The 562018-nt window shown below is 35.4% G+C and overlaps 8 protein-coding genes across 40 annotated transcripts; 5 read left to right on the top strand and 3 right to left on the bottom strand.

Moving 5' to 3' along the window:
- Positions 1 to 7779: 7779 nt before the first annotated feature.
- On the bottom strand, positions 7780 to 29618 carry LOC143348976 (uncharacterized). Its single transcript, XM_076779779.1, has 9 exons — positions 29303 to 29618; positions 22428 to 22807; positions 17637 to 17859; positions 17213 to 17500; positions 17020 to 17147; positions 16772 to 16944; positions 16234 to 16597; positions 10084 to 10528; positions 7780 to 9997 (listed from the first exon to the last, which is right to left on the bottom strand). Exons 1-9 carry the CDS (start codon positions 29385 to 29387, stop codon positions 8103 to 8105), a joined length of 3981 nt encoding a protein of 1326 aa, XP_076635894.1. The 5' UTR covers positions 29388 to 29618; the 3' UTR covers positions 7780 to 8102.
- Positions 29619 to 35832: 6214 nt separating this feature from the next.
- Positions 35833 to 215207, top strand: LOC143349064 (uncharacterized). 9 transcript variants are annotated; one of them, XM_076779965.1, is made up of 53 exons: positions 35833 to 35916; positions 41680 to 41866; positions 44959 to 45151; positions 46868 to 46981; positions 47920 to 48094; positions 54425 to 54525; positions 54592 to 54801; positions 55299 to 55484; positions 58074 to 58188; positions 58612 to 58853; positions 58912 to 59034; positions 59530 to 59730; positions 60176 to 60384; positions 71746 to 72253; positions 72620 to 72795; positions 77150 to 77342; positions 79186 to 79411; positions 82511 to 82746; positions 95755 to 95946; positions 133701 to 133823; positions 134507 to 134685; positions 137406 to 137653; positions 140889 to 141145; positions 141427 to 141618; positions 147616 to 147798; positions 147867 to 148475; positions 150808 to 150966; positions 151039 to 151222; positions 151295 to 151419; positions 152086 to 152532; positions 153313 to 153679; positions 153807 to 154255; positions 154318 to 154708; positions 155738 to 156040; positions 156580 to 156746; positions 160914 to 161198; positions 161271 to 161451; positions 161535 to 161737; positions 166307 to 166591; positions 172216 to 172390; positions 196135 to 196469; positions 196553 to 196781; positions 196898 to 197095; positions 197208 to 197411; positions 199230 to 199393; positions 199559 to 202243; positions 202880 to 203096; positions 203707 to 204441; positions 204725 to 204910; positions 207870 to 208385; positions 209145 to 209242; positions 209565 to 209745; positions 214267 to 215207. In XM_076779965.1, exons 2-53 carry the CDS (start codon positions 41682 to 41684, stop codon positions 214374 to 214376), a joined length of 14955 nt encoding a protein of 4984 aa, XP_076636080.1. In that variant the 5' UTR covers positions 35833 to 35916; positions 41680 to 41681; the 3' UTR covers positions 214377 to 215207. The 9 variants fall into 9 exon arrangements, 8 of the variants coding, with proteins under 8 accessions (XP_076636080.1, XP_076636076.1, XP_076636079.1 ...); XM_076779961.1 differs by lacking the exon at positions 35833 to 35916 and adding an exon at positions 41363 to 41408 and having other exon boundaries at positions 59530 to 59721; XM_076779964.1 differs by lacking the exon at positions 35833 to 35916 and adding an exon at positions 41363 to 41408 and having other exon boundaries at positions 79186 to 79402.
- A 197-nt stretch (positions 215208 to 215404) lies between these two features.
- Positions 215405 to 232215, top strand: LOC143348780 (uncharacterized). Its single transcript, XM_076779376.1, has 4 exons — positions 215405 to 215419; positions 221787 to 221970; positions 227215 to 227411; positions 232166 to 232215. The coding sequence occupies exons 1-4, from the start codon at positions 215416 to 215418 to the stop codon at positions 232213 to 232215; spliced, it is 435 nt and encodes a 144-aa protein (XP_076635491.1). The 5' UTR covers positions 215405 to 215415.
- Positions 232216 to 251881: 19666 nt separating this feature from the next.
- Positions 251882 to 442188, top strand: Sls (sallimus). Of its 15 annotated transcripts, none has more exons than XM_076779954.1 (81): positions 251882 to 252249; positions 288132 to 288174; positions 288684 to 288958; positions 289443 to 289657; positions 290255 to 290476; positions 291827 to 292170; positions 292491 to 292839; positions 293209 to 293447; positions 296409 to 296638; positions 296754 to 296897; positions 297275 to 297532; positions 297631 to 297774; positions 298433 to 298705; positions 298783 to 299328; positions 299399 to 299876; positions 300014 to 300594; positions 302907 to 303449; positions 303517 to 303771; positions 305314 to 305457; positions 307023 to 307424; positions 310890 to 311291; positions 311805 to 312027; positions 312110 to 312282; positions 318614 to 318753; positions 318817 to 319333; positions 319433 to 319576; positions 319639 to 319890; positions 319955 to 322656; positions 322715 to 323717; positions 327012 to 327410; positions 327472 to 327991; positions 328102 to 328273; positions 330226 to 330412; positions 334879 to 335218; positions 335322 to 336057; positions 338724 to 339062; positions 339161 to 339317; positions 339390 to 339556; positions 339752 to 339881; positions 362293 to 365415; positions 367846 to 369573; positions 369836 to 370608; positions 373115 to 373574; positions 373890 to 373990; positions 374121 to 374218; positions 376270 to 376490; positions 376949 to 377023; positions 378204 to 378308; positions 378399 to 378587; positions 378663 to 378891; positions 378955 to 379024; positions 379084 to 379962; positions 382289 to 382355; positions 382786 to 382839; positions 391332 to 399623; positions 400061 to 401374; positions 401861 to 408673; positions 408829 to 408854; positions 408918 to 414705; positions 415009 to 415056; positions 415132 to 415245; positions 415319 to 415471; positions 418931 to 419294; positions 421818 to 422133; positions 424597 to 424885; positions 425612 to 425744; positions 425807 to 426243; positions 429915 to 430184; positions 430630 to 431008; positions 431956 to 432110; positions 434038 to 434328; positions 434409 to 434550; positions 434829 to 435098; positions 435546 to 435991; positions 436354 to 436653; positions 436725 to 436879; positions 436966 to 437116; positions 440315 to 440419; positions 440499 to 440696; positions 440759 to 441064; positions 441209 to 442188. In XM_076779954.1, the coding sequence occupies exons 1-81, from the start codon at positions 252147 to 252149 to the stop codon at positions 441409 to 441411; spliced, it is 50121 nt and encodes a 16706-aa protein (XP_076636069.1). In that variant the 5' UTR covers positions 251882 to 252146; the 3' UTR covers positions 441412 to 442188. The 15 variants fall into 15 exon arrangements, with proteins under 15 accessions (XP_076636069.1, XP_076636064.1, XP_076636066.1 ...); XM_076779949.1 differs by having other exon boundaries at positions 251883 to 252249; positions 362293 to 369573; positions 401861 to 402631; positions 402875 to 408673; XM_076779951.1 differs by having other exon boundaries at positions 251883 to 252249; positions 362293 to 369573; positions 401861 to 406336; positions 406787 to 408673.
- Positions 442189 to 446256: 4068 nt separating this feature from the next.
- On the top strand, positions 446257 to 464899 carry Prp4k (Pre-mRNA processing factor 4 kinase). Of its 10 annotated transcripts, none has more exons than XM_076779300.1 (15): positions 446257 to 446378; positions 447337 to 447507; positions 447565 to 447811; positions 447882 to 448363; positions 450904 to 451564; positions 451623 to 451967; positions 452028 to 452113; positions 452184 to 452330; positions 452409 to 452562; positions 453339 to 453591; positions 455829 to 456067; positions 456206 to 456406; positions 456875 to 457013; positions 457715 to 457789; positions 461504 to 464899. In XM_076779300.1, the coding sequence occupies exons 1-12, from the start codon at positions 446374 to 446376 to the stop codon at positions 456404 to 456406; spliced, it is 2991 nt and encodes a 996-aa protein (XP_076635415.1). In that variant the 5' UTR covers positions 446257 to 446373; the 3' UTR covers positions 456875 to 457013; positions 457715 to 457789; positions 461504 to 464899. The 10 variants fall into 10 exon arrangements, with proteins under 10 accessions (XP_076635415.1, XP_076635414.1, XP_076635413.1 ...); XM_076779299.1 differs by having other exon boundaries at positions 456872 to 457013; XM_076779298.1 differs by having other exon boundaries at positions 456566 to 457013.
- LOC143348720 (inositol monophosphatase 1) lies at positions 464665 to 475809 on the bottom strand. Of its 2 annotated transcripts, XM_076779303.1 has the most exons (7): positions 475585 to 475809; positions 472389 to 472522; positions 469126 to 469385; positions 468947 to 469052; positions 465229 to 465380; positions 465029 to 465156; positions 464665 to 464935 (listed from the first exon to the last, which is right to left on the bottom strand). In XM_076779303.1, exons 1-6 carry the CDS (start codon positions 475645 to 475647, stop codon positions 465050 to 465052), a joined length of 822 nt encoding a protein of 273 aa, XP_076635418.1. In that variant the 5' UTR covers positions 475648 to 475809; the 3' UTR covers positions 464665 to 464935; positions 465029 to 465049. The 2 variants fall into 2 exon arrangements, with proteins under 2 accessions (XP_076635418.1, XP_076635417.1); XM_076779302.1 differs by having other exon boundaries at positions 464665 to 465156.
- Positions 475810 to 489006: 13197 nt separating this feature from the next.
- Positions 489007 to 539788, bottom strand: Accoas (acetyl coenzyme A synthase). The gene is made up of 11 exons (XM_076779527.1): positions 539514 to 539788; positions 534229 to 534444; positions 517744 to 517939; positions 505578 to 505809; positions 504288 to 504459; positions 501189 to 501381; positions 500710 to 500865; positions 500052 to 500219; positions 498683 to 498872; positions 492137 to 492382; positions 489007 to 489355 (listed from the first exon to the last, which is right to left on the bottom strand). The coding sequence occupies exons 1-11, from the start codon at positions 539600 to 539602 to the stop codon at positions 489159 to 489161; spliced, it is 2055 nt and encodes a 684-aa protein (XP_076635642.1). The 5' UTR covers positions 539603 to 539788; the 3' UTR covers positions 489007 to 489158.
- LOC143348883 (enolase) lies at positions 492707 to 496784 on the top strand. Its single transcript, XM_076779586.1, has 4 exons — positions 492707 to 493114; positions 495272 to 495396; positions 495456 to 495701; positions 496225 to 496784. Exons 1-4 carry the CDS (start codon positions 492720 to 492722, stop codon positions 496767 to 496769), a joined length of 1311 nt encoding a protein of 436 aa, XP_076635701.1. The 5' UTR covers positions 492707 to 492719; the 3' UTR covers positions 496770 to 496784.
- Positions 539789 to 562018: the final 22230 nt, after the last annotated feature.

The raw sequence follows: 562018 nt of genomic DNA, 5'->3' as shown, positions 1-562018 counted from the left end.
TAACTAATAGTAGAAATCATGATCTATGTTTTCTAACACTCTTACAAGTGGTGTGCAATTCCCAGAGTTGATATTCCTTCACAATAAACCTTGAAACCATTTCTATTACCAAAATTACAGAAATTAACCATTCTAATGCTCTATAACTCATTTCTTACTACTTGATACACTGTTTAATGTAGTTAGTTAGTATGTGAACAGTTAGTATCCAAACCCCTGGTGACAGTCTGTTTTGCTCTTCTGGATGCTTTGTGTCAAAAATTATCTATGAAATTCATAAATAAAGAAAGAAAACCACAATTTCTCAGCTGTAATAGTTAATAATTAGTAGTAGAAATCAAGATCTATGTTTCCTAATACTCTTACAAGTGGTGTGCAATTCCCAGAGTTGATATTCCTTCACAATAAACCTTGAAACCATTTCTAATTATCAAAATTACAGAAATTAACCATTCTAATGCTCTATAACTCATTTCTTACTACTTGATACACCGTTTAATGTAGTTAGTTAGTTAGTATGTGAACATTTAGTATCCAAACCCATGGTGACAGTCTGTTTTGCTCTTCTGAATGCTTTGTATCAAAAATTATCTATGAAATTCATAAATAAAGAAAGAAAACCACAATTTCTCAGCTGTAATAGTTGATAACTAATAGTAGAAATCAAGATCTATGTTTCTTAATACTCTTACAAGTGGTGTGCAATTCCCAGAGTTGATATTCCTTCACAATAAACCTTGAAACCATTTCTAATTATCAAAATTACAGAAATTAACCATTCTAATGCTCTGTAACTCATTTCTTACTACTTGATACACCGTTTAATGTAGTTAGTTAGTTAGTATGTGAACATTTAGTATCCAAACCCTTGGTGACAGTCTGTTTTGCTCTTCTGAATGCTTTGTATCAAAAATTATCTATGAAATTCATAAATAAAGAAAGAAAACCACAATTTCTCAGCTGTAATAGTTGATAACTAATAGTAGAAATCAAGATCTATGTTTCTTAATACTCTTACAAGTGGTGTGCAATTCCCAGAGTTGATATTCCTTCACAATAAACCTTGAAACCATTTCTAATTATCAAAATTATAGAAATTAACCATTCTAATGCTCTGTAACTCATTTCTTACTACTTGATACACCGTTTAATGTAGTTAGTTAGTTAGTATGTGAACATTTAGTATCCAAACCCTTGGTGACAGTCTGTTTTGCTCTTCTGAATGCTTTGTATCAAAAATTATATATGAAATTCATAAATAAAGAAAGAAAACCACAATTTCTCAGCTGTAATAGTTGATAACTAATAGTAGAAATCAAGATCTATGTTTCTTAATACTCTTACAAGTGGTGTGCAATTCCCAGAGTTGATATTCCTTCGCAATAAACCTTGAAACCATTTCTAATTATCAAAATTACAGAAATTAACCATTCTAATGCTCTATAACTCATTTCTTACTACTTGATACACTGTTTAATGTAGTTAGTTAGTTAGTATGTGAACATTTAGTATCCAAACCCTTGGTGACAGTCTGTTTTGCTCTTCTGAATGCTTTGTATCAAAAATTATATATGAAATTCATAAATAAAGAAAGAAAACCACAATTTCTCAGCTGTAATAGTTGATAACTAATAGTAGAAATCAAGATCTATGTTTCTTAATACTGTTACAAGTGGTGTGCAATTCCCAGAGTTGATATTCCTTCACAATAAACCTTGAAACCATTTCTAATTACCAAAATTACAGAAATTAACCATTCTAATGCTCTATAACTCATTTCTTACTACTTGATACACTGTTTAATGTAGTTATTTAGTTAGTATGTGAACATTTAGTATCCAAACCCTTGGTGACAGTCTGTTTTGCTCTTCTGAATGCTTTGTATCAAAAATTATGTATGAAATTCATAAATAAAGAAAGAAAACCACAATTTCTCAGCTGTAATAGTTGATAACTAATAGTAGAAATCAAGATCTATGTTTTCTAACACTCTTACAAGTGGTGTGCAATTCCTAGAGTTGATATTCCTTCACAATAAACCTTGAAACCATTTCTAATTATCAAAATTACAGAAATTAACCATTCTAATGCTCTATAACTCATTTCTTACTACTTGATACACCGTTTAATGTAGTTAGTTAGTTAGTATGTGAACATTTAGTATCCAAACCCTTGGTGACAGTCTGTTTTGCTCTTCTGAATGCTTTGTATCAAAAATTATGTATGAAATTCATAAATAAAGAAAGAAAACCACAATTTCTCAGCTGTAATAGTTGATAACTAATAGTAGAAATCAAGATCTATGTTTCTTAATACTCTTACAAGTGGTGTGCAATTCCCAGAGTTGATATTCCTTCACAATAAACCTTGAAACCATTTCTAATTATCAAAATTACAGAAATTAACCATTCTAATGCTCCATAACTCATTTCTTACTACTTGATACACTGTTTAATGTAGTTAGTTAGTTAGTATGTGAACATTTAGTATCCAAACCCTTGGTGACAGTCTGCTTTGCTCTTCTGAATGCTTTGTATAAAAAATTATCTATGAAATTCATAAATAAAGAAAGAAAACCACAATTTCTCAGCTGTAATAGTTGATAACTAATAGTAGAAATCAAGATCTATGTTTCTTAATACTCTTACAAGTGGTGTGCAATTCCCAGAGTTGATATTCCTTCAGAATAAACCTTGAAACCATTTCTAATTATCAAAATTACAGAAATTAACCATTCTAATGCTCTATAACTCATTTCTTACTACTTGATACACTGTTTAATGTAGTTAGTTAGTTAGTATGTGAACATTTAGTATCCAAACCCTTGGTGACAGTCTGTTTTGCTCTTCTGAATGCTTTGTATCAAAAATTATGTATGAAATTCATAAATAAAGAAAGAAAACCACAATTTCTCAGCTGTAATAGTTGATAACTAATAGTAGAAATCAAGATCTATGTTTCTTAATACTCTTACAAGTGGTGTGCAATTCCCAGAGTTGATATTCCTTCACAATAAACCTTGAAACCATTTCTAATTATCAAAATTACAGAAATTAACCATTCTAATGCTCTATAACTCATTTCTTACTACTTGATACACTGTTTAATGTAGTTAGTTAGTTAGTATGTGAACATTTAGTATCCAAACCCTTGGTGACAGTCTGCTTTGCTCTTCTGGATGCTTTGTATCAAAAATTATCTATGAAATTCATAAATAAAGAAAGAAAACCACAATTTCTCAGCTGTAATAGTTGATAACTAATAGTAGAAATCAAGATCTATGTTTCTTAATACTCTTACAAGTGGTGTGCAATTCCCAGAGTTGATATTCCTTCACAATAAACCTTGAAACCATTTCTAATTATCAAAATTACAGAAATTAACCATTCTAATGCTCTATAACTCATTTCTTACTACTTGATACACTGTTTAATGTAGTTAGTTAGTTAGTATGTGAACATTTAGTATCCAAACCCTTGGTGACAGTCTGTTTTGCTCTTCTGAATGCTTTGTATCAAAAATTATCTATGAAATTCATAAATAAAGAAAGAAAACCACAATTTCTCAGCTGTAATAGTTGATAACTAATAGTAGAAATCAAGATCTATGTTTTCTAACACTCTTACAAGTGGTGTGCAATTCCCAGAGTTGATATTCCTTCACAATAAACCTTGAAACCATTTCTAATTATCAAAATTACAGAAATTAACCATTCTAATGCTCTGTAACTCATTTCTTACTACTTGATACACTGTTCAATGTAGTTAGTTAGTTAGTATGTGAACATTTAGTATCCAAACCCTTGGTGACAGTCTGTTTTGCTCTTCTGGATGCTTTGTATCAAAAATTATGTATGAAATTCATAAATAAAGAAAGAAAACCACAATTTCTCAGCTGTAATAGTTGATAACTAATAGTAGAAATCAAGATCTATGTTTTCTAACACTCTTACAAGTTGTGTGCAATTCCCAGAGTTGATATTCCTTCACAATAAACCTTGAAACCATTCCTAATTATCAAAATTACAGAAATTAACCATTCTAATGCTCTGTAACTCATTTCTTACTACTTGATACACCGTTTAATGTAGTTAGTTAGTTAGTATGTGAACATTTAGTATCCAAACCCTTGGTGACAGTCTGTTTGCTCTTCTGAATGCTTTGTATCAAAAATTATCTATGAAATTCATAAATAAAGAAAGAAAACCACAATTTCTCAGCTGTAATAGTTGATAACTAATAGTAGAAATCAAGATCTATGTTTCCTAACACTCTTACAAGTGGTGTGCAATTCCCAGAGTTGATATTCCTTCACAATAAACCTTGAAACCATTTCTAATTACCAAAATTACAGAAAGTAACCATTCTAATGCTCTATAACTCATTTCTTACTGCTTGATACACTGTTTAATGTTGTTAGTTAGTTAGTATGTGAACATTTAGTATCCAAACCCTTGGTGACAGTCTGTTTTGCTCTTCTGAATGCTTTGTATCAAAAATTATCTATGAAATTCATAAATAAAGAAAGAAAACCACAATTTCTCAGCTGTAATAGTTGATAACTAATAGTAGAAATCAAGATCTATGTTTCTTAATACTCTTACAAGTGGTGTGCAATTCCCAGAGTTGATATTCCTTCACAATAAACCTTGAAACCATTTCTAATTATCAAAATTACAGAAATTAATCATTCTAATGCTCTATAACTCATTTCTTACTACTTGATACACTGTTCAATGTAGTTAGTTAGTTAGTATGTGAACATTTAGTATCCAAACCCTTGGTGACATAGTCTGTTTTGCTCTTCTGGATGCTTTGTATCAAAAATTATGTATGAAATTCATAAATAAAGAAAGAACACCACAATTTCTCAGCTGTAACAGTTGATAACTAATAGTAGAAATCATGATCTATGTTTTCTAACACTCTTACAAGTGGTGTGCAATTCCCAGAGTTGATATTCCTTCACAATAAACCTTGAAACCATTTCTAATTATCAAAATTACAGAAATTAACCATTCTAATGCTCTATAACTCATTTCTTACTACTTGATACACTGTTTAATGTTGTTAGTTAGTTAGTATGTGAACATTTAGTATCCAAACCCTTGGTGACAGTCTGTTTTGCTCTTCTGAATGCTTTGTATCAAAAATTATCTATGAAATTCATAAACAAAGAAAGAAAACCACAATTTCTCAGCTGTAATAGTTGATAACTAATAGTAGAAATCAAGATCTATGTTTCCTAATACTCTTACAAGTGGTGTGCAATTCCCAGAGTTGATATTCCTTCACAATAAACCTTGAAACCATTTCTAATTATCAAAATTACAGAAATTAACCATTCTAATGCTCTGTAACTCATTTCTTACTACTTGATACACTGTTCAATGTAGTTAGTTAGTTAGTATGTGAACATTTAGTATCCAAACCCTTGGTGACAGTCTGTTTTGCTCTTCTGGATGCTTTGTATCAAAAATTATGTATGAAATTCATAAATAAAGAAAGAAAACCACAATTTCTCAGCTGTAATAGTTGATAACTAATAGTAGAAATCAAGATCTATGTTTTCTAACACTCTTACAAGTTGTGTGCAATTCCCAGAGTTGATATTCCTTCACAATAAACCTTGAAACCATTCCTAATTATCAAAATTACAGAAATTAACCATTCTAATGCTCTGTAACTCATTTCTTACTACTTGATACACCGTTTAATGTAGTTAGTTAGTTAGTATGTGAACATTTAGTATCCAAACCCTTGGTGACAGTCTGTTTTGCTCTTCTGAATGCTTTGTATCAAAAATTATCTATGAAATTCATAAATAAAGAAAGAAAACCACAATTTCTCAGCTGTAATAGTTGATAACTAATAGTAGAAATCAAGATCTATGTTTCCTAACACTCTTACAAGTGGTGTGCAATTCCCAGAGTTGATATTCCTTCGCAATAAACCTTGAAACCATTTCTAATTATCAAAATTACAGAAATTAACCATTCTAATGCTCTATAACTCATTTCTTACTACTTGATACACTGTTTAATTTAGTTAGTTGGTTAGTATGTGAACATTTAGTATCCAAACCCTTGGTGACAGTCTGTTTTGCTCTTCTGAATGCTTTGTATCAAAAATTATCTATGAAATTCATAAATAAAGAAAGAAAACCACAATTTCTCAGTTGTAATAGTTGATAACTAATAGTAGAAATCAAGATCTATGTTTTCTAACACTCTTACAAGTGGTGTGCAATTCCCAGAGTTGATATTCCTTCAAAATAAACCTTGAAACCATTTCTAATTATCAAAATTACAGAAATTAACCATTCTAATGCTCTATAACTCATTTCTTACTACTTGATACACTGTTTAATGTAGTTAGTTAGTTAGTATGTGAACATTTAGTATCCAAACCCTTAGTGACAGTCTGTTTTGCTCTTCTGGATGCTTTGTATCAAAAATTATCTATGAAATTCATAAATAAAGAAAGAAAACCACAATTTCTCAGTTGTAATAGTTGATAACTAATAGTAGAAATCAAGATCTATGTTTTCTAACACTCTTACAAGTGGTGTGCAATTCCCAGAGTTGATATTCCTTCACAATAAACCTTGAAACCATTTCTAATTATCAAAATTACAGAAATTAACCATTCTAATGCTCTATAACTCATTCCTTACTACTTGATACACCGTTTAATGTAGTTAGTTAGTTAGTATGTGAACATTTAGTATCCAAACCCTTGGTGACAGTCTGTTTTGCTCTTCTGGATGCTTTGTATCAAAAATTATCTATGAAATTCATAAATAAAGAAAGAAAACCACAATTTCTCAGCTGTAATAGTTAATAATTAGTAGTAGAAATCAAGATCTATGTTTCTTAATACTCTTACAAGTGGTGTGCAATTCCCAGAGTTGATATTCCTTCACAATAAACCTTGAAACCATTTCTAATTACCAAAATTACAGAAATTAACCATTCTAATGCTCCATAACTCATTTCTTACTACTTGATACACTGTTTAATGTAGTTAGTTAGTTAGTATGTGAACATTTAGTATCCAAACCCTTGGTGACAGTCTGTTTTGCTCTTCTGAATGCTTTGTACCAAAAATTATGTATGAAATTCATAAATAAAGAAAGAAAACCACAATTTCTCAGCTGTAATAGTTAATAACTAATAGTAGAAATCAAGATCTATGTTTCTTAATACTCTTACAAGTGGTGTGCAATTCTCAGAGTTGATATTCCTTCACAATAAACCTTGAAACCATTTCTAATTATAAAAATTACAGAAATTAACCATTCTAATGCTCTATAACTCATTTCTTACTACTTGATACACCGTTTAATGTAGTTAGTTAGTTAGTATGTGAACATTTAGTATCCAGACCCTTGGTGACAGTCTGTTTTGCTCTTCTGAATGCTTTGTATCAAAAATTATCTATGAAATTCATAAATAAAGAAAGAAAACCACAATTTCTCAGCTGTAATAGTTGATAACTAATAGTAGAAATCAAGATCTATGTTTCTTAATACTCTTACAAGTGGTGTGCAATTCCCAGAGTTGATATTCCTTCACAATAAACCTTGAAACCATTTCTAACTATAAAAATTACAGAAATTAACCATTCTAATGCTCTATAACTCATTTCTTACTACTTGATACACTGTTTAATGTAGTTAGTTAGTTAGTATGTGAACATTTAGTATCCAAACCCTTCTCACTGTTTCCTTTTCAGTGTTCATTTGCCACTTTATTATACACAATTCCAGTAATCCACAGTTCTCAGTCAAATTGAACAGAACGTTTTGTACACATTTATTACGAGTAGGTAAGAATATTATAATAATAAATAAGAATAAATAAGAATAATTTATAACAATATTCGTCGTTACATATACTTAATATTGTTTGGTGCAGCTTATAATTCCTGAATGAAACACCTCAATTGGCTCTAGAACCGACTGAGAGGCGGCCATGATGGATTCGAGGGTGTCCAGCAGTCGGGGGTCGATAATCTGGTTGCAATTTTGAGCCATCGAAGGTCGTCCAAAGATCAAATCTGATTGGAGAATCCCTAGTCTGAGAATAACAGTGAGAATTGTCATTGTTTCCGTTTGGACCACCACCAGCCCCCAGACACTCGTCCGCAGATCTCGTGCTGGACCCTCCTGTACAGAAGCAGCGCGATGAAGGGTATCGCGAGGGTCTCCTTCTTGAAGAAGTACACGTAAATGGCGGCCATCAGCAGCGTCAGGTCGGTCACGTAGCCGACCGTGAATCGAACGTTCTTCTTGGCCTCCAGCGCCAGCTGCTCCCCGTTCAGACGACTGTGGGCTGGCTCCTCGGGGGATTCCCGCCTCAGAGGACGATACTTGCCCTTCTTGCTCTCGAGAGCCTTCTGCAGACGCTCCATCCTCAGGCCCACCGGCGTCTCTGGCCTGCTCCTGTCCCTGGAGCTGGACCTTCGAGTTCCCTCGTCCACGGACCTGTCTCTGGAAGGTGGTCTCCTGTCTTGCGAGGGAGCACGAGCTCTGGACCTCGAGGGAACGCCCCTCTCGACCGACACGTTCCTGGATCTTGGCGCGGGGGACTCGTTCCTAGCTCGACTGGGTCGCCTCTCGCGAGAGGGCGTCGTTCTCTTACCTTCTTGCTGCTCCTTCTTCACTTTCGCCGGTTGTTTCCTGCTCGACCTCGTCTCCACTCGACTTCTGTTCGTGTCTGGGTCCTCGGAGAACGAGGACCTCCGAGAGCTGGCCAAACTGTCGCCAAATCTCCGCTCCTCCGAGCTCCTGTAACTCAGGTGACTCGAGTGCTCTCTGACGATCTCGGTGTAGTGATTCACCACCGCCAGGCGGGCCTCGACGTCCTCTTCGTCCACCTCCTCTTCAGGGGTGGCTGACCGCATTTTAGCTTGAATCCTGCGGTTCTTGGCCGCCTCCCCCGCCGACAGAACACTATCCGTGTCAGACTCCGAGAGAACAGGTGTTCTGACTGGTTCTGGCTCGTCTTCCTCCTTCTTGCTCGCTGGTGGCGTCTTCCTGATAGGTTTCTCCGGCGGAATGGGCCTGCCAAAACTGTTCACAGGGATTGGTTCCTCCTTAGGCTTCTTCAGTATCGACTTCGGGACCACGTTAGGCAGAGACATGGGGGTTTCTTTGGTCGGTGTGGGGGGCGTCACGTCCAGAATCGGTATCCTGTGGGGCGGTGGGTCCGTTTCAACGTGCAGAACCGGCTTCCCCCTCGGATGATACGTGTCCTCCTCTTCCACCACCTGCCTAGCAAGGATCCTCGCCTTCAGCAACTTGATATCCTCGCTGTCAGCACTGCTCATCTCTTCGGAGGACTCTTCGGAGGACTCGATGCTTTCTTCCGCCTCCTCTTGCTTCTCTACTGCTAGGATTGGTTGAATCGCCTCTTCTTTGGAGGGTGTCGATTCTTCAGCTTCCACCAATGGCACGTAGCTGCTCTCGTGCCACCTGCGCAGCTGCGTAGCCGTGTCCTCCACTTTACCTGCCGCTATCTCCGCCTCGCCAGACAAATAAGGATCCGATCTCGCCTCCACAGGGGACAGCAAACTGGGCGTCGTTATTCTCAAGGGTGTCTTGATCCCCTCCGTCTGACCTTCGCTCGACCTCCTGCGGTTCTTCTTGCTCTGCCAGCTGATCAAGTTCTGAGTGGCGACGCTAGGATTGGACAGTCGTCTCCGCATTCGTACGTCCTGCGCTTCCGCGTCGATGTCCGCGTTCCCTTCGACCGTCGACGCCAGCTCTCCCGTGGTCCTCTCGAGTTGCGTCCTCCTCTTGGCGACCTCTGACGCCTCTTCAGCAGCCACCGCGCGATAGAAACGCTCCATGGCTCGTTCGTGCAGCAGCTCCGTGGAACTGACTGCCTCTCGAAGAGTCTCCACCACCTGGTGCTCCGCGCTGAACAGCTCTGGCAGAGACAGCGACATGGGCGGTGGGATCAGGTCCTCCATGTCTTCCGTCTCGCCTCCCACTGAAAGTACACCAACGATCCAGTAGTCACACTAGGAGTGCAAAGGGTTAAAATCGAAGTCTGACAATTGGGATCCCTTGTCTTACCTAAACTTTTCCCCTTGTCAGCGAAGTCCATGAGCTTCTTGGCCTGATCCTCGTCGTCAGGATACAAGACCAACATAAATTCCGAGCTCCCGTGCATCACAGACTCGTCATCCTCTCTGGGAGTCGTGGGGGATCCCGGTTTATCGTCCAAAGAGTTGCTCTTGACGAACGGGGATTCCGGATCGTCGACTATGGCTTGTTGCTTCGTCAAGGTCAGGCTTATCGAGGGACGCTGAAGACGCGGGGGACGCGTCGAAGCCTCTTCTTCGTAGTTTTCTTGAATCTTGGGCATCGAGAGCGGTGACATGCTGCGCTCCCTGGACATGGAGACTGATCGCGACCGAGATTCTCTGTACACTGAGCGTTTGGTAGATTCGTCGATGACAGGTGGCGCCACTGCAACGGTGGCGGGCCTTGGAACCGCTGGACTTTCCTTATTTAGACTCTGGTGCAACAAACAGACTTTGTCAGTTCAGATTTTCGAAATTTTAAATGTATCAATTCATACAAATTTGGTAACAATAGATGTTGTGTCGAAGCTCAAAGTTTGGGATCCACATTGGCTAATTGCATTAATCTTTCTGTCACTATTTTACATCCTTGTTTTCATCACTAAATTCATTGAAATTTCATCATGTATCATTAGCTAGCCAATTGTCATCAAAACAAGAGTTTCTGTAGTTCATATTGTCACCACAAGGGGGCATGAAACTATATGCATACACTGAAAGTGGAGTTGTAGATTGACTACTAGCATATTTCATTTCATGTGATTTTCTTATTGCTTCTTAATTATCAAACATTTCTTTTGGAAGAGGCTGACTACTAGCTACTGGATGACTATTGACACATTTACTGTAGTCCAAAACTCGGTATGAACATACGAGGTGACCTACTAAGTAGTAGAGTAACTACTTCAGTGTTTTGCCCTAAATCTGTCCTCTTTTGCATGGTTTTTTCCACAAAAGGCTGCATCTGATTTTCATAAAGAAATATAGACAGGGGATTGGAAGTAATTGCGATAGACACTATTTTACATCCTTGTTTTCATCACTAAATTCATTGAAATTTCATCATGTATCATTAGCTAGCCAATTGCCATCAAAACGAGAGTTTCAGTAGTTCATATTGTCACCACCAGGGGGCATGAAACTGTATGCAAACACTGAAAGTGGAGGTGTAGATTGACTACTAGCATATTTCATTTTATGTGATTTTCTTATTGCTTCTTAATTATCAAACACTTCTTTTGGAAGAGGCTGACTACTAGCTACTGGATGACTATTGACACATTTACTGTAGTACAAAACTCGGTATGAACATACGAGGTGACCTACTAAATAGTAGAGTAACTACTTCAGTGTCTTGCCCTAAATCTGTCCTCTTTTGCATGGTTTTTTCCACAAAAGGCTGTATCTGATTTTCATAAAGAAATATAGACAGGGGATTGGAAGTAATTGCGATAGACACTATTTTACATCCTCGTTTTCATCACTAAACTCATTGAAATTTCATCATGTATCATTAGCTAGCCAATTGCCATCAAAACAAGAGTTTCAGTAGTTCATATTGTCACCACTAGGGGGCATGAAACCATATGCAAACACTGAAAATGGAGGTGTAGATTGACTACTAGCATATTTCATTTTATGTGATTTTCTTATTGCTTCTTAATTATCAAACATTTCTTTTGGAAGAGGCTGACTACTAGCCACGGGATGACTATTGACACATTTACTGTAGTCCAAAACTCGGTATGAACATACGAGGTGACCTACTAAATAGTAGAGTAACTACTTCAGTGTTTTGCCCTAAATCTGTCCCCTTTTGCATGGTTTTTTCCACAAAAGGCTGTATCTGATTTTCATAAAGAAATATAGACAGGGGATTGGAAGTAATTGCGATGGACACTATTTTACATCCTTGTTTTCATCGCTAAATTCATTGAAATTTCATCATGTATCATTAGCTAGCCACTTGCCATCAAAACAAGAGTTTCAGTAGTTCATATTGTCACCACTAGGGGGCATGAAACCATATGCAAACACTGAAAATGGAGGTGTAGATTGACTACTAGCATATTTCATTTTATGTGATTTTGTTATTGCTTCTTAATTATCAAACACTTCTTTTGGAAGAGGCTGACTACTAGCTACTGGATGACTATTGACACATTTACTGTAGTACAAAACTCGGTATGAACATATGAGGTGACCTACTAAATAGTAGAGTAACTACTTCAGTGTTTTGCCCTAAATCTGTCCTCTTTTGCATGGTTTTTTCCACAAAAGGCTGCATCTGATTTTCATAAAGAAATATAGACAGGGGATTGGAAGTAATTGCGATAGACACTATTTTACATCCCTGTTTTCATCACTAAATTCATTGAAATTTCATCATGTATCATTAGCTAGCCAATTGCCATCGAAACAAGAGTTTCAGTAGTTCATATTGTCACCACTAGGGGGCATGAAACTATATGCGTACACTGAAAGTGGAGGTGTAGATTGACTACTAGCATATTTCATTTTATGTGATTTTGTTATTGCTTCTTAATTATCAAACATTTCTTTTGGAAGAGGCTGACTACCAGCTACTGGATGACTATTGACACATTTACTGTAGTACAAAACTCGGTATGGACATATGAGGTGACCTACTAAATAGTAGAGTAACTACTTCAGTGTTTTGCCCTAAATCTGTCCTCTTTTGCATGGTTTTTCCACAAAAGGCTGTATCTGATTTTCATAAAGAAATATAGACAGGGGATAGGAAGTAATTGCGATAGACACCATTTTACATCCTTGTTTTCATCACTAAACTCATTGAAATTTCATCATGTATCATTAGCTAGCCAATTGCCATCAAAACAAGAGTTTCAGTAGTTCATATTGTCACCACTAGGGGGCATGAAACTATATGCATACACTGAAAATGGAGGTGTAGATTGACTACTAGCATATTTCATTTTATGTGATTTTCTTATTGCTTCTTAATTATCAAACACTTCTTTTGGAAGAGGCTGACTACTAGCTACTGGATGACTATTGACACATTTACTGTAGTCCAAAACTCGGTATGAACATATGAGGTGACCTACTAAATAGTAGAGTAACTACTTCAGTATTTTGCCCTAAATCTGTCCTCTTTTGCATGGTTTTTTCCACAAAAGGCTGCATCTGATTTTCATAAAGAAATATAGACAGGGGATTGGAAGTAATTGCGATAGACACTATTTTACATCCTTGTTTTCATCACTAAATTCATTGAAATTTCATCATGTATCATTAGCTAGCCAATTGCCATCAAAACAAGAGTTTCAGTAGTTCATATTGTCACCACTAGGGGGCATGAAACTATATGCATACACTGAAAATGGAGGTGTAGATTGACTACTAGCATATTTCATTTCATGTGATTTTCTTATTGCTTCTTAATTATCAAACACTTCTTTTGGAAGAGGCTGACTACTAGCTACTGGATGACTATTGACACATTTACTGTAGTACAAAACTCGGTATGAACATATGAGGTGACCTACTAAATAGTAGAGTAACTACTTCAGTGTCTTGCCCTAAATCTGTCCTCTTTTGCATGGTTTTTTCCACAAAAGGCTGTATCTGATTTTCATAAAGAAATATAGACAGGGGATTGGAAGTAATTGCGATAGACACTATTTCACATCCTTGTTTCCATCACTAAATTCATTGAAAATTCATCATGTATCATTAGCTAGCCAATTGCCATCAAAACAAGAGTTTCAGTAGTTCATATTGTCCCCACTAGGGGGCATGAAACCATATGCAAACACTGAAAGTGGAGTTATAGATTGACTACTAGCATATTTCATTTTATGTGATTTTCTTATTGCTTCTTAATTATCAAACATTTCTTTTGGAAGAGGCTGACTACTAGCTACTGGATGACTATTGACATATTTACTGTAGTACAAAACTCGGTATGAACATATGAGGTGACCTACTAAATAGTAGAGTAACTACTTCAGTGTTTTGCCCTAAATCTGTCCTCTTTTGCATGGTTTTTTCCACAAAAGGCTGCATCTGATTTTCATAAAGAAATATAGACAGGGGATTGGAAGTAATTGCGATGGACACTATTTTACATCCTCGTTTTCATCACTAAATTCATTGAAATTTCATCATGTATCATTAGCTAGCCAATTGCCATCAAAGCAAGAGTTTCAGTAGTTCATATTGTCACCACCAGGGGCATGAAACTGTATGCAAACACTGAAAGTAGAGTTATAGATTGACTACTAGCATATTTCATTTTATGTGATTTTCTTATTGCTTCTTAATTATCAAACATTTCTTTTGGAAGAGACTGACTACTAGCCACGGGATGACTATTGACACATTTACTGTAGTACAAAACTCGGTATGAACATATGAGGTGACCTACTAAATAGTAGAGTAACTACTTCAGTGTTTTGCCCCAAATCTGTCCTCTTTTGCATGGTTTTTTCCACAAAAGGCTGTATCTGATTTTCATAAAGAAATATAGACAGGGGATTGGAAGTAATTGCAATAGACACTATTTTACATCCTTGTTTTCATCACTAAATACATTGAAAATTCATCATGTATCATTAGCTAGCCAATTGCCATCAAAACAAGAGTTTCAGTAGTTCATATTGCCACCACTAGGGGGCATGAAACTATATACACTGAAAGTGGAGGTGTAGATTGACTACTAGCATATTTCATTTTATGTGATTTTGTTATTGCTTCTTAATTATCAAACACTTCTTTTGGAAGGGGCTGACTACTAGCTACTGGATGACTATTGACACATTTACTGTAGTCCAAAACTCGGTATGAACATTTGAGGTGACCTACTAAATAGTAGAGTAACTACTTCAGTCTTTTGCCCTAAATCTGTCCTCTTTTGCATGGTTTTTTCCACAAAAGGCTGCATCTGATTTTCATAAAGAAATATAGACAGGGGATTGGAAGTAATTGCGATGGACACTATTTTACATCCTCGTTTTCATCGCTAAACTCATTGAAATTTCATCGTGTATCATTAGCTAGCCAATTGCCATCAAAACAGGAGTTTCAGTAGTTCATATTGTCACCACTAGGGGGCATGAAACTGTATGCAAACACTGAAAGTGGAGGTGTAGATTGACTACTAGCATATTTCATTTTATGTGATTTTCTTATTGCTTCTTAATTATCAAACATTTCTTTTGGAAGAGGCTGACTACTAGCTACTGGATGACTATTGACACATTTACTGTAGTACAAAACTCGGTATGAACATATGAGGTGACCTACTAAATAGTAGAGTAACTACTTCAGTGTTTTGCCCTAAATCTGTCCTCTTTTGCATGGTTTTTTCCACAAAAGGCTGTATCTGATTTTCATAAAGAAATATAGACAGGGGATTGGAAGTAATTGCGATGGACACTATTTTATATCCTTGTTTTCATCGCTAAATTCATTGAAATTTCATCATGTATCATTAGCTAGCCAATTGCCATCAAAAGAAGAGTTTCAGTAGTTCATATTGTCACCACTAGGGGGCATGAAACCATATGCAAACACTGAAAGTGGAGGTGTAGATTGACTACTAGCATATTTCATTTTATGTGATTTTCTTATTGCTTCTTAATTATCAAACACTTCTTTTGGAAGAGGCTGACTACTAGCTACTGGATGACTATTGACACATTTACTATAGTACAAAACTCGATATGAACATACGAGGTGACCTACTAAATAGTAGAGTAACTACTTCAGTGTTTTGCCCTAAATCTGTCCTCTTTTGCATGGTTTTTTCCACAAAAGGCTGCATCTGATTATCATAAAGAAATATAGACAGGGGATTGGAAGTAATTGCGATGGACACTATTTTACATCCTTGTTTTCATCACTAAATTCATTGAAATTTCATCATGTAGTATTAGCTAGCCAATTGCCATCAAAAGAAGAGTTTCAGTAGTTCATTTTGTCACCACTAGGGGGCATGAAACCATATGCAAACACTGAAAGTAGAGTTATAGATTGACTACTACTAATTATCAAACTACTTCTTTTGGAAGGGGCTGACTACTTGCTCATTTGCTCTATTAGAAAACTTGCCACATACAATTGTGACGACCCAATAAATAGTAAAAATGCTTGCCTCGTTAGTGGGTACGTCCACGTTAATACTCGAACGGTCAACGTGGTTCTCAACGCGACTCTCGTGCTTTGCAATGGAATGATCCTTCGATCTGGCAGGTGGAACAGGCGCTGCATCCGGTTTCTCCAGCGTGTCCAGAGCAAAAGTGACCCTGCTGTCGGCCCTCGATGGTCTGCTGAGCCTCTGTGCGGACACTGAGCGGCTGCTCGGCCCGAAATCCACGTCTTCGTCTCTGGTGCGAGCCTCCTCCCGCGTCAGGCTTCTGGTCCTCTGCGTTGGCACTGCGAAGCTCACCTCTCGCTTCTCTCTCGACCGAATTTCTCGATGACTCTGCGACTTCCCGCCCAACGAAGGTGTCATTATACTAGACATTCGAACAGAGTATATCAGAGAGCATCAGAATCAAGCATTCTGTGCCGAAATTTCAAGTTTCAAGCCCTCTATATCGCTTGGAAACGATATAAACAAACTGTTTCGCTAACTCTCAAACTTAACGGTTTGTTGAGCTCTGTAACCGAGCTGGACAGCCTCAACTCACCCTCTTTTTAAGTCTGGAATGAAGATTACGTCACTCTCTTCGCTAGGCTCGCTGACCCCGTAGGGATTCTCAGCCTTGACTCGAAACTTGTACTCGGATCCTTCGATCAGTTCCGACAGGGTCACTTTGGTCTGTCTGCTGGTGATTGCCTTCAGCCACACGTCCCAGCCAATCTGCACAGAGCGAATACACTATTGAGCAGTCATCTTTACTAACAAGAAGAGCTTATTCAGCCAGTTTGCGCTTACTCTGTAATATTCAACGATGTAAGTGCCGATCTTGCAGCCCCCGTCGTCCTCTGGCTCCTTCCACGATAGAGTAACCGATCTGCCTAACGTCATAGTGACTGTTGCCTTCCCAGGAGCAGCTGGTCGATCTACAAACGAGCAAAATGACTGTCGTATCGAAGGCGTAGAACGATTTCGTTTCGATCGCAACGACCTGTAACGGTGACGAGGAACGACGTGGAGTCCTCCCCAAGTTTATTTACAGCTTTGACAGTGTACTCTCCTCTGTCGACGCGTTTGGCGTCGGGGATCTTCAGGACGGATTCGCCGTCCATCGTTTCGAAGATGTGTCTCGCGTCGTTGGGTATCAGATCCCCGTCGTGGTACCAAAACACGACTGGCGACGGTCTTCCAGCCAAGGACACCTTCAATCTGACGGTCTCGTCCTGTTCGAAGAGGAGACCGTCCTCGTACTGGCGCGGGAGCCGAATTTTTGGGGGTGCTAGCCGTGCGGAACGTCACGAAACATCGAGAATAATTGACAATTAATCTGTTAGCCCGTTTCTGTAGCGACAACTCGATTATCAAAGACCCGGGAAAGCGTAACGAATGAAAACAAAGCTTGACATCCTGCAAACCTTCCAGAACCAATCTCGACTTGGTACTAGCGTGACCGGCTCTGTTGGTAGCCGTGCACTTTATTTCGCCCTCGTCGTTCAGGGCGGTTTGGTGAATCAGAAGGACGCTTCTGCCGCTGTCCGTGATGATCCTAGTCCGTCTGCTGCTGAAGATTTCGAAGCCGTCCTTGAACCACGAAATCTTCGGCAGCGGCGTCCCGGTGAATCGGACCACGAATTCCGCCTGAGAATCGAAATTAACGTTACGAAGTGTTGGAAGCTGTTCTCTCAAAATTTCACACAAATAGCAATTCCCCTTTTGATAGTATGGCTCTAAAGGGTTAAACCTTACATGTGCTACAATCTTTTAAGACTATAATTAACAGAAAACTAAAAATCTTCATATTTGTCAATTGAACCTTATATTTTTCATTTATTATGTATACATTTGGTCCCAATAAAGTATCAGAAGCTGTGTTCTTAAAAAATAGCAAAGATAGAAATTCCTCTGTTGGAACTATAGCTCTAAAGAGTTAAATTTTTCAAGTGCTACAAATTCTTTTGGGGTTATGGTTCAGAGAAAACTAGAGATCTTCAGATTTTTCAATTGACCCCCGTATTATTCATTTATTATGTAAACATATGGTCCAAATAAAGTATCAGAAGCTGTTTTCTCTAAAATCAATTAAGATAGCAATTCCCCTTTTGATAGTATGGCTCTAAAGGGCTAAACTAATCATGTGCTACAATTTTTTAAGGCTACAATTAACAGAAAACTAGAAATCTTTAGATTTTTTAATGGAACCTGGCATTATTCATTCATTATGTAAACATATGGTCCAAATAAAGTGTTAGAAGCTGTTTTCTTGAAGACTAGCAGAGATTGCAATTCCCCTTTTGATAGTATGGCTCCAGAGGATTAAGCTTTTCATGTACTACAAATTGTTTTGGGGTTATGGTTAATAGAAACCTAGAGATCTTTAAATATTTTGATGGAACCTTGTATTATTCATTTATTATGTATAAATATGGTCCAAATAAAGTGTTAGAAGCTGTTTTCTCAAAAACTATCAAAGATAGCAATTACCCTTTTGATAGTGTGACTCTAAAGAGCTCAGCTTTTCATGTGCTACAATCTTTCAGGGCTACAATTAACAGAAAACTAGAAATCTTTAGATTTTTCAATTCAACCTGGTATTATTCATTCATTATGTAAACATATGGTCCAAATAAAGTATCAGAACCTGTTTTCTCATAAATTAGCAAAGATAGCACTTCCCCTTTTGATAGTATGGCTCTAAAGGGTTAAACTGTTCATGTGTTACCAATTCTTTTGGGGTTATGGTTAAGAAAATCTAGACATCTTTAGATTTCTTAATGGAACTTGGTATTATTTGTTTATTCTGTATACATATGGCACAAATAAAGTATCAGAAGCTGTTTTCTCAAAAATTAGCAAAGATAGCAATTCCCCTTTTGACAGTATGGCTCTAAAGAGCTAAACTTTTCATGGTCTACAATCTTTCAGGGTTACAATTAACAGAAAACCAGAAATCTTCAGATTTCTTAATGGAATCTGGTATTATTCGCCAATTATGTATACATATGGGTCCAAATAAATAGTTAGAAGCTGTTTTCTTAAAGTCTAGCAAAGATTGCAATTCTTCTTTTGATAGTATGGCTATAAAGAGTTAAACTTTTCATGTGGTATAAATTCATTTGGGGGCTATGGTAAAAGAAAAGTAGAGATCTTTAGATTTTTTAATGGAATATGGTATTATCTGTTTATTATGTAAACATGTGGGCCAAATATAGTGTTAGAAGCTGTTTTGTTAAAGGCTAGTTGAGATAGCAATTCCCCTTTTGATAGTGTGGCCCCAGAGAGATAAACTTTTGGAGCTTTGGTTACCAGAAAACTAGATATCTTAAGATTTTTCAATTGAACTTGTTATTATTCGCTTATTATGGACACATATGGCCCAAATAAACTATCAGAACCTGTTTTCTCAGTAATTAGCAAAGATAGCAATTCCCCTTTTGACAGTATGGCTCTAAAGAGCTAAACTTTTCATGTTCTACAATCTTTCAGGGTTACAATTAACAGAAAACCAGAAATCTTCAGGTTTTTTAATGGAATATGGTATTATTTGTTTATTATGTATACATGGGGGCCAAATATAGTGTTAGAAGCTGTTTTCTTAAAGGCTAGTTGAGATAGGAATTCCCCTTTTGATAGTGTGGCCCCAGAGAGATAAACTTTTGGAGCTTTGGTTACCAGAAAACTAGATATCTTAAGATTTTTTAATGGAATTTGGTATTATTCGCTTATTATGGACACGTATGGCCCAAATAAACTATCAGAACCTGTTTTCTCATAAATTAGCAAAGATAGCACTTCCCCTTTTGATAGTATGGCTCTAAAGGGTTAAACTGTTCATGTGTTACCAATTCTTTTGGGGTTATGGTTAAGAAAATCTAGAGATCTTAAGATTTCTTAATGGAACTTGGTATTATTCGTTTATTATGTATACATATGGCCCAAATAAAGTATCAGAAGCTGTTTTCTCAAAAATTAGCAAAGATAGCAATTCCCCTTTTGACAGTATGGCTCTAAAGAGCTAAACTTTTCATGTTCTACAATCTTTCAGGGTTACAATTAACAGAAAACTAGAAATCTCCAGATTTCTTAATGGCACCTGGTAGTATTTGTCAATTATGTATACATATAGGTCCAAATATAGTGTTAGAAGCTGTTTTCTCAGTAATTAGCAAAGATAGCACTTCCCCTTTTGATAGTATGGCTATAAAGAGTTAAACTTTTCATGTGCTACAATCTATCAGGGCTACAATTAACAGAAAACTAGAAATCCTTAGATTTTTTAATGGATTCTGGTATTATTAATTCATTATGTAGACATATGATCCAAATAAAGTGTTAGAAGCTGTTTTCTTAAAGACTAGCAGAGATAGCAATTCTCATTTTGATAGTATGGCTCTAAAGGGTTAAACTTTTCATGTCCTACAAACTTTTTTGAGGCTATGGTTAAGTGAACACTGCAAATCTTCAGATTTTTTAATGGAACCTGGTATTATTCCTTTATTATGTATAAATGTGACCCAAATAAAGTATCAGAAGCTGTTTTCTCAGTAATTAGCAAAGATAGCAATTCCCCTTTTGATAGTATGGCTATAAAGAGTTAAACTTTTCATGTGGTATAAATTCTTTTGGGGCTATGGTAAAAGAAAAGTAGAGATCTTTAGATTTTTTAATGGAATATGGTATTATCTGTTTATTATGTAAACATGTGGGCCAAATATAGTGTTAGAAGCTGTTTTCTTAAAGACTAGCAGAGATAGCAATTCTCATTTTGATAGTATGGCTCTGAAGGGTTAAACTTTTCATGCCCTACAAATTTTTTTGAGGCTATGGTTAAGTGAACACTGGAGATCTTTAGATTTTTTAATGGAACCTGGTATTATTCCTTTATTATGTATAAATGTGGTCCAAATAAAGTGTCAGAAGCTATTTTCTCAAGGAACTAGCAAAGATAGCAATTCCCCCTTTGATAGTATGGCTCTAAAGGGCTAAACTTTTCATGTGGTATAAATTCTTTTGGGGTTATGGTTAAAAGAATACTAGAGATCTGTAAATTTTTGAATGAAACTTGGTATTATTCATTTATTATGTATAAATATGGTCCAAATAAAGTGTTAGAAGCTGTTTCCTCAAAATTTAATACCAAAAGCAATCACCCCTCCTCTTAGTATGGCTCTAAAGGGCTAAACTTTTCATGTTCTACAATCTTTCAGGGCTACAATTAACAGAAAACTAGAAATCTTTAGATTTTTTAATGGATTCTGGTATTATTCATTCATTATGTAAACTTATGGTCCAAATAAAGTGTTAGAAGCTGTTTTCTTATAGACTAGCAGAGATAGCAATTCTCATTTTGATAGTATGGCTCTAAAGAGTTAAACTTTTCATGTCCTACAAATTTTTTTGAGGCTATGGTTAAGTGAACACTGGAGATCTTTAGATTTTTTAATGAAACCTGGTATTATTCCTTTATTATGTATAAATGTGGTCCAAATAAAGTGTCAGAAGCTGTTTTCTCAAAAACTAGCAAAGATAGCAATTCCCCCTTTGATAGTATGGCTCTAAAGAGCTAAACTTTTCATGTTCTACAATCTTTCAGGGTTACAATTAACAGAAAACCAGAAATCTCCAGATTTCTTAATGGAACCTGGTATTATTTGTCAATTATGTATACATATGGTCCAAATAAATAGTTAGAAGCTGTTTTCTTAAAGACTAGCAAAGATTGCAATTCCCCTTTTGATAGTATGGCTATAAAGAGTTAAACTTTTCATGTGCTACAATCTTTTAGGGCTACAATTAACAAAAAACTAGAAATTTTCAGATTTTTTAATGGAACCTGGTATTATTCGCCAATTATGTATACATATGGGTCCAAATATAGTGTTACAGGGGGGGTGGGGGTTTCGAGAGCTCCAGCAAGTATTCCAAAACATAGTAACCTTAGTTCTCATCAAACTGCTGAAATACTAAGACAGCAACTACAAAAGTGATTCTGAGAGACCCAATTGCGCCCCAACAAAATCAGGTCCACCAAAAACACAGAGTATAATTTGACTTAATTTCTAATCTGGAAGCTCCTGTGTGACGTAAACAATGAAAAAAATGTTTTGTTCTTCGAGTTTCATTAACAAAACACGCCTATAAAGGGTACAAAAGCTGAAAATCCGTGTCAAAAGATTACCAATATCTGAGTTACTCTAGAAGAGAATTACCTGTTCGTTTTCGAGGACGACCGTGTCCTTGAGCTCAAGGTCAAAGTAGGGTGCGGACGCGGCGGACCTTTGCAAGGTCACTGTCAGCGGATCGGAGATCTCGCTGGGTCGCGACAGTCCAATAGCGTTCTGCGCCCTGACCCTGAACTGGTAGCGCCACCCTGGCTCGAGGCCGCTCAAGGTCAGTTCGGGGAAGGTGCAAAGCCCCGGGGTGCTGCGCACCCAGTGCGGCGAACCCAGTCTCCTGTGCTCCACCAGGTAGCCCACGATGGCCGAGCCACCGTTGCTCGGTGACCTCTCCCATCGAATGGCGACCACATCTGGCTGCGATTCGTCCGCCCCTGGGATTAAAATCGGCTTCCCTGGCGCCGCTGGAAGACCTGAAACGACAACAATTGGTGGGACTGTTTCCCCTTTCCATGCACGTGTCGGAAATATTTCTGGTTTTTGTGGCGACAGTAGTGTTCTACTTTACCGACTGAAGGTACGAAATCGAGGCTTGATATGGTAGAAATATTAATGTTAATGGGTGAAGTTTGTTTGAGAGATGAAGTGGGAATTCTCCGTGGTTTCTAAGGAATATTTAGTGTGTTTGTTAGGGTTTTATGGGTATTTTTTTCGTGTTGGAGCGCCATCTGTTGGTTGAGTGCAACAGTGTGGCCAGATCTGGCATTATTGAGTGCATCCACGTCGATAATAGTGATGATGAATTTACTTAGCGTTTAATGGAGTGGTGTACGTGAGTTTCACACTTCGTATAACTTCGGGAAATGGATAAAGAAGGCTAGTGTGAGCGTTTCTTTCTTGCTCTTGCAACAGCTGAAATACGACTACGCGATAATGAGCTTACGATTGCAAATCTCGACTGTAAAATTTTTACTTTCCAACCTATGTAAGGTATATGGAAAGTATGGTAATAAAAGAAAAATTTGGAAAATTCTTTTTAGAGGAAATACACGTTTTAAGACCTGATTATATTGAGATTATTAAAAAGAGAGAAACTTTTTTTTTTTTGATGTGCCTGTTTACGTATGTGGGGGTCAATTACAATTATTTTTGGGGGGATATATATGACCCTGAAATACTACACATTTTCTAGAAAAAATTCGAAAAGGTCAAATTTTTTGGAGAAATTAAAAAATTTTAAATCGTTTTGAAAAAATTATTTTTGGTTGCAGAGGTTGATAGTAAGCATTTTTGGTGATTAGGCATACCCCTGAAATTCTACTCATTTCTGAGAAAAAAATTCCTAAATGAAAATATAATTCCAGGCCAGAAATTTCATTCGAATTTTTAAAACATCATAACTTTTGAACGGATTGGACGATTTTAATTTTCAAAAACGCAAACGACGCGTATTTAGATAAAGAATATGTAGAAATAGCAAAAATATTCGAAAAGTTTAACCTTGACCCCGCAAAATTAGAAAAACCCCATAAAAATGGTCCAATTTTAAAACTTCAAATTTCAAACAGCCATAACTCCTACAATTGTGAACATATTTCAATGAAACTTTTTTTTGAAGTAGAGTTCATAGGTACCTACAAAAAAGTATTAGAAAACTTTTCTGTGGGGCGCCAAACAAAAATACTAAAAATAAAAGAATTCGTTACCGAAAATATAGTGTCTGATCATGAATGAATGACTCCCCTGAAATTTCATGTGTTTCAAATCGTTCTGAAAAAATTATTTTTAGTTGCAGGGATCGATTACCATCATTTTTGGTGAATAGACATACCCTCGAAATCCTACACACTTTCGAGAAAAAAATTCCTAAATGAAAATATAATTCAAAAGACATCATAAAACATCATAACTTCCGAACGGATTGGACGATTTTAATGTTTAAAAAAGCAAACTACGCGTATTTTGGTGGAGAATATGTACAAATCTCAAAAATATTCGAAAAGTTGGTGCTTGACCCCGCAAAATTAGAAAAACCCCATAAAAATGGTCCAATTTTCAAACGACCATAACTCCTACAATAGTGAATAAATTTCAATGAAACTTTTTTCTGAAGTAGACTTCATGGGTATCTACAAAAAAGTATTAGACAACTTTTTTGTAGGACGTCAAACAAAATTACTAAAAATAAAAGAATTCGTTACCGAAAATATAGTGTCTGATCATGAATGAATGATTCCCCTAAAATTTCGTGTGCTTCAAATCGTTCTGAAAAAATTATTTTTAGTTACAGAGGTCGATTACAATCATTTTTGGTGAATAGACAAACCCCCGAATTCCTGCTCATTTTTGAGAAAAAAATTCAGAAGTGGCGAAACTTTAAACATTAATAACTTTTTAACGAAGCCTCGATCAACAAATTGATATTCTTGATTTTCGTCTTATTTCGGCCTCTAGAATCCCCCATTAAAATTCTCCCATTAAAATGTGGCCGAACACCGTGTATAGCACAGTTTATTTTCCTGTTTATTATTAATTTCAATTTACCTACCCCTTGATGGCACTTTCGTACACTTTTTTACTATTTTTCTCACAGTTTTACCTTTCTATTTTATTATCATACTCAAAATTCACATACAAAGTATGAATATCTGTTGTATCCATAAAAAAAACAATAATATTTACTGTACAGTGCTTCCACGAGAAGAAGCCACATCGTGTTTACATCCCCACTCCTGTTGCAGTGCCCAGACTCACGTGATTGGTCGACAACAGTGACGAAGGTCGCGTGACAGCCAATCAGCGGACAGCAACAGGAGTGGGGATGTAAACAGTGCCTTCTTTTCATCGAAGGTCAATACTCTGCAATTTAATAATCTAAATAAAAATAGAATGAAGTTGGCTGGTCAAAAGTACAATCAACGTCTCAGTTGGTGAGAAAACGAAACTTTATTTTGCAGTAAAGAGAAATGATAGGTATGTTGTAGTCTCGCATAGTATTCGTACCCTGAGGACGGCGCAACAGTGGCCCTCGGATTGCCAAACGTTTCGAATTTTATTTTGGGAGCGCCACCTGCGGACCTGTGTTAGGCTTCGAGCGTTCGAGCATCGTTCTGGCACGTGCTATCCGTGAACTTATTAACAACCGAAACTCTCCGAAGAATTCACTTTTCGAATAAACATAAAATGAAACTGGGCACACCTGAAAGATTTCTTCCAACAAATTAATTAATTTTTTTTTTCGTCGAATTGTCGATTTATCTTGAAACTTCATTTTTGATTTTTAGTAATTTTGTTTGATGATCTACAGAAAAGTTGTCTAATACTTTTTTGTAGGTAGCTATGAGCTTTATATTAGAAAAAAGTTTCATTGAAATATATTGACTATTGTAGCAGTTATGGTCGTTTGAAGATCGGACCATTTTTAGGGGGTTTTTGTCATTTTCCGGGGTCAAGGACCAACTTTTCGATTATTTTTGCGATTTGTACATATTTTCCACCAAAATACGCGTAGTTTGCTTTTTTAAACGTTAAAATCGTCCAAACCGTTCGGAAGTTATGATGTTTTATGATGTTTTTTGAATTATATTTTCATTTAGGAATTTTTTTCTAGAAAGTGGATAGGATTTCGAGGGTATGTCTATTCACCAAAAATGACTGTAATTGATCCCTGCTACTAAAAATAATTTTTTCAGAACGATTTCAGACACATAAAATTTTAGGGGAATCATTCATTCATGATCAGACACTATATTTTCGGTAACGAATTCTTTTATTTTTAGTATTTTTGTTTGACGTCCTACAGAAACGTTGTCTAATACTTTTTTGTAGATACCCATGAGCTCTACTTTAGAAAAAAGTTTCATTGAAATATATTCACTATTGTAGCAGTTATGGTCGTTTGAAAATCGGACCATTTTTATGGGGTTTTTGTCACTTTACGGGGTTAAGGAACAACTTTTCGATTATTTTTGCGATTTGTACATATTCTCCACCAAAATACGCGTAGTTTGCTTTTTTAAACATTAAAATCGTCCAATCCGTTCGGAAGTTATGATGTTTTATGATGTTTTTTGAATTATATTTTCATTAGGAATTTTTTTCTCGAAAATGCGTAGAATTTCAGGGGTATGTATAAGGACCAAAAATAATTGTAATTGACCCCTGCAACTAAAAATAATTTTTTCAGAACGATTTGAAACACACGAAATTTTAGGGGAATCATTCATTCATGATCAGACACTATATTTTCGGTAAAGAATTCTTTTATTTTTAGTATTTTTGTTTGACGTCCTACAGAAACGTTGTCTAATACTTTTTTGTAGATACCCATGAGCTCTACTTTAGAAAAAAGTTTCATTGAAATATATTCACTATTGTAGTAGTTATGGCCGTTTGAAAATCGGACCATTTTTAGGGGGTTTTTGTCATTTTCCGGGGTCAAGGACCAACTTTTCGATTATTTTTGCGATTTGTACATATTTTCCACCAAAATACGCGTAGTTTGCTTTTTTAAACGTTAAAATCGTCCAAACCGTTCGGAAGTTATGACGTTTTATGATGTTTTTTGAATTATATTTTCATTAGGAATTTTTTTCTCGAAAATGCGTAGAATTTCAGGGGTATGTATAAGGACCAAAATTAATTGTAATTGACCCCTGCAACTAAAAATATTTTTTTTAGAACGATTTGAAACACACAAAATTTTAGGGGAATCATTCATTCATGATCAGACACTATATTTTCGGTAACGAATTCTTTTATTTTTAATATTTTTATTTGACGTCCTATAGAAAAGTTGTCTAATACTTTTTTGTAGCTACCCATGAGCTCTACTTCAGAAAAAAGTTTCATTAAAATATATTCGCAATTGTAGGAGTTATGGCCGTTTGAAGATCGGACCATTTTTAGGGGGTTTTTGTCATTTTCCGGGGTCAAGGACCAACTTTTCGATTATTTTTGCGATTTGTACATATTCTCCATCAAAATACGCGTAGTTTGCTTTTTTGAACATTAAAATCGTCCAATCCGTTCGGAAGTTATGATGTTTTATGATGTTTTTTGAATTATATTTTCATTTGGGAATTTTTTTCTCGAAAATGCGTAGAATTTCAGGGATATGCATAAGGACCAAAAATAATTGTAATTGACCCCTGCAACTAGAAATAATTTTTTCAGAATGATTTGAAACACACGAAATTTTAGGGGAATCATTCATTCATGATCAGACACTATATTTTCGATAACGAATTCTTTTGTTTTTAGTATTTTTGTTTGACGTCCTATAGAAAAGTTGCCTAATACTTTTTTTTAGGTACCCATGAGCTCTGTTTCAGAAAAAAGTTTCATCAAAATATATTCACTATTGTAGCAGTTATGGTCGTTTGAAAATTGGACCATTTTTATGGGGTTTTTGTCACTTTACAGGGTTAAGGAACAACTTTTCGAGTATTTTTAGAATTTCTACATATTCTCCACCAAAATACGCGTAGTTTGCTTTTTTGAACATTAAAATCGCCCAATCCATTCGGAAGTTATGATGTTTTATGATGTTTTTTGAATTATATTTTCATTTAGGAATTTTTTTCTCGAAAATGCGTAGAATTTCAGGGGTATGTATAATGACCAATAATAATTGTAATTGACCCCTGCAACTAATTATAATTTTTTCAGAACGATTTGAAACACACGAAATTTTAGGGGAATCATTCATTCATGATCAGACATTTGATTTTCGTTAAAGAATTTTTTTCTCGAAAGTGAGTAGGATTTCAGGGATACGCCAAATCACCAAAAATGATTATAATTGACTCCCTCAGATAAAAATAATTTTTTCAGAACGATTTGCAATTCTTTGATTTCGTCGAAAAATTTGCCCACATTCCTGAATTTTTTTCTCGAAAATGCGTAGGATTTCAGTGGTATGTATATTCACCAAAAATGATTGCAATTGACCCCTCCAACTAAAAATAATTTTTCCAGAACGATTTGAAATTTTTTAATTTAATTGTTAATAACTTTTCAACGAATTATTTTCTCCTCTGGAATCCCCCATTAAAATTTTTCCCACGGATGGCCAAACAACCTGTATACAAATTTTTTAAAATAATCACCTAATAATACACACCTTAATTAATCGAATAATCCTTATTATAACATTTGTACTTAATTAATTGTTTATTACCACACTCCCACCATATATTCAATAACTATTATTAAATAATTCCTTACGAACTACAGATGTGTATCAGTCACGTGGCCAAACTAACGCGATCACACAAGTGGAATCACGTTTATTCGTTAAAATCGTTTATTATTCCATAAACATTTAATAATCCAGGTTAATAACTAATACCTTTGTCTGACTTCAATTAACTCTTCAATAAGTTCCATTTTCTTTACGATTTATGACTTGAACCACAGATTGCAAGACATTTAACTCTACAAGACCCTAGTTTTAGGTTAGGTTCCTCCCCCACGAATTCGTATTCCCACCATTTTCACAATCGATCGTATTAGTTTGGCCAGGTTGGTAGCTAAAACAGCGCCAAAAATGGCGATTATTCAACACGGGGGGGGGCTCAGCAAACACAGCGAAGACAGTTACCCCCGCGTGGCTCACCACCAATCAGTCAAACGGCGCGCGTAGCATGACAGATCAGCCTAATTTTAGACATCATCCCACTATCGGAGCAAGCCAATCAAGCCCAGAGAGCGTCGTCGTTCTCGAGGCACCCGGGGGACTCCATGTCACCAAAGCACCCCAAGCACCCCTCGAAACCAACCCCCAACAGGTCAAAAAACGCCACCGCGAGCAGGTCAACAAGCCTGGAGGGGCCGTCCACCGGGAGCTGCGGACCTCCCATGTCGCGAGACGACACCTAGCCAAGATGGCGGCGCTCGCAGATGTCGCTGACGCCCGCCCGCGGTCCTCGATCCCCGATCATCCCCCGATAAGCGGATTGTCTAACCTGATCCCTCCCAGCGCGGCCTCCTGGAGGCGCCGCCGCCAGCCAGGCTCTTCGAGTAGTGGCTCTTCGTGGTGGTGTTGCCCATGGTGTCTGTTCCTCGTCCACGCCGAGCCTGGCCCCGACGATCACTCCGTTCCTGGCCAGTTTTCCGATGGTTCCGGAACGCCCGGCAGCCGGAAGCCCGTCATCGATCGACAGTTCGATGAAAATAGCCGTGGAAACGGGGGAAAACCGTCGAGCCGAACGACGGTCCGTCCGCGACGACGGATCGACCGAGTCGAGGGGCCAGACAGAGACGGACTGAGACGGGGAGGGAGACGGAGAGAGACTCGGCTCGATATAGCGCGAGGCTCGCTGCGGCACTGCCGGACCTGCTCCGCGGCCGGCGACCGTGGCGACGCCAGGCGAGCTATCTTTGTCCCTCCCCCTTCGTCTCCCACCCAACGCCTCCGTTGCTCGAAAATCTCCTTTGGAATGCTCAACTTCTCCGACTAGACACCCTCCTCTTGACTGCCTGGACGACAGACATTTTTCGGGACCTTTGAAGTTTGAAAAAGGTTTCGAATACATCTTCAAACTTGGAAAATTAATTTCTAAGTATCTGTTTTAAAATATTTGTTATTGGGTAGTGAAATGGTGATTGAAACGTTCAATTTGCGAAACACGTTCATTCTAAGAATCACGTTCATTTTGGGGATGATTACTGTACTTAATCGTAGGCAGACTGGAGTCTTGATCGAAATAGAATAGAAAAGTTCAATTTAGGAATCATATTCATTTTACGAATCAGGTTCATTTTAAGAATCATTACTGTACTTAACCCTACACTGGCTAGAGTCTTGACCGAAATAGAATAGAATAGAAACGTTCAATTTAGGAATCATGTTCATTTTACGAATCTGGTTCATTTTAAGAATCATTACTGTACTTAACCCTACACTGACTAGAGTCTTGACCGAAATAGAATAAAATAGAAACGTTCAATTTAGGAATCATGTTCATTTTACGAATCACTTCTCCGACTAGACCCCTTCCACTTGACTACTTGGACGACAGACATTTTTCGGGATCTTTGAAGTTTGAAAAAGGTTTCGAATACATCTTCAAACTTGGAAAATTAATTTCTAAGTATCTGTTTTAAAATATTTGTTATTGGGTAGTGAAATGGTGATTGAAACGTTCAATTTACGAAACACGTTCATTCTAAGAATCACGTTCATTTTGAGGATCATTACTGTACTTAATCGTAGGCAGACTGGAGTCTTGATCGAAATAGAATAGAAAAGTTCAATTTAGGAATCATATTCATTTTACGAATCAGGTTCATTTTAAGAATCATTACTGTACTTAACCCTACACTGACTAGAGTCTTGACCGAAATAGAATAGAATAGAAACGTTCAATTTAGGAATCATGTTCATTTTACGAATCAGGTTCATTTTAAGAATCATTACTGTACTTAACCCTACACTGACTAGAGTCTTGACCGAAATAGAATAGAATAGAAACGTTCAATTTAGGAATCATATTCATTTTAAGAATCACTACTGTACTTAACCCTACACTGACTAGAGTCTTGACCGAAATAGAATAGAATAGAAACGTTCAATTTACGAAACACGTTCATTCTAAGAATCACGTTCATTTTGAGGGTCATTACTGTACTTAATCGTAGGTAGACTGGAGTCTTGATCGAAATAGAATAGAAAAGTTCAATTTAGGAATCATATTCATTTTACGAATCAGGTTCATTTTAAGAATCATTACTGTACTTAACCCTACACTGACTAGAGTCTTGACCGAAATAGAATAGAATAGAAACGTTCAATTTAGGAATCATGTTCATTTTACGAATCACTTCTCCGACTAGACCCCTTCCTCTTGACAACTTGGACGACAGTCATTTTTCGGGATCTTTAAAGTTTGAAAAAGGTTTTGAATACATCTTCAAACTTGGAAAATTAATTTCTAAGTATCTGTTTTAAAATATTTGTTATTGGGTAGTGAAATGGTGATTGAAACGTTCAATTTACGAAACACGTTTATTCTAAGAATCACGTTCATTTTGAGGATCATTACTGTACTTAATCGTAGGCAGACTGGAGTCTTGAACGAAATAGAATAGAATAGAAACGTTCAATTTAGGAATCATGTTCATTTTACGAATCACTTCTCCGACTAGACCCCTTCCTCTTGACTACTTAGATACTTAGAAATTAATTTTTCAAGTTTGAAGATGTATTCGAAACCTTTTTCAAACTTCAAAGATCCCGAAAAATGACTGTCGTCCAAGTAGTCAAGAGGAAGGGGTCTAGTCGGAGAAGTGATTCGTAAAATGAACATGATTCGTAAAATGAACATGATTCCTAAATTGAGCGTTTCTATTCTATTCGATTTCGGTCAAGACTCTAGTCAGTGTAGGGTTAAGTACAGTAATGATTCTTAAAATGAACCTGATTCGTAAAATGAACATGATTCCTAAATTGAACGTTTCTATTCTATTCGATTTCGGTCAAGACTCTAGTCAGTGTAGGGTTAAGTACAGTAATGATTCTTAAAATGAACCTGATTCGTAAAATGAATATGATTCCTAAATTGAACTTTTCTATTCTATTTCGATCAAGACTCCAGTCTACCTACGATTAAGTACAGTAATGATCCTCAAAATGAACGTGATTCTTAGAATGAACGTGTTTCGTAAATTGAACGTTTCAATCACCATTTCACTACCCAATAACAAATATTTTAAAACAGATACTTAGAAATTAATTTTTCAAGTTTGAAGATGTATTCAAAACCTTTTTCAAACTTCAAAGATCCCGAAAAATGACTGTCGTCCGTTTTAAAATATTTGTTATTGGGTAGTGAAATGGTTTTGGGTTGGTTTGTGGTGTCTTGCGGCGATAGTTCTTGCAATCGCCGCTAGAGGGACACGCTCTCTCGCAAGCACTCGATCGACCACACTATATAGAGCTTCTTCAAGCTACTTTGGCGCCCCCTGTAGCTCTTTGTTTCCCACTTGACACTTTGACTGCCACGCCACCTATATATGGGTGACATAAATTAGCATTAGGATACTAGAAAAATTAATTCTCAAGTTAAGACTTCGAGAAAAATAAATTTTGGGTAGAATTTATGAGTTTCAACGTTCTCAAAATAAGTTCTGAAACAAATTTTTCAGGTTATGTAGCTTTTAATAATCTGAAATCAAAATTCTTCTTTTGTAGAATATTATACAGTTTTGATTTGGCAGTGAACGTGTTAATGACCTTTCTAGAGACGCTCGAAATGCAAGAAAATCTTGTTTGGAATGTTCAACTTCTTTGATAAGTTCCCTTTCTCTTGACGTTATAGTGATTGACTACCTGGATGACAGATATTTTTCAAAATCTTTGAAGTTTGAAAAAGGTTTTGAATGCATCTTCAAACTTGACAATTCTATTTTAAAATTAATTTCCAAGTAAAATATCTATTTAAAAATATTTTTTATTGAGTAGTGAAATATTTTTGGAGTGTTTTGTAGTGTTTTGTGGCGATAGTTCTTGCAATCGCCGCTAGAGGGACACGCTCTCTCGCAAGCGCTCGATCGACCACCTCCTATATACAGGGTGTTCGGCCAACCCTAGGAAAAATTATAATGGAAGATTCTAGAGGCCAAAATAAGACGAAAATCAAGAATATAAATTTCTTGACTGAGGCTTTGTTAAAAAGTTATTAACAATTAAATTCAAAAATTTCAAATCGTTCTGAAAAAATTATTTTTAGTTGGAGGGGTCAATTACAATCATTTTTGGTGAATAGACATACTCTCGAAATCCTAACCAGTTTTGAGAAAAAAATTCGAGTATATATTGAAATTTTTAGGTGAAATTAAAAAATTTCGAATGATACTAAAAAAATTATATTTAATTACAGTGGGCAATTACAATCATTTTTGTTCATTATACATAATCTCGAAATCCTACGCATTTTTGAGAAAAAAATTCAGGCAGATATTGAAAATTTAAGACGAAATTAAAAAATTTCAAATCATTCTAAAAAAATTATATTTAGTTGCAAGGGTCGATTACAATCATTTTTGTTCATTACACATCCCCCCGAAATCCTACCCACTTTCGAGAAAAAAATTCCTAAATGAAAATATAATTTCAGGCCAGAAATGTATTCATTCGAATCTTTAAAACGTTATAATTTCTGAACGGATTGGACGATTTTAATGTTTAAAAAAGCAAACGACGCGTATTTTAGTGTAAAATGTGTAGAAATTCTAAAAATATTTGAAAAGTTATTCCTTGACCCCGTAAAATGAGAAAAACCCCATAAAAATGGTCCAATTTTCAAACAGCCATAACTCCTACAATAGTGAACATATTTCCATGAAACTTTTTTCTGAAGTAGAGCCCATAGGTGCCTACAAAAAAGTATTAAACAACTTTTCTGTAGAGCGTCAAACAAAATTTCTAAAAATCAAAAACTAATTTCTAAAAGAAATCAACAGGGCGTAAGTGCCTCAATTTTTCGATGAAAAAAAAAATTTCAAATCGTTCTAAAAAAAATACTTTTGGCTGCAGGGGGCAATTACAATCATTTTTGGTGAACAGTCATATCCCCTAAATCCTACTCATTTTCTAGAAAAAAATTCGAGAAGGTTGGAATTTTTCGACAAAATTAAAAAATTTCAGATCGTTCTGGAAAAATTATATTTAATTACAGGGGTCAATTACAAGCATTTTTGGTGAATACACATACCCCTGAATTCCTACCCAATTTCGAGAAAAAAATTCGAGAAGGTGTGAAATTTTTCGACAAAATTACAAAATTTGAAATCGTTAAAAAAAAAATACTGTTAGCTGCAGGGGTCAATTAAAATGATTTTTGGTCATTACATATACCCTCGAAATGTTACGCATTTTAGAGAAAAAAATTCCTAACTGAAAATATAATTTCAAGTCAGAAATGTGACTCCAAAATTTCTTGCGAATCTTTAAAACGTCATAACTTCTGAACGGATTGGACGATTTTAATTTTCAAACACGCAGACTACGCGTATTTTGGTGGAGAATATGTAGAAATCGCAAAAATTTTAGAACAGTTGATCCCTGACCCCGTAAAATGCAAAAAACCCCATAAAAATGGTCCAATATTCAAACAGCCATAACTCCTACAATAGTCAATACATTTCAATGAAACTTTTTTCTAACATAAAGCTCATAGGTACCTACAAAAAAGTATTAGACAACTTTTCCGTCAGGCGTCAAACAAAATTATCAAAAACGAAAAACAAATTTTTAAGAAAAATCGACAGGTGCCTACTTTCGGCTACAGAAAAATTCTAAATCGATCTGAAAAAATTATTTTTAGTTGCAGGGGTCTATTACAATCATTTTTGGTTATTATACATATCCCCAAAATCCTACCCATTTTCTAGAAAAAAATTCGAGAAGGTGCTAAAATTTTTCAACGAAAATGAAAAATTTCAAATCGTTTTGAAAAAATTATTTCTGGGTGCAGGGGTATATTAGAATCATTTTTGGTCATTAGAGGTACCCTCGAAATCCTAGCCAGTTTGGAGAAAAAAATTCGAGAAGGAGGCCATACTTGGAACCTGATCATTCGCGAAGGTTCCTTTTCAGTTATATCCACCAGATGGTTTCCAGTTTTACTGTCGATCTAAGCAACAATCCTCTGGTATCAAGCCAATGCACGAATCAACGACAAGGAACTAAAATTCCAATTATTATAACATTTACCAGTGTCTCCTTTTCATTTCCAAACATAAAAAAAAGACTCAACAGTCAACCAATCGAAGCAGGAAGTCACCGCCCAAACACATAGCCCTGTCGAGGACCTTCCAGAATCTCAGTTCTCAAATACCTCAACAAACTCGAAATCTTAGAAAAGTGTTTAAATCCAAAAGTGTAGGTAAAGCTTGAAAAATCTACCAAAAATACCCTCCTCTGCTATCAAAACAATGCACTTGTGCACGAGCAGTCTCGATGGCCAAAATCATGGAACCAAAGTTCGAATCATCGCAACATCCGCCATATTCCCCAGATTTGCCCCCCTCAGTGTCTCCTGTTAATTTCCAAAACATAATAAAAAGACTCAGCAGGAAGTCACTTTCCAGGATCTCAGTTCTCAGCTGCCTCAACAAACATAGAAGCTTGAAAAATCTAGGAAAAATAACTCGTCTCCCATCGTTCTGTGACCTCAATGACCCTCGTCTTCGGTCGGAATTCGCGCACCGTTGAAGCCCAGTTACTCGTCGCGCTGGGCGTGAACAAGGAGCAGCGCGCGAGGGAGCGAGAGGGAGGGCCACGGGGGGAGCGGCGGGGCGGGACGGTTAATCGGTGCCAGAGTACCGTTGCACCTGAATGGAGCAGCGAGATGGCTTTCGGTTTCCCTGCAGCCTCCGTGGCAGCTGCGCGCCGCTCGCCGCTGGGACGCTGCGCGTGGGCTCGCGTGACCGTGCGCGCGACGGTCTCCGTTTCGCCAGTCCACGCGGCGTTTCCGCGGGAGGACCACGTGCACGCGACACCGCTACTCCACTCCCCCTCGCAACAGCTGTTGGCGGGCCACCGTTGCCCCGCGAAATGCTCCGCAGTTCCCGATCGGTGAGTAGCTTTGTTGGAAGTGCTCGCGACACTGTTGGTCAAGGTTCCCCCTGGGAACTTTCACTGTGCCCTGTGACCCCCGAGATACACATAGCTCGACCAGTTTAATGGGACTGCTGGGTTGAGAACGATTGATTAGACCGTGGAACGATCGGTTTAGGACTCTCTGTTGGGGCTTGAGCACCATTTGCATTGCTCCAGACTCCGTGGTGTTGGTTTCGACGGAGATGGAGTTTCGAGTGATGGATTCGAGGTTTTGGGTAGAGATAGTGATGGTTCTGGAGATTTAAAGCCCGTTGATTTTGGGTTTCAGTGATGCACAGTGGGGTAAATGCGTGTTAAAGGTTGTTTTTTTGGTTTGTATACTTTGGATGTACAGGGGGTTTGGTTATAACTGGGAAGAAAGTTTTGATGGAGGGTTCTAGGGGCCAAAATGAGAGGAAAATTGAGAATATCAATTTGTTGATTGAGGCTTCGTTAAAAAGTTATTGACAATTTAAATTTAGAAATGTTAGTTTGTTATGGAAAAATTGTTTTTGGTTGTGGGGGGCAATTATAAGCATTTTTGGTGGATACATATACCTTCGAAATCATATCCATTTTTGAGAAAATAATTCGAGAAGGTGTGAAATTTTTCGATGAATAAGAAAAATTTCAAATGGGTTTGGAAAAATTATTTTCGGTTGCAGTGGTTGATGGCAATTATTTTTGGTCATTAGACATATCCTTGAAATTTTACGCGTTTTCGAGAAAAAAATTCTTTACTGAAAACATGACGTCTGACCATAATTGTCTGATAACACTGAAAAAAAATTTCAAATAATTCTGGAAAAATTATTTTTAGTTGCAGTGGTTGATTGCAATTATTTTTGGTCATTAGACATATCCTTGAAATTCTACGCATTTTCGAGAAAAAAATTCTTTACTGAAAATATGACGTCTGACCATAATTGTCTGATAACACTGAAAAAAAATTTCAAATCGTTTTGGAAAAATTATTTTTAGTTACAGGGGTCAATTGCGAGTATTTTTGGTCAATAGACATAACCTCGAAATTCTACGCATTTTTGAGAAAAAAATTCTTTACTGAAAATGTGACGTCTGACCATAATTGTCTGATAACACTGAAAAAAAATTTCAAATAATTCTGGAAAAATTATTTTATGTTGCAGTGGTTGATTACAAGTATTTTTGGTCAATAGACATAACCTCGAAATTCTACGCGTTTTCGAGAAAAAAATTCTTTACTGAAAATATGACGTCTGACCATAATTGCCTGATAACACTGAAAAAAAATTTGAAATCGTTTTGGAAAAATTATTTTTAGTTGCAGGGGTCAATTGCAAGTATTTTTGGTCAATAGACATAACCTCGAAATTCTACGCATTTTCGAGAAAAAAATTTTTTACTGAAAATATGACGTCTGACCATAACTGTCTGATTACCCTGAAAGAAAAATTCAAATCGTTTTGAAAAAATTATTTTATATTGCAGGGGTTGATTACAATCATTTTTGGTCAATAGACATAACCTCGAAATTTTACGCATTTTCGAGAAAAAAATTCTTTACTGAAAATATGACGTCTGACCATAATTGTCTGATAACATTGAAAAAAAAATTTCAAATAATTCTGGAAAAATTATTTTATGTTGCAGTGGTTGATTACAATCATTTTTGGTCAATAGACATAACCTCGAAATTCTACGCATTTTCGAGAAAAAAATTCTTTACTGAAAATATGACGTCTGACCATAACTGTCTGATTACCCTAAAACAAAATTTCAAATCGTTTTGAAAAAATTATTTTATATTGCAGGGGTTGATTACAATCATTTTTGGTCAATAGACATAACCTCGAAATTTTACGCATTTTCGAGAAAAAAATTCATTACTGAAAATATAATTTCAAGCCAGAAATATTACTCCAAAATTTCTTGTGTATCTTTGAAACGTCATAACTTTTGAACGGATTGAAGGATTTTAATGTTTGAAAATGCAAATAACGTGTATTTTAGTCAAGAATATTTAAAAATTCCAAAAATATTTGAAAAGTTTGTCCTTGGCCTCGCAAAATAAGAAAAACCCCATAAAAAGGGTCCAATTTTCAAACAGTCATAACTCCTACAATAGTGAATATACTTCAATGAAACTTTTTTCTAAAATAGAACTCATAGGTACCTACAAAAAAGTATTAAACAACTTCTCTGTAGGACGTCAAACAATTTTTCTAAAAATCAAAAACGTATTTTCAAGAAAAATCGACAGGGGTTAGGTGTCTAAATTTTTCAGCAAAAAACGAAATTCCAAATCGTTCTAAAAAAATTAGTTTCCGTCACAGGGGTCCTTTATAATCATTTTTTGTGAGGGGTCGTACCCTCGAAATCCTACCCAAATTCGAGAAAAAAATTCTTTACCGAAAATATAAAGTCTGATCATGAATGAATGATTCCCCTAAAATGTCATGTGTTTCAAATTGTTCTGAAAAAATTATTTTCAGTTGCAAGGGTCGATTATAAGCATTTTTGGTCACTAGACATATCCTCGAATTCCTACGCACTTTCGAGAAAAAAATTCCTAAACGAAAATATAATTCCAAGCCAGAAATTTCCGGTTAATTTGAATCTTTAAAGCGTCATAACTTCTTAACGGATTGGACGATTTTAATGTTTAAAAAAGCAAACTACGCGTATTTTGGTGGAGAATATATACAAATTGCAAAAATATTCGAAAAGTTGGGCCTTGACCCCACAAAATTAGAAAAACCCCATAAAAATGGTCCAATTTTCAAACAGCCCTAACTCCTACAATAGTAAATATATTCCAATGAAACTTTTTTGTAAAGTAGAGCACATAGGTACCTACAAAAAAGTATTAAACAACTTTTCTGTAGGTCATCAAACGAAATTACTAAAAATCAAAAACGAATTTTCAAGAAAAATCGATAGGGGGTAGGGTGTCTAAATTTTTCAGGGGGAAAAAAAATTTCAAATCGTTCTCAAAAAAATATTAGTGTCTGTAGGGGTCAATTACAATAATTTTTGGTGAAGAGTCACAACCCCGAAATCCTAATAATTTCTCAGAAAAAAAATTCCTTACCGAAAATATAAAGTCTGATCATGAATGAATGATTCCCCTAAAATGTCACGTGTTTCAAATCATTCTAAAAAAATTATTTTCACTTGCAGGGGTCCATTACGATCATTTTTGGTCATTATACATACCCCCGAAATCCTACCCAATTTCGAGAAAAAAATTCTAAAAGAAGTAAAATTATTTCAACGGAGAAAAAAAATTTCAAATCATTCTAAAAAAATTATTTTCACTTGCAGGGGTCCATTACGATCATTTTTGGTCATTATACATACCCCCGAAATCCTACCCAATTTCGAGAAAAAAATTCAAAACTGGTAAAACTTTAAATTTTAATAACTCTTTAACGAAGTCTCAATCAACAAATTGATATTCTTCATTTTCGTCTCATTTTGGCCTCTAGAATTCCCTATTATAATTTTTCTCAAGGTTAACCGAACAGTCTGTATATTACCATGCATGATTCAAACGATTTACGAGAAGCAGACCGTTGTGCTGCATAAGCAATGTAACGCGACACGCCGGACCGACCATTCGGACGATCGGTGTCACGATCGCGCTGCGTTCGACGGAATTGTGTTACAGCGATCAGGTTCGTTGACTGTAAAAACGATCTCGTGGTTTTCATGCGGAGAAACACGCGTTGAAAATAATAATAGACTCATTTATTCACATCAAATTCACTGTAAAAGTTACTCAAAATTTTTTATTTCATTTATTATAATTATACATTTTCTGAGATAATTAACTATACAATATTGTTTAGTTTAACGTGTTTAACGTGTTTAATATTAATAACAAATGACTGAAATTTCTAAATGAAATAAATATTCACTCTGTGTATTTTCAATAAATAATTGACAAATATTTGAGAAGCCAAAGAAAACACTGAAACACAAATAAAAATGGAAACTATTAATATTAATAACAAACTTAATATTAATAATAAATGACTGAAATTTCTGAATGAAATAAATATTCACTCTGTGTATTTTCAATAAATAATTGACAAATATTTGAGAAGCCAAAGGAAACACTGAAACACAAAAAGAAATGGAAACTATTAATATTAATAATAAACTTAATATTAATAATAAATGACTGAAATTTCTGAATGAAATAAATATTCAATCTGTGTATTTTCAATAAATAATTGACAAATATTTGAGAAGCCAAAAGAAAACACTGAAACACAAATAAAAATGGAAACTATTAATATTAATAATAAACTTAATATTAGTAACAAATAACTGAAATTTCTGAATGAAATAAATATTCACTCTGTGTATTTTCAATAAATAATTGACAAATATTTGAGAAGCCAAAGAAAACACTGAAACACAAAAAGAAATGGAAACTATTAATATTAATAACAAACTTAATATTAATAACAAATAACTGAAATTTCTGAATGAAATAAATATTCACTCTGTGTATTTTCAATAAATAATTGACAAATATTTGAGAAGCCAAAAGAAAACACTGAAAAGAAACTTAACATAATATTTACTACATCCTTTTTTAATTTTTATTATTTAAAATATCCTTTTATAAATCGATATTAATTTACAAATCAAAAATAAACAAAAGAAATGCTCTTCATAGCCTTTTTAGTTCGTTAAACGTAAAAAAAGTGAAGAAAATCGATATTCGAATCTCAATGAGCCGCCATTTTGTAAAATTTTAGTAGCCATTTGCATTGTAATTGTTTTCCTAATTTGATTTAATTTTTGTGATTTTTATGTCACCATGTTAGCTATGAAATAATTGCAGTTATTTAAAGTTTAATATTATATTAACAAAACGATTGTTTAAACAAAAAATGTTTCGATATTGTAGAATGTATATTTATACAAAATGGACGTGTCCGCCATAACAGTTGGTGAAAGTTGGTATCGTTTAAGTGTTAATTTAAATAAAACTTTTGGGACAGACTGTCCATATAGGATCGTTTCGAGTTCGTAAAACGTATTATTTACACAAAATGGACGCATCTTTTCGATATTGTAGAATGTATATTTATACAAAATGGTCGTGTCCGCCATAACAGTTGGTGAAAGTTGGTATCGTTTAAGTGTTAATTTAAATAAAACTTTTGGGACAGACTGTCCATATAGGATCGTTTCGAGTTCGTAAAACGTATTATTTACACAAAATGGACGCATCTTTTCGATATTGTAGAATGTATATTTATACAAAATGGACGTGTCCGCCATAACAGTTGGTAAAAGTTAGTATCGTTTAAGTGTTAATTTAAATAAAACTTTTGGAACAGACTGTCCATATAGGATCGTTTCGAGTTGATAAAACGTATTATTTACACAAAATGGACGCATCTTTTCGATATTGTAGAATGTATATTTATACAAAATGGACGTGTCCGCCATAACAGTTGGTAAAAGTTGGTATCGTTTAAGTGTTAATTTAAATAAAACTTTTGGGACAGACTGTCCATATAGGATCGTTTCGAGTTCGTAAAACGTATTATTTACACAAAATGGACGCATCTTTTCGATATTGTAGAATGTATATTTATACAAAATGGACGTGTCCGCCATAACAGTTGGTGAAAGTTAGTATCGTTTAAGTGTTAATTTAAATAAAACTTTTGGGACAGACTGTGCATATGGGACCGTTTCGAGTTTGAAAGTAACGTTTGTGAATATATTCAGCCATGCCCATGAAGAATCTGGAGGCAGTGGACATTCTGGAAGCCCTCGAATCGAAGCTCGCGTACATTCCAGGGGGACGTGATCGCGAAGGAAGACCTTTGGTAGTCGTCAACGTGCCGTCGGAACTGCAACCGACCACGAAACCACGATTGGAGTCTCTGGTTGCGTACTTTTTGTCAATTTTTAGGTAATTCAAGATCCTCCATTACACGCATAGAATGATTTTTATATAATGATATAAAATATATTTAAATATATTCAATGTATAGAATGATTTTTATGTAATGATATATATATATATACAGGGTGTTTAGTATTTCAAGGCTGGGAAAATTTTTAAAGAATTTGAAATTCTTGTCTGAGGCTTTGTTAAAATGTTAGTAAAAAATTAAATTAGAAAATTTTTAATCGTTCTGGAAAAATTATTTTTGGTTGCAGGGGTTAATTATAATCATTTTTGGTCGAGAGACTTATAGATGAAATGCTAGCCATTTTTGAGAAAAAAATTCGAGAAGGTGTGAAATTTTTAGACGAAATTGAAAAATTTCGAAACGTTTTGGAAAAATTATTTTTGGTTGCAGGGGTTATTTACAATTATTTTTGGTCGAGAGATATACCCCCGAAATCCTATCCATTTTCTAGAAAAAAATTCGAGAAGATGCTAAAATTTTTCGATGAAATTAAAAAATTTCTAACCGTTCTGGAAAAATTATTTTTGGTTGCAGGGGTTATTTACAATTATTTTTGGTCAAGAGACATACCCCCGAAATCCTACCCATTTTCTAGAAAAAAATTCGAGAAGATGCTAAAATTTTTCGACGAAATTAAAAAATTTCAAATCGTCCTGGAAAAATTATTTTTGGTTGCAGGGGTCATTTACAATTATTTTTGGTGAATAAACATACCCCCGAAATCCTACCCATTTTCTAGAAAAAAATTCGAGAAGTTGCTAAAATTTTACGACGAAATTAAAAAATTTCTAACCGTTCTGGAAAAATTATTTTTGGTTGCAGGGGTCATTTATAATTATTTTTGGTCGAGAGACTTATAGATGAAATGCTAGCCATTTTTGAGAAAAAAATTCGAGAAAGTGAAATTTGTGGACGAAATTAAAAAATTTCAAATCGTTTTGGAAAAATTATTTTTGGTTGCAGGGGTTATTTACAATTATTTTTGGTCAATAGATATACCCCCGAAATCCTACCCATTTTCTAGAAAAAAATTCGAGAAGATATGAAATTTTCGACGAAATTAAAAAATTTCAAATCGTTTTGGAAAAATTATTTTTGGTTGCAGGGGTTATTTACAATTATTTTTGGTCAATTGATATACCCCCGAAATCCTACCCATTTTCTAGAAAAAAATTCGAGAAGATGCTACAATTTTTCGACGAAATTAAAAAATTTCTAACCGTTTTGGAAAAATTATTTTTGGTTGCAGGGGTCATTTACAATCATTTTTGGTCAATAGACTTATAGATGAAATGCTAGCCATTTTTGAGAAAAAAATTCGAGAAAGTGAAATTTTTAGACGAAATTAAAAAATTTCAAATCGTTCTGGAAAAATTATTTTTGGTTGCAGGGGTTATTTACAATTATTTTTGGTCGAGAGATATACCCCCGAAATCCTACCCATTTTCTAGAAAAAAATTCGAGAAGATGCTAAAATTTTTCGACGAAATTAAAAAATTTCAAATCATTTTGGAAAAATTATTTTTGGTTGCAGGGGTTATTTACAATTATTTTTGGTCGAGAGACTTATAGATGAAATGCTAGCCATTTTTGAGAAAAAAATTCGAGAAGGTGTGAAATTTTTAGACGAAATTGAAAAATTTCGAAACGTTTTGGAAAAATTATTTTTGGTTGCAGGGGTTAATTACAATCATTTTTGGTCATTACACATACCCCCGGAATCCTACTCACTTTCTAGAAAAAAATTCGAAAAGGTGCTAAAATTTTTCAACAAAATTAAAAAATTTCAAATCGTTTTGGAAAAATTATTTTTGGTTGCAGGGGTTAATTACAATTATTTTTGGTCATTACGCATACCCCCGAAATCCTACCCACTTTCGAGAAAAAAATTCATTTTCGAAAATATAATCTGAGGCCTGAAATGGTTCCCCCAAAATTTCATGTGAATTTTTAAAAAATCATAGCTCTTGAACGGATTGGACGATTTTAATGTTTAAAAAAGCAAACGACGCGTATTTTAGTGTAGAATATATAGAAATTCTAACAATATTGAAAAAATTGTTTCTTGACCCCGTAAAATGAGAAAACCCCCATAAAAATGGTCCAATTTTCAAACAGCCTTAACTCCTACAATAGTGAACATTTTTCAATGAAACTTTTTTCTTAAGTAGAGCTTATAAGTACCTACAAAAAAGTATTAGACAACTTTTCTGTAGGGCGTCAAATAAAATTATCAAAAATGAAAAACTAATTTTTAAGAAAAATCGACAGGGGGTAGGTGCCTAAATTTCTCGATGAAAAAAAAATTTCAAATCGTTTTAAAAAAATTATTTTTATCTAGGGCAGTCAATTACAATCATTTGTTATCATTAGACATACCCTCGAAATCCTACGCACTTTCGAGAAAAAAATTCTTTACCGAAAATACAATTTCTAACCAAAAATATCTCCCCTAAATTTTAGGGGTATCTTTAAAATATTTAACATTTTAATGTTACAAAATGCAAATAACGCGTATTTTGATGGAGAATATGTAGAAATTCTGGGAATATTGGAAAAGTTATTCCCTAACACTGTAAAATGAAAAACCCCCATAAAAATGGCCCAATTTTCAAAAGTCCATAACTTCTACAATACTGAACTTATCTCAATGAAATTTAATATAGAACTAGAGCTCATGAGCACCTACAAAAAAGTACTAAACAAAATTTCCGTAGGACGTCAAACAAATGCATCAAAAATGAAAAACGAACTTTCAAAAAAAATCGACAATTTGACGAAAAAACAGTTTCAAAAATTTCTAGAGGCCAAAATAAGACGAAAATCAAGAATACCAATTTGTTAATTAAGGCTTCGTTAAAAAGTTATTAACGTTTAAAGTTCATACGTAGCTGATCGGAGTTCGCCGCTCCACAAACGTAACTTTAAACGTTAATAACTTTTCAACGAAGCCTCAATCAACAAATTGTTATTCTTCATTTTCGTCTTATTTTGGTCTCCAGAATCCACCATTAAAATTTCTCCCAGGGATGATCAAATATTCTGTAAATTACGATGGAATTTAGTGTTGGAAGTGTTCAATTTGCAGCGAGGAAACGAAGAGAAACGGGTTGGTTTTGATCGTGGACGCTCGAAAGGGTGCGTGGCGCGTTGCAAGGTCGTGCATTAGGTTGTCTATGGTGCTTTTGGGACCCTCCGCCGCTTCAGTGATCGTAGTTCGTCCTGAGGGCTTCTGGGACAAACGTGTCGACAGTTGCACCAGGTCCCACAAAGAGGGAGAGGTTGGTATTCGATTTAAAAATTTAACAAAATAATTCCTTCATCCCCTAATACGAATTCTATTTGGTTCTTTCAATTGTTGCTTCTTGATTATTCGAAATTTTTATCTAGATAAGAATTTTGCCCAATTTTGCAAAAATATTAACGTTTTGCTAGAAAAAAGATACTTAAATCGACCAACAATTTGTTATCCAATTATCTTTAACAGTCTACGAAATAAAAAATGAAAATGAAAAATGAAAAATGTAAAATGAAAAACCCCCCATAAAAATGGTCCAATTTTCAAACGTCCATAACTCCTACAATAGTCAATATATTTCAATGAAACTTTTTTCTAATATAAAGCTCATGTCAACCTACAAAAAAGTATTAAACAACTTTTCTGTCAGGCGTCAAACAAAATTACTAAAAATGGAAAACGAATTTTTAAGAAAAGTCGACAATTTGACGAAAGAAAAATTTTTTTAATTTCTAGAGACCAAAATAAGACGAAAATCAAGAATACCAATTTGTTGATGGAGGCTTCGTTAAAAAGTTATTAGCGTTTAAAGTTCCGTTTGTGGAGCGCCAATCTGAGCTGCGCGCGCACGACAGTGGTTCTACAGGCGGAACTTTAAACGTTAATAACTTTTGAACGAAGCCTCAATCAACAAATTGGTATTCTTCATTTTCGTCTTATTTTGGTCTCCAGAATCCCCTATGAATGTTATTTTCGAAATTGAAGATAGTTGACAATTATTCTTTTACGTATTGTTGCTTCTTGATTATTCGAAATTTTTATCTAGATAAGAATTTTGCTCACTTTTTGCAAAAATATTAACGTTTTACTGGAAAAAAGTTACTCGAATCGACCAACAATTTGTTTATTCAATTATATTATAAAAATTTTTTAATCTAATACGAATTCTATTTGGTTAATTTTTTTAATTGTTGCTCCTTGATTATTCGAAATTTTTATCTAGATAAGAAGGGAGAGTTGGTTCGATTTAAAAATTTAACAAAATAATCCCTTCATCCCCTAATACGAATTCTATTTGGTTCTTTCAATTGTTGCTTCTTGATTTTTCGAAATTTTTATCTAGATAAGAATTTTGCCCAATTTTGCAAAAATATTAACGTTTTGCTAGAAAAAAGATACTTAAATCGACCAACAATTTGTTATTCAATTATCTTTAACAGTCTACGAAATGAAAAATGAAAATGAAAAATGAAAAATGTAAAACGAAAAACCCCCCATAAAAATGGTCCAATTTTCAAACGTCCATAACTCCTACAAAAGTAAATATATTTCAATGAAACTTTTTTCTAATATAAAGCTCATGTCAACCTACAAAAAAGTGTTAAACAACTTTTCTGTCAGGCGTCAAACAAAATTACTAAAAATGGAAACCGAATTTTTAAGAAAAGTCGACAATTTGACGAAAAAAAAATTTTTTTAATTTCTAGAGACCAAAATAAGACGAAAATCAAGAATAACAATTTGTTGATGGAGGCTTCGTTAAAAAGTTATTAATTTTTAAAGTTCGTATGTAGCTGATCGGTGCACGCCGCTCCACAAACAGAACTTTAAACATTAATAACTTTTTAACGGAGCCTCAATCAACAAATTGGTGTTCTTCATTTTCGGCTTATTTTGGCCTCTAGAATCCACCATTGAAAGAAGTTGGTCTTGTCATAATTAATAATTTACATAATTTATACTTCTCGTTTGTTTTCAGCCAACATACCTCACTCTGTCGAGGCTCCAGCTTCACGTCGATTTCACTCAACTCCCGTACGAATTAGCTGGAAACAAACTCTACGATCACACGGAGTGGATCCAGAATCGTGTGGTAATTGTTAATTAATTAATAATTTTATTAATTATTACAAAAAAAGTGTCAGCTTGCTGTATATGGAGGAAGTAAATAAACGAGATAGCAAGAAAAAAGAAAACAAAAGAGGAGAGTTAATAATTAAATAATTATATTTTATTATTAAATAAATATCTAAATATTAATTAAGACAAGCTGACATTTGACACTTTGACTGCCATGACATCCATATATGACAGGATTTTTTACTATGGAATTAGAACAATTAATTCTCAGGATGAAATGTTAAAATTGAAATTTGAATAAAATCCATGGATTTTAGTGAGGTTATGACAAGAAATGGAAATTTTAAGTTATGTAGCTTAAATTTGTCTGAAATCGAAGTTTTGGTCTCGTAAAGAATTGTATAGTTGTGGCAGTCAATGTGTTAACGCATGATTGAGAAGATCAGGATGTTCAGTCAACCTTGGGAGAAATTTTAATGGGGGATTCTGGGGACCAAAATAAGCCAAAAATCAAGAATACCAATTTGTCGATTGAGGCTTCGTTAAAAAGTTATTTACGTTTAAAGTTCCGTTTGTGCAGCGGCGCGCTCCGACCAGCTACGTCTGAACTTCAAACGTTAATAACTTTTCAACGAAGCCTCCATCAACAAATTACTATTCTTCATTTTCGTCTTATTTTGGTCCCCAGAATCTAACATTAAAATTTCTCCAGGATTGGTCGAACTTTACAGTTTCAAGTGGCTAGTAACTGAAACAGAGATCTATCGCCAATAAGCGCGAGTTTTAGATATTAAATGAACACCCTGTATATCGTAATGGGCGCTCGAGTGCTTGTGAGAGAGCGTAGCCCTCTGCTGGCGAGCCACAGAACAATTTAATTTCTGATTAACAACGAAATTCTATTAGAATTTTTATGTGTTCCAAAAAACATTGATTTTTACGATTTTGTAGAAAGTGGAAGATTACTGCAAGGATGCATCGGATCTCGTGGTGAGGATGTACGATTTGCACCGAAGATTAATCAGTTTGGATGCATTTCGGATGTCAGAATCTGATGAGGACCTGGAGACCTACTGGGAGATGAGCGCGAAATTAACGTCTGTTGGAAGACACATTCTCCAGTCAGGTAAACAAGGATTTAATTAGACTGAAATTGATTCTAGAGACCAAAATAAGAAGAAAATCAAGAATAGTAATTTGTTGATTGAGGCTTCGTTAAAAAGTTATTAACGTTTAAAGTTCGTACGTAGCTCTTCGGAGCGCGCCGCTCCACAAACGGAACTTTGAACGTTAATAACTTTTCAACGAAGCCTCAATTAAAAAATTGTTATTCTTGATTTTCGTCTTATTTTGGCCTCTAGAAATTTTTGAAATTTTTTTTTCGTCAAATTATCGATTTTTTTTGGAAATTAGTTTTTTATTTTTAATAATTTTGTTTGACGCCTGACAGAAAAGTTGTCTAATACTTTTTTGTAGGTACCTATGAGCTTTATGTTAGAAAAAAGTTTCATTGAAATATATTGACTATTGTAGGAGTTATGGCTGTTTGAAAATTGGACCATTTTTATGGGGGTTTTCTCATTTTACGGGGTCAAGAAACAATTTTTTCAATATTGTTAGAATTTCTATATATTCTACACTAAAATACGCGTCGTTTGGCTTTTTGAACATTAAAATCGTCCAATCTGTTCAGAAGTTATGACTTTTTAAAGATTCGCATGAAATTTCGAGGTACCATTTTTGGCCTCACATTAGATTTTCGGTGAAGAATTTTTTTCTTGAAAGTACGTAAAATTTCTGGGGTATATGTATTGACCAAAAATGATTCTAATATACCTCTGCAACCAAAAATAATTTTTTTAGAACAATTTGAATTTTTTTTAATTTTCTCGACAAAATTTCACACCTTCTCGAATTTTTTTTTCGAAAGTGGGTAGGATTTCGGGGATATGCATAATGACCAAAAATAATTGTAATTGACCCCTACAGCCATCAGTATTTTTTTTAGAACGATTTGAAATTTTTTTTTCGTCGAAAAATTCAGGCACCTACCCCCTGTCGATGTTCCTTAAAAATTTGTTTTTCATTTTTAATAAATTTGTTTGACATCCTACAAGAAAGTTTTATAATACTTTTTTGTAGGTACCTAGAGTCTCTACTTTAAAAAAAAGTTTCATTGAAATATATTTACTATTGCAAGAGTTATAGCTGTTTGAAAATTGGACCATTTTTATGGGGGTTTTCTCATTTTACGGGGGCAAGAAACAATTTTTTCAATATTGTTAGAATTTCTATATATTCTACACTAAAATACGCGTCGTTTGGCTTTTTGAACATTAAAATCGTGCAATCCGTTCAGAAGTTATGACTTTTTAAAGATTCGCATGAAATTTTCGGAAATTTCTGGCCTGGAATCATATTTTCATTAAAGAATTTTTTTCTCGAGAATGCGTAGGATTTCGGGGGTATGTATAATAAACAAAAATGCTTGCAATAGCCCACTGCAACTAAAAATATTTTTTTCAGAACGATTTGTAGCACACGAAATTTCAGGGGAATCATTCATTCATGATCAGACATTATATTTTCGTTAAAGAATTTTTTTCTCGAAAATGCGTAGGATTTCGGTGGTATGTGTATTCATAAAAAATGATTGTAATTGACCCTCGAAATCGTAAATAATTTTTCCAAAACGATTTGAATTTTTTTACTGTCGCTGTAAAATTTAGAAACCTACCCCTCGTCGATTTTTCTTATTTATTAGTTTTTCATTTTTAGTAATTTTGTTTGACATCCTACAAGAAAGTTTTATAATACTTTTTTGTAGGTACCTTTGAGCTTTAAATTAGAAAAAAGTTTCATTGAAATATATTGACTATTGTAGGAGTTAGGGCTGTTTGAAAATTGGACCATTTTTATGGGATTTTCCTAACTTTACGGGGTTAAAGGACAACTTTTTCAATATTGTTAGAATTTCTATATATTCTACACTAAAATACGCGTTGTTTGCCTTTTTGAACATTAAAATCGTCCAATCCGTTCAGAAGTTATGACTTTTTAAAGATTCGAATTTCGGAAATTTCTGGCCTGAAATTATATTTTCGTTAAGGAATTTTTTTCTCGAAAATGCGTAGGATTTCGGGGGTATGTATAATAAACAAAAATGCTTGCAATAGCCCACTGCAACTAAAAATAATTTTTTCAGAACGATTTGAAGCACACGAAATTTCAGGGGAATCATTCATTCATGATCAGACGTTATATTTTCGTTAACAAATTTTTTTCTCGAAAATGCGTAGGATTTCGGTGGTATGTGTATTCATAAAAAATGATTGTAATTGACCCCCGAAATCGTAAATAATTTTTCCAAAACGATTTGAATTTTTTTACTGTCGCTGAAAAATTTAGGAACCTACCCCCTGTCGATGTTCCTTAAAAATTAGTTTTTCATTTTTAATAATTTTGTTTGACATCCTACAAGAAAGTTTTATAATACTTTTTTGTAGGTACCTATGAGCTTTAAATTAGAAAAAAGTTTCATTGAAATATATTGACTATTGCAGGAGTTATGGCTGTTTGAAAATTGGACCATTTTTATGGGGTTTTCCTAACTTTACGGGGTTAAAGGACAACTTTTTCAATATTGTTAGAATTTCTATATATTCTACACTAAAATACGCGTCATTTGGCTTTTTAAACATTAAAATCGTCCAATCCGTTCAGAAGTTATGACTTTTTAAAGATTCGCATGAAATTTTCGGAAATTTCTGGCCTGGAATCATATTTTTATTAAAGAATTTTTTTCTCGAGAATGCGTAGGATTTCGGGGATATATATAATAAACAAAAATGCTTGCAATAGCCCACTGTAATTAAAAATATTTTTTTCAGAACGATTTGAAACACACGAAATTTCAGGGGAATCATTCATTCATGATCAGACGTTATATTTTCGTTAACTAATTTTTTTCTCGAAAATGCGTAGGATTTCGGTGGTATGTGTATTCATAAAAAATGATTGTAATTGACCCTCGAAATCGTAAATAATTTTTCCAAAACGATTTGAATTTTTTTACTGTCGCTGAAAAATTTAGGAACCTACCCCCTGTCGATGTTCCTTAAAAATTAGTTTTTCATTTTTAATAATTTTGTTTGACATCCTACAAGAAAGTTTTATAATACTTTTTTGTAGGTACCTATGAGCTTTAAATTAGAAAAAAGTTTCATTGAAATATATTGACTATTGCAGGAGTTATGGCTGTTTGAAAATTGGACCATTTTTATGGGGTTTTCCTAACTTTACGGGGTTAAAGGACAACTTTTTCAATATTGTTAGAATTTCTATATATTCTACACTAAAATACGCGTCGTTTGGCTTTTTGAACATTAAAATCGTCCAATCCGTTCAGAAGTTATGACTTTTTAAAGATTCGAATTTCGGAAATTTCTGGCCTGAAATTATATTTTCGTTAAGGAATTTTTTTCTCGAAAATGCGTAGGATTTCGGGGATATATATAATAAACAAAAATGCTTCCAATAGCCCACTGCAACTAAAAATATTTTTTTCAGAACGATTTGAAGCACACGAAATTTCAGAGGAATCATTCATTCATGATCAGACGTTATATTTTCGTTAACGAATTTTTTTCTCTAAAATGGTTAGGATTTCGGGGATATATATAATAAACAAAAATGCTTGCAATTGCCCACTGCAACTAAAAATATTTTTTTCAGAACGATTTGAAACACACGAAATTTCAGGGTAATCATTCATTCATGATCAGACGTTATATTTTCGTTAACGAATTTTTTTCTCGAAAATGGTTAGGATTTCGATGGTATGTCATTTGACCAAAAATGCTTATAATTGACCCCTCAAACTAAAAATATTTTTTCCAGAATGATTTCAAATTTTTTAATTTAATTGTTAATAACTTTCTAACGAACCCTCCATCAACAAATTAGTATTCTTCATTTTCGTCTAAAATCCCCCATTAAAATTTCTCCCAGGGTTTTCCAAACACCCTGTATATAGCAACGGAGGGAGCGCTTGTGAGAAAGCGAGCCCTCTGGCGGCGAGCGCGGGAAGCAGTTCAATTTCCTGCTTCGCCAGGGCACGAGCGATCGAACCAGTCGTACAAGGAAGCTAGACACTCGCTAGAGTGTCTGGAAAAATTGAGAAACCGGCTTAGCCGGCTCAACCGGATGTCGAGCATGATCATTCCTCGTGAAACGAACGTGATCGCGATGTAAAAACACTGACTACAGACAATGAAACTCTCATGTCACTTATTTTCTCGTCTTCCCATAGAAAATACCCATAGATAGCTAAATGGAGGTTATGTTTGATAAATAAAGATATTTGCCCCCGAATTTCTTGCTTTTTTTGGTTAGGTTCACAAATCTTAATCATCTAATTACAATTGATGAAATTTCAATTCTTCAGTTTCGTAAATAAGGTTATTTGCCTCCAAATTCCTTGCTTTTTTGGTTAGGTTCACAAATCTTAATCATCTAATTACAATTGATGAAATTTCAATTCTTCAGTTTCGTAAATAAGGTTATTTGCCCCCAAATTTCTTGCTTTTTTGGTTAGGTTCACAAATCTTAATCATCTAATTACAATCGATGAAATTTCAATTCTTCAGTTTCGTAAATAAGGTTATTTGCCCCCAAATTTCTTGCTTTTTTTGGTTAGGTTCACAAATCTTAATCATCTAATTACAATCGATGAAATTTCAATTCTTCAGTTTCGTAAATAAGGTTATTTGCCCCCAAATTTCTTGCTTTTTTGGTTAGGTTCACAAATCTTAATCATCTAATTACAATTGATGAAATTTCAATTCTTCAGTTTCGTAAATAAGGTTATTTGCCCCCAAATTTCTTGCTTTTTTTGGTTAGGTTCACAAATCTTAATCATCTAATTACAATTGATGAAATTTCAATTCTTCAGTTTCGTAAATAAGGTTATTTACCCCCAAATTTCTTGTGTTTTTTTGGTTAGGTTCACAAATCTTAATCATCTAATTACAATCGATGAAATTTCAATTCTTCAGTTTCGTAAATAAGGTTATTTACCCCCAAATTTCTTGCTTTTTTTGGTTAGGTTTACAAATCTTAATCATCTAATTACAATTGATGAAATTTCAATTCTTCAGTTTCGTAAATAAGGTTATTTGCCCCCAAATTTCTTGTTTTTTTTGGTTAGGTTCACAAATCTTAATCATCTAATTACAATCGATGAAATTTCAATTCTTCAGTTTCGTAAATAAGGTTATTTGCCCCCAAATTTCTTGCTTTTTTTGGTTAGGTTCACAAATCTTAATCATCTAATTACAATTGATGAAATTTCAATTCTTCAGTTTCGTAAATAAGGTTATTTGCCCCCAAATTTCTTGCTTTTTTGGTTAGGTTCACAAATCTTAATCATCTAATTACAATCGATGAAATTTCAATTCTTCAGTTTCGTAAATAAGGTTATTTACCCCCAAATTTCTTGCTTTTTTTGGTTAGGTTTACAAATCTTAATCATCTAATTACAATTGATGAAATTTCAATTCTTCAGTTTCGTAAATAAGGTTATTTGCCCCCAAATTTCTTGTTTTTTTTGGTTAGGTTCACAAATCTTAATCATCTAATTACAATCGATGAAATTTCAATTCTTCAGTTTCGTAAATAAGGTTATTTGCCCCCAAATTTCTTGCTTTTTTTTGGTTAGGTTCACAAATCTTAAACATCTAATTTCAATTGATGAAATTTCAATTCTTCAGTTTCGTAAATAAGGTTATTTGCCCCCAAATTTCTTGCTTTTTTTGGTTAGGTTCACAAATCTTAATCATCTAATTACAATCGATGAAATTTCAATTCTTCAGTTTCGTAAATAAGGTTATTTGCCCCCAAATTTCTTGTTTTTTTGGTTAGGTTCACAAATCTTAATCATCTAATTACAATTGATGAAATTTCAATTCTTCAGTTTCGTAAATAAGGTTATTTGTCCCCCAAATTTCTTGCTTTTTTGGTTAGGTTCACAAATCTTAATCATCTAATTACAACTGATGAAATTTCAATTCTTCAGTTTCGTAAATAAGGTTATTTACCCCCAAATTTCTTGCTTTTTTGGTTAGGTTCACAAATCTTAATCATCTAATTACAATTGAAATTTCAATTCTAATATCTTTCTGAATAATTTAAATAATTCCAGGGTAAAACAAACAAAATAATACGCAATCTCACATAACCTCTCATATTAGATTATCTAGTACTTTCTGGGGGAATTAGTTCAAATAAAAACACATGCTAGGAATAATTAATTGCACTCGAATTGCTAGTTACAATTCAATTAATTTGTATACGAAATATATTATCAAAGATGGGGCGTTAAATTAATTTCTAACCTCAAAATATTGACACCAAACTGTCATGATGTGAAGATATTTATTGTTACTGTCTTTTCCAGGTAGAAATTTAGTGAGTTCGTTGAGTAGAGAGTCAAGAAAGGACGCGTTGGACACCACGAAAGGAATCCACGAGCTGATCGACTCCATCGAGCTGAAAAAGGTGCTTCCAGCGTTGGAAATTTCATTTGAAATTTACATAAATTTAACGTGGTTTCCTGTTGTTTAGGTGGACATCGAGAATTCCTGGTCAGAAATGGAGAGGAACTTGGACACCGCCAGGGTAATCGGCGATCTGGAAAAGGGAGTGTCCTGCGTTACCGACTGGATCCTTGGGCCAGCTGACGCCATGTTGAATTCTTGTTGCCAGGTTGGGTTCGATGTCTCGTCCTCTGAGGAGTTTCGAAGGCGCCACGAAGAGCTAGAATTGGAGTGCAGGGTAACAAACAATAAATAAAATTATTCTACATAGAATAAACTCAATTATTATTCATAAATAATAATAATAAATAACAATATAAGTGTTAATATTGAGGTGCACATCATTTTGGGAGGAAGAGTGTCGCCATATTGGTTTTTGTTTTAAAAATTGATACTTAAATCAATTGATTAGGGATTTTAATATTAAATGATACAATCTATTTGTTTGAATGATGGAATATATTTTTTTTTTTTAAATTTATGATAATTTTTTGTAATTGAAGGACTTGGAAATGGTGCTTTAAAATAGAATTATTATCTTACCAATTATTGAAATAAAAATTATGAATGAATAAATATTAAGTTTCAAATTAGACAATTGAAATTTTCCAAAAAAGAAGTGTTTGTATAAATAACCAGAAAAATTTAGAAAAATAGTAAGAATGTAGAGAATATTAAATTGACTTGAAAAAAATATTCTTTCATTACCTTTATTGAAGTTAGTGTTGATTACAGGAGACGTATGGTCGATACGCAGAATTGTTGCACAAGATCGACAGTTTGCCAAGCACACGTTTGTCCGAAGACCTGAAATCCCAAAGAGACTTCATGGATTTCGTGTGCAGGAGTTTCGCGACCAGACTCGAGAGGCGACGAAACGTATTAATCACCTCACAAAGGTTCTTCAGGCTGGTTTCCGAGGTAGTCAAAAATACAGAAAATTTTATCACTTTGAGAAAAAATTTTAATGACGGATTCTAGAGACCAAAATAAGACGAAAATGAAGAATACCAATTTGTTGATTGAGGCTTCGTTGAAAAGTTATTAGCGTTTAAAGTTCCGTTTGTGGAGCGCCAATCTGAGCTGCGCGCGCACGACAGTGGTTCTACAGGCGGAACTTTAAACGTTAATAACTTTTGAACGAAGCCTCAATCAACAAATTGGTATTCTTCATTTTCGTCTTATTTTGGTCCCTAGAATCCCCTATGAATGTTATTTTCGAAATTGGAGAAAGTTGACAATTATTCTTTTACGTATTGTTGCTTCTTGACTATTCGAAATTTTTATCTAGATAAGAATTTTGCCCATTTTTTGCAAAAATATTAACGTTTTGCTGGAAAAGTTACTTGGATCGACCAACAATTTGTCTATTCAATTATATTATAAAAATTTTTTAATCTAATACGAATTCTATTTGGTTAATTTTTTTAATTGTTGCTTCTTGATTATTCGAAATTTTTATCTAGATAAGAAGGGAGAGTTGGTTCGATTTAAAAATTTAACAAAATAATTCCTTCATCCCCTAATATGAATTTTATTTGGTTAATTCTTTTAATTGTTGCTTCTTGATTTTTCGAAATTTTTATCTAGATAAGAATTTTGCCCATTTTTTGCAAAAGTATTAACGTTTTGCTAGAAAAAAGATACTTAAATCGACCAACAATTTGTTATCCAATTATCTTTAACAGTCTACGAAATGAAAAATGAAAATGAAAAATGAAAAATGTAAAATGAAAAACCCCCCATAAAAATGATCCAATTTTCTAACGTCCATAACTCCTACAATAGTAAATATATTTCAATGAAACTTTTTTCTAATATAAAGCTCATGTCAGCCTACAAAAAAGTATTAAACAACTTTTCTGTCAGGCGTCAAACAAAATTACTAAAAATGGAAAACGAATTTTTAAGAAAAGTCGACAATTTGACGAAAAAAAAATTTTTTTAATTTCTAGAGACCAAAATAAAACGAAAATCAAGAATAACAATTTGTTGATGGAGGCTTCGTTAAAAAGTTATTAGCGTTTAAAGTTCCGTTTGTGGAGCGCCAATCTGAGCTGCGCGCGCACGACAGTGATTCTACAGGCGGAACTTTAAACGTTAATAACTTTTTAACGAAGCCTCAATCAACAAATTGGTATTCTTCATTTTCGTCTTATTTTGGTCTCCAGAATCCCCTATGAATGTTATTTTCGAAATTGGAGAAAGTTGACAATTATTCTTTTACGTATTGTTGCTTCTTGATTATTCGAAATTTTTATCTAGATAAGAATTTTGCCCATTTTTCGCAAAAATATTAACGTTTTACTGGAAAAAAGTTACTTGAATCGACCAACAATTTGTCTATTCAATTATATTATAAAAATTTTTTAATCTAATACGAATTCTATTTGGTTAATTTTTTTAATTGTTGCTTCTTGATTATTCGAAATTTTTATCTAGATAAGAAGGGAGAGTTGGTTCGATTTAAAAATTTAACAAAATAATTCCTTCATCCCCTAATACGAATTCTATTTGGTTAATTCTTTTAATTGTTGCTTCTTGATTTTTCGAAATTTTTATCTAGATAAGAATTTTGCCCATTTTTTGCAAAAATATTAACGTTTTGCTTGAAAAAAGATACTTAAATCGACCAACAATTTGTTATCCAATTATCTTTAACAGTCTACGAAATGAAAAATGAAAATGAAAAATGAAAAATGTAAAATGAAAAACCCCCCATAAAAATGGTCCAATTTTCTAACGTCCATAACTCCTACAAAAGTCAATATATTTCAATGAAACTTTTTTCTAATATAAACCTCATGTCAACCTACAAAAAAGTATTAAACAACTTTTCTGTCAGGCGTCAAACAAAATTACTAAAAATGAAAAACGAATTTTTAAGAAAAGTCGACAATTTGACGAAAAAAAAATTTTTTTAATTTCTAGAGACCAAAATAAGTCGAAAATCAAGAATAACAATTTGTTGATTAAGGCTTCGTTAAAAAGTTATTGGCGTTTAAAGTTCCGTTTGTGGGGCGACGTGCTCCGATCAGCTACGTACGAACTTTAAACGTTAATAACTTTTTAACGAAGCCTTAATTAAGAAATTACTATTCTTCATTTTCGTCTTATTTTGGTCTCCAGAATCTCCCATTAAAATTTCTCCCAAATTCTGACTCACATTTGAATTTTGAATTCTTGAATCCTTTTATATAATTCGAAATCGAAAAATACATTTCTTGTTTGAATAAATAAATGAATTTAAATTATAAACAAAGCAATAAAATTTTAATTATTCTCATGATTCTCACAAATGATTGACAGTCACATCGAGGTATAGTTCATTAAAAAAACGTGGTACGATTAGGGTTAAATGCCCAAATTTCACGACGTTGTGGTGACAAATAAGAATCTGACTAATAGAAAAAAAGTCACCCCTGAAGTGTTTGAAAATAAAGTTGGGAATTTTATTTTTTGGTGATTATTAATCATAAAATAGACCTACTTTCGTTTCTTTTGTTTCAGTATTTTGACAAAACGAGCGACGTGTTCGACAAATTGGTAATGGGCAACAGAACTCACGATTTTTCTCAGGCTGCTGGGTACCTTTTGAAGTTGGAGCAGAGTCAAGCGATTCTCGGTAACAATTTACAGATTTTATTGTTTCAATAATTGCATATTAATATTACACCTCCTCTGATGCACTTTGATATTAAAAAATTCAAAAACAATTGTAAAATACAAAATATTTAGTCACCCCTGGGAAAAATTTTACTAACGGATTCTAGAGACCAAAATAAGACGAAAATGAAGAATAGTAATTTGTTAATTAAGGCTCCGTTAAAAAGTTATTAACGTTTAAAGTTCGTACGTAGCTCTTCGGAGCGCGTCGCTCCACAAACGGAACTTCAAACGTTAATAACTTTTTAACGAAGCCTCAATCAACAAATTACTATTCTTCATTTTCGTCTTATTTTGGTCTCTAGAATCCGCCATTAAAATTTCTCCCACGGTCGTCGAACACACTTTGAAAATTATAAAAAAAATGGCGATATATTTTCAGAAACGTTGGAGTGTGAGTTGGTGAAAGAGGGTGAAAAATTATCTGACATACTCTCGATGCCTGTGAAGGACGCCCTCGGTCGGGACGTGCAGGTCGATTATGGCGAAGATATAGTGAACGTTCGAGATATTTTGGATGCAACGAATGCCAGGAAAAATATCTTCAACGACAGCGTCGAATTGCAGAAACTGTCGTTGAAACAGATCGCTTTGATTTACACTTACGAAAGCGACGCTGAACAGGTGACACCGCGACGACACAGTTTTTTTAACGAAATATGTGACAAAATAAATTTCGCAGGCTATCAAATGGCTGAACGACCTGTACGACGTGCTTTTGAAGAATCACATGGAAATTGGGTGCAACGCCCTCGAAATACAATCGCAGAAGGAGGAGCATCAGTCGTTTCAAGAAACTGCCAAGGTGTGCTAGGGAAAAATTTTAATGGGGGATTCTGGGGACCAAAATAAGACGAAAATGAAGAATAAAATTTTCTCGATTGAGGCTTCGTTTGAAAGTTATTAACGTTCAAAGTTGAATTCCGGCGTTTTGGCGAAAAATAAAAATATGTCGAATCGTTCTGGAAAAAATATTTTCGGTTACAGGAGTCCTTTTTAATCATTTTTGTTCATTATATGTACCCCCGAATTCCTACCCAGTTTCGAGAAAAAAATTATTATAATTTCGAGCCAGAAATGTTGCCCCAAACTTTCTTGCGAATCTTTAAAACGTCATAACTTTTGAACGGATGGGGCGATTTTAATGTTTAAAAAAGCAAATTACGCGTTTTTTGATGGAGAATCTATAGAAATTGCAAAAATGTTCGAAAAGTTCGTCCTTGACCCCGAAAAATGAGAAAAACGAGAAATAGTGAAAAGGATATGATTGATAAGAGTTTTATGGCGTTTGAATTTCCAGGGAACGTACGACTATGGTTGCCAATTAGTGAACGGTGCTCGAGTGTTGAGATTATCTTGCAGACTGGCTCTGGAGAGCAACGCGACGCTCTTCTCGAGGCTTCGTCAAGCTTGGAAGCAGCTTCGATCAGTCGGTCAGGAACAGTTAACCAGACTGAGAGTGTGCGCAGTGTTTCACAGAAGCGTCGAAGATGTACGCACGGTGACCATCGTTTGTATAACTTCGATTTCATTTCTCGTGAAACGTTCGAAATTTTTTTTGAAAAGATCAGCAACTCAGCTTTTACTGGCGGATTCTAGAGACCAAAATAAGACGAAAATGAAGAATACCAATTCGTCGATGGAGGCTTCGTTAAAAAGTTATTAACGTTTAAAGTTCAAACGTAGCTGATCGGCGCGCGCCGTTCTACGCGGGAAACTTTAAACGTTAATAACTTTTTAACGGAGCCTCAAATGACAAATTGATATTCTTGATTTTCGTCTTATTTTGGCCTCTATTTTATTATACAATAGAAACATTTGCAACTTACGAGCAGTATTTTTCAAAATTTGCCACAAATAACAGATTTTTAAGTGAGTTTAAGTGTTGGTTTAAGTAGGTTTTATTTGTTGTAGAGTGGTGTTTATTTTGAATTTATTGTTCGAAGCACTGCACGAAATTATGCGATCTGATCGAGACAGTGGGTTGCTTGCGTCGATCGTCGAAAGTGGAGGATCTGGTGGCAGAGTCGCGAGCCAGGGCGGAGATCAGAGACATCTTGGGCAATCGAGAGAAGCTTCTCCTGGAAGTAGGCCGAATGGTACGGCTTGGTCGCCTTCTGAGGACCAGATTGAAGGAACCCCTGTGCCATCAACGGCAAGTACGACTAAGATTAGAGGCGTTTTAAAAGATATTATTGGTGTTGGTTTATGTTAACAAAAAAACAATTTTAGAAATTGGGTCATTTTCAAGCTGAAGGCCCACGAAACATTTTATACTTCACTGGCTTCAAAGGGGATCACTGCAATTGGGACGGATAGAAATGTTCATTTTACGAATCACGTTTTGGGGATCGTTTTAATTATTATTATTTTATTGTTATGAAAGTTATTTGGGGAATGTTTTTTTTTAAATTTTGTTTGGAAGTATGAATTGCGAATGTTAATTCAATTAGTGAAGAGAGGTATAGTGATGATTCTTAAAATGAGAATCAGACGTGATTCGTAAATTGAACATTTGTATCTATCTTAATTCGTCGTGATTCGTGTGGGAATTTGATATGCTCTGACAGTTTCGAATCTACAGTGATGATTCTTTAAATGAGCCTTAGACATGATTCGTAAATTGAACATTTTTATTCTTTCCCAATTCGACGTGATTGGTGTGTAAATCTACTATGCTCCAACAGTTCCCCATTTGCAGTAATAATTCTTTAAATGAACCCTAGACATGATTCGTAAATTGAACATTTCTATTCCTCCCCAATTTGTTGCAATTCGTGTGTAAATTTGCTATGCTCCAACAGTTTTTAATCTACAGTGATGATTCTTTAAATGAATTCTAGATATGATTCGTAAGTTGAACATTTTTATACTTTCCCAATTCGACGTGATTGGTGTGTAAATCTACTATGCGCCAACAGTTCCCAATTTGCAGTAATAATTCTTTAAATGAAACTTAGACATGATTCGTAAATTGAACATTCATATCTATCTTAATTCGTCGCAATTCGTGTGTAAATTTGCTATGCTCCAACAGTTTCTAATATACAGTGATGATTCTTTAAATGAACCTTAGACATGATTCGTAAATTGAACATTTATATCTATCTTAATTCGTCGCAATTCGTGTGTAAATTTGCTATGCTCCAACAGTTTCTAATCTACAGTGATGATTCTTTAAAGGAATTCTAGATATGATGCGTAAATTGAACATTTATATCTATCCCAATTTGTCGCAATGTGTGTGTAAATTTGCAATGCTGCAAGAGTTCCTAATCTACAGTTATGATTCTTTAAATGAGCCTTAAATATGATTCGTAAATTGAACATTTTTATTCTTCCCCAATTCGACGTGATTGGTGTGTAAATCTAATATCTTCCAACAGTTCCCAATTTGCAGTAATAATTCTTTAAATGAACCTTAGACATGATTCGTAAATTGAACATTTATATCTATTTTAATTCGTCGCAATTCGTGTGTGAATTTGCTATGCTCCAACAGTTCCCAATTTGCAGTAATAATTCTTTAAATGAGCCTTAGACATGATTCGTAAGTTGAACATTTATATCTATCTTAATTCGTCGCAATTCGTGTATGAATTTGCTATTCTCTAACAGTTCCTAATCTACAGTAATGATTCTTTACATGAACCCTAGACATGATTCGTAAATTGAACATTTCTATTCCTCCCCAATTCATCGTGATTGGTGTATAAATTTAATATCTTCCAACAGTTCCCAATCTACAGTAATAATTCTTTAAATGAGCCTTAGACATGATTCGTAAATTGAACATTTCTATTCCTCCCCAATTCGTCGCGATTGGTATATAAATCTAATATCTTCCAACAGATTCCAATCTGCAGTAATATAATAATTCTTTAAATGAGCCTTAGACATGATATAATAATATACTAATTCTTAAAATGAGCCTCAGACATGATTCGTAAATTGAACATTTATATCTATCCCAATTCGTCGCGATTGGTGTGTAAATTTGATATTCTCCAACAGTTCCTAATCTACAGTAATGATTCTTTACATGAACCCTAGACATGATTCGTAAATTGAACATTTATATCTAACCCAATTCGTCGCAATTCGTGTGTAAATTTGATATTCTCCAACAGTTCCTAATCTACAGTGATGATTCTTTACATGAACCCTAGACATGATTCGTAAATTGAACATTTCTATTCCTCCCCAATTCATCGCAATTCGTGTGTAAATCTACTACGCTCCAACAATTCCCATTTTAAATCCGACTTTTAAACGTCCACGTTAAAATGTCAAATCTTAGTTTGTTTATTGAAATTTAGTTAACAAAACATTTTTGAAAATTTCTTGTCGATTCAAAGATATTATTCTCAGATATCAAAAACCACTCAATTTTTGTCGAAACATTATTTTTTCTATCTCTAACAGTCTCCAAGTTAACACTGTCAAGGTCAAAGTTTGGAGGGTGGTTTCACCCCTTAAATTTGATGCATTTCTGTTAAAAATTTTCAAAAATTTTTCATCGATTCAAACCTTTTTTACTCAGGTATCAAAAACCACTCAATTTTTGTCGAAACATTATTTTTTCTATTTGTAACAGTGTCCTAGTTATCATTTTCAGGGTTAATGTTTGGGGGGTGGTTTCACCCCTTAAATTTGATGCATATCTGTTAGAGACTTTTGAAAATTTTTCATCGATTCAAACATTTTTTTCTCTATAACAGTTTCCTAGTTACCACTTTCAAGGTCAAAGTTTGGGGGGTGGTTTCACCCCTTAAATTTGATGCATTTCTATTAAAAATTTTTGAATATTTTTTGTCAATTCAAATATTTACTTCTGAAGTATCAAAAACCACTCAATTTTTCTCGAAACATTTTTTTCTCTATCTCTAACAGTCTCCAAGTTAGTACTGTCAAGGTCAAAGTTTGGAGGGTAATTTCACCCCTTAAACTTAATGCATTTCAGTCAAAAATTTTTGAAAATTTTTCATCGATTCAAACATTTACTTTTCAAGTATCAAAAAGTACTCAATTTTTGTCGAAACATTATTTTTTCTATCTCTAACAATCTCCAAGTTAGCATTGTCAAGGTCAAAGTTTGGAGGGTAATTTCACCCCTTAAACTTAATGCATTTTACTCAAAAATTTCTGAAAATTTTTCATCGATTCAAACATTTGCTTCTCAAATATCAAAAACCACTCAATTTTTGTCGAACCATTATTTTTTCTATAACAGTTTCCTAGTTACCACTTTCAAGGTCAAAATTTGGAGGGTGGTTACACCCCTTAAACTTAAAGCATTTCACTCAAAAATTTCTGAAAATTTTTCGTCGACTCAAACCTTTTCTTCTCAAATATCAAAAACCACTCAATTTTTATCGAACCATTTTTTCCTCTATAACAGTTTCCTAGTTACAACTTTCAAGGTCAAAATTTGGAGGGTAATTTCACCCCTTAAACTTAATGCATTTCACTCAAAAATTTCTGAAAATTTTTCATCGACTCAAACATTTGCTTCTCAGATGTCAAAAACCATTCAATTTTTGTCTCCAAATTTGCACTTTCAAGGTCAAAGTTTGGAGGGTAATTTCACCCCTTAAACTTAAAGCATTTCACTCAAAAATTTCTGAAAATGTCTCATCGATTCAAACATTTGCTTCTCAAATATCAAAAACCACTCAATTTTTGTCGAAGCATTATTTTTTCCATAACAGTTTCCTAGTTACAACTTTCAAGGTCAAAATTTGTAGTGTAATTTCACCCCTTAAACTTAATGCATTTCACTCAAAAATTTCTGAAAATGTCTCATCGATTCAAACATTTACTTCTCAGATGTCAAAAATCACTCAATTTTTGTCGAACCATTATTTTTTCCATAACAGTTTCCTAGTTACAACTTTCGAGGTCAAAGTTTGGAGGGTAATTTCACCCCTTAAACTTAATGCATTTTACTCAAAAATTTCTGAAAATTTTTCATCGACTCAACCCTTTTCTTCTCAGATGTCAAAAACCATTCAATTTTTGTCTCCAAATTAGCACTGTCAAGGTCAAAGTTTGGAGGGTAATTTCACCCCTTAAACTTAAGCATTTCACTCAAAAATTTCTGAAAATTTTTCATCGATTCCAACCTTTGCTTCTCAAATATCAAAAACCACTTAATTTTTATCGAACCATTTTTTCCTCCATAACAATTTCCTAGTTACAACTTTCAAGGTCAAAGTTTGGAGGGTAATTTCACCCCTTAAACTTAATGCATTTCACTTAAAAATTTCTGAAAATTTTCTTCGATTCAAACATTTGCTTCTCAAATATCAAAAACCACTCAATTTGTATCGAAACATTATTTTTTCCATAACAGTTTCCTAGTTACAACTTTCAAGGTCAAAATTTGAAATGTAGTCTCACCCCTTAAACTCGATTTTCCAGAGTCAAAAAACTAAACATCAACAATTTCCAAGCGTCTTACAAGCGCAGAAAGTTTCATCTAAATCCGATCGGGAGCATTCGCGACCCTCCCTTGCGAGTCGAATGGAGCAATGAGAGGCTAGGGGGGCAAGGTAGGTACGCCTCCATTTTTAACAGAGGCGGTCAGTCCATGGCTGCACGTCGCCGAGATACCTACACCTTGACATCGAACGTAAGTCGAACGTTTCGAAACTCGATAATTGATCCCTGCTCTCTATCGACCAATCTTAAACGAGGTTACCGATTTTTCTCGATAAAATTCTACTTTCGATCGAATAAAATCACATCGACCAATCAATCGTGAAACATTCCAGTGTTTGGGGTTGTAAGAAACATATTTTCGTTAGAAAAATTCGAAAAATAATGTCTGAATCGATCGATTCGGGTTTCTCGATTATCCACGTGCGCTATATGTGGGTCACTCGACGTGTCGCGTCGTCGTTGACGTCAGCGCCATTGCATCGTTTGTATTCAGAGACGCGTGTCCTATTTTCGCACGAGGACGGTCAGGGCCACCGAAATGGTTCTAGTTCCCAATTTCGCCAGCGAGTGTCGCTTCGAGCGCTCGTCGAATCAGCGCTGTTGAGCTTTCAAATCTGAAAAATGCAGTTCGTTTTGGCGCCAAACCATTTACAAATCAAAATTGTAAAAAAAGAAATGTTATTCATTGCCTTTTTAGGTCGTTAAACGTAAAAACAGTGAAGAAAATTGATATTTAAATTTGAATGTGCCGCCATTTTGTAAGCTTTAAGTATCCCTTTTTGTGGTTTTGATGTCAAATGTTATTCGAAGTTTAATGTTATGTTAATAAAACGATTGTTTAGAAAGCAATTTGGAAATTATGTTTTGGGACTCAGTGTTGAATTTAACCTCAATTTTTTGTCGGTTTTTAAGTTCTTACGATTGGTATGCATGGTTTTCGTTGTATGAGGATTTTAGGGGTCATTAATTGTAAATAAATGCAATTTTGCAATACAATATTGCGTATAAATTGCTATAGTTTGGGAAAAGTTTCAATTTTTAAAAATGGGGGAATTATGTTTCACTGTAGAGTAGATAGATGGCGCCACTGAGTCTCATAGATGGCGCCACTGCATTTCTCATGAATAAGATGCAATTTATTTCTATTGTTTTTGATAAAATAGCTCAGAAATCACTTTTTAGAAGCAAAATAAGGCACCATTTGTGACTTAAAATTCTTAGAATTGGTATGCATGGTTTTCTTAACGCCACAAATGGTTTAAAACAGCGGAAATTCGTTGTATGAGGATTTTAAGGGTCATTAATTGTAAATAAATGCAATTTTGCAATGCAATATTGCGTATAAATTGCTATAGTTCGGGAAAAGTTTCAATTTTTAAAAATGGGGGAATTATGTTTCACTGTAGAGTAGACAGATGGCGCCACTGAGTCTGATAGATGGCGCCACTGCATTTCTCATGAATAAGATGCAATTTATTTCTATTGATTTTGATGAAATAGCTCAGAAATCACTTTTTAGAAGCAAAATAAGGCACCATTTGTGACTCAAAATTCTTACAATTGGTATGCATGGTTTTCTTAACGCCACAAATGGTTTAAAGCAGCGAAAATTCGTTGAATGGGGATTTTATGGGTCATTAATTGTAAATAAATGCAATTTTGCAATACAATATTGCGTATAAATTGCTATAGTTTGGGAAAAGTTTCAATTTTTAAAAATGGGGGAATTATGTTTCACTGTGGAGTAGATAGATGGCGCCACTGAGTCTCATAGATGGCGCCACAGCATTTCTCATGAATAAGATGCAATTTATTTCTATTGTTTTTGATGAAATAGCTCAGAAATCACTTTTTAGAAGCAAAATAAGGCACCATTTGCAACTTAAAATTCTTAGAATTGGTATGCATGGTTTTCTTAACGCCAAAAATGGTTTGAAACAGTGGAAATTCGTTGTATGAGGATTTTAAGGGTCATTAATTGTAAATAAATGCAATTTTGCAATGCAATATTGCGTATAAATTGTTATAGTTTGGGAAAAGTTTCAATTTTTAAAAATGGGGGAATTATGTTTCACTGTAGAGTAGATAGATGGCGCCACTGAGTCTGATAGATGGCGCCACTGCATTTCTCAACACAAATAATGAAATGCAGTTTATTTCTATTGTTTTCGATAAAATAACTGCAAAACTCGTTCTGTCTGAGATAATTAAACTATTTTACTCTCAGAAATCACTTTTTAGAAGCAAAACGAACCACCATTTGCAATTTGTAAGCAGTATTTTTCAACATTTTGCCACTTGTGACCAAACAAAATTCAACAAATCGAAATCTGGAGAATGCTGACCAATTGGCCACAGATTTTGAGAAATTTGCAAAAATTTTTGATACTAATATACACGATATTTGGCGAATCCTTGGAAAAAATTTTAATGGGGGATTCTAGAGGCCAAAATAAGACGAAAATCAAGAATAACAATTTGTTGATTGAGACGTCGTTGAAAAGTTATTAACGTTTAAAGTTGATATACAACTGTTTGGAGCTCGCCGTTCTACAGACGGAACTTTAAACGTTAATAACTTTTTAACGAAGCCTCAATCAACAAATTACTATTCTTCATTTTCGTCTTATTTTGGTCCCTAGAATCCTCCATAAATGTTATTTTTGAAATTGAAGAAAGTTGACAATTATTCTTTCACGTGTTTTGTTCTTCTTAGAAATATGGACTCCAAAATATACGAATAATGAAAAATAATACAATTATTAAACTCTTTGTTAGATAAAATGGATCACACTGTTGCAAAAAATATTATAAATTATGATTTACTTAAATCTTAAGCTGTTTTCAAACAAACTAATAAAATCATCGACTTCATTTTTGAATTAACTGATCCAAGAAAGCTTCTGCAATAAATTCTGATGGACCAATTGTTAGAAAATTATTGTAAATATAAACACACCTAAATATAAAAACAATTTACAAAATAACAACGATATAAAATATTTACAATTTCCTAAATTAAACATTTAAAATTTCTCCGTAAACATACGCTTCAAATTCTTTCAATTTAACCTAACCTCAAAAGAAAAATGATTACTCGAAGCATTTGCAATTGAAAAACAGTTTTTTTTATTCCATCAATGTCGTCGAGTTTAATAATTTTTAAACTATAATTATTCAATAAATGGAAGCTTAAATTTGTTAAATTTCATTTGAAACACAAAATAAATGAATTTTCGATCGAATTTTGGATTTGAAACTTTTCAATTAAATGTCGAGTGGCGTTCATTTTGCAACACTGTAATTTTTATAAGTTTCTGTTCAAAGTTCACATTGTTATAAAATAACAATTTCAATTTTAAAAGAAATAATTTTAGTGGAAGTTGTAGCAGTGGTTCACAGACTCGGTGGAATTTTATTGTCTGTAATAAAGATTCGTGATACTCTGCAGATTCGGTGGCTCTTGGATCACCGAAATTAGAACTCCGTCCCACATTGGAGGCACCATCTGGTCCACGAGAATCGCGAAGCTGTCACTGTCGATTACGTAACACTTTTGAAATTTGACGTTTTCGAAGCAGATCGACAGTTTTAGAAAAATCTAACACGCGAAAAATACGTTAACAATTCGTTTCTTTTTTGTATAAATGGTTGTCTAAAGCAATTATTTTGATCGTTACATCGACAGTACAAATATTAAAAATTTTCATTTATGTATATAAATATTATTCTCGAAGATTATTTTTTTTTTTTTTTGCAAATTTTTTTAGGTTCATTCAACAGATACTTTTTTAAGCTTTCTTACTTTTTGAAGATATTTTTGCTTAATGAAATGATTTATAAAATGGAGACCTATATTTTTATTTGAAAATTCTTATTTTATTGAAAATTTAGGCACTTCTTGAATTTTTTTCTCGAAAATGCGTGAGATTTTTGGAATATATTTATTCACCAAAAATGATTATAAGGGATTTTTGCAACTGGAAATAATTTTTTTAGAACGATTTGAAATTTTGTAATTTTTTCGAAAAATTTAGGCAGCTTCTTGAATTTTTTTCTCGAAAATGCGTGAGATTTTTGAGGTATGTCTATTCATCAAAAATGATTGCAATTGACCCCAGTAACTGAAAATAATTTTTTCAAAACGATTTGAAATTTTGTAATTTTTTCGAAAAATTTAGGCGGCTTCTTGAATTTTTTTCTCGAAAATGCGTGAGATTTTTGGAATATATCTATTCACCAAAAATGATTATAATAGACACCTGTAACTGAAAATAATTTTTTTGGAACGATTTGAAATTTTTTATTTTTTTTGAAAAATTTAGACAACTCTTGAATTTTTTTCTCGAAAATGCGTGAGAGTTTTGGGGTATGTCTATTCACCAAAAATGATTATAAGGGATTCTTGTAAATGAAAATAATTTTTTTAGAACGATTTGAAACTTTTTATTTTTTTTGAAAAATTTAGGCACTTTCTTGAATTTTTGTCTCGGAAATGCGTGAGATTTTTGGGGTATGTCTATTCACCAAAAATGATTATAAGGGATTCTTGTAAATGAAAATAATTTTTTTAGAACGATTTGAAATTTTTTATTTTTTTTTGAAAATTTAGGCACTTTCTTGAATTTTTTTCTCGAAAATGCGTGAGATTTTTGGGGTATGTCTATTCACCAAAAATGATTGCAATTGACCCCAGTAACTGAAAATAATTTTTTCAAAACGATTTGAAATTTTGTAATTTTTTCGAAAAAATTAGGCAGCTTCTTGAATTTTTTTCTCGAAAATGCGTGAAATTTTTGAGGTATGTCTATTCACCAAAAATGATTATAAAGGACTCTTGCAACTGAAAATAATTTTTTTGGAACGATTTGAAATTTTGTAGCTTTCGAAAAATTTAGGCGGCTTCTTGAATTTTTTTCTCGAAAATGCGTGAGATTTTTGAGGTATGTCTATTCACCAAAAATGATTATAATAGACTCTTGCAACTCAAAATAATTTTTTTAGAACGATTTGAAACTTTTTATTTTTTTGGAAAAATTTAGGCACATTCATGAATTTTTTTCTCGAAAATGCGTGAGATTTTTGGAATATATCTATTCACCAAAAATGATTATAATAGACTCCTGCAACTCAAAATAATTTTTTTAGAACGATTTCAAACTTTTTATTTTTTTCGAAAAATTTAGGCACATTCATGAATTTTTTTCTCGAAAATGCGTGAGATTTTGGGGGTATGTCTATTCACCAAAAATTATTATAATGGACTCCTGCAACTGAAAATAATTTTTTCAAAACGATTTGAAATTTTGTAACTTTTTCGAAAAATTTAGGCACATTCATGAATTTTTTTCTCGAAAATGCGTGAGATTTTTGGGGTATGTCTATTCACCAAAAATGATTGTAATAGACTCCTGTAACTGAAAATAATTTTTTTGGAACGATTCGAAATTTTGTATTTTTTTCGAAAAATTTAGGCACCTTCCTGAATTTTTTTCTCGAAAATGCGTGAGATTTTTGGGGTATATCTATTCACCAAAAATGATTGTATGTGATCCTTGCAACTGAAAATAATTTTTCCAAAACGATTTGAAATTTTGTAATTTTTTCGAAAAATTTCACACGTTTTCGAATTTTTTTCTACAAACTGGATAGGATATTGGAGGCATGTCCATTGAGCAAAAATGATTGTAATTTACCCCTCTAACTAAATATAATTTCTTTAGGACGGTTTGAAATTTTTATTTTTGCAAAATAATTTAGGCACCAACCCCCATTATCGAATTTTTTTAAAAATTCGTTTTTTATGTTTAGTAATTTTATTTGACTCTCTACAGAAAAGTTGTCTAATACTTTTTTGTAGCTACTCATGAGCTCTACTTTAGAAAAAAGTTTCATTGATATATATTCACTATTATAGGAGTTATGGCTGTTTGAGAATTATACCAATTTTATGGTTTTTCTCACTTTACGTGGTCAAGGACCAACTTTCCCAATATTTTTGCAATTTCTTCACATTCTCCATCAAAAAACGCGTAATTTGCTTTTTGAAACATTAAAATCGCCCCATCCGTTCGGAAGTTACGACATCTTAAAGATTCGCAAGAAAGTTTGGGGCAACATTTCTGGCTCGAAATTATATTAATTTTTTTCTCGAAACTGCGTAGGAATTCGGGGGTATGTGTAATGAACAAAAATGATTATAATTGACCCCTGCAACCGAAAATAATTTTTCCACAATAATTTGTCATATTTTTTTTTTTCGCCTTTTTTTTTAACTTTGAACGTTAATAACTTTTTAACGAAGCCTCAACCAACAAATTGTTATTCTTCATTTTCGTCTTGTTTTGGTCTCTAGAATCCCCCATAAAAATATTTAAAACAGTTTGTTATTATATTCAATGTCGTCGAGTTTAATTCCACAAACTTCGTGTCTAATAATAGATAATTATAATCATAAAGTTTATTATTACCGAAATGAAAATGAATGAATCGAAAATGTTGTCCATTCTGCCATTTCTATGACCATTTTATAACCTATTCTGTCGTTTTACTGTAAAAAAGTCTACAATAATAAAAATATTTATCAACATAAAACGAGACAATAATCTACATCAAAATCCATTATCACAAGACATGATCAAAGCCTCACACAAATAATTTCTATCCCATATTTTACACTTATTTTTTCACATAAAATCACCCTCTTTTCGCTTGTACCACCAATTATCAAACACCCTGTATAATCAATGTTATTTTTTCAATTAAAAAAACCTGACAATTGACATACACATAGCCTCCCACGATTTGTAAAAAAAAATCTCAATTTAAATCACACGAATCCGTCAAAAATATCAAATTTTTGAAAATTGGTATCAACCCTATATAAATGACAAAACCTTCAACAATGAAATTAAATAAATCAATTCTCAAATTGAAAACATCAAAAAAAATTTCAATAAGCTTCGTAAATTTTTTATTACAAACATAACTACAACTTTTGAGTATTTTACAATAGCTCAAAATTAATATATGCTATTAATAGAGGCTAACGAGGGAGAATTTATTTTTGCAGAATGTCTGAAGCCGACAATGCCTCGGATAAAGTCAGCAACTTGACAGCGGTGGAGGCCATTTCGGCAAAGTTGGCAGAAGTGGTTCGACTCGCCGAGAAGCTGGACGCGAGACTCTGCGAGGCTGGAGCCAGGACTCGACCAGTCCCCATGTCCTCGACTCCATCTTTGTTCTCGTCGTCGACGGTGGCGACCTCTGGAACTCTCGCTGGAACCGCCAGCGGAGCCCAGGTGGTCCCGTTGGTAAGTTCGTCCACGACCGCAGCGCCACTGCAACCGAAATCCCTCTCCACGGTGCTGGGCGCGACATTACCGACGGCCAAGGGCGCTGCTGCCTCGACGACGTCAGCGCCACCTGTGTCGACGAGTTACCTACCTGACAGAACCCGGTCTCCAGCGTTGGACGCTTCGGAGACAGATGTCGCGAAGAGCGGTGCTGGAAATGACACTCGCGAGGGCCCCACTTCTGATGGAATCGCGATGGCTGACGGGCAGGATGAGGTTATGGAGGCAAGGACTGTTTTATTTGTTGAATTTTATTTATATTATGTGACATTGTCTTTGGAATTTCAAGAATATCCGATTTGGAATCGATAAATGGTTTCACAAAATTTTCAGAAAAGTCGTAAACTTCAGAGACTCGTATTTTTTAAATAAATAAAAACTCAGCAAAATGATGACTTAAACTCCCCCTAATATCGTGTGGTCTACGTAATATTCGATTTTGAACAAAATCCCTGACATCGAGTTTTGTGTAAACAATATTACGGATTATGATTTACTTAAGTCTGTTTGCAGACGAACTAATAAAGTTATCGACTTCATTTTGTGGGCGAAATATCGTAGATTTCTAGTTATTTATTGGTGGCATTGTAGGAGACGGTGGAAAGGTCCTACGAGGACAGCGTGGCAGACGACTCGAACATCGAGGGCTACGTGACAGCTACCGAGTGCTCGACCCCGACTGGCCGTTCCAGAAGCGAGTCGTTCGTCACATCCCCAGAATGCGAGGACCTCGCTGCTCCAGCAACCGTGACCACGCGCGACACTTGGTGAGACACAGAGAAACGGAAGCTACGAGGGTCGTCTTGAGCCTAACACAGAGACAAGTATTTTCCAGGTCAAATGTAGCTTCATTTTCCAACATAGTCTCCCTTCAAGTCAATACACTTCCCCAAACGATGCTTTCTTCTTTGTACGTTGGGGGAATCCTCATGGACACCCCACGGTGACCATCCTCAGGCGCCTGGTGAGTCCCGCCCATGGTTTGTAGGCCCCTCTAGGTGAGAAACACACTTCACCATAGACACCTAGTCATCAGCACTCGCCGCCCCGTCACATGGGACTAAGATCGCGGGGCTATTACCGCCTAAAACCTCATGGTAACCATCCTCAGGCGCCTGGTGAGGGATTGGGGACTCTAGTGAGCCATCACAGAGTCCCACCATGGTTTTGTAGCCCCCTCCAAGTGAGGGGCATACTCCACCAGATGCCTGGTCACCTGCACCCGTCGCCCCGTCACATGGGACTAAGATCGCGGGGCTATTACCGCCTGAAACCTCATGGTGACCATCCTCAGGCGCCTGGTGAGCCCCGTCATGGTTTTGTAGGCCCCTCTAGGTGAGAGACACACTACTCCATAGACACCTAGTCATCAGCACTCGCCGCCCCGTCACGTGGGACTAAGATCGCGGGGCTATTACCGCCTGAAACCTCATGGTGACCATCGTCAGGCGCCTGGTGAGGGATTGGGGACTCTAGTGAGCCATCACAGAGTCCCACCATGGTTTTGTAGGCCCCTCCAAGTGGGGGGCACACTCCACCAGACGCCTGGTCACCTGCAACCACCGCCCCGTCACATGGGACTAAGACCGCGGGGCTATTACCGCCTAACACCCCATGGTGACCATCCTCAGGCGCCTGGTGGGTCCCGCCGTGGTTTTGTAGGCCCCTCCAGGTGAGAGACACACTCCCCCATAGACACCTAGTCATCAGCACTCGCCGCCCCGTCACATGGGACTAAGATCGCGGGGCTATTACCGCCTGAAACCTCATGGTGACCATCCTCAGGCGCCTGGTGAGGGATTGGGGACTCTAGTGAGCCATCACAGAGTCCCACCATGGTTTTGTAGCCCCCTCCAAGTGGGAGGCACACTCCACCAGATGCCTGGTCACCTGCACTCGCCGCCCCGTCACATGGGGCTAAGATCGCGGGGCTATTACCGCCTGAAACCTCATGGTGACCATCCTCAGGCGCCTGGTGAGTCCCGCCATGGTTTTGTAGGCCCCTCCAGGTGAGAGGCACACTACTCCATAGACACCTAGTCATCAGCACTCGCCGCCCCGTCACATGGGACTAAGATCGCGGGACTATTACCGCCTGAAACCTCATGGTGACCATCCTTAGGCGCCTGGCGAGGGATTGGGGACTCTAGTGAGCCATCACAGAGTCCCACCATGGTTTTGTAGGCCCCTCCAAGTGGGGGGCACACTCCACCAGATGCCTGGTCACCTGCAACCGCCGCCCCGTCACATGGGACTAAGATCGCGGGGCTATTACCGCCTGAAACCTCATGGTGACCATTCTCAGACGCCTGGTGAGTCTCGCCATGGTTTTGTAGGCCCCTCTAGGTGAGAGACACACTACTCCATAGACACATAGTCATCAGCAACCGCCGCCCCGTCACATGGGACTAAGATCGCGGGGCTATTACCGCCTGAAACCCCATGGTGACCATCCTCAGGCGCCTGGTGAGGGATTGGGGACTCTAGTGAGCCATCACAGAGTCCCACCATGGTTTTGTAGCCCCCTCCAAGTGGGGGGCACACTCCACCAGATGCCTGGTCACCTGCACTCGCCGCCCCGTCACATGGGACTAAGATCGCGGGGCTGTTACCGCCTAAAACCTCATGGTGACCATCCTCAGGCGCCTGGTGAGTCCCGCCGTGGTTTTGTAGGCCCCTCTAGGTGAGAGACACACTACTCCACAGACGCCTAGTCATCAGTACTCGCCGCCCCGTCACATGGGGCTCAGACCCCGGGGCTATTACCGCCTGAAACCTCATGGTGACCATCCTCAGGCGCCTGGTGAGGGATTGGGGACTCTAGTGAGCCATCACAGAGTCCCACCATGGTTTTGTAGCCCCCTCCAAGTGGGGGGCACACTCCACCAGATGCCTGGTCACCTGTACTCGCCGCCCCGTCACATGGGACTAAGATCGCGGGGCTATTACCGCCTGAAACCCCATTGTGACCATCCTCAGGCACCTGGTGAGCCCCGCCGTGGTTTTGTAGGCCCCTCCAGGTGGGAGGCACACTACTCCATAGACGCCTAGTCATCAGCAACCGCCGCCCCGTCACATGGGGCTAAGATCGCGGGGCTATTACCGCCTGAAACCCCATGGTGACCATCCTCAGGCGCCTGGTGAGGGATTGGGGACTCTAGTGAGCCATCACAGAGTCCCACCATGGTTTTGTAGCCCCCTCCAAGTGGGGGGCACACTCCACCAGATGCCTGGTCACCTGCACCCGCCGCCCCGTCACATGGGACTAAGATCGCGGGGCTGTTACCGCCTGAAACCTCATGGTGACCATCTTCAGGCGCCTGGTGAGTCCCGCCGTGGTTTTATAGGCCCCTCTAGGTGAGAGACACACTACTCCATAGACGCCTAGTCATCAGCACTCGCCGCCCCGTCACATGGGGCTAAGATCGCGGGACTATTACCGCCTGAAACCTCATGGTGACCATCCTCAGGCGCCTGGTGAGGGATTGGGGACTCTAGTGAGCCATCACAGAGTCCCACCATGGTTTTGTAGCCCCCTCCAAGTGGGGGGCACACTCCACCAGATGCCTGGTCACCTGCACTCGCCGCCCCGTCACATGGGACTAAGATCGCGGGGCTGTTACCGCCTGAAACCTCATGGTGACCATCCTCAGGCGCCTGGTGAGGGATTGGGGACTCTAGTGAGCCATCACAGAGTCCCACCATGCTTTTGTAGGCCCCTCCAGGTGAGAGACACTCCTCCCACTCAACCACAGAGGCCTGGTCACCAGTACTCACGGCCCCATGACATGGGACTAGTATTGACCTGCGGCCAACTGACCAATTTGCTACCTTAGATAAACCCCGCGGCAAATATCCCATGCTCCAACTCACTCACACACTCATTCATACCAGTGTTTGGTCTATGGAAGCTTTGGCTCCCATCTCTGGGATCTATGCCTTCTCAGGCTGATGACCTCACCCTAGTGGCTGCCTCTATCAGCCACCTGGGGACGCGCCACGTTGGGGGTCACCTCCCCTGCCACCTGGACAACCAAACTAGTGCATGGTTCCCCAACAATGATCCTTCCAAATAGTTGTGGTGTCTTGCTCTGCAAAGTAGGCTTTTATTCTTGCGATGAGCTCCTCGTTCCATGGAAATCTCTGCCCTCCAAGCGATATTTTAAGCTTATCAAAGAGAAGAAGAGTCTTTGAGGGGCTAGATCTAAGGAATACGGTGGGTGGTCACCCAATTCTAAACGCAATTCCTCAATTTTGGCCATGGTGACCACTCAAGTGTCAGCTGCTGCGTTCTTCTTCTTCAAATACAACTGTTTTCTTTTGCAATTTCTTGCTTCAGATCATCAAGCAATGATCCGTACTACGCTCCAGTTGTTGTGTTACCTTTTTCAAGATAGTCGATCAACACAATTCCTCGTGCATCCCAAAGAACCGTCACTATCACCTTCCCAGGCGATGGAACCCTCTTTGCAGTCCACTGTTTTGACTATTTTCTCGTCTGAGGAGTCTAGTGGTGGGTCCAAGTCTCATCTACAGTTATGTATCAGCTAGAAAATCTGATTTATTTCGCTTAAATCGCTCCAACAGAGCCTAGCAAATGCTCATTCGATTGCGCTTTTGGAGCAAAGTGAGCAAGTACGTCACCCAACGTGCAGATAGCTTACAGACGTCCAATTCCTCAGCCAATATGTGACAAATGCGATCTTTTGACATACTTGTAGCCTCTGCTATCTCTTTAAACTTGATTCGACGATCATCCAGTGCCATTATCGATGTTATCGATGGTGGTTGCAGTGTTTGGTTGCCTAAAAGGCTCATCTTCAGCCAAGCTGGTATCAGTAAACTGCTCATCTTTTCAAGGTGGCATGTGATGGGGCGATCTCGGGTCTAATTGGCATATATTTTACCATCGAACGATCCCCGATTTATTCCATCTTTGCACAAATACTGACGGGTACAAATGGCTGCTACACAACAAATGAGCGTCCAAAATTGCTGAAATTTTCACAGACATTTGTCGAAAGTCTCACAACATTCCAGGCGACTCTCGTGCTTGTTAGCCCTCCAACCAGCGATCCTAATAATAATTTCGTTTCTTTCTCGGTCCCTTGAACCGTTAAGGTGGAACATCGAGGATCCTAAATTTACCACCACGTGTGCAGCGGTGTCCTCATCTCTAATCAAAGAGGATGCCTCGAGAATTCCAGAAACCCCGGAAAAAGACGCCTCGACGGAGGCTTCGAGGCCGGAAATTTCCAAAATGAACGGCGAAAAGGAGATTGAGAAAGTCGTGTCTGTGGAGAAGAGGGTAGATGTATGTATGAATGAATACAAACGAAGCAGCATGCAAAAAACTCTATTTTAACAAAGAATATTTCTCATATTTTTATAATTTTCGTACTGGATTGAATATGGAAAATAACTACCCCTAGGAGCAAGATAGAGGGTTGAAACTTGGCATAGAATGTTTTATTCCGACACTCTATCGATGGACCCATCGTATGTCAAATTTGGTCCAAGGGTGCATTTAACCCCCTTATTCAATTACACCCCTTCATACAGGGTGTCCTGACAACCGAGGGAGAAATTTTAATGACAGATTCTGGGGACCAAAATAAGACGAAAATTAAGAATACCAATTTGTTGATTGAGGCTTCGTTAAAAAGTTATTAACGTTTAAAGTTCCACCTGTATAACTGGAGCACCGATCAGCTACGTGTGAACTTTGAACGTTAATAACTTTTTAACGAAGCCTCAATTAACAAATTACTATTCTTCATTTTCGACTTATTTTGGTCCCTAGAATCTTCTATGAATGTTATTTTCGAAATTGAAGAAAGATAATTATTCTTGATTAACGTCAAAAATGGTTTAAAACAGCGGAAATTCGTTGTATGAGGAGTTTAAGGGTCATTAATTGTAAATAAATGCAATTTTGCAATGCAATATTGCGTATAAATTGCTATAGTTTGGGAAAAGTTTCAATTTTTAAAAATGGGGGAATTATGTTTCACTGTAGAGTAGATAGATGGCGCCACTGAGTCTCATAGATGGCGCCACAGCATTTCTCATGAATAAGATGCAATTTATTTCTATTGTTTTTGATAAAATAGCTCAGAAATCACTTTTTAGAAGCAAAATAAGGCACCATTTGTGACTTAAAATTCTTAGAATTGGTATGCATGGTTTTCTTAACGCCACAAATGGTTTAAAGCAGCGGAAATTCGTTGTATGAGGATTTTGAGGGTCATTAATTGTAAATAAAAGCAATTTTGCAATGCAATATTGCGTATAAATTGCTATAGTTTGGGAAAAGTTTCAATTTTTAAAAATGGGGGAATTATGTTTCACTGTAGAGTAGATAGATGGCGCCACTGAGTCTGATAGATGGCGCCACTGTATTTCTCGACACAAATAATGAAATGCAGTTTATTTCTATTGTTTTCGATAAAATAACTGCAAAACTCGTTCTGTCTGAGATAATTAAACTATTTTACTCTCAGAAATCACTTTTTAGAAGCAAAACGAACCACTATTTGCAACTTGCAAGCAGTATTTTTCAACATTTTTGCCACTTGTGACCAAACAAAATTCAACAAATCGAAATCTGGAGAATGCTTACCAATTGGCCACAGATTTTGAGAAATTTGCAAAAATTTTTGACACTAATATACAGGATATTTGGCGAATCCTTGGAAAAAATTTTAATGGAGGATTCTAGAGGCCAAAATAAGACGAAAATCAAGAATAACAATTTGTTGATTGAGGCTTCGTTGAAAAGTTATTAGCATTTAAAGTTGATACACAACTGTTTGGAGCTCGCCGCTCTACAGACGGAACTTTAAACGTTAATAACTTTCTAACGAAGCCTCAATCAACAAATTACTATTCTTCATTTTCGTCTTATTTTGGTCCCTAGAATCCCCCATGAATGTTATTTTCGAAATTGAAGAAAGATAATTATTCTTGATTATTGAAAATGTTGATTATAGAAATGTTAAACTGTTTGTTAGATATAATGGATCACAGTGTTGCAAAAAAATGTTATAAATATGTTTTTCTTGATTTTTGCAAGCTTCTTCGAGCATATAATTTTGTTATTAGACGATGTAGTAATAATTTTGATTAAAAATTGATCTAATGCGCTGATATTGCAGGAAAAATCTGGGAAAATTGTGAAGGAGGTCACGGAAACCACTACTCTGCGTGTGTCGCATGATACTCGATTAGGGGTGGCTTCTTACAAGGTCATATCCAATACTCTGCACGATCATCGAGAAAATGTCGATGTTAAGGAAATCAAGGACCTCGAACGCGTCGTTTCATCTGATATTCATGAGAAAATAAACAGTTTACATCACGAGGGAGATTCTGGTACAAAAAGTGAGACATTGATTTTGTTTTAGAATAGTTTTGGTCATCAAATTGAAAATTGCAAATGATTATGGAAGTATTTAATTTAAATATTTCTATTGACGATCCATCAACCCTGGGAAAAATTTTAATGGGGGATTCTGGAGCCCAAAATGAGACGACAATCAAGAATAGTAATTTGTTGATGGAGGCTTCGTTGAAAAGTTATTAACAATTAAATTTAAAAATTTCAAATCGTCCTGGAAAAATTATTTTCGGTTGCAAGGGTCGATTATAAGTATTTTTGGTCATTAGAGATATCCTCGAAATCCTAACCAATTTCGAGAAAAAAATTCGTTAATGAAAATATAATGTCTGATCGTGACTGAATGATTCCCCTGAAATTTCGTGTGTTTCAAATCGTTCTGAAAAAAATATTTTTGGCTGTAGGGGTCGATTACAATCATTTTTGGTGAATAGACATACCCTCGAAATCCTACTCATTTTCTGGAAAAAAATTCGAGAAGGTGTGAAATTTTTCGAAAAAAATTAAAAAATTTCGAATCGTCTTGGAAAAATTATTTTCGGGTGCAAGGGTCGATTATAAGTATTTTTGGTCATTAGGCATATCCTCGAAATCCTACCCAATTTCGAGAAAAAAATTCCTAAATGAAAATATAATGTCTGATCATGACAGAATGATTCCCCTTAAATTTCGTGTGTTTCAAATCGTTCTCAAAAAAATATTTTTGGCCATAGGGGTCGATTACAATCATTTTTGGTGAATAGACATACCCTCGAAATCCTACGCACTTTCGAGAAAAAAATTCATAAATGAAAATATAATTCAAAAAACATCATAAAACATCATAACTTCTGAACGGATTGGACGATTTTAATTTTCAAAAAAGCAAACTACGCGTATTTAGATAAAGAATATATAAAAATTGCAAAAATATCCGAAAAGTTGATCCTTGACACCACAAAATGAGAAAAAGCCAATAAAAATGGTCCAATTTTCAAACAGCCATAACTCCTACAATTGTGAATATATTTCAGTGAAACTTTTTTCTGAAGTAGAGCTTATGGGTAGCTACGAAAAAGTATTAGACAACTTTTCCATAGAGAGCGAAACAAAATTACTAAAAATGAAAAAGGAGTTTTTAAGAAAAATCGACAAGGTGTAGGTGCCTAAATTTTTCGTCGAAGAAAAGAATTTTTAATTAATTCTGAAAAAAATATTTTCGATTGCGGGTGTCAATTACAATCATTTTTGGTCATTACACATATCCCCGAAATCCTACGCATTTTCGAGAAAAAAATTCGAGAAGATACTGAAATTTTTCGACGGAAAAAAAAAAATTTCAAATCAGTTTTGAAAAAATTATTTTTGGTTGCAGGGGTCAATTACAATCATTTTTTGTCCTTACACATACCCCCATAATCCTACCCCATTTCGAGAAAAAAATTCGTAACCGAAAATATAATGTCTGATCATGAATGAATGATTCCCTTAGAATTTCATGTGCTTCAAATCGTTCTGAAAAAATTATTTTTAGTTGCAGGAGTCGATTACAATCATTTTTGGTGAATAAATAGAACCTCGAAATCCTGTCCAATTTCGAGAAAAAAATTCCTAAATGAAAATATAATTCTAGGCCAGAAATTCGAATCTTTAAAGCATCATAACTTCTGAACGGATTGGACGATTTCAATGTTTAGAAAAGCAAACAACGCGTATTTTAGTGTAGAATATATAGAAATTGCAAAAATATTCCAAAAGTCGATGCTTGACACTGCAAAATTAGAAAAACCCCATAAAAATGGTCCAATTTTCAAACAGCCATAACTCCTATAATAGTGAATATATTTCAATGAAACTTTTTTCTGAAGTAGAGCTCATGGGTACCTACAAAAAAGTATTAAACAACTTTTCTGTAGGACGTCAAGCGAAATTATTAAAAATCAAAAACGAATTGTTAAGGAAAATCGACAGGGGGTAGGTGCTTAAATTTTTCGGCGAAATTGAAAAGTTTCAAATCGTTCTGGAAAAATTATTTTCGGTTTTGGGGGTCAATTATAATCATTTTTGGTGGAGAGTCATATCCCCGAATTCCTACTCATTTCCTAGAAAAAAATTCGAGAATGTGTGAAATTTTTCGATAAAAATACAAAACTTCAAATCGTTCTAAAAAAATTATTGTCAGTTGCAGGAGTCAATTGCAATCATTTTTGGTCAATACACATACCCCCGAAATCCTACTCAGTTACGAGAAAAAAATTCTAGAATGTTTGAAATTTTTCGACGGGGAAAAAAAAGAAATTCAAATCATTTTGGAAAAATTATTCACCATTGCAGGGGTCAATTGCAATCATTTTTGGTCGACAAGCATACCCCCGAAATCCTACTCAGTTATGAGAAAAAAATTCAAGAATGTTTGAAATTTTTCGACGTGGAAAAAAAAAAATTCAAATCATTTTGGAAAAATTATTCACCATTGCAGGGGTCAATTGCAATCATTTTTGGTCAATACACATACCCCCGAAATCTTACGCATTTTCGAGAAAAAAATTCATTTCAAGCAGAAAAGAATATTTGTCAGCTTTGTTCATTAAAATTAAACAAAATAACATTGATGGGGGATTCTAGAGACCAAAATAAGACGAAAATCAAGAATAGTAATTTGTCGATGGAGCCTTCGTTAAAAAGTTATTAACGTTTAAAGTTCGTATGTAGCTGGTCGGAGCTCGCCGCTGCACAAACGGAACTTTAATAGTTAATAACTTTTTAACGAAGCCTCAGTCAACAAATTACTATTCTTCATTTTCGTCTTATTTTGGTCTCCAGAATCCCCCATTAAAATTTTTCCCTCGGTTGTCTGGACACCCTGTATAACAAAAATGGAAGAATCTTCAATTCCACTTTGAAAATTCGTTAAAATCAAACATTATTCATTCCTAAATAAAAGAAACAATTTTTGTCAATATAAAATTATCATCCACAATTTCCATAATGAAACATGCTGTTTTAAACAAAATATTAAACTTGTCAACTTAAAATTTTATTAAAATGATAATAAAAATGCAAAAATGATCGATTAATTATTAAAATTTATAATGTTCCAACAGCCGAGTCGTACAGTCTCAGGGACGAGTTTTCAACAAAAATGGAGGACACTGAGCGCTCGATAAGGTTCACGAAAATTTCCGAATCGAAGGAGGTGGAGCCACGTGTCAGTTCGAAGGACATCTCGTTGTCCTTGAAGGAGTACACGCGACATCATGAAGACAGCGGGATCGAGATGTCGCCGACGAAGAAGGAGGACAGCCTGGAGGGGCAAGATTTCCTCGAGAGGGCGAGGAAGGTGAGTTCGATTGCGGTTTCCTCGATGAATGGCGGAAGGAACCAGTGCTGCTGCAGCTGCGATTCCGTGCAACAGAGCTTCGTCGAGATTAGCGCCAATGAGAATCGATGTCGTTTGCCAAGCTAACTGTTTCGTCTTCTGCTCGAGCAAACTCCATTTTCGAATAACAAAATGTCACAAAAAAGAAAAAACTTTCATCAGAGTCAATAAAAATATAACAAATACTATCTAAATTGACGATAATAATTAGATAAACAAAACAGTATTTTGCTAAATTTATCTATGAATCGCAATATTTATTTGCAATGAATAAGATTTTATTTATTTTTTAGTGATTGTTTCGAAAATTTCAATTGGAATCTAATTCTTAAAAATTGGTTCAAAAATTTGTATTTGTTACTTGAAAATGGAGTTTACTCCACTTCGATCAACGTGCATTTTGCTTCAGATCAGCGCTTCTCAGGATTTCTTGGAGATTCAAAATGGTGTTGTATTGTATTTGTAAATTATTTTTGGTTTTTTGAGCACGTAAAATGAGTTTGGATGAAATTTAAATGGAATTTTTGGAGTAATTTTCTGTTAAATTCTGAATTTTTCTGTGGTGTTTCCCATGTTCGCCGCTAGAGCGCCCTCTCGAGCGCTGGCCCTCTGGCGGCGAGCACGAGAAGCGACGCCATGTTTCCAGTAACCGAAGAAGCACTGATTTAAGTTAATAATCGAGTTTTTCTCTGTATGTTCAACCCGATATCACGATATTAAAATTGATATTAATATACACTCGTAACTGTTTCTGTTTTTGTAAAAGAATTTCCCAAAAAAATAATAAATTTCTTTTTTTTTTAAACAATGAGATGGTCAAGGCATTGTAAATGGGTCAAAAACATACTAATTATTTAGAAATTTCATTCCAGAAATTAAGAATTGATAATAAAGCTACGAAAATTTTGTCTGTAGTCTATTTATGATCATTTTTAAGTTTAAAAGTTTAAATAATTGAACTATGAATTATCTAATAAAAGTGTTCATCTTTGATATAATTTAACAATTTACGAAATATGAGCTGTAATGTGATAGAGAAGTTAATTTTGTAGTGAAGATTTTAATGGTGGATTCTGGAGGCCAAAATAGGAGGAAAATTAAGAATACTAATTTGTTGATGGAGGCTTCGTTAAAAAGTTATTAACATTTAAAGTTTCGACAGAAATGAATTTTTTTCTCGAAAATGCGCAAGATTTCGGGGGTAGGTCTAATGACCAAAAATTATTGTAATTGACCCCTGCAACGGAAAATAATTTTTCCAGAACGATTTTGAAATTTTTTAATTTTTTCGAAAAATTTCACACCTTTTCGAATTTTTTTCTCCGAAGTGGATAGGATTTCGAGGGTATGTCTAATGACCAAAAATTATTGTAATTGACCCCTGCATACGTAAATAATTTTTCCAGAACAATTTGAAATTTTTTAATATTTTCGAAAAATTTCACACATTTCGAATTTTTTTCTCTGAAGTGGATAGGATTTCGAGGGTAGGTCTAATGACCAAAAATTATTGTAATTGACCCCTGCAACGGAAAATAATTTTTCCAGAACGATTTTGAAATTTTGAAATTTTTTCGAAAAATTTCACACCTTTCCGAATTTTTTTCTCTGAAGTGGATAGGATTTCGAGGGTATGTCTAATGATCGAAAATTATTGTAATTGACCCCTGCAACGGAAAATAATTTTTCCAGAACGATTTTGAAATTTTTTAATTTTTTCGAAAAATTTCACACAATTTCGAATTTTTTTCTCTGAAGTGGATAGGATTTCGGGGGTAGGTCTGCTCACCGAAAATTATTGTAATTGACCCCCACAAACGAAAATAATTTTTCCAGAACGATTTTGAAATTTTGAAATTTTGTCGAAAAATTTCACACATTTTCGAATTTTTTTCTCTGAAGTGGATAGGATTTCGAGGGTAGGTCTAATGATCGAAAATTATTGTAATTGACCCCTGCATACGAAAATAATTTTTCCAGAACGATTTGAAATTTTTTAATTTCGTCGAGAAATTTGTCCACCTAATCGAATTTTTTTCTCGAAAATGCGTAGGATTTCGAGGGTGTGTCTAATCACCCAAAATTATTGCAATTAACCCCCGCGACTGAAAATAATTTTTCCAGAATGATTTAAAATTTTTTAATTTCGCCGAAAAATTCTCCGTCGATTTTTCTTAAAAATTCGTTTTTCATTTTTAATAATTTCATTTGACGCCCTATAGAAAACTTTTCTAATACTTTTTTGTACGTACCCATGAACTCTACTTCAAAAAAAAGTTTCATCTAAATTCATTCACTATTGCAAGAGTTATTTTCGTTTGAAAATTTCACAATTTTTATGTTGTTTTTTTGGAATTTCTATATATTCTTTACCAAAATACACGTTGTTTACATTTCGAAACATTGAAATCCTTCAATCCGTTCGGAAGTTATGATATTTTAAACTTTCGCATAAAATTTCGGGGCAAAATTTTGAATCTCACATTATATTTTCAAAAAAGAATTTTTTTCTCGAAAATGCGTAGGATTTCGACGGTATGTCTAATGACCAAAAAATATTGTAATTGACCCCCACAACCAAAAATAATTTTTCCAGAACGATTTGAAATTTTTTAATTTTTTCGAAAAATTTCACACCTTTTCGAATTTTTTTCTCTGAAATGGATAGGATTTCGACGGTATGTCTAATCACCAAAAATTATTGTAATTAACTCCAAAAGCCAAAAATAATTTTTCCAGAACGATTTGAAATTTTTTAATTTTTTCGAAAAATTTCACACCTTTTCGAATTTTTTTCTCTGAAGTGGATAGGATTTCGACGGTATGTCTAATGACCAAAAATTATTGTAATTAACTCCAAAAGCCAAAAATAATTTTTCCAGAACGATTTGAAATTTTTTAATCTAATTGTTAATAACTTTTTAACGAAGCCTCCATCAACAAATTGGTATTCTTGATTTTCGTCTTATTTACACCCTGTATGATGTCTTGAAAATCAAAGAATATTATTAATTTACTATTAATAAATATCAAAAAATATGTTAAAACATTTACAAAAACCACTGCACTTATTTACAATTCTTATAAATAACACAAAATAACATTTTCAATTAAAAAATATACATATATCAAACTAATTAAGTTCTAACAAACACAAAACTGTTTACAAATAGTTTTAAACCAACTCAAAAATATTATTTATAATTATGAAACAGTTCGTAAATCAAACATTTATAATATAAATTATTTTCCATTATTTTCCACTAAAAATGTGTAAAAAATATTCTCAAAATCATATACCGGGTTGAACAAATCCTTGCATCAACAACACAAGGCACAATGAGCCTAATCAACTGCGATAAATCCTCAATTGTTTCTAGTTAAATTGTTTAATGCATTGTAACAATGTATGCATGGCTTGCTCGTCACGTTTGTAAATAAAATATTTTTTGCAAAAAAAATCCGTGTCTTTAACAAAAATTTCTCAAAATTAACAACGACTATAATTATCAAAACCCCAAAACTCATGCTCCTTGAAGAGTTAGGGGTCAAATCAAACTCTTCAAAACTCTAATATTATTTTAAATCAACAATTGCATTACAAAATCGAATTTTTAATCGAGGTTTCCCAATATGAAAATCGTTGAAGCCTGAAAAATAAATAAATTTCTTTGTTATAAATAATTTGGCAACGATAGTAAGCTCGTTTTGTCATGAAAATGGTAAATATTTATAGAATCGTATGAATAATTAGCGAAGCAGTCGTTTCGAGCGTCGAATTTAGCGGGTCGCGAGTCGTCGTGGGTTTCCGTGCGCGCTCGGGGAGGCTCGTGCGCGCTCGGGGAGGCTCGTGCGCGCCCGGCGGCGCTCGACTGCGGCGGCATTCGAACCGCTGCGACGGTTCCACGGCTCAGTCTCGGGTCGGCTTGCATCCGCGACCGATCGGCCGGTGCGACCTGACACGATTGTGACATGTGTCACGCGAGTGCGGTTTATTTAGTGGTCGCTGCTTGAACGTGGATCGATTTAGGTGATTGCTCCATCAATTGGATAGTAAAGTAACCAAGAGGCTAATGTTTTTAGACGTTCGAAGCGCCCTTCAGATTGTCACTTATTTCGATCGACCCAATTTTCATCTTGTCCTTGGCTGTAGCGAAGAAACTTTTGTTTCGACTGTCTCGAGGTGCCAGTTTGTGGTTGCACTTGCGAGAAAACGTTTAATCTTTTGGTAGAGACTTTAGCTAATGTTTCTGGATGCGTGAATTCGGTGGACTGTACGAGCGGTGGTCTACCTCGATTTTGCACGTTTTTTTACGCTTTTACCATGAGATCGTCTCCGATCGTGGGTCGCGGTGTGGTGAACCTCTCGTTCGGAGAACGCCACCAGTCAGTCCGGTTTTATCCTCCCATTCGTTCGTCCGTGTCGGTGACGTCACCTCGCAAAGATATCTGTAAACTATAAACATGTACGAAGATTAGCATTAGGTGCAACCGAATCGCAAAATGAGAGAATTTAACCTTATTTTGACTTTTTCATAGTTATTGCAATATATATGTATATGTATATAATGTATGTGAGCAAAATGAGAGAATTTAAGCTTATTTTGACTTTTTCATAGTTATTGCAATATATATGTATATAATGTATGTGAGCAAAATGAGAGAATTTAAGCTTATTTTGACTTTTTCATAGTTATTGCAATATATATGTATATGTATATAATGTATGTGAGCAAAATGAGAGAATTTAAGCTTATTTTGACTTTTTCATAGTTATTGCAATATATATGTATATGTATATAATGTATGTGAGCAAAATGAGAGAATTTAAGCTTATTTTGACTTTTTCATAGTTATTGCAATATATATGTATATGTGTATAATGTATGTGAGCAAAATGAGAGAATTTAAGCTTATTTTGACTTTTTCATAGTTATTGCAATATATATATATATAGATGTGTATAATGTATGTGAGCAAATGATTTTTAGATATTTTCTGAAATATTGTTGGAAGTTTTTATTTTTATGATTTTGTACCCTACTTTTTTTGAGATAATAGTTATTGAAATTTTGTTACATTCTGGGTATATACATGGTGAGTCTTATAATATAGGGTGTTCGGATACGAATGGGAAAATTTTTTAGATTTTAGTTTTAATTGGTGTAGGGGCTAAAATAAGGAGAAAGTCAAGAGTATCAATTTGTTGACTGAGGTTTTGTTTAAAAGTTATTAAAAAATTAAATTGAAAAATTTCAAATCGTTTTGGAAAAATTATTTTTGGTTGTGGGGGTTTATTGCAATAATTTTTGGTGATTAGACACACCACAGAAATCCTACGCATTTTCGAGAAAAAAATTCGAGAAAGTGTGAAATTTTTCGAAAAAATTAAAAAATTTCAAATCGTTCTGGAAAAATTATTTTTGGCTTTTGGAGTTAATTACAATATTTTTTGGTCATTAGACATACCGTCGAAATCCTACGCAATTTCGAGAAAAAAATTCGAGAAAGTGTGAAATTTTTCGAAAAAATTAAAAAATTTCAAATCGTTTTGGAAAAATTATTTTTGGATTTTGGAGTTAATTACAATAATTTTTGATCATTAGACATATCGTCGAAATCCTATCCATTTCAGAGAAAAAAATTCGAAAAGGTGTGAAATTTGTCGAAAAAATTAAAAAATTTCAAATCGTTCTGGAAAAATTATTTTTGGCTTCTGGAGTTAATTACAATAATTTTTGATCATTAGACATACCGTCGAAATCCTATCCACTTCAGAGAAAAAAATTCGAAAAGGTGTGAAATTTATCGAAAAAATTGAAAAATTTCAAATCGTTCTGGAAAAATTATTTTTGGCTTTTGGAGTCAATTACAATATTTTTTGGTCATTAGACATACCGTCGAAATCCTATCCATTTCAGAGAAAAAAATTCGAAAAGGTGTGAAATTTTTCGAAAAAATTGAAAAATTTCAAAACGTTCTGGAAAAATTATTTTTGGCTTTTGGAGTTAATTACAATATTTTTTGATCATTAGACATACCGTCGAAATCTTACGCATTTTCGAGAAAAAAATTCTTTTTTGAAAATATAATGTGAGATTCAAAATTTTGCCCCGAAATTTTATGCGAAAGTTTAAAATGTCATAACTTCTGAACGGATTGAAGGATTTCAATGTTTCGAAATGTAAACAACGCGTATTTTGGTAAAGAATATATAGAAATTTCAAAAAAACAACATAAAAATTGTCAAATTTTCAAACGAAAATAACTCTTGCAATAGTGAATGTATTTTGATGAAACTTTTTTTTGAGGTAGAGCTCATGGGTTCCTACAAAAAAGTATTAGAAAAGTTTTCTATAGGGCGTCAAATGAAATTATTAAAAATGAAAAACGAATTTTTAAGAAAAATCGATGGAGAATTTTTCGACGAAATTAAAAAGTTTAAAATCGTTCTGGAAAAATTATTTTCAGTCGCGGGGGTTAATTGCAATAATTTTGGGTGATTAGACACACCCTCGAAATCCTACGCATTTTCGAAAAAAAAATTCGATTAGGTGGACAAATTTCTCGACGAAATTAAAAAATTTCAAATCGGTCTGGAAAAATTATTTTCAGTCGCGGGGGTTAATTGCTATAATTTTGGGTGATTAGACACACCCTCGAAATCCTACTCATTTTCGAGAAAAAAATTTATAAATGAAAATATAATTTTTGGCCAGAAATGTTTCCCGTAAATTTTATTCGAATTTTTAAAAAACCATAACTTCTGAACGGATTGGACGATTTTAATGTTCAAAAAGCCAAACGCCCCGTATTTTAGTGTAGAATATATAGAAATTGTAAAAATATTCAAAAAGTTGATGCTTGACACCGCAAAATTAGAAAAACCCCATAAAAATGGTCCAATTTTCAAATGACCATAACTCCTACAATAGTGAATATATTTCAATGAAACTTTTTTCTGAAGTAGAGCTCATGGGTACCTACAAAAAAGTATTAGACAACTTTTCTGTAGGTCGTCAAATAAAATTATCAAAAATGAAAAACTAATTTTCAAGAAAAATCGACAGGGTGTAGCTATTGAAATTTTTCGACGAAAAAAAAAATTTCAAATCGTTCTGAAAAAAATATTTTACAAAAAAAAAAAAGAAAAATAGAAAAATAGTCAAATTCGAATTTGAAATTCTGCCCGCCAAATTCAAATTTAAAATTCTTTTCGATAAATTCTACCCGCCAAATTCGAATTTGAAATTCTACCCGCCAAATTCGAATTTGAAATTCTTTTCGAAAAATTCTGCTCGCCAAATTCGAATTTGAAATTCCTTTCGACAAATTCTACCCGTCAAATTCGAAATTGAAATTCTTTTCGACAAATTCGAATTTGAAATTCTTTTCGACAAATTCTGCCCGCCAAATTCGAATTTGAAATTCTTTTCGACAGATTCTGCCCGTCAATTTCAAATTTAAAATTCTTTTTGACAAATTCGAATTTGAAATTCTTTTCGAAAAATTCTACCCTCCAAATTCGAATTTGAAATTCTTATCGACAAATTCTGCCCGTCAAATTCGAATTTGAAATTCTTTTCGACAAATTCTACCCGCCAAATTCGAATTTGAAATTCTTTTCGACAAATTCGAATTTGAAATTCTTTTCGAAAAATTCTGCCCGCCAAATTCGAATTTGAAATTCTTTTCGACAAATTCTGCCCATCAAATCCGAATTTAAAATTCTCTTCGACAAATTCTACCCGTCAAATTCAAATTTGAAATTCTTTTCGACAAATTCTGCCCACCAAATTCGAATTTGAAATTCTTTTCGACAAATTCGAATTTGAAATTCTTTCCGAAAAATTCGAATTTGAAATTCCTTTCGACAAATTCGAATTTGAAATTCTTTTCGAAAAATTCGAATTTAAAATTCTTTTCGACAAATTCTACCCGTCAAATTCGAATTTGAAATTCTTTTCGACAAATTCTGCCCGTCAAATTCTTTTCGAAAAATTCTACCCGCCAAATTCGAATTTGAAATTCTTTTCGACAAATTCTACCCGCCAAATTCGAATTTGAAATTCTTTTCGACAAATTCTACCCGTCAAATTTAAATTTGAAATTCTTTTCGACAAATTCGAATTTGAAATTCTCTTCGAAAAATTTTGCCCGCCAAATTCGAATTTGAAATTCTCTTCGACAAATTCTACCCGTCAAATTCGAATTTGAAATTCTTTTCGACAAATTCGAATTTGAAATTCTTTTCGACAAATTCGAATTTGAAATTCTTTTCGAAAAATTCGAATTTAAAATTCTTTTCGACAAATTCTACCCGTCAAATTCGAATTTGAAATTCTTTTCGACAAATTCTGCCCGTCAAATTCTTTTCGAAAAATTCTACCCGCCAAATTCGAATTTGAAATTCTTTTCGACAAATTCTACCCGCCAAATTCGAATTTGAAATTCTTTTCGACAGATTCTGCCCGTCAAATTTAAATTTGAAATTCTTTTCGACAAATTCGAATTTGAAATTCTCTTCGAAAAATTTTGCCCGCCAAATTCGAATTTGAAATTCTCTTCGACAAATTCTACCCGTCAAATTCGAATTTGAAATTCTTTTCGACAAATTCGAATTTGAAATTCTTTTCGACAAATTCGAATTTGAAATTCTTTTCGAAAAATTCGAATTTAAAATTCTTTTCGACAAATTCTACCCGTCAAATTCGAATTTGAAATTCTTTTCGACAAATTCTGCCCGTCAAATTCTTTTCGAAAAATTCTACCCGCCAAATTCGAATTTGAAATTCTTTTCGACAAATTCTACCCGCCAAATTCGAATTTGAAATTCTTTTCGACAGATTCTGCCCGTCAATTTCAAATTTAAAATTCTTTTTGACAAATTCGAATTTGAAATTCTTTTCGACAAATTCTGCCCGCCAAATTCGAATTTGAAATTCTTTTCGACAAATTCTACCCGTCAAATTCAAATTTGCAATTCTTTTCGACAAATTCGAATTTGAAATTCTTTCCGAAAAATTCGAATTTGAAATTCTTTTCGACAAATTCGAATTTGAAATTCTTTTCGACAAATTCGAATTTGAAATTCTTTTCGACAAATTCTACCCGCCAAATTCGAATTTGAAATTCTCATCGACAAATTCAACCCGCCAAATTCGAATTTGAAATTCTCTTCGACCGTTCGCTGGAATTTTTCGCGCCGAAGAATTTCTCGGAATCGGAGTTGGTTCGTCGCCGTTGTGCTCGCGGAATTTGCGTCGATGCGCCTTTGGCGGATCGCCAAAAATAACGTTAATCAGTAAAGACGGCGTCGGTAACTGGAGAACGTAACTTCCACTTCGCGCTGTCTCGAGAAAGAGGTAACGATGGCGGCCATCAATTTCATCCGAAAACGTTTCCGCGTGATGGCCGCGTTCTCGCGTCCCAGCGAACTATTAAAGCTTTATTCTCTCTCTCTGCTTCCAAATAGTTCAATTTTTGGCCAGAAGCCAATTAAATTACGTATTTCAAGGAAAATCCCCCTTCCGTCTTTCGCGAATTTGCGAATCTCCCATTTTAACTCTACTGTTTCCGCCATTTTCTATTCTTTATCCACATTTGGTTTACACAGTGGAGGAAATGATGATTTACTCTAGTTTTATGACATAATATGATGGAAAAATATTAATTGGGGGATTCTAGAGGCCAAAATGAGACGAAAATCAAGAATAGTAATTTGTTGATTGAGGCTTTGTTGAAAAGTTATTAACGTTTTAAGTTTCGACAGTTATGAATTTTTTTCTCGAAAGTGGGCAGGATTTTGAGGGTATGTGTAATGACCAAAAATGATTGTAATTGACCCTCAAAACCGGAAATATTTTTTCCAAAACGATTTGGAATTTTTTTTTTTTTTTGAAAAATTTCATAGTTTCTTGAATTTTTTTCTAGAAAGTGGGTAGGATTTTGGGGGTATGTCTATCGACCAAAAATGATTGTAATTGACCCCCACAGTTAACAATATTTTTTTCAGAACGATTTGAAATTTTTTTTTTTTATTGAAAAATTTCATAGTTTCTCGAATTTTTTTCTCGAAAGTGGATAGGATTTCGAAGTTATATGTAATGACCAAAAATGATTGTAATTGACCCCCACAACCGAAAATATTTTTTCCAAAACGATTTGGAATTTTTTTTTTTTTGTCAAAAAATTTAATAGTTTCTTGAATTTTTTTCTAGAAAGTGGGTAGGATTTTAGGGGTATGTCTATTCACCAAAAATTATTGTAATTGACCCCCACAGCTAACAATATTTTTTTCAGAACGATTTGGAATTTTTTTTTTTTTGTTGAAAAATTTCAGTTTCTCGAATTTTTTTCTCGAAAGTGGATAGGATTTCGAAGTTATATGTAATGACCAAAAATTATTGTAATTGACCCCCGCAGCTAACAATATTTTTTTCAGAACGATTTGAAATTTTTTTTTTTTTTTTGAAAAATTTCATAGCTTCTCGAATTTTTTTCTCGAAAGTGGATAGGATTTCGAAGTTATGTGTAATGACCAAAAATGATTGTAATTGACCCCCAAAACCGGAAATATTTTTTCCAAAACGATTTGGAATTTTTTGTTTTTTTATTGAAAAATTTCAGTTTCTAGAATTTTTTTCTCGAAAGTGGATAGGATTTCGAAGTTATATGTAATGACCAAAAATGATTGTAATTGACCCCCACAACCGAAAATATTTTTTTCAAAACGATTTGGAATTTTCTTTTTTTTATTGAAAAATTTCATAGTTTCTTGAATTTTTTTCTAGAAAGTGGGTAGGATTTTGGGGGTATGTCTATCGACCAAAAATGATTGTAATTGACCCCCACAGTTAACAATATTTTTTTCAGAACGATTTGAAATTTTTTTTTTTTTTTTTTGAAAAATTTCACACCTTCTCGAATTTTTTTCTCGAAAGTGGATAGGATTTCGAAGTTATATGTAATGACCAAAAATGATTGTAATTGACCCCCACAACCGAAAATATTTTTTCCAAAACGATTTGGAATTTTTTTTTTTTTGTCCAAAAATTTAATAGTTTCTTGAATTTTTTTCTAGAAAGTGGGTAGGATTTTGGGGGTATGTCTATTCACCAAAAATTATTGTAATTGACTCCCACAGCTAACAATATTTTTTCCAAAACGATTTGGAATTTTTTTTTTTTTATTGAAAAATTTCATAGTTTCTCGAATTTTTTTCTCGAAAGTGGATAGGATTTCGAAGTTATATGTAATGACCAAAAATGATTGTAATTGACCTCCACAGCTAACTATATTTTTTCCAAAACGATTTGGAATTTTTTTTTTTTTCGAAAAATTTCATAGCTTCCCGAATTTTTTTCTCGGAAGTGGATAGGATTTCAAAGTTATGTGTAATGACCAAAAATGATTGTAATTGACCCCCACAGCTAACTATATTTTTTTCAGAACGATTTGAAATTTTTTAATTTCGTCGAAAATTTTTATAGCTTCTTGAATTTTTTTCTTGAAAATGGTTAAGATTTCGAAGATATATGTAATGACCAAAAATGATTGCAATTAACCCCCACAATCGAAAATAATTTTTCCAGAACGATTTGAAATTTTTGAATTTAATTGTTAATAACTTTTTAACGAAACCTCCATCAACAAATTCTTGATTTTCGTCTTATTTTGGCCTCTAGAATCTCCCATTAAAATTTTTCCCAGGGGTGGCCTGTATAGTTCATTTAAACTTACACAACTCTTATTAATAACAAACTTTCTCTTATAAATAACTAATATTTCTCCATGAAATAATTAATGAATAAATATTTGAGAAGATAGCAAAAGAATAATCCTTTGAAACAGTAACCTAACCCTTTCAAACGTTTCCCACTATCCATTATGCTTTAACCTAACCTAAAATTGCATACAAAGTTTTAACTTCAAGAAAAAGGCCTCCAGAATTCACAAAATTCTTTGAAAATAATACCTCGAACCCAAAATTACTTTGTCAATACTCTGATTTTTCACAAATTTTTGAACAATTTTTTTTTAGTATTTTTAAATACTAAAATTATATATTTAACAGTTACAAATGCATGATTATTCATTCTCAGTTCCCCTAATAAGACGTTTACAAATACATTTCTGAGATTTGTTCGATTAAAATAACACCAAACACGATATAACATTCTACGTATATTTTTCCCATATTTAATGAAATTTTATACTGTATTAGGGGCAAATTAAAAACAAATTATATCGTGTTTGGTCTCATTTTCATCGCAAAACTCTCACAAACACATTGGCAGAAGTTTCACTAAAAAAAAAGCGAAAATAAAAAAGTTTCATTTTTGCATTACAGCCATATTTGAACCTAGATTAGGTTATTTATCAGGTAGCTTACAGTGTGTCAAAAGAGACGACTTTACCATTCACTTATCCGATCGAAAATGCCTTGCAGTTATCCAAACACAGAACAAATATGAAACTTAACCTATAAAATCTTAAATTCTATTTCCAGTTATAAGAATTTCAAACAATAAAAATCAATTTCTGATATTATTAATAATAACTCGTTTATTATTAAAGTAAATTACACGAAAAAATTCACGTAAAGTCTTCATAAGTACATCAATTATCACAGAAAGTTTCATTAGAATATATGGCATACTTTTCTCAAAAAAAAAATAACCAAATTTCTAGTCTTATTATCTAAAATTTCTATTAAAAAGTTTTCCATTTTCTAATTCGTCGAAATATTAGCCTTCTCGAAAGTTGAGGCGCGAAAGTACGTCGAACGAACACTAGATGGCGCTGAGGCGAACTCTAGATGGCGCTTCGTCTCCAAAAATTTTGTGAAACGTGGCAATTTAAAATTAGTGTAAATTCGTGTTTCGAGAAAAGATTTGAGGAAGTATAGTTGGCAATCGTTAAATCGATTCACGGTGATAGTTCGAACGGTTCTGTTTCCCGCGAAAGAGGGGAGTCACGAAAATGGTGGACGGACACGACTCGATGGAAACGACAGAGAATAGCGAGGGACCTGAGAAGGAATCACGAGTGGTGGCGTGCAACGAGGATGCACAGCAACAAACCACCAGCCCAACGACAACCATAAGCACTATAGCTGTGCAGAGTGGTGAAACGCGTCTGGTGATCGCTCTACTTCAAGTAAGAGGCAGCTTATCGTACATGACTAATGTAGCGAGCTTAAAAGTCGGACCACTTAATGAAAATCTTATGTAACGCATCTTGGAATTTTAGGTTAGGTGGTAAAAGGCAAAGGATTGCACTCCATTTTTGTTATTGAGTATTTTTTGTTTTGTATTGCTCGTTTAAATTGAGTGTTTTTTGAGTAATTGTTGGTTTTTATTTTGATACTGGAAAATTGTGATTTGAATTGTAGCATCATTTATCTTCGTTATTATCGATTCTATGGAAAATTTGTAGAGATAAGAAAAGGTTGTAAATGTAATTTCCAACAGATTTAGTTATGTGCACTTTTGTTGTAAAAGCAATAGTAAGGGAGATATGGTGTATTTTATAGTTGGTTGTCAATCACAGCTCTTCACATTGCAAGAAAATTGTGATTTCAATTTTACCATCATTTATCTCCGTTATTATCGATTTTATGGAAAATTTGTAGAGATAAGAAAAGGTTGTAAATGTAATTTCCAATAAATTTTGTTATGTGCACTTTTGTTGTAAAAGCAATAGTAAGGGAGATATGGTATATTTTATAGTTGGTTGTCAATCACAACTCCTCCCATTGCAAGAAAATTGTGATTTCAATTTTACCATCATTTATCTTCGTTATTATCGATTCTATGGAAAATTTGTATAGATAAGAAAAAGTTGAGAATTTAATTTTCAACAGATTTAGTTATTTACACATTGTCGGTAAAAGCAATAGTAAGAGAGATATGGTACATTTTATAGTTGCTTGTCAATCACAACTCCTCCCACTGCAAGAAAATTGTGATTTCAATTTTACCATCATTTATCTTCGTTATTATCGATTCTATGGAAAATTTGTAGAGATAAGAAAAGGTTGTAAATGTAATTTCCAACAAATTTTGTTATGTGCACTTTTGTTGTAAAAGCAATAGTAAAGGAGATATGGTATATTTTATAGTTGGTGGTCAATTACAAAACCTCCCATTGCAAGAAAATTGTGATTTCAATTTTACCATCATTTATCTTCGTTATTATCGATTCTATGGAAAATTTGTATAGATAAGAAAAAGTTGAGAATTTAATTTTCAACAGATTTAGTTATTTACACATTTTCGGTAAAAGTAATAGTAAGGGAGATATAGTACATTTTATAGTTGCTTGTCAATCAAAACTCCTCCCATTATTAGAAATTTGTGATTTGAATTGTACCTCATTTATCTCCGTTATTATCAATTTTATGGAAAATTTGTATAAATAAAAAAAGGTTCTAAATTTAATTTCCAACAGATTTAGTTATTTACACATTGTCGGTAAAAGCAATAGTAAGAGAGATATGGTACATTTTATAGTTGCTTGTCAATCACAACTCCTCCCACTGCAAGAAAATTGTGATTTCAATTTTACCATCATTTATCTTCGTTATTATCGATTCTATGGAAAATTTGTAGAGATAAGAAAAGGTTGTAAATGTAATTTCCAACAAATTTTGTTATGTGCACTTTTGTTGTAAAAGCAATAGTAAAGGAGATATGGTATATTTTATAGTTGGTGGTCAATTACAAAACCTCCCATTGCAAGAAAATTGTGATTTCAATTTTACCATCATTTATCTTCGTTATTATCGATTCTATGGAAAATTTGTAGAGATAAGAAAAGGTTGTAAATGTAATTTCCAACAAATTTAGTTACGTGCACATTTTTTGTAGAAGCAATAGTAAAGGAGATATGGCATATTTTATAGTTGGTTGTCAATCACAGCTCCTCCCATTGCAAGAAAATTGTGATTTCTATTGTACCATCTTTTATCTTCGTTATTATCGATTTTATGAAAAATTTCTATAGATAAAAAAAGATTGTGAATTTAATTTCCAACAGATTTAGTCATTTACACATTTTCTGTAAAAGCAATAATAAAGGAGATATGGTGTATTTTATAGTTGCTTGTCAGTCACAGCACTTCTCATTGCAAGAAAATTGTGATTTGAATTGTACCATCATTTATCTTCGTTATTATCAATTTTATGGAAAATTTGTATAGATAAAAAAAGGTTTCGAATTTAATTTTCAACAGATTTAGTTATGTGCACATTTTCTGTAAAAGCTATAGTAAGGGAGATATGGCATATTTTATAATTGGTTGTCAATCAAAGCTCCTCGAATTGTGATTTGAATTGTACCATCATTTATCCCTGTTATTATCGATTTTATGGAAAATTTGTATACATAAAAAAAGATTCTAAATTTAATTTCCAACAGACTTAGTTATGTGCACATTTTCTGTAAAAGTAATAGTAAGGGAGATATGGTATATTTTATAGTTGCTTGTCAATCATAGCTCCTCCCATTGTAAGAAAATTGTGATTTCAATTTTACCATCATTTATCTTCGTTATTATCAATTTTATGAAAAATTTGTATAGATAAGAAAGGGTTGTGAATTTAATTTCCTACAGATTTTGTTATATGCACATTTTCTGTAAAAGCGATAGTAGGGGAGATATGGTATATTTTATAGTTGGTTGTTAATCACAGCTCCTCCCGTTGCAAGAAAATTTTGCCATTATTTATCTTTGTTATTATTGATTTTATGAAAAATTTGTATAGATAAAGAAAGATTGTAAATGTAATTTCCAACAAATTTAGTTATGTGCACATTTTCTGTAAAAGCAATGGTAAAAGAGATATGGCATATTTTATAGTTGCTTGTCAATTACAGCTCCTCTGATGGTAAGGAAATTGTACCATCATTTATCTTCGTTATTATCAATTTTATGGAAAATTTGTATAGATAAGAAGGGGTTGTGAATTTAATTTCCAATAGATTTAGTTATGTGCACATTTTCTGTAAAAGCAATAGTAAAGGAGATATAGTATATTTTATAATCGAAAATTTGTATAGACAAAAAAATGTATAAAATTCCCCAGAAATTCCCTAAAATTACAAAACCAACAATAAACCAGATATCACAAAACCAGTAATTAGCGCCATCTGTTCGTTCTAGGAATATGTAACACCCTGTATCTCAAACCGTAAGCCTGTCTACCCTATAGATAGCTCAGAAGATTCATCAGAATCGCTCGAACCCTTCCCCCGCAACTGTGCACGAAAACAGAAGGACATAACCTCACTTTACCTACGCAGATTGCAAATACTTCGACTTACGAGCCCCCTGGCGAAGCCACAGTTATCGACCACAAACATAAATCAGTGTCGCGGCGATAGTTGTCAAAGCAGCCCAGCCAGAGCTCGTGATATATGCTTTAGGAAGCGTTCGAAGGCATCTGATCGTTCCAACACTGGCCGGATAGAGCGCGCTGCCGTCGCGCAGTTGCACGCGACCATAATCTATGGTGTTAGGTATTTCTGGACGCGGACGGGGCCGAGTCCATAGCTATTTCCGAGTCCTCTCGAAACCGTGGGCATTTTAGGCATCCATCGAGTAAAACGAGCTCCCTGAACCTACGCGAAGGATAAATTTAACCGCCACGGGTCCCCTGCTTCGTGATCCCGCCGCCATGGAACCATCTCGCGTTCGTTATGGCCCCCCCCCCCCGAAAGTAATTGGACGCGGGTCTGTCGTTAACGAGGAGCACAGAACGGTTTACTCGGGTGAAAAGGGCCCCCCACCTCGCGGATTATGCAATCCTCCTTGGGCATGGTCGATATAGCGTATAGTGATCTGGCTAGGTGAACATGATACGATAGGTTTCTCCGACATGTCGGTTCATTTGCTCGACTTTCAAGTTTCTGATATTAAAATGGCCAAGCTAAATGGGTAGAATAGTATTTCTAACTTGTTTATTAGTAAACTGAATCATAGGAAAAATATTTTTGAATGAAAATTGGGATTCTGGAGGCCAAAATAAGACGGAAATTGAGAATATAAATTTGGTAATGGCGGCTTTGTTAAGAAGTAATTAACGATTAAATTTAAATATTTTATATCGTTTTGGAAAAATTATTTTGGGTTGCAGGGGGTAATTGCTATCATTTTTGGTGAATATAGATACTATTGAAATCTTATTCATTTTCGAGAAAAAAATTCGAGAAGGTGTGAAAGTTTTCGACGGGGAAAAAATTTGTCAAATTGTACTAAAAAAATTATTTTCCGCTGAGGGGGTAAATTAGAATCATTTTTGGTCATTACACATACCCCCGAAATCCTACCCAATTTCGAGAAAAAAATTCCTAAATGGAAATATAATGTCTGATCATGAATGAATGATTCCCCTGAAATTTCATGTGCTTCAAATCGTTCTGAAAAAATTATTTTTAGTTGCAGAGGGCAATTACTATCATTTTTGGTGAATATAGATAATATCGAAATCTTATTCATTTTCGAGAAAAAAATTCGAGAAGGTGTGAAAGTTTTTGATGGGGAAAAAAAAATTTCAAATCGGTTTGGAAAAAATATTTTCGGTTGCAGGGGGCTATTATAATCATTTTTGGTTATTATAGATACCCCTGAAATCCTGCCAACTTTCGAGAAAAAAATTCGAGAAGGTGTGAAATTTTCAGACGAAATTGAAAAGTTTCAAATCATATTAAAAAAATTATATTTAATTACAGTGGGTAATTACAATCATTTTTGGTCATTATAGATACCCCTGAAATCCTACCAATTTTCGAGAAAAAAATTCGAGAAGGTGTGAAATTTTCAGACGAAATTGAAAAGTTTCAAATCATATTAAAAAAATTATATTTAATTACAGTGGGCAATTGCAATTATTTTTGGTCATTATAGATACCCCTGAAATCCTACCAACTTTCGAGAAAAAAATTCGAGAAGGTGTGAAATTTTCAGACGAAATTGAAAAGTTTCAAATTATATTAAAAAAATTATATTTAATTACAGTGGGTAATTACAATCATTTTTGGTCATTATAGATACCCCTGAAATCCTACCAACTTTCGAGAAAAAAATTCGAGAAGGTGTGAAATTTTCAGACGAAATTAAAAAATTTCAAATCATATTAAAAAAATTATATTTTATTACAGTGGGCAATTACAATCATTTTTGGTCATTATAGATACCTTTGAAATTCTACGCATTTTCGAGAAAAAAATTGTTTTTCGAAAATATAATTTCTGGCCAGAAATGTCTGCCCAAATTTTTATGCGAATCTTTAAAACGTCATAACTTCTGAACGGATTGGACGATTTTAATGTTTAAAAAAGCAAACTACGCGTATTTTAGTGTAGAATATTTAGAAATTCTAAAAATATTCGAAAAATTATTCTTTGACTCCGTAAAATGAGAAAAACCCAATAAAAGTGATCCAATTTTCAAACAGCCATAACTCCTACAATTGTGAATATATTTCAATGAAACTTTTTTCTGAAGTAGAGCTCATGGGTACCTACAAAAAAGTATTAGACAACTTTTTTATGGGTTGTCAAACAAAATTACTAAAAATAAAAAACGAATTTTTAAGAAAAATCGACCGAGTAGGTGCCTAAATTATTTGGCGAAAATAAAAATTTCAAATCGTTCTAGAAAAATTATTTTTAGCTAGAGGGGTCAATTGCAATCGTTTTTGGTCATTAGACATACCCTCGAAATTCTACGCATTTTCGAGAAAAAAATTCGAGAAGGTGTGAAATTTTTACACGAAATTAAAAAATTTCAAATTATATTAAAAAAATTATATTTAATTACAGTGGGCAATTACAATCATTTTTGGTCATTATAGATACCTTTGAAATTCTACGCATTTTCGAGAAAAAAATTCCTAAATGAAAATATAATTCTTGGCCAGAAATGTATCCCGGAAATTTCATTCGAATTTTCAAAAAACCATAACTTCTGAACGGATTGGACGATTTTAATGTTCAAAAAGCCAAACGCCGCGTATTTTAGTGTAGAATATATAGAAATTGTAAAAATATTCAAAAAGTTGATGCTTGACACCGCAAAATTGGAAAAACCCCATAAAAGTGATCCAATTTTCAAACGGCCATAACTCCTACAATAGTGAATATATTTCCATGAAACTTTTTTCTGAAATAGAGCTCGTGAGTACCTACAAAAAAGTATTAGACAACTTTTCTGTAGCGCGTCAAACAAAATTACTAAAAATGAAAAAGGAATTTTTAAGAAAAATCGACCGAGGGTAGGTGCCTAAATTTTTCGACGAAAAAAGAAAATTCTAATCGTCCTAAAAAAATTATTTTCTGTTGCGGGGGTCAGTTGCAATCATTTTTGGTCTTCATTCATACCCCCGAAATCCTGCGCATTTTCGAGAAAAAAATTCATTTCTAGTGAAACTTTAAACGTTAATAATTTGTTAACGAAGCCTCCATCAACAAATTGTTATTCTTGATTTTCGTCTTATTTTGGCCTCCAGGATCTCCCATTAAAATGTTTCCCAGGGGTGGCTGAACACCCTGTATAATATTTACATTTAGTATGAATTACAAGTTATAATTAATAAATTAAATATAATATAGTAGATTAATATATGTTATTTAATATATTTAAATAAATACAAATCTAGGATATTCAATGGTTGGTCGAGCACTTGTGAGAGAGCGTAGCCCTCTGCTGGCGGCTGCAGCAACTAACGCTGCACTTCAAACAGAACATGACTTTGGTGACGATGAAAATTATTTACAAATCTTTAATACCAAAATAGTAAAGTAAATGAAAGAAACTGAATTGTATAAAATAAATGTACATTTCACAATTGACAAATAAATTTGCTTTAGCAATAACAATGCAAAGATCAAATTAATAAAAATGATTTAAACCTCGATGTTGAGTTAAGATTAATTTTAAATATATCAGTTTAAAAATTAAGATTATTCCAATAATAATTAACAGTTTAGCTGCAAATTCAAATTATTCCGTATTAGGATCGATGTACGATCGGTTTCATATGAAACTAGTTTATTTTCAGTTAGTATTTGTGTAAAATTTCCTTGGAAAAGAAATCTTTTTTCGGCCAGTTTCTCGGACTGATCGCTCGCGACTCGAGCAGCGATATTGGAACTCGTTTCGCGATAATATCTCCGCAGGGTATCTCGATCGAGCGGCTCGTCGTGTCCGCTGGCATGCCAACGCCTTTAAGAGAAATTGCGGTGGTTTGTTGAAGAGTTCGTGCCAGCTTCGCGAACAACTTCGCGCGTTCCTGTAGAAACGTTCTCTTCTATACGCGTCTGCGTCCCTACACATCGAGTTAATTCGTTCTGTGAGCTTTCCGCGTGAGTCAAATACCACGTAAATCGAATTGCAGACCATAGAAACTGGGACAGACTGTAGCGTTTTTACAGACCGAAGATACAAACATCTTTTGACAATATCTAATATGGAAATTGTTCGTTCAACGAAATATATTTCCGTTATTAATAGATTAGTGGTTTATACAGGGTGTTCGACACACCTGGGGGATTCTAGAGGCCAAAATAAGACGAAAATCAAGAATAACAATTTGGCGATGGAGGCTTCGTTAAACAGTTATTAACGTTTAAAGTTCTGCCAGTTTTGAATTTTTTTCTCGAAATTGGGTAGGATTTCGGGGGTATGTATAATGACCAAAAATGATCATAATAGACCCCTGCAAGTGAAAATAATTTTTTTAGAATGATTTGAAATTTTTTTTCTCCGTTGAAATAATTTCACTTCTTTTAGAATTTTTTTCTCGAAAGTGGGTAGGATTTCGGGGGTATGTCTATTCACCAAAAATTATTGTAATGGACCCCTGCAACTGAAAATAATTTTTTCAGAGCGATTCGAAGCACACGAAATTTTAGGGGAATCATTCTTTCATGATCAGACATTATATTTGCAGAAACGAATTTTTTTCTAGAAACTGGGTAGGATTTCGGGGGTGTGTCTATTCACCAAAAATTATTGTAATGGACCCCTGCAACTGAAAATAATTTTTTCAGACCGATTCGAAGCACACGAAATTTTAGGGGAATCATTCTTTCATGATCAGACATTATATTTGCAGAAACGAATTTTTTTCTAGAAACTGGGTAGGATTTCGGGGGTATGTCAATTCACCAAAAATTATTGTAATGGACCCCTGCAACTGAAAATAATTTTTTCAGACCGATTCGAAGCACACGAAATTTTAGGGGAATCATTCTTTCATGATCAGACATTATATTTGCAGTAACGAATTTTTTTCTAGAAATTGGGTAGGATTTCGGGGGTATGTGTAATGACCAAAAATTATAGTAATTGAGCCCCACAACCGAAAATAATTTTTCCACAACGATTTCAAATTTTTTTTTTCCGTCGAAAAATTTCGCACCTTCTGGAATTTTTTTCTAGAAAGGGGGTGGGATTTCGGGGGTATGTGTAATGACCAAAAATTATTGTAATTGACCCCTCTAGCTAAAAATAATTTTTCCAGAACGATTTGAGATATTGTTTTTCCGTTGAAAAGTTTCACACATTCTCGAATTTTTTTCTCGAAAATGGGTAGGATTTCGAAGATATATCTGATGACCAAAAATGATTGTAATTGACCCCTCTAGCTAAACATAATTTTTCTAGAACGATTTGAAATTTTTATCTTCGCTAAATAATTTAGGTACCTCACCCTCTGTCGATTTTTCTTAAAACTTCATTTTTCATTTTTAGTAATTTTGTTTGACACCCTACAGAAAAGTTGTTTAATACTTTTTTGTAGGTACCCATGAGCTCTACTTTAGAAAAAAGTTTCATTGAAATATATTCACAATTGTAGGAGTTGTGGCTGTTTGAAAATTGGACCATTTTTATGGGGTTTTTCTCATTTTAGGGGGTCAAGGAACAAATTTTTGGATATTTTTAAAATTTCTAAATATTCTACACTAAAATACGCGTCGTTTGGTTTTTTGAACACTAAAATCGTCCAATCCGTTCAGGAGTTATGATTTTTTAAAGATTCGAATGAAATTTCTGGGGTACATTTCTGGTCTGGAATTATATTTTCACTTAAGAATTTTTTTCTCGAAAGCGCGTAGGAATTCGGGGGTATATGTAATGACCAAAAATGATTGTAATTGGCTCCCGTAGCTAAATATAATTTTTTTAGTATGATTTGGAATTTTTTAGTGTCGCTCAAAAATTTCACACCTTCTCGAATTTTTTCCTCGAAAATGCGCAAGATTTTGAGGGTATGTCTAATCATCAAAAATTATTGTAAATGACCCCCGCAACCGAAAATAATTTTTCCAAAACGATTTGACATTTTTTAATTTTCTCGAAAAATTTCACACCTTCTCGAATTTTTTTCTCGAAACTGAGTAGGTTTTTGAGGGTACGCCTGATGACCAAAAATGATTGTAATTGGCTCCTGTAGCTAAATATAATTTTTTTAGTATGATTTGGAATTTTTTAGTGTCGTTCAAAAATTTCACACGTTCTCGAATTTTTTTCTCGAAACTGAGTAGGATTTCGGGGTTATGTCTACTCACCAAAAAAGATTGCAATTGACCCCTGCAACTAAAAATAATTTTTCCAGAATGAATTAAAAAAAATTTTTTCTTCCCAACAAAATTTCAAAATTGGCGCCAAAACATGACCAAATCTCGACATCAAAAGGTGTCATAATTTAATTGAAAAAAATTCCTCAAAATAGTCTACTAAAAAACACTCTTGACAGTGGAATGGCGCCTTAAAAATTCGAAAAAATGCAAGGTTGGAAGAAGAATGAATTTTTTTCTCGAAAATGCGCAAGATTTCGGGGTTATGTCTATTCATCAAAAATTATTGTAAATAACCCCCACAACCGAAAATAATTTTTTCAAAACGATTTGACATTTTTTAATTTTGTCGAAAAATTTCACACATTCTCGAATTTTTTTCTCGAAAATGCTCATGATTTTGAGGATATGTCTATTCATCAAAAATTATTGTAAATAACCCCCACAACCGAAAATAATTTTTCCAAAACGATTTGACATTTTTTAATTTTCTCGAAAAATTTCACACATTCTCGAATTTTTTTCTCGAAACTGAGTAGGATTTCGGGGTTATGTCTACTCACCAAAAAAGATTGCAATTAACTCCAAAAGTCAAAAATAATTTTTCCAAAACGATTTGAAATTTTTCTTTTGCCTCGAAAAATTTCACACCTTCTCGAATTTTTTTCTCGAAAATGCGTGGGATTTCGGGATTATATCTATCCACCAAAAATGATTGTAATTTACTCCAAAAGCCAAAAATAATTTTTCCAAAAAGATTTGAAATTTTTCTTTTCCCTAGAAAACTTTCAGCACTTTCTCGAATTTTTTTCTCAAAAGTGTGAAGATTTTCAAAGAAATATGTATTCACCAAAAATGCTTGCAATAGACCCCCGCACCCAAAAATAATTTTTCCAGAATGAATTAAAAAAAATTTTTTCTTCCCAACAAAATTTCAAAATTGGCGCCAAAACATGACCAAATCTCGACGTCAAAAGGTGTCATAGTTTAATTGAAAAAAATTCTATAAAAAAAGTCTATCAAAAAACACTCTTGACAGTGGAATGGCGCCTTAAAAATTCAAAAAAATGCAAGGTTGGAGGAGGAATGAATTTTTTTCTCGAAAATGCGCAAGATTTCGGGGTTATGTCTATTCACCAAAAATTATTGTAAATGACCCCTGCAACCGAAAATAATTTTTCCAAAACGATTTGAAATTTTTGAATTTCGTCTAAAAATTTCAGTACCTTCTCGAATTTTTTTCTCGACACTGAGTAGGTTTTCGAGGGTATGTCTGATGACCAAAAATGATAGTAATTTACTCCAAAAGTCAAAAATAATTTTTCCAAAAAGATTTGAAATTTTTCTTTTCCCTCGAAAAATTTCACACCTTCTCGAATTTTTTTCTCAAAAATGCGCAAGATTTTTAGGGTATGTCTATTCATCAAAAATTATTGTAAATAACCCCCACATCCGAAAATAATTTTTCCAAAACGATTTGAAATTTTTGAATTTTGTCGAAAAATTTCACACATTCTCGAATTTTTTTCTCGAAACTGAGTAGGATTTCGGGGTTATGTCTATTCATCAAAAATTATTGTAAATAACCCCCACAACCGAAAATAATTTTTCCAAGAAGATTTGAAATTTTTCTTTTGCCTCGAAAAATTTCACACCTTCTCGAATTTTTTTCTCGAAACTGAGTAGGATTTCGGGGTTATGTCTATTCACCAAAAATGCTTGCAATTGACCCCTGCAACTAAAAATAATTTTTCCAAAAAGATTTGAAATTTTTCTTTTGCCTCGAAAAATTTCACACCTTCTCGAATTTTTTTCTCGAAACTGAGTAGGATTTCGAAGAAATATGTATTCACCAAAAATGCTTGCAATAGACCCCCGCACCCAAAAATAATTTTTCCAGAATGAATTAAAAAAAACTTTTTCTTCCCAACAAAATTTCAAAATTGGCGCCAAAACATAACCAAATCTCGACGTCAAAAGGTGTCATAATTTAATTGAAAAAAATTCTATAAAAAAAGTCTACTAAAAAACACTCTTGACAGTGGAATGGCGCCTTAAAAATTCGAAAAAATGCAAGGTTGGAGGAAGAATGAATTTTTTTCTCGAAAATGCGCAAGATTTCGGGGTTATGTCTATTCATCAAAAATTATTGTAAATAACCCCCACAATCGAAAATAATTTTTCCAAAACGATTTGACATTTTTTAATTTTCTCGAAAAATTTTACACATTCTCGAATTTTTTTCTCGAAACTGAGTAGGATTTCGGGGTTATGTCTACTCACCAAAAAAGATTGCAATTAACTCCAAAAGTCAAAAATAATTTTTCCAAAACGATTTGAAATTTTTCTTTTGCCTCGAAAAATTTCACACCTTCTCGAATTTTTTTCTCGAAAATGCGTGGGATTTCGGGATTATCTTTATCCACCAAAAATGATTGTAATTAACTCCAAAAGCCAAAAATAATTTTTCCAAAACGATTTGAAATTTTTGAATTTTGTCGAAAAATTTCATACTTTCCTGAATTTTTTTCTCGAAAATGCGTGGGATTTCGGGATTATCTCTATCCACCAAAAATGATTGTAATTTACTCCAAAAGCCAAAAATAATTTTTCCAAAACGATTTGAAATTTTTGAATTTTGTCGAAAAATTTCATACTTTCCTGAATTTTTTTCTCGAAAATGCGTGGGATTTCGGGATTATCTCTATCCACCAAAAATGATTGTAATTTACTCCAAAAGCCAAAAATAATTTTTCCAAAAAGATTTGAAATTTTTCTTTTCCCTAGAAAACTTTCAGCACTTTCTCGAATTTTTTTCTCAAAAGTGTGAAGATTTTCAAAGAAATATGTATTCACCAAAAATGCTTGCAATAGACCCCCGCACCCAAAAATAATTTTTCCAGAATGAATTAAAAAAAACTTTTTCTTCCCAACAAAATTTCAAAATTGGCGCCAAAACATGACCAAATCTCGACATCGAAAGGTGTCATAGTTTAATTGAAAAAAAGTCCTCAAAATAGTCTACTAAAAAACACTCTTGACAGTGGAATGGCGCCTTAAAAAAGATAAAGAATGCAAGATTCATGGCAGTATGCATTCGAAACGTGTTTTATCCAAGTTGGAAGATATTTGAGGATGACTGTACCACCTCCACGGGGCCCCGTCTTTGGGCCGTCCACCTTATATTCATCGTTTTCTTTTTCTTCGGTCCCTTCGGAGGCAGGAGTCAGTGTCGTAAGGTCGTAGGTACGATATAGGCAGAGGATCACGCCCTCGTATAATACCGGTTTGTTAGATTACACGAGACCGTACAGGAGATCCATGCCACGGTAGATCCTCTTGGATCGACCTCTCTACGTCCACTCGTCTGCATTACTCCTCCGATTACGTGCACGTCCATTAATGGCGGCCAACGTCCAACGTTCGGTGAAACGCTTTTCATCATTTCTTTCGTTTCATCAATTTTTTTTTCACAATTAGTACATAAACAAATATAATACAATTAAACAAATATAATTAAAGTTGCAATTTTTTGAGAATGTTGTCGATCATTTGAGAATTTTTGAAAGTTTTATAGAAAATTGGCAAACGCAAAGTTTGTGTTGAAAGTGCATACTTTTGACAATATTTCTAATAATCATTTCTAATAATAATTTCGTAATCAATTAATGATTTATTTGGAAATATAGGGATTTTAAGAATGATGTAAAATTGAAATTTTTTTTTTGGGGAACTAGATGAATCTTATTTTTGTAGAAATGATTATTTCTTTAGAGGAGGAAGATTCTTTTATGAGAAAACCGGTTTCGAGAAAAGCGCTCAAATGTTGGAACATGCTCGACAGAAACTGTTATGTTGTCGTTGGTATTTCGAATTGTGCCTCCATACTTCGTTACAATATTTTTAAAAGATTGAAGTTTAGGTCTAAATAATAAAAAAATGATTTTTTTAAATTCAAGATATATTAAATGTATTTATATGTGATTTTTATAAATTAATGCGAGTTTTTAGCAGTAAATACAATATTTTTAAAAGATTGAAGTTTAGGTCTGAAGAATAATAAGATTTTTTTAAACTCATGAAATATTAAATGTATTTATATGTAATTTTTATAAATTAATGCGAGTTTTTAGCAGTAAATACAATATTTTTAAAAGATTGAAGTTTAGGTCTGAAGAATAATAAGATTTTTTTAAACTCAAGATATATTAAATGTATTTATATGTAATTTTTATAAATTAATGCGAGTTTTTAGCAGTAAATACAATATTTTTAAAAGATTGAAGTTTAGGTCTGAAGAATAATAAGATTTTTTTAAACTCAAGATATATTAAATGTATTTGTATGTAATTTTTATAAATTAATGCGAGTTTTTAGCAGTAAATACAATATTTTTAAAAGATTGAAGTTTAGGTCTGAGGAATAATAAGATTTTTTTAAACTCAAGATATATTAAATGTATTTGTATGTAATTTTTATAAATTAATGTGTGTTTTTAGTAATAATTAATGCACTTTATTCAGTGTAAAGTTAGATAATATTATGTGACTGGATTGTTTCAACAAGAAATTGATTTTATATTAATTAATGGCGACTGTCAACATTGTATTTGTGCACTTAATAAAATTTTGTAATATAAACTTAATTTTGTAATTATTAAATACAGGAATTAAATTTAAATTTTATTAGAAGTTACGTGTTTTGAGTTTAATAAAATTTTATAATATAAACTTAATTTTGTAATTATTAAATACAGGAATTAAATTTAAATTTTATTAGAAGTTACGTGTTTTAAATTTAATAAAATTTTAGAGCAATATTTCTAATTTTACATTTGATTTTCGGTAAAGAATTTTTTTCTCGAAAATGCGTGGGATTTTGGGGTTATGTCTATTCACCTTAAATGATTGTAATTTACTCCAAAAGCCAAAAATAATTTTTTTAGAAGGATTTGAAATTTTTGAATTTTGTCAAAAAATTTCATAGCTTCTCGAATTTTTTTCTCGAAAAGCGTGGGATTTTGGGGTTATGTCTATTAACCTTAAATGATTGTAATTTACTCTAAAAGCCAAAAATAATTTTTTTAGAAGGATTTGAAATTTTTGAATTTTGTCGAAAAATTTGTCCACCTTTTCGAATTTTTTTCTCGAAAATGCGTGGGATTTCGAGGTTATATCTATCCACCAAAAAAGATTGCAATTAACTCCAAAAGCCAAAAATAATTTTTTTAGGACGATTTGAAATTTTTGAATTTTGTCAAAAAATTTGTCCACCTTCTCGAATTTTTTTCTCGAAAATGCGTGAGATTTCGAGGTTATCTCTATTCACCAAAAATAATTATAATTAACTCCAAAAGCCAAAAATAATTTTTCCAAAACGATTTAAAATTTCTTAATTTTGTCGACAAATTTCATACCTTCTCGAATTTTTTTCTCGAAAATGCGTGGAATTTCGGGGTTACCCCTATCCACCAAAAAAGATTGCAATTAACTCCAAAAGCCAAAAACAATTTTTCCAAAACGATTTAAAATTTCTTAATTTTCTCGAAAAATTTGTCCTCCTTTTCGAATTTTTTTCTCGAAAATGCGTGGGATTTTGGGGTTACCTCTATCCACCAAAAAAGATTGCAATTAACTCCAAAAGCCAAAAACAATTTTTCCAAAACGATTTGAAATTTCTTAATTTTGTCTAAAAATTTGTCCTCCTTTTCGAATTTTTTTCTCGAAAATGCGTGGGATTTCGGGGTTACCTCTACCCACCAAAAAAGATTCCAATTAACTCCAAAAGTCAAAAATAATTTTTCCAGAAGGATTTGAAATTTTTGAATTTTGTCAAAAAATTTCATAGCTTCTCGAATTTTTTTCTCGAAAATGCGTGGGATTTCGAGGTTATGTCTATTCACCAAAAATAATTGTAATTTACTCCAAAAGCCAAAAATAATTTTTCCAAAACGATTTGAAATTTCTTAATTTTGTCTAAAAATTTGTCCTCCTTTTCGAATTTTTTTCTCGAAAATGCGTGGGATTTCGGGGTTACCCCTATCCACCAAAAAATATTGCAATTAATTCCAAAAGCCAAAAACAATTTTTCCAAAACGATTTGAAATTTTTGAATTTTGTCGAAAAATTTGTCCACCTATTCGAATTTTTTTCTCGAAAATGCGTGAAATTTCGAGGTTATGTCTATTTATAAAAAATGATTGTAATTTACTCCAAATGCCAAAAATAATTTTTCCAAAACGATTTGAAATTTCTTAATTTTGTCTAAAAATTTGTCCTCCTTTTCGAATTTTTTTCTCGAAAATGCGTGGGATTTCGGGGTTACCCTTACCCACCAAAAAAGATTGCAATTAACTCCAAAAGCCAAAAACAATTTTTCCAAAACGATTTGAAATTTCTTAATTTTCTCGAAAAATTTAGTTGAATTTTTTTCTCGAAAATGCGTAAGATTTCGAGGTTATGTCTATTTATAAAAAATGATTGTAATTTACTCCAAATGCCAAAAATAATTTTTCCAAAACGATTTAAAGTTTCTTAATTTTCTCGAAAAATTTCTCCTAGTCGAATTTTTTTCTCGAAAATGCGTGGGATTTCGGGGTTACCCCTACCCACCAAAAAAGATTCCAATTAACTCCAAAAGCCAAAAACAATTTTTCCAAAACGATTTGAAATTTCTTAATTTCGTCGAAAAATTTCTCCCAGTCGAATTTTTTCTCGAAAATGCTTAATATTTCGAGGGTATGTCTGTTCACCAAAATAGATTGAAATTAACCCCCCTACATCCGAAAATAATTTTACATTTTTTATTCTAATTTTCTAATAACTCTTTAACGAAGCCTCAATCAACAAATTGATATTCCCAATTTTGACTTCTAAAATCTTCCATCAAAACACCCTGTAGAAGTCTACTAAATTTAAATAATATTCGAATCAGATAAAGATCAAGGGTGCAATTTGTAACGGCGGTGCAAGAATAAGCGATAATTTATAATCCCCTCGGTGCTAATTAACGGGGCCGCGTGCACGTTAATTTGCACTTCGCCGCGGCGCCATCACCGTGAAACAATGAGTCGTTACTTCGGTCCGGGGATCGCGGGAAAGCGTTTCCTCTTGCGAATGAATATCCCGAGACGCGCGTAACCGATAATGCTGTGACGCAACTTCAACCGGTAATGCAGTGATGCAACGTATCGATCCAGTTGTATCGCTGTTATCACGTGTTTCCACGATAAGATCGTGCGACGTGCGCATGCGCGGAGCGGGCTAACCTCTCGTGCGCATGCGCAGACGAGGACGCCGGGACGAGAGATCCTTGCACCGCCAGATAACATCTCCAGGGGCCCCAGGGGCGTACAAATCGCGACACTGCGATACAGTAAATCCGTCACTGCGACGATCGTCCATATTCGAACGCCAAAAACGCCATAATTTTTATTGACAATTGGTAAGCGATCAAAAGTCGACTTTTCGACTTACATTTTTGTCCCTAGAAAATAATTACGCTTCGAGGAACCTCAAAATCACGAAATTGAACGCGATGAAGTAAATTTGGAGGTTATAATTCGTCCTGGGTCAGCTAGTGGACACATAAGTCTATATATATATACTGGGTGCTCGATCGAGCACTTGTGAGAGAGCGTCGCCCTCTGGTGGCGAGTCCCGGAGATGTCACATAAAGTAAAATGCAGAATCGTGCATTATGGTCTGTGAAACGGTCAGTTTTCTACCGAAAATTAGTTCTTCGACTGAATATTTCGAATGAATTTCTTTCCCCATAAAATAATAACCTTTTTATACAGAAGGATCCAAAATATTGAAACTTTCAGGTATCTGAATTTTTTTTTTCCCCATCGAAAAATTTCACACCTTCACGAATTTTTTTCTAGGAATTGAGTAGGATTTCGGGGATATGACCCCTCACCAAAAATGATTGTAATTGACCCCTACAGCCAAAAATATTTTTTTAGAACGATTTGAAATTTTTTTACCGTCGAAAAATTTAGACACCTCCTGTCGATTTTTCTTAAAAATTCGTTTTTCATTTTTAGTAATTTTGTTTGACGCCCTATAGAAAAGTTGTCTAATACTTTTTTGTAGGTACTCATGAGCTCTACTTTAGAAAAAAGTTTCATTGAAATATATTCACTATTGTGGGAGTTATGGCTGTTTGAAAATTGGACCATTTTTATTGGGGTTTTCTCATTTTGCGGGGTCAAGGATCAACTTTTCGAATATTTTTGTAATTTTTATATATTCTTCATTTAAATACGCGTAATTTGCTTTTTTAAACACTAAAATCGTCCAATCCGTTCAGAAGTTATGATTTTTTAAAGATTCGAATGAAATTTCTGATCTGGAATTATATTTTCATTTAGGAATTTTTTTCTCGAAAGTGCGTAGGATTTCGAGGGTATGTCTAATCACCAAAAATAATTGTAAACAACCCTTGCAACTAAAAATAATTTTTTCAGAACGATTTGAAGCACACGAAATTTCAGGGGAATCATTCATTCATGATCAGACATTATATTTTCGGTAACGAATTCTTTTATTTTTAGTATTTTTATTTGACGCCCTACAAAAAAGTTGTCTAATACTTTTTTGTAGCTACTCATGAACTCTACTTCAGAAAAAAGTTTCATTAAAATATATTCACAATTGTAAGAGTTATGGCTGTTTGAAATTTGAAGTTTGAAAATTGGACCATTTTTAAGGGGGTTTTCTAATTTTGCGGGGTCAAGGTTAAACTTTTCGAATATTTTTGCAATTTCTACATATTCTTTATCTAAATACGCATCTTTTGCGTTTTTGAAAATTAAAATCGTCCAATCCGTTCAAAAGTTATGATGTTTTAAAGATTCGAATGAAATTTCTGGTCTGGAATTATATTTTCATTTAGGAATTTTTTTCTCGAAAGTGCGTAGGATTTCGAGGGTATGTCTAATCACCAAAAATGATTGTAAACAACCCCTGCAACTAAAAATAATTTTTTCAGAACGATTTGAAGCACACGAAATTTCAGGGGAATCATTCATTCACGATCAGACATTATATTTTCATTTAGGAATTTTTTTCTCGAAATTGGGTAGGATTTCGGGGGTATGTGTAATGACCAAAAATGATGGTAATCGACCCCTGAAATCGAAAATAATTTTTCCAGAACGATTTGAAATTTTTGAACTTAATTGTTAATAACTTTTTAACGAAGCCTCCATCAACAAATTGGTATTCTTGATTTTCGTCTTATTTTGGCCACTAGAATTCTCTATTAAAATTTTCCCAGGGGTGGTCGAACACCCTGTATATGGTGACTATCTCAGTAATTAAACAATCGTTTTTATATTTGATTTATTTAAATTTAATTCCTCAATTAATTAAAATAACTAGAATTAATATTCTCTTATTTAAAAAATACTATTTTAATTAGAAAGTACCAAGAGTTTTTTGCAGACAATAGAGTCGAAGCGATCTAATCATCAAACCCAAAAAAAACTAAACAAAAATTCAAATTATTCATTTTTGCATTGTAAAAAGTACAATAAAAATCGATCGAGTAAATTTTGAGTCAAACAAGAACAAACTTACAAACGACAATTCTAAAAATATTTAATTTTATTCAGAAACCCTGAATCGAAGTCGCTTAAGAATTCTACAGTTATTTTTAGGTTAAGGTAATAAGACTGAATGATTTAAACACAAAAATTAAATTTATTTAAACTTGAAAAGAGGTATAAAAAAACACGTACAATGAACGATACGTACATCACACAGAAAATTAACTCTTTTCTTTGGGGCATGCTCAGCGCCATCTGCTGAGTATAGAGGGCACAAGACGCGCCAGATTCAAACGCTGGAAATCGCGACAGAAATTCCAACAGTTACAAAAGAAGTTCTACATATATTTATACTCATAAATTCATAACAATCATTGATTTTTGCATTGTAAACAACCTATACTCTTCTCTAACATACACGAAACACAATAAAATAAATATTGAGTCAATAAAAACAAACTTAAAAACGACAAATTTAAAAGTATTTAATTTTATTCCAATTCTTCTTGATCTACGAAAACAATCTATTCGAACAATAGCAAGAAATAGTTGAAAAGTGCAGTTCAAAATGACCAAAGTTCTTTGAGAATGCAAGTAATTCTGAATGTCCAAGTAGTTCCATGAGAGTGCAACTGATTCTTACGAGTGTCCAAGTGATTCTGGTGAGGATCCACCCAATTCTGCTGAGAATCCACCTAATTCCCGTTCCTGCCTCGTAGCCAAAGAGGAAACCTCCAAATCTCCCTCTTGACTAGTTGCTTGCTAGCTCAATCCTTGCCTACTAGCTCAATGCTTGCCTACTAGCTCACTGCTGACTTGCTCACTAGTTTTCAGCTTGCTCACCAGCTTCCAGCAACCTAACTAGCTCACTGCCTCCCTACTAGCTCGCTACTCTCTCCCTAGCCTACTGGTGTCTCCACAGAGTCCTCATCCTGCCCCAATCCGAATGTTGGACAATTTTTAGATCATGCAACCCCCACAGCCTGGTGTGTCTCATCCTGCAAGGTCTGCAGGACCTTGCACGATCCCTGGGTTGATTTGTGACCCATTCTTGTTCAACGTCCTGGTGACTGTCCCTACTCCTGACGATGGACATGAGGATTTGCGTTGCTTCAATTGACGTTGGGGGTGGTCCAACCGGAGACTTAGCCTAAAATATTTCCAGGCAGTTCAAAATGTCCAAGTTCTTTGGGAATGCAAGTAATTCTGAATGTCCAAGTAGTTCCATGAGAGTGCAACTGATTCTTACGAGTGTCCAAGTGATTCTGGTGAGGATCCACCCAATTCTGCTGAGAATCCACCTAATTCCTGTTCCCGCCTCGTAGCCAAAGAGGAAACCCCCAAATCTCCCTCTTGACTAGTTGCTTGCTAGCTCAATCCTTGCTCACTAGCTCACTGCTTGCCTACTAGCTCACTGCTGACTTGCTCACTAGTTTTCAGCTTGCTCACCAGCTTCCAGCAACCTAACTAGCTCACTGCCTCCCTACTAGCTCGCTACTCTCTCCCTAGCCTCCTGGTGTCTCCACAGAGTCCTCATCCTGCTCAATCCGAATGTTGGACAATTTTTAGATCATGCAACCCCCACAGCCTGGTGTGTCTCATCCTGCAAGGTCTGCAGGACCTTGCACGATCCCTGGGTTGATTTGTGACCCATTCTTGTTCAACGTCCTGGTGACTGTCCCTACTCCTGACGATGGACATGAGGATTTGCGTTGCTTCAATTGACGTTGGGGGTGGTCCAACCGGAGACTTAGCCTAGAATATTTTCAGGCAGTTCAAAATGACCAAGTTCTTTGAGAATGCAAGTAATTCTGAATGTCCAAGTAGTTCCATGAGAGTGCAACTGATTCTTACGAGTGTCCAAGTGATTCTGGTGAGGATCCACCCAATTCTGCTGAGAATCTACCTAATTCCTGTTCCTGCCTCGTAGCCAAGGAGGAAACCCCCAAATCTCCCTGTTGACTAGTTGCTTGCTAGCTCAATCCTTGCTCACTAGCTCAATGCTTGCCTACTAGCTCACTGCTGACTTGCTCACTAGTTCTCAGCTTGCTCACCAGCTTCCAGCAACCTAACTAGCTCACTGCCTCCCTACTAGCTCGCTACTCTCTCCCTAGCCTCCTGGTGTCTCCACAGAGTCCTCATCCTGCCCAATCCGAATGTTGGACAATTTTTAGATCATGCAACCCCCACAGCCTGGTGTGTCTCATCCTGCAAGGTCTGCAGGACCTTGCACGATCCCTGGGTTGACTTGTGACCCATTCTTGTTCAACGTCCTGGTGACTGTCCCTACTCCTGACGATGGACATGAGGATTTGCGTTGCATCAGTTGACGTTTGGGGGTGGTCCAACCGGAGACTTAGCCTAGAATATTTCCAGGGCAGTTGTTCCACGAGAATATGGAGGGAAAAAGTAGCGAAAGTTGGGACTCTGAGGGAGCTATCCAACGTATTCTGACGTGGAGACAGATGGAAAAAGGAAGGAAATATTGTCGCTGACTGATGGCAGCAGAGACGAGATCGGTCCAGACGGAACTCTGGCAGCCCGCCAAAGATGAAAATGGAAGCATAACTCGTCTTTCTGTGGCCCAAGAGGTCGACGAACCCAGGATCTCTCTAGTTTCCACACTCCTCGAGCTGTCTTCCTCGATCCAGATGGGGTTAACCGTCTCCCTCTTCCCGATTTTGCTGGCGAGCTCGCGTTTAGATTTAGAAGCATCCCCGGGTGCTCCGGAAATCCGTCGTCGCTTTCATTCCTGCTTTTTCGGAGGGTCCGCGAATGATATATCTCTCGAATGACCTAAACGTAGCGCGTTCAAGGGACCCTGCTAGAAAACTAGTTACGAATTTTTTAAATGCAATGTTCACTGGTTTATGAAATAGTGTGTTTGTGTTTAAAGATTTGTATAATAGGTATTATACCAGGTGGTTCATATTGAGAGAAATTTTGTCTTGAAAGTGGGTAGGAATGCAGGTATAATATGGAAATTTTATGTGTTGATGAACCTGGGTGATTGAATGTTTTTTTTTTTTAAACAGAATTGTATTTGTCAATGCAGTTTTAGGAGACACTTATGCCCTAAACTATGACAAATGGAAAGTTATTATAGTTAAAGTGTGATCAATTGGGTTTCTATTTTGCAGTAGACATGACAAAGTCTCATGTTATTTAATGGTTCCTAAAATTAGAGAACCCCCCATAAGAATGGTACAATTTTCAAACAGCCATAATTTCTACAATAGTGAATATATTTCAGTGAAACTTTTTTCTGAAGTAGAGCTCATGGGTACCTACAAGAAAGTATTAGACTACTTTTCTGTAGGGCGTCAAAGAAAATTACTAAAAATGAAAAAGGAATTTTTAAGAAAAATCGAGAGGTGCCTAAATTTTTCGACAAAAAAGAGATTTCAAATTGTTTTGGAAAAATTATTTTTAGATACAGGGGTCGATTGCAATCATTTTTGGTCCTTACACATACCCCTGAAATCCTACCCAATTTCGAGAAAAAAATTCGTTACTGAAAATATAATGTCTGATCATGAATGAATGATTCCCCTGAAATTCCATGTGCTTCAAATCGCTCTGAAAAAAATATTGTTAGCTGTGGGGGTAAATTACAATTATTTTTGGTGAATAGACATACCCCCGAAATCCTACTCATTTCCTAGAAAAAAATTCGAGAAGGTGAGAAATTTTTTCAACAAAATTCAAAAATTTCAAACCGTTATGGAAAAAATATTTTTGTTTGCAGGGGTCGATTGCAAGCATTTTTGGTCATTATACATACCCCTGAAATCCTACCCAATTTCGAGAAAAAAATTCGTTACCGAAAATATAATGTCTGATCATGAATGAATGATTCCCCTAAAATTTCAAGGGCTTCAAATCGCTCTGAAAAAAATATTGTTAGCTGTGAGGGTCAATTACAATCATTTTTGGTGAATAGACATACCCCCAAAATCCTACCCAATTTCGAGAAAAAAATTCCTAAATGAAAATATAATTCCAGGCCAGAAATGTACTCCAGAAATGTCATTCGAATCTTTAAAAAATCATAACTTCTGAACGGATTGGACGATTTTAGTGTTTAAAAAAGCAAATTACGCGTATTTAAATGAAGAATATATAAAAATTACAAAAATATCCGAAAAGTTGTTCCTTGACCCTCTAAAATGAGAAAAACCCAATAAAAATGGTCCAATTTTCAAAAAGCCATAACTTCCACAATAGTCAATATATTTTAATGAAACTTTTTTCTGAAGTAGAGCTCATGGGTACCTACAAGAAAGTATTGAACAACTTTTCCATATAACACCAACTAAATTTATTAAAAATAAAAAACGAATTTTTAAGAACAATTGACAGGGGATAAGGTGCCTAAATTTTTCGATGAAAAAAAAATTTTCAAATCGCTTAAAAAAAAATAGTTTTGTTTATAGGGGTCAATTACATTCATGTTTGGTGAAGAGACATACCCCTGAAATCCTACTCAGTTTCGAGAAAAAAATTCGAGAAGGTGAGAAATTTTTTTAACAAAATTCAAAAATTTCAAATCGTTCTGGAAAAAATATTTTTGTTTGCAGGGGTCAATTATAAGCATTTTTGGTCAACAGACATACCCTCGAAATCCTACTCAGTTTCGAGAAAAAAATTCGAGAAGGTGTGAAATTTTTCGACAAAAAAAAAAATTCCAAATTATACTAAAAAAAATTATAATTAGTTACAGTGGGCAATTAAAATCACTTTTGGTCATTATATATACCCCCGAAATCCTACCCAATTTCGAGAAAAAAATTCCTAAATGAAAATATAATTCCAGGCCAGAAATGTACCCCAAAATTTCATTCGAATCTTTAAAAAATCATAACTTCTGAACGGATTGGACGATTTCAATGTTTAAAAAAGCAAACGACGCGTATTTAGATGAAGAATATGTAGAAATTGCAAAAATATCCAAAAAGTTGATCCTTGACCCCGTAAACTGAGAAAAACCCCATAAAAATGTTTCAATTTTCAAACTGCCATAACTCCCACAATTGTGAATATATTTTAATGAAACTTTTTTCCGAAGTAGAGCTCATGAATACCTACAAAAAAGTATTAGACAACTTTTTCATAGAGAGCCAAACAAAATTACTAAAAATGAAAAAGGAGTTTTTAAGACAAATCGACAGGGTGTAGGGTGCCTAAATTTTTCGACGAAAAAAAAAATTTCAAATCTTTCTAAAAAAAAATTTTTGGCTGTAGGGGTCGATTGCAATCATTTTTGGTGAAGAGTCATATCCCCAAAATCCTACTCATTTCCTAGAAAAAAATTCGAGAAGGTGTGAAATTTTTCGACAAAATTAAAAAATTTCGAATCGTTTTGGAAAAATTATTTTTGGTTGCAAGGGTCAATTTCAATCATTTTTGGTCCTTACACATATCCCCGACATCCTACCCAATTTTGAGAAAAAAATTCCTTACCGAAAATATAATGTCTGATCATGAATGAATGATTCCCCTAAAATTCTATGGGCTTCAAATCGTTCTGAAAAAATTATTTTTAGTTGTAAGGGTTGAGTATAATTATTTTTGGTCATTACACACACCCCCGAAATCCTACCCCATTTCGAGAAAAAAATTCCTAAACGAAAATATAATTCTAAAAACATCATAAAACACCATAACTTCCGAACAGATTGGACGATTTTAACGTTTAAAAAACCAAACTACGCGTATTTAGATGAAGAATATATAAAAATTGCAAAAATATTCGAAAAGTTGGTCCTTAACCCCCTAAAACAAGAAAAACCCCCATAAAAATGCCCCAATTTTCAAACAGCCATAACTCCCACAATATTAACTATATTTCAATGAAACTTTTTTCCAAAGTAGAGCTCATGAATACCTACAAAAAAGTACTAAACAACTTTTCCATACAGCGCCAAACAAAATTACTAAAAATCAAAAACGAATTTTCAAGAAAAATCGCCAGGGGGTAGTTGCCTAAATTTTTAAACAAATTTTAAATTAAATTTTATTGCAATTCACTATTCTAAACCTGTACAATATTTCTATTTTTAGTGTACTATGAAAGTAAACTCTTAATTTTGTTTTACAAAACTGAAACCCAACAAAAATTCGACTTTCAATGCAATGATTAATGCTTTGGAAATAATTGGAGGCACGAAGAAAATAATCAGTGCATTAATTTTTGTGTCAGCAGGCATCGCGTTTCCCCATAAACAGTTGCATTTAATTTCTAGGCGAGATGGATACAGTAGAATTCCGCGTGTGCATCATAAACGTAATTAGGGTGATGCCAGAGGCGGTTAATAAGCAAGAAAAGCAGCATCGTAAATCCTTTGTATCGCTGTCCGCGGCCAATGCTCGCCTCTCATTGCTCCTCCATTTTTCGTAGCTTTTAATTCATCGAGATTTATCTTCCGCCTCTGTTCACTATCGCGCCAAGTATTAATTATCTCAATTGTGTCTCGAGTCAAGACCCTCGACAGCTGTGCCTCGAGACGTTTACGAAGAGAGCATAATCAATCATGGAAATAAAATTATTAATCCAGGAAAAGATTCATAAATGTTATTTCAAATTCTAGACAGCAGAATTTATAAAATTATTCGAAGAATTTGAATGGAAAAATTTGAGGGTGTTTCGTTATCGTGAGTATTGAAAATAATAGGTATACTAATTTTCAAAAGTATCGCGTGAAATAGACTCGTCTGAAATGCTGATTCGACTGTTTAAAAAAGTATTCGATCTGGATATAGGAAGAATTATTTTCATTTTTCGGGATTGCAAAGGTGAAATTTTTTAATTATATTTCATTGTTATTCGTTAATTTTGTGGATGTGGTTCGTGGCGGGGGTTGAACAGGGTGAGAAGAAATAGTTTACCACGAGATAAACTTTTTATAAGAAAACTATATTTCGATACGTCTTCTCTGTCGCGTGTCGCGAGACGTACTGACTAATCAAGATGGCGCACCTGCTTGCATTACGGTGGCGCCCTCACCGATCGACCACGTGGCCCACTCGATCCACAGTCGACTTCAATAAATTTCATAGTTACACCGAGGGCTAAAAAATGATTGCAAATCTAGATTGTCCCAAATTAATATTCAAAATTGTTTAATATAATGGTTCAATATTAGTTTATATTTTTCTACGTTTCTGATAATTCTATAATTCGTATCTGAAAGAGTGAATAAACAATGTAAGTTTTTGAACGATTACAATTCGTGTTGAAATTTGATCTGTAGGGATCGTAGTGACACAAGTCTCGAATTTGAGCGATCACTTTCAAGTACCAAAGAACAGGAGTTACATAACCTATAAGTATCTTTAATGAAAGCGTTTCAAACTAATCACAGAGGTTTCTGTAAACGCGTCGATTCATAGAGCGCGCTTATGTCGATCATCCATTAGCAAGATTCGTGGAGAAAAATGTGGATCCCCCATGCAGGGCCAAGTTTCAATGGCGAACATTCTTTGTTTGGTACAATACACAGTTACACTTGCTTCTTAAATGGAACTGTGCACTTATTTTACACAAGTCAATTTGTCTCATCATTCTATGCATAAGAGTATTAAAACATGGCCATATTTTAGGTTAGGATGTTATTTCATCTTATCAAGTGTTCAAACGCTCCACCATGGACTAAATATTTTACAATGGGAAGTAGTAGGGAAGAAAGAAATTAATATTTCTTTCAATAAATGTACAGGGTGTTCAGTCAACCCTGGGAAAAATTTTAATGGGAGATTCTAGAGGCCAAAATAAGACGAAAATCAAGAATACCAATTTGTCGATGGAGGCTTCGTTAAAAAGTTATTAACGCTTAAAGTTCATACGTAGCTGATCGGAGCACGCCGTTCTACAGGCGGAACTTTAATCGTTAATAACTTTTTAACGAAGCCTCAATTAAAAAATTGGTATTCTTGATTTTCGTCTTATTTTGGGCTCCAGAATCTCCCAGTAAATTTTTTTTAATAAACAATGTGTTAATAAACAATGTAAGTTTTTGAATGATTACAATTCGTGTTGAAATTTGATCTGTAGGGATCGTAGTGACACAAGTCTCGAATTTGAGCGATTACTTTCAAGTACCAAAGAACAGGAGTTACATAACCTATAAGTATCTTTAATGAAAGCGTTTCAAACTAATCACAGAGGTTTCTGTAAACGCGTCGATTCATAGAGCGCGCTTATGTCGATCATCCATTAGCAAGATTCGTGGAGAAAAATGTGGATCCCCCATGCAGGGCCAAGTTTCAATGGCGAACATTCTTCGTTTGGTACAATACACAGTTACACTTGCTTCTTAAATGGAACTGTGCACTTATTTTACACAAGTCAATTTGTCTCATCATTCTATGCATAAGAGTATTAAAACATGACCATATTTTAGGTTAGGATGTTATTTCATCTTATCAAGTGTTCAAACGCTCCACCATGGACTAAATATTTTACGATGGGAAGTAGTAGGGAAGAAAGAAATTAATATTTCTTTCAATAAATGTACAGGGTGTTCAGTCAACCCTGGGAAAAATTTTAATGGGAGATTCTAGAGGCCAAAATAAGACGAAAATCAAGAATACCAATTTGTTGATGGAGGCTTCGTTGAAAAGTTATTAACGCTTAAAGTTCATACGTAGCTGATCGGCGCTCGCCGTTCTACAGGCGGAACTTTAAACGTTAATAACTTTTTAACGAAGCCTCAATTGAAAAATTGGTATTCTTGATTTTCGTCTTATTTTGGGCTCCAGAATCTCCCAGTAAATTATTTTTAATGAACAATGAGTTAATAAACAATGTAAGTTTTTGAATGATTACAATTCGTGTTGAAATTTGATCTGTAGAGATTATAGTGATATAAGTCTCGATTTGAGCGATGGAAAACTGTGATTACGTGCTCAGAAGATAGAATTCTTTTCAGAGAGCGTTATACGAAGGATTTAGAATGACGCGACGACCATTCACTACAAATAAACTCGCGTTTACAAGCGGGGATGTGATGTCACCGCCAAAGGAGTACCAATGTCGTTCGTACGGAATAAAATTTCACGATCTACGTCTGCGTTTACGCGTTCTTGGCGTTAGAATGTTCCATCGATGACAAAAAATTATTCTATAATAAAGTTTCATTCTTCTGTATTCGTAATAATCGAGTTAAAAATCGACCAACTGAAAAATTTATTCAAAATTTAATATTTTCAACCACAATATTCTATTTATAGTTTTTTTTATTTTTAATATATAATCTATAATATTATAGTTTTTGTAAATTTTTTTCCTAGTAAAAACAATTCTTAAAAATATGTAATTTCTAATTTTTAAACAAAAACATTGTCAATGTTACTCAATACTTGATCGATCTATAAAATCTATTAAATATTTTCAACCACAATATTTTATTAACAGTTTTTTTTATTTTTAATATATAATCTATAATATTATAGTTTTTGTAAATTTTTATCGTGATAAAAAAAATTCTTGAAAATATCTAATTTCTAATTTTTAATTAAACAAAAACATTCTCAATATTACTCAATATTTGATCTATAAAATCTATAAAATCTACAAAATATTTTCAACCACAATATTTTATTAATTTTTTTTATTTTTAATATAGAATCTATTATAAAAAAAATCCTTAAAAATATCTAATTTTTAATTTTTAATTAAACAAAAACATTCTCAATATTACTCAATATTTGATCTATAAAATCTATAAAATCTATAAAATATTTTCAACCACAATATTTTATTAACAGTTTTTTTTATTTTTAATATATAATCTATAATATTATAGTTTTTGTAAATTTTTTTCGTAATAAAAAACATTCTTGAAAATATCTAATCTTCAATTTTTAATTAAACAAAAACATTCTCAATATTACTCAATATTTGATCTATAAAATCTATAAAATCTATAAAATATTTTTAACCACAATATTTTATTAATTTTTTTTATTTTTAATATAGAATCTATTATAAAAAAAATTCTTGAAAATATCTAATTTCTAATTTTTAATTAAACAAAAACATTCTCAATATTACTCAATATTTGATCTATAAAATCTATAAAATCTATAAAATATTTTCAACCACAATATTTTATTAACAGTTTTTTTTATTTTTAATATATAATCTATAATATTATAGTTTTTGTAAATTTTTTTCGTAATAAAAAACATTCTTGAAAATATCTAATCTTTAATTTTTAATTAAACAAAAACATTCTCAATGTTATTCAATATTTGATCTATAAAATCTATAAATTCTATAAAATATTTTCAACCACAATATTTTATTAATTTTTTTTTTATTTTTAACATATAATTCATTATAAAAAAAATTCTTGAAAATATCTAATCTTCAATTTTTAATTAAACAAAAACATTCTCAATGTTACTCAATATTTGATCCATCTATAAAATCTATTAAATATTTTCAACCACAATATTTTATTAACAGTTTTTTTTATTTTTAATATATAATCTATAATATTATAGTTTTTGTAAATTTTTTTCGTAATAAAAAACATTCTTGAAAATATCTAATCTTTAATTTTTAATTAAACAAAAACATTCTCAATGTTACTCAATATTTCATCTATAAAATCTATAAAATATTTTCAACCACAATATTTTATTAACAGTTTTTTCTATTTTCAATATATAATCTATAATATTATAATTTTTGTAATTTTTTTTCGTAATAAAAAAAATCCTTAAAAATATCTAATTTTTAATTTTTAATTAAACAAAAACATTCTCAATGTTATTCAATATTTGATCTATAAAATCTATAAAATATTTTCAACCACAATATTTTATTAATTCTTTTTATTTTTAATATAGAATCTATTATACAAAAAATCCTTAAAAATATCTAATTTCTAATTTTTAATTAAACAAAAACATTCTCAATATTACACACAATTAAAATCACAGTTTTCAATTACATTTAAAATAGAATCAAATTTTAAAAAATTAAGATTTTTCTCTTATTAAGTATAATAAATTATACTCAGAGATTTTATTCGAACCAGAACGAAGATAAATACTCTTCACAAGTCTCCACGTAATTAAAGATTTGATATCAAACGTTAGATTCGCCTGATAATTTCACGAATGAAGACATCGTTATGATCTATTGAAAGAAACTGCTCATGGTCGTGCAATTTTAAATCAGAATTTACGAGTCGCTATATATAACTTCTGTCTCGGGATTCCCAGGTATATTTCCATTTCTCCGACTCCGAAGCGTGAAGAAGTTGTGTATTATACTTTGAAATGTGGATGAGCTAATTTACAGCTACTCCGATTCGTGATGATTGATAGTACGAATTAATTAACTTCTTCAGACTCGTACATTGCGACACACATGGACGTTGAAATTATCTTTTAATATAAAACAATTTATTTCATAAAATAATAAATGTAATCGCTGTTTATCTCTGTTTAAATTAAATGTGCACAATAATATTGTTTATGCGCTTTTTGGGGCAGAATCATTGCAATAAAATAAAATTTTTATTGCAAAACGTGTCTCGCTTTATATAAAAAATTATTTATATATTATGTATAAATATAATTTGTTAGTTTACATTGAATTTTTATGTCACAAATAAGTTAATAAACATAACTGTGAATTCTTAATAAATATCGTAATTATTAAAATTTTTTTTTTGCAAGAATCATGGAATTTAATAAATTTTTAATATTCTTAAACAATAACTCACATTTTACAAATTACAAATTATTATCTAATTCTCATATTTATGATTCTCACATAAAATTGGAAACAAAATAAAAATGTTAATAAATTAAGAATTTTTCAATTAAATTATATTTATTGGAACTTAAAATAGCCTAGAAAAGAGAATAAAAAGAATTTTTTAAAGTTAAAAACAAAATTTTAGAAATATTTGGTAAACCTGACATGTTCGAAAAAAAGTTTCTCATTTTTTTGAATTTTTTGAAACAATATGAAGATTGAAATGTTGGGTGAGAAGGAGATGTTATATTTTTAACGTCTGTGGGGCACGTGACAATTCATTTTTCGACGTCTATTTTTACCGCTACATCATTCGTTACGATATAGAGAACCTGCGAGCTTTTTTTATCGACATTACATCGACATTTCAACACGAATTGTAATCATTCAAAAACATACATTGTTTATTAACTCATTGTTTATTAAAAAAAATTTAATGAGAGATTCTGGAGACCAAAATAAGACGAAAATCAAGAATACCAATTTTTCAATTGAGGCTTCGTTAAAAAGTTATTAACGTTTAAAGTTCCGCCTGTAGAACGGCGTGCTCCGATCAGCTACGTATGAACTTTAAGCGTTAATAACTTTTTAACGAAGTCTCCATCAACAAATTGGTATTCTTCATTTTCGTCTTATTTTGGCCTCTAGAATCTCCCATTAAAATTTTTCCCAGGGTTGACCGAACATCCTGTACATTTATTGAAAGAAATATTAATTTCTTTCTTCCCTACTACTTCCCATCGTAAAATATTTAGTCCATGGTGGAGCGTTTGAACACTTGATAAGATCAAATAACATCCTAACCTAAAATATGGCCATGTTTTAATACTTTTATGCATAGAATGATGAGACAAATTGACTTGTGTAAAATAAGTGCACAGTTCCATTTAAGAAGCAAGTGTAACTGTGTATTGTACCAAACAAAGAATGTTCGCCATTGAAACTTGGCCCTGCATGGGGGATCCACATTTTTCTCCATGAATCTTGCTAATGGATGATCGACATAAGCGTGCTCTATGAATCGATGCGTTTACAGAAACCTCTGTGATTAGTTTGAAACGCTTTCATTACAGATACTTATAGGTTATGTAACTCCTGTTCTTTGGTACTTGAAAGTAATCGCTCAAATTCGAGACTTGTGTCACTATGATCCCTACAGACCAAATTTCAACACGAATTGTAATCATTCAAAAACTTACATTGTTTATTAACACATTGTTCATTAAAAAAAATTTAATGGGAGATTCTGGAGACCAAAATAAGACGAAAATCAAGAATACCAATTTTTTAATTGAGGCTTCGTTAAAAAGTTATTAACGTTTAAAGTTCCGCCTGTAGAACGGCGAGCACCGATCAGCTACGTATGAACTTTAAGCGTTAATAACTTTTTAACGAAGCCTCCATCAACAAATTGGTATTCTTGATTTTCGTCTTATTTTGGCCTCCAGAATCTCCCATTAAAATTTTTCCCAGGGTTGACTGAACACCCTGTACATTTATTGAAAGAAATATTAATTTCTTTCTTCCCTACTACTTCCCATCGTAAAATATTTAGTCCATGGTGGAGCGTTTGAACACTTGATAAGATGAAATAACATCCTAACCTAAAATATGGCCATGTTTTAATACTTTTATGCATAGAATGATGAGACAAATTGATTTGTGTAAAATAAGTGCACAGTTCCATTTAAGAAGCAAGTGTAACTGTGTATTGTACCAAACAAAGAATGTTCGCCATTGAAACTTGGCCCTGCATGGGGGATCCACATTTTTCTCCATGAATCTTGCTAATGGATGATCGACATAAGCGTGCTCTATGAATCGATGCGTTTACAGAAACCTCTGTGATTAGTTTGAAACGCTTTCATTACAGATACTTATAGGTTATGTAACTCCTGTTCTTTGGTACTTGAAAGTAATCGCTCAAATTCGAGACTTGTGTCACTACGATCCCTACAGACCAAATTTCAACACGAATTGTAATCGTTCAAAAACTTACATTGTTTATTCACTCTTTCAGATACGAATTGTAGAATTATTAGAAACGTAGAAAAATATAAACTAATATTGAACCATTATATTAAACAATTTTGAATATTAATTTGGGACAATCTAGATTTGCAATCATTTTTTAGCCCTCGGTGTAACTATGAAATTTATTGAAGTCGACTGTGGATCGAGAGGGCCACGTAGTCGATCGGTGAGGGCGCCACCGTAATGCAAGCGGATGCGCCATCTTGATTAGTCAGTACGTCTCGCGACACGCGAGAGAGAAGACGTATCGAAATATAATTTTCTTATAAAAAGTTTATCTCGTGGTAAACTATTTCTTCTCACCCTGTTCAACCCCCGCCACGAACCACATCCACAAAATTAACGAATAACAATGAAATATAATTAAAAAATTTCACCTTTGCAATCCCGAAAAATGAAAATAATTCTTCCTATATCCAGATCGAATACTTTTTTAAACAGTCGAATCAGCATTTCAGACGAGTCTATTTCACGCGATACTTTTGAAAATTAGTATACCTATTATTTTCAATACTCACGATAACGAAACACCCTCAAATTTTTCTATTCAAATTCTTCGAATAATTTTATAAATTCTGCTGTCTAGAATTTGAAATAACATTTATGAATCTTTTCCTGGATTAATAATTTTAGTTCTGATTTGGAATTTTTGGGATTGAAATTCAAATGGATTTTGCTTCTTGTTCCTTCGATCTATTTCAAATCGTTCGGGGACGAAACGTAAACGAACATTAGGGAACTCATCGTAGGCGGATGTTTGTTTATCGAACCGTGCCGAAATACCACACGCAGAAGGATTGATTCCACCTTTGAGATCTCGACGATTGTTAATTTCCGCGTTTCAGATCGTGGAAATAGCCACTGACATGTGCTTTTGTATAAACAAATCGACGGGTTAACGGACGAATGATGAACGAGAAAATGATCGATGAACAGAGGGATGAATTTTACAAAAATAGATATTAAATCGATTATTGAATAATAATAATACATGGAACAATTTATTGATAAAGAATTATTTACAATCAATTTTTCAATTAATTAATTAATTTTTCAATCAAAATTATCAATTTATTTAGTCTACGAATTTCTATTTTAATTGCAAAGCGGAAATCTTGCAATTAAGAATGTTTTTAAATTTAATTTTTAATAAATGTTGGAAATGTTTTTATTGTAAAAATAAATATAAGGAAGATTATATAGGGTGTTCAGTCAAACCTGGGGGATTCTAGAGGCCAAAATAAGACGAAAATGAAGAATACCAATTTGTTGATTGAGTTAAAAAGTTATTAATAATTAAATTAAAAAATTTTGAATCGTCTTGGAAAAAATATTTTTAGTTGCAGGGGTTGATAGTAAGCATTTTTGGTCATTACACATACCCCCGAAATCCTACTCAGTTTCGAGAAAAAAATTCGTTAGCGAAAATATAATGTCTGATCATGAATGAATGATTCCCCTGAAATTTCATGTGTTTCAAATCGTTCTGAAAAAATTATTTTTAGTTGCAGGGGTCGATTGTAAGCATTTTTGGTGATTAGACATAACCTCGAAATCCTACTCAGTTTCGAGAAAAAAATTCCTAAATGAAAATATAATTCAAAAAACATCATAACTTCCGAACGGATTGGACGATTTTAATGTTTAAAAAAGCAAATTACACGTATTTGGATGAAGAATATGTAGAAATTGCAAAAATATTCGAAAAGTTGGTCCTTGACCCTGCAAAATGAGAAAACACCCATAAAAATTCGGTACACCCTGTATATAATTCACTCAATTTTGATTACTTTCGTTTGAAATACATTGTGAACGTTCATGAGGTATAAATAAATATGTATACAAAATCTCGAAATTAAGAAACTTATTAAATACTAAAAAATTAAAAAATACTAAAAAATACCAAAGAAAATAAATATATAATTCACTCAATTTTGATTACTATGACTTGAAATAAATTGTGAACGTTCATAAGCTATAAATAAATATGTATACAAAATCTCTAAATCAAGAAACTTATTAAATACCAGAAAAATTAAAAAATACTAAAAAAAACCAAAGAAAATAAATATATAATTCAGTCAATTTTGATTACTATCACTTCAAATAAATTGTCAACATTCATAAACTATAAATAAATATGTATACAAAATCTCTAAATCAAGAAACTTATTAAATACCAGAAAAATTAAAAAATACTAAAAAAAACCAAAGAAAATAAATATATAATTCATTCAATTGTGATTACTATCACTCGAAATAAATTGTCAACATTCATAAGCTATAAATAAATAGGTATACAAAATCTCTAAATCAAGAAACTTATAGTCACTTTATAAAAAATTCCAAAAAAATACCAAAGGAAATAAATATATAATTCACTCAATTTTGATTACTTTCACTCGAAAAAAATTGAGAAAATTCGCAAAAATAAATAAATATGTATCTCAAAATCTCGAAATTAAAAAAATAATAAATTCCAAAAAAAATAAAAAAATACTAAAAAAACCACAAAAATACATAATTCACTCAATCTTGTTTATTATCACTCGAAATAAATTCCTCACATTCACAAACTATAAACAAATATATACACAAAATCTCGAACTTAAAAAAGTCACTTCCATAAAAACAATTCATAAAAACCACCCAAAAAAAAACCTAAAAAAAAGAAAGAAAACTGAAACTCTAAACTGAAATAGTTCCTCAACTGACATCATTGCAGATAAAATCCTCGCCGCCATTTTCCCCATTCGAGGCAACGAGTATCCCGGTTTTAGATCACCTTGTACACCTTATAAGGTACCAACGAGTCGATTTAGTATCACGCGTCATAGTATGATCGTTGCCTTTTACGATAAATTGCCTCGCGATGACAAAATGCAAGCAAATATCATCAATATTTATCAATATTTATCAATATTTATATATAAAATATTATCAATATTTATCAATATTTATATACAAAATATTATCGATATTTATCAATATTTATATATAAAATATTATCGATATTTATCAATTTTTATATATAAAATATTATCAATATTTATCAATACTTATATATAAAATATTATCAATATTTATCAATATTTATATACACAATATTATCAATATTTATCAATATTTATATACACAATATTATCAATATTTATCAAGATTTATATATAAAATATTATCGATATTTATCAATATTTATATATAAAATATTATCAATATTTATCAATATTTACAAATAAAATATTATCAATATTTATCAATATTTATATATAAAATATTATCGATATTTATCAATATTTATATATAAAATATTATCAATATTTATATATTATCAATATTTATCAATATTTATCAACATTTATATATAAAATATTGTCAATATTTATCAATATTTATATATAAAATATTGTCAATATTTATCAATATTTATATATAAAATATTGTCAATATTTATCAATATTTATCAAAATTTACATATAAAATATTATCGATATTTATCAATATTTATATATAAAATATTATCGATATTTATCAATATTTATATATTATCAATATTTATCAATATTTATCAATATTTATATATAAAATATTGTCAATATTTATCAATATTTATATATAAAATATTGTCAATATTTATCAATATTTATCAAAATTTACATATAAAATATTATCGATATTTATCAATATTTATATATAAAATATTATCGATATTTATCAATATTTACAAATAAAATATTATCAATATTTATCAATATTTATATATAAAATGTTGTCAATATTTATCAATATTTATCAATATTTATATACAAAATATTATCGATATTTATCAATATTTATATACAAAATATTATCGATATTTATCAATATTTATATATAAAATATTATCAATATTTATCAATATTCATATATAAAATATTATCAATATTTATCAATATTTACAAATAAAATATTATCAATATTTATCAATATTTATATATAAAATATTATCGATATTTATATATTATCAATATTTATCAATATTTATCAATATTTATATATAAAATATTGTCAATATTTATCAATATTTATATATAAAATATTATCGATATTTATCAATATTTATATATAAAATATTATCAATATTTATATATTATCAATATTTATCAATATTTATCAACATTTATATATAAAATATTGTCAATATTTATCAATATTTATATATAAAATATTGTCAATATTTATCAATATTTATATATAAAATATTGTCAATATTTATCAATATTTATCAAAATTTACATATAAAATATTATCGATATTTATCAATATTTATCAAAATTTACATATAAAATATTATCGATATTTATCAATATTTATATATAAAATATTATCGATATTTATCAATACTTATATATAAAATATTATCGATATTTATCAATATTTATATATAAAATATTATCGATATTTATCAATATTTATATATTATCAATATTTATCAATATTTATCAATATTTATATATAAAATATTGTCAATATTTATCAATATTTATATATAAAATATTGTCAATATTTATCAATATTTATCAAAATTTACATATAAAATATTGTCAATATTTATCAATATTTATCAAAATTTACATATAAAATATTATCGATATTTATCAATATTTATATATAAAATATTATCGATATTTATCAATATTTATATATAAAATATTATCGATATTTATCAATATTTATATATCAAATATTATCAATATTTATCAATATTTATATATCAAATATTATCAATATTTATCAATATTTATATATCAAATATTATCAATATTTATCAATAATTATATATAAAATATTGTCAATATTTATCAATATTTATATACAAAATATTATCAATATTTATCAATATTTATATACAAAATATTATCAATATTTATTGATAACATATTATCGAGAATTACTCTAACTTTCTGTCGTTGTTCTGTCTTTTAGAGCGGAGAATGGCTACGACTGAAGGTTCTGGAGGTCCAACCAGAATTAACGAAGCTGGGTGGCTCGCTGGAGGAGGCCACCGAATTCTCGAACGCACACGACGAAGTTCTGCTTCGATTGCAGGTTAGGAACTCCGCCATTTTGGCACGCGTCCTCCATTAAGCGTCTGAAAAAGAAATGGAAGTCTATCTTCCATCTCGAATCTTAAAATACTGACAAAGAAACATCAATTTTAATACTTACATAATTCTTACTGTATTTGTTAATTTATTACACAAAATAATTCTAGAAATTTATTGCAATTTTTGGTGCATTTTTTTAAAAATTGTTATTTGTCGAAAGTTTCAGTTTTTAATTTGATTTAAAGTGCAAAATAAATTTAAGAATTTCTTCCAATTCTTTGAATATTAATTTGAGGTTAGTTTAGAAGCCCAAATTTAACCAAAATGAATAAAACACTGTGTTTTTTTATATTCCATTTCTGAAAACTGAAAATTGAATCTTTTTTTACTAATTTTCTTCAGTGTTTTTTTAAAAATTTTAACATACAAAATAGCAACTGGGATAGTTTATTAATTATGTTTCCTGGTTCGTAACATTTTCAAAAAAAACAAAGTGAGGAAACTCTGTTTTGAAAAATGTTTATTTTGCAAAGTAAATTTTGTATATTTTCTTCTGCTGAAATGAAGCAGGTCAGCTATTTTGAGTTGCGAAATAACAGTTTTTCGATGAATAAAATTTTGTAATTGAGAGTGTAAATGAAAAATGATTTTTTTTTTTGATTTGTTTATTTAAATTTGCAAAAGAGCAAACAGAGCCCGGTGGAGGAGTTGCTTAGACAGGCTGATCAGCTGATTTCGAACCAGAGGCCCAGAGCGGAAGTGTACGCAGCAATGGCGGAAACTCTGGGCCAAGCATGGCGCGACGTGAACGAGCTTTTGGAACGTAGAAAGCAGATACTCGACTCCAACGTGTTGTTCCAATGGTTTGTAAACGAACAATCTTTAATTGTTAATTTAGGAAAAGAAACTATAAAATTTTTATCGAATAAAATACCGAATTTATCGAATAATAATTATGGAATAAAAATATAATTGTAACAAATTCGTAGTTAAATACGTTGTGTATTTTTTTTAAGAGAAATTATCCCTATGGTATACAGGGGAGATTGTGGAGGCCAAAATAAGACGAAAATCGAGAATATCAATTTGTTGACTGAAGCTTTATTAATAAGTTATTAAAAAATTGAATTAAAAAGTTTCAAATTGTTTTGGAAAAATTATATTTGGTTACAGGGGGCAATTACTATTATTTTTGGTTATTAGACGTACCCACGAAATCCTAAGTATTTTTGAGAAAAAAAATGGAGAATGTATGAAATTTTTAGACGAAATTAAAAAATTGCAAATCATACTAAAAAAATTATATTTAGTTGGAAGGGTCAATTACAAGTATTTTTGGTCAATAGACGTACCCCCGAAATCCTACCCAGTTTCGAGAAAAAAAATCGAGAATATATGAAATTTTGTCGACAAAATTAAAAAATTGCAAATCATTCTGAAAAAATTATTTTCGGTTTCGAGCCTGAATTGCAATCATTTTTGGTGAATACACGTACCCCTGAAATCCTAGCCAGTTTCGAGAAAAAAATTCGAGAATGTATGAAATTTTTCGACAAAATTGAAAAGTTTCAAATTGTTTTGGAAAAATTATTTTCGGTTTCGAGCCTGAATTGCAATCATTTTTGGTCATTATACATACCCCTGAAATCTTACCCAGTTTCGAGAAAAAAAATGGAGAATGTATGAAATTTTGTCGACAAAATTAAAAAATTGCAAATCATTCTGAAAAAATTATTTTCGGTTTCGAGCCTGAATTACAATCATTTTTGGTCATTATACATACCCCTGAAATCCTACTCAGTATCGAGAAAAAAAATGGAGAATGTATGAAATTTTGTCGACAAAATTAAAAAATTTCAAATTGTTTTGGAAAAATTATTTTCGGTTTCGAGCCTGAATTACAATCATTTTTAGTCATTATACATACCCCTGAAATCCTACTCAGTTTCGAGAAAAAAAATGGAGAATGTATGAAATTTTGTCGATAAAATTAAAAAATTACAAATCATTCTGAAAAAATTATTTTCGGTTTCGAGCCTGAATTGCAATCATTTTTGGTGAATACACATACCCCCGAAATCCTAGCCAGTTTCGAGAAAAAAATTCGAGAATGTATGAAATTTTGTCGAAAAAATTAAAAAATTTCAAATCGTTTTGGAAAAATTATTTTTGATTGCAGTGATCAATTGCAATTATTTTTAGTGAATAGACATATCCCCGAAATCCTACCCATTTTCGAGAAAAAAAATGGAGAATGTATGAAATTTTGTCGACAAAATTAAAAAATTTCAAAACGTTTTGGAAAAATTATTTTCGGTTGCAGGGGGCAATTACAATCATTTTTGGTCAATAGACATACCCTCGAAATCCTAACCATTTTCGAGAAAAAAATTGTTTAACGAAAATATAATTTGAGGCCCAAAAATGCATCCCTGAAATTTCATGCATATTTTGAAAATGTCATAACTTCTGAACGGATTGGACGATTTTAATGTTTAAAAAAGTAAACGACGCGTATTTTAGTGAAGAATATATAGAAATTCTAAAAATATCCGAAAAGTTGATTCTTGACTCCAAAAAATGAGAAAAACTCCATATAAATGGTCCAATTTTCAAACAGCCATAACTCCTACGATAGTGACTATATTTGAATGAAACTTTTTTCTGAAGTAGAGCTCATGCGTATCTACAAAAAAGTATTAGACAATTTTTCTGTTGGGCGTCAAACAAAATTACTAAAAATCAAAAACGAATTTTTAAGAAAAATCGACAATGGGTAGATGCCTCAATTTTTCTACGAAAAAAAAAGTTTCGAATCGTTCTGGAAAAATTATTTTCAGTTGAAGGGGTCAATTACAATTATTTTTAGTGAATAGACATATCCCTGAAATCCTACCCAGTTTCGAGAAAAAAATTCGAGAATGTATGAAATTTTTCAACAAAATTAAAAAATTTCAAATCGTTTTGGAAAAATTATAGTTAGTTACAGGGGTCAATTACAATTATTTTTGGTCATTATACATATTCCCAAAATCCTACGCATTCTCGAGAAAAAAATTCGAGTAAATACTGAAATTTTTCGACAAAATTAAAAAATTTCAAATCATACTAAAAAAATTATATTCAGTTACAGGGGTCAATTACAATCATTTTTCACCATTATACAACCCCTCGAAATCCCCTGTATAAGAGAAAATACTATATAACTTTCATCAGTATCATATTTACGTATTTAACAACCTTTTCCTCCATTACAAGTAGATTAAAAACGAAATATGTATCATGTTTGGTCTCATTTTAATCGGGAAGCTCCAACAAATGCATTGGTAAAAGTTTCATTCAAAAAAACACAAAAATAAAAAAGTTCCATCTCCGCATTTCAACTCGTATATATAGATATATTCGAGCCCAAATCAGATAACACTGCACACTCTGCTCGAAGTTGAGATTTGCAGTGTGTCAAGGGGACAACTACCCAAGCATTACTGTGATAACAATATTTATTTATTTACAACACGAAAACAGTTACAGACTCCTGTAACACCATATTTTACAAATTATTGAAAACAAATGTGTCCCTCAGCCGAGCAGAAGAGTGTCGAGAGAACATGAGGGCCCTCGAAATGGCTTGCAACGACACGCTGTTACCGATCGAGATCGAGGCTGTGAAGAACTTCTTGTCGAAGATCCACGATCTCCGGAAAAACATGCTAGAGGCGCTGATGGGCGCGTTGCAGGAGGGAAAGAATTTGTTGGACAGGCTGAAGGAGATCGCGAACGAAGGTACTTTGGACTTCAGGCCGGACAGAATTAAATTAGAGGCTGACCACGGTGAGTAGTTGCAATTAATGTTTGAGAAACGGTGGATTATGAACCAGTGTCGCTGTTTTCTTTCGCTTTTATTTAATCGATGACATAACTGATTAAAAAATAAACGAGATTCTGTAGGGTAAATGAAATGCAGCGGAATTGTAGCTTCACTGAAAATTACGCGAATTTTTATGACTCTTTGTTGGGCAAACAGAGTGACATAGATTTAATGATTTGTAATTCTTTTTTTTTGAAATTTATTTTTGTGAGGCAAAACGAGTAATGTAGATTTAATATTCTGCAATTTTATTTGAATATTTCATACTGGGATGAACGTGATTCGTAAAATGAACGTTTCTATCCCTTCTGTTCTATTTCTGTCGAGGCTCTAGTCAGCCTAGGGTTAAGTACAGTAATAATTCTTAAAATAAACGTGATTCGTAAAATGAACATGGTTCGTAAAATGAACGTGGTTCGTAAATTGAACGTTTCTATCCCTTCTATTCTATTTCTGTCGAGACTCTAGTCAACGTATGGTTAAATACAGTAATGATTCTTAAACTGAACGTGTTTCGTAAAATGAACATGTTTCGTAAATTGAACGGTTCTACTCCTTCCATTCTATTTCTGTCGAGATTCTAGTCAGCGTAGGGTTAAATACAGTAATGATTCTTAAAATAAACGTGATTCGTAAATTGAACATGATTCCTAAATTGAACGTTTCTATCCCTTCTATTCTATTTCTGTAGAAACTTTAGTCAGCGTAGAGTTAAGTACAGTAATGATTCTTAAAATGAACGTGATTCGTAAAATGAACATGGTTCGTAAAATGAACGTGGTTCGTAAATTAAACGTTTCTATCCCTTCTGTTCTATTTCAATCGAGATTCTAGTCAGTGTAGGGTTAAATACAGTAATGATTCCTAAAATGAACGTGATTCGAAAAATGAACATGTTTCGTAAATTGAACGGTTCTACTCCTTCTATTCTATTTCTGTCGAGACTCTAGTCAGCCTAGGGTTAAGTGCAGTAATGATTCTTAAAATGAACGTGATTCGTAAAATAAACATGTTTCGTAAATTGAACGGTTCTACTCCTTCTATTCTATTTCTGTCGAGACTCTGGTCAGCCTAGGGTTAAGTACAGTAATGATTCTTAAAATGAACGTGATTCGTAAAATGAACGTGGTTCGTAAATTGAACGTTTCTATTCCTTCCATTCTATTTCAGTCGAGACTCCAGTCAGCGTAGAGTTAAGTACAGTAATGATTCTTAAAATGAACGTGATTCGTAAAATGAACGTGGTTCGTAAATTGAACGTTTCTATCCCTTCTGTTCTATTTCAATTGAGATTCTAGTCAGCGTAGGGTTAAATACAGTAATGATTCTTAAAATGAACGTGATTCGTAAAATGAACATGGTTCGTAAAATGAACATGGTTCGTAAATTGAACGTTTCTATCCCTTCTATTCTATTTCTGTCGGGACTCTAGTCAACCTATGGTTAAATACAATAATGATTTTTAAATGGGCGTGATTCGTAAAATGAACGTGGTTCGTAAATTGAACGTTTCTATTCCTTCTATTCTATTTCGATCGAAACTCCAGTCAGCGTAGGGTTAAGTGCAGTAATGATTCTTAATATGAAAGTGATTCGTAAAATAAACGTGATTCGTAAATTGAACTTTTCTATCCCTTCTATTCAATTTCGGTCGATAGTCTAGTTACCCTAGGGTTAAGTGTAGTAATGATTCTTAAAATGAACGTGATTCGTAAAATGAACGTGTTTCGTAAATTGAACGTTTCAATCCCTTCTATTCTATTCCGAGATTCTAGTCAGCGTAGGGTTAAGTACAATAATGATTCTTAAAATGAACGTGATTCGTAAAATGAACATGATTCCTAAATTGAACGTTTCTATTCTATTCTATTTCGGTCAAGACTCTAGTCAGTGTAGGGTTAAGTACAGTAATGATTCTTAAAATGAACATGATTCGTAAAATGAATATGATTCCTAAATTGAACCTTTCTATTCTATTTCGATCAAGACTCCAGTCTGCCTACGATTAAGTACAGTAATGATCCTCAAAATGAACGTGATTCGAAAAATGAACATGATTCCTAAATTGAACGTTTCAATCCCTTCTATTCTATTCCGAGATTCTAGTCAGCGTAGGGTTAAGTACAGTAATGATTCTTAAAATGAACATGATTCGTAAAATGAATATGATTCCTAAATTGAACCTTTCTATTCTATTTCGATCAAGACTCCAGTCTGCCTACGATTAAGTACAGTAATGATCCTCAAAATGAACGTGATTCGTAAAATGAACGTGTTGCGTAAATTGAACGTTTCAATCCCTTCTATTCTATTTCGAGATTCTAGTCAGCGTAGGGTTAAGTACAATAATGATTCTTAAAATGAACGTGATTCGTAAAATGAACGTGATTCGAAAAATGAACATGATTCCTAAATTGAACCTTTCTATCCCTCCCATTCTTTGAAAGGACCTTCTTCGAAGCCAATAAAACGTGAAAGACAATACGTTCTGCAATGACAGCAACAATTTCTATAAAAAAACAATGTTTTTTCTCTCATTTGTGCCATTCACTGTCCTTTTCTTCGGATCATCAGCAAAAAATAAACCCAGTTTTGAGTCTTTTCATTATCAAATTTCGTTATCAAACACTTCAACTCCGTAGCAATGTTCATTTTAAGAATCATTACTATAACTATTACTACACCCTGTAGAATTTTCAAAAGAACAGTAAACTTGCTCTAAGGCATTCAAATAATTAACATTGATAACTCTGATATTTGTCTAGGTCGATTGAAATAGGGCAGTCAGGATAACAAAGCAAAGATAACGAAACTTATCATTTTCAGTCGCAATACTGTTTCTTTTAACGTTAGTAATAAGCAGACTGCAAATGTGTATACATTTACGAGAAATTTTATTTTTAAAAAACTACAAAATTCACTTAATATTCCAAAAACTAAGACACAAATTATCAAATTTAAAAGTCGAAACAACCCTCTACAAAACAGTTCTATTAACCCTTTAACTTCCAATTAAATCCAAAATAATTTTTTTAAAATTGTTCAAATTTCTTCGAACGAGAAATGGTCAAAAATAGGTTCATTTTACGAACACCTCGTGAATGCTAAAATCTGTTGACTTTAATTTAGAAACTATAACGGGTGGCCTCATAATTGTGAAACTTGACACAAGTGTGTGACAAGAAATATTCTGCGCAGCCGTGCTGAAAGTCGAAAGATGGCTGGAGGAGCTCCACGACAGACGACGACTGATCGAAGCGTCGTTCCGTAGCAGAAAGACCCAACTGGAGCAATGCCTGGCCCTAGCTCTGCTGGCGACCGATCTACGCGATCTCGAGGAGATCCTCAACGACAGGATCGCAGCTCTCTCGAGTAGCTGCGACCAGCTTGGAGACTCAGCGTCCAGCGCCGAACTGCTCCTATTCGAACTCAAAAAATTACAAACAGAAGCAAAGGTACTTCACAGTCGAAAAGTTGTGAATTTCAATAAACAAAACCAGAAAATTTCAGTCAACATTTGATAATATTTGCAACCTTCGTGAATTTGCTTTTGAATTTTATTTAAATTTCAAGCTCAAAATTTAATTATTTATGAATTTTTTTTCGTCTAAAACACTGCTGAGGAGACTTCAGGAAAATGTGGAACACCCTGTATAGTTCAAAAGTTGCAATTTTCACAGACACCCTGTGCATCATGGCGTCTTGTTGAGGTGGGGGGTTTTCGTTGTGTTTGCAGGAGTTTCAAGACAGATCGATCAAAATAACGAAGTCGACCGAACGACTAGTGTCATCTGGACACTTTGCGGGCGAACAAGCAACTGAGCAAGCCTACGCCATCCTTGGCGCCGCTGCTGATTATGTGAACGACTTGGATCAGTATGAATCGTTGCTGAACAGGGCTGTGGTGTTCTTCGATTCAGCGCGTTCGGTGAGCATTCTTAGTGACTTTAATCTGAAGGATTTATTGTGATATGTAGTTCCACGTTTGGACTGTGGCGTCGCCTCCAGCGCTCGCCGCTAGAGGGCTGGCGCTCTCACAAGCGCTCGATCGCTCTGTTGATATATATACAGTGTTTGGTTATAACTGGGAGAAATTTTAATGAGGGATTCTGGAGCCCAAAATGAGACGAAAATGAAGAATATCAATTTTTCATCTGAGGCTTCGTTGAAAAGTTATTAACAATTGAATTGAAAAATTTCGAATCGTCTTGGGGAAAATTATTTTTAGATGCAGGGGACAATTGCAAGCATTTTTGGTCATTAGACCTACCCCCGAAATCCTACTCAGTTTCGAGAAAAAAATTCGTTAGCGAAAATATAATGTCTGATCGTGAATGAATGATTCCCCTGAAATTTCGTGTGTTTCGAATCGTTCTGAAAAAATTATTTTTAGTTTCAGGGGTTGATTACCATCGTTTTTGGTGAATAGACCTACCCCCGAATTCCTACGCGTTTTCAAGAAAAAAATTCGAATAAGTGATGAAAATTTTGGGTGAAAAAAAAGACTTTCGAATCGTCTTGGGAAAAATTATTTTTAGTTGCAGGGGACAATTGCAAGCATTTTTGGTCATTAGACCTACCCCCGAAATCCTACTCAGTTTCGAGAAAAAAATTCGTTAGCGAAAATATAATGTCTGATCGTGAATGAATGATTCCCCTGAAATTTCCTGTGTTTCGAATCGTTCTGAAAAAATTATTTTTAGTTGCAGGGGTTGATTACCATCGTTTTTGGTGAATAGATATACCCCCGAATTCCTACGCGTTTTCGAGAAAAAAATTCGAATAAGTGCTGAAAATTTTGGGTGGAAAAAAAGACTTTCGAATCGATTTGGAAAAATTCTTTTTAGTTGCAGGGGACAATTGCAAGTATTTTTGGTCATTAGACCTACCCCCGAAATCCTACTCAGTTTCGAGAAAAAAATTCGTTAGCGAAAATATAATGTCTGATCGTGAATGAATGATTCCCCTGAAATTTCGTGTGTTTCGAATCGTTCTGAAAAAATTATTTTTAGTTGCAGGGGTTGATTGCAATTATTTTTGGTGAATAGATATATCCCCAAAATCCTACTCATTTCCTAGAAAAAAATTCGAGAAAGTATGAATTTTTCGATGGGAAAAAAAAATTTCAAATTATACTAAAAAAATTATATTTAGTTACAGGGGTCAATTATAATTATTTTTGGTCATTATACAAACCCCCGAAATTTTACCCATTTTCTAGAAAAAAATTCGAGAATGTACTGAAATTTTTAGACGAAATTAAAAAATTTCAAAATCATACTAAAAAAATTATACTTAATTACAGTGGGCAATTACAATCATTTTTGTTCATTATGCATATCCCCGAATTCCTACCCAATTTCGAGAAAAAAATTCCTAAATGAAAATATAATTTCTGGCCAAAAATGTCTGCCCGAATTTTCATGCGAATTTTCAAAAAGTCATAACTTCTGAACGGTTTGGACGATTTTAATGTTCAAAAAGCCAAACGACGCGTATTTTAGTGTAGAATATATAGAAATTCTAACAATATTGAAAAAATTGTTTCTTGACACCGTAAAATGAGAAAACCCCCATAAAAATGGTACAATTTTCGAACAGCCATAACTCCTACACTAATCAACACATTTCAATGAAACTTTTTTCTAAGATAAAGCTCATAGGTACCTACAAAAAAGTATTACTCAACTTTTCTGTAGGGCGTCAAACAAAATTACTAAAAATGAAAAACTAAGTTTCAAGAAAAATCGACAGGGGGTAGCTACTGAAATTTTTCGACGAAAAAAAAAATTTCAAATCGTTGTAAAAAAAATATTTTTAGCTTTAGGGGTCAATTACAATTAATTTTGATGAAGGGTCATATCCCCAAAATCCTACTCATTTTCGAGAAAAAAATTCGAGAAGTAAAATTTTTCAACAAAATTATAAAATTTCAAATCGTTTTGGAAAAATTATTTTTGGTCGCAGGGGCCAATTGCAAGCATTTCTGGTCAACAGACATACCCTCGAAATCGTAGCCATTTTGGAGAAAAAAATTCCTAACTGAAAATATAATTTCATGCTTCCCCAAAATTTCATGCAAATCTTTAATACATCATAACTCCTGAAAGAATTGGACGATTTCAACGTTTCAACCGGCAAACGACGCGTATTTTAGTGTAGAATACATACAAATTCTAAGAATATTCAAAAAGTCGATCCTTAACCCCATGAAGTGAGAAAAACCCCCATAAAAATGGTCCAATTTTCAAACAGCCATAACTCCTATAATAATCAACACATTTCAATGAAACTTTTTTCTAAGATAAAGCTCATAGGTACCTACAAAAAAGTATTACACAACTTTTCTGTAGGGTGTCAAACAAAATTACTAAAAATAAAAAACTAATTTTCAAGAAAAATCGACGGGGGGTAGCTACTGAAATTTTTCGACGAAAAAAAAAATTTCAAATCGTTCTAAAAAAAATATTTTTAGCTTTAGGGGTCAATTACAATTACTTTTGATGAAGGGTCATATCCCCAAAATCCTACTCATTTCCTAGAAAAAAATTCGAGAAGGTGTGAAATTTTTCAACAAAATTAAAAAATTTCAAATCGTTTTGGAAAAATTATTTTTGGTCGCAGGGGTCAATTGCAAGCATTTCTGGTCAACAGACATACTCTCGAAATCGTAGCCATTTTGGAGAAAAAAATTCCTAACTGAAAATATAATTTCATGCTTCCCCAAAATTTCATGCAAATCTTTAATACATCATAACTCCTGAAAGAATTGGACGATTTCAACGTTTCAACCGGCAAACAACGCGTATTTTAGTGTAGAATACATACAAATTCTAACAATATTCAAAAAGTCGATCCTTGACCCCATAATGTGAGAAAAACCCCCATAAAAATGGTCCAATTTTCAAACAGCCATAACTCCTACAATAATCAACACATTTCAATGAAACTTTTTTCTAAGATAAAGCTCATTGGTACCTACAAAAAAGTATTACACAACTTTTCTGTAGGGCGTCAAACAAAATTACTAAAAATGGAAAACTAAGTTTCAAGAAAAATCGACGGGGGGTAGCTACTGAAATTTTTCAACAAAATTAAAAAATTTCAAATCGTTTTAGAAAAAATATTTTTGGTCGCAGGGGTCAATTGCAAGCATTTCTGGTCAACAGACATACTCTCGAAATCGTATCCATTTTGGAGAAAAAAATTCCTAACAGAAAATATAATTTCATGCTTCCCCAAAATTTCATGCAAATCTTTAATACATCATAACTCCTGAAAGAATTGGACGATTTCAACGTTTCAACCGGCAAACAACGCGTATTTTAGTGTAGAATACATACAAATTCTAACAATATTCAAAAAGTCGATCCTTGACCCCATAAAGTGAGAAAAACACCCATAAAAATGGTCCAATTTTCAAACAGCCATAACTCATACACTAATCGACACATTTCAATGAAACTTTTTTCTAAGATAAAGCTCATAGGTACCTACAAAAAAGTATTACACAACTTTTCTGTAGGGCGTCAAACAAAATTACTAAAAATGAAAAACTAATTTTCAAGAAAAATCGACAGGGGGTAGCTACTGAAATTTTTCGACGAAAAAAAAAATTTCAAATCGTTTTGGAAAAATTATTTTTGGTCGCAGGGGCCAATTGCAAGCATTTCTGGTCAACAGACATACCCTCGAAATCGTAGCCATTTTGGAGAAAAAAATTCCTAACTGAAAATATAATTTCATGCTTCCCCAAAATTTCATGCAAATCTTTAATACATCATAACTCCTGAAAGAATTGGACGATTTCAACGTTTCAACCGGCAAACAACGCGTATTTTAGTGTAGAATACATACAAATTCTAAGAATATTCAAAAAGTCGATCCTTAACCCCATAAAGTGAGAAAAACCCCCATAAAAATGGTCCAATTTTCAAACAGCCATAACTCCTACAATAATCAACACATTTCAATGAAACTTTTTTCTAAGATAAAGCTCATAGGTACCTACAAAAAAGTATTACACAACTTTTCTGTGGGGCGTCAAACAAAATTACTAAAAATGGAAAACTAAGTTTCAAGAAAAATCGACGGGGGGTAGCTACTGAAATTTTTCAACAAAATTAAAAAATTTCAAATCGTTTTGGAAAAATTATTTTTGGTCGCAGGGGTCAATTGCAAGCATTTCTGGTCAACAGACATACCCTCGAAATCGTAGCCATTTTGGAGAAAAAAATTCCTAACTGAAAATATAATTTCATGCTTCCCCAAAATTTCATGCAAATCTTTAATACATCATAACTCCAGAAAGAATTGGACGATTTTAACGTTTCAACCGGCAAACGACGCGTATTTTAGTGTAGAATACATACAAATTCTAACAATATTCAAAAAGTCGATCCTTGACCCCATAAAGTGAGAAAAACCCCCATAAAAATGGTCCAATTTTCAAACAGCCATAACTCCCATAATAATCAACACATTTCAATGAAACTTTTTTCTAAGATAAAGCTCATAGGTACCTACAAAAAAGTATTACACAACTTTTCTGTAGGGCGTCAAACAAAATTACTAAAAATAAAAAACTAATTTTCAAGAAAAATCGACAGGGGGTAGCTACTGAAATTTTTCAACAAAATTAAAAAATTTCAAATCGTTTTAGAAAAAATATTTTTGGTCGCAGGGGCCAATTGCAAGCATTTCTGGTCAACAGACATACCCTCGAAATCGTATCCATTTTGGAGAAAAAAATTCCTAACTGAAAATATAATTTCATGCTTCCCCAAAATTTCATGCAAATCTTTAATACATCATAACTCCTGAAAGAATTGGACGATTTCAACGTTTCAACCGTCAAACAACGCGTATTTTAGTGTAGAATACATACAAATTCTAAGAATATTCAAAAAGTCGATCCTTAACCCCATGAAGTGAGAAAAACCCCCATAAAAATGGTCCAATTTTCAAACAGCCATAACTCCTACACTAATCAACACATTTCAATGAAACTTTTTTCTAAGATAAAGCTCATTGGTACCTACAAAAAAGTATTACACAACTTTTCTGTAGGGCGTCAAACAAAATTACTAAAAATGAAAAACTAATTTTCAAGAAAAATCGACAGGGGGTAGCTACTGAAATTTTTCGACGAAAAAAAAAATTTCAAATCGTTTTGGAAAAATTATTTTTGGTCGCAGGGGCCAATTGCAAGCATTTCTGGTCAACAGACATACTCTCGAAATCGTAGCCATTTTGGAGAAAAAAATTCCTAACTGAAAATATAATTTCATGCTTCCCCAAAATTTCATGCAAATCTTTAATACATCATAACTCCTGAAAGAATTGGACGATTTTAACGTTTCAACCGGCAAACAACGCGTATTTTAGTGTAGAATACATACAAATTCTAAGAATATTCAAAAAGTCGATCCTTAACCCCATGAAGTGAGAAAAACCCCCATAAAAATGGTCCAATTTTCAAACAGCCATAACTCCTACACTAATCGACACATTTCAATGAAACTTTTTTCTAAGATAAAGCTCATAGGTACCTACAAAAAAGTATTACACAACTTTTCTGTAGGGCGTCAAACAAAATTACTAAAAATCAAAAACTAAGTTTCAACAGAAGTCAAGGTGTCTAAATGTTCCCCAATCCCTGAGTTGATCTACCACCCATCCTTTTTCCTACTGTCCTAGCCCTGGATGATCAACTCATGAGGATTTGCGTCACATCAACTACCATTAAGACTCTTTTTCAAACACTACAAACCAGAATATTGAATGTCCCTTCACAAAAGATGAACCTACCAACCCTGGAGTGATGGTCATTTCAAGAACCATCACTCTAAACCCTTTTAGAGTCTTTGTCAAGGGGTGAACAAAGTGGCTGGTGCAATGTATTGACTTGCTCTATCGTTTTCAGGCTATTACAAAGCTGGACCAGTTGGAGATCCAGCTGGTGACAACAGAGCATCCGCCATATTCGACAGGCCTGGCGCGTTTCCACGCTCAGACGGTTGCCACCATCGAAGACGTCACTTCCAAGCCACTGGCTGAGGGCTACGCCCTCCTGGATGTCACGGGAAGAGGAGCACCTGGCGCTGAGGTCAGACCAATTCTGATAATCGCGACTTTCGATGAAACGGAGTCCTCACAGCAAGTACCATTTTGTAGGGGGTGAGACGCGCGGTGGAGGAGCTGGAGAACCGGAAGATCCGACTCATGGAGCGTTGCACGGCTCACGAGAAGGAGAACCTGGAGATCTCGAGGACCATAAACACGTTCCTGGAGAAGCACGACGAACTGCGCAAATGGCTGACGAGCATACCGGAGGCGTTCCTCCAGGGCCACCAAGACATGGGCAGCGACGTTTCCATGGCGGGGGACTTCTGTAGACTGCATCGCCAGCTGCTGAGCGACCTGGAGCGCAGGACTGAGGAGGTTGAGCACCTGGAATTCGACGTACTCCCCGTCAGAGAGCGGTTGGAGCAGCCGCAGAGGCTGGATTTGCAGTCCAAGGTGGCTGAGCTTCAGGACTCCTGGGTCAAGACGAAGGACCTCGTTGCCAGCAGGATTGGTTTGGGGACCACCTACTGGCAGTTTCATGAGGATGTTGAGAACCTGTCGAGAGAGATTGAATGTATTGATGGTGAGCTGACTAGGCATACAGAGGTGTTCAATGAGGTGAAGGTTGAGGAGCTCGAGAGACGTTGGAGGGATCTGCAACCTGTGTACTTGAAACTCACTGCTGATGGGAAGGCTTTCTTGGAGGCTGCTCTCAAGGTAAGAGGAGACCTTCAGATGTGGGGATTATGGGTAAGGAATTATGTTTGGTGATGATATTTGAGACCATTGTTTGAAGAAATTGTTTTCGTTTTTGGTTTAAATTAAGGTCGTATATTGACACTTTAATTGAGAAATTGAAAATAAGATTGAAAAATTGAATATAAAAATTGAATTTTAAGAATTATTTCATGTTTTATTAATTAAAATTCTTTGTTTTTTTACTTGGTTTGTATAAATATTTTTTTTTTAGTAGATGAATGGACTCTTTAATAATCTTTTTAGTGATAGTATAGTTAGCCAACAGAAATGTTTATTAAGGATGATAATTGTAACATATGTAACATAAATAAAATTCTAATGAAGTAAATATACATGTTCGGATAGCCCTGGGAAGAATTTTAATGGGGGATTCTAGAGGCCAAAATAAGACGAAAATTAAGGATACTAATTTGTTGATGCAGGCTTCGTTGAAAAGTTATTAACAATTAAATTCAAAAATTTCGAATCGTTTTGGAAAAATTATATTTGGATGTGAGGGTCAATTACAATCATTTTTGGTCATTATACATACCCCCGAAATCCTACCCAATTTCGAGAAAAAAATTCGTTAACGAAAATATAATGTCTGATCATGAATGAATGATTCCCCTGAAATTTCATGTGTTTCAAATCATACTAAAAAAATTATATTCAATTACAGGGGTCAATTACAATCATTTTTGGTCATTATACAAAACCCTGAAATTTTACCCATTTCCTAGAAAAAAATTCGAAAAGGTACTGAAATTTTTCGACGAAAAAAAAAAATTTCAAATCATACTGAAAAAAATATATTCAGTTACAGGGGTCAATTACAATCATTTTTGGTCATTACACATACCCCCGAAATCCTACGCATTTTCTAGAAAAAAATTCGAAAAGGTATTGAAATTTTTAGACAAAATTAAAAAATTTCAAATCGTTTTAGAAAAATTACATTTGGTTACAGGGGTCAATTACAATCATTTTTGGTCATTATACATACCCCCGAAATCCTACTCAGTTTTGAGAAAAAAATTCCTTACCGAAAATATAATTTCAGGTCTGAAATGCTTCCCATAAATTTCATGCGAATCTTTAAGACACCATAACTTCTGAACGGATTGGACGATTTTAATGTTCAAAAAGCCAAACGCCGCGTATTTTAGTGTAGAATATGTAGAAATTGCAAAAATATTCGAAAAGTTGGTCCTCAACCCTGCAAAATGAGAAAAACCCCATAAAAATGGTCCAATTTTCAAACAGCCATAACTCCTACAATTGTGGATATATTTCAATGAAACTTTTTTGTAAAGTAGAACCCACAGTCACCTACAAAAAAGTATTAAACAACTTTTCTATAGGACGTCAAACAAAATTACTAAAAATCAAAAACCAATTTCCAAGAAAAATCGACAGGGTAATCCCCTTTTTTTGCGAAATTAAACAATTCCAAATCTTTCTGAAAAAATTATATTCAGTTACAGGGGTCAATTACAATCATTTTTGGTCATTAGACATACCCCCGAAATCCTAACCATTTTCGAGAAAAAAATTCCTTACAAAATGGTTCCCCAAAATTTCATGCAAATCTTTAAGACACCATAACTTCTGAACGGATTGGACGATTTTAATGTTCAAAAAGCCAAACGCCGCATATTTTAGTGTAGAATATGTAGAAATTGTAAAAATATTCGAAAAGTTGGTCCTTAATCCCGCAAAATGAGAAAAACCCCATAAAAATGGTCCAATTTTCAAACAGCCATAACTCCTACAATTGTGAATATATTTCAATGAAACTTTTTTCTGAAGTAGGGTTCATGGGTACCTACAAAAAAGTATTAGACAACTTTTCCGTAGGACATCAAACAAAATTACTAAAAATCGAAAACGAATTTTTAAGAAAAATCGACAGGGGAAGTCCCTTTTTCTGCGAAATTAAACAATTCCAAATCTTTCCGGAAAAATTATTTTCGGTTACAGTGGTCAATTACAATCATTTTTGGTCATCACACATACCCTCAAAATCCTACCCATTTTCTAGAAAAAAATTCATTAGGGATGAAACTTTAAACGTTAATAACTTTTTAACGAAGCCTCAATAAACAAATTAATATTCTTGATTTTCGTCTTATTTTGGCCTCTAGAATCTCCCATTAAAATTTTCCCACCCATGAACCCCCTGTATAAATAATTTCGTTTCTTTTTCTACTAAAACGCAGGAATAATAATTTAAAAAAAATGTCTTAATTTTGACTATACTCCTATTGAAGCATTATGTGGTGAGACAATTTTTGAAAAATATTTCCAGGTCGACGACCCCTATTTAGATGTGCAGAGAGCATGTTTGTGCGTCCAAACTCTCCTGGACAAGTTTGCTAACAAACAAATACAACTGAAGAGAATCACCAGTGAAATTTTGATGGAGAAACGAATCGAGTACGAAAGAAAAATCGAAGAAAGTACAAAGGTACCCGAACGAATATTATTTTGTATTACTCATCATCAACAATCCTTATAAACATTTCCTTGATCTGTTCAGACGTTGGAAACTGTCACTAAATTCAGCGAGCAACTGTATCCAGTGATAAAAACTCAGTCCTCTGAAACAGCAGACATCCTTCAGGATCTGCAAAGCTCAAAACTCCGTGTTCCCCCAGAATTGAGCAAAGCAGTGACCGAGTTAGACTCCAGAATTAAAAGCATGAATTCTCTGGGCCAGAAAGGTATTTAAATACATAGATAAAACAAATAATTTCACAAATATGTCGCTATGTTAATTGAAAATATCGATGCAGGAGATGTACAGAATGCTGAGATCTCGAAGAGACTACAACAGATGCAAGAAGACCTGCGTGGGACCTCAACAGACTACGAAAGTCTCCTGGACTCGTTGATTTCCATCTTCCAACACATTGAACAAGTAAGAGTACGGTTGTATTTACATTTTATAATAGAAGTTTCAACTTAAGGGTGGAAGAAATGAACAAAATTAGGTTTCTTTTCTTTTGCAAGTATTAAATTGATTGGATATGGAGCGCAGGGGGGCTTATAGTTGCTTTCAAATTGGTACGCAGGCCAATTATTTGAGTGTTGTAATATTTTTGAAAATAGTAGTTCATGAAAAGGAATTTGAATACTGAATTTTTAAATTTCCATCTTGTACGCTGCTATATTGGGGGTTAGAGTCCATATGGTAGCTTTAAAATTAGGTTATGGGCCAAAATTCCCCCCTTTTACTGTGTTATATGAAAGAGTTAGTGTCCATAAAATTGCTTTCATAATACTTTATTAGCACGATCACTTGGCTGTTATAAAATTAAGTTTCAAAATTCCCATTTTGGAGTAGAAGTATGTTTCCTAATACTCTAACCGCGTTAGAGAAGGATCATGTTGTAGAAATGCCATATTTTATCATGCGAAGTCCTCTTAGAATTGAAATTTGCATTACCATCTCTAAAACTACAAAAAATAGATGACACTAACAAAATTAGTATCTAAGCGTGACACAGAAAGTTGCAACTTTTCTAACCCCACTTCCTAAACCCAAATTTCTTCCTATTAGTTCTTAAAACAAATTCCTTCCAAGGTCAAACAAGAAATCGAGCAGCTGAAGACCCAAGCGGAACGTGTAATGACTCTGAAGAACATACTAGAAGTGGATACAGCTTCCAGCGAAGTGGAAGCAAGGAGAAAAGCTATAAACGATCAATTGAGTTGGTTGAACGCAAAATCAGAAGACGTGATAGCCAGAATCAAGAAACAGGAGCCACCGGAAGCTGGCGTTCAGGACATAGAGAAACTGAATCACGCAGCACTGTTGGCTGTCATCGATTTTACATTTTATGAGTGCCAAATGAAGCGAATCGAAGAACATAGACGGACCTGCATGTTCACGGAGGATCTAGAGAAGATTCAGAGCGAGCTACGCGATCTGGACGAACATCTGAAGACAGTGGACGCGAAGATCGGTGAAAATCTTCAGGTGGCCAGAGCGGCTGCTGCTTCCTTCGTGCAATTTGAGAAAACTGTCGAGGTGAGAATGCAACTTTCATTGAGAAATTTATGGAAAATAGATACTTCAGCTTTCCCCAGTAAATATATTGGAATTATTTCTATTATGCTTGACGCAGGAAATTGGGGAGAACTGGTAAGTAAAAAATCATGCAACGCATCTGCCAAAGTTCAATATTCAGATGTAATAAAATTTGTATTTGGAAGGTTTTTTTAATTTTAAACATTTTTAGATATGTTTCACTCACTATTGAGAGCCAGTCTCCACTATGTCAAATGAGATTTAGGTTAGGTTGGTCCGTGACACAGATTTGACAGCAATACACAGTATTTAACTTTGGAATATTAGTTTACTGAATATGAAAAGATACACAAATGAAGCACGTGAGCAATAGAGGGGGAAATAATTGTATATTATTAACAACACGACACTTATATATTCCATTATCGTCGTTTGGAACAAACTAACCTAAAATTTAACGAAAGTTTAGGTGTTGAATTGTAGATGGCGCTGATGTCGATCATCCATTAACCTCTTAACGTTCATGTCCGAGTTTAACTGCTTTGAAAAACGATATTTGTTTAATTTAATGGTTTAAGGGATGATAATATTTGTTTTTCTTCAAATTATACGTTAGATACAACATTGTAATTAACAAAAACTTCATTTTTAGAAACAAATAAAGAAAACTGATCATTCTTGGTTAATTACTAATAACAAATAGTAGCTTTACTAGTTTTTAAAGTGTATTTTTTATCATTGTAGAAGCAAACAAACGATAGAAAACGTGTATATTTTTAGATTCTGGAAGAAAGGATCGAGACATTCATCAAAACGACAGAAGAGTCGGTTACCATCACGACACCGGAGATCGCGAAAGACATTTCTTTGTTGAGAGAAAGATGGCGGAACCTTAGACAAAAGGTGGAAGAGACGAAGATACGAATGAATCTGAGCGTCGACTATTTCGTGCTTTTGGAGGAGGCCAAGGAGTGGAATAGAACGGGCAGTAAATTGTTAATGGCGATCGCGAGGAAGGCAACCGCGGTAAAAGTACCAAGAGACGCGACGGAACTGCTCCACGAAATTGAAGATTTCTTAAAACCGGGCGAAGAGATTCAAGAAATGAGGATCGAGAAACTGAAGAAACTGTCGACAATCGTTTTTGGTAAGTAAATTTTACGATATCGAATTGTGAGCGCTTGTGAGAGCGGCGAGCACGGGAAGCAACAGCGCCATCTGTACTTCGAGCCTGGTACTTCCACCCAACTTTCGAAACTTGTTTTCCACACCAGGTACAGACAGACTGCCGCAATTCAACGAGGTGATACTGGAGAATCGTCAAATGCTGGACTCGTTTGCTGTCGTTTCGTCCGAGCTGCGAACTCTGGCGGAGAATTTGAGGAACGCGGAAGATCTGTGCGAGAAGCTGCGGATCGAGAAACAGGAAACGAACGAGAAGTTGCAGGCAGCCAAGGAAGTGATGGCTGCCGCGGAGGCTGCCAGAGAAGAGGCTGAGAACGCTAGGAGGGTCGCTGAGAGACTCGCGGCGGAGACGCTGGAAAAGGCGACGATGGAAGCGAGGAGGCTGAGAGAGGATAAGGAAGCAGAGAGGGCTGCTGCGCCTCCGTTGTGTTCGGTGTCTGCGCAGACTGAAACCATCGAGACTACGAGAGACGAGAGTTTTGTCGAAGAGACTGTCACCTCTGCCATCACCACTAAGGAAATTCACATCTTGGAAAAGGTGCGTTCTTTTGTGAACAATACCCTTTGGAGAACATTTCTAAAGAATATTGTAAATTCTAGACGGAAATCGAGAAAACTGTTCCCCTGTTTCAACGCGAAGCAAGTCCACCGAGGAAGGTCGTGGCGGAAGAGACGCTGCACGAAAAGGTGGAGAAAGAAGAGGTTCCTCCGTTAGCTCCGGTGTTTACCATCCCATTAAACGACGCCACGGTTCAGGAGGGCGAGAGATTCACCTTCCAGTGCAGCCTCGTTGGCCAACCAACGCCGGAAGTGGTTTGGTACAAAGACGGGATTTCAATCCTGAACAATCCTGACTACTTGACTACTTACACGCAGGGCGTTTGCACCCTGACAATTGAGGAAACTTTCGCTGAGGACTCTGCCAAGTATACCTGCAGAGTATTCAACATCGCTGGGTCGGCTGAAACGTCTGCTACGTTGACTGTCAGCGGTAAGTTTGCAATCTATTCCACAATAGATGTTGCTCCTCCTAAACGTTAGCATTTTACTATATTTAGAAAAGAATAACGATTAAATTTAGTCTAACTTAGAAATAGACTCCTGCAAAAGAGTTTTAAAAGACATCAAAGTAGTTGGTTAGGTCTGGGTTAGGTCTGGGTTAGGTCTGGGTTAGGTCTGGGTTAGGTCTGGGTTAGGTCTGGGTTAGGTCTGGGTCAGGTCTGGGTTAGGTCTGGGTTAGGTCTGGGTTAGGTCTGGGTTAGGTCTGGGTTAGGTCTGGGTCAGGTCTGGGTTAGGTCTGGGTTAGGCAGGGGAGGTGAACCCCTACGTGGCGCGTCCTCAGGAGGCAGATAGGGGCAGCCGCTGAGATGTGATGCGGGGATGGGGTCACCAACCTGAGGAGGCTGTAGAACAGCAATCTGCGAACAGTTGCTAGTGATTCTCGCTCAGAAAACTGTGAGGCTGTCGATACATCAGTAAGTAGAGTGTCTGGGTTAGCCCCCCACGCACCCGTTTGGTTGTCCAGGCGGCAGGGGAGGTGAACCCCTACGTGGCGTGTCCCCAGGTGGCTGGTGACTCCATCCCCTCATCACATCCCAGGTGGCGGATAGGCTGAGGAGGCTGGTGACCCCATCCCCGCATCACATCCCAGCAGCTACCCCTATCCGCCACCTGGGATGTGATGAGGGGATGGGGTCACCAGCCACCTGGGGACGCGCCACGTAGGGGTTCACCTCCCCTGTCACCTGGACAACCAAACGGGTGCCTGGCCAAACGGGTGCCTGGCCAAACGGGTGCGTGGGGTGCGTGAAGACCTAACCCAGGCGCCACTGTACGCAAATTGCCCACCCACTTTATTAATAACATCTACTGACGTCGACAAGCAATATTTGTTATTTTAATAAATGAACCCTTACTCTAATAAAGGAAACATTCATATTGTCGCATGAAAATACCATATTTTTAACGATCACAATAGGATGAAGGCGATGTAACGAGATATTCGTTCCCTGTCGATTAGAAACAACTCCGGAGGAGCAACTGAGTCCGCCAGTTTTCGTAAAAGAATTGGTGCCATCTGTAGTGACGGAAGGCTCGTCGCTGCGGATGGACTGTGTCGTCGAAGGCAACCCTCTACCGACTGTCCAGTGGTACAAAAACGATACGAATATCGACAATTCACCGGACTATGTCATCACCTACAACAACGGTGAAGCTGTTTTAAAATTCGACGAAGTGTTCCTGGAGGACAAGGCCACTTACACGTGCAAAGCGGCGAATCGATTGGGTCAAGCTTCCACTTCCGCTTCCCTCAACGTGCAAAGTAAGGAAATTACCCTGTTCTTAACATCATGAAAACCTCAATTATTATATGTCATTGTCAGTAAGATCCTGAGTTAAGGGAAATGTGGGAATTTGGGGATTCACATGAGCAAATCTCGACTTACTCTCAGCAACAGACATTTAATGAGCAGGAGGCTTCGTTACAGGCAAAAGACGCAAGGTATAAGAGTAGTACGTCAGAGGGACTCTAGATGGCGCTGAAGCAAATGGCGTCTAGTGATTTGCGTTGTCTCTCAGGAGAAATAAATGTAGAAACTGTTGCGTTAAATGTCTTTTCTCTTTGGAGATACTGAGAGGAGCAACTGGCGAGCGTCTCATTAACTAGGCTTACCAACTACTTATCCTAAAATCCCTAACTTGTGACTAGAAACTAACTTGACTTCACCTAGTTACCACCAGATGGCGCATCAAGCGCTGGTGATATTGGTCGCTGGTCGCTAGAGGCGTTTTATTTTTAATAGAAACAAACTTTTGAACTTTTTGTTGTCTGAAAAAATATCCTTTTTCATAAATTTCTAGCGTCAGAGGCTGGTCAGGAGAAACCATGTTTCATAACACCCTTATCCAATGCAATGGGGAGAGCAGGTCAGAGAATAAAACTGGAATGCGAAGTGAGGGGGAATCCCACGCCCACGTTGACTTGGTACCACGATGGACGACCGATCGAGGAATCCCCGAACTTGAAGGTAAATCATTTCATGCGTGTCTTAAACTCGAAAGACAGAAAAAATTTAAAAGGAAAAAATTCTTAAAATGAGTCCTGGACGTGATTCGTAAATTGAATTGCAATCGAACATTTTTAAATGCTTCCTTATTTGCATTTTACAAACAAACTGTATTCGAATCATCTCTATACAGTAAAAATTAGATACAGTAATGATTCGTAAAATGAGTCTCAAATGTGATTCGTAAATTGAATTGCAATCGAACATTTTTAAATGTTTTGTTACCAACATCTCGCAAGAAACACCAATAGACATACAGTGTACGATAAATGTATTTTTTAACTCCAGAACGATGTTCATTTTACGAATCATTAGTATAAAGCGAGGTATCAATTTTTTAATCGTGTATTTGGTGGAACGATAAGGTCTTGAATGAAATAAGAAGCATAATCCCCAATTTGGAAGCGATAGAAATGTTCAATTTACGAATCATCTGTAGGAATCATTTAAAAAATCACTACTGCTTATACATATACATATACAAAATATCCGCTGGTGTCGAATTTCACTTCCACTGCACGATAAATGTATATTCCAATTCCGGAGCCATGTTCATTTTACGAATCATTAGTATAAACTCAGTGAGGTATCAATTTTCTAATCGCGTATTTGGTGGAATGATAATGAAAGAAGAAGGAGGATCCCCAATTTGGAAACGATAGAAATGTTCAATTTACGAATCACCTGTAGGGATCATTTAAAAAATCATTCCTGCCTATACATATACATATACAAAAGACCCTTGGTATCGAATTTCGCTTCCACTGCACGATAAATGAATATTCCAACTCCGGAGCCATGTTCATTTTACGAATCATCAGTGTAAACCCAGTGAAGTATCAATTTTCTAGTCGTATATTTGAACGATAAGGTCTTGAATGAAAGAAGAAGGGGGATTCCCAATTTGGAAGGGACAAAAATGTTCAATTTACGAATCACCTGTAGGGATCATTTAAAAAATCATTACTGCCTATACATATACATATACACTACACCCTTGGTATCGAATTTCGCTTCCACTGCACGATAAATGCATATTTCACCTCCGGAGCCATGTTCATTTTATGAATCATTAGTATAAATCGAATAAGGTATCAATTTTCTAATCGTGTATTTGGTGGAACGATACAGTCATGAATGAAATAAGAAGCATAATCCCCAATTTGGAAGGGACAAAAATGTTCAATTTACGAATCACCTGTAGTGATCATTTAAAAAATCACTACTGCCTATACATATACGTATACACAACACCCACTGGTGTCGAATTTCGCTTTCACTGCACGATAAATGTATTTTCGAACTCCAGAACGATGTTCATTTTACGAATCATTACTATAAACCCAGTGAAGTAATTTTCTAATCATGTATTTGGTGGAACAATAAGGTCCTGAATGAAATAAGAAGCATAATCCCCAATTTGAAAGCGATAGTAATGTTCAATTTACGAATCACCTGTAGGAATCATTTAAAAAATCACTCCTGTTTATACATATACATATACAAAACACGCTTGGTATCGAATTTCGCTTCCACTGCACGATAAATATGTATTCCAACTCCGGAGCCATGTTCATTTTATGAATCATTAGTATAAACCGAGTGAAGTAATTTTCTAATCGTGTATTTGGTGGAACAATAAGGTCCTGAATGAAATAAGAAGCATAATCCCCAATTTGGAAGCGACAGAAATGTTCAATTTACGAATCACCGTCCAATTTACGAATCACCGTCCAATTTACGAATCACCGTCCAATTTACGAATCATCGTCCAATTTACGAATCACCGTCCAATTTATGAATTACAGTAAACTGTATTCGAATCATCTCTATACAGTAGTGATTCTTAAAATGAATCCCAGACATGATTCGTAAATTGAATTGCAATCGAACTTTTTTAAATATTTCGTTACCAACATCTCGCAAGAAACACCAATAGACATACAGTGTACGATAAATGTATTTTTTAACTCCAGAACGATGTTCATTTTACGAATCATTAGTATAAACCCAATGAAGCATCAATTTTCTAGTCGTGTATTCGGTGGAACGTTAAAGTCTTGAATGAAAGAAGACGGAAGATCCCCAATTTGAAAGCGATAGAAATGTTCAATTTACGAATCACCTATAGAGTTCATTTCAAAAATCATTACTGCCTATACATATACATATACATAACACCCGCTGGGGTCGAATTTCATTTCCACTGTACGATAAATGAATATTCCAACTCCGGAGCCATGTTCATTTTACGAATCATTAGTATAAACCCAGTGAGGTATCAATTTTCTAATCGCGTATTTGGTGGAATGATAATGAAAGAAGAAGGAGGATCCCTAAATTGGAAGGGACAAAAATGTTCAATTTACGAATCACCTGTGGGGATCATTTAAAAAATCACTACTGTCTATACATATACGTATACATAACATCTACTGGTGTCGAATTTCATTTCCACTGTACGATAAATGTATATTCCAACTCCGGAGCGATGTTCATTTTACGAATCATTAGTATAAACCCAGTGAGGCATCAATTTTCTAGTCGTCTATTTGCTGGAACGATAAGGTTCTGAATGAAATAAGAAGCATAATCCCCAATTTGGAAGCGATAGCAATGTTCAATTTACGAATCATTAGTATAAACCGAGCAAGGTATCAATTTTCTAATCGTGTATTTGGTGGAACAATAAGGTCCTGAATGAAATAAGAAGCATAATCCCCAATTTGGAAGCGATAGCAATGTTCAATTTACGAATCATTAGTATAAACCGAGCAAGGTATCAATTTTCTAGTCGCGTATTTGGTGGAACGATAAGGTCTTGAATGAAAGAAGAAGGAAGATCCCCAATTGGGAAGGGACAAAAATGTTCAATTTACGAATCACCTGTAGGGATCATTTAAAAAATCATTACTGCCTATACATATACATATACACTACACCCTTGGTATCGAATTTCGCTTCCACTGCACGATAAATGTATTTTTTAACTCCAGAACGATGTTCATTTTACGAATCATTAGTATAAACCCAGTGAAGTATCAATTTTCTAGTCGTGTATTCGGTGGAACGTTAAAGTCTTGAATGAAAGAAGACGGAAGATCCCCAATTTGAAAGCGATAGAAATGTTCAATTTACGAATCACCTATAGAGTTCATTTCAAAAATCATTACTGCTTATACATATACATATACATAACACCCGCTGGGGTCGAATTTCATTTCCACTGTACGATAAATGTATATTCCAACTCCAGAACGATGTTCATTTTACGAATCATTAGTATAAAGCGAGGTTTCAATTTTCTATTCGTGTATTTAGTGGAACGATAAGGTCTTGAGTGAAAGAAGGTGGAAGATCCCTAATTTGGAAGTGATAGAAATGTTCAATTTACGAATCACCTGTAGGGATCATTTAGAAAATCACTACTGCCTATACATATACGTATACAAAACACTCACTGGTGTCGAATTTCGCTTCTACTGTACGATAAACGTATATTCCAATTCCGGAGCCATGTTCATTTTACGAATCATTAGTATAAACTGAGTGAAGTAATTTTCTAATCGTGTATTTGGTGGAACAATAAGGTCCTGAACGAAATAAGAAGCATAATCCCTAATTTGGAAGCGACAGAAATGTTCAATTTACGAATCACCGTCCAATTTACGAATCACCGTCCAATTTATGAATTACTGCAAACTGTATTCGAATCATCTCTATACAGTAAAAATGAGATACAGTAGTGATTCGTAAAATGAATCCCAGACATGATTCGTAAATTGAATAGCAATCGAAAATTTTTAAATATTTGTTACCAACATCTCGCAAGAAACACCAATAGACATACAGTGTACGATAAATGTATTTTCTAACTCCAGAACGATGTTCATTTTACGAATCATTAGTATAAACCCAATGAAGCATCAATTTTCTAGTCGTGGAACGATGAGGTCTTGAATGAAAGTCGTTTTCCTCGTGTCCTCTCACTTCCCCAATCCCCCTTCGATCCGCTACGAGCATCCCCCGGTATTTATAGCGACTTGCACGCGCCGAATTCAAAATAGAGCAACGCGTCCAGGAAAACGAAGAATCGAGAGCTCAGGGTGTCGTGGCTCGCCGTTTCAGACACAAACGGACGGCGATCGGAGCAGCTTGGTCATCCCTGAGGCGTACGCGAAGGATGCCGGCTGCTACACGGTGGTCGCCAGGAACGAGGCTGGCGAGGCAACAGTGTCCTGCCACGTGTCCGTGAAGGGTCGTCTGCCCCACGAGACCAGCGACTCCGAGCCCCCCTGCAGCGACATGGAGCCCATCGTGCCCAAGATCCAGATGCCCCTGAAGGATCTCAGGGCTCAGGAGGGCCGCTCAGTTCGCTTGGACTGCGTGATCGTCGGCCAACCAGAGCCAGAAGTGAGTCTCCTTCGCATTTGCGTTGACCACCCTGTATAACAGACTGTTGTTTACGAGCTCTCGTTGCCACAGGTGATCTGGTACCACGACGAGCAGCCTGTGAAGGAGTCCGCAGACTTCCAGCTGCTGTTCCAAGGCGACAAGTGCTCCCTGGTCATCCACGAGGCTTTCCTGGATGACGCTGGTGTGTACAAAGTAGTCGCCATTAATGCTGGCGGCGAAGCGTCTAGTCAGTGCACATTAACAGTGACTCGTACGTACGACCAATTGGTTGAACGGAAGCCATGTTGCACGACTGCATGGTTCGCTAAGAGGCAAACGATTGTTCTGATTCAGCCGTCTCGGTGCCTGGCGAGCCGCACAGAGGCGAGGACGCGGCCGCCGCGGGGTCGCCGCCGAGGTTCGCGAAGCTCCCGACGGACTCGCTGGTGGCCGAGGGAGAGAACGCCATCTTCGAGTGCGCGGTGGTCGGCGAACCTAAGCCGGAACTGAGATGGTTCTCCGACAGCGTCGAAGTCACTGGCAACGAACGAATCTTGGTGAGTGTTTGCAATAACGAATAGAAATTTTATTCGAATTGTTCGATCAGTTTTTGAAAAATTTTTGTATAAATAAATTGTTATGTGTAAATTAAATATTTTGCAAAGGTTTGAGGCTTGAATTTTTTATATATATACAGTGAACTATGTAGTAATTGTACATAAGAAAATGAAACGTGAATTTAGTTTTGAAATATTGTTTGTTAATTGACATTTTGTGTTATTTTTTTGTATTTTTGTATTATTTTTAAATTTGAATGGAATTAAATTTAAATTATGTTTTAAATTTGAATGGAATTAAATTTAAATTATGTTTTAAATTTGAATGGAATTAAATTTAAATTATGTTTTAAATTTGAATGGAATTAAATTTAAATTATGTTTTAGATTTGAATGGAATTAAATTTAAATTATGTTTTAAATTTGAATGGAATTAAATTTAAATTATGTTTTAAATTTGATAATTTTATATCAAAATAAAATACGAATTTAGTTTTGAAATATTGTTTGTTAATTGACATTTTGTGTTATTTTTTTGTATTTTTGTATTATTTTTAAACTTGAATGGAATTAAATTTAAATTATGTTTTAAATTTGAATGGAATTAAATTTAAATTATGTTTTAAATTTGAATGGAATTAAATTTAAATTATGTTTTAAATTTGAATGGAATTAAATTTAAATTATGTTTTAAATTTGAATGGAATTAAATTTAAATTATGTTTTAAATTTGAATGGAATTAAATTTAAATTATGTTTTAAATTTGATAATTTTATATCAAAATGAAGCGTGAATTTAGTTTTAAAATATAGTTTGTTAATTAACATTTTGTGTAGTTATTTTTTTATTATTTTTAAATTTGAATGTAATTAAATTTGAATTATGTTTTAAATTTGATAATTTTATATTAAAATAAAATACAAATTTAGTTTTGAAATATTGTTTGTTAATTGACATTTTGTGTTATTTTTTTGTATTTTTGTATTATTTTTAAATTTGAATGGAATTAAATTTGAATTATGTTTTAAATTTGATATTTTTATATCAAAATAAAATACGAATTTAGTTTTGAAATATTGTTTGTTAATTGACATTTTGTGTTATTTTTTTGTCTTTTTTTTATTTTTAAATTTGAATGGAATTAAATTTAAATTATGTTTTAAATTTGATAATTTTATATCAAAATGAAATACGAATTTAGTTTTGAAATATAGTTTGTTAATTAACATTTTGTGTTATTTTTTTGTATTTTTGTATTATTTTTAAATTTGAATGGAATTAAATTTAAATTATGTTTTAAATTTGATAATTTTTATTGGAATAGAGTTTTTAATTGTATTAAGTGTTTTTATCATTTTTTATTCAAAAATAAGTAATTTTGGTGAATGATTATTTTTATTTTTTATAGTATTTTCTGTTTGTGAAAGAGTATATATATATATGGGTTCTGAAAAGGATGCTATAGATAGCAAAACAATGCATGACTCTTTTAAATTACGAATAAATTTACGAATGAAGTATAAATGGAGGCCACGAATAAATTTAAAATTTATATTCGTTATTCGTGAATAAAATTGGCTTGATTCTGTGGTCTACCCCATATACAGGGTGTTCGGGCACACCTGGGAAAAATTTTAATGGGAGATTCTTGAGAATACTAATTTGTTGATGGAGGCTTTGTTAAAAAGTTATTAAAAAATTAAATTAAAAAATTTCTAATTATTCTGAAAAAATTATTTTCGGTTGTGGGGGTCAATTACAATCATTTTTGATCATCAGACATACCCTCGAAATCCTACCCACTTTCGAGAAAAAAATTCGAGAAGGTGATGAAATTTTTAGACGAAATTAAAAAATTTCTAATCGTTTTTAAAAAATTATATTTAGTTACAGGGGTCAAATATAGTCATTTTTGGTCATTACACATACCCCCGAAATCCTACGCATTTTCGAGAAAAAAATTCATTACCGAAAATATACTGTCTGATCGTGAATGAATGGTTCCCCTGACATTTCATATGTTTCAAATCGTTCTGAAAAAATTATATTCAGTTACAGGGGTCAATTACAATTATTTTTGGTCATTAGACATACCCTCGAAATCCTACCCAGTTTCGAGAAAAAAATTCCTTACAAAATGGTTCCCCGAAATTTCATGCAAATCTTTAAGACGTCATAACTTCTGAACGGATTGGACGATTTTAATGTTCAAAAAGCCAAACGCCGCGTATTTTAGTGTAGAATATGTAGCAATAATAAAAATATTCGAAGACTTGTTCCTTGACCCCGTAATCTTAGGAAAACCCCATAAAAATGCTCCAATTTTCAAACAGCCATAACTCCTACAATAGTAAATATATTTCAGTGAAACTTTTTTCTGAAGTAGAGCCAATAGGTACCTACAAAAAAGTATTAAACAACTTTTCTGTAGGACGTCAAACGAAATTACTAAAAATCAAAAACCAATTTCCAAGAAAAATCGACAGGGGAAGTCCCTTTTTCTGCACAATTAAAAAGTTTCAAATCTTTCTGGAAAAATTATTTTCGTTTGTGGGGCTCAATTATAATCATTTTTGATCATTAGACATACCCTCGAAATCCTACACACTTTCGAGAAAAAAATTCGAGAAGGTGCTGAAATTTTTAGACGAAATTAGAAAATTTCAAATCATACTAAAAAAATTATATTCAGTTACACAGGTCAAATACAATCATTTTTGGTCATTATACATAGCCACGAAATCCTACCCAATTTCGAGAAAAAAATTCAGAACCTACGAAACTTTAAACTTTAATAACTTTTTAACTTATCTTTTATTCTACTATCTTCTATAGTCAAACTCATACTAATTAAGAATCTTCCACGTGTTTTCATCTTGAAGAATTAAAATGGCCACGTTTTTTCGTGTATATTTGAGAATTCCATCAATTTTGACTCCATTTCCCCCCAAAAAAATTCAAAAATACCGCCAAAATTTCTATAAATAAATCTCACAAATTTAACTGTAAAAGATAATTCAGTTTATTTGCAAAATATTCCGCGAAGAAATAAAATGGCCACGTTTTTTCGTGTATATTTGAGAATTCCATCAATTTTAACTTCATTTCCCCCCAAAAAAATTCAAAAATACCGCCAAAACATCCATAAATAAATCTCTCAAATTTAACTGCAAAAGATAATATAGTTTATTCACAAAATATTCCACGAAAAAATAAAATGGCCACGTTTTTTCTTGTATATTTGAGATTTCCATCAATTTTAACTCCATTTCCCTCCAAAAAATTCAAAAATACCGCCAAAACATCCATAAATAAATCTCACAAATTTAACAGTAAAAGATATTATAGTTTATCCACGAAGAAATAAAATGGCCACGTTTTTTCGTGTATATTTGAGAATTCCATCAATTTTGACTCCATTTCCCTCCAAAAAATTCAAAAATACCGCCAAAACATCCATAAATAAATCTCACAAATTTAACAGTAAAAGATATTATAGTTTATCCACGAAGAAATAAAATGGCCACGTTTTTTCGTGTATATTTGAGAATTCCATCAATTTTAACTCCATTTCCCTCCAAAAAATTCAAAAATACCGCCAAAACATCCATAAATAAATCTCTCAAATTTAACAGTAAAAGATATTATAGTTTATCCACGAAGAAATAAAATGGCCACGTTTTTTCGTGTATATTTGAGAATTCCATCAATTTTAACTCCATTTCCCCCCAAAAAATTCAAAAATACCGCCAAAACATCGATAAATAAATCTCTCAAATTTAACTGTAAAAGATAATTCAGTTTATTTGCCAAATATTCCGCGAAGAAATAAAATGGCCACGTTTTTTCGTGTATATTTGAGAATTCCATCAATTTTAATTCCATTTCCCCCCAAAAAATTCAAAAATACCGCCAAAACATCCATAAATAAATCTCTCAAATTTAACTCTAAAAGATAATATAATTTATACACAAAATATTCGAAAGTTTAAAAACTTGCATTTGACACCACCTCCCACCCCCTCCCCCTCCTAAAATGTCTGATATTTCTTTAAGGTTAAGTTAATTATTGATATTGAATTGAAAATATTCTGCGAGAAAGTTTAAAAATATGCATTTGACACCACCCCCTCTCCACCCACCCCTAAAATGTCTGATATTTTTTTAAGGTTAAGTTAATTATTGATATTGAATTGAAAATATTCCGCGAGAAAGTTTAAAAACTTGCATTTGACACCACCCCCTCTCCACCCACCCCTAAAATGTCTGATATTTTTTTAAGGTTAAGTAAATTATTGATATTGAATTGAAAATATTCCGCGAGAAAGTTTAAAAACTTGCATTTGACACCACCCCCTCTCCACCCACCCCTAAAATGTCTAATATTTTTTTAAGGTTAAGTTAATTATTGATATTGAATTGAAAATATTCCGCGAGAAAGTTTAAAAACTTGCATTTGACACCACCCCCTCTCCACCCACCCCTAAAATGTCTGATATTTTTTTAAGGTTATGTTAATTATTGATATTGAATTTCCACTAAACTATTTAATATTATTTGGTGTTTAGGTGAAGCAGACGGAAGATGGAACAGGGATTCTAAAAATTTTGTCGACCATCCCTGAAGACAGGGGGAATTACGTGGTGAAGGCCACCAACGTCCACGGGAAGGCAAAGGCTTTTGCTAGGTTAGTCGTAAGATCGTTGGGCGACTTTCGAGGGAAGGAGGAGTTCGTGCAAATGGAGGAAAAGCTGATTGCACCCACGTTCAAAGAGAAATTCGAAAGCAGAAACGTCCCCGAGGGGGTTTCCACGAAATTCGAGTGCATCGTTTTTGGGAAACCATCTCCAAAGGTAATTTGACACTTTGAAACAAAAAATACACGTTTTGAAAATCTCCAATCGACTGACAATAGTCAAATTTTTGGACTTTTTGGGAATTAAAAACGATTGTGAACCATTTTGTAATTAATTTTAATTGTTCGATGTTTGAATTTTTTATTAGACAGGATAAAGTAACTAATTTGTGAATAGACGTTTTTTGAGCAGTTTTAGATAAATTTTTGAGAAATATTAGTTTGGTTCAGAGATTCTAGATTTTGATAATTTGATAATTTGTGAGAATTTTGGGTGATTTTTTATTTTGCACTGTGTAGTAATTGGTTTGGAGTTTTGTTTGTGGGAATTTAGTGAAATTTAGTTATTTTTGTTCAATGTATGGGGTTAATCAAATTTATTAAAAATTAAAAACGAGTTTTTAAGAGAAATCGAGAGGGGGGAAATTTTTGGGCAAAATTAAAGTATCAAATCTTTCTGGAAAAATTATTTTCGGTTGCAGGGGTTAATTGCAATCATTTTTGGCGGAGAGTCATATTCTCGAAATCCTAACCAGTTTCGAGAAAAAAATTCGAGAATGTATGAAATTTTTCGACAAAATTGAAACGTTTCAAATCGTTTTGGAAAAAATATTTTCGGTTGCGAGGGTCTATTATAATAATTTTTGGTCATTACACATACCCCCGAAATTCTAACCATTTTCGAGAAAAAAATTCGAGAATGTATGAAATTTTTCGACAAAATTGAAACGTTTCAAATCGTTTTGGAAAAATTATTTTCTATTGCAGTGATCCATTATAATCATTTTTGGTCAATAGGCATACCCTCGAAATCCTAACCATTTTCGAGAAAAAAATTCCTAAATGAAAATATAATTCCAAGCCAGAAATTTCATGCGAATCTTTAAAACACCATAACTTTCGAATGAATTGGACGATTTTAATGTTCGAAAAGCCAAACGCCGCGTATTTTAGTGTAGAATCTGTAGCAATAATAAAAATATTCGAAAAGTTGTTCCTTGACCCCATAATCTTAGGAAAACCCCCATAAAAATGCTCCAATGTTCAAACAGCCATAACTCCTACAATAGTGAATACATTTCAATGAAACTTTTTTCTAAAGTAGAACCCACAGTCACCTACAAAAAAGTATTAAACAACTTTTCTATAGGACGTCAAACAAAATTACTAAAAATCAAAAACCAATTTCCAAGAAAAATCGACAGGGGAAGTCCCTTTTTTTACGAAATTAAACAATTCCAAATTTTTCCGAAAAAATTATATTCAGTTACAGGGGTCAATTACAATCATTTTTGGTCATTAGATATACCCTCGAAATCCTACCCAGTATCGAGAAAAAAATTCCTTACAAAATGGTTCCCCGAAATTTCATGCAAATCTTTAAGACGTCATAACTTCTGAACGGATTGGACGATTTTAATGTTCGAAAAGCCAAACGCCACGTATTTTAGCCTAGAATATATCGCAATAATAAAAATATTCGAAAAGTTGTTCCTTGACCCCGTAATCTTAGGAAAACCCCATAATAATGGTCCAATTTTCAAACAGCCATAACTCCTACAATAGTGAATATATTTCAGTGAAACTTTTTTTTGAAGTAGAGTCCATAGGTACCTACAAAAAAGTATTAAACAACTTTTCTATAGGACTTCAAACAAAATTACTAAAAATCAAAAACCAATTTCCAAGAAAAATCGACCGGGGAAATCCCTTTTTCTGCGAAATTAAACAATTCTAAATCTTTCTGAAAAAATTATATTCAGTTACAGGGGTCAATTACAATCAGTTTTGGTCATTAGACATACCCTCGAAATCCCACCCAGTTTCGAGAAAAAAATTCCTTACAAAATGGTTCCCCGAAATTTCATGCAAATCTTTAAGATGTCATAACTTCTGAACGGATTGGACGATTTTAATGTTCGAAAAGCCAAACGCCGCGTATTTTAGCCTAGAATATATCGCAATAATAAAAATATTCGAAAAGTTATTCCTTGACTCCGCAAAATGAGAAAAACTCCATAAAAACGGTCCAATTTTCAAACAGCCATAACTCCTACAATAGTGAATACATTTCAATGAAACTTTTTTCTAATGTAGAACCCACAGTCACCTACAAAAAAGTATTAAACAACTTTTCTATAGGACGTCAAACAAAATTACTAAAAATCAAAAACCAATTTCCAAGAAAAATCGACCGGGGAAGTCCCTTTTTTTACGAAATTAAACAATTCCAAATTTTTCCGAAAAAATTATATTCAGTTACAGGGGTGAATTACAATCATTTTTGGTCATTAGACATACCCTCGAAATCCTACCCAGTTTCGAGAAAAAAATTCGAGAATGTTTGAAATTTCTCATTCTGGAAAAATTAGTTTCATCGGTAAATGCAATTAGGCGAAGAAGCTTCTCGAACTGTGGCGCCAGATCGAGAGCCATGATTCGAAGGTGTCGGGACGCGTGAGAGATAGGGTGCAAAGTTGGCCAGCCTGTCAGGAGGTAGCCGACCAAGAGTAATTTCGTGCCTCCGGGTTATATTTAAACAGGAACAATGTACCTGATGTGGAAATTCGCGGACGCAGCCGCGGCGCGAGGAACTTCGTCGAATTTTCTGTGACACTCGCGGATCAGGTATCGGTACGTGCATTTCCCGCTGCGTAGTTTATTGAATTCTGTGACAAAATCGATCCGCCATTTACATATGTCGATCGTGTGTGTTGGAAATTTGGGGAACTACGCGATTTTCGACGATTTTTTGTGACGTGTTCGAGGTTTAATATCGTTTCACAATTTTTGGAGTTACAATTTTGTTAAATGATCAATTTTGGTTTTTTTTTGTAAACTTAAAAATTGTGTATGAAAGAGTTTTTTTTGAGGATGTGAATTTTTTGTGGTATTTTAGAATTTTGTTAAATGATTAGGCAATTTTGGGGGTTTTTATGAACTTAAAAATTGAATATGAAAGAGTTTTTTTTGAGTATGTGAATTTTTTGTGGTATTTTCACATTTTGTTAAATGTTTAGGCAATTTTGGGGGTTTTATGAACTTAAAAATTGAATATAAAAGAGCTTTTTTTGAGTATGTGAATTTTCTGTGGTATTCTCGAATTTTGAAAAATGATCAGTCAATTTTGGTTTTTTTTTGTAAATTTAAAAATTGAATATGAAAGAGTTTTTTTCGAGTTTGTGAATTTTTTGTGGTATTTTCACATTTTGTTAAATTTTTAGTCAATTTTGGTTTTTTTTATGAATTTAAAATTGAATAAAAAAGTTTTTTTTGAGGATGTGAATTTTTCGTGGTATTTTAGAATTTTGTTAAATTTTTAGGCAATTTTGAGTTTTGTTTGTAAACTTAAAAATTGAATAAAAAAGAGTTTTTTTCGAGTTTGTGAATTTTTTGTGGTATTTTCACATTTTGTTAAATGTTTAGGCAATTTTGGTTATTTTTTGTAAACTTAAAAATTGAATATGAAAGAGTTTTTTTCGAGTTTGTGAATTTTTTGTCGTATTCTCTAATTTTGTTAAATTTTTAGTCAATTTTGGTTTTTTTTATGAACTTAAAAATTGAATATGAAAGAGTTTTTTTTGAGGATGTGAATTTTCTGTGATATTCTCGAATTTTGTTAAATTTTTAGTCAATTTTGGTTATTTTTATGAACTTAAAATTGAATAAAAAAGAGTTTTTTTTGAGGATGTGAATTTTCTGTGATATTCTCGAATTTTGTTAAATTTTTAGTCAATTTTGGTTATTTTTATGAACTTAAAATTGAATAAAAAAGAGTTTTTTTTGAGTATGTGAATTTTCTGTGGTATTCTCGAATTTTGAAAAATGATCAGTCAATTTTGGTTTTTTTTTGTAAATTTAAAAATTGAATATGAAAGAGTTTTTTTCGAGTTTGTGAATTTTCTGTGGTATTTTAGAATTTTGTTAAATTTTTAGTCAATTTTGGTTTTTTTTATGAACTCAAAAATTGAATATGAAAGAGTTTTTTTTGAGTATATGAATTTTTTGTGGTATTTTCGAATTTTATAAAATGATCAGTCAATTTTGGGGGTTTTATAAACTTAAAAATTGAATGTAAAGGAGTTTTTTTTGAGTATGTGAATTTTCTGTGGTATTCTCGAATTTTGAAAAATGATCAGTCAATTTTGGTTTTTTTTTGTAAATTTAAAAATTGAATATGAAAGAGTTTTTTTCGAGTTTGTGAATTTTTTGTGGTATTCTCGAATTTTGTTAAATTTTTAGTCAATTTTGGTTTTTTTTATGAACTTAAAAATTGAATAAAAATAGTTTTTTTTGAGTATGTGAATTTTTTGTGGTATTCTCGAATTTTGTTAAATTTTTAGTCAATTTTGGTTTTTTTTATGAACTTAAAAATTGAATATGAAAGAGTTTTTTTTGAGTATATGAATTTTATGTGGTATTTTCGAATTTTATAAAATGATCAGTCAATTTTGGGGGTTTTATAAATTTAAAAATTGAATATAAAAGAGTTTTTTTCGAATATGTGAATTTTTTGTGATATTTTCGAATTTTGAAAAATAGCTCTTCAATTTTGATTTTTCTATGAACCAATAAGTAAAATGAAAAAGAGTGACTTTTTTGATTCGAGTGACTTTTTTGTGGAATTTTTGAATTTTATAAAATGGCCAGTCAATTTTGTTTTTTTTTTTTATAAATTTACAAGTTAAATATAAAAGAGGTTTTTCATTCGAGTGACGTTTTTGTGATATTCTCGAATTTTGTAAAATGATCAGTCAATTTTGGGGGTTTTATAAACTTAAAAATTGAATATTTAAGAGTTTTTTTTGAGTATGTAAATTTTTTGTGGTATTTTCGAATTTTGTAAAATGATCAGTCAATTTTGGGTTTTTTTTTAAATTAAAAAATTAAATATAAAAAAGGTTTTTCGTTCGAGTGACGTTTTTGTGGTATTTTTGAATTTTTTAAAATGGCCCTTCAATTTTGATTTTTCTATAATAAATAAAATAATAAATAAAAAAGCAATAAATAATATACAATAATAAATAATAAATAATAAAAATAATAAATAAAATAATAAATAAAAAATTAAATATAAAAGAATTTCTTCGAGTACGTGAATAATAAATAATAAATAAAAAATTGAATATAAAAGAGTTTTTTCGAGTAGATCATGAATTTCTATTATAGAATCGATCCACCCTATGATTTATCGATCGTAAACATTTGAAATTTAAAATATCCATTAATTTTTAAAAATTTAAAAAAAAAAAATCAATAAATTAACATTGTTTTGTGCCTATATTTCCCGAGTTCGCAATAATTACTCAATTTCAAATCCATTAGTTCTTCCATTTAAATAAATACAAAAATAACAAACCTATTAATAATTAAAATAAAGTATAAACAATCAAATAGAAAAAAATTAACTCCTCACATTGAAGAAAAAAAAACCTGTTTTGCTCTATTTTATCGACCATAGACGAAGAAACTTAACATTTTACCGCGTTGGAGAATTTACCGACTGAGTCATTATTAACACCGTTCGAACTCGGTCGGTAATTCAGGGAATGAAGTTACGACGTTTGACACTGTTAAGTTGTGTAGGAAAGTCGTTGAGTGAGTTGCACGTCTGATTTTCAGATCCAATGGCTGTTTAACGACCGTCCTGTTCATGGAAAGGACTTTTTGGTGTCTGTCAGCGGGGATAGGCAGGTGCTGACGATTCCGGAGACCGGAAGCACGCATGTCGGTACGATTTCCTGCGTGGCGGAGAACGCTGCTGGCAAAGCAGTCTGCACTGCTCGGTTAGAGATCGGTAAGTCACGCTATTTATCAATTAAAGCAGTTAGTTTATTATAACAATCGTTATTTCACTAAAATTATAATAAATAATACTTAATATACAAAGTGTTTGGTCACAGCTCGACAAAATTTTAATGGGAGATTCTAGAGACCAAAATAAGACGAAAATGAAGAATAACAATTTGTTGATTGAGGCTTCGTTGAAAAGTTATTGGCGTTTAAAGTTCCGTTTGTGGAGCGGCAATCTGCGCTGCGCGCGCACGACAGTGGTTCTACAGGCGGAACTTTAAACGTTAATAACTTTTCAACGAAGCCTCAATCAACAATTTGGTATTCTTCATTTTCGTCTTATTTTGGTCTCCAGAATCTATCATTAAAATTTCTCCCAGGGATGACCAAATTTTCTGTGGTTTAACAAATACAAAAAAAAAAGTTATTAACAGTTGTGTTATTTTTCATTTTTCTGGGGCTCCAGAGCTCCATTAATACGCATTGATTGAATTTTGAATCATTAAAATCATCTAATCTATCCAGAAGTTATGATTTTTTGAACATTTGCATAAAATTTTAGGGTAATATTTCTATCCACTTATTATACTTTCGATTACGAATTTTTTTCTCGAAAATGCGTAGGATTTCGAGGGTATGTGTAATGACAAAAAATGATTGTAATTGACCCCTGCAAATGGGAATAATTTTTCCAAAACGATTTGAAATTTTTTTGTTTCCCGCCAAAAAGTTTCACACCTTTTCGAATTTTTTTCTAGAAAATGCGTAATATTTCGAGGGTGTGTGTAATGACCTAAAATGATTGTAATTGTCCCCTGCAATCGAAAATAATTTTTCCAAAACGATTTGAAATTTTTTTTTTTCCCGCCAAAAAGTTTCACACATTTTTGAATTTTTTTCTCGAAAATGGATGGAATTTCGAGGGTATGTCTATTGACCTAAAATGATTGTAATTGACCCCTGCAACCGAAAATAATTTTTCCAGAATGATTTGAAACTTTTTGAAACTTTAGCGGAATCGGAATGTCAGGGTCAGACATTGTAATTTCAATAATGAATTTTTTTCTCGAAAATGGTTAGGATTTCGGGGGTAGGTCTATTGACCAAAAATGATTGTAATTGTCCCCTGCAATCGAAAATAATTATTCCAAAACGATTTGAAATTTTTTTTTTCCACGTCAAAAAGTTTTACACCTTTTCGAATTTTTTTCTCGAAAATGGATGGAATTTCGAGGGTATGTCTATTGACCTAAAATGATTGTAATTGCCCCCTGCAACAGAAAATAATTTTTCCAAAACGATTTGAAATTTTTTTGTTTCCCCGCCAAAAAGTTTCACACCTTTTCGAATTTTTTTCTCGAAAATGGATGGAATTTCGAGGGTATGTCTATTGACCTAAAATGATTGTAATTGACCCCTGCAATCAAAAATAATTTTTCCAGAACGATTTGAAGCTTTTTGAAACTTTGGCGGAATCGGAATGTCAGGGTCAGACATTGTAATTTCAATAATGAATTTTTTTTCTCGAAAATGGTTAGGATTTCGGGGGTATGTCTCTTGACCTAAAATGATTGTAATTGACCCCTGCAACCGAAAATAATTTTTCCAAAACGATTTGCAATTTTTTTTTTCCCCCGTTGAAAAGTTTCACATCTTTTCGAATTTTTTTCTCAAAAATGCGTAGGATTTCGAGGGTGTATGTAATGACCAAAAATGATTGTAATTGACCCCTGCAATCGAAAATAATTTTTCCAAAACGATTTGAAATTTTTTTTTTCCCGTCGAAAAGTTTCACACCTTTTCGAATTTTTTTCTAGAAAATGGGTAGGATTTCGGGGATATGTTTATTGACCTAAAATGATTGTAATGGACCACTGCAACCAAAAATAATTTTTCCAGAACGCTTTGAAACTTTTTGAAACTTTGCGGAATCGGAATGTCAGGGTCAGACATTGTAATTTCAATAATGAATTTTTTTCTCGAAAATGGTTAGGATTTCGGGGGTATGTCTATTGACCTAAAATGATTGTAATTGCCCCCTGCAATCGAAAATAATTTTTCCAAAACGATTTGAAATTTTTTTTTTTCCCGCCAAAAAGTTTCACACCTTTTCGAATTTTTTTCTCGAAAATGGATGGAATTTCGAGGGTATGTCTATTGACCTAAAATGATTGTAATTAACCCCTGCAACCGAAAATAATTTTTCCAAAACGATTTAAAATTTTTTAATTTTGTCGAAAAATTTCACACTTTATCGAATTTTTTTCTCGAAAACGGTTAGGATTTCGAGGTTATGTCTATTGACCAAAAATGATTGTAATTGATCCCCGTAACCGAAAATAATTTTTCCACGGGAATCCCCATACGATCTTCCACCATATTACAACTAGATGTCGCCACTTGGCCTCACGCTTATTGGCGCGAAATTACGAACAGCTCAACGTGTTCAATTTCGCGTTTTTTGAGATCCTGTAACCAGATTTTGATTTAAAAAAACACTTCGTTCCAACGAGACAACGAGAAATCAATTTGCTTTTTGTTAAATCGTGTTATGGATAATTTCTATGGAGTTTTTAGAAGAATGTTTAATTCGAGAAGTGTCAGAATTTCGTGGCCACGTGAAATAGATCGTCGATCGTTGGAAACGGAGCAGTTTTTATCGGCAGCCTCGGTTTACACGATGCCAAAATATCACCGAAACGCTCGCAACGGTGCCACCGACAGAGTTATTAATACTCGTATAGCTAAGTCGAATGGAAGCTTCATTCACGACGTGGCTGATGTTTGGTCGACAGAGTATTAGTACAGAGAAAGACGGGACGCGATATCTCGATTTATAAGCAAAGAGGACATTACGCCATCGAGGACTGAAATTCGACACCGGACCGACGCGTTTCGCGGAAAAATTCGAGCGTTGCGCCATCTACCGAACGCCAAACCGTTTCACTTTCTAAATTGGACTCAAATTTTTCGGGGATCCTTCGAAAATCTTGAAAAAGTAACAAATATAAAATTGAAACCAACAAAATAAATAAAATTAAATTAACATTGTTAAAACTAGAATTAATTAAATTTTGTAATATTGATTTTAATTTAGTTAATTTCAATTTTAACAATGTTAATTTAATTTTATTTAGTTTGTTACTTTTAATTTTGTAATATTAATTTTAATTTAGTTAATTTTAATTTTAACAATGTTAATTTAATTTTGTTTATTCTGTTAATTTTAATTTCATAATATTAATTTTAACAACGTTTATTTAATTTTATTTATTTTGTTAATTCCAATTTAACAATATTAATTTTAACAGAATAAACAAAATTAAATTAACATTGTTAAAATTAAAATTAACTAAATTAAAATTAATATTACAAAATTAAAAGTAACAAACTAAATAAAATTAAATTAACATTGTTAAAATTGAAATTAACTAAATTAAAATTAATATTACAAAATTAAAATTAACAAAATAAATAAAATTAAATTAACATTGTTAAAATAAAATAAAATTAACAAAATAAATAAAAATAAATTATCATTGTTAAAATTAACATTGTTAAAATTAAAATTAACAAAATAAATAAAATAAAAATAACATTGTTACAATTAACATTGTTAAAATTAAAATTAACAAAATAAATAAAATAAAATTAACATTGTTAAAATTAATATTATGAAATTAAAATTAACAAAATAAACAAAATTAAATTAACATTGTTAAAATTAAAATTAACTAAATTAAAATTAATATGATAAAATTAAAATTAACAAACTAAATAAAATTAAATTAACATTGTTAAAATTGAAATTAACTAAATTAAAATTAATATTACAAAATTAAAATTAACAAAATAAATAAAATTAAATTAACATTGTTAAAACTAGAATTAATTACATTAAAATTATTATTGTTAAATTGAAATTAATAAAAGAAATCAAATTAAATTAACGTTGTTAAAATTAATATTATGAAATTAAAATTAACGAAATAAATTAAATTAAATTAACGTTGTTAAAATTAATATTATGAAATTAAAATTAACAAAATAAACAAAATTAAATTAACATTGTTAAAGAAAATTAACTAAATTAAAATTAATATGATAAAATTAAAATTAACAAACTAAATAAAATTAAATTTACATTGTTAAAATTGAAATTAACTAAATTAAAAGTAATATTACGAAATTAAAATTAACAAAATAAATAAAATTAAATTAACATTGTTAAAATTAAAATTAACAAAATAAATAAAAATAAATTATCATTGTTAAAATTAACATTGTTAAATTAAAACTAACAAAATAAATCAAATTAAATTAACGTTGTTAAAATTATCATTGTTAAAATTAAAATTAACAAAATAAATAAAATAAAATTAACATTGTTAAAATTAAAATTAACAAAATAAATAAATTAACATTGTTAAAATTAAAATTAACAAAATAAATAAATTAACATTGTTAAAATTAAAATTAACAAAATAAATAAAAATAAATTATCATTGTTAAAATTAACATTGTTAAATTAAAACTAACAAAATAAATCAAATTAAATTAACGTTGTTAAAATTAACATTGTTAAAATTAAAATTAACAAAATAAATAAATTAACATTGTCAAAATTAAAATTGACAAAATAAATAAATTAACATTGTTAAAATTAAAATTAACAAAATAAATAAAAATAAATTATCATTGTTAAAATTAACATTGTTAAATTAAAACTAACAAAATAAATCAAATTAAATTAACGTTGTTAAAATTAACATTGTTAAAATAAAAATAAACAAAATAAATAAAATAAAATTAACATTGTCAAAATTAAAATTGACAAAATAAATAAATTAACATTGTCAAAATTAAAATTGACAAAATAAATAAATTAACATTGTTAAAATTAAAATTAACAAAATAAATAAATAAACATTGTTAAATTTAAAATTAATAAATTGGCGTTAAAACGAAAGTCACAAATTGAAAATTACAGTCAAATTGTAATTATTGTTTTTGAAAAAAGAGGTATATTTTCAGTTGAGATGTTTCATAGTAATTCTATTTAGAAATTGAATTTTTGGCGGTGAAACGATGGTCCGTGATCCATTGCCTTGGAGCGAGTGTTATATGGAAAGGAGGGTCTTATTTTTAACTGGGGCGACTAAACAAACTCTTTTCTCTTCTTTCACCGTCGAAAAGTCACTTTGAGTCACGACTAATATTAGGTCGGTGCACATGCCGCGGCAATTAAATCTGACGTTTCTACGCCCACCTGTACGCGTTCGTGTTCTTATACGTGCCGTGTAAAAACATCAGTTTAGCAATGTTTCAGCGTATCTAGATTAACGGGATCAAATAGCGGAATAATTTCACTAATCGCAAGCATTTGAACGAAACTGCACGTAAATAACAAAATGGGGAACGATATTCTTGGTAATTTATTTTTAGGAACAGTTTCAGTCTAGTAAATTATTAGTTTTGGGGTGATTTTTTGACACTTTAGATAAAGTCTTGGGTAATATTTTTCTTCTAGTGAGTATAAATATATATGAATTATGGAGGCTGATGTTGTTATTTTGGGATACGATGTTGGTATTACTTGTATGGTGGTGTATTGGAATACAATGTTGGTACCACTGTTGTTATAGTGGAATAGAAGGTTGGTATCACTGTTGTTATAGTGGAATACAAGGTTGGTACTACTTGTATTTTGGTATATTGGAATAGAATGTTGGTACCACTGTTGTTATATTGGAATACAATGTTGGTACGAGTGTTGTTATATTGGAATACAATGTTGGTACGAGTGTTGTTATATTGGAATACAATTTTGGTACCATTTGTATGTTGTTATATTGGAATACAATGTTGGTACCACTTGTATGTTGTTATATTGGAATACAATGTTGGTACCACTTGTATGTTGTTATATTGGAATTCTTCAGATAAATTCTTGACAACATTTTTCTTCGAGTAACTATAAATATTCGAATTCTTCAGATAAATTCTTGACAACATTTTTCTTCGACTAACTATAAATATTCGAATTATGAAAGTTGTTATATTGGAATACAATGTTGGTACCATTTGTATGTTGTTATATTAGAATACAATGTTGGTACCATTTGTATGTTGTTATATTGGAATACAATGTTGGTACCATTTGTATGTTGTTATATTAGAATACAATGTTGGTACCATTTGTATGTTGTTATATTGGAATACAATGTTGGTACCACTGTTGTTATATTGGAATACTATGTTGGTATCACTGTTGTTATGTTAGAATACAATTTTGGTATCATTTTTATGATGTTATATTGGAATACAATGTTGGTACCACTGTTGTTATATTGGAATACAATGTTGGTATCACTGTTATTATATTGGAATACAATTTTGGTACCATTTGTATGTTGTTATATTGGAATACAATGTTGGTACCATTTGTATGTTGTTAAGATTAGAATACAATGTTGGTACCATTTGTATGTTGTTATATTGGAATACAATGTTGGTACGACTTGTATGTTCGTATATTGGAATACAATGTTGGTACCACCGTTGTTATATTGGAATATAATGTTGGTACCACTGTTGTTATATTGGAATACAAGGTTGGTACCACTGTTGTTATGTTAGAATACAATTTTGGTACCATTTCTATGTTGTTATATTGGAATACAATGTTGGTACCACTGTTGTTATATTGGAATACTATGTTGGTATCACTGTTGTTATGTTAGAATACAATGTTGGTACCATTTGTATGTTGTTATATTGGAATACAATGTTGGTACTACTTGTATCTTCGTATATTGGAATACAATGTTGGTACCACCGTTGTTATATTGGAATATAATGTTGGTACCACTGTTGTTATATTGGAATACAAGGTTGGTACCACTGTTGTTATGTTAGAATACAATTTTGGTACCATTTCTATGTTGTTATATTGGAATACAATGTTGGTACCATTTGTATGTTGTTATATTAAAATACAATGTTGGTACCACTGTTGTTATATTGGAATACAATGTTGGTATCACTGTTATTATATCGGAATACAATATTGGTACCATTTGTATGTTGATATATTTGAATACAATGTTGGTACCCCTTGTATGTTGTCATATTAGAATACAATGTTGGTACCACTTGTATGTTGTTATATTGGAATACTTTAGATCAATTCTTGACTACATTTTTCTTCGAGTAACTATAAATATTCGAATTATGAAAGTTGTTATATTGGAATACAATGTTGGTACCATTTGTATGTTGTTATATTAGAATACAATGTTGGTACCATTTGTATGTTGTTATATTGGAATACAATGTTGGTACCATTTGTATGTTGTTATATTAGAATACAATGTTGGTACCATTTGTATGTTGTTATATTGGAATACAATGTTGGTACCACTGTTGTTATATTGGAATACTATGTTGGTATCACTGTTGTTATGTTAGAATACAATTTTGGTATCATTTTTATGTTGTTATATTGGAATACAATGTTGGTACCACTGTTGTTATATTGGAATACAATGTTGGTATCACTGTTATTATATTGGAATACAATTTTGGTACCATTTGTATGTTGTTATATTGGAATACAATGTTGGTACCATTTGTATGTTGTTAAGATTAGAATACAATGTTGGTACCATTTGTATGTTGTTATATTGGAATACAATGTTGGTACGACTTGTATGTTCGTATATTGGAATACAATGTTGGTACCACCGTTGTTATATTGGAATATAATGTTGGTACCACTGTTGTTATATTGGAATACAAGGTTGGTACCACTGTTGTTATGTTAGAATACAATTTTGGTACCATTTCTATGTTGTTATATTGGAATACAATGTTGGTACCACTGTTGTTATATTGGAATACTATGTTGGTATCACTGTTGTTATGTTAGAATACAATGTTGGTACCATTTGTATGTTGTTATATTGGAATACAATGTTGGTACTACTTGTATCTTCGTATATTGGAATACAATGTTGGTACCACCGTTGTTATATTGGAATATAATGTTGGTACCACTGTTGTTATATTGGAATACAAGGTTGGTACCACTGTTGTTATGTTAGAATACAATTTTGGTACCATTTCTATGTTGTTATATTGGAATACAATGTTGGTACCATTTGTATGTTGTTATATTGGAATACAATGTTGGTACCACTGTTGTTATATTGGAACACAATGTTGGTATCACTGTTGTTATATTGGAATACAATTTTGGTACCATTTGTATGTTGTTATATTAGAATACAATGTTGGTACCCCTTGTATGTTGTTATATTAGAATACAATGTTGGTACCACTTGTATGTTGTTATATTGGAATACTTTAGATAAATTCTTAACAATATTTTTCTTCGAGTTACTAAATACATATGAATTATGAAAGCTGCTGCTGTTATTTTGGAATACAATGTTGGTACTACTTGTATGTTGGTGTATTGGAATACAATGTTGGTATCACTGTTGTTATATTAGAATACAATGACAACATTTTTCTTCAAGTAACTATAAACATATGAATTATGAAAGCTGCTGTTGTTTTATTGGAATACAATGTTGGTACCCCTTGTATGTTGTCATATTAGAATACAATGTTGGTATCACTTGTATGTTTTTATATTGAAACACTTTAGATACATTCTTGACAACATTTTTCATCGAGTAACTATAAACATTCGAATTATGAAAGTTTTTATATTGGAATACAATGTTGGTACCACTTGTATGTTGTTATATTAGAATACAATGTTGGTACCACTTGTATGTTGTCATATTGGAATACTTTAGATACATTCTTGACTACATTTTTCTTCGAGTAACTATAAACATATGAATTATGAAAGCTGCTGCTGTTATTTTAGAATACAATGTTGGTAGCACTTGTAAGAACGCCAATTTTGGCAGCACTGTTACAAACTGTACATATTTAAAAAATTATTAACCCCACAATAACGAATCTGACTCGTTACAAGTTCTCGATCGTCATCAAGTTTTATCTATCAAAATTGTTAGGGAATTATTTCCTGTGAATGACATCGGTGGTGATTTGGTTGTAGAAGTTGGCAATGATGATGAGTGAGGTTGGTAGCAAGGAATGAGAAAGAAATACCAACTGTATCGAAAAGACAGAGTCACCCAAAACAAGAGAATTTCACAGTTGTTAAGATCTTTCTTTTTGTATATTATTATAAATAAATCTTTCTATTTTAACAAAGAAATACAACAAAAAATCCACTCTTTCTCACTATTTCTTTAACAAACAAATTCAAACAAAATGAAACAATACACATTTAAAAAATAATTCAAAATTAAATCGTACGTCCCGAGGCTAACCTGAAATACAGCGTATTGCGATCACTAAATTTCCCATATCTCCTAAACTATCCAACATTTTAACACAAAAAAAATTGTGAAGACTCTTCAAACATAGATCTAAATATACGTACCAAAACTTCCTAGAAAAATATTGTACCTTCCAGGGGGAAAAATTCGAAAACTCCAAAGCAAAAAATCTTCAATCCAAATGAGCTTTAATCGATCGATGTGGCACTTTGGTACACCTGGGCGGTTCCGCCCTTTTCGATTAGGTCAGTTCCGGGATTCCCGTGTGCCACGGCGTCGAGAAAAGCTCGTCTCCGCGGCTCTTCCTCCGTTTCGACCGACGCACACACGCAGAAACGACGTTATTTTTGTCGGCACGAATACCCCGGCGCGTAGCCTAGTCCAGAGTCGCCAACCCAGAGAATTTAAGCGCGTCCTCTTCAACGAACACATCACCGTGTTCACCCCCCCCTCCCCCCGGAGGCAATTTTCGAAATGCTCCTCGATAGAGTCGAAAGTTCATTTTGCGTGCAAAGTGGCACGCGGGCGCAGGTGTTTTAGCGACGAAAATAATTTTCTCGCGGAGAAACAAGTTTCGAGTCCAGGAGAGGGACTTGTTTGCGTGTCAGTCGGCAGTCAACAGTCGCGCAGGTCGCGTCGGACGTGGAAACGATACGTGAGTCGTTCCCTACGAGTGGAACGTTTTGTTGGAGACGGATTTACTCGACGGTGGACGGTATTCGTGACAAGTGCTGGGTTCTTCGTGCGACCATCAAGTGTGAGCATCGGAACGTCGCTGTTTGAGCCTCCAACTCGGTCGATAAGGAAGATTGGGGATAAAATCTAGCAAACCCTGTAGGTAACATGTGGCGATTTTTTGGCTAATTGTATTTGTACTGGGGGAAAATTTAATGGGGGATTCTAGAGGCTGAAATGAGTCGAAGATCAGGAATACTAATTTGTTGTTTCGTTAGAAAGTTATTAACAAAATTATTAATAAAGTTTGTCCACCTATAGGAATTTTTTTCTCGAAAGTGCGTAGGATTTTGGGGGTGTGTCTATTCACCGAAAATGATTGCAATTGACCCCTGCAACTGAAAATAATTTTTCTGGACAGATTTGACAAATTTTTTGATTTTGTCGAAAAATTTCATAGATTCTCGAATTTTTTTCTCGAAAGTGCGTAGGATTTTGGGGGTGTGTCTATTCACCGAAAATGATTGCAATTGACCCCTGCAACTGAAAATAATTTTTCTAGACGGATTTGACAAATTTTTTGATTTTGTCGAAAAATTTCATACCTTCTCGAATTTTTTTCTAAGAAATGATTAGGATTTCGAAGGAATGTGTATTCACAGAAAATGATTGTAATTGACTCCTCTAACTGAAAATAATTTTTCTAGACAGATTTGACAAATTTTTTGATTTTGTCGAAAAATTTCATAGATTCTCGAATTTTTTTCTCGAAACTGGGTAGGATTTTTGGGATATGTGTATTCACTAAAATTGATTGCAATTGACCCCTGCAACTGAAAATAATTTTTCTAGACAGATTTGACAAATTTTTTGATTTTGTCGAAAAATTTCATACCTTCTCGAATTTTTTTCTAAGAAATGATTAGGATTTCGAGGGAATGTGTATTCACCAAAAATGATTGTAATTGACTCCTCTAATCGAAAATAATTTTTCCAGAAAGATTTGAAATTTTTTTTTCCCCGTCGAAAAGTTTCATATCTTCTCGAATTTTTTTCTAAGAAATGATTAGGTTTTTGGGGATATGACTCCTCATCAAACATGATTGTAATTGACCCCTGCAGCCAAAAATATTTTTTTCAGAATGATTTGAAATTTTTTTTTTCGGCAAAAAATTTCAGCACCTATCCCCTGTCGATTTTTCTTGAAAATTCGTTTTTCATTTTTAGTAATTTCGTTTGACGTGCTACACAAAAGTCGTTTAATACTTTTTTGTAGCTACCCATAAGTTCTACTTCAGAAAAAAGTTTCATCGAAATATATTCACTATTGTAGGAATTATGGCTGTTTGAAAATTGGACCATTTTTATGGGGTTTTTTCCATTTTGCGGTATCAAGGACCAACTTTTCGAATATTTTTGCGATTTGTACATATTCTCCATCAAAATACGCGTAGTTTGCTTTTTTAAACATTAAAATCGTCCAATCTGTTCAGAAGTTATGATTTTTTAAAGATTCGCATGAAATTTCGGGGAAGCATTTCTGGCCTAAAATTATATTTTTGGTAAGGAATTTTTTTCTCGAAAATGGTTAGGATTTCGAGGGTATGTCTACTGACCAAAAATGATTATAATTGATCACTGTAATCAAAAATATTTTTTTTAGAACGATTTGAAATTTTTTTTCTTCGCTGAAAAAGGGAACTACCCTTTCTCGATTTTTCTTAAAAATTCGTTTTTGATTTTTAGTAATTTTGTTCGGCGCCCTACAGAAAAGTTGTTTAATACTTTTTTGTAGGTATCCATGAGCTCTACTTCAGAAATAAATTTCAATCAAATCCATTCACTATTGTACAAGTTATGGTCCTCTGAAAATTGAACAATTTTTATGGGGTTTTTGTCATTTTACGGGGTTAAGGAACAACGTTTCCAATATTTTTTTAATTTTATAATATTCTACATTGAAATACGCGGCGTTTAGCTTTTTGAACATTAAAATCGTCCAATCCGTTCAGAAGTTATGACTTTTTAAAGATTTGCATGAAATTTTGGGGAACCTGAAATTATATTTTCGGTAAGGAATTTTTTTCTCGAAAATGGTTAGGATTTCGAGGGTATGTCTATTGACCAAAAATGATCGTAATTGACCCTTGCATCGAAAATAATTTTTCCAGAACGATTTGAAACTTTTTTTTTCGCTGAAAAAGGGGACTACCCTTTCTCGATTTTTCTTAAAAATTCGTTTTTTATTTTTAGTAATTTTGTTCGACGCCCTACAGAAAAGTTGTCTAATACTTTTTTGTAGGTATCCATGAGCTCTACTTCAGAAATAAATTTCAATCAAATCCATTCACTATTCTACAAGTTATGGTCCTCTGAAAATTGAACAATTTTTATGGGGTTTTTGTCATTTTACGGGGTTAAGGAACAACTTTTCGAATATTTTTGGAATTTTATAATATTCTACATTAAAATACGCGGCGTTTGGCTTTTTGAACATTAAAATCGTCCAATCCGTTCAGAAGTTATGACTTTTTAAAGATTTGCGTGAAATTTTTGGGAACCTGAAATTATATTTTCGGTAAGGAATTTTTTTCTCGAAAATGGTTAGGATTTCGAGGGTATGTCTTTTCACCAAAAATGATTGTAATTGACCCTTCCAACCGAAAATAATTTTTTTAGAACGATTTGAAATTTTTTTCTTCGCTGAAAAAGGGGACTACCCTTTCTCAATTTTTCTTAAAAATTCGTTTTTTATTTTTAGTAATTTTGATCGACGCCCTACAGAAAAGTTGTCTAATACTTTTTTGTAGGTATCCATGAGCTCTACTTCAGAAATAAATTTCAATCAAATCCATTCACTATTGTACAAGTTATGGTCCTCTGAATATTCAACAATTTTTATGGGGTTTTTGTCATTTTACGGGGTCAAGGAACAACTTTTCGAATATTTTTAGAATTTTATAATATTCTGCATTAAAATACGCGGCGTTTGGCTTTTTGAACATTAAAATCGTCCAATCCGTTCAGAAGTTATGACTTTTTAAAGATTTGCATGAAATTTTGGGGAACCTGAAATTATATTTTCGGTAAGGAATTTTTTTCTCGAAAATGGTTAGGACTTCGAGGGTACGTCTATTGACCAAAAATGATCGTAATTGACCCTTGCATCGAAAATAATTTTTCCAGAACGATTTGAAATTTTTTTTCTTCGCTGAAAAAGGGGACTACCCTTTCTCGATTTTTCTTAAAAATTCGTTTTTTATTTTTAGTAATTTTGTTCGACGTCCTACAGAAAAGTTGTCTAATACTTTTTTGTAGGTATCCATGAGCTCTACTTCAAAAATAAATTTCAATCAAATCCATTCACTATTGTACAAGTTATGGTCCTCTGAATATTGAACAATTTTTATGGGGTTTTTGTCATTTTACGGGGTTAAGGAACAGCTTTTCGAATATTCTTGAAATTTCTACATATTCTTAACTAAAATACGCGTTGTTTGCATTTCGAAACATTGAAATCCTTCGATACTTCCAAAAGTTATGATTTTTTAAACATATGCATTAAATTTCAGGGCCACATTTCTAACCTCACATTATATTTTCGGTAAAGAATTTTTTTCTCCAATGCTTGGAATAAAATTACATATTTCTATTACAAAATGAAATGTCTGAAATATTCTCAAGAAAATAATAAAATAAAATTTAAAAATACCAAACATTGAAATATTTAAAAATAACAAACTTCAAATTCGAAATTTCTATTTTAGAATGAAATGTTTCGATGCATTCATCATTATTTATAAAATACACTGTTATACATATTATTAACAAAATAAAATTTCCTGTCTAAATATTTGAACTCGTTTGAGGACAAGCGTTAATTTCCGCAGACACGAGCACTATTTCGAAGACTCGGTTAGATCGCGTACGACTTACAAATTGCGTCCCAGTGCTCGATTTCTCGTCGCGGTAGGTGAACGATACTATTTCTGTCGTCGATTGTAGGCAAACCACTTCGTCACGCGGTCGAAGGGTTCTCGAGCTACTTCATCGACCCCCCTACACCACTTCCAAACATTTTTTCCTTTTAATTCATTTATTTATAGTCACATCAACTGCCCATGGGTTATTAATGACCCAAGAGAAGTGTACAGCTTGGACTTTTTGAGGTGCAAGTTTTGGGTAGATTCGTCATCCCCCAGGTCGTCCTTTAGGGGTGGTTTGATGCTGAATCGCTGTCTGTTTGCAGCTGTTCCCTGCAGTGGCTGACGACGCGATCTGCTGTGAGGCGATCGTTGCTCAGCTCGCTTGTTGGGGGGTCTTCTTTGTCGAGGAGGCGTTGCTGGGTCGATTTAGCGTGGACTATTATGATTCGAGGAGTTTTCACTTGGTCCAGTCTGCACAGGGACCTGGGGATGGATTTTTGGAAGAAGTTTCATTCGATTGATTTGGTACTGGGTCTGGCTGTGGAGCTCCATTCTTCGTTCCAGGTGTCTTTTATTTTATCCTTGAGGATGGAGAGCCTGGGTTCCAAGGATAGACTGGGGTCCTAGTGGTCAGGGGTTGTCGAGCTAGCTATTTCTCTGGCTGCTTGGTCCGCCTTTCGTTCCCCATTCCACCAATGTGAGAGGGGATCCTTATTATTGTTCATTTGGGTAGTCCTGAAGTGAGCTTCTTGGCATTCTTGTCCACAGTCGTTTGTCCACAGCTTCTGTGTAGCTAAAATGGCACTCGTGGAGTCGCAGAATATCGCAAAGCTTTCATTTTGGTTGGTTAAAGTGGACTTGATGGCATGGAGTCCACATAGAAAGATGAATGTTTCATGGTGGAGTTTGACTGCTTCAGTTGATCGGTTCCCAAACAATTGCATAGCCAGATTAGGTGTCTTGGACCCGTCTGTATACATGTGCACATGGTTTGCAAGTGTTCCTTCTTGGAACAAGCTCCTTAGCATAATTGGGTCAGCTATTTTGTTTGCAGCTATTGCTCTAACTATGTCGAGTCGTTGGTTACAGTCAGTGTTGAGTTTGTCGATATGCAGTGACCATGTCACTCTTGTATGATGGGGTGGTTTGTCCATAGCTTCTGTGTAGCTAAAATAGCACTCCTGGAGTCGCAGAATATCGCAAAGCTTTCATTTTGGTTGGTTAAAGTGGACTTGATGGCATGGAGTTCACATAGAAAGATGAATGTTTCATGGTGGAGTTTGACTGCCTCAGTTGATTGGTTCCCAAACAATTGCATAGCCAGATTAGGTGTCTTGGACCTGTCTGTATACATGTGCACATGGTTTGCAAGTGTTCCTTCTTGCAACAAGCTCCTTAGCATAATTGGGTCAGCTATTTTGTTTGCAGCTATTGCTCTAACTATGTTGAGTCGTTGGTTTCAGTCAGTGTTGAGTTTGTCGATATGCAGTGACCATGTCACTCTTGTATGAGGGGGTGGTCTGTCCATAGCTTCTGAGTAGCTAAAATGGCACTCGTGGAGTCGCAGAATATCGCAAAGCTTTCATTTTGGTTGGTTAAAGTGGACTTGATGGCATGGAGTCCTCATAGAAAGATGAATGTTTCATGGTGGAGTTTGACTGCTTCAGTTGATTGGTTCCCAAACAATTGCATAGCCAGATTAGGTGTCTTGGACCTGTCTGTATACATGTGCACATGGTTTGCAAGTGTTCCTTCTTGCAACAAGCTCTTTACCATGATTGGGTCAGCTCTCTTTCGACTGTAGTTGAGTAATGAGCTATTAGTTCTAATTTTTCCTACTTCCTATACTTCATTTAGGTGCAATAGCAGCTCTATCATCTCTCTAATAGCACCATTTATCGTTTTCTTTCTGAATTTTCTGTTTCATGATCCTTGCTCCAGTTATTCCCCTCCTTTCCACTCTTTTCTTCAGTTCCAGCAGTCGATCAGAGCTGAGATTGACGATAAATTTGACCTAATAAATCGGAAAATAATACTACAATTTAATCTCTAGTCTCAATTTCTAGGTGTCTCCACCCCATTGGGAGCATCCTCCTCCTCTCCCCCCTCCTCCATCGCTTCCAAACTTAACTTTTACGGTTTCTCGCGCCTCGTGAAGTTCACGGATCGCGTCAGCTTTCCGGTAGAATTCGAGCGTCTGGCGATTCGCTCGCGAATTGGGGGCAAATCGAATTTCGCGGGCCAGATTCTCGTTTCGAATGCAGAAAATTTGGTGGCCAGCCAAAGAATGTCACTTCTTTCGATCGCCACGGAATATAGGATTCGTGATAAATGGGATAGTTACTGCTATTTCGATCGAAACACTGTCTCTCGTGACTTGTAATCGTGGAAGACGGAAATCGTCTGAATTTCCGTTTCGATTCGAGTAAAAAATGGCTCCATTAATATGGAAACGACGGTTTTTAATGTCAAATCATTTGAGAGATTATTGATACGTTTTCTTAGAGAAAAAATTGCAAAGTTGATCTTCTTTTGTTCTCTTTGACTGTGTAGTAGACAGATAGTATTTCTTAAGGTCACTTTAGCTGAAGTTGTCAATATCCCTGATCTTTCTTTAGATGGAATTATGCAATTTTGGTAATACAAGTGGCAAGAGAACCAGTTCAGGCATATTGCACACCAGTGGTTCTCAACTCTAAGAAACAGAGAAACTCTAACAAATTTATGAAACAAATTTGTGAGGAATACAAATTTAAAAAGCAATATACAAACTGTGACAATAATGTTTCAAGAATAATTCAGTAAAAAATTGTTTTTTCATTGATATTTACTAGATAAAAAAACATTTAGAATTTTTGGTGTTTAATTCTGGGTTAGGTCTGGGTTAGGTCTGGGTTAGGTCTGGGTTAGGTCTGGGTTAGGTCTGGGTTAGGTCTGGGTTAGGTCTGGGTTAGGTCTGGGTTAGGTCTGGGTTAGGTCTGAGTTAGGTCTGGGTTAGGTCTGGGTTAGGTCTGGGTTAGGTCTGGGTTAGGTCTGGATTTTTTAATTTCTTTTATTCGACAAAATAGTAACACATCAAAAGGTGCAAAATGAAGTTTATGAACGTATAAATCACAATAATATGTCTCTCGAAAATACAATGACGGAAAATTCTGAATTTCACAGAATCTTGTCTAATAATTTTTCTGAGCGTTAAACAATTACAGTAATGCTTTTGTTAATCAAAAATGGACTCACAGTACTTTCAGAATGACCAATAAAATGAAATCAAATTATTTTGACTTATAAAAATTAAATTAAAAACTCAACTATTCGACAAATGGCAAGTGTTAAAAAAATAGATAAAAAATTGCAATTTTATGGCATTATTTTCTACAACAAATTGACAAATTCCTTATGTATGTTCCTTTACTAGTATTTTAAGAATTTATGAAACATACACTTTGATTTCTCAACTTTTATCCACGAAAGATAGCCCAAAAGCAAATGACATTTGTTTACCGTTAATATTCACCAGTAAATTACATAATTTCTTTGTTTTGGAGCAGAGAAAGTTGCTTCGTTCGTCGACAATTATTCTCAAGATTCTTTACCATCTGTCGATAATTCAGAACAGCAAAATTTTTGACGATTACGCCATTGCAGATTCCAATTCCGGATTCGTCGATCCGACTCTAGCATGGCGTCCATTAAACGGGCCAGCTATTAATAAAACTCCGTAATTCAAGCGAATATATCGATGCAGATATAGCAACAAACTTCCTCGATTCGAACGACAATCTGTGATTGTTTAACCTAAAAATGAACAGAAATATCCTAATTACAGTCAAACTAGGTTATGAGGAACACCAGAAGCTCGAAAACATTTCGTTATAATCGTTAGAACTTAAATATATTTAAGTCTTTTGCTTTCTTCCATTTTCAATAATTTGACGAAAAAATCCCGTTGAAATAACACAAAATATCGTTTGTATTAATACGGTTAATCGAATTACAATATTTTTTACATTTTGTAATATTTATTATGCACTTTAAGTAATATTTATTGACTATAAACACGATTTCAATTGTGAAACTGAAACATGGCGTCGGTTAAATCGGTTTTAATCCGACAAATTGTCAGATAATTATCTAAATATCATTATATAAATAAATTTAATCCTGCACTTATATTTCTGTAAACAATCCCCTCTTAATAATGGAAAATCCTATATAGGTTATGTTCAGTATATTTATTTGATTAGGTTAGAATTTTACCCTCGAAAAAGATCGAAAAAATCTCTAACAAATATTTATAATGTAGCTATTTTATCTATTTGTAAATGATTATTTTATTGCAAGGAAATGAATTGTTAATTATGTCTTTCTGCTTTATGTATCGATTTTATTTTGCTCAGAAGATTATGTGTGATATGTGCGTTCCTTCAATTTCAATGCCAAGTTAAACCGAGCTTAAAGCAACAAACGAGATATTTGAAACGAAATTCAAACACACCGCCTACTATTCACCAGTAGACAAGTATGGCCGCCACGATTTCCGCGAAGCACAATTTAATCTAGTAAATACGAAAGCAAATAAAATTGCAAAACTATGCTGCTCTTCATAAAAAGTAAACTTTGTTTACTGGGATATTTTTCACTCGAAAATATTTTACCCACCAGCCTTTATGAAGATGATTAATATTTAAATACGATGTTCTTCCTATAGTTTTACAATTTATATTCTCAATTTGATCTTTAATGAATTGAGTTTTATTAAGTCTGGTTATTTATGAGCAGTTATTTATTACAAATTCAATAATGGTTAATGGAAACATTTTATAGTAAAAGTGGTGATTAATGAGATCTATATTCTTTCAAATTGATTTTTTAGATTGTCTTTGTGATATAATTAGCTATATACACTAGTAAATAAAATAAAATTCCTAGAAAACTCAGTTCAACATCGATCTTTATCATCTAGAAACATTTTATAGTAAAAATGGTGATTAATGAGATCTATATTCTTTCAAATTGATTTTTTAGATTGTCTTTGTGGTATAATCAGCTATATACACTAGTAACTAAAATAAAATCCCTAGAAAACTCAGTTCAACATCAATCTTTATCATCTAGAAACATTTTATAGTAAAAATGGTGATTAATAAGATCTATATTCTTTCAAATTGATTTTTTAGATTGTCTTTGGGATATAATCAGCTAAAATGTAAAAGAAGTTATCAGTGATAAGTCATAAAATGTTATTTTAGCACAAATACACTAGTGAGTAAAATAAAATCCCTAGAAAAGTCAACTCAACATCAATATTTATCATCTAGAAACATATTATAGTAAAAATGGTGATTAATAAGATCTATATTCTTTCAAATTGATTTTTTAGATTGTCTTTGTGATATAATCAGCTAAAATGTAAAAGAAGTTATCAGTGATAAGTCATAAAATGTTATTTTAGCACAAATACACTAGTGAGTAAAATAAAATCCCTAGAAAACTCAACTCAACATCAATCTTTATCATTTTATAATCTTACTTTTTTCAAATTGTATCACCAACATTTTTTCAAAACGTTTACACTGAATTAATTACAACATTTATAAACTTTAAATAAGGTTACTGTCATTGGATAAAGTAAGAAGTACATGGATCAACTATTGAATACACCTACTCTTCTCAATAAAATTTGAATAATTATGGTGGAGATTCTCTTACATATGGAAAACAGATGTAGTCAACATGTTGATAATAATAACAATAATACATGTTTATTACTACATGATGATAGAAGTTAATATTGAGATGTTCCTGTTTCATTTTAACAGTGCATTGTTATTATAGAATGCTAATAAATCCAATCTTGTAAAGTCTGAAATGACTACAAGCAAAACCAAACTCTAAAATTGAATTAGATTACACTAAAAGGGGAATAGATGACATGGTTAATCACTACATGCAGATACAAGTCAATATTTAACTCTTCAAACTCTGTTTCAACAGTGCATTATTATTATAGGTTATAAATCCAATCCTATAAAGTCTGAAACTACAGGTAAAACCAAACTCTAAAATTGAATTAAACTATACTAAAAGGGGAACAGATGACATAGTTAATCATTACATCTAGACCCAAGTTAATATTTAGCTCTTCCAACTCTGTTTCAACAGTTAATTATTATTCTAGAATGCTAATAAATCCAATCTTGTAAAGTCTGAAATGGCTGAAAACAAAACCAAACTCTAAAATTGAATTAAACTATTCTAAAAGGGGAACAAACGACATGGTCACTCGATACATGTAGATACAAGTCAATATTTAGCTCTTCAAACTCTATTTCAACAGTGCATTATTATTCTAAGCTGCTAATAAATCCAATCCTATAAAGTCTGAAGTGACTTTGTAGTCACCAAACTCTAAAATCGAATTAAACTATACTAAAAGGGGAACAGATGACATGGTTAATCAATAAACTTAGATACAAGTGAATATTTAGCCCTTCCAACTCTATTTCAACAGTGTATTACTATTATAGGTTATAAATTCAATCTTGTAAAGTCTGAAGTGACTAAAAGCAAAACCAAACTCTAAAATTGAATTAAACTATTCCAAAAGGGGAACAGATGACATGGTTAACCAATACATGCAGATACAAGTTAATATTTAGCACTTCCAACCCTGTTTAAACTGCATTGTTATTATAGAATGCTAATAAATTCAATCTTATAAAGTCTCAAATGTCTAAAAGTGAAACCAAACTCTAAAATCAAATTAGATTACACTAAAAGGGGGACAGATGACATGGTTAATCAATACATGCAGATACAAGTCAATATTTAGCTCTTCAAACTCTCTTTCAACAGTGCATTGCTATTATAGGTTATAACTCCAATCCTGTAAAGTCTGAAGTGACTAAACGTAAAACCAACCTCAAAAATTGGATTAAACTATTCCAAAAGGGGAACAAATGACATGGTTAATCAATACATGCAGATACAAGTCAATATTTAGCTCTTCAAACTCTCTTTCAACAGTGCACTATTATTATAGGTTATAAATCCAATCCTGTAAAGTCTGAAGTGACTAAAAGCAAACCCAAACTCTAAAATTGAATTAAACTATTCTAAAAGGGGAACAAATAACATGATTAATCAATACATGCAGATACAAGTTAATATTTAGCTCTTCAAACTCTGTTTCAACAGTGCATTATTATTCTAAGCTGCTAATAAATCCAATCCTATAAAGTCTGAAGTGACTTTGTAGTCACCAAACTCTAAAATTAAATGAAACTATTCTAAAAGGGGAACAAATGACATGGTTAATCAATACACTTAGATACAACTTAATATTTAGCTCTTCCAACTCTGTTTCTCACAGTACTTTATTATTATAAGGCTATAAATCCAATCCTCTAAAGTCTGAAGTGACTTTGGAGTCACCAAACTCTAAGATTGAATTAAACTATTCCAAAAGGGGAACAGATGACATGGTTAATCAATACACTTAGATACAAGTGAATATTTAGCTCTTCCAACTCTGTTTCTCACAGTACATTATTATTATAAGGCTATAAATACAATCCTCTAAAGCCTGAAGTGACTTTGTAGTCACCAAACTCTAAACTTAAATGAAACTATACTAAAAGGGGAACAGATGACATGGTTAATCAATACACTTAGATACAACTTAATATTTAGCTCTTCCAACTCTGTTTCAACAATACATTACTATTATAGAATGCTAATAAATTCAATCCTGTGAAGTCTGAAGTGACTACAAGTAAACCAACCTCAAAAATTGAATTAAACTATTCTAAAAGGGGAACAAATGACATGGTTAATCAATACACTTAGATACAACTTAATATTTAGCTCTTCCAACTCTGTTTCTCACAGTACATTATTATTATAGGTTATAAATCCAATCCTGTAAACTCTGAAGTGACTTTGTAGTCACTAAACTCTAAGCTTAAATGAAACTATACTAAAAGGGGAACAGATGACATGGTTAATCAATACACTTAGATACAACTTAATATTTAGCTCTTCCAACTCTGTTTCAACAATACATTACTATTATAGAATGCTAATAAATCCAATCCTCTAAAGCCTGAAGTGACTTTGTAGTCACCAAACTCTAAAATTGAATGAAACTATACTAAAAGGGGAACAGATGACATAGTTAATCAATACATGCACAAACAAGTGAATATTTAGCTCTTGAAACTCTGTTTCAACAGTGCATTGCTATTATAGGTTATAAATCCAATCCTCTAAAGTCTGAAGTGACTTTGTAGTCACCAAACTCTAAAATTGAATGAAACCATACTAAAAGGGGAACAAATGACATGGTTAATCAATACACTCAGATACAACTTAATATTTAGCTCTTCCAACTCTGTTTCTACAATACATTACTATTATAGAATGCTAATAAATCCAATCCTCTAAAGCCTGAAGTGACTTTGTAGTCACCAAACTCTAAAATTGAATGAAACTATACTAAAAGGGGAACAGATGACAGTTAATCAATACATGCACAAACAAGTGAATATTTAGCTCTTGAAACTCTGTTTCAACAGTGCATTGCTATTATAGGTTATAAATCCAATCCTCTAAAGTCTGAAGTGACTTTGTAGTCACCAAACTCTAAACTTAAATGAAACTATACTAAGAGGGGAACAAATGACATGGTTAATCAATACACTTAGATACAACTTAATATTCAGCTCTTCCAACTCTGTTTCAACAATACATTACTATTATAGAATGCTAATAAATCCAATCCTCTAAAGTCTGAAGTGACTTTGTAGTCACCAAACTCTAAAATTGAATTAAACTATACTAAAAGGGGGACAGATGACATAGTTAATCAATACATGCACAAACAAGTGAATATTTAGCTCTTGAAACTCTGTTTCAACAGTGCATTGCTATTATAGGTTATAAATCCAATCCTCTAAAGTCTGAAGTGACTTTGTAGTCACCAAACTCTAAACTTAAATGAAACTATACTAAAAGGGAATCAAATGACATGGTTAATCAATACACTTAGATACAACTTAATATTCAGCTCTTCCAACTCTGTTTCAACAATACATTACTATTATAGAATGCTAATAAATCCAATCCTCTAAAGCCTGAAGTGACTTTGTAGTCACCAAACTCTAAAATTGAATTAAACTATACTAAAAGGGGAACAGATGACATAGTTAATGAATACATGCACAAACAAGTGAATATTTAGCTCTTGAAACTCTGTTTCAACAGTGCATTGCTATTATAGGTTATAAATCCAATCCTCTAAAGCCTGAAGTGACTTTGTAGTCACCAAACTCTAAACTTAAATGAAACTATACTAAAAGGGGAACAGATGACATGATTAATCAATACACTTAGATACAACTTAATATTTAGCTCTTCCAACTCTATTTCTCACAGTACATTATTATTATAAGGCTACAAATCCAATCCTCTAAAGCCTGAAGTGACTTTGTAGTCACCAAACTCCAAACTTAAATGAAACTATACTAAAAAAGGAACAGAAGATACAGTTGAACCTAGTGTCATCCTTGCCCACTCACTTCTCCCCTTCGAAACGCCTACGTCGGAACGCTTATAGAAGTCGTTAAATTCTACATAGATATGCCTCGTGTGTACCGTTTGTATTATTACATCCGTGGCTTCCTGGTCACACAGTTATGTCGACTAAAAATTCGAAGGCTGAAGGTAGTCATCGGTCTATTGATAACTCGACTGATCACTGTCAGGTGGCTGGCCAAAGGAGGCAAATAAGCCTGACGAGAGGGTGTTCGAGCTAGTCGAGAGGCCACCCAACGACGAAATGCACGCGGCAAGCAGCAGCGACAAGCAGTTCTGCGCGGAGAAAATGGCCGCCGGGGAGAACGAAATGATGACCAAGATGTCGCAGACCATCACTGAGTCCTCCACCACGCACACGACCACCAAAAAGGAGTACATCTCGTCGATGATGTCCTCGTCCATGTCCAAGTCTGGACAGGAACCCACCAGCGTCTGCGTGAAGACCACCGTCCACAGCACGGAGCAATCCGCGTCGGAAAACGGGGCTCCCCCCGTTGTGCAGGTACAATATTCAAGTCTAATCCAACTGTTCTAGCTATCTATTCAGTGCTCAGTATACTCATGTTGCATCTTATCGTAACACAGTCGTACAAAGTGGAAGAACACGAGAAGATCATACAGGACCAGCCAGGCGAGATTCGACAGGAGAAGACGGTGGTCGTATCCCAGGACGAGGAAGGGATCAAACGGGACGTGAAAGCTGCACAGATACCGAAGCCAACCAGGAAGTCAACGGCGCCAAGATTCGTGTCGCCGATCACAGGCATGATCGTAGACCAGGACAGCGACATCGTCTTCGAAGGAATCATTGACGGTGAGACTGCAAAAAGGGTCAACGAACTCTTGGAATATTTTGCTTTGAAACGTTAGAATAGTCGCTTGTACTCTGGTCAGAGTGACTTTAGCAAATGTTTCGTGTGTCTCTCGTAGGCTACCCTCAGCCTTCGATCAGCTGGTCGAAGAACGGGCAAGAACTGAAGACGAAAGATGGAATGGTTCTAAGTTACGCTCACAATCACGTCCGCCTCGAACTGAAGAACGTTAGCGTGAAGGACGCTGGGAGATACACTTGCACCGCGAGCAACGACGTTGGGTCAGCCAGCAGCACGGCTGATCTTGTTGTCAAAAGTAAAATGGCGCTCCATTTGCTTCTTGAAACCGCCTGACTCGCGAATTCCAACGAGTTAAGCTCGTTTTTTTTGAGTTGAGTAACGTGAAACTATGTTTCAATGAATTGCAGAGACCATATTCCCACCAGTGTTCGGTAGAAGACTCCAGGCCCAAGTTGTGAAGCGGGGAGATCGCGTTAATATGGAAGTGGAAATCACGGGAACCCCGGAACCCACCGTTTCCTGGTTTAAGGACGACATCCCGATCAAGGAACGCCCTCCTGAATTGAGAATTAAGCAACAAGGAAATTGCTACATGCTGATTATCGACAAAGGTATGTTTATATTAGATTGATTGTTAATTATCGACTGGGATATTTTATTACAAACGAGGTAAACAAGTAGACTTTACATCGAATGTATTGTTTTGGCTCATTTGTATGGGGCTCCAGAGTCCCAGTACTATTTTGTCACTCGCGATATTACCAACAGGTTACAAAAATGAGCAAAAGAGGGCGTGAGAAACAGAATTAAATTACAGAAACATTTCTGGCTACTCATATTTTCGGTAAGGAATTTTTTTCTCGAAAATGGTTAGGATTTCGAGGGTATGTCTATTGACCAAAAATGTTTGTAATTCACCTTTGCATCGAAAATAATTTTTCCAGAAGGATTTGAAACTTTTTTTTTCGCTGAAAAGGGGGACTACCCTCTCTTGATTTTTCTTAAACATTCGTTTTTTATTTTTAGTAATTTTGTTCGACGCCCTACAGAAAAGTTGTCTAATACTTTTTTGTAGGTATCCATGAGCTTCACCTTAGAAAAAAATTTGAATGAGATACGTTCACTATTGTGGGAGTTATGGTCGTTTGAATATTGGACCACTTTTATGGGGTTTTTGTCCTTTTACAGGGTTAAGGAACAGCTTTCCGAATATTCTTGGAATTTCTACATATTCTTTACTAAAATACGCGTTAATTGCTTTTTTAAATATTAAAATCGTCCAATCCGTTCAAAAGTTATGATCTTTTAAAGATATACGTGAAATTTCAAGGAAGCCTCACATTAGATTTTTGGTAAAGATTTTTTTTCTCGAAAATGGTTAGGATTTCGAGGGTATGTCTATTGACCAAAAATGTTTGTAATAGACCCTTGCATCGAAAATAATTTTTCCAGGACGATTTGAAACTTTTTTCTCCGCTGAAAAAGGGGACTACCCTTTCTCGATTTTTCTTAAAAATTCGTTTTTTATTTTTAGTAATTTTATTCGACGCCCTACAGAAAAGTTGTCTAATACTTTTTTGTAGGTATCCATGAGCTCTACTTCAGAAATAAATTTCAATCAAATCCATTCACTATTCTACAAGTTATGGTCCTTTGAAAATTGAAGAATTTTTATGGGGTTTTTGTCATTTTACGGGATTAAGGAACAACTTTTCGAATATTTTTATAATTTTATAATATTCTACACTAAAATACGCGACGTTTGGCTTTTTGAACATTAAAATCGTCCAATCCGTTCAAAAGTTATGATCTTTTAAAGATATGCGTGAAATTTCAGGGAAGCCTAACATTAGATTTTTGGTAAAGATTTTTTTTCTCGAAAATGGTTAGGATTTCGAGGGTATGTCTATTGACCAAAAATGATCGTAATTGACCCTTGCATCGAAAATAATTTTTCCAAAACGATTTGAAATTTTTTTTTTCGCTGAAAAAGGGGACTACCCTCTTTCGATTTTTCTTAAAAATTCGTTTTTTATTTTTAGTAATTTTGTTCGACGCCCTACAGAAAAGTTGTCTAATACTTTTTTATAGCTATACATAAGCTTTACCTTAGAAAAAAATTTCAGTCAAATCCATTCACTATTGTACGAGTTATGGTCGTTTGAAAATTGTATTTTTTAATCTCCTCCATAATCGACGAATATTAATGAACAGATTGGAGGATTTTAATGTTTCAAAATGCAAAAAATGAAAGAGAACACAGAAATAGAAAAACTGGTCATTTGACGTAGGTTTACTGTTAAATATTTTGAATATTTTGGTAGGTTCAACTAGACAAAGTTAAGTTTGTCACAGAAATAAGGACGTTTCTCGTTATGTACAGTTCAAATTCGCATTGAAATGCAATAATTATAAAATCTATTGTTCAGCTAACAAGGATCATGCTGGGAAGTACATGGTCCGGGCAACGAACGCTGGCGGGGAAGCCCAAAGCATAGCCGACTTCGCGGTTTTCGAGCCAACGCCGGACACGATGGTCGAGGTTCACAAAACCGTCATTTACGAGAACATGCAGGACAAGAAAATCACTCAGGTGACCATTCTCTCGCCATAATTAACAATTACCACTACACCGAATAACTAAAACTATTTTCAGAACTAGCAGTAATATTAAAAATGCAATTACGCAAAATCGAAGCCTCAAAAGCACACTTTTCGACATAATTTAGCATAAATTTCTGTATTCGTATCCACTTAGTCCGGGGAAAAGAAGGGGGAAGACTCTTCCGTGAAACAGACAAGCGAATCGCTGACGAAAACGATCCGTCCAAGCGCCTCGTCGACGTCTGAGACGATCCGCACGATAGAGAAGATCGGAGAGCCGGAAATGCAGATGTCTCGATCGGAAACGATCTCGTCGACTATGGAGTCCCATCAGACGGAGACTAAATCCGAACAGAAATTCCACATGAAGCTGGAGCACCAGACCCCGTCGGTGCTGGAGCCAAAAAGAGAAGAAAAACCAACAACGAGGGAGGTCGTTGAGCCGAAAGCTACGGTGTTCGAAGAGAAAACAGTGATCGAGAACGAGAACATCGAGACGTCGACGATAGCCAAGAAGGACGCTCTGAGCTTCTTCGAATCGATGACGAAGGAAACGGAGACGGGGCCAAAGCGCCCGAAAGAGATGATCAAACTGGTGGACGACACTGACGGCCACGAAGTGAAGGTCGGCAAGCTGACGAAGAACTACGAACGATCGACCACGTTCCAGGAGGTGAAGAAGCCAGAGCCCAGGCCTCCGGAGCTGCAAACGACCAAGAAGGCTGTTCACGAGATCTTCACGAAACTGGAACAGGGGAGTGGGCCGTCTCGAGGCGTGGACAACAAGTTGTTCGACTTCCCTTACGAGTCCTACAAGCCTGTCGAGACTAAGAAGACAGTAACAGAAGAGACGATCACCTCAGGATCTACATCGTCGATGATGTCGAAGATGGAGAGCTCGGAGGTGGTGTTGGGTGGGTTCAACCTGGTGCCAGAACCGCCTCCGGAGATAGGCTACATGCCAAAGCCTGAGGAGGTGAAAAAAAAACGGCCTGACGTGTCGATCAAAGCGAAGCAGCTCCAGGAGTCCTTCGAGAAGACCCTGTCCCCCATCGACGCGCCGATTGGCGGTGTGAAGATCTTCCCCTCGCCCTCCCCGAGAGTGATCGAGACCCCGAAATTCGCGCCAGCGTTCTCCATGCCACCCCCGCCCTTCCAGCTGGATAAGAAGGAGGTGGTGGAGGAGGTCTGCGTGAAGAAGGACGCGGCAGCGTTCAGGCCAGTCTCTCCTAGCAGGCCCTGGTCCTCTTCCTCAGACGTGGAAACTAGGTCCCACGTGTCCACCGACCTCTCCGAGTACAGGTGCCACTCTGCCGCCTCCAGTCATCAGGAGACCCTGAGGTCTGCCTCGCCCAGACCCTCCGCGGACGCTTTGGCGATGGAGAAGTCCTGGGCGAAGAAGTGCGCCGATTCCAGCAGGAAGTCTTGGCCCCCGCAGGAGGACACCACCGCCAAGTTCAAACACGAGTGGCAGACGCCCCCTGAGGAGTACAAAACCTCCTCCAAAGAGTTCAAACGGGAAGTTGAGGAGTCCCCAGAAGGCAGAATCAAGAAGATCAGCGAGTCGTCGAGCAGTTTGGAGAGACGTTCCTGGAGCACCAAGCAAGAAGCGACGGAGAGGATCGTTACTAGAGCCCCCTCGCCCCCCAAGAGCCAACCCATCATCTACAACGCTGAAACGATCAAGGTGGACCACACGGTGAACAAGATCGAAGAGAAGTCTCTCTACGAGAAGTCGGAAGTGTCGGAGAAGATCGAGCAGTTCAACTCCAAGAGTCGTTGGATGGAGGATTTGAAGGCCCCGAGCTTGGTCAGGAGCGTCGAGACGCCCAAGAGACCAGCGCCGATCGACCAGATTATCCTCGAGCCGGGCCCACCTCCAGAAATCGGTTACATCCCAGCGCCAGTGAGAGAGAAGAAGGTGGAGAAGCACATGGAGGTGAGTTTGGAGCATCACCAACCAGCCAAGATCCCACCAGGCGGTGTCAGAACTATACCTTCGACTCCCAAGAGGGAGGAACCACCCGCGTTGCCGCCGAAAGACGTTAGAATCACTCCACCACCGCTGCCAGCCAAGCAACCAGCTCCTCCAGAACCAGCCACCAAGCCAAAGGTAGCTCCCCCACCCACGCCCACCAAGTTCGTGAAAGGATCCTTCGCCATGGAGAGCGACTACGAGTCGGACATGGACAGTCACATGAAACCGAAGTGGAGACCGTACGAAAGCGACAACGAGGAGCCGCGTTATAGGAGGGTCCAAGCTCCGGTGCCCAAGCAACCGACCAGACCCAAGTCCACCGAGCCAGAGCCTCTTCCCCCCTCGAAATTCGAGGTTCCTCCGGAGTCAGTGATCACCAAGGAGCAAGAGAAATCCATGAAGATCACTACTACCCTGAAGAGGCAAGAGAAGGAGACGAAACAGCAGACGTATCATCAGATCGTTCAGCCTGCGCCCGTGGAATTGAAGCCTGGCTCTCCTCCGATTTACGTTCAGCCTGCCAAGAAGCCAGAGTCCCCGAAGTTCAAGGTGAAAACGTCACAGCAGGAGAGTGGCTACATGGCGGACACCGACGAGCCTTTCCAGCAGAGGAGCTCCGTGTCGTCCGTGCAGAAAAGCTTCGGTAAACACGAGTCCTCCTCGTCCACTACGTCTCACATGGAGTCACGCTCGGAATTCTTCGAAACCAAGAGCTACGGGAGCCATCATCAGCAGGAACAGGCGCAATCGTTGGCGCCATCTGTGACGCCGCCCGCGAAGCAACCGGTTCAACGTAGCTCCTTCGTCGAGAAGAGTTATGCTTCCTCTGGCGCCTCACCATCCAGATTCATGTCCACGAAGGTTCGAGACCGTGTGTCTGCACGCAGACCAGAGTGTTATAGTGTGTTATTTTGACAAGTTTCAGGCATGAATTTACCACGCAAATCCTTTCAGGTGTTCGCACTGGACCGGTGGTGTTAATTCATGTTATTTTTTAACCTACAGTGTGGAAGCTTGTATTTGTTTAAGGTTGAATTTGCTTTAGATAGAATGGTCTTTTTATGTGTCTTAACACCACGTTTTTGTGTATTTTTTAACCCTCGGTTGGTGATACGGTCAGATCAAAATCGACCGCCGGACCGATCGCTCGCGCCAGTTTTTCGTTAATAACTCGAAAACGAGCAGGTTAATTCGCATTTTCGTTTATATGATACCTGTGCAGTTTAACGTTCTCTACCTGATAGGCCAGTTCTTTTTTGTTTTTTTTTATATTGAATTCTGAGAATTTTTTTTTCTCGAAAACGAGCACGACAATCTATGTTTTTAATGGCACCGTTGTGTTCCCCTGCTTTTTCCCCACAGGATAGCGTGTCGAATTTTTAATAAAATAAAGATTATACACGTATCTATGCACCAATCGAGGGTAAATGTTTGTATTTTGATGTCAGTTTAGAGACGAGTGAAGGTAATGTGTCCTAATTTTCGTTCAACTTTCAGGAAACTGTTTATGCCACGGACCAAACGCAAAAGAAATTCGAAACGAAGAAGATCCTGCCGCCCTCTCCGAGCCCTTCGAAATTCGTGAAGGGCGAATTTCGCGAGAGCGACTACGAGAGCGACTACGACGGCAGAATACCGCCACTTTGGAAACCGCGAGGCTACGAAAGCGACGATCAGTCTTTCCGACCCGTGAAACCCCATCTCGCTGGTCCAGGTATTTACGAATACAGACATTTTAGTTCGACTTTGAAATTCGGGAACAAGATCGAAAAGGAGGATCGTCTTAGTCACTTTATCCCTCAAAAAAGAATTGAATATTTGAAAAGTTCTTTTTTTCGACTGATAGTGGAGTCTCTTTTATTCGAAACATCGATGGGTCTTTCATTCTTTGACAACTTTTTTCCAGCTTACGACAAGTAGTCCTCCTGGCAAGCTTTCTTCCCTTCTCGTTGTTTACCTCGCAAGACAAGTTCTCCTCTCCTTCTGCTTCGCTTGCTTCTCTCTTTTCTTCTCGGCCACTCGAAGTACGTACTTGAGTTCCCCCAGCTTTTCTCCGGTTCTTCCCCCCCCTTTGGCCCCGTGGCTAACAACCCCCTTCTTCGTCTTCATCGCTTGCTCTCTGTTCCGCTCGTCACTCTCACGCTGGTTTCACCTTCGTTCAGAATCCACAAAGCCACCTGAAAGCAAAAGCAAAGAAAAACGAGAGCTCTGCGTCGCGTGAAACCGGTTGCCTCGGGGGTGCGTGGTGCGCCACCTGTCCGCTTGCTTGGTCTCGCTGGCCCCTTGATGAGATCGAGGTCACCCGAGGGAACTGTTTTCTATAGGGAAGCCAGCGCCGCCGATGGAAGAGATCTCGACGCGCGGCGCTCAGAGAACAAAGGAGCTCGAGAAGAAGAGCGCGTCGAAACCCAAGACGGTTCTGCTGCCTGGTTCGCCGCCAGAAATGGCGTACGCGCCCCCGCAGCCCCGCCCGACCTATTACGAGGCTCGTTCCGGGCCACCGTACCACAACGCCATCGGCACGGAGACCAAGAAGACTGTCAGGATGGACGAGTCGACGGAGAACAGTCGGAGGATCGTCACCGTTGAGCAAACCAGTCGCGTGATCAAGTTCGCCGACAGCAAGAAGACTGCTGCTGACTTCTCCAGCTTCGATGCTCAAAAGCAAAAGCCCCAGTTCAAGGTGCCCATGCCCAAGAAGTTCGTGCAGGGCCAGTTCAGGGAGTCTGACTACGAGAGCGACATCGACACCAGGATCAGACCGAAGTGGACGCCATCTGACAGCGACAAGGAGGAACCTCGCTACAGGAAGGTCCAGCCGCCGGCTGCCAAGTCGCCCAGGTCGGCCAGCGCGCCTGTCAGGCAGGAACACGTCGTGTCGCCGATGGAGTTCGACACGGGACCGCCAGCGCTGAAGAAACAGACCTCGATGACGCAGCTCAGAGACGCGAGCAGGACGAGAAAGATAGATTCTCGTCAGAGGGACGAAGTGCTCAAGCCAGGCTCGCCGCCAGAGTTCGGATTCGTTTCGAGGAGCGACGTGAGAAAGGCCGCCAATCGTAAGAACCACGTCAATCTCTATCTTTACGTACGCTTATTCGTTGACGCGGGGTGTCGAACTCAATTCGGGAGAGGGACGTTCAATTTACGAGTCACTAGAGCTCATTTCAAGAGTCATTACTGTACCATGTACCATACTTTGCTTGTCTTCTAAACTCTTGGTTACCTTTCATTTAAATTTCATTGTAATTCTCTCTCACACACATACACGTAATTCCCTGGCCTGCTCAACAATTGCTGGCTCTCATCTCCCGTAACACGAACAATCTCAAACATCCGCAGACGTCGCGTCGCGTCACATGACCGACATGACCAGCAGCTTCAAGTCGAAAACCGAGAGATTCGTCAACGACATCCAGTCAGACATGAAGCAGGGCAAGCCGATCCTGAAGCACCCGGTCGACAGTCGAGCCAGCGACGGTGACGAGCCCCGAACTTACAGAGAGGAGTCTCGAGTCTCGGAACACGGTAATCGTTTATCCACTAATTCAGCGTGAACGCCATTATCGACGTATCAATCCCTATCGAGTTACAAGTTCTCTATCGACTTCATTCTGTTGGGGGGACGAGATCATGGCACACTGCCTAACACTAAACGACGCAAGAGGCGCCTAACCCCCTTCACTTAGGTTCTTGATGTTGGGTGGGTCGATCGAGCCAAGAACTTAAACTGTGGAGGGGATTAGGTGGAACGTACCTACTCGTAGGTGTGATGACTTGTTGACTAGGTACCTACGAACTAAATGGGGCAAGATCAAGGGGAGTCTATGTGCCTAATCCCTTCCAGTTGATAGGTTCTTTATTGTTGTTGGGTGGGTTGATCAGCAAGGTAGAGCCAAGAGCTTAAACAGTGGAGGGGATGCCTACTCGTAGGGGTGTACTGTGATGACTTGTTGACTAGGTATCTACGAACTAAATGAGGCAAGATCAGGGGGAGTCTATGTGCCTAATCCCTTCCAGTTGGTAGGTTCTTGATTGTTGTTGGGTGGGTTGATCAGCAAGGTAGAGACAAGAGCTTAAACAGTGGAGGGGATGCCTACTCGTAGGTGTGTACTGTGATGACTTGTTGACTAGGTACCTACGAACTAAATGGGGCAAGATCAAGGGTAGTCCACGCGCCTAATCCCCTCCACTTAGGTTCTTTATTGTTGTTGGGTGGGTCGATCGCCAAGGTAGAGCCAAGAGCTTAAACAGTGGAGGGGATGCCTACTCGTAGGTGTGTACTGTGATGACTTGTTGACTAGGTACCTACGAACTAAATGGGGCAAGATCAAGGGGAGTCTATGTGCCTAATCCCCTCCACTTAGGTTCTTGATTGTTGTTGGGTGATTCGATCGCCAAGGTAGAGCCAAGAACTTAAACTGTGGAGGGGATTAGGTGGAACATACCTACTCATAGATGTGATGACTTGTTGACTAGGTATCTACAAACTAAATGAGGCAAGATCAAGGGGAGTCTATGTGCCTAATCCCTTCCAGTTGGTAGGTTCTTGATTGTTGTTGGGTGGGTTGATCAGCAAGGTAGAGCCAAGAGCTTAAACAGTGGAGGGGATGCCTACTCGTAGGTGTGTACTGTGATGACTTGTTGACTAGGTACCTACGAACTAAATGGGGCAAGATCAGGGGGAGACCATGTGCCTAATCCCCTCCACTTAGGATCTTGATTGTTGTTGGGTGGGTTGATCACAAAGGTAGAGCCAAGAGTTTAAACTGTGGAGGGGATTAGGTGGAACATACCTACTCGTAGGTGTGATGACTTGTTGACTAGGTACCTACGAACTAAATGAGGCAAGATCAGGGGGAGTCTATGTGCCTAATCCCTTCCAGTTGGTAGGTTCTTGATTGTTGTTGGGTGGGTTGATCAGCAAGGTAGAGCCAAGAGCTTAAACAGTGGAGGGGATGCCTACTCGTAGGGGTGTACTGTGATGACTTGTTGACTAGGTACCTACAAACTAAATGGGACAAGATCAGGGGGAGTCTATGTGCGTAATCTCCTCCACTTAGGTTCTTGATTGCTGTTGGGTGAGTCGATCGCCAAGGTAGAGCCAAGAACTTAAACAGTGGAGGGGTTTAGGTGGAACAGACCTACTCGTAGGTGTGATGACTTGTTGACTAGGTATCTACGAACTAAATGGGGCAAGATCAAGGGGAGTCTATGTGCCTAATCCCTTCCAGTTGGTAGGTTCTTGATTGTTGTTGGGTGGGTTGATCAGCAAGGTAGAGCCAAGAGCTTAAACAGTGGAGGGGATGCCTACTCGTAGGTGTGTACTGTGATGACTTGTTGACTAGGTACCTACAAACTAAATGGGGCAAGATCAAGGGTAGTCCACGCGCCTAACCCCCTCCACTTAGGTTCTTTATTGTTGTTGGGTGAGTCGATCACCAAGGTAGAGCCAAGAACTTAAACTGTGGAGGGGTTTAGGTGGAACATACCTACTCATAGGTGTGATGACTTGTTGACTAGGTACCTACGAACTAAATGGGGCAAGATCAAGGGTAGTCCACGCGCCTAATCCCCTCCACTTAGGTTCTTTATTGTTGTTGGGTGGGTCGATCGCCAAGGTAGAGCCAAGAGCTTAAACAGTGGAGGGGATGCCTACTCGTAGGGGTGTACTGTGATGACTTGTTGACTAGGTATCTACAAACTAAATGAGGCAAGATCAAGGGTAGTCCACGCGCCTAATTCCCTCCACTTAGGTTCTTGATTGCTGTTGGGTGGGTCGATCGAGCCAAGAACTTAAACTGTGGAGGGGATGCCTACTCGTAGGGGTGTACTATGTTGTTGATGACTTGTTGACTAGGTATCTACAAACTAAATGGGGCAAGGGGAGAAGGTCTACGCGCCTCATCCCCATCATAAAGACTCTAGCGCCATGTTACATAATACTAGGGTCACCATAACCTCGAGAGATACGTTTTTGTTCTATTTATGGCTAGAATTTTAAGCGTACGGTTAGGCCCAACACTCCTCAGTCTTGGCCCATCCTACTCTGCCTCTATACGCTTTGTTTACGTCCTTCGTTAGGGGATGGGGTTGTAGTTGTGGTCAGCCCAACCAACAACGATAATGTGAGAGCACCATAGCGTAATCACCATAGTGTAATCACCATAGCCATCAAGTCATCTCTCTGTAATGCATCCCCTTTGCTCCTTGCGTCGTTTAGCTTTCAGGCAGTGTTGCAATATCTCGTCTTCCAGTCGTAAACTGACAAATGCAACTAGCAACTTGTGTCAAAACGATCTACGTAGCCTGCCACTGTGCACCTTTTCTAAACAAAGGGGGATCAAATGAAAAGAAAGACAGTACAGACAGTAAAATTAGCATCTTCGTCGAAATGAGGACTAAGAAGGAAGGAATTGAGAGAAGAGGGTAGCACGAACCACTAATTTAACAAAATTGATAACTGTCTACGCAATGGCGGGCACAGGAACGAAGCAAATCGACCCGGACACCGGGCTGATATACTTCAAGTACGACTTCGGGTACGAGTTCGGGATCGTGTTGCCCGGGGAGGGCAAGAAGACCGTGACCAGCGCCAACAGGACCATTCAGGGCCAGAGACGGTCCAGCGACATCGAGGTGCCGATCGTCCACGAGTTCACCACGAGGAAAGAGAACGGTTTCGCGAAGAGGGCCAGCGGCACGACGTCCTCCGGCCGACAGGGGAAGCCAGCGAGCAAGTTCGGCACGTCGAAGACGGTGAAGTGGGAGCCAACGTCGGAGAGCGAGTTCTCGGAGGCGGAGGACATCCGGAACGCGAGGAAAAGGCACACCGACGGCGGGAACGCGATGGTGGCGCCGAGCCTGGTGATACCGTGCTCGCCGTCGCCGTCCAGATGGGACCACACGACGCCCAGTCCGCTTTCCTTGAGTCCAAGCTTACCGAGCCTCTCCCCGAGATACAGTAGCGCCACAGGACCGCCCAGCAACGTCGACTCCGCAGGTACTGGCCTGCTTCTGCCTTCGCTGCACTCAACCTCCGCCACTGCACGCTCTTTCTGAATGATTTTGCTCCAATCGTCGCCTAGGGACCATGGGTCATTCTAGTAGTGGGCCTCCAGAGGCTCCAGGTCACTCCCTACATTACCGACAGTTGATACAATCGCACACAGCAGCGCAGAAACGATTTTTCTCTCGAAATTGCGTAGAATTTCGATCACCAAAAGTAATTTTGCCCAGAAAATTTGAAATTTTTTAATTTTACCGAAAAATTTGATTTTTCTTAAAAATTCGTTTTTCATTTTTAGTCATTCTGTTTGACGCTCTATGCAAAAGTTAAGAGTTAAGATTGAGGCTCTTAGATGTTAGGATATTCAGTCGAGTACTTGCGAGAGAGCGTAGCCCTCTGGCGGCGAGTGTACGAAGCGTCCCCACAGTTTGTTATCCTCACAAATGGAAGTGTCAACTACGTTCTCTAAAAGGAATTTTCTTTTCTGCTAATGAAGTGTGTTTATTTCAGTTTCAGTGTTGCTTCGTTCCTCTCTGTGTTGCCTTGCTCCACTCTGCTAAAAACTGCTTTATTTCTCCTGGAAAGTTCAACGTTCGTCCCATGTTCTTTCTGTTGGGCCTCTGCTTCTTTGAGTTTGGGCTTTCCACCTCCATTCTCCCCCCACTGAATTGCCATTGCTTGTGTTTGCTACGCAATGGCTGTCGATTTATCACTGTCGTTCGATCAAGGGTTAAATCGAGCTGATTATTTTAGGGTCACCGTGGCCAACCACCAATGGAGTGGCCTCGAGCAAGGAAGTGATTCAGCCTTACCTCGAGATACTACCGAAAAAGGCTCCTCTCTTCATCACGGTAATTTATTTTCAGTTAAATATTCTCCTTGGAAATGTTAGGTTGGGGGAAATTCGATCCACCAATTCAGCACCCAAACATTGAGCTTTTGAATCGAGCTTTGTGCAAATGGTTTGAGACTGTTTTGAGGACGATCTTCAGCCCCTAACATGGCGGTCTACTTCGATCATTTTCTTTTTCATTTCTCTTCCCCCAACCTAATATTTAATTATACTGCAATTTACAGTTTATTTATACGTGATATTTTGTAGATTTTTGTTATGTTTTATGGGTAATTTGTATTATTAGAATTTATACTAGAAATTATTAACGCGAATTACAGCCTCTGAGAGATATCGCGGTGGTGAGCGGACAAACAGCAAGATTCGAGTGCATCGTTCAAGCTGAGCCTCAGCCCAACATCCTTTGGTCCAAGGACGGTCGGATCGTCGAGAATTCAACGAGCTACGAAATCCATTATCGAAACGGTGTTTGTCGTCTCACCATTGTGCGAGCCTTTCCAGGTACACACGTACTCAATTCTACTCGAAAACTATTCCTTTCTAAAAGAAAATAGGATAAAACTATCTATATAAGATAGAAAAATAAAAATAAAAAGTAATAGTGTCATTGTACCTTCTTTAACGTTGCAATAGATGCATACAATAGCCAAAATAATAAGTTTGTCTCATTACCATCAGATGGTACTGCAGTTTCCTGATATAACGGTGTACTTTATGCAACATTTTTTAGTTTATTATAATTACACATTTTTTGAATAACTGACGATATAATATAGTTCAGTGTGACTTATAAACTCCTACAATAATAGTGTCATTGTACCTTCTTTAACGTTGCAATAGATGCATACAGTAGCCAAAATAATAATAAGTTTGTCTCATTACCATCAGATGGTACTGCAGTTTCCTGATATAACGGTGTACTTTATGTAACACTTTTTATCTTATTTATTATAATTACACATTTTTTAAATAACTGACGATATAATATAGTTTCGTGTGATTTATAAACTCCTACAATAATAGTGTCATTGTACCTTTTTTAACGTTGCAATAGATGCATACAGTAGCCAAAATAATAATAAGTTTGTCTCATTACCATCAGATGGTACTGCAGTTTCCTGATATAACGATGTACTTTATGCAACATTTTTTATCTTATTTATTATAATTACACATTTTTTGAATAACTGACGATATAATATAGTTTAGTGTGGCTTATAAACTCCTACTAATATTAATTAGAAACTTTGCTTCTCTTTCTCTGCTTTCTTTTATGCTTTCACTGCCCCCTTACAGTCATTCAGCGCCCCCAAGTGGACCTGTGGCCATCAACGCCCTCTGGATCGCTGCAGCGGCCACCAGAGGGCGATAGCGTCTACTTTGGGAATCATTGCACTAAATTTTCTCTTCTTTTACGCTTTCACCGCCCCATTACAGTCATTCAGCGCCCCTAAGTGGATCTGTGGCCATCAACGCCCTCTGGATCGCTGCAGCGTCCACCAGAGGGCAGTAGCGCCTATTTTGGGCATCACTGCACTAAATCTTCTCTTCTTTCTTTTATGCTTTCACCACCCCCTCATAGTTATCGCCCCCAAATGCACTTGTGGCCATCACCGCCCCCTCAGTTCATTGCAGCGCCCACAAGAGGGTAGTAGCGCTTATTTTGGGCATCACTGCACTAAATCTTCTCTTCTTTCTTTTATGCTTTCACCGCCCCCTCATAGTTATCGCCCCCAAATGCACTTGTGGCCATCACCGCCCCCTCAGTTCATTGCAGCGCCCACCAGGGGGCAGTAGCGCCTATTTTGGGCATCACTGCACCAAATCTTCTCTTCTCTCTTTCATGCTTTCATCGCCCCCCAATGCACCTATGGCAATCACCGCCCCCTTACAGTCATTCATCGCCCCTCAAATACACCTGTGGCCCTCAGCGCCCCCCCTGGATCGCTGCACCGTCCACTAGGGGACGGTAGCCACCACCAGGCCTCTTTGGGGATCACTGCACTAAATCTTCTCTTCTCTCTTTCATGCTTTCATCGCCCCCCAATGCACCTATGGCAATCACCGCCCCCTTACAGTCATTCATCGCCCCTCAAATGCATCTGTGGCCCTCAGCATCCCCCCTGGATCGCTGCAGCGTCCACTAGGGGACGGTAGCGGCTACCAGGCCTCTTTGGGCATCACTGCACTAAATCTTCTCTTCTCTTTTATGCTTTCATCGGCCCCCCAATGCACCTGTGGCAATCACCGCCCCTTACAGTCATTCATCGCCCCTCAAATACACCTGTGGCCATCAGCGCCCCCCCTGGATCGCTGCACCGTCCACTAGGGGACGGTAGCGGCCACCAGGCCATTTTGGGAATTTCTGCACTAAATCTTCTCTTCTTTCTCTCATGCTTTCATCGCCCCCCAATGCACCTGTGGCAATCACCGCCACATTACAGTCATTCATCGTCCTCAAATACACCTGTGGCCATCAGCGCCCCCCCTGGATCGCTGCACCGTCCCCTAGGGGACGGGGCCACCAGGCCTCTTTGGGGATCACTGCACTAAATCTTCTCTTCTCTCTTTCATGCTTTCATCGCCCCCCAATGCACCTATGGCAATCACCGCCCCCTTACAGTCATTCATCGCCCCTCAAATGCATCTGTGGCCCTCAGCGTCCCCCCTGGATCGCTGCAGCGTCCACTAGGGGACGGTAGCGGCTACCAGACCTCTTTAGGGATCACTGCACTAAATCTTCTCTTCTCTCTTTTATGCTTTCATCGCCCCCCAATGCATATGTAGCCATCATCGCCCCCTTACAGTCATTCATCGTCCCCAAATACACCTCTGGACATCACCGCCCCCCCACAGTCATTCATCGCCCTCAAATGCACCTGTGGCCATCACCTCCCCATGGATCGCCGCAGCGCCCACTTTGGGCATCACTGCACTAAATCTTCTGTTCTTTCTTTTATGCTTTCACCGACCCCTAATAGTTATTCATCGCCCCCAAATACACCTGTGGCCATCACCGCCCCCCTGGATCGCTGCAGCGTCCACTAGGGGACGGTAGCGGCTACCAGGCCTCTTTGGGCATCACTGCACTAAATCTTCTCTTCTCTTTTATGCTTTCATCGGCCCCCCAATGCACCTGTGGCAATCACCGCCCCTTACAGTCATTCATCGCCCCTCAAATACACCTGTGGCCCTCAGCGCCCCCCCTGGATCGCTGCACCGTCCACTAGGGGACGGTAGCCACCACCAGGCCTCTTTGGGGATCACTGCACCAAATCTTCTCTTCTTTCTTTTATGCTTTCATCGCCCCCCAATGCATCACTGGCCATCACCGCCCCATTACAGTCATTCATCGCCCTCAAATACACCTGTGGCCCTCAGCGCCCCCCCTGGATCGCTGCAGCGTCCACTAGGAGACGGTAGTGGCCACCAGGCCTCTTTAGGGATCACTGCACCAAATCTTCTCTTCTTTCTCTCATGCTTTCATCGCCCCCCAATGCACCACTAGCCATCACCGCCCCCTTACAGTCATTCATCGCCCCCAAATACATCTGTGGCCATCAGCGCCCCCCCCCCCTGGATCACTGCACCGTCCACCAGAGGGCAGTAGCGCCTATTTTGGGTATCTCTGCACTAAATCTTCTCTTCTCTCATGCTTTCATCGCCCCCCTAATGCACCACTGGCCATCATCGCCCCCTTACAGTCATTCATCGCCCTCAAATGCATCTGTGGCCCTCAGCGCCCCCCTTGGATCGCTGCACCGTCCACTAGGGGACGGTAGCGGCCACCAGGCCTCTTTAGGGATCACTGCACCAAATCTTCTCTTCTTTCTTTCATGCTTTCATCGCCCCCCAATGCACCTGTGGCTATCACCGCCCCATTACAGTCATTCATCGCCCCTCAAATACACCTCTGGACATCACCGCCCCCCCCCACAGTCATTCATCGCCCCCAAATGCACCTGTGGCCATCACCTCCCCATGGATCGCCGCAGCGCCCACTTTGGGCATCACTGCACTAAACCTTCTGTTCTTTCTTTTATGCTTTCACCGACCCCTAATAGTTATTCATCGCCCCCAAATACACCTGTGGCCATCACCACCCCCCTGGATCGCTGCACCGTCCACTATGGGACGGTAGAGCCTACTTTGGGTATCTCTGCACTAAATCTTCTCTTCTTTCTCTCATGCTTTCATCGGCCCCCCAATGCACCACTGGCCATCATCGCCCCCTTACAGTCATTCATCGACCTCAAATACACCTGTGGCCCTCAGCGCTCCCCCCCTGGATCGCTGCACCGTCCACCAGGGGACGGTAGAGCCTACTTTGGGTATCTCTGCACTAAATCTTCTCTTCTTTCTCTCATGCTTTCATCGCCCCCCAATGCACCACTGGCCATCATCGCCCCCTTACAGTCATTCATCGCCCTCAAATGCATCTGTGGCCCTCAGCGCCCCCCCTGGATCGCTGCACCGTCCACTAGGGGACGGTAGCGACCACCAGGCCTCTTTGGGGATCACTGCACCAAATCTTCTCTTCTTTCTTTCATGCTTTCATCGCCCCCCAATGCATATGTAGCCATCACCGCCCCCTTACAGTCATTCATCGCCCCTCAAATACACCTGTGGCTATCAGCGCCCCCCCTGGATCGCTGCACCGTCCACCAGGGGACGGTAGCGGCCACCAGGCCTCTTTGGTCATCACTGCACTAAATCTTCTCTCCTCTCTTTTATGCTTTCACCGCCCCCTCACAGTCATTTATCGCCCCCAAATGCACCTGTGGCCATCACCGCCCCCTCAGTTCATTGCAGCGCCCACCAGAGGGCAGTAGCGCCCACTTTGGCCATCACTGCACTAAATCTTCTCTTCTCTCTCTCATGCTTTCATCGCCCCCCAAATGCACCTGTGGTCACCACCGCCCCCTCAGTTCATTGCAGCGCCCACCAGAGGGCGCTAGCCCTAATATGTACATTTCTACGAAACAATGAAATATTCAATAATCGAATATCTTTTTGTTGCAGAGGACGCTGGCACTTACGCGTGCACCGCGACGAATAGCTTAGGTTCGACAGTGACTTCTGCCACTTTGCAAGTGCCAGGTAACAGACGATCAGTATACGCGCCTATTTAATAACGGTCGAGGAGGGATTTAAAAAACGCAGCAATCTAATACAAAGGTGGTGGATCATGGGGCCTCTAACTTCGATCGGCCGTAACAATCATAATTCGCCTTCGTTCCGTCTCATTGATCTTATCGTAAGGAAAAGAAAGACGAAACAACGAGTAGCTTCCAGTCGATAATCGATAGAAATAAACAAAAAACAACGGATACAAAGTTCGAATCAAACGATAACCTCGCGTTGAAAATGACCAGAGACAACAAAATACCAACAAAAAATAAGAAAACAAAGTATTAGTTCGTAGCGATTTTTCTGCATTTTGTACACGAAAATTCGGAAAGCTTTCGACGAGCGGGGCTTCTTCGAATGAAAACGCTTTTTAGTAAGTCGTTTTTCTCTGTTTCCTTTCGTCTCTATCTCTATCCCCTCCCACTTCTCCAACCCCTATTCTCTTGTCGAGCACGTTATTTATAAATATTCTTCCCTATTTCCCTCTTTTTTTCATTTTTTCTCGCCTGTTCCCTCCGCGAATAGTTCCGTGGAAATTTCGAGGGTCGCTCGCGGTCTAAAATTACCACCGCCGCCGTGATTCCGTTCGAAACGATGCTAGTCACTTGAGCTGGACGCGAGCAGAGTTTACTGTTAGGGGAATCCCGCTGAAGAGGGTTTTCTCTAATATTGGCTTCTCATTACCCTTAATCGAGAGCTTCGTCGCTTGTAGAGAGGACGATCGAAGGTCAGAAATTGTTATCTACACTGTCATTCGTCGCAGCAACAATTTATTGATATACTGTGTAAATAAACGTGTGCTTCCTCTGCAATACAAAAAAAAAAATACTTGGGTACTATGGTGTGACGAATTATTTTCTCCCTCTCTCTCTCTCTGTTCTCTATTCTATGGCTGACTGTACTGTGCGTCCGCGAGAAGCTGGCTGGCGGCTCTGATTGGTTCCCCCCACTCTAGAGGGCGGAGCAAACGCCCTCTAGCGGCTTGTCGCGCACGCGCGGTACGACTTTCACTCGCTGGAGCAACGCTGGTTATGGTGCAGAATGGGTAGGTGGTATCAGCATGATCTAGCATAAGCAGAATCTACAATTTCTATTCGTCGCTTCCGTATAAAATTTTCCCACCTATATAACGGGTGAAACACTTAATTTTGCAAGTTTATCGACACTGAATTGCACTTTTCGAAAGAGAAAATTCTGGAAATAAATAATGCTAATTTCTATTCTGAATCCAAAATGGCTTCTTCATGCATTTTGATAAGAATTTAATATCGACAAAATTTTGAGTCCGTTAAAAATGGCGGTGTTATTTGAATGTTTCGAAAATTTGTTTTTCTTGGCGAACAGTGTGAATATTACGAATAAACGGGACGTTCAACGTATTTGAAAGCATTGTTCCACCTTGCTCTTGTTGCACGATTAGTCATACGTATTTTGGGCAGTTATTTTCGGAGGGGAAAAAGAAATATGCGCAATTAACATTCGGGGTTGCTAACATCAACACTCACGCCCCTCTATGCACGCTCTGCGGAGATGTTGATTGGCCTCCTTAATCATCGCGGGTCACGTATATTTGGTCAAGTGAAATTTAATACCCCTGATACTCGAGGAACATTTACCTGTCGGTAAAATCAATTTCTACATTTTATTATTCAAACGTGAGACACTAAATATGGATTTATAGAGTAATTATAAATGTGATTCGAGTCGTTTTGGTTCTTGAAAGATGTTTAATGGATAAATAATTGAATTTTTGATGGGGAATTATTTTTTCTAGAATTTTATTAATTTTAAATTTGGCGCCATATGCAATTTTTGAATTGTTGTACTGTTTAAGAGTTTTCTAGTGTTCAAAGGGAGGTAATTTTGGTTCTTAAAAGATATTTAATGGCTAGATAATTGAATTCTTGATGGGGAATTATTTTTTCTAGAATTTATTTAATTTTAAATTTGGCGCCATATGCAATTTTTGAATTGTTATACTGTTTAAGAGTTTTGTAATGTTTAAAGGGTGGTAATTTTGGTTTTGAAGAAGTGTATAATTAATGGCAAAAGTATGGAATTGAATTCTTAACTTTTAGTTATTTTTACTAGAATTTATCTATGTTTATATTCGACGCCAAATGCAATTTTTGAATTGCTATATTGTTTAAGAGTTTTGTAATGTTCAAAGGGTGGTAATTTTGGTTCTTAAAAGATATTTAATAGCTAGATAATTGAATTCTTGATGGGGAATTATTTTGCTAGAATTTTATTAATTTTAAATTTGGCGCCATATGCAATTTTTTAATTGTTGTACTGTTTAAGAGTTTTGTAATGCTCGAAGGGAGGTTATTTTGGTTCTTGAAAGATATTTAATGGATAAATAATTGAATTTCTGATGGAGAATTATTTTGCTAGAATTTTATTAATTTTAAATTTGGCGCCATATGCAATTTTTGAATTGTTGTACTGTTTAAGAATTTTGTAGTGCTCGAAGGGAGGTAATTTTGGTTCTTGAAAGATATTTAATGGATAAATAATTGAATTTCTGATGGAGAATTATTTTTTCTAGAATTTTATTTATTTTAAATTTAGCGCCATATGCAATTTTTGAATTGTTGTACTGTTTAAGAGATTTGTAGTGTTCAAAGGGAAGTAATTTTGGTTCTTAAAAAATATTTAATGGCTAGATAATTGAATTCTTGATGGGGAATTATTTTTTCTAGAATTTTATTAATTTTAAATTTGGCGCCATATGCAATTTTTGAATTGTTATACTGTTTAAGAGATTTGTAATGTTCAAAGGGTGGTAATTTTGGTTCTTAAAAGATATTTAATGGATAAATAATTGAATTTCTGATGGAGAATTATTTTTGCTGGAATTTATTTAATTTTAAATTTGGCGCCATATGCAATTTTTGAATTGTTATAGTATTTAAGAGTTTTGTAGTGTTCAAAGTGTGGTAATTTTCGTTTTGAAGAAGTGTATAATTAATGGCAGAAGTATAGAATTGAATTCTAAAGTTTTAGTTAATTTTACTGGAATTTATCTATGTTTATATTCGACGCCATATGCAATTTTTTAATTGTTATACTGTTTAAGAATTTTCTAGTGTTCAAATCGAGGCAATTTTGGTCCTTAAAAGATATTTAATGGATAAATAATTGAATTTCTGATGGAGAATTATTTTTGCTAGAATTTATCTAATTTTAAATTTGGCGCCATATGCAATTTTTGAATTGTTATACTGTTTAAGAGTTTTCTAGTGTTCAAAGGGTAATTTTGGTTTTGAAGAAGTATATGATTAATGACAAAAGTATAGAATTGAATTCTTAACTTTAAGTTATTTTTGCTAGAATTTATTTATGTTTTTATTCGACGTCAAATGCAATTTTCGAATTGCTATACTGTTTAAGAGATTTGTAATGTTCAAATCGAGGTAATTTTGGTCCTTAAAAAATATTTAATGGCTAGATAATTGAATTCTTGATGGGGAATTATTTTTTCTAGAATTTATTTAATTTTAAATTTGGCGCCATATGAAATTTTTGAATTGTTATACTGTTTAAGAGTTTTGTAATGTTCAAAGGGTGGTAATTTTGGTTTTGAAGAAGTGTATAATTAATGGCAAAAGTATAGAATTGAATTCTTAACTTTTAGTTATTTTTACTAGGATTTACCTAAGTTTATATTGAACTCCACATGCAATATTTGAATTGCTATACTCTGTACCAGTTTTCTAATGTTCAAAGTGAGTCATTTTGAATGATTTTGTAGTTGAACTACTTCTGAAACACTGAATGGATGTCCTGAATTCTTAGAACATATGCAATTTTTGAATTACTATACTGTTTAACAGTTTTGTAGTGTTCAAAGGGCGGTGATATTGGTTCTGAAGAAGTATATAATTAATGACAAAAGTACATAATTGAATTCCTAACTTTCAGTTATTTTTACTGGGAGTTACCTAATTTTATATTGAATTCCATATGCAATTTTTGAATTACTATACTGTTCAACAGTTTTCTACTGTTCAAAGAGGTGTAATTTTCATTTTGGAAAAGTATTTAATTAATGGCAAAAGTATATAATTCAATTCCTAACTTTCAGGTATTTTTACTGGAATTTACCTAATTTTATAGTCAATTCCACATGCAATTTTTGAATTACTATACTGTTTAACAGTTTTCTACTGTTCAAAGAGGGGTAATATTGGTTCTGAAAAAGTACATAATTGATGGCAAAAGTACATAATAGAATTCCCAACTTTCAGTTATTTTTCCTAGAATTTTATTAATTTTATATTGAACTCTACATACAATATTTGAATTGCTATACTCTGTACCAGTTTTCTAATATTCAAAGTGATTCATTTTGAATGATTTTGTAGTTGAACAACTCCTAAAATACTAAATAGATGTCCTGAATTCTTAAAACAGACGACAAATAATATCTATGCCTATTTCTTTTGTGGTTCCATCTGTTTCAATTTGTCTAAAACTTGCTTCTACGTATATATATATATCTAATCTGAAATCTAGAAGAAAAATGACTAGTCTTGATATATTAAAATCCGTATTTATATATGTGTAATATCCATTTTGAGAAAATTATAGTAATTTGCAGATATGCTGAGCATATCTTCCACACTACAAGGGTGTAACCAAAAAGTTTACTAAGATGAGGAGAGAAAAATATATAAAAGTATAGTTTTTAATTCTCATTTACACTGTTTTGATATTTTAAATACGTTAATTCTCCATTTGTACAAGTGCATACTCGAAAATATTCACCAAATATAATGCAAAATGAATAATAATTACAACTTTGTTAAACATTTTAATTACATTGGTGTTCCAAGGCCAGTCGATTGAAATGAATTTTATAGAATAATTACTGAATTATTAAACATAAAATCAAGTATCAAATATAAAGGGGAAGAACAGATTTTAATAATCTTTAATATTTTAAAATCCTTCTTTTTGGGGGTTTCCCTCAGAAAAAAGTAACTAAAGATTCAAAATTGGAGAAATAAATATCAAAGAATTAGAATTTTGTTGATCAAATGATAACCTCATCATTCTAAATCATTTCAAACATAAATTTTACAATCATTAATAATGAAACTTTTATTATTCCTACAAAATATGAAAACACACAATTGTTTTCTCCAATTCCCCATCAGATCTCAATTAATAATATAAAATATAGCTCAAAATATATGAAATATTCTTTCAATTACACATTTATCCATTTGCAATGAAAATCCTTTTATTTATACAGTTAAATTACTATTAAACACATTTACATTAGCAAAAAAACCACTAAATAAAAGAAATTTAATTGAATATTACTTCTGAGGACGGTCCAAATAGGAAGAATAAAGAAATACAAATATATTTGCCAGAAACTATTAAAATATTCATTGTTTCTAACAATGGTGGTCCAAAATCAAAGAATAAAGAAATACAAATATATTTACCAAAAGTAATTAAAATATTTATGGTTTCTAACAATGGTGGTCCAAAATCAAAGAATAAAGAAATACAAATATATTTGCCAGAAACTATTAAAATATTTATTGTTTCTAACAATGGTGGTCCAAAATCAAAGAATAAAGAAATACAAATATATTTGCCAGAAACTATTAAAATATTTATTGTTTCTAACAATGGTGGTCCAAAATCAAAGAATAAAGAAATACAAATATATTTGCCAAAAGTAATTAAAATATTTATTGTTTCTAACAATGGTGGTCCAAAATCAAAGAATAAAGAAATACAAATATATTTACCAAAAGTAATTAAAATATTTATTGTTTCTAACAATGGTGGTCCAAAATCAAAGAATAAAGAAATACAAATATATTTGCCAGAAACTATTAAAATATTAATTGTTTCGAACAATGGTGGTCCAAATAGGAAGAATAAAGAAATACAAATATATTTGCCAAAAGTAATTAAAATATTTATTGTTTCTAACAATGGTGGTCCAAAATCAAAGAATAAAGAAATACAAATATATTTGCCAGAAACTATTAAAATATTTATTGTTTCTAACAATGGTGGTCCAAAATCAAAGAATAAAGAAATACAAATATATTTACCAAAAGTAATTAAAATATTTATTGTTTCTAACAATGGTGGTCCAAATAGAAAGAATAAAGAAATACAAATATATTTGCCAAAAGTAATTAAAATATTTATTGTTTCTAACAATGGTGGTCCAAAATCAAAGAATAAAGAAATACAAATATATTTGCCAGAAACTATTAAAATATTTATTGTTTCTAACAATGGTGGTCCAAAATCAAAGAATAAAGAAATACAAATATATTTGCCAGAAACTATTAAAATATTTATTGTTTCTAACAATGGTGGTCCAAAATCAAAGAATAAAGAAATACAAATATATTTGCCAGAAACTATTAAAATATTTATTGTTTCTAACAATGGTGGTCCAAAATCAAAGAATAAAGAAATACAAATATATTTGCCAGAAACTATTAAAATATTTATTGTTTCTAATAAGAAACGGTGAAATCTTATTATTATCGACGTGACTCGTTTGAAAAAGTGTTTAAAGCAATTGCAGTGGTCTCGCGCGGAGCACCTCTGATGTATTTTTAAGCGGAGATTAATATTTTCGGAGGGATCAAATGCTCGAATGTTCCCATGCACGATGAACGGCTGTTGGATGATGCGGTATGAAAATAGACGGTAAGGTAATCCCGGAATGCGATGGAAAATGAGTCGACGATCCAAGAATAAACGGGGGAAAAACAGACGGTTGTGATTGTCGAAGATCTCCGTACAATTTCCTCTCTTCTCCAGAAAAACGCGTCATAAGTATTACATAATTATTATTTCGACAAATTAATCCCTGATATTTCAGTATTATTCTACGATAAACGAATCTTGTTCGACGAAATGCATTTCAACGTGTCAGAAACGTTTCCATCGCCATTATATACAGGGTGGTCAGTCGGTTCTGGGAGAAATTTTAATGGGGGATTCTGGGGGCCAAAATGAGTCGAAAATGAAGAATAACAATTTCTCGTTTGAGGCTTCGTTGAAAAGTTATTGACTGTTAAGTCTGTCGTGGCGCAACCTGAGAGTCCCCATCGCGCCACTGCACTTGCAATTGTTAATAACTTTTTAACGAAGCCCCAATCGAGAAATTGTTACTCTTGATTTTCGACTTATTTTGGTCTCTAGAATCCCCCATTGCAATTTTTTTGCAATAAATTTGCAAATGTAAGAAATATTTGCTTTTTCATTTTTGTAAATGAAGATTTTACATGACTCGGTTATATTAAAATGTAATTCTCTTTAAAATGGAAAGAGAAACCCCAAAAAATTTGAGAACAAATTTGTTTAAAATAATTTTTCCATTCATTTGTCGAAATTAATTCATCTGGCGTTGATTTCAGGTGTACCATCGCCATTTTATGGCACTTATCGAGACCAAAATACCGGCGAGAGGACGATCGAGAGTCCACCGAAGTACGTGGCGCTCAGGGATCTGTTTCTGCCGCAAGAAAACGATGCAAAACCGAGTCACACGAATCGTCAACGTTCGTTGACGTCTGAATTCAGTCCGTGCGTGGATCACAGGTATGTGTTTTGATCTATCGAGAAATTACACTTCAGGAGAAAGAGATAGCACACTTCTAAATTATTGTGATTTTTGGTTTTAAATATTAGAAATTCTGCTTTTTGGGTGCATAGATTTTGAGACTGTTCTTTTTGATACGAAAGAATGAAGTGAAATGAACCTTTTTTTGATCTATTTATTTTTATTTAGAGAAATACAATTGTTGAGAAGATGTAAAGGGACAAAATGATAGCACTTTTGGGGGAAAAAATCGAATATGTGCTGAAATTTTCAGGCGAAAAGAAAATTTTACAAATCGTTTTGGAAAAATTATTTTTGGTTGCGGGGGTTATTTGCAATTATTTTTTGTCATTAGACTTACCCTCGAAATCCTACTCAGTTTCGAGAAAAAAATTCGAGAAGAGGTGAAATTTTTCGGCGAAAAAAAAAAATTTTTCAAATCATTCTAAAAAAATTATTTTTGATTGCGGGGGTCAATTACAATTATTTTTGGTTATTACACATACCCCCGAAATCCTACGCATTTTCGAGAAAAAAATTCTTTACCAAAAATCTAATTTAAGGCCAAAAATGTCACCTGAAAATTTTATGCGAATTTTTAGAACGCCATAACTTCCGAATGGATTGGACGATTTTAATTTTCAAAAAGCCAAACGCCGCGTATTTTAGTGTAGAATATTATAAAATTGTAAAAATATTCAAAAAGTTGATGCTTGACACCGCAAAATGAGGAAAACCCAATAAAAATGGTCCAATTTTCAAACGGCCATAACTCCTACAATAGTGAATGTATTTCAATGAAACTTTTTTCTGAAGTGGAGCTCATGGGTGCCTACAAAAAAGTATTAGACAACTTTTCTGTAGGACGTCAAACAAAATTACTAAAAATAAAAAACGAAGTTTCAAGAAGAATCAACATGGAGTAGGTGCCCAAATTTTTCGTCGAAAAAAAAAATTTCAAATCATTCTGAAAAAAATATTATTGGCTGTAGGGGTCAATTGCAATCATTTTTGGTGATGAGTCATATCCCTGAAATCCTACTCATTTCCTAGAAAAAAATTCGAGAAAGTGCTGAAATTTTTCGACAAAATTAAAAAATTTCAAATTCTTCTGGAAAAATTATTTTTGGGTGCAGGGGTCAATTATAATCATTTTTTATCATTACACATACCCCCGAAATCCTGCGCACTTTCGAGAAAAAAATTCCTTACCGAAAATCTAGTTTGAGGCCAAAAATGTCACCTGAAAATTTCATGCGAATCTTTAGAACGCCATAACTTCCGAACGGATTGGACGATTTTAATGTTTAAAAAAGCAATCAACGCGTATTTTAGTGGAGAATATGTAGAAATTGTAAAAATATTCAAAAAGTTGATGCTTGACACCGCAAAATTAGGAGAACCCCATAAAAATGGTTCAATTTTCAAACGGCCATAACTCCTACAATATTAAAGTTATCTCAGTGAAATTTTGGGGACAACTAGAGTTCATGGATACTTACAAAAAAGTATTAGACAATTTTTCTGTAGGGCGTCAAATAAAATTACTAAAAATCAAAAACTAATTTTCAGGAAAAATCGACAGGGGGCAATCCCCTTTTTCGCCGAAAAAAAAAATTTCAAATCATTCTAAAAAAATTATTTTTGATTGCGGGGGTCAATTACAATCGTTTTTGATCATTACACATACCCCCGAAATCCTACGCATTTTCGAGAAAAAAATTCTTTACTGAAAATCTAGTTTCAGGCCAAAAATGTCACCTGAAAATTTCATGCGAATCTTTAAAAAGTCATAACTTCCGAACGGATTGGACGATTTTAATTTTCAAAAAGCCAAACGCCGCGTATTTTAGTGTAGAATATGTAGAAATTGTAAAAATATCCAAAAAGTTGATGCTTGACACCACAAAATGAGGAAAACCCAATAAAAATGGTCCAATTTTCAAACGGCCATAACTCCTACAATAGTGAATGTATTTCAATGAAACTTTTTTCTGAAGTGGAGCTCATGGGTGCCTACAAAAAAGTATTAGACAACTTTTCTGTAGGACGTCAAACAAAATTACTAAAAATAAAAAACGAAGTTTCAAGAAAAATCGACAAGGGGTAGGTGCCTAAATTTTTCGTCGAAAAAAAAAATTTCAAATCATTCTGAAAAAAATATTATTGGCTGTAGGGGTCAATTGCAATCATTTTTGGTGATGAGTCATATCCCTGAAATCCTACTCATTTCCTAGAAAAAAATTCGAGAATGTGCTGAAATTTTTCGACAAAATTAAAAAATTTCAAATTCTTCTGGAAAAATTATTTTTGGTTGTGGGGGCCAATTATAATCATTTTTGATCATTACACATACCCCCGAAATTCTACCCAGTTTCGAGAAAAAAATTCCTAACCGAGAATCTAATTTCAGGCCAAAAATGTCACCTGAAAATTTTATGCGAATCTTTAGAACGCCATAACTTCCAAACAGATTGGACGATTTTAATGTTCAAAAAGCCAAACGCCGCGTATTTTAGTGTAGAATATTATAAAATTATAAAAATATTCGAAAAGTTGGTCCTTGACCCCGCAAAATGAGGAAAACCCCATAAAAATGGTCCAATTTTCAAACAGCCATAACTCCTACAATTCTGAATATATTTCAATGAAACTTTTTTTTAAAGTAGAGCCCATAGGTACCTACAAAAAAGTATTAGACAACTTTTCTGCAGGACGTCAAACAAAATTACTAAAAATAAAAAACGAAGTTTCAAGAAAAATCGACAAGGGGTAGGTGCCTAAATTTTTCGTCGAAAAAAAAAATTTCAAATTATTCTGAAAAAAATATTTTCAGTTGCGGGGGTCAATGACAATCATTTTTGGTCATCAGACATACCCTCAAAATCCTACACACTTTCGAGAAAAAAATTCTTTACTGAAAATGTAACATCTGATCATAACTATTTAATTCCCCTGAAAATAAAATTTCAAATCGTTTCGAAAAAATTATATTTGGTTGCAGGGGTCAATTACAATCATTTTTGATCATTGCACATACTCCCAAAATCCTACACACTTTCGAGAAAAAAATTCTTTACTGAAAATATGACGTCTGACCATAACTATTTAATTCCCCTGAAAATAAAATTTCAAATCGTTTCGAAAAAATTATATTTGGTTGCAGGGGTCAATTATAATCATTTTTGATCATTGCACATACCCCCAAAATCCTACACACTTTCGAGAAAAAAATTCTTTACTGAAAATATGACGTCTCACCATAACTATTTAATTCCCCTGAAAATAAAATTTCAAATCGTTTCGAACAAATTATATTTGCTTGCAGGGGTCAATTATAATCATTTTTGATCATTACACATACCCCCAAAATCCTACACACTTTCGAGAAAAAAATTCTTTACTGAAAATATGACGTCTGACCATAACTATTTAATTCCCCTGAAAATAAAATTTCAAATCGTTTCGAAAAAATTATATTTGCTTGCAGGGGTCAATTATAATCATTTTGTATCATTACACATACCCCCAAAATCCTACACACTTTCGAGAAAAAAATTCTTTTCTGAAAATATGACGTCTCACCATAACTATTTAATTCCCCTGAAAAAAAAATTTCAAATCGTTTCGAAAAAATTATATTTGGTTGCAGGGGTCAATTATAATCATTTTTGATCATTACACATACCCCCAAAATCCTACACACTTTCGAGAAAAAAATTCTTTTCTGAAAATATGACGTCTCACCATAACTATTTAATTCCCCTGAAAAAGAAATTTCAAATCGTTTCGAAAAAATTATATTTGGTTGCAGGGGTCAATTACAATCATTTTTGATCATTACACATACCCCCAAAATCCTACACACTTTCGAGAAAAAAATTCTTTTCTGAAAATATGACGTCTCACCATAACTATTTAATTCCCCTGAAAATAAAATTTCAAATCGTTTCGAAAAAATTATATTTGGTTGCAGGGGTCAATTATAATCATTTTTGATCATTACACATACCCCCGAAATCCTACACACTTTCGAGAAAAAAATTCTTTTCTGAAAATATGACGTCTGACCATAACTATTTAATTCCCCTGAAAATAAAATTTCAAATCGTTTTGAAAAAATTATATTTGGTTGCAGGGGTCAATTATAATCATTTTTGATCATTACACATACCCCCGAAATCCTACACACTTTCGAGAAAAAAATTCTTTTCTGAAAATATGACGTCTCACCATAACTATTTAATTCCCCTGAAAAAAAAATTTCAAATCGCCTTGAAAAAATTATATTTGGTTGCAGGGGTCAATTATAATCATTTTATATCATTACACATACCCCCGAAATCCTGCGCATTTTCGAGAAAAAAATTCTTTACTGAAAATATGACGTCTGACCATAACTATTTAATTCCCCTGAAAATAAAATTTCAAATCGTTTCGAAAAAATTATATTTGGTTGCAGGGGTCAATTATAATCATTTTTGATCATTACACATACCCCCAAAATCCTACACACTTTCGAGAAAAAAATTCTTTACTGAAAATATGACGTCTGATCATAACTATTTAATTTCCCTGAAAATAAAATTTCAAATCGTTTCGAAAAAATTATATTTGGTTGCAGGGGTCAATTATAATCATTTTGTATCATTACACATACCCCCGAAATCCTACACACTTTCGAGAAAAAAATTCTTTACTGAAAATATGACGTCTGACCATAACTATCTGATTATTCTGAAAAAAAAATTTCAAATCGTTTCGAAAAAATTATATTTGCTTGCAGGGGTCAATTATAATCATTTTTGATCATTACACATACCCCCAAAATCCTACACACTTTCGAGAAAAAAATTCTTTACTGAAAATATGACGTCTGACCATAACTATTTAATTCCCCTGAAAATAAAATTTCAAATCGTTTCGAAAAAATTATATTTGGTTGCAGGGGTCAATTATAATCATTTTTGATCATTACACATACCCCCAAAATCCTACACACTTTCGAGAAAAAAATTCTTTTCTGAAAATATGACGTCAGACCATAACTATTTAATTCCCCTGAAAAAAAAATTTCAAATCGTTTTGAAAAAATTATTTTCGACCATATTAAAATATTCATTGTTTTCAATTCATAATACCAAACGGGAGAAATTATAAAATGTGCTATATTTTTGTCATGGAGTGTAATTAAGCCACGCGAGAATCGTCGCAACGACTCATCCAGATGTTGTTCGTTTTAGTTACGCAGGTGTCAGCTATCTGGACGAGCAAAATGCGACGGAAGAATGCGCAGAGATAACAGCCAGAAATCCAATATCACGACGCCTCGAGTATTCCGATTCCGAGGCGAACGGTTCGCTTCGCGATGCCATTGATTGTGCCTTCGATCGCGAATATTTCGCGCCCATGCTGTCCAACGTCAAGCCAAAAAACACTGGTAAGTTGATTCACTCGTAATTACCACTACAGATGGGGTAAAGTTCGACATACAGTTCTGTTAAAAAAGAAATTTGATAAAACTTGAACAGTTTTGAGGTGGTCGTTGGTCGATGTAATTAGTATTTTTCTACATGTATTGGTAGATGACATTTGAAGGTGAAGGTTATTTTTTTGAATGGAGTCAGTCTCTATAAAAAAGTATTAAGCTAGTTGTAGTGAAAAACCTTTACTTTAGGAAATATTTCAATTTAAATGCAGTCAGAATTCGGGCAAGATTGCAAATATTTTTTAATTATGTTTTACGTTTGTGTAAATAAATGTAAATAAAACTCTAGAATAATCGTGGGGCACTCGAAACTTAACGTGGGTCATTCAAAACTTATAGTGGGGCATTTGAAGATTGCCTTGGGCCACTCGAAATTTGACGTGGGTCACTCGAAACTTAGAGTGAACCACTGGAAACTGATAGTGGGGCTCTTGAACCCTGTCGTGGGTCACTCGAAACTTAACGTGGGGCATTCAAAACTTATAATGGGGATTTGAAGATTGCCTTGGGCCACTCGAAATTTGACGTGGGTCACTCAAAACTTAGAGTGAAACACTGAAAACTAATCGTGGGGCTCTTGAACCCTGTCGTGGGGCACTCGAATCTTAACGTGGGTCATTCAAAACTTATAATGGGGCTTTTGATGATTGCCTTGGGTCACTCAAAATTTGTCGTGGGTCACTCAAAACTTATAGTGAAACACTAGAAACTAATAGTAGGACTATTGACTATTAAACCTTGTCTCGAAACTTATCGTGGGTCATTCAAAACTTATAATGGGGCTCTTGAAGATTGCCTAGGACCACTCAAAATTTGACGTGGGTTAATCGAAACTTAAAATGGGCCACTCAAGATTTAGCGTGGGTCACTCAAAACTTACACTGAAACTGGAAACTAATAGTGGGGCTCTCGAACCCTGTCGTGGGTCACTCGAAACTTAACGTGGGTCATTCAAAACTTATAATGGGGCTTTTGAAGATTGCCTTGGGCCACTCAAAATTTGTCGTGGGTCACTCAAAACTTATAGTGAAACACTAGAAACTAATAGTGAGACTATTGACTATTGAACCTTGTCTCGAAACTTATCGTGGGTCATTCAAAACTTATAATGGGGCATTTGAAGATTGCCTTGGACCACTCAAAATTTGGCGTGGGTCACTCAAAACTTAAAATGGGCCACTCTAGACTAATCGTGGGTCACTCAAAACTTACGGTGAAACACTGAAAACTAATCGTGGGGCTCTTGAACCCTGTCGTGGGTCACTCGAAACTTAACGTGGGTCATTTGAAACTTGCAGTGGGGCTCTTGAACGTTGTCTTGGGTCATTCAAAATTTGTCGTGGGTCACTCAAAACTTATAGTGAAACACTAGAAACTAATAGTGAGACTATTGACTATTGAACCTTGCCTCGATTCTTAACGTGGATCATTCAAAACTTATAATGGGGCTTTTGAACGTTGCCTTGGGCCACTCGAAATTTGACGTGGGTCACTCAAAACTTAAAATGGGCCACTCACGATTTAGCGTGGGTCACTCAAAACTTACAATAAACCACTGAAAACTAATAGTGGGGCTCTTGAACCCTGTCGTGGGTCACTCGAAACTTAACGTGGGTCATTCAAAACTTATAATGGGGCCTTTGAAGATTACCTTGGGTCACTCAAAATTTGTCGTGGGTCACTCAAAACTTATAGTGAAACACTAGAAACTAATAGTGGGACTATTGACTATTGAACCTTGACTCGAAACTTATCGTGGGTCATTCAAAACTTATAATGGGGCATTTGAAGATTGCCTTGGACTACTCAAAATTTGACGTGGGTCACTCAAAACTTAAAATGGGCCACTCGAAACTTATTGTGGGTCACTCAAAGCTTATAGTGAACCACTGGAATAGTGGGGCTCTCGAACCCTGTCGTGGGTCACTCAAAACTTTACGTGGGTCATTCAAAACTTATAATGGGGCATTTGAAGATTGCCTTGAGCCACTCAAAATTTGTCGTGGGTCACTCGAAACTTACAGTGAACCACTGGTAACTAATCGTGGGGCTCTCGAATCCTGTCGTGGGTCACTAGAAACTTAACGTGGGTCATTCAAAACTTATAATGGGGCTTTTAAAGATTGCCTTGGGTCACTCAAAATTTGTCGTGGGTCACTCAAAACTTAAAATGGGCCACTCAAGATTTAGCGTGGGGCACTCAAAACTAATAGTGGGGCTCTTGAACCCTGTCGTGGGTCACTCGAAACTTAACGTGGGTCATTCAAAACTTATAATGGGACTTTTAAACATTGCCTTGGGCCACTCAAAATCTGTCGTGGGTCACTCAAAACTTAAAATGGGCCACTCAAGACTTATCGTGGGTCACCCAAAACTTAACATGGGTCATTCGAAACCTACAGTGGGGCTCTTGAACGTTGTCGTGGGTCACTCACTCTAAAATGTCTCTAAAGTTACCTTACAACGTTTGGATCGCAGAATTATCTAAATAGAATGATTATTCATGCAAAATTTGTAAAAACTAAAACTGATATAACTGAACAATCATTAAAAAGTCTAAAATTATCTTCGCAACGTTCGAATACTATCACTTTCCTCTACGAATACATCGTTGCTTTAAATATTTGATAAGCCTTATCTAAGCACGTTTCTCATCGCAATCTACGGTTTCGTCTGTGTACAATTTCTTCGACAATGTTTACACCGCTGAGTAAATATCCCTCATCATTTCAAACAAGTAACAAAACTCCAAAAACACGTCAACGAGTAAGTAAAAACAACATAACCTAATCTGGGCTCGAATCTCACTGAGACAATAGTACACAATGCAAAGATGAAACTTTTTTTTCTGTTTTTTCAAATGAAACCTTTACCAATGCATTTGTGGTCGTTTTTCGATTAAAATAAGACCAAACACGACACAATTTATTCTTAACCTACTTCTCATAGGGCATATAATAGTGTTAAATACGCAAATATCACATTTGGTCTTATTTTAACCAGAAAACCCTCAAAAATACATCAGCAAATGACTCACATCAACAACAAGCAAAAAAATAAATGTTTCGTGGCTTTCTGAACTAAAAATTAACCTTACTTTCGTTACTACGACAGTGTAGCAGAGAATACCGATCATTAAACATATTTCGACGACGCAAAACGCTTTTGCATAGTCGACCCTTCGCCCACTCGATACAAATAGAGTATCGATTACAGTAATCCAAAAATAATTGGTCGAAACTCGCTTCGAAAATCTATCAACATCGTCAAGAAATCGAATTAGAACAAACGCGTTGGCATCGAGGCGTTAAAAGAGTATCAAACAGCGCTGGCGTCGGTGGTCTGTCGCGTTGATTAATCTCGATCTTTCATTCGGAACAGAAGACAAGGGATTTGGTAACCCACATTCAGGGTCCTTCAGGCGATTACTCGCACTCGTCCGCGAAAATAGCATTCGACGTGCATGCGTGTGCCCCCAGGTGGGCATCCTCGTCGAGCCTTGGCAGTTTACACACACGGGGAGCGTGTGTTGGACGCGCACGGGTCTCTGGTGAGCTTCTGAGGCGGACGTTGAATCATAGACGACGCACCCCCTCCCACCCCTTCGCGTCGAGTACCCCTCGCGCCTCGAAATAGACGCGTCGCTATGCGCTACCTTGGCGGACCACGGTGAGTCACTCGTGACCCAGCTTTCGAAGACCGCCAGAGACCGGTGTTATCGGTCCACGCACGCGAATCTTACCAGATATTACTCCTATATTCCTCCTCTAGTCTCCATTATATGAATATTGGTATTTTTTTACCTTTTGAGCCCTAAAAATTGATTTCAAGTTAAGCAACTGGGTACTAGAACACAATAGGATACTTTTGTTGACGCCATTTTGGAGGATATTGAAATTATTCTTTTTACTTGCAGAGAAATGATTGTGATTTAAAGCTTTTTGATTTGGTTTGTTAGTAGACATGTGGGAAATTTGAATTTAGTTGTGTGTGCCACCCTTGTGACGCCATTTGAATCAATTTTCTATTCTAAATCAATTTTGAGTGAATTCTTTTCAACCCTCTGAGCCCTAAGAATTGATTTCAAGCAACTGGATACTAGAATGCAATTTTGTTGACGCCATTTTGGAGGATATTGAAATTATTCTTTTTACTTGCAGAGAAATGATTGTGATTTAAAGCTTTTTGATTTGGTTTGTTAGTAGACATGTGGGAAATTTGAATTTAGTTGTGTGTGCCACCCTTGTGACGCCATTTGAATAAATTTTCTATTCTAAATCAATTTTGAGTGAATTCTTTTCAAACCTTTGAGCCCTAAGAATTGATTTTAAGCAAATGGATACTAGAACACACTAGGATACTTTTGTTGACGCCATTTTGGAGGATATTGAAATTATTCTTTTTATTTGCAGAGAAATGATTGTGATTTAAAGCTTTTTGATTTGTTTTGTTAGTAGACATGTGGGAAATTTGAACTTAGTTGTGTGTGCCACCCTTGTGACGCCATTTGAATCAATTTTCTATTCTAAATCAATTTTGAGTGAATTCTTTTCAACCCTTTGAGCCCTAAGAATTGATTTTAAGCAAATGGATACTAGAACACACTAGGATACATTTGTTGACGCCATTTTGGAGGATATTGAAATTATTCTTTTTACCTGGAGAGAAATATTTGTGATTTAAAGCTTATTGATTTGTTTTGTTAGTGTACATGAGGGAGAATTTAGTTGTAGATGTTGTAAATGCCACCTTGTGACGCCATTTGAATGAATTTTCTATTCTAAATCAATTTTGAGTGAATTCTTTTCAACCCTCTGAGCCCTAAGAATTGATTTTAAGCAACTGGATACTAGAATGCAATTTGGCGATACCATTTTGGAGGATATTGAAATTATTCTTTTTACTTGGAGAGAAATGTTTGTAATTTAAAGCTTTTTGATTTGTTTTGTTAGTAGACATGTGGGAAATTTGAATTTAGTTGTGTATGCCACCCTTGTGACGCCATTTGAATCAATTTTCTATTCTAAATCAATTTTGAGTGAATTCTTTTCAACCCTTTGAGCCCTAAGAATTGATTTTAAGCAAATGGATACTAGAAAGCAATTTTGTTGACGCCATTTTGGAGGATATTGAAATTATTCTTTTTACTTGGAGAGAAATGATTGTGATTTAAAGCTTTTTGATTTGTTTTGTTAGTAGACATGTGGGAAATTTGAATTTAGTTGTGTGTGCCACCCTTGTGACGCCATTTGAATCAATTTTCTATTCTAAATCAATTTTGAGTGAATTCTTTTCAACCCTTTGAGCCCTAAGAATTGATTTTAAGCAAATGGATACTAGAACACACTAAGATACTTTTGTTGACGCCATTTTGGAGGATATTGAAATTATTCTTTTTACTTGGAGAGAAATGTTTGTGATTTAAAGCTTTTTGATTTGGTTTGTTAGTAGACATGTGGGAAATTTGAATTTAGTTGTGTATGCCACCCTTGTGACGCCATTTGAATCAATTTTCTATTCTAAATCAATTTTGAGTGAATATTGTTCAACCCTCTGAGCCCTAAGAATTGATTTCAAGCAACTGGATACTGGAATGCAATTTTGTTGACGCCATTTTGGAGGATATTGAAATTATTCTTTTTACTTGCAGAGAAATGATTGTGATTTAAAGCTTTTTGATTTGATTTGTTAGTAGACATGTGGGAAATTTGAATTTAGTTGTGTATGTCACCCTTGTGACGCCATTTGAATCAATTTTCTATTCTAAATCAATTTTAAGTGAATTCTTTTCAACCCTCTGAGCCCTAAGAATTGATTTCAAGCAACTGGGTACTGGAATGCAATTTGGCGACGCCATTTTGGAGGATATTGAAATTATTCTTTTTACTTGGAGAGAAATATTTGTGATTTAAAGCTTTTTGATTTGTTTTGTTAGTGTACATGAGGGAGAATTTAGTTGTAGATGTTGTGTATGCCACCCTTGTGACGCCATTTGAATCAATTTTCTATTCTAAATCAATTTTGAGTGAATTCTTTGCAACCCTTTGAGCCCTAAGAATTGATTTTAAGCAACTGGATACTAGAAAGCAATTTGGCGACGCCATTTTGGAGGATATTGAAATTATTCTTTTTACTTGGAGAGAAATGTTTGTGATTTAAAGCTTTTTGATTTGGTTTGTTAGTAGACATGTGGGAAATTTGAATTTAGTTGTGTATGCCACCCTTGTGACGCCATTTGAATCAATTTTCTATTCTAAATCAATTTTGAGTGAATTCTTTTCAACCCTCTGAGCCCTAAGAATTGATTTTAAGCAAATGGATACTAGAACACACTAGGATACTTTACACACTGTAACATTTATCCCAGAGTGCATTTGCAATGTCTCTCTACAGACATCAATTTAACATTACCAATTTAACCTTCTCTAGAGTCATCTCTAGAATAAATAGAAGTAATAAATAGAGAATTCATAGTTGTTGCGTTTGTGTGACTGTAACATTTATCCCAGAGTGCATTTGCAATGTCTCTCTACAGACATCAATTTAACATTACCAATTTAACCTTCTCTAGAGTCACCTCTAGAATAAATAGAAGTAATAAATAGAGAATTCATAGTTGTTGCGTTTGTGTGACTGTAACATTTATCTTAGAGTGCATTTGCAATGTCTCTCTACAGACATCAATTTAACATTATCAATTTAACCTTCTCTAGAATCATCTCTAGAATAAATAGAAGTAATAAATAGAGAATTCATAGTTGTTGCGTTTGTGTGACTGTAACATTTATCTTAGAGTGCATTTGAAATGTCTCTCTATAGACATCAGTTGATGAATAATTTCTAAAATTATCTCTAAAATAATGAAAAATAAGTAGAAGTCATGGATAGAGAATTTATAGTTGTTGCTTTTGTGTAATTGTAATATTTATCCCAGAATGTATTTGAAAAGTCTCTCCACAGACATCACTTTAACATTATCAATATAATGTATCTTCTCTAGAATCATCTCTAGAATAAATAGAAATAATAAATAGAGAATTCATAGTTGATATATGACTGTAACATTTATCTTAGAGTTCATTTGAAATGTCTCTTCATAGACATCAAGTTAACATTATCAATTTAACCTTCTCTAGAGTCATCTCTAGAATAAATAGAAGTAATAGATAGAGAATTCATAGTTGTTGTGTGACTGTAACATTTATCCTAGAGTGCGTTTGAAATGTCTCTCTATAGACATCAGTTGATGAATAATTTCTAAAATTATCTCTAGAATAAAGAAAAATAAGTAGAAGTCATGGATAGAGAATTTATAGTTGTTGCTTTTGTGTAATTGTTATATTTATCCCAGAATGTATTTGAAAAGTCTCTCCACAGACATCACTTTAACATTATCAATTTAATGTATCTTCTCTAGAATCATCTCTAGAATAAATAGAAATAATAAATAGAGAATTCATAGTTGATATGTGACTGTAACATTTATCTTAGAGTTCATTTGAAATGTCTCTTCATAGACATCAAGTTAACATTATCAATTTAACCTTCTCTAGAGTCATCTCTAGAATAAATAGAAGTAATAAATAGAGAATTCATAGTTGTTGCGTTTGTGTGACTGTAACATTTATCCTAGAGTGCATTAGAAATGTCTCTCTATAGACATCAGTTGATGAATAATTTCTAAAATTATCTCTAGAATAAAGAAAAATAAGTAGAAGTCATGGATAGAGAATTTATAGTTGTTGCTTTTGTGTAATTGCAATATTTATCCCAAAGTATATTTAAAAACTCTCTCCATAGTTGATGAATAAATCCTCAGTTGATGAATAATTTCTAAAATTATCTCTACAGTAGAAAAACATAAGTAGAAGTCATACATAGAGAATTTATAGTTGTTGGGTTTGTGTAATTGTAACATTTAGCATTTGAAATGTCTCTCTATAGACATCAGTTGATGAATAATTTCTAAAATTATCTGTAGAATAGAGAAAATTAGATAAAAATCAAAAATAGAGAATTTATAGTTGTTGCATTTGTGTAATTGCAATATTTATCCCAAAGTATATTTAAAAACTCTCTCCATAGTTGATGAATAAATCCTCAGTTGATGAATAATTTCTAAAATTATCTCTACAGTAGAGAAACACAAGTAGAAGTCATAGATAGAGAATTTATAGTTGTTGCGTTTGTGTAATTGTAACATTTAGCATTTGAAATGTCTCTCTATAGACATCAGTTGATGAATAATTTCTAAAATTATCTCTAGAATAATGAAAAATAAGTAGAAGTCATGGATAGAGAATTTATAGTTGTTGCTTTTGTGTAATTGTTATATTTATCCCAAAGTATATTTAAAAACTCTCTCCATAGTTGATGAATAAATCCTCAGTTGATGAATAATTTCTAAAATTATCTCTACAGTAGAGAAACATAAGTCGAAGTCATAGATAGAGAATTTATAGTTGTTGCGTTTGTGTAATTGTAACATTTAGCATTTGAAATGTCTCTCTATAGACATCAGTTGATGAATAATTTCTAAAATTATCTCTAGAATAATGAAAAATAAGTAGAAGTCATGGATAGAGAATTTATAGTTGTTGCTTTTGTGTAATTGTTATATTTATCCCAGAGTACATTTAAAAACTCTCTCCATAGTTGATAAATAAATCCTCAGTTGATGAATAATTTCTAAAATTATCTCTACAGTAGAAAAACATAAGTAGAAGTCATACATAGAGAATTTATAGTTGTTGGGTTTGTGTAATTGTAACATTTAGCATTTGAAATGTCTCTCTATAGACATCAGTTGATGAATAATTTCTAGAATTATCTGTAGAATAGAGAATATTAGATAAAAGTCAAAAATAGAGAATTTATAGTTGTTGCGTTTGTGTAATTGTAATATTTATCCCAAAGTATATTTAAAAAGTCTCTCCATAGTTGATGAATAAATCCTCAGTTGATGAATAATTTCTAAAATTATCTCTACAGTAGAAAAACATAAGTAGAAGTCATAGATAGAGAATTTATAGTTGTTGCGTTTGTGTAATTGTAACATTTAGCATTTGAAATGTCTCTCTATAGACATCAGTTGATGAATAATTTCTAGAATTATCTGTAGAATAGAGAAAATTAGAAAAAAGTCAAAAATTGAGAATTTATAGTTGTTGCTTTTGTGTAATTGTAATATTTAGCCCAAAGTATATTTAAAAACTCTCTACATAGTTGATGAATAAATCCTCAGTTGATGAATAATTTCTAAAATTATCTCTACAGTAGAAAAACATAAGTAGAAGTCATAGATAGAGAATTTATAGTTGTTGCGTTTGTGTAATTGTAACATTTAGCATTTGAAATGTCTCTCTATAGACATCAGTTGATGAATAATTTCTAGAATTATCTGTAGAATAGAGAAAATTAGAAAAAAGTCAAAAATTGAGAATTTATAGTTGTTGCTTTTGTGTAATTGTAATATTTAGCCCAAAGTATATTTAAAAACTCTCTACATAGTTGATGAATAAATCCTCAGTTGATAAATAATTTCTAAAATTATCTCTACAGTAGAAAAACATAAGTAGAAGTCATACATAGAGAATTTATAGTTGTTGCGTTTGTGTAATTGTAACATTTAGCATTTGAAATGTCTCTCTATAAACATCAGTTGATGAATAATTTCTAGAATTATCTGTAGAATAGAGAAAATTAAATAAAAATCAAAAATAGAGAATTTATAGTTGTTGCATTTGTGTAAATGCAATATTTATCCCAGAGTATATTTAAAAAGTCTCTCCATATACATCAGTTGATGAATAATTTCTAGAATTATCTCTATAATAGAGAAAATTAGATAATTCTATCTCTATAATAGAGAAACTTAAATAATTCTATCTCTAGAATAGAGAAAATTAGATAATTCTATCTCTATAATAGAGAAACTTAAATAATTCAATTTCTATAATAGTGAAAATTAGATAGAAGTCACAAATAAAGAATTTCATTTAAATTACTCTATTTAACATTTGTTAAAACACTTAAATCATTTATTTAATTACTCTATCACACATATTCCATACAGTACTTAAATAAAATCCTGAATTTACCAGTTTTACATGAATCAGATATTCCTAACTGATTCCCAGAATTGTGAAAAACTCTCCTTCGCTATAACTATCAAAAAAATTATCCAATAATTCATACTTAATATCAAAGTTTCTCAAAAACAAAGACACTATAATACTCACACATTGATGTGGTCAAAAGTCATGGTTGAACAATGTTTGTGCAGACAAAATATCAAATTCATGAACTTGCAATCTCCAAAAATATTTATTAAAACAAATTTATTTATATTTGCTCAATATAAACAAACAGCAAGAAACTGCAAAGTATAAAAATGTAAGTTGAATAATACAATGAATACATTAGCTTTTATATCTTTCAAGGTTGGCGAACGCTGCTCTAAAACTAGCAGTTTCATAACGAAAATATGCCTCGGAAGATCGCGATCAAATATCACTGATTCACTGATCCTACCTAAAACTCTTCTAAAAATAATATTTAACAGTCATTGTTTTGTTGAAGTTTCTTACACAAGCAGTGGAAAAATGGAATTTAAAATCCTGAGGGATATTTTCGTTGTTGGTACAGTGATTCAAAATACTTCTTCCTCGAATAATTTCTTTGAATGCAATCTGGCAATCTTCTACTTGGTACATGGTAGATTTTGGTACCTCCTTCTGCTTATATTTTCAACTATTGCATCAAGCAAAATGAGATACATCGCTTACAGACAATTTATAATTAGAAGAACAAACTGTATGACACAGTTTTCTTAATAAATATCTCGTTTATGGATTCATACAAACATAATGTTCCAAGTATTATTAACGATTTTAAAAAGTTGGGTTTTTGGGGCGAGGGGGGGGGTTATAAATTCTGGTTTTTAAGGTCGAATTTTGTTAAATTATAATAAAATTGTTTTTTAATTTATAAAATCAAAAAAATGTATTTGTTTTTTTAATTTGTTATGTTACCAAGCTAGTATAGCTAAATAAGATAAATTTAAATCAAAATAGAAGTATAAATTGGGGTTTTGAAGGTCAAATTTTCTGGAGAATCTACAATTTTGTTAAACTAAAATAAAATTGTGTTTTAATTTATAAAATAAACAAAATTTTGTGCTTTTTTTTTAATTTGTTAAATTGCCAACCTACCATAGCTAAATAAGATAAATTTAAATCAAAATAGAATTATAAATTAGGGTTTTGAAGGTCAAATTTTCTGGAGAATCTACAATTTTGTTAAACTAAAATAAAATTGTGTTTTAATTTATAAAATAAACAAAATTTTGTACTTTTTTTTAAATTTGTTAAGTTGCCAACCTACCATAGCTAAATAAGATAAATTTAAATCAAAATGGAAGTATAAATTCTGGTTTTGAAGGTCGAATTTTCTGGAGAATCTACAATTTTGTTAAACTAAAATAAAATTGTGTTTTAATTTATAAAATAAACAAAATTTTGTACTTTTTTTTTAATTTGATAAGTTGCCAACCTACCATAGCTAAATAAGATAAATTTAAATCAAAATAGAATTATAAATTCTGGTTTTGAAGGTCGAATTTTCTGATTTACAATTTTGTTGAACTAAAATAAAATTGTTTTTTTAATTTATAAAATAAAAAAATTTTGTACTTTTTTCTTTTAAATACTTTAATGAAAATGAAGCTTCGAAATTCATAAAATTGATTCAGACTTCAGGTTTGGTGCAATCAAATATATTGAAACTTGAATTGACAGACTTTTTCAGATAATTGCAGGCTTCAAATTGAGAGATTTTTGAAAAAAATTTTAATGACAGCTTCTAGAGATCAAAATGAAACAAAAATCAAGAATATCAATTTCTTAATTAAGGCTTCGTTAAAAAGTTATTAACGTTTAAAGTTTCGTTTGTAGAACCACCGTTGCACATTTACAAACACAACTGTTAATAACTTTTTAACGAAGCCTCAATCACAAAATTGTTATTCTTGATTTTCGTCTTATTTTGGTCTCTACATAATAACTACACAATAATAACAGCTATTATTTACAGACAAAGTGAGCTCTATATTTGAAACAGATGAAAACCCAACTAAAAATGTTTAAAAATTCTTTGAAATGCGTTTATATATCGCTGAAGACTACAAGATAGTTAAATTAGAGCAAAAGTCGACGTGGTATGCTCCAAAAGGTGTCAGACTTCGCATGGAATGACCCTAAAGCGACTTTGGAGGCTCGTATTCGCGTGGTAAGCACGCGATGAACGAACGTGAGTAGCCTCTCTCGCCTCGTAACTCGAAACCAAAGGCATTGTACAGTGCATACGATTCTGGACTGGCGTAATGTCTGAATTACACGCTTGCGCGGCTGAATCTGACCCACAACTCGCGCCTTCAGTCGAATTAAATGGAAATCACAGCTACTTCTTTTTAACATCGATTTCTATTTTTCTAATTCTTCTATTATAATTGTCAATAGTCAATACAGGGTGTTCTACTTCTACTGGGGGGTTCTAGAGGCCAAAATAAGACGAAAATGAAGAATATCAATTTTTCGTTTGAGGCTTCGTTAAAAAGTTATTGACAGTTAAATCTGTGGTGGCGCAACCTGAGAGTCCCCATCGCGCCACTGCAGACGCAATTGTTAATAACTTTTTAACGAAGCTTCAAACAAAAAATTTGTATTCTTTATTTTCGACTTATTTTGGCCTCTAGAATCCCTCATTCAAATTTTATTTCACTAATATCCACCATGAACGATTTTCGTGTGATTAAAACGGGAGACATCAGCTGTTTGGACTTGGATAGCCTGTATAGTATGTAATTAGTATAATAAAGACACTGCAATAACAATTAGGTAGTGTTAATGTTTCTTTCGTTCACATAATAAATTCATTCTTTTAGTTTTACATAACGTGTGCCATATTTGAAAAACTGTCGGTAAAGCAGAGTGTTACCATCGGATATTTAAATGCTGTTACAGTTGGTAATGAGACTGCAGTGAGGATTCTTAAAATGAACCCCAGATATGATTCGTAAATTGAACATTTATGAGACTTAATAACTATGTACAAATGAACATACCAACGTGATCATTTTACGAATCATTACTATACAAAGCGACATAGTGGACCTGAAAAGATTAATTACAAAAAATCACAAATTTCTAGACCAATTTTAGGTTAGGTAGTTTCCTAAAAAGAATAATATTCAATCATATTATTTGTCTCTCTACTCTCAAACACATCTTTTTATCGAATTATTAAGAATCGAAGTAATTTATTCCTACTCGACTTTTACCGCGAAATTTGAATCGAAAAGTAGACGAAGCAGTTTTAAGTGATGTTTTGCAGTGAAAAAATTTGAAAATTCGAACGAATAACTGTAAAATTCTCGAGTCGATGTCGATGCACATTGATACAGACATTAGCCAGGATTAAAATTGCAACTTGCATGTATCTCGTGCGTAGCTGCACGGTGCACAGTCTGCGACTAGCGTCTGTTTCGCTCCGATTCGTCGAGACACGGAACGCTAACGTTCGAACAAGATTTTTCTACACACTGTACGAAACGTTCGACACAACTATTGAAAATAAATTAATTTCCCCCTTCGATATTTCACTATTTCAATCCCTTTTGGCTCAAAACACAATTCAAAATACTCTTAAGGGAGTATTTCACTGTAAAATAGGTCTTTTTTTGTTATTTTTTTGCAAGAAACTATTCCACTTTTATCATTGAAATAGCTCATATATTTATGGACATTTTTGAAATAACAAAAATTTTTGAAATAACATTTTTGAGAACAAAGAGCCTTGTTTTATGGGTTTCCATGGTTTCAGCCATTTTGCTTTGAAATGAAAATTCTTAATTATAATAAGTTTGACTATATCAAGTATCAAAATAAGAATGAAAAATTCTTTGAAGTTTGATTATCAATTTTTGAGTGATTTTTATCACTTTTGTGGGTCAAAAATATATGAAATTTACAATATATTTAATTGATTTTTGGTCTCTGGAAACTGCAAACCAAATCTTGTGTCAAACAAAGTATTTTTGCACCATTTTCTTTCACTAATTAAGACTCCATTTGCTGTTTTCCTCTTCTGGTGTGCAAGATGGCGGAAATCATAAATTTACTGATTAAGAATCCATTTGCAAAACCAAAAGGTTATGTTTTCTTGTTCTTCACTGCATTCCAGGGTGTGCAACATGAAAATTTGGATCATTCATTTTGAAAATAGTGCAAAACTTCATTTTCTTTTGTTTCCAGAAACTTAAAAGCCAGCATATTTATTAATTATGTCAAGTTTGACAATGTTAAATAAATTAGTTTCAGGCAAAAACTAAAATAATGTACTTTCAAAATAAACGGTCCATTCATTAAAAAAAAAATTGCAAATATTATTTAAATATTAATAAACAAGTCTGTAAAGTTACGAATAAAAAAGAATGTACAGTTTGAGTTCGAAAAATGATTAAAAAATTCCTCTTTTAAAGTAGAATACATTTGAAGAATCAGTGGCCTAAAAAGAGGTGGAGTGGTTAATGGAACCCGACATTTATGGCAATAAATTTAGTTTGCAAACGAAAACGTTCAGAGGCTAATGGCGCTTTTGGCACGTACGTTGCCTGTTCGACGATAAATCGCTTCATTGTCACGTTTTAATTTATCGAACACATCGAGCACTTTGACCTTCGTCGTCTGCTTGGAAACGTTGGTCATTGTGTAATTTATCAAGCACGGGGTCGTTACATCGAACATGTTACAGAGATGATTGTTCAAACATGGCGCCAGTTGACTGTTGCGGGCAGACATTGTGACGAAGTGCTACTAGCGCCACGTTTCGCAACTAGGTACAAAATGGAGTGATGAATTCCAATCAAAGGGGGAAGAACCAAATTGCTTGATGTAATGTTTCGTTTTTGGGGGCACCATTTCTTTTTCTATCAATTTTTATTGTATTTTTTTTAATAGTATTTAGATTTGGGGCTCCACTTTTTTTTTCTCTGAATTTTTTTTGTGTTTTTTTTTGACAGTATTTAAATTTGGGGTGTTACTTTCTATGTGTAACATTTAACAGTATTTGGTTTTGGAATATCAACTTTTTCTTCAATTTTTATTGCATTTTTGTAACTGCATTTGGTTTTGGGGCACAATTTTTCCTCCTATCAATTTTCCTTGTATTTTCACAACAGTATTTTGTTTTGAAGCACCACCTTTCTTCTGAATTTTCCTTGTATTTTTGTAATAGTATTTGATTTTGGAGCACTACCTCTTTTTTCTCAATTTTTCTTGTGTTTTTTTAAACAGTATTTAGATTTTGGATGTTACTTTCTTTGTATAATATTACTGGTATCCTTTTAACAGTATTTGGTTTGGGAACACCTTCTATTTTATCAATTTTTATTGTATTTTTGTAACAGTATTTGATTTTAGGGCACTACCTCTTTTTTCTCAATTTTTCTTGTGTTTTTTTTTGACAGTATTTAGATTTGGGGTGTTAGTTTCTTTGTGTAATATTATTGGAATCTTTTTAACAGTATTTGGTTTTGGAATATCAACTTTTTCTTCAATTTTTATTGTATTTTTGTAACTGCATTTGGTTTTGGGGCACCATTTTTCCTCCTAACAATTTTCCTTGTATTTTTACAACAGTATTTTGTTTTGAAGCACCACCTTTCTTCTGAATTTTCCTTGTATTTTTGTAATAGTACTTGATTTTGGAGCATTACCTCTTTTTTCTCAATTTTTCTTGTGTTTTTTTTTGACAGTATTTAGATTTGGGGTGTTAGTTTCTTTGTGTAATATTATTGGAATCTTTTTAACAGGATTTGGTTTGGGAACACCTCCTATTTTATCAATTTTTATTGTATTTTTGTAACAGTATTTGATTTTGGGGCACAACTTCTTTTTTCTCAATTTTTCTTGTGTTTTTTTTAACAGTATTTATATTTGGGATGTTACTTTCTTTGTATAACATTATTAGTATCTTTTTAACAGTATTTGGTTTAGGAACACCTCCTTTTTTATCAATTTTCATTGTATTTTTGTAACAATATTTGGTTTTGGGGCACCACTTTTCCTTTCTTTCAATTTTTCTTGTGTTTTTTATAACAGTATTTAAATTTGGGATGTTAGTTTCTTTGTATAACATTACTAGTATCTTTTTAACAGTATTTGGTTTGGGAACACCTCATTTTTTCTCAATTTCCCATGTATTTTGGTAACAGTATTTGGTTTTAGGGCAGTACTTCTTTTAACTCAATTTTTCATGTGTTTTTTTTAACAGTATCTAGATTTGGTGTGTTAGTTTCTTTGTATAACATTATTGGTATCTTTTTAACAGTATTTGGTTTTGGAATATCAGCTTTTTCTTCAATTTTTATTGTATTTTTGTAACAGTGTTTGGTTATGGGGCACCACATTTCTTTCACTCAATTTTTCTTATCTTTTATTATCAGTATTTATATTTGGGATGTTACTTACTTTGTATACTATTACTGGTATCTTTTTAACAGTATTTGGTTTGGGAACACCACATTTTTTATCAATTTTCCTTGTATTTTTGTAACAATATTTGGTTTTGGGGCACTATTTTTTTTCTCTCAATTTTTCTTGTGTTTTTTTAACAGTATTTAGTTTGGAAACACCTCCTTTTTTATCAATTTTCCTTGTATTTTTATAACAGTATTTGATTTTGGAACACCACTTCTTTTTTTTCAATTTTTCTTGTGTTTTTTTTAACAGTATTTAAATTTGGGATATTAGTTTCTTTGTATAACTTTACTGGTATCTTTTTAACAGTATTTGTTTTTGAAACACCTCATTTTTAATCAATTTTTCTTGTATTTTTGTAACAATATTTTGTTTTGGGGCACCATTTCCTTTTCTCCCAATTTTTCTTGTGTTTTTTATAACAGTATCTATATTTGGGATGTTACTTTCTTTATATAACATTACTGGAATCTTTTTAACAGTATTTGGTTTTGGAATTTCACCAATTTTTTCAATTTTTATTGTATTTTTGTAACAGTATGTGGTTCTGGAGCACCATTTTCTATTTCTCAATATTCCTTGTATTTTTTTAACAGTATTTGGCTTTGGAACACCTCATTTTTTATCAATTTTCCTTGTATTTTTATAACAGTATTTGATTTTGGAACATCACTTCATTTTCTCTCTAAAATTGATCTAATCAACAAATTAAAATTGAAAGTCAACGTGTTGGGGGGTTAAAAAAAATGGCGATTCTCCCAGTTCCATTATCAAATAGTATAGGTTATAAAAATCATTTGTAATTAAATTGTACGTCAAAGGGTTACTACAACATTTATAACGAAATAAAGGCATAATAATAAAATTAAGAAGCATTTTCCTACCTAAAATTGAACTAATCAACAAATTAAAATTGAAAGTCAACGTGTTGGGGGGTTAAAAGAAATGGCGATTGTCCCAGTTCCATTATCAAATAGTACAGGTTATAAAAATCATTCGCAATTAAATCGTACGTCAAAGTGTAACCATAACATTCCCAACAAAATAAAGGCATAAATAAACCTAGGTAGCAATCATCAACGTGTCAGGGGGGGGGGGGTTAAAACAAATTTTCCGTTATCAAATAGTATAGGTTATAAAAATCGTTTGCAATTAAATCGTACGTCAAAGTAATATTCATAATATTCCTAACAAAATAAAGGCAGAATAACAAAATTAAGAAGCATTTTTCTACCTAAAATTGAAGCATCAACATGTCGAGGGGGGGGGGTCAAAATAAATAGCAATTCTCCCAGTTCCATTCCAAATACTACAAATTATAAAACTCATTCGTAACAAAATCGAACACCAAATTATAACCACAAGATTCCCAACAAAATAAGGGAATAAATAAACCTAGGAAGCAATCATCAACGTGTCGGGTGGGTTAAAAAAAATGGCGATTCTCCCAGTTCCATTATCAAATAGTACAGGTTATAAAAATCATTCGCAATTAAATCGTACGTCAAATTGTAACCACAAGATTCCCAACAAAATGAAGGAATAAATACACCTAGGAAGCATTTTTCCACCTAAAATTGAAGCATCAACATGTCGAGGGGGGGTCAAAATAAATGGCAATTCTCCCAGTTCCATTACCAAATACTACAAATTATAAAACTCATTCGTAACAAAATCGAACACCAAATTATAACCACAAGATTCCCAACAAAATAAAGGAATAAATAAACCTAGGAAGCAATCATCAACGTGTCGGGTGGGTTAAAAAAAATGGCGATTCTCCCAGTTCCATTATCAAATAGTACAGGTTATAAAAATCATTCGCAATTAAATCGTACGTCAAAGTGTAACCATAACATTCCCAACAAAATAAAGGCATAAATAAACCTAGGTAGCAATCATCAACGTGTCGGGTGGGTTAAAAAAAATGGCGATTCTCCCAGTTCCATTATCAAATAGTATAGGTTATAAAAATCATTTGCAATTAAATTGTAACCACAAGATTCCCAACAAAATAAAGGAATAAATACACCTAGGAAGCATTTTTCCACCTAAAATTGAAGCATCAACATGTCGAGGGGGGGTCAAAATAAATGGCGAAGGTCCCAGTTCCTTTATTAAATACTACAGCTTATAAAACCTGTAAAATAAAAAAATAAGGGAATAAATAAACCTAGGAAGCGTCGAGTCAGGGCGTGAAAAGAAGCGATCGTCCCAGTTCCGTTGGCCAACGCAGCCACGGGGGCCCGTGACGAAAGGGAAAGAGCGTGGCAGGGGCCGAGAAGCAAAAAGGCTAAACGAGTCGTAGAAAAAACCGGGATAAGGCTGCGTGCGCGCGGTCCACGGGGCTACGAGCGTGCTCCGCGGCGACTGCTCGGCGGGGGGCCTGGAGGGGGGAGCGGGCGCTCGAGAAAGGGGCTGACGCGGACCGTTGCGAGGGAGGGGGGTGCGCGAGGAGTGCGTAGATGCGTGGGCGGCTGTCAGTGAGCGCGAGAACGCTGCGTGAGCCGCGTGCGCGTCGACCTCCGAGTCGATTCGAGCCACAAGCGACCGTGGAAACGCTCCAGCCGCCTGGCTGAGGACTCCACTCGGCCCGACGCGACACTGGCCCGTGTTTTCCACTGCGAGGAACGACAGAATCGTTACTGTTTCCATTCGAGACTGCTTTGGGGGACTCTTGGGACCGTTGGGCCTTCCACGGGGACACGTTTTGCTGCTTTCTGTCTCATCCAGTGACGGATTCTGATCGTTAGGGACCTAAAGCCCCGTTTGCAACGCGTTGTTTCAGTGACCAATTGATTCTACCGTTTTAATAGTGGGATTTGATCGTTTGTAGCCTGAAATTGGGGCACTTTGAGGTAAATTTGAATGTTTGAGACCATTCAGAGCTATTCTTTTTGAATCTAGGTCTTTAAATGACGAGATTTTTATAAATAACTGGGGGTACAAGGAAATTGATTCTTCGAGTATCAATATTTCAAATGAAAAAAGTTGAAATAGTGTGGACAAATTAAATAAAAAATTAAAATATTAACATTGAAAGGGTACCAAATCTGCGACCATTTTGGATTTAAATATAGTTTTACTCGATTCAGTGTGCGAGTTCTTAATTTAGAATTTGACTATTTTGAGTTATTTTAGACGTGATTTTACCGCTTCGAGAGCAGAGTAAACGTAAATTTCTTTGGCAAAGGACTGAATTCCGAGAAAACTTTCCAATATGGCTCCTGATCTCGTCGAATTTTAACGCCAAACACGTGGACGTGCCAAAAAAAACGTACCACGCATCATCGCAGGCATTCACTGCCCGAAATACGCGAAGAAAGCGGCACAAAATCCGAGAAATGTAATCTCGAATATACGTGCACGCGTAACGTTCTCGCGTATGACGCGTTAACAGCAAAAACTTGTGAGTTTTTGTGTTTAAAAAATCATTGGATCCGTCGATTTCAAATTTTGTACGAAGATTTATATTATTTTTATTGTGATAGTTTATTCTGTCTGGGAAAAATTTTAATGGGGGATTCTAGAGATTAAAATAAGACGAATATCGAGAATATCAATTTTTGAGGCTTCGTTAAAAAGTTATTAACAATTTAATTAAACAATTTTAGATCGTTCTGGAAAAATTATTTTTAGGTAGGGGGGTTAATTACAATTATTTTTGGTTATTATATATATTTTCGAAATCCTAACCAGTTTCGAGGAAAAAATTCGAGAATGAAAATATAATGTCTGATCATGAATGAATGATTCCCCCCACATTCCATGTGTTTCAAATCGTTCTGGAAAAATTATTTTTAGGTAGGGGGGTTAATTACAATTATTTTTGGTTATTATATATATTTTCGAAATCCTAACCAGTTTCGAGAAAAAAATTCGAGAATGAAAATATAATGTCTGATCATGAATGAATGATTCCTCTGACATTTCATGTGTTTCAAATCGTTCTGGAAAAATTATTTTTAGGTAGGGGGGTTAATTACAATTATTTTTGGTTATTATACATATCTTCGAAATCCTAACCAGTTTCGAGGAAAAAATTCGAGAATGAAAATATAATCTCTGATCATGAATGAATGATTCCCCTGACATTTCATGTGTTTCAAATCGTTCTGGAAAAATTATTTTTAGGTAGGGGGGTTAATTACAATTATTTTTGGTTATTATATATATTTTCGAAATCCTACCCAGTTTCGAGGAAAAAATTCGAGAATGAAAATATAATGTCTGATCATGAATGAATGATTCCCCTGACATTTCATGTGTTTCAAATCGTTCTGGAAAAATTATTTTTAGGTAGGGGGGTTAATTACAATTATTTTTGGTTATTATACATATCTTCGAAATCCTAACCATTTTCGAGAAAAAAATTCCTAAATGAAGATATAATTTCAGACCAGAAATGCTTCCCTGAAATTTCATGCGAATCTTTAAAAAATCATAACTTCTGAACGGATTGGACGATTTTAATGTTCAAAAAGCCAAATGACGCGTATTTTAGCGTAGAATATGTAAAAATTCTAAAAATATTCAAAAATTTGTTCCTTGACCCCGCAAAATGAGAAAAACCCCATAAAAATGGTCCAATTTTCAAAGAGCCATAACTCCTACAATAGTGAATATATTCCAATGAAACTTTTTTCTAAAGTAGAGCTCATGGGTACCTACAAAAAAGTATTAGACAATTTTTCTATAGGGCGTCAAACAAAATTATTAAAAATCAAAAACGAATTTTTAAGGAAAATTAACATGGCGTAGGTGCCTTAATTTTCCGATAAAAAAAAAATTTCAAATCGTTCTAAAAAAAATACTTTTGGCTGCTGGGGTCAATTACAATCATTTTTGGTGAACAGTCATATCCTCGAAATCCTACGAATTTTCGAGAAAAAAAATTCCTTCGTAAATATTACAAAAAAATAAATAATTTAATCCTAAATTAAAAATTAACCAGTTCAAAGTCTTTTAAAAAATTAATAACCTCTAAATTTACTCATTTAAAAAAGTTTAGGGGATGAAAATCATTTATTTTTATCAAATTTCGATTTAAGAGCCTTCGTAAAACAAAACAATCGTAAATATTACAAAAAAATAAATAATTTGTTCCTAAATTAAAAATTGACACATTCAGAGTTTTTTAAAAAATTAATAACCTCTAAAATTACTCGTTTAAAGAAATTTAGGGGATGAAAATCATTTATTTTTATCAAGTTTCGATTTAAGAGACTTTGTTAAAATAAAGCAATCGTAAATATTACGAAAAAATAAATAATTTGTTCCTAAATTAAAAATTGACAAGTCCAAAGTCTTTTAAAAAATTAATAACCTCTAAATTTACTCATTTAAAAAAGTTTAGGGGATGAAAATCATTTATTTTTATCAAGTTTCGATTTAAGAGATTTTGTTAAAATAAAGCAATCGTAAATATTACAAAAAAATAAATAATTTGTTCCTAAATTAAAAATTGACAAGTCCAAAGTCTTTTAAAAAATTAATAACCTCTAAATTTACTCATTTAAAGAGATTTGGGGGAAGAAAATCATTTATTTTTATCAAGTTTCAATTTAAGAGACTTTCATAAAACAAAACAATCGTAAAAAAAAAAATATTTATTCCTAAATTAAAAATTGACAAATTCAAAGTCTTTCAAAAAATCAAAATCTCTAAATTTACTCATTTAAAGAAGTTTAGGTGAAAAAAATCATTTATTTTTATCAAATTTCGATTTAAGAGCCTTCGTAAAACAAAACAATCTTAAACAGAACAAAAAAAAATAATTCCTAAATTAAAAATTGACAAATTCAAAGTCATTTAAAAAATAAAAATCTCTAAAATTACCCATTTAAAAAAGTTTGAGGGAAAGAAACTTATTTATTTTTATCAAGTTTCAATATAAGAGCCTTCATAAAACATAACAATCTTAAACAGAACAAAAAAAAATAATTCCTAAATTAAAAATTGACAAATTCAAAGTCATTCAAAAAATAAAAATCTCTTTTACCCATTTAAAGAGGCCCGTGGGAAGAAACTTATTTATTTTTATTTAGAGACTTTCATAAATATGCATATATAAAGCAATCGTAAACATTACAAAAAAAAATTATTCCTAAATTAAAAATTGACACATTCAAAGTCTTTTAAAAAATCAAAATCTCTAAAATTACCCATTTAAAAAAGTTTGAGGGAAGAAACTTATTTTTATCAAGTTTCAATTTAAACAAAAAAAAAAAATCAAAATCTCTAAATTTACCCATTTAAAAAAGTTTGAGGGAAGAAAATTATTTTTATCAAGTTTCAACTTAAGAGCCTTCGTAAAACAAAACAATCTTAAACAGAACAAAAAAAAAATAATTCCTAAATTAAAAATTAACAAATTCAAAGTCATTCAAAAAATAAAAATCTCTTTCACCCATTTAAAGAGGCCCGTGGGAAGAAAATTATTTATATCTAGGATCGATTTAAGAGCCTTCGTAAAACAAAGCAATCTTAAACAATACAAAAAAAAATAATTCCTAAATTAAAAATTAACAAATTCAAAGTCTTTCAAAAAATAAAAATCTCTAAATTTACCCATTTAAAGAAGTTTGGGTGAAAAAAATCATTTATTTTTATTTAGAGACTTTCATAAATATGCATATATAAAGCAATCGTAAACATTACAAAAAAAAATAATTCCTAAATTAAAAATTGACACATTCAAAGTCTTTCAAAAAATCAAAATCTCTAAATTTGCCCATTTAAAGAGTCTCGTGGGAAGAAAATTATTTTTATCTAGGATCGATTTAAGAGCCTTCGTAAAACAAAACAATCGTAAACAAAACAAAAAAAAATAATTCCTAAATTAAAAATTGACACATTCAAAGTCTTTTAAAAAATCAAAATCTCTAAAATTACCCATTTAAAGAAGTTTAGGTGAAAAAAATCATTTCTTTTTATCAAGTTTCGATTTAAGAGCCTTCGTAAAACAATACAATCGTAAATATTACAAAAAAATAAATAATTCATTCCTAAATTAAAAATTGACAGATTTAAAGTCTTTTAAAAAATCAAAATCTCTAAAATTACTCATTTAAAGAAGTTTAGGTGAAAAAAATCATTTATTTTTATCAAGTTTCAATTTAAGAGCCTTCATAAAACAAAACAATCTTAAACAATACAAAAAAAAATAATTCCTAAATTAAAAATTGACAAATTCAAAGTCATTCAAAAAATAAAAATCTCTTTTACCCATTTAAAGAGGCCCGTGGAAAGAAACTTATTTATATTTATTTAGAGACTTTCATAAATATGCATATATAAAGCAATCGTAAACATTACAAAAAAAAATTATTCCTAAATTAAAAATTGACACATTCAAAGTCTTTCAAAAAATTAAAATCTCTAAAATTACCCAGTTAAAAAAGTTTAATCGAAGAAACTTATTTATTTTTATCAAGTTTCAATTTAAACAAAAAAAAAAAATCAAAATCTCTAAATTTACCCATTTAAAGAAGTTTAGGTGAATAAAATCATTTATTTTTATCAAGTTTCAATTTAAGAGCCTTCGTAAAACAAAACAATCTTAAACAGAACAAAAAAAAAATAATTCCTAAATTAAAAATTAACAAATTCAAAGTCATTCAAAAAATAAAAATCTCTTTCACCCATTTAAAGAGGCCCGTGGGAAGAAAATTATTTATATCTAAGAACGATTCAACAGACTTTTAGCGAGAAAGAGCCACGAACGAAAGTGCAAAAGGGGGACTATTTTGATTCGAAGGATCAGCGCTAGTTCCGGCGTGGTCCGCGTGGTGGCGCTGCGAGCACCCCCCACCATCTCGCGCCCCCCCACCACGCAGACGCGTCCTCGCGGAAGGCCGTGTTCCCCGAGACTGCAACCAGCCGGCAATTCGCATTCGACCGACGTCTTGGTTGAAAGAGTCTCGGGGACAAGATTTTCGATGATGACTTGACTTCTGCCGACTGGAGTGAGCACAGACGAAGAGAAAGCGAGAAAAAGAGGATTATCGAGAATATCGTATCGCGAGTGACAGCCACGGGGATTTTTTTTTTATCCATTTCGCCACTTTGTTGTTGTTGAGTGCCCAGTGAGTGCACGGGGAGTTCCCGGGCGACGAGGAGCAAGAAAGGGGGCCGACCCGCGCGCAACATGAAGCGACAAGTGTCTCAGCAACAGCAGCAGCAGCAATACATTCAACAGAGGACCGAACAGCGACATGTCACTCGACAGCAGATCACCAGTCAGCAGAGAGGTCAGTTTAGCGCCCCGAAATTATCGAAAAATCCAAAAATTCCGGGAATTTGACCCCCCCTCCACCGCCTTGCAGGCTGGTTTTTTCGTTTTCTCGTCGAGGCAGAAAATAAATCGAGATCCCTCGACGGATATTCTATTTTCGAGCGGGAGCACCGCCCCCTGCGCGCGCGCTAAAGATAGTTTTCCGCGTCGTTCGGCGCCGGAGCGTTTCGAAAATTCCTGCACGCGCCCGTAAACGCTGCTAAGGGCCGCCCCCCCCCCGACCAGGGTGGCCCTTTGCGCTCGAAAACACGCCTAACGCGCAGCTGTCAGAAGCGTCGCGCACGTCGCTCGGGGCGCGGGACGTCTGTCATTGGCTCGCGCGGGGGGAGGGGAGGGGCGAGGAGGAGGAGCGGGGGAGGGGCGACGGGAGGGGAAGTGAGGCTTCTAAATCGGGCCAGACACACTTTCCACGGCCCCCCCTCGCCCCCCCGCCCCTTACAGATCGCCGAGGCGCTCGACGACGAGCGTAAAAGTAAATATTATAGTAGGACCTGAGCTGAGTCTTCTGGTTAAGTTTGGGGAAATGGTTTATATGAAGAGGGGAATTTTGTGGGAATTAGTAAATTTATTGTTTGACAACTGCCCCCTTTTTTTGGGAAGAGTAGTATGTTATGGCTTGCTTGAGCTTTTTTGAAAGGGAGTTTTAAAGGTCGTGGATATTGTGGTGGGAGATTGAACAAATTTTCTTTTGTTTTTTGAAGAATTTCTCTAATCGCGGATTTTTAGTTTCGAAAAATTGGATATTTGATAGTAATAAAATGCTTTGAAATTGTGTGAAATGAAACTTAGTTTCTTTTGTTTGGTTTTTTATTGAAATGTAATTCGAAAAGTTGTGGATATTGTGGTGGAAGATTGAAAAAAAAATTTCTTTTTTTTTCGAAAAATTTCTCCTATCTCAGAGTCTTATTTTCGAAAAATTGGATATTTAATAATAATAATAAGCTTTAAAATTGTGTGAAATAAAACTTAGTTTCTTTTGTTTGGTTTTTTATTAAAATGTAATTCGAAAAATCGTGAATATTGTGATAAAGAATTCAAAAAAGAAAATTTTCTTTTTTTTTCAAAAAATTTCTCTAATCACAGATTTTTAGTTTCGAAAAATTGGATATTTGATAGTAATAAAATGCTTTAAAATTGTGTGAAATGAAACTTAGTTTCTTTTGTTTGGTTTTTTATTGAAATGTAATTCAAAAAGGCGTGGATATTGTGATAAAGAATTCAAAAAAAAAAATTTTCTTTTTTTTCGTAAAATTTCTCTAATCACAGATTTTTAGTTTCGAAAAATTGGATATTTGATAATAATAGAACGCTTTGAAATTGTGTGAAATGAAACTTAGTTTCTTTTGTTTGATTTTTTGTTAAAATATCGTGAATAGTGGGATAAAAAATTCAAAAAAAATTCTTTTTTTTCAAAAATATCTCCCAGAATATGATTAGTTTCGAAAAATTGGATATTTGATAATAATAAAATGCTTTAAAATTATGGAAAATGAAACTTAGTTTCTTTTGTTTGGTTTTTTATTGAAATGTAATTCAAAAAGTCGTGAATATTGTGATAAAGAATTCAAAAAAAAAAATATTCTTTTTTTTCGAAAAATTTCTCTAATCACAGATTTTTAGTTTCGAAAAATTGGATATTTAATAATAATAAAACGCTTTGAAATTGTGTGAAATGAAACTTAGTTTCTTTTGTTTGATTTTTTATAAAAATATCGTGAATAGTGGGATAAAAAATTCAAAAAAAATTCTTTTTTTTCAAAAACATCTCCCAAAATACGATTAGTTTCGAAAAATTGGATATTTAATAATAATAGAACGCTTTGAAATTGTGTGAAATGAAATTACAATCAATTACAATTATTTTTGGTCATTACACATACCCCCAAAATCCTACCCAATTTCGAGAAAAAAATTCGAGAAGGGTGCAAATTTTTCGAAAAAATTAAAAAATTTCAAAATGATTCTAAAAAAATCATTTTTGGTTGCAGGGGTCAATTACAATCATTTTTGGTCAATAGACATAACCTCGAAATCCTATCCAATTTCGAGAAAAAAATTCGAGAAGGGTGCAAATTTTTCGAAAAAATTAAAAAATTTCAAAATGATTCTGAAAAAATTATTTTTAGCTAAGGGAGTCAATTACAATCATTTTTGGTCAATAGGCATAACCTCGAAATCCTAACCATTTTCGAGAAAAAAATTCCTAAATGAAAATATAATTTCTAGTCAGAAATGTCACCCCAAAATTTCGTGCGCATCTTTAAAAAATCATAACTTCTGAACGGATTGGACGATTTTAATGTTCAAACAGTCAAACGACGCATATTTTAGTGTAGAATATTTTAAAATTATAAAAATATTGGAAAAATTGTTCCTTGACCCCCTAAAATGAGAAAAACCCCAAAAAAACGATTCAATTTTCAAACAGCCATAACTCCTACAATTCTGAATATATTTCGATGAAACTTTTTTCTAAAGTAGAGCTTATGAGTACCTACAAAAAAGTATTAGTCAACTTTTCTGTAGGGTGTCAAACAAAATTACTAAAAATGAAAAACAAAGTTTCAAGAAAAATCGACAGGGGGTAGGTGCCTAAAATTTTCAGCGAAAAGAAAAAATTTCAAATCGTTCTAAAAAAATTATTCTCAGCTAGGGGAGTCAATTGCACTCATTTGTGGTCATTACACATACCCCCAAAATCCTACCCACTTTCGAGAAAAAAATTCGAGTAATTTTTCGACAAAATTAAACAAATTCAAATGATTCTAAAAAAATTATGTTTAGCTAGGGGAGTCAATTGCAATCATTTTTGGTCATTACACATACCCCCGAAATCCTACTCAATTTCGAGAAAAAAATTCGTTACTGAAAATATAATGTCTGATCATGAATGAATGATTCCCCTGACATTTCATGTGTTTCAAATCGTTCTGAAAAAATTATTTTCAGTTGCAGTGATCAATTATAATCATTTTTGGTCATTACACATGCCCTCGAAATCCTAACCATTTTCGAGAAAAAAATTCCTAAATGAAAATATAATTTCTAGTCAGAAATGTCACTCCAAAATTTCGTGCGAATCTTTAAAAAATTATAACTTCTGAACGGATTGGACGATTTTAACGTTCAAAAAGCCAAACGACGCGTATTTTAGTGGAGAATATGTAGAAATTCTAAAAATATTCAAAAATTTGTTCCTTGACCCCCTAAAATGAGAAAACCCCCATAAAAATGGTCCAATTTTCAAACGACCATAACTCCTGCAATAGTGAATATATTTCAATGAAACTTTTTTCTGAAATAGAGCCCATAGGTACCTACAAAAAAGTATTAAACAACTTTTCCGTAGGACGTCAAACAAAATTACTAAAAATGAAAAACGAATTTTCACTATAATACTCAACAAACTTACAGAAAAAAAAACCCCATATTTGCTGATATGATTGTAAAAGAAACTTATGTCAACAAGATCTCTGTCAACTACTTTTACACTAGCCCTGTCTACCAAATTGATCCCCCACATTTTCCAAATAAAATAAATCATTTCTCCTATTTCAAAGTTTCCCCAGAAATCGAAAAATCTAGTTATTAAATCTCCCAACTAATCAAACGCCATTGTTGCAACAGAATTCCCCAGTTTTCTTCGTAAACTAACTCCTCAAAAACATACAACAAGAAACTCAATCAAAATAAAACAGTAATCGACTTACTTTGAACTCACAAGTGAAAACAGTAATGGTCGTTCCTGAAAACTAAACAAGTACCAACCTAACAGCTCGAAAATGCTTCTAGAAGGGCAAGAATCGTGCACGAAGGTTAGCCTTTCTGAAAACATGCACTTCTTTAATGCACATTAACCTTTTGCCCCTCAAAAACAAGTCAGACTCGTCACAAATTCTCGATACAAAGTTTCACAATGTTGAGGTTATATTCGTCATCGAGTCTCACATATTAAAATCATCACATTTTTATAATAGTGAGGTATTAGTAGAACAAATCTGCCCTTTTTCGAGGTCATTCCAAAATTAAATAGTTTACGATTGAGAAATTCTAGGGAATTAAGTCGTACGTGAAGAGGTTAAGTAGACAGAGGGCGCCACGATCGCTAGTTTCAGCGAATCGACGAGCGCAATTCGCGGTGAAATGACAGTGGACTTTCGGGGAATATGTTTGGAGAGGTTCCAATAGAATCGGGAATGAAAATATACTGTTTTGTTGCCCCCCCTGTTTATGTTTGTCGAACTTGTTGCGCGATTCCATGCAAAATTCGGAATCTTGCCAGGGAACGACGCGAGGCGACTGGGAGGGGGAGTGTGGTTCTGTTTTCGTCGCGTGGATGGGGAAAGAAACGACGAGAACGTTCGCGTCGTTTCCCATGAATCATTTCGCCGAAATACGGCGCGAGTTCGATGGTTAAATATTCACCGCGCAGGATGAAATTCTTTTATGAATAAAAATAGACGGCAAATAAATTGTAAATAACTGTTTATTCGTTTGCAATTTCGTTTATAGAATTAAATATTTTCACGTGAATTATTACGATGATTAATTTTGAGGGTTAAATATTCTCAATGGCGGACGAAATTCTTCTACGAATAAAAATAAACGTCGAATAAATGGTAAATAACTATTTATTCCTTTAAAATCTTGATTATAGCATTAAATATTTCCACGTAAATAAATACGATGGTTAAATATTGTCGTTGATGGACAAAATTCTTGTACGAATAAAAATAGACGTCGAATAAATTGTAAATAATTATTTATTCGTTTACAATCTCGATTATAGTATTAAATATTTCCACGTGAATAATTACGATGGTTTAAAATTCTCGTCGAAAGACAAAATTCTTCTACGAATAAAAATAAACGTCGAATAAATTGTAAATAACTGTTTATTCGTTTGCAATTTCGTTTATAGAATTAAATATTTTCACGTGAATTATTACGATGATTAATTTTGAGGGTTAAATATTCTCAATGGCGGACGAAATTCTTGTACGAATAAAAATAAACGTCGAATAAATGGTAAATAACTATTTATTCGTTTGAAATCTTGATTATAGCATTAAATATTTCCACGTAAATAAATACGATGGTTAAATATTCTCGTCGATGGACAAAATTCTTGTACGAATAAAAATAGACGCCGAATAAATTGTAAATAATTATTTATTCGTTTACAATCTCGATTATAGTATTAAATATTTCCACGTGAATAATTACGATGGTTTAAAATTCTCGTCGAAAGACAAAATTCTTCTACGAATAAAAATAAACGTCGAATAAATTGTAAATAACTGTTTATTCGTTTGCAATTTCGTTTATAGAATTAAATATTTTCACGTGAATTATTACGATGATTAATTTTGAGGGTTAAATATTCTCAATGGCGGACGAAATTCTTCTACGAATAAAAATAAACGTCGAATAAATGGTAAATAACTATTTATTCGTTTAAAATCTTGATTATAGCATTAAATATTTCCACGTAAATAAATACGATGGTTAAATATTGTCGTTGATGGACAAAATTCTTGTACGAATAAAAATAGACGTCGAATAAATTGTAAATAATTATTTATTCGTTTACAATCTCGATTATAGTATTAAATATTTCCACGTGAATAATTACGATGGTTTAAAATTCTCGTCGAAAGACAAAATTCTTCTACGAATAAAAATAAACGTCGAATAAATTGTAAATAACTATTTATTCGTTTGCAATTTCGTTTATAGAATTAAATATTTTCACGTGAATTATTACGATGATTAATTTTGAGGGTTAAATATTCTCAATGGCGGACGAAATTCTTCTACGAATAAAAATAAACGTCGAATAAATGGTAAATAACTATTTATTCGTTTAAAATCTTGATTATAGCATTAAATATTTCCACGTAAATAAATACGATGGTTAAATATTGTCGTTGATGGACAAAATTCTTGTACGAATAAAAATAGACGTCGAATAAATTTGTAAATAATTATTTATTCGTTTAAAATCTCGATTATAGAATTAAGTAATTTCACGTAAATAAATACGATGGTTAAATATTCTCAGCGGAGGACGAAATTCTTTTACGAATAAAAATAGACGTCGAATAAATTGTAAATAACTATTTATTCGTTTGCAATTTCGTTTATAGAATTAAATATTTTCACGTGAATTATTACGATGATTAATTTTGAGGGTTAAATATTCTCAATGGCGGACGAAATTCTTCTACGAATAAAAATAAACGTCGAATAAATAGTAAATAACTATTTATTCGTTTAAAATCTTGATTATAGCATTAAATATTTCCACGTAAATAAATACGATGGTTAAATATTGTCGTTGATGGACAAAATTCTTGTACGAATAAAAATAGACGTCGAATAAATTGTAAATAATTATTTATTCGTTTACAATCTCGATTATAGTATTAAATATTTCCACGTGAATAATTACGATGGTTTAAAATTCTCGTCGAAAGACAAAATTCTTCTACGAATAAAAATAAACGTCGAATAAATTGTAAATAACTGTTTATTCGTTTGCAATTTCGTTTATAGAATTAAATATTTTCACGTGAATTATTACGATGATTAATTTTGAGGGTTAAATATTCTCAATGGCGGACGAAATTCTTCTACGAATAAAAATAAACGTCGAATAAATGGTAAATAACTATTTATTCGTTTAAAATCTTGATTATAGCATTAAATATTTCCACGTAAATAAATACGATGGTTAAATATTGTCGTTGATGGACAAAATTCTTGTACGAATAAAAATAGACGTCGAATAAATTGTAAATAACTATTTATTCGTTTAAAATCTCGATTATAGTATTAAATATTTCCACGTGAATAATTACGATGGTTTAAAATTCTCGTCGAAAGACAAAATTCTTCTACGAATAAAAATAAACGTCGAATAAATTGTAAATAACTATTTTTTCGTTTAAAATTTCGATTATAGTATTAAATATTTCGACGAGAATAATTACGATGATTAATTTTGAGGGTTAAATATTCTCAGTGGCGGACGAAATTCTTGTACGAATAAAAATAGACGTCGAATAAATTGTAAATAATTATTTATTCGTTTAAAATCTCGATTATAGAATTAAATATTTTTACACAAATAAATACGATGGTTAAATATTCTCGTCGATGGACAAAATTCTTGTACGAATAAAAATTCATGTTCGAATAAAAATAAACGCCGAATAAATTGTAAATAATTATTTATTCGTTTGCAATCTCGATTATAGTATTAAATATTCCGACGAGAATAATTACGATGATTAATTTTGAGGGTTAAATATTCTCAATGGCGGACGAAATTCTTGTACGAATAAAAATAGACGTCGAATAAATTGTAAATAATTATTTATTCGTTTAAAATCTCGATTATAGAATTAAATATTTTTACACAAATAAATACGATGGTTAAATATTCTCGTCGATGGACAAAATTCTTGTACGAATAAAAATTCATGTTCGAATAAAAATAAACGCCGAATAAATTGTAAATAATTATTTTTTCGTTTAAAATTTCGATTATAGTATTAAATATTTCGACGAGAATAATTACGATGATTAATTTTGAGGGTTAAATATTCTCAGTGGCGGACGAAATTCTTGTACGAATAAAAATAGACGTCGAATAAATTGTAAATAATTATTTATTCGTTTAAAATCTCGATTATAGAATTAAATATTTTTACACAAATAAATACGATGGTTAAATATTCTCGTCGATGGACAAAATTCTTGTACGAATAAAAATTCATGTTCGAATAAAAATAAACGCCGAATAAATTGTAAATAATTATTTTTTCGTTTAAAATTTCGATTATAGTATTAAATATTTCCACGCGAATAATTACGATGATTAATTTCGATGGTTAAATATTCTCGTCGATGAACAAAATTCTTGTACGAATAAAAATAGACGTCGAATAAATTGTAAATAATTATTTATTCGTTTAAAATCTCGATTATAGAATTAAATATTTCCACTGGAATAAATACGATGGTTAAATATTCTCGTCGATTCATGATCGATTAATGAGTGTATATATACGAATAGGTCGATCGATTGCTTGTGAGAGAGCGTAGCCCTCTGTTGGCGAGTCCCAGAACCATCTGCACATATATATAAAGAAACAAAAATTAAAATTCTCGTTTAACAATAACAGATTAATCATAGATCCCTACTAAATATTCCCAGTGGCGGACGAAATTCTTCTACGAATAAAAATGGACGTCGAATAAATTGTAAATAATTATTTATTCGTTTATAATCTGAATTATAGTATTAAATATTTCCACTGGAATAAATACAATGGTTAAATATTCTCGTCGATGAACAAAATTCTTCTACGAATAAAAATAAACGTCGAATAAATTGTAAATAACTATTTATTCGTTTGCAATCTCGACCATAACATTAAATATTTCCACTGGAATAAATACAATGGTTAAATATTCTCGTCGATGGACAAAAATTCTTCAACGAATAAAAATAAACGTCGAATAAATAGTAAACAACTATTCATTTAAATATTTCCACGCGAATAAATAACAATATCTAACTATTCTCGTCGATGGGCAAAATTCAGACATTTTTACAATGGCTCTGCCAACTAATTTTATATTAACAATTCTAAATACCTAATTTTACATAAATTATTTTTCCATTCAAAAATTACAAAATTAATCACCAGAGCCAACAAATAATAAATATTTAACAATTTTTAAAAATAGATAAAAGTGTTTTATTTCATTTTTCGTAATAAACACTTGCATTCTCTTCTATATTAATAGGAAATTATGAATCATATTAACAATTCTAAATACCTAATTTTACATAAATTATTTTTCCATTTAAAAATTACAAAATTAATCGACAGAGCCACGAAATAATAAATATTTAACAATTTTTAAAAATAGATAAAAGTGTTTTATTTCATTTTTCGTAATAAATACTTGCATTCTCTTTTATATTAATAGGAAATTATGAATCATATTAACAATTCTAAATACCTAATTTTACATAAATTATTTTTCCATTTAAAAATTACAAAATTAATCGACAGAGCCACGAAATAATAAATGTTTAACAATTTTTAAAAATAGATAAAAGTGTTTTATTTCATTTTTCGTAATAAATACTTGCATTCTCTTTTATATTAATAGGAAATTATGAATCATATTAACAATTCTAAATACCTAATTTTACATAAATTATTTTTCCATTTAAAAATTACAAAATTAATCACCAGAGCCACGAAATAATAAATATTTAACAATTTTTAAAAATAGATAAAAGTGTTTTATTTCATTTTTTGTGATAAATACTTGCATTCTCTTTTATATTAATAGGAAATTATGAATCATATTAACAATTCTAAATACCTAATTTTACATAAATTATTTTTCCATTCAAAAATTACAAAATTAATCGACAGAGCCACGAAATAATAAATATTTAACAATTTTTAAAAATAGATAAATGTGTTTTATTTCATTTTTCGTGATAAATACTTGCATTCTCTCTTATATTAATAGGAAATTATGAATCATATTAACAATTCTAAATACCTAATTTTACATAAATTATTTTTCCATTCAAAAATTACAAAATTAATCACCAGAGCCACGAAATAATAAATATTTAACAATTTTTAAAAATAGATAAAGGTGTTTTATTTCATTTTTCGTAATAAATACTTGCATTCTCTTTTATATTAATAGGAAATTATGAATCATATTAACAATTCTAAATACCTAATTTTACATAAATTATTTTTCCATTCAAAAATTACAAAATTAATCACCAGAGCCACGAAATAATAAATATTTAACAATTTTTAAAAATAGATAAAAGTGTTTTATTTCATTTTTCGTAATAAATACTTGCATTCTCTTTTATATTAATAGGAAATTATGAATCATACGTAAATTTAAATTTAACTTTGCACGAGGAATGGAATTTCGAAGAAATAAATATCAGAATTGCGTAATTTTAAACAGTCCATCGCATCGAAGCGATTCTCGCAGATTCCACGGCCAGTAAAATCGTTCGTTTGTTTCCTCGCGAACTATCCAGCAATTTTGGCGCGTCTAAATTTTATCGGAAGGTCGCTGGTTGCGAACTCGACGAAAGAAACTCGACTCGGCCAAACTCCAAAAATATCAGTCTCATATTCGACGCTGATTCACGATTACGTTGGAACTCTAACACGGAGAATTTCGATAATCTTAGATTTTATTCGCAGATTAGAATTTTTTCAATCGAATCAAAATTTATTCGTATTTTGTTATTTTTGTTTTTGGAGTAGACAAGAAATTACAAACTGCAATTGGTTCTATTTGTAGTTAGATAGATTTTATTTGCAGATTAGAATTTTTTTTAATCGAATCAAAATTTATTCGTAGTGTTTATTCGTATTTTATTTTTTTTTTTTTTAATTTTATAAGAAATTACAGACGACAATTAGTTCCATTTTCAGTTAGAGAAATTTTATTCGCAGATTAGAATTTTTTTTTATCGAATCAAAATTTAATCGTATTTTTTATTCGTATTTTATTATTTTTTTTTTTTTTGATTTTATAAGAAATTACAAACTGCAATTGGTTCCATTTTGAGTTAGATTGTATTCGCAAATTGGAATTTTTTAATCGAATCAAAATTTATTCGTATTTTTTATTCGTATTTTATTATTTTTTGTTTTAGTATTTTACGAGAAATTACAAACTGCAATTAGTTTCATTTTGAGTTAGACAGATTTTATTCGCAGATTAGAATTTTTTTTAATCGAATCAAAATTTATTCGTATTTTTTATTCGTACTTTATTTTTTTTTTTTGATTTTATAAGAAATTACAAACTGCAATTGGTTCCATTTTGAGTTAGACAGATTTTATTCGCAAATTGGAATTTTTTTTAATCGAATCAAAATTTATTCGTATTTTATTATTTTTTGTTTTAGTATTTTACGAGAAATTACAAACTGCAATTAGTTCCATTTTGAGTTAGATAGATTTTATTCGCAGATTGGAATTTTTTTTAATCGAATCAAAATTTATTCTTAGTTTTTATTCGTATTTTATTATTTTTTTTTTTTGATTTTATAAGAAATTACAAACTGCAATTGGTTCCATTTTGAGTTAGACAGATTTTATTCGCAGATTAGAATTTTTTTAATCGAATCAAAATTTATTCGTAGTGTTTATTCGTATTTTATTATTTTTTTTTTTTGATTTTATAAGAAATTAAAAACTGCAATTGGTTCCATTTTGAGTTAGACAGATTTTATTTGCAAATTGCAATTTTTTTTAATCGAATCAAAATTTATTCGTAGTGTTTATTAGTATTTTATTTTTTTTTTTTGATTTTATAAGAAATTACAAACTGCAATTGGTTCCATTTTGAGTTAGGCAGATTTTATTCGCAAATTGGAATTTTTTTTAATCGAATCAAAATTTATTCGTATTTTATTATTTTTTGTTTTAGTATTTTACGAGAAATTACAAACTGCAATTAGTTTCATTTTGAGTTAGACAGATTTTATTCGCAGATTAGAATTTTTTTTAATCGAATCAAAATTTATTCGTAGTTTTTATTCGTACTTTATTATTTTTGTTTTTGATTTTACAAGAAATTACAAACTGCAATTGGTTCCATTTTGAGTTAGACAGATTTTATTTGCAAATTGGAATTTTTTAATCGAATCAAAATTTATTCGTAGTGTTTATTCGTACTTTATTATTATTTTTCTTGGACTTTACAAGAAATTACAAACGGGAATTAATTTCATTTTTAGTTAGGCAGATTGTATTCGCAAATTGGAATTTTTTAATCGAATCAAAATTTATTCGTATTTTATTATTTTTTGTTTTAGTATTTTACGAGAAATTACAAACTGCAATTAGTTTCATTTTGAGTTAGACAGATTTTATTCGCAGATTAGAATTTTTTTTAATCGAATCAAAATTTATTCTTAGTTTTTATTCGTATTTTATTATTTTTTTTTTTTGATTTTATAAGAAATTACAAACTGCAATTGGTTCCATTTTGAGTTAGACAGATTTTATTCGCAGATTAGAATTTTTTTAATCGAATCAAAATTTATTCGTAGTGTTTATTCGTATTTTATTATTTTTTTTTTTTGATTTTATAAGAAATTAAAAACTGCAATTGGTTCCATTTTGAGTTAGACAGATTTTATTTGCAAATTGCAATTTTTTTTAATCGAATCAAAATTTATTCGTAGTGTTTATTAGTATTTTATTTTTTTTTTTTGATTTTATAAGAAATTACAAACTGCAATTGGTTCCATTTTGAGTTAGGCAGATTTTATTCGCAAATTGGAATTTTTTTTAATCGAATCAAAATTTATTCGTATTTTATTATTTTTTGTTTTAGTATTTTACGAGAAATTACAAACTGCAATTAGTTTCATTTTGAGTTAGACAGATTTTATTCGCAGATTAGAATTTTTTTTAATCGAATCAAAATTTATTCGTAGTTTTTATTCGTACTTTATTATTTTTGTTTTTGATTTTACAAGAAATTACAAACTGCAATTGGTTCCATTTTGAGTTAGACAGATTTTATTTGCAAATTGGAATTTTTTAATCGAATCAAAATTTATTCGTAGTGTTTATTCGTACTTTATTATTATTTTTCTTGGACTTTACAAGAAATTACAAACGGGAATTAATTTCATTTTTAGTTAGGCAGATTGTATTCGCAAATTGGAATTTTTTAATCGAATCAAAATTTATTCGTATTTTATTATTTTTTGTTTTAGTATTTTACGAGAAATTACAAACTGCAATTAGTTTCATTTTGAGTTAGACAGATTTTATTCGCAGATTAGAATTTTTTTTAATCGAATCAAAATTTATTCGTATTTTTTATTCGTACTTTATTTTTTTTTTTTGATTTTATAAGAAATTACAAACTGCAATTGGTTCCATTTTGAGTTAGACAGATTTTGTTCGCAGATTAGAATTTTTTTTAATCGAATCAAAATTTATTCGTATTTTTTATTCGAGCTTTATAATTGTTTTTCTTGGACTTTACAAGAAATTACAAACTGCAATTAGTTCCATTTTGAGTTAGACATATTTTATTCGCAAAGTAGAATTTTTTAATTGAATTAAAATTTATTCGTATTCATTAGTCACGAATAAAATTTGCCTAACCATGTTACGCAGAATTTTTATTCGTATTTTATACAAAGAAATATTTCCAACACTTGCAAGTTTGCCAACATTTTAAATGAGAAACATTTCCACCAGAATTATTGATAATAACATTAAAAAATTAACAAATAAATTCCTATAGGAAATTAAATTCAATGACATAAAAATTATGATTTAATAATATAATAAATGAATCAAAATTGATTCAATTTAAGAAAGAAATTATTAACTTATAATAATAATACAAAAATATTAAACTAAATAAGAATTTTTTAATCGAATTAAAATTTTTATTCGTTATTCACGAATAAAATTTGCTTAACCATGGTATGCAGTATTTTTATTCGTATTTTAGTATTTTTTTTTAGTATTTTACAAGAAATTACAAACTTCAATTAGTTCCATTTTGAGTTAGACAAATTTTATTCGCAAATTATAATTTTTAATCGAATCAAAATTTATTTTTATTCGTTATTCACGAATAAAATTTGCCTAACCATGTTACACAGAATTTTTATTCGTATTTTATTATTATAATAACATTCTGACCATTTCTACTCGCATTTTTTGCTTTTTTCCATTTGTTTTGGAAAATTTTGTTTCTTTATTCCGATGGTAAAGAAACAAAACCTTTGTTTTTTTACAATTTTGTTTTCTTATTCTAATGATAAAGGAACAAAACAAAGATTATTTATTCATGTAAACATATTTTTAATTGTTCATAAATTTCTCTTACTATTTTATAACATAATTCTTATATTTTGTCTGTTTTTAATAAAAAAAATAAAATATCAAAATATTCTTAGACATAAAAAATAGAATTAAAATTAGTAGCAAATTATATAATATAATTATAATGGCGATGGAACAAAAAATTAATTATTTTTATATTATTATACACTAATACATTAATTACTAACAATATAATTATATAATTAATAGAATTAAACAATAAAACAACGCACATACTTTCTAGGTTATGTTTGCATACATGATACAGCTCTCTATTCAACTACTATACTAAAACAAACTATAGTGTACACGTTTGCCAACGAAAAAGAAATATTCCCCACACGTGCACGTTTACCAACCAGAGAAAAACAAATATTCCCCACACTTTCATGTTTGCCAACGAAAAAGAAATATTCCCCACAAGTGCACGTTCACCAACCAGAGAAAAACAAATATTCCCCACACTTTCATGTTTGCCAACGAAAAAGAAATATTCCCCACACGTGCACGTTTACCAACCAGAGAAAAACAAATATTCCCCACACTTTCATGTTTGCCAACGAAAAAGAAATATTCCCCACAAGTGCACGTTTACCAACCAGAGAAAAACAAATATTCCCCACACTTTCATGTTTGCCAACGAAAAAGAAATATTCCCCACAAGTGCACGTTTACCAACCAGAGAAAAACAAATATTCCCCACACTTTCATGTTTGCCAACGAAAAAGAAATATTCCCCACACGTGCACGTTCACCAACCAGAGAAAAACAAATATTCCCCACACTTACATGTTTGCCAACATTTTAAATGAGAAACATTTCCACCAAAATTATTAATAATAACATTAAAGAAGTTAACAAATAAATTCCTCTGGTAAATTAAAACAATTTTCAAGAAAATGCATTTGATTTAGGACAAATTGAAAAACAAAAAATGGAAGTTTCAGCGTCGTAAAAAATTGTGTTGCTTTGATTTCGAACTTGTTAGTTCGTTGGTGCCATAATTGCTGGATTCTTGGTTTCGTTCGACATTGACTCGCAGTGTGGCGCAGTCGGTGGTCAATTTGGCGCGCAAATTCGAATGCCAGCGCATCTAAAAAGAATACAGGTCGCGTGTGGGCCGCGAGAAAGCAGTAATCGCGACAAAGTCAGCTATTTCGCGCGCTGCTAAATCATCATTATTAATAAAGCGAGAATGCGATCTCGCGTTACGTGGAATCCAAATCATCGCCAGATATTTCGACAATATCGTCGTAATCGTTCGTCGAAGTTTGGGAAACTTTTCGGTGGATTATTAAAACATGGAAAGTTTAGTATTATTGATGGGGGGATTTTTTTGGGAGACAATTTTAATTTTTTTGGTGATATTTGAAGCTCAAAATATACTCTTTATGTTAAGGAAAATTGAGTAGAATATTTTATTTTTTATGTTGAATATACCTATATTTAAACACGTAAAAATAATTATAAATTTTTGAATTATTTTTGCAAATTATTTGGGTAAATGATCATTTTTAGTAGAGGTCCCTTTGAAACAGTTGAAATACGGTTTTGAGGTTATGGAAATAATGTGGAATTTGTTTTAGGTATTTCTAAATGACAATGAAGTAGTAATTTCGTCATAAAACACCCTAAAAACACCCTAAAACACCCTAAAAAACCATAAAACACGTCTCGAATTAGTTAATAATAATAATAATTATGGAAAATCCTCCAGTTTACTATTATTAAAGTTGAATTATTATTAATGGTGGATTATTATTAATGGGGGGACTTTTTTGGGAGACAATTTTAATTTTTTTGGTGGTATTTGAAGCTCAAAATATACTCTTTATGTTAAGGAAAATTGAGTAGAATATTTTATTTTTTATGTTGAATATACCTATATTTAAACACGTAAAAATAATTATAAATTTTTGAATTATTTTTGTAAATTATTTGGGTAAATGATTATTTTTAGTAGAGGTCCCTTTGAAACAGTTGAAATACGGTTTTGAGGTTTTGGAAATAATGTGGAATTTGTTTTAGGTATTTCTAAATGACAATGAAGAAGTAATTTCGTCATAAAACACCCTAAAAACACCCTAAAACACCCTAAAAAACCTTAAAACACGTCTCGAATTAGTTAATAATAATAATAATTATGGAAAATCCTCCAGTTTACTATTATTAAAGTTGAATTATTATTAATGGTGGATTATTATTAATGGGGGGACTTTTTTGGGAGACAATTTTAATTTTTTTGGTGGTATTTGAAGCTCAAAATATACTCTTTATGTTAAGGAAAATTGAGTAGAATATTTTATTTTTTATGTTGAATATACCTATATTTAAACACGTAAAAATAATTACAAATTTTTGAATTATTTTTGTAAATTATTTGGGTAAATGACCATTTTTAGCAGGAGTCCCTTTGAAACAGTTGAAATACGGTTTTGAGGTTTTGGAAATAATGTGGAATTTGTTTTGGGTATTTCTAAATGACAATGAAATAGTAATTTCATCATAAAACACCCTAAAACACTCTAAAAACACCCTAAAAACACCCTAAAACACCCTAAAAAACCTTAAAACACGTCTCGAATTAGTTAATAATAATAATAATTATGGAAAATCCTCCAGTTTACTATTATTAAAGTTGAATTATTATTAATGGTGGATTATTATTAATGGGGGGATTTTTTTGGGAGACAATTTTAATTTTTTTGGTGGTATTTGAAGCTCAAAATATACTCTTTATGTTAAGGAAAATTGAGTAGAATATTTTATTTTTTATGTTGAATACACCTATATTTAAACACGTAAAAATAATTACAAATTTTTGAATTATTTTTGTAAATTATTTGGGTAAATGATCATTTTTAGCAGAGGTCCCTTTGAAACAGTTGAAATACGGTTTTTACGTTTTGGAAATAATGTGGAATTTGGTTTAGGTACTTCTAAATGACAATGAAATAGTAATTTCGTCATAAAACACCCTAAAACACCCTAAAACACCCTAAAACACCCTAAAACACGTCTCGAATTAGTCGTCACGACGTTGAATGGTCGCTTATGGAGTGTATATATACTAATAGGTCGGTGGAATGCTTGTGAGAGAGCGTAGCCCTCTGTTGGCGACTGCAAGAAGCATCGACATATATGTAAAGAAACAAAAATTAAACTTCTCGTGTAATGATAACAGATTAGTCATTGATCGATACTGATTATTATAAACCTTTGGTAAATTATTAAAATATTATGGAAAATCCTCCAGTTTTTTATTATTAAAGTTAGATTATTATTAATGATGGAATTTGGGATGCAATCTTAATTTTTAGTGGTAATTGAAGCTCAAAATATACTTATAGTGCTTCTTTGTGTAAAAGAAAATTGAAGAATAGAATATTTTATATATTAAATAAACTTTCCCGATCATTTTTGCAAATTTTTTACGTAAATAGTAATTTTTAACAAAGGTTCGAGAACAGTTGAGGAATCTGTGCAATTGGTCCCTTTGAAACAGTTGAAATACGGTTTTTACGTTTCGTAAATAATGTGAAATTTATTTTAGATGCTTCTAAATGACAATAAAATAATAATTTCATCATAAAACACTCTAAAAACACGCTAAAACATCATAAAACACCCTAAAACACCCTAAAACACTCCGAATGAGCCGACACCATATTCAATGGTTGGTTAATGAGTGTATATATACGAATGGGTCGATCGATTGCTTGTGAGAGAGCGTAGCCCTCTGTTGGCGACTGCAAGAAGCATCATCACATGTATAAAGAAACAAAAATTAAAATTCTTGTGTAATGATAACAGATTAGTCATTAATCGATACTGATTATTGTAAACCTTTGGTAAATTGTTAAAACATTATGGAAAGTCCAGTTTTTTATTATTAAAGTTGGATTATTATTAATAGTGGAATTTTTGGGAGACAATTTTGTTTTTTAGTGGTATTTGAAGCTCAAAATGTAGATATAGTGCTTCTTTGTGTAAAGAAACATTATGGAAAGTCCAGTTTTTTATTATTAAAGTTGGATTATTATTAATGGTGGAATTTGGAATACAATCTTAATTTTTAGTGCTATTTGAAGCTCAAAATGTAGATATAGTGCTTCTTTATGTAAAGAAAAATTGAATGGAATATTTTATTTGATATATTGAATAAACTTTTTCGATTATTTTTGCAAATTATTTAGGTAAATAGTCATTTTTAGCAGAGGTTCCAAGAACAGTTAAGAAATCTGTGCAATTGGTCCCTTTGAAACAGTTGAAATACGGTTTTGACGTTTTGTAAATAATGTGGAATTTATTTTAGATATTTCAAAATGATAAGAAAGTAGTAATTTCATCATAAAACACCCTAAAACACCCTAAAATACCCTAAAACGCCCTAAAAAACCCTAAAACACGTCTCGAATTAGTCGCCACCACGTTGAATAGTCGATTAATGAGTGTATATATACGAATAGGTCGATCGATTGCTTGTGAGAGAGCGTAGCCCTCTGTTGGCGAGTCCCAGAAGCATCGCCACATATATAAAAAAAACAAAAATTAAACTTCTCGTTTAACAATAACAGATTAGTCATTGATCACTACTGATTATTATAAACCTTTGATAAATTATTAAAATATTATGGAAAGTCCTCCAGTTTACTATTATTAAAGTTGGATTATTATTAATGGTGGAATTTTTGGGAGACAATTTTAATTTTTAGTGGTATTTGACGCTCGAAATATACTTCTTTATGTAAAGGAAAATTGAATAGAATATTCAACTATATCTAAACACACAAAAATAATTACAACTTTTTCGATTATTTTTGCAAAATTATGTAGGTAAATAGTCATTTTTAGCAGAGGTTCCAATAACAGTTGAGGAATCTGTGCAATTGGTCCCTTTGAAACAGTTGAAATACGGTTTTTACGTTTCGTAAATAATGTAAAATTTATCTTAAATATTTCAAAATGACAATAAAGTAGTAATTTCATCATAAAATACCCTAAAATACCCTAAAATACCCCGAAAGAACCGCCACCATATTGAATGGTTGGTTAAGAAGTGTATAATATATACTAATAGGTCGATTGAACACTTGTGAGAGAGCGTAGCCCTCTGTTGGCGACTGCAAGAAGCTTCACCACAAACTATACAAAGAAACAGAAATTAAAAAAACTTCTTCAATTACTTTTGCAAATTATTTACGTAAATCCCTTTGAAACAGTTGAAATACGGTTTTGACGTTTCGTAAATAATGTGGAATTCATTTTAGATACTTCAAAATGACAATGAAATAGTAATTTCATCATAAAACACCCTAAAAACACCCCAAAGCACCCTAAAACACCCTAAAACACGTCTCAAATTAGTCACCACGACGTTGAATAGTCGGTTAAGGAGTCTATATATACTAATAAGTCGATCGATTGCTTGTGAGAGAGCGTAGCCCTCTGTTGGCGAGTCCCAGAACCATCGCCACATATATAAAAAAAACAAAAATTAAACTTCTCGTTTAACAGTAACAGATTAGTCATAGATCCCTACTAATTATTATAAACCTTTAGTAAATTATTAAAATATTATGAAAAGTCCTCCAGTTTACTATTATTAAACCTAATTTCGAAAATTTTCGCGGGAATATATAAACATGGCGTAATTTGGGATACAATCTTAATTTTTAATGGTAATTCAAGCTCAAAATATACATAAAATGCTTCTTTAAGCAAAAAAAAATCGAATAGAATATTTTATTTTATATATTAAATAAACTTTCTCCATTATTTTTGCAAATTATTTACGTGAATAATCATTTTTAGCAGAGGTCCAAAAACAGTTAAAGAATTCGTAGAAAAAGGTTCTTTTCAAACAGTTGAAATACAATTTTGGTATTTTATCAACATTGTGGAGTTTATATTTTGGAATGTAATGATAATAAAGTAATAATTTCATCACAAAACACCCTAAAATACCTCGAATTAGCCTTCACCACGTTGAATGATCGATTAATGAGTGTATATATACGAATAGGTCGATCGATCGCTTGTGAGAGAGCGTAGCCCTCTGTTGGCGAGTCCCAGAACCATCTGCACATATATATAAAGAAACAAAAATTAAACTTCTCGTTTAACAGTAACAGATTAGTCATTAATCACTACTGATTATTATAAACCTTCCTTTAGAATTCTGATTCTTTAAAACAAACCCAATTAAATAACATTAAAAATTCCTTCCAAACAAAAAAAGTAACTAATTCATACTTCGAATCAAACCCAACACAAACAACAAAATTAATCATATTTAAACAATAATTTTCCCACTCGAAGAATCACGCAAAATCCAAACTTTAAGTTGCAAGCAATCGATTCCATTTTCAATACATAAAATTTCCAAACTCTTTCCTCTATAAAATCCCCTGAAATGAACTTTAAATCTCTTGTCCACTTAGTGAACATTTATCACACAAAAAAAAAGCTAATAAAACAGTACAGTTCCCCGAATCAAAAGCTACAAAACAGCACGGTGAATCTAAAATCTGTAGGTGGAGGTAAATTTGGCAACGTTGCGTCGCAAAGGAGACGGTTTGCTTAAAAATAACTCGGCGACTTCGTCGAAAAGAACGTTCGAGAGTTCGTTCTCCGGTAAAATGGCGGCCTCGGAACAGCTGACCGCGACGGTGGCGCCTGGCGGCGTGACCAGTAACTACCGCGATAGAGGTCGAATATTACCCAACGAGGAATGCTCATGAAAATCCCAGAGTCGCTTAAAAATGGAGTTTCAGCAACAAACATTTCCGAATATCTTCCCAAAGGGACAGCGTTCGTTTCGAAGAGGAGAGAAGGGGGGGAACAGCGTTGGAAGCTGTTTTATTTTGGTCAGTTTGGACTGGCTTTGCGTAACGTGCCAGGCGATTGGTCGAGGTGCAGTCCGGCGTTGGGCGTCGCGCAAAGATAGTTGCTCCTAAAATGGCCCACGGTAACGTGATCCCCATCTGGATGCAAAAATAGGATCCCGTGGTTATCCGACCACGCTACACCCTCCACCCCGTCGCCATCCCACTGAGAATGGGTACCACTCTCTATATTTCATCCTTTTTATTGCACCAGCCCCCCCCCCCACGTGAGCTTCTAGCCCACAAGTCTCGGGGTACCACAGCCTCCAGAGGTCTCCCCGCGCCATTTATGGCGAAAAATGGAACGAAATTCTTTGCAACTACTCCTCAGAGCACTGTTTGCTAGTTTGGGGAAGGCCATCGTTAATAGAAATATGTTTCGTGTAGTTGTTGTTAATTTAACAGTGGATTTGTGGGTTTTGATTGGATGTAGGTTTATTGGTAGCTTTCCATGTTGATGATTGCTTTACAATACGATTTTTCTTTTAATTAGAATGTATATTTATGTCATTGCATCGATTAAAGTCGACGTAAGTTGTTAACAAATAATAGTTCGTGCAGTTATTGTTAATTTAACAGTATATTTGTGGGTTTTGATTGGATGTAGGTTTATTGGTAGCTTTCCATGTTGATGATTGCTTTACAATACGATTTTTCTTTTAATTAGAATGTTTATTTATGTCATTGCATCGATTAAAGTCGACGTAAGTTGTTAACAAATAATAGTTCGTGCAGTTATTGTTAATTTAATAGTAGATTTGTGGGTTTTTATTGGATGTAGGTTTATTGGTAGCTTTCCATGTTGATGATTGCTTTGAAATACGATTTTTCTTTTAATTAGAATGTTTATTTATGTCATTGCATCGATTAAAGTCGACGTAAGTTGTTAACAAATAATAGTTCGTGCAGTTATTGTTAATTTAACAGTAGATTTGTGGGTTTTGATTGGATGTATGTTTATTGGTAGCTTTCCATGTTGATGATTGCTTTACAATACGATTTTTCTTTTAATTAGAATGTTTATTTATGTCATTGCATCGATTAAAGTCGACATAAGTTGTTAACAAATAATAGTTCGTGCAGTTATTGATAATTTAACAGTGGATTTGTGGGTTTTGATTGGATGTAGGTTTATTGGTAGCTTTCCATGTTGATGATTGCTTTACAATACGATTTTTCTTTTAATTAGAATGTATATTTATGTCATTGCATCGATCAAAGTCAATGTAAGTTGTTAACAAATAATAGTTCGTGCAGTTATTGTTAATTTAACAATAGATTTGTGGGTTTTGATCACACGTAGGTTTATTGGTAGCTTTCCATGTTGATGATTGCTTTACAATACGATTTTTCTTTTAATTAGAATGTATATTTATGTCATTGCATCGATCAAAGTCGACGTAAGTTGTTAAAAAATAATAGTTCGTGCAGTTATTGTTAATTTAACAGTGGATTTGTGGGTTTTGATTGGATGTAGGTTTATTGGTAGCTTTCCATGTTGATGATTGCTTTACAATACGATTTTTCTTTTAATTAGAATGTATATTTATGTCATTGCATCGACCAAAGTCGACGTAAGTTGTTAACAAATAATAGTTCGTGCAGTTATTGTTAATTTAACAGTAGATTTGTGGGTTTTGATTGGATGTAGGTTTATTGGTAGCTTTCCATGTTGATGATTGCTTTACAATACGATTTTTCTTTTAATTAGAATGTATATTTATGTCATTGCATCGATTAAAGTCGACGTAAGTTGTTAACAAATAATAGTTCGTGCAGTTATTGTTAATTTAACAATAGATTTGTGGGTTTTGATCACACGTAGGTTTATTGGTAGCTTTCCATGTTGATGATTGCTTTACAATACGATTTTTCTTTTAATTAGAATGTTTATTTATGTCATTGCATCGATTAAAGTCGACGTAAGTTGTTAACAAATAATAGTTCGTGCAGTTATTGTTAATTTAACAGTAGATTTGTGGGTTTTTATTGGATGTATGTTTATTGGTAGCTCTCCATGGGTACCACTCTCTATATTTCATCCTTTTTATTGCACCAGCCCCCCCACGTGAGCTTCTAGCCCACAAGTCTCGGGGAACCACAGCCCCCAGAGGTCTCCCCGCGCCATTTATGGCGAAAAATGGAACGAAATTCTTTGGAACTACTCCTCAGAGCACTGTTTGTTAGTTTGGGGAACGCCATCGTTAATGGAAATATGTTTCGTGTAGTTGTTGTTAATTTAACAGTGGATTTGTGGGTTCTGATTGGATGTAGGTTTATTGGTAGCTTTCCATGTTGATGATTGCTTTACAATACGATTTTTCTTTTAATTAGAATGTATATTTATGTCATTGCATCGATCAAAGTCAATGTAAGTTGTTAACAAATAATAGTTCGTGCAGTTATTGTTAATTTAATAGTAGATTTGTGGGTTTTGATTGGATGTAGGTTTATTGGTAGCTTTCCATGTTGATGATTGCTTTACAATACGATTTTTCTTTTAATTAGAATGTTTATTTATGTCATTGCATCGATCAAAGTCAATGTAAGTTGTTAAAAAATAATAGTTCGTGCAGTTATTGTTAATTTAATAGTAGATTTGTGGGTTCTGATTGGATGTAGGTTTATTGGTAGCTTTCCATGTTGATGATTGCTTTACAATACGATTTTTCTTTTAATTAGAATGTATATTTATGTCATTGCATCGATCAAAGTCAATGTAAGTTGTTAACAAATAATAGTTCGTGCAGTTATTGTTAATTTAATAGTAGATTTGTGGGTTTAGATTGGATGTAGGTTTATTGGTAGCTTTCCATGTTGATGATTGCTTTGAAATACGATTTTTCTTTTAATTAGAATGTATATTTATGTCATTGCATCGATTAAAGTCGACGTAAGTTGTTAACAAATAATAGCTCCTGCAGTTATTGTTAATTTAATAGTAGATTTGTGGGTTTTGATTGGATGTATGTTTATTGGTAGCTTTCCATGGGTACCACTCTCTATATTTCATCCTTTTTATTGCACCAGCCCCCCCCCACGTGAGCTTCTAGCCCACAAGTCTCGGGGAACCACAGCCTCCAGAGGTCTCCCCGCGCCATTTATGGCGAAAAATGGAACGAAATTCTTTGCAACTACTCCTCAGAGCACTGTTTGTTAGTTTGGGGAACGCCATCGTTAATGGAAATATGTTTCGTGTAGTTGTTGTTAATTTAACAGTGGATTTGTGGGTTTTGATTGGATGTAGGTTTATTGGTAGCTTTCCATGTTGATGATTGCTTTACAATACGATTTTTCTTTTAATTAGAATGTATATTTATGTCATTGCATCGATTAAAGTCGACGTAAGTTGTTAACAAATAATAGTTCGTGCAGTTATTGTTAATTTAACAGTAGATTTGTGGGTTTTGATTGGATGTAGGTTTATTGGTAGCTTTCCATGTTGATGATTGCTTTACAATACGATTTTTCTTTTAATTAGAATGTATATTTATGTCATTGCATCGATTAAAGTCGACGTAAGTTGTTAACAAATAATAGTTCGTGCAGTTATTGTTAATTTAACAGTAGATTTGTGGGTTTTGATTGGATGTATGTTTATTGGTAGCTTTCCATGTTGATTTACTGGGGCTATGATGATTTACTGGAGAGTAGTACGAATATTGTAGGTGGCGCGCGGGGAAGTCCCATTTGGATGATTTTTTTTCACAAGAAACCATAGAGAACATACAAACTTAATTTTATACACAATTCTGTACCTATTTTTTTTAAGTACTTTTTTTTTATCAAGATATGGAACCAATCTTCAATTTTTTAGTTTAAACAATTATAGTTTTTTAGTACATAGAACATACAAACTTAGGTATATACACAATTCTATACCTATTTTTTTTAAGTGCTTTTTTTTTATCAAGATATGGAACTAATCCCCAATTTTTTAGTTTAAACAATTACAGTTTTTCAGTTTAAATCTCTGATTACACATTGTTTTCAATTTCACAATCTGATAATTCGAATATTTATTTATAACGGTCTTTTTAAACAATTTTGAGAAGCCAGTCATATTTTTGCCTAACTTATTAGACTAATTCGTGTGTTTTAAGCAACCAACGATATTATATATCGATAATATTCAAGTTTTGCTTAGAAAAAACCGATACAATTTTTTCTAAGTCCATGGGAATCGAACACGGGACCCCAAGATTGGGAGTCGAGCGTCCTAGCCACAGAGCCACGGAGGGCTCTCCTAACACTTAGTCTACAAAATGCTTAAAACATGTGTGAACAGTTGACATACTATATTCCAGACAAGATTAGTACTCGTACAATGATCAATTAATAAAATGAAAGAAGCAGTCTTGAGAAGCGACATCGGAATGCATGCCACAAAAGGGTCTTTATAATCATGAATTAAGTCTGTGTTGAGCCATTCTTGTTTATATTCTCAGTACCAAAATACATGTATTTTGCGTTTCACTATAGTTCTTGGACGATTGCCCAGATAAAATGAGGTTTACATGTGTTTCAATGATAATAATTCAAAAACTGTCGAAACTTAAATGCTTCAGTATACACATGATACTTTTTATGAATTTTGAACTTTTTATTATTTTTATGAATCTTTACACACAAATAAAATTGTCGAAATTTTGAGTAAATTGAAAAAAAACTATTATATTAATTTTAGATTTTAATTCTCTCTCCAAAATTTCGAAAATGGTGTGAAATTGAAGTTTAATTTGCTTTAAATTAATATTCAAAAAACCACAAAGGTACCTTTTGGCAGTATTTTTGAAACTCTATTCAAAGTTTATAAACATTTACCATAAAAAATTAGAACAAAGAATAGTATTAAACATACCTTATAACAATCAAATTAAAAACGTAAACATTCGGTAAATGACAAGTGTTTAAAAGAATGCAATGAAATAATTTTCTACAATGTATTAACAAATTTAATAAAAATGATCGAAATTATTAACACTAAAAAGAATTGTAATTTTTGGAAATTTACCGTAATTTTCTATAAAAAAAAATGAGTAAATATTTATTTCCATTGCATTATACGTTCCATCAAGTATCTATTTTAATTTCTTTAAAACTGATTAAACAAATAATAGACAATATTTAAATATTAAACACATTAATTATTCACTAGATATTACATAGTTTAACATAAAATAAATTGCAACTCGAGAATCCCCGATCTTCAGCCTCACTACAGGTGGCGCCACTTTGGCGGCCCAAATTGTGGGTAATTCGTTAAAAATGGCGATATAAGAATTTATTAAGAAAATATCCTCCCATTTCTTGGCTTTTTTCGTCCATTGATGGTTGAATATTTATTTAGAATCGCACCATGTTTATTTTCGTCGCGCCCCTGGCGGCGAATCTGGCAATTAATCCCCCGCGTTACATCGCTGGTCGCATTGTACGCGTAATTTGGGGGCCTCTTCGAAAAGAAAACAATCAGAGACTCGCTAAAAGCGAAGTCCTTTGTTTTTACGTCGAAACTCGCCGCGATGAATGATTCAGTCCACTTTATGCGATCATCGCGAACTCTGTTGGCCCTTCCTGGGCGGCCATCTTGGAACACAACTTAAAAATTTTGACGATATTATTTCAATTTTTAAAAATTGTTTTCCTTGCATTTAAAATATCAATTTTTATTGATTTATGGCCATGGTTTCGACGATAATAATATAGGGTGTCCAATAAGTACAGAAGTACTCTGTTGACCCTTCCTGGGCGGCCATCTTGGAACACAACTTAAAAATTGACGATATTATTCCAATTTTTAAAAATTGTTTTCCTTGCATTTTAAATATCAATTTTTGTTCATTTATGACCATGATTTCAACGATAATAATACATATAAGGTGTTCAATAAGTACAGAAGTACTCTGTTGACCCTTCCTGGGCGGCCATCTTGGAACACAACTTAGAAATTTTGACGATATTATTTCAATTTTTAAAAATTGTTTCCCTTGCATTTTAATATCAATTTTTGTTCATTTATGACCATGATTTCAACGATAATAATACATATAGGGTGTCCAATAAATACAGACTCCGTTACAAACTTTTAAAGTAAAAAATATTTCGATGAAATTAAGAATTATGGAATAAATTAAGAATTCATTAAAAAATTCGATAAAATAAACTTTTGCATCTTCGATTATTTAAATTTTTTAAAATTTAATTATTTAAATTTTTTACTCATTGTTCGATTTAAACAGATTAGAATTATTATGTGTAATTTACCAGTCATTCTATTATTAATAAATGGTGTTACATTTGTAAACAAATTACTAAATGATTAAAAAAAAATTGTTTTAGTTCGATATTTTGGTTGAAAATATTCAGTTTTAAATATGAAATACATCAGTGATTACTTTAATCGCGTGATGGCCTTTGCTGCGTGCGAATAAGGACACCAAAAAATTAACTGAGTCATCTCAGCATTGACCTATTAACGCACTTTCGCGTATTTAAACGATTCTCACGACGCAAATGTTTCGAACAACAATTTCAGAATCTTAAAACACATTCTTGGCGCCAAAAATTTCGAAAAAATTCAAATCTAAAAAAAAAAATTTTATAAACTTGAATTATATAATTATTTTTGCCTTATTACGACTTATTTTTTGGACTTTGACTTTTGCAAACCTGTTAATTGAAATTGTTATTTTTTTTTAGAATTTTTGGTTGCAAAGTTGAATGTTAAATATTTATAAAAACATAAAATATTTATAATTATTATACAATTAGCTAGTTTTGTGAACTACAAAATTCTTTACGAGACCAAAACCGTGATTTTAGATAATTTAAACCACATAAATTAGCTTACTTACTTAAATCAAATTCAAATATGTTTGAATTTCCCGCCGAAATGTATCCAGACGCCTTTGCGAGTTAGTTGCGTCGGAGTGGCGCTGGTGTGTTCGATGAATTATTATCTAAACAAGTATTGGATTTTAATTGTTGTAACTATGTTGCATAACTTCCAAACTTTCTCGATAACTTCAATATAAAATTGTAATTTTTAAACTTTTTCAAAAACTCCATTTTGCAAGTAAAAATTCAGAAAAAATCGCGGTATTCTTTCATACTATTCAGTAGCTTTTTAATTCTTTGTTGGGGACAAAAGAAATGAGAATTTCTTATTAAAAATCCACCTATTCGAATAAAATATTTATAATTATTATACAATTAGCTAGTTTTGTGAACTACAAAATTCTTTACGAGACCAAAACTTTAATTTTAGATAATTTAAACCACATAAATTAAATTACTTACTTAAATCAAATTCAAATATGTTTGAATTTCCCGCCGAAATGTATCCAGACGCCTTTGCGAGTTAGTTGCGTCGGAGTGGCGCTGGTGTGTTCGATAAATCACACGTGGATCGTATTTAACTTAATAAACTATACTCAAATAAACATAAATTCTCAACAATTACGAACATATCAACAAATAAGCCCCCAAAGAGAACTTTTTCTACCAAATATTAACCCATTACCCCTATTATTGAGATAGTCACGGGGCAAAATATAATTTATTTGTTCCGTTGTATCGAATAAAAAATTCTAAAAAAAATCATGGACGTTCTACTTGAAGGGGTCCACGTCCTAAATTTTTTTTAGAATTTTTGGTTGCAAAATGGAATTTTAAATAAATAAAAAGGCCAATTTTATGTACAAGTTATCAAATGGCCTCGTTTCCATTTTTATTTTAGTTTTCGACGTGTAAAAAAATCGAAATTTGAACAGAATCTTGTGAATCAAATGTAAGTGTTTTTAGTTGCACCAGTTGCGGCTTAATTGGCTGGCACAGCTCGTAATAAGGAACAGATGCAGTGGATCTTTCTTATAAATAGTAGGAGCTTGTGAAAGCAGCATTTATTTATAGAAGGTGTCGGCTCTTCATTTCGATATCAGCTCGATCGTATTTGCTTGCGATGTTTTCAAATTATTTTTGCTTTTTGAAGTCTGTAAACAACATTAATCCACGAGAAAACATGTTTGTTGCAAGAAATGGGTTATTTGCTGACATTCTGAGGACGTATAGTACGATAGAACTTTAATAGTTGCGCGAGGATGATGAAAATTGATCTAATAAGAGGAGACGCCATTTATTGTATTGGGTATTCGAATTTTTTTCTCGTAAATGCACAGGATTTTGGGGATATGTCTGTTGACCAAAAATGATTGTAATTGACTCCTCTAACCGAAAATAATTTTTTCAGAACGATTTGAAATTTTTTTTTTCCCCGCCAAAAAGTTTCATATCTTCTCGAATTTTTTTCTCGTAAGTGCACAGGATTTTGGGGATATGTCTGCTGACCAAAAATGATTGTAATTGACTCCTCTAACCGAAAATAATTTTTTCAGAACGATTTGAAATTTTTTTTTTCCCGCCAAAAAGTTTCATATCTTCTCGAATTTTTTTCTCGAAAATGCGTAGGATTTCGAGGGTGTATATATTGACCAAAAATGATTGCAATTGACTCCTCTAACCGAAAATAATTTTTTCAGAACGATTTGAAATTTTTTTTTTCCCCGCCAAAAAGTTTCACACCTTTTCGAATTTTTTTCTCGAAAATGGATGGAATTTCGAGGGTATGTATATTGACCTAAAATGATTGTAATTGACCCCTGCAATCGAAAATAATTTTTTCAGAACGATTTGAAATTTTTTTTTTTCGCAGAAAAATTTGTCTATTCTTTTGAATTTTTTTCTCAAAACTGCGTAGGAATTCGGAGGTATGTGTATTCACCAAAAATGATTGTAATTGACTCCTCTAACCGACAATAATTTTTTCAAAATGATTTGAAACTTTTCACTTTCGACGAAAAATTTCATAGCTTCTTGAATTTTTTTCTAAGAAATGATTAGGATTTCGGGGATATGACTCCCCACCAAAAATGATTGCAATTGACCCTTGCAGCCAATAATATTTTTTTCAGAATGATTTGAAATTTTTTTTTTCGGCGAAAAATTTCGACACCTACCCCCTGTCGATTTTTCTTGGAAATTCGTTTTTGATTTTTAGTAATTTCGTTTGACGTCCTACAGAAAAGTTGTCTAATACTTTTTTGTAGGTATCAATGGGCTCTACTTTAGAAAAAAGTTTCATTGAAATATATTCACTATTGTAGGAGTTATGGTTGTTTGAAAATTGGACCATTTTTATAGGGTTTTTCTCATTTTGCGGGGTCAAGGAACAACTTTTCGAATATTTTTATAATTTTATAATATTCTACACTAAAATACGCGTCGTTTGGCTTTTTGAACATTAAAATCGTCCAATCCGTTCAGAAGTTATGGTCTTTTAAAGATTCGCATGAAATTTCAGGGTACCATTTCTGGCCTGAAATTATATTTTCAGTAAAGAATTTTTTTCTCGAAAATGGTTAGAATTTCGGGGGTATGTGTAATGACAAAAAATGATTGTAATTAACCCTTGCAGCCAAAAATATTTTTTCAAAACGAGTATGACAATTTTTTTTCAGTATAATCAGACAGTTGTGGTCAGACATTATATTTTCAGTAAAGAATTTTTTTCTCGAAAATGGTTAGGATTTCGAGGGTATGTCTATTGACCAAAAATGATTGTAATTAACCCCTGCAGCCAAAAATAATTTTTTCAAAACGATTTGAAAATTTTTTTCTGCAGTATAATCAGACAGTTATGGTCAGACATTATATTTTCAGTAAAGAATTTTTTTCTCGAAAATGGTTAGGATTTCGAGGGTATGTCTATTGACCAAAAATGATTATAATTAACCCCTGCAGCCAAAAATAATTTTTCCAGAACGATTTGAAATTTTTTAATTTAATTGTTAATAACTTTTTAATGCACCCTCCATAAAAAAATTAGTATTCTTTATTTTCGTCTGTGAACACCCTGTATAACACTTTAGTCTTATTTTAACACTACTGAAGTGTGTTCAAAAAAATGTGGAACACTCTGTATATCAAATAAATATTAAAAGAATTACAATGTTTTTGTAATCGACACAAAAAGAGCTTTGGAATAATTAAAAAACGCATTCCACTTTGATAAACAATTTAAAAGTAACCAGAAAATAGTGAAATATGTTTCCAAAAAAATATCAAAATATTTCACCCATTTCGTCAAACCTCAATATTTAAACAAATTAAATATCCAAAATATATCTTCGTTCACTTCATCTTGCACCAAAAAAATTTACAAATTTTTCCATTCAGTCCTTCGAGCTTAAAAGAATTAAAAATCAAAAATCAAAAAATGTGGAGTAATCAATCAAATTTGATTGCAATTGACTGGTAATTTTCAAAATACAAAATAGAAAAAAACTCATTTTAACACGAGCAAATTAATTTTCATCTCCAAACCGTCGCAACGATATTTATTAAACTATTTCGTCGAATAACAAAATCTTTATTATTTTTATTATTTTCAAAATATTTCACCCATTTCGTCAAACCTCAATATTTAAACAAATTAAATATCCAAAATATATCTTCGTTCACTTCATCTTGCACCAAAAAAATTTACAAATTTTTCCATTCAGTCCTTCGAGCTTAAAAAAATTAAAAATCAAAAAATGTGGAGTAATTTATCAAATTTGATTGCAATTGACTGCTAATTTTCTCAATTTAAGGAACATGCAAAGTCAAAATACGAAATAAAAAAAAACTCATTTTAACACGAGTAAATTAATTTTCATCTTCAAATCGATGCAACGATATTTATTAAATTATTTCGTTGAATAAGAAAATCTTCATTAATTTTATACGCGTGCAAAAGGGCAGGAAAAGTTGATCGAAACGGCCATGATGAATGCGGATCAGGATTTCGCGTGAGTGGCGCCGCGGTGTGAAATTGGGGAATTGACTTAATTGGCTGGCGTCCAGGCGCAGATGAGCTCGTAGAAAAATACGCGGCCGCCGTGGCGCGTGACGACAGCAGGGAAACAAACGGCGTCAACGGTTCGTTTCCTCGATCCGTTCTAGTCCAGTTCAGAAGAATGAGAGGAAATGCGGGGAAGATGCGTGTCCAGAAATAAAAGTAACGAGCTTCGCGAAAGATTCGGGCGAAAGGACGTTTTCTTTCGTTTGAAATCTCTTCGAAATTGCGTGTGAATAGAAAAGAGATCAAACGAGACAAAGATATTGAATTATCTTGCAATTATTGCAAGATAATTGATAGAATCGTTATTTTAGTTTGAATTTTCGCGCCCTTTTTTTCGAAGTTGGGATTCGAGACTAAAAACAGTGAATTTCAGAGGAAATTTCAGTTATTTTAGATGATTCTTGTATCTGTTTACATAAAAAGACGTCATATTTGATTTAATTTTAATTTTTAATAGTGTATTGTTTGCATACTTATATTATAAATAACAGAATTTCAAAATATAACACAAACTGCTATGCTACTATTGTAAACTAGATGTGTGTGGTACAAAACGAAACAAAGATATTGAATTATCTAGCGATTATTGCAAGATAATTGATAGAATCTTTATTTTAGTTTGAATTTTCGCGCCCTTTTTTCGAAGTTGCGATTAGGGACTAAAAACAGTGAATTTCAGAGGAAATTTCAGTTATTTTAGATGATTCTTGTATTTGTTTGTATGAAAAGACGTCGTATTTTTATTTAGTTTTCATTTTTGATTGTTTATTGTTTGCATACTTTTATTATAATAAACAGAATTTCAAAAATGTGATACAAACCGATATGGTATTATTATAAACTTGATATATATGGAAAAAAACGAAAAAGAATATTGAATTATCTCATGATTATTGCAAGATAATTCCTGGAATCTTTATTTTAGTTTGAATTTTCGCGCCCTTTTTTCGAAGTTGGGATTCGAGACTAAAAACAGTGAATTTCAGAGGAAATTTCAGTTATTTTAGATGATTCTTGTATTTGTTTGTATGAAAAGACACCACATTTGATTTAATTTTAATTTTTAATAGTGTATTGTTTGCATACTTATATTATAAATAACAGAATTTCAAAATATAACACAAACTGCTATGCTACTATTGTAAACTAGATGTGTATGGTACAAAACGAAAAAGAATATAGAAATATCTAGCGATTATTGCAAGATAATTGATAGAATCTTTATTTTAGTTTGAATTTTCGCGCCCTTTTTTCGAAGTTGCGATTCGAGACTAAAAACAGTGAATTTCTTCTGAAATTTCAGTTATTTTATATGATTCTTGTATCTGTTTACATAAAAAGACGTCATATTTGATTTAATTTTAATTTTTAATAGTGTATTGTTTGCATACTTTTATTATAATAAACAGAATTTCAAAAATGTGATACAAACTGATATGGTATTATTATAAACTTGATATATATGGAAAAAAACGAAAGAGAATATTGAATTATCTCGTGATTATTGCAAGATAATTGATAGAATCTTTATTTGGGTTTGAATTTTCGCGCCCTTTTTTCGAAGTTGCGATTCGAGACTAAAAACAGTGAATTTCAGAGGAAATTTCAGTTATTTTAGATGATTCTTGTATTTGTTTGTATGAAAAGTCGTATTTTTATTTAGTTTTCATTTTTGATTGTTTATTGTTTGCATACTTTTATTATAATAAACAGAATTTCAAAAATGTGATACAAACTGATATGGTATTATTATAAACTTGATATATATGGAAAAAAACGAAAAAGAATATTGAATTATCTCATGATTATTGCAAGATAATTCCTGGAATCTTTATTTGGGTTTGAATTTTCGCGCCCTTTTTTCGAAGTTGCGATTCGAGACTAAAAACAGTGAATTTCAGAGGAAATTTCAGTTATTTTAGATGATCCTTGTATTTGTTTGTATGAAAAGACGTCGTATTTTTATTTAGTTTTCATTTTTGATTGTTTATTGTTTGCATATCTATATTATAATAAACAGAATTTCAAAAATGTGATACAAATTGGTTTGCTATTATTATAAACTAAATATGTTTGGTAAAAAACGAGACAAAAATATAGAATTATCTCATGATTATTGCAAAATAATTCCTGAAATCTTTATTTTCATTTGAATTTTCCCGCCCTTTTTTCAAAATTGGGATTCGAGTCTATAAACAGTGAATTTCAGAGGAAATTTCAGTTATTTCATATGAATCTCGTATTTGTTTATATAAAAAGACGTCATATTTTTATTTAATTTTAATTTTTGATTGTTTATTGTTTGCATATCTATATTATAATAAACAGAATTTCAAAAATGTAATACAAACTAGTTTGCTATTATTATTAACTAGATATGTCTCTACCTTTTATCTAAGAAAATATAAAATATCAAAATCGATATTAATGAAACGGTTGTTCAGTTATTTTTATTTTCAATTTTGAATTATAAACTTTTTTTAATTGTTTTAAATGAAAATACTACTCAATGGCATAAAAGGAGAAAAAGAATATTGAATTCTCTCACGATTATTATAAAATAATTCCTAGAATCTTTATTTTAATTTGAATTTTCGCGCCCTTTTTTCAAACCAGGGATTCGCGACTAAAAACAGTGAATTTCTTCTGAAATTTCAGTTATTTTATATGAATCTTGTATTTGTTTATATAAAAAGACGTCATATTTTTATTTAATTTTAATTTTTGATAGTTTATTGTTTGCATACTCATAATATAGTAAACAAAATTTCAAAATATAACATAAACTGATATGCTATTGTTATAAATTAGATATGTCTCTACATTTTATCTAGAAAAATATAAAATATCAAAATCGATATTAATGAAACGGTTATTCAGTTATTATTATTTTCATTTTAAATTAAATTTCAATAAACTTTTTTTTTAATTGATCGAAATGAAAATACTACTCAATGGCAAAAAATGAAAAAGAAATATAGAATTCTCTCACGATTATTACAAGATAATTCCTAGAATCTTAATTTCAATTTGAATTTTCCCGCCTTTTTTCAAATCTGAGATTCGAGTCTAAAAATAGTAAATTTCCTCTAAAAAATTGAAACAAAAATTGAAACATAATTTAAGGAACATGCACACCTATCCAAATATAAATAATATCATATAATTAATAACTTTTAATATGTCCTCGATTAAAAAAAAAAAAAACATACATTCGAAACTAATTTCCATAAATTCGACACTGAAAGCAAAAAATGAAAAAGAAATATTGAATTATCTCGCGATTATTACAAGATAATTCCTAGAATCTTAATTTCAATTTGAATTTTCCCGCCTTTTTTCAAACCTGGGATTTGAGTCTAAAAACAGTAAATTTCCTCCAAAAAATTGAAACAAAAATTGAAACATAATTTAAAGAACATGCACACCTATCCAAATATAAATAATATCATATAATTAATAACTTTTAATATGTCCTCAATCAAAAAAAAAAAAAAAAAACATACATTCGAAACTAATTTCCATAAATTCGACACTGAAAGCAAAAAATGAAAAAGAAATATTGAATTATCTCGCGATTATTACAAAATAATTCCTAGAATCTTAATTTCAATTTGAATTTTCCCGCCTTTTTTCAAACCAGGGATTCGAGTCTAAAAACAGTAAATTTCCTCTAAAAAATTGAATCAAAAATTGAAACATAATTTAAAGAACATGCACACCTATCCAAATATAAATAATATCATATAATTAATAACTTTTAATATGTCCTCGATTAAAAAAAAAAGAAAACATACATTCGAAACTAATTTTCATAAATTCGACACTAAAAATAACTTACCAAAGACAAGACATATGTTAAAAATCTATCATTTTTTAATCTGATCATCTGTACAATTCTATTATGCAACAAATTATAATAAAAAAATACAACTAAGTTTCTTAAAAGGCTCTCACAAATAGTGGAACAGGAATCATATTTCTATAAACAGTTTAAAATCTGTTTTCTTGATTTGTTGACTACTGATGGCTAATAATAATTACTCTATTTATTTATAAATTTTAACTCTCATTGAACGTTGAAATAACGTACTTTTCTTTCTCTTTGCAGTTCAAGGGGAGATTGTGATGCAGTCGACGCCCACGGTACCAGCGTGAGTACTTAAATTTGTCAACTTTTAACAAACACTAATATTAAAATATTTATTAACTGTAAATTTAAGTATAAACTCAAAAAAATGACGAACTAATAACACTTGTAATAAAAATATTCGTCAATTCAAGAAATAATTACGTATTCAATATTTACGTATTTAACTACATTTCATGCTCTATTAGAAGTAAATTAAAACCAAATTGTATCGTGTTTGGTCTCATTTTAATCGCCAAACTCTCACCAATACGGTGGTAAAAGTTTCATTTGAAAAAAAAGCAAAAATAAAAAAGTTCCATTTTTATGTGCTACGCCATTCTAGCTCAGATTTAGGTTATGTTACGCGGTCCATTCGACGTTGAGCTTTGCAATATGAGAAGGGGAGTCCATTCGACGTTGAAAAATGAACAATATTCACTTATCCGATCGAAAATAACTTGCACTTATCCGAGCATTGTTATAGATCGAGTGTAAATTCTTTTTATCAACAAATTAACAACGTTTGCACAGTTTTAGTGGCAGGCCCGGCGATCCATCGCCGCCGGTCTTCGAGCAGATCTTCAAGAACGCCAGATTCGCGCAGGGAGGGAACGCAATTTTCGAGGGGCGCGTCAGGGGGAACCCGAAACCCACCGTTTCCTGGACGCACAAAGGCGCCCCGTTATTGGAGTCATGGAAAATTCGGATGTCGTACGACGATAAAACCGGAGCAGTTACTCTTCAGATTAACCAGATTGGCCCTGGAGATGAGGGTGAATACACGTGCAGTGCTAAAAATCAGTATGGTGAGTTTTCCACATCAAAATACCCTTCTATACTAATCAACAACTTTTTGATTCGTTGCTGGGGGAAAAATAAATGAGAATTTCTCACTAAACAGCAAGAAAATAACATATATATAACTACTATACACAGGGGGTGCAACCACCCCTCGACAAAATTTTAATGGTGGATTCTGGAGACCAAAATAAGACGAAAATGAAGAATAACAATTTTTTAATTGAGGCTTCGTTAAAAAGTTATTAACGTTTGAAGTTGCGCTTGTGGAACCACTGTCGTGCGCGCGCAGCCGTTCCACGAGCGCAACTTTAAACGTTAATAACTTTTTAACGGAGTCTCAATCGACAAATTGCTATTCTTCATTTTCGTCTTATTTTGGTCTCTAGAATCTCTCCGTAAAATTTTTTCCAAATATTTTGTATAATTAGCCAGTTTTTTAAACTACAAAACTTTGATTCTAAAATACATGAATGAATTTTCTGTGCTTAGGCGAGGCGATCTGCTCAGTTTACATTCAGCCAGAGGGATTCGGACCTCCGCAGCAGCAGACGGGTGGTTACCGGAAGGAATACGCGCAGACTTTCCAGTCGACCGAACAGAAGAGTCAAACCGGAAGTCAAAGTTTCCAACAGCGCAGCTATCAGCAAACAGTCGACAAACGAAGCTACATGAACGGATCCTCCACCAGCATTGAAGATTTCAAGGTTCCATATTTTCTAGTTCCTTTCTGAAAATCCCCACCGATCTAGGGACCTACATTCACTCAAGCTTCTCGATTTCAATTTATTTTGCTCGTTAAAAGTAATTTTTCTGATGAAATTTCGATAAACAACTTCAAAAAAATTCTCAATATTTCACAATTCGGTCACATCTGGAAAAAATTTTAATGGTGGATTCTAGAGACCAAAATAAGACGAAAATTAAGAATACTAATTTGTTGATTGAGGCTTCGTTAAAAAGTTATTAACGTTTGAAGTTGCGTTTGTAGAGCGGCTGCGCGCGCATGACAGTGGTTCCACACGCGGAACTTCAAACGTTAATAACTTCTTAACGAAGCCTCAATCGACAAAATGTTATTCTTCATTTTCGTCTTATTTTGGTCTCTAGAATCCGCCATTAAAATTTTTTCCCAGTGGAAATTTATTTACTCGTAAATAAATAAATATTCATAAGTTTTACGATGTTTCTTATCAAAACACTGTAAAATTACTGTCTTGAGGTTACCTATTTGACACTTTTCTTCTCGTTCGTGTAATATTTTGGGAGGATTATGGAAATGGAGGAATTTGATGGATTTGCAGGTCGACACATTCGAATACAGGCTGCTGCGAGAAACGGAATATCGAGAGTCGATTACACGCCGCTTCGTGGGCGAGTCGGACGCGCAGATTTCGACGGTGGTGGATCGTAACTTGGGACCGGTTGCACCTCCGCAAATCGTCCAGAAGCCCAGAAACTCGAAACTCGTCGAGGGATCTGACGCCGTTTTCACAGCGAAACTGTCTGGCAATCCGAAACCGAGAGTAAGTACAACCATTCGTCATTTATTTACGCTACAAACTCAGCTTAAATAACATTTGTTTATTAATTTAACATCAAAAAAAAAGTACGTTAACAATTTAAAGCATACATTTGAAAGCATGAAGAGCCAAAAGGCACTGCAGCCAACCACACAAATGCAAAAGTACCTATCATAACCCAAACAAGACATCGAGAGGTTATAGAAACATTTTTACAATTTAAAACGTTCTAAGTAAAATTATCTGATGGCCCAAAATCGAGAATAAGTAGTCTCTCAAAACAGGTTTTCTAACATTGTTAAAATTTCTATATATTCTCCGCGAAAATACGCGTTGTTTGCCTTTCGAAACATTAAAATCCCCCAATTTGTTGAGAAGTTATATTTTCAGGAATTTTTTTCTCGAAAGTGCGTAGGATTTCGGGGGTATGTCTATTCACCAAAAATGATTGTAATTGGCCTCTACGGACGAAAATATTTTTTTCAGAATGATTTGAAATTTTTTTTTTCGGCGAAAAAGGGGACTCCCCACTGTCGATTTTTCTTTAAAATTAGTTTTTGATTTTTAGTAATTTTATTTGACGCCCTACAGAAAAATTGTCTAATACTTTTTTGTAGGTATCCATGAACTCTAGTTGTCCCCAAAATTTCAATGAGAATACTTTAATATTGTAGGAGTTATGGCCGTTTGAAAATTGAACCAGTTTTAGGGAGTTTTAGAAATTAGTTTTTGATTTTTAGTAATTTTATTTGACGCCCTACAGAGAAATTGTCTAATACTTTTTTGTAGGTATCCATGAACTCTAGCCGTCCCCAAAATTTCAATGAGATGACTTTAATATTGTAGGAGTTATGGCCGTTTGAAAATCGAACCAGTTTTAGGGGGTTTTTCTCATTTTGCGGGGTCAAGGAACAACTTTTCCAATATTTTTAGAATTTCTACATATTCTCTACTAAAATACGCGTTGATTGCTTCTTTAAACATTAAAATCCTTCAATCCGTTCAGCAGTTATGTTCTTCCAAAGATTCACATTTCGGGGAATCACCTCAGACTATATTTTCGTTAAGGAATTTTTTTCTCGGAAATGCGTAGGATTTGAAAGACATATGTATTGACCAAAAGTGATTGTAATTGCCCCCTGCAACCGAAAATAATTTTTCTAGAACGAGAAAAAAATTCCAGCACGGCTTACCAACTGCTTATCCTAAAATCCCTAGCATATGACTAGGAACTAACTAAGCTTAACCAAGTTAACACCAGATGGCGCATCGAATGTCGGTAATAGAGGTCGCTACATCCTCTTAGATGCACATATACAGGAAAAAATCACTATATCGCCATGTTTGTTTTAGTTAACTTGGTTCAAAAACGGCCAGAGGATCCGAGAGTCGCAACGAGTGGAAATGAGCTACTCGAACCAGCAGGCCACCATGAGGATCAGGACGGCTTTGCCGGAAGACAGCGGCCATTACACCTTGCTGTCAGAAAATCCCCAAGGTTGCACCGTCAGCTCAGCCTATTTGGCGATCGAATCCAGCGACCAGGTGGACCAGGCTTACCAACATTACCAGCAGAAGGAGGCAGTCAAGACCCAGCAAGTAGAATCGACCGGCGAGTCCGACTCTGGCAAAGTGTTGCCGCCGAATTTCGTACGCACCTGCACCGATCGTGAAGCCACCGAAGGCAAGATGACCAGGTAAATCTTATTCTTAATTATTATTAACATATTAATGTTAGGAAGAGGGTGGTTTCAATTTTGGAAAACTCGACTTTGACAATTGACATACGTAGAAGTAGAAAGAGGGGATAGTGGATTTTCAAATTAGCCGCCATGTTACCACTTTGCTTCGGGCCCCAAGAGATGGCGCTGAGCATGCACCCAAATTTGTTATTTTATTGTCAGCACTTTTAAAGAGAGTATTAAGTTTGTATGAAAATGAAATCTTCGATGACGTGTAAAGCTTGTTTGGAGATTGTCTCTCGTCGCATACTCAGAGTTGCGTAAATGTTATTCAGGTTTGATTGTCGCGTAACCGGCCGCCCGTACCCTGAAGTCACATGGTACATAAACGACCAGCAAGTGGCCAACGACTTGACCCACAAGATCCTCGTCAACGAGTCCGGTAACAACTCCCTGATGATCACCAACGTGAGCCGCGCGGACGCTGGCGTCGTCACCTGCGTCGCGAGAAACAAGGCCGGTGAAACGTCGTTCCAGTGCAACCTGAACGTCATCGAGAAGGAACAGGTGGTTGCACCGAAGTTCGTGGAACGTTTCACGACCACCAGCGTGAAAGAAGGGGAGCCGGTTGTTTTCATGGCGCGCGCGGTTGGCACCCCTGTACCGCGAATCACCTGGCAGAAGGTAAGCAGGAGAAATTTTAATGGGGGATTCTGGGGGCCAAAATAAGACGAAAATGAAGAATACCAATTTTTTAATTGAGGCTTCGTTAAAAAGTTATTAACGTTTGAAGTTCAGCTTGTAGAGCGGCTGCGTGCGCAGCTGTGCGCACGCAGCCGCTCTACAGGCGCAATTGTTAATAACTTTTTAACGAAGCCTCAATTAAAAAATTGGTATTCTTGATTTTCGGCTTATTTTGGTCCCTAGAATCCCCCATTAAAATTTCCCCCAGGAATTACAGAATTCCCTATATCTACACTTTACGGACTAGGGAATTTTAAGTGAGGAAATGTTTAGATAGAAGGTAGAGGAAAATTTGACTAATTCTTCCAGGATGGCGTGCCAATAACACCTGGACCGGATGTGCGTATATTGACAGACGGCAGCGGAGCTTCGACTTTGGATATACCTTACGCGAAAATGTCGGATGCAGCTTGGTACCAGTGCACGGCACAGAACGTAGCCGGCTCCACAGCCACCCGAGCACGGCTCTTCGTAGAGACACCGAAAGGAGCAGCCCCCGAACCAAGACGCCTGAATTTACCCCGACCGACGAAAGTCATCGAACCAGAGTGAGCAGCTTCTTCCCATTCGTTCTCCAATACTATTCTCCAACAGTTCCCAATCTACAGTAATGATTCTTAAAATGAACCCCAAACGTGATTCGTAAATTGAACATCTTTATCCTTACCAATTCGTTGCGTTTGGTGTACAAATCTACTACGCTTCAACAGTTCTCAATGCACAATAGTGATTCTTAAAATGATCCCCAAACGTGATTCGTAAATTGAACATTTCTATTCTTCGCCAATTCGTCGCGATTGGTGTACAAATCTACTACGCTTCAACAGTTCTCAATGCACAATAGTGATTCTTAAAATGATCCCCAAACGAGATTCGTAAATTGAACATTTCTATTCTTCCCCAATTCGTCACGTTTGATGTATAAATTTACTACGCTGCAATAATTCCTGATATACAATAGTGATTCTTAAAATGAGCCCCGGACATGATTCGTAAATTGAACATTTCTGTCCTCTCCAATTCGTTGCGTTTGGTGTACAAATCTACTACGCTTCAACAGTTCTCAATGTACAGTAATGATTCTTAAAATGAACCCCAAATGTGATTCGTAAATTGAACATTTCTATTCTTCGCCAATTCGTCGCGATTGGTGTACAAATCTACTACGCTTCAACAGTTCTCAATGCACAATAGTGATTCTTAAAATGATCCCCAAACGAGATTCGTAAATTGAACATTTCTATTCTTCCCCAATTCGTCACGTTTGATGTATAAATTTACTACGCTGCAATAGTTCCTGATATACAATAGTGATTCTTAAAATGAGCCCCGGACATGATTCGTAAATTGAACATTTCTGTCCTCTCCAATTCGTTGCGTTTGGTGTACAAATCTACTACGCTTCAACAGTTCTCAATGCACAATAGTGATTCTTAAAATGAACCCCAAACGTGATTCCTAAATTGAACATCTTTATCCTCACCAATTCGTTGCGTTTGGTGTACAAATCTACTACGCTCCAACAGTTCTCAATGTACAGTAATGATTCTTAAAATGATCCCCAAACGAAATTCGTAAATTGAACATTTCTATTCTTCCCCAATTCGTTACGTTAGATGTATAAATTTACTACGCTGCAATAGTTCCTGATATACAATAGTGATTCTTAAAATGAACCCCAAACGTGATTCGTAAATTGAACATTCATATTCTTCCCCAATTCATCGCGTTTGATGTATAAATCTACTACGCTCCAGCAGTTCCCAATCTACAGTAGTGATTCTTAAAATGATCCCCAGACGTGATTCGTAAATTGAACATTTCTAGTCTTACCCAATTCGTCACGTTTGATGTATAAATTTACTACGCTACAATAGTTCCTGATATACAGTAGTGATTCTTAAAATGAGCCCCGGACGTGATTCGTAAATTGAACATTTCTATCCTCCTCAATTCGTTCGCGATTAGTGTATAAATCTACTACACTCCAACAGTTCCCAATATACAGTAGTGATTCGTAAAATGAACCCCAAACGTGATTCGTAAATTGAACATTTCTATTCTTCGCCAATTCGTCGCGTTTGGTGATATAAATCTACTACGCTCCAACAGTTCCCAATATACAGTAATGATTCTTAAAATGAACCCCAGATGTGATTCGTAAATTGAACATTTCTATCCTTCTCAATTCGTTCGCGATTAGTGTATAAATCTACTACATTCCAACAGTTCCCAATATACAGTAGTGATTCTTAAAATGAACCCCAAACGTGATTCGTAAATTGAACATTTCTATCCTCCTCAATTCGTTCGCGATTAGTGTATAAATCTACTACACTCCAACAGTTCCCAATGTACATTATTGATTCTTAAAATGAACCCCAGGCGTGATTCGTAAATTGAACATTTCTATTCTTCGCCAATTCGTCACGTTTGGTGTATAAATCTACTACGCTCCAACAGTTCCCAATATACAGTAGTGATTCTTAAAATGATCCCCAGATGTGATTCGTAAATTGAACGTTTCTAATCTTCCTCAATTCGTCGCGTTTGGTGATATAAATCTACTACGCTCCAACAGTTCCCAATATACAGTAGTGATTCTTAAAATGATCCCCAAACGAGATTCGTAAATTGAACATTTCTATTCTTCCCCAATTCGTCACGTTTGATGTATAAATTTACTACGCTACAATAGTTCCTGATATACAGTAGTGATTCTTAAAATGAACCCCAGACGTGATTCGTAAATTGAACATTTCTATTCTTCGCCAATTCGTCGCGTTTGGTGATATAAATCTACTACGCTCCAACAGTTCCGGATATACAATAGTGATTCTTAAAATGAGCCCCAGACATGATTCGTAAATTGAACATTTCTATCCTCACCAATTCATCGCATTTGATATATAAATCTACTACGCTCCAACAGTTCCCAATATACAGTAATGATTCTTAAAATGAACCCCAGACGTGATTCGTAAATTGAACATTTCTATCTTCCTCAATTCGTTCGCGATTAGTGTATAAATCTACTACACTCCAACAGTTCCCAATATACAGTAGTGATTCTTAAAATGATCCCCAGATGTGATTCGTAAATTGAACGTTTCTAATCTTCCCCAATTCGTCGCGTTTGGTGATATAAATCTACTACGCTCCACCAATTCCCAATGTACAGTAATGATTCTTAAAATGATCCCCAGACGAGATTCGTAAATTGAACATTTCTATCACTGTGTATAAACATTTTCTAATATTGAAATTCGCCTTCACTTTACGAAAAATGAAGCTGCAACCCCGAAACGATGTTCATTTTAAGATCCATTAAAATGCTGCTCGACTCTGTCTGATTTTAAGTTTGATTAAAATTTTTGAATAAATTAATATAATATTAACATAACACTGTTTTACTGTTGTGCAAACTGGAAAGGGACGATGGTAAAAATTGAATTAAATCTGTAATTTCACTCATGAAGAATGGAAGTAATCAGTGGGAATGTTTGCAGACCTGCGCCTGGCCCCGAAGTGATTTACTTGCGACACGTAGAACGTGCCAAGCCGTATTTGCCTCCACCAGAGGAGGACAGAGTTTATCCACCGCCACGTTTCATTATTCCGTTGAGGGACGTCCATCAAATCGAGGGTGGACGAATTCACTTCGAGGCCAGAATCGAACCGGTGGGCGATCCCACCATGAGGGTAGAGTGGTACGTCAATGGAAGAGCTCTCGATGCGAGTGAGTACCTCTCACAAGTCTTACAATTCTTTCCTTTTTTAATTCGTATTACATCACCTTGAAAAATTCCTTTCAAATTCATAGTTCACTGTTTTACCGACTGTCGTGATTACAGGTTCTCGAGCGACTTCCATTTTCCGATTTGGCTTCATCTCGCTCGATCTCATCAGCATCGTGCTTCAAGACAGCGGCGAATACGTGTGCCGCGTCGTTAGTTCGACTGGAGTCGCCGAATCTCGAGCTACCCTCAGCGTGACGCGTAAGTTACAAACATTTAATGTGGTTCCTTCGTCTGGAAACCCGAAACACACGAGTTACCGACAGCACCTTACCGACAGCACTTTACCGACAGTACTTTACCGACCGCTAGCCTCTTTATCGACTGTTCACCGCTTAACACTTTACCGACCGGTAACTTATCGACCGATTGTCACGAAAATAAAAAGTATTACTAGATTTAATTACACCGTAGTAACAGAAAGCAAACAATAAACCTTGCATACAAAAATACACAAAAACTAAAAACTGAATTAACATTAAATTTTGCAAAAGCAGATTAAAATTGAAGTTAGTGTCCTGTTGTTAGTACAAGGAGGAGTTTCGAGGAATGTTATTTGAAACAAATCACTGTTTCAGCACGCGCGACAATCGAACAGGCTAGTCAACACCCCGACAGCCTCCAGTACATTCAACAGCTCGAGGATTACAGCAAGTACCAAAGGCAGGAGAGTGTGGAGGAGATCTCTCCACAGCGGCCGGCCTTCATCCGTCCACTCCAGGATCTAGGAGAGCTGCAGGAAGGTCGGAATGCGCACTTCGAGGCGCAGCTGACCCCTGTTAGCGATCCCACGATGAAAGTGGAGTGGTACAAGGATGGTAGGCCAATCACAGCTAGTAAGTATCCTTCCATAAATCTTTTACTTTTACTGAGGATTACACCCCATTGCAATGTGGACCAGGTGCCTCCAAACTGAATTCTAACAATTTTCCAGGCTCAAGAATCACAACCATCTTCAACTTCGGATACGTCTCGCTCAATATATTGCATCTACGAGCTGAAGATGCGGGTTCTTACACTGTCAGAGCTGTGAACCGCTTGGGAGAAGCTGTCAGCTCCGCATCTCTCCGTGTCTTTGGTAAAGGTCCTATAATGTAATCGTTACTAACACTAAACGTCCCTTCATTCCTAGTAAGACTGGTCAAATAACAGCCTTTTACGTCAACAAATTTTTTAATTTTCATCGTATGGAAGATAGAACGCATTTGAAAACGAATTTCGGGTGCATACACGAAGTAAATATCAAAATAAACGTAGAAGATGGCATAAATTTTAGTAGGTGATACATTCATCGGATAGGGGATGAAATGCCCTTTAAAACGAGCGTTCGTACGAGTCGATAGCTTCATTAGTTCCGGAGATATGAGGGCTCGAAGCGTTTGTTTACTTTCTCAGTCGAGGTCGTTGACCCCACGAGCCACTTTTTACATAACTTGCGATATCTCGAAAACGGGAAGTCGTATCGACAAAAACGAAAAACCGTTTTAAAGAGGAAGGTTTGCCGCTGCCAACGGTGGCTCGATTATGGCAAAAACGCTAGTAGTTTCGGAGCTGCACGCGTCTAAAGTTTTGGTACTTTGATACGCGTTGTTAGACTGTTCTGAGACAGTGGAAACTGAAGATTCTCTCATTTGATACCAAATTTATTACACCAAAACGTTGTGTGTTAGAAATTTTAAGCGAAAAGTCGTTTTTGCCAGCAGTTTTAATGCGGTTGCGTGAATCGTTCGTTTCAGCGCGCACAAATGTTACTTCCGAACTGGGAATCCCCGAGCAACAGAGGTACATCGAGGCTGCCGAGGAGTTGGAAGCCTATCAACAGGCTATGCACCAGAAATATGTGCAGGAGCAGCCTGAACCGACCAGCCCACCGGAATTCAAATCTCCTATCAAGGATCAGAACAGCATACGAGAAGGCGGCTTCGCTCATTTCGAAGCTCGCCTCGAACCAGTCGGCGATCCCGATTTAAGAGTCGAATGGCTCAAGGATGGACGCCCTGTAGAAGCTAGTCAGTATTCCTCGCTACAAACTAATACATTTTTATTAACTTACTTGGTTAGTTAACGAAACACACTTGTTTGCCAGGTTCGCGAATCACGACTTTCTTCAACTTCGGTTACGTGGCGTTGACCATCAAGTACGTAACGATCCACGACGTCGGTGTGTACACCTGTCGAGCCTACAATCGCGCCGGGGAAGCACACACCACCGCTCAATTGAGCGTGATTAGCAAGAACGATGTCATCTATGACAGCCAACATCCCACTGGGCTCCAGAAACTACAAACGCTGGAGGACTCCAGCAGATATTCGCGGAAAGTACAGGAGGAGACGCAAGTTACCCAAGCACCGCGATTCTTGGGGACCCTGAAGGGTACCAACAAGATCGTCGAGGGGCAACGTGCTCACTTCGAGGCTCGCGTCGAGCCTCAGAGCGACTTGACCATGACCATCGAGTGGTATCACAATGGGAAACCCATCACTGCTGCCAACAGAATCCAAACATACCACGACTTTGGTTACGTTGCTATCGACATTCTTCAAGTTAGACCCGAGGACGCTGGCACTTACACCGTCGTTGCAAGAAACGCCCTTGGCGAGGCACGTCTGTCTGCCACCATGGTGGTGGAAAGTAAGTTCTTTTCCCACCTTGGATAGAACATAAGTCTTTCTGAAATAACAATTCTTGAATTTGATTTTAGCGCGCTCAGGCGTGGATACCAGCAGCATGCACCGCACTTCCTACGAAAAGACGCAACGCCTCGAGGAGTCGAAATTCACCGAGCCCCAATACCACATCGAGGAGATTTCAAAATCCAAGCCCATCTTCGTGCAGCCACTGAGCGACCCTAAGCCAGTCAGCGAGGGCAAGAACATCCACCTGGAGTGCCGTTTGGAGCCAATGGGCGACCCAACGATGAGGGTCGAGTGGTTCCAAAACGGCCGCCCCGTCACCGTTGGCTCCAGATTCAGGACTTACTACGACTTCGGTTTTGTCGCTTTGGACATCGTGCACTCGACCATCCTCGACTCTGGAGAGTACACTGTCAGGGCCACCAACCACCTTGGCACTGCTCACACGTCAGCCTGCGTCAGAGTAATTGGCAAGTCCGATGTCGTCACGGACACCCAGCACGAGCAGTCGCTAGAGCAGATTCAAATGCTGGAAGATTCGTCAAGGTGTGCCTCTATTCATTCTAAGATTGTTAACTACCGAAGGAATATATTGAAAGCAATTGCATTGAATAGCTTTCTCTGCTAACTCCAACTATTTACTTGGGGGTTTTTGTTGTTATTGACGCAATCTCGCTTAACAGGTACCGAAAGACTCAACAAGAAGAGGTGACGGTGATGCAAGCACCCCAATTCACACGAGCTCTGCACAACATCGAGACGGTGGAACTGACCAACGTCCACCTCGAGTGTCGCCTTCAGCCAGTCGGTGATGCCACGATGAAGGTCGAGTGGTTCGTGAACGGCAGACCGGTGAAAACTGGCCACAGATTCCGACCCTCCTACGAATTCGATTACGTAGCACTCGACATCCTTGGCGTTTACCCCGATGATTCTGGCGTGTACACCTGCCAGGCGAGAAATCAATTAGGCGAAGCTGTCACCTCCTGTTCGGTGAGGGTGCACGCGAAGAAGGACTTGCTCCTGGAATCACAGCACCCTGAAGGCTTGGAAAGAATACAGTACCTCGAGGATGCTTCGAGGTACAAGAGGCACGAACTGGTCGACGAAGTCGTCAACGTTAAACCCAGATTCGTCACAGCCCCGAAGAACCAGGAGAACCTTCGCGAGGGGCAACACGCGCACTTTGAATGCAAACTGGAACCGGTCACGGACTCCAATTTGAAGGTCGAGTGGTTCAAGAACGGTCGTCCAGTAACAATAGGTAAACAAAAAGCAAACTTACATTTCTGTTTAAATGGAAATTAAGTTTGTAAAATTTTAAGTTGAAGATTTTCAAGAGAACTTTATTATTGAATTTTATTCTATTTCATGGGTTTTAAAGATTGTTATTTTGAGGGAGGCTCTAAATGGGATTGAGTGAGATGGAACGTCTGATTATGCTTTTGACACGTTGACTGCCAGACCGAACCACTCAAATTGTCCATAAAAATTAAACTTGTCTTTAAATAATTGGAAGCGATACCCATAATTTGTCACAGAAAGTCTTATCTAGGTTTATTTGACGTCTAATCTTGAGACGCTATTGCTTAGCTCCTCAGCGTAAAGTCATGTCACTCATACGTGGCTTTATATTTAATCATATTTAATTGCCAGACCGAACCCCTCAAATTGTCCATAAAAATTAAACTTGTCTTTAAATAATTGGAAACTATACTCATAGTTTGTCACAGAAAGTCTTATCTAGGTTTATTTAACATCTAATCTTGAAACGCTATTGCTTAGCTCCTCAGCGTAAAGTCATGTCACTCACACGTGGCTTTATATTTAATCATATTTAATCATAAATATAAAAATATAAGTTTCTAGTTATTTGCAGTTTTCAGATTTCATTTTAGATTCTTCTTCAAACTAAAATAGGGACTTGACGAACCAGTTTAATCTTGAGATTCAATTGCTTAACGCCTCAGCGTAAAGTCATGTCACTCACACGTGGCTTTATATTTAATCATATTTAATCATAAATATAAAAATATAAGTTTCTAATTATTTGCAGTTATCAAATTTCATTTTAGATTCTTCTTCAAACTAAAATAGGGACTTAGCGAACCAGTTTAATCTTGAGATTCAATTGCTTAACACCTCAGCGTAACGTCATGTCACTCACACGTGGCTTTATATTTAATCATATTTAATCATAAATATAAAAATATAAGTTTCTAGTTATTTGCAGTTTTCAGATTTCATTTTAGATTCTTCTTCAAACTAAAATAGGAACTTGGCGAACCAGTTTAATCTTGAGATTCAATTGCTTAACGCCTCAGCGTAACGTCATGTCACTCACACGTGGCTTTATATTTAATCATATTTAATCATAAATATAAATATATAAGTTTCTAGTTATTTGCAGTTATCAAATTTCATTTTAGATTCTTCTTCAAACTAAAATAGGAACTTGGCGAACCAGTTTAATCTTGAGATTCAATTGCTTAACGCCTCAGCGTAACGTCATGTCACTCACACGTGGCTTTATATTTAATCATATTTAATCATAAATATAAAAATATAAGTTTCTAATTATTTGCAGTTATCAAATTTCATTTTAGATTCTTCTTCAAACTAAAATAGGGACTTGACGAACCAGTTTAATCTTGAGATTCAATTGCTTAACGCCTCAGCGTAATGTCACTCATACGTGGCTTTATATTTAATCATATTTAATCATAAATATAAAAATATAAGTTTCTAGTTATTTGCAGTTTTCAGATTTCATTTTAGATTCTTCTTCAAACTAAAATAGGGACTTGGCTAACCAGTTTAATCTTGAGATTCAATTGCGTAACGCCTCAGCGTAAAGTCATGTCACTCACACGTGGCTTTATATTTAATCATATTTAATCATAAATATAAAAATATAAGTTTCTAGTTATTTGCAGTTATCAAATTTCATTTTAGATTCTTCTTCAAACTAAAATAGAGACTTGGCGAACCAGTAAATGATTAATTTACTGCGTCACATAATACTTTCGCATAAATCACAGTAAGAATATTTGAGAAAATACATTGCAACTTGTACAGTTAAAATGGTGCATACTGTTTTATTATATTGCAATTAGAAGAATAAAAGTAACAGCAATGTACAATTAAACTCAGTAAGAAGGAACATGAAAAATATCTGGTCCCCTTGCATAGGAACTGTTTAAATAAATATATATAGACAATATTTAAACATTAAACACAACCACTTTAATTATTCATTAGATAGTTTAATCAATTGCAGCTCAAACAACGCGACTCGACTCGAACTAACCTACGGGAATCCCCATACTATCTTCAAGGTTATGACAGGTGGCGCCACTTTGACCGCGAAATTATGAACTGCTCAACAGTTCGAACACACAAATTGCAATGATACAAGCAACATTGCATGAAATTTGACTGTTTAAAATAGAAATTGAAAGCAAATACTAAAAAACAGATAAAATTTTAAACTTTTAGAGTATTGATCCCTCTAAATATTACAAAAATCACACAGTTATAAGATGAAAAGATTTGAAAATTATATTTGATCGACAGGACATCGATTCCGTCCGATTCACGACTTCGGATACGTTGCTCTGGACGTGATCGACCTGATCGCGGAGGATTCTGGAACGTACACCTGTCGCGCCGTGAATCTCGTGGGCAGCGACGAAGTATCCTGCACTTTGACCTGTCGATCGACCGCCCAAGTGTTGATGGACACCAAGAACGAGCTGAGCCTCGAGCAAATACACTATCTCGAGGACAGAAGCAAGTACCAGCGGCGCGAGGACGTCGAGGAGACGACCACCCAGGCGCCGATATTCACCACCTCCTTGAACAACGTGGAGATCAAGGAGGGCCAGAGGGCTCATTTCGAGTGCAGGCTGATCCCCGTGTCCGACGCAACCATGAAAGTCGAATGGTTCCACAACAACAAACCGGTCAAAGCAGGCTCCAGATTCGTCGAGACGAACAGTTTCGGCTTCGTCGCCCTGGATATCATGTACGCGTACCCTGAGGACTCTGGCACTTACACTTGCCGCGCGAAGAACATTATTGGGGAAGCAATTACGTCAGCGACCGCGGTCGTCCACTGTAAGTCGATTTGACAAATGAAACTAACAAAGAATATCTTATTTTAATAATCGTTTTTCACGAATAGCCAAAAAGTCGGTGTATTTGGAGACCCAAAACGAGGAGACCCTTCAGCGGCTTCGTTACCTGGAGGATACGTCGCGGTACCAACGTAAAACTACAACAGAAGAGACCGTCACTCAAGCGCCAGTTTTCACGATGCCCATCAAGGACCTCAAAGTCGCGGAGAACCAGGCGGCTCATTTCGAAGCACGCGTGATCCCCGTTGGCGATTCGAAGCTCAAAGTCGAGTGGTTGAGAAATGGAGTTCCGATTTCAGCTTGTAAGTAACCACTGACGTGATTCGTTAATTGAACACTTGTGATTCGTTAATTGAACACTTGTGATTTGTTAGTTGAACACTTGTGATTCGTTAATTGAACCTTTATGATTCGTTATTTGAACACTTGTGATTCGTTAATTGAACATTAATGATTCGTTAATTGAACATTTATGATTCGTTAACTGAACATTGATGATTCGTTAATTGAACATTGATGATTCGTTAATTGAACCTTCATGATTCGTTAATTGAACCTTTATGATTCGTTAATTGAACACTAGTTATTCGTTAATTGAAAATTGATGATTCGTTACTTGAAAATTGATGATTCGTTACTTGAACATTGATGATTCGTTAATTGAACACTTGTGATTCGTTAATTGAACCTTTATAATTCGTTAATTGAACATTAATGATTCGTTAATGGAACAGTTGTGATTCGTTAATTGAAAATTGATGATTCGTTAATTGAACACTTGTGATTCGTTAATTGAAAATTGATGATTCGTTAATTGAACACTTGTGATTCGTTAATTGAACCTTCATGATTCGGTAATTGAACATTAATGATTCGTTAATTGAACACTTGTGATTCGTTAATTAAACATTGATGATTCGTTAATTGAAAATTGATGATTCGTTAATTGAACACTTGTGATTCGTTAATTGAACCTTTATGATTCGTTAATTGAACACTTGTGATTCGTTAATTGAACATTGATGATTCGTTAATTGAACCTTTATGATTCGTTAATTGAACACTTGTGATTCGTTAATTGAAAATTGATGATTCGTTAATTGAACACTTGTGATTCGTTAATTGAACATTGATGATTCGTTAATTGAACCTTTATGATTCGTTAATTGAACACTTGTGATTCGTTAATTGAAAATTGATGATTCGTTACTTGAAAATTGATGATTCGTTACTTGAACATTGATGATTCGTTAATTGAACATTGATGATTCGTTAATTGAACATTTATGATTCGTTAGTTGAACATTTATGATTCGTTAATTGAACACTTGTGATTCGTTAATTGAACATTGATGATTCGTTAATTGAACACTTGTTATTCGTTAATTGAAAATTGATGATTCGTTAATTGAACACTTGTGATTCGTTAATTGAAAATTGATGATTCGTTAATTGAACACTTGTGATTCGTTAATTGAACCTTCATGATTCGTTAATTGAACCTTTATGATTCGTTAATTGAACACTTGTGATTCGTTAATTGAACATTGATGATTCGTTAATTGAAAATTGATGATTCGTTAATTGAACCTTTATGATTCGTTAATTGAACACTTGTGATTCGTTAATTGAACCTTTATGATTCGTTAATTGAACACTTGTGATTCGTTAATTGGAAATTGATGATTCGTTACTTGAACCCTTGTGATTCGTTAATTGAACACTTGTTATTCGTTAGTTGAACCTTTATGATTCGTTAATTGAACCTTTATGATTCATTAATTGAACATTGATGGAAATAGAAAACGAGGGATATTTGTCTGACAAATTGTCACTGTTTGCAGCCAATCGCATAACGACGATGCACGATTTCGGATACGTCGCTCTGAACATGAAATACGTGAACCCTGAAGACTCAGGTACTTACACTTGCCGTGCAAGGAACGAACTTGGCGAAGCAGTCACGTCAGCGACACTTTTCGTCCAGTGTAAGTAGAGACCCCCTACAGGAAACGAGATCATCCCCAAAATGGAGCCTCAGTTTTCAGCACCGCTTCTCGTAAGCTACGAGCTTCCATCACGTAGAAACAGCCTCGCTTATACGTAGAAATTTTTGTCTTTTTTTACATTTTGTGCACAGCGATTTTTCCCCAATTTTTTCTTTTCTTTTGGCGAGATGTTCGTAGCAATATTTGTTTAAATATTTTTTGTATCCCTCGCTAAATTCAGCCATCATTAACAGAAATTACAGAACTATGGATACGACATTCACGAAATCACACCTTCATTTTTTACGACACTTATTCATACTCCATTTTCAGTATACTTGGCGATGAACATTTCTCATTAATATTCGCTAAGCGATTTTTATGTTTTTTGTTTACTTCGAGGAACTTTTCCAGAATGTTCTTCGTGGTGGTACAGCAATGTTTATTCACTCTTTATTCGGTATATAAGTAAACAAAGTTTTTGTTTTATTTACAAAGTTTGATAAAAAATATAGATTTCCATTTTGAAAAACAAGGTTCAGACTCAGATGTGTCACGAAGATGGAATTCTATAAATTTTGGGTAAAAATGATAAATTTGCAGTACTAAATTTAAGGGTGCAGCCAAGATTATATTTTAATTAAAAAGGTAATGACAAAATTGTGCAATTTTCAATTTAAGCTTCCGCCATTTTGCCAATTGTAACAGGAAACCTACTGATTTAGCCTTGAGAGCTGCAATCACCAACGCAACTGCCTAAAACACATGTTTACTGTGTACATAATAAACTTGAGAAGTCAATAAAATAGTTTGGGGGAAGGCCACCATTAACACAAACGTATTTGACATAGTTATTACTACTTCAACAATGCATAGTGTAACTTTTTCTGAAATAAAAAAGGGGGCTTCACCGTCGAGTACTATAAAAATCCCATGCGTCGCGCGGGGAAGTCCCGTTCGAATAAGTCTCATAACTGGCTGGATTCCTCACCAAAATTATTAAAAAATTTATTTTACATTCTCAAAGGATAGTTAAGTAAATTACAAAGATAAATTACAGCGTCAGAGGTAGCATTTAGTTAAAAAAAAATAAATAAAGACGGTCAAATGCAACGTAAACACGGGGCTGCCCCCTTAGGTACCCATCGAGACAGTTAAACCATATTTACGTGCAAATGAGCATCGCTGTACGAATTTGTAAATGGCAAAGTTCCTGAAGAGGCGAACAAAAGGAGGTTTCCTCACCAAAATTATTGAAAAATTTATTTTACACTCTCAAAGGATAGTTAAGTAAATTACAAAGATAAATTACAGCGTCAGAGGTAGCATTTAGTTAAAAAAAAAATAAATAAAGACGGTCAAATGCAACGTAAACACGGGGCTGCCCCCTTAGGTACCCATCGAGACAGTTAAACCATATTTACGTGCAAATGAGCACCGCTGTACGAATTTGTGAATGGCAAAGTTCCTGAAGAGGCGAACAAAAGGTGGTTTCCTCGTGAAATGTTCGATCGCCCCACACGACTCGTACATCTACACTGTTTAAAAGCTCTTCCCCGACACAGCCAAAGCAGCCCTGCAATTCGAGACGCAGCACGAGAGTTCGTTGTCGAAGATCCAGGCCTTGGAGGACACGAGCAGGTACCAGCGTATCGAGGAGGAGGAGTTCGTGGTTAAGGAGAAACCGTCCTTCACAGTCCAGTTGAACGGACCCACCAGCCTGGTCGAAGGCCAAAGCGCACACTATGAGTGCCGCATCGAGCCCTATCCCGACCCCAACATGAAGGTGGAGTGGTTCCACAATGGCAAACCACTGTCCACCGGTCACAGGTACAGAACCACCTGCGACTTTGGGTTCGCCGCGTTGGACGTTCTGACAGTTTACGCTGAAGACTCTGGCACCTACACCTGCCAGGCCACCAATAAACTGGGATCGGCCAAGAGCTCGATCAATCTTGACGTGAAATGTAAGTATCGCCCTGGGAACGGACGAGATCCCGAGACAATCTTGAGCGGGGTAGAAGTATCTTTGGGTCTTTGGGGTGCCAGTGATGAGAACGTGACCAGTTTGGTGACTGCTGACACCTTGAAGGTGCTTAACGCGAAATCCTAGTGGAGGAGCCTTAGAATCAGGGAAGTAACTTTGGGATCTTGAGATGTATAGCCTGGTAGTGATGTCCGAGTGCTTAGAAAATGGAGGAGACTGTTGCAATCTAGTGAAAGTCTTCTGCTAAATAGGGACACTAGGGAGGGTGGACCTTATTTAGGCTTGATGACAGTTTTTTCGTGAGTTTTCTTGTTGTCTGATCAGTTTCACATTTTTTATAGGTTAGTTTTTCATCTAGTGTCGCTATTTCAGGGGGGTGTTCTGGGAAAAATTAGAAAATTGAAGAATAAGGGCTACTACAATGTACACTGTTAATCAGAATTAGGAATTCGGTTCACTTTTGGGTAATTTATTGTTATTGGGCATTGCTTTTTCTTTTTGCAGAGTTACGTAACATGGAAGATAAATTCTAATTGAAATTTGGATGGTAAAGAATACCTATTTGTTGATTGAGGTTTCGTTAAAAAGTTATTAAAAAATTAAAATTAAAAACTTTGAAATCGTTCTGGAAAAAATATTTTCAGTTTAAGGGGCCAATTGCAAGCATTTTTTGTCAAATGACATACCCCCGAAATCCTACCCCATTTCGAGAAAAAAATTCGTTACCGAAAATGTAGTCTGAGGTGATTCCCCGAAATGTGAATCTTTGAAAAATCATAACTCCTGAACGGATTGGACGATTTTAATTTTCAAAAACGCAAACGCCGCGTATTTTAGTGTAGAATATTATAAAATTATAAAAATATTAGAAAAGTTGTTTCTTGACCCCGCAAAATAAGAAAAACCCCCTAAAACTGGTTCAATTTTCAAACGGCCATAACTCCTACAATAGTGAATATATTTCATTGAAATTTTGGGAACAACTAGAGTTTATGGATACCTACAAAAAAGTATTAGACAATTTTTCTGTAGGGCGTCAAATAAAATTACTAAAAATGAAAAACAAATTATTAAGGAAAATCGACGGGATAAATTTTGCGACGAAAAAAAAATTTCAAATCATATTAAAAAAATTATATTTAGTTACAGGGGTCAATTACAAGTATTTTTGGTCAAATGACATACCCCCGAAATCCTACCCCATTTCGAGAAAAAAATTCGTTAGCGAAAATGTAGTCTGAGGTGATTCCCCGAAATGTGAATCTTTGAAAAATCATAACTCCTGAACGGATTGGACGATTTTAATTTTCAAAAACGCAAACGACGCGTATTTAGATGAGGAATATGTAGAAATTGCAAAAATATTCGAAAAGTTGATCCTTGACCCCGTAAACTGAGAAAAACCCCCTAAAACTGGTTCAATTTTCAAACGGCCATAACTCCTACAATAGTGAATATATTTCATTGGAATTTTGGGAACAACTAGAGTTCATGGATACCTACAAAAAAGTATTAAACATCTTTTCTGTAAAGCGTCAAATAAATTTACTAAAAATGAAAAACAAATTATTAAGAAAAATCGACAGGGGATAAATTTTTGGACGAAAAAAAAATTTCAAATCATATTAAAAAAATTATATTTAGTTACAGGGGTGAAATACAATCATTTTTGGTCATTATACATACCCCCAAAATCCTACTCAGTTTCGAGAAAAAAATTCCTTACCGAAAATATAATTTCTAGCCAGAAATGTCACTCCAAAATTTCGTGCGAATCTTTAAAAAGTCATAACTCCTGAACGGATTGGACGATTTTAATGTTCAAAAAGCCAAACGACGCGTATTTTAGTGTAGAATATTATAAAATTATAAAAATATTCAAAAAGTTGATCCTTGACCCCGAAAAATAAGGAAAACCCCATAAAAATGGCCCAATTTTCAAACAGCCATAACTCCTATAATAGTGAATATATTTCAATGAAACTTTTTTCTAAAGTAGAGCTCATATGTACCTACAAAAAAGTATTAAACAACTTTTCTGTAGGACGTTAAATAAAATTACTAAAAATCAAAAACGAATTTTTAAGAAAAATCGACAGGGGGTAGCTGCTGAAATTTTTCGTCGAAAAAAAAAGTTTCAAATCGTTCTAAAAAAATTATTTTCGGTTAAAGGAGTCAATTACAATAATTTTTGGTAAATACACATACCTCCGAATTCCTACCCAATTTCGAGAAAAAAATTCAGAAAAGTGGACAAATTTTTCTGTGAAATTGAAAAATTTCAAATCGTTCTAAAAAAATTATTTTTAGCTAGGGGAGTCAATTACAATCATTTTTGGTGAATACACACACAACCGAAATCCAATCCACTTTCGAGAAAAAAATTTTGAAAAAGTTTCGACGGGAAAAAAAAATTTCAAATCGTTTTAGAAAAATTATTTTCGGTTGCAGGGGTCAATTGCAATCATTTTTGGTCATTACACATACCCTCGAAATCCTAGCCAATTTCGAGAAAAAAATTCGTATAGGTGGACAAATTTTATTAATAATTTTTTAACGAAGCTTCAATCAACAAACTATTCTTGATTTTCGTCTTATTTGGGCCTCTAGAATCTTTCAGAGAACACCTTCTATATTTACTCAAAATTTAATTTAATTTGATAATACTGTGAGAATTTTGGGATTTAAATTACCAAAATTCGACTTTTTCTCAGAAACACACATTTAAGTAACACGAGACTTCGTTACAGACGAGACACCCGGTACAATAGTAGTAAGTCAGAAGAACACTAGATGGCGCATTTGTCGCATATAGATTCATCATATACTACAATATTATTAAATTATTAGATAATTTACTGTACAAAACAGCATATTTTGTTTAGAATCAACACACTGTAGCCTTTAAATACCGTCTGAGACTCATTCCAAAAGCCATTACTGTACAATGCTAGTCAAAATTCTAAGCTCAATTCACTTTTGGCTCATTCATTCTCACTATATTGTTTCTTTTTGCAGAGTTACGTAACAGTACACAAAAAATAACGTCTCTTAACGTTCAAAGAAAAATCTTAGGTTCTGAATTTCAATTTGATGTCTTCCTTTCTTAACAATGGATGCATCTCTGGTCCCCAAAGTTGCGCAGATACTTCTACGAGCTTCTGCGATGACATGCCCCGGGGACAGCAGGTGGATGTAATCACGCATTTTGTGTTACCTAGAAACCCTGACTGTTTTGCTTCTAGTACCCCCCCAATTGCTTTGAAACACAGTCCCCCGCTTCTGTGAAGTATATACACACGTAAGATGAATGGCCACCCTTCTCCTCTCTGGGTGTTCCACGTTGTTTTATTATCTTTACTCGTTGTACCCTCGACCCTTCTGCCCTCCAAGTGCCCCTCTGTGTCGATCAGACCCGGTCACGTTAATCGATGACACCTTACAGCCCGCTCCTCGATCATTCGCGAAACGCAACACGAAAGTGCCCTGAAGAAAATACAGTACCTCGAGGACGACTCGCGGTACAAACGCACCGACGAGGAGGAGCTGATCGTCGCGGAGAAACCGAAGTTCGGTCGTCCGCTGAAGAACATCGAGCACCTGCCCGAGGGCAAGAGCGCCCACCTCGAGGCGACCTTGACCCCCGTGAACGACCCCACGATGGTGGTCGAATGGTACAGAGACGGGCGACCGATCCCACAGGGCCACAAGTTCAAAACCACTTACGATTTCGGCTACGTCGCCCTCGACATCCTCTACGCCTATCCGGAAGACTCGGGAACCTACATGTGCAAGGCAAGGAACGCCGTTGGCGAGGCTGTCACCACTTGCGTCATCAGCGTCGACTGTAAGTTCACCAAACGCATGGTAAAAAGAGAAATGTTAAAATTATTACTTGGAATTATCTGGGTTGCAATTTAAAGCAATTTTTCAAACAAATTATGGGGTTTCATGATGTTTCAAAATGTTGAGACCTTGTATTGCACTGCTACAGTCAGTTTGTACTCAATTTCTTTGTTGACATAACAGTTTTAGTGATATTTAGTGCCCCTTGGGCCACTCCAAGTGGTACACTCTTATATAAGACCTCTCATCACACAAAAACTGAATGATTTGGGGGAGAAACAATGCTACAGACTCAAAGTAAACTGAGAATTTAGAGAACACCTAGTAGATCACTTCATTAACTTCATTTATTCAATAAACAGAGAGCCCCATTAGTATGCAAAGAGAATCATAATAACTAGAAGATAGCAGTTTGCAATTGAAACAATTGAGGATCTCGAATATCGAATGAGCCTTCTTAACCTTTCGGTATAACCAAATTCATAAGTCATCAAGTCTGTTTCATCCTGAACAGCCAAACAAGGACTTTATCTGGACACGTTGGACGCCCAGCGTTTGCAGAAGATTCGAGAGCTAGAGACTGTGGAGGTGAAGCAAGAGGTTGAAAAGGAAGTTGTACACCAGAAGCCCGTCTTCCTGACACCGCTGAACAACCTGGATCACTTAAAGGAAGGTGAACACGCTCATTTAGAGTGCCGCGTGGAACCCATCAACGACCCAAATCTCAAGATAGAATGGTAAACGAAGTTGATACGAGTTTTAATAGTTTCTTGATGGTCCAATTCATTGTTAAATGGGGTGAATTTAATTTTGCATTAGGTTCGTGAATGGCGTTGCTGTGAGAACTGGACATCGGTTCCGCAAAACTCACGATTTTGGCTATGTGGCTCTGGATATTCTTTACACGTATGCTGAAGATTCTGGTACTTATATGTGCAAAGCTACCAACTTGGCTGGGGAAGCTGTTAACACCTGCACTATCAAAGTTGGCTGTAAGTATTCATCTTTGTTTGAGATTTGAGTATTTTAGATTCATAACAATGCTTGTTGAAGGATAAAAGACAAGTTAATTTAAAAAACACTAAAATTTTCTATTGGATTCTGACAAAAAGTTCTGAGTTTCTGTGTAGATGGTATAGAAATGTATTATGTTAGGAGTCAGAATTATGTTAGAATTGTAATATAGTAGGATTTTTATTAATTGGATTAATCCACAAAAGTATTTGTTTAAAAATAGAAGAAACACAATTTCTTATTAGCTTCTGACAAAAAGTTCAGAGTTTCAGTGAAGATGTTATATAAATTTATTATATTAGGAGCCATTGAATTGCAATTTAGTAGAATATTAATTAACTGGATTCGTCCACAAAAAAATTTCTTTTAAAATAGTAGAAAAATTAATTTTGAGAAGAAAAACAACAATTTTTTATTAGTTTCAAACACAAAGTTCAGAGTTTCTGCAAAGATGTTATATGAATGTATTATGTTAGGAGTCATTGAATTGAAATATCGTAGGATTTTTATTAATTGGATTAATTCACAAAAGTATTTGTTTAAAAATAGAAGAAACACAATTTCTCATTAGCTTCTGACAAAAAGTTCAGAGTTTCTGTGAAGATGTTATATAAATTTATTATATTAGGAGCCATTGAATTGCAATATAGTAGAATATTAATTAACTGGATTCATCCACAAAAAAATTTCTTTTAAAATAGTAGAGAAATTAATTTTGAGAAGAAAAACAACAACTTTTTATTAGTTTCAAACACAAAGTTCAGAGTTTCTGCAAAGATGTTATATGAAGGTATTATGTCAGGAGGCATTGAATTGTAATATAGTAGGATTTTTATTAATTGGATTAATCCACAAAAGTATTTGTTTAAAAATAGAAGAAACACAATTTCTTATTAGCTTCTGACAAAAAGTTCAGAGTTTCAGTGAAGATGTTATATAAATTTATTATATTAGGAGCCATTGAATTGCAATTTAGTAGAATATTAATTAACTGGATTCGTCCACAAAAAAATTTCTTTTAAAATAGTAGAAAAATTAATTTTGAGAAGAAAAACAACAATTTTTTATTAGTTTCAAACACAAAGTTCAGAGTTTCTGCAAAGATGTTATATGAATGTATTATGTTAGGAGTCATTGAATTGAAATATCGTAGGATTTTTATTAATTGGATTAATTCACAAAAGTATTTGTTTAAAAATAGAAGAAACACAATTTCTCATTAGCTTCTGACAAAAAGTTCAGAGTTTCTGTGAAGATGTTATATAAATTTATTATATTAGGAGCCATTGAATTGCAATATAGTAGAATATTAATTAACTGGATTCATCCACAAAAAAATTTCTTTTAAAATAGTAGAGAAATTAATTTTGAGAAGAAAAACAACAACTTTTTATTAGTTTCAAACACAAAGTTCAGAGTTTCTGCAAAGATGTTATATGAAGGTATTATGTCAGGAGGCATTGAATTGTAATATAGTAGGATTTTTATTAATTGGATTAATCCACAAAAGTATTTGTTTAAAAATAGAAGAAACACAATTTCTTATTAGCTTCTGACAAAAAGTTCACAGTTTCTGTGAAGATGTTATATAAATTTATTATATTAGGAGCCATTGAATTGCAAAATAATAGAATATTAATTAACTGGATTCATCCACAAAAAAATTTCTTTTAAAATAGTAGAAAAATTAATTTTCAGAAGAAAAACAACTATTTTTTATTAGTTTCAAGCACAAAGTTCAGAGTTTCTGCAAAGATGTTATATGAATGTATTATGTCAGGAGGCATTGAATTGTAATATAGTAGAATTTTAATTAATTGGATTAATCCACAAAAGTATTTGTTTAAAAATAGAAGAAAAACAATTTCTTATTAGCTTTAACCCCAAAACTCAGAGTTTCTGTGAAGATGTTATAGAAATGTATTATATTAGGAGCCATTGAATTGCAATATAGTAGAATATTAATTAACTGGATTCATCCCCCAAAAAATTTCTTTTAGAATAGTAGAAAAATTAATTTTGAGAAGAAAAACAACAATTTTTTATTAGTTTCAAACACAAAGTTCAGAGTTTCTGCAAAGATGTTATATGAATGTATTATGTTAGGAGTTATTGAATTGTAATATAGTAGGATTTTTATTAATTGGATTAATCCACAAAAGTATTTGTTTAAAAATAGAAGAAACACAATTTCTTATTAGCTTCTGACAAAAAGTTCAGAGTTTCTGTGAAGATGTTATATAAATTTATTATATTAGGAGCCATTGAATTGCAATATAGTAGAATATTAATTAACTGGATTCATCCACAAAAAAATTTCTTTTAAAATAATAGAAAAATTAATTTAGAGAAGAAAAACAACAACTTTTTATTAGTTTCAAACACAAAGTTCAGAGTTTTTGCAAAGATGTTATATGAATGTATTATGTCAGGAGGCATTGAATTGTAATATAGTAGGATTTTTATTAATTAAATTAATCCACAAAAGTATTTTTTTAAAAATAGAAGAAAAACAACAATTTCTTATTAGCTTTAACCCCAAAGTTCAGAGTTTCTCTGTAGATATTATAGAATTGTATTATGTTAAGAGTCATTGAATTGCAATGTAGTAGAATTTTAATTAATTGGATTAAACCACAACAATATTTTTTAAAGAATAGAAGAAATATTAATTTTCAGAAGAAAAACAACAATTTCTTCTTAGCTTCAAACACAGAATTCAGAGTTTCTGTGTAGATATTATAGAAATGTATTATGTTAAGAGGCATTGAATTGCAATATAGTAAAATTTTAATTAACTGAATTAATCCACGAAAGTATTTTTTTAAAAATAGAAGAAAAACAAGAATTTCTTATTAGCTTTAACCCCAAAGTTCAGAGTTTCTCTGTAGATATTATAGAATTGTATTATGTTAGGAGTCATTGAATTGCAATGTAGTAGAATTTTAATTAATTGGATTAAACCACAACAATATTTTTTAAAGAATAGAAGAAATATTAATTTTCAGAAGAAAGACAACAATTTCTTCTTAGCTTCAAACACAAAATTCAGAGTTTCTCTGAAGATGTTATAGAAATGTATTATTAGGAGTCATTGAATTGCAATATAGTAGAATTTTAATTAACTGAATTAATCCACACAAGTGTCTTTTTTAAAATAGAAGAAGGACAACAATTTCTTATTAGCGTCAACCCCAAAGTTCAGAGTTTCTGCGTAGATGATATCTAAATATACTATGTTAGTAGTCATTGAATTGCAATATAGTAGAATTTTAATTAATTGGATTAAACTACAACAATATTTTTTAAAGAATAGAAGAAATATTAATCTTCAGAAAAAAAATAACAATTTCTTCTTAGCTTCAAACACAAAATTCAGAGTTTCTGTGTAGATACTATAGAAATGTATTATGTTAGGAGGCATTGAATTGCAATATAGTAGAATTTTAATTAACTGAATTAATCCACAAAAGTATCTTTTTAAAAATAGAAGAAAAATGACAATGTCTTATTAGCTTTAACCCCAATGTTCAGAGTTTCCTTGTAGATATTATAGAATTGTATTATGTTAGGAGTCATTGAATAGCAATGTAGTAGAATTTTAATTAATTGGATTAAACCACAACAATATTTTTTAAAGGATGGAAGAAATATTAATTTTCAGAAGAAAAACAACAATTTCTTATTAGCGTCAACCCCAAAGTTCAGAGTTTCTGCGTAGATGATATCTAAATATACTATGTTAGTAGTCATTGAATTGCAATGTAGTAGAATTTTAATTAATTGGATTAAACCACAACAATATTTTTTAATGAATAGAAGAAATATTAATTTTCAGAAGAAAAACAACAATTTCTTCTCAGCTTCAAACACAAAATTCAGAGTTTCTGTGCAGATATTATAGAAATGTATTATGTTAGGAGGCATTGAATTGCAATATAGTAGAATTTTAATTAATTGGTTTAATCCACAAAAGTATTTTTTTAAAAATAGAAGAAAAATAACAATTTCTTATTAACTTTAACCCCAAAGTTCAGAGTTTCTCTGTAGATATTATAGAATTGTATTATGTTAGGAGTCATTGAATTGCAATATAGTAGAATTTTAATTAATTGGATTAAACCACAACAATATTTTTTAAAGAATAGAAGAAATATTAATTTTCAGAAGGAAAGCAACAATTTCTTATTAGCTTCAAACACAAAATTCAGAGTTTCTGTGTAGATATTATAGAATTGTATTATGTTAGGAGGCATTGAATTGCAATATAGTAGAATTTTAAGTAACTGAATTAATCCACAAAAGTATTTTTTTAAAAATAGAAGAAAACAACAATTTCTTATTAGCGTCAACCCCAAAGTTCAGAGTTTCTGCGTAGATGATATCTAAATATACTATGTTAGTAGTCATTGAATTGCAATATAGTAGAATGTTAATTAATTGTATTAAACCACAACAATATTTTTTAAAGAGTAGAAGAAATATTAATTTTCAGAAGAAAAACAATTTCTTCTCAGCTTCAAACACAAAATTCAGAGTTTCTGTGTAGATATTATAGAAATGTATTATGTTAGGAGGCATTGAATTGCAATATAGTAGAATTTTAAGTAACTGAATTAATCCACAAAAGTATCTTTTTAAAAATAGAGGAAAACAACAATTTTTTATTAGCTTTAACCCCAAAGTTCAGAGTTTCTCTGTAGATATTATAGAATTGTATTATGTTAGGAGTCATTGAATTGCAATGTAGTAGAATGTTAATTAATTGGATTAAACCACAACAATATTTTTTAAAGAATAGAAGAAATATTAATTTTCAGAAGAAAAACAACAATTTCTTCTTAGCTTCAAACACAAAATTCAGAGTTTCTGTGAAGATATTATAGAAATCTATTATATTAGAAGTCACTGGATTGTAATATAGTAAAATTTTACTTAACTGAATTAATCCACACAAATATATTTTAAAGAATAGTAGAAAAATCAATTTTCAGAAGAAAAACAACAATTTCTTATTAGCGTCAACTCCAAAATTCAAAATTTCTGCTTAAATATTATGTAAATATATTATATTAGGAGTCATTGAACTATAGTACCCTAGAATTTTGATTAATCAGACCAATTGGGACTGTGTTAGAATCTTCTAAGCCCTTCAAAATTCTCTATAATCTCATATCACAAAGATCAAATCACCTATTACCTAAATGTTCATGTCTGATATTCATCAAGATAATAAAACTTCAATATTTATCAGGGAATAACCGCAAATCCAAACACACTATGAGTGTTAAAATTCATTTAAATTGAAATACTTATAAAACTCACATTTCTACATATTAAAGAAGATACTGATTTTAATTTAAACAAACGTATACTGATACACCTGATAACTCAAACCTTATCTAATAAAAATCCTGGCAATTGAGAAACTGTTCAACTCAGACCTGATTAATCAAAAATTCGCTGTTTTAAAACCTAAAATTTTCTGTCAAACAAGAAAACACAAACTTTATCTAATAAAAACCCTAGTAATTGAGAAACTATTCAACTCAGACCTGATTAATCAAAAATTCGCTGTTTTAAAACCTAAAATTTTCTGTCAAACAAGAAAACACAAACTTTATCTAATAAAAACCCTAGTAATTGAGAAACTGTTCAACTCAGACCTGATTAATCAAAAATTCGCTGTTTTAAGAAACTTGAATTTTCTGTCAAAGAAGAAAATAGTAATAATTCTCTAATTTTACTCAATTATTAGCAAAGCACAGGCCCTATCCTCCTCCACGTTTCCACCCCCTGAAACTCCCTGAAAAAATACACAATAAAGAACTTCATCACAGAGAAAGGATCCCTTCCCAACAGCCTCCTCACACAGAAAATTCAAGCAAAAAACCTAAATTCGGGTCATTTTCGTTGGCAACTCGTACAGAAGCTCGTAAAATGGAGGAAAATAACATTTGCCAAAGAAATCGGTGCAAAACAGCGGTCGATCGATGCTGCAAACCCTACCCCAACGACGGGAACCATTTGGGAACGAGAAGAAAATCCGAAATGAATGTTTACAACTATTCTAGCGAAAAGAATCTGTTCAGAAATACTTGTCAGAATCCAAAGTGTCGCCATATTGGTCGACGAGTTACGTTTCAAGGCGAAGAAAGCCAGTATGGAACCCAAAAGCTGAAAAACAGTAGAGCAAATCGATGGTTTTAGGTCCTTAGGCGTTTCAAACCAGTAATTTATTGAGTCTTCGATTCATTTGACTGTGTCATATTAGCGAGACGAGTGGAAATATATTTAATATCTTTGTAGCACGACGCAGTATTCTTCTGGACACCCAACATCCCGATGGCCTTGAGAAGATCCGCGAGCTCGAGGCCCAAGGACACCCAGCCCGCTTGGAAGTCGAGGAACCACCTGTGACGCCGCCAAGATTCGTCACAGAACTCAGAGTAAGACTGCCTCTTTTCAAAAGGTATTTGTTTCAATCACTAATTCTGTTGGTGTCTCTTCAGGGTACCACCGAGGTGTACGAAGGGCAAACAGCTCACTTCGAGTGCCAAGTGGAGCCCCTTCACGACGCCAATTTGAGGATCGAATTCTTCCACAACGGCAAGCCTCTGCCATCAGCTTCCCGGTTCCACGTGACCTTTGACTTTGGCTACGTGGCCTTGGACATCGGTCACGCGGTCCCTGAAGACGCTGGACAGTACTCCGTGCGGGCGATCAACGCCCTCGGTCAGTGCGTCTCTTCGATCGAGCTGAGAGTCATCCCGAGGGATAACATCATCCTGGACTCTCAGCGCCCGGAAGGGATGGACAAAATCCGTGAACTCGAGGCCCAGCAGCCTTGGAAGAGACCTGAAGTGCCGGAGCCACAGACGAGACAACGACCTGTCTTCACTCAGCCCTTGCAGAACATCGACGCCATTCCTGAGGGGCAGACTGCTCACTTTGAGTGCAGGCTGATACCTGTGGGGGACCCTACCTTGAAGGTCGAGTGGTTCAGGAATGAAATTCCGCTCGAGACAAGTGAGTCTACGTTCTTATCCTCCTTCCTCCTGATGGAACAGTTCAAACTAGTATTGGAGAGCCTGGCAACTGGTATTTTCTTCAATCTGTTTCTTGCAGGCTCACGAATAACCAAGGTTCACGATTTTGGCTACGTGTCCCTCGATATTAATCATGTAAGAGAAGAGGACGAGGGTGTCTACATGTGTCGAGCTACCAATCCGCTTGGAGAAGCTGTCACAACAGCTTCGATGAGGATTAAGAGTCAGTATCTCAATCAATGCATCGTGTAAGTAATATTTATCGATTGAATTTCTCTCGTGCAGGTAAAGCCAGCATACAATTGGAAACCCAGCACCCTGAAGCTCAGCGTAAAATCGCTCAACTTGAGGCTGACAAACCCAGTCGACCCGAAGAGCCGGAGAAAGTGTTCGATAAACCCATATTCACGCAGCTACTGACCGGACCCACTGAACTCTGGGAAGGTCAGATGGCCAGATACGAGTGCAGAGTCGTCCCTGTTGGCGACTCCAGTTTGAGATTCGAGTGGTACATAAACGGAGTCGAATTGAAAATGGGTAAGAATTTGTTGTTCACATCGTCGGTTACTTTCTTCTCACGAGATCGTTCATCGTCGAACAGGTTCTCGTTTCCACGTGAGTCACGATTTCGGATACGTGACCTTGGACATCCTGAAGGTCATAACGGAAGATTCCGGCGTGTACACGTGCAAGGCGATCAACAAAGCTGGAGAAGCCGTTTCCTCGATCTCTCTGAAGGTGAAAGCACGCTCAGCCATCGACGCTGACAGCCTCCAACCCGACGCATGGCAGAAGATCCAGCTGAAGGAGGCAGAAATGAACAAAGTGCCAGAGATGTTCGTTGACACGACGCCGCAGCAAGCTCCAGTTTTCACGAAGCACCTCGAAAGCTACGACAAACTCGTCGAAGGTCAACACGTGTACCTGGAGGCTCAAGTCGAGCCGAGAGCAGACCCAAACCTCCGCGTGGAATGGTTCAAGAACGGGGTAGCGCTTCAAACGGGGACCAGGCTCCGTAGCACCTTCGATTTCGGCCTGGTGACGCTGTCCATCAACGGATTGAGGGACGACGATTCAGCGATTTACACCTGCAAAGCCACCAATCTGCTGGGAGAAGCTGTGTCCACTTGCAGCTTGAAAATCGTCGACCGCCACTGGCTGCTCGGCGACACCCTTCATCCTGACGCTCTGCCAAAGATCGACGCTCTGGAACAGCCTCACGTTTCGTCCGCCGAGCAACCAGAGCCAACCTACGAAGAGCCAGTGTTCATCACCCATTTGAACAACGTCGAGTGCGTCGAAGGTGACAATGCACACTTCGAGTGCAACGTGGAACCGTCGAAGGACCCAACGATGAAGATCGAGTGGTTCATAAACGGAAAACCACTTCCCACCGGCGCCAGGTTTAAATCAACCTACGATTTCGGTTACGTCGCTCTGGACATCAATCACGCCTACGAGGAGGACTCAGGAGTGGTCATAGTGAAAGCTACGAACTCCAAGGGCTCGGCACAGACGTCAGGCACCTTGAAGTGCACCAGCAAACAAAACATCTACCTGCAGACTCAGCATCCGCAAGGAGAGGCAGGTCTGGAGAAGGTCAAGGAGGCGGAAGACGCCTACTTGTCCAAGTATAGGCGGCCAGAGGACGGGCCGGAGCACGAGTACCCTAAACCGATTTGGACGGTTCCCTTGCAACCGGAATTCAAGCTGGGAGAGTCCGAGCCGTTGCACCTGGAAGGCCAAGTGGAGCCCAAGGAAGATCCAAACTTGAAGATCGAGTGGTACTTCAACGGCAAAGCCTTGGAGCATGGATCCCGCTTCAAGATGACCAGCGATTTCGGGTTCGTCACCCTGGATCTGACGGATGTGTACGATCGTGACTCTGGGATCTACACCTGCAAGGCCTACAACAAGGCTGGCGAAGCCTTCACCTCGACGACTGTTTACTGCTCGACCAAAGAGAACATCATCGAGAGGTCGCAGCATCCAAAGGGCAAAGAGGGTCTGGAAGCCATCCAGGATCTCGAAGAGTCCCTCAAACGACAGGAAGGAGCTCCGCCAGAGAGCGAGGAAGGTCATCCGCCGGTGTTCACCTCTCAATTCGAGAACCTGACCAACCTGTCCGAGGGAGAGATCGCTCACTTCGAAGCTTCCCTTACTCCAACAGGCGACCAGACCATGGTCGTCGAGTGGTTCTACAATGGGAAATCGTTGGAGGCTAGCCACCGCACCAGAACTGTCTACGCCTTTGGCATGGTCGTTCTGGAAGTCCTTGGAACGAAGATCGAGGACTCTGGTACCTACTCTTGCCGAGCCACGAACAAGTGGGGCCAGGCTGAGATCAGCGTGCAACTGGAGTGCGTCGACAAGTCCAAGGGACAGAAGCCTAAATTCACCACACAGATTCAGTCGTTGGAGGGCCTGAAGGACGGCCAGTCGGCTCACTTCGAGTGCACCCTTATTCCAGTCGGAGATCCTCACATGAAAGTGGAATGGTTCCACAACGGTCAGCCCTTGAGACACTCCTCCCGGTTCAAGATGGTGTCCGACTTCGGCTTCGTCGTCATGGATATCGCTGGAGTGATGGCGCACGACACCGGGGAATACGTGTGCAAGGCCAGCAACAAATACGGCGAGGATTACACCAAAGCAACCATCAAATGCTTCGGGAAGAGCGGAGTCTACCTCGACTCCCTGCAACCGGACTCTCTCGCCAGGATCCGCGAGCTGGAGAGCTATGGCGGCGAGCAACCGACATCACCGACCACCCCGGTCACCGAGCCACCCAAATTCATCACCCAAATCGCCGACATCACCAAGTTGGTCGAAGGGCAATCCGCTCACTTCGAAGCCAGACTCACTCCAGTGGCCGACCCAGACCTCAAGGTCGAGTGGTACTACAACGGCAAGAAGCTGCCTCATGGGCATCGGTACAGGACCTTCCACGACTTTGGCATAGTCATCTTGGACATACTCTACTGCTACGAAGAGAACTCTGGCGTCTACGAGTGCAGGGCCTTCAACAAGTACGGAGAGGACACGACGAAAGCCACCCTGAAGTGCTACTCGAAATCTAGCCTCATTTTGGACTCGCAGCTCCCCAAGGGAATGGAAGGTGGCTTGGAGAAGATACAGACTCTCGAGGATTCGATGATTCGCACGAAAGACGAGAAGGTGGTCGAAGAACGTGGAAAGGCTCCGATGTTCACTGTGCCACTGAGCAACATCGATGGCCTCCGGGAAGGGGAAAGCGCACACTTTGAAGCAAGACTTACACCTACCGACGATCCAAAACTAAAGGTACTGTCAGCCACTATGGTCGAACTTATCATCCATAACCCTTGGTCTTTATTTGCAGGTCGAATGGTTCTGGAATGGAAAACCGTTGCGTACCGGGTCTCGTTTCCGTACCTTCTGCGACTTTGGCTTCGTCATCCTGGAAATATCGCCAATTTACCCAGAAGATTCGGGCGAATACAGCTGCAGAGCGACGAACGAATACGGCGAGGCGGTGACGACTTGCACCATGAAGTGCACCGGGAAACGGAGCATAATTCTGGAGTCCCAGCTGCCAAAAGGGATGGAAAGCACCATTGACAAAATCGCGGAGCTGGAAGGCCTGGGGAACGAGCCCAGCGCAGCTACTCCGGACGACGACACGGGGAAACCCCCGGAATTCATCACGACACCCTCCGATTTGACTTTAACCGAGAATTCTCTGGCTCACTTCGAGTGCAGACTGACTCCCATCCACGACTCGAGCATGAGGGTCGAGTGGTTCCACAATGGGAAGCCTCTGCTGGCTGGTACCAGAATCAAGACGATCCATGACTTCGGTTTCGTCATCCTCGAAGTTGCCAACTGCTACCAACGCGATTCTGGCCTGTACACGTGCAAAGCAACGAACCGCCACGGCGAGGCCACGGTGTCTTGCAAGCTGCAGGTCCGTGGTCGCCAAGGTATCATCCTGGAGCCTCAGTTACCATCGAACTTCAAGACTGGAACGGAGAGTATCCAGAAATTGGAGGAGGCCTTGTACAAGAGGGACGAGATATTGACTGAGGAAGAGTCGCCAAACCCTCCCAGGTTCACGGTCGAGTTGAAGGACATCGAAGTGGAGGAAGGAGCCTCCAGCCACTTTGACTGCAGAGTCGAACCGGTCGGAGACTCCACGATGCGTATCGACTGGTTCCATAACGGGCGGTCCTTCGCAACGGGATCGCGAGTCCACCAGATCAACGACTTCGGGTTCATATCTTTGGACATGTCGTACACCTATGCTAGGGACAGCGGCGAATATGTTTGCAGAGCCACGAACAAATGGGGCTCTGCTACCACCAAAGCAACCATCACTTGCAAATGTACGTACTTTAGAACTTTAATGATGATAAAATTGGTTCAATTTTCAAACGGCCATAACTCCTACAATGTTAAAGGTATCTCATTGAAATTTTGGGGACAACTAGAGTTCGTGGATACCTACAAAAAAGTATTAGACAATTTTTCTGTAGGGCGTCAAATAAAATTACTAAAAATCAAAAACTAATTTTAAGGAAAAATCGACAGTGGGGAGTCCCCTTTTTCAGCGAAAAAAAAAGTTTCTAATCGTTCTGGAAAAAATATTTTCGGTTGAGGGGGTCAATTACAAGCATTTTTGGTCAATAGACATACCCCCGAAATCCTACCCACTTTCTGGAAAAAAAATCGAGAAGATCTTTAGAACTTTAATGATGATAAAATTGGTTCAATTTTCAAACGGCCATAACTCCTACAATAGTAAAGGTATTTCATTGAAATTTTGGGGACAACTAGAGTTCGTGGATACCTACAAAAAAGTATTAGACAATTTTTCTGTAGGGCGTCAAATAAAATTACTAAAAATCGAAAACTAATTTTAAGGAAAAATCGACAGTGGGGAGTCCCCTTTTTCAGCGAAAAAAAAAGTTTCTAATCGTTCTGGAAAAAATATTTTCGGTTGAGGGGGTCAATTACAAGCATTTTTGGTCAATAGACATACCCCCGAAATCCTACCCACTTTCTGGAAAAAAAATCGAGAAGATCTTTAGAACTTTAATGATGATAAAATTGGTTCAATTTTCAAACGGCCATAACTCCTACAATAGTAAAGGTATTTCATTGAAATTTTGGGGATAACTAGAGTTCGTGGATACCTACAAAAAAGTATTAGACAATTTTTCTGTAGGGCGTCAAATAAAATTACTAAAAATCAAAAACTAATTTTTAGGAAAAATCGACAGTGGGGAGTCCCCGTTTTCAGCGAAAAAAAAAGTTTCTAATCGTTCTGGAAAAAATATTTTCGGTTGAGGGGGTCAATTACAAGCATTTTTGGTGAATAGACATACCCCCGAAATCCTAACCAGTTTCGAGAAAAAAATTCCTTAATGAAAATACAGTCTGAGGCCTGAGGTGATTCCTCGAAATTTCATGTGAATCTTTGAAAAATCATAACTCCTGAACGGATTGGACGATTTTAATTTTCAAAAACGCAAACGACGCGTATTTAGATGAGGAATATGTAGAAATTGCAAAAATATTCAAAAAGTTGATGCTTGACACCGCAAAATTAGGAAAACCCCATAAAAATAGTCCAATTTTCAAACGACCATAACTTCAACACTAATGAATATATTTGAATGAAACTTTTTTCTGAAGTAGAGCTCATAGGTACCTACAAAAAAGTATTACACAACTTTTCTGTAGGGCGTCAAATAAAATTAGTAAAAATCAAAAACGAATGTTTAAGAAAACTCGACAGAGGGTAATCCCCTTTTTCAGCGAAAAAAAAAGTTTCAAATCGTTCTGGAAAAAATATTTTCGGTTGAGGGGGTCAATTACAAGCATGTTTGGTGAATAGACATACCCCCGAATTCCTACACAGTTTCGAGAAAAAAATTCCCAATCGAAAATGTAATTTCTGGCTAGAAATGTTTGTCCGAAATTTCATGCGAATCTTTGAAAAATCATAACTCCTAAACGGATTGGACGATTTTAATTTTCAAAAACGCAAACGACGCGTATTTAGATGAGGAATATGTAGAAATTGCAAAAATATTCGAAAAGTTGATCCTTGGCCCCGCAAAATGAGAAAAACTTCCTAAAATTGGTTCAATTTTCAAACGGCTATAACTCCTACAATATTAAAGTTATTTCATTGAAATTTTGGGGACAACTAGAGTTCGTGGATACCTACAAAAAAGTATTACACAATTTTTCTGTAGGACGTCAAATAAAATTACTAAAAATCAAAAACTAATTTTTAGGAAAAATCGACAGCGGGTAGGTGCTTAAATTTTTCGACGAAAAAAAAAATTTCAATTCGTTCTAGAAAAATTATTTTTATCTAGTGGGGTCAATTATAATCATTTTTGGTGAATAGACATACTCCCGAAATCCTAACCAGTTCCGAGAAAAAAATTCGAGAAGGTGCATAAATTTTTCTGCGAAATTAAAAAATTTCAAATCATACTAAAAAAAATATATTTACTTACAGGGGTCAATTGTAATCATTTTTGGTCAATAGACATACCCCCGAAATCCTAACCAGTTTCGAGAAAAAAATTCCTTAACGAAAATGTAGTCTGAGGTGATTCCCCGAAATGTGAATCTTTGAAAAATCATAACTCCTGAACGGATTGGACGATTTTAATTTTCAAAAAGCCAAACGCCGCGTATTTTAGTGTAGAATGTTATAAAATTATAAAAATATTGAAAAAGTTGTTCCTTGACCCCGTAAACTGAGGAAAATCCCCTAAAACTGGTTCAATTTTCAAACGGCCATAACTCCTACAATAGTGAATATATTTCATTGCAATTTTGGGGACAACTAGAGTCCATGGATACCTACAAAAAAGTATTACACAATTTTTCTGTAAAGCGTCAAATAAAATTACTAAAAATCAAAAACTAATTTTAAAGAAAAATCGACAGCGGGTAGTCCCCTTTTTCGCCGAAAAAAACGATTTCAAATCATTCTGAAAAAAATATTTTCGCCTGCAGAGGTCAATTACAATCATTTTTGGTGAATAGACATACCCCCGAAATCCCACCCACTTTCGAGAAAAAAAATCGAGAAGATCTTTAGAACTTTAATGATGATAAGATCTTTGGGATACCAGGGGTGCTAGAAAAATGCTTTTGACGGTTTGTTAGTATTGGTAATCCTAGCAGACCCCTTTTTGGGGGGGAGGAAATCCTCATGGGCACCCAAGGGGACTTTTACCGGCTGAAACCCCACTGGTGACCATCCTCAGACGCCTGGCGAGGGGCTGGGGACTGTAATGAGACATCACAGAGTCCCCCCCTTCAGGCCCCTCCCACCGCAAGCGCCTGGTCACCAGCCAGGTGGCCACGTTGGCTGCAGGACTCATCCTCAGCCAACTGGCCCACCTGCAGCCTCACGCTAGCCCTAAGCTACCAGTCTTCTCAGGTTCATGACCTCATCCCTGCATCCCCTATCCACCCCCTGGACGACCAAATGGCCTAGCAGACCCTGCCTCATACACAGGATACCTGTAGAAATAGGTCTAGCGCTTGTGGGAGGGCGTAAGACTAGTTTCTTGCGACCCGTCGAAGCATTTTTGCAGAAATGGTCACCCGTTGCACAGGTGATACTGACGAATGCTTGAATGTTTCAGCCAAGAAGACGATAGACTTTGAGTCTCAGCTGCCATCGGGCATGAGCGGTGAGAAATTGAAGGAACTGGAACGTGGACCAGTGAGCGAGCCACCTGCCGAAGAACCACCGCGTCAACCGCCCAGATTCATCACGCAGATTCAGTCCGCAACGGTCGACGAATCCGAACCAGTCAGGTTCGAGTGTCGCGTGGAGCCGAAGGACGACCCGAACTTGCGTATCGAGTGGTACAGGAACGGGAAGCTGATCCCAGCTGGGCACAGATACAGAACCATGTACGACATGGGGTTCGTGTCCATGGACATCTTGTACGTCTACCCTGAAGATTCCGGAGAATACGTTTGCAAAGCCATCAATGACCTTGGGGAGGACACTACCAGGGCATCAGTTTCATGCAAAAGTAAATGACGCAATATGAATTGAACATAGTCGAGTATTTAATTTGTGAATCTGTTCCACAGGGTTGCCTAGCATTATCCTGCAAAACCAGGTGCCAAAGGGTATGAAGAAGTCGGAGGCGCTGATGCAAATGGAGGCTACCATTAAGAAATACACCTCGGAAGTTCACCTGACCGAGGACGACCTCTACGACGCTGACAAGAAGCAACCACCCCGTTTCGTCACTCAGATTCAAGACCAGACCGAGCTTGTCGAGATGAACAGCACGAAGTTCGAGTGCCAACTGGCGCCTGTCGGCGACCCCAACATGAAGGTCGAATGGTTCTTCAACGGCAAGCCGCTGCCACAAAAGAACAGGTTCACGCCTATCTACGATTTTGGCTACGTGGCCATGAACTTTGGCTGGGTGTACCCTGAAGACAGCGGAGAGTACCTCTGCAGGGCCACGAATCTTTACGGGATGGACGAAACACGAGCTGTAATCCGAACTGCTGGGAAGCCTGGCATCATCTACGAGTCGCAGTTGCCAAAGGGCATGAAGAGTATCGAGAAGATCAGAGAGATGGAAGCTGCATGGCAAATGTAAGAAATATAGAGACTATACTGACTGACTATTGAAGGATATTTAAAGAATTTCTGACAAATGATACGGTTAATGGTTCTCACTCTGTGAACACATGCTTGGTGCACAGAGTACCTGAGGAAGAGGGTGAAGAGGAGAAGGTGAGAGCCCCTCCAACCTTCGTGAGCAAACCGGAACCAGTCACTGTTGAGGAGGGCGATTGGTCCAGATTCTGCTGCCGCGTCACAGGCCATCCGAGACCACGTGTCATGTGGATCATTAATGGTCACACTGTAGTGAACGTAAGTTTTGGTTTCTATTCGTTATTATTGATAATTGCTATTTTCAGGTATTGCAGAGCTCGAAAAGGTTAATATGATCCCTGAAGCATTGGCTGAAGGGTGGAGAATTCAGTGATAAATGAGCCTATCACCTAAAAATCAAGGATACAAATTTGTTGATGGAGATTTCGTTGGAAAGTTATTAACAATTAAATTTCAAATCGTTCTGGAAAAATTATTTTCGGCTGCGGGGGTCAATTGTGATCATTTTTGGTGAAGAGACATACCCCCGAAATCCTACGCATTTTCGAGAAAAAAATTCATTAACGAAAGTATAGTCTGAGGTGATTCCCCGAAATGTGAATCTTTGGAACAACATAACTCCTGAACAGATTGGACGATTTTAATTTTCAAAAACGCAAACTACGCGTATTTAGATGAGGAATATGTAGAAATTGCAAAAATATTCAAAAAGTTGATGCTTGACCCCGTAAAATTTGGAAAACCCCATAAAAGTGGTCCAATTTTCGAACGGCCATAACGCCAACAATAGTGAACGTATCTCATTGAAATTTTTTTCTGAAGTAGAGCTCATGGATACCTACAAAAAAGTATTAGACAACTTTTCTGTAGGACGTCAAATAAAATTACTAAAAATAAAAAACGAATTTCTAGGAAAAATCGACAGTGGGGAGTCCCCTTTTTCGCTGACAAAAAGATTTCAAATCATTCTGAAAAAAATATTTTCGTCTGCAGAGGCTAATTACAATCATTTTTGGTGAATAGACATACCCCCGAAATCCTAAGCACTTTCGAGAAAAAAATTCCTTAACGAAAATATAGTTTGGGATGATTCTCCGAAATGTGAATCTTTGAAAAATCATAACTCTTAAACGGATTGGACGATTTTAATGTTCAAAAAGCCAAATGCTGCGTATTTTAGTGTAGAATATATAGAAATTGTAAAAATATTCAAAAAGTTGATGCTTGACACCGCAAAATTAGAAAAACCCCAATAAAAATGATTCAATTTTCAAACGACCATAACTTCTACAATATTAAAGTCATCTCATTGAAATTTTGGGGACAACTTCAGTTCATAGATACTTACAAAAAAGTATTAGACAATTTTTCTGTAGGGCGTCAAATAAAATTACTAAAAATCAAAAACTAATTTTAAAGAAAAATCGACAGCGGGTAGTCCCCTTTTTCGCCGAAAAAAACAGTTTCAAATCATTCTGAAAAAAATATTTTCGTCTGCAGAGGTCAATTACTATCATGTTTGGTGAATAGACATACCCCCGAAATCCTAAGCACTTTCGAGAAAAAAATTCCTTAACGAAAGTATAATCTGGGATGATTCCCCGAAATGTGAATCTTTGAAAAATCATAACTCCTGGACGGATTGGACGATTTTAATGTTCAAAAAGCCAAATGCCGCGTATTTTAGTGTAGAATATATAGAAATTCTAAAAATATTCAAAAAGTTGCTCCTTGACCCCGCAAATATGAGAAAACCCCCCTAATACTGATTCAATTTTCAAACGGCCATAACTCCTACAATATTAAAGTTATCTCATTGAAATTTTTTTCTGAAGTAAAGCTCATAGATACCTACAAAAAAGTATTAGACAATTTTTCTGTAGGGCGTCAAATAAAATCACTAAAAATCAAAAACTAATTTTAAAGAAAAATCGACAGCGGGTAGTCCCCTTTTTCGCCGAAAAAAAAAATGTCAAATAATTCTGAAAAAAATATTTTCATCTGCAGAGGTCAATTACTATCATTTTTGGTGAATAGACATACCCCCGAAATCCCACCCACTTCACAGAAAAAAAATCGAGAAGAATAAATGATTTTTTCGAGTATTTAAAAATGTAAAGAATTTACATACTTTAAGAAAATTAAAAAGGATCAAACAACTCAAATACTTTGGAAAAGTCTTTCGTTAAACATTTTTATCGTTTCCTTAGGGATCTCGTTACAAGTTAACGTACGACGGGATGTATCATTTGGACATCCCCAAGACGAGGCAGTACGATCACGGAAAAATCGAGGTTATCGCCAGGAGTTCGGTGGGTGAGACTCGCACAGAGACAACGTTAACCGTGAAACCAAGAAGCGACGATTATCGTGGAGTGTTGAAGAACTCGCCAAGACGTAAGTTTATCCTGAAACGGGGGCTCCCTTACATAAACGTGTTGCATTCTTTGTGTTCCACGAACGTGAACATACTTTATTTCAACACACGTCAATATTTCCTCGTCGATTCTTCAAACTTTTATATTTAAATGAAATTTCTTTGGCACAAAGAATGCAAGCACATACAGAAAACAAATGAAAATCCGCCAAAATCGAACAACGGCACAATAATATACAGGGTGCTCTGTCAACCCTGGGAAAAATTTTAATGGTAGATTCTAGGGACCAAAATAAAACGAAAATCAAGAATACCAATTTGTTGTTTGAGGCTTCGTTAAAAAGTTATTAACGTTTAAAGTTCAGCGTGTGACATGCGCAGAGCTGCGTGCGCGCCACAGTGGTCCTCGCGCATGCGCACAGCTGCTGCGCGCCATAGTGGTCCTCGCGTCTCACAGGCTGAACTTTAAACGCCAATAACTTTTAAACGAAGCCTCAAACAACAAATTGTTATTCTTGATTTTCGTTTTATTTTGGCCCCCAGAATCCCCCGTTAAAGTTTCTCTCAGGGGTGGCTGAACACCCTTGTATACCACACGAGAGAAAAGAAGAATAAAGTGAAACGCGGTCGTTCGACTTGATTAGCAATCAACAGAGTCGCGATAACCGAAACACAGTACATAAGATATCGATACGACACATACATTCTATTCGAGTACAGAAAACACTCGAAACCATTATTCGAACACCAGCCTTGCTCCCTGTCCTCCTCCTCGAAAACGAATGTTAACGAAAGGATTTGAAAGACTCACCTCATCCTCGAGCACCCCGAGCAGCTTCTTCTTCTTCTTCTTCGGGGTTTGGGAATTCGACGGGCATATCAATGTCGACTAAAGTCAAAGGTATCGGCTACTTCGTTTCGCAAACCGGCATCCAGGTATGGAATAAACCATCGAGAAAGCAAACTCGTTCTCAAATTATTTGCTGATCATTGTTTTTTCAATTTTTTGTTGTCCGAATGTTATTAGACCTGCACGGAGAAAAATATGTCGACGTGCGATTTTAAAAACGATGTCTACTCGCTCAGCGATCTCGAGCACCGCCGATTCGAAGTTGAATATTTTCCTCCGTGACTGAGATGTGTTCTATTGCACTGGAGAAAACGGGTTTATTGCTCATTGATATGTTCTTAATATTTTTTTTAAGAATGATTCTCACTTCATCGTAATTTTATTTGATGTATTTTTTGCGCACACTACCATAAATCGGATCAATTGGGCGATTTGGCATCATTGGTACGGGGCTGAGATGGCGTGAACTGCTACTTTTGAATCACTCGTGAAAACTTCATTAAAAAGTTAAATTCAAAAATTTTTAATCGTGCTGAAAAAATTATTTTGGATTAGGGGACTCAATTGCAATCATTTTTGGTGAATATATATACGCCTGAAATCCTACCCACTTTCGAGAAAAAAATTCGAGAAGGTGCCCGGCGAAATTAAAAAATTTCAAATCATACTAAAAAAAATATATTTAGTTACAGGGGTCAATTACAAGCATTTTTGGTCAATAGACATACCCCCGAAATCCTACCCCATTTCGAGAAAAAAATTCGTTACCGAAAATGTAGTCTGAGGTGATTCCCCGAAATGTGAATCTTTAAAAAATCATAACTCCTGAACGGATTGGACGATTTTAATTTTCAAAAAGCCAAACGCCGCGTATTTTAGTGTAGAATATTATAAAATTATAAAAATATTCGAAAAGTTGATCCTTGACCCCGTAAACTGAGAAAAACCCCCTAAAACTGGTTCAATTTTAAAACGGCCATAACTCCTACAATAGTAAAGGTATCCCATTGAAATTTTGGGCATAACTAGAGTTCATGTGTACCTACAAAAAAGTATTAAACAACTTTTCTGTAAAGCGTCAAATAAATTTACTAAAAATGAAAAACAAATTTTTAAGAAAAATCGACAGGGGATAGGTGCCTAAATTTTTCGACGAAAAAAAAAATTTTTAATCATGCTGAAAAAATTATTTTGGATTAGGGGACTCAATTGCAATCATTTTTGGTGGATACATATACACCTGAAATCCTACCCACTTTCGAGAAAAAAATTCGAGAAGGTGCCCGGCGAAATTAAAAAATTTCAAATCATACTAAAAAAAATATATTTAGTTACAGGGGTCAATTGCAAGCATTTTTGGTGAATAGACATACCCCCGAATTCCTACACAGTTTCGAGAAAAAAATTCCCAATCGAAAATGTAATATCTGGCTAGAAATGTTTGCCCGAAATTTCATGCGAATCTTTGAAAAATCATAACTCCTGAACGGATTGGACGATTTTAATTTTCAAAAACGCAAACGACGCGTATTTAGATGGGGAATATGTAGAAATTGCAAAAATATTCGAAAAGTTGATCCTTGACCCCGTAAACTGAGAAAAACCCCCTAAAACTGGTTCAATTTTAAAACGGCCATAACTCCTACAATAGGAAAGGTATCCCATTGAAATTTTGGGGATAACTAGAGTTCATGTGTACCTACAAAAAAGTATTACACAACTTTTCTGTAGGACGTCAAACAAAATTACTAAAAATCAAAAACGAATGTTTAAGAAAACTCGACAGTGGGGAATCCCCTTTTTCGCCGAAAAAAAAAGTTTCAAATCGTTCTGAAAAAAATATTTTCAGTTGCGGGGGTCAATGACAAGCATTTTTGGTGAATAGACATACCCCCGAATTCCTACACAGTTTCGAGAAAAAAATTCCTAATCGAAAATGTAATATCTGGCTAGAAATGTTTGCCCGAAATTTCATGCGAATCTTTGAAAAATCATAACTCCTGAACGGATTGGACGATTTTAATTTTCAAAAAGCCAAACGCCGCGTATTTTAGTGTAGAATATTATAAAATTTTAAAAATATTGGAAAAGTTGTTCCTTGACCCCGCAAAATGAGAAAAACCCCCTAAAACTGGTTCAATTTTCAAACGCCCATAACTCCTACAATAGTAAAGGTATCTCATTGAAATTTTGGGGACAACTAGAGTTCATGGATACCTACAAAAAAGTATTAAACAACTTTTCTGTAGGACGTCAAACAAACTTATTAAAAATCAAAAACGAACTTTTAAGAACAATCGACAGGGGGTAGGTGCCTAAATTTTTCGCCGGAAAAAAAAATTTTCAAATCGTTCTGGAAAAATTATTTTCTGTTGCGAGGGTCAATTGCAATCATTTTTGGTGAATAGACATACCCCCGAAATCTCACCCATTTTCTAGAAAAAAATTCGAGAAAGTTTTCGACGGAAAAAAAAAATTTCAAATCGTTCTAAAAAAAATATTTTCTGTTGTGGGAGTCAATTACAATCATTTTGGGTCATTAGACATACCCTCGAAATCCTACACACTATCGAGAAAAAAATTAAATTTAAATTTGGCGCCTTCGTAATTCTTTGAATTTCCACTGAGTGGAGCTGAGAACCGCTACTACAGCGCCATCTTTCGGACCACGGTTGTGAATGGAGTTTAATCACGCTTGATTTTGTGATCACTGTTAATGATTTTGCACGCCATCTCTATTACAGGGTAATTATTAGCCGAGCAGAGTCCGTATTTCTCAGAGTGCTGTCTATGTCGTGCTAGTATCAACGTTATTTATAATCCTCGTTCGCGTAGCGAATTTCTTGTTTTAGAAAATATATATGTTCCTTGTTACCCACGTTCCCCTCGTGTCGCGTTTCGTGGGGCAGAGAGACGTCGAAAATCTACAAATAATCCACGCATGAATCTCGCAAATTGAAGACGATATTGGATCTCTGCGCACGATCGCGAACCCTTGAAATGTTAGAAATTTCAGACCTTCCCCGAAGATGTGTTCAATGAATAAAGACCTTGTTAACCACGTGCTCTAATCTAAATTGTTCGGATGTCCACCTCTGTCTCCGGTACTCTGGTTCCCGGGCATCTTGTTTCTCCCGCAGGAGACGTCGTTATGTGTTGCATCGCCAACGAAGTACTGTGTCGTATTTCCCCGTGGTCTTAGATCAATCTTTTCCCGCGAAAATACGACGTTCCCCCGATCTTAACGTTCGTCACTCGCCATTAAAGCTTGCTCGCTGAACTGAACTGAAACTGGCGCCCTCTACATGAGGGATTCCCCCCATTTTGAGGGGAATCCCCATGGACACTCAGCCTTCTCAGGCTGATGACCTCATCCCCGCATATTTTCGAGATTCTTGTACATATTTGGTTTAAAATATCCAATTTTATGATTCGAACAAACACGAATGGTGCTTGTGTTGAACAGATACTTATAAAAGCAATGATTGCAGTTCAGTTAGGGGGTTACGGTTGAGGAACGTTGTATTTTCGGTCGAAATAGAACGTATCCGAGCCTAAACGGTTCACGTTCGTCTGGCATGCGTTGTCGGTTGCGCGGCCACATAGAAACGGAGGTCTAACACACCTTTTCCCTAGCGTGGTATGATTACGGGCTGACCCAATACCAATCGGAGCGACAGAACACAGAACTCGAGAGAGTTTTCGACGAGAGACACCACAATGTGTCCCAAGGGATCGAGATCGCCACCGAGCACCTCGGGCAGAAGGTCATCAAAGAGCCTGAAACGGAATGGCAGAAGTCCGTCAAGAGCAAGAAGAACGAGGACTACTACAACAAGCTCATGAACCTGGAGGAGGAACAGGTCTTGAAGGAGTCCAGACTGAGGGAAACTACCCACCAGTTTGCCATTCCTGGTGAGAAGATCGTCGCCAACTCCATGGCCAAGGGAATGGCCCAGAAGTACGAGGAAACCTTGTGAGTTTGCCATTTTCCCATTGGAGGGGCAAATAACAGTTCTCCGCCGATCTAAAAACGGGGAATCCCCGTACAATTCCCTAACAAAGTGATTGCGTTTCAGGGAGGACAAGAAGGACGAAACAACTGAGGAGACGGTGCAACAAACAACGACGAAGTTCGTGAAGAAACCGCACGTGACGGAAGTGGACATCGACGTGGAGCGCTCGAAGGCCTCAGGAAAGTATCCTCCCGAGCCATCAGAGTCCACGGTCCACGGTCGCGAGGTCCACGTGGCGAAGCAAAAGCAGACCCAGAAAGAGATCAAAGGCGACCTAGAAATCACCCGAAAGATAACAGCGACGGAAACCACCGAGGTAGAGCACAAAGCCAAAACGCAAGAGCGCGTTGTTCAGGGCCCTACGAAGCCAGCGAAGCCGCCAGTCTTCACGAAGAAGATTCAACCTTGCAGAGCATTCGAGCAGGAGCAAGCGCGATTCGAAGTCGAATTCGACGGCGACCCATTGCCGACCATCAAATGGTACCGCGAAGATTTCCCCATTCAGAATTCGCCGGACCTCCAGATTTACACCTTCAGCACAAAGTCGGTGCTAATCGTTCGACAAGTATTCATGGAGGACTCCGGTGTGTTCTCCGTGATCGCTGAAAATCGAGCCGGGAAGGCCAAGTGCAGCGCCAACTTGGTCGTCGAGGAACGCAGAAGGCAACCAGGAAGAGGAGGCGTAGTACCACCGAGTTTCCTCTCGACTATCCAGAACACCACCGTGAATTCTGGCCAACTGGCTAGATTTGACGCTAAAGTCACTGGAACCAAGCCTTTGGACGTTTACTGGCTGAAGGTAATTTATTTCTTTATTGATTTATGCCTATTTTTTTCATTTTAGAGAATTTTCTTTCTGGTTGCAATATTAGAGCTTGAATAACTCAGATCCTTGAATAAATATATGTAGGATAAAGGCAGTGCATAAGCTTGCTCCGCAGTCCCCAATCGCTCTCAATGTTCTGGCTTCCCTGGTCACTTTCATTGTGCATAGATAGTATTTGAAGATAATATGATGAGTATTACGGTTTGATATCATGAACTTACACTTGTCAATGTTAAAAGTCATTTATGCAACGTTAATGGTTAGTATTGTATAGATCAGCTTGCTCCGCAGTCCCCAATCGCTCTCAATGTTCTGGCTTCCCCAGTCACTCTCATGCAAAATTAGTATTTGAAGTAAATATGATGGGTATTATAGTTTGATCTCATGAACTTACACTTATTAATGTTAAAAGTCATTTATACAACATCAGTGGTTAGTATTGTGTAGGTTAGCTTGTTTCGCTACCCCAATCGCTCTCAATGTTCTGGCTTCCCCAGTCACTCTCATGCATAATTAGTATTTGAGGACAATATGATGGGTATTATGGTTTGATATCATGAACTTGCACTTATCAATGTTAAAAGTCATTTATGCAACATCAGTGGTTAGTATTGTATAGATTAGCTTGCTCCGCATTACCCAATCGCTCTCAATGTTCTGGCTCCCCCAGTCACTCTCATGAATAATTAGTATTTGAAGATAATATGATGGGTATTAGGGTTTGATCTCATGAACTTACACTTATTAATGTTAAAAGTCATTTATGCAACATCAGTGGTCAGTATTGTTTAGTTCTGCTTGCTCCGCATTCCCCAATCGCTCTCAATGTTCTGGCTTCCCCAGTCACTCTCATGAATAATTAGTATTTGAAGACAATATGATGGGTATTATAGTTTGATCTCATGAACTTACACTTATTAATGTTAAAAGTCATTTATGCAATGTCAAAGGTTAGTATTGTATAGATCAGCTTGCTCCGCATACCCCAATCGCTCTCAATGTTCTGTCTTCCCCAGTCACTCTCATGCATAATTAGTATTTGAAGATAATATGATGGGTATTACGGTTTGATCTCATGAACTTACACTTATTAATGTTAAAAGTCATTTATGTAACGTCAATGGTTAGTATTGTGTAGATCAGCTTGCTCCGCATTCCCCAATCGCTCTCAATGTTCTGGCTTCCCCAGTCACTCTCATGCATAATTAGTATTTGAAGACAATATGATGGGTATTAGGGTTTGACCTCATGAACTTACACTTATCAGTGTTAAAAGTCATTTATGCAACATCAGTGGTTAGTATTGTATAGGTTAGCTGGCTTCGCTACCCCAATCGCTCTCAATGTTCTGGCTTCCCCAGTCACTCTCATGCATAATTAGTATTTGAAGACAATATGATGGGTATTATGGTTTGATCTCATGAATTTACACTTATTAATGTTAAAAGTCATTTATGCAACATCAGTGGTTAGTATTGTATAGATTAGCTTGCTTCGCAGTCCCCAATCGCTCTCAATGTTCTGTCTTCCCCAGTCACTCTCATGCATAATTAGAATTTGAAGACAATATGATGGGTAATATGATCTCATGAACTTATACTTATCAATGTTAAAAGTCATTTATGCAACGTCAATGGTCAATATTGTATATAAAAATCTTAAAATCATCAGCAAAAAGCAGAAAGTAGCTACATTGTATACAACTTGAATCAGTTTACATTTTTTAAATTACAAGAAACTATTTTGGGACTGCTGTTTATATAACGAATAGTCTTGGTTGGATCATTCGTCTCTTGTAGCCTAATCCTGAGGTTAGAAAGAAAAGCCCTCCGCTTGAGAGTCGTACCCTTAGGTATTGCTATTTAGATTTACTTGTAAACTTTTGTAAATTAATTTCTCTCTGAGAAACCCTTAGTCTTTATTGGTTCTGTATCGATCAAGAAAATTTGAATACGTCTAATAAGAAATAATGGTTTAGCTGTTACGACAGACAAAATATGTAGTAAATCAACACAGTGGGATCACCAAAAATACTGAAACTCACTTTCAATCAGTAAAATGACTAGTTAATCACAATTAACAAAATTAAAATGTTTCACATTAATAATCAAGTCTATAACAATATTGTGGTAAATCAACAGTCACAGTGGGATCCCCCCAAAATACTGACAGTCACTTTCAATCAGTAAAATGACTAGTTAATCACAATTAACGATATTAAGATGTTGCACATTAATAATCAAGTCTGTAGCAACAATGTAAAATGGAATTTCAACGTTGAATTTGTTGGGATTCTGTTTGCTTCAGGCCAGTAACTCTAAACAATTCATTATTATATTTAAACACATTTATCTCTAATTACATATTTCTACACCTGTTCCCTCACACCGCCATTACACACTACCAAGCTACTCTGGTATTCCCCTTCCAGTGCTGCCAACTACACCAATAAAAATAACTACCCAGAATTCCACAAAAACGCGGCAATTATGAAATAAACCAAACGCAGATCAAACTGATTAGAAACACGTTCACAGCGTTCGACGTTAGAACGAATATTTGAATTGCTCAGGTGTTCCTACGATGATTATCAGACTTAATTGCAATTAATCGTTCGTTTTGCTCGTACGTTGTTACAGAATGGCAAGAAGGTGACGGCAGACATTCGCTACAAGACACTCGAGGAAGACAACACTTACACTTTGCTGATCCTGGAGACGGTACCTGAAGATTCCGGAAAATACGAGTGCGTTGCGTTGAACAGTGCTGGGGAAGCTCGTTGCGATGGTGAATGCACGGTTAGGGGGCCTCAATCGCCCGCGAAAACGGCGAAACCGACGACGCCTGGCGTCGAAAAGGCGCCTGCGGTTCTGGAGCCGCTGAAAGATCAGACGATCAGAGAGGGGACTTCCGTTGCTTTTGCGTGCAGGATCACTGGAAAGCCGGTACCCACTGTGCAATGGAAGAAAGGCGACAAGGTGATAATAATCTATTTGCTTGTTGCAACACAATGCTTCAGCCTTCAATCATTACTCTTCAGTGGAAGAGTTTGAATACACGATAGTTGTCTCTGCAGGTAATCAAGCCATCCAAATACTTCCAAATGCAGAAGGAAGGTGACCTCTGTACCTTGAGGATCTCTGAAGCCTTCCCCGAGGACGAGGGTGTCTACAAGTGCATCGCCAAGAATCCAGCCGGCGATGTAACCACGTCAGCCAATCTCAGAGTTCTTGGTGAGGATTGTCTTCGGTTACTGGACTTGTATACCCAGTTTACCTTAATAAATTCGTGACATTTGTTATCAGCTCCCGACGCGGCGGATGTCCTGCCCAAACTGACGCCTCTGAAGGATCAGACAGTCCTGGAGGGCCAGCCAGCGCAATTTAAAACTCAGGTCAGCCCAGCGAAGCCAAAGCCAACGATCCAGTGGTATCGCGAAGGTGCCCTCATCCCTCAGTCGCCTGACTTTCAGGTGAGATTTCAGTTAGATTTTTCCACATCCCCCGCCAGCTTTTGGGACTTGGACCAACAACTGGTGATCCCTTTATTCTACCTTGTCCCCTCAGTGTTGGGTAGACCAATTAGGCCATATATCGAACGTTTACTGTGTTTTAACGAATTACTTATGGGATTGCTCGATAAATGAAGGGAAACGTCTGCATTTCAGATGATCTACGAAGGCAATAACGCTGTGCTGCTGATAGCAACAACCTACGAAGAGGACACTGGCACCTTCACTTGCCGGGCCACCACTTCGGCTGGCACCGTAGAAACCTCCGCCAAACTCATCGTCAAAAGTAAGAATTGAATAAGAGATACACGTTCAATTGCTAACACGAAGCGCGATTGAATCGACGGGATAAGCCTCTTGCGAAATGGCGGGAAAACGTGCACGTTCGAAACAACGCAAGATTGAAATTTCAAAATTTGTAAGCGTAAAGGGGAGTTTCTAAAATTTGTGAGTAAACATATTGATATGAAAACGCGTTGCCTCGATTTGGCGCGCTTTCTCGTCGAACGCGACCACCGAGGCGTATTTTTATTTCTCGCTTTTTTTGTTGTTTTCTTTAAACACCCCCTAACCTGCCAAACTGTTACCATTTTTTTTTCTACCCTGTACCTCCCCTGGCCACCCCCCTCAATAATCAGTCTCGAGACCACCCCCCCCCTGGGGAGTTTGTACTAACTCGTCGTGTTTTGAAAGTAGACGAGCGAGTGAAACGAGACCTCTGAGGGACAAAGAAAGGATAAATAGAATGTGGATATCGGTGGGGAATTAACTGTGTGGCGATTAAATGTCGCGAGGGTGGTGCTGATACGAAAATTGAGACGAATCGAAGCGTTTAAATTGATTCTTTCGATTTTTGCGCTGTACATAAGCCAGAATGCCGCGAAACGTCACGTGACTCGTTTGCTCGTTCGATTTAGTGTCGATGTTCATTATAAAAACAAATATATATTTATCATAAAAAATACATAATATATATATAAGTGTATACGTTACCCCGACGCAATAAACAGTTGGTCGTACGAGAAATTTATAGTTAACACGAACACACGCAAATCCCTTTTAACGTTCTATTAATCGATTATTTATTATTGTACAATGGAAAGGCCAATAAAAACGAATGTTTCAAGTACGTACAAGCCTCGTTTGTTGCCGATTCAACGATCTAGTGTCTCACGATCGATTAGTTAAGCGAACTTTTAGTTTCTAAGCGGAAATATAGTCTTCTCAATTGTCGGTAGATGGCATCTCGAAATTCAAAATGGAAGCTTCACATCGAACACCCAAACTTGTACCTAAAAATTTACTTAAAATGCAAACTTTGTTTTACAAAGAATGAAATGCAAAATGGCGTACAAACGCAAGAAGCACGAGAGATGAAACTCTTATATTTTTTAGTTACTCTGCAAACCCACCGTCGATAAGTTAGGGTATTAGTCGATTAAAACACAGTAACGATTAATTTAACTTTTTGTTCTGGATTTCAACAAACTTGAAAGTAAATATAATGGAAAATGTAGTGTCACAGGAAAAGTGAAGATTTTTATAATTGTTTTGAGGTTATGTCACGCCTGGAGGGAACCAAATAATTTTAGATTCATAATGTACAATTTTGTTCACAGAAATCTGTGCAAATAAATATTCAGAAAGTAATTGAAATGAAAATAAAATGAAATTCATGCGATGGGGCACCATTTTGAATCGAAGACGAATTTGAAATTTGTAAAAAATGTTATAGAGGCCATTTTTCTGTCATTATGCACATCACAAACATTTGCAGGATTAAAAAAAGACAATAATGATAAAATAAAGGAAGGATATGAATATTTATAAAAAAAATTAAATAGTTTTTGTTAAAATACACCATTTTGCAGGCACAAGTGCGCCAAAATTAGGTATACAATCTTGTTCTGTTATTAAACGTAGATAATATGGGGGTTAAAAAACTTCATATAACAAAAATAAATAGAAAAATATAATAATAATAATAATTGACGTGAAAAACAATTTTATATTCATTAAATGGTGGGGAAGTCCCGAAAAAAGTAAACAAAGTGAGTTCTGCACAGATTGAAATATTGAAAATCTGACATGAAATGAGCACATATCGTAAAACGAATACGTTAAATATGAAAATTCAAACGTTATTTTATTGTTAATCAATATTTACAAGATCCAGATGTGTAAAGTCCAAAGTCACTACCTTCCATGATTGCCAACTAATACTTTTGACACCTGTTTTTCACGTAAGATATAAGTATCGACAATTAACAGTAAAATAATGTTTAAATTTTCATATTTCGTGAAAGATTCTCAATATTTCACCCTGTGCAGAACTAATTTTGTTTATCTCTGGGAGAAATTTTAATGGTAGATTCTAGAGACCAAAATAAGCCGAAAATGAAGAATAGCAATTTGTTGATTGAGGCTTCGTTAAGAAGTTATTAACAATTTCGTCTGTGGAGCGCCACAGTTGCGCGCGCGCGAGTTGCAGTCTCACAAGCTGAACTTTAAACGCCAATAACTCTTTAACGAAGCCTTAATCGACAAATTGGTACTCTTCATTTTCGTCTTATTTTGGCCCCCAGAACCCAACAACAGCATTTAAAATGATTTCATAGCTATAAATTGAGAAGTATAAAACTGTTATTCTTCTTTCGATGATTCATTCGTAGTTACGTCATTGACGTGAGTCATGGATTGTTCTAGGGGTTGGAGGGGTTGACACCGCGAACTATATCTAGGGAAAAGGTGGGGAATATTTTCTAGGGACCCAAGTATGTTTAACCGTCGGTGTAAACAAGAGCTGTTAGGCGATTAATAGCCGACGAATACTATCTCCGGCTGGTACGTTCGCGGTGCCATAAATTCGAACGTGTTTTGCTTACGAAACGGAACGCGGACCGTGACTCACGAACCTCGCGTCTCGTAAAACAATTCGCGCATCCGCCATCCCCGAAAATAATGTGAAACTTGATTGGAACACGCGGCGTGGGGACGAAAATAGGCGAGTTACATCGTTGCGGGATTCTTAATCAGCGTAACGATCGATCAAACAATAAGACGTCAAGCCACACGACGCTTGGCAGATTTATCGCGAAAATAATAGAACGAGGGAACCTCGAGGTATGACTCTTACACGAGAAGTATGCTTATTTTCGACATTAAAGACTGTATAGTTTATCTTCGACAACGAAATGATTCTTGAAAGGAGACCCAAACGTGATGGGTTGAACATTTCTATTTGTAATTGGGGGATTCCCCTTGTGAAGCGTCAAAGACTATGTCAGACGACTTATTTACTCTGGAAAGATGTGTTTAAAAATGTACTGTTTTGATATTTTACCTTCCTCAAATGATTCTTAAAACGAGACACAAATGGATTGAATATTTCTATTTCAACTTGGGGGGATTCCCCTTGTGAAGGGTCAAAGACACTCATTTGAAGGCGTCTTATTTACTGTAGAAAGATGTTCTTAAAAGTGTACTGTTTCCATATTTTACCTTCCTCAAATGATTCTTAAAATGAGACACAAATGCATTGACTATTTCTATTTCAACTTGGGGGGATTTCCCTTGTGAAGCGTTAAAGACACTCATTTGAAGACGACTTATTTACTCTAGAAAGATGATCTTAAAAATGTACTGTTTCTATATTTTACCTTCCTCAAATGATTCTTAAAACGAGATTCAAACGTGCTGGGTTGGACACTTCTATTCTAACTTGGGGAATTCCCCTTCTGAAGCGTGAAAGATAATGTCAGACGACTTATTTACTCTGGAATGATGTTCTTAATTATGTATTATTTCCATATTTTACCTTCCTCAAATGATTCTTAAAACGAGACACAAATGGATTGAACATTTCTATTCCAACTTGGGGGATTTCCCTTCTGAAGCATGAAAGACAATGTCAGACGACGTATTTACTCTAGAAAGATGTTCTTAATTATGTATTATATCCATATTTTACCTTCGCCAAATGATTCTTAAAACGAGACATAAATGGATTGAACATTTCTATTTCAACTTGGAGGGATTCCCCTTCTGAAGCGTCAAAGACACTCATTTGAAGACGACTTATTTACTCTAGAAAGACGATCTTAAAAATGTACTGTTTCTATATTTTACCTTCGTCAAATGACTCTTAAAACAAGCCCCAAACGTGCTGGGTTAAACATTTCTATTTCATCTTAGGGAATTCCCCTCAGAACCCAGTAAAGCGTGGAAGACACTCATTTGAAGACGACTTATTTACCCCAGGAAGATATTCTTAAACCTTCAACAAATGCAGTAATGATTCCTAAAACAAGCCCCAAATGTAATGGATTGAACACTTCTATTCCAACTTGGGGGATCCCCTTTCTGAAGCGTCAAAGTTACTCATTCGAAGACGACTTATTTACTCTAGAAAGACGATCTTAAAAATGTACTATTCCCATATTTTACCTTCCTCAAATGATTCTTAAAACAAGCCCCAAACGCATTGAACCTATTCCAACTTGGGGGATTCCCCTTAGAATCCAGTAAAGCGTCAAAGACACTCATTAGAAGACGACTTATTTACCCCAGAAAGATATTCTTAAACCTTCAACAACGAAATGCACTAATGATTCTTAAAACGAGCCCCAAATGTGATGAATCGAACACTTCCATTGCAACTTGGGGGATTCCCCTTCTGAAGCGTCAAAGTTACTCATCTGAAGACGACTTATTTACTCTAGAAAGACGATCTTAAAAATGTACTATTTCCATATTTTACCTTCCTCAAATGCTTCTTAAAACGAGACACAAATGGATTGAATATTTCTATTTCAACTTGGGGGATTCCCCTTAGAACCCAGTAAAGCGTCAAAGACACTCATTTGAAGACGATTTATTTACCCTAGAAAGATATTCTTAAACCTTCAACAACGAAATGCACTAATGATTCTTCAAACGAGACACAAATGGATTGAACATTTCTATTGCAACTTGGGGGATTCCCCTTCTGAAGCGTCAAAGTTACTCATTCGAGGACGACTTATTTACTCTAGAAAGACGATCTTAAAAGTGTACTATTTCCATATTTTACCTTCCTCAAATGATTCTTAAAACAAGCCCCAAACGGATTGAACCTATTCCAACTTGGGGGATTCCCCTTAGAACCCAGTAAAGCGTCAAAGACACTCATTTGAAGACGACTTATTTACCCCAGAAAGATATTCTTAAACCTTCAACAAATGCAGTAATGATTCCTAAAACGAGCCCCAAATGTAATGGATTGAACACTTCTATTCCAACTTGGGGGATCCCCCTTCTGAAGCGTCAAAGTTACTCATTTGAAGACGACTTATTTACCCCAGAAAGATATTAAAATTAGATCTTAAACCTTCAACAAATGCTGTAATGATTCTTAAAACGAGACCCAAATGTGATGAATCGAACACTTCTATTCCAACTTGGGGGATTCCCCTTCTGAAGCGTCAAAGTTACTCATTCGAAGACGACTTATTTACTCTAGAAAGATGATCTTAAAAATGTACTATTTCCATATTTTACCTTCCTCAAATGCTTCTTAAAACAAGCTCCAAACAGATTGAACCTACTTCAACCTAGGGAATTCCCCTTAGAACCCAGTAAAGCGTCAAAGACACTCATTTGAAGACGACTTATTTACCCCAGAAAGATATTCTTAAACCTTCAACAACGAAATGCACTAATGATTCTTCAAACGAGACACAAATGGATTGAACATTTCTATTGCAACTTGGGGGATTCCCCTTAGAACCCAGTAAAGCGTCAAAGACACTCATTTGAAGACGACTTATTTACCCCAGAAAGATATTCTTAAACCTTCAACAAATGCTGTAATGATTCTTAAAACGAGACCCAAATGTGATGAATCGAACACTTCTATTCCAACTTGGGGGATCCCCCTTCTGAAGCGTCAAAGACACTCATTCGAAGACGACTTATTTACTCTAGAAAGACGATCTTAAAAGTGTACTATTCCCATATTTTACCTTCCCCAAACGATTCTTAAAAGAAGCCCCAAACGGATTGAACCTATTCCAACTTAGGGAATTCCCCTTAGAACCCAGTAAAGCGTCAAAGACACTCATTTGAAGACGACTTATTTACCCCAGAAAGATATTCTTAAACCTTCAACAAATGCAGTAATGATTCTTAAAACGAGCCCCAAATGTAATGGATTGAACACTTCTATTGCAACTTGGGGGATCCCCCTTCTGAAGCGTCAAAGTTACTCATTTGAAGACGACTTATTTACCCCAGAAAGATATTAAAATTAGATCTTAAACCTTCAACAAATGCTGTAATGATTCTTAAAACGAGACCCAAATGTGATGAATCGAACACTTCTATTCCAACTTGGGGGATTCCCCTTCTGAAGCGTCAAAGTTACTCATTCGAAGACGACTTATTTACTCTAGAAAGATGATCTTAAAAATGTACTATTTCCATATTTTACCTTCCTCAAATGCTTCTTAAAACAAGCTCCAAACAGATTGAACCTACTTCAACCTAGGGAATTCCCCTTAGAACCCAGTAAAGCGTCAAAGACACTCATTTGAAGACGACTTATCTACCCCAGAAGGATATTCTTAAACCTTCAACAACGAAATGCACTAATGATTCTTAAAACGAGACACAAATGGATTGAATATTTCTATTGCAACTTGGGGGATTCCCCTTAGAACCCAGTAAAGCGTCAAAGACACTCATTTGAAGACGATTTATTTACCCTAGAAAGATATTCTTAAACCTTCAACAACGAAATGCACTAATGATTCTTCAAACGAGACACAAATGGATTGAATATTTCTATTGCAACTTGGGGAATTCCCCTTAGAACCCAGTAAAGCGTCAAAGACACTCATTTGAAGACGACTTATTTACCCCAGAAAGATATTCTTAAACCTTCAACAAATGCTGTAATGATTCTTAAAACGAGACCCAAATGTGATGGATTGTACACTTCTATTCCAACTTGGGGGATCCCCCTTCTGAAGCGTCAAAGTTACTCATTCGAAGACGACTTATTTACTCTAGAAAGACGATCTTAAAAATGTACTATTCCCATATTTTACCTTCCTCAAACGATTCTTAAAACAAGCCCCAAACGGATTGAATATTTCTATTCCAACTTGGGGGATCCCCCTTCTGAAGCGTCAAAGTTACTCATTCGAAGACGACTTATTTACTCTAGAAAGACGATCTCAAAAGTGTACTATTCCCATATTTTACCTTCCCCAAATGCTTCTTAAAACAAGCTCCAAACGAATTAAACCTATTCCAACTTGGGGGATTCCCAAAGTTCTCTTCTTCTCCCATTTCATTCGCTCTCGCTGTCCCTTTCTCCAACAGCCATTCGTTCTTTCTCACTCATTCACACTGTCTGGAAGAGATTAAAGACGATTCCAAGGCTCAATGACATCTCAGATTTCGTGAAACGCGACACGCCAACTCTCAAGCGCTTGTCCTGTTAATCACCGTCGAAGGAGATCCCTGGTGAAATTCAATTTCCAAAGGAACTAATCTAGAAAAAATAATTTTCTCCCTAGTGGCGTAGAGTTCACATGCGTGTGCCCGTCTTTTGCGATGTTGGTTTCCGTTCCAAGTATCAGCTTTCTCTCGGTAACTGGTTCAACGAGCGCAAAGAGGCAAACGTATTTCCTTGAATCGCTTCTGGTATCTACTCGAGGCGTTTGCACAGTGCCGTGTGCACGCTCGGCTAGGCCCTCCTCTTAGGCTATTTCTGACCACGTGACGTGTAACATTACCCGGCTATATTTGGTCGCCGGCTCGGAACTCCCCGAAGTCTCGGTGAATTCACGTGGGGTCTTTCACGTTTTATTCGAGAGGCATAAATACGATTACCATAAATATATTTCGTCGACCACTGTACAAACGCTTGCAAATTCTCTGAATCTAGCTTCCATGGATAATTACTTCCATTGCACGGGTTAAATACTTCATATTCTATTTCTTGCGTTTTGTGGACAAAAGAGCCTCCAATCCTGTTGAATCTGACTCTAACCTGCAAAGCAAATGCCTACATTATCGACACATTCTTTGACAAACGTCTGAATATCATTTTCCAGACTAATATAAGATTTGAGGGGATTCAAACAATATCTTAGCTGTAGGCACTCGAGTGTTTAGAAATTCAGTATTCTACGTAGGAGTTTGTGTTTAGATTAGCAATGGCGTTCCACGCGAGGTGGAAGATTAATTTAGAATACTTTGCTCTAAACATAGAGCACCGTTCTTTATTACCAGACTCCCTGGGTTCTAGTGAGGCTTCGTCTGCGCGCTCTAGCGTGGAAAAAGTGGACTAATCATCGTGGACGCTGCAGCGTGACAGCGCCAAATGCTCAGCAAATGGAACGACGTTCCCGCGTTTCCACCGCAGTCGTCCATGTTTACATTATTTACACCTAACCAACTCGACAAAATGACTCTAATTAAAACTCAAACTTGATCAGATATTTTGAGGAAGTCGCATATCCCATATTGTCGAATCGTAATTTACTGTTAGGTTATTTTACCACATTCTTGGCCCTTTGCAGTCCACTGGAGACGCACATAGGAATACTAATCGTAATTAATGAGTGCACGAGGAGGCATTTCTCGCCTAATGAGGTGGTGTTCGTGTCTTGCAGTATTTGACTAGCACCGTTACGACCCAACGCAAAATTAGACCGTGAATCCACGCGTCTGATTAATTGCGAAAGGGGGGGGTAGAATCGTGGCAATTAAACGCGGTTTCGCTGGCCAAGCGACACGTGCTCGCCGCCATCTTGACGCCGGTCCTTTCCCAGTCGAGCGAATTTTCAATTTTAATTGGATCCCAGCCTGCACAATGTAGCCATTCGAATATTTTTGGCTTCCCAAAAATGTTATATAACGGAACACTCGTAAACATTTTTACCTCTTCCAAACCTAAATCTACTCGAGCTTGCTATAAATCGATTTGAGGGTAATTTTTTGGAAAAATAGGTGTTTTTGAATAATTTGGGGGATGTAAATAGAAGGGCAACCTTAAAGGAGTATTCAACCTGGCACGAGAAACAGTAAATAGTAGCTGAGATAAACAATTTACTCGATAGATATATTATTACTTTGGAACCATAATGGTTATGGGATAATTAACTGTTTTATCGACACATGATATTTTTATTTGTCAAATGGGAACACAATTCCCATAAAATTTCATACGTTGGGAGAAAAATTATTTCAGTATGATCATCTTCGTGTTCACAATGAGTGTTTCAAATTATAAATAATGAAGTCTTCTAATCAACAAAGATTAAGGCATGAATTATTTAATTTTCGCAATGTATGGTTATGGGATTAACTGTTTTATCGACACATGATATTTTAATTGTCAAATGGAAACACAATCCCCATAAAATTTTATACATTGGAAGAAAAATTATTTCAGTATGATCATCTTCGTGTTCACAATGAGTGTTTCAAATTATAAATAATGAAGTCTTCTAATTGACAAAGATTAAGGCATGAATAATTTAATTTTCGTAATGTATGGTTATGGGATTAACTGTTTTATCGACACATGATATTTTTATTTGTCAAATGGAAACACAATCACCATAAAATTTTATACATTGGAAGAAAAATGATTTCAGTATGATCATCTTCGTGTTCACAATGAGTGTTTCAAATTATAAATAATGACGTCTTCTAATCAACAAAGATTAAGGCATGAATTATTTAATTTTCGTAATGTATGGTTATGGGATTAACTGTTTTATCGACACATGACATTTTTATTTGTCAAATGGAAACACAATTTTCATAAAATTTTATACATTGGAAGAAAAATTATTTCAGTATGATCATTTTCGTGTTCACCATGAGTGTTTCGAATTATAAATAATGAAGTCTTCTAATTAACAAAGATTAAGGCATGAATTATTTAATTTTCGTAATGTATGGTTATGGGATTAACTGTTTTATCGACATAGGATATTTTTATTTGTCAAATGGGAACACAATTCCCATAAAATTTCATACGTTGGAAGAAAAATTATTTCAAAACGATCATTTTCGTGTTCACAATGAGTGTTTCAAATTATGAATAATGAAGTCTTCTAATTAACAAAGATTAAGGCATGAATTATTTAATTTTCGTAATGTATGGTTATGGGATTAACTGTTTTATCGACACATGATATTTTTATTTGTCAAATGGAAACACAATTTCCATAAAATTTCATGCGTTGGAAGAAAAATTATATCAAAACAATCATCTTCGTGTTCACAATGAGTGCTTCAAATTATAAATAATGAAGTCTTCTAATCAACAAAGATTAAGGCATGAATTATTTAATTTTCGTAATGTATGGTTATGGGATTAACTGTTTTATCGACATATGATATTTTTATTTGTCAAATGGAAACACAATTTTCATAAAATTTCATACGTTGGGAGAAAAATTATTTCAAAACGATCATCTTCGTGTTCACCATGAGTGTTTCGAATTATAAATAATGAAGTCTTCTAATTAACAAAGATTAAGGCATGAATTATTTAATTTTCGTAATGTATGGTTATGGGATTAACTGTTTTATCGACATAGGATATTTTTATTTGTCAAATGGGAACACAATTCCCATAAAATTTTATACATTGAAAGAAAAATGATTTCAGTATGATCATCATCGTGTTCACAATGAGTGTTTCGAATCATAAATAATGAAGTCTTCTAATTAACAAAGATTAAGGCATGAATTATTTAATTTTCGTAATGTATGGTTATGGGATTAACTGTTTTATCGACACATGATATTTTTATTTGTCAAATGGAAACACAATTCCCATAAAATTTCATGCGTTTCAAATTATAAATAATGAAGTCTTCTAATCAACAAAGATTAAGGCATGAATAATTTAATTAAATTTTCATAGTGTATGGTTATGGGATTAACTGTTTTATCGACACATGATATTTTTATTTATCAAATAGAAACGCATAAACTATAAATGAAAGCATTCTTGGGATGAAAAGTAACAAAAAAAAAGTTTATAAATACTAAAAGAAGCCAACAAAACATAAATAAAATTATAAACACCAGATTTAGTAACTATATGCAACAATAAACACTGAAAACAATTCAGTGTGCCACTCGAAACATAAAACTGAAATAAAATAACAAAAAACAGTATAAAAAAGTTAAAATATTAAAAATAAATTTAATCTAGAGAGAATTTTTTTACTGTCTCATAATTGATTTGTTGTCAAAGTATAAATAAACACTTGAAAGAAGAATAATTTAGCTTGTAAATAAATAAGAATGCTTGGATAACGGAGTTCCTTGGTTAAGATCGACGAAATCCAGATTTGTGGGTCGAGAGAACGCATTTGACGCATGGCGGACAAAGCATGGCGGCCTTCTCCGGTGCCTCTTCCGTCGACAAAGCGTTAATTGCGAGATCAGCGCGGGAGAAAGAATGTATCAGTGTGCCTGGCACGTTCACGTTGGCCATAAATAAAGATACGTCGCGTTCAGGCTAGCTGGGCAGGAACCAAGAAAACTTACACCGCCGTTCCATCCGTCTTCGAGGCTTATTAAATTTATTTCAAGCGTACAATCCCTCTCGTATGAGATCAGACCTATTAAACGGAACCTTAGAAGCGATCGCCGCCATCCCCGAACCCCCCAAAAACGAATTCGAGATGTCCTCCACTAGTTCTAAGTCTAACACAGTCTGTTCCTCGCTAATGTTCGCTGGATCTCTGGGGTCGGTAATTTATGTCAATTGCAATAGCCTCTTTGTATCGTTGGGGGAGTCATCCTCGAGGGCTGAAGGTGTCCGTCGAGTTGCAGCGCCTTCCAGGACCTGTGAAACCTATTATGTAAATAGTAGTTGCGATAGTAGCAGTGGCGTTGGGGGGGGGGGGTGACAACGACCTTGAAGAGGCGACCACCTGAGGCTCCGAAGACGACTGCCAAGCGGCATCTGTCAGAGGGTCGAAAAAGAAGTGGTGATTCATCGCGACGGATCTTCTTTTCCGCGGCTCGCCTTCGTCTTGGCCGCCCCCACCGACTCGACGTGGTCGTTGGTCGGTCTCGGGCCGCGCGAGCCGACTATTTCGGCCATCCCAGCTGCCAGTGACTCAGCCGCGCCAGAAATAATACGGCGGAGCGCGTGTCAGCGCACTCTGGAAGGCGGGAAGGAATTATTTCTGGTAAATCCGCAGCTCGACTCTGCCGTACGCGCGACCCAACTTTCGAGGGTGTACGAAATCTCTCGCTTCGAGGGTGAGGGGGGGGGGTCAATATGGAAGATCTCGGTCCATTTCGTTCCGTACAGTGAGCTCGGACGTCTGAATCACTGGCAAGAAACGAAACAAGCCTGGAAAGGGGAAGAAGAAGGTCAGGGACAACCACGTTCGGCTAAACGACGATTTTATTTTTATTTCTGTACATGACCAATCGACTGTGATTCATCGAATAAAGCTTGTGTGTCCTCTAGAACGCCGGTGTATCATTGTTTCCATGTCAAAGAGACCTCACTCGTACCCCGCTCGAAACCCTGTTTCTTACAATTAAGATAGAAGTAACTATGCGTCGATCGAACGAGGCGCAACAGAACGAAGCACTCATCGAACGACACCACCCTCGCGACACTTAACGTCGGTCAGAAGTCAGACGTGTCCAGTTCAAACGCGGCTGCACTTCCATCGGACCGGGTTCGAAACGAGTCCGATCGAAGGCAGCCAACTGTCAGCACGGGGCACAGAGCACACTTAGCACTTGGCGAGGCGACGTTTCACAAAACACCACCGAAAACCACGCACCGTCGGCGGAACGTAGAGTCAAGGCCTCGAACGTGCAAGACGGAACACGTTTTACCGCGAGACTGGTCGGCCTGTTCGGTCCCCGGCTTCCAGCGGATGACTATTAAGGCTAGACCAGGCTTGGGGTAGAGGTGTGCGTGGTATGGCGTCAGACGCGTCGCCCCACCACCGGTTCCTCGTCACCCGATGCATCACCCCCCCCCCCCCGCCCGCCCCCTCCCCCCCTCCGCCAGGAGGACGGTCGTTCGGGTTTTTGCAATTTTCAGTGGTAAACTGCGACACGGCCACTACCTCCGTCACCTCGTTCTCTAGAATAATGACCTGCCGTGGTTAATAGCGAGCTCAGAATGCTAGACGAGCTTCCGCGTTGCGCGACGCCGGAGGACTGGTCGAAGGACTTGGAACGTTTCTCACTTGGGAACGTTCGAGATCGTTTCAAGGGTAGAATATAGGACTGGGGATGTTTAAATTCTTTGTTGATGTAGGAACGTTAGAAATAGGCTTTTGATATTGGTGTAGGAGACTAGTTTTTTATTATTGTTATATGAGTATTGTTGTTTGAGTATCAATGTTCTAATAATAGTAGTCAAATATCGTTACTCAAATGTAACAATTTGACTACTGTTATTTTAATATGTAGTATTAGTCAGATTCTGCAATTTTATTGAGTTATTTGAGTATTGTTGTTTGATTATCATTGCTTGAGTATCAATATTCTAATATTACTAGACAAATATCGTTATTTGAATACTGTTGCTTGGCTATCGTTATTTGAGTATCAATATTGTAATATTACTAGTCAAATAACGTTGTTCCAGTGTAACAATTTGACTGTTTTTATTTTAATATGTGGTACTAGTCAAATACTACTATTTCATTATGGTTATTTGGATGTTGTTGTTTGACTATCATTGCTTGAGTATCAATATTCTTATATTACTAGTCAAATATCATTATTTGAGTATCAATATAGGACTGGGGATGTTTAAATTCTTTGTTGATACAGGAACGTTAGAAATAGACTTTTGATATTGGTGTAGGAGTCTAGTTTTTTATTATTGTTATATGAGTATTGTTGTTTGAGTATCAATGTTCTAATAATAGAAGTCAAATAACGTTGTTAAAATGTAACAATTTGACTACTGTTATTTTAATATGTAGTATTAGTCAAATTCTGCAATTTTATTGAGTTATTTGAGTATTGTTTGACTATCATTATTTGAGTATCAATATTCTAATATTACAAGTGAAAAAACGTTGTTGCAATGTAACAATTTGACTGTTTTTATTTTAATATGTAGTACTAGTCAAATTCTGCTATTTTATTATCATTATTTGAATATTGTTGTTTGACTGTCATTGCTTGAGTATGAATAGTCTAATATTACTAGTCAAATATCGTGATTTGAGTGTAATAATTTGACTATTATTATTTTTATATGTAGTATTAGTCAAATTCTACTATTCTATTATCATTATTTGAATACTGTTGTTTGATTATCATTGCTTGAGTATCAATATTCTAATATTACTAGTCAAATATCATTATTCGAATGTAATAATTTGACTATTATTATTTTAATATGTACTATTAGTCAAATTCTACTATTTTGTAATCATTATTTGAATATTGTTTGACTATCATTATTTGAGTATCAATATTCTTATATTATTAGTCAATTAACGTTGTTGCAATGTAACAATTTGACTGCTATTATTTTAATATGAATTACAAGTCAAATTCTGCTATTTTATTACCATTATTTGAATGCTGTTGTTTGGTTATCATTGTTTGAGTGTCAATATTGTAATATTACTAGTCAAATACTACCATTTTATTATTATTACACGATTATTATTATTTGACTACCATTATTTGAGTGGCAATGTTCTAATATTGCTAGTAAAATTCTACTATTTTATTATCATTATTTGAATATTGTTTGACTATCATTATTTGAGTATCAATATTCTAATATTCCTAGTCAAATAACGTTGTTCCAATGTAACAATGTGACTATTATTATTTTAATATGTAGTATTAGTCCAATTCTACTATTTTTTTCCATTATTTAAATGTTGTTGTTTGGTTATCATTGTTTGAGTATCAATATTCTAATATTACTAGTCAAATATCGTTACTCAAATGTAATAATTTAATTACTATTATTTTAATATGTATTACTAGTCAAATTCTACTATTTTATTATGGTTATTTGGATACTGTTGTTTGATTATCATTGCTTGAGTATCAATATTCTAATATTACTAGTCAAATATCGTTATTTGAATACTGTTGTTTGACTATCATTATTTGAGTATCAATATTGTAATATTACTAGTCAAATAACGTTGTTCCAGTGTAACAATTTGACTGTTTCTATTTTAATATGTGGTACTAGTCAAATTCTACTATTTTATTATGGTTATTTGGATATTGTTGTTTGATTATCATTGCTTGAGTATCAATATTCTAATATTACTAGTCAAATATCGTTACTCAAATGTAATAATTTGATTCCTATTATTTTAATATGAATTACTAGTCAAATTCTGCTATTTTATTACCATTATTTGAATGCTGTTGTTTGGTTATCATTGTTTGAGTGTCAATATTCTAATATTACTAGTCAAATATCGTTATTTGAATACTGTTGTTTGGCTATCATTATTTGAGTATCAATATTGTAATATTACTAGTCAAATAACGTTGTTCCAGTGTAACAATTTGACTGTTTTTATTTTAATATGTGGTACTAGTCAAATTCTACTATTTTATTATGGTTATTTGGATATTGTTGTTTGACTATCATTGTTTGAGTATCAATATTCTAATATTACTAGTCAAATATCGTTACTCAAATGTAATAATTTGATTCCTATTATTTTAATATGAATTACTAGTCAAATTCTGCTATTTTATTACCATTATTTGAATGCTGTTGTTTGGTTATCATTGTTTGAGTATCAATATTCTAATATTACTAGTCAAATACTACCATTTTATTATTATTACTTGAATATTATTGTTTGACTACCATTATTTGAGTGACAATATTTTTATATTGCTAGTAAAATTCTACTATTTTATTATCATTATTTGAATATTGTTTGACTATCATTATTTGAGTATCAATATTCTAATATTACAAGTGAAAAAACGTTGTTGCAATGTAACAATTTGACTATTATTATTTTAATATGTATTACTAGTTAAATTCTGCTATTTTATTACCATTATTTGAAGGCTGTTGTTTGGTTATCGTTGTTTGAGTATCAATATTCTAAAATTACCAGTCAAATATCGTTACTCAAATGTAATAATTTGATTACTACTATTTTAATATGAATTACTAGTCAAATTCTGCTATTTTATTACCATTATTTGAATGCTGTTTGGTTATCATTGTTTGAGTATCAATATTCTAATATTACTAGTCAAATACTACCATTTTATTATTATTACATGAATATTATTGTTTGACTACCATTATTTGAGTATCAATATTCTAATATTACTAGTAAAATTCTACTATTTTATTATCATTATTTGAATATTGTTTGACTATCATTATTTGAGTATCAATATTCTAATATTACAAGTGAAAAAACGTTGTTGCAATGTAACAATTTGACTATTATTATTTTACTATGTATTACTAGTCAAATTCTACAATTTTATTACCATTATTTAAATGTTGTTGTTTGGTTATCATTGCTTGAGTATCAATATTGTAATATTACTAGTCAAATATCATTATTTGAGTATCAATATAGGACTGGGGATGTTTAAATTCTTTGTTGATATAGGAACGTTAGAAATAGACTTTTGATATTGGTGTAGGAGACTAGTTTTTTATTATTGTTATATGAGTATTGTTGTTTAAGTATCAATGTTCTAATAATAGTAGTCAAATAACGTTGTTCAAATGTAACAATTTGACTACTGTTATTTTAATATGTAGTATTAGTCAAATTCTGCAATTTTATTGAGTTATTGTTTGAGTATTGTTTGACTATCATTATTTGAGTATCAATATTCTAATATTACTAGTCAAATATCGTTATTTGAATGTAACAATTTGACTGCTATTATTTTAATATATATTACTAGTCAAACTCTGCTATTTTATTATCATTATTTGAATATTGTTTGACTATCATTATTTGAGTATCAATATTCTAATATTCCTAGTCAAATATCGTTACTCAAATGTAATAATTTGATTACTATTATTTTAATATGTATTACTAGTCAAATTCTACTATTTTATTATGGTTATTTGGATATTGTTGTTTGATTATCATTGCTTGAGTATCAATATTCTAATATTACTAGTCAAATACTACCATTTTATTATTATTACACGATTATTATTATTTGACTACCATTATTTGAGTGGCAATGTTCTAATATTGCTAGTAAAATTCTACTATTTTATTATCATTATTTGAATATTGTTTGACTATCATTATTTGAGTATCAATAGTCAAATATTACTAGTCAAATATCGTTATTTGAATGTAACAAATTGACTATTATTATTTTAATATGTATTAGTAGTCAAATTCTACTATTTTATTACCATTATTTGAATGCTGTTGTTTGGTTATCATTGTTTGAGTATCAATAGTCTTATATAACTAGTAAAATATCATTATTTGAATATTCTTGTTTGATTATCATTATTTGAATATCAATATTCTAATATTACTAGTCAAATAACGTTGTTCCAGTATAGCAATTTGACTGTATTTATTTTAATATGTGGTACTAGTCAAATTCTACTATTTTATTATCATTATCTTAATATTGTTGTTTGATTATCATTGCTGGAGTATGAATATTCTAATATTACTAATCAAATAACGTTGTTCCAATGTAATAAAGTGACTATTATTATTTTAATATGTAGTATTAGTCCAATTCTTCTATTTTATTATCATTATTTTAATATTGTTGTTTGATTATCATTGCTGGAGTATGAATATTCTAATATTACTAATCAAACATCATTATTTGAATATTGTTGTTTGATTATCATTGCTTGAGTAACAATATTCTAATATTACTAGTCAAATAACGTTGTTCCAATGTAACAATTTGACTGTTTTTATTTTAATATGTTTTACTAGTCAAATACTACTATTTTATTATCATTATATGAATATTGTTGTTTGATTATCATTGCTTAAGTATCATTATTCTAATATTACTAGTCAAATATCGTTATTTGAATGTAACAATTTGACTATTATTATTTTAATATGCATTTCTAGACAAATTCTACTATTCAATTATCATTATTTGAATATTCTTGTTTGACTATCATTATTTGAGTATCAATATTCTAATATTACTAATCAAATAACGTTATTCAAATGTAATAATTTGACTATCATTATTTTAATATGTATTACTAGTCAAATATCACTATTTAAACTCAACAATTTGCCTACTATTAGTCTAATATTACTGTTCAACTATCATTAATCAAATTGTACTATTCCACTTCTATTATTCAATCATTCCTCTTCAACTATCATTAATCTAATGTCGTTAGTTCACCATGTTCCTGTTCAACCATCATTAATCAAATGTTACTATTCTAATATTATTATTCAAATACTCAATTACTCAAATATTATTACTATTTCTTTCTTGTGTATTCTCTTTATTTTTCTCCAATTAATAATAACAATAATAATCACTATTTAATTACTAGTCGACTATCTTTATTTGAATATTATTCTACTTTTTATTACTTTACTTGATTATTACTTAAATATTTTATTCAAATACTCTTATCCAATTATTTAAATATTAATATTCGCCTATAATTGCATATTATTACCATTTTACTATAATTATTCGAATATTACTGTCCCATTGCTATTATTTCAATATTACTATTCAACTATCATTATTCAAATATAGTATATTACTTCAATTCCTCAAGAAATTAAAAATCATTTATTTATTTTGACAATTGACGAAATTTATTCTCATTTAATAATCAATTATTTATAAAATATTTAAATATTAAATATTAAATCATTCAAATAGTACTTAATTCCAGTTTTCTTGTAAAAAAACAATTGAAATTGCTGTAATCAATTCATTTTATTTATTTCATTTAGTCAAATACAATTGTTAATAGTCTTCTCAAACCTTGCATATTAAATTTATTTTTATTATAATTGTTTACAAGCCATTTATATAATTATTTATTAGTCTCTGGGTAAATTTTTGAATTTATTACTGAAACAGAATACAAACTAAAGAAATATCGATTTATCGATCGAAAATTAAAATGCACATTTTTTATTCACAAACAAGATAAAAATTCAACATAAAAGAGTTGTAAATCTTCGTTGAAATCGAGCTCGAGTTATAGGAAGATAAATTTACCGACGAAAACAAACTTATTATGACACGAATTTATAGCAACTTCAAACGAAAACGAATTTGAAATGCCAGAAATTCGAATTTATCGATTTTTGGCGCGTTGCCAGATTTTTTACTACAGAAATTTAAATGTTCATTTTATGAGATTAAATTTAAAATACAAAACTTCAAAATTGTTACTAACACACATCAAAATTAAAATTTTTTTTTTATGAAAGCAATTTGTTAATTAAATCTCGTTTTCAAGACCCAAAAATTTAAATTTGGTAATGAAGAATTCAAATTTATTAATAAAAAGGTGTTTCAAATTTTAGAGTTGCAATTTTCAGGCGCTAAAAAACACAGAAAATAGAATTCAAGGTCGTAGAAATTCAAATTAGCTGATAAGAAGATTAAAAATTTTAAATTTTATTAAAGAAATCTTAAAACTAATAAAATTCCTATTAATAACTGTGAGTAGAGTGGAATAATTGTTATAAATAACGCATAAGAACGTCCTTCCATTGTTTTAATTAACAGTTTGTAGGCGTTGATTGTCGATTGAAAAATAGATTCGAAAAAACAGAACTGAGAGTTCGTTTGGTTTCCTCGCTGTCTGTTTTTCGTCGCGTTTAAAAATAAAGTCACGCGAGGCTGGGAGCGCTGATGCGTTCGAAGCCTCCCGCCGAGAATAAAGAAATGCGCGCGCATCTGTTCGAAGCGTTCCGTCGATTTCTTCTCGAAAAAAAATTCTATTCGCGTACAGACTCTTTCGAATTGCAAGGGAAATTATTTTTATCCGATATTTGCGTGCTTTGGTAATCGACGAAATCGCTCGAACTTATTTATAAGAGAAATCGTCATATTTGTTTGAGGTTATCATTCGCCATCGCTCCGCGAAGGCCAATCCTTTGGCGATTTGCCTTGATTTCTCTTTTGCAAGGTTGATTTGGCCCCGCTCCACAAACCTTCCATCCAAAATTGCGAAACGTACGTTTTCAAGTGCGTTTACACGCGCAGGAAAATTTATAACACGGCCAGATATTGTTTTGCGACAACTTATGAGGAATCGCGTGCTGAGTGTATCTGTTCGCTGTTCACAACTCTTGTTCCCTGACATTGATGCATCGTTAGTTGCGCTTCGCCAACTTGTATTTGCATCTTTCAGCTTTCAGATTCTCTGTACGCTTTGGGACAAACAGCACACTTCCAAATTATTGTGATTTCTTTTTATTAAACATTAGAAATTCAGCTTTTTTTATGCATATATTTTGAGACATATGAATGAAATGAATCTTTAATGTTGGGGCATTGTGAACAATGCATGCTGGTCTCGTTGGGTCCTGATGCGTGCGCATCTCGCGTCTGCGCAGTGGGCTTGCGCGCATTTGGGCCTGGACCTTCTTTAAACGTTAGAAACTCAGCTTTTTGTATGCATATATTTTCAAATCGTTCTGGAAAAATTATTTTCTGTTGCGGGGGTTAATTACAATCATTTTTGGTCATTAGATGTACCCCCGAAATCCTACCCAGTTTCGAGAAAAAAATTCGAGAAGGTGCTGAAATTTTTAGATGAAATTGAAAAATTTCAAATCATACTAAAAAAATTATATGTAGTTAGAGAGGTCAATTACAAGCATTTTTGGTCATTAGACATACCCCCGAAATCCTACGCACTTTCGAGAAAAAAATTCCTTAACGAAAATATAGTCTGAGGTGATTCCCCGAATGCGAATCTTTGAAAGAACATAACTGCTGAACGGATTGAAGGATTTTAATGTTTAAAAAAGCAATCAACGCGTATTCTAGTAGGGAATATGTAGAAATTCTAAAAATATTGGAAAAGTTGCTCCTTGATCCCGTAAAATGTGAAAAACCCCAAAAGTGGTCCAATATTCAATATTCAATATCCAATATTCAAACGGCCATAACTCCTACAATAGTGAACGTATCTCATTGAAAATTTTTTCTGAAGTAGAGCTCATGGATACCTACAAAAAAGTATTAAACAATTTTTCTGTAGGGCGTCGAACAAAGTTAATAAAAATGAAAAACGAATTTTTAAGAAAAATCGACGGAGGGTAATCCCCTTTTTCAGCGAAAAAAAAAATTTCAAATCGTTCTGGAAAAAATATTTTCAGTTGCGGGGGTCAATTACAAGCATTTTTGGTGAATATACATACCCCCAAAATCCTACACAGTTTCGAGAAAAAAATTCCTAATCGAAAATGTAATTTCTGGCTAGAAATGTTTGCCCGAAATTTCATGCGAATCTTTGAAAAATCATAACTCCTGAACGGATTGGACGATTTTAATTTTCAAAAACGCAAACGACGCGTATTTAGATGAGGAATATGTAGAAATTGCAAAAATATTCGAAAAGTTGATCCTTGACCCCGTAAAATGTGGAAAACCCCATAAAAGCGATCCAATTTTCAAACGGCCATAATTCCTACAATAGTGAACGTATCTCATTGAAATTTTTTTCTAAAATAGAGCTCATGGATACCTACAAAAAAGTATTAAACAACTTTTCTGTAGGACGCCAAACAAACTTATTAAAAATCAAAAACGAACTTTTAAGAACAATCGACAGGGGGTAGGTGCCTAAATTTTTCGACAAAAAAAAAATTTTTCAAATCGTTCTAAAAAAAATATATTTAGTTACAGGGGTCAATTGCAATCATTTTTGGTCATTAGACATACCCTTGAAATCCTATCTATTTTCTAGAAAAAAATTCGAGAAGGTTTTCGACGGAAAAAAAAAATTTCAAATCGTTCTAAAAAAAATATATTTAGTTGCAGGGGTCAATTGCAATCATTTTTGGTCATTAGACACACCCCTGAAATCCTACCCAATTTCGAGAAAAAAATTCCTTAACGAAAATATATAGCCTGAGGCCTGAAGTGATTCCCCGAAATTTCATGTGAATCTTCGAAACATCATAACTGCTGAATGGATTCGACGATTTCAATGTTTCTAAATGCAAATTATTACTTATCGACCGGTAGCCTACTTATCGACTGTCTTTCGCCCATTCTTACCGACCGGTAGCCTACTTATCGACTTTCTTTCGCCCATTCTTACCGACCGGTGTTAATCGAACATCTCGTCTCTCAACAGTACTTAAATAATTATTAACATAACTCGACTAACTTGAAATATGCTTCTCACAAACACCTCCATCTCTTAAAATATATTAAAACGTTTCGTGTGTTCTTTGAAAATATAAAAAAGATTGAGGTTAGAGGACAAAGTGCCCGCCATTGTGCAACGACTATAACCTCTATAAAAACAAAGTCTTCGTCATTTTTGCCATTCCAGATAATTTTTTTAAGGTTAGAATATCCTTTTTTTCCAAGCATGCCAACTAAATTGTCAATTTTACTTACCTCGCATTTTACAGCATTTTGAGGCTTCCTTTGCAGTGTGATTAGCCTAAAACAACTGTAAAATCACTCTGATACGTATGCAATTGCAGAGAGGAAAGGGGGTTATTACGAAGTTCCGGTAGAAGCAGGACCAGGAGCGAGATCTGGTGAAAAAGTACCGTTTGGTTTGGGAACGGGCGGCAGAGACGTGATATTAGAGCAATTGCCGTTGGATGAGAGTGGATTGCCATTAGAAATACCGTTAAAACCTGGCGACGAGTCGTTGCCTTGGAGAAGAGGGCGCGTGACGCCATGGCGACAGGGGAAACCCAAGTCTCGCGACACCTCGTTGGACAAACTGCAGGCCACAGAGGGCCAAGTGAAGCCCTGGACAGAGGAGAGGATCACTCTGAAGAAGTCCAAGCCTGTCAGGAAGGAGGTTGAGAAAGAGGTCGTGGAGACTGTGGAGCTGAAACCATCCAAAATTGAGAAGTCACCCATCAGGAGACCCAGTCTGGAGCAAGTGGACCTGAAACCAGTTCCTAAAGCTGACAAAGTTGGGGATGAAACGGTCACTCAGAGGTCTGAGTACCTGGAGCAAGAGGATACGTCGTTGCTGGATGTGTCCAGGGTCGAAGAAGTGAAGAAGTTGACGAAGGAGAAGCCTGAGCAGGCTAAACCCTGGACAGAGGAGAGGATCACTCTGAAGAAGTCCAAACCTGTCAGGAAGGAGGTTGAGAAAGAGGTCGTGGAGACTGTGGAGCTGAAACCATCCAAAATTGAGAAGTCACCCATCAGGAGACCCAGTCTGGAGCAAGTGGACCTGAAACCAGTTCCTAAAGCTGACAAAGTTGGGGATGAAACGGTCACTCAGAGGTCTGAGTACCTGGAGCAAGAGGATACGTCGTTGCTGGATGTGTCCAGGGTCGAGGAAGTGAAGAAGTTGACGAAGGAGAAGCCTGAGCAGGCTAAACCCTGGACAGAGGAGAGGATCACTCTGAAGAAGTCCAAACCTGTCAGGAAGGAGGTTGAGAAAGAGGTTGTAGAGACTGTGGAGCTGAAACCATCCAAAATTGAGAAGTCACCCATCAGGAGACCCAGTCTGGAGCAAGTGGACCTGAAACCAGTTCCTAAAGCTGACAAAGTTGAGGATGAAACGGTCACTCAGAGGTCTGAGTACCTGGAGCAAGAGGATACGTCGTTGCTGGATGTGTCCAGGGTCGAGGAAGTGAAGAAGTTGACGAAGGAGAAGCCTGAGCAGGCTAAACCCTGGACAGAGGAGAGGATCACTCTGAAGAAGTCCAAACCTGTCAGGAAGGAGGTTGAGAAAGAGGTCGTGGAGACTGTGGAGCTGAAACCATCCAAAACTGAGAAGTTGCAGATACGGAAAACGAGTCTGGAGCAAGTGGATCTCAAGTCTGTGACGAGGGAGAAGACTGATTACGTGGAGGAGGAGGACACGACGTTGCTGGAAGTGTCAACTGACACTCGAGTGAAGAAAACGAGGAAGGAGTCGATTTCAGTGGAGCAACAGAAGCCCTGGACGCAAGAGAAGATCACCCTGAAGAAGACCAAGCCAGAGAAAGCTGATGTTAGGAGGCCTAGTCTGAAGGAAGAGCCACAGAAACTGGAAGGAAGGGACGTTTACGTCGAAGAGGATGACAGGTCTCTTCTTCGAGTGGACAGGAAGAAAGAAGTCGAGAAACAGGAAACTAAACCCTGGACTGAGGAAAGAGTGGCTTTGAAGAGGACGAAGGTAGAGCAGAAGGAGGTCCATAAGGACGTTGTCGAAGAGGTGACGCTGAAACCAACTAGAACAGAGAAGAAGGAGACTCTGGAGAAGGTGGACCTTCAAGAAGAAGAAACCACGTTGCTGAAGATAGACAAAGACGAGAAGATTGAGGAGCAAAGGACAGATAAGGTTGCAACTTGGAGAAGGGAGAGGAAACCAAAGGCACCGTACCATGAAGAGGAGGATAGAACGATTCTGGAAGTTGCAAAAGATGTTGAAGAGGAGAAAGAAGAAGTGCCAGTGCCGTGGGCGAGAGGCAAGAAGAAGCAAATAGAGAAAACGCCTTATCAAGAGGAAGAAGATACTTCTCTTCTCGATGTTGAAAAGACTGAGGAAGAAGTGGCAGTTCCGTGGGTACGGGGGAAGAAGAAGAAAGAAGAGAAACCGGAACAGATGCCTGAAGAAGAAGAAAGAACGCAAGTTCCTTGGCTTCGCGACAAGAAAGTGCCACGAAAGATTCCTGAGAAGAAGGAGGAGGTCGAAGACATCAGATCGGTGACCTTGAAGCCTACGAAGCGCGAACGGGCGCCTCAGGAGAAAGAGAAGCTGGAAGAAGTGACCCTGAAGCCTCTGAAACGCATTCCACGTGAAGAAGAAGAGAGGGAGGAAGTGCAACTGAAGCCATTCCAGAGACCAAAGCCTGAGGAGGAAGAACAGCCTGAGGAAGTTGAGTCAGTGATGACTTGGGGCCTGAGACGGAAGCCTAAGAAGACTCTCGTGCCAAAAGATGAGAAGCCTCTCGAAAAGGCACCTGAAGAACGGAAAACTGTGGAAGATGAAGCAATAGTGAAAAGGGAAGAGGAAACGATCGAAGATTTCAAATCGCTGGCTTTGAAGCCGGTCAAACGCGGCAAGAAACCTGAAGAGAGGGAAGATAAAGAAGAGATCACGCTGAAGCCTGTTAAACGGGTCCCGAAGGAAGAAGAAACGAAGGAGGAAGTGAAATTGAAACCAGTAGTGAAGCCAAAAGAAGAAAAAGAAGTTAAACCGTTAAAACCTGAAGAAGAGCAGCCACAGGAAGTGTCAGAAATGCCGTGGCGTAGGAAGAAACCTGAAGACGTGGTCGAAGACAAGAAGGTTGAAGAAGAGCAGGCGGAAGTGTCTGAAGTAAGTTGGCGCAGGCCACGAAAAGAGAAAGTGAAAGAAGAAGAAGTTGAAGATATTTCTTCCGTTGTGTTGAAACCTACGAAACGAGGCAAGGTACCTGAAGAGAAGGTCGAGAAAGAGGAAGTGGTTCTGAAACCTGTTAAGAAGTTAGCGAAAGAGAAGGAAGTTCCTGAAGAAGAGATGGTTAAAGCGGTTGAATTACGGAAACCTGAGACTGTTGAGAATGGAGAAGTTAAGGAAGAGAAGTCTGAATTGCCATGGAGGCGTGGTAAGAAACCGGGTAGAAAGATAGTGCCGCAGGAGGAAGCTAAACCGGAAGAAGTGAGTTTGAAACCTTTGAAGAGATTAGAAAAGCCGGAGGAAGAGAAACCTGAGGAAGTGAGCTTAAAACCTGTGAAACCTCGTCCTAAGGAAGAGGAGAAGAAGGAAGAAGTGACTTTGAAACCATTCAAAAAAGAAAAACCAGAAGAAGAGAAACCAGAAATCAAATTGAAACCTTTTAAAAGATTAGAAAAGCCAGAAGAAGAGAAACCTGAAGAAGTTACTTTGAAGCCTGTGAAACCTCGACCTAAGGAAGAAGAAGTGAAGGAAGAAGTGACTTTAAAACCATTCAAGAAAGAAAAACCAGAAGAAGAAAAGCCTGAAATCAAATTGAAACCTTTCAAGAGATTAGAAAAGCCAGAAGAAGAGAAACCTGAGGAAGTTACATTGAAACCTGTGAAACCTCGACCTAAGGAAGAAGAAGTGAAGGAAGAAGTGACTTTAAAACCATTCAAGAAAGAAAAACCAGAAGAAGAGAAGCCTGAAATCAAATTGAAACCTTTCAAGAGATTAGAAAAGCCAGAAGAAGAGAAACCTGAAGAAGTTACTTTAAAACCTGTGAAACCTCGTCCTAAGGAAGAGGAGAAGAAGGAAGAAGTGACTTTGAAACCATTTAGAAAAGACAAACCAGAAGAAGAAAAGCCAGAGGTTAAGTTGAAACCTTTCAAGAGATTAGAAAAGCCAGAAGAAGAGAAACCTGAAGAAGTTACTTTGAAACCTGTGAAACCTCGTCCTAAGGAAGAAGAGACAAAAGAAGAAGTGACTTTGAAACCATTCAAGAAAGAAAAACCAGAAGAAGAGAAACCAGAAATCAAATTGAAACCTTTCAAGAGATTAGAAAAGCCAGAAGAAGAGAAACCTGAGGAAGTTACATTGAAACCTGTGAAACCTCGTCCTAAGGAAGAAGAGACAAAAGAAGAAGTGACTTTGAAACCATTTAGAAAAGAAAAACCAGAAGAAGAAAAGCCAGAAATCAAATTGAAACCTTTCAAGAGATTAGAAAAGCCAGAAGAAGAGAAACCTGAGGAAGTTACATTGAAACCTGTGAAACCTCGTCCTAAGGAAGAAGAGACAAAAGAAGAAGTGACTTTGAAACCATTTAGAAAAGAAAAACCAGAAGAAGAAAAGCCTGAGGTTAAGTTGAAACCTTTCAAGAGATTAGAAAAGCCAGAAGAAGAAAAACCAGAAGAAATCAGTTTGAAACCTGTGAAACCTCGTCCTAAAGAAGAAGAAACAAAAGAAGAAGTAACTTTGAAACCATTCAAGAAAGAAAAACCAGAAGAAGAAAAGCCAGAAATCAAATTGAAACCTTTTAAGAGGTTAGAAAAGCCAGAAGAAGAGAAACCTGAGGAAGTTACTTTGAAACCTGTGAAACCTCGTCCTAAAGAAGAAGAGACAAAAGAAGAAGTAACATTGAAACCATTCAAAAAAGAAAAACCAGAAGAAGAAAAGCCTGAGATCAAATTGAAACCTTTTAAGAGGTTAGAAAAGCCAGAAGAAGAAAAACCAGAAGAAGTTACATTGAAACCAGTAAAACAACGTCCTAAAGAAGAAGAAGTGAAGGAAGAAGTGGCTTTAAAACCAATTAAAAAAGAAAAACCAGAAGAAGAGAAACCAGAAATCAAATTAAAACCTTTCAAGAGATTAGAAAAGCCAGAAGAAGAGAAACCTGAAGAAGTTACTTTAAAACCTGTGAAACCTCGCCCTAAAGAAGAAGAAGTGAAAGAAGAAGTGTCTTTAAAACCAATTAAAAAAGAAAAACCAGAAGAAGAAAAGCCAGAAATCAAATTGAAACCTTTCAAGAGGTTAGAAAAGCCAGAAGAAGAAAAACCAGAAGAAGTCACTTTGAAACCAGTAAAACAACGTCCCAAAGAAGAAGAGAAACCAGAAGAAGTAACTTTAAAACCATTCAAAAAAGAGAAACCAGAAGAAGAAAAGCCAGAAATCAAATTGAAACCTTTTAAGAGGTTAGAAAAGCCAGAAGAAGAAAAACCAGAAGAAGTTACATTGAAACCAGTAAAACAACGTCCTAAAGAAGAAGAAGTGAAGGAAGAAGTGGCTTTAAAACCAATTAAAAAAGAAAAACCAGAAGAAGAGAAACCAGAAATCAAATTGAAACCTTTCAAGAGATTAGAAAAGCCAGAAGAAGAGAAACCTGAAGAAGTCACTTTAAAACCAGTAAAAACTCTTCCTAAAGAAGAAGAGAAACCAGAAGAAGTAACTTTGAAACCATTCAAAAAAGAAAAACCAGAAGAAGAAAAGCCAGAAATCAAATTGAAACCTTTTAAGAGGTTAGAAAAGCCAGAAGAAGAAAAACCAGAAGAAGTTACATTGAAACCAGTAAAACAACGTCCTAAAGAAGAAGAAGTGAAGGAAGAAGTGGCTTTAAAACCAATTAAAAAAGAAAAACCAGAAGAAGAGAAACCAGAAATCAAATTGAAACCTTTCAAGAGGTTAGAAAAACCAGAAGAAGAGAAACCAGAAGAAGTCACTTTAAAACCTGTGAAACCTCGCCCTAAAGAAGAAGAAGTGAAAGAAGAAGTAACTTTGAAACCAATTAAAAAAGAAAAACCAGAAGAAGAAAAGCCAGAAATCAAATTGAAACCTTTTAAGAGGTTAGAAAAGCCAGAAGAAGAGAAACCTGAAGAAGTCACTTTGAAACCAATAAAACCTCTTCCTAAGGAAGAAGAGACCAAAGAAGAAATAACTTTAAAACCATTCAAAAAAGAGAAACCAGAAGAAGAAAAGCCAGAAATCAAATTGAAACCTTTCAAGCGTTCAGAAAAACCAGAAGAAGAGAAACCTGAAGAAGTCACTTTGAAACCAATAAAACCTCTTCCTAAGGAAGAAGAGACCAAAGAAGAAATAACTTTAAAACCATTCAAAAAAGAGAAACCAGAAGAAGAAAAGCCAGAAATCAAATTAAAACCTTTCAAGCGTTTAGAAAAGCCAGAAGAAGAGAAACCTGAAGAAGTCACTTTAAAACCAGTAAAACCTCGCCCTAAGGAAGAAGAAGTGAAGGAAGAAGTGGCTTTAAAACCATTCAAAAAAGAAAAACCAAAAGAAGAAAAGCCAGAAGAAGTTACTTTGAAACCGGTTCCTAAAGTAGTTCCTGAAAAGGTTGAAGAGAAACCTGAAGAAGAGAAACCTGAGACTTCCATATTCCCTTGGCGGCGAGGTACGAAAACGAAGAAGGTGGTCGATTTCCGTGAAGAGGTCACAGTTGTTCCAATCGATCAAGAGAAAGTGGTTTCAGACGTGCAGGAGGAAGAAACAACAGTTGTGGAACAGAAAGTAGTGACCACAGTTGTTGAAGAGAAGCCAAAGGAACTTCCTTGGAGGAAGCCAAAAGAAACTGTCCAGGAGAAGATGGAAGTACAACCTGAAGTAGTACAAAAAGAAGACTCAGTAGAAGAAGTGACAGAGACTTCTGAGGTGTCCTGGAGGAAGAAACGAAAGCCAAAGAAGCCAGTAGAGGAAATAATCCAATTAAAGCCAGTCGAGAGGCACGAAGAAGTGGTTGAAAGAGTTGAAGAAGAAGTAACATTGAGAAAGGTGGATAGGAAAGAAGAGAAACCTGTTGAGAAGCCTCGAGAAGAAGTACCCCAATTGAAGCCAGTCGAAGAAACCCCAGAGAAGGCTGATGAAACGGAAGTGTCAGTTGTTGAGCTAAGGAAGAGGCCCAGGAAGAAGCCAGAAGAGGCGCCTGTGGCAGTGGAGAAAGAAGAAATCGTCGATAAAACAGTCTCCTCCGAAGGTATCCAAATCACCAAGAAGGCGATTAAAATCGAAGCTGAAGACGTGGAGCAAGAGATCCAAGTCGAGGATCGCAAGAGGAAACGCAGACAGCGCACCCAGGTGGACATATCCATCACGGACAAAGACAAGAAGGTCGCTCCAAGGTTCATCCAGAAGCTTCAACCCGTCATCGCGGAGCTCGAAAGCGTCGCCAAGTTCACTTGCACGGTCTATGGCAATCCATTCCCCGAAATCACCTGGTACAGGAACGAGCAAGAACTCCACGCCAGTGAGAAGTACGTCATAACTGTCTACGAGACGACAGCCACGTTGGAAGTGACCAAAGTGAAGGAAGAAGATGCTGGCATGTACTCTTGCAGGGCCTCGAACCCTGCTGGGGTAGCAACGTCCACCGTGAATCTCGTTATATTCGGTACTGAAAGAGCTCTGTCTCCTGATATCTGTGTGGTTGTCCTTGTTTTTGCTTTTCAGAAATGCTTTTTGATCGTATAAGGTGATTCTATATAGGCACTGTATAATTCCTGATGATATGTGTAACTACCAATCACCCTGTATACTGTCACCTTGCAAAGACCTGTTGAGCTTGCAAGAAAAGGTCTTAGCATAGAGTTTTGCGGTGTGTTTTGTCCGAAATTGTGGCCACCGTGTGTTGATGATTGCGTTTGTTCCCCCAGAGAAAGAAGAGGAGGGCGTGGCGCCTCACTTCGCGTCGCCCATCAAGCCGCTGATGGTGGAGGAGCACAAGCCAGCCCTTCTGGAGTGCGTGGTCACCGGAACCCCCATGCCTGAGGTGAAGTGGTACCGCGGGGAGCAAGAGCTGAGACCCAAGGAGGGCAGAGAGATCAGCTTCAACCCTGAGACCGGGGAGGCGAAGTTGCACATACTGGAGCCAACACCGGAAGATGAGACCATCTATCGCGTCCGTGCAGTGAACAAATTCGGTCGCGCCGAGTGCAGGGCGAACCTCGTGATCAGCAACGTGGTGAAGGTCAGCAAGCCAGAAGTGCTGAGAGCGCCCAAGATCACCAGACCGTTGCCAGCCCTGGTCGCTGAAACTGGGAAGCCCCTGACGCTGTCCGCCGACTTCGAGAGCAAACCAACTCCGGAAGTGAAATGGTTCCGCAACGGAACCGAAGTCGTTCCCTCCGACAAGCGCGTGATCAACATCCGCGAGAGCACCGCCGAGTTGTTCATTCCCGAGGTGACCAAGAAAGATGGCGGCAAGTACGAGGTTAGGGTTCAGAATCCCGCTGGCGAGGCCAGAAGCTCCGGCTCCGTCACTGTCAAGGAGCGCCCGGATAGGACCGACGAGGTCAAAGCACCGAGATTCGTCCAACCGATACAGCCACAGATCGTTGCTGAAGGGGAGGTGGTCATCGTGGAGGCGCAGGTCGAGTCCTATCCCACAGCCTCCTTCCAGTGGTTCCACGAGACTCGTCCCCTCGAGGTACGTTTCTTTCTTTGTTCAGTTACTTGGTTCGTTATTGTGGGCTGAGAGCATGGGAATCCCCAGCGACCATCTGGCGCGCTTCACTTGGGGGGGTTCCCCTACGTAATTTGGGGGTTCCCCTACGTCATTTGGGGGTTCTACGTCATTTGGGGTTCCCCTACGTCATTTGGGGGTTCCCCTACGTAATTTCGGGGTTCCCCTACGTAATTTGGGGGTTCCCCTACGTAATTTGGGGGTTCCCCTACGTCATTTGGGGGTTCCCCTACGTAATTTGGGGGTTCCCCTACGCAATTTGCTGCCCCAGACTCGTCCCCTCGAGGTACGTTTCTTTCTTTGTTCAGTTACTTGGTTCGTTATTGTGGGCTGAGAGTACGGGAATCCCCAGCGACCATCTGGCGCGCTTCACTTGGAGGGGGATTCCCCTACGTAATTTGGGGGTTCCCCTACGTAATTTGGGGGTTCCCCTACGTAACTTGGGGGTTCCCCTACGTCATTTGAGGTTCCCCTACGTAATTTGGGGATTCCCCTACGTAATTTGGGGGTTCCCCTACGTAATTTGGGGGTTCCCCTACGTAATTTGGGGGTTCCCCTACGTAATTTGGGGGATCCCTCAGCGCCCCAATTTGGGGGATCCCTCAGCGCCCCAATTTGCTGCCCCAGACTCGTCCCCTCGAGGTACGTTTCTTTCTTTGTTCAGTTACTTGGTTCGTTATTGTGGGCTGAGACCACGGGAATCCCCAGCGACCATCTGGCGCGCTTCACTTGGGGGGGTTCCCCTACGTCATTTGGGGGTTCCCATACGTGATTTGGGGATTCCCCTACGTCATTTGGGGGTTCCCCTACGTAATTTGGGGGTTCCCCTCCGTAATTTGGGGGTTCCCCTACGTAATTTGGGGGTTCCCCTACGTAATTTGGGGGTTCCCCTACGCAATTTGCTGCCCCAGACTCGTCCCCTCGAGGTACGTTTCTTTCTTTGTTCAGTTACTTGATTCATTATTGTGGGCTGAGAGCACGGGAATCCCCAGCGACCATCTGACGCGCTTCACTTGGGGGGGTTCCCCTACGTCATTTGGGGGTTCCCCTACGTAATTTGGGGGTTCCCCTACCCAATTTGCTGCCCCAGACTCGTCCCCTCGAGGTACGTTTCTTTCTTTGTTCAGTTGCTTGGTTCATTATTGTGGATTGAGAGCACGGGAATCCCCAGCGACCATCTGGCGCGCTTCACTTGGGGGGGGTTCCTCTACGTAATTTGGGGGTTCCCCTACGTCATTTGGGGGATCCCCTACGTAATTTGGGGGATCCCCTACGTAATTTGGGGGTTCCCCTACGCAATTTGCTGCCCCAGACTCGTCCCCTCGAGGTACGTTTCTTTCTTTGTTCAGTTACTTGGTTCGTTATTGTGGGCTGGGAGCACGGGAATCCCCAGCGACCATCTGGCGCGCTTCACTTGGGGGGGTTCCCCTACGTAATTGGGGGGTTTCCCTACGTAATTTGGGGGTTCCCCTACGTCATTTGGGGGTTCCCCTACGCAATTTGCTGCCCCAGACTCGTCCCCTCGAGGTACGTTTCTTTCTTTGTTCAGTTACTTGGTTCATTATTGTGGGCTGAGAGCACGGGAATCCCCAGCGACCATCTGGCGCGCTTCACTTGGAGGGGTTCCCCTACGTAATTTGGGGGTTCCCCTACGTAATTTGGGGGTTCCCCTACGTAATTTGAGGGTTCCCCTACGTAATTTGGGGGTTCCCCTACGCAATTTGCTGCCCCAGACTCGTCCCCTCGAGGTACGTTTCTTTCTTTGTTCAGTTACTTGGTTCATTATTGTGGGCTGAGAGCACGGGAATCCCCAGCGACCATCTGGCGCGCTTCACTTGGGGGGGTTCCCCTACGTAATTTGGGGGTTCCCCTACGTAATTTGGAGGTTTCCCTACGTCATTTGGGGGTTCCCCTACGTAATTTCGGGGTTCCCCTACGTAATTTCGGGGTTCCCCTACGTAATTTGGGGGTTCCCCTACGCAATTTGCTGCCCCAGACTCGTCCCCTCGAGGTACGTTTCTTTCTTTGTTCAGTTACTTGGTTCGTTATTGTGGGCTGAGAGCACGGGAATCCCCAGCGACCATCTGGCGCGCTTCACTTGGGGGGGGTTCCCCTACGTCATTTGGGGGTTCCCCTACGTCATTTGGGGGTTCCCCTACGTAATTCGGGGGTTCCCCTACGTAATTTGGGGGTTCCCCTACGCAATTTGCTGCCCCAGACTCGTCCCCTCGAGGTACGTTTCTTTCTTTGTTCAGTTACTTGGTTCATTATTGTGGGCTGAGAGCACGGGAATCCCCAGCGACCATCTGGCGCGCTTCACTTGGAGGGGTTCCCCTACGTAATTTGGGGGTTCTCCTACGTAATTCGGAGGTTCCCCTACGTAATTTGGGGGTTCCCCTACGTAATTTAGAGGATTCTTTCGATCACCAAACAGATCATTTCCATTACACCGAGCGCACTTCTGTTGCAGTCAACGCCACAAGTGAGGATCGTGACCCAAGAGAATCGTTCGATCCTCATGATAAAGGAAATCAAGCCCGAGTTTGCTGGCACGTACACCTGTCGCGCGGAGAATGTTGGCGGGTCGGTCACCTGCACGGCCACCATAAACCTGTTGGACACCCAGTGGGAGGAGACTGTGGAGCTGGTCTCGCCGACATTCGTCAAAAGGTTATCCCCCGTCAGAGTCATGGACGGGGAGAGCGCGAACCTGACGTGCGTGGTGCAGGGGAAACCCACGCCCAGAGTGGAATGGTACCACGACAACAAACCGATCAAAGAGGGCAAAGAAATCACGATTCTACAAGACACTGAAGGTGTCTGTAGTTTGGCTATTACTGAAGTATTCCCAGAAGATGCTGGCGAGTACACTTGTCGTGCTGTAAATCCTGTTGGAGAAGCTGTTTGTTCGACGTCGCTCGTCGTCGAAGGTGAGCCATCTTTTATTGTGCGCAGTGGTGCACAACTGGTGAGAACCACTGTCGTGCGCACGCTGCTGTGCGCAGGTTGGCGCCCTACAGACGCAATTGTTAATAACTTTTTAACGAAGCCTCAAACGACAAATTGGTATTCTTGATTTTCGTCTTATTTTAGCCCCTAGAATCCCCCATTAAAATTTTTCTTAGGGGTGGTTGAAATTTATGGTAAATTTATCAATTGTGTCTTCGTATTTTTCGGATAGATTTTAGACTTGCTTATAGATCTGGTGTTTTTAATTTGTCTTTTAATGTTTCTTGAATGTTTAGCTTATGAGTACGTACCTGATTCGGAAATTGCATCCTCGATTGTGGCGACGTCGCTTACTACAGGGCAAAGTGGGTCTGAGGAAGATCTCTTATCTCCTAAGGTATGTATAACTAAACTTACGTGCTTAGAAAGTAGAATAAATTAAACAGTTGCAGAATGAAAATGGGCAGATAAATGTAATTTCAATCTAGTAATTGTCATAGAGTAAGAGACGTTTGTACGATTTTCAGGAAGCTCCTCTGTTCGACACAGACACGGAGGAATCCGCGCCGGAGATAATCAGAAAACTTCCCCAGTTAATTCCAATCAAAGATGGAGAATTAACCAGGTATGGTATTCAAACGACCATAACTCCTACAATACTGAACGTATCTCGTTGAAATTTTTTTCTAAAGTAGAGCTCATGTGTGCCTACAAAAAAGTATTACACAACTTTTCTGTAGGACGTCAAATAAAATTAGTAAAAATCGAAAACGAATGTTTAAGAAAACTCGACAAAGGGTAATCCCCTTTTTCAAAAGTTTCAAATCGTTCTGGAAAAAATATTTTCGGTTGCAGGGGTCAATTACAAGCATTTTTGGTGAACAGACATACCCCCAAAATCCTACACAGTTTCGAGAAAAAAATTCCTAATCGAAAATGTAATTTCTGGCTAGAAATGTTTGCCCGAAATTTCATGCGAATTTTTGAAAAATCATATCTCCTGAACGGATTGGACGATTTTAATTTTCAAAAACGCAAACGACGCGTATTTAGATGAGGAATATGTAGAAATTGCAAAAATATTCAAAAAGTTGATCCTTGACCCCGTAAACTGAGAAAAACCCTCTAAAACTGGTTCAATTTTCAAACGGCCATAACTCCTACAATAGTAAAGGTATCTCATTGAAATTTTGGAGACAACTAGAGTTCATGTGTACCTACAAAAAAGTATTACACAACTTTTCTGTAGGGCGTCAAATAAAATTACTAAAAATCAAAAACGAATGTTTAAGAAAACTCGAGAGGGTAATCCCCTTTTTCAGCGAAAAAAAAAGTTTCAAATCGTTCTGAAAAAAATATTTTCGGTTGCAAGGGTCAATTATAAGCATTTTTGGTCATTAGACATATCTTCGAAATCCTAACCATTTTCGAGAAAAAAATTCTTTACTGAAAATATCATTTCAGGCCAGAAATGCTTCCTTGAAATTTCATGCGAATCTTTGAAAAATCATAACTCCTCAACGGATTGGACGATTTTAATTTTCAAAAAGCCAAACGACGCGTATTTTAGTGGAGAATATATAGAAATTGTAAAAATATTCAAAAAGTTGATCCTTGACCCCGGAAAATGAGAAAAACCCCATAAAAATGGTCCAATTTTCAATCAGCCATAACTCCTACAATTGTGAATATATTTCAATGAAACTTTTTTCTAAAGTAGAGCTCGTGTGTACCTGCAAAAAAGTATTACACAACTTTTCTATAGGGCGTCAAATAAAATTACTAAAAATCAAAAACGAATGTTTAAGAAAACTCGAGAGGGTAATCCCCTTTTCCAGCGAAAATAAAAGTTTCATATCGTTCTGGAAAAAATATTTTCGGTTGCGGGGGTCAATTACAAGTATTTTTGGTGAATAGACATACCCCCAAAATCCTACACAGTTTCGAGAAAAAAATTCCCAATCGAAAATGTAATTTCTGGCTAGAAATGTTTGCCCGAAATTTCATGCGAATCTTTGAAAAATCATAACTCCTCAACGGATTGGACGATTTTAATTTTCAAAAAGCCAAACGACGCGTATTTTAGTGGAGAATATATAGAAATTGTAAAAATATTCAAAAAGTTGATGCTTGACCCCGGAAAATGAGAAAAACCCCATAAAAATGGTCCAATTTTCAATCAGCTATAACTCCTACAATTGTGAATATATTTCAATGAAACTTTTTTCTAAAGTAGAGCTCGTGTGTACCTACAAAAAAGTATTACACAACTTTTCTGTAGGGCGTCAAATAAAATTACTAAAAATAAAAAACGAATGTTTAAGAAAACTCGAGAGGGTAATCCCCTTTTTCATCGAAAAAAGAAGTTTCAAATCGTTCTGAAAAAAATATTTTCAGTTGCAAGGGTCAATTACAATCACTTTTGGTGAACAGACACACCCCCGAATTCCTACTCATTTCCTAGAAAAAAATTCGAGAAAATTAAAAAATTTCTAATTGAAAATACGCGTGGCCTGGATTGTTTCTCTATCTCACTTCCTTCTCTGTTCATTCGTCTAACCTGTCGGTAATGTAGCGAGTGACACGAAAATGGTAATAGGGCTCTAGAACCAAATGGACGTGAGGTCTACTCGTACACCTCCTCTGTTATAAATAAATATTTGTCATTTAACGCAGATTGGAGGTGAAGGTGAAAGGGAAACCGAAGCCAGAAGGAAAATGGTACAAGCAGGGCGTAGAAATCGTGCCGTCTCAGGAGTTCCAGGTCGAGGAATTCGAGGATGGCACGTCCGTATTGACGATCGCTGAAACTTATCCCGACGACACCGGCGAGATTGTGTTCGAAGCGCACAATCCGCTCGGCGTATCGACCACGACAACTTACTTATCGGTAGAAGGTAACGACCCCTTTACAGAGCCAAAAGTGCAATTTCTAAACCGTGGTGGAAGCTTCGCTAATATGCTTGATACGAGTTATTTTCAGCTGCGCTCTTCGATCGGAATCATCATCGGAAATCTCCTAATATGTGTCCCAAACCTTCATATCAGACTCACACTGAACACTCACATCCCTCACCTACACTTTTTTTATATTCTTTTAATCGACGTTCCGCTAACTCGTCGGGCCCTTTCAGTCCCATCCGTTTGACCCTCGAATACTTGCTGCGAGCTACGAGTCTTTATATTTCTCTTACCATGCAATGGTAAGTTATCGACTCGTAGACTGTCGCTGTTTAGGGGTCGAAGAATAAGTTCTCTGGTTCGAAGTAAATGCTTAACAATGTACGTTGCTGGAGGAATGGGACTGAAAGGGTCGAAAGTTGGGGCAGATTTCTAATCTTGGTTCGTTGATCAGGAATCCTCGGAACGAAGGAGTACAGGAAGCCATCGTGGGTGACCCAGATGGAGGAGATGCAAGAAGCTCTGAGAGGTAAGGCCCAGTCGGAGAGAGTCGAATGCATGCTGAGTGAGGCGGAGTGCAGCTTTTCGACGGACAGTCTGGACGATCGCGCCATCAGGGACGAGAGCTCGACGATAGTCAGCGAATTCTCGTCGACCAGGACGCTGATGAACTTCGACGAGGAAGAAGCTGCCCCGAGGAGCTTCTTTCTCTCCGGAAGATACTCCGACACGGAATATTCCTGGGAGCTCAGCGCGAGAGGAGCAACTTTCGAGAGAAATACCGACAGAGAAACTCGGTCGGTAACTGGGAGAACTGCCGTCGGGAAGGTAAGTAGAGCTACGAGGAGGAAGAAGTCGGAGAACGCAGAGACGAAGCCCATTGCGAGAGCGAAACGAGACTCGGTTAGAGGCGCCACGAAGACTTCGGAGCCCCCCGTGAACGAGAGGCAAAAATGCTCGAAATTGCCTTGGTTAATAAGGTCGGACAGGAGGCGCCTAACCAGAGAAAGCAGGAAAGAAGAGTCGTTGATGGAGCTTCTGGGGGACCAAACGGGGATGAGAATTGTGCTGGATTTTGACGAGTTCCCGCCGCCCAGGTCCGAGAAGAAGAACGTGACGGAGCCAGGGGCCCATTTGTCGCCCATCGAGGAGAACAGCGAGGCCTCCGTTGGAAGTGGCCAGTGCAAAGTCGTGGAAACCACGTTGGGGTACGATCACGCGAGGAAGTATCACACTTATCCAAAGTCGAGGATACCTGTGGCGAGATGGTCCAAGGAACGTCGCTTTGGTAAACTGATGGACCCGAAGATGTACCCGCTGGAGCCCAGGGAAATCGACTTGGAGGCTTTCCAGCAGCTGCACACGGCCGACAGCCAGGAGGAGCTGCAGGAATTTTTGTTACTGGAGAGCCAGTGCAGCGGGAACCTCGGATTGGCTGGAAACATGTCGACGTCCGAGGTGTCTTGCAGCGAGCACCACAGTGAGGATGAGAGGGGCACCATGTCAGGTACTGTTTCACAGCTTGTCCACTCGCTAACCATCTAATTTACGACTCTACTGTGTGTGTGTTTTGGTTTTATCTCTTTTGGCTAATCAGATTACTGACATTGGGGTCACGCGAGTCGCACAATCACCAACCAACACATCAGGTAAACAGTTTGCGCGGAGAATGGAGTAATTTTATTTTAATTGCCACGTTGCTCTTTCAGCCACGCAATCTGTACCACGGTTCATTCAAGAAATAACGGACGTTTATGCGAAGGAAGGCGAGAGGGTGATATTCGAGTGCACGTATTCCGGAAATCCTGCTCCAGGTACGGCGAATCTTCCAATTTTTATCGTCAAAGCCTGGGGAATCCCCGCGCTTCTTCATTACTTTAAATTACGTTTTCTTGGGCTTGCAGACGTTGTGTGGTACAGAAATGACAAGTTGATCATGAACACGCAGAACGTGAAGGTACGTATCTACGAGAACGAGATGAAGACTGCGCTGGAGATCAGACACGCGACCGAAGAGGACGACGCCACTTACGTTTGCAAAGCCACCAGTGAAATTGGTTTGGTGACCACGAAAGCCAAACTGCACGTCACAGGTGAACTTTTTAGCGAATTAACTGGGAGCAAAGAAGTTGACAAGCGTTGCATGTACACGAGAGATTCGTTCACAGACATAACGGGTGAAAGAACGTTCCTGGATGAAGAGGAGGTCATCGAAGAGCAGATTACAGAAGTAAAACCGAAGAAGAAGCCGGAGGAGGAGAGGCCTCATAAGAAGAAGAAGCCCGAGTTGAAGAAGGCCAAAGAAGCGAAAGAGAAGGTCAAATCAGAACGCGTTAAAGTAGACAAGAAGGAAGTGCGTAAGGAGAAGTTGGTCCCTAAAGAACAGCCGGAGGAAAAGTTAGTGGATTCGTCGTAAATTCGCGCGCTTTCAGACGTTGAATTTCAAAATTTGTGTTATAGGAAAATCGTCGATGTCGAGGAGACTCAGGTGCTGGAAACGACAGAGATTATCGACGAGAAACCTACAGAGGTAATTGACAAATACCCTTTCCTTTTATCAGTTTCTATGAATATTGTTGAATAACGCAGGTATCTCGAGCAAAGAAGGTAGTACCCATCCAAGAACCAGTAATGACGGAAGCAACCGCGTCTCTGAAGAAGATCGACGATCAGAAGACTGGAGAATTGCCAACGAAACCTGAGGAACGCGCGAAACGCGTGGTCGAGGAACGCGAAGGGGTGGTCGTCGTCTCGGAAGTGACCACCGAGGACCTAGCGCCAGACTTTGTGGTGGAGTCGGTGATCGACCGTGCTCAGGTGACTTCGGAAACCCTGCAGACGGTGTCTGTGTCCGAGGTGCACACGGAATCCAGCGTCCAGGAGGTCAAGCGGATGGAAACGAAGCAGAGAAAGGCGAAGAAAACGGTGGTAACCGAGGAGAAGGTGTTCGAGGAGAGGGCCGTCGAGGAGAAACCGAAGAAGAAGAAGAAGACGGACAGAGTGAAGGCGCGGGAAGAAGTGACCATCGAGGAAATTGTCGAGATGCAGAGGGAGAACATCGCGAGAGAAGTGGAGGAGATCATGGAGTTGCTTCACGCGAAAGAATTCGGGCCTGGCGAGGCTCCTCTCCGAGAACTGGCCACCATTGGCTTCCTGGTGAGGCAAGGTGTCTCCGTGAACGAAATCAACGAGAGCCTCTACAGGACGGACAACTTCCCGGCCCTGAGGACCCCCGAAGCTCAGAATGCGCTGGTCCAGCTGGTGGAAAGGGAAGGTCACGGCCCACTCATCACTCAGGTGCTCACCGAGGAGACGACCACCGATGAAAGCATCGTGGCTGCCACCGTTGGCTTCCGTGCCTTCATGAAGATGATCGAGCTTCAGCATGTCACTGTCGAGGAGGTGCTCACGCACTTTGCTCCGGAGGACTTCAGACCTCGTGCTTGGGAAGTTACAGAGGCCACAGAAGTAAGAGATGTTAATTTATACCAATTTCATTGCCACAAGACAATATTCTCTGTTAGTATTGAGAATAGCTACACGTTCACACTGCTATTAAGCCCCTAACTGGACAAAAGGGCTCGCTTCCTCAATGTTTTAAATGGAAGTCTAAATTTTGGCATGGAATCATTGACTATGCCATTTTTGGACCACGCTTCTTTGATAGTTCCCTTAAAAACTGAAATTTATTGCTGTTTTTTTACAGAATATTTGATACAAGTCTTTGGATATGTATCTTTTGATGAGAGACTATTAATTTATTGTAGGTTGACCCTTAAATAGCAAGTTTAATAACAGTGAGTCTAGTGCGTAGCTTCTTATTAAAGGGGGACTCCCGTTGAAAGATAATCATTGAAATTTAAAAGAAGAAAGGTTAAAGAATACATACGTGAAGTTTTGTTGGCACATTTATTGAAGAAACACCTCATCGATGAATACATAACTCACAGAAATTGCAAACTTTAAATCATTCTTTAATGTTCACTGACGTATAAGCAAATTGCACTATTGCTGTTTTTTTACAGAATATTTGATAGAAGTCTTTGGATATGTATCTTTTGATGAGAGACTATTAATTTATTATAGGTTGACCCCTAAATAGCAAGTTTAATAACAGTGAGTCTAGTGCGTAGCTTCTTATTAAAGGGGGACTCCCGTTGAAAGATAATCATTGAAATTTAAAAGAAGAAAGGTTAAAGAATACATACGTGAAGTTTTATTGGCACATTTATTGAAGAAACACCTTATCGATGAATACATAACTCACAGAAATTACAAACTTTAAATCATTCTTTAATGTTCACTGACATATAAGCAAATTGCACTATTGCTGTTTTTTTACAGAATATTTGATAGAAGTCTTTGGATATGTATCTTTTGATGAGAGACTATTAATTTATTATAGGTTGACCCCTAAATAGCAAGTTTAATAACAGTGAGTCTAGTGCGTAGCTTCTTATTAAAGGGGGACTCCCGTTGAAAGATAATCATTGAAATTTAAAAGAAGAAAGGTTAAAGAATACATACGTGAAGTTTTGTTGGCACATTTATTGAAGAAACACCTTATCGATGAATACATAACTCACAGAAATTACAAACTTTAAATCATTCTTTAATGTTCACTGACGTATAAGCTTATATGTTTACTCAGGTATAAGGAAATTGCACTGATGTATTTCTCACAATAACTAACTAAGAACACATGATCAAGACTGTTTGAATAATTAAGTTTGCTTGGATAATTAAAATTACTGAAACAATCAAATACCTAACCTCATTTAAACAATCCAAGTTAAGCTTGATTTAACTTACGCTTTCAAGTATTTGGACACCTCTATAGCAGTCGATGAAAGAAACCATTTTCTACTTTATTTCTATACCCCTGAGTGAAACATTCCAAATATTCTACGATTTCATAATTGTAAACAAACCTTGTTATGGATTTTAGCCAACTTTGCATTAATTTTTACTATTACCTATGAATTAAATACTCAATTCATTCTGTCCTACTGTCAGTTTATGCTATTGAACTCTGATCATCAGTGTCATTGACCATAAAAGGGGAAAGAGTTAATAGAACAAGTGGCGGAAGCCAAGTAGATTCTTTCGCAGACTCAATCGTAGATACTTCAGTTTTTTTATTTCCTACTGTGCTTCTTGTTTGCATTTAAAAGGAGAAAGAGTTAGTAAAACAAGTGGCGGAAAGTCTCCCAAGTAGATTCTTTCGCAGACTCAATCGTAGACTCTTGAGTTTTTTTATTTTCTACTTTGCTTCTTGTTTGCATTTATATACAAGGTGTTTCCATAAACAAATATTTCAAACAGTTTATAAAAATTGTTTCTTTAATACAAACTAGAGATTACCTTGATTAGGTTAAATAATATTGTGTTTGGTTCAGGCTAGTAATTTTAAACTCGTTATTACACTTGAACACATTTATTTCCAATTTTAACAATGAACATACATATTTCTACACACTACTGGAGAGTACTAAGCACTCTACCAAGGGATTCCCCCTCATATCTCCATTCCAGTGCTGCCAACTACAGTCAGTAAAAATAACTACACATATTCTATATTTTTCTGTATCATGACCTTTGGATTACCTTGAACAGAGAAATTTGAGCTGAATTAGCAGAAACTTATGCAATTAATAAACGTATAAATATGAGAAAAGGCCTATTATAGTAGGTACTTGCAATAAAGTGACTCAAAAGACCAACTATGGGCTTCTCTAACTCTTTGAGGACTCTCAGCTATTTTGAGATAATGTAACTGATAATTCTCGTTCAGGTTGAAACGGAAGAACGTGTCACGGAACGAGTGGACATCGTCCGCAAAACGGAGGTCCATTTCATGGGTAAGTCGAGACTGCGTGATGTGAAGTTTGAAACGAAAAGAGACGAAATCATTAATGGTCTTCAGACTTGCAGCATTATAAAAGAACCGTTGCACTTTTTTCTATTAAAAATCCTGTATTTTGGTGTGTGCTTGCGTGGCTGCCTATACATATAATACTTGTACATTTTTCTATTTTTCTCTTCTCTTTTTTTTTGTAAATATTCTGCGGCTTCACAGCTAGATTTAAGACCGACTAAGCATGCATTTTTGTACATACATGTAGCTGCACGCGAAGATACTTGAAACGTCTTTGCTGCAGATTGTACATTTGATTTGTCGAATAAAAGCATTTTTTCCACAATGTGCCATAATAAGCCTGTGTGTTTTTGTCTTTGTTTGACCCCCTGTTCCCGGAGCTCCCACCAAAGCAAAAGAATTTCTGATTACAGAGAGGAGGGACGAACGAAAGGCTGTCCGCACGCAGGATATTCGAGACATTAAAGGTTTGAGGCAACGAGTTTCAGTGCATGGTATATACATTCGAATAATCGGCCATTCGATCAATGAATGGGAGCCATCATTAATAATCTTTCTTATCATATCTTCGAGAAGTCGCTTCAGTGTCCGGACAGTCGACACCACATCGAGATATCCAGACATCTTCACTTTTCATTAGTGTCTTATTTGCTCTAGTCGCCTCGTATTTCAACATTCAACATTCCAAAATCTGTACCAAGTACTTCTTTCTACATTCTAGTTGTACGAGTTTTAGGGTAGTTTACCAAAAAGGATCAGGAGAAACATAGAGAAAAGATTTTGAATTAATGAATGAAAATTCACTGCTCTCAGAGTTTTCTATCCTTTGGTCAAATCACCCTAATGTTTATTACTTTTGGTGAATGTTTATTTTAGTGGTTTTGCCCTAAATCTGAGTGTTTTTTCATGGGTTTTTCACAAAAGGCTATTCTTTGGTAGAAAAGAGAAATATCGATGGAAAGAGGTTGAAAAAGTAATGTGTTTTTGCTTTAAAAAAAAGAGACTTAATATTTTTAAAAACTATAGTATCTGTAGAGTGATTCTGATGATTTTTTAGTATGTTATAGAGAAGAAGATTGTGAACAACTTTTATCTGAAGAATAATCAGCTGCAGTTTTTGAGATAGTTGTAAAAATTGTTGACAATGCTTCAGTTGTTTCATTATTTGGGTAAAAGTGTTCACAATTCCCTTCTGTATAGTTGTACTATAGTTAGACTATATAGTTGTACTATAGTTGTACTATATAGTTGTACTATAGTTATATTATATAGTTGTAGTATAGTTGTGCTATATAGTTGCACTATAGTTGTGCTATATAGTTGTACTATAGTCGTGTTATAGTTATACTATATAGTTGTGCTATAGTTATAGTATACAGGGTGTTTGACCACCTCTGAGAAAAATTTTAATGGAGGATTCTAGAGGCCAAAATAATTGTTGATGGAGATTTCGTTAAAAAGTTATTAACAATTAAATTCAAAAATTTCAAATCGTCCTAAAAAAAATATTTTTGGCTGTAGGGACCAATTGCAATCATTTTTGGTGAAGAGTCATATCCCTGAATTCCTACTCATTTCCTAGAAAAAAATTCGAGAAGGGTGTGAAATTTTTCGACAAAATTCAAAAATTTCAAATCGTTCTGGAAAAATTATTTTTGGTTGCAAGGGTCAATTATAAGCATTTTTGGTGAGCAGACATATCCCCAAAATCCTAGCCACTTTTGAGAAAAAAAATCAGGTAGATGTTGAAATTTTTTGGTAGAAAAAAAATTTTTCAAATCGTTTTAAAAAAATTATTTTCGATTACTAGAGTCGATTGCAATCATTTTTGGTCATTACATATACCCCCGAAATCCTACCCATTTTCGAGAAAAAAATTCAAGAAGATACTGAAATTTTTAGGCGAAATTAAAAAATTTCGAATCATATTAAAAAAATTATATTTAGGTGCAAGGGTTAATTGCAATCATTTTTGGTCATTAGAGATACCTCCGAAATCCTACCCATTTTCGAGAAAAAAATTCCTTAACGAAAATATAGTCTGAGGCCTGAAGGGATTCCCTGAAATTTCATGTGAATTTTTGAAAAATCATAACTCCTGAACGGATTGGACGATTTTAATTTTCAAAAAGCCAAACGCCGCGTATTTTAGAGTAGAATATTATAAAATTATAAAAATATTCGAAAAGTTGGTCCTTGACCCCGCAAAATGAGAAAAACCCCATAAAAATGATCCAATTTTCAAACAACCATAACTCCTACAATAGTGAATATATTTCAATGAAACTTTTTTCTGAAGTAGAGCTCATGGGTACCTACGAAAAAGTATTAAACAACTTTTCTGTAGGACGTCAAATAAAATTACTAGAAATAAAAAACGAGTTTTTAAGGAAAATCGACAGGGGGTAGGTGCCTAAATTTTTCGATGAAAAAAAAAAATTTCATATCGTTCTAAAAAAAATATATTTAGCTGTAGGAATCAATTACAATCATTTTTGGTGATGATTCATATCCCCAAAATCCTACTCATTTCCTAGAAAAAAATTCGAGAAGGTGTGAAATTTTTCGACAAAATTAAAAAATTTCAAATCGTTCTGGAAAAATTATGTTTAGTTTCAAGGGTCAATTATAAGCATTTTTGGTCATTAGACATATCTTCGAAATCCTAACCATTTTCGAGAAAAAAATTCTTTACTGAAAATATCATTTCAGGCCAGAAATGCTTGCTTGAAATTTTATGCGAATCTTTAAAAAATCATAACTTCCGAACGGATTGAAGGATTTTAATTTTCAAAAAGCCAAACGCCGCGTATTTTAGTGTAGAATATTATAAAATTATAAAAATATTCAAAAAGTTGATGCTTGACATCGCAAAATTAGAAAAACCCCATAAAAATGGTCCAATATTCAAACAGCCATAACTCCTATAATAGTGAATATATTTCAATGAAACTTTTTTCTAAAGTAGAGCTCATTGGTACCTACAAAAAAGTATTAGACAATTTTTCTGTAGGGCGTCAAATAAAATTACTAAAAATAAAAAACTAATTTTTAGGAAAAATCGACAGAGGGGAGTCCCCTTTTTCGCCGAAAAAAAAAATTTCAAATCGTTCTAAAAAAAATATTGTTGGCTGCAGGGGTCAATTACAATAATTTCTTATGAATAGACCTACCCCCGAAATCCTACCCACTTTCGAGAAAAAAATTCCTTAACGAAAATATAGTCTGAGGCCTGAGGTGATTCCCCAAAATTTCATGTGAATCTTTGAAAAATCATAACTCCTGAACGGATTGGACGATTTTAATTTTCAAAAAGCCAAACGCCGCGTATTTTAGTGTAGAATATTATAAAATTATAAAAATATTCAAAAAGTTGGTCCTTGACCCCGCAAAATGAGAAAAACCCCATAAAAATGGTCCAATTTTCAAACAGCCATAACTCCTACAATAGTGAATATATTTCAATGAAACTTTTTTCTAAAGTAGAGCTCATAGGTACCTACAAAAAAGTATTAAACAACTTTTCTGTAGGGCGCCAAATAAAATTACTAAAAATAAAAAACGAGTTTTTAAGGAAAATCGACAGTGGGGAGTCCCCTTTTTCGCCGAAAAAAAAAATTTCAAATCGTTCTAAAAAAAATATTGTTGGCTGCAGGGCTCAATTACAATAATTTCTTATGAATAGACCTACCCCCGAAATCCTACCCACTTTCTAGAAAAAAATTAAATTATACTTATACTATATAGTTATACTATAGTTATACTATAATTATACTATATAGTTATACTATAGTTACACTATATAGTTATACTATAGTTACACTCTACAGTTATACTATAAAGTTACACTCTATAGTTATTCTATACTAATATAATACTATAATAATGATACTATAGTTTTTGAATATTTCAAGTCTTTTTTATAAAAAAAATGCCAAAACATGTTACTTTTCCATTCCCCCCACATCTCTATTTCTTCCTAAAAGTCAGGTTACAGCCTTCTGTGAAGAAACCATGCAAAAACATAAATCTAAATTTAGGGGAATCCCCCTAAAGTGAACATTAACCTTACTTTCTACCGAATGTGGTAATTCTGAACGGATACCAACTATTCATTCATCGTTTTGTGTAAAATTTCGAGCTTACAAATCATTCTAATTTCACAATGGCTGACTAATAGTGCCAGTATAACGAAAAAAAAATGTTTCGAATTATGTGCGTATCGAACATGGCGATACGGTCTCTACGTAATGATTTTATTTTATTATTCTTTCAGATGCATGAAGCTTTACTTGATCGAATAATAGCAGTAAAATTTGTCTGCTTAGGCCGCTATGCTTTCCACGCGCCGTATCCCCCCCATTACATCCCCTTTCCATAGTTTATTCGCCCCCCATTTAATCACTTTCCGATCCAACGCCAAATCTCAACGCTTCGCGTTACGAGCTTCGCGCTGCTAATGCAGTTTTAATGTAAGTAAGAGTTTCTTAGCAGTGTCCACAAGTCATTCCGTGCATTTTGTAGCAAATAACACGTGTTCGTAGTTCTCTTCACACCATTTGCATCATTTTCCCCTGTCATTCGACGAGAAACTATGAAATTCAACCTGTGAAAACACCACAAAAGTTACGAATAACAATACCGTTTCGAAAGCAAGCTCCACCAAAAGTACACCGACACGATAATTTCATAGTTTCCGTATATACGGTGTCCAATATTTTGTATGGAATTTTGCTATTTTCACGTACTTCTTGTTACTGTTACACATTCAAGTTACACACTCACATGCATCTCTTTGTAACAGTGTTGCCCTATATACGAGGTAATTAAACGAAAGATTTTCATTTTCATTTTTGTTTCTTTTTGGTAGCCAGCACGATGTGTAACAGACAAGCGTTTCTTCGGTTTTTTTTTTTTTGTGTTCATGTTGGTTTGACTTCCGACCGGCCTTTTCTATTTATTTTTACTACTACACGATACTCACACACGCACCACTTGTTATTAAAACAACGTATGCCTTAGTGCCTGAGACTCCGAACCACTGCACACTATACAGAATATTTGGTTATTCCTGGGAGAAATTTTAATGGGGGATTCTAGGGACCAAAATAAAACGAAAATCAAGAATAGTAATTTTTTGATTGAGGCTTCGTTAAGAAGTTATTAACGTTTAAAGTTCTGCTTGTGGGATGGCGACTGTCGCGGGAACCGCCATGGCGCGCACGCAGCTGCGCGCGCAGCTGCGCATGCGCGAGAGTCGCCGTCTCACAGGCGGAACTTTAAACGTTAATAACTTTGTAACGAAGCCTCAATCGACAAATTACTATTCTTGATTTTCGTCTTATTTTGGTCTCTAGAATCTCCCTTTAAAATTTTTTCCCAGGGGTGGCCAAACACCCTGCATATCGCAAGACATTCCAGAGACATCGTAATGCAACAATGAAACAGTATTTTTCTACATTCCGGGTACGCAGAGATACGAAGATACACTGTCGAACAATTTTTCGTCATCGAGCAGCACTATACTTTCTGCCATACAGTGTAACGAAATTAATCTATTCAGAGTTTGCGTCTTTACATTTTCGTAACAAAGTTGAAGTCGATTTATTGTTTTTGAATTTTTCTTGAAGATGTCAAGACTTTTATTAAAGAGTCTACAGAGAGGTTAATCTTTGATGTGCAAGAAATTTATTTTGGACGACTGCTAAAGGAAAGGGCCCCCTAAAAGTTCGTTTAACTGAAAGATGGATATTATTATTAGAGTTTCGACTTGTTGTGTGGAAGAAATGAATAAATGAGATAAAAAAACAGTAAAACAGTTCGTATAATGATTAAAAAAAAATAGTTTGAGTAAATGTTATTTAGTTTAATTAATTTTAAGTAGTTTAGCTTCCATTAAAAATAATTTAGTGGGTTCTTCTTTTGTTTCTAACAGTCGTACTGAAACAAATGGTGCACATGAAAAATTATTTATAAAATTAATTATTAAATTGGTGTCTGAAAAAACACTTTCTTTAGGATACATGAGCCTAAAAATATTTATAACAAATGTCTTATCTTGTTCTGAAAGGGTTAATATTTGTTACTGTCGAATAAGTTCTTTCCAATTTTCCAACATATATTTAAATTCAAAATCCATAAACTGCTTCATAAATCACTGTCAATAAGATGGACGAGAAATTAAATTAAAAAGAAAGTGAAATACAGTAGTACCCGGATAACTGATCGTGAATCGAATTCGTTTCTATTCAGTTATCCGGGTAAGGCTGAAAATTCAGCTGTATAGCAGGCTTTGTGAATGGATAAAAAATTAAAATTAGAAAGAAGATATTCGAGAATCTATCGAATAAGTTCTTTTCAATTTTCCAACATATATTTAAATTCAAAGTCCATAAACTGCTTCATAAATTACTGTCAATAAGATGGACGAAAAATTAAATTAAAGAAAGAGTGAAATACAGTAGTACCCGGATAACTGATCGTGAATCGAATTCGTTTCTATTCAGTTATCCGGGTAAGGCTGGAAATTCAGCTGTATAGCAGGCTTTGTGAATGGATAAAAAATTAAAATTAGAAAGAAGATATTCGACAATCAATCGAATAAGTTCTTTCCAATTTTCCAACATATATTTAAATTCAAAGTCCATAAACTGCTTCGTAAGTAACTGGCAATAATATTGACGAGAAATTAAATGAAAAAAAAAGTGAAATACAGTAGTACCCGGATAACTGATCGTGAGTCGAATTCGTTTCTATTCAGTTATCCGGGTGAGGCTTGAAAATTCAGGTGGACCACCCTGTATAGCAGGCTTTGTGAATGGATAACAAATTAAAATTAGAAAGAAGATATTCGAGAATCAATCGAATAAGTTATTTCCAATTTTCCAATATATATTTAAATCCATAAACTGCTTCGTAAGTAACTGGCAATAATATCGACGAGAAATTAAATTAAAAAAAGAGTGAAATACAGTGGTACCCGGATAACTGATCGTGAGCCGAATTCGTTTCTATTCAGTTATCCGGGTAAGGCCGAAAATTCAGCTGTATAGCAGGCTTTGTGAATGGATAAAACTAAAAATTAGAAAGAAGATATTCGAGAATCAATCGAATAAGTTCTTTCCAATTTTCCAATATATATTTAAATCCATAAACTGCTTCGTAAGTAACTGGCAATAATATCGACGAGAAATTAAATGAAAAAAAGAGTGAAATACAGTAGTACCCGGATAACTGATAGTGAGTCGAATTCCTTTCTATTCAGTTATCCGGGTGAGGCTGAAAATTCAGCTGTATAGCAGGCTTTGTGAATGGATAAAACTAAAAATTAGAAAGAAGATATTCGAGAATCAATCGAATAAGTTCTTTCCAATGTTCCAATATATATTTAAATCCATAAACTGCTTCATAAATCACTGTCAATAAGATGGACGAGAAATTAAATTAAAAAAAAAAGTGAAATACAGTAGTACCCGGATAACTGATAGTGAATCGAATTCGTTTCTATTCAGTTATCCGGGTAAGGCTGAAAATTCAGCTGTATAGCAGGCTTTGTGAATGGATAAAAGTAAAAATTAGAAAGAAAATATTCGAGAATCAATCGAATAAGTTCTTTCCAATTTTCCAATATATATTTCAATTCAAAGTCCATAAACTGCTTCATAAATCACTGTCAATAAGATGGACGAGAAATTAAATTAAAAAAAGAGTGATATACAGTAGTACCCGGATAACTGATCGTGAGTCGAATTCGTTTCTATTCAGTTATCCGGGTAAGGCTGAAAATTCAGCTGCATAGCAGGCTTTGTGAATGGATAAAAATAAAAATTAGAAAGAAGATATTGGAGCATCAATCGAATAAGTTATTTCCAATTTTCAAACATATATTTAAATTCAAAGTCCATAAACTGCTTCGTAAATAATTGGCAATATCATCGACAAGAAATTAAATGAAAAAAAGAGTGAAATACAGTAGTACCCGGATAACTGATCGTGAATCGAATTCGTTTCTATTCAGTTATCCGGGTAAGGCTGAAAATTCAGCTGTATAGCAGGCTTTGTGAATGGATAAAACTAAAAATTAGAAAGAAGATATTCGAGAATCAATCGAATAAGTTATTTCCAATTTTCCAATATATATTTCAATTCAAAGTCCATAAACTGCTTCGTAAATAACTGGCAATATCATCGACGAGAAATTAAATTAAAAAAAGAGTGAAATACAGTAGTACCCGGATAACTGATAGTGAATCGAATTCGTTTCTATTCAGTTATCCGGGTGAGGCTGAAAATTCAGCTGTATAGCAGGCTTTGTGAATGGATAAAAGTAAAAATTAGAAAGAAGATATTTGAGCATCAATCGAATAAGTTATTTCCAATTTTCCAACATATATTTAAATTCAAAGTCCATAAACTGCTTCATAAATCACTGTCAATATCATCGACGAGAAATTAAATTAAAAAAAGAGTGAAATACAGTAGTACCCGGATAACTGATCGTGAGTCGAATTCGTTTCTATTCAGTTATCCGGGTAAGGCTGAAAATTCAGCTGTATAGCAGGCTTCGTGAATGGATAAAAGTAAAAATTAGAAAGAAGATATTCGAGAAGCAATCAGTATGGCAGAAAAGTATACGATACCTTTGGAAAACGCGTAAAACGATATTAAAAACACGCTGTTGACACTATGTACGCTGATTTCTTTTGTCCACCAACCTTTTTGTTTCTTTTTTAATTTGTACACAAGCTCGTCCGCCGTGCACTGTCCGTAGGTTGTTGACTCTTGTTTCGTTGAAGCACGATTCTTGTCTTAGCAAAAGCATCCGCTCAGCGGCTCGTCGCATGAGGCCTGAAAAAGAATGGTTTTCTTTTACTAGCAATTGAGAGCGAGCGAGCGAGATCGTTGCATACGAAAACACTCGTATCCGATTGACACAAAAATTCTCACATACTTTCCACAGAATACGAGGACACACGGCAAGCACACACAACACTGCGCAAACGCAAAGATACAAGTACGAAGGAACAGATCGAAGAGAGAAAGGAAGATAGGGACGAGGGGGTTCAGGTTGTAGAGATCGAGGAGATCGAGGAGACGGAACAAGAGAAGAAGAAGCGAAGGGACGCGGAGGAAATCGAGGAGGAGACTGAAACAGTAACCGTTGAGACAGACAGAAAGGGCAGACTGACTCGAAAGAAAAAGAAAGATTTAGAGAAAGAAGTAGAGGAGGAGGAAGAGATTATAGAAGAAGTGAGGAAAGAATTGAAGCCAAAGCGGTCGCAAGTCGGCCGGGACGAGCTGGAGCTGGAGGAGATCGAGGAATTCGAGGTGAAAGAGGACAGATCAATGCCCTCCATCGTGTTGAACGTTTCTAGCCAACGCCACCAGGTGGTGCCACTGGACCGTACCACCGAGCATGCGCCTGGGAGGCCCGAGTTCGAGAAAGCAAAGCTCACCATGGACACCATAACTCCGCTGACAGAGCACCTGGTGCCTGTCCAGGAGAAGGAGACCGACATCAGCGAAGCAAAGCCCATCCAACGCAAAGCATCCCTATCAATCTCACCCGTGGAGCCGTACTCGACCATCGAGACGACCGTGCAAGCTTCCACTGGTGAGTTCTCGGACGCTTTCAAGCCCACGTCGTACGAGGCGACGCCAGCGATCGTTCCGTCCGAGAGTCTGGTCGTCAGCGAGACGCTAACCAACGACGCAGGCCTGTCCAGTCTGACCATCACCAAACAGGAGGTTACCAAGACAGCAGACGTCAGTGTGACCGTTCAGGAGGCAACGACCGTCTATGAGACGCTGGTCAGTCAGAAGGAAGTGCCCACTGAGGACTTTGTCACACCGCTGACCGCCAGAGCTGAGGATACTATACTCCCCCAAGTCGGACTGTCAGTCTACGAGGTCCAGGAGGGTCTAGCTGAGGAGAAACTGGAACCCACCAAAACTGTTCCAACCAAGCCCAGAGTGAACGTCACAGCTGTGGAGCCGCTGGTCATCGAGGAGGTCCGTGCGGAGGACAAGCCGGGGAAGTACTACCCTGAACTGATCGTCCCCACCGAGATCGCCACGCAGACTGTCGTATCTCAGCGTCAGCGCGTCACGGAGGAGATGCACGCGCCTGAGAAGGAAGGCGAATACGTGCCAGGAAGGCTACCCCCCAGCCAGCAGGCGCAAGTGGGAGTCCCCTACGGGAGCGAGGCAGCCATCGTGCAGCAGAATCTGATCCAGGAGAGCGAGGGGATTTACGTTTCCGAAAGGAAGACCGACAGTTTCGTGGCTACGACGAACGTCACTCTGTTGGAAGGTGTCTCCGTGTCCACCGTCGAGACTCAAGACACTGAAGCTAACTTGACGATAGAAGAGGCCAAGAAGGCGGTGGCTGATTTGAACGTCATCGAGATCCCATCAGCCGTCACGGTGGAGACTGTGCCCTCTGAGAAGGAGAAGGACTACCAACCAGGCGAGAAGCCAACCACCAAACAGGCAGAGACGTCGATATCTTCGTTAGAGATTGGCTCCATCGCGAGCACCCTGGTTCAAGAGTCTGAAGGGATCTATCATCCTGAGCAGAAGCCCACCAAGGTTTTGGCGGAGACCTCCGTCAGACCCGAGGAATACGTGCTGGTTTCGGAGATCCACACAGCCGACTACCCGTCGGACTTCACGGACGAGCTGAAGTACGTCCAGGAAAGTGGAACGGTGACTGTGCAGGCGACGGAAGCCAAGATGGTTCAGGAGACGATGACTCATGATCGCGAGAGCAGAATGGAGGAGGTGGCTAGGCCCGAGGAACGCGTCGTGGAGACCAGTTACGACGCTGTCAGGGGCGTCGAGGTGTTCCAAACCACCTCCATAGAGAAGGAAGCTGACTTGAAGATATTCGAAATGCCCGAGTCGCATCGCGGGAAGACCGTGCCTGCTCATCCCGTTGTTTCGTTGGAGATCGAAATGACCCAGCCAGAGGACAACTTAGGGGAAATCAGCAAGGAAACTCCATCCTCTGGGGTGGCGAAGATCGAACCGATCGGCTTGCAGGAAACCGTCGTGGACGTGACGGTGGCTGACGAGGGACTCGCCCCAGTTTACGAGGATCAAGCTCCTGACTCGAGAGTGGCTGAGGTCGCCATGAACGAGATCCAGAGCCTGCACACCATCATGGTGGTCGCCAGCGAGCAAGAATCCGAGTACACTCGCGAGGACAAGGTCAAGGGGGCCTACGCCAGCACGGAATTCACCACGCAGGACGCTACGATGATCGAAGAGGTGAGGACGCATTCGCCAACCGGGGACTACGTGCCTGAGAAGCCTGCTTCCGGCGTGGCTCAGCCCTCCCACGTTCCCCTGGAGAGCGTCACAGTGGCGGTGCAGCAGCTAGCGGAGAAGGAGGATCTGTACCAGACTGACGCGAGGCCGGACGGGAAGACCGCCATTGTGGAGCTGGCGGAGCCCAGGCCTGGCGCCACTGTGCTCGAAATCGTTCCCCACGATCGAGAGAACGTGTACAGCCCTGACGCCAGGCCCCAAGACTACACTGCTCAGCCGCTGGTGTCTGGTCACACGGTGGCCTTGAAGTCGGAGACCTTGGTCGAGCACAGCACCACCGACATCAGCGTCGATCAACCGAAGTCTGGCAAGGCGACTGCTCAGCGAGAAGCTCTGGAGGAGCTGGTGGTCACCGAGACGAACGTGGCAGAGACGGAGAAGCTCAGGGAAGCGGACGTTCTGCCAAGCGCGCAGAGCGCTGAGATCGAGATCTGCTCCCAGACGGAGAAGCTCACCGTCACGGAAGTGACGAGCGTCCTCAGCGAAGAGAAGTTGCAGGTGGAGGATCTACCGAAAGAGAGGACCGTCAGGATGGGGATCACCAGTGGACACGAGGTGGCAGAGACGCAGGAGACGATCCTTGCCAGCAACGTGAACGTCTTAGAGGAAGAGAAGGCGAAGGAGGAGCGCGCTAGCCAACAGCAAACCGGGCTGGAGGTGGTGGAGCAAACGGAGATATCGGTCTCTGAGAAGGAGTCGCCTCTGCACGAGGACGCGAAACCAGACACCAAGAGCGTGGAAGTCGTCTTCGAGGAGGGGGAAAAGAGTGTCGTCGTGGGGGTGACCTACCCCGAGGACAAAGAGGGTGTGTTCACGCGCGAAGAGAAACCAAAAGGCGCAGAGGCTACCGTGGACATCGAAACGCAAGGAGTGGCGTCCAAGTTCGAAGTGTTCAGCGACACTGGCCTGACGGAGCTGCCAGACGAGACTGCTGTCGAAACGAGGCCTAAAACCACGGTGTTGCCCGTCGAAGCTGCCGTGGCTGAGGAGGTGCAGACCAGGGAAACCGAGGCGCCGTTCAGCGAGGTCAAACCGACGGATAAGAAAGCGACTCTCGAGATCGTCGCTGGGGAAGGCCTGATCGTGTCGGCGGTGACGCCAGAGGACAGGGAAAGCTTGCTTCCGGAAGCAGAGAAGCCTCGAACGAAAGCTGCCAGCCTCGATATCCCGGCTCACGCGGTGGCTCAAACCAGCGAGACGACCACCACGGACCACGTCGGTGACTTTAAACGCGAAGAGACCACCGCTGCGACAGCCACCACCGATCACGTCACCTTCCACAGCCTGGTGACCTCAGAGACTGCCCCTGGCGACCTGGAGCAACCGATGGAGGACTTCCTGGAGCCCGATAAGAAGATGGTCGATGTCTCGTTCGAGGAGGGCGTGGGGGTCACGGTGACCGAGACCATCGCGTCCGACAAAGAGAAAGAATACTTCGAGAAGCTGGAGATGGAAAGTGAGCAAGCTACTCCGAGCTTCGACGCGCACAGAGTGGCTCAGACGATGGAAGTCACTGCGGCTGCCCTCTCGGGAGACTTGACAGTGTCGAAGCCAGCTACGTTCGCCGCGAGGGAGGAACGACTGCCGTTCGAGAGCATCGTGCAGACCGAAACTGTGGCGTCGGAGACTGAGGAGCGCTTCACGGACAAGCCTGTGGCGTCCAGCAAGGCTCAAGTGTCCATCAACGAGATCATCAGCGCGACGACCAGTACGGAAACACCAGCCGACAAGGAGGACGTTCTTCGAATCCCTGAGAAACCAACGGAGAAACAAGCTAGCGTCGAGTTCGCTGGCCACGTGATAGCTGAGAAGACCGAGGTCACGGTGGACACCAGCGCTGGTCGATTGGAGGAGTCGAAGCCGGTCTCAGCGTCCGCCATGGCGTCCAGTATTCCTTTGGAAGCTGTGATCAGCTCGGAAACGCAACCAACGGAGGCAGAGGGGCTTTTGACGAAGGACAAACTGCCTACTCAAGCTCTGGCAGACTCGTCAATAGTGGAGGAACAGAGCCTCCAAGTGTCTGCGGTGGTGTTGGAGGACAAGGAAGAGGAATACAGGTCCACCGAGCTCCCAGAAACGAGAACCGCTGGGAAGAGCTTGGTGTCTGGCCACGTGGTAGCCGAAACCACCATGCAAGTGGTCGATTTCAGCACTGGCGAGCTGCTGGAGCAGAAGCCAACCGAAGCAACAGCCTTGCCGGAGCACGTTCCGTTCGCTTCGTTGATCGAGACGCAGCCTGTCGTGCGGGAAAGCGAGGATAGGTTCGTGCCTGGCTCGATCCCAGCCGACAAGAAGGCAACTGTGGACCTTGAAGAGGGCAGGAACATCGTGACAGTGTCCGAAGTGACTCCAGCCGACAAAGAGTCTCTGTACGTGTCTGAAGAGCAGCCTTCCAAGCATCTGGTGTCCGTTGGACTGGACACCACGCACGCAATCGCCGAAACGACGACTATCTCTGTCGAAGACTCTGTAGCAGAGGTGGTCGTAGAGAAGCTGGACAGGAAGACAGCATCCTCGACTCAGGAAGTCCACCAAAGCGTAGTGGTCACTCAGGATATCGCTCAGGACCAGGAGGACGAGTTCGAGGGGAAGTTCAAGCCCGTCACGCAGAAGGTGGAAGTGTCGATCGAGGAAGGGAGACGCGTGACGACGGTTACGGAGGTCAGCGCGGCTGATCGAGAGGAGGTACTGAGGACTGTGCAGGAGGAGAAGACTCGATCCGCGGTGCTAGGGATCGTTTCTGGCCACGAAGTCGCCGAAAGATCGGAAATCGTTCCTCAGCTGACCACCGGGCAAGTGGAGACCCCGAAACCCATGATAGCAACGGCGCAAGTAGGCCAAAAGCCATACGAGACCGTCGAGACGACCGAGCAGGTCCTGGCGGAGAGGGAAGTGGACAGGGTCGAGGAGGTCGCGTTGCAGAAGACCAGCGCTCGCGTCACGGTGGACGAGAACAGGTTCATCGCTGTCATCGAGGCGACCACCGCGCAAGACGTCGAAGAGGAGCTGTCTGAGAGGAGGAGGCCTCGCGAGGAGACGGCGAAACCAGCCATGGAGGGGCAGGAAGTCGCCCAGCAGACTGAGGTGAGCCTGAGGGAAGGACTCGGCGAGGTCCCCCAGGCGCCGCGACCAGCCTCCTTCGAGGCTCAGCCCACGCAGACCACCCTGGAGAGCGTCGACGTCCGCGAGACGGTTCCTCAGGAGCACAGCGCGACGTTCGAGGGCCAACTGAAGCTCGACGAGCGCAGCGCCACCGTCAGCTTCGTGGAAGGGAAGAGCATCACCGTTGCTCACGTCGTCACGCAGGACAAAGAGGACACTATGGCTGCTCTGAGATACGAGGAGAGCAAGGCGGAGATGACGATGACGAAGGTCGGCATGGACGTTGCTCAGACGGCCCAGGTGTTCGTCGATCAGAGCACCGGGACTATGCAGCCGCTGGAAAAGCACCAGGCGAAAGCTCAGCTCAAGCAGGACGCCCTGGAGCCCATCATCGTCGAGGAGACTCCTAGCGCGGAACGCGAGGGCACCTTCGACAAGTTCCCGAGAACAGTGTCCTCCGTGGCGGTGCCATCGTTCGAAGAGGGCCACGGAATCTCGATTACCGAGGTCACCTCTGCGGAACTGGAGTCGTCGCTGAAGGAACAGAAGCTGGACGCGTCTCAGACAGCCACCAGCACCATCATCACCGAGCGCAGTATCCTCGAAACGACCACCGTCGAGTCCCGAGTGAACGTGCCTGACAAGGTCCAGGAGCTGGACGCGACACCCCAGGTAGCCATTCCTGGCCAGGACACGTTCGAAAGCATCATCGTCAACGAGAGCATCGTCGAGGAGAGCGAAAGGACCTTCGAGGGCGCGTTCAAGCCGCAAACTCAAACCGCGGACGTGGACATCGAGAAGGCAAAGTCCCTCCAAGTCTCCGAAACCGTCACCGAGGACAAGGAAAGTGTGTTCGACGTTGCTCCCCAACGCGAGGGTGTCATGGCGACTCGGGACATCAGCCTGCACGAGACTGTCGTAGGCTCTATGGTGGAGAGTATCCAGAGCATTCGAGAGATTCACGAGGAGAAGCAAGCCTCCTCTCAAGCGACGGTCACCCAAACCGTGATAGAAACGGCGGTGAAGACGGAGACGACGGTTGGCGAGAGCGAGGACACCTTCGAAGGGAAGTTCAGACCCGAAGAGCAGAAGGGCAAGCCTCAATTGGAAGGGCTGAGTACGGTGACAGTCACTGAAGTAGTCTCTAGCGAGATCGAGGACCTGCTACCAGCGGCTATTGCTCCCAAGGAACAGCAAGCTCAGCCCACTTTGACCGGCAGGGAGGCCCCGGAAGTGACGCAGGTGATCACAGCAGCCACCACGGAAGTCCTAGAAAAGGTGACCAAGTTGAAGGAGCAACAGGGCACGGTGGAACTGGAGGAACTGTCCTCCGTAGCAGTTAGTGAAGTCATCTCTAACGAGGCTGAGGACGTTCTTGCGCTGAGGACGGTCCCCAAAGACCAGAAAGCAGAGTTTAACGTGATTGGACGAGAGGCTGCAGAGACCTCTCAGGTGACGACGGTGGCTGAGACGGAGGACTTGGCTGCGCCAATGGCGCCCGAGGGGCAAAGGGGCAAGCCTCAGGTGGAAGAGCTGGCGCCGCTGACGGTCTCCCAGGTGCTGTCGCACGAGGCGGAGGACACGCTGCCCACGCCGGAAGTGCCCGTCGAGAGAGAAGCGCAGTCGAACCTGACAGGCAGAGACGTGGCTGAAACTATGGAGGTGTTGACAATGTCCAACGTAGACACTTTGGCAGAGGCCAAGAAACCTGGCGAGCAGAAGGGAGTCCCTGGTCTCGAGGAGTTCCTCCCTCTGTTCGTGTCGCAGACAGTGTCCACGGAGATGGAGGACGCGTTGCCTGCTCCCGAAGCCCCGACGGAGAAGATGGCGCAGCCCAGTTTGCTGGGTCGCGACGTGGCTGAGACGACGCAAGTGCTGACCATGCTCAGCGCGGAGGAGCTGACGACCAGTCGAGGCCCCGAGGGACAGAAGGGCCAACCGAACGTGGAGGAGCTGGCCTCCGTGACGATCTCGCAGACAGTGTCTCACGAGACGGAGGAGATCCTCGAGAGCGCGGTTGCGCCCAGCTCGGCGACAGCCACGCCAGCGTTGTCCGGGAGGGAGGTCGCTGAGACCAGCCAGGTCCTGACTATGGCCTACGCGCAGGCGCTGGAGAGACCTCTGCCGCCCGCGGAGCAGACTGGACAGCCGCGAGTGGACCAATTCGAGTCGCTGACGGTGTCTCAAGTGGTGTCCAGCGAGTTCGAGGACGCGTTGCCGGCTCCTGAGAAGCCCAGCGAGAAGACCGCCAAGCCCAGTCTCCTGGGCATCCAGGTGGCCCAGAAGTCTCAAATAATCCCATCGTCAGCCACCGGGGAGCTGGAGGAGTACGCGAAACCGGACACCAGGCGAATCGTTCCCGAGCAAATACCCTTCGAGAGCATCCAGCAGCTGCAACAGGTGCCCCAGGAGAGCGAGACTGCGCTCCAGGCGGAGACGACGACGAGAACAGCGATGGCTGACGTCTCGTTCCGCGTGTCTGAGAGCCTGGAAGTGACGCAGGTCACCGCCACGGAACAGGAAGCTAGAGAAGTGGTGAAAGGGGTGGCCAAAGAGGCGTCCCAGGCCCAGCCAGACGTGATCAGGCGCGAAGTGGCCCTGAAAACCGAGATCCAACCGGAGGACGCGCTCTCAGAGTTCAGCGTGACCAAGCCAGAGAGCAAGACGGCCAAAGGCGTCGATGAGGTCCAGCTAGGCGTCATAGTAACCGAACACCTCACTGCTGGTGAGCTAGAGTCAGAACTGCCCGAGTCTGTATTACCATTCGCGAAGTTAGCGAACGTTTCTATCCAAGCCGAGCACCTGGAGCAAGTCGTGGGTGAGTATTCATTCCTAATAAAGGTATGCAATTGGCATTGACGGGACGGACGGGAACAATGACGATTAGGAAAGGACGTCGGGACAAGTTTGTTGACTGTAGCCATTAATTTATCATGGGAGGAGAGAGGATCTGTGTCGAACTGGGGAATAGTCAAGGATTATAGGGTATGTGTAGGATAGGTGAAAGAGAAGCAAGGTAGGTATGGATGTGAAACAGAATGGAACACGAGCAATTACACACAGAACACAACAGGCCATACAATTCATAACAAAGTTCTATTTATACGCGATGTGTATGTAAATAAAGAGGTCGATGAATCCTTTCGTCGATCGGGGATGTGTCGCGATTAACCGCGAAGTCAAACCAAGTAAGCAACGAACAAACAAATGCCACGACACGTTAATCATATCACACTTGTTCTGTATACATTTCAGAAACTACAGAAGTACCAGCGCAACAACATCACATCACAATTACACAACACACAACAAAACACGATACGCCACAGTCGATCGAATCCGACACAGAGGTAATCGAAGAGTACACGACGAAATTCAGGCGCGGGAGTACAGACGACGAGACCGCGGCGGTCAAAACGAAGAAAACGATAATAAGAAAGAAGAAGCCTAAAACAGAGGAAGAAGAGAACAACGTCGTCGTTATCGAAGAAGAACTGGAGGATATCAAGCCAAAAATTCCATCGATACCGAAGAAACAATTCATGCCGATAGAAGAAGTGACGACAGTGGAGGATGTTGAAGAAATAGTACCTACGAGGATAGACGAAGCTGAGGAAGTAACGCCAAAGCAAGAAGAAACGGTGGATATCAAAGTGATCGAGGTCCAAGGAACGGATGAAACTAAGAAAATAACTAAGAAGAAGATTATTAGGAAAAGGGGGAAGACGCAACAGGTCACGGAGGAGATAACTGTTGAGGAAGATGGCAAAGCACCGATCACGACGGTCGTGACTAAGCCTAGAGAGATGATTGAAGAGAAAATGAAACTGGAGACGGGAGAATATGAGGAGGAGGAGGTGCCTGAAGAATATACAAAGCCTATTGCTCCGTTGGAGTATGTGATACCTAAGGTAGAGAAGGTAGAAGAGCAGGTAACTATTACGGAAGAAACTACGGAAGAAGGTAAACCGAAAAAGACGACTAAGAAGAAGATTATTAAACGTAAGGGGAAAGAACAGCAGGTAACAGAAGTGGTAACAGTTGAGGAGCAAGGCAAGGCTCCAGTGACAACTGTGAGTGAAGGTCCTGTTGAAGAAGTTGTTGAAGAAGTAATAAAAGCTTTACCTCAACCAGAATATGCCAAACCTTCTGAAGTTGAAGAAGTTCGTGAACAAGTAACAGTGACAGAAGAAGTCACCAAGTTAGGAAAACCTAAAAAGACAACAAAGAAGAAGATTATTAAACGAAAGGGGAAAGAACAGCAGGTAACAGAAGTTGTTACAGTTGAGGAGCAAGGTAAGGCTCCAGTGACAACTGTGAGTGAAGGTCCTGTTGAAGAAGTTGTTGAAGAAGTAATAAAAGCTTTACCTCAACCAGAATATGCCAAACCTTCTGAAGTTGAAGAAGTTCGTGAACAAGTAACAGTGACAGAAGAAGTCACCAAGTTAGGAAAACCTAAAAAGACAACAAAGAAGAAGATTATTAAACGAAAAGGACAAGAACAGCAGGTAACAGAAGTGGTAACAGTTGAGGAGCAAGGAAAAGCACCAGTGACAACTGTGACAGAAGGTCCTGTTGAAGAAGTTGTTGAGGAAGTAATAAAACCGTTACCTAAGCCAGAACGTATTACACCAACGGAAGTTGAGGAAGTTCGTGAACAAGTAACTGTCACTGAAGAAGTAACTGAAGAAGGTAAGCCGAAGAAAACGATCAGGAAGAAGGTCATCAAACGCAAAGGAAAGGAGCAACAAGTAACTGAAGAAGTTACTGTTGAAGAGAAGGGGAAGAGACCTGTAACAACTGTGACAGAAGGTCCTGTTGAAGAAGTTGTTGAGGAAGTAATAAAAGCTTTACCTCAACCAGAATATGCCACACCATCTGAGGTAGAAGAAGTTCGTGAACAAGTTACAGTCACAGAAGAAGTAACGAAGCTAGGTAAACCTAAAAAGACCACTACGAAGAAGATTATCAAACGAAAGGGAAAAGAACAACAAGTGACTGAGGTAGTTACTGTTGAAGAAAAGGGAAAAGCTCCAGTAACAACTGTGACTGAAGGTCCTGTTGAAGAAGTTGTTGAAGAAGTAATAAAACCGTTACCTAAGCCAGAATATGCCAAACCATCTGAGGTAGAAGAAGTTCGTGAACAAGTTACTGTCACTGAAGAAGTAACACAACTAGGTAAACCTAAAAAGACAACTAAGAAGAAGATTATCAAACGAAAGGGTCAAGAACAGCAGGTAACAGAGGTTGTCACAGTTGAAGAGCAAGGAAAAGCTCCAGTGACAACTGTGACAGAAGGTCCTGTTGAAGAAGTTGTTGAAGAAGTAATAAAACCTTTACCTAAGCCAGAACGTATTACACCAACGGAAGTTGAGGAGGTTCGTGAACAAGTTACAGTCACAGAAGAAGTAACAAAACTGGGTAAACCTAAAAAGACAACTAAGAAGAAGATTATTAGACGAAAGGGCCAAGAGCAACAGGTAACAGAAGTGGTAACAGTTGAGGAGCAAGGAAAAGCACCAGTAACAACTGTGACGGAAGGTCCTGTTGAAGAAGTTGTTGAAGAAGTAATAAAACCGTTACCTAAGCCAGAACGTATTACACCAACAGAAGTAGAAGAAGTTCGTGAACAAGTTACAGTCACAGAAGAAATAACGAAGCTAGGTAAACCTAAAAAGACCACTAAGAAGAAGATTATCAAACGAAAGGGCCAGGAACAGCAGGTAACAGAGGTTGTCACAGTTGAGGAGCAAGGAAAAGCTCCAGTAACGACAGTGACTGAAGGTCCTGTTGAAGAAGTTGTTGAAGAAGTAATAAAACCGTTACCTAAGCCAGAATATGCCAAACCATCTGAGGTAGAAGAAGTTCGAGAACAAGTAACAGTGACACAGGAAGTAACAAGAGAAGGCAAACCCAAAAAGACTACCAAGAAGAAGGTTATTAAACGTAAAGGAAAAGAACAGCAGGTAACAGAGGTTGTCACAGTTGAGGAGCAAGGAAAAGCTCCTGTAACAACTGTGACTGAAGGTCCTGTTGAAGAAGTAGTTGAAGAAGTAATGAAACCATTACCTGCACCTGAGCACATTACACCAACGGAAGTGGAAGAAGTTCGAGAACAAGTAACAGTCACAGAAGAAATAACGAAGCTAGGTAAACCTAAAAAGACCACAAAGAAGAAGGTCATCAAACGCAAAGGAAAAGAACAGCAGGTAACAGAGGTTGTCACAGTTGAAGAACAAGGAAAAGCTCCAGTGACAACTGTGACAGAAGGTCCTGTTGAAGAAGTAGTTGAAGAAGTAATAAAACCGTCACCTAAACCAGAATACGCCAAACCATCTGAGGTAGAAGAAGTTCGTGAACAAGTAACAGTGACAGAAGAAGTCACCAAGTTAGGTAAACCTAAAAAGACCACTAAGAAGAAGATTATCAAACGTAAGGGAAAAGAACAACAAGTGACAGAAGTTGTTACAGTTGAAGAAGAAGGAAAGGCACCAGTAACGACTGTAGAAGAGGGGCCAGTTGAGGAAGTTGTTGAGGAAACATTCATGCCACTACCTGCGCTAGAGTCTATCAAACCGTCTAGTGTAGAGGAAGTGCGCGAACAAGTAACAGTGACTGAAGAAGTAACTGAAGAAGGTAAACCAAAGAAGACTACCAAGAAGAAGGTTATTAAGCGCAAAGGAAAAGAGCAACAAGTGACAGAGGTTGTTACTGTTGAAGAAACAGGAAAAGCTCCAGTGACAACTGTGACAGAAGGTCCTGTTGAAGAAGTGGTTGAAGAAGTAATTAAACCATTACCTAAGCCAGAATATGTGAAACCATCTGAAGTTGAGGAAGTTCGAGAACAAGTAACTGTTACTGAAGAAGTAACTGAAGAAGGTAAGCCGAAGAAAACGATCAGGAAGAAGGTCATTAAACGCAAAGGAAAGGAGCAACAAGTAACCGAAGAAGTCACTGTTGAAGAGAAAGGGAAGAGACCTGTGACAACTGTGACAGAAGGTCCTGTTGAAGAAGTGGTTGAAGAAACTATAAAGGCGTTACCTGCTCCTGAATTTGTTGAACCATCTGAAGTTGAAGAAGTTCGAGAACAAGTTACAGTGACTGAAGAAGTAACTGAAGAAGGTAAGCCAAAGAAAACGATCAGGAAGAAGGTCATTAAACGCAAAGGAAAGGAGCAACAAGTAACAGAAGAAGTCACTGTTGAAGAGAAAGGGAAGAGACCTGTAACAACTGTGACAGAAGGTCCTGTTGAAGAAGTGGTTGAAGAAGTAATAAAATCTTTACCAGCTCCAGAATATGTACAGCCATCTGAAGTTGAGGAAGTACGAGAACAAGTAACAGTGACTGAAGAAGTGACTGAAGAGGGTAAGCCAAAGAAGACCACAAAGAAGAAGGTAATTAAACGCAAAGGAAAGGAGCAACAGGTAACTGAAGAAGTTACTGTTGAAGAAAAAGGAAAAGCTCCAGTGACAACAGTGACAGAGGGTCCTGTTGAAGAAGTGGTTGAAGAAGTAATAAAAACTTTACCAGCTCCAGAATATGTGAAACCATCTGAAGTTGAGGAAGTTCGTGAACAGGTTACTGTCACTGAGGAAGTCACTAAAGAAGGTAAACCAAAGAAGACTACCAAGAAGAAGGTCATCAAGCGCAAAGGTAAAGAGCAACAAGTGACAGAAGTGGTTACTGTTGAAGAAAAAGGAAAAGCTCCAGTAACAACAGTGACAGAGGGTCTTGTTGAAGAAGTTGTAGAGGAGACATTGACGCCACTACTTGCACTAGAGTTTGTCAAACCGTCTAGTGTAGAGGAAGTGCGCGAACAGGTTACTGTTACTGAAGAAGTCACTCTTGAAGGCAAACCCAAGAAGACTATCAAGAAGAAAGTTATCAAACGTAAGGGAAAAGAACAACAAGTGACAGAGGTAGTTACTGTTGAAGAAAAAGGAAAAGCTCCAGTAACAACTGTGACAGAAGGTCCTGTTGAAGAAGTTGTTGAAGAAGTAATTAAACCATTACCTGCTCCTGAATATGTAAAACCATCCGAAGTTGAGGAAGTTCGTGAAGAAGTTACAGTTACTAAAGAAGTAACTGAAGAGGGTAAACCAAAGAAAACCACTAAGAAGAAGGTTATTAGACGCAAAGGAAAAGAACAACAAGTGACAGAAGAAGTTACTGTTGAAGAAAAAGGAAAAGCTCCTGTGACAACTGTGACAGAAGGTCCTGTTGAAGAAGTTGTTGAAGAAACTATAAAGGCGTTACCTGCTCCTGAATTTGTTGAACCATCTGAAGTTGAAGAAGTTCGAGAACAAGTGACAGTGACTGAAGAAGTTACTAAAGAAGGTAAACCAAAGAAGATCATAAAGAAGAAGGTTATTAGACGCAAAGGAAAAGAACAACAAGTAACAGAAGAAGTTACTGTTGAAGAAAAAGGAAAGAGACCTGTAACAACTGTGACAGAAGGTCCTGTTGAAGAAGTGGTTGAAGAAGTAATCAAATCTCTACCTGCTCCAGAATACGTACAGCCCTCTGAAGTTGAGGAAGTTCGTGAAGAAGTTACAGTTACTAAAGAAGTAACTGAAGAGGGTAAACCAAAGAAAACCACTAAGAAGAAGGTTATTAGACGCAAAGGAAAGGAACAACAAGTGACAGAAGAAGTTACTGTTGAAGAAAAAGGAAAGAGACCTGTAACAACTGTCACAGAAGGTCCTGTTGAAGAAGTGGTTGAAGAAACCATAAAACCATTACCTACCCCAGAATATGTGACACCATCTGAAGTTGAGGAAGTTCGCGAACAAGTAACTGTCACTGAGGAAGTTACTAAAGAAGGTAAACCAAAGAAGATCACCAAAAAGAAGGTCATCAAACGCAAAGGAAAGGAACAACAAGTAACAGAAGAAGTTACTGTTGAAGAAAAGGGAAAAGCTCCTGTCACAACTGTCACAGAAGGTCCTGTTGAAGAAGTGGTTGAAGAAACCATAAAACCATTACCTACCCCAGAACACGTGACTCCATCTGAAGTTGAGGAAGTTCGTGAACAAGTAACTGTCACTGAAGAAGTAACTAAAGAAGGTAAACCAAAGAAGATCACCAAAAAGAAGGTCATCAAACGCAAAGGAAAAGAACAACAAGTAACAGAAGAAGTTACTGTTGAAGAAAAAGGAAAAGCTCCAGTGACAACTGTCACAGAAGGTTCTGTTGAAGAAGTGGTTGAAGAAACCATAAAACCATTACCTACCCCAGAACACTTGAAACCATCTGAAGTTGAGGAAGTTCGTGAAGAAGTTACAGTGACTCAAGAAGTTACTAAAGAAGGTAAACCAAAGAAAACCATCAAAAAGAAGATCATCAAACGCAAAGGAAAAGAACAACAAGTAACAGAAGAAGTTACTGTTGAAGAAAAAGGAAAAGCTCCAGTAACAACTGTCACAGAAGGTCCTGTTGAGGAAGTGGTTGAAGAAACCATAAAACCATTACCTACCCCAGAACATGTGACTCCATCTGAAGTTGAGGAAGTTCGTGAACAAGTAACTGTCACTGAAGAAGTAACTAAAGAAGGTAAACCAAAGAAAACCACCAAAAAGAAGATCATCAAACGCAAAGGAAAGGAACAACAAGTAACAGAAGAAGTTACTGTTGAAGAAAAGGGAAAAGCTCCAGTAACAACTGTCACAGAAGGTCCTGTTGAAGAAGTGGTTGAAGAAACCATAAAACCATTACCTACCCCTGAAGTTGAGGAAGTTCGTGAGCAAGTTACAGTGACTAAAGAGCTAACTGAAGAGGGTAAACCCAAAAAGACAACTAAGAAGAAGGTAATAAAACGCAAAGGAAAGGAACAACAAGTAACCGAGATCGTCACTGTTGAGGAACCAGGAAAAGCTCCAGTGACAACCGTAACTGAAAGTCCTGTTGAAGAGCTGGTTGAAGAAACTGTGAAACCACTACCTGCTCCAGAGTACCTAAAACCAACTGAAGTGGCGGAACAACCTGAAGAAGTCCCAGAGGAAGGTAAACCAAAACGAACTATAAAGAAGAAGATTAAACACAAAGAAGTTCGCGAAGTTGTCTCCGATGTTGTTGCAGAAGTGGATGAAGCCAAACCTGGTGAGCTTCATCCACTCGGTGAAACTAAGAAACTCGTTAAATTGCAGCGTGTTGAGGTTACTAAATTCGAAGCTACGAAGCTGGACGTGCAGGAAGTATCAGTTGACAAGCCCCAGTTTGCTCAAATCAAGCTACGCAAGACGCCAGTAGCCAAACGCCCAGATGAGAAGAAGAAGAAGGAGAAGTTCCCTCGTATTTTGCTGAAAAGTCGCATTACTGCCACGGAATGGCCGCCAGCTCTCAAGCACTTGAAGCTCACCGACCTGGAACCCAACGAAGTTCAAAGTGGCATCCTCTCCCGCAACGTTGAGGAAGCTGCAACCTTGCCAAAGTTGAAGAAGAAGAAGGTGAAACGCCTGGAGAAGGAAATAGCCAAGTTGGAGCAGCTGGACAAGGAGTTCGCTGAGCTGAAGAAGGAGCTACCGTTGGAGAAGCTGGACGAGCCAGTGCCTGAAGAGAAGCCTGACCGAAAGGTCAAGAAGAAGAAGAAGCCTGAAGACAAAGTGAAGCCTCAATTGATGAGGATGAGCATCAAAGAGCAGAAGGCAACTAAGCCAAAGATCCAAGAGCCAGCTACTCCTCTGTTCGCGCAAATCAAATTGAAGAAAGCTCGCGTTGTTCCTAAGAAGATCGACAAGGATGAGAGCAAGTTTCCAAAGGTTCTGTTGCGCAGTCGCATAACTGGCCACGAGTGGCCGCCATCTTTACAGTACCCAGCGATAACCGACTTGGAGCCAATCTACGTGCAGAGTGGCATAATATCTCGAACGATGGAGGAGGCACTGAAGCTGAAGAAGGTGAAACGCAGGAAAGTGAAGCTCCCCGAACAGGAGCTGACAGAGCTGGAGAAGTTGGACCAGGAATTCGAAGAGTTGAAGAAAGTTCCTTTAGAGAAGGTCGAAGAGTTAGCCCCGTATGAACGTAAACAGAAGCCCAAAGAAGTCGAAGAAGAGAAACCAAAGAAGTTGAAGATGGGCAAAGGGAAGCCACGACCTGCTGAAGAGGAAGATGAAGAAACTGTTCGTTTGAAGAAGGTACCAGAGAAGGCTCCAGGTGTTCCTGAGGAGGCAGCTAGCGTTTCTAAAGAGAAAAAGGAGGAGGAGATGCCTAAGAAGAAGAGAGACAAGCCAGAGTATCCGGAGTTGGAACCATTCGAGGCTTACGAAGTGGAAATGGGTGAGGTAGACTTGGAAGGAAGAGAGAAGCCAGAGTATCCTGAGCCAGAGGAGCCAATGTCTAAGAAAGCTCCAAGCAAAAGGCCAAAGAAGGATCGTAAAACGCCAGTTCAAGACATGGAGGCTGTCCCCATCGTACCTGGCGCTCCAAAGCCTGGAGAACCTGAAGAGGAGGGGGAAATCAAGAGGAGAATCCCTGAACGAGATGCTCCAAGTGAGGAACCAGAGCAGATCGAACTGAAACCTTGGAAGAAACTGGACGAACCGAAGGATGAGGATGGAGTACCTGAAGAGTACCTCAAGTTCGTTCCAAAGGACGATATTGTGGAGACTGAGACCCTGGAGAAGAAGGTACGAAAGGTTAAGAAGAAGCCAAAGGTTGTTGAGGAAGAAACAGTGACCAGCGAGATTGTTCCTGAAGGGGCAAAGAAAACGGTGAGCGGGGGGCGCGTTACCGAAGAGGTGATCGTCGAAGAGGAAGGTAAACCACCATTAACAGCAACAATAGAACCCCACGAAGACACTACACCAGAAATACACGAACCCAAACACAAAAGACCGATTAAACCCAAAGCTGATGAGAAAGTACCGGAAGGTAAGCCCACTTCTTACGTATTACTATCACCAAAGACATGATTGACAAGCATACTTTGTGTCACAGTGCACCTAATTTCTATCTGCTTCATACATCGATAAATTGTGATTTGTCGAGGAGGTGTTCAGATTTAAATCATTTTGTTCTCGTTGCAGATGTCACGGAGAAGGCAACGGAACAGGTAAGATGATATTTACCCTGATGAGGATGCTGAAGAGATACTCAACTAGATTTGTGTGCACAGCAGGAAGTCACCAAGAAGAAGAAGAAGCCTGTTACGGATGAAATGAGGATCGAAGAGCCTGAAGAGCAGAAGGCTGGGCCAATCGTGGAGGAGCTGGATGTGAGGAAAGCGCCCAAGAAGAAGAAGGAGGTCGTCATCAAGGAGGAGGAGGAAATTTTCGAGACCATCGAGACGCCCACGCAGAAGATCATCAGGAAGAAGATTCGACCCATGAAGAAGGGTGGTGAAGAGATCGTGGTCGAGGAAATAATCCAGAAGCCGCGCGAGGAGACCATCGAGATGGAGGAGCAACAGATAGTGGAGGTGGTGGAGACTCCAACGAGGAAGATCATCAAGAAGAAGAAGGCAACGATAAGGGAAGACAGAGCACCTGAGGAAGAAGTGGAAGAAATTGTGATCGAAAAGCCCGTGAAAGAGAAGGCTAAGAAGGACGTAGTTCCTGAAGAGAGCGTAGAGATCACGGAAATTATCCCAGAAACGTCTGTCGAGAAGCTTCTGGTTGAGGCCAAGCCTGAAGAGGCTACCCCATCAGAAACAACGGAAGAAACAGCTGAAGTGACGGAAGTGGTGGTTAAGAAGAAGCCTGGGGAGGTCAAACCTAAAAGGAAGAAAGCAACAGAGGTCAAGGAAGCGGAGGAGCAACTAGAAGAAGTGGAAGAACTCGTTGAGAAGCCGAAGAAGACCAAAGCAAAGAAGGAAATTACTCCAAAGGAGGGTCTCGTTACGACTGAAGTAGTCGCCACGACTGCAGAAGAGATTCTAGAAGTTGAGAAGCCTGAAGAAGACAAAGCTGTGGTGATCGAAGAAGCTACCGTTGAAGAGAAGAAGGTCACTGTGAAGAAGGCGCCCAAGAAAAAGCTGAAACCCACGGAGACTGAGGAGGAACAGGTAGAAGAAGTTGTGGAAGAAATACCTGAAGAACCGAGGAAGAGAAAAGCTAAGAAGACTGTTCTTCCTAAAGAAGAGATACAAATGACCGAAGTGGTGCCTGAAGTCACCACGGAAGAGATACCTGAAGACAAGAAGCCAAAAGAGGAGAAAGCTGTGCCCAGGGAGGAAGAGAAGGTTCAAGAAGAGGCAGAGGTTGCTGAAGTAACAAAGGAAGAACCGATCGTGACGAATGGTGAGGTGGTAAAAGAGAAATCTAAGAAGAAATTACCGACAGAGGAGAAATTACCGACAGTGGAGAAGTTACCGACAGTGGAGAAGTTACCGACAGTGGATAAATTACCGACAGTGGAGAAGTTACCGACAGTGGATAAGTTACCGACAGTGGATAAATTACCGACAGAGGAGAAACCTACTTTACCAGAGGAGGATAAAGTGGAAGAGAAGCCGAAGAAGGTGAAAGCTGTCGAAGAGGATGTGCCTGTGGAAAAGGCTCCAGAGGAGGTGCCTAAGAAGCCAAAGGTGGTGAAGAAGAAGAGGAAACCAACCAAGAAAGATGAACTGGAGGAATGGGTGGAGCCTGAGTATGAGAGACCTGTCCTAGAGCCCATGCCTGAGAAGATTCAATGGGAACCGACGAAGAAGAAGAAAGAGAAGAAGCCTTTGCCCGAGTCCCTGCAGAAGTTGGTCCCGCAGAAGATCGAGAGGAAAGAGTTCAAGCCCACGAAATTGAAGTATTCTGAGCCCTCAGAAACGATACAATTCGCTGCTATCAAGCTGAAGAAGGTGACAACTCCGAAGAAGAAAGAGATCGCTGAAGCTAAACTGCCGAAGATTATGCTGCGCAGTAGGATCACGTTCGTTGGTGATTACCCGCCAGAATTGCAGGTTCCAAAGATCAGTTACATGGAAGAAAATCCAATTCAGACGGGTGTCCTGTCTAGAAACACGGAAGAAGCTCTGAAGCTGCTGAAGAGGAAGGTCAAGAAGGTCAAGCTCTCTGAGAAAGAGGTCACGCAATTGGAGAAGCTGGACCAAGAGTTCGAGGAGTTGAAGAAAGTCCCATTGGAGAAAGCTGAAGAGCTGGCTCCGTATGAACGTAAGCCGAAGAAAGCGCCCAAGGAGCCGGAGGAACCTCAGAAACTGGTCGTTGGGAAGGGCAGAGTACCTGAAGAAGAGAAACCTGAGCCTGAAAAGGTGAAACTGAAGAAAATACCTGAAACCAAGCCGGAAGAAGCTGCGGAACCAGTCAAGAAACCTGTGAAACCAGAACCTGAGGAGGAAGCCAAGCCGGAGAAGAAGAAGAAACCGAAAGTGAAACTGGAACACGATGAGTTTAAACCGCTGGAGTTCGACAGGCCAGAACTGGAGAAATACGAACCTGAAGAAGAAGAGAAACCTGAGAAACCGAAACCTGAGCCAGTTCCAAAGCCGTACGAGAAAGAGAAGAAGAAGAAACCGGACCAAGAAGTTGAGCAGATTCCGTTGATAAAGGGTGAGCCAAAGCCGCCGGAACCTGAAGAAGAGCCAGAAGTCAAGTTCAGGATACCAACGAAAGAGAAACCAGAGGAGGAGCCAGAGAAAATAACGTTGAAAGGCTGGAAGAAAGGTAAACCTGAAGACGAAGGTGAGAAAGAGTTCCCAGCAAAGGAGGAAGAGATTCCCAAAGTTTTGAAAGAAGAAGCTGAAGACGTCACTGTGAAACGCAGGCCCAAAGTTAAGAAACCTAAAGAGAAGCCTCTAAAAGAAGAAGAAGTTACGATTAAGAAGCCTGAAGCTGAGGAAGAAGTTACGGAAATAACTGAAGAAGTTACTTTGAAGAAGGAACCAACTGAAGTTGTGGAGGAAGCGATCGTGAAGAAGCCTAAGAAGAAGCCTGTGAAGGAGGAGGCAGCTGACGAAGTTACGTTGAAGAAGATTGTTAAGGAAGAGAAGGAAGTGGAGGAAGTTCAGGAAGAAGTTGTGGTGAAGAAGAAACCTAAGAAGAAGCCAGTAGAAGAAGAAACTGTTGATGAAGTTACTGTTAAGAAGGTTGTTGAAGAAGTTCCAAAAGAAGAGATTCCAGAAGAAGTAACGTTGAAAAAGAAGAAACCTAAAGAAAAGCCTGTTTCAGAAGAAGTAAGTGAAGAGATTACATTGAAGAAGCCGGAAGAAAAGGTGAAACTTCCGGAAGAAGTAAGTGAAGAAGTTGAATTGAAGAAACCAAAGAAGAAGAAGCCAGTAGAAGAAGAAACTGTTGATGAAGTTACTGTTAAGAAGGTTGTTGTTGAAGAAAAACCAGAAGAAGAAGTTCCAAAAGAAGAAGTTCCAGAAGAAGTAACGTTGAAAAAGAAGAAACCTAAAGAGAAGATCGCTCCAGAAGAAGTAAGTGAAGAGATTACATTGAAGAAACCAGAAGAAAAGGTGAAACTTCCGGAAGAAGTAAGTGAACAGGTAGAATTGAAGAAACCTAAGAAGAAGAAACCAGTGGTTGAAGAAGCTGTTGATGAAGTTACTATCAAGAAGGTTGTTGTTGAAGAGAAACCAGAAGAAGAAGTTCTAGAAGAAGTAACGTTGAAAAAGAAGAAGCCTAAAGAGAAGCCTGTTTCAGAAGAAGTAAGTGAAGAGATTACATTGAAGAAACCAGAAGAAAAGGTGAAACTTCAGGAAGAAGTAAGTGAACAGGTAGAATTAAAGAAACCAAAGAAGAAGAAGCCAGTGGTTGAAGAAGCTGTTGATGAAGTTACTATCAAGAAGGTTGTTGTTGAAGAAAAACCAGAAGAAGAAGTTCCAAAAGAAGAAGTTCCAGAAGAAATAACGTTGAAAAAGAAGAAACCTAAAGAAAAGCCTGTTTCAGAAGAAGTAAGTGAAGAAATTACATTGAAGAAACCAGAGCCAGAAGAAAAGGTGAAACTTCCAGAAGAAGTAAGTGAGAAAGTTGAATTAAAGAAACCAAAGAAGAAGAAACCAGTGGTTGAAGAAGCTGTTGATGAAGTCACTATCAAGAAAGTTGTTGTTGAAGAAAAACCAGAAGAAGAAGTTCCAAAAGAAGAAGTTCCAGAAGAAGTGATACTCAAAAAGAAGAAACCTAAGGAGAAACCTGTTCCAGAAGAAGTAAGTGAAGAAATCACATTGAAGAAACCAGAGCCAGAAGAAAAGATAAAACTTCCAGAAGAAGTAAGTGAGAAAGTTGAATTAAAGAAACCAAAGAAGAAGAAACCAGTGGTTGAAGAAGCTGCTGATGAAGTCACCATAAAAAAAGTGGTTGTTGAAGAAAAACCAGAAGAAGAAGTTCCAAAAGAAGAAGTTCCAGTTGAAGAAGTTCCAGTTGAAGAAGTTCCAGAAGAAGTAACGTTGAAAAAGAAGAAACTTAAAGAAAAGCCTGCTCCAGAAGAAGTCACTGAAGAAATCACATTGAAGAAACCAGTACCAGAAGAAAAGATAAAACTTCCAGAAGAAGTAAGTGAGAAAGTTGAATTAAAGAAACCAAAGAAGAAGAAACCAGTGGTTGAAGAAGCTGCTGATGAAGTTACCATCAAAAAGGTGGTTGTTGAAGAAGTTCCAGTTGAAGAAGTTCCAGTTGAAGAAGTTCCAGTTGAAGAAGTTCCAGTTGAAGAAGTTCCAGAAGAAGTGATACTCAAAAAGAAGAAACCTAAAGAAAAACCTGCCCCAGAAGAAGTCACTGAAGAGATCACACTGAAGAAACCAGTACCAGAAGAAAAGATAAAACTTCCAGAAGAAGTAAGTGAGAAAGTTGAATTAAAGAAACCAAAGAAGATGAAACCAGTGGTTGAAGAAGCTGCTGATGAAGTTACTATCAAGAAGGTTATTGTCGAAGAAAAACCAGAAGAAGAAGCTCCAATGGAGGTTACTTTGAAGCCAAAACCTAAGAAGAAGTCAATCCCAAAAGAAGAAGAAGAAGAAACAGCTGAAGTGACTTTGACTAAGCCAAAACCGGTCGAAGAAGAGAAGAAGCCTGAAGAAAGTGAGCTGACTCTGAGGAAGAAGCCAAAGAAGAAACCCGTTGTTGAGGAAGAAGCTGCAGAAGTAACAATAACGAAGTTGATCCCCACGGAGGCTGAAGAAGCGCCTGAAGAAGTCACGATTAAGAAGAAGAAACCAGCGAAGAAGCCAACTGTAACTGAAGAAGTTGAAGAAACGGCGATAACCATAAAGAAAGCTCCAGAGAAGCCTGTTGAGGAGGAAGAAGTGTCGACTGAGGTTCAGATAAAGAAGAAGCCAACTCGAAAGGTGGAAGAGGAAGCTGCAGAGGAGCTGACGATCCAAAGAGTCGAAGAGGTTGAGCCTGAGGATGAAGTGCAGGAATTCACGTTCAAACGCAAGCCACCAAAGATGGCGCCCAAACCGATCGAAGAGATCTATGAAGATGTCACTCTTCGAAAGCTGCGGCCCAAGAAGAAACCCAGGCCAGACATCAAGGAGGTCACCGAAACAGAGAACGTGACGTTCAGGCCACGCAGCACGAGGACCAAGGAGGACGTGGAGCAAGAGTTCAAGATATCTCTGAACACGTACGAGGAAGAAGACATCTCCATGTCCGGGAGGGTTCGTTTGAAGCCGAAGAAACGCCCCATGACGTTCTCCGAAGAGGCTGGAGAGGAGACCATCAGAATTCTGCAGGAAGTGGAGGATGACTCAGGCCCGATCATCGAAGAAATCATTGACGAGTCGGACGAGGAAGCCAAGGATGAGTACAGCATCGAGGAGCTGGAGACTGACGAGATGAATCTGCCTTTGAGGAAGAAGAAGAAGGTTCCCAGGCCCTACAAAGTCGAGGACCTTGAAGAGGGTGACGTGAAGCTGAAGCTGAAACGCGAGAGGAAGTACTCGATCGAAGAGACCGACGAGTCGCTGGCGTTGAAGCTGAAGAGCAAGAGACGCGTGTCCACGTACGACGAAGGTTCGACGGAATTTTTCGATTATCGCCTCCGCAGATAACGTTTAATCTGATGTAACATGCTTTCAGCTAAAGTAGAGACTAACGTTCGTCTGACTAGCGATCTTTAGTGAGTATGTTCGCCCTTGATGTCCTCCCCACTTGTCCCTTGCTTCTTCACCCACTGCGAATGAAAAGCATATCGGTACTCAGTCGGGTTGATTTTAAACGCTTAATAACGTTTACTATCCTGCAAAGTCACTTTTACGCGTATGATTGACGAGAAATTGTTGGGTCCTCCTTAAAACTTTGTGTGAAATATTGCAGAAGAGGCCACGCTTAGTATCACCAGGGAGGAGGACATTTCAGAGGAAGGTACGTTTCTTTTTAAACGACTTTTTTAACATTTTAAAGAGTCGTTTATCTTAATAGATATACTAAAACTTTTAGAAGAGATCGAGTACATAGTTCGCGATGGCGACACGATGTTCTCGATCTGCTCGTACGTGGCGGAGACCGACGAAGCCATCAACCTTGTCGAAGGAGAAAGAGTCTACGTCATCGGTGAGTTACCCTAACGAGAAAGTAACACGAGAACACTAACTCGAGAGAAGAGTATCAAACGGGATCGTTTCAGACCACGCAAACCAGGACTGGTGGTTCGTGAAGAAGCATTTGACGAACGAGAAGGGTTGGGTTCCAGCGCAATACCTCCTCAACGAAGTGCACTACACCCATTATCTTCAACGCAAATTGCACGAGAAGATCGACAAGTTGCCAGTGTTCGAAAGTGAGTTTACAATTTCGTTTCTTTCATCGACAGAGGGGTCACAAGCGCTGGACCCCCTCAGTTGCTATAAATACGCTCCTCGAACGACTGACCAATGACTCAGTCTGCTGGGGAAGCCTCAGTGGTGAGCCACTAGCGCCCCCTCGCGAGCTTCCACACCGCAGCGCCACCAGAGGCGCCGCGCTCGACCCCTCAATTGCTATATATCGACTGCCCAATGACTCAGTCTGCTGGGAAGCCTCAGTGGTGAGCCACTAGCGCCCCCTCGCGAGCTTCCACAACGCAGCGCCGCGCTCGACCCTTCAGTTGCTATATATCGGCGTCCCAATGACTCAGTCTGCTGGGGGAGCCTCAGTGGTGAGCCACTAGCGCCCCCTAGCGAGCTTCCACGCCGCAGCGCCGCGCTCTCACAAGCGCTTGACCCCTCAGTTGCTATATATCGACTGCCCAATGGCTCAGTCTGCTGGGGAAGCCTCAGTGGTGAGCCACTAGCGCCCCCTCGCGAGCTTCCACAACGCAGCGAAGCAGCGCCACCAGAGGCGCCACGCTCTCACAAGCGCTTGACCCCTCAGTTGCTATATATCGGCGTCCCAATGACCTAGTCTGCTGGGGAAGCTTCGGTGGTGAGCCACTAGCGCCCCCTCGCGAGCTTCCACACCGCAGCGCCACCTGAGGCGCCGCGCTCGACCCCTCAGTTGCTATATATCGGCGTCCCAATGACTCAGTCTGCTGGGGAAGCCTCAGTGGTGAGCCACTAGCGCCCCCTCGCGAGCTTCCACAACGCAGCGCCGCGCTCGACCCCTCAGTTGCTATATATCGGCGTCCCAATGAGTCAGTCTGCTGGGAAGCCTCAGTGGTGAGCCACTAGCGCCCCCTCGCGAGCTTCCACACCGCAGCGCCGCGCTCTCACAAGCGCTTGACCCGTCAGTTGCTATATATCGACGTCCCAACGTCCCAGTCTGCTGGGAAGCTTCAGTGATGAGCCACTAGCGCCCCCTCGCGAGCTTCCACACCGCAGCGCCAAGCGCCACTAGAGGCGCCACGCTCTCACAAGCGCTTGACCCCTCAGTCGTTATATACCGACTGTCCAATGACTCAGTCTGCTGGGGAAGCTTCGGTGAGGAGCCACTAGCGCCCCCTCGCGAGCTTCCGCAACGCAGCGCCACCTGAGGCGCCGCGCTCGACCCCTCAGTTGCTATATATCGGCGTCCCAATGACTCAGTCTGCTGGGGAAGCTTCAGTGGTGAGCCACTAGCGCCCCCTCGCGAGCTTCCACACCGCAGCGCCACCTGAGGCGCCACGCTCTCACAAGCGCTTGACCCCTCAATTGCTATATATCGGCGTCCCAATGACTCAGTCTGCTGGGAAAGCCTCAGTAGTGAGCCACTAGCGCCCCCTCGCGAGCTTCCACAACGCAGCGCCACCTGAGGCGCCGCGCTCGACCCCTCAGTTGCTATATATCGGCGTCCCAATGACTCAGTCTGCTGGGAAGCTTCGGTGGTGAACCACTAGCGCCCCCTCGCGAGCTTCCACAACGCAGCGAAGCAGCGCCACCAGAGGCGCTACGCTCTCACAAGCGCTCGACCCCTCAGTCGCTATACAGGGTGTTCGGCCACCCCTGGGAAAAATTTTAATGGGGGATTCTAGAGGCGAAAATAAGACAAAAATCAAGAATACCAATTTCTTGATGGAGGCTTCGTTAAAAAGTTATTAACAATTAAATTCGAAAATTTCAAATCGTTCTGAAAAAATTATTTTCGGTTGCGGGGGTCAATTACAATCATTTTTTATGAATAGATATACCTGGGAAATCCTACCCAGTTTGGAAAAAAAAATTCGAGAAGGTGTGAAATTTTTCAACAAAATTTAAAAATTTTAAATCGTTCTAAAAAAATTATTTTTGATTGCAGGGACCAATTATAATAATTTTTGGTCAATAGACATATCTTCGAAATCCTAATCATTATCGAGAAAAAAATTCTTTACTGAAAATATAATTTCTAGCCAAAAATGCTTCCCGTAAAATGCGAATCTTTAAAAAATCATAACTTCCGAACGGATTGAAGGATTTTAATGTTCAAAAAGCCAAACGACGCGTATTTTAGTGGAGAATATATAGAAATTGTAAAAATATTCAAAAAGTTAATGCTTGACACTGCAAAATTAGAAAAACCCCATAAAAATGGTCCAATTTTCAAACGACCATAACTCCTACAATAGTGAATATATTTCACTGAAACTTTTTTCTAAATTAGAGCCCATAGGTACCTACAAAAAAGTATTACACAACTTTTCTGTAGGGCGTCAAATAAAATTACTAAAAATCAAAAACTAAGTTTCAAGAAAAATCGACAGGGGGTAGGTGCCTAAATTTTTCGATGAAAAAAAAATTTCAAATCATTCTGGAAAAATTCTTTTCAATTGCAAGGGTTAATTACAATCATTTTTGGTCATTAGACATACCATCGAAATCCTAACCATTTTTGAGAAAAAAATTCGAGAAAGTGTAAAATTTTTCGACAAAATTAAAAAATTTCATATCGTTCTGGAAAAATTCTTTTCAATTGCAGGGGTCAATTGCAATCATTTTTGATGATTAGACATATCTTCGAAATCCTAACCATTTTCGAGAAAAAAATTCCTTACAGAAAATATAATCTCAAGCCAGAAATGCTTCCCTGAAATTTCATGTGAATCTTTAAAAAATCATAACTTCCGAACGGATTGAAGGATTTTAATGTTCAAAAAGCCAAACGACGCGTATTTTAGTGGAGAATACATAGAAATTGTAAAAATATTCAAAAAGTTAATGCTTGACACTGCAAAATTAGAAAAACCCCATAAAAATGGTCCAATTTTCAAACGACCATAACTCCTACAATAGTGACTATATTTGAATGAAACTTTTTTCTAAAGTAGAGCTCATGAATACCTACAAAAAAGTATTAAACAACTTTTCTGTAGTGCGTCAAACAAAATTACTAAAAATGAAAAACGAATTTTCAAGGAAAATCAATATGGCGTAGGTGCCTTAATTTTTCGATAAAAAAAAAATTTCAAATCGTTCTAAAAAAAATACCTTTGGCTGCAGGGGTCGATTACAATCATTTTCGGTGAATAGACATACCCTGGAATTCCTACCCACTTTCGAGAAAAAAATTAAAAACCAGCAGAACTTTAGCCGTCAATAACTTCTTAACAAAGCCTCCATCAACAAATTGGTATTCTTCATTTTCGTCTTATTTTGGCCTCTAGAATTCTCTATTAAAATTTTTCCCAGGGGTGACTGAACACACCCTGTATATCGCCTTCCCAATATCCCAGTCTACTAGAAAGCCTCACTGATGAGCCACTAGCGCCCCCTCGCGAGCTTCCACACCGCGCCGCCAGAGGCGCCACGCTCGACCCCTTTGTAGCGCCAGATGAAATAGTCTTTTAACGAGTATACTGACGTTTCAGAGCCAGTGCCCGGTGAGCAATCGTCAGCACCGAAATTCGTGGAGAAACTACAGCCAATTCACACGCCAGATGGCTACACTGTTCAATTCGAGTGCCAAGTGGAGGGGGTACCGAGGCCGCAAATCACCTGGTTCCGGCAAACCGCCATCATCAAGCCGTCCCCTGACTTCCAAATGTATTACGACGACGACAATGTGGCGACTTTGATCATCAGAGAGGTGTTCCCCGAGGATGCCGGTACATTCACTTGCGTCGCCAAAAACACGGCTGGATTCGCGTCCAGTACCACTGAATTGGTCGTAGAAGCGCCTCTTTCCGACCACGGATCGGACCTAACTGGTCCATCGAGGAAGAGTCTTTCGAGGTAAACGACCTCTCGATTCTTGAGCGTTGTTTATATGTTACAGCTTGCTTCGTTATTTTAGAGCACCCGGTATATTTTGGAGAAAAAGATTTCTAATCGTTCTGGAAAAATTATTTTTGGTTTCAGGGGTCAATTATAAGCATTTTTGGTCGTTAGATATATCTTCGAAATCTTGACCATTTTCGAGAAAAAAATTCCTTAACGAAAATATAGTCTGAGGCCTGAGGTGATTCCCCGAAATTTCATGTGAATCTTTAAAAAATCATAACTTCCGAACGGATTGAAGGATTTTAATGTTCAAAAAGCCAAACGACGCGTATTTTAGTGGAGAATATATAGAAATTGTAAAAATATTCAGAAAGTTGATGCTTGACACCGCAAAATTAGAAAAACCCCATAAAAATGGTCCAATTTTCAAACGACCATAACTCCTACAATAGTGAATATATTTCAATGAAACTTTTTTCTAAAGTAGAGCTCATGAGTACCTACAAAAAAGTATTGCACAACTTTCCTGTAGGCCGTCAAATAAAATTACTAAAAATCGAAAACTAATTTTCAAGAAAAATCGACAGGGGGTAGGTGCCTAAATTTTTCGGTGAAAAACAAAAATTTCAAATCGTTCTAGAAAAAATATTGTTGGCTGTAGGGATCAATTACAATCATTTTTGGTCACTAGACATATCCCTGAATTCCTACTCATTTCGTAGAAAAAAATTCAAGAAAGTGCCTATATTTTTGGACGAAATTGAAAAATTTCAAATCGTTCTGGAAAAATTATTTTTGGTTTCAGGGGTCTATTATAAGTATTTTTGGTCGTTAGATATATCTTCGAAATCTTGACCATTTTCGAGAAAAAAATTCGTAACCGAAAATATAGTCTGAGGCCTGAGGTGATTCCCCGAAATTTCATATGAATCTTTAAAAAATCATAACTTCCGAACGGATTGAAGAATTTTAATGTTCAAAAAGCCAAACGACGCGTATTTTAGTGGAGAATATATAGAAATTGTAAAAATATTCAAAAAGTTGATGCTTGACACCGCAAAATTAGAAAAACCCCATAAAAATGGTCCAATTTTCAAACGACCATAACTCCTACAATAGTGAATATATTTCAATGAAACTTTTTTCTAAAGTAGAGCTCATGAGTACCTACAAAAAAGTATTAGACAACTTTTCCGTAGGGCGTCAAATAAAATTACTAAAAATCGAAAACTAATTTTCAAGAAAAATCGACAGGGGGTAAGTGCCTAAATTTTTCGATGAAAAACAAAAATTTCAAATCGTTTTGAAAAAATTATTTTCGGTTGCGAGTGTCAATTGCAACCATTTTTGGTGAATACATATTCCTTCGAAATCCTTCACACTTTCGAGAAAAAAATTCAGAAAGATGGACAATTTTTTCGACAAAATTAAAAAATTTCAAATCCGTCTGTAAAAATTATTTTCAATTGCAGGGGTCAATTAGAATCATTTTTGGTCATTAGACATACCCTCGAAATCCTACACACTATCGAGAAAAAAATTCTTTACTACAAATATAATGTCTGACACATAATTGTCTGATTACCCTAAAAAAAAATTTCAAATCGTTCAGAAAAAATTACTGTCGGTTGCAAGGGATCATTACAATCATTTTTGGTCATTAGACATACCCTCAAAATCCTGCACACTATCGAGAAAAAAATTCTTTACCAAACATATAATGTCTGACACATAATTGTCTGATTACCCTGAAAAAAAAAATTTCAAATCATTCTAAAAAAATTACTGTCGGTTGCAAGGGATCATTACAATCATTTTTGGTCATTAGACATACCCTCGAAATCCTACACACTATCGAGAAAAAAATTCTTTACTAAAAATATAATGTCTGACACATAATTGTCTGATTACCCTAAAAAAAAATTTCAAATCGTTTTGAAAAAATTACTGTCGGTTGCAAGGGATCATTACAATCATTTTTGGTCAATAGACATACCCTCAAAATCCTACACACTATCGAGAAAAAAATTCTTTACCAAACATATAATGTCTGACACATAATTGTCTGATTACCCTGAAAAAAAAAATTTCAAATCGTTCTGAAAAAATTACTGTCGGTTGCAAGGGATCATTACAATCATTTTTGGTCATTAGACATACCCTCGAAATCCTACACACTATCGAGAAAAAAATTCTTTACTAAAAATATAATGTCTGACACATAATTGTCTGATTACCCTAAAAAAAAATTTCAAATCGTTTTGAAAAAATTACTGTCGGTTGCAAGGGATCATTACAATCATTTTTTATCAATATACATACCCTCGAAATCCTACACACTTTCGAGAAAAAAATTCTTTACTAAAAATATAATGTCTGACACATAATTGTCTGATTACTCTGAAAAAAAAATTTCAAATCGTTCTGGAAAAATTATTAATTCGTTAATTTGATCAAAATTGTTAATATAGAATATTCTATGTCAACACTGTTTCACAGAATTCGATGTTAATTAATTTAAACGAACGCTTGCAGAGAATCGTCTCTAGCCGACATCTTGGAGGGAATCCCCCCGACGTTCTCGCGCAAACCCAAAGCGAAATACGTGAACGAGGGCGACGACGTGATACTAGAATGTCGACTGGTGGCTGTGCCTGAACCGGAAATAACTTGGTACTACAAGGACACGAAGATCACGAGCAAAGAGAACATCATGGTCGCCACTGAAAGCGACATGCACATGTACTGCAGCGTCATCAAGATCACCAAAGTGCAGAAGAAGCAGGAAGGGAAGTACACCATCGTTGCCAGGAACAGGGAAGGCGAAGCCAACATCGAGATTCCCATGAAGGTCTGTACTTCCAGTGATTACAGTCGTTTACAGTACATTCCTCTTAACTCTAGACCTACAACAGGTCAAATAACCATCTTTTCAGGTGAACATCCTCTATAATGATGAAGCAACTACATTTGCTTATGTTAATTTAAACTATGGAGTATGAATTCAGAGCCAAATCTTCCAGTAGATGATCATTTCTGTCTGTGTGACCTACCACAACAGGTCAAATAACCTTCTTTTCAATTGCAATACTCTGAATCATCCCCTGAGAAGTTCCACACCTGCTGGTGAACATCCTCTATACTAATGAAGCAACTTGTTTATGTTAATTCAAACTATTGAGAATAAATTCAGAGCCAAATCTTCCAGTAGATGATCATTTCTGTCTATGTGACCTACCACAACAGGTCTAATAACCTTCTTTTCAATTGCAATACTCTGAATCATCCCCTGAGAAGTTCCACACCTGCTGGTGAACATCCTCTATACTGATGAAGCAACTTGTTTATGTTAATTCAAACTATTGAGAATAAATTCAGAGCCAAATCTTCCAGTAGATGATCATTTCTGTCTGTGTGACCTACCACAACAGGTCAAATAACCTTCTTTTCAATTGCAATACTCTGAATCATCGCCTGAGAAATTCCACACCTGCTGGTGAACATCCTCTATACTAATGAAGCAACTTGTTTATGTTAATTCAAATTATTGAGAATGAATTCAGAGCCAAATCTTCCAGTAGATGATCATTTCTGTCTATGTGACCTACCACAACAGGTCAAATAACCTTCTTTTCAATTGCAATACTCTGAATCATCCCCTGAGAAGTTCCACACCTGCCTGGTGAACATCCTCTATACTGATGAAGCAACTTGTTTATGTTAATTCAAACTATTGGGAATAAATTCAGAGCCAAATCTTCCAGTAGACGATCATTTCTGTCTATGTGACCTACCACAACAGGTCAAATAACCTTCTTTTCAATTGCAATACTCTGAATCATCCCCTGAAATGTTCCACGCCTGCTGGTGAACATCCTCTATACTAATGAAGCAACTTGTTTATGTTAATTCAAACTATTGAGAATAAATTCAGAGCCAAATCTTCCAGGAGATGATCGTTTCTGTCTATGTGACCTAGCACAACAGGTCAAATAACCTTCTTTTCAATTGCAATACTCTGAATCATCCCCTGAGAAGTTCCACACCTGCCTGGTGAACATCCTCTATACTAATGAAGCAACTTGTTTATGTTAATTCAAACTATTGAGAATAAATTCAGAGCCAAATCTTTCAGTAGATGATCGTTTCTGTCTATGTGACCTACCACAACAGGTCAAATAACCTTCTTTTCAATTGCAATACTCTGAATCATCCCTTGAAATGTTCCACACCTGCTGGTGAACATCCTCTATACTAATGAAGCAACTTGTTTATGTTAATTCAAACTATTGAGAATAAATTCAAAGCCAAATCATCCAGTTGATGATCATTTCTGTCTATGTGACCTACCACAACAGGTCAAATAACCTTCTTTTCAATTGCAATACTCTGAATCATCCCCTGAAATGTTCCACACCTGCCAGGTGAACATTCTATACTAATGAAGCAACATGTTTATGTTAATTCAAATTATTGAGAATAAATTCATAGCCAAATCTTCCAGTAGATGATCATTTCTGTCTATGTGACCTAGCACAACAGGTCAAATAACCTTCTTTTCAATTGCAATACTCTGAATCATCCCCTGAGAAGTTCCACACCTGCTGGTGAACATCCTCTATACTAATGAAGCAACTTGTTTATGTCAATTCAAACTATTGAGAATAAATTCAGAGCCAAATCTTCCAGTAGATGATCATTTCTGTCTATGTGACCTACCACAACAGGTCAAATAACCTTCTTTTCAATTGCAATACTCTGAATCATCCCCTGAGAAGTTCCACACCTGCTGGTGAACATCCTCTATACTAATGAAGCAACTGTTTATGTTAATTCAAATTATTGAGAATAAATTCATAGCCAAATCTTCTAGTAGATGATCATTTCTGTCTATGTGACCTACCACAACAAGTCAAATAACCTTCTTTTCAATTGCAATACTCTGAATCATCCCCTGAGAAGTTCCACACCTGCTGGTGAACATCCTCTATACTAATGAAGCAACTGTTTATGTTAATTCAAATTATTGAGAATAAATTCATAGCCAAATCTTCTAGTAGATGATCATTTCTGTCTATGTGACCTACCACAACAAGTCAAATAACCTTCTTTTCAATTGCAATACTCTGAATCATCCCCTGAGAAGTTCCACACCTGCTGGTGAACATCCTCTATACTAATGAAGCAACTTGTTTATGTTAATTCAAACTATTGAGAATAAATTCAGAGCCAAATCTTTCAGTAAATGATCATTTCTGTCTATGTAGACCTGGTAAATAGAAATTGATGTTTGGTATGCTTGTGGAATTTGTAGGTTAGGACAGGGAAACGCGAGCCACCGGAGATTCTAGAGCCCCTGCAGTCGTACGTGGTGAGGGAAGGAGAAACCGTGGTATTGTCGACTCAAATCGTCGGGAACCCCGCGCCCAAGGTCACCTGGGCCAAGAATGGCAAGCCACTGAAGGGCTTGACTCCTAGCCAAGATGGCCACGTGAACACGTTGACTCTCATTCAGCCCCAAGTGTCTGACACTGGGGAGTACTCGGTTGTGGCCACCAACGACCTTGGCACTGCTGAGACTAAAGCAACACTGACGGTCGAAAGTAAGAATTCTGTCAGTTTTGCAACTGTTTTACGTCAAACGCTCGCCCACGCATTTGCACATCGCATTTAAGGAAAATTAGTAAACTGATACCTTAGAATAGTTTTCTAAAATAATTTCTGATTACTTCCTTGGTTGAGAAGACACAGGGTGGGAGAAATTTTAATAGAAGATTCTAGGGGCCAAAATAAGACGAAAATCAAGAATAGTAATTTGTTGTTTGAGGCTTAGTTAAAAAGTTATTAACGTTTAAAGTTCAGCCTGTGAGACGCGAGGACCACTATGGCGCACGCAGCTGTGCGCATGCGCGAGGACCACTATGGCGCACACGCGGCTCTGCGCATGTCACAGGCTGAACTTTAAACGTTAATAACTTTTTAACTAAGCCTCAAACAACAATTTAGTATTCTTCATTTTCGTCTTATTTTGGCCTCTAGAATCTTCTATTAAAATTTCTCCCAGGTTTGGTCAAAACTTTGCATTAGATTCGAGCTTGTTGAGAGTTCACGCTTATATTAACGTCATAAAACGCTTAACTAATATGTTTTTCAGTCAACTCGAAGCCTTCGTTGAGCATTAATATCCAACATCACACGTACGAACACTTCACCGTGGTTAAGGGTAGGATATGCTTACGCTTTTGCTTATGCTGTTTCGTAATAGAGATCTTGCATGAAGAATAGAAATCAGGAATTCGAAGAAAATACAGCATTTTTGTGCTTCGTAGAAATACCAAGCGGGGCTCCAGAGCCGCCATTATTCACGGAACGGTTCCAAGAAGTTACTGTCCCTGAGAAGGGTACATTTAAACTGGTGGCCAAGGTTACTGGAAATCCTGTACCAGAAGTCTCCTGGTTAAGGTACAGTTATCTATTTAATTACTTAAAGAATTCGAAAATTTGAGGAAACATTTGACCAATAGGAACAACATGCCATTGGAAAAGTCTCCGAACATCACGGAGGTCTACGACGGGGAAAACATTTCCTTGGAAATTCGAAACGCTGATTCGGAGGTGGATTCTGGCGACTACAAATGCATCGCCAGTAATCCTGTTGGAAAAGCGTCACATGGCGCCAGGGTCACGGTGGACGTGGACAAAGTGACCTTTACGAAGACCTTGGAGAAGGAAGTCGTCGTCGACGAATACAAAATGCTGGAACTGACCTGCGAGACGTCCCACACCGTCTCCACGAAGTGGTGGCACAACAACAAGGAGATCAGCGGAATGGATCACCGCGAAATCATCCAAGAAGGACACGTGCACAAGCTGGTGATCAAGAAGTCAAGTCCAACAGATGAGGGTGTTTACGAGTGCACTGTGAAAAATCAATCAACGACCAGCAAAGTCACCGTGAAAGGTAATTGTTGGTCCCTTAGAGGGGTCTTATGCTGCAAACTGTTAGAAAAACTCGAGTTTTCTTTTTTGTTTTTGCATTTACTAGGAGGACATAGTCTTAGAAATATGTGTGCAAAAGCGTATGATCGACCCTCGAAAATTAACGGAGCTATACGTATTGTTCCCCCAAGCTATACCTGTTTAGATGATTTGATCCTTCTATTTAAGGGGATTTTCTACAGTAAACCGCTGAAAACTTCGATTTTTTTTGCTTTGTCTTAAAGAATATAGTCTTAGAAATATGTATGCAAAGGCATATGGTCGACCCTCGAAAATTAACGGAGGTATACCTATTGCTCCGTCGAGATATACCTGTTTAGAAGATTTGATCCTTCTATTTAAGGGGGTTTTCCACTGTAAATCGCTAAAGAAGTCGATTTTTTTTGCTTTGTCTTAAAGAATATAGTCTTAGAAACATGTATGCAAAAGCATATGATCGACCTTCGAAAATTAACTAAGCTATACCTATTGCTCCCTCAAGCTATACCTGCCTAAACGGTTTGATCCCTCTATTTAAGAGGATCTTCTACTGTAAACCGCTAAAAAATTCGATTTTTTTTGCTTTGTCTTAAAGAATATAGTCTTAGAAATATATCTGCAAAAGCGTATGATCGACCTTCGAAAATTAACGAAGCTATACGTATTACTCCATCGAGGTATACCTGCCTAAACGATTTGATCCTCCTATTTAAGGGTGTCTCCTACTGTAAACCGCTGAAAACTTCGATTTTTTTTGCTTTGTCTTAAAGAATATAGTCTTACAAATATATCTGCAAAAGCGTATGATCGACCTTCAAAAATAAACGAAGCTATACGTATTGCTCCGTCGAGGTATACCTGCCTAAACGGTTTGATCCCCCTATTTAAGGGGATTTTCTACTGTAAACCGCTGAAAACCTCGATTTTTTTTGCTTTGTCTTAAAGAATATAGTCTTAGAAATATATCTGCAAAAGCTTATGATCGACCTTCGAAAATTAACGAAGCTATACGTATTGCTCCATCGAGGTATACCTGCCTAAACGGTTTGATTCTTCTATTTAAGGGGATTTTCCACTGCAAATCGCTAAAGAAGTCGATCTTTTTTGCTTTGTCTTAAAGAATATAGTCTTAGAAATCTGTATGCAAAAGCATATGGTCGACCCTCGAAAATTAACGGAGGTATACCTATTGCTCCCTCAAGCTATACCTGCCTAAACGGTTTGATCCTTCTATTTAAGGGTGTCTTCTACAGTAAACCGCTAATAACTTCGATTTTTTTTGCTTTGTCTTAAAGAATATAGTCTTAGAAATATGTATGCAAAAGCTTATGATCGACCCTCGAAAATTAACGAAGCTATACGTATTGCTCCCTCAAGCTATACCTGTTTAGATGATTTGATCCTTCTATTTAAGGGGATTTTCTACTGTAAATCGCTAAAGAAGTCGATCTTTTTTGCTTTGTCTTAAAGAATATAGTCTTAGAAATCTGTATGCAAAAGCATATGGTCGACCCTCGAAAATTAACGGAGGTATACCTATTGCTCCCTCAAGCTATACCTGCCTAAACGGTTTGATCCTTCTATTTAAGGGGATTTTCTACTGTAAACCGCTAATAACTTCGATTTTTTTTGCTTTGTCTTAAAGAATATAGTCTTAGAAATATATCTGCAAAAGCGTATGATCGACCTTCGAAAATTAACGAAGCTATACGTATTGCTCCCACAAGGTATACCTGCCTAAACGGTTTGATCCCTCTATTTAAGAGGATCTTCTACAGTAAACCGCTGAAAACTTCGATTTCTTTTGCTTTGTCTTAAAGAATATAGTCTTAGAAATATGTGTGCAAAAGCGTATGGTCGACCCTCGAAAATTAACGGAGATATACCTATTGCTCCCTCAAGCTATACCTGCCTAAACGGTTTGATGCTTCTATTTAAGGGGATCTTCTACTGTAAACCGCTAATAACTTCGATTTTTTTTGCTTTGTCTTAAAGAATATAGTCTTAGAAATATATCTGCAAAAGCGTATGATCGACCTTCGAAAATTAACGAAGCTATACGTATTGCTCCCTCAAGCTATACCTGTTTAGATGATTTGATCCTTCTATTTAAGGGGATTTTCTACAGTAAACCGCTAATAACTTCGATTTTTTTTGCTTTGTCTTAAAGAATATAGTCTTAGAAATATGTATGCAAAGGCATATGGTCGACCCTCGAAAATTAACGGAGATATACCTATTGCTCCCTCAAGCTATACCTGCCTAAACGGTTTGATGCTTCTATTTAAGGGGATCTTCTACTGTAAACCGCTAATAACTTCGATTTTTTTTGCTTTGTCTTAAAGAATATAGTCTTAGAAATATATCTGCAAAAGCGTATGATCGACCTTCGAAAATTAACGAAGCTATACGTATTGCTCCCTCAAGCTATACCTGTTTAGATGATTTGATCCTTCTATTTAAGGGGATTTTCTACAGTAAACCGCTAATAACTTCGATTTTTTTTGCTTTGTCTTAAAGAATATAGTCTTAGAAATATGTATGCAAAGGCATATGGTCGACCCTCGAAAATTAACGGAGATATACCTATTGCTCCCTCAAGCTATACCTGCCTAAACGGTTTGATCCTCCTATTTATGGGGATTTTCTACAGTAAACCGCTAATAACTTCGATTTTTTTTGCTTTGTCTTGAAGAATATAGTCTTAGAAATATATCTGCAAAAGCTTATGATCGACCCTCGAAAATTAACGAAGCTATACGTATTGCTCCCTCAAGCTATACCTGCCTAAACGATTTGATTCTCCTATTTAAGGGTGTCTTTCACTGTAAACCACTAAAAACTTCGATTTTTTTTGCTTTGTCTTAAAGAATATAGTCTTAGAAATATATGTGCAAAAGCAAATGATCGACCTTCGAAAATTAACGAAGCTATACGTATTGCTCCCTCAAGCTATACCTGCCTAAACGGTTTGATCCTTCTATTTATGGTGATCTTCTACAGTAAACCACTAAAAAACACGATTTTTTTTGCTTTGTCTTAAAGAATATAGTCTTAGAAATATGTGTGCAAACGCATATGATCGACCCTTGAAAATTAACGAAGCTATACGTATTACTCCCTCAAGCTATACCTGCCTAAACGGTTTGATCCTTCTATTTAAGGGGATTTTCTACTGTAAATCGCTAAAGAAGTCGATTTTTTTTGCTTTGTCTTAAAGAATATAGTCTTAGAAATATATCTGCAAAAGCATACGATCGACCTTCGAAAATTAACGAAGCTATACTTATTGCTTCCTCAAGCTATACCTGTTTAGATGATTTGATCCTTCTATTTAAGGGGATTTTCTACAGCAAATCGCTAATAACTTCGATTTTTTTTGCTTTGTCTTAAAGAATATAGTCTCAGAAATATATCTGCAAAAGCATATGATCGACCTTCGAAAATTAACAAAGCTATACCTATTGCTCCATCGAGCTAAACCCGTGTCAATGGTCTGTTGACATATGTTTTATCGCATTATAATATTACATAAATGAAACATTAAACATGAAACAGTTTATGTTGAACTGTACAGTTCATCTACAAATTAATTCAACATCTTCATTCTACTTCTAACAGCTTGTTATTGAGAAATCTGATTCGTTTGTGCAGCCACCAAACCGGAGTTCGTGAAGAAGTTGCTAGATTGCGAGGTGAAAGAACGAGAAGTCGCCATTTTGGAGGTGGAGATTACCTCGCAGACAGCTGACGTCAAATGGTTCAAAGATGGCGAACCATTAGGTCCTGGCAAAGAGAAGCTAGAATTCGTGAAAGATGGCACTGTCAGGAAGTTGCTCATTAGGGGCACTTCCGTCCACGACGAGGGAGAATACACCTGTTCTCTCTTGGATCAAGAATGCACCGCTGAAGTCACCATTATCGGTGAGTTTACCAATATTACTAGGAATCTAGGGGCAGATATTTCTCTCTAATTCATCACTAGCAAGAATTTTATAGTGGAATTTAAGCTACCACAATCTAAAAACTCCATTAACAAATTGTTTCAAGTGCCACTCAAACATTATTTTTGTTCATTTTAAAGCATGAAAAGCTCCTTAAATTAATTCTATTTTACAAAGAAATGTGAAAAAGATTATTCTTAAATTTGATATTGAGTCGTTCGAGCGCTTGTGAGAGCGCCGAGCCCTCTGGCGGCGAGCACGGGAAGCAACGCCGCGAATTCTATATGAAAATTGATTTTAAAACTCTGTGATTAAAAGAGCAAAAGATTGAAACTTCAATTCATTTGTAACATCGATTGTTATTACAATAATAAATAAATCCACTTCCTTCGAGTATTAATAAATTATTTTTTAAATTATCCCAGAATTGCCGCCAGAAATTATCACCAAGATGCAAGATGTGACAATAGCAAGAGGCGAAAAGGCAACATTCGAGATCGAATTAACGAAAGGAGACGCCCTGGTGCGATGGTTTAAAGATGGCCAGGAGTTGCAATTTTCCGAACACGTCCAACTGTCGATCGATGGCAAGAGGCAGAGACTGAAGATCTACGACACGGAACCGGAAGATGCGGGCGTTTATTCTTGCGAAGTTGGCAAGCAAACCTCGTCGGCTAAGCTGACTGTCGAAGAACCTGGAGTCGATTTCATCACTAAATTGCCAGACGTGACTCTGGTACCGTTGAACGCCGACGCAGAATTCGTAATTGAGCTATCTCAAGACGTTCCAGTCACGTGGTACAGGTAAGATTTAATTAGAAATAAGAAAAATTGCAATGGGGGATTCTGGAGACCAAAATAAGACGAAAATGAAGAGTAACAATTTTTTGATTGGGGCTTCGTTAAGGAGTTATTGACGTTTAAAGTTAGGTTTGTGAGACGGCGCATGCGCAGAGCTGCGTGCGCCGCCATAATGGTTCTCGCGAGCGTTGCAGTCTCACAGACTGAACTTTAAACGTTAATAACTTTTTAACGAAGCTTCCAACAAGAAATTGGTATTCTTGATTTTGGACTTATTTTGGTCCCTAGAATCCGCTGTTAAAATTTTTTCGAGGGTTGACTGAACACCCTGTATGTGAAGAATCCTTTGAATGGTGGTTCTACATGACAGAATAGAATGAAAATAATTTTGAATGTACATCACAGTTAAGGGGATAGTCTCGTGTGTACGTTGCAAAATTTTAACATTTTTATTCATTTTTTTTTCAACTGAATATTACATCTAAGGCTGTAATTTATTTTTGTAGTTTATTTAACTATACTTTGGGAATAGAAAATTAATTTTTTAATCATTTTATACGTTTTTAAGACACTCAACCATGTTTTTTGATTATTTAAACAAACAAAATTTTACAAAAACCAAGAATTCGTGAATTTTTTTCGGATAATATGTTTTAAAGACATTCAATCATCTTTTTTTGATTATTTAAACAAATAAAATTTTACAAAATACGTTTGAAAGCCATACAATCATATTTTTTGATTATTTAAACAAACAAAATTTTACAAAATACGTTTTAAAGCCACTCAACCAGGATTTGATTATTAAATAAAAAGAATTTTTGTTTTTAATTTTACAAAAAAAAAAAAAAAATTCGAGAATTTTTGGTTTTTTTAAATAGGAAAGTAGAAAGTCTGGAACACAAAATCGTCCCTTAAATTAATAAATTAATAATGTAATAATTTTACAGGAAAACGGAAGTCATCAAGGACTCCCCAAAATACAAAATCATCGACAAAGGCACTGTAAAGAAACTGATCGTCAAAAACTGCACCACAGACGACATTTCAGAATACTCAGCCATTGTGACCAACGTGAAAACATCGTCAAAATTGAGAGTCGAAGGTAAAATTCGAATCTATCAGAATGAATTCAAAATTGACTGGGTCCTGTCTTATGCAAAATGGCTTCCAAAATAAACTAGCTTTTTTCTAAGTTGAGATGGATACAATTTCAATTTTATTATTTCAATATTAAAATTGCAGTAATAGGAATAAACTAGCTTTTTTCTAAGTTAAGATGAATACAATTTCAATTTTAGTATTTCAATATTAAAATTGCATTCATCTTAACTCTAAAAAGAACTAGATTATCCCCATTCCTAGTAACACCATGCATATTCAGAAAATCTTAATTAATAATACTAAAATTGCATTCATCTTAACTTAGAAAAACTTCAATTTTAAAATATAGAAAACTTGGATAATTTATTATGAATAATTAACATCCTGTTGAAGATTAGAATAGAAATAATAAGCTAGCTTTTTTCTAAGTTAAGATGAATACAATTTCAATTTTATTATTTCAATATTAAAATTGCATTCATCTTAACTCTAAAAAGAAACTAGATTATCCCCATTCCTAGTAACACCATGAATATTTAGAAAATCTTAATTAATAATACTAAAATTGCATTCATCTTAACTTAGAAAAACTTCAATTTTAAAATATAGAAAACTTGGATAATTTATTATGAATAATTAACATCCTGTTGAAGATTAGAATAGAAATAATAAGCTAGCTTTTTTCTAAGTTAAGATGAATACAATTTCAATTTTAGTATTTCAATATTAAAATTGCATTCATCTTAACTCTAAAAAGAACTAGATTATTCCCATTCCTAGTAACACCATGAATATTTAGAAAATCTTAATTAATAATACTAAAATTGCATTCATCTTAACTTAGAAAAACTTCAATTTTAAAATATAGAAAACTTGGATAATTTATTATGAATAATTAACATGCTGTTGAAGATTAGAATAGAAATAATAAGCTAGCTTTTTTCTAAGTTAAGATGAATACAATTTCAATTTTAGTATTCCAATATTAAAATTGCATTCATCTTAACTCTAAAAAGAACTAGATTATTCCCATTCCTAGTAACTCCATGCATATATAGAAAATCTTAATTAATAATACTAAAATTGCATTCATCTTAACTTAGAAAAACTTCAATTTTAAAATATAGAAAAAATCAATAATTTATTATGAATAATTAACATCAGATTGAAGATTGGAATGGGAATAAACTAGCTTTTTTCTAGGTTAAGATGAATACAATTTCAATTTTACTATCTCAATATTAAAATTGCATTCATCTTAACTTAGAAAAACTTCAATTTTAAAATGGAGAATAATTGGATAATTTACTATGAATGATTAACATTCTATTGAAGATTGGAACAGAAATAAACTACCTTCTTTCTAAGTTAAGATGAATACAATTTCAATTTTAGTATTTCAATATTAAAATTGCATTCATCTTAATTCTAAAAAAAGCTACTTTAACCCTACTTCTAGTAACACCATGCATATTCAGAAAATCTTAATTAATAATAGCAAAATTGCATTCATCTTAACTTAGAAAAACTTCAATTTGAAAATATAGAAAAAATCAATAATGTATTATGAATTATTAACATCAGGTTGAAGATTGAAATGGGAATAAACTAGCTTTTTTCTAGGTTAAGATGAATACAATTTCAATTTTATTATTTCAATATTAAAATTGCATTCATCTTAACTCTGAAAAATGCTACTTTAACCCTACTTCTAGTAACACCATACATATTCAGAAAATCTTCATTAATAATACTAAAATTACATTCATCTTAACTCAGAAAAACTTCAGTTTGAAAATGTCAATAATTTATTATGAATGATTAACATCCTGTTGAAGATTAGAACAGAAATAAGCTACCTTCTTTCTAAAATATAGAAAAATTGAATAAATTATTATGAATTAACATCATTTGATGAACACTTTCAGTGGTGGAGACGCCACCAAAGATCAGCCCGGACACACCAAGGAAGTACAAAGTGAGGAAAGGAGAGGACGTCGACGTTGTCGTTAAATTCAGTGCAGCACCAAAACCAACCAGCGAATGGACAGTAAATGGCCACGTGGTTGCAAAGTCTAAACGAGTTGCACCAACAGTGGACGAGGAGTCTGCAACGCTAACTATCAGGAAGATCCAAGAGGAAGATGTTGGCGACTACACTGTCAAGCTAACGAATCGCGCTGGAGAGGCTAGCGTGGACATCACTGTGGTCATAATGCGTGAGTTTCGTGGTTTGTTATATTCTTTTTTGCTTTATTGAGCCACATCAAACTTGGTGAGACGACATTTTCACTTGCAGAGGTGCCAAGTGCACCTGGGGCACCTGAGCCACTGGAGACAACCAACGACAGTGTCACACTTCACTGGAAGAAACCTGATTCAGATGGCAATTCTCCTATCGTCGAATACATTCTGGAGTACCTAGAGAAGACTGCAACCACGTTAGTGTACTTGACTTTGTTTAGTTTTTGGGTTGATCAAGTCAAAGTCACTTTTCCATTTTTTTATTGTGCCACTACAGACTCCATGAGTATTCTTGATTTTCGTCTTATTTTGGCCTCTAGAATCTCCCATTAAAATCTCTGCCAAGTGTGGCCGAACACTCTGTATAATTTGCCAGATAAGTGACATTGAGCAACCAAAATTGTTTATCCTATCCATAGTATTGCTGTGGTTAATATAATTTCAGAAAGATTACTAAAAATTGGTTTGTCTGTAGGTGGACCAGGGTCACAGAAACGGTGACAGAGACAACGCACAAAGTGACGAAACTAACCACGAACAAAGAGTACACCTTCCGAGTGACAGCCGTGAACGAAGAAGGCCCAGGCGAAGTGTCACCTCAATCGCCATACGTGAAGATATCAAAACCGTCAGCTGCAGAGCCACCAGTCGTCTTGGAACCTCTAAAGAGTGTCGTCGTAGGCCTAAAAGAAACAGTTACCCTTTCTTGTGTCATTGGGGGATCACCTCTACCTGAGATTGTTTGGTACGAACCTTCATTTCAACGCTTAAAACAATATTTAAAGATTACCCTTTGCTACAAATTGACAAAAAAGACAGTATAAAAATAACACAATCTAAAACTTATACTTCATTTTTTGTCAATGAAACCTTCACTGACACATTCGTGAGGCTTCCCCGATTAAAATAAGACCAAACACGACATAATTCTCACCAGTAATATATTTACATATTTAAGTGCATTTTATGTTATATTAGAAGTAAATTAAAAACAAATTATATCGTGTTTGGTCTTATTTTGATCGCGAAACTCTCACAAATACGTTGGTAAAAGTTTCATTCAAAGAAACACAAAAACAAAAAAGTTTCGTGATTAGGTCACACTGCGCATGCGTTCGACGTTGCTTCCCCTCTCAATCCAATCGAAATAGAAAAAGATAGTAACAATAAATACCAATGAAATGTTTCCCAGGTTGAGAGATGGCGAAACATTCGAAGACAGCAGTATCACGTACGAAAACCACGTGACGAAGTACACCATCACGGAAACCACGGAAACCTCATCAGCAACATTCACAGTTAGGGCGAAAAACAACGTCGGAACAGCAGAGACAACCTGCGAACTGAAGGTACAAGAAGCACCAAAGATCACTTTCGACGAGACATTGGCGAGCCAAAAGCTACCAGTGAATGGCCAATGGAAGATCGAGATTCGAACCAGTGGCTTCCCGAAACCGGAAGTCACGTGGACGAAGAACAGCAAGAAAATCGTCGAGAAACAGGTGACCACCCGTACCGAGGAACACACATCAACTATTTCCATTTCGTCCCTCGTCAGAGAAGACACTGCCACCTACACGGCGAAGGCGAGCAACCAGGCTGGCAGCTCTTCGGTTGACTTGCACCTCAAAGTCATAGGCAAGTTGCAAACAAGGGTGGTCAACCCTGGGAAAAATTTTAATAGTAGATTCTAGGGCCTAAAATAAGACGAAAATGAAGAATAGCAATTTGCTGTTGGAGGCTTCGTTTAAAAGTTATTAACGTTTAAAGTTTGGTCTGTGAGACGGCGACTCTCGCGCGCACGCAGTTGTGCGCATGTGAACTTTAAACGCTGATAACTCTTTAACGAAGCCTTAATTAAGAAATTGGTATTCTTCATTTTCGTCTTATTTTGGGCTCTAGAATCTACCATTAAAATTTTTCCCAGGGTTGGCTACCTTTGAAGAGGTGGTCACGTTGGTTATTAAGTTTTTATATTGACGTGTTTTTTAATCGTTCAGACAAGCCAAGCAAGCCGCAGGGGCCGATTATTTTCAAAGAAATCAGACAAGATCGCGTCACCCTCGAATGGCGACCGCCATCTGACGACGGTGGAGTCGAACTCGACAAGTACACCATCGAGAAATGCGAGCCAGGCAAGACTTGGGTGAAGATCGTCGACATCGACAAGGAAGTAGAGAGCTTCTGCGTGCACAAGCTGCAGCAGAATGCTGAGTACATGTTCAGGGTCATCGCCAGGAACGCTGTCGGCGCGTCGGAGCCTTTGGAGTCGGAACCAGTCAAGATGAGAACCTCTTTCGGTATTATCGACCCCTTTTCCCACAGATTTGCTGATTGGTCGATTAACTTTACGAAATTAATGCATCTGCAGAGCCACCAGGACCACCGAGGGGACCTCTGGAAGTATCCGGAATGACGAAGACATCGTTCACGATAAAATGGCTGCCTCCAGAAAACGATGGTGGAACACCAATAACGGAATACATCGTCGAAATGAAAGAAGAGTCGAAGAAAAGTTGGCAGAAGGTCGATACCCTAGATATTGTGCATTTCTGATAAGGATTTCAAGCATTCTGAGATGTACCTTCTAAATGTTGATTTGTCTTTTGCAGATTGGCAGCACCAAACACGAGATAACCAACTTCAGCGTGTCGGAGTTGAAGACAGACGTGCCATACAACTTCAGGATAACAGCTAAGAACAGTGTTGGCACTGGCCCACCGTATGTAGCTGAAGAACCAATTGCACCTGGCAAACGAATCAGTAAGCAAAGCACCTCGAGTACCTTGTTAGTTGCTTTCGATATTTAGAACTTCATAGTAGCAAAAGGGTATAGCCGAATAAGGGGGTCAAATGTGCCCCCAAACCGAATTGAACGAACGATAGGTCATTCGATAGCTTATCCAAAAAAAACCATGTGTGCAAATTTTTAACTTGAAATCTCGACCGTGGGGGTAGTAATGGGGCGAAAACGAAAATCATGTTTTTGAGCAATTTCTCTTAACCTACTGAGTAAAAAAATGTAAAAAAATTCAGAGACACTTCGGGTACTGGGACACATATTTTGGAAGATTTTCAGATTTTTTGATCGAAGAACCAGGTAGTAAAAAATAAAAAACCGCAAAAAATGCCGAAAAATGCCAATTACGTATCGAAGGAGGCCCGGAACTACTTTTATACTTTTACAGTAAACACGTATTGCTATTACTATTATTCTCAATTTTTTTCAGATTTTTCATTTTGGTGCGCCGCAGTGAAAAAAAATAAAAACCGATTTTTTCCACATTTTCTGCGTATTAGAGTAACTTACACGTTGAATTTTTATGCGTTCTTCGATATACGAGTGTTTTGTACACTGTTTAATGTTTTTACACTAAGCAGAATTACATAACAATTGAAAGAAATAAAATAAACTAACCATTGAGATAAAAAATCAACGATGTTTTGAACAGGATCGTTGGCACAGCGTTAGAGTGTCCGACTGTGGAACCGCTGGAATTTTTTTTACCGTAGGTTCGAGTCTCTTTTTGGGACTTAGAATTTTTTTTTATTCGTTAGTTTTTTTTCCAAATTCTAACTATACAACAATGGTTTATATTTATTTATAAATATTCTAAAGGCATTTTACAAATATTTTAACCTGAAATATCTATAAATATAATTTTGGAGCGATTTTTGCATAGGATGATTTTCTTATCTCCACATCATTTAAAAATAACTTCAAAAAAATTAAGGATACATATTGTTAAACTATAGCAATATTTAATATACCGTTAAAATCCAAAGTGATTTGAGAATTCGGTTTATGACACAGTTTTCTGGTACATTGTAGTTATTAGGAATCGTTTTTTTCGTTATTAGTCACTCTTTAGCAAGTTACTCTGTAGCAAACATTCATATTTATCAAAGAAAGAGAAAAAAAAGGAAAGATCTGCTTGATCGAAGAGGGAGAAGAAGTAATAGTAAGCCAGTATAGAATCTTCTGTTCTAATCCATTCACAATAGTCAAAGGTAAGAGATTTGAAAACTAACATTTCACATTAATTTCAGTTCAAGAGATGTTAAACAATAATCGTGGTTGACAAAAAAAATAAGGACGCAAAGACGCTCCAAAATTATATTTATACATATTTCAGGTTAAAATATTTGTAAAATGCCTTTAGAATATTTATAAATAAATATAAACCATTGTTATATAGTTAGAATTTGGAAAAAAAAATAACGAATAAAAAAAAATTCTAAGTCCCAAAGAAAGACTCGAACCTACGGTAAAAAAAATTCCAGCGGTTCCACAGTCGGACACTCTAACGCTGCGCCAACGACCCTATTCAAAACATCGTTGATTTTTTAGGATATGTTGCGCTCAACGGTTGGTTTATTTTATTTCTTTCAATTGTTATGTAATTCTGCTTAGTGTAGAAACATTAAACAGTGTACAAAACACTCGTATATTGAAGAATGCATAAAAATTCAACGTGTAAGTTACTCTACTACGCAGAAAATGAGGAAAAAATCGGTTTTTATTTTTTTTCAGTGCGGCGCACCAAAATGAAAAATCTGAAAAAAATTGAGAATAATAGTAATAGCGATACGTGTTTACTGTAAAAGTATAAAAGTAGTTCCGGGCCTCCTTCGATACGCAATTGGCATTTTTCGGCATTTTTTGCGGTTTTTTATTTTTTACTACCTGGTTCTTCGATCAAAAAATCTGAAAATCTTCCAAAATATGTGTCCCAGTACCCGAAGTGTCTCTGAATTTTTTTACATTTTTTTACTCAGTAGGTTAAGAGAAATTGCTCAAAAACATGATTTTCGTTTTCAAAATTATATTTATAGATATTTCAGGTTAAAATATTTGTAAAATGCCTTTAGAATATTTATAAATAAATATAAACCATTGTTATATAGTTAGAACTTGGAAAAAAAAATAACGAATAAAAAAAAATTCTAAGTCCCAAAGAAAGACTCGAACCTACGGTAAAAAAAATTCCAGCGGTTCCACAATCGGACACTCTAACGCTGCGCCAACGACCCTGTTCAAAACATCGTTGATTTTTTATCTCAATAGTTGGTTTATTTTATTTCTTTCAATTGTTATGTAATTCTGCTTAGTGTAGAAACATTAAACAGTGTACAAAACACTCGTATATTGAAGAATGCATAAAAATTCAACGTGTAAGTTACTCTAATACGCAGAAAATGAGGAAAAAATCGGTTTTTATTTTTTTTCACTGCGGCGCACCAAAATGAAAAATCTGAAAAAAATTGAGAATAATAGTAATAGCAATACGTGTTTACTGTAAAAGCATAAAAGTAGTTCCGGGCCTCCTTCGATACGTAATTGGCATTTTTCGGCATTTTTTGCGGTTTTTTATTTTTTACTACCTGGTTCTTCGATCAAAAAATCTGAAAATCTTCCAAAATATGTGTCCCAGTACCCTAAGTGTCTCTGAATTTTTTTACATTTTTTTACTCAGTAGGTTAAGAGAAATTGCTCAAAAACATGATTTTCGTTTTCACCCCATTACTACCCCCACGGTCGAGATTTCAAGTTAAAAATTTGCACACATGGTTTTTTTTGGATAAGCTATCGAATGACCTATCATTCGTTCAATTCGGTTTGGGGGCACATTTCACCCCCTTATTCGGCTATACCCTTTCCATAACATTGTGCTTCAATGATAGACAGTTGTTAGGTGAATCCAAGGCACTGTTGACTCGTTTAACGCTTCATTGTTGCCTAGAAATAGTTTTTCTTCTTCATGAAATCTGTATTAGTAAGGCTTCGCTTATCTAACGCTTTTGCTATCACCCAGAAATAACAAAGCTCACCGAAAGCAGCATGTACGCTCTGCTGGGTATATTCCCGCCATCGAAAGTAGTAATCAGCAAAAGTGAGTGTCTACGTTGCCCACCAAACGTTCCCCTGTCTTTGGAATAACTGTCTCCAATGATTTCCAGCGCCACCATCGAGCCCCCAACATGTACAAGTGACGAACGTTACCAGCAAGAGTGCAACCCTCAGTTGGTCGCCGCCAGCCAGCACAGGAGGAACAGAACTTACAGGTAATTCACGAAGAAACCTTTTCTACACAGGGTGCCCCATGTATAACAGTAGATAACGACAATTGTGGCGTTTCAACAGGGTACGTGATCGAGAAGAGACCACTGATTGGAAAGGGGGCAAGATGGACGAAAGTAGTCACTCTGGACGCCTCGACGCTCCAACACTGCATCGAGAACTTGAAGGAAAGCGAGTTCCTCTTCAGGATCTTCGCAGAGAACAACATGGGGCTCAGTCTGCCCACAAATTCGGAACCAGTCACCTTGAAGACCCACGCCAGTGAGTGATCACATTTTCGTATGAACGAATAGGCTCAGTGTGTAATCAAACTTCTTTCGTAGCTGTACCATCGCCACCCACCGCGCCATTGGAGATCAGGCAGATCGCAGCGAACACAGTGGTGATCTCCTGGGGCAGGCCTGAGTCTGACGGCGGCGCGCCATTGGAGGGCTACAAAATCGCCATCAAGGACGCGAGGAAGACGATGTGGATGGAAGTAGGCCGCGTGAACGCCGACGTGCAGAAGCTGAACATCAGAGACCTCCAGGAGGACCACATGTACCTGATCAGGATCTTCGCCAAGAACGAGATTGGCGCCAGCGATCCTCTCGAATCTGACGAACCGTTCAAGATTCTACCAGTTACCGGTAACATCTTATTTTCTTTGACAAATACTGGAACAAATGTGGCGACAGTTGCTGCACTCGCCGGCAGAGGGCGTGCCTCTCTCACGAGTGCTTCGACTCGCGCTTGGCGTCGTTGCAAATGGCTGAAATCGTCTTGGTTCGCAGAACTGTCGGTGGTGGAGCCACTAGCAGACCCCACGGAGAAGGGTGAAACCGCTTCCCTGAGCTTCAGCACGGAGAACACGAGTTCCTGGCTACGCGAGCACAACATGGACGCCGACATTCACTCGTACGCGAGGGCGAGGCTTCTCAGACAAGACGAATACTTCTTCCGCATTTGGCACTATGCTAAGAAGCTCTTCGAATAAGCATTTCTACGGTTTAAAGAGCGGGGAACGAGCCCGTTCTTCTTAACAAGGGCAAAGCTTTAATTGTCAGTTTCTTTCTAATTCGAATCGGGTGTATTTGTACTTCTTCTTCCACGGAATTCGCTATCAATAAGGAAAGAACATCATCGAGTTGCTCCTCCCTAGAATCGAACGTGTAGCGACTAGATTTAAACTAAGAATCGACATACTGGATGGGTGTAGAATCTAGTCAGCGTAGAGTTATGTATTTTTTCGTTTCAACGGACCAAGACTTATGGTTGGAATCGATTGACACCAACATCGACCCCCGAGACTCTGAGAAGAATGTGATAATCGAATACCTTGCGCGAAGAAGTGATTTAGGAACGATTAAGGATACTTGACCTCCTCACGACCCCGAAATCTTGACCCCCCCTATCTCCCTCCCCCCATTACTACGAATCCTTTGTATTTATATAATCGCGAACGGAAAGCAGCGTTCAGTTACACACCAGAGTTTGCGAGGATTACTTTTAGTATTTATTCGTAATATATAATGTATATTTAATTGTTACTCGTTACCATTGCCGTTATGATAATTCTTAAATAATTGCCATCGCCGTCGGAACCGATGTTAAGACTAGATTACACGACGGAGGAATGCCACGCGCTGTTGGTGCCGCGAGACGTGCAAAGTATAGATGCAAGAACAACACCGAACATTTCACCAATGGCGCGTCGCATACTTCGCGTTATATACTGTAAGACATTTTGCGAATTAAATTATTGCAAACCGTACCCCCTTGGGTGTTACTTCATTTCATTACGGACTTTAATAATGTTACTATTCAGGGATGAAGTGGTGGCTAGGCACTTGGGAACTAAAGGGGGCAAGGGTTAGAGGGGGCGCCATTTTGTCTAAGTTTGCTAGCAGGACTCCGTTAGTGAGGGCTTTCTGAGGCTTAGACTTCTTTTCTGGACCTGGGGGAATCCTAATGTGGGGACCTGTGGGGCCCACTTGAAGGGGGGAGGATGACCCCCCACGGTGACCATCCTCAGGCGCGCCTGGAGGAACAAACTCTTCTCTGTCTAGTGGAACCATCACAGGAGTGTCTTTCCCCTGCTGTGACATGCCTTTTTTCAAGGCCCCTCCTGGTAGGAGGCCCACCCACCACCCACCATTGAACCACAGAACGCCTGGTCACTAAGCTCCCGCGGCCCCTGTTGACATGTTGGGCCGCAGGATCTAGAGAGACGTGGGGGCTAAGTAAACGCTATTCACCTGCGGGGCCTTAAGGTGAAAGGCCCACCAGGGCAATGTCTCATGGCCCACTCACACGCAATATTTATAATTGGGTGGATGGGGCGTGGGAGAGTATATGCTTTCGCTCTGAGCTCTGGGAGGATGCCATTGCGGGGAGATGGGGTTATCGAAGACTTCTTAAGGCTGATGGGAATCCTCTCCCTCATTATTCTGCATCCCAATTATCCACCAACCATCCTTCGACTAGCTCAACCATCTTCTAACTATCTCAAGCATCCCCCAAGCATCCCGCAAACGTCCCAATTATTCCAACCATCTCTCAAACGTCCCAACCATCCCTTAATCATCCCTCAACCGTTCCAACCATCCCCCAACCGTCCCAACCATTCCTCAACATCCCAACCATCCCTCAATCATCATCCCTAAACCGTCCCAATCATCCCAACTATCCCTCAACATCCCAACCATCCCCCAACCATGCCCTAACCATCACAAGCATACCCCAACCATCCTTCAACCATCTCAACCATCCCTCAACCATCCTCCAACCATCCCTCAACCGTCCCAGCCATCCACCAACATCCCAACCATCCCTCAAACCATCCCTCAACCGTTCAAATCATCCCAACCATCCCTCAACCATCCCAAGCATACCCCAAACATCCTTCAACCATCTCAACCATTCCTCAACCATCCCCCAACCATCCCCTAACCATCCCAACCATCCCAAGCATACCCCAACCATCCTTCAACCATCTCAACCATCCCTCAACTATCCTCCAACCATCCCTCAACCGTCCCAGCCATCCACCAACATCCCAACCATCCCTCAACCATCCCCTAACCATCCCAACCATCCCAAGCATACCCCAACCATCCTTCAACCACCTTAACCATCCCACAACCGTCCCAGCCATCCACCAACATCCCAACCATCCCTCAACCATCCCCTAACCATCCCAACCATCCCAAGCATACCCCAACCATCCTTCAACCATCTTAACCATCCCTCAACCATCCCTCAATCATGCCTCAACCGTCCAAATCATTCCAACCATCCTTCAACCATCTCAACCATCCCTCAACCATCCTCCAACCATCCCACAACCGTCCCAGCCATCCATCAACATCCCAACCATCCCTCAACCGTTCAAATCATCCCAACCATCCCTCAACCATCCCAAGCATACCCCAAACATCCTTCAACCATCTCAACCATCCCTCAACCATCCCCCAACCATCCCCTAACCATCCCAACCATCCCAACCATCCCAAGCATACCCCAACCATCCTTCAACCATCTCAACCATCCCTCAACCATCCTCCAACCATCCCTCAACCGTCCCAGCCATCCACCAACATCCCAACCATCCCTCAATCATCCCTCAACCGTACCAACCATCCCTCAAACCATCCCTCAATCATACCACAATAGTCCCAATCATCCAACCATCCCCTCAACCGTCCCAACCATCCCCCAACCGTCCCAGCCATCCACCAACATCCCAACCATCCCTCAAACCATCCCTCAATCATGCCTCAACCGTCCAAATCATTCCAATCATCCCCCAATCGTCTCAACCATTCCTCAACCGTCCCAACCATCCCTCAATCATCCCAACCATCCCCTCAACCGTCCCAACCATCCCTCAATCATCCCTCAACCGTTCCAATCATCCCAACCATCCTTCAAACATCCCAGCCATCCACCAACATCCCAACCATCCCTCAATCATCCCCCAATCGTCTCAACCATCCCTCAACATCCCAACCATTCCTCAAACCATCCCTAAATCATCCCTCAACCGTCCCAATCATCCCAACCATCCCCTCTACCGTCCCAACCATCCCTCAATCATCCCTCAACCGTTCCAATCATCCCAACCATCCCTCAACTGTTCCAACCATCCCTCAAACATCCCCTAACCATCCCTCAAGCGTCCAAATCATTCCAACCATTCCCCAATCGTCCCAACCATCCCTCAACCGTCCAAATCATCCCAACCATCCCCCAACTGTCCCAACCACCCCTCAACATCCCAACCATCCTTCAAAACCATCCCTCAATCATCCCTCAACCATCTCAATCATCGCAATCATCCCAATCATCCCAACCATTCCCCAATCGTCCCAACCATCCCTCAACATCCTCAAACCATCCCTAAATCATCCCAACCATCCCCCAATCGTCCCAACCATCCCTCAATATCCTCAAACCATCCCTAAATCATCCCTCAACCGTCCCAATCATCCTGACCATCCCTCAACCGTCCCAACCATCCCTCAAACAATCCCTCAATCATCCCTCAACCGTTCCAATCATCCCAACCATCCCTCAACCGTCCCAACCATCCCTCAATCATCCCTCAACCGTCCAAATCATCCCAACCATCCCCCAACCGTCCCAACCATCCCTCAACATCCCAACCATCCTTCAGAACCGTCTTCAAACATTTGTCGAATTTCAAACATATCAAAACATGAATAATACTTTCGAACAAACGTACAATTCATATGAAATATTTAAAAAAATGTGAGAATTAATAAACTTGAGATCTTTTTGCAAATACTTAAAAATAAGTAGATAATCACTTATATGAAAGATTTCTATTCGAATTATATGCAATTTTTTCATTTGAAAATTTCATAAATGCTTATTTTATCGGGTTCATTCATAATAAAGTTATTTAAATTGAAATCAGACATTAAATATTGGTACAACTGTACCTCAAATTAATTGAACAAAAAACTATTATAATATACTGAATTGACCAACATCAATGTTGCATAGTTTTATAATTTATTCTAATGCAAAATACAAATGTTTATACACGTAATATACCAAATATTTCAATTTTAACGATTAACATTTAATGATCAACTTTCTTTTCAATTTTAATAATAATAATACTTAAAATTATAATTCTAGGTAAAATTAAATTAACAATAACCAAATTATTTAATTTTATCAATAAATAATAAATCAATTTTCTTTTCAATTTTAATAACTGTATTAAAAATCATAATTCCAGGCAAAATTGAATTAACAATAACCAAATTATTTACTTGTATTAATAAATAATAAATCAATTTTCTTTTCAATTTCAATAACAGTATTAAAAATCATAATTCCAGGCAAAATTAAATTAACAATAAATTAACAAATTGACTGAAATTGTCAAACAACCAAAATCGATAAATCTCAATTCTGAATAAATCAAACATTTTTCGAAAGATTTGGAAGCTTCGACAAAACTGCTAAAATATTCTGAATTCTCTTTACTTAAAGAAATATCCGAGTTATATCTCTCCTCACGTGTAAATAAAATGGTTACGTATCACAATTTTCCATATCTCAGAATCACGTTTAAAATATCTTAGTTAGGTTAGGAAACTTACGTCGTAAACGTTGAAGCTTCGCTTCTTCCAACTGGTTTTTCCACTCACCGATAACGCTCACACTTAAAACCGTCCGTCCGACCCTCACGGTGGATCGAAGGCAACTAACCTAATGTCGTCCACAATTTCACGAAGAACGAGAAACAGGAAGCGGAAGCAACCTTTCGATATCGATAGCTCGAAGTCTCGCCGTGATATCTCGAAATAACACGATCGAACATACAAGATGGCGGCCCATTAAAGAGTTCATATATACGTGTAGTTGTTTTGTGCAGTGAATCTGTAGTTTTTTTCTTAACAATAATTTACCAAGTATAATCATGGGGTGAGTCGTGAATTTCAACGAGCGTAATTATACCAATTAAAAAACTATAATTTTCGATGTGCAAAAAGATACGTAAGGTAGTCTGTTTACATCGCATATACTTACGTGATCTTCTGTTTATTTTCGGAATTAATCTCGTACACCTTCGAGAAATTCTGTTTCATTTGACATTACGTAAGATAGGTTAACGAATTTCTAGAGGAAAGCTACTTTTCTTGTATTATTAGTTTTGGTACGAATCCACTGGAATAAAGTAACCTAGTTTTTGGGTCTTGCAACATTCATATTTCGCAATGGAATCAATTTCACTGCATTGGATTTCACTGAATGTTATGTCGTCTGAGTCACATTTAAACTAGTAATTAATTGGGAGAATATCAGCTCTACGCTTCGAGGAGTTGTGTAGTCCGAGACAAAATATAGCAGAGTCGCTAACTAAAATCTCTGAGCTTGACTGCGGCACTTAGCACACATCTTGCTCGAGAGTGCCTTTCTGAATGTTTTCGCTAGCTTCATTTTCTAGATTAAAAGCTGGTAAATTAAGATAATAACACTAGGTTTGCGATACGAATCAATTTAACGCATTCAGATTCTAAACTTAAGGTTATGGGACTCAGAAATATTATTTGTTAGCAATTTAAGAAACTGCATTTCAATGCAACTGTTAACGCAGCAAATTATGATAAAAATATGCACAAGGAGTGTCCGTAAAGCTAGTGTTAAAGATTCGAGTAAGATTTTTACCTGTAACCTCTAAAAATGGCAATGCTGGATAAAATATTCCTTCGTACAGCTCTGACTAAGTTCTGAGGCCCCTAGTTACTTGTATTTCTCTCAATTCGCTTGTTTTGAAAGCTGAAACCTGTAAACTTTGTCACGAATCGCTCTATCAGATGGAATTTTAGTTAATTAGTGGAATACATTGTATCTCATTGCGTAATTGATTTGTATGTTTCAGTACGTCAGATTTAGAATGTTTAGACTCTAAGAGGGACACTGTCGGAGTGGATTCTGAGTCCGACATGTTGAACGACCAAAGAAAGAAGAAGAAAAGAAAGCATAAGCATCACAAGCACAAGAAAGATAAATTGATCGAAAGGGAAGACGGGAAGATTGAACGACAAGAACGGTACGTGCAATTTATATTTCATTAATGTTTACTGTTTATTAAATGCAACCATTTCAGAAAAAGACACAAGAAGCATAAGAAACCTAAGAAAGAAAGGGAAGTTGAGAATGGATCGTTGGAGGAGAAGCCACCACGACCGATTCAAAAGGATGTTGGCGTAAATGGCAAAGTAAAAAACTCGCTGTTGGAAGTGGTTTCCACGGAGGAGAGCGAAGACGAGAAATTAATAGATTTAGATTCGGATGAAGTGGACTGTACAATTATCGAGGATGATATCGACCTTGAAGAGTTGATGAAACAAAAGGTATTATTCTCTGTTCGAACGTTTTACAAATAAGTGAAAGGGAGCTTTTAATGTTTTGGTGCCTCTGCAGGAGCGGTTGCAAGCATGTTTAGTACAATACCTCTCAGACGAGTCTGAGAAGGAGGACAAGGAGCCAGAGCAGGACGAAGTGAAAGCTACCGAAACGCCGGATATTATACTCGTGGAAGACGATAGCGAGAATGACAATGTACCCCCCAAGAAACGGGCCAGAAGTAAATCTGGCAGTAGGGAGCGCAAAAAAGTGACGAAACCCGAGAGACGCGTTGTGGTGGACATGAGTAGAGATCGACGGAGTCGAGAGGAACACAAAGACAAACGAAGAGACTCGGATAGGAGGCGGGAAGATAAAGTGCGGAGTAAAGAAGAGCTGAGAAGGGATGATGGCAGGAGGGATGAGAGGCAGGTGAGGAAAACGAACGACAGGCATAGAGAAGATCCCCGAAAAGAGGATAATAAGAGGAGGTCGGAGGATGACAAACGCAAGGATTCTATTAAGAGAGACGAGTCGCGTAAAAGAGACCAAGATAGACGGTATGTAGAAATATTTTAATTTTTAATGCAGTATTTTACGAGGGACCTATCCCGAGGTGTGAATCTCCAATTTTGATGAAACTTCGCGATTATGTAGTTCTCGTAAATCTATTAGACACGTGTTTTTTTGTGGCTGCTAATATTCACTTTAAGGGGTTGAAATCGGCCCTCGAAGTTGGGGTTCGAAACATAGTTTGTTGGATATCTCGGAAACTATTAGAGATAGGGGTGTGCTTCAAATGGATGAAATTTGTGGTTTTAAACGGCGAATTTGATGGGGTAAAGGGATTTGCAACAGTTTTATTTGTTTAAACAATATGTTGAAAAATAGCACATTTTTTTATTTTTCTCGGTGGATATAGGTGATTTTTTTTTTCCGTTTGTACAGAGGAACTAGACATCCATGTACGAAATACGGATAAATTGGAATTTTGAAAATAATTTTTTCAATATGAATTTTTTTAATTTCGTCGAAAAAAGTCAGTACTTTCTCGATTTTTTTTCTCGAAAGTGGGTAGGAATTCGAGGGTATGTCTATTCACCAAAAATTATTGTAATTGACCCCTGCAGCTAAAAGTATTTTTTTTAGAACGATTTGAAATTTTTTTTTCATCGAAAAATTAAGGCATCTACGCCATATTAATTTTCCTTAAAAATTTGTTTTTCATTTTTAGTAATTTTGTTTGACGCCCTACAGGAAAGTTGTTTAATACTTTTTTGTAGGTAGCCATGAGCTCTAGTTTAGAAAAAAGTTTCATTGAAATATATTCACTATTATGGGAGTTATGGCTGTTTGAAAATTGGACCATTTTTATGGGGTTTTTATCATTTTACAGAGTCAAGAAACAACTTTTCCAATATTTTTGTAATTTCTATATATTCTGCACTAAAATACGCGGCGTTTGGCTGTTTGAACATTAAAATCGTCCAATCCGTTCAGAAGTTATGGCGTTTTCAAATTTTGGGGTGACATTTCTAGCTTGAAATTATATTTTCATAAAGGAATTTTTTTCTCGAAAATGGTTAGGATTTCGAAGGTATGTCTAATGACCAAAAATGATTGTAATTGACCCCTGCAGCCAAAAGTATTTTTTTTAGAACGATTTGAAATTTTTTTTTCATCGAAAAATTAAGGCATCTACGCCATATTGATTTTCCTTAAAAATTTGTTTTTCATTTTTAGTAATTTTGTTTGACGTCCTATAGAAAAATTGTCTAATACTTTTTTGTAGGTACCCATGAACTCTAGTTTAGAATAAAGTTTCATTGAAATATATTCACTATTATAGGAGTTATGGCTGTTTGAAAATTGGACCATTTTTATGGGGTTTTTCTAACATTGCAGGGTCAAGAAACAACTTTTCCAATATTTTTGGAATTTCTATATATTCTGCACTAAAATACGCGGCGTTTGGCTGTTTGAACATTAAAATCGTCCAATCCATTCAGAAGTTATGGCGTTTTAAAGATTTTCCATGTAATTTTAGGGGACCATTTTTGATCTCACATTAAATTTTCAGTTAGGAATTTTTTTCTCAAAATTGCGTAAGATTTCGGGGGTATGTGTAATGACCAAAAATGATTGCAATTGACCCCTCTAACTAAATATAATTTTTTTAGAACGATTTAAAATTTTTTAATTTTCTTGAAAAATTTCACATCTTCTCGAATTTTTTTCTCCAAACTGGGTAGGATTTCCGGGGTATATCTATTCATCGAAAATGATTATAATCGACCCTTGCAATCGGAAATAATTTTTTTAGAACAATTTGAAAAATTTTTTTTCGCCAAAAAATTTCACACCTTTTCGAATTTTTTTCTAGTAAATGAGTAAAATTTCGAAGGTATGTGTATTCACCAAAAATGATTGTAATTAACCCCTCTACCTAAAAACAATTTTTCCAGAACGATTTGAAATTTTTGAATTTAATTGTTAATAACTTTTTAACGAAGCCTCCATCAACAAATTGGTATTCTTGATTTTCGACCTATTTTGGCCTCTAGAATCTCCCATGATTGTCGAACATCCTGTATGCGATCTGGTATTTCATAAAACACGAAATACAAAAAAAATTCCAAATACAAAATCTATCTTTATTATAAAAAAATCAAAATTCCAATTTATCCGTATTTTGTACATGGATCTGTAGTATCTCTGTCCAAATGTAGAAAAAAAAATCACTAATACCCACCGAGAAAAATAAAAAAATGTGCTATTTTTCAACATATTATTTAAACAAATAAAACTTTTGCAAATCCCTTTACCCCATCAAATTCGCCGCTTAAAAACATAAATTTCATCCCTTTGAAGCACACCCCTATCTCTAATAGTTCCCGAGATATCCAACAAAGTATGTTTCGAACCCCCAACTTTGAGGGCCGATTTCAACCCCTTAAAGTGAATATTAGCAGCTACAAAAAAATACGTGTCTAATAGATTCATGAGAACTACATAATCGCGAAGTTTCATCAAAATTCGAGATTCTCACCTCGAGATAGTTGTTAGTTCGTTGGCCAATTAAATTAACATTTAATTCTAGGGAGGAAGATCGTCGACGAGATGCGGACCACCACAACAACTCCAGGCCCCGCAACGACTACAAGTCCCTAGACAAGTCCGACAAAGTTCCTGCGTCGAGGCGCGACAGTCGCGATCGGTTGGGTAGCCGAGAGCGACAGAGCAGTCGCGATCGCCACGCCAGCAAGGACCGACCGGCCAGTCGCGACCGCCGTAGCCGCGACAGACACAGTCGCGATAAAAGGGACAGCAGAGAGCGCCACAGTAGCAGAGATCGGCACAGAGACGGTCGAAGCAGTCGCGACCGCAACGATGTTCGAGATCGACGGGACAGTAGAAATCGCGAGAGGATTCGCGAACGCTCGAGGAGTACCAGAAGGTCTCGAAGCCCCGTTAGGAGTAGATTGGACAGAGATCGTAACGATCGGTACAAGACCTCGAGATCGCTGTCTCGAAGCCGCAGGGACAGAGACAAACACGCTAGAGACCACGATAGGGACCGAGAGAAAAACGGGAAAAGGGAACGCAGCGACAAGTACAAGGATTCGTTGTCAGAGGGGCTGAAAGTGGAACACTCCGAGAGCTCCAGCGAAGAGGACATCAAAGATATCGATATCGAGGAAGAGGAGGACGAGGAAGCAATTATAGAACATAGGAGGAAGCAGAGAGAGGAGCTTCTCAAAGTATGTTGATAGTCTTCTTTCAGCGTTGGGGGATGATAACTATGCTTTTGTTGTGCAGAGGCTAGGTGGACCAAACGAGGACTCGAACATGTCTGGCGATATAAACACTGTCCCCGCCACTCCGCCTTCGGAGAGCCACTCGAACGTGTCGCAGAAATCGATAGAAATCCCGTCGAATAACAACGAGTCCACCTCGGAGAGCCACACGCCGCCATTGCCCGAGAAACCAAAGTCACCGCAGCCGGTTAAGAAGAGAAAATCTAGATTCGAAGACGCGCCGCCGGAGGACGACAAGATGGACGACAGTAAGCCAACGGAGAAGATCAAAGAGGAGAAGCAAAATGCGAAAAAGTCGAACGAGTGGGACATGTTTGCAGAGGCGGACAACATTGGCGATTTTAATGTAAGTTTCTGAGCTTTTGCTCGCATGGATTTCAAGTTTAACGCTGCCGTTTTGTTGCAGAGCCCCACCGTCGAAGGTAAGCGACAAGGTGGGCCAGACAATCCGAGTTTGACGGATAATTGGGACGACGCTGAGGGATATTACCGGTAAACCATCTTTGTTTTATGCTTTTCCCGCGCTTTTGTGGTTCGGTTATGAATTCAATTGGGTTTCCAGGGTGCGAGTAGGCGAAACGTTAGACTCGCGATACGTCGTTTACGGATACACGGGTCAAGGTGTGTTTAGTAACGTCGTGAGAGCTAGAGACAGTGCTAGAGGCAATCTGGACGTTGCTGTAAAAATTATAAGGAATAATGAAATAATGTAATTATTCAGAATATATTGTTTCATGTAGAGTGCAAGTCCAGGGGCTGTAACAATCGTCTCTTTCTGTTATTTCAGGCATAGAACAGGCCTTAAGGAACTAGAAATTCTTAGAAAACTGAATGATGCAGACCCGGAAGACAGATTTCACTGTTTGCGGCTTTTCAGGCACTTCTTTCACAAAAATCATTTATGTATGGTTTTTGAGCCTTTAGCTATGAATTTAAGAGAGGTAAGCATTCTTCTATAAAATTAATATCGTAGAAGGTGGAGTATCATCCTTCCGCGAGAAGAACAGCGTGTTTATGGCCCCGCTTTTGCTGTGGTTCGCTGATTGACACTGATTTCGATGAGTACCTGTGAATTAGTGGATTGTGACAGAAATGGGGATTGTAAACACGCTGATGGAAGAGTGGTACTGTCTAATGATGACTTGGTGGCTAGGCACGCCGCTCACAGCTACAATTCCTTGACAAAGGACGTGAACTATAAGGGCAATAGGTCAAAAGTCTCTCGTGGTTATGGAGGCTACTATGCAGAGCAAGCCTCTCCAATAAGGGGGCGCAAAGACCTCTGCCTAGCCAACAAGTCATCTTTGAGTAGTACAGTCCTCCGCTGACTTGAAGTCTCGCGATTATACACGCATGTGGACCGCCTAATGCAAGGGTGCAAGATACATAAATTGGCGGTGCAACTCTTCTTACCCTCTTGCCGCCCCACGAGGCTTCAATTGAGGCGACTACTGTGGTCCTCCGCTGACTTTGAAGTCTCACTGAAGGAATACAGGAGAAGTAGATAGGATACACGGGTTCCCACGTACACATTGATCTCTAGCTAGCTATTCGTCGCAGTTACACCCACATGTGGGACTGCCTGAGGCAAGGGAGCAAAATGGGACCTTGTTCTTGGCCCCCGTGCAGTCTCACAGGGCTCCAAGTCAGCGGTGCACTGTACTTGAGGTGTACCACCCGAGCAACTGACTTACTTTCCATTGATAAATGCATTCAGGTTTTAAAAAAGTATGGCAAAGACGTTGGTTTACACGTTAAAGCGGTAAGATCGTATACGCAGCAACTTTTCCTTGCTCTGAAGTTATTAAAACGTGCAAATATTCTGCATGCTGACATCAAACCGGATAACATTCTAGTCAGTGAAAGCAAGCTAGTATTGAAACTCTGCGATTTCGGTTCGGCGTCCCATGCCCACGAGAATGAAATCACGCCGTATTTAGTGTCAAGATTTTATCGAGCACCCGAAATTAGTAAGTATTACGTATCTTTAGATCATTAGACTATATCGATCTCTTGAGTTGTTCATCGGTTCTTTTGGCTTATCTTTAAGTGTGTTATTTGTGAAATTTTTAAACTCGAGGGATTACAACCTCTGCTTACTCATCACTCTTCTATTTTGAATCAGCTTCTGGTAGCCGTGCACTAGCATGCCCTTTAAAAACGTGCTGCAAACGTATACATGCTTGATCTGAATAGATAATTTTGTAGTGGCTAGATTATAGTAGTAACGTATAGCGTAAGTCTTCGACTCACGCAGTTCATTCGTTACAAAGTTATCAAACGATTGTAATACATTTGGTATGCAGTCTTCGTTGCAAAAGTTAAGTTAAACGAGTCAAATTATATTTTTTTGAGAGTGTAGAAACGCAACTGCATAACTCGAGGACTCACCGTATACAGGGTGTTCGACCACCCCAGAAATTTTAGTGGTAGATTCTAGAGGCCAAAATAAGACGAAAATCAAGAATACCAATTTGTTGATGGAGGCTTCGTTAAAAAGTTATTAACGTTTAAAATTTTACACCTTCTCGAATTTTTTTCTAGAAAATGGGTAGGATTTCGGGGGTATGTGTAATGACCAAAATTGATTGTAATTGGCCCCTGCACCGGAAAATAATTTTTCCAAAATGATTGGAAATTTTTTTTCGTCGGAAAATTTTGGCGCCTAATTATATTTTCAGTGAGGAATTTTTTTCTCGAAAGTGCGTAGGATTTCGGGGGTATGTGTAATGACCAAAATTGATTATAATTGGCCCCTGCAATAGAAAATAATTTTTCTCAAACGATTGGAAATTTTTTTTCGTCGAAAAATTTTGGCGCCTAATTATATTTTCAGTGAGGAATTTTTTTCTCAAAAGTGCGTAGGATTTCGGAGGTATGTGTAATGACCAAAAATGATTGTAATAGGCCCACGCATCCGAAAATAATTTTTTTAATATGATTTGAAATTTTTTAATTTCGTCTAAAAATTTCTGTACTTTCTCGAATTTTTTTCTCGAAAGTGGGTAAGATTTCAGGGGTATGTCTAATGACCACAAATGATCGTAATTGACCCCTGCAATTGAAGATAATTTTTCCAAAACGATTAGAAAATTTTTTTCGTCGACCAGTTTTGGCGCCTAATTATATTTTCAGTGAGGAATTTTTTTCTCGAAAGTGCGTAGGATTTCGGGGGTATGTGTAATGACCAAAATTGATCGTAATTGACCCCTGAAATTGAAGATAATTTTTCCAGAACGATTAGAAAAATTTTTTCGTCGACCAGTTTTGGCGCCAAATTATATTTTCAGTGAGGAATTTTTTTCTCAAAAGTGCGTAGGATTTCGGGGGTATGTGTAATGACTAAAATTGATTATAATAGGCCCCCGCATCCGAAAATAATTTTTTTAGTATGATTTGAAATTTTTTAATTTCGTCTAAAAATTTCTGTCTTTTCTCGATTTTTTTTCTCGAAAGTGGATAGGATTTCAAGGGTATGTCTAATGACCAAAAATGATCATAATTTTCCCTCGCAACCGACAATAATTTTTTCAAAACGATTTGAAATATTTTTTGTCGAAAAATTTTGGCGCGTAATTATATTTTCAGTGTGGAATTTTTTTCTCAAAAGTGCGTAGGATTTCGGGGGTATGTGTAATGACTAAAATTGATTATAATAGGCCCCCGCATCCGAAAATAATTTTTTTAGTATGATTTGAAATTTTTTAATTTCGTCTAAAAATTTCTGTACTTTCTCGATTTTTTTTCTCGAAAGTGGATAGGATTTCAAGGGTATGTCTAATGACCAAAAATGATCATAATTTTCCCTCGCAACCGAAAATAATTTTTCCAAAACGATTTGAAATTTTTTTCCCCCCGTCGAAAAATGTCACACCTTCTCGAATTTTTTTCTACAAAATGGGTAGGATTTCAGGGGTCTGTCTATTCATAAAAAATGATTGTAATTACCCCCCGCAATCGACAATAATTTTTCCAAAACGAATTGCTATTCTCGATTTCCGTCTTATTTTGGCCTCTAGAACCCCCCATTAAAATTGTTCCCAGGGTTAGCCAAACACCCTGTATATCGTTTTTTTTTTATATAATAACGGAAACTCTGTGTGACAGCTCTGATACACTGATCAAACCCACATTGGGGTGATCTCCACTGTCATAGAGATTTACTAACGGTTGTCATGCACTGGAAGTTAACATTGCCATTTTCTAGTTCTTGGTATACCCTATGATTTCGGCATTGACATGTGGTCCGTGGGATGCACCATATACGAATTGTACACGGGAAAAATAATGTTCTCGGGCAAAACAAACAACCAAATGTTGAAATTCTTCATGGACCTAAAAGGCAAAATGCCAAATAAACTGATTAGGAAAGGCACGTTCAAGGACCAACATTTTGACACTAACTGCAATTTCCTCTATCATGAAGTTGATAAGGTCACAGAGCGGGTAAGTTGTCTTTTAATTGCTCTCACTCCATCCTTGTTCCTTGCAGTTTGGTAAGTGTCTTAACAATTGCTGCCGTCAACATTCTTTTAAAATCCAAGTATACATCTATCGTAACACTCTGGACACATGTGGTTCTAGGAGAAGGTTGTTGTGATGTCTACGCTGCCAGCCACTCGTGACCTTACAGCTGAGTTGGGTGGGAACTCTTTGCCTCCGGAGCAAAACAGAAAAGTTGGACAGCTGAAGGATCTGTTGGAGCGAACACTGATGCTGGACGCAGGGAAGAGAATCACTGTGAACCACGCCCTGGCGCATCCCTTTATACAAGAAAAGATCTAGGTAACCCTGTCGGGGGGCCCTTCCACACCGGAGAATCATTAACGTAACTTTGCAAACTGTTTGAAATGACACCGCTAACGATTCGTTGTACTCTATAAAACATACTAACATAAGGCGGTGTGTCCTTATATTGACTGTGTCCTGTATCCGTTTTAGCAGAAAGAGGCGGTGCAAAATTTCACGTTTCACTCGCTCTAACGAAAATGCAGAAGGGAAACGTTGTACTCTATCAATCTGAACTGTATTGTTTAACGAATGATAGCTATTGCAGGTCAATAGAGTGCAATATTTTTATAGTAATTGTACGAAAACGATGAGTAAACATTGGAGTTGGCCAGCGCATAAACGTGACTGTTTGTACGGCTCGGAACAATGTAGTGTATCAGGGCGTAAAACTCTTATTTGCGTGTAAATCTTATCACCAAGTTTAGATTTCGTTTATTTCTTCTCTTTCTCTGTGCACAGCAGCGATAAGTAATAAATCAACGATGACGCTAGAAGAAGGGGCACGCTGAGTTACGAATCGTAAACTGTTCCGTGGACGATATGAACTGGGAAAAGTGACCGCCTCTTTCAGCACTGGCCATCGATACTTAGCATAATGGTGGTACATAGTATTTTTCTTTTTCTTCATCTTTCGATCAGAAACGCGGGTACGAATAATGATGATATCTCGTATAAATTATTATATCGCAAATCATTATCGACAATGCGTTCACGTTCGCGACGAGTGAAATTGCGAGACTCATGGTCGTACCGATTCATGAGCAGTGGGCACTGAAGTTTTAGTAAAACGAGGAGTCTTGTACTGACAAAGAAGAAAACAAATTGTATAGTAAGTAGGCTACTGAAATAAAACGACACATGCTTAACAGAATGAGAAACGAGCCCTGTATTTTGTACTTTCAGTCTTTAATCACGCGCTGCTCGTGCAATTGTTAACAATAGAGAAACTGTAATCTCTCTTATCTAATTACGAGATATAGGTAGGCGACGTGTGTTATAGAAACTCCTGTAAAATAAGTCGACGTGTCACCAGAATTCTTACATCTTTCCATTTAGATATCGATGTAAAGAGCATACATTTGCAACGTTTACCAGTGAATATCGTGTATTTATTAGCTTCCGAAGTTTGTGTTTTCCGTTTTTAACAGATCCTTGGCATACGATCTCGCATCGTGGCTTCGTAAATTTTAGTTTTTATTTGATATTGTTCATTTGAGACACAACAGAGCGTCAATGCTGTTTGAATGGTTCATGGTATGCACTTTTGCCTGGCAATATTGTACGAGATTGCTTATGTTTCAGATCAAGTCTTCGATTCAAAGCATCGTTAAGCGCGAGCGGACCTTTGTGGGCTTTTAACGCCGATCCCGTTGCAAGGTATTCTTGGGGGACTGCCTTATGGGATATTTAGTATATCCGTTTCTCATTAAACAGCCTGTATAGACAATCAGACCCTGCATAATTACACCGTAAACGAACTCGAGTAACGATCATTCTTGCGAGGAACATTCGCGAACGATCCAGCTTCGATTTCGATGAAACTTCGTAGACTTATAGAGCGGCCAAAAATAATCGACACGTGTTTTTTTTTAGCTCAAGTAGCTCGAGTTTGAGGGGTGAAACCGCCCCTCGAAGTTTTGGCGGGAAACGGCCATCTTGAAAACGGGAAGACGTACGAGAAAATTGTTAATGGGCGGGGTTAATGGTTTCTCGTGTACGATAACATGGCGTTGAAAAATTTAACAAAATGCAATTTGTTTATAACGAAAAAAAATTTGTTAACTTAATTTTTCGGTTTTGTGAGATTTTCGTAATGACAGAAAATGACGAGCATTTTATTCCAAATCCATTGGTGTGTGGTGTTTTTCAATTGCCTTTTACAGTTTTGCTGATTTTTGGGATTTATAGTTTGCAAGTACGTCCACTATGGTTGCAGGTGTTCTAACTTTGATTTTAACGAAGCATTGCAGGCTTGCACTAAATTATACGATATAATTTTAAATTTAGATTTGAAATTTTTAATCGAAAATAATTTTTTTAGAACGATTTGAAATTTTTTAATTTTGTTGAAAAATTTCAGTACTTTCTAGAATTTTTTTCTCGAAAGTGGGTAGGAATTTGGGGATATGTCTAATGACCAAATATTATTGTAATTCACCCCTACAGCCAAAAATATTTTTTTTAGAAGGATTTGAAATTTTTTTTTTTCGTCGAAAAATTTCACACTCTCGATTTTTTTTCTCGAAAGTGGGTAGGAATTTGAGGGTACGTCTATTCACCAAAAATGATTGTAATTGATCCTTCTAACTAACAATAATTTTTCCAGAACGATTTGAAATTTTTGAATTTTGTCGAAAAATTTCAGTACTTTCTCGATTTTTTTTCTCGAAAGTGGGTAAAAATTTGAGGGTATGTCTAATGACCGAAAATTATTGTAATTGCCCCCCGCAACTGAAAATAATTTTTTTAGTATGATTTGAAATTTTTTAATTTCGTCTAAAAATTTCAGTATTTTCTCGATTTTTTTTCTCGAAAGTGGGTAGGAATTTGAGGGTATGTCTATTCACCAAAAATAATTGTAATTGACCCCCAAAACCGAAACTAATTTTTCCAAAACAATTTGAAATTTTTTTTCGTCAAAAATTTTGGCGCCTAATTAGATTTTCGGTGAGGAATTTTTTTCTCGAAAGTGCGTAGGATTTCAGGGGTATGTCTAATGACCAAAAATGATTATAATTGATCCCTGCAACCGACAATAATTTTTTTAATGTGATTTGAAATTTTTTAATTTCGTCTAAAAATTTCAGTATTTTCTCGATTTTTTTTCTCGAAAGTGGGTAGGAATTTGAAGGTATGTCTATTCACCAAAAATTATTGTAATTGACCCCCGCAACTGAAAATATTTTTTTTAGAACGATTTGAAATTTTTTTTTTCGTCCAAAAATTTAGGCACCTACCTCCCCCATCGATGTTTCTTAAAACTTAGTTTTTAATTTGTAATAATTTTATTTGACATCTTACAGAAAAGTTGTGTAATACTTTTTTGTAGGTACCTATGGGCTCTACTTCAGAAAAAAGTTTCATTGAAATATATTCACTATTGTAGGAGTTATGGTCGTTTAAAAATTGGACCACTTCTTATGGGGTTTTTCAAATTTTACGTGATCAAGGAGCAACTTTTCCAATATTTTTACAATTTCTATATATTCTCCACTAAAATACGCGTCGTTTGCCTTTTTAAACATTAAAATCCTTCAATTCGTTCGGAAGTTATACCTTTTTAAAGATATGCATGTAATTTTCGAGTTGCATTTCTGGCCATATTTTCGGTAAAGAATTTTTTTCTCAAAAATGATTAAGATTTCGAGGGTATGTCTATTGACCAAAAATGCTCATAATAGACCCTTGCAACTAATTATAATTTTTTTAATATGATTTCAAATTTTTTAATTTCATCTAAAAATTTCAATACCTTCTCGAATTTTTTTCTCAAAAATGCGTAGGATTTCAGGGGTACGTGTATCCACCAAAAATGATTGTAATTGACCCCCTCAACCAAAAATAATTTTTCCAGAACGATTTGAAATTTTTTAATTTTGTCGAAAAATTCGTCCACCTTTTGGAATTTTTTCTCGAAAATGTGAAGGATTTCGAAGGAACATGTATCCACCAAAAATGATTGTAATTGGCCCCCTTAACCAAAAATAATTTTTCCAGAACGATTTGAAATTTTTTAATTTTGTCGAAAAATTCGTCCACCTTTTGGAATTTTTTTCTCCAAAGTGTGAAGGATTTCAAAAGAACATGTATCCACCAAAAATGATTGTAATTGACCCCCTTAACCAAAAATAATTTTTCCAGAACGATTTGAAATTTTTAAATTTAATTTCAACTTTTTAACGAAGCCTCCATCAACAAATTAATATTCTCAATTTCCTTCTCATTTTGGCCTCTAGAATCCCCCATTAAAATTTTTCTCAGGGTCAGTCTAACACCCTGTATACAATAAAAAACCAAAAACATTCCAAAATCCTGTTGAATACTACAATTCTATTAAAAATGAACTAAGACGCCATATTTGTGCTGACGTTGCAATAATTAAATGCACATATTATAAGAAATCTTTATGTTTCAAACATTCTTTCAACAATTACTACTATTATCAAAACTACAAAGAGTAATTGCAATACACACTGTATATATTTACAATTTATAAATCACTTTTGCCATGTTATAGTTGGCCAATAAAAACAATTAATCTTTCCATTACTGTTAAGAAACTTGCCACTATCATTGTTACTTGTTACTCATTACTCTAAAATTTAGCACAAGCCTACAATGCTTCATTAAAATCAAAATTAGAACACCTGCAACCATGGTGGACGTACTTGCAAACTATAAATCCCAAAAATCAGCAAAACTGTAAAAGACAATTGAAAAACACCACACACCAATGGATTTGGAATAAAATGCTCGTCATTTTCTGTCATTACGAAAATCTCACTAAACCGAAAAATTAAGTTAACAAATTTTTTTTTGTTATAAACAAATTGCATTTTGTTAAATTTTTCAACGCCATGTTATTGTACACGAGAAACCATTAACCCCGCCCATTAACAATTTTCTCGTACGTCTTCCCGTTTTCGAGATAGCCGTTTCCCGCCAAAACTTCGAGGGGCGGTTTCACCCCTCAAACTCGGGCTACCTGAGCTAAAAAAAAACACGTGTCGATTATTTTTGGCTGCTCTATAAGTCTACGAAGTTTCGTCGAAATCGAAGCTGGATCGTTCGCGAACGTTCCTTGATAATCTGCTCTCCATTGGGGGGCAGATCTCAATCATGCGTATTTTAAATCATTTTAATACGAAATTACAAAGTTGCAAAGGATAGATGTTAGCTTACACGGAGCATTTGACTGAGTCTATCTTTTGATCAGAATAAAAGTTGAGAATGCAATGTTAAATTTAGATTAAAAGGGGGGTAAAAATAAATATTTCGGTCACATTTTGATACAGAAATAAAATGAATACATAGAACCTTGGATTAGTTTATAGTTTTCTAATTGGCAATTTGGTAATGTTTCACTTGTAGCCCTCCCTGTGAGGAGGGGAGGCAATGGAAGAGATGAAATCGGTTGATGGAAAGCAATGGTGATGAAGGAAAGGAAATTGGGTGAGCTCGTCGCAGCTGCAGCTTGAGAACTATGTTAAAATGACGCCTGTCGCTGAAAGGATCGCCGAGTGTGTAATTAAATTTTTATGAGAAGGAAGGTTTGTCATAAAATTGAAATGAATGAGATCGTAAGTATGTGGACAGGTAAGGTACATATGCGTGAAAATTTCAAATTATTATATTAAGTTTGAGAATTACTTTAGTACTGCATTTGTATACAGAGTGTTTGGCCACCTATGGGATTCTGGAGGCCAAAATAAGTCGAAAATCAAGAACACTAATTTGTTGATGGAGGCTTTGTTAAGGAGTTATTGACGTTTAAAGTTCTGCTGGTTTTGAATTTTTTTCTCGAAAGTGGGTAGGAATTTGAGGGTATGTCTAATCACCGAAAATTATTGTAATTGACCCCTGCAGGTAAAGGTATTTTTTTTAGAACGATTTGAAATTTTTTTTCATCGAAAAATTAAGGCACCTACGCCATATTGATTTTCCTTAAAAATTGGTTTTTGATTTTTAGTAATTTTGTTTGGGGTCCTACAGAAAAGTTGTTTAATACTTTTTTGTAGGTGACTGTGGGTTCTACTTTAGAAAAAAGTTTCATTGAAATATATTCACTATTATAGGAGTTATGGCTGTTTGAAAATTGGACCATTTTTATGGGGTTTTTCTCATTTTAGGGGGTTGAGGAACAACTTTTCGAATATTTTTGCAATTTCGAAATATTCTTCACTAAAATCCGCGTTGATTGCTTTTTTGAATATTAAAATCGTTCAATTCGTTCAAAAGTTATGACATTTTTAAATTTTGGAGTGACATTTCTGGGTTGAAATTATATTTTCAGTAAGGAATTTTTTTCTCGAAAATGCGTAGGAATTTGAGGGTATGTCTATTCACCGAAAATTATTGTAATTGACCCCTGCAGCCAAAGGTATTTATTTAGTGAAATTTTTTTTCATCGAAAAATTAAGGCACCTACTACGCCATATTGATTTTCCTTAAAAATTCGTTTTTGATTTTTAGTAATTTTGTTTGGCGTCCTACAGAAAAGTTGTTTAATACTTTTTTGTAGGTACACATGAGCTCTATTTTAGAAAAAAGTTTCATTGAAATATATTCACTATTATAGGAGTTATGGCTGTTTGAAAATTGGACCATTTTTATGGGGTTTTTCTCATTTTAGGGGGTTGAGGAACAACTTTTCGAATATTTTTGCAATTTCGAAATATTCTTCACTAAAATCCGCGTTGATTGCTTTTTTGAATATTAAAATCGTTCAATTCGTTCAAAAGTTATCACATTTTTAAATTTTGGAGTGACATTTCTGGGTTGAAATTATATTTTCAGTAAGGAATTTTTTTCTCGAAAATGCGTAGGAATTTGAGGGTATGTCTATTCACCGAAAATTATTGTAATTGACCCCTGCAGGTAAAGGTATTTATTTTAGAACGATTTGAAATTTTTCTTTTCATCGAAAAATTAAGGCACCTACGCCATATTGATTTTCCTTAAAAATTAGTTTTTCATTTTTAGTAATTTTGTTTGACGCCCTATAGAAAAATTGTCTAATACTTTTTTGTAGGTATTCATGAGCTCTACTTTAGAAAAAAGTTTCATTGAAATATATTCACTATTATAGGAGTTATGGCCGTTTGAAAATTGGACCATTTTTATGGGGTTTTTTCCATTTTGCGGGGTCTAGGATCAATTTTTCTTATATTTTTTCAATTTCTAAATATTCTTCACTAAAATACGCGTTGATTGCTTTTTTGAATATTAAAATCGTTCAATCCGTTCAGAAGTTATGACATTTTTAAATTTTGGAGTAACATTTCTGGCCTGAAATTATATTTTCAGTAAGGAATTTTTTTCTCGAAAATGCGTAGGATTTCGGGGGTATGTCTAATGATCAAAAATTATTATAATTGACCCCTGCAGCCAAAGATATTTTTTTTAGAACGATTTGAAATTTTTTTTTTAACGAAAAATTAAGGCATCTACGCCATATTGATTTTCCTTAAAAATTGGTTTTTGATTTTTAGTAATTTTGCTTGACGTTCTACAGAAAAGTTGTTTAATACTTTTTTGTAGGTACCCATGAGCTCTAGTTTAGAAAAAAGTTTCATTGAAATATATTCACTATTATAGGAGTTATGGTCGTTTGAAAATTGGACCATTTTTATGGGGTTTTTTTCATTTTAGGGGGTTGGGGAACAACTTTTCGAATATTTTTGCAATTTCGAAATATTCTTTACTAAAATACGCGTTGATTGCTTTTTTGAATATTAAAATCGTTCAATCCGTTCAGAAGTTATGACATTTTAAAGATTTGCATCAAATTTTAGGGAACCATCTCACATTAAATTTTTGGTAAGGAATTTTTTTCTCAAAAATGGTTAGGATTTCGAGGGTATGCCTAATCACCAAAAATGCTTATAATCGACCCTTGCACCTAAACATAATTTTTTTAATATGATTTGAAATTGTTTAATTTCGTCTAAAAATTTCAATACCTACTCGAATTTTTTTCTCGAAAGTGAGTAGGATTTCAGGGGTATGCCTAATCACCAAAACTTCTTATAATCGACCCTTGCACCTAAATATAATTTTTTTAATATGATTTGAAATTTTTTAATTTCGTCAAAAAATTTCAATACCTATTCGAATTTTTTTCTCGAAAGTGAGTAAGATTTCAGGGGTATGCCTAATCACCAAAAATGCTTATAATTAACCCCTCTACCTAAAAATATTTTTTCCAGAACGATTAGAAATTTCCGAATTTAATTATCAATAACTTTTTAACGAAGCCTCCATCAACAAATTGGTATTCTCGACTTTCGTCTTATTTTGGCCCCCAGAACCCCCCATTAGAATTTTTCCCAGGGGTTGCCGGACACCCTGTCGAATTATAGGTAATATCAAAAACAACATAATACTAATATCTGTGGCCTTCAGTTTTCAGATCACTTTGAAAATAATTCTAATGCAATGAACGAGTTTTAAGCGCGAAAACTGTAACGCGATATCTAAATAAAAATGTGTAACACGGAAATAGCGATCAGAATAAATTACACATATGCACATTGGGATAAATAAGTTCATTTCGTGTTGTATTTTGTTACAGTATCTTTGTATCTAGCAATAAAAAGCAAATTACATTTACAGCCATACAATATCCTCCCCCGCTGTCTATAACATCAATCTTTGTATCACGAGCATGTAATTTGCAGTAAATTTAGATCTATTATACACCTCTTGGACATATTGTCACCTTTGTTTCGAACATTTATGTAAAATATAAGTACATTCTTCAAACACTCATACGCATTACTTCATTTTATGAACCTCAAGTCCCTGCGAAATGCAACAGAATTATGGTGGTTCGCATACTTCAAGAAAAGTCAAGTTCCACGTTGGTTAGATTAGTTTTCATTGAGTTTGCGTTACCTTTCTTTATATTTAAGATTTTCAGTCGTGTTCGGGGTAATACTGAACTAATATTTTGGCTAACTCTTGGGCCAAGTCCATTGTCGATGCACACAAAACTCTTCTGTTCATCACATCAAACGGACCACCTAGGATCAAAGTGTAAGTGCTGACGAAGAGTGAAATTGCAGGTTAATTGTTTTGGAAATGAAGGAAATTACCAGCTGGATCTATGCAAACGCCACCAGCTTCTCTGACGATCAGATCTCCAGCTGCAACATCCCAAGCGTGGATGCCATACTCAAAGGAAACGTCTGCCCCACCTAGAGCGACCATGCACATATTCAAAGCTGCAGACCCCAAAGCTCTTATTCTGAAAAAATTATAAAATAGAAGGCTATAGTCGACTAAAGGGGTTAAATGTGCCCTTGAACTAAATTTGACACACTTTGGATCGATAGAGCATGAGAAAGAAACATTCTGCGCCAAATTTCAATGTTGATTTCTCTTAAGAATTAGTTTTGATTTTTAGTCATTTTGTTTGACATCCTACAGAAAAGTTGTTTAATACTCTTTCGTAGGTACTTATGAGCTCTATTTCAGAAAAAAGTTTCATTGAAATATATTCACTATTATAGGAGTTATGGCTGTTTGAATATTGGACCATTTTTATGGGGTATTTCTCATTTTACGGGGTTGAGGAACAACTTCTCGAATGTTTTTGTAATTCATCGATTAAAGTCGATAGTGGTAAATGTTCCAGCTTCAGATATTTGTTAATAACTATTTAATACATAAAAATTCACTTTCCTCTACTTTTCTTCCATTAATTCCTCAATTTCTTTAATTCCAAAGTAAAAAAAAAAAATTCGAATCTAATTAAGTTACTCGACCATTTTTCTATACATTATTTCATCTAATTAATTAGTTATAAACAATTTCTGGAAGCGATACTTATTTATTTCAATATTGCGCGAAAAGTGACAAAGTGTCGCCACCTAGCGGAATCTTAGAGGAAGTGTCTAGAGTTCTATCCCCTCGCCCCCCAAGGTTTGGTGCACACGAATAGTATCGCCATCTAAGAACAGGTTTTGAACTAAACAAGTTACAGCTATCCCCAATACTGCGGATATTTTGCTGCGGTTTTTAATTTTTCACGCCCAAGATTTCGAATCGAAAAATCTAAAAAAATTCAGGGACATAGCCAATGACAATATGCATTTACTGTAATTATATAAATCCAGTATGTCGAAAGCTTCTACACGAAATCGGAATTTTTCTGCGTTTTTTTGCGTTTTTCATTTTTCACCCCCAGAATTTTGAGTCAAAAAATCTGAAAAAATTCAGGGACGTAGCCAATGACAATATGTATCTACAGTAATTATATAAATCCAGTATCTCGAAAGCTTCTACACGAAATCGGTATTTTTCTGCGTTTTTTTGCCTTTTTAATTTTTCACCTCCAGGATTTTGAGTCGAAAAATCTGAAAAAATTCAGGGACATAGCCAATGACAATATGCATTTACTGTAATTATATAAATCCAGTATCTTGAAAGCTTCGATACGAAATCGGTATTTTTCTGCGTTTTTTTGCGTTTTTAATTTTTCACCCCCAGGATTTTGAGTCGAAAAATCTGAAAAAATTCAGGGACATAGCCAATGACAATATGTATCTACAGTAATTATATAAATCCAGTATCTCGAAAGCTTCGATACGAAATCGGAATTTTTTTGCGTTTTTAATTTTTCACCCCCAGAATTTTGAGTCGAAAAATCTGAAAAAATTTAGGGACATAGCCAATGACAATATGTATCTACAGTAATTATATAAATCCAGTATCTCGAAAGCTTCTACACGAAATCGGAATTTTTCTGTGTTTTTTTGCATTTTTAATTTTTCACCCCCAGGATTTTGAGTCGAAAAATCTGAAAAAATTCAGGGACATAGCCAATGACAATATGTATCTACAGTAATTTTATAAATCCAGTATCTCGAAAGCTTCTACTCGAAATCGGAATTTTTCTGTGGTTTTTTGCGTTTTTAATTGCTCACCCCCAGGATTTTGAGTCGAAAAATCTGAAAAAATTCAGGGACATAGCCAATGACAATATGTATCTACAGTAATTTTATAAATCCAGTATCTCGAAAGCTTCTACTCGAAATCGGAATTTTTCTGTGTTTTTTTGCGTTTTTAATTTTTCACCCCCAGGATTTTGAGTCGGAAAATCTGAAAAAATTCGGGGATATAGCCAATGACAATATGTATCTACAGTAATTATATAAATCCAGTATCTCGAAAGCTTCGACACGAAATCGGTATTTTTCTGCGTTTTTTTGCATTTTTAATTTTTCACCCCCAGGATTTAGAATCGAAAAATCTGGAAAAATTCAGGGACATAGCCAATGACAATATGTTTCTACAGTAATTATATAAATCCAGTATCTCGAAAGCTTCGACACGAAATCGGTATTTTTCTGCGTTTGTTTGCGTTTTTAATTTTTCACCCCCAGGATTTTGAGTCGAAAAATCTGGAAAAATTCAGAGACATAGCCAATGACAATATCTATCTACAGTAATTATATAAATCCAGTATCTCGAAAGCTTCTACACGAAATCGGAATTTTTCTGTGTTTTTTTGCGTTTTTAATTTTTCACCCCCAGAATTTTGAGTCGAAAAATCTGAAAAAATTCACGGACATAGCCAATGACAATATGTATCTACAGTAATTATATAAATCCAGTATCTCGAAAGCTTCTACACGAAATCGGTATTTTTCTGCGTTTTTTTGCGTTTTTAATTTTTCACCCCCAGAATTTTGAGTCGAAAAATCTGAAAAAATTCGGGGACATAGCCAATGACAATATCTATCTACAGTAATTATATAAATCCAGTGTCTCAAAAGCTTCGACACAAAATCGTTCTTTTTCTCAAAAGTACCGATTTCGTATCGAAGCTTTCGAGATACTGGATTTATATAATTACTGTAGATACATATTGTCATTGGCTATGTCCCTGAATTTTTTCAGATTTTTCAATTCGAAATCCTGGGAGTGAAAAATTAAAAACGTAAAAAAACGCAGAAAAATACCGTTTTCGTATCGAAGCTTTCGAGATACTGGATTTATATAATTACTGTAGATACATATTGTCATTGGCTATGTCCCTGAATTTTTTCAGATTTTTCGACTCAAAATTCTGGGGGCGAAAAATTAAAAACGCAAAAAAACGCAGAAAAATATCGATTTCGTGTCGAAGCCTTCGAGATACTGGATTTATATAATTACAGTAGATACATATTATCATTGGCTATGTCCCTGAATTTTTTCAGATTTTTCGATTCGAAATCCTGGGCGTGAAAAATTAAAAACCGCAGAAAAATATCCGCAGTATTGGGGATAGCTGTAACTTGTTTAGTTCAAAACCTGTTCTTAGATGGCGATACTATTCGTGTGCACCAAACCTTGGGGGGCGAGGGGACAGAACTCTAGACACTTCCTCTAAGATTCCGCTAGGTGGCGACACTTTGTCACTTTTCGCGCAATATTGGAATAAATAAGTATCTCTTCCAGAAATTGTTTATAACTAATTAATTAGATGAAATAATGTATAGAAAAATGGTCGAGTAACTTAATTAGATTCGAATTTTTTTTTTTTACTTTGGAATTAAAGAAATTGATGAATTAATGGGAGAAAAGTAGAGGAAAGTAAATTTTTATATATTAAATAGTTATTAACAAATATCTGAAGCCGTAACATTTAAGGCTATCGACTTTAATCGATGAATTATCAATTTTTCAACAATCCCTAGCAACATTCAAGGGCCAATTTTACTACTTGCTCTAATTAATTAATTATCAGTGATAGATCCCTATTGTTTAATAACTATTTACTATACACATTTCGAATATTAAAAAACAAGTAAAATAGAACTTTACCCATGGACTTTTGGAGTAAGATTGTTTGCATTCTCCAAAACAATCTTCATTTTTTCTGGGTCCCTGCTCGTGCCCATTTCCATCATCACAAGAGCCTTGCGCAATTCTGTGAAAATAAACAATGAAATTAGGCTCCAAATATTTCAGAATTGAATTTTATTTGAAATAAAGGGAATCACCTGTCGTTTCAGACACTTTGATGGGGTTCTCGTTCAAAAATGCCCCCTCCCCTTTGCAGGCGGTGAACAGCTGCTCCAAAATCGGATTGTAAACAATTCCAATTTCAGTGGTTTTGTTAATAAGCAACGCAATCGATATGCAAGTGTGTGGCAAACCGTGGACGAAATTCATCGTGCCATCGATCGGATCGATGATCCATGTGGGCGCCTCTGTTAATTCGATCTTCTTTCCCAGCGAGCTCTCTTCCTCACCAATGAATCTAAAATATGTTTTTGTAAAATGCGATATTTTTTTTATTTACAGTGGAAAATACTGTAAATTTTAGTGATAGAATGTTGGTAATGTTGAGCTCGAAGCACTGATTTTTTCGATAATTTTAGAATGGATGGAAAGTTCTATTTAAAAGGGGGGCTCTGGTGCCCCCCATGTGGGTTGTTGCAAACACATAGTTTTCGATTTTTAGTAATTTTGTTTGACGTCCTACAGGAAAATTGTTTAATACTTTTTTGTGGGTACACATGGGATCTATTTTAGAAAAAAGTTTCATTGAAATGTATTCACTAGTGTAGGAGTTATGGTCGTTTGAAAATTGGGGCATTTTTATGGGGTTTTTCTAATTTTGCAGTGTCAAGAAGCAACTTTTTGAATATTTTTGCAATTTCGAAATATTCTCCACTAAAATACGCGTCGTTTGGCTGTTTGAACATCAAAATCCTTCGATCCGTTCAGAAGTTATGGCATTTTAAAGATTCGCATGTTCAGGGTACCATTTCTGGCCCTATATTTTCGGTAAGGAATTTTTTTCTCGAAAATGATTAGGATTTCGAGGGTATGTCTAATGACCAAAAATGATTGAAATTGACCCTTGCAGCCAAAAGTATTTTTTTTAGAACGATTTGAAATTTTTTTTTTCATCGAAAAGTTAAAGCACCTACGCCATATCGATTTTCTTTAAAAATTCGTTTTTGATTTTTAGTAATTTTGTTTGACGTCCTATAGCAAAATTATCTAATACTAGTTTGTAGGTATTCATGAGCTCTACTTTAGAAAAAAGTTTCATTGAAATATATTTACTATTATAGGAGTTATGGTCGTTTGAAAATTGGGCCATTTTTATGGGGTTTTTCTAATTTTGCGGGGTCAAGAAGCAACTTTTTGAATATTTTTATAATTTATATATATTCTGCACTAAAATACGCGGCGTTTGGCTGTTTGAACATCAAAATCCTTCAATCCGTTCAGAAGTTATGGCATTTTAAAGATTCGCATGTTCAGGGTACCATTTCTGGCCCTATATTTTCAGTAAGGAATTTTTTTCTCGAAAATGGTTGGGATTTCGAGGGTATCTCTAATGACCAAAAATGATTGCAATTAAGCCCTGCAATTAATAATAATTTTTCCAGAACGATTCGAAATTTTTTAATTTTGTCAGAAAATTTTAATTTTTCTAGAATTTTTTTCTCGAAAATGGTTAGGATTTCGAGGGTATCTCTAATGACCAAAAATGATTGCAATTAACCCCTGCAATTAAAAATAATTTTTCCAGAACGATTCAAAATTTTTTAATTTTGTCAGAAAAATTTCACACCTTCTCGAATTTTTTTCTCGAAAATGAGTAGGAATTCGAGGGTATCTCTAATGACCAAAAATGATTGCAATTAACCCCTGCAATTAAAAATAATTTTTCCAGAACGATTCGAAATTTTTTAATTTTGTCAGAAAATTTTAATTTTTCTAGAATTTTTTTCTCGAAAATGGTTAGGATTTCGAGGGTATCTCTAATGACCAAAAATGATTGCAATTAACCCCTGCAATTAAAAATAATTTTTCCAGAACGATTCGAAATTTTTTAATTTTGTCAGAAAATTTTAATTTTTCTAGAATTTTTTTCTCGAAAATGGTTAGGATTTCGTAAACATATCTAATGACCAAAAATGATTGCAATTAACCCCTGCAATTAATAATAATTTTTCCAGAACGATTCGAAATTTTTTAATTTTGTCGAAAAATTTCTGTACTTTCTCGAATTTTTTTCTCGAAAATGATTAGGATTTCGTAAGTATGTCTAATGACCAAAAATGATCGTAATTAACCCCTGCAATTAAAAATATTTTTTCCAGAACGATTCGAAATAATTTAATTTTGTCAGAAAAATTCACACTTTCTAGAATTTTTTTCTCGAAAATGATTAGGATTTCATAAACATATCTAATGACCAAAAATGATTGCAATTGACCCCTGCAATTAATAATAATTTTTCCAGAACGATTTGAAATTTTTTAATTTTCTCAGAAAATTTCACACTTTCTCGAATTTTTTTCTCGAAAATGATTAGGATTTCGTAAACATATCTAATGACCAAAAATGATTGCAATTAACTCCTGCAATTAAATATAATTTTTCCAGCACGATTCGAAATTTTTTAATTTTCTCGAAAAATTTCACATATTCTCGAATTTTTTTCTCGAAAATGGTTAAGATTTCATAAACATATCTAATGACCAAAAATGATTGCAATTGCCCCCTGCAATTGAAAATAATTTTTCCAGAATAATTTGAAATTTTTTAATATAATTATTATTATAATACTAATAAATTCTTTCGATAATTCTAGAACACTCGAACGGATGGAAAGTTCCATTCAACGGAGCTCTGGTGCCTCCATATGGCTTATTCCAAACACAAAGCAACGAACTTAAATGCGATAGAACACATGGAAGGTTTCGATGGGCAGAAAGCAGTCCATCGAATCCATCGCTCTTTAATCTCCAATCAACGTTAAAGAATCATTCGTTAAAGAAACAAGTTACAATATTTAATATTTAATATTTCATCGCTCTAACAACGATAGATTAGATAAATTCTTACATTAAAAAGTCATATCTGACTCGTTCAGATAAGATATATTTAATTAATTATTAATTATTAAAAATTAATAATTAATTTTATAATAAAATAGAAATGTTTTCTAATCTCAATGCTTTGTAATTGATAATTTTCATTTTTAATTTCAACATCGATGGAAATTGAGATATTTCAAAATGAATTATTTCACACTTATTCAATATGGCCGCTTGTGAGACCAACATTTCAATATTGGTTCTAAAAATTTCTAATATTTGACGAATAAATTTACAAAATACTTTTTTTGGAGATTCAACGCGTGTTGAAATTATCTGCAAGCTATTTCAAAAGAAATTTATTGTTATAAAACTCTGTCGAAACTTAACAATAATTAAATGTAATAAATTGCAAAACATACTTGTGGTCCGGGAATTTTGATGATATACCATCGACTAATAATTTCTCAACTTTCTGATCCCATTCGGTAACAAGATCGACTTCACACGATTTTTCCATTGCATTTTTAGGCTGGGTAATTTTTTCTCGAATTATCTGCAAAAGTTACAATTTATTTCCATTTCATTTCATATTTTTTCAACATTTAATTACATATTTTTTCAATGTTGGATTTCATATTTTTTTCAACATTTATTTTCATATTTTTTCAACATTTAATTACATATTTTTTCAATGTTGGATTTCATATTTTTTTCAACATTTATTTTCATATTTTTTCAACATTTAATTACATATTTTTTCAATGTTGGATTTCATATTTTTTTCAACATTTATTTTCATATTTTTTCAACATTTATTTTCATATTTTTTTCAACGTTTAATTTGATATTTTTTTCAACGTTTAATTTCATATTTTTTCAACATTTAATCTCATATTTTTTCAACATTCAATTTCATATTTTTTCAATATTTAATTTCATATTTTTTTCAAGATTTAATTTCATATTTTTTTCAAGATTTAATTTCATATTTTTTCGACAATATATTTGATATTTTTTTCAACGTTTAATTTCATATTTTTTTCAAGATTTAATTTCATATTTTTTCAACAATAAATTTGATATTTTTTTCAACGTTTAATTTCATATTTTTTCAACAATAAATTTGATATTTTTTTCAACGTTTAATTTCATATTTTTTCAACAATAAATTTGATATTTTTTTCAACGTTTAATTTTATATTTTTTCAACGTTTAATTTCATATTTTTTTCAAGATTTAATTTCATATTTTTTCAACAATTAATTTGATATTTTTTTCAACGTTTAATTTCATATTTTTCAACGTTTAATTTCATATTTTTTCAACGTTAAATTTCATATTTTTCAAGATTCAATTTCATATTTTTTTCAAGATTTAATTTCATATTTTTTTCAACGTTTAATTTCATATTTTTTCAAAGTTTAATTTCATATTTTTTCAGCATTTAATTTCATATTTTTTCACGTTGGTTATTGATAACCAGCGCTTAAAACCTGTTTGAAACTTGTTTACAGCGAAAGAATTCTAAAAATAAGTGCATCATCGAATTATTGAATATTCTATTTTCTATTTTTCACACTATAATACTAACTAATATTGGGGATCTCTTTAAACATGGAACATAAAAAGAAATAACTATATTTCCAATCAATTTAGAAATAATTACATTTTCAATACATTTAGAAATAATTACATTTCCCATTTAAAAATTAGAAATAATTACATTTCCAATAATTTTAGAAATAATTGCATTTCCCATTTAAAAATTAGAAACAATTACAATTCCAATAAATTTAGAAATAATTGCATTTCCAATTTAAAAATTAGAAATAATTAATTTCCAATAAATTTAGAAATAATCACATTTCCAATTTAAAAATTAGAAATAATTATAATTTCAATAAATTTAGAAATAATTGCATTTCCAATTTAAATTTAGAAATAATTACATTCTCAATTTAAAAATTAGAAATAATTAATTTCCAATAAATTTAGAAATAATTACATTTCCAATTTAAAAATTAGAAATAATTACATTTCCAATAAATTTAGAAACAATTGCATTTCCCATTTAAAAATTAGAAATAATTACATTTCCAATAAATTTAGAAATAACTATATTTCCAATAAATTTAGAAATAATTACATTTCCAATTTAAATTTAGAAATAATTACATTCTCAATTTAAAAATTAGAAATAATTACATTTCTAATAAATTTAGAAATAATTACATTCTCAATTTAAAAATTAGAAATAATTAATTTCCAATAAATTTAGAAATAATTACATTTCTAATAAATTTAGAATTAATTACATTCTCAATTTAAAAATTAGAAATAATTAATTTCCAATAAATTTAGAAATAATTGCATTTCCAATTTAAAAATTAGAAATAATTATAATTTCAATAAATTTAGAAATAATTGCATTTCCAATTTAAATTTAGAAATAATTACATTCTCAATTTAAAAATTAGAAATAATTAATTTCCAATAAATTTAGAAATAATTACATTTCCAATTTAAAAATTAGAAATAATTACATTTCCAATTTAAATTTAGAAATAATTACATTCTCAATTTAAAAATTAGAAATAATTAATTTCCAATAAATTTAGAAATAATTGCATTTCCAATTTAAGAATTAGAAATAATTAATTTCCAATAAATTTAGAAATAATTGCATTTCCAATTTAAAAATTAGAAATAATTAATTTCCAATAAATTTAGAAACAATTGCATTCCCAATAAATTTAGAAATAATTGCATTTCCCATTTAAAAATTAGAAATAATTACATTTCCAATAAATTTAGAAACAATTGCATTTCCAATAAATTTAGAAACAATTACATTTCCAATTTAAAAACTAGAAATAATTACATTTCCAATTTAAAAATTAGAAATAATTACATTTCCAATAAATTTAGAAATAATTACAATTCCAATAAATTAAAAAATAACCACATTTCCAATAAATTTAGAAACAATTAAATTACCAATTCAAAAATTATAAACAATCACATTTACTCGAGTATCAAATTAAACATAACTTAACGAACAGGCCTATTTAATCACTAAAATCTACCCCCAAAACAAAAAAACAAATTATTTATTTCCACCTGCGATCAAAAAAAACACTTCAAATTTTCCATTTTGAGAATTCCATTTTATTTCATCGAGAAAATCGTACATGCGTTTCAATATTATTATTTAATTTCCTCACGTTAACATTATAGATCTCTACAAATTCTTAGAAGCCAAACAAATACTGTTTTACATAACACAATTATCTATTCACTCGAGCAATAGTTAAAAAACTACGCAAAATTCATAAATAAATAATCAACATTCATTATAGTGCAAAAAATAGATAATTGAACAATACACCCCTTATTTAACATCATTTGCAACTATAGTATTCTCATTTAGAGCTCAACAATCCACTGTAAACAATCGTGCCGGTCACCGGTGACCACCACAGCAGTCAACGTGCCAATCACATCGAGTTTACTCCAAAACCGCCTCCAAAATTCAGTATTCAAGGCTAAATAGTCCACGAAAGAAATTCGTATTTGCAAAATGTTAAAATAAAATTTTATCAGACTGAGACTAACCGAGCCAGCTTCTTTCACCAGATTGAGCACCACGGAGTAATATTCTTGGTTGTCGGAGGACATGATTCGACGAAAAAAGGATAAAATCCAAAGTTATGGAGGTTAAACCGACACTGGCAATAACGCCGTGCGTCCGAGGAGCTGATCGATGACTCGCCACGCTCGATCTGGCCAGCCTGCGTGCGTCCAATGGCAACGGCCACGGTGTACTGCCGACTGGCTGACGTAACATCGCGTCAGCTGGCTTAAAAAGGCGGCTCGAGCGCAACCTAGCCTCTCGACGCAGCGCCAGTGGCGACACCGGGCGGCGAGCGCTTCTACTTGCAACTGGCGCCGCGCGATGGCGCCACTGGGCGCATTGGTAGCATATTTTCTAGGTTAAATGAGAATGATCTGCTTTCTTTGTTGGATTTGCTTCTCAAAATAAGGTTTTTGTTACTTGCAATGTTATATTCAACGTATAATTTGAAAGAAAAATATTATTGTCCCTTAAATTGGTAGATTAAGAGGTTAGGTAACTCTAAAATTTTGAAAAATTCGATATTTTGTTGTTTGGCTTGAATAATAGTTTGAAGCTTTAAAATTATTAAGAGAAAGGACCCAAGAATCGAGCAATCAACGCGTATTTTAGTGTAGAATATATAGAAATTGTAAAAATATTGTAAAAGTTGCCCTTTGACCCCCATAAAATCAGAAAAACCCCATAAAAATGGTCCAATTTTCAAACGGCCATAACTCCTACAATAGTGAACGTATCTCATTGAAATTTTTTTCTGAAATAGAACTCATAAATACCTACAAAAAAGTACTAAACAACTTTTCCATACAGCGCCAACCGAATTAATTAAAAATCAAAAACGAATTTTTAAGAAAATTGACAGGGTGGAAAAAAAAATTTTCAAATCGTTTTAAAAAAATTATTGTTAGCTAGGGGGGTCAATTACAATTATTTTCGGTTATTATACATAATCCCGAAATCTTTCCCATTTTCTAGAAAAAAATTCAAGAAAGTGGATAAATTTTTCGGTGAAATTAAAAAATTTCAAATCGTTCTAAAAAAATTATTTTCAGTTACAGGAGTCAATTACAATCATTTTTGGTCATTATACATATCCCAAAAATTCTACTCATTTTCGAGAAAAAAATTTCTAATTGAAAATATGTGGCCTGGATCGTTTTTGTAATTTCATTTTCTATCTCATTTCCTTTTTTGTTTATTGAGTAACCTGTTGGTAATGTTGCAAGTGACTCGATAATGATAATGGGGCCCTAGTGCCCCAGAAAAATTCATTAAATCGAAAGAATAGTCGTATAGCTCGTCTATGGTAACTCTATTCGGTCGGTAAAATCTGCAAACGATTACCGACAGTCACTAACAGCTTCACCACATTACCGACAGGCACTAACAACCTCACCACATTACCGACAGTCACTAACAACCTCACCACATTACCGACGGGGAACGAGTATTCTCGTTTTACGACAAACGTGTGTTTTTTCTAATATTTCCTCCGATAACACAAGAAAAAAATTCCATTATCAATGTGTAACTTCTGAAAATTTTAATAAACTATATTAATCACAAAAACACACATTTTTAGTGTAGATTTTTAGTGTAATGTTGGAGGAATTCTATGTTATTAAAATTTTCAGAAATTATGGAATTTCTTGGAATTATTATTGGATTTTTTCCATTCCAAAATTCCATTATCCACGTATAAATTTTGAAAATGTTAATAAACAATATTAATCCCAAAAACACATCAAATTTTTAGTGTAAACATATTGAACAATTTTAATAAAAATGCCCCGTCGTAAATGTTTGTTAAAAACAAAATTTTTGAATAATTAGGAATACAACAAAGTAACAAATACTCCATTAAACTGTTAAATACATTCTTATACAGGGAAAATTGGGAACAATAAACCTGTTAAATAAAAATGAAGGTTTAAAAGTTTTTAAATAACAAGGATCGAAAGAAAATGAAAAGGTAGTCGGATAAGTAAATTCGATAAAGCATAAAATTTTTTATTTTTCATTCTGAAGCTTCACATATAATTTTTTTAATAAAAAAAAAGAAATGTCAATGTCCAAATAAGGGTAGAAAAAAGCAACAGCTTCGCAAGAATGAATAATGCGTACCACGATTTCACTTAACAGACCATTAACAATTGTGTCTTTTAACATAGATATATTTACACATTTATATATATTTATATTTATATATATCATATATATTTGTATATATTTATATATGTTTATATATATTTATATATATATTTATATAAAATGCTTTAGCATTAATTCATATAATATACATATATATATATATATATATATATATACTATTTTAATATCATTATCACACCTATAGTTGATTTGTTCCGCGAGGAATGATATGTATGTGGCATGCTCCTAACGGAAGCATGAGGCAACGTTGCGTTTAGCTCGTTTGTGTATAATACAGGGTGTTCGAATAACCCTGGGAAAAATTTTGGCCAAAATAAGAGGGGAATTGAGAATAGCAATTTGTCGATGGAGGCTTCGTTGGAAAGTTATTAACAATTGAATTGAGAAATTTGTTATCGTTCTGGAAAAATTATTTTTGGTTAAGGGGGTTAATTAGAAGCATTTTTGGTGATTAGGCATATCCTCGAAATTCTAATCGTTTTCGAGAAAAAAATTCGAGAAAGTATTGAAATTTTTTAGAGAAATTAAAAAATTTCAAATTGTTTTGAAAAAATTATATTTAGATGAAAGGGTCAATTGCAATCATTTTTGGGGATTAGGCATATCCTCGAATTCCTAATCGTTTTTGAGAAAAAAATTCTAGTAAATAATGAAATTTTTTGGAGAAATTAAAAAATTTTAAATTATTCTGAAAAAATTATATTTAGTTGCAAGGGTCGATTATAAGCATTTTTGGTGATTAGGCATATCCTCGAAATCTTAATCATTTTCGAAAAAAAAATTCGAGTAGATATTGAAATTTTTTGGAGAAATTAAAAAATTTCAAATTGTTTTGAAAAAATTATATTTAGATGAAAGGGTCAATTGCAATCATTTTTGGTGATTAGGCATATCCTCGAATTCCTACGCATTTTTGAGAAAAAAATTCGAGTAGATATTGAAATTTTTTGGAGAAATTAAAAAATTTTAAATTGTTTTGAAAAAATTATATTTGGTTGCAAGGGTCGATTATAAGCATTTTTGGTGATTAGGCATATCCTCGAAATCCTAATCGTTTTCGAGAAAAAAATTCGAGTAGATATTGAAATTTTTTGGAGAAATTAAAAAATTTTAAATTGTTTTGAAAAAATTATATTTGGTTGCAAGGGTCTATTATAAGCATTTTTGGTGATTAGGCATATCCTCGAATTCCTACGCATTTTTGAGAAAAAAATTCTAGTAGATATTGAAATTTTTTGGAGAAATTAAAAAATTTTAAATTGTTTTGAAAAAATTATATTTAGATGCAAGGGTCGATTATAAGCATTTTTGGTGATTAGGCATATCCTCGAAATCCTAATCATTTTCGAGAAAAAAAATTCTTTATCGAAAATATAATTTCTGCCCAGAAATGTCACTCGAAAATTTCATGCGAATCTTTAAAATACCATAACTTCTGAATGGATTGGTCGATTTTAATGTTCAAAAAGCCAAACGACGCGTATTTTAGTAGAGAATATATAGAAATTGTAAAAATATTCAAAAAGTTGATGCTTGACATTGCAAAATTAGAAAAACCCCATAAAAATTGTCCAATTTTCAAACAACCATAACTCCTATAATAGTGAATATATTTGAATGAAACTTTTTTCTAAAGTAGAGCTCATGGGTATCTACAAAAAAGTATTAGACAATTTTTCTATAGGGCGTCAAACAAAATTACTAAAAATCAAAAACGAATTGTTAAAGAAAATCGATAGGAGATAGGTGCCTCAATTTTTCGATGAAAAAAAAAAATTTCAAATCGTTTTGAAAAAATTATGGTCGGTTGCGGGGGTCAATTATAATAATTTATGGTCAATAGACATACCCCCAAAATCCTACTCATTTCCTAGAAAAAAATTCGAGAAGGTGCCTAAATTATTCGGTGGAAAAAAAAAAATTTCAAATCGTTTTGAAAAAATTATGGTCGGCTGCGAGGGTCAATTACAATTATTTTTGGTGAAGAGACATACCCCCAAAATCCTACTCATTTCCCAGAAAAAAATTCGAGAAGGTGCCTAAATTATTCGGTGGAAAAAAAAAAAATTTCAAATCGTTTTGAAAAAATTATGGTCGGCTGCGAGGTTCAATTACAATAATTTTTGGTCATTACATATACCCCCGAAATCCTACTCATTTCCCAGAAAAAAATTCGAGAAGGTGCCTAAATTATTCGACGAAAAAAAAAAAAAATTCAAATCGTTTTGAAAAAATTATGGTCGGCTGCGGGGGTCAATTATAATAATTTATGGTCATTACATATACCCCCGAAATCCTGCCCATTTTCGAGAAAAAAATTCAGTTATGGCGCAACTTTAAACGTGAATAAACAACGTGCGCCAGCGTCTCACAAGCTTAACTTTAAACGTTAATAACTGTAGGATATGGAACTTTATTACACCAAGAGATTTAAAATACACCAGCTCGCTTTTCACACTCCAATCGCTTCAATCGCTCTCTTTTCTCTCCCCTCTCGTCGCTTTTCATTTCCTTAATTACACATACATACTCACACATTCGCCTTAGAACAAAAACCGCACGCATTCTGCATTCGTCTTCGCGACCCCGGAATCAATCGATTTGTTTCCGAGGCTCGCACAGCTGACCCTGGTCACTCACCTCACGCATTCACACACACACGCACTCATACATTCACACCCCACACTCGGCCGTCCTGAATTTGACATCTGCCCTCAGGTGTCGCCGATCGATTCATTCAAATCTTCAAATTCCCCGTCGTCCTCATTTCCGCTGTCATTGATGATCCACAGCTTCATGTGGTCGGCTGACGCCGAAGTCTGCAGTGGACCTTCATGATCGCCAACCTTTCTCACCAGATAACGATCATTCCTCAGCTCTCGGGTGATCTCGTACGGTCCGAGAAACTTTGATGTAAACTTTGCCCCAGGGTGGGACTGTGTCCGCTGTATGGCCACTAAATCTCCTTGCCTGTAACATTGCGCTTTCTTCCTTTTCCTATTGAAGCCTCTTCTGTTTTCCTGCTGAATCTGAGATATTTTCTGTCTCGCCTTTTCCCGTAACTCGTCGCGATTTTCTTGAAACATGGTGGTTACCTCTTCCTCTAGCATTTCGCGTATCGCTGGATCTTCCCGTAATTTCATATCCGTGCCAAATAGTATTTTAAATGGTGTCATTCCAGTACTTCGGTGCGGCACCGAATTTATATATTTCTGCGCCGTATCCAAATGTTTAAACCATTCCTCTGGCTTCGCGGCAGACAACTTCGTTATCAGCGGAATAAGGGTCCGATTGACGCGTTCCACTTGCCCATTCCCTCGTGGTACACCAGTCGCTATTTTTACATGTTGAATACCTTCTCGCTCGCAATACTGTTTAAAATCTTGAGATGTAAAGGCGGTCCCTCTATCCGATATTATTCTCCTTGGGTTCCCGAATACTGCCGCTTGGTTTTCCAACCGCTTAACGACCTCGGCCGTATCCGTTGACCTCGTTGCGTACAACCAAACAAACTTGCTGAATGCATCCGTTACGACGAATACATACTTGTAATTTTTCCGTGTCGACGGCACCGGACCCAAGTGGTCCATGTGGTACGTCAGTAGAGGTGCGTCTCCTTTATCGATCGAATGTAGAAGACCCTCCTGCTTGCCTTGTTTTTTATTTGCCAGGATACACGGCACGCAATTTCTTACCACTTTCTCTATCTTTGACCTCATGTTGGGAAACCAATATTCCCTTTGCACGAGAAGTAATGTCTTCCCGACCGAAAAGTGTCCCCTCTCGTGGTCTTGCCTGACTATCTGCGACTGCATACTCGCAGGCACCACCAAACGGATTTCGTCATTCATCTCTTTAAACAAGACCCCGTTTCTCACGACGTAACCATCTAGGTGCCCTTCCTTGAATGCCTCCAATATTCTCCGCAAAGTGGTATCCTCACGCTGTGCTCGCTTAAGCCGAGCCATCAGACCTTCTTCCTCGCGATCCACCACTAGACAATTAGGCAACGGTTGCCGACTGAGCGCGTCAACATGCGGCATACCTTTTCCCGATCTGTGTTCTATCACATACTGAAATTCTTCCAGGAGAAGTGCCCATCTTGCCACTCTTACGCACAAGTCCTTCTTCTTGAGGGTCAACGCGAACGCCCTACAGCCCGTCACAATTTTAAATGGCACACCCAACAAGTAAACCCGGAATTTTTTAACTGCTTTCACTATGGCCAACGCTTCCAGTTCATAGCTCGAATATTTCGCTTCCGCCTCACTCGTCTTTCCACTCGCATAATATATGGGATGCAGAGCGCCGTCGCTCGCATCGCGTTGCAAAAGAATCGCTCCGTAACCGGCACTCGATGCATCGGTATGCAATTCGGTGTCTGCTCCCACCCGATATAATCGCAGTACCGGCTTTTCACACAATAACATTTTCAAATGTCTGAACGCACACTCTTCCCTATCCCCAAATACAAATTCGCGATTCGCCTTCGTCAAGTCCGTCAACGGTCGCGCTATAATCGAATAGTTACGGATAAATTTCCGGAAGTATCCCGTTAGGCCTAAAAAACTTAGGAGATTTTTAATATTTCGCGGCCTCGCAAAATTAATTACTGCTAAGGTTTTCCTTTCCGACGGTCGGACGCTTCCATTTTCGACAATGTGTCCTAAAAATTCGACCCGTTCCTGTAGAAAGGCGCATTTTTTCCAATTAATTACGAGCCCATACTGAGCTGCTGTCTTCAATACCAAAACAAGATTTTCTAGCGCACTCTCGTACCCGGCCGAAGGTATGATAAGGTCATCCATATAGGACAACACTACCCCTTTCGCTATCAACTCCTTAAACACGGCATTAATAAATCTTTGGAAAACTGCGGGTGCGTTACACAACCCAAACGGAACTTTCAAAAATTCAAACTGACCATCGGGAATCACGAAAGCCGTATATTTCCGACTGCTTTTGTTAAGGGAAACATGGAAGAAGCCATTTTTTAAGTCAAGAGTACTGAAAACCCGTGCACCCTGCAGGCGATCCAGTTGGTCCTCAATAAGGGGAAGGGGGTAGCGGTCCTTAACTATCTTCGCATTCAGTAACCTATAATCTACACATAGTCTTTTCGCACCGTCTTTCTTGTTTACTAGTACAACTGGACTCGCGTAGTCCGACAAAGACGGTTGTATAATACCGTCGCGCAGCCATTCTTCCACCTGTTTTTGCACCTCCTCTTTCCCCTTTGGTGACAAACGCCTCGCACGTTGATACACCGGTTCGTCGTCCTTTAACACGATGTTCATTTCGACGTTCACTTCACGAGTTTTCGACGGACTGTACGCCGTTATTAAATGTCCTACCGCAGCTCGATATTGTTTGTTTTGAATGTCCGATAAATCCACGCTGTTCGATTCGTAAATACAGTCTATATTCAAGATCTCGCGTTCCGCGTAGTTACACCGGGGTACAGGTTTTTTGATCGAAATTTTCCCATCTTTAATCATCACTTCCGTGTCGTTCAAAAAGTCGGTTCCGACAATTAGATCGTGCGTTGTCAGACTATCCGGAATGACGTTAACCGTTATCCCGAATACGTCGCTATCGATTGCGATGTTCGTCTCGAATTCGCCGAAAGTCTTATGATCACCCAAACCTACACCGCGGAAAATAATTTCTTTCCGAGTCAATTTCGGCATACCGATCTCAACATATTTGCTCGCCCGCATCAAGCTTATGTCGCTACCGGTATCGATCAGGGCTTTAACATTATGCCCGCTAATTCGCGCGTCTTTACAATACTTGCCCCTCCCGTTGGCTTCGCTAACACCGCAACTGTCTCTAACCGCTGGTTTCTTGGTCGGACAATACGCTGATATGTGCCCGAACTCGCGACACTGGAAACACTTCCTACCCTTATCCTTCGTCGGACAGTCCACCAACGCATGGTCCTTCCCTCCACAGCTACGACACCTTCTTATCGACTCGCCAGCCTGCACACGCACCTCCTGTTTCACCAGATCTTCTCTCCTCGGCACAGGGCTTTTCCACACATGCGATCTCCCAGCCGCATCTAAGCGTACTTTCTCGAATGCCGCGAGTAATAATGACTTATCCCCAAACCGTTGGATTCGGGCCTGATTCTGTAAAGTTACATCCGGAATACCTTCAATCAATTGCTCGACTAGTTCGTCCTCCTCTATGGGGACGCGGTTCGCCAATATCATCTTGTCATGGAAGTACTCCCCGAAGGATTCCCCTTTCTTCCAGACACGTTGTTCGAATTGTTTCCTTCTTGCCGTTTTGCTTGGCCTATGATGATACATCGACCGCATCTCCTCCAAAAGCTGCCCGATTGGAACCCACACGAATTCTGGCTTCGAGTGAAACCAATCAAGGGCTTTCCCACGCAATCGCGAACCTATTAAAATTCGGCACTCGGCTTCGGCCAAATCGTACGACGTTTTGAGCATCGTCAATTGTTTCTCCCATCTCTCGAACTGGTTCCCGTCGCCATCAAAATAATTAAGGAGATCGGCAATCGCCGTGATGCTCATATTTCCCCGAGGACTCCTATGTCCTGCCCCAACCGATGCCGTTACACCCGGAGACTGCATCCCTCGCAACATTTCCATTTCGCGACGCTGCAGCTCCAGCTCACGCTTCATGAGCTCGTTCTCCCGTCGCAAGAGCTGCATCTCCCGTTCGTCGCCATCCATCTCTATCGGCTCACGGGAAGAGCCGGCGTTTTCGTCCATCCTAGATATTCCTGGTTCGGTTGCATCCCCTGATGCCACCGATCCGCTCGGATCCGCCGCCAACAACCTCTGCACCAACTCGGCCTTCACGCCAGATGAAGACAATCCCAACTTCCTCAGTTCTTCTTTGAGTCGCGCCACGGACAGTTCTTGGAGCTTCTCCATATCCGACACAAAATCACTATTATCGCTTATCACCAAGCACAAGATTATCTCACCTCCGTCACAAACACTATTTCTCACAATAAATCCCGGCTGAGCCCCCAAATTTGTAGGATATGGAACTTTATTACACCAAGAGATTTAAAATACACCAGCTCGCTTTTCACACTCCAATCGCTTCAATCGCTCTCTTTTCTCTCCCCTCTCGTCGCTTTTCATTTCCTTAATTACACATACATACTCACACATTCGCCTTAGAACAAAAACCGCACGCATTCTGCATTCGTCTTCGCGACCCCGGAATCAATCGATTTGTTTCCGAGGCTCGCACAGCTGACCCTGGTCACTCACCTCACGCATTCACACACACACGCACTCATACATTCACACCCCACATAACTTTTTAACGAAGCCTCCATCAACAAATTAGTATTCTTCATTTTCGTCTTATTTTGGCCTTTAGAATCCCCCATTAAAATTTCTCCCAGGACTGGTAACAAAAATGTCTAATTTAAGTAAAACAATTGTTCGTTTATATATTTTTGGCGCCAAAGTAACGCCGTGAAAGGTTTGAAAACTGCTAGAATCTCCCATTAAAATTTTTCCCAGGGTTGTCTGAACACCCTGTATAACAGTTCGTTGAAAACCAGCCTTCTAAAACTCACAGGAAACGCTGACTTTCGTACAAAGTGCGTTAATAATCGTGCGTATACTTAGGTCTGTCGCGTCCCTTGGAACGGTCACTGTAAAAAAAATAATTTGCTAAAATTAAATAACCCGTTGCTACGCGTTTCCCGCCATTTTCCTACAAACTTATTCCTAAATTCGTACACCTAAAGGAAATTGATTTATCGACTTTCAGTTAACCGGGTCGAAGAAAGAATCGTTCCAAACACCATTTCGGTTCATTTAATTGTAAAAATATTTGCAAATTTATATTTTGTGACATTTTATTCACGATCATTTTGTCACTTTTTGAATTTCCATTTATTTAAATAAATGAAACAATTATTTTTGAGAATATTTTTCCAATCAAATCATTTTCTAATTTTGTAAACAATATGTGGTTGATTAATTGTAGTTTTTGAGAAATTAGTGAAATGATTTGCAGGTTAGAAAATCAATTTTTTTTTGAAAATCAAAATCCTCAGATATTTAATAATTTTGTAAGAAAAATGTTATTATAATAATTTTGAACAAAAATATTCGATATTCATATTGAATTTAGCAAAAATGGTTTAAAAATAACATAAAGTATTTAAGAATTTTGATTTAATCATACTTTTTGACAAACTCGTGAAATGATTTGTAGGTTAGAAAATCAATTATTTTATGAATCTCAAAATCCTCAGATATTTAACAATTTTGTAAAAAAAATGTAATTATAATAATTTTAATGGTTAAAAAATGGCATAAAATACTTAAAAAGTCTTAAAAATGTTGTCATGGACGCTTTTCTTAAAAAAAAATATTTAGTGGGCCCCTGAAAAGCTTCATTTTAATAAAATGGGTTTAAAAAAGCTTAATCTCTGATCAAAGATGGCGTAAAGTAATGTTTAAAATGTTCATAAAATTCTACAATGTAAACAAACGAGTTTGATCCAAATTGTGATGGTTTGGAACAGATTTTGGAAGAATTCTTTCCACGAATCGGCCATTTTAGTCGAAAATGGCGTCTCTCAGAACTCGAGGCAGGCTCTAATACTTTCATAAACTCGTTCGTACCTTGTATCGTCGATAAACAGAGCTGATTAGAACTGATTAGAATTCGTACGAACGCCAGAATTAGATACTTAAGTAAACAAGGCGAACGAGAATAAAAAGTGCAGACCTAGAAACGATCGACGACGCTAAAAACGTAAGTTTAGCGGTACTTCCTTAACTTTACTATATTCTCGCGAGATGGCGTAACTTTATTGCATGCTCGTTCGATATATAATTTATTCAAACGGTTTTTGTAAACTCTTCAAAAGTTCTCAAGATACTTTCACGTTGATCGATGAATATTTCCAAGCATTATAAAATTCTTTTGCTTTCTAAACAAAGTCGAGCAACTGTTGCACGCCTTTCGATTGTAATGGTCGCCTGTACAATTATGTTCGTAAAATATTGCTGTTACGAAGACGATCTTATATAGGGTGTTCTGGGCGATTCTGCAGGCCAAAATGAGACGAAAATGAATAATACCAATTTTTTGAGGCCTCGTTGAAAAGTTATTTACAATTGAATTCAAAAATTTCGTTCTGGAAAAATTATTTTCGGTTATGGGGGTCATTTATCATCATTTTTGGTGATTAGACATATTCTCGAAATCCTACGCATTTTCGAGAAAAAAATTCGAGAAGGTGTGAAATTTTTCAATGGAGGGAAAAAAATTTGAATTTTTGAAAAACCTTTAAATGGGAGATTCTAGAGGACAAAATAAGACGAAAATGAAGAATAGCAATTTTTAGATTGAAGCTTCGTTAAAAAGTTATTAACAATTGCGCCTGTAGATAGGCAACCTGCGCCAGCGTCTCACAGACTCAACTTTAAACGTTAATAACTTTTTAACGAAGCCTCCATCAACAAATTGGTATTCTTGATTTTCGTCTTATTTTGGCCTCTAGAATCTACCATTCGAAGGTTTTTTAAAAATTCAAATTTCTTCATTTTGGAAATTTGAAATCGTTTTGGAAAAATTATTTTCAGTTGAAGGGGTCAATTATAATCATTTTTGGTCATTACACATACCCCTGAAATCCTACGCATTTTCGAGAAAAAAATTCAGTAGTAACGAAGCCTCAACAAATTAGTATTCTTAATTTTTGTCTTATTTTGGCCTCTAGAGTTCATTAAAATTTTTCCCATGGTTAGTCGAACACCCTGTATACAGAATGTATCCTACCAAAGACGGATTGAGAATATAAAAACAATAAACAAAGTTTGCATTAACATTTGTTGGACCTTGTTCCTCAAGTGCAGCCATTTTTCTACTGTGAACCTTCTCTTTAATTACAAATTCAACTTATTTATAACAAATAAGTTCTTACTTACAAATTGGACTAAATTGTTTGCATACAATGGTCACCAGCTCATTGAAATCCACATAATCGATTAACCCCTTGATGGTTTAAGGGATGATAATATTCGTTTTCTTTCAAATTACATGTTGGATACAATATTGTAACAAAAACCACATTTTTAGAAAGAAATCCAATATTTTAAACTGTTAAGGGGTTAAACAAATTACTAAAATATATTTTCATGGCGGATCTGCAAGATTTCAAGGTCTCAACAATCTTCCATAAAGCTACAACGCAAAAATGTTTAAAGAAACTTAAATGTAACATATATATTTACATTGTTTTGTGTTCCTAATCCGCCACTAAATGTTACGATACACCCTGTATACAGTCGAACTCGGTTACAACAAAAACTCCAATTTATTTGCTACGAGTTAAATGTATCTTCCATTTTTATAATTCTTGGAAACTTAAACAATTACATTAACACTAAGTTCATGGAATACGTAAATTAAGATTGCAAACCTAACGTCAGAGAACTCATAAATACTATTTATTAACAATTTATGTTGGATTTAATTGAATATAACTAAAAGAAAAATTGCTAACCCAGCAAATTACAATAAAAATATGCACAAACCTAGTGTTAAAGTTGAAATAAATATTAAGAGAGAAAATAGTGTATTTACATATCATTTGACTGTATAAATTACAAATTGAACAAACTCAAATTGAAATTCTAAGTTATTCAAAGTATAATTTCTAACCTCAAACAAATTTACACTTAATTAATGCCTAACAGTAAATGATTCAACAATTATCGACAAATAAACTGCATTTAGTATAACAATGTCTGCTATTAGAAATTATACAGATAAATAATGAACTTCAGTTAGGCTTGCGAACCCCAAAATTCAAAATTCATAGTTTTCAACGACTCCACTTTGATGTTTCTCTAACCTCCCAAAATTCATATGGTGAATTATGGTTTATATGGTGTTTATTCGTCAGTTATAACCAAGTTCGACTATAGATCTATACTCCCAATTTCAAAAACTGACATAAAGATCTTCAACGACCAGTTTTAACAGCAATCTGCGAAAGGACCAGCATCTATCATCGCATTAGATATTTGCCTACAAAGTAATCGATAAATAGTACTATAAATACTAGCTTTAAACAGAAGAGAGACGATTCTACTATGGAAAGAGGAAGTTTCGTTCTTGAGACACAACATCAGAGCCCAAATTCTCCTTGAATCGCTCTCAGCTCCAACAAGTTACTCTTCCTCATCGCTTTCAACAATAAACTCGCAATTTTTTTGGTTTTTTCATTTTTTTAGAGTAACGTACTATTATTTGAGATTTCTTATTCACTTGGTTGCTGGAAACGCGTTACCTTCTCGTCTCATTTTCTAAACTACTGCGTTTCACATTTCAGGATGGCTAAGCTGACGGTGAGGCTCCTCTAAACCTGTGGCCTCAGTTGGAACAGGACGTCGACGATGTTTTCGTCGGCTAATGTCGAAATGTCGCCGACGTTCTTGTCCCCTGCGGCGATCTTCCTCAGTATGCGTCGCATGATCTTGCCTGAGCGTGTTTTTGGCAGGCCTGGCGCGTATTGGATCACATCCGGTTGAGCAAAGGGGCCAATCTTGTCACGTACTGTTGACAAAACGTATTCAAATTAACTAACTAGCTGTTGGAAGAATTCAATGGTCGATTGAGTGTTCAGTCAACCTAGGGAGAAATTTTAATGGGAGATTCTAGGGACCAAAATAAGACGAAAATGAAGAATACTAATTTGTCGATGGAGGCTTCGTTGAAAAGTTATTAACGTTTGAAGTTAGGCTTGTGGAACGGCGACATGCGCAGAGCTGCGTGCGCGCCATACTGGCGCTCGCGAGAGCGACAGTCTCACAGGCGGAACTTTAAACGTTAATAACTTTTTAACGAAGCCTCAATTAACAAATTGGTATTCTTTATTTTCGTCTTATTTTGCTCTGTAGAATCTTCTATTAGAGTTTCGGCTGTATTGAATTTTTTTCTCGAAAGTGCGTAGGATTTCGAGGTATGTTTATTCAACAAGAATTATTGTAATTGACCCCTGCAACCGAAAGTAATTTATTCAGAATGATTTGAAATTTTTTTTTTTGACAGAAAATTTAGACATCTACGTCATGTTGATTTTCCTTAAAAATTAGTTTTTCTTTTTTGATAATTTTATTTGACGTCCTATAGAAAAGTTGTTTAATACTTTTTTGTAGGTACCTATGGGCTCTATTTCAGAAAAAAGTTTCATTGAAATATAGTCACTAGTGTAGGAGTTATGGTCGTTTGAAAATTGGACCATTTTTATGGGGGTTTTCTAATTTTGCGGTTTCAAGCATCAACTTAATTTTAATGTTTAAAAAGGCAAACGACGCATATTTTAGTGGAGAATATATAGAAATTGTAAAAAAGTTGATGCTTGACCCCAAAAAATGGAAAAACCCCCATAAAAATGATCTAATATTCAAACGACCATAACTCCTGCAATTGTGAATATATTTGAATGAAACTTTTTTCTAAAGTAGAGCTCATGGGTATCTACAAAAAAGTATTAAACAACTTTTCTGTAGGGCGTCAAACAAAATTACTAAAACTCAAAAACTAATTTTTAAAAGAAATCAATATGGCGTAGGTGCCTCAATTTTTCGTAGAAAAAAAAAATTTCAAATCGTTCTGAAAAAAATACCTTTGGCTGCAGGGGTCAATTTCAGTCATTTTTGGTCATTAGACATACCTACGAAATCCGAACCATTTTCGAGAAAAAAATTCCTTACCGAAAATATGGGCCAGAAATGGTACCCTGAACATACGAATCTTTAAAATGCCATAACTTCTGAACGGATTGAAGGATTTTAATGTTCAAAAAGCCAAACGACGCGTATTTTAGTGGAGAATATATAGAAATTGTAAAAATATTCAAAAAGTTGATGCTTGATACCGCAAAATTAGAAAAACCCCATAAAAATTGTCCAATTTTCAAACGACCATAACTCTTGCAATTGTGAATATATTTGAATGAAACTTTTTTCTGAAATAGAGCCCATAGGTATCTACAAAAAAGTATTAAACAACTTTTCTGTAGGACGTCAAATAAAATTATCAGATAAGAAAAACTAATTTTTAAGAAAAATCAACATGGCGTAGGTGTCTCAATTTTTCGGTGAAAAAAAAAAATTTCAAATCGTTTTAAAAAAATTATTGTTAGCTAGGGGGGTAAATTACAATCAATTCTGGTGAATAGACATACCCCCGAAATCCTTCACATTTTCGAGAAAAAAATTCAGAAAGATGGACAAATTTTTCGACGAAATCAAAAATTTTCAAATCGTTCTGAAAAAAATACTATTAACTGTGGGGGTCAATTACAATCATTTTTGGTGAATAGACATACCCTCAAAATCCTAACCATTTTCGAGAAAAAAATTCAGAAAGATGAACAAATTTTTTGACAAAATCAAAAAATTTCAAATCGTTCTGAAAAAAATACTATTAATTGTAGGGGTCAATTACAAACATTTTTGGTGAAGGAACATATCCCCGAAATCCTACGCATTTTCGAGAAAAAAATTCAGAAAGTTGGACAAATTTTTCGACGAAATCAAAAAATTTCAAATCGTTCTGAAAAAAATACTATTAACTGTGGGGGTCAATTACAATCATTTTTGGTGAAGGAACATATCCCCGAAATCCTACGCATTTTCGAGAAAAAAATTCAGAAAGATGGACAAATTTTTCGACGAAATCAAAAAATTTCAAATCGTTCTGAAAAAAATACTATTAACTGTGGGGGTCAATTACAAACATTTTTGGTGAATACACATTCCTTCGAAATCCTACGCATTTTCGAGAAAAAAATTCAGAAAGATGGACAAATTTTTCGACGAAATCAAAAAATTCCAAATCGTTTTGAAAAAATTCTATTAACTGTGGGGGTCAATTACAAACATTTTTGGTGAATAGACATACCCCCGAAATCCTTCATACTTTCGAGAAAAAAATTCAGAAAGATGAACAAATTTTTTGACAAAATCAAAAAATTTCAAATCGTTCTGAAAAAAATACTATTAACTGTGGGGGTCAATTACAAACATTTTTGGTGAACAAACATATCCCCGAAATCCTTCACAATTTCGAGAAAAAAATTCAAAACCTGAAGAACTTTAAACGTTAATAACTTTTAAACGAAGCCTCCATGAACAAATAAATATTCTTAATTTTCGTCTTATTTTGGCCTCCAGAATCGCTCATCCTCTATAATAAATATTAAAACTCATCACACTTGGAGTTAATCTCAATTTCCAACAATTTCAATTCAAACAAAACCTGATAAAAATTACCCAAATTGCATAAGGTTCACAAGTTGCAATGAGGGTAATTCTTTACATCTATTCTCACCTTTCTTTTTGAGCTCGTCCTGGAGCTTCTTATCGATCACTGATCCTTCATTGGGCGTTACGAAACAATAGAGGCATTGACCTTTCACAGGATGCGGTTTACTGACTACAGCGGCCTCTGCCACCGATCTGTGCTCCGTCAACACGCTCTCCACTTCTGCAGTGGACATCAGGTGGCCAGAAACGTTCAACATGTCGTCGATGCGGCCAGTTATCCACAGATATCCGTCCTCGTCGCGCCTGGCCCCTACAACCAAACACAGTGCCCTCTGGTGCAAACCTCAGATACTATCTTCCACATTTAAACGCCTCCAAAACATTTCAGATAAAAAAAGAACTTCTTCTAAACCGTTTTCTCACAAAAATCAAAAAAATTTTCATCTCGAACAAAAATGAACGTAATTGTACAGAAGATACAATTTTCTGAGCCACAGGGTAGAAAAAAATATGCGTTAGTAAATGGGGCTTCAATTGTTCTTGCAAATGGCTGCAATCATGTCAAATTCCTAGTAATAATTGCGTCAAATCCATATTTTATTAAATATTGACAATTTGGAAAGCACAAGTCACAGAAGAGCGACAAGATGCCGATTCAAAAGGTAAAGGCTCGCCAGATTTTCGACTCCAGGGGCGACCCTACTCTGGAAGTGGACATAATAACCGACGTTGGGCTATTGAGGTCATCGGTGCCATCTGTTTTGGTGGCCAGCCCTAACCAAGCGCAGGAATTGAGGGATGGAAACGAAGCTATGTACCATGGGCGCTCTGTCTTCAGAGCTGTGGACGCCATCAACAACGTGATAGCGCCGCAGCTTTTGAAATCGAGGCTCGAAGCGTGTCAGCAAATGGAAATAGACAGCTTGTTAACTAGATTGGATGGCACGGAGAATAAATCTAAATTGGGCGCCAACGCCATCTTTGGAGTTTCCGTTGCATGCTGCAAGGCTGGCGCGGCGAAGAAAGGACTCCCAGTTTACAGGTCAGTACGATTCCTACTATACCATATGTCGGTAATGCAACACTGTACATATATAATTGTATTAATCTGAACATGTTAGATAAATCTAGTTTGTGTCGAAGAGAATACGGGGAATGCTTTCAAAATTATTTGAATTTTGTCGGTAATTGCAGGTTTCTGCAATATCGACTTCAATGGGGCTATGTTGTCAAGCTCGAAATAATTTTCTTGACACATTTTAGATAAATCTAGTTTGTGTTGAACAGAATACGGGGAATGCTTTCAAAATTACTTGAATTTTGTCGGTAATTGCAGGTTCCTGCAATATCGACTTCAGTGGTGCTATGTTGTCAAGCTCGAAATAATTTTCTTGACACATTTCAGATAAATCTAGTTTGTGTCGAACAGAATATGGGGAATGCTTCCAAAATTACTTGAATTTTGTCGGTAATTGCAGGTTCCTGCAATATCGACTTCAATGGGGCTATGTTGTCAAGCTCGAAATAATTTTCTTGACACATTTCAGATAAATCTAGTTTGTGTTGAACAGAATACAGGGAAAATTCTTCCAAAATTACTTGAATTTTGTCGGTAATTGCAGGTTCCTGCAATATCGATTTTAATGGGGCTATGTTGTTAAGCTCGAAATAATTTTCTTGACACATTTTAGATAAATCTAGTTTGTGTCGAACAGAATACAGGGAAAATTCTTTCAAAATTACTTGAATTTTGTCGGTAATTGCAGGTTTTTGCAATATCGACTTCAATGGGGCTATGTTGTCAAGCTCGAAATAATATTCTTGACACATTTTAGATAAATCTAGTTTGTATCGAACAGAATACAGGGAAAATTCTTTCAAAATTACTTGAATTTTGTCGGTAATTGCAGGTTCCTGCAATATCGACTTCAATGGTGCTATATTGTCAAGCTCGAAATAATGTTCTAGACACATTTTAGATAAATCTAGTTTGTTTGTGTCGAACAGAATACGAAAAAAAGTCGGTAATTACAGATCCCTGCAATATCGACTTCAATAATGCTATGTTGTTAAGCTCGAAATAATGTTCTAGACGACTTATTAAACATTTCAGATGAATCTAGTTTGTTTGTATTGAACAAAATACGAAAAAAGTCGGTAATTACAGATCCCTGCAATGTCGACTTCAATAATGCTATGTTGTCAAGCTCGAAATAATGTTCTAGACGACTTATTAAACATTTCAGATGAATCTAGTTTGTTTGTATCGAACAGAATACGAAAAAAAGTCGGTAATTACAGATCCCTGCAATGTCGACTTCAATAATGCTATGTTGTCGAGCTCGAAATAATGTTCTAGACGACTTATTAAACATTTCAGATGAATCTAGTTTGTTTGTATCGAACAAAATACGAAAAAAAGTCGGTAATTACAGATCCCTGCAATAATGCTATGTTGTTAAGCTCGAAATAATGTTCTAGACGACTTATTAAACATTTCAGATAATTCTAGTTTGTTTGTATCGAACAAAATACGAAAAAAAGTCGGTAATTACAGATCCCTGCAATAATGCTATGTTGTTAAGCTCGAAATAATGTTCTAGACGACTTATTAAACATTTCAGATGAATCTAGTTTGTTTGTATCGAACAAAATACGAAAAAAAGTCGGTAATTACAGATCCCTGCAATATCGACTTCAATAATGCTATGTTGTCAAGCTCGAAATAATGTTCTTGACACATTTCAGATAAATCTAGTTTGTATCGAACAGAATACGAGGGAAATGCTTCCAAAATTACCAGAATTTTGTCGGTATTGCAGATCCCTGCAATATATCATCCTATAATTCCCGTAATTTATCACTGTAGAGCAGTCTAGTAGTTGAAGACGAGATGTTGACACACTAGGAACAAGCTAAACAATACAAAAGGCAAAGTTAATCGTTTGCACGTAACATCTAATCCCCCACTGTTTAGATTTTTGGTTCCATCTTGCTTTTCAGCTTGTTTAGGGACTTCCTAATCAATTTACCCAATAATAACCAAGAACTTAAGCAGTGGAGGGGATTAGGTAGACCCTGAGGACATTGCTTTTGCCTCACCTCATCTTCCAACAGTAGTTACACTCAACAATGAAAGTGAAACAATAGAAGAACAGCATCAAAGGAACCTTGTGAAGGTAGATCTTGCTTCTTCCAGGTACATAGCAGAGTTAGCTGAGAATGGGGAGCTCTACATACCCGTGCCAAGCTTCAACATGATCAGTGGAGGCAGACACGCAGGCAACACGATACCCTGCCAAGAGTTCATGATCCTGCCCATAGGTAAGCTCCCTCCTGAGAGCTCGTTCTTGGCTGACTCTACCTTTCTCTGACTGCACCAGGTGCTGAAAGCTTCGCTGACGCCATGAAAATGGGCACAGAAGTGTACAGAGTACTGGAGAGGAAAATCGCCACCACCGCGGAAATAAATCTGCCGCTTCCAGTCAGCGACGAAGGCGCCTTCACACCTGAACTTGAGGAAGATCGAGAAGCATTGATGCTGTTGGACGAGTCCATCAGGGAGGCAGGATACGAAGGGAAGATCATGATAGCCCTGGACATGGCAGCCAGTGCGTTTTACAAAGAAGGTTAGCGAAGGATTAGTGCATTTTTAGCCTCTGGGAGGCATTTGTCCTACTCGCCAACAGGGGGACACGCTTTCTCACAAGTGCTCGACATCCTCCCTTTTGCTTTTCTTGCTTCCTATAGAGCAAAGGCTGCCACAAGCTCTTCGACAGCTTTGAAGAGTGTTTTGAAGAAGGTTAGCGAAGGATTGTTGCACTTTTAGCCTCTAGGAGGCATTTGTCCTACTCGCCAACAGGGGGACACGCTTTCTCACAAGTGCTCGACATCCTCCCTTTTGCTTTTCTTGCTTTCTATAGAGCAAAGGCTGCCACAAGCTCTTCGACAGCTTTGAAGAGTGTTTTGAAGAAGATTAGTGAAGGATTGTTGCATTTTTAGCCTCTGGGAGGCATTTGTCCTACTCGCCAACAGGGGGACACGCTTTCTCACAAGTGCTCGACATCCTCCCTTTCGCTTTTCTTGCTTCCTATAGAGCAAAGGCTGCCACAAGCTCTGCGACGACGTTGAAAGTGTGTTTTCTGTCGACAGGAGGATACGACTTAGCGTTCAAGACGGAGGATTCTGACCCTGACGAGTACATGGAGGCTGAAACACTCAGAGATCAGTACTTGGAGTACATAACGGAGTTTCCATCTGTCGTTTCGATCGAAGATCCATTTGACCAGGAAGATTGGGACGGTTGGCTGACCCTGGCGGACCAAGAGATCCAAGTAGTCGCCGATGATCTAACTGCCATGAACATCGACAGAATCGAGGAAGCTATCGAGAGGCAAATGGCCAACGCGATCGTCCTGAGAACCTCGCAAATAGGAACAGTCACGGAGGCGATCAACTGCGCGAAACTTGCGAGGATCAGCGACTGGGGGTACATCGTGGCGGCCTGCGAGGGCGAAACCGAGGACAATTTCGCGGCTGACTTAGCCGTGGGACTATCAGCCGGTCAGTTTAAGGCTGGAGCGCCCTGCAGAACCGACAGAACCGCCAAGTACAATCAGATATTGAGAATCGAAGAGGAACTAGGGAAGGACGCGAAATATGCTGGTCTGAACTATAGAAATCCTTTGTCCAAGTGAATTTAGGCTCTTCGAGAACCTGTCATCTAGGCGCCATTATTGGGATTTTGTAGAACCCTGCAGTACCGACAGAACAGTCAAATACAATCAGATTTTGAGAAGACAAGGAAATATGGTGGTCTTAACTATTGAAATCCTTTGTCTGAGTGAATTTAGGCTCTTCGAGAACCTGTCATCTAGGCGCCATCACTGGGATTTTGTAGAACCCTGCAGTACCGACAGAACAGTCAAATACAATCAGATTTTGAGAAGACAAGGAAATATGGTGGTCTTAACTATTGAAATCCTTTGTCTGAGTGAATTTAGGCTCTTCGAGAACCTGCCATCTAGGCGCCATTATTGGGATTTTGTAGCACCCTGCAGTACCGACAGAACAGTCAAAGAAAATCAGATTTTGAGAATCGAGGAAGAAGGCAAGGAAATATGTTGGTTTTAATTATTGAAATCCTTTGTCTGAGTGAATTTAGGCTCTTCGAAAACCTGTTATCGAGTCACCATAACTGGGATTTTGTAAAACCCTGCAGTACCGACAGAACAGTCAGATACAATCACATTTTGAGAATCGAGGAGGAAGGCAAGGAAATATGTTGGTTTTAATTATAGAAATCCTTTGTCCAAGTGAATTTAGGCTCTTCGAGAACCTGTCATCTAGGCGCCATTATTGGGATTTTGTAGAACCCTGCAGTACCGACAGAACAGTCAAATAGAATCAGATTTTGAGAAGACAAGGAAATATGGTGGTCTTAACTATAGAAATCCTTTGTCCAAGTGAATTTAGGCTCTTCGAGAACCTGTCATCTAGGCGCCATCACTGGGATTTTGTAGAACCCTGCAGTACCGACAGAACCGTAAAATAGAATCAAATATTGAGAATCGAAGAGGAAGGCAAGGAAATATGCTGGTCTTAACTATAGAAATCCTTTGTCTAAGTGAATTTAGGCTCTTCGAGAACCTGTCATCTAGGCGCCATCACTGGGATTTTGTAGAACCCTGCAGTACCGACAGAACAGTCAAATACAATCAGATTTTGAGAAGACAAGGAAATATGGTGGTCTTAACTATAGAAATCCTCTGTCCAAGTGAATTTAGGCTCTTCGAGAACCTGTTATCGAGTCACCATAACCTATAACGCAATCATGCGTCGTTACCAACCAACTGGGATTTTGTAGGACCCTGCAGTACCGACAGAACCGTAAAATAGAATCAAATATTGAGAATCGAAGAGGAAGGCAAGGAAATATTTTGATCTTAACTATAAAAATCCTTTGTCCAAGTGAATTTAGGCTCTTCGAGACCCTGTCATCGAGTCACCATAACCTATAACGCAATCATGCGACGTTACCAACCAACTAGGATTTTGTAGCGCCCTGCAGTACCGACAGAACAGTCAAATACAGTCAGATATTGAAAATCGAAGAGGAAGGCAAGGAAATATTTTGATCTTAACTATAAAAATCCTTTGTCCAAGTGAATTTAGGCTCTTCGAGACCCTGTCATCGAGTCACCATAACCTATAACGCAATCATGCGACGTTACCAACCGACTGGGATTTTGTAGCGCCCTGCAGTACCGACAGAACCGTAAAATAGAATCAAATATTGAGAATCGAAGAGGAAGGCAAGGAAATATTTTGATCTTAACTATAAAAATCCTTTGTCCAAGTGAATTTAGGCTCTTCGAGACCCTGTTATCGAGTCGCCATAACCTACAACGCAATCATGCGACGTTACCAACCGACTGGGATTTTGTAGCGCCCTGCAGTACCGACAGACAGTAAAATAGAATCAGATATTAAGAATTCTTAAATTATCTGGTTTCTTCGTTATTCTAAGAACAGATAGCGATATCTAACAAAATATTCCATCGATTTTTTAGACATTTTTGAGCTAGATGAATTGTAGTTGATTACTTACCGTCACCAGTGCAATAGTAGCCATGGAATCTATCGAAATATGTATTCTGGAAGCGTTGATGATTCCCGTAAAGCGTCCTCATCATTCCCGGCCATGGTTGACGGAAAACTAAGAACCCCTCCCCTTCTCCCTCGATCAATCGACCATCTTCATCCACCAGTTCTGGTAAAACACCGAAGAATGGAAACGTCTGACAGAAGAATAACAGATTTATTAGCATCTTGTCTCGGTTTTTTTGAATAATAAGCGACAGGTATCCAACAAAATTCGTGCGATTATTGCTTATTGTAAATAAAATAAAAGTACACACGAAATACTTTATTCGTTAACTTTTACTAATGATTTTGGGTCACGTTCCAAATTTGAATAAGTGTAAGTCAAACGATTATTCAGAAATAACGAATAAAAATTTTTCGAAACGGAAATTTAAATTTCACGACAAATACACATTTTGGATTCTGGAGACCAAAATAAGACGAAAATCAAGAATACTAATTTGTCGATCGAGGCTTCGTTAAAAAGTTATTAACGTTTAAAGTTGAATTTGTGAGACTGGCGCACGCAGGTTGGTGCTCTACAGGCGCAATTGTTAATAACTTTTTAACGAAGCCTCCATCAACAAATTGCTATTCTTGATTTTCGTCTTATTTTGGCCTCTAGAATTATCCATTAAAATTTTTTTTTAAAATTCAAATTTTTCTTTTCCCTTCGAAAAATTTCACATCTTCTCGAATTTTTTTCTCGAAAGTCGATAGGATTTCGAGGGTATGTGTAATGACCAAAAATAATCGTAATTGATCCCCGCAACTGAAAATAATTTTTTTAGTATGATTTGAAATTTTTTTTTTTCATCGAAAAATTTGGGCATTTAATTAGATTTTCAGTAAGGAATTTTTTTCTCGAAAATGCGTAGGATTTCGAGGGTATGTGTAATGACCAAAAATAATCGTAATTGACCCCCGCAACTGAAAATAATTTTTTTAGTATGATTTGAAATTTTTTTTTTTCATCGAAAAATTTGGGCATTTAATTAGATTTTCAGTAAGGAATTTTTTTCTCGAAAATGGTTAGGATTTCAAGAGTATGTGTAATGACCAAAAATGATTATAATTAACCCTTGCAACAGAAAATAATTTTTCTAGAACGATTTGCATTATTTTTACTCAATAAAACCAACTTTCATGCAATTTTTCTGACATTTCTATTTTATAGACTAAAATTTTTCTGAAAATTACTTGTTTCTCGAGGATCGTGATACAAATTGAAACTTGCATGCTGTAAAATAACACAATTCATACACGTGCCCCTAAAAGACAAACAAAAAAACGCACGAACTGTTTTGTTTACCTGACAGAACACAATTGCTTACTGCAGATCCTGGTTTCATGGGCGTTGCGCCAGGAAGTGGCGTGATCACGTGACCGCCAGTTTCCGTTTGCCAGAACGTGTCCGCTATGCTGCACTTCCCGCGACCGATAAGATTGTAAAACCACAGCCAAGCTTCGGGATTAATCGGCTCTCCCACCGAACCTAACACCTGCAACAATTCCACTTGAAAGTAATATACAGTGTTCAATCAACCCTGGGAAAAATTTTAATGACAGATTCAGGGGGCCAAAATAAGACGAAAATGAAGAATAGTAATTTGTCGATGGAGGCTTCGTTGAAGAGTTATTAACGTTTGAAGTTGGGTCTCTGAGACGGCGCATGCGCAGAGCTGCGTGCGCGCCATATTGGTCCCCGCGAGAGTCGCGTCTCACAGACTGAACTTTGAACGTTAATAACTTTTAAACGAAGCCTCCATCGACAAATTGGTATTCTTCATTTTCGTCTTATTTTGGTCCCCAGAATCCACCAGTAAAATTTCCCCTAGGAAAATTAATTTTTATATATTTGCTTAATGATAAAATTATTTAGAGCGTAATTTGAGATGGAAACAGTTTTAGAAGACAATTTATAGAGGCTGTGAGGACCAAAGCGAGTTATGATCTGTGGATTTGAAGAGTATTTATTAAATCTTGGCTCACCTTTAGGGTGGAGAGGTTATGTTTCTTCACCAAATCGTCCCCGAATTTCATGAGTGACCTAATGGCGGTGGGTGCCGTGTAAAATTGGGAAACTTTGTACTTGTCGATGACTGACCAGTATCTGTCATTGTCTGGATAGAACGGTGTACCCTCAAACTATAAATAAAATATGAATTGGATTATCATCAAATTCGTAGATTGGCCTCCAGAGTTTTGAAGCTCTTTTTCCTCCAATAAATAACAAATTGCAAAGTGCAAAGAGCAAAATTATAACTGATTGAAATCATAAATAAGAGAATTCTGCCTCAAACTTGGCGCCATTTTGACAGTCTCCAATTACTCCATAGTTGATTAGTGTATACTTAATTTGATCTGCTGAATGAGTCTTGTAGATTTGTACAAGTATTGTTAGTGTTTCTTCCAACTACTGAATTTAAGATAACTGACTATGGGATCATAAGTTCTAGAAACGAACTTACAATAACGGAAGTGGCGCCATTGGCCAGAGGACCGTACACAACGTAAGTGTGACCAGTGATCCAACCAACGTCCGCTGTGCACCAGTAGACGTCACCAGGGTGATAATCGAAGACATATTTGAAGGTCGTGGCGGCGTAAATTAAGTATCCAGCTGTTGTATGGAGAACGCCTTTAGGTTTACCCGTGGACCCACTATGTATCAGAGAAAAGAGAAAAAAAAATATTAATTTTAAGGAAAGTTTCACAACAGAAAGGACTACTGCCTCAAAGCAGTGGTTTTCAAACCTCTCACGGCGTTACTTTGGCGCCAAAAATGTATAAATTAATAATTGTGTTACTTAAATTAGACAGTTTTGTTACCAGTTCTGGGAGAAATTTTAATGGGGGGTTCTAGAGGCCAAAATAAGACGAAAATGAAGAATAGTAATTTGTTGATTGAGGCTTCGTTTGAAAGTTATTAACGTTTAAAGTTGAGAGTGTGACGCTGGCGCACGCAGGTTGCGTATCTTCAGGTGCAATTGTTAATAACTTTTTAACGAAGCTTCAATTTACAAATTGGTATTCTTGATTTTCGTCTTATTTTGGGCTCTAGAATTGTACATTTGAAGGTTTTTTAAAAATTCAAATTTTTTTTTTCTCGTCGAAAAATTTCACAACTTCTTGAATTTTTTTCTAGAAAATGTGAAGGATTTCGAAGGAATATGTATTCATAAAAAATGATTGCAATTGACCCTTGAATTTGAAAATAATTTTTCCAAACAGATTTGAAATTTTTTTTTCTTGAAAAATTTTGGCGCCTAATTAGATTTTCAGTGAGGAATTTTTTTCTCGAAAATGCGTAGGATTTCGGGGATATGTGTAATGACCAAAAATGATTGTAATTGACCCTTGCAACGGAAAATAATTTTTCCAGAACGATTTGAAATTTTTGAATTTTGTCGAAAAATTTCCCCACCTTTTGGAATTTTTTTCTCGAAAATGTGAAGGATTTCGAAGGAATATGTATTCACCGAAAATGATTGCAATTGACCCCCGAAATTGAAAATAATTTTTCCAGGACGATTTGAAATTTTTTTCCGTCGAAAAATTTTGGCGCTTAATTAGATTTTCAGTGAGGAATTTTTTTCTCGAAAATGCGTAGGATTTCGGGGATATGTGTAATGACCAAAAATGATTGCAATTGACCCTTGCAACCGAAAATAATTTTTCCAGAACGATTTGAAATTTTTGAATTTTGTCGAAAAATTTCTCCACCTTTTGGAATTTTTTTCTCGAAAATGTGAAGGATTTCGGGGATATGTGTAATGACCAAAAATGATTGTAATTGACCCTTGTAACAGAAAATATTTTTTCCAGAACGATTTGAAATTTTTTAATTTTGTCGAAAAATTTGTCTAGCTTTTGGAATTTTTTTCTCGAAAATGTGAAGGATTTCGGGTATATGTGTAATGACTAAAAATGATTGTAATTGACCCTTGCAACCGAAAATAATTTTTCCAGAAAGATTTGAAATTTTTTAATTTTGTCGAAAAATTTGTCTACCTTTTGGAATTTTTTTCTCGAAAATGTGAAGGATTTCGGGTATATGTGTAATGACTAAAAATGATTGTAATTGACCCTTGCAACCGAAAATAATTTTTCCAGAAAGATTTGAAATTTTTGAATTTTGTCGAAAAATTTCTCCACCTTTTGGAATTTTTTTCTCGAAAATGTGAAGGATTTCGGGGATATGTGTAATGACCAAAAATGATTGTAATTGACTCTTGCAACCGAAAATAATTTTTCTAGTATGATTTGAAATTTTTGAATTTCGTCGAAAAATTTGTCTACCTTTTGGAATTTTTTTCTCGAAAATGTGAAGGATTTCGAAGGAACATCTATTCACCAAAAATGATTGTAATTGACCCCCATAATCGAAAATAATTTTTCCAGAACGATTTGAAATTTTTGAATTTTCTCGGAAAATTTCTCCACCTTTTGGAATTTTTTTCTCGAAAATGTGAAGGATTTCGGCAATATGTGTAATGACCAAAAATGATTGTAATTGACCCTTGTAACAGAAAATAATTTTTCCAGAACGATTTGAAATTTTTTAATTTTGACGAAAAATTTCTCCATCTTTTGGAATTTTTTTCTCGAAAATGTGAAGAATTTCGGCAATATGTCTATTCACCAAAAATGATTGTAATTGACCCCCATAATCGAAAATAATTTTTCCAGAACGATTTGAAATTTTTTAATTTTGTCGAAAAATTTGTCCACCTTTTGGAATTTTTTTCTCGAAAATGTGAAGGATTTCGGCAATATGTCTATTCACCAAAAATGATTGTAATTGACCCCCATAATCGAAAATAATTTTTCCAGAACGATTTGAAATTTTTGAATTTTGTCGAAAAATTTCTCCACCTTTTGGAATTTTTTTCTCGAAAATGTGAAGGATTTCGAAGGAACATGTATCCACAAAAAATGATTGTAATTGACCCCCGAAATCGAAAATAATTTTTCCAGAACGATTTGAAATTTTTGAATTTTGTCGAAAAATTTCTCCACCTTTTGGAATTTTTTTCTCGAAAATGGTTAGGATTTCGGCAATATGTCTATTCACCAAAAATGATTGTAATTGACCCTTGTAACCGAAAATAATTTTTCTAGAACGATTTGAAATTTTTTTTTTCGTCGAAAAAAGCCATTTAATTAAATTTTCAGTAAAGAATTTTTAATATTGATTTTCTTTACATAAACAAATTCAATAAGATTCTAAGGCAAGTATCACATCATCGGAAAGAAATCTACTATTAGAAAGGGTTAAAAATCTCATTCAATCATTATTATAAATAGAATTAACAAAATGGGAGCTTTGTGAAGGGTTGTGTGAACCCCTAAATCCAATAATTCGTATCTCACTTGCAATATTCCTCATATTTCTGCATATTAAGTGCATTCTATATTTTTTTGAGAATTAAAATTCCCCATGAATGCATGAACATCCTCAGTCTAGTTACTATTGCAACCCCCAATGGATTCTAAGCTCCCCCCTCGGTGGTTGTAGCCCTCATGGGCCTTGGGGCCCTTGGGGACACCTTTCTTAGTTTGTTTACCTCGTGTAAAGAATAAAAAGTGGATCTTCAGCGGCCATCCAGACAGGGTAACACCTGTCTTCAGCGTCCTCCATTTCATCGTGCCACCAGCAATCGCGATCGTCGTCCCAGGGGATGTGAGGCCCAGCCAAACCGTTCCCGTCGCTCGTGCCATTCACCCCATTCGCCTTCCCTTTATAGAATTCAGAAATTAATAAAAAATATGCCCCTTCCTCGACTTACAACGCAGATTATCTGTTGTCGACTGCGTTGGCCTACTCTAAGTCGCATTGATTTCCTGCCAGGTGCCCTAAGTTCGTTATACTGAGTGGATCATCCAATTTCTGAGGCCTAAGTATCTCTGACGATTACAAATATACGTAAATATTGTCCAGGTCGACGTTAAACTGCTTAAATCAGGGATTCCAGGGGTGGAAATGAGGCTTCATGGCCGCCATTTTGTTTACTTGAAACGAATGGATCAGAAAGTATCTTAGAATGGATATAGTTTAAGCAAAAACACAAAATTTCAAGAAATCTGTATTTTGTATTCTGTGGTTTGCTCGTGAAAATTTAGTAAAAGGTCAGAAAAAGGAATGAGGGGGCCTGGTAGGGGGCTCCCCAGCCATATGTAGCCTCTGAGTGGTCGAGAGCGCTAGCCCTCTGGCGGCGAGCACGGAAAGCAACGCCACAGTGTAGATTTTTATAGCTTCCTACTTTACCGACTGTAGATAATTCTCGAACTCGACGCAATGATATAATTTATCTTAAATTTTTATAATTTCTATGAGATTGAAATCGATACGATTTTAAATGATACTCGTGTTTTCTCGATATTTTAAGAAGTTTCTTAAAATATAATAGTAATTTCAGGTTCTAGTTACCCGTCGAGCACGGGAAGCAACGCCACAGTGTAGATTCCTACACCTTTCTACTTTACCGACTGTAGACAAATCTCGAACTCGACGCAATGATATAATTTATCTTAAATTTTTGTAATTCCTATAAGATTGATTGTTTTTAAATGATACTCGTGTTTTCTCGATACTATTTAAGAAGTTTCTTAAAATATAATAGTAGTTTCAGGTTCTAGTTACCCGTCGAGCACGGGAAGCAACGCCACAGTGTAGATTCCTACACCTTCCTACTTTACCGACTGTAGACAAATCTCGAACTCGACGCAATGATATAGTTTATCTTAAATTTTTGTAATTTCTATGAGATTGATTGTTTTTAAATGATACTCGTGTTGTTTTCTCGATACTTCAAGAAGTTTCTTAAAATATAATAGTAGTTGCAGGTTCTAGTTACCCGTTGAGTCTGTTTTACCACCCTGCGGCGCACTGAGTCGTCTCAGGTGGGCGACCACTACGCAACACTCGACCTCGTGACCGTGGCTCTTGACCTTGTTCAAAGCGTCGTCGCAGATAGTCTTGAGAAGAAGCAGTTTCTCGCCCCTCCACACTCCGTCGGTCGTGATTAGAACCTTCGCCTTCGAATCCAGAATCCGCTCAGCTAAGGCGTCCGACGAGTAGCCTCCGAACTAAGCAGATGCAAGATCAACAACATTAGGTCCCTCAAGTTTGTGTCGATCAATATTCTGAAATTGACGAGGGTAACATTTGTGATTTAATAGAAAACAGATAGCAATTTGTCAGTTCAGAGGATTGCTCCTCTCAGTCTAGTTTGAGAACAGTAATATCAGAATTGTGGGGAAGAATAGTTATGTTTCTGAGGATTCTTGGTCAGAAATCCTCTCAGATTAGTTCCAAAACACTGATATGAGAATTGTTGTGAAGAATAGCTTGTGTTTCTGAGGATTGTTGCTCAGAAATCCTCTCAGATTAGTTCCAAAACACTGATATCAGAATTGTTGTGAAGAATAGCTATGTTTCTGAGGATTCTTGCTCAGAAATCCTCTCAGCCTAGCTCCAAAACACTGATATCAGAATTGTTGTGAAGAATAGCTTGTGTTTCTGAGGATTCTTCCTCTGAAATCCTCTCAGACTAGCTCCAAAACACTGATAGCAGAATTCTTGTGAAGAATAGCTGTGTTTCTGAGGATTCTTGGTCAGAAATCCTCTCAGACTAGCTCCAAAACACTGATATCAGAATTGTTATGAAGAATAGCTATGTTTCTGAGGATTGTTGCTCCCAAATCCTCTCAGTCTAGCTCAAAAACACTGATATCAGAATTGTTATGAAGAATAGCTTGTGTTTCTGAGGATTCGTGCTCATAAATCCTCTCAGTCTAGCTCCAAAACACTGATAGCAGAATTCTTGTGAAGAATAGCTATGTATCTGAGGATTGTTGCTCAGAAATCCTCTCAGTTTAGCTCCAAAACACTGATATGAGAATTGTTGTGAAGAATAGCGATGTTTCTGAGGATTGTTGCTCAGAAATCCTCTCAGATTAGTTCCAAAACACTGATATTAGAATTCTTGTGAAGAATAGGTATGTTTATGAGGATTCTTGCTCAGAAATCCTCTCAGTTTAGCTCCAAAACACTGATATGAGAATTGTTGTGAAGAATAGCTATGTTTCTGAGGATTGTTGCTCTGAAATCCTCTCAGACTAGCTCCAAAAACACTGATATCAGAATTGTTGAGAAGAATAGCTATGTTTCTGAGGATTCTTGGTCAGAAATCCTCTCAGTCTAGCTCCAAAACCCTGATATCAGAATTGTTATGAAGAATAGCTTGTGTTTCTGAGGATTGTTGCTCAGAAATCCTCTCAGACTAGCTCCAAAACACTGATAGCAGAATTGTTGAGAAGAATAGGTATGTTTCTGAGGATTTTTGCTCAGAAATCCTCTCAGTCTAGCTCCAAAACCCTGATATTAGAATTGTTGTGAAGAATAGCTTGTGTTTCTGAGGATTCTTGCTCTGAAATCCTCTCAGACTAGCTCAAAAACACTGATATTAGAATTGTTGTGAAGAATAGCTTGTGTTTCTGAGGATTGTTGGTCAGAAATCCTCTCAGTCTAGCTCCAAAAACACTGATATTAGAATTGTTGAGAAGAATAGCTATGTTTCTGAGGATTCTTGCTATGAAATCCTCTCAGTCTAGCTCCTAAACACTGATATCAGAATTGTTGTGAAGAATAGCTATGTTTCTGAGGATTCTTGCTCAGAAATCCTCTCAGTCTAGCTCAAAAACACTGATATCAGAATTGTTGTGAAGAATAGCTTGTGTTTCTGAGGATTGTTGCTCAGAAATCCTCAGACTAGCTCCAAAACCCTGATATCAGGATTGTTGAGAAGAATAGCTATGTTTCTGAGGATTGTTGCTCTGAAATCCTCTCAGACTAGCTCAAAAAACACTGATATCAGGATTCTTGTGAAGAATAGGTATGTTTCTGAGGATTCTTGCTCAGAAATCCTCTCAGATTAGTTCCAAAACACTGATAGCAGAATTGTTGTGAAGAATAGCTTGTGTTTCTGAGGATTCTTGGTCAGAAATACTCTCAGACTAGCTCCAAAACACTGATATCAGAATTGTTGAGAAGAATAGCTATGTTTCTGAGGATTGTTGCTCAGAAATCCTCTCAAACTAGCTCCAAAACACTGATATTAGAATTGTTGTGAAGAATAGCTTGTGTTTCTGAGGATTCTTGCTCAGAAATCCTCTCAGACTAGCTCCAAAAACACTGATATCAGAATTGTTGTGAAGAATAACTCTGTTTCTGAGGATTCTTGCTCAGAAATCCTCTCAGATTAGTTCCAAAAACACTGATATCAGAATTGTTGAGAAGAATAGCTTGTGTTTCTGAGGATTGTTGCTCAGAAATCCTCTCAGATTAGTTCCAAAACACTGATATCAGAATTGCTGTGAAGAATAGCTATGTTTCTGAGGATTCTTGCTCAGAAATCCTCTCAGCCTAGCTCCAAAACACTGATATCAGAATTGTTGTGAAGAATAGCTTGTGTTTCTGAGGATTCTTGGTCAGAAATCCTCTCAGTTTAGCTCCAAAACACTGACATGAGAATTCTTGTGAAGAATAGCTATGTTTCTGAGGATTCTTGCTCAGAAATCCTCTCAAACTAGCTCCAAAACACTGATATCAACATTGTTATGAAGAATAGCTATGTTTCTGAGGATTGTTGCTCAGAAATCCTCTCAGACTAGCTCCAAAACTCTGATATCAGAATTGTGGGGAAGAATAGTTATGTTTCTGAGGATTCTTGGTCAGAAATCCTCTCAGATTAGTTCCAAAACACTGATATGAGAATTGTTGTGAAGAATAGCTTGTGTTTCTGAGGATTGTTGCTCAGAAATCCTCTCAGATTAGTTCCAAAACACTGATATCAGAATTGTTGTGAAGAATAGCTATGTTTCTGAGGATTCTTGCTCAGAAATCCTCTCAGCCTAGCTCCAAAACACTGATATCAGAATTGTTGTGAAGAATAGCTTGTGTTTCTGAGGATTCTTGGTCAGAAATCCTCTCAGTTTAGCTCCAAAACATTGATATCAGAATTGTTGTGAAGAATAGCTTGTGTTTCTGAGGATTCTTGGTCAGAAATCCTCTCAGATTAGTTCCAAAACACTGATATGAGAATTGTTGTGAAGAATAGCTATGTTTCTGAGGATTCTTGCTCAGAAATCCTCTCAGTCTAGCTCAAAAACACTGATATTAGAATTATTGTGAAGAATAGCTTGTGTTTCTGAGGATTGTTGCTCAGAAATCCTCTCAAACTAGCTCCAAAACCCTGATATTAGAATTGTTGTGAAGAATAGCTTCTGTTTCTGAGGATTCTTGCTCAGAAATCCTCTCAGATTAGTTCCAAAACATTGATATCAGAATTGTTGTGAAGAATAGCTTGTGTTTCTGAGGATTGTTGCTCAGAAATACTCTCAGTTTAGCTCCAAAACACTGATATCAGAATTGTTGAGAAGAATAGCTATGTTTCTAAGGATTTTTGCTCAGATATCCTCTCAGACTAGTTCCAAAACACTGATATCAGAATTGTTGTGAAGAATAGGTATGTTTCTGAGGATTCTTGCTCAGAAATCCTCTTAGACTAGCTCAAAAACACTGATATTAGAATTATTGTGAAGAATAGCTTGTGTTTCTGAGGATTCTTGCTGAGAAATCCTCTTAGGCTAGCTCCAAAACACTGATATCAGAATTGTTATGAAGAATAGCTTGTGTTTCTGAGGATTGTTGCTCAGAAATCCTCTCAAACTAGCTCCAAAACACTGATATCAGGATTGTTGAGAAGAATAGCTATGTTTCTGAGGATTCTTGCTCTGAAATCCTCTCAGATTAGTTCCAAAACACTGATATCAAAATTGTTGTGAAGAATAGCTCTGTTTCTGAGGATTGTTGCTCAGAAATCCTCTCAGTCTAGTTCCAAAACACTGATATCAGAATTGTTGTGAAGAATAGCTATGTTTCTGAGGATTCTAGCTCAGAAATCCTCTCAGACTAGCTCTAAAAACACTGATATCAGAATTGTTGTGAAGAATAGCTGTGTTTTTGTTTAGATTGGTCTCGTTTGCAATGGATAGTTCGAAGTTATTAATAGTAGTATGTATATATACTCTTCGAATAGTAATCGTGAAACGTTTACCGATTGTTAACGACTTTTTTGCAATTAACTAGGGAACTGACCTTGTCCATATCTATCGATAAACATAACTTCTGCTGTCGACTACTTTAAGCATTTATAAACAGCAAATTAACATACAATTCTAACACTGTTTTACAATTTCGTTGCATTTCTTCAGGGACATCTGAAGGCCATGCTTCAGACATACTAAAATCTATTTTCTCATACGTTATAAATTGTAATAGTTAATAATTTTTTCTACATTGGACAAATGTGAATATTTAAACATTTAAATTGAATAAATAATTGAATATTATTAATTTTACCATTAATTATTATTATTCAAAATATATTATTTATTTTAGAAATTTCAGGTTCTTTAATTCAATATTTTCGATTTTCCATACATTTTAATTTCACATTTTTGTTCTAATTTAAATTGAATAAAATCTATTTTTTCATACGTTATAAATTGTAATAGTAAATAATATTTTCTACTCTGGTCAAATATGAATATTTAAACATTTGAATTCAATAAATAATTGAATATTGTTAATTTTACCATTAATTATTAGTATTCAAAATATGTTATTTATTTTAGAAATTTCGGGTTCTTTAATTCAATATTTTCGATTTTCTATACATTTTATTTATTGTTAAAAATAAAATAATTTTATTAAAGATCTCCCATTATTTGTCGAAAAATTAAATTAATTTTATTAAAGATGTTTCATTATTTATCGTCTATTATTTATTATAAAAATAATTTGATAAAAATGCCTCATTATTTAACGTTAAAAATAAAATAATTTGATAAAAATGCCTCATTATTTATCGTTAAAAATAAAATAATTTGATAAAAATGCCTCATTATTTATCGTTAAAAATAAAATAATTTTATAAAAATGCCTCATTATTTAGCGTTAAAAATAAAATAATTTGATAAAAATGCCTCATTATTTGTCGTTAAAAATAAAATAATTTTATTAAAGATGTTTCATTATTTATCTTTAAAAATAAAATAATTTCATTAAAGATATTTCATTATTTATCGTTAAAAATAAAATAATTTGATAAAAATGCCTAATTATTCATCATCAAAAATAAAATAATTTAATTAAAGACGCCACGATGTAAAAATCATGCTAAAATTTAAAATCATTTAAAATTTCGAATTATAGTTTTGCTGATATTTTCCAAAGCTAAAATTAGACAAATTCGATTCACTGACATTGAATAAAAATTTTAGATTTGTATTCGTATTTAGATTTATTCGTTAAATGCGTTTTCCCAGACGCTTCGTGTGCTCAAGAATCGATTGAAAAGAACCTCGTTAATGGAATCTAATCTTCTAATGAATTTGCAAATAGAATGTAAACAGAAGTTAGAATACAAATATAAAATGTTTACTCGTTACTCGCGAATCAAAATTTTCCCAGCGCTGTCTGTTGCTTTTAGCGAATATGTAGCCTTAGTTAGAATAATTAACCTTGTCAATTCTACCTATTAAAACAGTTTATTCATTTTTCCAGAACGATTTGAAATTTTTTTTTTCCCGCCGAAAAATTTCACACCTTTTCGAATTTTTTTCTCGAATAGGAATAGGATTTCGAGGGTAGGTGTAATGACCAAAAATTATTATAATTGACCCCCCTAATCGACACTAATTTTTTTAGAATGATTTGAAATTTTTTTTTTTACGTCGAAAAATTTCACACCTTTTCGAATTTTTTTCTCGAAAACGGTTAGGATTTTGAGGGTAGGTGTAATGACCAAAAATTATTATAATTGACCCCCCTAATCGACACTAATTTTTTTAGAATGATTTGAAATTTTTTTTTTCCCGCCGAAAAATTTCACACCTTTTCGAATTTTTTTCTCGAATAGGAATAGGATTTCGAGGGTAGGTGTAATGACCAAAAATTATTATAATTGACCCCCCTAATCGACACTAATTTTTTTAGAATGATTTGAAATTTTTTTTTTTACGTCGAAAAATTTCACACCTTTTCGAATTTTTTTCTCGAAAGTGGGTAGGAATTCGGGGGTAGGTGTAATGACCAAAAATTATTGTAATTGACCCCCTTAATCGACACTATTTTTTTTAGAATGATTTGAAATTTTTTTTTTTACGTCGAAAAATTTCACACCTTTTCGAATTTTTTTCTCGAAAACGGTTAGGATTTCGGGGGTAGGTCTATTGACCAGAAATGTTTGTAATTGACCCCCACAACAGAAAATATTTTTTTTAAAACGATTTGAAATTTTTTTTTTCGTCCAAAAATTAAGGCACCTACCTCCTTGTCGATTTTTCTTAAAAATTGGTTTTCCATTTTTAAAAAATTTGTCTTACGTCCTATGGAAATTTTATTTAGTACTTTTTTATAGGTATCCATGAGCTCTACTTCCATACTAAATTTCAATGGAATACATTCACTATTGTAGGAATTATGGCTGTTTGAAAATTGGACCATTTTTATAGTGTTTTTTTCAGTTTACGAGGTCAAGGATCAACCTTTCTTATATTTTTGCAATTTTTACATATTCTTCATCTAAATACCCGTCGTTTGGCTTTTCGAACATTAAAATCGTCCAATCCGTTCAGGAGTTATGATTTTTTAAAGATTCGCATGAAATTTCGGGGTACCATTTCTGGTCTGAAATTAGATTTTCGGTAAACAATTTTTTTCTCGAAAATGCGTAGAATTTCGGGGGTATGTGTATTCACCAGAAATGATTGTAATTGACCCCCCTAGCTAAAAATAATTTTTCCAGAGCGATTTGAAATTTTTGTATTTAATTGTTAATAACTTTTTAACGAAAATCAACAAATTGGTATTCTTGATTTTCGTCTTATTTTGGTAGACTATTATTTATACATAGAGTTCAGTGCTTCTACACAGAGAGAGAGAGAGAGCTTCCATTTTCTTTTTTTTTATTACTATACAAATGTTTACACTTTCTGATAGATACGTCTCGCCACATACGATAACCTTTACTTAAAACATTTTATCTATATTACATAATTAGAGTTTAGACATAAAATATTTGCTTAGCAAGTATGTAGTGTATTGCTTACTAGTTTACGTCTCAATTTTTTAAATTCGACAAGTTAATAATAAACAACTTTTTATTCGTTACTTATGCAATTAGAAGTAGAGTTTTTATTACGAAATATTTCACAATTAAAGAGAAATTTAGTTCTCGTATTTATTGTTCTAAATTTTAGTCATGTAATTTGCAGTTATAGTAGTGTGAAAATGAATATTATTTTAATAAGATAATTTATAATGTAAAATATCTAATTTTATTTTCACTTTTCCCAGACAAAATTTGTTTTTTTTCTCAGTGTGTTGGGTCACACCTGGAAAAATTTTAATGGGAGATTCTAGAGGCCAAAATAAGACGAAAATCAAGAATATCAATTTGTTGATGGAGGCTTCGTTAAAAAGTTATTAACAATTAAATTCAAATTTTTTAAATCGTTCTAAAAAAAATATAGTCGGATGCAAAAGACGATTGCAATCATTTTTGGTCATTAGACATACCATCGAAATCCTACCCAGTTTCTAGAAAAAAATTCGAGAAGGTGCCTAAATTTTTGGACGAAAAAAAAAAATTTGAAATCGTTTTGAAAAAAATATTTTCAGCTAGGAGGGTCAATTACAATCATTTTTGGTCATTATACATATCCTCGAAATCCTACCCAGTTTCTAGAAAAAAATTCGAGAAGGTGCCTAAATTTTTGGACGAAAAAAAAAAATTTGAAATCGTTTTGAAAAAAATATTTTCAGCTAGGAGGGTCAATTACAATCATTTTTGGTCATTATACATATCCTCGAAATCCTACCCAGTTTCTAGAAAAAAATTCTAGAATTGAAATTTTTCGACAAAATTAAAAAATTTGGAATCGTTTTGGAAAAAATATTTTCGGTTGCAGGGGTCAATTACAATCATTTTTGGTGATTAGACATATCCTCGAAATCCTGCGCATTTTCGAGAAAAAAATTCACTAATGACAGAACTTTAAATGTTAATAACTTTTTAACGAAGCCTCCATCAACAAATTGGTATTCTTCATTTTCGTCTTATTTTGGCCTCTAGAATCTAGTATATATACATTAAAATCTTATCTCATAAAATAGTCTCATAAAATCTTATTAACAAAATACAAAATTTAAAAAAATCAGTTTTAAAAAAAATATTGTTTACAAAATATACTAAAAATTTCTCTTATAAGCAGTTATTTTCAATCTATTAACAAAAGAATTATTCAAAATTATCTGTTTCCAAATATGTTCGGTCGGTAAAGTAGAACGAGAAGTAAATACAATGAATGTTTATAATTTTTATCGTAATATATGAAATATTATAATATATTGAAATGTTTATACTGCAAAATAATTGAGATTCAAATTGCATTAATAAAAAAAAAATACAATGGAAAAAACGGTCGATAATGTAGAACAAAAAGTAAATACAATGAAAAAAACGGTCGATAAAATAGAACAAAAAGTAAATACAATGAATGTTGATAATTTTTATTGTATTATATAAAGTATTATAATAAATTGAAATGTTTGTACTGCAAAATAATCTCTTAAGATTCAAATTGCATTAAAAAAAAAAAATACAATGAAAAAAACGGTCGATAAAATAGAACAAAAAGTAAATACAGTGAATGTTAATAATTTTTACTGTATTATATGAAGTATTATAATGTATTGAAATGTTTGTACTGTAAAATAATCTCTTGAGATTCAAATTGCATTAAAAAAAAAATACAATGAAAAAAACGGTCGATAAAGTAGAACAAAAAGTAAATACAATGAATGTTTATAATTTTTATCGTAATATATGAACTATTATAATATATTGAAATGTTTGTACTGCAAAATAATCTTTTAAGATTCAAATTGCATTAAAAAAAAAAAAAATTCAATGAAAAAAACAGTATTTTTTTATATAAAAGGATATTTTGAATCGTAAATTTCCTGCTAAATAAATATTCTCAATATTACTAACAGTCTCGAGGAAAACTAATTGCCAATCAAGATTATGGTTGCCACATCTTGCATTTGTACAGAATTGTTTATTTTGTGAGTCATAAACGAGAGAAAACAGCTATTTGAAAATCTATCGTAACAAATTCTGTTGCAAATTCGTCGACCTTCGAACGAAACAGTGAAAATACGAGAATTATTGCAACAGCATGATTGCAGTAAATATCACTGGCAGGGGCGAATCTAATTGAGGGGGCCCCAGCCTTGGGCCCCAAGAGTTTCTTATTTGTTAATTTATTAATTCGAGGTTACCCAACGAGAGGTGTGTTGAGTTGTTTGAAACAGTTTTATTAAAATATGAATACATTTGTTTAGACGTTTTGTAACTAAAAGTCGATATGAAAATTGCAAAATATGAATTTAATTATGGGTTTCTTAGTTTTTTTATAGTTTTAAATCGTTGTGTTTATTGTGTTTATACGAATTCGTGAGGCTCGTTTTCTTGGATGACTATTATTGTTTGGAAATTTAAGTTGTACTTGTTTTCCGATAGTGATAATGTATAAATGGTAGATTTGATAGAATTGAAGTTGATTTGATTTGGTAGAATTGATACTTGATTTATTTAATAGAATTGAACTTGATTCATTTAGTAAGATTGATACTTGATTCGATTTAATGAAATTCAATTTGATTCAATTTAATGAAATTCTTCAATTTGATTCAATTTAATGAAATTCCATTTGATTCAATTTAATGAAATTCAATTTGATTCAATTTAAAGAAATTCCATTTGATTCAATTTAATGAAATTCAATTTGATTCAATTTAATGAAATTCAACTTGATTCATTTAATAAAATTGAACTTCCTTCGATTTAATAAAATTGATACTTGATTTATTTAATAAAATTGAACTTGATTCAATTTAATAAAATTGACACTATTTTCAATTTAATAAAATTGATCCTAGACTCGATTGAATAAAATAGATACTTGATTCGATTTAATGAAATTCAATTTGATTCAATTTAATGAAATTCAATTTGATTCAATTTAATAAAATTGATACTTGATTCATTTAATAAAATTCAACTTGATTCACTTAATAAAATTGAACTTGACTCAATTTAATAAAATTGATACTTGATTTGATTTAATAAAATTGATCCTAGATTCGATTGAATGAAATAGATACTTCATTCGATTTAATAGAATTGAACTTGATTCGATTTAATAAAATTGAACTTGATTCAATTTAATGAAATTCAATTTGATTCATTTAATAAAATTGAACTTGATTCAATTTAATGAAATTCAATTTGATTCAATTTAATGAAATTGATACTTGCTTCGATTTAATAAAATTGATCCTAGATTCGATTGAATAAAATAGATACTTGATTCGATTTAATAAAATTGATCCTAGATTCGATTGAATGAAATAGATACTTCATTCGATTTAATAGAATTGAACTTGATTCGATTTAATGAAATTCAATTTGATTCAATTTAATGAAATTCAATTTGATTCAATTTAATAAAAATGATACTTGATTCATTTAATAAAATTGAACTTGACTCAATTTAATAAAATTGAACTTGACTCAATTTAATAAAATTGAACTTGACTCAATTTAATAAAATTGATACTTGATTCGATTTAATAAAATTGATACTATTTTTGATTTAACAAAATTGATCCTAGATTCGATTGATTAAAATTGGTACTTGATTCATTTAATAAAATTGAACTTGATTCATTTAATAAGATTAATACTTGATTTGATTTAATAAAATTGAACTTGATTCAATTCAATGAAATTCAATTTGATTCAATTTAATGAAATTCAACTTGATTCAATTTAATAAAATTGATACTTGATTCAATTTAATAAAATTGATACTTGATTCAATTTAATAAAATTGAAAAATCATAGAAATTGAGAATAATAACAGCCTTTGCACTAAATTAAATATTAATATAACTTCACAAAAATGGCCCAATCTTCAAACCCCCATAACTCCTACAATACTGAATGTATTCCATTGAAATTTAGTATGGAAGTAGAGCTCATGGGTACCTATAAAAAAGTACTAAACAAAATTTCCGTAGGACGTAAGACAAATTTATTAAAAATGGAAAACGAATTTTTAAGAAAAATCGACAGGGGATAGGGAATTGAAAAATTTCAAATCGTCTAAAAAAAATTATTTTTGTCTAGGGGAGTCAATTACTATCATTTTTGGTCAATATACCTACCCTCGAAATCCTACGCATTTTCGAGAAAAAAATTCCTTACCAAAAATCTAATTTCAGGCCAAAAATGGTTCCTAGAAATTTCTTGCGTGTCTTTAAAATGCCATAACTTTTAAACCAATTGAAGGATTTTAATGTTTGAAGCGGCTAATAACGCGTATTTTAGTGAAGAATACGTAGAAATTCTAATAATATTAAAAAAGTTATTCCTTAACCCCGTAAATTGAGAAAACCCCAATAAAAATAGCCCAATCTTCAAACAGCCATAACTCCTACAATAGTGAACATATTTCAATGAAACTTTTTTTTGAACTAGAGCTCACGAGTACCTATAAAAAAGTATTACACAACTTTTCTGTAGGACGTCAAACGAAATTACTAAAAATCAAAAATGAATTTTTAAGAAAAATCGACTGCCTAAATTTTTGGACGAAAAAAAAAATTTCAAATGCTAAATTATACCTATTAAAATTAACGCATTTCAAGATTTTTTGAACCCTCGAATTTTCTAACCTCAAACTGCATACTCGAAAGCACCAGAATTATTTTTTAAAAATTCTAAAAGAATATTTTAACTAAAATTTTCAGTTCCATTTTGTGCACATGGCTTTTAGAAATTTGAGAAACGAAATAATAATGAAAAAATGAGAATATTTATTTACCACAACGCTGTGAACAGCACCGATTCTCGTGCAGGCCAACATGGCGACCGGAAGCTCCAAAATCATCGGCATGTATATCGCGACACGGTCTCCCTTCGTCACTCCCTTCGACTTCAAAACGTTCGCGAACTTGCATACTTCCTCGAGCAATTTCCTGTAAGTCAGCCTCGAATAATCGTCCGGATCGTTGCCCTCCCTGCAACAAAATTATGTCATATTTAATTGATTAATCTGTTATCCGGAATTATTAAAAGTTTGGCGACCTTTGCTCCCATCAAATCATCTCACAAACGGTCTTTCCTGCTTAATGTGTACATTAGTGGTTCTCAAAGTGGCCACTAGCGCCCTCTGGCGGGCGCTGTAGCGATCTAGAGGGCGCTGTAGCTATCTAGAGGGCGCTGTAGCGATCCAGAGGGCGCTGATGGCCACAGATGCACTTGGGGGGCGCTGAATATTCAGTAAACCGATTGCAAATGGCGATCCAGAGGGCGCTGATGGCCACAGATACACTTAGGGGGCGCTGATGGCCACAGATACACTTAGGGGGCGCTGAATATTCAGTAAATCGATTGCAAATGGTCAATCGCGGTGATTTAAGATCACATTTCACGAAAATAGAGCCCAGGAATACTAAATTGGTTGCAGTATAGCTGGTTCATGCTTATTAAAATGATTTCGAATGCTTTAACCTTCTATTCTGAAGTCAATAAATATTTCAAACTTCAATTTTTCTAATTTTGCACCTTTCTTCACAATATTTTAACATTAATACACATATCTTTCTGTTTAATTGCTATTGAAATTTAAAAATTTAATTTCCAGAGGGCGCTGTAGTAATCTAGAGGGCGCTGTAGCAATCTAGAGGGCGCTGTAGCTATCTAGAGGGCGCTGTAGCGCTTCAGAGGGCGCTGATGGCCACAGATGCACTTGGGGGGCGCTGAATATTCAGTAAACCAATTGCAAATGGCGATCCAGAGGGCGCTGATGGCCACAGATACACTTAGGGGGCGCTGAATATTCAGTAAACCGATTGCAAATGGTCAATCGCTGTAATTTAAGATCACATTTTATGAAAATAGAGCTCAGGAATACTAAATTGGTAACAGTATACCTGGTTCATGCTTATTAAAATGATTTCGAATGCTTTAACCTTCTATTCTGAGGTCAATAAACATTTCAAACTTCAATTTTTCTAATTTTGCACCTTTCTTAACTATATTTTAACGTTAATACATATATCTTTCTGTTTAATTGCTATTGAAATTTAAAAATTTAATTTCCAGAGGGCGCTGCAGCGATCTAGAGGGCGCTGTAGCTATCTAGAGGGCGCTATAGCGATTCAGAGGGCGCTGATGGCCACAGATGCACTTGGGGGGCGCTGAATATTCAGTAAACCGATTGCAAATGGCGATCCAGAGGGCGCTGATGGCCACAGATACACTTAGGGGGCGCTGAATATTCAGTAAACCGATTGCAAATGGTCAATCACTGTAATTTAAGATCACATTTCACGAAAATAGAGCCCAGGAATACTAAATTGGTAACAATATACCTGGTTCATGCTTATTAAAATGATTTCGAATGCTTTAACCTTCTATTCTGAGGTCAATAAACATTTCAAACTTCAATTTTTCTAATTTTGCACCTTTCTTCACTATATTTTAACGTTAATACACATATCTTTCTGTTTAATTACTATTGAAATTTAAAAATTTAATTTCCAGAGGGCGCTGTAGTGATCTAGAGGGCGCTGTAGCAATCTAGAGGGCGCTGTAGCTATCTAGAGGGCGCTGTAGTGCTTCAGAGGGCGCTGATGGCCACAAATGCACTTAGGGGGCGCTGAATATTCAGTAAACCGATTGCAAATGGCGATCCAGAGGGCGCTGATGGCCACAGATACACTTAGGGGGCGCTGAATATTCAGTAAACCGATTGCAAATGGTCAATCACTGTAATTTAAGATCACATTTCACGAAAATAGAGCCCAGGAATACTAAATTGCTAGCAGTATAGCTGGTTCACCCTTATTAAAATGATTTCGAATGCTTTAACCTTCCATTCTGAGGTCAATAAATATTTCAAACTTCAATTTTTCTAATTTTGCACCTTTCTTCACTATATTTTAACATTAATACACATATCTTTCTGTTTAATTGCTATTGAAATTTGAAAAAATTAATTTTCAGAGGGCGCTGAGTGATACTTCTTCTGGAAAGGGGCCAGTAGGTCAATTAAGTTTGGGAACACGTGAAAAATGTTACGAAGATAAATAATAAATATAATTAAACATCGAAGAATATCTTTTACTTTAAGATTCTAGATAATAGATGTTTCTTTTGCAATTTTTTATTCGTTTTGTTATTTATATCTCTTCAAAAGTCGCTTATTTATACGTGATCCAAGGAAACGGATATTTTTGTCGTAGAAAAATAGTTTATTGAATAAACATGTTGTCCAAAGTGCGTCGATGGAACTAAAAAACGAGTCTGAATTTTTTCAACGACACGCTTCGAAGAAAAATAGTTAAATAATTTTGCAGAAATTATCAGATCTCTCTAATTTTCTTATTAAATAAAATATAATAATTATCCACGTAAAATAATAGTTATAAATACATTAATTGCAATATTCATGACACACACTATTCTTTTTGTTTATTAAAATGAATAGAGAAAATATTTACTTCACTTTTATATATGGAAAATTTGTTATTTAAAATATTCTTTCATAATTTTTAAAAATAAACATAAACATTTGTTTAAAATATTCTTTTTTAATTTTTAAAAATAAACATAAACATTTGTTTGAAATATTCTTTTTTAATTTTTAAAAATAAACATAAACATTTGTTTGAAATATTCTTTGATAATTTTTAAAAATAAACGTAAAACTTTTGTTAAATTTGCTAAGAAAGAATTGTTTTTTGTTTAATAATAAATGTTAGATGATCTCCAAATATGATTTTCCATAATTTATTTATGATTTCGTTCGATTAGAATATTTTCTTTGGGAAAATATGAAGTATTTTTATTGATGAAAATAGATTAATTTTATTGTTGTGCTGATTATAGTGATTTATTTATTATACATGTGTGTTAAAATATATGAAAATCGATTCATCAACGTAAATATTTTTATACACAGCGAGTGAAAAAGGAGTTTCCAGAAAAACGACGCTAAATGAAATAATGAGATACCAACTGTATATATTATAACAAAGTTCACTATTGAAATTCAGTAATTGCTTCAATCGGATGACGTCCATTTTTAAGGAAGAATAATAATACCAAAAATGAACCGAGTCACCAGTTTTTAACATTTTTAAGAAACCCATTTCCATAAACAACAATTTCAATTTAAATATTTCTGATAATTTAAATTTTGATTTGTTCGAAAATGAAAAATTTTGTGAATCTCTGTTTATTTAATTTTTATTAAATGAATGCAAAAGGGGTAATGATTTATTATATTTGTTATAATTATTTATAAATATTTATTATATTTGTTATAATTATTTATAAATACTTATTATATTAGTTATAATTGTTTATAAATATTTATTGTATTTGTTATAATTATTTATAAATACTTATTATATTAGTTATAATTGTTTATAAATATTTATTATATTTGTTATAATTATTTATAAATATTTATTATATTTGTTATAATTATTTATAAATATTTATTGCATTTTATATTTTTGTTTTATTCAAGTGTATTGAATATTTATATTTATAAGTTTTTTTCGACTTCTATGAATTGCATTAATATTTAATTTAGTGCAAAAACCTTTATTATTCTCAACCTTTGTCATTTTTCAATTTTATTAATTTGATTAAAAAATGAATTTATTAATATTCAATTGGATTCAATTTAATAGATTTGATACTTGATTCAATTTAATAGAATTGATACTTGATTCAATTCAATAAAATTGAACTTGATTCAATTCAATAAAATTGAACTTGATTTAATTTAATAGAACTGATACTTGATTCAATCTAATAAAATTGAACTTGATTCAATTAAATAAAATTGAACTTGATTCAATTAAATAAAATTGAACTTGGTTCAATTAAATAGAATTGATACTTGATTCAATTAAATAAAATTGAACTTGATTCAATTAAATAAAATTGAACTTGATTCAATTAAATAAAATTGAATTTGACTCAATCTAATAAAATTGAACTTGATTCAATTAAATAAAATAGAATTTCGTCTTATTTTGGTCTCCAGAATCCCCCATTAAAATTTTTCCCAAGGTTGTCCGAACACCCTGTATAGAATAACTATAATTTTTAAAATCACCTGCAACTTCCATGCATTGCATTAATATTTAATTAATTGCAAAAGCCGTTATTATTCTCAACTTTTATCATTGTTCAATTTTTTTAAATTGAATCAAGCTCAATTTTATTAAATCGAATCAAGGTCATGTTTATTAAATTTTATTAAATTGAATCAAGTTCAATTTCATTGAATTGCATCAAGTTCAATTTCATTGAGTTCAATCAAGTTCAATTTTATTAAATCAAATCAAGTTCAATTTTAATAAATCGAATCAAGTTCAATTTTATTAAATCGAATCAAGTTCAATTTTATTAAATCGAATCAAGTTCAATTTTATTAAATCGAATCAAGGTCAAGTTTATTAAATATTATTAAATTGAATCAAGTTCAATTTTATTAAATCGAATCAAGGTCAAGTTTATTAAATTTTATTAAATTGAATCAAGTTCAATTTCATTGAATTGAATCAAGTTCAATTTCATTGAGTTCAATCAAGTTCAATTTTATTGAATTGAATCAAGTTCAATTTTATTGAATTGAATCAAGTTCAATTTTATTAAATCGAATCAAGTTCAATTTCATTAAATCGAATCAAGTTCAATTTTATAAAATCGAATCAAACACAATTTCATTAACTCATTATTTTAATTAAGTCCTAAATTGTAAAATAAATCCAAATGAACGCCAACCACCGATCAATTATCATATTTAATATCATTATTCAATTCAATTAGTCAATTCAATTCATTTCAAAATAGTTTCCAATAAACTTTCCGAATGTTTCTTCCTGTATTTACACGTTCTCGTTGTCGCGTAGGGACAAAACAAGTGTAAAGTTCAAGATTCGTATTTTTTGTGCGTGCACCACGACGCAGAACGTCTCAATACATATTTCTTTCGAATAATCATAGTCGAACTGACGTAATGTGGCGCGTGTTGGCGCGCGCGAACGCATCATCATTAATCGACAAAAAAGTAGAGAAATTCTTCGAGCAAATGCAGCTTACTCAGAAATCCTTCGCGTATTTAAAGATAATTCGACGCAGTTTCATACTTAAATTCGTGCTCTTTTCATACTGAAACCATTGCGAAACCATCCTCACCCACAATTGCTTTATCGTCTGTTTATGATAACTTTTTTCCACGCGTATCAGCACAATATACAACTTATTATTTATTAAATTTAATCAAGTTCAATTTTGTTACATTGAATCAAGTTCAATTTTATTTAATTGAATCAAGTTCAATTTTATTTAATTGAATCAAGTACAATTTTATTAAATTGAATCAAGTTCAATTTTATTAAGTTTTATTAAACTGAATCAAGTTCAATTTCATTGAATTGGATCAAGTTCAATTCTATTAAATCGAATTGAATTGAATTTTATTAAATTGAATTGGATTGAATTTTATTAAATCGAATCGAATCCAATTCAATTCTATTGAAACAAATTGGATTGAATTGTATTAACTTGAATTGTATTGAATTCTATTAAATTGAATTGGATTGAATTTTATTAAATCGAATCGAATTCAACTCTATTAAATTAAATCCAATTCAATTCTATTAAATTGAATCCAAAGCAATTTTATTAAATCGAATCAAGTTCAATTTTATTGAATCGAATCAAGTTCAATTTTATTAAATTGAATCCAATTCAATTTGATTAAATCGAATCCAATTCAATTTTATTAAATCGAATCCAATGCAATTTTATTAAATTGAATTGGATTGAATTTTATTAAATTGAATTGGTTTGAATTTTATTAAATCGAATTAAGTATCAATTTTATTAAATTTTATTAAATTAAATCAAGTTCAATTTCACTGAGTTGAATCAAGTTCAATTGCATTGAATTGGAACAAGTACAATTCTATTAAATCGAATTGGATTGAATTTTATTAAATCGAATTGCATTGAATTTTATTAAATCGAATCCAATTTAATTCTATTAAATCGAATCGAATTCAATTCTATTAAATCGAATCCAATTCAATTCTATTAAATTGAATCCAAAGCAATTTTATTAAATTGAATCAAGTTCAATCGCATTGCATTGAACCAAGTTTAATTTCATTGAGTTCAATCAAATTCAATTGAATTGAATTGGATCAAGTTCAATTGTATTAAATCGAATTGAATTGAATTTTATTAAATTGAATTGGATTGAATTATATTAAATCGAATTAAGTATCAATTTTATTAAATTTTATTAAATTAAATCAAGTTCAATTTCATTGAACTGAATCAAGTTCAATTTTATTAAATTGAATTGGATAGAATTTTATTAAATCGAATCCAATGCAATTATATTAAATCGAATCAAGTTCAATTTTATTAAATTGAATTGAATAGAATTTTGTTAAATCGAATCCAATTCAATTCTATTAAATTGAATTCAATTCATTTCTATTAAATTGAAACCAATTCAATTCTATTAAATCGAATCCAATTCAATTCTATTAAATCGAATCCAATGCAATTATATTAAATCGAATCAAGTTCAATTTTATTAAATTGAATTGGATTGAATTTAATTAAATCGAATTGGATAGAATTTTATTAAATCGAATCCAATTCAATTCTATCAAATCGAATCCAATTTAATTCAATTAAATCGAATCCAATTCAATTCTATTAAATCGAATCCAATTCAATTCTATTAAATCGAATCCAATTCAATTCTATTAAATCGAATCAAGTTCAATTTCATTAAATCGAATCAAGTTCAATTCTATTAAATTGAATCCAATTCAATTCTATTAAATTGAATCCAAAGCAATTTTATTAAATCAAATTTATTAACATTATCAACAAATTTAACGCCTGAGTATCCAAATAAAACTTAACTGGCAATCGTTAATCTTCGAATAACCCTCAGAATGCAAACTATTATAAACAAACGTGCCTGAATGTTGCAACAAAGTAACATAACCATAACAATAGCAAATATATCTACCATCCATCTCGAAATATACCTCTATTTTCGAAACGAAATTAAATAAAACATAATTCTTCCATTAACAATCTTCTCAAAAACAAAAAAAACAAAACCAAAATTCTTCTTCAAACAAATGCAGCTTACTCATAAATTCTTTCCGTATTTAAAGATAATTCGACGCAGTTTCATACTGAAATTCGTGCTCTTTTCATACTGAAACCATTGCGAAACCATCCTCACCCACAATTGCTTTATCGTCTGTTTATGATAACTTTTTTCCACGCGTATCAGAACAATATACAACTTATTATTTATTAAATTGAATCAAGTTCAATTTTATTACATTGAATCAAGTTCAATTTTATTAAATTGGATCAAGTTCAATTTCATTGAATTGAATTGGATTGAATTTTATTAAATTGAACTGAATTGAATTTTATTAAATCGAATCGAATCCAATTCAATTCTATTGAGTCGAATTGGATTGAATTTTATTAACTTGAATTGGATTGAAATCTATTAAATTGAATTGGATTGAAATCTATTAAATTGAATTGGATTGAATTTTATTAAATCGAATCAAGTATCAATTTTAATAAATCGAATCAAGTATCAATTTTATTAAATCGAATCAAGTTCAATTTTATTAAATTTTATTAAACTGAATCAAGTTCAATCTCATTGCATTGAATCAAGTTTAATTTCATTGAGTTGAATCAAATTCAATTGCATTGAATTAGATCAAGTTGAATTGTATTAAATCGAATTGAATTGAATTTTATTAAATCGAATTAAGTATCAATTTTATTAAATTTTATTAAATTAAATCAAGTTCAATTTTATTAAATCGAATTGCATTGAATTTTATTAAATCGAATCCATTTTAATTCTATAAAATTGAATTGAATTCATTTCTATTAAATCGTATCCAATTCAATTCTATTAAATTGAATCCAATGCAATTGTATTAAATCGAATCAAGTTTGATTTTATTAAATTGAATTGGATTGAATTTAATTAAATTGCATTGAATTGAATTGAATTGAATTAAATTGAATTGGATAGAATTTTATTAAATCGAATCCAATTCAATTCTATTAAATTGAATTGAATTCATTTCTATTAAATTGAATCCAATGCAATTATATTAAATCGAATCAAGTTCAATTTTATTAAATTGAATTGGATAGAAATTTAATAAATCGAATCCAATACAATTATATTAAATCGAATCAAGTTCAATTTAATTAAATTGAATTGAATAGAATTTTGTTAAATCGAATCCAATTCAATTCTATTAAATCGAATCCAATTCAATTCTATTAAATTGAATTGAATAGAATTTTATTAAATCGAATCCAATTCAATTCTATTAAATATCTACCATCCATCTCGAAATATACCTATATTTTCGAAACGAAATTAAATAAAACATAATCCTTCCACTAACAATCTTCTCAAAAACAAAAAAAACAAAACCAAAATTCTTCTTCAAACAAATGCAGCTTACTCATAAATTCTTTCCGTATTTAAAGATAATTCGACGCAGTTTCATACTGAAATTCGTGCTCTTTTCATACTGAAACCATTGCGAAACCATCCTCACCCACAATTGCTTTATCGTCTGTTTATGATAACTTTTTTCCACGCGTATCAGAACACTATAACGCGAACTGTGTCACGTGATCGAGTCAAATGATACAAGATTAATCATATCGTAACAAGTTATGTAAAAAAATAACGATAATACTAATTTACTCGGTCGATAACGTAGGGAACAAAAAAAAAACATATTTATTTTCGAAATTCACTTATCCCCCCCTTTTTTCGTGAAAATTCGTAACAGTTTACAGTCAATGACATCGCATTTTGTTTACGATTTGCAATCCAGACGGATATAGTAGGTAAACATAGATAATTTCGAGTAAATACTTTGTGAATTGCGTTATACTTCTATTTATACTAACTGGGCATTACGATAAGCGTTTCGACACTTGTTTCTTTGTTATGTAATGCAAACGGATGTAAATAAGCGGTCGAAATCGATAGGAAAAAGTCCAAGTCACTTTTAAACAAATTACCTCGTAAACAATTAGAGTTTTGTACGAATTTTTAAAAGTAAACATCGCGAAAACCTAAACGAACTTTCTAAATCACAATTCGTAACAAAATGGGATCTTCATAGCTGTGGAATGCCATAAATTATGGAAAAAGAATTAATTATGATTTAAATTCGAAGTTCAATTTTATTAAATCGAATCAAGTTCCATTTCATTGAATTAAATTGAGTTGAATTTCATTGAATCGAATCAAGTTCAATTCCATTGAGTCAAATCAAGTCCAATTTCATTGAGTCAAATCAACTTCAATTTTATTAAATTGAATCAAGTTCAATTTGATTAAATTGACTCAAGTTCAATTCTATTAGATTGACTCGAGTTCAATTCTATTAAATGAATCAAGGTCAATTCTATCAAATCGAATGAAGCCCAAATTCATTGTGTCAAATCAAGTTCAATTTCATTAAATTGAATCAAATTGTTTTTATTAAATTCATTTCTTGAAAAGAATTAATCATGATTTGAATTCGAAGTTCAATTTTATTAAATCGTATCAAGTTCCATTTCATTAAATCGAATCAAGTTCCATTTCATTGTATCGAATCAAATTGAATTTCATTAAGTCAAATCTAGATCAATTTCATTAAATTGAATCAAGTTCAATTTTATTAGATTGAGTCAAATCAAGTTCAATTCTATTAAATTGAATCAAGTTCAATTTGATTAAATTGACTCAAGTTCAATTCTATTAGATTGACTCAAGTTCAATTTTATTAGATTGAGTCAAATCAAGATCAATTTCATTAAATTGAATCAAATTGTATTTATTAACTTCATTTTTTGAAAAGAATTAATCATGATTTGAATTCGAAGTTCAATTTTATTAAATCGTATCAAGTTCCATTTCATTAAATCGAATCATGTTCCATTTCATTGTATCGAATCAAATTGAATTTCATTAAGTCAAATCTAGTTCAATTTCATTAAATTGAATCAAGTTCAATTTTATTAGATTGAGTCAAATCAAGATCAATTTCATTAAATTGAATCAAATTGTATTTATTAAATTCATTTTTTGAAAAGAATTAATCATGATTTAAATTCGAAGTTCAATTTTATTAAATCGTATCAAGTTCCATTTCATTAAATCGAATCATGTTCCATTTCATTGTATCGAATCAAATTGAATTTCATTAAGTCAAATCTAGTTCAATTTCATTAAATTGAATCAAGTTCTATTTTATTAGATTGAGTCAAATCAAGTTCAATTCTATTAAATTGAATCAAGTTCTATTTTTTTAAATTGAATCAAGTTCAATTTCATTAAATTGAATCAAGTTCAATTCTATTAGATTGACTCAAGTTCAATTCTATCAAATCGAATCAAGTTCAATTCTATCAAATCGAATCAAGTTCAATTCTATCAAATCGAATCAAGTTCAATGTTATTAAATCGAATTGATTAACATTCTTAATAAATTTGACGCGTGAGTATGCAAATAAAACGAAACTGATAATTGTTGATCTTCGAATAACCGTCAGAATGCAAACTATTATAAACAAACGTGCCTCAACGTTGCAACAAAGTAACAATAACCTTCACAATTGCAAATTGAGCTCGAAATATACTTTTAAAAAATAAATAAACAACAATCCTGCCATTAATAAGCTTCAAAAAATTTTCCAAAAATCGTGAAAACCTAAACGAACTTTCTAAATCACATTTCGTAACAAAATGGAGTCTCCATAGCTGAGAAAAGCCATAAATTATGGAAAAAGAATTAACTATGATTTAAATTCGAAGTTCAATTTTATTAAATCGAATCAAGTTCCATTTCATTGAATTAAATCAAGTTGAATTTCATTGAATTGAATCAAGTTCAATTTCATTGAGTCAAATCAAGTTCAATTTGATTAAATTGAATCAAGTTCAATTCTATGAAATTGACTCAAGTTCAATTCTATTAAATTGAATCCAGTTCAATTCTATCAAATCGAATCAAGTTCAATTCTATCAAATCGAATCAAGTTCAATGTTATTAAATCGAATTGATTAACATTCTTAATAAATTTAACGCGTGAATATGCAAATAAAACGAAACTGGTAATTGTTGATCTTCGAATAACCATGAGAATGCAAACTATTATAAACAAACGTGCCTCAACGTTGCAACAAAGTAACAATAACCTTCACAATTGCAAATTGTGCTCGAAATATACTTATAAAAAATAAATAAACAATAATCCTGCCATTAACAAGCTTCAAAAAATTTTCCAAAAATCGTGAAAACCTAAACGAACTTTCTAAATCACATTTCGTAACAAAATGGAGTCTCCATAGCTGAGAAAAGCCATAAATTATGGAAAAAGAATTAACTATGATTTAAATTCGAAGTTCAATTTTATTAAATCGAATCAAGTTCCATTTCATTGAATTAAATTGAGTTGAATTTCATTGAATTGAATCAAGTTCAATTTCATTGAGTCGAATCAAGTTCAATTTGATTAAATTGAATCAAGTTCAATTCTACTAAATTGACTCAAGTTCAATTCTATTAGATTGACTCAAGTTCAATTCTATTAAATTGACTCAAGTTCAATTCTATCAAATCGAATCAAGTTCAATTCTATCAAATCGAATCAACTTCAATGTTATTAAATCGAATTGATTAACATTCTTAATAAATTTAACGCGTGAATATGCAAATAAAACGAAACTGGTAATTGTTGATCTTCGAATAACCATGAGAATGCAAACTATTATAAACAAACGTGCCTCAACGTTGCAACAAAGTAACAATAACCTTCACAATTGCAAATTGAGCTCGAAATATACTTATAAAAAATAAATAAACAACAATTCTGCCATTAACAAGCTTCAAAAAATTTTCCAAAAATCGTGAAAACTTAAACGAACTTTCTAAATCACATTTCGTAACAAAATGGAGTCTCCATAGCTGTGAAAAGCCATAAATTATGGAAAAAGAATTAACTATGATTTAAATTCGAATAACATTAAGTTTAACTATTTTAATATTATATAACTATTAATAAAAGAAATTTTAATAAATTTGTTGATAACTATTTTTGAATTTACATTAGTTAATTTTATATTATAGTTAAATTTTTATATTATTTTGTTAATTATGATTGAATCGAAATTATATTCGAAGAAAAATATTTTCCAGGATGAAATAGAATGAAAATAGAAATGCTTCTTTTTATGGAATGATTATACTTCATTTTCGAATATTCTTTCTATCGTTTTGATACACAGAAAGAGAATGAAAATTTGTGTCGCTTATTCGACGCTCGAATGACTTGCGTCTATAAACGCCTAATGTATTTTGCATAGCAATGAGTCGCTAAAAACACTGCTACTGAAGTCGGTCCTACAGTTAATTTTCTCGTCGATTTGAAGTTTAATTTGATTCCTAAAATTTTGGATGCATAAATATTGAAAAAGACACACAATATATTAAAAATATTGAAAATATTGAAAAAGATATACAATATTTGTTAATGAAAATATCTGAATTTTGAACGAGAGATTTGGAATTGCATTGATGAATTTTGGAAATTAAAATGCAAAATATATTTAGTTTTTTTTAGAATTTATTTTTTTAGAATTTATTTATTTATTTTTTTAGAATTTATTATTTTTTGTGAATCTTTGTGAAAGAAATTGAAGGATAAAATAAAGTATATATTATGGAAAATTAATAGTATGTTGTTGAATTATTTAGAGAAGGTTTAATAATTTGTGTGAATTTTTGTGAAAAAAGAAAAAAGGAAAATTCAATTGCAAATATCGAAATATTAACAGAATGAAAATATCTGAATTTTGAACAATTGAGAGATTTGGAATTGCATTGATGAATTTTAGAAATTAAAATGCAAAATATAGAAATATAAAAATCGACAGGGAATTTGAATTTTATTAGAATTTATTATTTTTTGTGATTCTTTGTGAAAGAAATTGGAGGATAAAATGAAGTATATATTATGGAAAATTAATAGTATGTTGGTGAATTAATTAGAGAAAGTTTGATAATTTGTGTGAATTTTTGTGAAAAAAGATAAAAAGGAAAGTTCAATTGCATATTGAAATATTAACACAATATTAACGAATTAGTAATGGAAGGTTTAATAATTTGTGATAATTTTTGTGAAAAATGGAAAAGCAAAATTCAATTGCATACTGAAATATTAACACATTGATAATTAATTAGTAATGGAAGGTTAAATAATTTTTGTGAATCTTTGTGAAAGAAATTGAAGGATAAAATAAAGTATATATTATGGAAAATTAATAGTATGTTGGTGAATTAATTAGAGAAGGTTTAATAATTTGTGTGAATTTTTGTGAAAAAAGAAAAAAGGAAAATTCAATTGCAAATATCGAAATATTAAAAGAATGATAATGAATTAGTAGTGGAAGGTTTAATAATTTGTGATAATTTTTGTGAAACAAAGCCAAGGAAAATTCAATTAGAAATTGAAATATTGACACATTGATAATTAATTAGTAATGGAAGGTTAGTAATTTTTGTGAATTTTTGTGAAAAAAGATAAAAAGGAAAGTTCAATTGCATATTGAAATATTGACACATTGATAATTAATTAGTAATGGAAGGTTTAATAATTTTTGTGAATTTTTGTGAAAGAAATTGAAGGATAAAATAAAGTATATATGTTGAAAAATTAACACTATGTTGATGAATCAATCATAAAAAGATTAACAATTTGTGTTAATTTTTGTGAATAAATCCCAACGAAAATTCAATTGCATATCGAAACATTACCAAATTGCTAATAAATTAGTAATGGAAGGTTAAATAATTTGTGATAATTATTGTGAAACAAAGCCAAGGAAAATTCAATTACAAATTGAAATATTGACACTATTTTGATAAATTAATGACAGAAAGTTTAATAATTTGTGTCAATTTCCGTGAAAAAAAAACACAAGTATGTTGATGAATCAATCATAGAAAGATTAATAATTTGTGTTAATTTTTGTGACAAGAATCCAAAGAAAATTCAATTACATATCAAAATATTATCACAATTCTAATAAATTAGTAATGGAAAGTTTAATAATTTGTGATAATTATTGTGAAACAAAGCCGAGGAAAATTCAATTACAAAATTGAAATATTAACACTATTTTGATAAATGAATGATAGAAAGTTTAATAATTTGTGTCAATTTTTGTGAAAAAAGAAAAAGGAAAATTCAATCACAAATCGAAACATTAACACAATGCTAACGAATTAGTAATGGAAAGTGTAATAATTTGTGTGAATTTTTGTGAAAAAAAAAGGGAAAATTCAATTACATATCGAAACATTAACACAATGCTAATAAATTAGTAATGGAAGCTTTAATAATCTGAGCTAATTTTTGTGAAAGAAAATCGAAGAAAAAATGAATTAAATATTCTAAAATATTAACTCTATGTTGATGAATCAATGATGGAAAGTTTAATAATTTACATGAATTTTTATGAAATAAATCCAAGGAAAATTCAATCACAAATCGAAACATTATCACAATGCTAATAAATTAGTAATGGAAGACTTAATAATTCGTGTCAATTTTTGTGACAAAAAAATCCAAAGAAAATTCAATTACATATCAAAATATTATCACAATGCTAATAAATTAGTAATTGAAAGTGTAATAATTTGTGCTAATTTTTGTGACAAAAAAATCCAAAGAAAATTCAATTACATATCAAAATATTATCACAATGCAATCCACGAAAAATTCAATCACATATTGAAACATAAACACAATGCTAATAAATTAGTAATGGAAAGTGTAATAATTTGTGTCAATTTTTGTGAAAAAAAAACCCAAAGAAAATTCAATCACATATTGAAACATAAACACAATGCTAATAAATTAGTAATGGAAAGCTTAATAATTTGTGTGAATTTTTATAAAACAAAATCCAAAGAAAATTCAATTACATATCAAAATATTATCACAATACTAATAAATTAGTAATGGAAAGTGTAATAATTTGTGTCAATTTTTGTGAAAAAAAAGGAAGATTCAATTGCATATCGAAACATTACCAAATTGCTAATAAATTAGTAATGGAAAGTGTAATAATTTGTGCTAATTTTTGTGACAAAAAATTCAAAGAAAATTCAATTACATATCAAAATATTATCACAATACTAATAAATTAGTAATGGAAAGTGTAATAATTTGTGTCAATTCTTGTGAAAAAAAAGGAAGATTCAATTGCATATCGAAACATTACCAAATTGCTAATAAATTAGTAATGGAAAGTGTAATAATTTGTGCTAATTTTTGTGACAAAAAATTCAAAGAAAATTCAATTACATATCAAAATATTATCACAATGCTAATAAATTAGTAATGGAAAGTGTAATAATTTGTGTCAATTTTTGTGAAAAAAAGGAAGATTCAATTGCATATCGAAACATTACCAAATTGCTAATAAATTAGTAATGGAAAGTGTAATAATTTGTGCTAATTTTTATAAAACAAAATCCAAAGAAAATTCAATTACATATCAAAATATTAACCCTATGTTAACAAATTAATAAAAAAAAAAATAAAAAAAATAAAAATAAATTATTAAATAATAGAAGCTTCGTATTGAGTTTACGACAATCATAATTCAAATTCATTATACTAACCCACGCCTAAGATAAATTACGTAATAGTAATAATTCTGTACTATATTTGTAATTACAAATTTTAAATAATTCTCCTAACTCAATACACTTAATTCACATAGTCTGCAATTATTATTATTATCAATTCTATTTACCCAACTTTCGTCTGACGTCTTTCTTTCAACAATAAACAAAATATTATCCACTCACATCAAATTTATTTAGAATGCTCTCTCATAAACAAATTTTACAATTAAAATCACGCAATATTAACATTTATCGTCTCAAAAATTTACCAATTAAACATTGCAATCGATCTTTGGAGCACTAAAAAACATTTGTTGACAAAATATCGTTGAATAATACAATTTTGCACAAAGACGTCCACAGATTGGACTATTTATTTTGTTGCTTTGCACGCGATTTCTTCTTACGTCACGTATTATGTCAATCGAACGTATACCCCAGTTTCATAATGATCTATGACGTGCAAATAACGATTTGAATAACAGATGCAATATTCTTACCAATAATACGCGATCTTATCGCCGTTTCCGCTCTTCACGTTTTTGTCCAACAAATTGAAGCTTATGTTCGTCGAGGCTCCTTCCATCCATTTCACGAAAACATCGCCTTTGTTTATGTCGAAATTGTACGAGAAGAACTTATCTTCTATCGCCGGGGTTTCCCAATAAAACTGTTTCGAAATCTCGCCCCAGAATTCCACTGGATTCTTCACGGACCTAAACAAACAAAATTTTATTTAACAATGTTATTTGAAGACGAACTTCAACAAAATTTTAATGGCGGATTCTGGAGGCCAAAATAAGACGAAAATGAAGAATAGTAATTTGTTGATTGAGGCTTCGTTGAAAAGTTATTAACGTTTAAAGTTGAGAATGTGAGACGCTGGCGCACGTTTAAGGTTTCACTCGTTTTGAATTTTTTTCTCGAAAGGGGGTAGGATTTCGAGGGTAGGTCTAAGGAACAAAAATTATTGAATTTGACCCCCCCAACAGAAAATAATTTTTTCAAAACCGATTCGAATTTTTTTTTTTCCTGTCGAAAAATTTCACATCTTTTGGAATTTTTTTCTCGAAAGTGGGTAGGATTTCGAGGGTATGTGTGATGACCAAAAATTATTGTAATTGACCCCCACACCTAACAATATTTTTTTCAGAACGATTTGAAATTTTTGAATTTTGTCGAAAAATTTGACCTCTTTCACGAATTTTTTTCTCGAAAGTGGGTAGGATTTTGAGGGTATGTGTGATGACCAAAAATGATTGTAATTGACTCCCACACCTAACAATATTTTTTTCGGAACGATTTGAAATTTTTGAATTTTGTCGAAAAATTTCTCCACTTTCACGAATTTTTTTCTCGAAAATGTGAAGGATTTCGAAGGAATATGTATTCACCAAAAATGATTGCAATTGATCCTAGAAATTGAAAATAATTTTTCCAAAACGATTCGAATTTTTTTTTTTCCGTCGAAAAATTTCACATTTTCTAGAATTTTTTTCTTGAAAGTGGGTAGGATTTCGAGGGTATGTGTGATGACCAAAAATGATTGTAATTGACCCCCACACCTAACAATATTTTTTTCAGAACGATTTGAAATTTTTGAATTTTGTCGAAAAATTTCTCCACTTTCACGAATTTTTTTCTCGAAAGTGGCTAGGATTTCGAGGCTATGTGTGATGACAAAAAATGATTGTAATTGATCCTAGAAATTGAAAATAATTTTTCTAGAACGATTTGAAATTTTTTTTTTTCCGTCGAAAAATTTCACATTTTCTAGAATTTTTTTCTCGAAAGTGGCTAGGATTTTGAAGGAATATGTAATCACCAAAAATGATTGCAATTGATCCTAGAAATTGAAAATAATTTTTCCAGAACGATTTGAAATTTTTTTTTTTTCGTTGAAAAATTTCACAGCTTTTCGAATTTTTTTCTAGAAAGAGGGTAGGATTTCGAGGGTATGTATAATGACCAAAAATTATTGTAATTGATCCTAGAAATTGAAAATAATTTTTTCAGAACGATTTGAAATTTTTTTTTTTTCCTCGAAAAATTTCACATCTTTTAGAATTTTTTTCTAGAAAGGGGGTAGGATTTCGAGGGTATGTGTGATGACCAAAAATTATTGTAATTGACCCACACAACCGAAGAGATTTTAAAATTTAAGGAAATCTTCAAGATAGAAATTGTATCTTCTGGCGGCTCGCTAGGGGGATCGATATCTTTGTTCTATTTTCATAGTAGACATGTATGGCATTACATACAACGCAAAATGATGTTGCCAGATTTACAATACTCGAATCTAGGCCACCACGAACTGAAAACTACTTTTTCCATCCCCCATGTCCTTAAACATGTTTCATTTTCACTCAAAACTACAGCATTTATTAAGTATATACAGAATTACATATATGTACATGTACTTAAATATACAAGAATTATATATATATGTATATGGACTTATATATACAAGAATTGAATATAAGTATATTTGACTTAAATATACAAGAATTGAATATATGTATATGGACTTATGTATACAAGAATGTTTTTCATTAATAATTCAAAAACGAAGTTCCATCCGACATTTTTGCAAAGGAAATTGTTGTTCAGAATCGTCTCAGCTACCCCACATTTCCGGTTCTCTCACTATTTACGGGACACCCTGTATATAGATGGACTTATACAGGGTGTTCCGGTCAACCCTGGGAGAAATTTTAATGGGGGATTCTAGAGGCCAAAATAAGACGAAAGTGAAGAATAGCAATTTGTTGATGGAGGCTTCGTTAAAAAGTTATTAACAATTGAATTTGAAAATTTGAGATCGTTCTGGAAAAATTATTTTTAGATAGAGGGGACAATTACAATCATTTTTGGTCATTACATATACCATCGAAATCCTACGTACTTTCGAGAAAAAAATTCATTACCGAAAATCTAATGTGAGGTCAGAAATGGTTCCTCGAAATTTCTTGCGAATCTTTAAAACGTCATAACTTTTGAACGGATTGGACGATTTTAATGTTCAAAAAGCCAAACAACGCGTATTTTAGTGCAGAATATGTAGAAATTCTAAAAATATTTGAAAAGTTGTTCCTTGACCCCGGAATATTACAAAAACCCCATAAAAACGATTCAATTTTCAAACGACCATTACTCCTATAATTGTGAATATATTTGAATGAAACTTTTTTCTGAAGTAGAGCTTATGGGTACCTACAAAAAAGTATTAAACAACTTTTCTGTAGGACGTCAAATAAAATTACTAAAAATGAAAAATGAATTTATAAGAAAAATCGATAGAGAGTAGGTGCCTAAATTTTTCGACAAAATTAAAAAATTTCAAATCGTTCTGGAAAAATTATGTTTGTTTAAGGGGGTCAATTATAATCATTTTTGGTCAATAGACATACCCTCGAAATCCTACTCAGTTTCGAGAAAAAAATTCTAGAAAGTATGAAATTTATCGACAAAATTAAAAAATTTCAAATCGTTCTAAAAAAATTATTTTTGATTGCAGGGATCAATTACAATCATTTTTCTTCATTACACCTAACCCCGAAATCCTACTCAGTTTCGAGAAAAAAATTCCTTACCGAAAATATAATTTCTGGCCAAAAATGACCTGCCCAAATTTTCATTCGAATCTTTAAAACACCATAACTTCTGAACGGATTGGACGATTTTAATATTTAAAAAACCAAACAACGCGTATTTTAGTGTAGAATATATAGAAATTGCAAAAATATTCGAAAAGTTGGTCCATGACCCCGTAAGATTAGAAAAACCACATAAAAACGATTCAATTTTCAAACGACCAGAACTCCTACAATTGTGAATATATTTGAATGAAACTTTTTTCTAAAGTAGAGCTCATGGATACCTACAAAAAAGTATTAAACAACTTTTCTGTAGGGCGTCAAACAAAATTACTAAAATTCAAAAACTAGTTTTTAAGAAAAATCGACAGGGTGTAGGTGCCCAAATGTTTCAACAAAATAAAAAAATTTCAAATCATTCTAAAAAAATTATCTTCACCTACAGTGGTCAATTACAATCATTTTCGATGATTAGACATACCCCCGAAATCCTACCCATTTTCTAGAAAAAAATTCCTAACCGAAAATATAATTTCTGGTCAAAAATGTCTGCCCAAATTTTCATTCAAATCTTTAAAACACCATAACTTCTGAACGGATTAGACAATTTCAATGTTCAAAAAGCCAAACAACGCGTATTTTAGTGAAGAATATATAGAAATTGCAAAAATAATCGAAAAGTCGGTCCTTCACCCCGCAAAATTAGAAAAACCCCCAAAAAACGATTCAATCTTCAAACTGCCATAACTCCTATAATTGTGAATATATTTCAACGAAACTTTTTTCTAAAGTAGAGCTTATGGGTACCTACAAAAAAGTATTAAACAACTTTTCTGTAGGATATCAAACAAAATTACTAAAATTAAAAAACTAATTTTTAATTAAAATCGACAGGGGGTGCCTAAATTCAACAAAATAAAGAAATTTCAAATCATTCTTAAAAAATTATCTTCAGCTACAGTGGTCAATTACAATCATTTTCGATGATTAGACATACTCCCGAAATCCTACTCAGTTTCTAGAAAAAAATTCCTAACCGAAAATATAATTTCAGATCATAATGCTTCCCTTTCATGCGAATCTTTAAAACGCCATAACTTCTGAACGGATTGGACAATTTCAATGTTCAAAAAGCCAAACAACGCGTATTTTAGTGTAGAATATATAGAAATTGCAAAAATAATCGAAAATTTGTTCCTTCACCCCGCAAAATGAGAAAAACCCCGATAAAAATGATCCAATTTTCAAACGACCATAACTCCTACAATTCTGAATATATTTCGATGAAACTTTTTTCTAAAGTAGAGCTTATGGGTACCTACAAAAAAGTATTAAACAACTTTTCTGTAGGATATCAAACAAAATTACTAAAATTAAAAAACTAATTTTTAATTAAAATCGACAGGGGGTGCCTAAATTCAACAAAATAAAGAAATTTCAAATCATTCTAAAAAAATTATCTTCAGCTACAGTGGTCAATTACAATCATTTTCGATGAATAGACATACTTTCTAGAAAAAAATTCGAGATATTTACGTGAATACAAAACACAGATTTCTCAGCTTGAAATCAAACTAAAACTATTGGAAATCTTAACAATGTTATTTGCTTCGCCAGAACGATATCTAAACTCATTCTTCCACCCCTCCAGTATCTCGAGCCATCAACAGCTTCTATCAAAGCGTGAAGCATCCTCCTATATTTAGCATAATGCTCGAACACATCGATCGAACGTCAATTGATGATTTACAAGGCTCTTTAAACAATTAAACAAACATATTCACCCTTTACTTATCCTCTTAACAAAACAAGCCTCACAATTCCCCCAAATCATCCTCAATCGTCAATTCTTGGTTTCAAAGAGGCCCATTCGATTGCAAATGGCGATTCAAATCCATCGTCCATCAAATAAAACAAAGCACACTGCGATTTTCAACAAAATTATCGATTCGTACCCCTGAGAAGTGCAATTTAATTACGTTGGGTCTCTCTGGACCCAGCCTCTTCCACCCCCTCTGGCGGCCATTATGCATTCTAAGACACTTGAAAGTTGAGAAATATTTACAAAGAAATCAGAATCACTGTGTTTGGGATTCTACGTTATTTTAGGTTAGAAAACCAAGATGGACGCTAGGTGGGTCTCGAGAGACCCGTCATTGTTTTTTAGACGTTGTCGAGCCTGCACTCACTTTTCGTGCATCCTTCTGTATTGTTCCATGCAACTGCAATGCGCGTTTTTCGACATCTCAGGATTAGGGTAGTACGTCTTGTCCGCCATCTTGGTTATTGCTTCGACCCTCGAGAGCCCTTTGGAAACAGTTCGAGCGGACGATCGATAGAATGCAGTCTGCGCGACGACGCTCGTGGCTCGACGTTGGCTCTGTTTTCCGCGTCGGGACGCTCTCGGTAATTAAAATGGCCGCGGCGAGACGAGCGAGATTCGTGGTCAGAGATCGCGAAGATTCGATCGAAAACGCGCGCCTCCGATCGGTTCGGCGTCGCGGCTCGGCTGATAAACGACGACTGAGCCAGCGATTGCGGGCGACCCGGCAGCAGCGTCGACCACGGCGTGGCGTCGTTGGCGTCGGGAGGGAAGGCGCCGCCAGGGACGTATCGAGAGGATTTGGGGGCCTTCTGAGCCCCCTGGACTTCGAAATTAGAGTTTTTTTTTGGGAAATTTCGTCACTTTCGTCAATTTTGACACGGTGGACATTTTAAGATTGTTTAGAGGACTGATGCTTTTGGTTTTAGTTAATTTTATGCAGGGACGTATCATGGGGGTACAATAGTTTCCTCTGTAATCTTCAAAATAACAGTTTTTTTTAGTAGATTTCGTCACTTTCATCACTTTCATCAATTTCAATACCTTGAAAATCCTAAAATTGTTTAGAGGACCGAAACTTTTGATTTCAGTTAATTATACGCAGGGACGTATCATGGGGGTACAATAGTTTCCTCTGTAATCTTCAAAATAACAGTTTTTTTTTGTAAATTTCGTCACTTTTATCAATTTTGACACGTTGGAAATTTTAAGATTGTTTAGAGAACTGAAACTTTTGATTTTAGTTAATTTTACGCAGGGACGTATCGAGAGGATATGGTGGCTTTCTGAGCCCCCTGGGCTTCGAAATTAGAGTTTTTTTTTGTAAATTTCGTCACTTTCATCAATTTTGACACATACAGGGTGTTCACCTCTGGGAAAAATTTTAATGGGGGATTCTAGAGACCAAAATAAGACGAAAATCAAGAATACCAATTTGTTGATGGAGGCTTTGTTAAAAAGTTATTAACGTTTAAAGTTCTGATGGTTTTGAATTTTTTTCTCGAAATTGGGTAGGAATTTGAGGGTATGTCTATTCACCAAAAATAATTATAAGTGACCCCTACAATCAAAAATAATTTTTTTGGAACGATTTGAAATTTTTTAATTTTGTCGAAAAATTTCAAACATTCTCGAATTTTTTTCTCGAAAATGGTTAGGATTTCGTGCGTATGTCTATTGACCAAAAATAATTATAATAGATCCCTACAATCAAAAATAATTTTTTTGGAACGATTTGAAATTTTTTAATTTTGTCGATAAATTTCACACTTTCTAGAATTTTTTTCTCCAAAGTGGGTAGGATTTCGTGGATATGCCTATTGACCAAAAATGATTATAATAGATCCCTACAATCAAAAATAATTTTTTTAGAACGATTTGAAATTTTTTTTTTCGTCGAAAAATTTGGGCACCTACCTTCTATCGATTCTTCTTAAAAATTAGTTTTTGAATTTTAGTAATTTTGTTTGACGCCCTACAGAAAAGTTGTCTAATACTTTTTTGTAGGTACCCATAAGGTCTACTTTAGAAAAAAGTTTCATCGAAATACATTAACTAGTGTAGGAGTTATGGTCGTTTGAAAATTGGATCGTTTTTATAGGGTTTTTCTAATTTTACAGTGTCAAGCATCAAATTTTTGAATATTTTTACAATTTCTATATATTCTACACTAAAATACGCGGCGTTTGGCTTTTTGAACATTAAAATCGTCCAATCCGTTCAGAAGTTATGACATTTTAAAGATTCGCATGAAAATTCAGGCAGACATTTTGGCCAGAAATTATATTTTCTCTAAGGAATTTTTTTCTCAAAAATGGTTAGGATTTCGAGGGTATATCTATTGACCAAAATTGATTATAATAGATCCCTACAATCAAAAATAATTTTTTTAGAACGATTTAAAATTGTTTAATTTTGTCAATAAATTTCACACTTTCTAGAATTTTTTTCTCGAAAACACGTAGAATTTCAGCGATATGTCTATCCACAAAAAATGCTTATAATTATCCCCTGCAACCAAAAATAATTTTCCCAGAACGATTTGAAAATTTCGAATTTCACTGAAAAATTTTCCCACCTTCTCGAATTTTTTTCTCAAAAATGCATAGGAATTCAGGGGTGTCTCTATTCACCAAAAATGCTTATAATTATCCCCTGCAACCAACAATAATTTTTCCAGAACGATTTGAAAATTTCGAATTTCACTGAAAAATTTTCCCACCTTCTCGAATTTCTTTCTCAAAAATGCATAGAAATTCAGGTGTGTCTCTATTCACCAAAAATGCTTATAATTGTCCCCTGCAACCAACAATAATTTTTCCAGAACGATTTGAAAATTTCGAATTTCACTGAAAAATTTTCCCACCTTCTCGAATTTTTTTCTCAAAAATGCACAGAAATTCAGGGGTGTCTCTATTCACCAAAAATACTTGCAATTGTCCCCTGCAACCAACAATAATTTTTCCAGAACGATTTGAAAATTTCGAATTTCACTGAAAAATTTTCTCACCTTCTCGAATTTTTTTCTCAAAAATGCATAGGAATTCAGGGGTGTGTCTATTCACCAAAAATGCTTGCAATTGTCCCCTGCAACCAACAATAATTTTTCCAGAACGATTTGAAAATTTCGAATTTCACTGAAAAATTTTCCCACCTTCTCGAATTTTTTTCTCAAAAATGCATAGGAATTCAGGGGTGTGTCTATTCACCAAAAATGCTTGCAATTGTCCCCTGCAACCAAAAATAATTTTTCCAGAACGATTCGAAATTTTCAAATTTAATTGTTAATAACTTTTTAACGAAGCCTCAATCAACAAATTGATATTCTTCATTTTCGTCTTATTTTGGCCTATTCTCAAAATCTCAAATTTCACCCATCGTAAAATACAATTCGAACTTAAATATAAATAGAAACTAGAAATTGAATTTTCAAATTATCTCAAAAACGAAGCCTCGAATAAAACAGTTCCATCTTTGATTTTCGATTAATTTTTTTCTGTAGATACCTTGTCACACTGTATATAATTCTCATTAGCCACGTGTTTTCTCTTTTTCGTCGATTAATAACGAAAGTCAATTGAATTGATAGCTGAGGTTAATAAATTACGTGACCTGTTACAAAAATAATCTTATCTCGATTCCTCTTACGTTAATTACGTAATTAAACGTTAATTACACGTATGCAATAAGATTTCCAACGCAATATAATCACAAATTTCCAACAATGGACAAAAATCTATCTTTTACAAATTCTAATTTCACAAAATGTTAATAAAAGAACCAATAAATTAATAAATACACTTATTAACAATTATTAAATTTTGTAAATTTATTATTAAAATTATTTTTATGTTTCCTCGTTTCGAATAATCGATGTTTTTCAACTGAATGAAATTAAGAAAATAATTACGATTATTTTGAATTCTAAAATAACGAAGACATTAAAAAAAATATAATAACATTGCAATTTACATTGTTTATATCACGCAGAATGTTGCATTATAATCGATCGATATTTCTGCTTCATTTTTCCTTCACAGTTTCTCAAAATGCGTTATACAAACCGATAAATCGATTATGAAACACTGATTTCCATATTCTGATAGAAATCGCGCCTAGACTTTTAAAATAACGTATTCTCCTTTGTCTGGCGATCTAACAAGGACTCGATCGATGGTGAATGGATCACAGTCGACAAGGACTTCTCGATCCATCGATCGATAACGCGACACACCTCTTTTCTTAGCAAAGAAATGTAAAATTTTCGAAATTTTATTATCTACAGTATCGAAATTTGTTTTATTTATGTAAAAATGTCATTTATTCTATTTTCTCTAAAGTTTTTTAAAAATAAAATTTTATGGATTTCAAAATTTGCAAAAATAAGAGCTTTAAAATAAGTTGATTGTATTCGAGGAATTGAAGGACAAAATATAAAAATTATTCATCATTTTTAGAGTAATGGGATTGTTTAAATGTTCCTGGAATTTTCCAGAAAATCTGAGAAATCAGACGCTACTGGCGACCCTATTCTCCTCTATCTCACTTCCTCTCTTCAGATGTAACAATTAGATGCGACTCATCGAGAGATTTATTATATTAAATTACTAGTATACACTAATAGCAAAATACAAACTAATTCTATTACAATACAAATGCAAAGAAACGAAACTATAAGACAAAAGAGTAAATTGAATCTTAAATTCAAACTTAATCGGAGGTCATCGAAATGTGTGTAATAGTTGTAATATAGAAGCATGAACTTTGTAATCGAGCAAAAAGTTTATCTAATATTGATAAAAAACTCGTATGATATCACAGGCGACATGCACGATGGACTTTCGTGGCCCAAGCTGACTGCCTTACCGACCTGGAAAATTCAGAGCTGCTTTCAGCGCCCTCTTCTCAAAGATGGCGGTCAGTTGAGAAACTCATTAGTACTGATGAGGATTAATACAAAAATGGCGACCCAGTATTGTCAGACGGTAGAAATTATTCAGTTGCAGGGGTCAATTACAATTATTTTTGGTCAATATACCCTCGAAATCCTACTCATGTTCGAGAAAAAAATTCTGAAAGTGCCTAGAGCGACACCTGACGCGTTTTTTAGGTACATGGGGTTCTAGAACCCCCATTACCATGTCGGTATCACTCGCAACCTTACCGACAGGGTATGGAAAACGATCGTAGCACTTGAAACGGTGGGAAATGAAATTAGAGGAATTCTTTTCTTACTCGATAAACTGAAGATATACTAACCAGAATCCTAAATTAGGAACAGTCGTCTCAAGCACCGGAGTTCAGCTGCTTTGTAATTGTTGCATGCTACCCTGGAAAAACAATGGCGATAAAATTCATATTATATTTACAACGCGAGTAATTTTTAAATTTCGCAACGCTACTGCAAACCGCAATTTGTATTTATGCGCAACTCTACCCTGGAAAAGCAAACGCGAAAAATTCTCGTTGTTCGCAACACTAAATGGAACTTTACAATTAATGTAAATTATTTGCAACTGTAACTAGGCAAAGAAACGCGAATAATTCGTACTACGCAACGCTGATAACAAACCGCTGTGAAAATTCTTATTCGCAACGCTACTCTGAAAGAAAACGCGAAAAATATTCATCGTTCGCAACTCTAACTGTTACCGTGATATACCGATCATAGTTGCAACGCTATCTTGAAAGCAATCGCGATAATATTCATGTACCGCGACACTAATAAAATCGCGTGTTAAATAATGCGCTACGCTAATTTTACTAACGCGTTCAGCCATTCCAGGCTGCTTCGTGAAGCTGGAGAAGGTGCCATCTGAAAGACTACAAGTACTACAACTACAGGCGACAACAGTGACATAATAGGAACATGGAATGACCCTCCATCCTCATCAGAAGATGAAGATGAAGAACCATTTGATGCAGCCCACTCTTGCGACAGTTTGTCAGGGCCTCTTCGACTCCGGAGAGTCTCTTCTTTCTTCGGCGGTCCTGCCAGAGCCTGAAACTTAAACCTACGCTCGAGATTCCGTGCAACACACAGTCCTCCAACGATTCTACGAATCGTTATCGGACCAGGTGTGGGGAAACTCGAGCGGGACGAGCGTTTCGGGGACCCTACCGCGAACGAACGCGACCGCGAAGAGCGACTGTGAAGCCGCGCGATTCCAAGAACCGAAAGTGAAACCAAAACAAACGGTAGAATCCGTTTGGATCGGCCAACGTTTCGATTCTCCAAATCGAACTACAGGTACAGGACCTGTGCCAGTCCTGCCCTGACCCTGCCTACTTACATCTAACACACACACCAGAAGGCAAGTTACCTACCTACCTAGCCCTATATTTAAAACATTGCAAAACTCATTCTCGCAAACGTACGCTCCACGGTTCTCACGCATAATGTCCGGGCGCAAAAGCCTACACTAGAGAGGAGGCCCCGGGGCCCCTCCGACACCCGAACATTGCAAACATTCACACTCTAAGGGTACGTACCAGTTCCTGAAATCAACCGACAAAGACTAGCGATCATTGCGTATTTCAAGCGAGTTTCAAATAATAGAAGCTTTGGTAAAATGATTCTCTGCATTCTGTTGATTAAAAGCAAGAAATTGTATCTACGTTTCGTTAAATATTTTATGTTGTTGGCTTTGAACGTGTAAAAAGTGTGAGCTAGATGAAATAGAATTTTATTTGTAAATTGTATTAAGGTTTTAAAACGACGCAATTCCACAGCCTAACCACACACACACATGTGAAATTACGTCGCGCACGATACGCTGAGTCAATGTCAGTCGCAGAGAGATATTATTAGGAATTTTTAGAGACTAAGTCATCGTGCTCGTTGCCTTTGCTCATGCAAGTTGCACCTGGGCACTTGGGTGAGTTTAGGCAATGAACACGGAAAGGTACCCTGAAAATCCTGAACTAGAAAAAATGGTTAGTGTAAATACTAGCGCATGAAGAAATAGTATTTATATATTCTTTCTTATTTTATTTCTTTTAGTGGACTTTATACTTCTGATAAATAAAGAGCAGAATTTTAATATAGAATAATGATGGAAAATGTTATTTGTGAAGGAAGTTATTCTGATTAAAATTGAATTTTGTAAGAGAAATGTCTTTAGAATAGGATAATTTAGTTTGAATATGTGAGGAGATATTATTGAAGCAAAGTGATGAAAATATTTAACTCTTGAGCAATTCTGTTGTCAAAGCGTATTTTTTAAAGATGAAAGTAGTACATAATGCATGTTACTTTGACTCAAGAATTTACCCATCGCGAAACGTCTTTTTGTACATGAATTGTAGCATCAAATTTTTGAATAAGAAAAGACTCTAATGCCTTTGATAATAAGTCTTCAAATTATACTTTCATATGATGCAGGAACAATATAAGAAACAATCGATATTTCAAGTCAAAGAATTTATTTTTATGTTCTGACAAATTTCACGTTATATGAAAAATCGCGGAGTACAAAAAGACCCTAGCCTGATCTATAAAATAAAGCAGTATACATATGTTCCTATTCACGGGTATAAAAAATACCCGTGGTCACTATTCGCCAAAAATACCACGTATACAACCGGAAACCCGTGTTGTTTCGGACCTTTCGTCCTGCAACATGATTGGGGCCCGGAGGGACAAAACACATGCGACTCACCAATCGTTGACCACGACGACGACGATGCTGACCAATGAAATACATCAGCCCAAGTTATCTGCATGGTCCTGCTGCTGGTCTCCAGGATGTAAGGATGAAATCCATAGTCTGTAAAGCACAAGAAAACAATCATAATCTACCGTACAAATTCTAGGTATACATCTAATAAATTAATACAAAAGATACTACGTTCAAAACTAATCACAGGTTTTTGATCGTATAAAAAATTTTAAATCGTTGGCAAAATTTGAAAATATTTTTTTCTAAAGGTGCGGAGAATAAAATAGGATGATACTTACGTTTTTTATTGGTAGATTTGCGGTGGATATACATATATTTCTGCTTGGCGATGCACTGATTCTAACACCGGCGTCGAGTAATTTTAATTTTTAAAGGAAAGATGAAAAAAAATGATAAACTAACGCGACTGAAAATCAAAGTCGGCGAACAAGAGGCTCTATCGCGATTTCGAAAGCAAGGAGCCACGATGCTCTGGAAAATATATAAAAATGCGCAAAATACACTGAATCGAACTTCGCGTGGGCCTAAATTATAAACGATACTCTACTCGAAGCAACTGTGCTTCGAAAAACAACTAATCTACGCAACAAACACTGATTCTACCGACCGCATTGCGCGCGGTCGCTAAAATCTCTGAAAAAAATACTGAAATAAGAAAAAAGAAATAATCAAGTAATCACTCAAACACGTCTATTTATTGATCTAGTATCAAATTTGACCGATAAAAACACAAAAATATGTAAATCATACGCAGGTACAAACTCACTTGTAACGAAGTTGATTTCCGCAATATTCCATTTTCAATTCCCTCCATTTGCAATTTCCCAACATGGCGTCGATTGCACGTTGATAGCGTCCCTCCAGTCGAACTCGTCAATCGAAATATGTAACAGCAATAAAACACATATCACGATTCACTGCGTTAAATAAATGTACCTATAACTTAATTAAACGTCCACTGAAACCGAAATATGGTCCACGAATCGTTAATTACGTTCACAGACTTCGTAATCGACGACGATTATGTACGGGACGAGCACGTGCGAAACGGATGAAACATTCTTCGCGATTCCGATCGACTCGAACGTCAGAAACGCGTTGATATTAAACGAAAGCACTAACGGACGGTAAAGGAAAGCACTAGGAGCGATTTTGAACGTTGAGATGACGATAATTAAAAATTACGTACCTCATTAGACGCGTAACCTGTCACTGCATCCGATCGCGCGAGTTTCCAGGGGACGAATGACTGACAGGAGCGGACACGTCTCCCGCTAGGGGGCGTTGAGTGGGGAGCAGGGTGAGATGGTCCATCTCGACTCTCGATTTGTATTTCGGAAGAAAAGGTTAACCTGAACTGGAAAACTGAAGAAAACAATGTAAATAAATAAAATAAATTACAAATAGATATCAGACTAACAATTAATTAATGATTCATTGTCTTTATATCCTTGTGACGTCACAGGGAGTAACAGCCAATCACAGGCGCTGCTTGAACATCGAATATCGATTAGTTAATCGACACACAAATAACTAGATCTATTGAAATTCATTAATTATCACTATTTTACCAGAACAATAGAGAAATAATATATATGGAATATAGAAAGATATTCATTTTTCACGATGTTTTTCCTTTGTGTTATAGGATTCTGTCTTCCACTAAATACTGCCGTATTTTATTGCTTGTACATATCTATTTATTTTGTATTCTCCATTATTTCGTGAAAGTAATTTTAGTATTACCGTTGCTAGCATTCGTTGGCCAGGGTCAGTCATCTGATACGTTTGTTGTTTTTTCTACGCTTGGTTAGATTCTGTTTATCTTCGCGGCCGGCGGAATCTCGTCAACTTGCAGCTGGGTTTCAAATTTCTTATTCGCGTGACACGAAAAAAAAGTTTCTTTACACATCTCCACTATGCATTGTCTGTGCCTTTAATTTGTGTGTTACGAAAAAATGTTCGTCTGAGATATCTATTTCTCACTTCGTTTATGTCTGTACTACCAACTTCTTACCATAAATCAAGCCCAATAATATCGACCCAGAATCAAGATAGATTTTTCTGTAAATCTAGTGAAAACTGAAATAAATAATTTTCGAAAATATACTATACGCAAAAGCAACATTTATGTGAGAATCTGATTGCAATTTCGATTAAAAGTTAATATTTACACGTTATATGCTTCTATAGTTATAATTAATATATTTGAATCGATCTAGTTACTTGTGTGTCGATTAACAGGTCGATATTGCATCTTGAAACAGCGTCTGTGATTGGCTGTTTACTCATTATGACGTCACAAGGATATAAAGACAATGAATCATTAATTAATTTGTTTGATATCTTTTCGTATTTATTATATTTATTTCTAGTTATTCTAAATGTAAAATTTAACTTTTTCTTCTAGAAAAAGACTGACAACGTGACCATCTCACCCTTCTCCCCACTCAACGCCCCCTACAGGGAGATGCATCCGCTCCTGTCCGCCATTCGTCCCCTGGAAACTCGCGCGATCGGATGCAGTGACAGGTTACGCGTCTAATGAGGTACGTAATTTTTAATTATCGTCATCTCAACGTTCAAAATCGCTCCTAGTGCTTTCCTTTACCGTCCGTTAGTGCTTTCGTTTAATATCAACGCGTTTCTGACGTTCGAGTCGATCGGAATCGCGAAGAATGTTTCATCCGTTTCGCGCGTGCTCGTCCCGTACATAATCGTCGTCGATTACGAAGTCTGTGAACGTAATTAACGATTCGTGGACCATATTTCGGTTTCAGTGGACGTTTAATTAAGTTATAGGTACGTTTATTTAACGCATTGAATCGTGATATGTGTTTTATTGCTGTTACATATTTCGATTGACGAGTTCGACTGGAGGGACGCTATCGGCGTGCAATCGACGCCATGTTGGGAAATTGCAAATGGAAGGAATTGAAAATGGAATATTGCGGAAATCAACTTCGTTACAAGTGAGTTTGTACCTGCGTATGATTTATATATTTTTGTGTTTTTATCGGTCAAATTTGATACTAGATCTATAAATAGACGTGTCTGAGTGATTACTTGATTATTTCTTTTTTCTTATTTCAGCATTTTTTTCAGAGATTTTAGCGACCGCGCGCAATGCGGTCGGTAGAATCAGTGTTTGTTGCGTAGATTAGTTGTTTTTCGAAGCACAGTTGCTTCGAGTAGAGTTTCGTTTATAATTTAGGCCCACGCGAACGTCGATTCAGTGTATATTGCGCATTTTTATATATTTTCCAGAGCATCGTGGCTCCTTGCTTTCGAAATCGCGATAGAGCCTCTTGTTCGCCGACTTTGATTTTCAGTCGCGTTAGTTTATCATTTGTTTTCATCTTTCCTTCAAAAATTAAAATTACTCGACGCCGGTGTTAGAATCAGTGCATCGCCAAGCAGAAATATATGTATATCCACCGCAAATCTACCAATAAAAAACGTAAGTATCATCCTATTTTATTCTCCGCACCTTTAGAAAAAAATATTTTCAAATTTTGCCAACGATTTAAAATTTTTTATACGATCAAAAACCTGTGATTAGTTTTGAACGTAGTATCTTTTGTATTAATTTATTAGATGTATACCTAGAATTTGTACGGTAGATTATGATTGTTTTCTTGCGCTTTACAGACTGTGGATTTCATCCTTACATCCTGGAGACCTGCAGCAGGACCTTGCAGATAACTTAGGCTGATGTATTTCATTGGTCAGCATCGTCATCGTTGTGGTCAACGATTGGTGAGTCGCATGTGTTTTGTCCCTCCGGGCCCCAATCATGTTGCAGGGCGAAAGGCCCGAAACAACACGGGTTTCCGGTTGTATACGTGGTATTTTTGGCGAATAGTGACCACGGGTATTTTTTATACCCGTGAATTGGAACATATGTGTATTGTTTTATTTTATAGATCAGGGCTAGGGTCTTTTTGTACTCCGCGATTTTTCATATAACGTGAAATTTGTCAGAACATAAAAATAAATTCTTTGACTTGAAATATCGATTGTTTTTTATATTGTTCCTGCTTCATATGGAAGTATAATTTGAAGACCTATTATCAAAGGCATTAGAGTCTTTTCTTATTCAAAAATTTGATGCTACAATTCATGTACAAAAAGACGTTTCGCGATGGGTAAATTCTTGAGTCAAAGTAACATGCATTATGTACTACTTTCATCTTTAAAAAATACGCTTTGACAACAGAATTGCTCAAGAGTTAAATATTTTCATCACTTTGCTTCAATAATATCTCCTCACATATTCAAACTAAATTATCCTATTCTAAAGACATTTCTCTTACAAAATTTAATTTTAATCAGAATAACTTCCTTCACAAATAACATTTTCCATCATTATTCTATATTAAAATTTTGCTCATTATTTATCAGAAATATAAAGTCCACTAAAAGAAATAAAATAAGAAAGAATATATAAATACTATTTCCTCATGCGTTAGTATTTACACTAACCATTTTTTCTAGTTGAGGATTTTCAGGGTACCTTTCCGTGTTCATTGCCTAAACTCACCCAAGTGTCCAGGTGCAACTTGCGCGAGCGAAGGCAACGAGCACGATGACTTAGTCTCTAAAAATTCCTAATCATATCTCTCTGCGACTAACATTGACTCAGCGTATCGTGCGCGACGTAATTTCACATGTGTGTGTGTGGTTAGGCTGTGGAATTGCGTCGTCTTAAAACCTTAATACAATTTACAAATAAAATTCTATTTCATCTAGCTCACACTTTTTACACGTTCAAAGCCAACAACATAAAATATTTAACGAAACGTAGATACGATTTCTTGCTTTTAAACAACAGAATGCAGAGAATCATTTTACCAAAGCTTCTATTATTTGAAACTCGCTTGAAATACGCAATGATCGCTAGTCTTTGTCGGTTGATTTCAGGAACTGGTACGTACCCTTAGAGTGTGAATGTTTGCAATGTTCGGGTGTCGGAGGGGCCCCGGGGCCTCCTCTCTAGTGTAGGCTTTTGCGCCCGGACATTATGCGTGAGAACCGTGGAGCGTACGTTTGCGAGAATGAGTTTTGCAATGTTTTAAATATAGGGCTAGGTAGGTAGGTAACTTGCCTTCTGGTGTGTGTGTTAGATGTAAGTAGGCAGGGTCAGGGCAGGACTGGCACAGGTCCTGTACCTGTAGTCCGATTTGGAGAATCGAAACGTTGGCCGATCCAAACGGATTCTACCGTTTGTTTTGGTTCCACTTTCGGTTCTTGGAATCGCGCGGCTTCACAGTCGCTCTTCGCGGTCGCGTTCGTTCGCGGTAGGGCCCCCGAAACGCTCGTCCCGCTCGAGTTTCCCCACACCTGGTCCGATAACGATTCGTAGAATCGTTGGAGGACTGTGTGTTGCACGGAATCTCGAGCGTAGGTTTAAGTTTCAGGCTCTGGCAGGACCGCCGAAGAAAGAAGAGACTCTCAGGAGTCGAAGAGGCCCTGACAAACTGTCGCAAGAGTGGGCTGCATCAAATGGTTCTTCATCTTCATCTTCTGATGAGGATGGAGGGTCATTCCATGTTCCTATTATGTCACTGTTGTCGCCTGTAGTTGTAGTACTTGTAGTTTTTCAGATGTCATCTTCTCCAGCTTCACGAAGCAGCCTGGAGCGGCTGAACGCGTTAGTAAAATTAGCGTTGCGCATTATTTAACACGCGATTTTATTAGTGTCGCGGTACATGAATATTATCGCGATTGCTTTCAAGATAGCGTCGCAACTATGATCGGTATATCACGGTAACAGTTAGAGTTGCGAACGATGAATATTTTTCGCGGTTTCTTTCAGAGTAGCGTTGCGAATAAGAATTTTCACAGCGGTTTGTTATCAGCGTTGCGTAGTACGAATTATTCGCGTTTCATTGCCTAGTTACTGTTGCAAATAATTTACATTAATTGTAAAATTCCATTTAGTGTTGCGAATAATGAGAATTTTTCGCGTTTGCTTTTCCAGGGTAGACTTGCGTATAAATACAAATTCCGGTTTGTAGTAGCGTTGATCACGTTTGATTGTAGAGTTGTGAGGTATAGAATGCCTCAGGTATAACACTGGTACGTATATGAAACAGCCTGATGTATTATAATTTAAAATAGAAAACAGAGGATTTGCAGTGTACTTGTCAATGAGGTACATCCTTAAAGTTGAAAGAATTTTCAAAAGAATTTGTCTTCAAATAAAAATACTCTGCCTAACATAATGGTTAACCAAACACTTGCCCAACTATAAGTCTAAATTCGAAACAATTCTAAATTCGCAGCCATTAGCTCGGTGTCACCCACGATTGAATAGTTATTCTTCGTGGGTGACACCGATTACCAGGTCTCACCACGTGGAGGTTGCTGCGACTGGAGACCCAAAGGGAGATAGATGGAATCCAAGTTCTATCGATCTCCCTTTTACATCCTTAGAAACTAGATTTGCCATGCCAAGTAATTATTTTGTTTAAAAGAGGGACGAAGCTAAATCGTGGGTGACGCGACGCGATTCGACGCGATGCACCATGCAATGGTGCAAGGAACGAGAGACGCGAACCGAATTAGCGAGGTCAAAAGGGTCAGCTCGTTGCCTCTTGGCGAGTCCGATCGAAGGGAAAGGGAATCGACGCACCCGACACGGGTTCCCCATTTCCCCCAAGCAGCCTGCTGGGAGCCAAATGGACCCAACTCGGGATGTCTGACAGAGAGAGGGATCCCGAGTCGGGGCTACCGCAGACAGGAACAGTCCCTGATCCCCTCTGCGGCCGAAATACCCTTTCCCTTGGATCGTCTCGCTAGAGGACGGCAACTGACCCTTTGGACCAGCTAATCGGCCGATCACTTGCTTTCTACATGGAAGCAGAGGTGATCGGAGGGGACGAGAGACCGGGGGAAAGAGAAGCTACTTGTTAGATAATTACTTGGCAGGACACGCGACTATACTAAAGACTTAAGTCTAATTACCAAGTAATTATTTTGTTTGAAAAGGGATGAAGCTAAATTATGAGAGACACTGCCCTTGGTAGATTGATTTCTATTTCTAGAAATCGATCTATCATTGGCAGGCGACTGGAGAGAAGCTACTTGTTAAATAATTACTTGGTAATATCGGGAGACGCGTACAATAGGGGCTTAAAATTAACGTCGAAGCTCGAGTCTAGTCAAGTTGAAGCTAAAATTCGGACGATAGAAGGAAACAAAGTTCCTTGATTTAGTTCTACCAAGCAATTATGTGGTTAAAAAGGGGGATGAAGCTAAATCGTGGGATTCGCGACGCGACGCGAGGCTGAACCGTGCAGCTGATCCGAGGATCGAACCTACTGCCCTTGCTAACTCGATCTCAACAAGAAAACAGAGAACTGCAACCCCGAATCGAGGTCTCCATTTCTCCAACGCAACCCGCCGGGAGCCCGAAGGACCCGACTTAGGCTGTCTGACAAAGAGAGAGTACCTGAGACGGGGTCGACTTCCGCTGGAAGGTGTGCGTTTCCGCAGAATACGGAAACTCCACACCTTCCAGCGAAGTGCCGTTTTCCCTCAACCAAGCTTACCAAGGGAAGGCGATTAGATCTTTAGGACCAGATACACGGCCGATCACATGTTTCAATCGATGAAACAGCGGTGATCGAAGCTACGAACGAGGGAACGAGGGAGAAGCTACTTTAATAATTGCTTGGTAGAACGCGGAGATATGGACGATAAAGAAATCTTCGACGTTAATTTTAAGATTCGAAGCTTAAGACTAATCGACTTAGAATTAAATGTCCCTCGGCGGTTGTGGCGTGTTCGATGTCTCTGTGGATAATCTGAAACTGAAATTGATGCATATATTAGTGATATATGAGAGGGAATTTAATGAACACCATGCAACCTAGACAAAGCGATGGAGTAATTTGTCGTGCTGATGTACGGAAGAGTGAGAATCTAGAAGATCTACCTAAGGAAACACAGTTTACACAAGATAGAAACAAAGTATTCTACCTATACTTGTGTAACGAGAGTATAATGTTGAAGTAAAGTAGCAAGGAATTACGAAAATTACCTGAAGAATATCAATTTCAAAGATGAAGAGAAACAGAGATTGACCAGAATTGAAAATCCAACGACGTGAAATGAAAGAGTGAAAATACCCAAGAATTAAACGAAACATCAAAATTCATAAAATAATATACAAACAAAAATGGTATACGATTCACCACAATCATGCCAATTGGAAAGATAAGGCAGAGGTGGAAACAGAGGAGGAAAACATAATAACCAAATAAAATAGGGCAGTAAAACAACACTGAATTATGACCAAACAAGTAAAATAAACTGGTCAATTCTGTGATGATAACATAAATAAGTAAAGTGGGCTTACTACTTGTTGACCATTAGTTACCATTCCCGAGGAAGCAGCGAAGGTCCAGCTGTAACATAAGAAACGATTCGTAATTTAGCAGAAGCGTTGGACGGTTTCGTAACGTTCAATTGGGATCGAACGACAAAATAGAAGTGGGGAGGGCAATTTCAAATAGTTCTCACCAGTGGTCAGCACTGGTCAGTAGTGGTCAGTAGTGGTCAGTATTCGGATCTGGACTGGTCAGCACTGGTCAGTAGTGGTCAGTTCTGGTCAGTAGTGGTCAGCTCTGGCCAGTCCTGGTCAGTCCTGGTCACTCCTGGTCACTCCTGGTCCCCCCAGTGGTCAGCACTCCACGAATGGCCTGACTTTGGCCCGCGAGACCCGGTCCCCCTGGATGCTCCAGGGGTACTGAAGAATTTGCCCAGCGGTAGTCTTCGTGTGGGGAAGTCGAAGAGTGGGGAGACAGTGTCAACATGAAGAGTTAAGAACCGTTTGGCCTAGACAACAACGCTATTTCGATTGGTCCCACCTCTTGACCATTTCTAGATCTTCACTGGACCATTGACCTAGAGGTCAACCTCACTGTTGACCACCAGTGACCATAAGCTAGTCATTGTTGACCCATTAAAACCATTACGAAGATTAAAGCCTTCTACGAGGATCCCCTTACTAGTTGATGCATGATTTTGACATTTTGTTCCACTTTGGAAGAGTGTATCTCATGTTATGAGACACTCGTGGTATAGTGATAGCGTTCATCCTACTAGGGATAGGTCTATTCTTTACCTCGTTTATGGGTAATAGTTGAGACTCAAAATCTTATGCAGCGCTCTGCATTACCGACTGTAGGATAGAAGTTAGGGTTTCGAATGTTAGAAGAGTTTGAGTTAACGTTTATTGCCTGGATACATTTTAACAGAAATTGTTTAAACATCGAATCAGTTTAACAAAAGCTTCTGGAGACACAAGTTGAGCTGTCTCATATTCTTTATGCAGCTAAATCAGTAGTTTTACAGCGCACTCTGTAGGTAACGACTCTGTCAGTGTCGGTAACGTCAACGAATTTACTTTACCGACAGAAGTTCTGATAAAGAATCTTTCACGTATTATACGATTTGATGGATCCAAATTCAAGATATTTTTACATCACTCAAATTTGTTGATACATCGAAGTGTGATCTTAAAAATTGAGAATAATAAAATATTAATGCGACTATTTATTTCTATTTATTAAAGTAATCAAATAGCTTTATAGAATCGATTTTTGGAGACATTAGACTACAGAAAATATTTTTACGATAAATATAAAATTACTCGATGCATCTGTCGCTATTATTATACTTCTTTAACTATGTAAATATGGAAGTTAATGTATTATAGAGTAACAATGACTCCTGAAATATTATTTGCAAGGAAGCAAACGCGACAAGTTTCATTGTGAATTAGTATTAATTCCACGTAGAGTGTGTCTATTCGATAACGCCTCCATTTGCCAAGGAAACGAAGGACAACGCTTGACAGTGTCCGCTGTCCTATTTAACATAATCGCAGTATGCAAAAACGAATGATCTAACGAGAAAATCGTTTTTTCACTCCTTCATTAGTGCAACAATTAATCGCCTATCTGATTTCGTCGGATTCTCGCGTAATCCTCCCGTGGTCACTAATTATAGCTCGTTGCACTTGCAGACTTTGAGAAAACAACTGTTTATTCATCGATCGCCTGGACGATTGGATTTAAAGATCCCCGTGCAAAGGAGGAATGTAATTTACAGAATCTAGACAATTACTATCAGATTTTGTACTTGTAAATGGAATGAATATTGTGTGGAGACAAGGTCAATGCTGGAGAAATAAAAATACTATTATTCTTCGTTTGCATGGCGGATTGGTTCCGTAAGAGTCTCGTTTAAATTGAAACTGGCGTTCATAGAGACGAAATGGATTGTTTACTTTGTAATTATTAGAAACTTTTATATACTTTTTTATTATTAGATTTATTAGAAACAATTTTCACTCGTTTGGATTGAAATTTCTCTGAGGCTTCGTTAAACAGTTATTAAAAAGTTTCAAATTGTTCTGGAAAAATTATTTTCGGTTGCAGGGGTCAATTATAATCATTTTTGGTCATTAGATATACCCTCGAAATCCTAGCCATTTTCTGGAAAAAAATTCTAGAAGGTGTGAAATTTTTCGAAAAAGTTAAAAAATTTCAAATTGTTCTGGAAAAATTATTTTTGAATGCAGGGGTTAATTACAATCATTTTTGGTCATTATAGATATCTCCGAATTCCTAGTCATTTTCTGGAAAAAAATTCTAGAAGGTGTGAAATTTTTCGAAAAAGTTAAAAAATTTCAAATTATTCTGAAAAAATTATTTTTGAATGCAGGAGTCAATTATAATCATTTTTGGTCATTAGACATACTCTTGAAATCCTAGCCATTTTCTGGAAAAAAATTCTAGAAGGTGTGAAATTTTTCGAAAAAGTTAAAAAATTTCAAATTATTCTGAAAAAATTATTTTCGGTTGCAGGGGTCAATTATAATCATTTTTGGTCATTATACATATCTCCGAATTCCTAGCCATTTTCTGAAAAAAAATTCTAGAAGGTGTGAAATTTTTCGAAAAAGTTAAAAAATTTCAAATTATTCTGGAAAAATTATTTTTGATTGCAGGGGTCAATTATAATCATTTTTGGTCATTAGACATACCCTCGAAATCCTAGCCATTTTCTGGAAAAAAATTCTAGAAGGTGTGAGATTTTTCGAAAAAGTTAAAAAATTTCAAATTATTCTGAAAAAATTATTTTTGAATGCAGGGGTCGATTGCAATAATTTTTGGTCATTATACATACCCTCGAAATCCTAGCCATTTTCTGGAAAAAAATTCTAGAAGGTGTGAAATTTTTCAAAAAAGTTAAAAAATTTCAAATTATTCTGAAAAACTTATTTTTGAATGCAGGGGCCAATTATAATCATTTTTGGTCATTAGACATACTCTTGAAATCCTAGCTATTTTCTGGAAAAAAATTCTAGAAGGTGTGAAATTTTTCGAAAAAGTTAAAAAATTTCAAATTATTCTGAAAAAATTATTTTCGGTTGCAGGGGTCGATTGCAATCATTTTTGGTCATTATACATATCTCCGAATTCCTAGCCATTTTCTGGAAAAAAATTCTAGAAGGTGTGAAATTTTTCGAAAAAGTTAAAAAATTTCAAATTATTCTGAAAAAATTATTTTTGAATGCAGGGGTTAATTATGATCATTTTTGGTCATTAGACATACTCTTGAAATCCTAACCATTTTCGAGAAAAAAAATTCTTTGCCGGAAATCTAATTTGAGGCCCAAAATGGGTCCCCGAAATTTCATGCGAATCTTTAAAATGTCATAACTTCTGAACGGATTGGACGATTTTAATGTTTAAAAAAGCAAATTACGCGTATTTTGGTGGAGAATATGTAGAAATTGCAAAAATATCCAAAAAGTTGGTCCTTCAACCCCTAAAATGAAAAAAACCCCATAAGAATGGTCCAATTTTCAAACAGCCATAACTCCTACAATAGTGAATGTATTTCAATGAAACTTTTTTTCTGAAGTAGAGCTCATGGGTACCTACAAAAAAGTATTAAACAACTTTTCTGTAGGACGCCAAACAAAATTTTTAAAAATCAAAAACCAATTTTTAAGGAAAATCGACAGGGGGCAGGTGCTTAAATTTTTCGACAAAATTAAAAAATTTTAAATCGTTCTAAAAAAATTATTTTTGATTGTAGGGGTCAATTATAAACATTTTTGGTCATTAGACATACCCTCAAATTCCTACCCATTTTAGAGAAAAAAATTCTAGAAGGTGTGAAATTTTTCGACAAAATTAAAAAATTTCAAATTATTCTGAAAAAATTATTTTTGATTGCAGGGGTCAATTATAATCATTTTTGGTTATTACATATACCCCCGAAATCCTAACCATTTTCGAGAAAAAAATTCAGTACTGGTGAAACTTTAAATGTTAATAACTTTTTAACGAAGCCTCCATCAACAAATTGTCATTCTTGATTTTCGCCCTATTTTGGCCTCTAGAATCCCCCATTACAATTTTTCTCAGGGGTGGACGAACGCCCTGTATATTGTACAAGAAATGAAATTTTATAAATTAAGCAAATTGTGAAAATACTAATTGAAGTAGTTTCTTGGAATAGAAAAAGTATTTTTCAGAATGTTATGAATCTAGAAGTCTTTTCCAAGCATCACAAATGTAAGAAACTCTTGTGCAAATGATTATATACAAGAAATGGAATATAATGAATTAAAGAAATTGTGAAGAGACTAATTTCAGTAGTTTTTGGGAATAGAAAAAGTATTTTTCAGAATGTTATGAATCTAGAAGTCTTTTTCAAGTATCACGAATCTAAAGAACTCTAATGTAAAGGATTATGTATAAAAAATGGAATATAATGAATTAAAGAAATTGTGAAGAGACTAATTTCAGTAGTTTTTGGGAATAGAAAAAGTATTTTTCAGAATGTTATGAATCTAGAAGTCTTTCTCAAGTATCACAAATCGAAGAATCTCTAATGCAAACGATTATGTACAAAAAATGTAATTTAACAAATTAACCAAATTGTGAAAACACTAATTTAAGTAGTTTTTGGGAACTAGAATTCTTTTTCAGGTATCACAAGTCTAAAAAACTGTAATGTAAAGGATTATATACAAAAAATGGAGTTTAATAAATTAAACAAATTATGGAAAAATAAATTTTAATAGTTTCTTGGAATAGAAAAAGCATTTTTCAAAATGTTATTATAAATCTCGAAGTTGATCAACATTTTGTTTGTTCAGAATTCTTTTTCAAGTAAGAAACTCTAGTGCAAAGAATTATATACAAAAAATATAATTTACTAAATTAAAAAAATGGTAAAAACACTAATTTAAGTAGTTTTTGGGAACTAGAATTCTTTTTCAGGTATCACAAGTCTAAAAAACTGTAATGTAAAGGATTATATACAAAAAATGAAGTTTAATGAATTAAACAAATTATGGAAAAACTAATTTAAGTAGTTTTTTGGAACTAAAAGAAGTATTTTTGAGAATGTCATGAATCAAGAAGTCTTTTTCAAGTATCACAAATCTAAGAAACTCTAATGCAAAGAATTATATAGAAAAAATGAAATTTACTAAATTAAAAAAATGGTAAAAACACTAATTTAAGTACTTTTTGAGCCCAAAAAAAAACTATTTTTCAGAATATTATAAATCTAGAATTCTTTTCCAAGCATCAGAAATATAAAAAAACTCCAGTGCAAACGATTACATACAAAAAAAATAATTTAACAAATCAAACAAATAATAAAAAAACCAATTTAAATATTTTCCGTGAAAAGGATGTCGAGAACCTCGGTTATTCGATAATTTCAAACGGTATCTCCGAGGTCTTTAACCATGGAGACTCTCCACTGCCTGCAACCTCGCATTCCCATGGCCCATCTTGCATTCAAATGCGTTGCCCGTATTTTTTTGTTTACACTTATCTCACGTACAGGATATTTTTACCTCCTGCGGTCGCCTCGCGTATATAAACTCACCGGAGGATTCACCTTACACGCATACCAGCGTTGCATCTCGAAGTAGCTCGATCGGTTTTGCCAAAGTCGGAACCGGTATCTCTCCGACTTCCGCTTTCAATCGTTTCCGCGAAAGCTGGACTCAGTGGACGAACATCGTCCTCGACAAACGGTCGATTTCACTCGAAAACACTAAAAAATCGCAAAAATTCAGTGGAAATTGTGAAGAATCTAAGTGAAACGAAAAATTGAAAAATTAAATTTCAAAAATTACGATATAGTCCTCGTCAAACGGTCGATTTCACTCGAAAACACTAAAAAATCGCAAAAATTACAAAATAGTACTCGCCAAACGGTCGATTTCACTCGAAAACACTAAAAAATCGCAAAAATTCAGTGGAAATTGTGAAGAATCTAAGTGGGAACAAAAACTGAAAAATTAAATTTCAAAAATTACGATATAGTCATCGTCAAACGGTCGATTTCACTCAAATACACTAACAAATCGCTAAAATTACAAAATAGTACTCGCCAAACGGTCGATTTCACTCGAAAACACTAAAAAATCGCAAAAATTCAGTGGAAATTGTGGGAAATCTAAGTGGAACGAAAAATTGAAAAATTAAATTTCAAAAATTAGGAAATAGTCATCGTCAAACGGTCGATTTCACTCGAAAACACTAAAAAATCTCAAAAATTACAAAATAGTACTCGCCAAACGGTCGATTTCACTCGAAAACACTAAAAAATCGCAAAAATTCAGTGGAAATTGTGAGAAATCAAAGTGGAGCCAAAAATTGAAAAATTAAATTTCAAAAATTACGAAATAGTCATCGTCAAACGGTCAATTTCACTCGAAAACCCATCAAAAACACTCAAAACTCACAAAAATTCAGTGGAAATTGTGAAGAATCTAAGTGAAACGAAAATCTGAAAAATAAAATCTCAAAAATTACAAAATAGTACTCGCCAAACGGTCGATTTCTCTCAAAAACACTAAAAAATCTCAAAAATTACAAAATAGTACTCGCCAAACGGTCGATTTCACTCAAAAACAATAAAGAATCTCAAAAATTACAAAATAGTACTCGCCAAGCGGTCGAATTCACTCAAAAACACTAAATACTCTCAAAAATTACAAAATAGTACTCGCCAAACGGTCGATTTCACTCAAAAACACTAAATAATCTCAAAAATTACAAAATAGTACTCGCCAAACGGTCGAGTTCACTCAAAAACACTAAAGAATCTCAAAAATTACAAAATAGTACTCGCCAAA

This window comes from Colletes latitarsis, chromosome 12 (assembly GCF_051014445.1).
Source record: "Colletes latitarsis isolate SP2378_abdomen chromosome 12, iyColLati1, whole genome shotgun sequence".
In the NCBI taxonomy this organism is placed as follows: Eukaryota; Metazoa; Arthropoda; class Insecta; order Hymenoptera; family Colletidae; genus Colletes; species Colletes latitarsis.
The sequence above is the reverse complement of the archived record's forward strand: the minus strand, read 5'-3'. Positions and strand labels throughout refer to the sequence as shown.

Excerpts from the sequence above, each read along its gene's own strand:
- LOC143348883 (XM_076779586.1), top strand. The coding sequence starts at position 492,720 with ATGCCGATTCAAAAGGTAAAGGCTCGCCAGATTTTCGACTCCAGGGGC. Across the intron at positions 493,115-495,271 it reads AAAGGACTCCCAGTTTACAG|GTACATAGCAGAGTTAGCTG; the intron begins GTCAGTACGATT and ends TGCTTCTTCCAG. Across the intron at positions 495,702-496,224 it reads CAGTGCGTTTTACAAAGAAG|GAGGATACGACTTAGCGTTC; the intron begins GTTAGCGAAGGA and ends TTCTGTCGACAG.
- LOC143349064 (XM_076779960.1), top strand. The coding sequence starts at position 41,378 with ATGGACGTGTCCGCCATAACAGTTGGTAAAA. Across the intron at positions 58,854-58,911 it reads ACGAAAGCGACGCTGAACAG|GCTATCAAATGGCTGAACGA; the intron begins GTGACACCGCGA and ends TAAATTTCGCAG. Across the intron at positions 209,243-209,564 it reads AGGCTCCTCTCTTCATCACG|CCTCTGAGAGATATCGCGGT; the intron begins GTAATTTATTTT and ends CGCGAATTACAG.
- Sls (XM_076779945.1), top strand. The coding sequence starts at position 252,147 with ATGAAGCGACAAGTGTCTCAGCAACAGCAGCAGCAGCAATACATTCAA. Across the intron at positions 319,334-319,432 it reads TGAAATTCCGCTCGAGACAA|GCTCACGAATAACCAAGGTT; the intron begins GTGAGTCTACGT and ends TGTTTCTTGCAG. Across the intron at positions 336,058-338,723 it reads TGGACGTTTACTGGCTGAAG|AATGGCAAGAAGGTGACGGC; the intron begins GTAATTTATTTC and ends ACGTTGTTACAG.
- LOC143348780 (XM_076779376.1), top strand. Across the intron at positions 221,971-227,214 it reads AGTCCGTGCGTGGATCACAG|TTACGCAGGTGTCAGCTATC; the intron begins GTATGTGTTTTG and ends TGTTCGTTTTAG. Across the intron at positions 227,412-232,165 it reads CGTCAAGCCAAAAAACACTG|TGTACATGAGGGAGAATTTA; the intron begins GTAAGTTGATTC and ends TTGTTTTGTTAG.
- Prp4k (XM_076779301.1), top strand. Across the intron at positions 451,565-451,622 it reads AGAGAGAGGAGCTTCTCAAA|AGGCTAGGTGGACCAAACGA; the intron begins GTATGTTGATAG and ends TTTGTTGTGCAG. Across the intron at positions 456,068-456,205 it reads TTGATAAGGTCACAGAGCGG|GAGAAGGTTGTTGTGATGTC; the intron begins GTAAGTTGTCTT and ends ATGTGGTTCTAG.
- LOC143348720 (XM_076779302.1), bottom strand. The coding sequence starts at position 475,647 with ATGTCCTCCGACAACCAAGAATATTACTCCGTGGTGCTCAATCTGGTG. Across the intron at positions 469,386-472,388 it reads TCAAAATTCCCGGACCACAA|ATTCATTGGTGAGGAAGAGA; the intron begins GTATGTTTTGCA and ends AACATATTTTAG. Across the intron at positions 465,381-468,946 it reads CTTACTCCAAAAGTCCATGG|AATAAGAGCTTTGGGGTCTG; the intron begins GTAAAGTTCTAT and ends TAATTTTTTCAG.
- Accoas (XM_076779527.1), bottom strand. The coding sequence starts at position 539,602 with ATGGCGGACAAGACGTACTACCCTAATCCTGAGATGTCGAAAAACGCG. Across the intron at positions 505,810-517,743 it reads GTGCTGTTCACAGCGTTGTG|TTCGGAGGCTACTCGTCGGA; the intron begins GTAAATAAATAT and ends GCATCTGCTTAG. Across the intron at positions 501,382-504,287 it reads CTTTTTATTCTTTACACGAG|TGGGTCCACGGGTAAACCTA; the intron begins GTAAACAAACTA and ends TCTGATACATAG.
- LOC143348976 (XM_076779779.1), bottom strand. The coding sequence starts at position 29,387 with ATGGGCAACACCACCACGAAGAGCCACTACTCGAAGAGCCTGGCTGGC. Across the intron at positions 17,501-17,636 it reads GTCGAGATTGGTTCTGGAAG|CACCCCCAAAAATTCGGCTC; the intron begins GTTTGCAGGATG and ends CCGCACGGCTAG. Across the intron at positions 16,598-16,771 it reads ATTCCAGACTTAAAAAGAGG|TATAATGACACCTTCGTTGG; the intron begins GTGAGTTGAGGC and ends TCGAATGTCTAG.